The sequence below is a fragment of the Mya arenaria genome, chromosome 6, assembly GCF_026914265.1.
Source record: "Mya arenaria isolate MELC-2E11 chromosome 6, ASM2691426v1".
NCBI classification, from domain to species: Eukaryota; Metazoa; Mollusca; class Bivalvia; order Myida; family Myidae; genus Mya; species Mya arenaria.
In genome coordinates, this window is record NC_069127.1 from 20,865,821 (window position 1) to 21,442,536 (window position 576,716).

General features: G+C 35.2%; 16 protein-coding genes and 1 long non-coding RNA gene across 34 annotated transcripts; 9 read left to right on the forward strand and 8 right to left on the reverse strand.

Annotated features, from left to right (window-relative positions):
* The first annotated feature begins 299 nt into the window (after positions 1-299).
* Positions 300-70,779, forward strand: LOC128236972 (uncharacterized). 2 transcript variants are annotated; one of them, XM_052952131.1, is made up of 34 exons: positions 300-418; positions 5,180-5,345; positions 18,912-19,098; positions 20,098-20,172; positions 24,090-24,171; positions 26,355-26,430; positions 29,325-29,469; positions 29,920-30,017; positions 31,068-31,172; positions 36,081-36,165; positions 36,737-36,825; positions 38,360-38,488; positions 39,179-39,398; positions 39,796-39,980; positions 41,479-47,673; positions 47,758-50,428; positions 53,063-53,102; positions 54,654-55,565; positions 55,916-56,041; positions 56,527-57,198; positions 57,464-57,582; positions 58,164-58,305; positions 58,638-58,888; positions 59,216-59,273; positions 59,864-59,943; positions 60,278-60,347; positions 60,861-61,078; positions 61,371-61,485; positions 61,831-61,968; positions 62,487-62,677; positions 63,292-63,519; positions 65,425-65,491; positions 65,761-65,922; positions 66,281-70,779. In XM_052952131.1, the coding sequence occupies exons 2-34, from the start codon at positions 5,207-5,209 to the stop codon at positions 66,431-66,433; spliced, it is 14,223 nt and encodes a 4,740-aa protein (XP_052808091.1). In that variant the 5' UTR covers positions 300-418; positions 5,180-5,206; the 3' UTR covers positions 66,434-70,779. The 2 variants fall into 2 exon arrangements, with proteins under 2 accessions (XP_052808091.1, XP_052808092.1); XM_052952132.1 differs by having other exon boundaries at positions 55,919-56,041.
* Positions 70,780-75,521: 4,742 nt separating this feature from the next.
* Positions 75,522-84,200, reverse strand: LOC128237629 (uncharacterized). Its single transcript, XM_052953219.1, has 7 exons — positions 84,116-84,200; positions 83,343-83,488; positions 82,293-82,400; positions 81,551-81,706; positions 80,647-80,811; positions 79,882-80,118; positions 75,522-75,650 (listed from the first exon to the last, which is right to left on the reverse strand). Exons 1-7 carry the CDS (start codon positions 84,198-84,200, stop codon positions 75,522-75,524), a joined length of 1,026 nt encoding a protein of 341 aa, XP_052809179.1.
* A 2,847-nt stretch (positions 84,201-87,047) lies between these two features.
* LOC128236722 (uncharacterized) lies at positions 87,048-88,598 on the forward strand. Its single transcript, XR_008261422.1, has 3 exons — positions 87,048-87,122; positions 87,767-87,894; positions 88,201-88,598. It is a non-coding gene; the product is annotated as an uncharacterized LOC128236722 (long non-coding RNA).
* An 11,455-nt stretch (positions 88,599-100,053) lies between these two features.
* Positions 100,054-100,797, reverse strand: LOC128236624 (oligodendrocyte transcription factor 2-like). The gene has a single exon (XM_052951601.1). It carries the CDS (start codon positions 100,795-100,797, stop codon positions 100,054-100,056), a length of 744 nt encoding a protein of 247 aa, XP_052807561.1.
* A 2,998-nt stretch (positions 100,798-103,795) lies between these two features.
* Positions 103,796-106,199, forward strand: LOC128239311 (uncharacterized). The gene is made up of 3 exons (XM_052955908.1): positions 103,796-103,930; positions 104,760-104,878; positions 105,687-106,199. Exons 1-3 carry the CDS (start codon positions 103,866-103,868, stop codon positions 106,184-106,186), a joined length of 684 nt encoding a protein of 227 aa, XP_052811868.1. The 5' UTR covers positions 103,796-103,865; the 3' UTR covers positions 106,187-106,199.
* A 16,106-nt stretch (positions 106,200-122,305) lies between these two features.
* LOC128236892 (complement C1q tumor necrosis factor-related protein 4-like) lies at positions 122,306-127,280 on the forward strand. Its single transcript, XM_052952022.1, has 3 exons — positions 122,306-122,434; positions 124,496-124,661; positions 126,668-127,280. Exons 1-3 carry the CDS (start codon positions 122,347-122,349, stop codon positions 126,942-126,944), a joined length of 531 nt encoding a protein of 176 aa, XP_052807982.1. The 5' UTR covers positions 122,306-122,346; the 3' UTR covers positions 126,945-127,280.
* Positions 127,281-129,834: 2,554 nt separating this feature from the next.
* Positions 129,835-131,483, reverse strand: LOC128238955 (uncharacterized). Its single transcript, XM_052955306.1, has 2 exons — positions 131,370-131,483; positions 129,835-130,363 (listed from the first exon to the last, which is right to left on the reverse strand). Exons 1-2 carry the CDS (start codon positions 131,437-131,439, stop codon positions 129,858-129,860), a joined length of 576 nt encoding a protein of 191 aa, XP_052811266.1. The 5' UTR covers positions 131,440-131,483; the 3' UTR covers positions 129,835-129,857.
* A 750-nt stretch (positions 131,484-132,233) lies between these two features.
* Positions 132,234-134,836, reverse strand: LOC128238956 (complement C1q tumor necrosis factor-related protein 3-like). The gene is made up of 3 exons (XM_052955308.1): positions 134,667-134,836; positions 134,219-134,375; positions 132,234-133,963 (listed from the first exon to the last, which is right to left on the reverse strand). Exons 1-3 carry the CDS (start codon positions 134,821-134,823, stop codon positions 133,681-133,683), a joined length of 597 nt encoding a protein of 198 aa, XP_052811268.1. The 5' UTR covers positions 134,824-134,836; the 3' UTR covers positions 132,234-133,680.
* A 5,085-nt stretch (positions 134,837-139,921) lies between these two features.
* LOC128239048 (novel acetylcholine receptor chaperone-like) lies at positions 139,922-142,934 on the reverse strand. Its single transcript, XM_052955482.1, has 4 exons — positions 142,783-142,934; positions 141,496-141,631; positions 140,724-140,875; positions 139,922-140,447 (listed from the first exon to the last, which is right to left on the reverse strand). The coding sequence occupies exons 1-4, from the start codon at positions 142,891-142,893 to the stop codon at positions 140,313-140,315; spliced, it is 534 nt and encodes a 177-aa protein (XP_052811442.1). The 5' UTR covers positions 142,894-142,934; the 3' UTR covers positions 139,922-140,312.
* Positions 142,935-145,353: 2,419 nt separating this feature from the next.
* LOC128237154 (lanC-like protein 3) lies at positions 145,354-152,736 on the forward strand. The gene is made up of 5 exons (XM_052952430.1): positions 145,354-145,966; positions 147,342-147,462; positions 147,812-148,027; positions 151,247-151,423; positions 152,267-152,736. The coding sequence occupies exons 1-5, from the start codon at positions 145,445-145,447 to the stop codon at positions 152,455-152,457; spliced, it is 1,227 nt and encodes a 408-aa protein (XP_052808390.1). The 5' UTR covers positions 145,354-145,444; the 3' UTR covers positions 152,458-152,736.
* Positions 152,737-155,646: 2,910 nt separating this feature from the next.
* LOC128237152 (uncharacterized) lies at positions 155,647-275,395 on the forward strand. Of its 7 annotated transcripts, none has more exons than XM_052952425.1 (21): positions 155,647-156,533; positions 166,952-167,114; positions 169,402-169,504; positions 170,540-170,630; positions 181,473-181,518; positions 190,767-190,839; positions 191,328-191,430; positions 222,520-222,630; positions 232,924-233,037; positions 242,224-242,312; positions 244,833-244,935; positions 246,393-246,457; positions 248,659-248,850; positions 250,224-250,299; positions 252,059-252,136; positions 256,668-256,737; positions 264,118-264,294; positions 268,999-269,312; positions 269,506-269,615; positions 269,936-270,258; positions 271,089-275,395. In XM_052952425.1, exons 2-21 carry the CDS (start codon positions 167,003-167,005, stop codon positions 274,283-274,285), a joined length of 5,547 nt encoding a protein of 1,848 aa, XP_052808385.1. In that variant the 5' UTR covers positions 155,647-156,533; positions 166,952-167,002; the 3' UTR covers positions 274,286-275,395. The 7 variants fall into 7 exon arrangements, with proteins under 7 accessions (XP_052808385.1, XP_052808384.1, XP_052808386.1 ...); XM_052952424.1 differs by lacking the exon at positions 155,647-156,533 and adding an exon at positions 158,971-159,537; XM_052952426.1 differs by lacking the exons at positions 155,647-156,533; positions 166,952-167,114; positions 169,402-169,504; positions 170,540-170,630 and adding an exon at positions 178,013-178,801.
* Positions 275,396-277,882: 2,487 nt separating this feature from the next.
* On the reverse strand, positions 277,883-290,807 carry LOC128239102 (uncharacterized). Of its 2 annotated transcripts, none has more exons than XM_052955568.1 (9): positions 290,787-290,807; positions 287,658-287,711; positions 287,156-287,223; positions 286,757-286,844; positions 283,669-283,745; positions 283,073-283,198; positions 282,837-282,927; positions 282,043-282,227; positions 277,883-280,944 (listed from the first exon to the last, which is right to left on the reverse strand). In XM_052955568.1, the coding sequence occupies exons 2-9, from the start codon at positions 287,707-287,709 to the stop codon at positions 280,765-280,767; spliced, it is 867 nt and encodes a 288-aa protein (XP_052811528.1). In that variant the 5' UTR covers positions 287,710-287,711; positions 290,787-290,807; the 3' UTR covers positions 277,883-280,764. The 2 variants fall into 2 exon arrangements, with proteins under 2 accessions (XP_052811528.1, XP_052811527.1); XM_052955567.1 differs by having other exon boundaries at positions 290,714-290,806.
* Positions 290,808-290,852: 45 nt separating this feature from the next.
* LOC128236874 (mitochondrial pyruvate carrier 2-like) lies at positions 290,853-300,610 on the forward strand. Its single transcript, XM_052952004.1, has 5 exons — positions 290,853-290,987; positions 293,019-293,059; positions 293,417-293,501; positions 293,835-293,946; positions 299,941-300,610. The coding sequence occupies exons 1-5, from the start codon at positions 290,903-290,905 to the stop codon at positions 299,975-299,977; spliced, it is 360 nt and encodes a 119-aa protein (XP_052807964.1). The 5' UTR covers positions 290,853-290,902; the 3' UTR covers positions 299,978-300,610.
* Positions 300,611-301,902: 1,292 nt separating this feature from the next.
* LOC128238902 (transcription initiation protein SPT3 homolog) lies at positions 301,903-346,347 on the reverse strand. 3 transcript variants are annotated; one of them, XM_052955214.1, is made up of 14 exons: positions 346,295-346,347; positions 339,489-339,987; positions 338,994-339,446; positions 326,459-326,543; positions 326,054-326,140; positions 324,638-324,737; positions 316,623-316,697; positions 316,165-316,226; positions 313,598-313,673; positions 311,058-311,179; positions 306,078-306,230; positions 304,698-304,790; positions 304,019-304,132; positions 301,903-303,691 (listed from the first exon to the last, which is right to left on the reverse strand). In XM_052955214.1, the coding sequence occupies exons 3-14, from the start codon at positions 339,080-339,082 to the stop codon at positions 303,644-303,646; spliced, it is 1,104 nt and encodes a 367-aa protein (XP_052811174.1). In that variant the 5' UTR covers positions 339,083-339,446; positions 339,489-339,987; positions 346,295-346,347; the 3' UTR covers positions 301,903-303,643. The 3 variants fall into 3 exon arrangements, with proteins under 3 accessions (XP_052811174.1, XP_052811172.1, XP_052811175.1); XM_052955212.1 differs by having other exon boundaries at positions 338,994-339,987; XM_052955215.1 differs by lacking the exon at positions 304,698-304,790 and having other exon boundaries at positions 338,994-339,987.
* A 1,515-nt stretch (positions 346,348-347,862) lies between these two features.
* Positions 347,863-379,367, forward strand: LOC128238596 (runt-related transcription factor 3-like). 3 transcript variants are annotated; one of them, XM_052954675.1, is made up of 6 exons: positions 347,863-347,996; positions 361,264-361,617; positions 375,000-375,113; positions 376,123-376,332; positions 376,773-376,892; positions 377,166-379,367. In XM_052954675.1, exons 1-6 carry the CDS (start codon positions 347,903-347,905, stop codon positions 378,002-378,004), a joined length of 1,731 nt encoding a protein of 576 aa, XP_052810635.1. In that variant the 5' UTR covers positions 347,863-347,902; the 3' UTR covers positions 378,005-379,367. The 3 variants fall into 3 exon arrangements, with proteins under 3 accessions (XP_052810635.1, XP_052810636.1, XP_052810637.1); XM_052954676.1 differs by having other exon boundaries at positions 375,000-375,104; XM_052954677.1 differs by lacking the exon at positions 347,863-347,996 and adding an exon at positions 359,436-359,526.
* A 2,171-nt stretch (positions 379,368-381,538) lies between these two features.
* LOC128239221 (ninjurin-1-like) lies at positions 381,539-389,086 on the reverse strand. The gene is made up of 3 exons (XM_052955768.1): positions 388,657-389,086; positions 387,698-387,874; positions 381,539-381,979 (listed from the first exon to the last, which is right to left on the reverse strand). Exons 1-3 carry the CDS (start codon positions 388,762-388,764, stop codon positions 381,707-381,709), a joined length of 558 nt encoding a protein of 185 aa, XP_052811728.1. The 5' UTR covers positions 388,765-389,086; the 3' UTR covers positions 381,539-381,706.
* A 32,970-nt stretch (positions 389,087-422,056) lies between these two features.
* Positions 422,057-502,787, forward strand: LOC128238729 (cubilin-like). Of its 6 annotated transcripts, XM_052954924.1 has the most exons (20): positions 422,057-423,071; positions 466,875-466,953; positions 478,655-478,736; positions 484,078-484,249; positions 484,830-485,047; positions 485,495-485,702; positions 486,194-486,444; positions 488,073-488,114; positions 491,680-491,863; positions 491,982-492,166; positions 493,254-493,285; positions 494,140-494,384; positions 494,687-494,907; positions 495,091-495,261; positions 495,695-495,824; positions 495,997-496,067; positions 496,252-496,362; positions 496,928-497,004; positions 497,667-497,690; positions 499,474-499,586. In XM_052954924.1, the coding sequence occupies exons 2-18, from the start codon at positions 466,951-466,953 to the stop codon at positions 497,002-497,004; spliced, it is 2,403 nt and encodes an 800-aa protein (XP_052810884.1). In that variant the 5' UTR covers positions 422,057-423,071; positions 466,875-466,950; the 3' UTR covers positions 497,667-497,690; positions 499,474-499,586. The 6 variants fall into 6 exon arrangements, with proteins under 6 accessions (XP_052810884.1, XP_052810880.1, XP_052810882.1 ...); XM_052954920.1 differs by lacking the exon at positions 496,928-497,004 and having other exon boundaries at positions 499,474-502,787; XM_052954922.1 differs by lacking the exon at positions 496,928-497,004 and having other exon boundaries at positions 485,510-485,702; positions 499,474-502,787.
* Positions 502,788-576,716: the final 73,929 nt, after the last annotated feature.

Genomic DNA, 576,716 nt, shown 5'->3' on the forward strand with positions numbered 1-576,716 from the left:
AGGATAATAACTTTCATGTTGATAAAATATTTAAATGATGATAAGCTTAATTTTAACGGTGATACTTGCAACCAATTTAAAATTTAGTTTGTACTTTTCTCTCTAATATAATGATGACTTATTTTAAATTTCACAACCATTCTTGCTTGTTCAGTGTTATGAAAATGAATAAATTTAATGTATTTGCCAATAAAATATTGACTTGACTTGACTTGAAAATCGGCTTCTAGTAATCTGTTAATTGGGAATATTAGGAGACCGGCTTTCAAACTAAATTATTTGCGAATTATACAGATAGAAAAATATCGACACCGACAACAAAACTTCCGACAGAGGTCGCTAAAAAATAAGAAGAAAGTGGAGTATCGATTTAACAGTTTACTGTTTGTAGTTGCATAAATTTTCTTATGATTTATAGGTAGGATGACATTTTAGTTTTATTTTGTTTTATTTGAATTGAATTCCTGTCAATTGCATTATCTCAAACGAAAATTTCGTCATTGCAAGTGACACATCTGACAGTTCGAGTTGCGTTTTTTTTTGTTATTTCACTCATGCTCATTGGCAGTGTCACGTTAAAATTGATATAGGGAAACATGTAATTTGTCTTAATTTTGCTCTAAATGTCAGGTTCTTTATTAAATTATGTACATACAATGTTTATTGCAAGACACTTTGACTTTTATCACGAAGAAGAATGAGTCTTTGCTTTCGGACTGAACTTAAAAAGTTTCCGAACGGATCAGATTATCGGAGAAGTTCAGATAAAGTGTAGTAAAACGACATTTGATGTTTTTCATTTTCTCATGTTTTACCTCTTACTGAATTTCACTTTCATCACCTGTAAGATCTGGGTGTTTTTAAATTAAAAATAATATATATTATTTCTGCCACAGTGGCATAGTATTTTTATCTGATGACCTGGCAGGTTCCATAGCAAATTGGTTGTGTAAGTCCTGCCATCAAATTGGGTGTCTCTGGTCTCTGTGTAACTGTTAGTGTAGTGCCCCTGCATGATATGGATTTCTTTGTCTAGCATTGTCGTCCCCACACTTTCCCTTAAACTGTCCATTAATTAAGCATTATTTCAATCTACGTTGAAAGAGGAAAGGAAAGTCTGTTAATTCAGGTTACGAATAAATCTGAAACTCCTTGCACAATTGCTTAATTTTATTAGGGTAAGTTTAAAAGATGTTCTGACAAGTACCATTTGAAAGCTGCATGCCTGATTTGGCAAGGTAAGCAAAACAATTATTTCAAACACTGAATGTTAACAGTCCATTTGATTTTACATTTACAATTAAAACAATAAAACTTACTTCATCGCTTGCACAAATAGAACAGAAAATATTGTTTTTGTGTATAAATGAAACTTTCATCTTTAAGCTCAAATTTGATTTTTTATAAAACACTGAGCTCTTGCATCCCAACGTGACTAATCATTAGTCTAGTGACTTATCTACTCAATATTTCGTATTGTTAATATATGAGGGTATAGCCAGAAGTTCGTGGAATTACTTAATAAAATCAACACATATTTTTAACATTTTTCAACGAACGTCAGTTCGCTATAAAATCTATTTCAGCTGTTAATGAAATATAAAATTTCAAACTGATGCATACAATATAATGAAACTACAGCTTTTTTATTTACATGAGGTCAGTATAGCCTCCGCAGTTCAAACGTCAGAATCTGATGTCAACGTCATAACTTTTCAAAGTAAGAGCCGTTCGCTTCAATACAACGTCGATTTCTCGCTACCCACTGTCGGTAAATGTCACTGAACCACTCTGACTTGTAAGAATACAGGCGTGTCTGAGCTTCACTCTGTAGTTCCTGAAAGTCATTAAAGCGTTTGCCTTTCTGTTCACATTTAAGTTTCGGAAATAGGGCAAAATCGCATGGTGCTAGGTCCGGCGAATAAGCGGTGTGGGGAAGGATTTCCGCTTCAAGCTGGATTGTCGCGGTAGCCTGGGCCTCCTCCGATCTATGCGCTGGTGCATTATCCTGGTGAAGAATCCACCCAACATGTAATGCCTGTGGTCTCTTTAATGCCATCGCCCTGTACAAGTCACGCCTCAAAATCTTAAATGGAGAACATAACTGAGGCTTATAACATAATGCATTTGTCGCGTTTTGCATACTTTATCAAATATCATAATTAAACCTAACACATATTCAAACCCATATTTTTAATCATAAACTTTTTTAAACCTTGTTTATTGCAGATTTAATCAAGAACTAAATATTGATAAAATGAATTTGTTATGTACCACTTTACCTTAGAATAGTAAGCACCCGTCATATATTGGCCCTGCCGAACTGCATGGAGTTGAATAACACCATGCACATCAAATAAGACAATGAACATATGCTTTCCTATAGAGCAGGATGATCGTGCCTTCTTCGGAGGCGGGGAACCGGTAGTCTTCCATTGACTGCTTTGCTGTTTTGTCTCAGGGTCGTAATAAAACAGTCAGGTTTCATCGCAAGTGACTTTTCAAGAAAACGGTTTCCTTCCTTTTTGTACAGAGCAGCGTGATTCCTGTACTCTTTTGCTCATCTCATCTTCTTTCAGCAGCCGTGGAACCCAACGCGCACTCACTCAACTCATTTTCAAACTGTCTTTCATTATCCTCCATACCGACCCATAACTCATGTCCAACATCTTGCATATTTCATGAAGAGTGACTCGACGATCAGCGTCGACGATGTTTTTCACGGCCTCCACGTCACTTTCCGTAGTTTGTGAAACTGGACGCCCATACCTCACGTCGTCACAAATGCTGTCCTGTCCCTCACTGAACCGCTTGTGCCACTTGTACACGAGCATTTGCTTCACTTGAGTTTCACTCGATGCTTCATTCATCGAATTAAGTGTTTGCGATGGAGTTTTTCCTAGGTTCACACAGAACTGTATCACTGCCCGTTTTTTCAATCTGTCTTCTGGCGTCATTTTAATCAAAATTTAAATATACCGTTCAGTCTAAAATGCTTTCTTTGAAATAAACAAACTTACGCACTGACTTATTGACGTCACGTCAAATGTGCAAACTTTTGCCCCTTTTATTGGCTTCAATGTGAGTGGTCAACAAAACAAGATATTGTCATGGGTTATTTTTAGCAACTGCGGAGGAATGCGCGACCACCTGTTTCCATAGTGATCACAACGTTTTCGTAATAACATGCTATACGATGAAAGTCGCATTCCTAATTTCAAATTACCTGATAAGTATTGTATGAAAGTTTTAAAGATATGCTGCATATTGTTTTCAATTTATCAAGCTTTTCCACGAACTTCTGGCTATGCCCTCGTATTTTCTTGAATGAAAAGACATATATAAATACTGATATTACTTCTTGCCCGATCGGACAATTAGAATGAAAATAGGTTGTCAAGGACCAACTTTGCCTTGTTAGGGATGATCTGACACCTGTTTTTGTTGAGCCCTGTTTTTGACAATTTTGTTGAAATCAATTATGTCCTGACTTTTAACATTTTACTTCAGGTAAGGCATGATTTCTTGCACATTATTATTTGCCCAAAGTTATTTCAAAGACTGGGTGTTTACAGTACACTCAACAAGTTAGACCCACTTTCCTCGCTCACTCATGATCACGGACTTCCTCCGAGGGTAAAACTGTTGCCCTCGCCATAATCCCACTGAGTTCCTCCGAGTGGCTGGTTTACCGCCAAGTTTAATATGAACAATAGCGTTGAAAATTGTCCGATTTTATGACCCCACGGTAGAACTCCGTGTCTAATCAGATAAGCAAGAAATCATTCTTGTTCAGAAGTTATTTGTTTGTATGCTTATGCATTGTTAACCGTACAAGATTCTTACCAGCGTTTAATTTGTATTTGTGTCCGTAACCGCCAATTGAATATGGTCTTGGCTTGTTAATAGTAAACATTGAATCATTAATGTATTGCCACTAATTGTATAGCATCATAAAACAGCCGACAATTTACATGATTCTAAACCATGACCTCTGATGTCACATGCGGGATCAATTCAATATAGAATATACTATTTATTATTGGTGGTTAAAAATAGCTATGACATTTTAGGGAATTTTCCACAGAAAACGAGACAAGAAGGCCTTCAATCATGCGCTCTGAACTTTGAACACATGTTTGACCTCCTGATTTGTGTAATAAGTAACCTAGCCTTTTTCGGGTGAAATGTGTTTATCAATGTATTCAGTCATTAGAAAAAAACACGTTTATAAGATGCATGTGCATATAGTGAAATACGACTGCATTCTTGTGGAAGGCTTACTTCATGCAAAACAGCCAGAGGAAAAAGGATAAGGCCTAAAAAAAATAATTGTTTGGTTAGGGTTACATCCTTAAAAATAATGGGTAGGGTAGGTAGGCTTTTTTTTTTATTTTTTTTTTTATTAGGTTTTATAAAAGAAAATAATTTTCATCATTGGAGAATGGTGTTAAAGCTATCTTCTGTATAAGCATTTAAGGTTTAAACTTAATATTAAAAAGCAATTTAAAAAAAAACGAGATTTTTTTTTTTTTTTTTTTTTTTAGTTTTTCATTTTTTTTTTCAAACTGACTATAAAAACGGTAGGGTCGGCGCCTATTCCGTAGGTAGGGTCGGATAACCCGAACCAAATGTATTTTTTTTTAGGCCTAATAGCAATTTATTGTAGCTTATCAAGTGTCCGCAGAGCTTTGCGGAGTTTAGCCCTTCGAGGAAAGCCGTGTTCATAATTCTTTGGTCGGTTGATCACCCTCTGAGGGCCTTAAATTCAAACTCTGAGGAACGCTGACATTCAATAAATCCATTGTGTTGGCCGCGATATAAAAAATATGCAGAGGGAAATAGAACATGGGTCTAACTCATTGAGTGTATTGTAGGTGAGAATTCTGTTGTTTTGAAATAAATTTGGAAGACTTGAATCTATTTTTTGCCGTTCCTAGACTCCCACTTTCTGAAAAAAATGCTTTTTTCTGAAATTGGCCATTTGATTCACACTTTTCAGAATCAAGTCAGTAAGAACTAAGTAAAATATTAACATACATCCAACAAACATTCAGCTTTTATCATAATCAGGCAGGCATCTTTTGGTTGAGTTCTGGGCTACAGTTACCACCGTAAGATAGGATTAAGAGAAATGTTAAAAAACCTAGTTGTCATAACTGCTTTTTGTCTGTTTCAGTATGGAAGCCAGTTGAGAGTGTGCGCCATGTTTTCCGTGCGAATTGTGAGTACGGACCATTACATGGCCACACCGATCCGTGGTCTAGACGTTACATACGCCGACCAGCGGGCCACAGAAGTCAAGAAAGTTCCTGTTGTGCGCATCTTTGGTTCCACTCCATCAGGTACATATCATTATTGTTTCATGGTCATCTATTATTGGGGCCATTATTTGTGAGAAGTATGACGTTGCTGAAATATCCCAAGCAGGAGGTGTTTTTCAGCTTGTCTGTGTTTCAAAGAAATCTTAATGGCCTTAGTGTAATCGGTGTCGTTATACAAATTTTCATAATGACAATACATATACTTTAGATTGATTGTTATTGTACAGTAAGTTGGCTGATTCCAAAGAACCACAGTGGAGGTATTGTAATAGACTTATCATCAGTGTCTGTCGCATTGTGCAAATTACTTAAACTAAATACTGTTACTAAAAAACATTCAAGATATTTAAATGAAACTTGGTACCATTGTTGCCAGAGACAATACAGAAATGTAGACAGCAAAGCTCATATCTCTGGCTGTAATAATTATTGAGTTATGCCCCTTCATGACATGAACAGGTGAGTGGTGGCATTCTCCCACTGGGGGTCTTGTTTTATGCATCAAATACCATTACTTTGTCAAAAATGCTTTGGAGGTCAACTGAGAAATGGGGGCAAGCATTAACAACCCCATCTGGTGCTCACAATATAGCTAGTCTGTTTCTGAAAGAGAAAAGTTTGAGTAAGTGACAAGAAGTAGGTCACATGCAAATAAACTGCCTTGCATTGGTTGCCAAACTAGGGCATTTTAAATATTAAATTACTTGATTACAGCTTTAAAAGTACACAAACTTTGGTTTCCAGACGGTGTGGTTGCTAATGTATTAAAGTCATCCATCTGAATGTATTTATTATATAAAAGATATATCTGCTGACACTTATGATAATAATGCTGATTGTAAGCCATTATATTGAGAAAGAAAGCAGGTTAAAGTCTGTCACATTTTCAATGAGAGACCTGCTCCCATTTTTCTGAAATTGGTGAGAGATTTTTTATAATAAATGAGTAAAGTGACATTTTGTGGGGTTTTCCGAAGACCCTTATTAAATGCCAATTTAAACCAGCGTAAACACAATGAATGAGGTTAAAAACGCTTGAAAACAAATGTACAAGTTATCGATGAAACAAATTGGTAAGCTCAATTCACAGCAAGAGAGACCATATTGGCTATGATGATGCTGTAAATTTGATAAAAAGGAAAAGGCACAAAATACACAAACTGCCAAGGAGAGCAACAATATATTGCATTTTTGTATTTTCAATGCGATTTAGACGATATTTATGTGAGAATTTGTGAAAATCGCACATTTGGTTAGAATTATCCCTGGAAAGTGGTTGCACAAAAAAAAAATAATATTTTTTTACAATTTGCTCAGGTCTATTGTTATGAGGTCAAAACAAAATTGTTTGCGCTAACATCTCGATATAATAAAATATAGTAGGCAGGTAGGCATAACTTTTTTCCTATTTTTTATTTGAGAACTTGGATTCTGTACCAATCTGATCTAAATCAGGGTTTATTACTTTGGTAGAAAATTTTAGATATGTAATGTCATATTTAACATGGTCACTCAAAAAATGCTCTTCAAGAAATTACAAAAAGAAACAACCACATAACGGCAAAAAAGTGTATGGTCAGGAGGAAAGAAATAGGGTCGGTCGCGTATGTTGAAAAGTACAAAAAAATGTTTACATGCAAGTACAATGTATTACAATTTGAGTCAATACCATCACAATTATGAGCTTATGAATCCTTAGAAACATATTTTGAATTTTGAAATCAACTTGATGTGTTGTCCAGATTTAAAAAAAAGTTGATTTGAAGATTTAATAACAAATAGTTATTATAAACATTATTAGGCCAAAAAAAATAAAATGTCTGTTTAGGGTAACCTTCCCAAAATTTCTAGGTAGGGTAGGTAGGGATTTAAAAAAAAAAAAATCAAAATCTGTCGTAAGTTCAGAAAAGACATTACTGACTTTGTTTTATCATATAAACAATAATTCTGATTAAAATCTGCATTTATCCGCCCTTCATAACTCTCTATTCCCTAACGAATATTTTTTTTGCTCAGAAATGGAAAAAAATAGTTAGAGTCGGCGCATTTTTATAGGTAGGGTTGGGTTACCCGAAACAGACATATTTTTTTTTAGGCCTTATGATAGTATAATAACATGTGCATGGTTGAATTAAAAAATGAAACTGTTTGGTTTAATTTCTTAAAAAAATTACAAGACCCATAAACTGTTCCTAGAAGTATAAATGTGTCAGATCTGTCTCCATCAACATTTGTCTAGCAAGTATTTAACATTAAATGCAATTTTACCCTCAGTCTAATAAAAATAAAAAACAATAAGGATTTGTATTTGATGATATTTAAGTCATCAGAGCTCATTGTTACTGGGATAACAAATGTATTTGTTTTTTTAAACTTATGCATAGATATTAAAGTAATTTATTCATAGCTTCGTCATTGTGAACAAAATATTGAACATGTTTGTTATAATATGATATCCATAAATCAGTTCAAGCTTTTCAGAGGTGAAATAAAAACCATATAAAATTATGTGGGGAAAAATGGGACAATGGCCATTAAAGGGACTAGATACCAGATGATACAAATGCAAGAAAAAAAGAAAATTGTCAGAAAGTAACATCAAAATTGATATCATTGTGTACATCACTTGAATCTTTACCTTACTGGTGACGATCACATTGCTTACCACACATGCATCTTTCGCAATTTATGCTCATTTCTCCAATTTGAAATTTACTAGATTGTGTACCAATTAAATCTTAGTTAGTTTAAAAATAGCGTGGGTATATTTATCTGTACTTATAAACAGATATGATTTAAACTGGGAACCATTGTACGCTTTATTAAACAGGGAAACACAGATGAGACAGCAACATGATTGTTACATTTATTATTTTAAAAATGTAAAGTGCCCTCCTACTGGCTTGCATTGACTTATCTAGGCTTGTTTTGAGGAACTACTGTATGTGCCGATTGTTGAACCATCTGGTGTATTGCCCTTTTAATGTTCTTTCATTGTAGTTTCAAGCAGTTTTATACCATTGGGAGTTTCCTTAGGCTATCATGTGATGGAGTCCCAAGCCCATTTTTTTTTGGAGAAAAGAACATTTAAAGAGACACTCTTATTCAAAATCAATATCCTACGACCCTTCTATCCTCTATAATAGATAAATATGTGAATTTTTGGTCTTATATGCCGACGTGACAGAGCAAGCATTGACCCAGATAGTCATTCATTGCTAGAAAGTTTATATAATGAGTTATAAACTGTCCAAAATTCAGTATTAGAAAAAAAAGAATGTAATGTCATTTTAGCCTTAAACAGAACACACCATTCTGACATGTCGGCAGGAAAGTAGGCCATAAAGTTTATTCTGTAACGAAGTCTATTGACGGTTGTACATTTCAATTCAGCTACCAAAACTTACATAAATATTATAACTGTAGGCATTTAATGGTGTCCATTATCCAACTTACAGCATGTAACCCTGTCTGAGTAGTCACTTTGGAATTGTCGTTATCTGCCCTAAGCAGTACAGCTTTACATGAAAAAACCTTGAATATTTCTCTAATATGAAGCCAGCCAGTGGTGATGTTTATATTTGTGGTGAGATTGACTCAGTGAATTGGCAGGCCTGTCTAGAGCTGATAGTGCTCTCGATGTCTTAGTGGTTCTGCCGTTCTCTCAATACCGGTAGCAAGAGGTTAGCTGTGTTTTGTGCCAATGCCAGCTACCTACCAGTTCACCCTGCAACTGTCTGCATAATTTAAGATGTTTTGCTTGTTTTCGAGGAGAAAATCTATTAGATTCATAAAAAAATGAAATTCTAACAGTCATAATCATTCTGTATTGTGAAATGTACTGGTTAAACTCCTATTTTACATTATATGTCTGTCTTGTAATTTTAGTTGGAAATAAACATTTTTTTACATTAAACTACAAACTTTGACTCTTTCAGTTATTAGCTAAATGTGGGTGTGTCATGTCTATTAGTTACTTGAAGTGTGCAAGGTTTGTGGACATGTTATTGTGCAGAAATTTTTGTTTCTGTAGATGTTTTGAAATTTATGATCCTTAACTTTAGGCTACATTAATAATGCAAATCAAATAGCCTTAGAGGCCTTAAATTTCAAAATTTTATTTTATGTGAACTTTTTGTACCATCAAAAAGCTATAATGGATTCTATCTCTACAAGTGCTCTCAAACTGTAAGTTATTGTCGATATATAGTGATGAATTAGACAAATGCTGTTAGTTTAATTGTTTAAAAAATGAAATTTCTAATGGTAAAGGTACCTAAGTCTAATGATATAGCCATGACCTAGTTTCTGATTTCAGTCACATATATTCATGTGTTTAGATGAATAAGGTATGTTTAATACTTCCTCAAAATAGTCTAGACTGTTGTTGTAGAAATCCTGGCTGTTATCATGATATGATGTAAACATGCATTAGTGAATTATTCACTTCATTAATTTCATATAAATAGCATCAATAAAATCACTGTAAAATAAATGATAGTTCATTCTGAGAGGTACCTTAAATACAATGTACATGAGTTTATTAATTATGGAAGACTTAAAAACATATAGATGTGTGGGGTGTGAAATTTTAAATGAGGACAAATATTATAATGTTATGACAGCAAAGATACTGTTAAAGTAGTATTGTAATTAGAGATAATAACATACAGCTATTTGCCCTACATTTAAGTATCCTAACGTGCCTTTTTTAATTTGTTTGTTTTTCGGAGAAAATAGACTTAAATATTGTCACACCCTTGGTTTCGTTGTAAACATTGAAGTCAACATTGTGGTTTATGCAAAAACTTTAATCTAAGCAATAATGTTTAAGCTGAAAATAAACCTGTACAGAGTCAATACACTAGTCATCGAAATAAGAATAAGCCCGAATTCCGACACTCAGGTGCTTGGCATCATGATGAACAAGCAGGCTTGCACTAATTTGGACCACTGATACACACACATGTATAACAAGGCCAGTATATCTAGCTTTAATAATTGTAAAGTTTTGCACCTTTTTACTGCAAAAAAACACTGACAAGCACTTAAATTTGCCACTCTTGTCTTTGAAAAGAAAATTACAGATATTTAGAAGAAAAGTTCGCTTTAAATGCTTAAAATCATTGCTGAATTTTGACATGAATCAATTTTTACATCATAGTCCATGTGAAGTTCTTTTTTCAGACCTGTTAGGGGCTATAATGCTTTTTATTGGTTTGTTCTTGAGTATAAAGAAAGTAAGATACTTTAATCTACAAAATTTAAGAAAAGTTAACCTTTTCCCTTGTGCCATAATTTTAATATCTGTGAAGATCTTTCATGTAACAATGAGAAGAATGTCTCTGTCTCCTGCCTTTTGTTTCCATAGACACAGCGAGAGAATGCTGTCTGCCATGCAAATCAGTTACCAGGGAAATAATTCTTCGCAAATGAAAGCAGGCATTTCCCTGAGGCAGAAAACCTGTGTCCCTGACTAAATCTTCTTGCCAGTGAACCCCCATTTCCATGTGTGCATCACAAATCTTTGTTGGGTATCATCTGTGTACAAGACCCAATAAAATTACTGTAGACCCCCTCATTGTTAAACTTGACCCTTAAAAGACAACCATTGAATTTAGTCTTTTGGATGAACAAGCCCAAATTCATATACTAATGCTTGGCACTACATATTTGAAATAGCCCTGCTGTATAAAACACAGAATTTGAGGATCCCGGAAAGCATTTTACCAGTGCGGGGCTTGCAGGCTTGTGCTAAATTAGATCACTGAAAAGAGTTCCAAAGATGCCCTTTTGAAAAATCCCTATACCCTTATTTAAGTTGGGTCAAGGTCATCATTTATCACACAACTGCTCAGTCTTAACTGTATAATAGATAAAACAATATGTGAAGGGTTTTTACAACATATATGGTAATTGATTCTTTATGGATAGAGTCTTTGGAATAGCGATTAAATGTGACACAGTTTGCTATGTATGCATATTAAAAAAAAAACAATAAAAAAAAACATTCATAACATGACATTGCTGAATTTAAGTGTAATACAACTCTAACTTAGATACTTATATTACATTAGTGTGATATATATTTTGACATTGACGTCATTTCACCATACTAATTTAAGGTTTAACTTTTAAACTGAAAAAGTCAAAACTATCTTCATTTTTTGCAACAAATGTGTTGATATAAAGAATCTTACATGAGTTGCTATTTATAAACATTGTTTATGAAACTCACTGAAAAAATCAGTTGTATGAATAATCAAAACATATGAAAAAAGATAAGCAATAGGTCCTATGATCTAAGCCACAAAAATACATTATTTCTTTCTTACCACAAAAATATTAAATCAACACACTTTGTTTTGACCTATATATGTGTGGATAGTTAGGAATAGACATATAAAGCAAGTTGATTACTTAAACCCTGTTGAAAGCTCCTCATGACTCCTTTACCTGATAGCAAAGACTGTGAACATTAGAATGTTTAAACAGTTCTTAACATAAACAATGAATCTGCCTCAATGTTTACATATTACACAATTTCATGTATTTTTTTATGTGGCATAAAACACTCTAGTTTTATGGGTCTACAGTGGTAAAAGGGATAAAAATATGGGTGGTCAGGTTTCAACGATAAAGGTGGAGTAACTGGGGGCATAACCATTTGACCTGTGTGCCTCCATCAGAACCAAAATTTATTGGTTTAATATGTTGGCAGGTGGTCTGGGGGTACTCCCCCTAGAAAATTTTAACGATTTCCCCCCCAATTTTACTGTTGGCACCTTATTTTCAAGAGTCGAGATCAGATTTTCAAGAGTCATATATAGTCCGTATTTCTAGATTTGTGGTTTTCATCATAAGTCATGTTTATTGTCCGTCATAAGACACGGGAAGCATATCTAAACTGCTTTTAAATCTTTCTGAAACATTTCACATAACAATTCTCAATATTCATGGTTTTATCAAGATCTAGAGTAGGAGTATTATTCATTCCGGAAAAATCTCAAGCCAAACAAAAAATGATCAATAAAACTTTAATGGAGTACCTTGTTGTCTCTCGTCCTCTCATGATGCTTATATATAATTCACTTTAACCTTCAGAATTTTGCCCGAAGTAAATGAACTCATCATATATTCCTAATGCCTTTATATTTACATTGATCATTTTAATAAATGGCGTACGGCTAAGCGAACAAATTTGTTATACCATGGATCTGTACTGAACACTGACAAAGTTTGCTGCAAAATGTTTCGATGTACAGTTATTACTGTATTCTCATGACTCAATCAATCAACAGGAAGTCAACATACACCTGTTCACTGTGTCCCCTAACCCCAGCCATGCACATATTAAACAACTTGCTATGAAAAATGTTTATTGTTTTTTTAAGCATTAAACATAAGAGATTTATTTATTATTAAACTGATACATATATATACAAGGTTACATGATTAATAAAAAAATACAATAGCTGAAGTGACACTCTTATTCAAAATCATTATATACACTTGTATAACAAACATCATTTTTGACTGATAAACCTTTAACCACTTACTTAATAATGCACTTATGGAAAATATTTATTACTGATAACAAGTTTGTAACCCTGTAACCCAGAAAACACAAAAATATTAAAATGATTGGTGAATGCTAAAAGATTCACTGTGATCTACTATTGTCTCATAACTTACGTAGAAATACCGTGTTTTATGCACATTTCTTTCAAATTAAACTTGGTATCCTTCATAAGAACCATTGTTTTCGACATTTATTCATCCTTTTTGGAATATTAAAACAATTGTATTAATTGTGGTTAATCTTATTTGTGAGTAAGAGTGCATCTTTATGCATTTTTGTTTTCAAGGCCATGGCAAAAACTGCTGTAGTTATCTGTTCACCTAGTAATTTGCGGTGAAGTGAATAAAATGCTTATATCATGATTACATTTATTTAAATCTGAAACTGGTAGGAGAGAACATTGGACTGTAAAGCCAAACATGTGTATGACAAAGTGAGCATTTGAACATACCAATATTTATTATAATATTGAGGCACTGCAGACATTGCAAAATGCATAGAAATTAAAACATAGCTTTTCTTTATTTTCAAATGTCATTCATATGTGTCTATGAACATGTCTTTTCTGTTTGTTGATATTTTGATATTTGAGTTTTGTCACTAACACTATTAAAAATACATGTACATGTATTGTAAAAAAATGAGTAACTTGTCTGGATACCTTTTTTTTTTTTTCGCACCACCAGTCCAACATTTGTCTAATAAAATCTGTCAACCAATTTATAATAAAAATGGCCTAAGAGTGCATCTTGATGCATTTTTGTTTTCAAGGCAATGGAAAAAAACTGCTGTAGTTATTCTTTCACATACGTAATTTGCAGTTTCATTGGTGTCATTGGCTTTCCTGTTACTGGTCTCATAAAGATCAATAATCGCTTGTCACTTTAAAGTGTTAATTGCAGTAACATGTGCCGCATACTTTAATTGAATAAACAAACATTCAGCACATGGCTTCCATCACCTATTATGTTGAATTTTAGGCCCTGTTTCAAAAACATATCTTAGTCATTGTAAACCATAGGCTGCTTAAGAGTGCTTAGGTGCAAGCTTAAAGTTAAGGGCAGGATCTGTGCGATAAATGTCCTTAAAGATATTATTATTGAAATGCAGCTAACATCAAAAATGAAGTTTACGCCAATATTATTATTGAAATGCAGCTAACATCAAAAATGAAGTTTACACCAAGAAAGTTACAATCTTTAGCCTTGCGATCTTTGTTGAAATGGGGCCCTGGACTTTCGTCTATTAACACATGTTGACATTCTAGCACTCCTTATACAGAGGATGATACCTGCCAGTTATAAGTCAATCAACGATTCGCTTGAATTCTGGACAATCAACTATTCACAAAAGCCAGTCTCTGATAGGGTCTGACTGATATTGGAAAATTACTTCATTCATACATTGACTTGCACTCAAATTCCCCTGGGTTAAGGTTGACGCTTTACTGAAAAATATGATGCATCAATTTCAGTTATTTTACGATGTCTATTGGTCAGAACATGGAAGCTGGCTTCAGTTGAAAGCCTTGAGTTCGTATTGCAAAATATATTATCAAATTCAATTGGGCCACATCGTTTTAACAGGAATGTAAACCTTATTTGAACATTAAATATTTGTATCATTAAGGTTTAAACACTGGTCTGTAACCAGATTTATTAACCAGTGGTTTTTCAGATTGAGCTCTCATTATACAGACCAACCACACCAGCAATTAAAACAAAGGATGCCTTAAATAGTTTATTGCATAGATGCTCATGCATAATTTTATTCATATTCATACATGTTTTGTACACAAGTACAAATAAGCTACATCTTTAGTTATACACTTTTAAGGGGGAATCAAGGGAGATCACTGTGAAGGATAATTTGCATTTTGGTCATTTAGACAAACTTAGGTTTAAAGATTGAATATATCCAGGTGGTCAATTGGAACAACATGGCCATTTTCTATGGAAAACTGTTGAACTTGGAATGTTTATGATGGAAAATGGTTGAGTAGTGCTGATGGGATAATTACCATTTTTGTCATTCGGATAAACTCAGGTTTTTAGGTTGACCACATCAAGGTGGTGCATAGGAAGGCCAATCACATGGTGGTGGTGCATATAGTATGGTTTTTAGGTCGACCACATGAAGGTGGCGCATAGTTTGGTTTTGAGTTCGACCACATGAAGGTGGTGGAAAGGTAGGTTTTTAGGCCAACCACATGAAGGTGGTGCATAGGTAAAAAATACCAATTTTTTTTAAAGCTACAGCAGTGAATTTTGACCATGCGTACAGTTTTGCAAACGTGTGTCAATGTTGTCCTCAGATGTCCTTGACTTTGACCAGTTGACCAACTTTTTTATTTTTAAAGCTACAGAAATGAAATTTTGACCATAAGTACCGTTTTGAAAGCAAATATTTTTATGCCCCCTTTTGAAAAAAGTGGGGTATATTGTTTTGCACATGTCGGTCGGTCGGTCGGTCGGTCGGTCGGTCTGTCTGTCTGTCTGTCGGTCGGTCGGTCGGAATACCAAATGGTTTCCGATCAATAACTTGAGAACGCTTTGACCGAGGGACCTCATACTTGGTATGTGTATTGGTCATCACCAGCAGATGAACCCTATTGATTTTGAGGTCAGTGGGTCAAAGGTCAAGGTCAGTGTGACCTTTACATGAAAAACGGTTTCCGATCAATAACTTGAGAACGCTTTGACCCAGGAACCTCATACTTGGTAGGTGTATTGGTCATGACCAGCAGATGAACCCTATTGATTTTGAGGTCAGTGGGTCAAAGGTCAAGGTCAGTGTGACCTTAACATGAAAAACGGTTTCCGATCAATAACTTGAGAACGCTTTGACCCAGGGACCTCATACTAGGTAGGCTTATTGGTCATGACCAGCAGATGAACCCTATTGATTTTGAGGTCAGTGGGTCAAAGGTCAAGGTCAGTGTGACTGTAAGCTGAAAAAAGGTTTTCTGATTGTCCATATTTTATTTTCTTATATAGTAGACAGTAGAAATTTATATGTCACTAAATGCATGAGTTGAAGTATCAGTTTTCAGTGAACATCTAGTTTAATTATGCCCCCCTTCGAAGCAGAGGGGTTATATAATTGCTTTGCACATGTCGGTCGGTCTGTTGGAAGACCAAAGCTTGTCCGAGTGATAACTCAACAATTCCCGGACCTATGGTCATCAAACTTGACATGAAGATTAGGTATGACCAGTAGATGACCTGCCTCATATGCATCCAATGACAAATCAGCTGTCATTTCAGTCCATGCATATTTCATTCAATTGTCCAAATATTTCTGGCAACTTGGCGCTCAGGGGGCATAATGTTTGACAAACATCTCTTGTTTACCCTCAGATTACCTTTACTTGGCACATACTAAAATAGTTCATGCAACTTATCTGCTTACAACACTTTCTGTCCTCAGATGTTGAACGTGCAGCGTTTTCAGCTAACCCAAACACAAAAAGTGAACTATATATTTGTTGCCTATTACTCATACGTACATGCTCTGGATTGAAAATGACCACAAGAGCCATGCCAGTAGAGCATAGGCCCTCTTGGGCCTCTTGTTTACAAAACATTTTTATTTAAACTGGAATGGCGAAAACTATATTGTGGTATCATATAGTGAGTCACTATAGTGGTTTATAACTTTTGTATAGATAATATTCAAGTATATAGTTGCAGCACTATTTATGAAATTTAATTCATGTCTTTCTTGATAAAATTGATATGTTTTTCTAATTTCTTCAGGCAGTTTTTGTATTTGATTACATCAATACAGCCGCAAATTGGCCTTTGGAATATATTTAAAACCACAACTAACTGTAGAAGTCAATTTAAGGGTTCATATTACTCAAAATTGGATGATGACGCCAGAAAATAATTCTGTGACAGTTCCATGAGAAGGAAAGTGTTAACACATTGACTCATTTATAGTTTTATAAGGTCGTCATTTTCAGCAATTACTGTGTGAAAATAGCTTTGCAAAGAGAAAAAAAATATTCAAACTCAATCTTTAAAGAATTGTTCTTTAAGATGTAACAAGTGTGCACAAAATTAATTGGTTTTAAAAAATGTTTGTTTATAATATCAAAAGCTGCTGAATTGTAGTGAAAACCATGCCTTCACCATGAAAATAAGTTGGGAGGTTTTAGTGGTTTTTCATTTTTATACGCCCATCTTACGATGGCCGTATTATGGGAACACCCACGGCGGGCGGGCGGGCAGCTCCACAATGTTGTCCGCTCTCTAACTTGAACATTTCTCATCCAATTTCCACCAAACTTCATGAAAGTGTTTGTTGGTGAAATATCTAGGTCAAGTTCGATAACCAGCCAAATCGCTTTAGGCACTCCAGAGTTATGGCCCCCTGAATTTGTCAAAATTGGCCATTTTAGCTTTGTCCGCTCTCTAACTTGATCATTTCTCATCAAATTTCCACCAAACGTCATGAAAGTGTTTGTTGGTGAAATATCTCGGTCAAGTTCAATAACCAGCCAAATCGCTTTAGGCACTCCAGAGTTATGGCCCCCTGAATTTGTCAAAATTGGCCATTTTAGCTTTGTCCGCTCTCTAACTTGAACATTTCTCATCCAATTTCCACCAAACTTCATGAAAGTGTTTGTTGGTGAAATATCTAGGTCAAGTTCGATAACCAGCCTAATCGCTTTAGGCACTCCAGAGTTATGGCCCCCTGAATTTATCAAAATTGGCCATTTTAGCTTTGTCTACTCTCAAACTTGAACAGTTTTTATCCGAATTTCACCAAACTTGCTACTATAAATGTTTGTTGGTATATACTCTTGGCAAAGTTCTATAACCAGCCAGGCTCTTCAGGATTATGGCCCTTGAATTGGTCAAAATTTGCCATTTTTGCTTTGTCCACTGTCTAATTTGAACAGTTATCATCTGATCTTCACCAAACTTGCTGAAAATATTTGTTGGTAAAATAAATCAGTCAAGTATGATAATCAGCCAAATGCCCCGAAGCACTTCAGGATTACTGCCCTTGCCATATAAGCTTTGTCTACTCTCTAACTTGAACAATTCTCATCTGACCTTCACCAAACTTGCTGAAAATGTTTGTAGCTATAAAATCTTTACCAAGAATGTTTGCCGGTATAAATGCTTTGCCAAGTACACACTGATTGTCTCTTGGGTACGATTAAGGATGAATCATCTCTTGGAGACGATTTTTACATGAATGTTGTTTTTCAAATCCCGAACACGTTGATCTGATCGTCTTTGGGCATGATTTGGGATTAATCGTCTATATCTATAGACACGATTTTCAGGAGCCTTTTCTGACTTTGACAGATTAAGGTACTGAATTTCGCGTCACGGAATTTCGGAATTTGGATGCCATAGTTCCCTGAAATACAGAAGTACTTGGTAAATACAATTTTGCATGAAACCCTCAGTAAATATCAAGGGCTTGGTCCCCAAAGGTTCTAAGTGCCTATGAAAATTATAGACATTTTAGCACCTTTTGACTCGAAACCCTCGAATTAAAATAAAAAATTTCTACTGTTAATGCCATATTGTGCCAAATCATTTGCTTCTTGAAAAGCTTGCTTCTCAAAGGGCCAATGTGACAGTAAGTTGTCTTAGAATCCAAGAAATTATTGATGGGCGTATTTTGTGAGTGTCACTCTTGTTTGTATTTTATCTAAGGTAAAGGACACATGGATAATATTATAAACAATTGTAAACAATTTTAAGAACAACCCCATAAAAAAATTAGTTTAAATGTACTTAGTTCAAATTTTCTTTTCTTCTCATAGTATGGAATTGTTTTTAGGCAGTCTTTTTATTTCTGTAAAACAATTTGCCTAAAGACATAGAGACAAAAAAGTGTGATGTCCTTAATATAATGCATCCATACGGTTGCCTTATCTCATAGTTTGCTGATGGTTCCTGGAGGTGTGGCTCAATTGTCCGTTGATCACAATAACTGAACTCTTCACATAAAACATGTTTTTATTTCCTCATTTCCAGGCCAGAAGACATGTATGCATGTTCATGGAGTGTTCCCTTACCTGTACGTTCCATATGACGGCACAGTGCCCTGGGACCGCTTCCTTCGACAATTTGCCACCAGCCTCGATAAGGCCATCAATGTGGCCCTGGGCTATGGTCAGGCACCAACGCAACATGTGTACAAGATTGTCCTCGTAAATGGAAGGTAAGAAATAACAATCCATTTGGGTTGTTTGCTTCTGAACATGAAATTTACTTTACATGTACAATTGAAACTCGAAGGGACAGACTAGAAAAGGTTGAAAGTAAAATTCTCATAACTTTTTAAAACATCTTTTTTTTCAAATAAGCCCTTATCTCCTTTAATGAAATAATTTTATACATTGACACAAACTAAACCTGTCAAAAGCCAAATATTGGCACATTTTATTTTCCTTGCCTATCTCCAGGAAAAAAGAGAATTATTACAACATAGTTCCTGTACCATGCTGTTTTAACCCCGTATATATTGAGTACTGTTATACATGTACCCCTGAGCTGAAAACACAGATATTATACCATAAAACTTTTAAATAATTCTTTAACACATTACAAGTTGAATATTGATTTTCCTATAGATTAATAAGCATTTGACTAATAGAGAAATTCATCCATGTGGAAAAAAGCATATTTGAGCCTTGGTCTCAGCATGGTATGATGTGAGTATGAGGTCTTTACAAAGTCACTGAGATTTATATTGACACCATTTTGACATTTTACTCTTGTGCTGATTCATAACAATTAAACTGGTGAAATGATTGCATAGAGTGCTGAGCCAGGTTATCATTGACCATGCATATGACAACTATCAAGCTCAGCTAAACGATATATACCTAGTACAGTTGTACTAAGGAATGCAAAACAAGGTTTGAAAAGTTGTACCTGGTATAGCAATATTACCTTGATCTAGTGAAAGATATCAAAACTATCGAAGTATAGCTATATGGTACTAATTTTATATAAGTATACATTAAAAAAAAATCGAGTCAGTGGGAAAACCAAGCCAAGAGTAAGGAGCTGAACAAATCATATTTTTTTCTACACATTTTTTTCTGTTAAAAAGGATCGTGCATAGACTGAAGTCTGGTTAAAATACTTGTCTCACTCTATGGTAAAATGATACATTGACTAATGTGGTGTGAACTACATAATTGTTTATTTTCAGAGCGATGTATGGTTACCATGACGAAGAGCAGCAGTTTTTGAAGATCTACTTGTATAACCCTGGCATGGTGAAAAAGTATGCGTCATTACTTTTTACTGGTTTGATAGTCATGTGTTTATTATTTAGTTAAATCTTAGCTATTATAAAAAAGATACTCTTTTAAACAATGTTTTACATAAGTTTCTAGAAATAATATAAAATTTGTTAGACTCAAATGTTTAAAGATGCACTCTTACGCCCAAAATTAATACAATTGTTTAAATATACCAAAAAAGGTTTTTGTGAAGGATACCGAGTTTAATTTGACAGAAGGGTGCAAAAAACACTGTATAACTACCTTATGAGACGAAAGTAGATCGCAGTAAATCTTTTACCACTCACCAATCATTTAATATTTTTGCAGACTCAGCTATTAAATACAATCTCATTATCAATAAATGCATTATTTAGGAGGAAGTTAAAGGTTTATCACTCAAAAGTTGTTTGTTATACATAATGTACATGTTTAAGTATTGATTTTGAATGTCATATTAAATGCTAGTACCTTGACAGAAAATTCAAAGAAGTTAGCCTGTGGACCCAACTTCTTGAAACATATTCATTTTGAACATGCTTAAGAGAAATCATATTTCTTTTTAAATCCATATCATTTGCTTAAGCTTGATTTTATACACAAAATCTGTAAAGCCTAGTTTATCATGATTTAATCTTTAGTTAAAGTCTCAAAACTCTTTAAAAGGAGATAATTACACACTTTTTACCTTCTTTTTAAAGATGAAATTATAGAAAACTTACACTTTTTGCTCATTAACAATATGAACGTGCTCAATCAAGTTATGAACATATGCGAGGCATTGGTCTCAAATCTGAATTCATATGACAATAAAATTGAAAGGTAGAAAGATTGCCCCTGGGGACAAATTCTTAAAGCTTCTTGGTGTAGATTTTCAACTTGGGGAAACTTCATATTTTTTACAATGAATATGTTAAATGCTCTCCATTTTTAATCACAACTTATTTATAATATATGCCTTTATTATCGGGATCTTTTTCTTGCTTATTTTCATATTTTTAGTATACGAACATGGAAAGTTTGCTTTAAATTCATCTCCGAAAACAAACAAACTTTTTTTTCACTAAGTTAAAGTCCCCCCTGTGGTCTTATACAAAGAGCATCTTGGTGGACATTTTCATCTCAAATTTTGTAATTTTTGACAAATATTTTTAGCTCGACTATTCGAAGAATAGGTGGGCTATACTACTCGCCCCAGCGTCGACGTCCGGTTAAAGTTTTAGGGCAAGTTGGGATTTTCACTTATAAGTCCAATACCCTACATTCAATTAACTTAATACTTCACGGAGTTGTTCAGGGCCATCACATGATGAGGTTAGATAACTCCATATCATTCTTTACACAGATTATGGCCCCTGATTGACTATGGAACTCAGGTTAAAGTTTTAGGGCAAGTTGGAATATTTATTAATAACTTCTATATCCTTTGTTTAATTGACTTAATACTTCACACAGTTGTTCAGGACCATCACACAATGAGGTTACATAACTCTATATTATCCTAAATACAAGTTATGGCCCCTGATTGACGTAGGTTAAAGTTTTAGGGCAGGTTAAAGTTTTAGGGCAAGTTGGGATTTTCACTTGAAACTCCAATACCATTCATTCAATTGACTTAATACTTCACACAGATGTTCAGAGCCATCACATAATGAGGTTAGATAACTCCATATTATCTTTTATACAAATTATGGTCCCTGATTGACTATGGAACATAGGCTAAAGTTTAAGGGCAGGTTGGGATATTTTTTAATAACTTCTATACCCTTCATTCAATTGACTTAATACTTCACACAATTGTTCAGGACCATCACCCAATGAGGTTACATAACTCCATATCCTTAATACAAGTTGTGCCCCTGATTGACTTAGGTTAAAGTTTTAGGCAAGTAAAAGTTAAGGGCAAGTTGGGATTTTAATAAAAAAAACTTCTATACCGTTCATTAAATGCACTTAATAAAATTCAAAATTATTTACGACCATCTTACAACAAGAAACATAACTCCATTTTAAGCCTAAATACAAATTATGGCCCTTGAATTTCTTTATTTTTATTTTTATTTTCTTTGAAAGGCATATTGTTTTAAGCCTAAATACAAATTATGGCCCTTGATTTTTTTTTTTAATTTCCTTTGAAAGGCATATTTGTATATTCTTAACCAAATTTTCATAATGGTAAATCAAGTTATTTGAATGACTTGCGTCATTGTTTGGGCGGGCTGGTGGGAGGGCAGCATCAAAGTCACCTTATGTATCAAATAATTTTAGTAAGGTTTGACATAGAGACCAAACTTGGTATTATTACATCGTTATTGTATTCTACGACAAAGCGGCGTAGTCAAGCTGGCTGTATTACGACAGCTATGTTTTTAAATACACTCTACTTTTCATCAAATTTATTTAAATGCGTGTTCTGGTTTATATTTCTGGTGTACAATCATTGTTAGAAATCTTAAAATTCAACTTAGAAAAAAGGCAATTTTCCACTGAGTTGATTTTTTTTACCATGATGCTTTATAAATAAGGCCCCTGGTGTTTCACAGAAACCTGTAGGAAGCATGCTGTACGTGAAAAACTGAACAGGAATAATAAGTGACGCCAGGATTGCTGGGTATTGATCTTAGTTTGAAGTTTTCGCTACAGAAAATATTAACTTAACTAGAACACTTCCTTCTCCCTGAAAATCTGTAATTTTCTTAAGTGTTTATAAAACGTAATATGTGTAAAAAAACAAATGAGACCTATTGTAGTCCGTCTGTCTAGTGTGGTTTAGTGATATCAATTTGATCAGCTGCTAAGGCTACTTGTACTGAAACTGTCAAATAAGGCTGACTTGATTTCTTTTTAAACAAAATACAATTGGACACCAATATAATTAATTTACAAATTGATATTTCTAAGTAGTTTAAATATCTATTTCGAAATTTAAGAGCTTTGTTGGTCAGACTAGGCAAAGTTTATTTATTTTTGCAGGTATTAAAGCTGCACTCCAACAGATTGACAGTTTGACATTTTTGTCTTAGAATCAGCTGATTTTGGCATCAATGCCATGAAATCAGTGATATAAGATAACACACAATAGAACAGATCTCATTTGTTAGTAGAACTAAAAAAACAACACTAATTTCTTAAAGGGTTAGTAACGCTTTTAGCAATAAAACTGAAGTTTGTGAACATAAATATGAAAAATTCTAATTGGATCTTTTGTCAGCATTCTTATATCACTGGTTTCCAGGCATTTACACAAAACTGGCTCATACCAAGGCAAACAAAGTCATCAAAAGGGTCAATCTGTGGGAGTGCAGCTTTAGTATTCTTTTTAAATTCCTGATCTTACAATATTTTGTTTCACACAAAGAAATGGATTAGGGACATGATAACCTTGGACAGTAAAATTCACAAGAACTTGGATGTATTCTTTTGTTTTACAAGGAAGGTAATTATTGAGAGCTGTCTTATTCAATTTAGCGTCATGTCAATTATGATTTCAAAATAAGGGATGTTGTTTGCCATGCCATCTCTCACGTTTTAGGGCTGCTGGGTGCCATGACAATGTACAGATTACAATGTTCACCTATGTGTTAGGGCGGCTGGGAGCCAGGCCAAAGTACAGATTACAGAGTTCAAATATGTGTTTTAGGGCTGCTAGGTGCCATGTCAATGTACAGATTATAATGTATACATTTGTGTTTTAGGGCAGCTGTGTGCCAGGCCAATGTACAGATTACAATGTTCACATATGTGTTTTAGGGCTGCTGGGTGACAGGCCAATGTACAGATTACAGTGTTCAGATGTGTTTTAGGGCTGCTGTGTGCCAGGCCATTGTACAGATTACAGTGTTTACTTAATATTACGTGTTTTAGGGCTGCTGTGTGCCATGCTGATGTACATATTACAATGTTCATGTATGTGTTTTAGGGCTGCTGATCTGCTGCTGGGAGGAGCCGTTCTCAACAAGCCGTTTCAACCCCACGAGGCCCATATACCCTACACACTGCAGGTACATATAACATGGCTTATAACAGTTATTCCTTTTGATAAACAAGACCAGATTATTACAGTACAACTTTGCTAAAGAAATTGCATCAAGTCTGGATATGTTGAATTCAAGTTTTGGCAACCCGAGTGAACATATAATTAACCAATCATCATCTTATTGCAAGAACCCATAACTGCTTCTGTTTCTATATGCAGCTATTGTTATTGCTCTAGGGTGACGCAAAACAGGGATCAAACATATATTATATTTGACTACTGTTAGCAAATAAACCTTCACTGACGGAAATAAGCACAAACTTACAGGCCCTTCACTGGTAAAATGCTTTAGGGACTTGCTCAAAATCTTTTATATAGCACGGCTTTAAAAAAAAATTATGCCAAGCAATAGTGGAATTCAGACTAATGACTTGAGGCTAAGTGTCCTGTTCTTAAATTAAAGGGTTCTCCTCTTCCTGTCAATGAATTTGTTTAGAAGTTCCTCGGTTTCAATTAGAAAGCTTTACAATTTTTTTTTGATGACTGTTTCCTAGTTGAATATGTGTTTATGTTCTTTCTTATTGCATATGGGACCATATACATGTGTTTCTAGACGAAGCACAAACACATCCTAACAATTCTCCTTTGAATGTTATACGGCATTGACACCATAGATAAGAATAAATGCTGTTTCTGGACATTACCAGACCGATACGCAAAAACAGACCCTAGTTCAACATTTTTATTTGAGTCAATAAAATTTAAAAGGCAGGGGAAAAAGAGGGGGCAAGAGGGGATGAAAATCTAGTAATTATGTCTCCCCCATTCATGGGGAGATATATTGTTTTTGCCCTGTCCCGCAATCCGTACGTCACACTTAGTTTCCGCTCAATAACTATAGACCCAGGAACTTCATACTTGGTATGCTGGTTGGTCATGACTAGTAGACGACTCCTAATCATTTTGAGATCAGTAGGTCAAAGGTCAAAGTCGCCGTGACCTTGAGGTGAAGAAACGGTTTCCGCTTGATAACTAAAGATCCTTTGGGTCCAGGAACTTCATACTTGGTATGCAAGTTGGTCATGACTAGTAGATGACCCCTATTGATTTTGTGATCAGTCTGTCAGTCAGTCAGTCAGTCAGTCAGTCTGTCAGTCTGTACATCACACTTTGTTTCCGCTCAATAAATAAAGAATGCTTGCACCCAGGAACTTCATACTTGGTAGGTCAAAGGTCAAGGTCGCAGTAGATGTTCACTATTTAATGCGGGTGAATAAACCAAACTTCACTGTTGGTTCGTCTCCAGTCCAAAATTACAAATTTCATGTCCATCATTTATTTTTTCTCAGCTACAACCACATAATAGGGGAGACAAGCGCTTTTTCCAAAAAACAATCTCTAGTTAATTTATAGTTGCCTTATTGGTCTTATTTTATAAACCAATAAAGCCCTATGTTTTATGGCTTATAACATGAAACAGGGTCGCTGAAATCCTGAAATCAGAATTAAAGCTTTAAACTTAAGTTGTATCGATATTTTTCTCTATATTTGCATCAAAAACAGTCGGAAATACCTTGAATTGAACATAAATGCCTTTAGAAACCATTTTAAAATGTAAGAGACTTTTTACCCTGCTTGGACATGAATCCTTTGTACTCACACAGATCCCTGGTTATTTTTATGGATTGAAAATTATTAGCTGTTAGAACCCAATTTATTGGAGCATCTAGTTCAGAAAGTGGCTTTTTATATTGCGTCACAAAACAAGTATGGTAGAGTCTAATTTAATCTGTCTGGAATATTAGACTTCTTAATTGCGTCTAGGAGACTTGAGGTTTTTTGTCAAGGCATCTCTACCATTCATAAAATGTCAAGGTTATTTTGTTCTTTGCAATTTATAAAATATGCATAGTTTCATGTCTGATAATTGACTTGAAATTGCTACTTAATGTGGCAAGCAGAAACCAAACATGTACCATTATAATAAAGATATGAGCAAAATGAAAAAAACAACAACACTACTTAAAATGAACGCCTAACAAAAATCGGGATCTTGATCATGCGATAGTGTTTTTCAAGTATTCTATTGCATAAAGGTTATAATCTCTGTTTTTGTTGTATCATTTCATTTCTGATTTGCGATGAGTTTGAAGGAATATGTTCAATTGTCAGTGGCGATATTCCTGTACAAGTGTGTGTATTTTTCAGCTCTTCATTGATTACAACCTGTATGGAATGAACCTGATCAATGTGGCTGCTATCAAGTTCCGAAGAAATGCCTCAGGTATTTGAAACGTTGTAGTAACATGTACATTAAGTTTATTATATATCATTTCATTTTTATTTTTTTTAAAGCTACATTCTGAGGTTAATCTCTAGCTCTTTTGTATGTTGAAATCTGTACTCCTAATCCTTAAGCATCATAGTGAAATTTTTCAACTTTGTGAAAAAAGAATTGTTTTCACATGCACTGTTCATTTATTATGCTATATACAATGAATCATCGAAATACGTGTAATGGTTGTAACCAAACCTCAGGTCATTTACAAGTCACAGACAAAAGTCTGTGTGTGTTTTGTATATGCAGTATATTGTGTAAATATAACAAATGTCCAGATGTCATGTCTAATAATTATGATTATTTTCCAATATTGCATTGTTGGCACCATCTGTTCCATTATGAAACAGGATGATAGTAGGATTAGTTTTAATGTAGCACATTGCAGTCTTATTAAACAACATTGACAGTTTGATTATTGCACGTTCCTAGTCATTCATGTTCGGGGCATTTCATTATGTTTTGATGAAAATGATTTCAAAACTGATTAGAACTTGATCAAAAAACAGATTCCAAAATCCAAATCTGTAATTCTACCTGATACAAAAAAAATAATTCAGGTTGTTTTGGCGTATGGCATTTTAAATATATTGTTATATATCAATAGATGATGAGTAGATTGCAAATGATCTACAAACCTTTAACCCAAGGACACAGAAGTTTTGTAGGTGATAGAAATTTGACACATGCCTTAATAATTTGTTCAAAGAATATGATTTAACAAATAGTTATTTTTTCATTGGATGGACATAAATAAATATTTAACTGATAAGGGGATACCAAATCCCAGATTATTGTCATTAAACTATTGCCTATGTATTGCAGATGTGAATCCCATTGTGAGTAGCCACAGGTAAGATACAGGCCTGGATTCCAGCCAAAGAACCTTTGTCTTTAAACTAGGTCAATTGAACTATTGCATTTGTATTGTAGATGTTGAGCGTGTGGTTGTAGCCACAGGTCAGATACAAGCCTGGACTCCACCCCTAGAACCTTTCTGTCTCTAAAGTAGGTCAATTGAACTATAAGGATTGTATTGCAGATGTTGAGCTCATTGTAGGTAGCCAGTGGTCAGATACAGGCATGGACTCCATCCTTGGAACCTTTGTGTCTCTAAACAAGGTCAATTGAACTAATGCGTTTGTATTGCAGGTGTTGAGCTCATTGTAGGTAGTCAGTGGTCAGATACAGGCATGGACTCCATCCTTGGAACCTTTGTGTCTCTAAACAAGGTCAATTGAACTAATGCGTTTGTATTGCAGGTGTTGAGCTCATTGTAGGTAGCCAGTGGTCAGATACAGGCATGGACTCCATCCTTGGAACCTTTGTGTCTCTAAACAAGGTCAATTGAACTAATGCATTTGTATTGCAGATGTTGAGCTCATTGTAGGTAGCCAGGGGCAGATGCTGGCATGGACTCCATCCCTAGAAGCTTGATGTCTCTGAACTAGGTCAATTGAACTATTGCATTTGTATTGCAGATGTTGAGCTCATTGTAGGTAGCCAGGGGTCAGATACAGGCATGGATTCCATCCCTAGAAGCTTGATGTCTCTGAACTAGGTCAATTGAACTATTGCATTTGTATTGCAGATGTTGAGCTCATTGTAGGTAGCCAGTGGTCAGATACAGGCATGGACTCCATCCCTAGAAGCTTGATGTCTCTGAACTAGGTCAATTGAACTATTGCATTTGTATTGCAGATGTTGAGCTCATTGTAGGTAGCCAGTGGTCAGATACAGGCATGGATTCCATCCCTAGAAGCTTGATGTCTCTGAACTAGGTCAATTGAACTATTGCATTTGTATTGCAGGTGTTGAGCTCATTGTAGGTAGCCAGTGGTCAGATACAGGCATGGATTCCATCCCTAGAAGCTTGATGTCTCTGAACTAGGTCAATTGAACTATTGCATTTGTATTGCAGGTGTTGAGCTCATTGTAGGTAGCCAGGGGTCAGATACAGGCATGGACTCCATCCTTGGAACCTTTGTGTCTCTAAACAAGGTCAATTGAACTATTACATTTGTATTGCAGGTGTTGAGCTCATTGTAGGTAGCCAGGGGCAGATGCTGGCATGGACTCCATCCCTAGAAGCTTGATGTCTCTGAACTAGGTCAATTGAACTATTGCATTTGTATTGCAGATGTTGAGCTCATTGTAGGTAGCCAGGGGTCAGATACAGGCATGGACTCCATCCTTGGAACCTTTGTGTCTCTAAACAAGGTCAATTGAACTATTGCATTTGTATTGCAGGTGTTGAGCTCATTGTAGGTAGCCAGGGGCAGATGCTGGCATGGACTCCATCCCTAGAAGCTTGATGTCTCTGAACTAGGTCAATTGAACTATTGCATTTGTATTGCAGGTGTTGAGCTCATTGTAGGTAGCCAGGGGCAGATGCTGGCATGGACTCCATCCCTAGAAGCTTGATGTCTCTGAACTAGGTCAATTGAACTATTGCATTTGTATTGCAGGTGTTGAGCTCATTGTAGGTAGCCAGTGGTCAGATGCTGGCATGGACTCCATCCCTAGAAGCTTGATGTCTCTGAACTAGGTCAATTGAACTATTGCTTTGCATTGCAGGTGTTGAGCTCATTGTAGGTAGCCAGGGGTCAGATACAGGCATGGACTCCATCCTTGGAACCTTTGTGTCTCTAAACAAGGTCAATTGAACTAATGCGTTTGTATTGCAGGTGTTGAGCTCATTGTAGGTAGCCAATGGTCAGATACAGGCATGGACTACACCTCCAGAACCTTTGTGTCGCTGAACTGGTGTGTTTGTATTGCAGATGTTGAGCTTATTGACAGTAAACTAGGTCAAGTAAACAAATGCCTTTGTATTTCAGATGTGCAGCCTGTTATGGGTAGCCAGGGGTCAGATGAGGGAGTGGGTTCCACCCCTAGAACCCCTGTGACTTTTACGGGTCTGCTGAACAGATCAGGGACCATGACCCCCTCACAGCAGGTCTGGGACGCAGAAAATATACCAAGGTAGGTAGAGTTTGTGTTCACTGTTGCCTTTCATATGTCGAGCAAGATTTTATAAATTTTTAGAATTCATGAAGAAATATTGAATACTTGCCATATTGCATATATGTATTCTTTAGTTTTACAATATATGAATTTTTCTGCAAGTTGTACATATACGGGTCATATGATTGGTTATTGAGTTGTAAGTACAAGATCTATGATTGGTTGGTGAGTCATTCATACAAGATCTATGTTTCTTCGATGAGTTTCTACAAGACATATGATTGGTTGTTGAGTTGTTTGTTTTTTTCTTTTCTTTTTGGAATCACTAAGAGGTGATCCTTTTATTCATAAAAACATGTACAAATCATAAACATGACAAATAATAAACAAGAAGATCATGAGTTGTTTGTACATGCTCTATGATTGGTTGATGAGCTGTATATACAGTGCCTATGATTGTAATTTCAGCGAGATGTACCTAGACAGCCAGGTGGAGAGAATGAGCACTTGTAAACTGGAGGTGGACGCTGTGGCTGTCGACATCATTAACAGGCTTGAGATTGGAGGTAATATTAAATTATTACTAATAAATAGCCAGGTTTTAACTATAATTCTCTGTGATTTTCATAAGTCGATAAGTGTGTGTAATACTGATAAGGGTGTGTAGAACCGATAAGAGGGTGTGTAGAACCGATAAGAGGTTGTGTAATACTGATAAGAGGGTGTGTAATACCGATATTGGTGTGTAATACCGATAAGGGTGTGTGATACCAATAAGAGTGTGTAATACCGATATGGGTGAGTAATACCGCTATGGGTGTGTGATACCGATAAGGGTGTGTAATACCGATAAGGGTGTGATAGAGATAAGAGTGTGTAATACCAATACTAGTGTGTAATACCGCTATGGGTGTGTGATACCGATAGGGGTGTGTAATACGGCTATGGGTGTGTGATACCAATAAGAGTGTCTAATACCGATATGTGTGTGTAATACCGATATGGGTATGTGATACCAATACGAGTGTGTAATACCGAAACGAGTGTGTAATTCCGATATGGGTGTGTAATACCGATATAGGTGTGTAATACCGATATGGGTATGAGATACTGATATTGGTGTGTAATACAGATAAGGGTGCGATACTGATAAGGGTGTGTTATACCGCTATGGGTGTGTGATACCGATAAGGGTGTAATACCGATATTGGTGTGTAATACAGATAAGGTTGTGTAATACTGATAAGGGCATGATACTGATAAGGGTCTGTAAAACCGATAAGTGGTGTGTAATACCACTAAGTGTATGAAATACCTACAAGGGTGGGTAATACCGATAAGGGTGGGTAAAACCAATAAGGGTGTGTTATACAATATTCATACATCGCTGCTGTTTAGTAAATGAAATAAAAAATAAAACAATCAATAATTCAATTATCAAAGTTTTATTTTGTTGGTATGGGACTGGCCTGCATTTAACATTCGATAACATACTTAGCTGAGTTATTTGGTCACATGAGGACTCCATGAAATTCATCTGTGATACAAAGCTTGAATGAAACAATGTCCTCATGAATGTGTTGTTTGAGAGTGACCCTGTGTTGCTTTATCTTCAGATAATGTGGGTAATAACCCCGGCCTGGCTGCTCTTTGGGAGGATGAAAGGCAGCGTTGTAGAGACCGGGGAGAGATAACCGATATTGCCCCACCAGAGTCACAAGGTGAGAACATACTGTTTGACAGGTAGAAACTGTATATGTTCCAGTATAGTGTTTGTTGTGTCAAAAATAAATTTTACATGCCTGTTTTATATGTTATGCTTTTAGTTCAGGGCCCCGTTTCAATTAGACATATTAGTTGTAAACCTTACGCTGCTTAGGAGTACTCATGTACAGTTATAGGCAGAATCTATGCAATAAATGTCCTTGACAATATTTTAATTAAAACGCAGTGTGCCAAAAAAATCTTAACCCTTACGATCTTAATCCTGAAACACAGCCTAGTGTTTTAAAGATGCACTCTTACTACCACATAAGATTACCACAATTAATACAATTGTTTTAATATTCCAAAACTGATGAATGAATGTCGGAAACAATGGTTCTTATGAGGTACCAAGTTTAATTTGACAGAAATGTGCACAGTATTTCTACCTTATGAGACAAAAGTCAATCACAGTAATACTTTAAGCATTCACCAATCATTTAATATTTTTGCATTTTCAGCTATTAAATACGCAGTTACAATCTTATTATCAGTAATTAACATATTCCATAAATGCATTATTATTAAGTACATATTTAAAGGTTTATCAGTTAAATTTTATGTTTGTTATATATGTGTATGTATTGATTTTGAATAAGAGTGTCACTTTAGATTAAAATAATTTGTGTTTGATATGATTTTGATCAGTGTTTGTTATGTTGCTGATTGGTGTTTGTTATATTACAATATTTACACCACACTTTTCATTCTTTAAATGAACTGCCTTTCGGCAGTTGTGTTTATCAATCGATGAACGCAACATCTTCGGATAAGTTCGGATTGCAATTCATTGCATAACAATATACATGAAAAATATTAATCTTGTTATTGTTTGTATTGTGTCAGCAGGTAAAATATTAATCAACATTTTAGAAAGTGTTAATTTTTAGCTCACCTGTCACGTAGTGACAAGGTGAGCTTTTGTGATCACTCTTCGTCCGTCCGTCCGTCCGTCCGTCCGTCCGTCCGTTCACAATTGCTTGTGAACACAATAGAGGTCACAATTTTGACCTAATCTTTATGAAACTTGGTCAGACTGATCATCTCTATAAAATCTAGGTCAAGTTCGATATTGGGTCATTTGGGGTCAAAAACTAGGTCACTAGGTCAATTAGTAGAAAAACCTTGTGAACACAATAGAGGTCACAATTTTAGCCTAATCTCAATGCAACTTGGTCAGAATGGTCATCTTTATAAAATCTAGGTCAAGTTCGATATTGGGTCATCCGCGGTCAATAATTAGGTCACTAGGTCAATTAGTACAAAAACCTTGTGAACACAATAGAGGTCACAATTTTAGCCTAATCTCAATGCAACTTGGTCAGAATGATCATCTCTATAAAATGTAGGTCAAGTTCGATATTGGGTCATCCGCGGTCAACAACTAGGTCACTAGGTCAATTAGTACAAAAACCTTGTGAACACAATAGAGGTCACAATTTTAGCCTAATCTCAATGCAACTTGGTCAGAATGATCATCTCTATAAAATGTAGGTCAAGTTCGATATTGGGTCATCCGCGGTCAATAACTAGGTCACTAGGTCAATTAGTAGAAAAACCTTGTGAACACAATAGAGGTCACAATTTTAGCCTAATCTCAATGCAAATTGGTCAGAATGATCATCGCTGTAAAATGTAGGTCAAGTTTGATATTGGGTCATTCACGGTCAATAACTAGGTCACTAGGTCAATTAGTACAAAAACCTTGTGAACACAATAGAGGTCACAATTTTAGCCTAATCTCAATGCAACTTGGTCAGAATGATCATCTCTATAAAATCTAGGTCAAGTTCGATATTGGGTCATCCGCGGTCAATAACTAGGTCACTAGGTCAATTAGTACAAAAACCTTGTGAACACAATAGAGGTCACAATTTTAGGCTAATCTTAATGCAACTTGGTCAGAATGATCATCTCTATAAAATCTGGGTCAAGTTCGATATTGGGTCATACGCAGTCAATAACTAGGTCACTAGGTCAATTATTAGAAAAACCTTGTGAACAAAATAGAGGTCACAATTTTAGCCTAATCTCAATGCAACTTGGTCAGAATGATCATCTCTATAAAATGTAGGTCATGTTTGATATTGGGTCATTCACGGTCAATAACTAGGTCACTAGGTCAATTAGTACAAAAACCTTGTGAACACAATAGAGGTCACAATTTTAGCCTAATCTCAATGCAACTTGGTCAGAATGATCATCTCTATAAAATCTAGGTCAAGTTCGATATTGGGTCATCCGCGGTCAATAACTAGGTCACTAGGTCAATTAGTACAAAAACCTTGTGAACACAATAGAGGTCACAATTTTAGGCTAATCTTAATGCAACTTGGTCAGAATGATCATCTCTATAAAATCTGGGTCAAGTTCGATATTGGGTCATACGCAGTCAATAACTAGGTCACTAGGTCAATTATTAGAAAAACCTTGTGAACAAAATAGAGGTCACAATTTTAGCCTTATCTTAATGAAACTTGGTCAGAATGATCATCTTAACATAAGCTAGGTCAAGTTCCATATTGGGTCAACCCAGGTCAAAAACTAGGTCACTAGGTCAATTAGAAGTAAAACCTTGTGAACACAATAGAGGTCACAATTTTAGCCTAATCTCAATGCAACTTGGTCAGAATGATTATCTCTATAAAATGTAGGTCAAGTTCGATATTGGGTCATCCGCGGTCAACAACTAGGTCACTAGGTCAATTAGTACAAAAACCTTGTGAACACAATAGAGGTCACAATTTTAGCCTAATCTCAATGCAAGTTGGTCAGAATAATCATCTCTATAAAATCTAGGTCAAGTTCGATATTGGGTCATCCGCAGTCAATAACTAGGTCACTAGGTCAATTATTAGAAAAACCTTGTGAACACAACAGAGGTCACAATTTTGACCTAATCTTTATGAAACTTGGTCAGACTGATCATCTCTATGAAATGTAGGTCAAGTTCGATATTGGGTCATCTGGGGTCAAAAACTAGGTCAGTAGGTCAATTAGTAGAAATACCTTGTGAACACATTAGAGGTCACAATTTTAGCTTAATCTCAATGCAACTTGGTCAGAATGATCATCTCTATAAAATTTAGGTCAAGTTCGATATTGGGTCATCCGCGGTCAATAACTAGGTCACTAGGTCAATTAGTAGAAAAACCTTGTGAACACAATAGAGGTCACAATTTTAGCCTAATCTCAATGCAACTTGGTCAGAATGATCATCGCTATAAAATGTAGGTCAAGTTTGATATTGGGTCATTCACGGTCAATAACTAGGTCACTAGGTCAATTAGTACAAAAACCTTGTGAACACAATAGAGGTCACAATTTTAGCCTAATCTCAATGCAACTTGGTCAGAATGATCATCTCTATAAAATCTAGGTCAAGTTCGATATTGGGTCATCTGCGGTCAATAACTAGGTCACTAGGTCAATTAGTACAAAAACCTTGTGAACACAATAGAGGTCAAAAATGACCCCGCCCCGGGTCACGTGGTTTACATAGACTTAGATATGGAAAACTTAACAAATCTTCTCCAAAACTAGAAGTCCTAGGGCTTTGATATTTGGCATGTATAATTACTTTATGGACATCTACCAAGATTGTTCTAATTATGCCTCTGGAGTGATAAGAGGCCCTGCCCGGGGGTCGCAAGTTTTACATAGGCTTATTTAGTGAAAACTTAAAATCTTGTCTAAAACCACAAGGCCTAGGCATTTGATATATGGTATGTAGCTTTACCTTGTGGTTCTCTACCGAGATTATTCAAATTATGCCCCTGAAGTGATAAGAGGCCCCACCTAGGGGGTCACAAGTTTTACATAGGCTTATATAAGGAAAGTGTTTAAAAATCTTCTTGTCTGAAAATGCAAGGCCTACGCATTCAATATTTGGTATGTATCATAACCAAGTGGTCCTCTACCAAGATTGTTCAATTTATGCCCCTGGGGAGAAGAGGCCCTATCCTGGGGGGAGTCACAAGTTTTGCATAGGCTTATATAGAACAAAAAACTTCTTGTCTAAACCAACAAGACATTGGCATTTTATATGTGGCATAACCTAGTGGCCCGCTACCAAGATTGTTCAATTTGTGCACCTGTGGTGAAAAGAGGCCTCACCCTGGGTGTCACAAGTTTTACATAGGCTTATATAGGAAAAAACTTTAAAATTTTCTTGTCTGAAGCCACAAGGACTAGGTCTTAAATATTTGGTTTGAAGCATTGCCTACTGATAGGGTCATGTGGGGTAAAAAACTAGGTCAGTGGGACAAATAAAAGAGTGGCCTCTAGGGGCCATACTTTTCATTGGATCTTTATGATAATAGGTCAGAATGTTCACTTTATTTAGCAAAGCTACAGGTGAGCGATACAGGGCCATCATGGCCCTCTTGTTTAAATTTTAAATGCATTATTGCCATAAGTGTTTACATTTTACGTTTAAACGTGATTTTAAGTGGTTGATCTTTTCCCGCGTTATTGTGACGTCATTTGAAAACAAAAGCTTCCGGTTACAGTCGGGTCGTTCTATTTACAGAATGGGTTAGAAAGGGTTACTGAAAGGTTTTCTTAAATGAAATGAAGTATTTTTTTTAACAATTATTGAATAACATAATGAACTATCGGTGTAAATATAAGGAATGAATTGCGGGGTTGATGTCATTATCGGAGATATGAACGCAATTGGGCTGGTTAAAGTACGAGTGGTTCAACCTCCACACACTTAGACCAGCCCAATTGCGTTCATACCCCGATAATGACATCAACCCCGCAATTCATTCCTTAAGTGGATATAAGACATGTTACAGATCATTGTCTGTTTTGTGACAAATCAGTGTTTATGTTACAGATTGGTATTTGTTATGTTACAGATCGAGGCAGTGTACCACTTTCAGACAGTGAGATAGAACTTAGAGCTCGTCTACAACAAATACTGCTTGAGCTGCAGCCTTACATGTGAGTACTTGGTTGGGTGTAACCTTATATGTAAGAACATGGTGGGGTGTAACCTTTCATGAGAGTACTTGGTGGGTAGTAACCTTACATGTAAGTACATGGTCGGGTGTAACATTACATGTAAGTACTTTGTGGGGTGTAACCTTATATGTAAGGACATGGTGGGGTGTAACCTTACATTTGAGCATTTGGTCGGGTGTAACCTTATATGTAAGCACATGGTTGGGTGTGACCTTACATGTGAGTATTTGGTGGAGTGTAACCTTATATGTAAGTACATGGTGGGGTGTTATCTTATATATATGAGTACATGGTGGGGTGTTGCCCTATATGTGATATCATGGTGGGGTGTAACCATATATGAGAATGCATGGTTGTTGTTACGGTATATGGTGGGTTGTGAATATTAATGGATACATGGTGTAGTAAAGAAGCACAAACAGTTAAGTTTTCAAGAGCAATTAGCAGTAAAGGTGACCATGTTCCTTTTATTTTATACAAGGCTGACACTATTTTGGTATAGATACATGTCCATGAGTTGTTTTTTTAATGACTATGCATTGTTTTGTAGTGACAGTCAGCCAAATGAGGAAAGCAGCAGTTGTGAAAGTGACCTTCCATTGACACAGGCATCAGAAGTTGACCTTCACCTCAGTCAAGGTCAGTATCAGTAGTATTACATACATGGTTCTAGTAATGTGTCAAATGTTACAAAATTAACTAAGACAAATAGTTGAAATGTGAAAAGATGTTGGATAGTAGTCAAAGACTTCCAAAGTTTTCCAAGGGAAATACAGATGCAGGAAAGGTAACTCACAATAAAGGTTGATGCTAGAAAAATATTTTAAAAAGAAAAAAGTGCATATGATTTAGATAGGGATATAAAATATTAGTGATATTTTGGCGCTATTTTTACTAGGGAATTTATAACCGTAGTTTTTTTATTGAAAAAGGAAATTGATAAATGTTAATATTTTTTATCTGTACCTAAATCATATTGGGTTTTTTGGTGTTTATTCGAGTCAAATAAGTAAAACATGATTGCATTAAAATTAAAAAAAAAAAATGCATCAGCATATATTGTGCACCTTTAAAGTGACACTCTTATTCAAAATGAATACATACACATGTATAACAAACATAAATTTTGAGTGATAAACCTTAAACTACTTACTAAATAATGCATTGATGGAAACTATTAATTACTGAAAACAAGTTTATAACCGTGTATTTAATAGCTGAAAACGCAAAATTATTAAATGATTGGTGAATGCTAAAAGATTTACTGTGATCTACTATCGTCTCATAAGGTAGAAATAGGTTTTCTGCACCTTTCTTTCAAATTAAACTCGGTATCCTTCATAAGACCTATTGTTTTCAACATTTATTAATCTTGTTAGTAAATTTAAAAAAAATGTATTAAATATTATTTGGGTATAATAGTGCATCTTTAACATTAAGTTTTGCTTTGCAAAACTAAAAATGTTTGTGAAATAAGGTAAATATATGGTATGTTTATTTATTGAAAACAATAAAGAAAGACTGGCTTCAAGGATTCAGTGGTGTAGTGGTATAGGTTCACTCAAGAGTTCAGGCAAAAACCCACTAGAAATTTGTTTTTGCATTCTAGTCTTTCTTCCTGTACTGGATTCTTACTCAGTAAACAGACTCCTGCATCTTATATTTTAAGCATTATTTTACATTTTGTTAAAGATTACAGAAGATTACAAGAACTTTTTTTCATATGTTTTATTATATAAAAATGAATATCTTATGTATATCAGTGACTGTGTCTCGCCTTTGTAGGTATTATCAACTTACAGTTGTGGTCCATTTTCTGAGTTTCAATTTTGTAAAGCAAGTCAGATTTCTTGTAACATTTCCCTGTGTCCTTAGTTGTCAACTTTAGGAACCTGTCAAGTTTGGTCATAATTGAGGAATGCACATTTTTAAAGGTATTGTACCATTCATCACATGTTGACCCTATCTGCTTCACAGTTTTATCTGGGTCTTTTTGTGTGCAGACCTCAAACTAAAAGCATGCTTTTTTGACTCTCCCCCCACACAAGGAGATCCATTTCCTCAGCCGAGGATAAAGTCACATATGGGTCTTCGAAGTCAAGTTCAATATAAATTATATAAACTATCTTAAAAGTGACACTTTTAATGACAAATAAATGTGTTTGTATTCCAGATGAGATGTCTGGTACCCAGGATATAGAAGATGAGGCCGACTTGGAACCAGTGGTCGATGTTCCGTCTATCCACCGCATTGTCTCAGCCAGTCAGAGCTTCTGTGACATACAGCTAGACACACCTAAAGGTTGGTGACATAGATGTCACATTACTAGACATATATAATAGAAGTAAAAGAAGAAAAATATCAGGTGTCATTTGTAATGACAATAGGCACATAACATAGTAACATAGCTAACATATGTCTTGGGTTATGCCCCTTGACCAACTGACAAAAAAAACCCCAAACAACAGGCATGCTTGATATCCAGCTGTTCTCAGCCAAGATTGGTCTCTTGTTGAGACCCATGGCCTCCCTGGCAGATGGGAACACTACCCCTTCCTCCTAGAATGCAGCTGAGGAGATTGACCAGGACAGATAATGTAAACCCTTATAATAGCACTCCTATACAGTTCCCAGTCACCTATTGAGATCCTGTCCTCTTGAAGATGAGAGTTTTCCATGCTCTATCACAGAATGCAGCAGCTCCTAGAAAACCAAGATGATGTTATCCCGGATGTTGACACTAATAGTATTACTCCCCAGGTCTGTTCACTTGTTGAGATCCCTGCCATATGAGCAGAGTTCTCCCATTTACTCCAAGAATGCTTTGAATCATGTATTTTCACAGATGTTTACCCAGACCCTGGCCTCTTGAGGGTGGCAGTTTTCCTCGTCATCCCAGAATTCAGCAGTTGAGTGGAGACCAGAGTGCCATAGAATACCAAGATGAAGATTTTTAATATGTATTAGCCCTGTCTTATCTCTCCCTTACAGTTCCCAGCCAGGATAGGTCACTGGTGGATATCTTGGCTTCACTGGCAGACGAGAGTTCTCCCCCTTCCTCCCAAAATGCAGCAGTGGTGTTGGGGGCCCTGGAGGATAAAGACAGTGTCTTGTCACAGGTGTCTGAGCCTCTGAGTCAGGAGGAGGCTAGACAGGAGTTGGAGGAGAGCCTGGAGATGACACAGAGAGTCTGGGACGGAATTGATCAGGGGTGAGAAATACATTTCTGTAATTAGAACTAACTTTGTACTTAATATGGTCAGTGTTTGTTGCAGCTTGCAATTAATGATTATTTGATCTGTACTTATTGACATATTGTCACACCATTGTGTGTTTCATAAGCCCAGTGACAAAAGTTAAGGAAGGCATGCGTCCTTGTGGTAATATTTTAGACGATTTATGACCTCAGGTTTTGTATTTGGTTTTGATTTGATATAGATTAAATTTGAAAAACGAAAATACAGAATCAATGAACCCACGAAATGTCCATTTTGGGAAAACCAGAAAATTTCATGCTGACAAATATATATGATTTCCAGTAGTCAATGCTTCAATGGAATTTATCAACTTGAGCTGTAAGTATTTAACAAAGTACACTATGTTTTTAGTGCTGATCTCGATGAATATGACCTTGCGGGTCTGGATGACACATGGGTGGACTCACAAGAGGCGGGGCCCTCCAACACGACACACCCCCAGCCTGAGTCAGCCAATCAGGAGGCTGGAGGGTCAGATAGTGACAGTGATATGAGTGATGTTATTCCGCAGTATGATGGTGCCAATGATGAACCTGGTATGTTAATTTGTGATATGCCTACCGTATATACTTTCATGTTGCATCACCATCAACTATTATCAATCATTTTTTAGCTCGACTATGCGAAGAATAAGGAGAGCTATACTAGTCACCCGAGCGTCAGCGTCAGCGTCGGCATAACCACTTATGTTAAAGTTTTTGTAAAAGTTTGTATACCAGGTTAAATATTGTCATATGGCTTTGAAACTTTGCACACTTGTTCAACATCATGCCCCCACCCTGTAAACAGGAGGAGGTAACTCTATCAAGCATTTTGACAAAATTATGCACCTTTTTTTACTTAGAATTTACGTTAAAGTTTGCGTACCACCTCATATATTTTCAAAGTCCATTGACATCTGGCTTGGAAACTTTTCACACTTGTTCACCATCATGCCTCCAACCTGTACAGAGCAGGAGGTAACTCTATCAAGCATTTTGACAAAATTATGCCCCTTCTACTTAGAATTTATGTTGAAGTTTGCGTACCACCTCAAATATTTTCAAAGTCCATTGACATCTGGCTTGGAAACTTTGCACGCTTGTTCACCATCATGCCCCCAACCTGTACACAGGAGGAGGTAACTCTATCAAGCATTTTGACAAAATTATGCCCCTTTTTCAACTTAGAATTAACGTTAAATTTCGCGTACCTCCTCAAATATTTTCCATTCAATTTATGTAAATATCTCAGCACATCATGTTTTGCATTGAAATCTAATCTAACAGTGATCCATGCATGTTTCGCCAAAACTTTTCAATCCATACACCGAAAAGCGGCGGAAAAGTCGAGCGCGCTGTCTCTGTGACAGCTCTTGTTAATTTTGTAAAAATAAATTCTGGACGTGGTGTCTGTTGTCTCTACATTTGCTTGTAAACGCGCTACCGTTTTAATTGTATTTAATCAAACTCATACAATAGTGAAATATCCATGAGAGTTGGTTCCAAGAAATACATGAGAGCTTGGTTCCTTTCTTTAACCAGCCAGATCCACCCATGCATGACTGGATTATTGCCCTTGAAATGCAAATGAATTTTCTAAGGAAACAACTTTGTGCAGAGAGTTGTGTACTATTGTAATAGTTCTTACCCTTTGCCTGAAATGCTGCCTAGCAAAAATATAATTTTGTTCAGAGAGTTGTGTAATAGTTATTACCAATTGTTAAACATCTGGTTCACTGTTTGCTTCCATTTGTATGTGAGAGGCAGTAGAATATATATAGGACCTTATGGGCCTCTTGTTATTTTAGCTTGTATGTTGTTATGCGTTATTTAACTTTGGGGCATAATCCAAAACAGTTAATGATTCTCACATAAAACCCATTACAGATGTTGCCAGTAACAATACAGCTATGCCCATTACCTAGCCAAGAAAAAATTGACAGGGCATATGTCAAATGATCAAATGCCGTATTACTAGACTATGTAATGTTTTCGGTATAAATTTGGTTTTGACAACTCTTTTTTGGAGTAAAAAACTATTTTGTACTTTCAGGTAAAGCAGGAGGGGTAAAGAGAATGGGAATGCGAGGCCCAGCATCCCGGACAGGTGCCATTGAACAGCAGAATAGTATAGCAGCCGTGAACCCGTTCGGTGACGTCCCTGAAACCAATATGGCCGCTCAGTTCAATGCAGGCAACCAAAATGTCCTTGCCCATGCTGGACACCAGGCAATGTGGAATCAATCCGCTGGAAACCAGCAGTGGCCAGGACCTAGGTATAGAAGCCAGCCGGGTCACCAGATACCCCCCAGGTCAAATTTTGATCCCCGTTCTCAAGAAGGGTACCAACAAATGAAAGCTGCTATGGAAAGACAATACATGGGTCAGTTTGAACATCAGAATAGAATGCCTATGGGGCATCAGTTTCCAACTTCTACGGCAAGTGATAATCCCTACAGTCAACATGGTGTGAGATTTATGAGCCCAGCCATGGGTGGTTACCCACACCAGATGGAAGTTCACAGACAGTTGTCTCCAAGGTCGTTTAATCAAGCCCACCCGGGCCAGTTTTCAGCATCCCAAGGATATGGCCCTACTCAACCAGCTTCTCCTCAGTTCATTGCTACACCTTTACCACAAGTCAGCCCTACTTGTAGTCAGATGGGAGATACAACCAACATGCCCTCCAATGTTACCTCATATCAACACATGCAGGTGAATAGAAAGCTCGAATCTGCTATTAGAAGTAAACAAGCTGGTCAGACAATAAGAGGAAATATACCAGCACACTATTCACCCACCAGTGATGATCAGTTCACAAATGACTTTTCTCAAAATGCCCAACAACATAATAGGAATATGGCATTTCAGGATATTGAATCTTTAAATCAAAGGTCTAGCCAAGTCAAAAACTCTTCTGGTTCTATGTATGAAAACAGTGATTTGAACATTTATCAAAGACGGGACTTAACGAATCAGGCGATACCTTACAATGCTACAGTGCCACGCATTGGTGGGCCTTTAAGGCTTCAGACTGATGCAAACCCTAGTCAACAAAAGGTTAATCAAAGGAGTCCTGGACAAGGATATTGCCTTCAGCGTCCGAGGCTTCTCGATCAACAGATGGTCAGAGGGGGGGTACCTTCACCAGAGGCCCTTTCTCCGGTAAATAGAAATAGTGGTAATTCTGGTGGAAAGTCTAGTCATAGTCAGCAATCTGAAGAAATTTTCTTTATGAGGCATGTTTCAGCCAATGGCGATCCTCCAAGTAGAAGTAGCGTGGTTAATACTGGCAGATCGAGAACCCCTCTTGGACTGCAACAGAGTGCAATATCCCCCCCACTGAACCATCTCAGCCCACCCCAAGTGCACGTTTCCACAGAGCAACCATTGGGTCCAGTGTCTCGTTACTATCAAGCTAGGCTTGCTGCTGAGATTGCTTCAAAAGAGCAAGCGAAAGCAAAGAGAGCTGCTGAAGAAAGCCAAAAACATACTCAATATGAAGCAATCAGTCCACCAGCTACGCCAGTGTCATTACCTGTGACGTCAAATGCCCTCTTGACCTACCACAGATCTTCTGTGCCATCTACCCCAAGTCCTAGCTCAAATACTAACCAGCTCAGTCCTCTTGAAAGGTTACTATTTGATCCAGAAAGTGATAACCCAGCTAAACAGGCATTTAGAAGTGTGAGTCAAAACTCTAATGCCAGTGTATCTTCATTGCCAGGTGACAATGAGACTAATTTTGGAGCTTCATTGCAGAGAAGTTCTAGTGTAGAAAAACTAGGAAATTCTACCAACCAACATATGTCTTATAAATCTCCACAAAGTGCTAATATGTACAGTCCAGGTTCTCAAAGGAAGATAGAAAACACAAAGTTGTACAATTTGCTGTCAAGCAACACATCCCCTGGGTCAAGTGTGAAGGAAAGCTTGCAACAAAGTGCTAATGAAAGTCAGCATGACAGCCAACAGGATTTGTTCGCTGATTTGGAAAACTCAAGAAGTCAGAGGTCATACTCTCAGCAAAATAGTCAAAGTAGCTCCAATATACGAGATGACAGCCTTATATCACTCTTCAGTGGGAATTCATCCATCAAACAATTTACAGAAACCCCTCCCCCTCCACAGGCTAATATGAGAAGTGGCCTCATGTCAAACTATCGGCAGTTTCAAGAAAAGGCATCCTTAGATAGCTTAAAGCATTTGGTTGATGGGGTGACAAGAGGTTCAGAGTTTGGTGTGAACTTTAGTAAGGCCATATCTGACAATACAACTGCCAGATCTACAACTCAATCATCTTCCAGTGGACAGAAAGTTACAGATGATGTAAATGAGGTACCAACCCATAGTCCTGGAATGCCATATGGTATCTCTGGTCACCATGCTTCACAACAACAACAGCAACAGTCATTAGCAGGACATCATCAGCTTCAGAGATCACAGTCAGACCAGCAACAGCAACACCCAGTCCAACTCAGTCCCGTTCATTCAGGTGCATCTGCAGCTGGTGGTCATTTGGGTGTTCGGCACAGTCCAGCCATGGCCAGTCCTTCACAGCCCAGCATTCTACAGAGTGCCTTGAGCCCTGGCAATCCCCGCATGACAAGCCCACAACAGGGGCTTCCTCAGATAAGCCGCATACCAAGTCCAAAATTCACAGACCCTCCTCTTGGTTCTAGAAATGCTATCACCGACTGGGCATTGCAAAATAATGCCAGGCCAGCATCCACTAGAGGGAGAGGAGCAGGCCGGGGAGGGACTGGCAAGCGGGGAAGACCTAGAAACATTGACAGATCAGCGAGCATGCCGGCTGGTACTCCTGCTGGTGACACTTTCCCAAAACGCAAAAGAGGCAGGCCAAAGAAAGTACCAAATTCTCCAGTGAATCCACATTTTAGCGGTGTTATGCGTAATACTATGGCTAATACTGGACAGCAGATGCAACAACCAATACCTCAGATGTCTACAGGTTTCCCTTCAGGTCAAATGAATGCATCTCATCAGCAGTTTCATATGAGCGGTCAAGATTCAAGAATTCAGCCAAATAACCGTGACTGGTCGCATCAGCCGTCGTTTCAAGAATTGTTGGAAGGTGATGCCTCAGATTTGCTTGCAGAATTTAACACAAACTTTCCCACAAGTCAGATGAATCAATCAGTTAATGACCAAGGCATTGAAAACCCTCAATTAAGGCAAGATATGCACAGGCAGAATTCTTTGCAAAGCTTTAACACTGAATATTTCACCAATCCACATGAAAGATATGATCCAAACTCATCAGCCAGAACTAGTGTGGACACATTTCCAGACCCTGTGGTTAATTCTAATCAGCCAAGCGTTGGCCGTCTAGAACAGACGTCAGCTCTTCAGGGTCAGTATCCAGATTTAAGTCAAAGAGCACACGGTGCCTCTCAACAAATTTCTCAGCTATCACAGTTTGGCCAGCATTTGAATCTCCAGATACAACCAGAGAATCAGCACTATTTTCAGAACCAGTCGCAGACTGATCAGTCATTCCAAGGCCTTCTTAATGGTGATCAGGATGGTCAAGGATTTCATCTCTCGCAAGCTATGGACTTAAGTGAGCCTCAAGAGTTTGATGCAGGCTCAGAGTCAACTATGGGTAGGGCTTTGTATGAAACCACTGTGGACACATCACAATTGGTACCAGAACAGACTATGATACATACTTACAATGTCCAGAGACAAAGAACAATGAGTGAGCCAGTGAATGAAGCTTTCATGAATAAACCTTTGCAACCTAGGAAGTATGACAAGCAGCAAATTTCTGACAATTTAAATGAGAAGCCTTTGCATGTAAGTGGCTTTAATGTTGCCAAAGATATAATGGAATTGATTAAATACAGACAAAGGTCACTTATTCCACAACCATCACCATTTTACAAGTACAAATTCCCAGTCCCTTCTCCACAGTTAAAAGGCATCAAGTTCAGAATTGATGAGGAAGAAAGAAGCGGATGTCAGTTAAAGGAAGTCAGAATGCACCCTAAAGATGCCCGTAAGTACAGTCTGCTCAAGATTGGTACAGAGGTGGTCAAACTCCAGAATCTCAGTGATGAACATGTAGAACAGATTCAGGAACAATTAAAACTTTGCCAAGAAGTAGCTGGTGTTCCACCGCCTCTGAGAGAGGTCAAAGTTGCTGATATTCCTGCTGCCAATAAATCTCTAATAGCAGATCTCCTATCTGCTGAAGACAGCCCTCTGAGCAAAAGTCAGGTCTTCCCTCAGGGGGGCCACCATTTTAACTCTCAGTTGCCGATGTCCGAGGTAAATCAGCATTTGAATCCTCATTTACAGAGATCTGAGGTCGACCGGCATTTGAACCCTAAATTGCAAACGTCCGAGGTGGACCAGCATTTGAACCCTCAGTTACAGCAAGAGAATCAACAAGGTCAGTGCTCTGAAAACCAGCAAGGTGAAAACAATGATGTGGCAAATGCTCAGTTAAAAAATGGGGACGATGAGTCAGGGGATAAGTCAAGAAAGCAGAAGCGAACTCCAACAAGCCAAAGAAAACAGAACAGCATGTTTGGTAGGAACATCTCCAGCGTACCCCATCTGAAGAAATATAGACAGGGATTTCAGTACTTTGGGAAAGGTATCGTTGGTAGAGGATCACATACTCCACATTTGAAGGTTAGGCAGAATAACCCAGGCCTTCCCAAGGAGTTTGAAGATAATGGTGATATTGTAATTAAAGATGTGAGTCTAACCGAAGCATCTGATGGTACACTTACACCCATAAAATCTAGGACACCTATAGCTGGAAGAAGTCCTGCTCATTGCGGAGGTGTTCCAAATGCTGAAGCCGAGAGTGAGCTTAGTGACTATGGAATGGATTTAAATCAGTCTGGGAATAGCCAGATATTTAACGAAATAGGTGTGCTTAATGATGATGTAGCTGTTGAAAATAATTCAGAAGCAGAAAATTCAGGTGAGGATGTAGATATTGCTGATGGCTGTGATAAAGACAACTGTGAAGAGAAAGTTGATATCAACAAAGAAGCAAAGAATGAAAGCCAAGATTCAGTAGAAGAACCAATTGATGATATAGTTGATATAAAGACAGAACTTAATTTAGATAGTGACTCCTGTGAGAAGATATCAGTAGGAGATGGTAGATTTGGGGTAAAGGAAGAAAACGATTTGCCAATTAAATGTGGAAATACACTTTCTGATTTCAATATAACTTCTGATAAAGACAATGATGACTTTAATTTGGTTCTAAGTGTAAAAAACTCCCTTGTTGCCAAGGCATTAAACAGTCGAAAAAATGAAAGGAATGCAAGTTATGATGAGAGAGATGGAGTATATCCTGAACATGGAGTATTAAAGAAAGAAAAACTGATATTGGATAAGGTGATATCAAGATCTCGTTCCAGTAGTATGGGCAGTGTGTCAAGTATGTCAAGGTCAAGGAGAAACTCTTTAATAAGTGGAGAAGAAAGTGCTATGGACACTGTTAGTTCAAGGTCATCGAAACGGAGAAAGAGTAGTGACAATAGTGATTCTAACAAAACTGGATCGAAAAGAAGTAAAAGAGTTTTAAGTTCAAATTCTGCAACATCTTCTAGAAGGGGTTCGAGGTGTTCAAGTGTTGAAAAAGGGGCAGGTGATAAAAAAAAGACTAAGTGTAAGAGTAAGAAATCTAACTATAGATATGATTCTGATTCAGATGGAATACCTGGTGTGGATTATATTGTGACTAACAAATTCAAGGGACAGAAGGAATTACGTGTAGTTGTGAACAAACTGGATGTTGGTAATCTTGATGAAAATTCTATGCATGAATCAAAATTGAATGGTTACAATAAATGTAAACAGAATAAAGATCTTGTTGAGAGTGTTAATGAAAATCTTGATGGTGTAAAATCAGAAAGAACTTGTAACAAGGCAGTGACAGGGTTTTCTGCAGAGTTTGAAAAGTTTTTAGCAGCTAAACAGAAATTTACCATTGAAACAGACTCTGATACTGAAGACAATGATACTTCCGAAAAAAACTCTGACAACGATAAAGAGAAAAGTGTCACTGTTAATCAGGATAATCCTTCTACCTTGGACAATTCAACTTCCTCTTCAGCTGTTGTTATACTAGACACAAAGAACAACCAAACACTTGTTATAGAAGAAGTGGAATCATCTGATGAGGGTCACACCAATAGAAGAAGTGTGTGCCAATCCAGAAAGCAAGCTGATCGGCCAGATTTGCACATTAACTCAGGTGAGTGTCTGTCAGTCTGCCCCAGTTCTTGTTCAAGCTGTTGCAAATTCACTAATTCTAACAGTAATGTTTCTTCCTTGACAGGGATCAAAGATATATCTAGTTCAAGTGGAGAGGAGAGTGAACTAGAGTCAGTTAAAGTAGCCTTTGGGTCTAGAAGTCTTGAAAATTTTAACAAAAAGAAAAAGAAAACGCCAAACAAGAAACATGATGGTAGAGCATTTGTAACAAAAAGGCGAAAGCGTACAAAATCATCAAGACCTACCAAGTTAATGTGTACCCTGTCAGTTTTACATGATGCTACAATGGAAAAACTTACATCTCAGAAGTTTAGCGACATTGACACATCATCTTCCAACCAATCACCAATGAAAAGTAGGGACACTGCATCCGATTCTGACAGCTCATTTAGGCCATTTGTAACTTTACCAGATTATGAAACGTACAATGACAGGTCAGATGATCATCAAGCTGTGTTTGAAGACACCATGTACAAGCTAGCTTATCTCTCCCCTCCTCCACCTGACAAGGACTGTGATTCACCACCAAGACCATTAACTCCTGCAGATTTGATACAATTTGGTGCTACTTTAGATCTGAAAAACAGCAGTAGAAACTTGGAACAAAAAGTTGAACAAAATGGCCAAAATTTGGTGGAGGTAAGGGAACAGAAATTGTCTATCACGGATATTCTTAAAAATATGCATGAGGGTGATACAAAAGATGCAAGTCAAGCTGATGACAGGAATGTTACTGCTCCTGGAACGCCAAGTAAAATTGCCATTGCTAAAACTACAAATATCACTTTACAAGATATAAAGTCATTCTGTCAAGCTGAAATAGAAAATGAAATGAACAATGACTTATCTTCTCCTGTGTTAGAGTGTATAAGTAATGAACATTACCAAAAGACTGAACCTGACAATGAAGTTTGTGATATGGATGTAGTAAACAATACACCTCCAGATCTTGGTCCACCAGTTCTAGTTGAAGAAAAACAAGATGAAAGAAAGCTTGATGATAGTAGTCCACCACCTTATCTTACTCCAAACAGGCAAATATCTGCAAGTGATGAAGAAAATGAGAACTCTGAAGAAGAAAGTGATGCAGAGATAAAATCAGGATTAAACTATTCTGGAAAAGGCAGAGCACCTCCATTTTTAATTCCATGTAGATCTCCAAGGGTTTCGGGAATGTCACCCAGAGGATATTCTAGTCCGAGAGTTGCTAAACTCAGTGAATGCGACACTCTTGAATTCAGTCGAACAGGGGAATTTGAATCAAGTAAAATGAGACTGGGAAGATCTCCAGGTGCTTGCAGTTCCGTTGGTTCCATCAATGTAATACACAGTGAAGAATTTAGTGACATTAGCGATGAAAATGACTTAGATGATGAAGGGCATAGCTACAGACATAGGCAGAGAAGTGGTAATCATGTTAGAAGGCATGTTAGTCATGATCCATCTGCAGACTTGTTTGATTTGCCAGATAATAGTGAAGCGGAGAGGCAAAAGCATGATATTCATGAAAAAGAAAGAAAGCTGAGAGAAATCAAAGAATTTGAGCAAAGAATGAGAAAGAAAGGGGATGAAAATAGAAATAACATATTTGATATCATGAATTCAGAGCAATCTCATGAAACAAGTAAGAAAACTCAACATGGGGACTTGAATGGACATATTCAATCTTATAGCAATGATTTTTCCTTCCATAATAATCAAGCAGTTTCTCAGTCAGTCTTAAGTGACAGTTCTGTTATAAAGAGATTAAAAATGTATCGTGCTCAAACAGGAAGAGAATTGGATTTAAAAAGGATATCTTCTAACCTGTTTTCATCAAATGTCACAGCAAAGAGGGGAAATAATGCATCTTATGATGCAATGAATTGCTCAGCAAATCTTCTCAATGGGGGGTTGTTTCATGGAAACCTTGAAAACCAAAAAACACATAGAAATGGTGAATATCATAGATCGTTGTCTCAGAGTGATGCTAAGGATGAACAAATCCAAAGTTTGACACATGTGAATGGATTTGTTGAACAAAAGCAAGATCCAAGAGAGCTTTTTCATCACAGAGGTAATTCTCAGATAGGCTTAGTAAATTCTGTACCATACCATCGTAGCAACTCTTTTGACAATTGTAGAACAGGGAATAACAGCTCAAATCCGAGTATTAAAGATCTCAGTGGACATAGTAGAGACTTGTTTGAGAGTTCTTCTGAAGTTACCTCTGCACACAAGGGTTTTTCAAGCCTTAGGTTTTGTAGATCTCTGTCAGATTCATCAGCTAGATCTGAATACAGCATTGTGCATAGCCATAGAGTAAATGAGTCCATTTTGAAATGTGTCAACAACTTAGCACAAAGAAGCAGTCCTACAAAGACATGTGCTAGTCAGGTAAATGGAGATCATGATGTGCCATTTGTTTCATACGGAAGTGGTGAGGGAAGGAAAAAATCAAATCAGGGTGGAAAAGCTCAACAGTCATCTAGCTCAAATACAGCACAATCAGGAAATCAAAGACTTGGGTCTAGTCAGGAATCATCAGAATTAGGCAGCAATGATCGTGGCCAAGGATATCTTACAAAACCAAGGGTAGAAGAAGAGGGCGGCCATATTTGTCATGTGATCACACCAACAATCCCTCCTCCTTCAAGAGAGAGTATTCAGGAATCGGCCAATCTGCATGGCCTGTCAGCTGTCCGGCACATTAATGCTTTTTATGGAAACCACAGGGACGTGCCTGAGAAACCGAGGTATTGACACACTTAGAAGTGCATCCATCTCTCATCCATATTCTAATCTCGTCACCACTGGCCACTGTATTGTCATACATCATTACTTACACAAACCAGAGCTTTCAGTTTTGTTGTGTTTTGTTTATGGTTCATTTTGAATTTTTATTTCAGTTAATAGATTTATTTCACCTTTGGAAAATAATTGTTAACGGTTGCAGTTGTTTTTAATCTACATGTAGTAAAAAATAGCAGTTATTTTTCGTCTGTTATTATACATAAATATGGACTTGTTGTATCATTACACTTAAAAATTTGGATTGTTTCAATTAAGTTTTGTTCATACTTGCTTTATGGTAAGATCACTGGAAGATTCAAAATACATGATGGCTTAGTCCTCTATGGGAAGTTGCCTAGATAATTGGCTGAGGTAGAAGAGAATCACTGCTATGAAACAGACACAAGTGAGAAAAGGATATTCCAGTGATCTCCAATTGCATACACTCAAGTTTATGTTGCCTTGCATGTGGGTTGTTGACTGTGTTGTGAATGTTGACAATCAGTCTGTGAGCTTGGCATACAGAATCATTGACTGCCGCATAATGTACATGTATAAGTGTGTGTTATTGGATTACTTTGGCTGGTTTGGATGGAGCTAAACTAAGGAACTAGTGAAATGTCCTATTAGATATGCCAGACTCATTTCTTTTTAAAAACATGAATAAGAACCATTTTTCAGCAAACTTTTTTTAGATCCACTAAATTCAATGATCAGGCATGTATATTGACTCATCAATATCAAATACTGACAACGCTTGTGACAATTATTAATCACTTAGACAGTAGGCGGAGGCGGAGTCGAAAGGTAGCAACGGACCAATCAGCATATTCAGCTATAGCATAGCTTTGTTCACTCACTGCATGGTGTGTAAATCATTTGAATGGTCCCTGAAACACTTTGCTTCAATATATCAATACACAACTTTCAACAGGAATAAGAAATCTTATTATCTGTTATCAACATAGGTGGACCGTGTTGATTCATCTTATTTATATGATAGAGTTTCTGTTTATATGGATGTTGTCAGCAGTCTGAGCAGGTGTGCTACATGTAAAACCTAATAGTGCCAATGTTTAGGTTTTCATCTGAGAAAAAATCATCTGTTTTAAGTTAAGAATTAAGGTATTACCTTAATTCTTAACTTAAAACAGATGAATATGTGTAAAGGGCTCTTTTCATTGGTTTACACATATTCATTAGTACATGTATGCACGTCTAATAGGATGTTTATGGTATGTTATAGCTACATGTTAAAAAAGTTTTCGATGAAAAATGAGACTTCAATGCATAAGTGCCATTAAAATAGATTTTGAAGTTTTTACTTGTGTTGATATCACTACCAGTGTTTTATCCTAGATTGGAAAAAGTCTTATCAGTATTAGTTATTACCAACACATCCCAATTCTAGGTCAAGGTAATCCAAACAATCCTAAAATTTCACAGACTCTTGGCTCTCTGTATTTCTTTCCTTCATTACCTATCACCGTTTTACCCTTAAATAACAGAAGATACCTCTCCTTGCTAGGTTCTAACTATAACATTAAGAGCACAGCTAGTCTTCAAAATTAAATAGCGTGTATAGACCATCCTGTTTCAGCAGTCCTTCTCTGTTCTCCAAAGAATGGAATACAGTCCAGGTATTGTTATAGCATTGTCAGTGCTGTCTATGGCAATGTGGTGCAAAACCTTTAACATTGGCCTTTAAACCCTAAGAGTGTTAAAAATATCAAGGGTACTGGAAACTTGAAACACACATAAAGACAGTCTATAGATATAGCAACATCAGTAACTCTTGCTTCAATTAGTGTCGAGCTGGAAAGAACAGAGAGGGTTTGGTGTTTACTCTGCAGCACTCTTATTCTCCTAGTTATCATCTAATTTAGTCTTTAGTTGTTTGTTGGCATGCGCTTGCTGTGTGCACTATTTTGTGATATTCTGGAGCTTAATGAAATTTTTATTAAGAAACAGATTTAAAGCTACCGGTAAATGTTTTGTATAGCAATGATTAATCAGATTTTTATTAATTTATAATAATTATATAAAAAATAACGCATGTATTTAATTAGATCATATCATATTTTGTTGCTTTCAATAGTAATAAAATTGTTTTCAGACTCAGTGGAATTTGAAAGTAGAATGATTTTAGCTTGTCAGATTTTAGAACAGCTTTGATGTTGTGTCTTAAAAGAAAAAAATCCATACCGACCCACTTACTGATATATGACAAGCCATTGCAAACAAACATCTTTTAAGGATAGCCTTATCATAGACGTTGTGATCTAAACCTAAGGGAAAATGTCAAAATACATGGAAATAGCAAATTTAAAGACATTACAAATTTCAAGTAATTATCAACAGCATGTGCTGGAAACTTACTTCCATAATTTGGATAAATTAATCATATCAAATCATCAATGATGATTGTTTTTCAATAATTAAAATAATCACAAGTGTCATAAAAGTACCCACAGAAGAACAATATAATTATGCTATAAATGTTCTACTTTCAAATTCTACTGTAAAATCTTCATGCACAAATGTATACTTGGTGTATAAACAGTGGGTTGACTGGCATGCTGGTTGTTATATTGTAGGGAGGGAGGTGGTCGCGTGATAAAGATCCCATCCTCGCTGGTGAGCTAGCTTCCCCCACCCCCGTACACCGCCACTCCCAATATGCAAGTAGCCACACCATGCATGTTTCATGTAATCTTACAGTTCTTCAAATCATGCTTTATATTTGCTTTGGTTCAGTTTTGTCTGATACCTAAAGAAGTTTATTAACTTGTCTGTTTTTGAAAGAACAAAGTGGAAGTATTGTCATAGCCTTGGTGTTGTTGCTGTTGTTGTTGTTGGCATTTATGTGTATAAACTGTTATTCAGTTATATTCTCATTTGGATTGAGTTTCTGACTTGAGCTTGTTATTGTTTTTAATTGTTTTCTTCCTCTGCACATCACTTCTACAAGTCAATTTCAAATGTATCTTTGAATGGTGACATTAATATGATTTTGACAAAAAGGTGCAAGATACAAAGTGTCGTAATCTGACATAGTTATCAGCTTGATTTATTCTGGCAACGTGCATGTTGTGTGTGGCAATGTATCATTAGCTTAACTTTAGAGCAGAATAAACACATTATTTTCAATAATCAAATAATTACCCATTGTATTAATTGTTTATATTTCTGATGTGCATTCCTATGGATACATATAAGAATTAGTTCAAACACATGTTGAGACGGATAAACTGCTGAACTTATAATTATCATTATAAATTATAGCAACAGCTGGCATAAGACTTAATGTTGTAATTATGTCACAGATGGTCCTAAAATCCACAAATATAGTATTTTCTTATACCAAGACTAGAATTGTCAAAGCAAGCTAGTATGCGGCCGATAATAGGTCACAGCTGTCAGAGATTCCCTGTTTATAAATATTACATAATGGTTTTCCAGTTATAAAAAGCATGGAATGGCTTTTCCGAACACCTTGCAAGTCATGTGAATGTTTCACACACATAACTGTCAATAAGCGTGTAAGCAACTTGCTGCAATTTACATCAGAGTTAACCTTTTTTAATAAAAAAGTTTCAATTTCATCACCAATGTTGACCTGTCAGGCTCTTTGTCTACATTGTTTCGCGGCAGTTCTTCACTTCTTTCTTGCAATGTCTGTTCTTCCGGGAAGCCATGAAGTGTGTATATTTAGCATGTGAAAGTCACATGATGAGTTTTGATAAATTTACAGACAATATTTTTTAAACTTAGTGGTCTTTTACGTGGTAGACAACCCTAGTAAATTTCGAATTCGAAAAAATGCTCCCAAAGTGCACAAGATGCATGTGTCCTAAGGGATGTGATACATCAGTTAGTAGGATTCAATGCATTGTACACATCAATATCAATATGTATGTTTTTGACAATTTTCTCTTTTCTTACAATCGTATCATCTGGTGTCTAGTGCCTTTAACACATGCAATACTGCAGGCAAGGTTAGGGCAACCTTACAATCTTTGCAATGGTTTGCTAGGCTTACTCAGATTTAAAATTTTACATTGTCAGGCTTGTTGAAATTTCTGAAGCCAGATAATTGTGTTGATAACTGTTTATGGTAATACTCTAGGCATTGACTAGTGATTGTATGGAAAATATCTTTTCAAGTAACTTCCTCATCTTTTTCAGGTATCTGAATTAGAAGAGTTTGAGCCAACCTGTCCGTCTGTCCAAGGTTTAAGGCACTGGAGAGAGGCCGCATGTTCTACCAGCCAGCTGTCATTTTCCCAGACTGGTGCACAAGATTTGCTCCAGAAACTGCAACAAGAGCCTGCACTCAAATATGCAATCACAGGTGACCAGTCTGTGATTATTACACCTTGCTTACTACCTCCATCTATGAAGAGCATCAAATTATGGAACAAGGGACGACAACTTTACACTGACATTAAACATAAGAAAAATGAAATTAAAGATTCAAATCATGCAAACGGAAAACAAATTTCTGAAGTTAAAACAAAGAAGCAATTGGAACTTAAAGACACTGAAAAAAGTCAAACACAGGAGAAGAAGAAAGGAAGCTATAGATTAAATATGTTCACCGGAAAACGAGAATGGAATAGTCAATCAGACTCCATAAGTCCTCAATCTAGTCAAGAAGGTGAGAGGAATAAAGATACTAACAAGAGAAACAAGATGGATACCCAAGAATACCAACAGGCCAAGAAAGCTGGCAACCAATATACTCCAGAGTCTAAGAAAGCCAAAACTGACAATTTTACCCCAATTAAACCACCAGCTGTGGAGAAATCTGCTGAAACACCAGAAAGCAGTCAACCAACTGATGAGCACAGCCAAACAGAAGACACAAATATTTTGCACAGTACGCCAATGTTACGACGACAGTCTACAGATCTTTTTGAGTCAGAATATACACCCATTGCTGGTAGTCGTGAGCCTGAACTCTCTCAAGATGATAGTAAAGATGAGCGTGAATGTCAAGGGGAGTTTGTGACACCAAAGAGGATACGCCCACTGAGACGCCTGTCAACAAATACGGAGACAACTCTCAGGAGGGCAATACTGTCAACGCAGATGAAGGTTGGTGAAATACTTTCTGTAAACTTACATACAGATTTAATTTAAGTTACTGGTAGTTTTTTTGAGCTCTGAAGAACATAATTTATATAAATTAAAAAAAGAAAATGGTTGCGTTATTTTTCAATTGTTTGTCTATGTTATAATGGATACATGTATGCGATTGTATTGACTTGTCGAAATTTGAATGAAAGCATGATACTTAAAATGCTTGCAGGGCTTGTTAATAAAAGCCCACACTGCATGGCCAAAGCATAAAGCAAAAATTAAAGTCGAATAATAAATTAAGACCTCAGGCTTGTTCTGCTCAACATTCTGATTTCATTGACCGTACATTGACTGATTGTTTACAGCAGCAGTATGGCACACCTTCCCTACAAAGGAGAGACACATCTCAGATTGAGGGCCCTTCACTGAAGAACTCCTTTGGCTTCAGACACAGCCAGCAAAACCTGCAAGATGCCAAGGCACTTCATGAGGTATGCTTCATATTGTATGTATGTCTTATTATATAGGTATCTTTGTTAAAAGAATTAAGCTGCAGACCATGAAAAATAATGCTTAGTTTTTCCAATAATGGGCCGATTGTTTAGAACTTTGTTTAAGTTAACAATGTGAACAATCGACCCACTATGATTGAGTGTGTTGGTATCTTCTGTTTTTTTTTGGGGGGGGGGGATCTCTGAACATCTAATCATGAGTAAACAGATCTTTGATTTCAAATGCCAGAATTTTAACATACAGTTTTCATGTGCTGGGAATCATATGTTAATGTTTTACTGTACACAAGGATTCCAGACTGAAGTCCAAGCATAGGTTGATTAATGATTTTAATCAGCCCACCCAACCTTATGTTTGCGAATATAATTTTTCGTATATAGTTAATTGTGTTTTAAATTAGTTTATGTGCATAGTTCAATGTGTATTGAAATGATGAAATAAAGATCAGCTATATTTTATCCAGTTCCAATATCTTACCATACTGAGTGTGGAGGTTCATGCTGAGAGCCGCGGGGACCTTATGCCTGACCCTGAACATGACCCCTTGATTGCCATCTTCTACTCAATCTTTAATGATGTCCCTGCAGAAAGGGGAACTAGGCAGGAAACCGGTGTTCTCATTGTTCACCCTGAGTCGGCCAATCAGCAGTCTGGAGACCTAGCATCAACCAATCAGAAAGAAAGTAACCAAATGGGATCTTCCCATAAACCTCAGGCAGGATCATCAACAGATCAGAAACAATCTGCACCATCCAATAAGACATCACCAGGAATAAAAGATTCTGATCCCAAAAAGTATGAAATGACCTTGTTAGAGAAATCGGGCTTTCTTGGTGTGAAAGTGACATATGTCCAGGATGAAATGGAACTGTTGACAACATTTATAGATCTAGTTCTCAACTGGGATGCAGACATCTTGGTTGGCTGGGAGATACAACAGCTATCCTGGGGCTACCTTCTACAAAGGGCATCCACCCTTGGGCGCAACCTCTCCCAGGCCCTGTCCCGCCTGCCCGACGCCCGACAGGCATCCCATCATTCAGCAAAGAAGGATGAGTATGGGGCCGACCACATGTCTGAGATTCACATTGCAGGCCGCATAACACTCAACCTCTGGAGGCTGCTCAGACATGAGGTTTGTTAGTATATAATACAGCTTATTGTTTATAGGGATAAGGTATTGTTATTTTAAAATATTTATCCAGCTTTGTATAAATAACAAACAAAATTCTCCAAATCCATACAACCTTAGTAATTTTATCAAGTGGCTTTGTATAAAAAAACAACAACCAAAAACTTTTCATATTGACCTTTGTAATTTCATTTAGCTAAAAAGCAAATAAAAGTATGAGATTGGCATAACTCTAAATGATGTAATCACTTATTGTTCCCCCTTATAGGTGACATTGAACATCTACAGTTTTGAGAATGTGGCATTCCATGTGTTACACAGACGGATCCCACTCTACCCCTTCCGTAGTCTCACAAGCTGGTTCAAACACAGAACTCATCTCCACAGGTATGCACATAGCCTTGGAGGTGTTCAAGTTTAATTGTTTTTGATATAGTAATTGCATGCAATGCTTCATTAGGCTGTTGATTTGATAGTATACAGTTGAACCTGGTTGCCTCGAACTCACTTGGCTCGATGTCTCGTTGGCTCGAACTGGATTCATGCTTGACTTGAATTTCCTGAAGCTCGAAGTATTTTCGCTTGGAGTTCCATCCAACAGAGTTTGACTGTAGTAACAAATGCTAGTTTGAACGTAAATGAACTTTCTTGTGTTCTTCCATGTAAATCAAAATAATTTTCAAATATTTGTATGTTTTTGGCCTTAAAACAGTGGATCACATTTGTCTGTCCCCTGGGGCTTTTTCGTCAAAAAATATTTTACAGTAGTATTGCACTGTTTAAAAAATCTCTCCTAAATGCAAAATAGCTCTCTGGATCCTTAATGAAACAGCCTTCTGGATGTTGGCAGAGCTATAAGTGCTTGAATGTATCAGTTAGTTTACTTATAGGTTTGACAGGTACACTCTTGCTTGCCTATAGACTCTTACTTGCCCATAAACTATAACCTACACCCTGTTCTTGTCTAGGTGGAAGGTATTGTCACACTATATGACCCGTGCGAAGGCCAACCTGGAGCTGCTGGATCAGCTCGATGTGGTTGGCCGTACCAGTGAGTTTGCCCGAGTGTTCGGCATCGAGTTCTACCATGTACTCTCCAGGGGATCACAGGTAGGGGAGATGAAATCTATCACTTGTTTAAGAAATACTGAGAAGGTGCTCTGTATATAAAGTAACTGAAACCATCAGTTAGGTTCATCATAACTATATATGCCTTCTTTGAATGTTTATATCAAACCGTCTTGACCATGCCCTGTATCAAATATCATTTTAACCCCTTAAAAAAGCAAATCTTAAGGCATCTGTGAGTTTTAAATATTAACTTGTTTGGCGCATTTTCAAAAAAGTCACATGCTTTAACCAGTAATATGCATTTTCTTTATAAGAAATTACAAAGTGTGATTGATCTGGCATAGTAACATCCATGTTCTGTTCCCACACAGTACCGGGTAGAATCCATGATGTTAAGAGTGGCCAAGCCCATGAACTACATCCCTGTGTCGCCCAGTGTGCACCAGCGGGCTCGGATGAAGGCTCCAGAATGTATTGCTCTCACCCTAGAGCCGGAATCTCGGTTCTACACAGACCCAGTCGTTGTGGTGGATTTTCAGTCCCTCTACCCTTCCATCATGATCGCCTACAACTACTGCTTCTCCACATGTCTTGGACGCCTCAACTGCCTCAACAAGGCTCAGTGAGAATGAATTCTCTTTATTCAACTCAAAATACATGAAATAATTGCAATTTGGTTCAAACCAATGCAACGTTACTTTTTTGTGATGTTCAGAAATGGTCCACAGTGATTGTTTCTAGTTTCTATTCAGGAATTGGGCTCAAGCATTATTTAGCTATATCTTTAGGATGGATCTCAAATAAATAAGAATATCCTTTCTGCTACTTACAAAAAATGCAGAGTGCTTAAAAATGTCCACTGTAGGGAGCAGTACTAAGATGTTTAATGAAAATTTAAATTGCCATGATGTTCAAATGTTCATAGTATTTTTCTGTTCTGTACTTTCAGTGAAGGTGCAATAGATTTTGGCTGCACATCTCTAAGTCTAGATCCAGCTGTCATAAAGGTAGGAGAGTCTTTGTATGCATCTATGTTTGAGAAGTAAACAATGTTGAGGTATCCCTGTATCCATATCATTCACATTGATCAATAATATTTCTGTTGTTTAGAAAACATCATTGTAAGCAAGGAAATTGAATTTAAGTGATACTCATATTTAAAATTAATATAACAAAGATAAATTTTGAGTGATAAACTATTAAATACTTACTAAATAATGCATTTGTGAAAACTATCAATTACTGTTATCAAGATTGAAATCATGTATTTAATATCTGAAAATGCACAAATATTAAATGACTGGTGGGTCCTAAAAGATTTAGAGTGATCAATGATCATCTCATACCATGTTTTCTGCACCTTTCTTTCATACTCAACACGGTATCCTTCATAAAAACCATTGTTTTAAATATTTATTCATCCCATAAAAACCATTGTTTTAAATATTTATTCATCCTTCTCGGTAATTGGATTAATTGTGGTACTGCTTATTCAGGAGTAAGAGTACATCTTAAATGGACAAATGACTAATCATTGTCATTTGCTGTTTTGATTATATGCTTTTAATGATATAACAACGTATTTTCACTTGTACAGAAACTGAGTGGGAAGGTGTCTGTGTCGCCCAACGGTGTGGTGTTCTGTACACAGGAGGTGAAGAGAGGGGTCATATCAGTGTATGTATGCTATACATTTCATTATGACTACTGTAACAGTTTTCTCCAGGTTTAGTTTGTATTGTAAAGATGAAGGCTTCAATTTTAACAGTTTAGTATATAAAAAATTATAAATACTATAAATAGTCATCCAAAACTATCAGAAAGATACATGTATTAGGTAAAAAACTAGAAATCAGTCTGAAAGAGTAGGAGTATTCTATTGGTATATGTTTCTGTCACCAAAAATGTCATAAGTTTACGCTCCACGAGGGGATATTTTATTTTATCAGTGAAGCCATTATATATGTATTCTTTGCAAGTGTTTAAATTACGTTTTTGCTCATTTCTACAGGATGGTAGAAGAGATCCTGAAAACCCGACTGATGGTGAAGAAAGCCATGGGCAATTACAAGGGAGACAAGGTATGAACTAGCACATATGGAGAGGGGCGGGGGGGAGGGGGTTACAAGACGTGTTTATTTTTTAGCATATCTAGTGTTCCAGGTAATATTATAGCACGCTAATTAGAATATTAGTCAGTTTAAATATATACATGTATCACAAATAATAATAAACATATCAGTATGAAGGTGCATTACTCTTGGTTAAATTGTTGTGCAGTTATGTCCCTTCCCTTCCAAATCTACTATCATTGGCAAATCTCTTAGTCATCTTGTCTGGATATTAATAAGTGGTTACTGCCATCATTTGAAAATCAGTTCTGAGTCTGGTAAAAAAAAGTATTTTTCGATATTGGCGAACAGTTAGCTGTTTTGTTGACATGATTTCCTTTTAAGCACTGTTGTAAATGTTGACCGTTAATGATTAGCAGTAAAGAACCATGAAATTGTTTTATATCTTGTGTAATTGTGACATGTATTTAGATTATTTATTTCCTCACAGTGAACCTAAAGTCATACTTATCTATCCCACAGACACTGAGTCGAATGTTGAATGCCCGACAGCTTGGTCTGAAGCTTATTGCCAATGTGACATACGGCTATACGGCAGCCAACTACTCCGGACGTATGCCGTGTATCGAGGTCGCCGACAGCATTGTACGCAAGGCTCGGGAGACACTGGAGCGCTCTATAAAGCTTGTGGAGGAGACCCCTCGCTGGAGGGCAAAGGTCGTGTATGGTGACACTGACAGGTAGGTCTAACTGAATCTGACTATCAATATAAAGCTGGCCTGATTTAAAAGTTTTTAAAGACATATAATAAGACAAGGTACCAGCTGTGTCAGTGTAATGAATTTCCTAATCTTATTTGGACAGTTTCTATCTAGATATTTTATGGTCAAATATGAAACCACCCTGGCTATCTTTTCTTTATCTTTCTTAAATGGGATGTATTTAACTAGCGCAAGGTTTCCAGGCGTGGTCAATGATCAATTTCCAGCAAAGAAATGAGTAATGTAACACTGTATGTTGTTTTGATTACAGTATGTTCATTCTGCTGAAGGGGCGTAGCAAGGAGGAGGCATTTAAGATAGGCCAGGAGATTGCACGGACAGTCACAGAGATGTTCCCTAAACCCATCAAACTCAAGTTTGAAAAGGTTTGCTAGCTTGTTATGTTCATAAATGTTTTGATTTGCAGATTATTAAGATTTTATGTTGTAAATGTAATTTTCCTTAATGACTAGTTGTGGCTCTCTTTCCATTTGCCATTTATGGTTTAGGAATGATGTTTTATATTACTTGATGTACCAGTATATTGTTTCTAAATTTGATGTAGGAATGTTGATTTGCATAAATATTGGAAATGTTTGGAATACTTCTTTATGTAAACCCTTTTGATGAAATCATTGTAAACAATATTTAAATATTATAACCATGAATTCTATTGAATTATGGTGTATTATAAATGTCAGCCTCACAATGAGAACCTTATAACATTGTAGGTGTACCTTCCATGCGTTCTGCAGACCAAGAAGCGTTATGTGGGCTTCATGTACGAGACGCCCGACCAAAAGGAGCCCGTATACGACGCTAAGGGCATAGAGACAGTTCGCCGGGATACATGTTCTGCTGTCTCCAAGGTTATTACTGAGGGCATTTATTGTCATAGTTGAAACTATTTAAGTTTTTATTTGTTTAAGAAGGTTCTGTCAGTGTTTATACACTTTACCTTGTCCATTTGTTCAGGAAGAATGAATTAAGTTTTGAACATAAGGAATTACATGAGGGTGGTGTGTAAGCTTGTTTATATGCCCTAGGGCCTTGGAGCATAGTGCACAGACCGAATGTAACCCTGGTTAGAGCTACCCTGGTTCTTTAACATACACCAAAGCACTGTCACACGGGACCCCCATTTAATGGCCCTCCCGGAAGACAATTAGTTTTTTTTTTAGTGGTGTGGCGGGCTATTGAACCTGTGACCCCTGGATTGACAGTCAAGTGTATTACCACTAAACCACAGATTGGCCAATACGTGATGAATGTATTCAACATAAAGAAACAATTGATTTAATTGTTCAGGAAATGATATTATCGTTACAAGTAATTACATAATCCTTTTATGTGTCTTTAATTGAATCTTCATTCATCTGAAACACAGATCCTGGAGAGGTCCATCAAGGTGTTGTTTACACAGCGTGATGTGTCAGAGGTAAAAGCATACGTTCTGCAGCAGTGTCAGCGCGTCATGGAGGGTAACGTCTCCCTCAAGGATTTTATCTTCGCTAAAGAGTACCGCGGAATGTCTGGCTACAAGCCTGGAGCATGTGTGCCTGCTTTGGAGATTGCAAAGTTAGTGTCTTCTTGGTGTATTCAGCTTGTGAATTTTTTTGAAAAAATGGTCTTAATATTATCTTAGTAATGCTATTGTTAGTCAAGTATGCAAAAAATTGATCGTCTGTTAAAAGTCCAATTACAATTTCCATATTAAAAGTTCACATGTAACTCAAAACAATACACATACGATGTATAGCATGACTATATATTAATAAATAGTTTTCAATTTATGCCATGCTGGAAACTAAGAAAAATCAAAAGAAAAAGCAATTACTCGCAATGGTGTTGTTTTACATGGGACTAAACATTAACCAGATTGTGTTAAAATAGCGTAAGTAAGTTGTCTCTCTTGATAGCTATTTCAACATTGATATATGGATTCACTTTGGGTGTACGGGTAGCATCCGCTTAGTTGTCCATGATGTAACTCAAGAATATTTGGTCCCATCCACCAAACTTTGACAATACGTATAGGCAGAAAATCTCAGTCAGGTTCAATAACCAACCTTGTTCTGTAGTCAATTCAGAATTATGGCCTTTGAATTGCTTGAAATTTATAAAACTTAATTTTGAGGGGCGCACTTGTTACAGTTGATCACTCTTGTTAACAATGTGTCTTTATCATTCAGGAAGAAGGTGAGATCCGACCGTCGCTCGGAGCCACGAGTGGGTGAACGTGTGCCGTACCTGATTGTGTACGGGAGCCCGGGCTTGCCCCTCATCCAGCTGGTACGAACCCCAGGGGAGGTCCTTGCTGACCCCGCCCTCCGTCTCAATGCCACATACTACATCACAAAGCAGATTCTCCCTCCTCTAGGCCGATTTTTGTCTCTTCTTGGGGTGGATGTGTTCTCATGGTGAGTGAAATTTGTTTGAAATTACTGTCTGATGCAGCTGTTGAACAGATTTAATTTGTATTCATACCTAGGGCATATGTTTTTGATTGTTTAAAAGTATTATATGATATTCAAGGCAATTTCAATATTTGGAAATTGCCCTCAAAGTATGAGATGATCATAAAGCTCCAGCTATACAAACTAAGCTGTACAATACAAACTTTGATCAGTAAAATAATTACAGTTGATTAGTAGTATTGCAAAAAATATAATATTGTCAAGGACTGCCAATAAAGATGTCATATCCTAGAGATCTTGGGGAAAGAAACAATTGTATAATTGTAAATCAATTAAGCGGTTCTGAGCGGTCCAGTGGCTAAGGTGTCCTCCTATCAGTGCTCCAGCCAGGATTTGAAAAGGGCAGGGTGGAGTTTTGAAAAGGGCAAGCTACATGAGTCGTGTAGAGGCGATTGGGGGGAGGGGTCAATCCCTGTCACAAGGTTGTTTTTGTTGTTGTTTTTTTAAGGGGGGGGGGCGGGTCTGCCCCTAGAATTTGTTTTGTTTACATGCTCAATTTAAATCATTTTTCATGATTTTCAGACTTATACAAAATGGTGTTGTTGTTTTTTCTCTAAAATTAGAAGGGTGTGTTTTAATATCAAAATTAAAATTTGTCTTTTGTCTGTGGTAGTATGGTTGTACTTGTTTGGCATCTTCTTTAGTGCAATGTCACATATTTCTCCAAAAAATCATGTTAAATGAAGAAAAAAACAAACACAGTTAAACATTTGAAGCAATCAAATAAATAAATTTAAAAAAAAAGATATATGTTGGGGACGAATCTTAGTTTGGTACGATCGCGATTGGGTACGAATGTTACATTCAGCCTGGCTGTTATTTAATTGTCTTTGGTAAAATAATGTTTAATATGCAGATGTTTTAGAAGAAAATGAAAATAAAAATCACTTCCCTGGTTTAAAAAATCACTTATAGAACAGAGCATTGATAAAAATAACTCAGAAAAATGTTCTGACAAAATGGCGGTTTCGGCGAATTTTGACAAGATCGTGGACATGGTAAATAAATGCTACATAAAACATCAACATATTTTTGTGGGTAACAAAGAAATTTTCATCATGAATATTTTAGAAATTAACTTTCAAAACTTTTACTGAAAAGATGAGGTATTTGATTGTGTCAGCGCCACCTTTCTTATGTTTACAAATCGGCAGTGACCGTCTGCTTCAAATCAACAATTTTTAATTAAAATGGCGAGTATCATCAGTACAATATAATTATTTTTAAAGATTTGTGCTTGACAACTCTTTTCACCATCCCTTCACATTTTCTATCGCATTTTATGAACTTTCATGATTGAATGAACGAGTTCTCAATGTATATTCTGATTGGCTGACATTAAATAGCCCCGCCTCCTGCCGTTGTTCCCGTATTTGGCTCTTCCTAATTATTGGATTAGAAGATGACCAATTATGAATACACAGGTCGTCTGCTCACTACACAAATACACACTTAGCTGTCATATGACTTGGACAAGGCACATGGGAAGATGAAAGGGCAGTACAGCATATTTTAAGCAGACAATGGCGGCATGGTGACACCTAGCGGGATCACTATTATCATAAGTATTACGTAATTTGTCTAAATTATGACAGCGGATTAAGGGCTGCTGCTCTTTCATAATGATATCAATAGTAAAAAGGGCACTAACGGAATAATTGGCCCTAATAGAGTATTTGTGAAAAGGGCACTACTCATAAAAAGGGCAGGGCGGTAAGAAAAGGGGCACGGGCGCTGCGCCATTGAAAAACGGGCTAGCTGGAGCACTGCCTATAGACTATCACCTTTTTCTCGTAATCAAGCTAATATAAATTATTATTTTAAAACTAAACCAATTTCGTGTTACAGGTACCAGGAAATGCCTCATTCTGCAGGGAAAGTTTCTACTCACACTATTGGTACAGAGCAAAAAAAGGTAAGGCCATTCTATACAAAAAAGCTCTTTTAAAGAGGCTTGACCGATGCTCTGTCTTCAATAATTCAAACTCTTTACAGAAAGTAAATAATTTTTCATGCTGGGCATTTTTTTGTTTGCAAAAGCACAACCCTAGCAGTATTTCATTTAATTGAACTCATTTTGAAATGAGCAAAAGTTTTAATAATGCAACTATCGCACAGCTTAATTTTTGGTTTGAAAAAATTATTTAGTAAGTTTTATTACAAAGCTTTTGTTTTGTATTTCAGGGCACAATATCTCAGTACTTTGCCACAAGCAGCTGTCCAGTGTGTGAGACCCAGACGAAGACGCCAATATGTCGGAACTGTATGTCTGACCCCCAGCTGGTGTGTGTCACGCTGAATGAGCGCATCACACGATGGGAGAGGGTCTACACACATGTCCTCCAGGTAAACTGCAGGCTTTTGATTGGTCAGTCTGTGGATCTCTTTTCCTTGCACACTTTGGCATATTGAACTTGAAAAGGAGACAAATGTACGAAACTTTGTGCAATCTAATTTAAAGAATAGAAGGTATTTCTTAAGTCCAAGATTTAAATTAAACAATACATGGAATTATAATTTGCTTTATGATTCTGGTATAACTGTAAATTGTAATTGTAATCACTTTTAAATGTGATATCGCTGATACCAACGTTCAGTTAAATTTGTTTGCCATCTACATGTGTTTGACCTGTTTGATAACGTACTGTTCATCAATTGAAAACTTTGTGTGCATCAAATGTACATGCTGAATCTTACACTTCAGGTATGTGGCACATGTATTGGCAGCCAGGAGGTGGGAACTATCAACGCTTGTGTGTCCTTAGACTGTCCGATTCTCCACCGACGTTCCCGGGCTGCCAACGATATAAGCAGAGCCCAGAGTTACAGGGATATTCTCAACAAAGTGTTTACGTGAGAGATGTTTTCAAAATGCCTATGTGTCCCTAGACTGTCCGATTCTCTACCAATGTTCCCGGGTTGCCAACGATGTAAGCAGAGCCCAGAACAGGGATATTCTCAACAAAGTGTTCAAGTGAGGGATGATCTCAATGTAACTGTGTGTCCCTAGACTGTCCGATTCTTGCAGGCCACCAACAATTCAAGCAGAGCTGAAGGGCTAAGGAGATTTTCTCAACAAAGTGTTCAAGTGAGAGGTGTTTTCAAAATGCATGTGTATCTCCAAACTGTTTGATTACTTCTACCAACGAACATGGTTTAACGCCTATTTGTCTCTATACTGTTTGATCCCCTACCCACAAATAATGTAACCAGGGCTCAGACCTACAGGAATATACTGAACAAAGTGATTGGATGAGAGCTGTTTTCAAAGTGCTTGTGTGCCCATTAACTCCTCTACAGGCGTTTTGGGGTGGCCAACAATCTACCCAGAACACAAAGCTACGGGGATACGCTATTCAAGGTGTTGTGGGGAAAGCTGGTCAATGCCTGCATATATAGACTGTCTTATCCTCTACCAGCAAACCTGAGCTGCCAACATTGTAACCAGAGCTCAGAACAATGGGATATACTTAATAAGGTGTTTAGATAAAAAATTGATCAACGCCTGTGTGACTCTTAACTATCTCTACTCATGAATCTGGGCAGCCAACATCAGCAAAGCCCAGTATTACAGGATATTCTCAGCTTGATGTTCAGATGAGAGCTTGATGTTTTCTCTGGCATGTGACTGTTTTTCTGACATGCAGATATTTCTTAGGCGGTTGGCTGTTCAGAAAATGTTAAAGACATGGATTAAATTTGATTTCTGAAATCAAAGTTTTCCAATGAAGGATGGAATTAAAGTGGATATTGTTGAACGCCAAATTCAGTTGGCTTGCAAAGATCGAAGATATCATTTCAGCTTTCTAAGTCAAGGGTCTGGGGATTTGTAATGAGGTGTTATGGTCGGGAATACTGATGTAGTTGTTCAATACATACATTGTGCAGTAGATACTAACAAGCTATTTGGCAAAGAGAATGTCAAAATTACTATAACTTTTATAGATGATATAAGATTTACAGAGGGACTTTTTTATGTTTATTGTAAAACGTGTAGTGCCATTTTTATGGCCCTTCTGCTGACTGGTTTGTTGTTTGATGTTAGATCTTAACAAATACATAATCGAAGTAGTGGGTTAGTAATGGTATGAAAAATATTGAAATTCTGTGCCATATTTTGAATGCTTCCTTCATCATGTTCATGTTTAACAATGCAAATACCGGGGGTATATGTTTCAAATGTTTTGTTTTATGTTTAACAACATAGAAATTGGACAACAACAAAATAAAGCGAAGTAAAGGTGTTCCCTAGGTTTTCATTCCTCATTGCTGGTGTCTACCTGAAAAAAAAATGACTAGAAACTATGCGATCAATTTACTAAATTTGTCTGAATTTGAGTTACGATCGCAAATGAATGTGCTTAATTGTATGCAGGAGATCTGTTGATGATGCATATTTATTTCTTATGTCTTGTGCTTGTCTGTGATCAATGAAGTATTTATAGAATATTCTCTTACACCATGCAGTTAACAATCATTGTATTTTATGGTGTAGTTCTGCATACTTCATTTGTTAGCTGGTCTGTTAATGAAATGAAGAAATTCAAGGTAATGGTTTGTGAAAGCCTTGATTCGACATTGTTGCTGGCATTGATAGCAGCAGTGTTGTCGGCTTGAAAAAACTTTACCTTTGGCCATAACAGTTAAACACACAAAAAGTATTCAAGATATGTAAGTGAAACGCTGCGCTCTTATTTCATTAGAATCACTCATTTCATTGTCATTCTAAATGATCTCAAAGAGACTTGCGCATTTATTGTAAACATTTCAATTTTAAAACCATCATGGTATCAATGCCTAATGGTTCATCATTCATCACCCCAATACAAGAACATATAAGTGTGTTTAAAAGTACTGTGTAAAATCACCACTGTTCTTGCATTAAGGTGAGAGTATATTTTGAGAAGTTTTTACTTGTCTAACAATTATTTTTCCGAGCAACAATATATATAAGATGCTTGCCTGTAAGCGGACGGAATATCTGGCTGGGAGCCCAAATCCTTGCTACATGACGCTGCGATTTTCACAGCTGAACATATTTTTGTGCTGCTTTTCATTATTTGGAATACTGGTACACTTAAAAAGTCAATATGGCATCACTATTTTTTTTATTATTTCATAGATATACTCAAACATGCATACATGTATGTTAGAACTTTGCTCAACGATCAGAACATGCTAGAGTTGACAATTGTGTTGATGTCAACCTTTCACGAAAATAAGCACTCCATTAACAGAAGGTATTGATAGGGATGATGAAATGCAGGATTTGTCCTCACATCAGGATTAAGACTTCAATTTCAGACTATCGTACATTTGTTAAGTTTGTTGTTGTTTTTGGCCAGTAAATATTAAAAACAGTAAAAAAACACCTTAAAATGGATATAAATCAAATCATTGGAAACAATTTGAAGAGGAGTCTAAATTAACCGAGATTCAGATCTGAAACCCTTATTCTAAAATAATTTACGGATACTCGGTCCACTTAAACCCCGGTTTCACGGATTTTCAGTCCGCTATCATCTGTGTTGTGATACATTTATAACTTACTCTGTATCTTTTGTATGAGAATTTGATAGACTGCAAGTAAGTGTGTTGTGTTATAAGAAAGGAATAAAGCAGTTGAAATGCCTATTTGAAATCATATAAGTTATCTTATATTCTGTATTTGGTCAATAAGATTGACCATATTTTTATTTTTTTAAGGATGTCCTCATATATCACTTTTAAAAAACCCTTACATTGTTGCTTGTGTTCTTTATTGGTTTACATGTTTAATTCATCCGCTTGCTAAAGATAGTGCTAGTTAGTAAAATCATGTTTATAAATGTACCTGGTTGTTGTGATCTTGTTATCAAAATTGTACATTCTTAGGCATGGCTTTTTTAAATCATTTAGTGAATTTTGTTTTTTAAGCTAAAAAGTCTTACTTTACATTGAATGCTCAATTTTCAGTGAAGTGTTTTTTTGTGAAAAGATTTGTAACCACTTAGATCTTTTTAGCAAGACTGCATGTAAATGCATGTTATATTTTGTACGTAGAACAGTTGAAGGCCTCAATGTTAGAGCGTCATTTGAAGGCCTCAGTGTTAGAGCGTCATTTGAAGGCCTCAGTGCTAGAGCGTCATAACTCCATATAAAAATAGGAGAAGTTATGGGTCTTGCGTCAAGCCATCAGGTCACCATACACATGAATCTGTTGTTGAAGCATGTATATAGGTTTAAAATATATTAGTTAATTTTGTTGGATGAGAGTTAAGAGGTTCTATGTAACATTAAGTAAAACAGTAAATAGAACCTTTCAACTTTCATCCCTTTGTTCTCAGGGAGAATTATTGTACTATTTTATACCCATGTGCATTAAAATTTCAGTGTAATATCTTGTATATATAGCTTTCTCTTATAATTATGTGTACCTGTATGATATGTTCCAAGAACACTGTGTATAGACGTATGTACATGGGTGATGGTTTCTTGTTTTAATACTGAACTTAGTATATATAATATTTCTCATGTATTGTAAAAAATGGCATTTTAGTAATGAAACACCCTATTTTAAACTTTCACCCATGTATGTGCTTAATTCTTTTTAAAAATGAACTATTCAAATAATATTGTGCCAAGCACCAACACCTTAGAGTCTAGTTGTTTCAGATTATATTTATGTTGTTAGTGTCTTTAAATGTTAGCTCAATTTATAGCAGTGTTAGTAGTGATTGGCTTGTTCTCCTTAGTAACGAAATGTTCCCTTAGTTTTGTATCAGGCAGGTTTCTATGAACATTTCTTGGTATGTGTTTTGCAATGGCATGGAATTATTATAATGTAAATGTTAGGACTCGGAATTCATACTTTTTTGTTTGTAAAGAAAATACACATTTGTAAATTTTTTGTTGACTTTGTTTACCACAAGGATATAAAGGGCATTGTGTCCACGCAATATTTCGTGTACAGTATGGAGAATATTCATTTGATGATAGTCATTTATTGATTTATGGCATTTTCCACATTTCACTTGTTTTGATTTTGTTATATTATTTAACGAGTAATTTCTCAACAATTCTGTATATGTTAAATTATTATCTCTTGTTTTTTATTTGTGTTAATATGTTTAATGAAACGTGTTGCATGTCTGTTTTTTAATTGTTTTATACTCAGAGGGTATCGTTGTACTTTGATATGATGAACATGAATAAAAACATAAAACCTAAGCATCCTTCATGGTTTTGTATTTTCCCCTTTTTGGAAGGAAAGCAAAATGTAATGTACATTTTAGGATATTGTTAGCTAACATACAAGGATTTATCCCTGGTGGTTTTGAAATCGTTTACATCATTTGTTGAGTAAAAGTAGTTTTTAGCTTGACTATTCAAAGAATAAGGTGAGCTATACTAGTCACCCGAGCGTCGGCGTAACCACTTATGTTAAGTTTTTTTTACCACCTCAAATATTTCCATTGAAATATGTATTTGAAACATTGCCCACTTGTTCACCATCATGCCCCCAACCTATACACAGGAGGAGGTAACTCTATCAAGCATTTTGACAAAACTATGCCCCTTTTTCTACTTAGAATTTACGTTAAAGTTTGCATACCACCTCAAATATTTTCAAAGTCCATTGACATCTGGCTTTGAAACTTTGCACACTTGTTCACCATCATGCCCCCAGCCTGTACACAGGAGGTGGTAACTCTATCAAGAATTTTAACAGATTTACCGTAAATGACTGGGTATAAGACGATAGGGGGTATTAGACGCAGGGAAAAAATCTGAAAAGTCCAAGAAAAAACTAATAATCTATGTTTTTGGTTAAAAGACGCATAGAAAAGATGCCAAATCGTCTGGCATTTTCGGCTTTTTTATATATGCAAGTTTAATTATTATTCAATTCAATTTATTATTCAAAATAATATTGAATAACTTTAATCGAAACATATTTTTGTTTAAATTATAAACGTTTTACGATATACCGTATCCCGATCTTCAACTGCCGTTTTAACTCATATATACTCGATTGATGTGACCCGAGTAACATCCCTTTCTACATAAATCTAAACAAAATCTAGACTTGAAATCAACCTCAGAAAAAAAGTTAAAAAATTGTTACTGGGTATTATACGCAGGCATTTTTTTTGCATCGAAATCTGAGGGAAAAAAGGGTGTCTAATACCCAGTCATTTACGGTATGCCCCTTTTTCGACTTAGAATTTACGTTAAAGTTTGCGTACCACCTCAAATATTTTCAAAGTCCATTGACATCTGGCTTTGAAACTTTGCACACTTGTTCACAATCCTGCCCCCAACCTGTACACAGGAGGAGGTAACTATCAAGCATTTTAACAGATTTATGCCCCTTTTTTACATAGAATTTACGTTAAAGTTTGCGTACCACCTCAAATATTTTCAAAGTCCATTGACATTTGGCTTTGAAACTTTGCACGCTTGTTCACCATCATACCCCCAACCTGTACACAGGAGGAGGTAACTCTATCAAGCATTTTGACAAAATTATGCCCCTTTTTCGACTTAGAATTTACTTTAAGTTTGCGTACCAGAATCTTTCTGAACTGAACTTGCTGTATTTTGACCATGCATAATAGGATTTTCAAAACACATGCCATGTAGCTTCATGATGATGAGGCAGTTTGTTGCGCACACGACCTAGGTCTGTTCCTCAAACGTCAAGGTTTAAGGTAAAAAGTTGAGCTGATTCTTGTCAGGGCTGTATTTTGACCATGCATTTTAAGATTTTTAAAAATCTTGCCATGAAGGTTCGGCAGATAAAGACGACATGCATTACCAAGGTCTGCACCTCAAAGGTCAAGGTCACACTTAAAGGTTAAAGGTTGACCTCAAAGGTCAAGGTCAAAGGTTGAAATGATCCTTGCATGTATTGTTCAACTCATGTTGTTCTGTATTGCAATTGCATTTTAAGAGCATTATGTCTGGGTCAATGGCTCTTTCAACAGGCTCAACATTTTGCCCAATATACCTGTAAAAACAATGGATGCAAGTTATTGCTTATAAGAATATCAGTTGCCATGGAAGTCATTGGGTAGAAATTGTTAGGAAGGTCCATGGTTGCTAAGGAATCTGATGGTAAATAGGGAAGCAAGCAATTGTCGAGGTAGTCATTCGAGCTAAGAAAAACTCTTGTTGCTTTAAAAAATTGATGATTGCTATGTAGGCCAATGGTTGTTAACATATAGGTCTATAACTTGCAAAAGAAATGTTGCCAAGGAAGTTACTTGTTGCTATGGAGATCAAATGTTGATAAAGTGATGATTGCTATGGAATTAAGATGATTTGATGAAAGTTGGTCAAGGACCTCAAGACATATCTACCAACCATGGGTTTTTTTACCAAGCAACCGGACTTGAAGGGAATTTAGCCAAGGGTCACATGAAGAACATTTCTGTTTATTTGTTTTGAATTTGAGTCAGCTGTTTCTGAAGTTTCAAAAAAAATCCAGAGTGAAACCTAGTCTTGTCCACTGGCAGCCATTTTTTTTAATTAACCAACATGGTTTGAAGGAAATTGATAAGATATTTCTGCAAAATTGTTTCTAAATTAGTTTAAAGGTTTCTGGGCAGAATCTTTTTAAAGTGTTTCCTTTCTGATGCCATGGCAATCAATAGAATCATTTCTGTGACGTTGGGTTGAAATTGACCAAGTGGTTTAGGAGGATTCGTCATTTGAAGGAAAATATGGACAATGACTGATGACAGTGACCCATGACAACAGCTTACCTTTGTGAACTTAACATATTACCTTTGAAACTACGTTACATATACATTGTCCTTGAAGGTGATTATAAGCTGGAACATGCAGGCTGTGGTAAAATTTGCACAATACTATGTTTAAATCTTTTTTTATCAGTTAAGAAGTAATGACACAGACAGACAAACAAATTGCTACCTGACCCTTTGACCTTTCAGTGTGAACTTAAAGGATGGTGGCTGGAGCTCTGCATCTGGGATTTATGAGGTGAACATTTGTGCCAAGATGCTTTGAAATCTTTCAATTATTTAAGCAGTTATAAAGGTTGTTGACATTTTTTCCTTTAAATAAAATATAAAATATGCAAATACATAACCAAAATTAGAAACTATTTATTACCAGAATCAAATGAACACAATATGTGTGTTCATGTATATGAAAATAAGTGTAAAGACAAACAGAAACACAAACATGGAAAAATTGCACTTTTTCAAAAGGAAGCACTAGATTGCAAATGTTGGAAATGAACATAACTGGAATACACAATTAACATGCATATATACAAATATACAACAGGGTGATCTTGTCAATGTACATATCAAAAGATGAAGATTTTCAGTTCAATACCATGTCAAGTGTTACAAATTTAATTGAAATAGACATAAACGTGACCAGAAGAATACAAGGATTACTTTGGAAAAAGATATTCTTTTTGCATAGATACATACCAATTTAAAAAAAAAGAATTGTTACAAATTGAATTGAAATTTTGCTCACAAAATATAAATGAACGTGACCAGACGAATACAACAATTACTTCCGAAAAAGATATTCTTATTGCATGGATATATCTATATACAAATACAACATGTACATAATAACTATAAATTCACAGTCATCAATAATAGACCAATGAAAATGTAGGAAGACAAATTGACAAAGACAAACATGAAAGACGTACAAGTGAGGCAAATAATTTCAAATAAATAAATACATCAAACACGACTGTACAATTTCTATGTACATAAAACGCTCTGTCAAAAAAACAACTATACAAGAGTACAATGAGATATAAAGGGCAATGACAACAAGGCTACGAAAATACTTCCGAAACTAATAAATATTGAAATACTTTGTCCAGGGATTAAACAATTACAACTGTAAATAAGAATGATGTACCAGCATTAGTATATAATACCAAAATATATTCAATTCTCAAAAATAATATAGTATTCGACGGAAGTGGATTGAATTCGCTAGGCAAATGATATCAAAATCCACTTGTCGTTACGTACTAAAATACATCCTACATAGAAATAATGGCTCTATTGCTCTAAGCGGAATATGGACAATATATTTTGCAGTATATTTTGCTTGCAGATATATCAAGCATTTTTAATGAATACAAATATTCACAATTTCAAAAAAAACACCACACAAAATGTAAAAAGTATCACAAGTAACTTCAATTGATTAAATTTCACTTCTCCTTTCACTTCATAATAATAAATAAGTATCACATGAATATAACATATATCATTCCAGGAGAAAATGATTCAAAATGAAAAACAATTGAGACATAAACTCAGAAAACCATAATTCTACATGTATCATAATGAAAACAAAATCACCATTTTGTACAAATGGCAAAACAAATTCAGCATGATTCAATATCCAAGAAAACATCAGCACCATCATTGGTATGAATTAAGCAGACAAATCAGCACCTATGTCTGTACTATTTAACAAAGTTAACATAAATAATAGTACTATTTTGTGTAAAATAACCAAAGGGATGCACTTTGTCAAAAACAACCAAGGGAGGTAACCCTTCTCCCTCAAGATGCTCAAGGGAAATAACTTCTTACACTCAAGATGCTTGTAAAAAATATCATGTTTTCTTTTGATAATCCATTGCAGGTTGTATTAAGGGAGGTTATCTTTTTCACACTGTGTTCCAAAGGAATGGGTTGCATATCCTTCAACACCTTAGCCCAAAATAGTCCGAAGTAAGAGAATTTTTCTCACACAATATTCATAAGGTCTTTGGTTGCCATTCCTTCAATGGCTAAGCCAAAAAGTGACCCAATAATGGTAACTTTTGTCACAGAAGCTTATCAAGAAAATGAAAATGGGTTGGAAGTCCTTAAAACCCAAAAGAGAACCACAAATGTCCAATGAATGCCGTTTTTCTCACTGACAAACTTGTGGGACACAATGTTTATTTACACAAGTGTGCCCTCGCATTCAAACACATCATTCTCCTCCTCTGGCCACAGGTTGATCGCCGTCAGGACGGAGTGGTGCTTACTGATGCCATGGTAACTGTGGTGGGCAAACTTTGTCCTTGCTCCCTGAATTGACCAATTAGATAGCAACTATAGTCAACAATCACTATTATGAATAGAAATGTATGACAATGCAAACTATCATTTTTTAACAAATCATTAAACCCACGATTTATTATGAATATTTTTGGCATACAAAAATGTAACCAAGAGATGAATAAGGCATTTGTTTAGTATTAAGTATCTCCATAACAAGGAACAAGGGAAGATATTAATTCTATACATTTATGTACCAGGCAATAAATAAAGCAGTTCTTAGATTCAAGAATTTCTTAGCTTTAAGAATCTCAAAGGTGTTACAAAGCTCAAAGCACTGTTTAAAAACTGGCGCTTCACTATGGAGGCTATTCGCTGCCAAAAGTCCAGACGTGTATGTGTGTATATTAGGTTTGTAACATTGATAATTTACCAATTTACATTTTACAACCGCCAACTCATCTGTTGTATGTTTACATTTTACACTGCACATTTTCATTTTTCATTGTACCAATTGGAGTTTTATTCTCGTTGCATCTATTCAACAGACGTCATTCTGTGAAAGTCACATGCCGAGTTTTACATTGCGGTGTGTAGAAGACAGATTTCAGTTCATAGTTCTACAAAGTACATTGTATGGTGGTGACTTTTCATTCGCAGTTGAACATGTTTACGAGATGAACATGATTACCCGTCACATAAAAGTCAAGCGTGACTGAGATGACGTAACATATAGATGTAGAGATGAATTTAATTTTATTTATAGATAGCTCCGCCTTAACCATGTCTTAACTCCGCCTTAACCATGTCTTAACTCCTCCTTACGTCTTTCGGAAATTTCCACTATCACTCGGCTCTATTTAAACCAATTATGGATATTTTGGACCATGGACATTGCGAACCTTATTATGGACATTACGAATCATCTATATCATGACATTATGGACTACGATTTGGAAACAGGATGGATTATAAATTATTTCATGTCGAATAAAATAATATATGATATATCAACATGTTTTTGTCTATATAATAGTAATTAATACGCACATATGACATGAAATGAGATGTATGCAAAATGATACTTGACTCAAACACAACAAAATGTAAGTCATTAGCATTAAATTATACTTCAAGAATGAAAAGTCCCATTGTCTTATTTTTCTTTTAAAGCTGCACTCTCACAGATTGACCGTGTTGACAACTATTTTTATTTTTTGTTTTGGAATTAGCCAATTTTTGCGTAAATGTCTGAATACCAGTGGTATAAGACTGCTGACAAAAGATCAGATACAGTTTTTCAGTTTTACGTTCGCAAATTGATGTTTTATGGCTAAAAGTGATACTACAGTAAACGTTTTAAGAAAAATGAAAAATGTCGGCAGTTTTCCAAACAATTTAAATCTGTTTTAGTGTGAGTAATCTTATTATTTGTATAGAAAGCATTGCTGCCAAAATCAGCCGAGTCTGGGACAAAAAAAAGGTTGTCAAAACTGTCAATCTGTGAGAGTGCAGCTTTAAATTACTATAAACACTATTTCAAATTCTACCATTAGAGGACACTTTCTTGCCTTTTTGCAATGTTTAAGATTGCAAGTAATATTAGATAATTTAAAATTTACGAAGATAAAAATCTAAAATTTCATTAAGTTGAAATTATTCACTAAGATGCCCCAGAGGTTTCTTACCTGGTAGCTGGAACTGTATGGATAAAATACACTTAGATTACAACTTCATATAACTCGTACATTATACTGTAACGAATATTATTTTATAGGTAATTAATAAAGTATTTTAATGATGAAGTCAATTTATTGCTAATAAACAATTATTACTTGCTGCTACCTTTTATACCCTACCCACACTCAACAGTCAGGGCTTTTTTTCACAATTAGGTGAAGCGGACCTAGCCCTTTTGGAGGGGAAAAATCGCACATTTGTTTTTCTAATTTAAGACTCACGATATCTATTTTTTCATGTTCTTGAAATCCCCCACTTGATTGTTATGGTTCACAGTGGCAGATCCCGTAATTCATAACTGGGGGACACAAGTGGGTTGGAGGGCTGTTCTTCCATCCACATGGATATTTTGTTTTAATGATGTATTGAAATTACACGTTTACACCATACATGCTTATTAAGATAGTAAATGTATAACATCAGACAAAACTAGGTGGATATCATTATGATGTCCATCAAAAGTTTCGTGGGTTTGCTGGAGTAGGTTTTGAACAGGGACTTGCGTTAGAGGGGTGTTAGTTAGGGGTACAACTTTTTGGACATGATCCCTCGAGTGGGCATGACATCAATATGTTTAAAATGTGGGAAGTGGGGTTTAGGGGTACTCCCCCTAGAATATTTTAAATATTTTTAGTCTGAATTGGTGCATTATGGCGTAATTAAGTATTTTTTTCTGAGAAATATTGACAAAAAATAACCTTTAAGTTTACTTGCGGGCCAACTGGGGGGGGGGGGGGACACAGGCCCTACAGCTCCCCCCCCCCCACTGAACGACCCGCCCATGGTCCACTTGTAAATACAATAAATGGACAATTTTTGCTTGCTTGGGTATATAAGTAAAAAAACAACTGACAGTGGCAGTATAAATCTGGGTCCGTGAGCCCAGCTCAGATACACCCAACTGCAATTGACTAAATAATATGGTGATTTATAACCCATTTAGGAACATTGATCGTCAAAATAAAATAAAAGATGAAGTTAATTTTAGTTTTTATTGTGAAATAAAGAGAGAGTACTCAGACTTACAACCGGGAATTTACAGGCGGAAGGCAAAGATGTTATCTCCCTTGCTTGATTCGAGGGAAATAAACGAAAGAAGATCTGATTCATTAGCTCCGCCCATTCACCTTCGTTTCTTCCGGTGACATTTACCATATAAGCTATAGGCGAAATCGTCTATCCTTGTAATTCTGAACTTGTCAATTGACTTTTGTAAACCTGGACTTGTTGGACTGCAAATGTTCATTTTACGAATGCGAGTGTCAACTGTAGGATTGCAGTTTTACATATGCATGATTCGGCTTTCTAAATTACATCATCATCTTGTTAAAGGCAAGTTATACGATCTATGTTTTAGTGAGTTTATACAGGGTCGATATGACAAATATACATTTTGACGACTATAATGACAAATGACAAATCAATACGGAAAAACTGACGAATAGAAACAACAAATAGCATGTCTACATTGACAAATGTAAGAGATATTTAGTACGATTAAGAAGCACATTGTGTGAAGTACACGTCTGGACTTTTGGCAACGAATAGCCTCCATTACTTCACTGCTAATTGCTGATTCATATAAGGTATCCAGTGTGCAAACAGGTTTTATTGTGCCTCTGGCTGAAAACTCGTTACAGATAAAGTTATAAAAGTTAGTATTTTCCTTCTTGATTTCAACTGAAATCAAAGTTAACGAAGAATGAGCTATTTTGCCAATCTTTCAAGGCAATAAAAGCTCCTTTGTAATATTAGTTTCTGTATATTTTTACATTGCTTTCCATACACATAAAACCCTATCAAACAATATTAAAATCCATGAATCCCAACTTCGCATGATTGTAGAGCAAAGGGACTGTACACCAGATTGGCACCAAAAAAAGTTTTTTTCTGTAATGAATCTCAGGACAATTCTTTAATAGAATGTGTTACGCTTTGATATCATAATTGTAAAAAAAGTACCAAAATGAAAAAATAAATTGTGTCCGAGACCGGGTTCGAACACGTGTCACCTAAACGAGTGGTTTATTTAAGCTATATACCTAACTTGGTAATGTCACATGATAACATCGACTAGCCAATCACGCATAAGGAATGAATTCTACTAGGTAGACATACCCAGTAAACTTTTTTAATGGAAAAATACCAAATAACTGCTAAACTTAAATAAATTGTAAACTATCTGGTACTTCAGTTAGTAAGTTTCAATGCATTGTACACATAAATACCAAGCTTATGTCAGTTTTCGACAATTTTCTTTTTTTCTTGCAAATTGGTCATCTGGTGCACAGTTGCTTTAATGACATCAATGAAGATATAAAGTATTTCAGATAGTATTAATAGATATTATATCAAACGACCAGTAAGATACTTAACTTTGGAAAATGATCTAAGTTAGGAAATGACATAAGATGTTTCATGAATACCACCCCAGATTCCTTAAATACAGAGCATAAATTATTGTTCAAATAGAGGATTACAAATACATTTTGCTCAAGTACACCACTGATAAACTGATTACCTGAAACTTGGATTTGCCAAGCTTGCTGAGGGATTTGCGGATCATGCGCACACACTCATCGAGATCCTTCTCAGTATACTTGGTGTAGTGAACAAAGGATGGGTTCCACAGTTCTGCGCAGGCCAGAAGCCCTCGGGCAACATAGATTGCGCTGGCAGCCAGCATGGAAGGGCAGAAATGGACGTAGCTCAGCTCGGTCAATGTTAGGTCAAGTAGAAATACAGACATGCTCTCAATCTGTGAATCAAAGAAATAAGTATTAATCTAGGAGTAAATGCAATAAGGGTTAAAAGGGTGCAATATATGTTTACACTTAATAGATGCAAAAAAAATCCTTTTATTTTTAATGCATTTTAATGTTCAACTCATTTGACTTAAATGATCAAAACAAAAACAAAAACATATGATTTGTGTACAATTAAAAGATATATGCCATTTTAAATAGGCTGGCAATTAATTTCCAAGTTAAAACAGTTTTGTATTTCAAATTTGTAATTTTAACCAGTTTCTAGTAGTAGTACAATGTTGACAAGAAGTATAAAAGATTAACCAATATTAGAAATACTTTTGAAAAGTAGTAAGAACGTCACTACAGTCTATTGAAATAAATAGTTGTTAAGCAAAATATGACCACAAGTCTATTAAGTGCAATTCAAGATCATTCAGAATAATTCTTTATGAAAGTTGATTGGTGAGTTTGTTTGCTGGAAATTTAGGTGTTATATATTCAATGAACAACATTTCAAACAAAGAATGTCCACTTACCAGATGTTTATTCTCGCAGTCATTGACCATGAGAAACCTCTCCACAAATACGATGGGGCCAGGCATGTTCAGGTCAAAGTCCAGTTTACGCAACATACAGCGCTCCATCTTTAACACCTGGTCTGGAACATATGTGTCATCTGTCAGCCGACACAGGTCCACAATCTGGTGAACAAAGGGCAACAATATTCAACTCAAACATTTAAAGTTTGGTGATATGAAGTTGACATGATGTAGCTGTGTGCCTCTTACTTAAATAGATTGAAGGTTTAATCTCAACCAGAGACACATTGGGCCCAATGATCAGAACTTTATTAAAATGACAATGTCATCATTACGGCATTAACTTTCAAATCTTTTCTGTTATAGCATTTTAATGGATACATTTGTGACCGTACAATGTATAAGCATATCACCAACTATTTCACATTTAAACTAGAAACGCGGCAATGCAACGAAACTAAGTTTTTAATATAGGCAATTTTTAGTAACAGTGACCTTGACCATGACCCCATCCTCCTCAAAAGCAATTATACGATAGCTCTTAACAAAATCTACCTACACACCAATTTTCATTGCTATCCATTAATTCAAATTTTGTGGAAGGAAACCAATGTTTGACACCAGGCCATCTTCCCACCTAGCGACATACCAATTTTAATAACCTGACAGTTGCTGTTTACCTCACTGTTTACATAAACATAGTTCTGAACAATTGGCTCATTGTATTAATCCAAATGAGATGATGCTCCAGAAAAATGATGGCTGTCCTCAGAGTAAGACCTTTATCATTAAGAGAGAAGGAATGCCTATTTAAAAAGATTATTAGAATGCCAAGTAAACACTATCAGTAAAATTTGAGGAAAATTATTATCAAAGATATAAAATTAACAAAAGCACCTACATCCGGGGGGAACCTCTCATAGTATTTAGCAGCAAGAAGCAGGGCGGTGATTCCGACTAGCTGGACAACGTTGAGAAGCACCCTCTGCTTTGCCAAGAACTTGTCAATCAGGTTGGCACACAAGTGCAAGGTGAACTGAGACAACTCCTGGTGATTCTGCATGAAATTGTAACATTATAACACTTAATAACTCAATGATACCTATATCTAAATCAAGTACATTAAACTGTATGATGGGGTACAATAGTCCACACAAGAGTGAGACACTTCATTTTAGAGCTTTCATATTTGAAATCTTTAACAGTATGATCAATAAAACGTTACAGAATTATTTGTTTTAAATAAGCCTATTTATCAATCATTACAATGGCAGTCACTGTGAACACTCAGTAAGACGAGCATGGCCGAAGGGGCAAACAGCCATCTGTTCTTCTCAGTTGGTTTCAAGTTAAAATCTCTCTTAAGCCAATGTTTAAGATTTTGCATGAAGCCATAAGCAAATCCAATGCTATGAAAAACCATATTTCTACAAAAGCAGAACTGGGAGTACTTAAAACCATCCCAGGGGCGGTATTCAATATAATACTTGTCCTTAGAGATATACCTCTGTGATTCAGTACAGTCTATTGGCCAGTTATTTTTACAGCTAAATAAAGTTACAGTTATATCTAAGTTGGCTATTCAATACAGCCCTACCTAACACCAGCTTAAGCTATACATAAAGCAACAGTATTTCACAAACCTGTACTTGGATGAGCCAGTCCATGAGGACAGTCCTTACATGCGGAGTCACTTCTCTATTCTTCTCCAGCAAGAAGTTACTCGGGAATATAGATCGACGTTCCACCGCCTGAAAGTCACACATGTAATATTCAGGCCTTCTAAGAACTTGGAACATCTATCGGTCCGGACCCGACTAATAGTGAAATGTAGACAATGGTGAAGCACAATTTTTACTTGTCCTAGACTTAGCTGCAACACATGCCAATCCTCATGTGTTATATATCTGCATGTTTGTAAAGGGGCATAACTCAATATGGGATTAATAAAGTGGTTGAAATTGGCACTAGCCTAAATCAAAATCCTGATTTCTGTTTTCAGGCTAGTAGAACATTTAGATATTGCTTTTATTTATATAGAGTGGTGCTAATTTCTTTTCTTAAGTAACACTAATATGCCTTTGTATAATTGATGCATATGGCATGTCATGCAAATTATGACATAAATAAAAGTTGTTCATTTATATGAATCTAAGACCTCAAGTTAGAGTGTGACAATTAATGGATATGGTAGAAGTCTGAAAACAGTCAAAGCTACCCATGATGTATACTTAAAATACTCAAAAAAGTCCTAAGCGTATCCATCTGTTCCGCCGAGCTTGCCATTGTTTGCAACAAAACTCTGCTAAGAGTCAATAAGTGACAATCTTAAACTACTGCAGGTCAGGTACCGGTAAATACTCAATGATGTCCTGAGCATATGTCTGTTCAGCCGGCCATTAATTGCAACAAAACTCTGCTAAGAGTCAATAAGTGAAAGGCTTAAACTACTGCAGGTCAGGTACCGGTAAATACTCAATGATGTCCTGAGCATATGTCTGTTCAGCCGGCCATTAATTGCAACAAAACTCTGCTAAGAGTCAATAAGTGAAAGGCTTAAACTACTGCAGGTCAGGTACCGGTAAATACTCAATGATGTCCTGAGCATATGTCTGTTCAGCCGGCCATTAATTGCAACAAAACTCTGCTAAGAGTCAATAAGTGAAAGGCTTAAACTACTGCAGGTCAGGTACCTGTAAATATTCAATGATGTCCTGAGCATATACGGAGCTCTTCAGTGGATCATTCATGGCATCAATGTCCTGAACGTGAATCGGCTTCTTCGTCATCTTGTTACGAATCATCACCAGCGGCGAATCCACATCCATAGGGGACATGTCTGTGAGTAGAGGGGTATAAATTTAAGTCATTGACCAATACGATTGACACAATTCCCTACTGACACATCAACCCAGGGGTCTCACTGAGGTTCAATCCCCAGTTTCACCACTAAAAATACAATTGTCTTCCAGGAGGGACATTTAAAGAGGGTCCCAATTATGACAGTGCTATACACTTGCGCACATTAAAGAACTTAAGAAGCCGAGACTAACCAGGGTAACATTTTGTCAGTGCACTATGACCCACCAAAGGAGCTGAAGCCGATCATGGATAGGTGTCCTAAAATAAACATAAAGAGAGAGGACCCCTCCACACAATTGACTTACCAAATTGATTCATGTTTAATGTCAGGCTCCAAAATCAAAGCCGCAAACTTGCAGATGCTTTATTCAGTCACTAAATTGTATAAATATTTAATTTCTGTGTGTTCAAGGCAATCTTGATTTAAAGCAGCTGCCAACAAATATAATGTCAGACAGACTGACAAGTCACACGATAACCAGGGCCAAAAAGCATTTTGTTAAAGAAAGTAGGTAATTATCGAGGGTGGTCATAATCAGGTTAAAGCGTCATTGTATCAATAGTTATTGACACCAGTGAAGTTAATTCAACAGACATTTCTTACCGTGAGCAACATGATCTGGCACATCAACTGTGAACTTCTTCTCAGCGACAGATTTCTTCCGACCTGTGATTGTATGACATACCATTTCTATTAACCATTCTCAATGAATTTTTGCACTCTGCTTTAATAGAGGCCAAGAGAATTAGATACAAATAAAAAGGACTGTCAGCTTCTATTTTTATTTACAGGTGACAAAGAGATAACCACTGCAATGGCTCTAAATTATAATGATTACAAATTATTATAGCAAAATGTTCAGTAAGGCTCAGGGTATAAGTCCTAACATTTGAAATCCCTGCACTGCTCTTTAGATTTAATACATGTTTTCAATCAGCTAAAGTAGTATGAAGGCATTATTATGTCCCTGGAACCATGAAACCATAAAATGTGCAATTCTAAAAGTATAAAAATTAGAAATACTTGTTCAATTTTAGAAAGGAAATACATATTTTGTATGTCCATTAAAGCAACTCAGGGACTAAAATTTAATAGTTGTAGTACCTGCAGCTGGTTTAAAGAAGACCTTGCTGTGTGTTCGAACCAGAGGGACTTTCTTGGCTTCCTTAGGTTTGCCACTGACTGAATCCATGCGAATCTTGTTAATGTAGCCGCCATTACTCTCCAGACGAAGCCCCTTCCTAGGCTGCTGTAAATAGCAAGCGAGTAACAGAGCCATCAAAAATGAAATTCTTTCAACAAAAACAACAAATGCATGCCACAACAAATGTTTGTGGGGCTCCGCCATTTTCAAAGCCTTAACTATGGGCCAATAAGTTATACAAATGCCTACAGCCAAGGTTAAAAAAAATTGACATGACTAGTTGCTCACAAAACACAGGCTTATGATGACAATACCTAGACATTTATTTCCATAAAAAAAACAGAATGATGAAGCTAAAAAAACCTAACTTAGAGAACCTAACAAATTCAATTATAATATGGCTTAAAAGACTGTCACAGACTCTTGATAGCTGTTTGTTACAATTTCCCCATCATATTAATTAAACTTGACATTTATTTGACAAAATCAAATAACATTTTCCATCAGAAAAGATTTTGTACAGCCACAATGACCTGAATCTGTTTGATATTCTCGTTATATTTAAATGTATTAAATATTGGAAAAAAATAACACTAATGAAATAGAAACAAGTCTTGTGAAACCTCATACTCACAACTGGATTTTGGGGGTCAACAGGATTAGGCTTGTATTTGAAGTTAGCCATTGCCTCCTGAGCCAGAATGTTGTGCTTGCGAATGGCCAGTTTCTCTGTAGGGACATTTTTGTTGTCGTTCTGCCTCATCAGAATCATACGGCCAGCTGCAATGTGCGCCATCCCGTCCCCTGTTTGTGTCCCCTCTTACAGACTGTTACAACACAATAGAGGGAAGATTATTTGGGAGTTTGTTGCATAAATCCATGATTACAAAGGGTGAGAAGAGTGGTCTAGTGGTATAGGTGTTTGCCTCTCACCCAAGAGAATGTTGGTTCGATCCCCATCAGGTGTGCTTTCTCACGGCCTCTCAAAATGGTCTCCAGTATCAGTTTCTACCTAGGAAACAGGCTCGAGTGTGATTCTATTAAGCTTAGTATCAGCTTTCATCACAATCAAGCTAAAAGAAATTAGTATGAAGTAAAATAATACACGTTCCTTCTCTTTGTTATGTTGGTTTATGCAGTTTTTCAAAAAGAATGTTTGAAATATGGAACTCGAGCAGATATCGGTTTATACATTGGTAATTTACCTTTGAAGGATTTAAGATAAACATTGGCAAAGTCTGGAAGTATTTAATATTTCGAAAGTCAAATTAAGAAACTAAAACTGGTCTGATTGCAGCCAGACAAGAAAAATAGCTATCATGAGCTGAACCCTGGCTGTTGAAGCCAGAAGTCATAAAAGGAATACATAAATGCTAATTACCTACAGTTTATTTTCATTTTCAAAATATCACTCGAATGAACAATTTAAATGTCTGTCAAAGTCAATGTTTCGCTCACAAACCTGTATTTTTTCTTTGTTTACGTCTCGACGGCTTACGTGAATCTAATGTGAAATGAAATCTACCGCGCTGTGCACGTGATTGTACTGCGCATCTTGTGATAATTTCCGGTTTATAAGGCTCAAGACCACAGTTATCTGCCCCCCGTTGACCAAGATCCGGATGTGAATACAGAAACAAAGAGTGCTTGTGTTCAAGTATCAATATTTTATTAAAATTGAATGAAAAAGAAGCAAAAAATGTTCTTTTTGCAGAGAACTTGACTGAAGTTGACACTCTATTGCAGAAATTGATAGTTTTCAATGTAAATATTGGAAAAATCATAGCTTGTGGAAGTCTGAAAATTAGTTGTTTGTAGCCGATTGACTCCCTGGCGGAAGGGTTATGTATTTGAACTCAATTTTGACAGTCGGGTCAATGGTTAACATGGTGTTTTCTTGTGATTATATTTTGTGTCTTGAATTGTTCTAGAGATGCCATGTCCTTGTTTTTCAATTGGGGTGTGTATAAAGTCAAAAGCCAGGTTAGTGTCTATATGAAACATATAGTAAAAATAACTGTGGTCTCACGCCTGATATAGAGGAAGCTTTTGGAGGGGTGGCCTATTTTAAATTGTTATAAATTCTTAATTTATACAGCTATCTGGTTGAAATTTGGCCAGTTGACAGTGCTTAGCCATAGAATATTGGTGTTTGAGTATGAAATGTGAAAATCTTATATTACATAATATAAATTAATAATATATAATTTTCTTATATATTTTTGACATTTTTAAAAAAAACTACTTTCACTTTCAATTTAATGTTTGGAAATAGTTCCAAATGATGGTAACTAATGAATGAAAGCCTCACTTTCAATTCCAAAGTATAAATGGAGGGATTTTTTTAACATAGGAAGCAGACCCAGGAGGAACTGTCTGTTGAAGACCCCCCCCCCCCCCCCCCCACCACCAAGCTGCCCACCAGAGGCCAAGCTGTACTTGGTGTTTGCCAACATGCTGTAATTTGTAAGTACTTCAAGATAATATATTAGAAAATGGTATCCAAACTGAAGTACAAAGTGAGACAGTTTGGTCATAAAAGCCCATTGAGACTGTTTGTTCCATTCCTAAATGAATTTCTTTCATGTTGTCAATCATTTCTGGTGTGGCTTTAATAATAATATTATTTTCTAATGAAACTGCTGACTTGTATCAGTCTTTGGTCTGTATTGTGCATCTATTCACACATTTTGTTTGCTCTTTTAAGCAAACATTACAATAATTGCAAATTCTATAAGCAATTAAACAAAACTTACTGCACATAGGATGCAGAATGATGTTTTATTTAGTGTGCATATGATTTTCAGCTTATGGACAAGAAAACATATACTTTAACAATCACAGCAACACAATGAGATCCCAATTTTAAAGAAATAATGCCACCTTTCATTAATTCATTAATTCATTCTATCAATCATTCATATATATTCATTAATTCATTCATTTATTCAATTTATTCATTGAAAAACTTGACATTTCTCAAGGCAAAATAAATAAAAAGTGAGCAGCTTTCATAAAGAATAGAGCCTTTTCCCTTAATGCATTAAAAAACACAACCTTAATACAGTATAAATGTTTTAAAAACCCTAATTTATTGCTTATTTTAATAGCCAGCCTGGTTGCTGTAGCCACAGAGGAATTTTCAAGGACAAGAACCAGTGCTGGTAAAACTGTGGTCTCTGTGGTTTTCCATACCGGCTCTCGGCAAGGATTTTCAAGAAAGGAATACCATCTCCAAGTAAGAAGAAATTCTAAGCATGTCTGGTTTGAATGCTTGCAAAATGCATCTGGGTACTCAATAAGATGAGGTTTACCTTTGAGTTGTTAAAAACTGATTGCAAAATGTCCAAAAGACTATATATTCTATTAAATTTGTCCTGAAAATCTTTGAATTCATGAACTTTTCTGCATATTTATCACATTTATGACTATATTAAAGGTTGTGTATGCCTCAAATGAGTGTTTACAGGCCTTTTTCAAACTTTAACAGTAGTGGCAGATAGTTTTATTTGTGTAAAACATTGCTTTTGTGTCTTGCTTGCAGATCATGATGTGCCAATAAGCTCCAGTTAGCTGCGGCCTTTTCCCCAGGCGGTAGTCCTGCAATCTGAATCCAGGAGATGCAGCTCTGAATCCAATATTTCAGAAGAATGAAGATGTTAGTCAACTCTGTAGTGTTTGTTTGTGTGTAAATGATTCCAATGAGTGAGATTTATAGCAAATCAGGTGTAAATAAGCATCTTATAGACAATAGTGAAGTGCTGTACTCTGAATTTAATGCCAAATCTAGCCTTCAAAACAGATTCTTAAAGTAAATTTTTTTTAAAAATGGGCATAATAATGCTATCTCTGCATTTTCTACATCATGTAGCCACCTCATACATGAAAACACTAGCAGTTGTCATGAATCTTTAAGTTTTGGTGTGTTTTTTGCCATTTCCTTTGTTGCGCCATTTGTCCCGGAAGCCAACAATTTGGCATATAGTGTTGTTTAGACTGTCTATTAACACATTATCACTAAATTTCTTGTGTTAAACTGAACAGTTCTGTTACCTTTGTATATAAGTGGACCAGAAAAGCAAAATTTTGACAAGTTGAGGCATTTCAGTTGGGCTCTATGTCATTTTTTATATAAAACACTAAGCCGATGAAGTGGAAAAACCTTATTTTGCTTAGAAAAAATCTTAAAAGAGTAGGCAGGCCAGTTTTGTGGTGCTGTTCTATAGACACCATTAAAAGCTACAAGGAAAACTTTACTTGGTCAAATTATTCCAATGCATAAGGAAATAATGGCTCTTCAAAGGTTTGCGGCTTAACATTTGAGGGAAATGGCTGTTTCTGCTTTTTATGAAAATACCACAGGTGCTAATACTTGTCTCATTCATTTAGTGTTTGATATATCATTGCCAAACTTTCAGTATGTGTTGCATATAGCCTGAAGCTGAACTATAGGAGTTTTGAAGTCTGTTTCTGAAAAAATGTTGCTTAAATATGATATAGAGGAAGCTTTTGGAGGGGTGGCCTATTTTAAATTGTTATAAATTCTTAATTTATACAGCTATCTGGTTGAAATTTGGCCAGTTGACAGTGCTTAGCCATAGAATATTGGTGTTTGAGTATGAAATGTGAAAATCTTATATTACATAATATAAATTAATAATATATAATTTTCTTATATATTTTTGACATTTTTAAAAAAAACTACTTTCACTTTCAATTTAATGTCGAAGGCCTTTGCAATATCAATAAATGCGACACAAAAAGTTTTCTTCACCTTTAAATGCAACATTTAAAGTTCACAAGGACGATTGAGAATAATAGGAATTATGTACACAACTGTTTATCTTTACTTCCCGGATTTAAAACAAACAGGCCTAAGTGTTAAACGCTAAAAATGACATAATACGTATAATTTATACATTTTATTTAATACATTCAACGAAACATGAAAACACAAACAATGCACAGTATTGCGAAAAATGAGAGAAAGCCTGGACGTCTTCAATTGTGAGGAATTGCAAACTAAAGATCTTGACAACTTTTATTCAATTGGTGCATGCGTTTAGAACGTGACGCATTGAAAGCGGAAAGTACCACAGAAAATGTTGTCCATACCACAAAAATAAGTTATTCGTATCTGCGCTAAGCTGTAATGACAACCATTAATCAGTCCAACCTTAATGATTACTTTTAACTGTACCTCAACCGCAATGGCTTGGTTGTGTCACTAAACGTATTACCTAATTGTAATGGCCACTGTTGGAGACTTAATGGCCGTGAAAATTCCCTCTCCGCCTCTTTCGGGTAGTAATTTGTTTTCACGCAATAACCGTCGGTTTTAGCCGAGTCTTTTGTGTGAATTTCCAGTCTCCTTCTGGCATTAATACGTTGTAAATTCTTAAAGTGTCATAGAAAATTAATTACACCACTCGAACAATACATGGTGCTTTCATGCTCGATCAGATCTTTTGAGCGTTCAACAACTTTATTCCCGATATCATTATTGCCGTGAATATAATTGATGTAAGATGCGGATATGTTCTTAAGTGATCGGAAAAGTGCAAGACCGCGTATTTGGCAGATGCGCGCGCATCTGTACCGCCATTTTGTTCATGTCAAAACATAAAGAAAGGCATCTAAGATAAATGGAAAAGAAACAGCAACGTGAACATGCCTTTTAATGTTAAATTAGAATGAGTTATTCATCCCAAAGAATCTCCAATCTCTACATTCCGAAACAAGCGCAAAACTCATCAATACTGAATTGATGACAGGAAAGGTTTTTATAATGAAAATGTAGTTTTTTGGTATTTAAATTGTATTATTTAAAATTCATGCGACAAACCAATATTGATACTGGTGAAATCAGGTAGAAAATCCTATAAGAGTGTCTGGCAATCTTGACATTCGGTTCAATACTGATTTATTTGATCAATTTATCATTATTGTTTTCAAGTTACTCATCTTCCATTTTGAATCTTCCAAGGCCATTAAAATACTCATATGACAAACGCTGAATTGATATGGAGCAAATGAAGCATACTAGATGTGTCATTTGTCAAATAGAAGGCGCTTAAAACCCCTTTTCTTTCTGCGTGATGTAGAAAACCGTTCACTTGCCGTCTCTTCTAATACATCATCTGATATGGCATTCTGGTTGATTAACACGCCAAGGTTTTTTATATAGTATATATGCACTGTGTTGTTTGTGGAGTTTTGTGCTGTTGTTCCATGTTTCTTGTTTGTGATTTGTTGTTTTTGTGTTCTATGTCTTTGGCGATTACCCTGGTGCCATTAAATGGGGTTCATGTTTAAACTTTTGGCTACTGAGGTTGTTTCTGTAATTTTTCATATAAATATTGAATAATATACCTAATCCGCATCGAAACGTTCATCATATTCTTGAACTTGTTGTTCGAACGGAATCAAAGTTAAACGACTATATAAATAGGATGTATTTTTAAAACTCATTCGATTTACTTTTTATGGCTATCTGATTTCCCATGTATCATTTCTTGAATTTATCATAGACACAAAATCAAATGTTGCAACGGAAGACTGTAGGAACAAGCCAAGCATCCAAACACTCGCTGTGATCGTTAAAGCATCGCAGACCGAAGCCAAAAATACAAAGGGTTTTAGCTAAATAGTAATGGATGGATGGTAGCACCCTTCTGTCTTAATTGAGATCAACATGTTTACCCTTCCGAAAACATATAATTAATTATTTCTTTGTTTTGATTAAAACATATGATATGATAATAAATACATACAAACTTGACATATTTTGCAGTTGAAACAGAATATTATTACAAATAAACACAATTTCTAAACGTTTTTGTCAAATTCATAATGATCCAAATTATATAACAATGAGTCCTTTTTCCCCTAGTACATGATCCTCTTCTGAAACATCCTTCCCTTTTGAGATTACATGGCTAAGTCCCTAAAACAATCAGCAAAAGATAAACAAGACGACACACAAGCATCCCTTATAATAGTACAATAGTAATTGAAGTACAAGATGCTAGCTTTTATCTGCTGCCATATTTCAATAAGATCTTAATGAAGAACGGATTGCATGGTAATTTCCCTCTTCTGCGACATCGTTTCCTTTTTAAATTACCTGGCTAAAACCCTTAAACAATCAACAAAAGCCTAAAGACAACAAACATGCATTCTTTATAATAGTTGATATGATATGAAGTACAAAATGCTAGCTTTTATCTGCGGCCATATTTCAATAAGATCTAACTGAAGAACGGATTGCATGGTAATCGCTTAAAAATTATATAAGCAAACAAATATGTTTCTTATTTGCATTTAATGCTTTGCTTTGACATGGTAAGATGGAAGCTTAGTGATTTAAGCGTCAAGTTGTTGCCAGCAACACAGCTCTGAAACAAACAATTCTAAATAGAATTGCAAAAAATCTTTTTGCCATCGGGAAGAATATTGTAATCGCATCCCCTTGTTAGTTGTGAAAGAGACTGGGTGTAAAATGATATTGGCATTACTTTGTTCTTTTATTTGTTTGTATTTTTATTCTTTGATATAGGAGTAGACTTAAACGCGTTTTTTCAATCAACATACAGACAGAAATTACATGGTGACTGTATTCAGATTTCGTCTCCATTAACATAACAGAAGCTTGTTTCGGGATCGAGTGTATTTTCACATACTTAAACATGCCACAAATCAAATAGGCTGGTGACAACGTACTTTGTTTATATTCAGATTTCAAAGTCGCCCAAGACTGTTTTGTATGTTTATTGATTTAAATAATTCGGTAGAGACCTTAATTGAGAGTAGGAGATGTTAAATCCAAGATGATAGACCGATCGTTTCCTTAAGCATTTGATATCCATTTTACACGGATAACAATAGGCTTTAGCGCGTATAAAGCCGGGAGATTGATGTAGGGGGCTCGGGTGGTATTTTACGCAGCAGGGTGTGCACCAAGGGGATATTATAGCTCCGGATTTATTAGTGAAGTTGAAACGACATGATATGATGGCTTGGTTAGGTGAGGAAACATCTGCGAAAACAATCTAAAACACACATTTCAGTAGCGTGGACAAGCGAGTCAGGTGATTTATACACACAATCGAAATCGCTATTAATCATGTTCCCAAATGTCTATTTTCAATCAACTTGTTTCAAGGTAGTAATAAAGCGTCTTGTATATGGATATTTTATATCGCCACCTTGGCGCTTAGAAAATTGTAGGCTACAAATTGATTATCACCTTTCATTTTATGACACTAGTATTGGAATCATATCGAAATGTCGTTATTTGTTTTAGGTGTTAAATATTTTATAAATAATGAGCCAATGACATATCCAGTTGTGAATAATACATTAAAGAACCGGCTTATATCTAAGATGAAAGTCATCTACGCCCCCTTGTTTCAAGGGTTCCACCGGTTGCCACATGCCTACAATTGTGTTTGATTCAGAAACTTAGATTTAGGCCCGTATGGAGTTCAGTTTCAAAACCTATTCAATGTAGTATGTGGAAATTAATATATCCCCTGCTATGTTTTCTTTCTTTACTTAATAAATCAAAATAGTTGATACAAAAGGTAGTAATTAAAAAGTGAAACTTTGATCTATCCATTATGTGAGCTATATGGGGTCAAACTATTCAACCTTACAACAAACTACAAAACACGAGATCATCAAGAAAAACACGATTATCTTACACTTACACATGTTTAACAAAGATAAACGTATAGATATTTTGCGATACATGTTCACATCATCACAACATCATCTCAGTTTAAAAGCGTTTACATGATCATGGGGAATATTCCCTACAAGTTATATTTCAGCTTGACCCGACATTCAATGGCCAGTCCAACAAATCGAGACGGGCACTGGGACACATTGTTGAAATCATCGAACCGCATGAAAATAACACTTAATTTACGTTACAAATTAACCATTGACGTAACTAAGGGCCGAGTCATCTGTTCCACAGAGACAGACGTGTTGTTGGACAATAGCAAACGACAAGCGAATTATAGCAGACGACATTCAAACCACAGCAGACGAGCGCGCCCTGTCGCCTGCGGTCAGCCAGCTGAGGCTGGCAAATTTGAAATTTAATTGGTCATGATCAAAATTCGCTCGATTGGAAATTGCTGCAATTTAATTTGGCTACGATTGGCACTGAAAATTGCTCTATCTGCGAAAATTGAAGTATCTGATGGTGTCAAATGAAACTCTAACCTGTGGCGATTTCTATTTCAATATCTATAATATTAGAGAGCAGGCGTATGGAAAACTAATTAAACTATGGCTACCAAAAGTTTACATGAGTGATTTGCAACAGACGGTCAAAATATACTACAAAACAATGAACGTCTTTGAAATGGCAGATATCGCATTTGGTATTGTATTTGTGTTATATGGTAAATATTTAACATTTAAAAAATAATCGGTTTTGTAATTGTATGTGCTTGCATGAGAAATTTCCTTCAAGCAATCATAGTCGGACAACAAAATGTTAAACAATAAATAACCCATATGACGTAAATCATTTTCTTTGATCTTTTTCTGGTCCCTATAATTTTACACTTTTGGGTGTAAATGGCTGCTTAATTAGTGCCCTCGACAATACGAGAGCCGAGCTATTAGCTCATTGGCCATCCTGCTTGGAGGACTTCCAGCGAGGGGCCATCTGTTCACAAGAGACTTCAAGCTGTTTGTAAACCCGTCTTCGAGCAGTTCCATGCACACGATGAAGCCTTAGATGGAACACTTAGAATCAATCTCATGTTAGGAAAATCTATAAGTCTATTATAAGGCTCATTTTTGGAAATTTAAATGAAAATGTGTTAACGACACTTCGCTGAAGTAGGCTTTTTGCATTACTAGAAACGCCGTTTGTCGCTTTCATTTCCTTTTAAGTCGACATGAAAAATTGCAATTGCACTCTTAAGATTTTCCTAAGAAATAATTCAATTAAATCGTGTTCAATTACTATTGGATGAAATGCGTCATAAATATAAAGGCAACTAAAAAACAATTCTTTGACACAAAGGCAGAGACATTTATCATTATATTGAATTTTCCCTAAAAAAAAGTTGTTATGTTAAAAAAAATATCCGAATTTAATTTCATTAGATCAGATAGCTCTCAAAATCGGAGAGAGCGTCGTCACAAATTAAAACTTGTTTAAATTTCAAAACTGACATAATGTTCAATGCATTAAAGGTAAGCTTGTCGCTTTGTTTGACTGTCATATTTACTTGTGTCACATTGTCCTAGCATCGTTGTTGCAAAGAGTGAGTCACATCTCATCGCGTTGCATTCTCCTCTAATCTGGCTTTACTGATCGTTTCATGGCGGTTACCCAATTTTTGCTATTATTTAATACTGAGTGCGTTATTGTTTTATCCGAACTTGTTCAGTCGCTGATTTTTAACTCTCCTGAGACTATTTCTGCGCACAAAAAAGGAAGCCGGCCACAAGATGTATATAATAAATTTATGATACATCATATTGGACCAGCTTGCGACAAACTTGCGTTAGACCAAGAATTTTATTAACTATTAAATAAATAGAACACTTTATATCAAATAAACTTAGTTCAAACTGACCAATCAACTATTATTTTACAATTATTTCTGAAATATATCCGTAATATCATGTAAGTCGGTCGACTTGTGGAGTTGTACTCGCGGTCTCGTGCGATATGGGTTCGAACCCAAGCAACAAGGAGTGACACAATCCACAGATCAACCGACTAACGTAGTATTTTTTAAAGTTCATGCTGTATAAAGTATTTTGAAATAAAACAATATTTTTCATTAAAAACGCCTTAAAATTCGACAGACAAACTACGTCCTAGACTAAGTTCTTTTAAGAAATGTTTCTGACTTGCGTATGCGCTAGAAGTTTCTGTATGACACGGAATCAGAGAACCCAATTTGCAATACGGAAATTTTGCCCAGGTGCCCGTTTATTTATTTATTTATTTATTTATTTATATTTTTAAATCTTGCAATATTTTAGACGTATGAAATAGATATTATTACTTATTAGGATTATCGTTTCGAAGGAGCGCTCGGACGATATGTTTGTTGGTGGTTTAATTAGTTTGCCATTAGATTTTTGAACCTTGTGCCACTAAAATGTAATTATCTATTGCGTTATATATGGTACCATTAGGTAAGGTTATACATGTTTAATTTTGTTAAATAATTTTCACAACAAATAAGCGTACTGTACTGGCTTACTTAGATAAGGAAATCGGCTGTATAAGATAAATGTTGCAGCCTAAATCCCAATAAAACCCATATAATATATAGGATTTCCATCTAAACCCAACTGACTATTTTTTCTATAATATGTTATTAATCAAACTCATGATACGTAAATCAATACAACACGCTGTCAAACATGTCGATCGTTTTTGCCAAATAAAATGTTAAAATAAAATTTCAATAAAGAAAGAAAAACAACAACATTTTATTGGAAAACATGCATTTAAATAAAGTCATTCCTTGATTTTGTAGGCATATTGACAGAAACTAATTTGAAGTAACCGAAGTTTCCCAAAGAAGTGAAACCGAGTTACTAATAGTTGAAATGCCACGATTCTTTTTAACCTTATGAACTAGCCAAGACCTGTGTTTGTAAAACCAGTAGGACGTAGGGCAATGAACATTTTTTGAGCTGTTTTGTACCAAGAATATATTTGTTAACAGGGCAGTACGACTCTTGGTACGAAATCGCTCTAATAATATTTGATGAAATGGATCTCCGGGGGTAGTAGGGGCAGTATCAGTCAGTGATAGTGAAAAAACATATATATATAGGGTTTAAGCTAAAGCGTTATGGAAGGAGCCTGCACCCTGTCCTTTTTGGTAGCACCCTTCTGCCTTCATGGAGACCAGCATGGGGACCCTCCTACCTTCATAGAATGAAATGCTCAGGACTGTGATTTGATTAAAACATATGATAACATTATAAATACATACACATTGTACATATTTGGCTGTTGAAACATAATATTAAACCTATATTAAACACAATTTCTAACAGTTTCTGTCAAAATCATAACGTTCCAATTCTTCAGAGCCCCATACAATGTGCCCATTTCCCCCATCATGTCCCTCTACTGAAACAGCCTGCCCTTTTTAAAACCTGTCTGAAATCGTAAATAAGTGTATAGATACGAATATTTTAATCCCCATCACTGACTGATACTGCCACATATGCCACCTATGCTTAGAGGTGTAAACTCAATATGAGCAAAATCGGTAGCGAACAACTAGACATAACTGAAAATCAAAGCAAATACTTAATACCTTAAAAGACAACACAGTTCTTGTTAGCTTCATCTTAACCTGTTAGCCAATTTAAAACACGTAACTCTAGACGGAACCCGCTATAACCTGAGGCATACCACCTATATGCCTGTAGGCCATCATTTCAGAAAACTATGTAGTGAATACTGAACAAAAATGCATAACCGAATGAAGAATTGTGATTTAATAGAACTGATTATAAATCTCCTTTTAAAATATGGAACTAAATTTAATAAAAACTATTTTCTGCTGGATGGGCCGCATGGACGCAATTTGAACCAACCTGGTTCATGTCCACAAGATGAACGCTTGACAATGCTATGTAAACAAGTGCGGGACATATGTTCGACCTAGAGTAATGTTGAGCGCCCACTGCGTCAGACTCAGAGCGAGTTCTTATCAATATTTCACAGCTGACCATACCCTAACATTTACTTAAAAGTTTGATATATGTGTTTGCAGTCTTGTGAAGATTTTTGTCTCTTGATAAGTGTCCGTTGGGCCTGTATGGGCCTGAATGATTGTGCTGTTTAACATGATATTACCAGGTATGTTCTTGTAGTTTCCATTGCCGTATATATAATTATATATTATTACGCACGGAGTACCCTGTCCTAGCAATAAGAATTGTCCATATCATGGAACACGTTTGTTCCAACCAAAGGCCAATATATTAATCATTTCACTCTTGAAATATGTAAGATCTATGACTGACGATGCAATTTTGCGATCAAAACAGCATACAACGTGACATCGTGAGGTTCGATGAGGAAATCTAAAACTATCTATGAATATTATTTTTCCGTATTTGATTGTTGGTTTAGGTAAAGAAACGAATCCCTGGAGAAACGCAAAATTATATGCTTGGGATCTCTTCATTTGTATAGTATAGAAACGTTCCACTCGAGGACCGTTTTTTGTTACGTATCCACATTTAAAAATGGAAACCATATTACATATGTTCGCAAAACGAATCAATACATTATATCTGGTAGTAAAAATGTATTTCACTTTCAAAGGTTTGCAATTGTTTTTTCACATTAACAGTATGCAATTGTTAAATATGCATTATCAAAAAATACATTTTTCATGTATAAAAACTTCCAAATTGAACAAAAGTCAAAACACATTTTACATTTTTACTGACCGTGTGTTTTGCTTAAATGCTATGTTTTTCCGCATCTTTGCTAATAAGTTGTCCGTAAATTAGAGTCTTTACCCGTTTTCTGTATGTTTTTAAAGTCAATATATGTCCGCATTGGGTCCGCATCCGCAAAAATATCACTCACTGTGTGACTCCACATGGAATAGACCAAACATTATTTAACTACATTTACTTATATTGTTTTAGATGCAATTTTAAAAGCAATGAGAAGGAATCTGTTTCCCTACCTATTTGAGTTACGAATGTAAAAAAAAAACATTTTTGCGTTACCTTATTATACACAATATCAAAAGCTTTCGTTCAGTCTATGAAAACTGTATTTTTGACTTAGTACATATGTCAGTTTCTTCTTTCAAAAATCATTCTTTAATAGTAATTCATATATCATCTATTTTTATTTTTTGTACTCATGACAATTTTCAATCTTGTTTGAAAAGTGTGTGTGTTTTTTTTTAAATTATTCGTAATTAATTTAATTTTGAAACATCAATTGACTTTCTGTTGATATGAATACCTCAGTTTTGATAGTAATTTCTTGTTGTTCGGCCTCAGTTATATTTTTTTTGATTTTCCACCTTTTGTGCGCTTTTTACAGTCATCGTCACGTATATAACGATCAAATACTTAGCTAGGTGTGTAATTGCAGTGTCTTTTCAGGAATGTTTTATAAACATTGAATGCTAAAAGGTTTTTAACTATGCTTTTATCATAACCATAGGACATAACTGGATCCGATACTGGATACTTGTGTAATAAGTCGCATGATTCTAAAAACGAATGATCAGGGATACACGAAACATAGTTTTGAAATTTGTTTTCGCGAATAAGATGATGCCTCCATGTTGATCAACGCAAATACTGTATAAGCATATATCTATATCAAATGATATATATAGATAATTATAATATCCTGACCGATATTGCCCTTATTTTATACAATATTTTTCAAATGCTCTTTTGTTAAGTAAAGCAAATGTTTCTCTGAAAATTGCAGGAATTTATAAATTCAAAACTTATCACACGAAACTCTAACTTTTTGTCAATTAAGCCCTTATAAGATAACGGTTTTATTCATGGAAAACATTTAAAAAGTAAGGTCTAATATATTGTCTACCCCTCATGCAGGGAGTTATTTCATCTTTTTCTAAATAGGTAAATTTAAAAAGATATAGAAAAATGTGAAACACATTCAGTCTTCATCTTTACCAAAGTGTCATTGAACATGTGCAATTAGTTTTGACTGAATAATGAAATTAGCTAAGGAAAATAAAATAATTGTATTTATACAGCGCAAAACTTGATATGGTTGCGAGTTTTCGGAAAAGTAAGTTAAATTGCGAATTATATCTGAAATAAAATATAATGAAAATGGCATCCGATAACAGCATTATTTATTCAACATAATTTTAAGGTCCGAAGACAATAATAAATTTACGAATGAATATTTTACATATAATTTAATCAATACGTATTAGTCTAAATTGTGAACAGTTTGCATCTCTTCCCCCACCCCCATACAGCCCCCACACACATGATACAAAGTAGTTGTTGTTTTTCGATTCACATTAATGTGTTGTTTATAAAATAGAAGTATTAGTAGTATTTGTATTATTTAGAAGAAAAAAAACAATGCCAAGAATAAGCATATACACTTTCCTAAACAGTATCATAACACAATGAAATATTTTACTGTACATAGCATGTCTCTAATATATATTATATCATGTGTACATGCATATAAGAAGTTCGAATTTCATACAATTTGAAAGAATAAAAACATTTAAGATTGCAATGTTTTCACACAAATAAAGGCAATGTAGTTTTTTGTAGCCTGAAGCACACATATAACGAATTCTATCTTGTTTATCACATTGTCTATGAGTGTGCGTGCACATGTTCGTCTCTTCCATCACTACGAATGTCCCGAGTCCTTCCTGGGGTACGGGCTATATAAGTGCGGCATGCCCATAGGGTATGTCCGCCTCGAATGCAAATATAAACACTGGGTGCACGTGCACGGCGCGTGCCATCGTGAATGGATCACGTGTTGTTCATGCGCACTGACGGGGCAGATGACGGCCGACGTATTGAGCGGGGAGTCCTTACTTCCTGGCCGCTCGATCGACGCGCTGCTGGAGATGGAGATTCTGCTGGCTGTGGGGATGATAGGAAATGGATGCCCGTGGGCGGTTGGTGGTGGAGGAGGTGGTTGTGTCGATGTGGTAGGAGAGTGAAGCGCCGGGATAGCTGGCGCCGGAGGCGGTTGAGATCCACGCTTGTCCGACCTGTACACATCACTTACAAGTTTCTTCATTTCATCCAGGGAGTTCGTTAACATTAAAATATAGTTCTTAGCCAGAAGCAGGGTAGCGATCTTTGACAGTTTCCTTACTGACGGTCCATGCGCGTATGGCATCACCTCTCGAAGGCCATCTAAGGCAGAATTCAAGTCATGCATCCTCTTCCGCTCCCGAGAGTTAACTTTGAGGCGCAGTTCCTGTACCTCAGTCTCGTCCATGAACTTCTCCGCCAGCGCGTCGCGGCTCCGCCCGCCAGGTCGCCTTTTCCGGTGCCCATTTGAAAGACCGGAAGCGGACCTTGAATTGTCGTCCATGAAATCGTGATTCTCCTGCGACGAATCGCTGTCATACATCATCCCGGGGCTGAGGACACTGGTACCCCCGGGACTGGATGTTGGGAGTGACATATCCCCACTGCTAACCGGCGAGTTATCAGTAACATTTATTTCAGTATCCATAGTCTGTTTTATACGTTTCTGTTAAACACCAACATTGAACGTGGAACATACAAATTGATTTGTCCCAAAATTCTCAAAATCCCTCTCTTAAAACACCCGGGATACGGAAAGGCATGCGCACAAACCCAAATGTCACTCACAGACGGGAGGGGCGGAGCGGAGCCACTTTTAATGTTGGAGGAGAATCATTCCCCTGTACGCTCCACTGACGACAACTGCTACAAGCCTTTTACGATTTTATGGTAAAGCTAAATGGGTAGGCCGAACAATGATGGGCGGTGAAGTAGATTCAAATAACCATTACTTTAACTGTGAAATGATTTTATTTGATGGTCACAAGAATAGATGACAAATCACTCATAGGGTTATTTGTCACATTTTGTTAACATTTGTTGGTCAATAGAGGCAAATAAATGCATTGGAGTATCATTGGGACAATAATTGCCGTGTCAAGATGTAGCTTTGAATGCGTGTAAATACCTAGTTTTCAATTTAACAAAAGTTATGTTTATTGTCGAAATTAAAATATGCTTGCTATGTCGGTGTGGGTACACATTATACAATACAAAGTATGCAATCACACACTTTCTGGAACTAAAAACATGTATGTGTGATTCATGTGAAATGTTCTGTAATGTTTGCTCCGCGCACTTTAAAACATCAACAATTGATTTCATACGAAGAATGGTCATTATGTACAAAAAGTTATATATGAGGGCACATTCCGCCCTCTCTCTTGCGTCCCGAGTACGCCTTCAATTTTAATCGAATACTGCTTAAAAAATATCAATAAAATATTTTGAGGGTAAGCGTACCGAATAATGTCAAATTTTGAGCTTTTGCGTACCGCGTTGGCCACTCCCGAATAAAGCCACTGAATACGGCGTACATAAGACGGTGGTTTCATCCTCATATACGACAATAGATCACATGGACATCCTCCTCTTCTCACACAAAAAGGGCCCGTATTTAAGCTGGCCATGGACACACGATACTCTTAAAATGAGTTGTCAGTCCGTGAGAACTGGACCCTCTTCCGTTCCTTGTACGAGCCCCATGCGGAGCCTAATTAGTAGTAAAACTGTTAAAATCTTCTTCTACGATATTTCACTTCCTTCTGATACTAACAAGAGAGATTAATGCATGTAGGGATAAAAGGAACCCTTTTTTTCGTATTTTAAGCTTCGTTTTGGGACGGACGTTCTACCTTTTTACCACATTATAAGTTACGGGGTTAGTAGGTGACCCGATATGGGATATACGGGGCAAAGGAACCAAGTTTACAAATTTATGTTTATCAATGCAAATAATTGAGCTATGTGTTAACACAAAACAATACAAAGTAACACACGAAATCACAAGTGCATGGTATATACCACAGGTGATCGTCACATAGCACCATCCTATGGCTCTTTTGTTCTTGCATATTGTATAATAAGTAATAATATGACATTTCAATAAAATTATTTTTAATTGATCAAATATCATTATTTTTATATAGAAAATATATATAAGGTAATTATGTCCAGAAATCCCCCAAACCACATTGTCCAAAACAATGTCAAATAATTCTAATCCTAAAATAATTGACAAAATATTATTTCCTTCTCAGAAAAGTGAATGACTCAGCTACAAGAAAATCATAACATGTTTGCTAATTCTTTCTACAATTTTTACATAAGCAAATGAAATGTGCACACTCAACACTAAAATGCAAATAAAAAAAAAACAGTGGAGAGTTTCGAGAACTACGCAAAAATCACCCCTAAAACACGTTAAATATAAACTGAGATGTAATATTTGCGCATGCATTACAAAGTAACATGAAATACCACCCCTAACGTTGTGAATTCGATGATTGAGACGCGTATTTAAATATAAATTTGAGGTACGAAATATATAGAATTACGAAATATATATAAAGTCAAGATCACCTGTTGTAAATATATATATACGAATACATTAAATGAAACAGCTCACTGTAATGCAGAATCGTGAAACAATTTAGAAAGATGCATTATAATAATACTATTCAATCAGAACTAAAGCTGATTATCATCACATACTCTGTTTACCACTCATTGTTCATTGAAAAGAATATGAGTAGTACAAGTCAGTCAATAAAATTTATCATCAATTACTGTAAAAACTCCTCAGCGTTCAAACTTTTTATCCTTGTAATATGGAGTACTTTAAAACCGTCTAGGGTTCCGCTGTTAGGGCTCCTAAGTCCGTCTAGGGTTCCGCTGTTAGGGCTCCTAAGTCCGTCTAGGGTTCCGCTGTTAGGGCTCCTAAGTCCGTCTAAGGTTCCGCTGTTAGGGCTCGTAATTCCGTCTAGGGTTCCGCTGTTAGGGCTCGTAAGTCCGTCTAGGGTTCCGCTGTTAGGGCTCGTAAGTCCGTCTAGGGTTCCGCTGTTAGGGCTCCTAAGTCCGTCTAGGGTTCCGCTGTTAGGGCTCCTAAGTCCGTCTAGGGTTCCGCTGTTAGGGCTCCTAAGTCCGTCTAGGGTTCCGCTGTTAGGGCTCCTAAGTCCGTCTAGGGTTCCGCTGTCCTTTTAAAACTTATTTTTCTATAGAAAATGTTTGATATGATTTTCTGTTGCAGTGTTATATGTTTTCCGGACGAAATGAAAATACTTATGTTCTAAGTGACGGAAAAGGCAACTCTCTATTCTACCAAATTTAATCGAGTTTTAACCTTGTTCCCGATTCACAATATGGTGGATTAAAATGTGAATGCGATATAAATACATTCAATGCGTTTTAACCCGCAAAGACTTTTTAAAAAACCCATTGCGAGTTCAGTGATATGGCAATGCGAATTTACGGACATCTGGGCCTTATCTGAAGCAATAAAGTCTGAGTGAATACCTTTAAATAGGGCACATCCGCGCCACTATCAGCACAGGACAGTCGCCTAGTTTATCTATCATAACAAAACGAAGGCATTGGAATATCGGACGTACAAACATGCTGTTGTTTTTTCTGTTTCCACTTCTTCAAGGAATAGCTGGATTTGTCTTGGATGGTAACGGGTAAGATGCGAAGAATAATGATGTAAATAAGATGATCAAAGATGAGAATAAGTTATATGTATTATCTATAATACTGATAAAAACTCTCATGTCTGGCAACCGTTATATTGAGCTAGTTAAATTTGTCATCTGGCAGCCAACTGTATTGGAACCATGGCAACTACACAGACAAGGCCAGTAGCATAGATGTTAACCAAGATCCTGATTAAAGGTCAGACATACACCAAAAAAAGACACATATAAACGCTAAAATTGTCAAAATATTATGATTTAAATGGACACGGTACAGTGTGTGTATACCACGTGATCAATTACGTCATATATGCTACGTCGGAATGCAACATTTTGCTTAAAAGAAGACTTAAAACAAAGATAACTTTTCTTTTTCTACACGATTCTAAACGAAACAAAGGGCAGTCTATGCTGCTTGAAGAGCCGCGTCTTCCTTACATCGGAGTTTGATTAGGCAATTAGTTTCTTCAAACACTTCGACAAACCTGTTTCCATAAACCTGTTTTAACAGTGCTTCATCAAGTAGCGGTTATGCGAAAAAGTTTGTCAAAGTGTTTGATGAAACCCTCAATCAAACTCTGGTAAACGACCGAATGCGGGGCTCTGTAAGCGACGTAGACTGCGCTATTTTTCATTTAAAATAGTGAAGAAATAGTAAAGTTATCTTTGTTTAAAGTCTTCATTCGAAGCGAAATATTGCGTTCCGACGTAGCATTTATGACGCATTTTATCACGTGGTATACACACACTGTGATAAGTATGAGTACTCTGTCTGGTAAATGCATGCACACGAGACTTTTCCTCTTATTTTCCACAGGCCATCGGCGGCGTTCTTTGAGCCGCTTATGGTAGGGGAGCTGGAGGAGAGTGGATGGCGAATGATATTTCGTGCCACTTCCGGTAACGGTGCGGACGTACACCAGGCGTGGACGAACGGTAAAGGGGCAATACCAGCATTACAGTTTAATAAACAAGATGAAATTTGATGCAATATATTAAGATCAAATCAAGAGAGCCCGATTTTGTAAGAAACATGTCGTTAAAACTTACTACAGGTATGCGCGTGAATATGTAGTGTTTTTTTAAGCAAAGCGCTTTCCCTTAACAGCGGCGTCAGACCAGCGACCAGTCTAAATAAATAGGCAGCGAATAAGTTTGTGTTTTTTGTTATAGCTAACATTTCTTTATAAAGACATAATTTATATCGGTATAACTATGCGCGGACAACACAACTGTTCATTTACAACATAGTTTAAAGAGAGTTAAAAGAAATGTGTTATTGATAAGTATTTATTTTTCTTACAACCTAAAATAAATTCATATACCCTTGTCCATTGGAAATTGCAAACATGTATTAAATACTGGTATGTGTTGCGTATCTTTGCTATCATTTCACTGAGAGCTATATGGTCAGTGCTGGTCAATATTTCTGTTCTCCATATTTTTGAAAGTCGTTTAAAGCATACTGCTGCACTCAACAGTTTTACAAGTTGGTAGTCTTTAAAACTTTGAAAGAAAGACCGGACCGTTAAATATGGAGAGAAAACACTTGAATGATTCATGATTAACACTAAATCATAGAAAGATTTCATAGATACGTTAACAACGGATTTGAGGTAATATTTTACAAATCAAAATACATGTATGTTAAATCTGAAAGGAGTTTTTAGGCCCGCTGTTATGGTGCAAATAAGAAGGAGGCCACAATAAGAGTAACATGTTTGTTTTTCGCTCGTATTTTCAGGTCTTAAAACAACGACCGTAAAACCCGTATCGATGAAGCGCTCGTACGACCAGCATTTCAGGGACCAAGCCGTCAATAACTGGCAGACGTTGAACGTCAGATTGGTCAAGATCGCGCTGTACAAGCAGTCAAAGGAAGTAGCATACATCGTTTTCAACGCCATAGGCTCCGATCTGACGTCATGGTTTGACAGAGTTCGGGTTGAAGATTCCAGCTGGTCTGACGTCACGGCAACAAACACGTACAATTTCTTCTCGATTCAAGGTCACGACAACGGCCTTGACCTTGAGCGGACCTTCTTCATTAACCAAGAGTACGGGGGCTGTGACGCCGACCTTGGGAACTTGGTCGTGGTAGAACATGACGGTGGTTGCAACTGGGACCACCAACCCCGCTACCCGCAGTTCCTCTACTCGGACATGAATAGCGCCGACTTCTGGAACAGGCGTCAGTTTGGGAGGGCCGATTATCTCGCCATCTTTATATACAGCGGTCAATAAATGTTATCGCAAGCGTTTGAATTATTCATTTTCAGATAGCGGCCAACCTTACACCGCTGTTCTTACACGTTCATGTATATTATATAAACAGCGATCTATTCTTTGATTTCATCTATTCGTCGAACCTACTCATATATTTGTCTGACTTCGACCAATAATATAATCGACATCTCACTTTCAGTTGCATTCTTTACGTAGTAGAAGAATTTTCCATAGAATGGCCACTATATCTAGTATAACTATTTCTTACACCATGTAAGATGCAGAGGAGACCATTGTCTTATATTTTGCACAGACATTACATATAGGAGTAGAGGAGCAGGCCAATGGTTAATATTTTTTTTAACTTTTTGCACACACATTACATTTAAGAGTGAGGGAGAAAGCCAATGGCTTATATTTGGTAATTTTATGCACAAACATAACATTTAGGAGTGAGGGAAAAGGCAAATGCCTTATATTTTGGAACTTTTTGCACAAACATTACATTTAGGAGCGAGGGGGAGGCCAATGGCTTATATTTTGGAACGTTTAGCACAAACATTACATTTAGGAGGGAGGAGGAGGCCAATGGCTTATATTTTGGAACTTTCTGAACACACATTAAATTTAGGAGCACAGGAGGAGGCAAATGGCTAATATTTTGGAACTTTTTGCACAAACATTACATTTAAGAGTGAGGGAGAAAGCCAATGGCTTATATTTGATTTTTAAGCAGAAACATAACATTTAGGAATGAGTGAGGAGGCCAATGGCTTATATTTTGGAACTTTTTGCACAAACATTACATTTAGAAGCGAGGGGGGGGGGAAATGGCTTATTTTTTGGAACCTTTTGCACAAACATTACATTTAAGAGGAGAGGGGAGGCCAATGGCTTATATTTTGGAATTTTTTGCACAAACATTACATTTAAGAGTAGAGGGGAGGCCAATGGCTTATATTTTGGAATTTTTTGCACAAACATTACATTTAGGAGAAGAGGAGGAGGCCAATGGCTTATATTATGGAATTTTTTGCACAAACATTACATTTAAGAGTAGAGGGGAGGCCAATGGCTTATATTTTGGAACTTTTTGCACAAACATTACATTTAGGAGAAGAGGAGAGCTTATATTTTGGAACTTTTTGCACACACATTACATTTAGGAGGGGGGAGGCCAATGGCTTATATTTTGGAACGTTTTGCACAAACATAACATTAAGGAGTAGAGGAGGAGGCCAATGGCTTATAATTTGGAACTTTTTGCACAAACATCACATTTAGGAGAAGAGGAGAGCTTATATTTTGGAACTTTTTGCACAAACATTACATTTAGGAGGGGGGAGGCCAATGGCTTATATTTTGGAATTTTTTTGCACAAACATTACATTTAAGAGTAGAGGGGAGGCCAATGGCTTATATTTTGGAACTTTTTGCACAAACATTACATTTAGGAGAAGAGGAGAGCTTATATTTTGGAACTTTTTGCACAAACATTACATTTAGGAGGGGGGAGGCCAATGGCTTATATTTTGGAATTTTTTGCACAAACATTACATTTAAGAGTAGAGGGGAGGCCAATGGCTTATATTTTGGAACTTTTTGCACAAACATTACATTGAGGAGTGAGGGAGAAAGCCAATGGCTTATATTTGAACTTTTTGCACAAACATTACATTTAAGAGTAGAGGGGAGGCCAATGGCTTATATTTTGGAACTTTTTGCACAAACATTACATTTAGGAGTAGAGGGGAGGCCAATGCCTTATATTTTGGAACTTTTTGCACAAACATTACATTTAGGAGGGGGGAGGCCAATGGCTTATATTTTGGAATTTTTTGCACAAACATTACATTTAAGAGTAGAGGGGAGGCCAATGCCTTATATTTTGGAACTTTTTGCACAAACATTACATTGAGGAGTGAGGGAGAAAGCCAATGGCTTATATTTGAACTTTTTGCACAAACATTACATTTAAGAGTAGAGGGGAGGCCAATGGCTTATATTTTGGAACTTTTTGCACAAACATTACATTGAGGAGTGTGGGAGAAAGCCAATGGCTTATATTTGAACTTTTTGCACAAACATTACATTCAAGAATGAGGGAGGAGGCCAATGCCTTATATTTTGGAACTTTTTGCATAAACATTACATTAAGGAGGGAGGGAGGAGACTTTTGTCTAGTACTTTGGAACATTTTGCACACACATTACATTTAGGAGTAGAGGGGAGGCCAATGGCTTATATTTTGGAACATTTTGCACACACATTACATTTAGGAGTAGAGGGAAGGCCAATGCCTTATATTTTGGAACTTTTTGCACAAACATTACATTTAGAAGCGAGGGGGGGGGGGGGGAAATGGCTTATTTTTTGGAACCTTTTGCACAAACATAACATTTAAGAGTAGAGGGGAGGCCAATGGCTTATATTTTGGAACTTTTTGCACAAACATTACATTTAGGAGGGAGGGGGAGGCCAATAGATTATATTTTGGAACCTTTTGCACAAACATTACATTAAGGAGTAGAGGGGAGCTTATATTTTGGAACTTTTTGCACAAACATTACATTTAGGAGGGGGGAGGCCAATGGCTTATATTTTGGAATTTTTTGCACAAACATTACATTTAAGAGTAGAGGGGAGGCCAATGGCTTATATTTTGGAACTTTTTGCACAAACATTACATTGAGGAGTGAGGGAGAAAGCCAATGGCTTATATTTGAACTTTTTGCACAAACATTACATTTAAGAATGAGGGAGGAGGCCAATGCCTTATATTTTGGAACATTTTGCACACACATTACATTAAGGAGTGAGGGAGGAGACTTTTGTCTAGTATTTTGGAACATTTTGCACAAACATTACATTTAGGAGGGAGGGAGGAGGCCAATGCCTTATATTTTGGAACTTTTTGCACAAACATTACATTGAGGAGTGTGGGAGAAAGCCAATGGCTTATATTTGAACTTTTTGCACAAACATTACATTCAAGAATGAGGGAGGAGGCCAATGCCTTATATTTTGGAACTTTTTGCATAAACATTACATTAAGGAGGGAGGGAGGAGACTTTTGTCTAGTACTTTGGAACATTTTGCACACACATTACATTTAGGAGTAGAGGGGAGGCCAATGGCTTATATTTTGGAACATTTTGCACACACATTACATTTAGGAGTAGAGGGAAGGCCAATGCCTTATATTTTGGAACTTTTTGCACAAACATTACATTTAGAAGCGAGGGGGGGGGGGGAAATGGCTTATTTTTTGGAACCTTTTGCACACACATTACATTTAGGAGTAGAGGGGAGGCCAATGGCTTATATTTTGGAACTTTTTGCACAAACATTACATTTAGGAGGGAGGGGGAGGCCAATAGATTATATTTTGGAACCTTTTGCACAAACATTACATTAAGGAGTAGAGGGGAGCTTATATTTTGGAACTTTTTGCACAAACATTACATTTAGGAGGGGGGAGGCCAATGGCTTATATTTTGGAATTTTTTGCACAAACATTACATTTAAGAGTAGAGGGGAGGCCAATGGCTTATATTTTGGAACTTTTTGCACAAACATTACATTGAGGAGTGAGGGAGAAAGCCAATGGCTTATATTTGAACTTTTTGCACAAACATTACATTTAAGAATGAGGGAGGAGGCCAATGCCTTATATTTTGGAACATTTTGCACACACATTACATTAAGGAGTGAGGGAGGAGACTTTTGTCTAGTATTTTGGAACATTTTGCACAAACATTACATTTAGGAGGGAGGAGGAGGCCAATGGCTTATATTTTGGAACTTTTTGCACAAACATTACATTTAGGAGGGAGGAGGAGGCCAATGGCTTATATTTTGGAACTTTTTGCACAAACATTACATTTAGGAGGGAGGAGGAGGCCAATGGCTTATATTTTGGAACTTTTTGCACAAACATTACATTTAGGAGTAGAGGGGAGGCCAGTGGCTTATATTTTGGAACATTTTGCACAAATATTACATTTAGGAGTGAGAGTGAGGCCATTGTCTAATATTTTGGAACTCTTTGCACACACAGGCCTATGGCTTATATTTTGGAACATTTTGCACAAAAAATACATTTAGGAATGAGGGGGGAGGCCAATGGCTTATATTTGGTAACTTTTTGCACAAACATTACATTAAGGAGTAGAGGAGGAGGCCAATGGCTTATATTTTGGAGCCATTGGAACTTTTTGCACAAACATTACATTAAGGAGTAGAGGAGGAGGCCAATGGCTTATATTTTGGAACTTTTTGCACAAACATAACATTTAGGAGTAGAGGGGAGGCCAATGGCTTATATTTTGGAACTTTTTGCACAAACATTACATTGAGGAGTAGAGGAGGAGGCCAATGGCTTATAATTTGGAACTTTTTGCACAAACATTACATTTAGGAGAAGAGGAGGAGGCCAATGGCTTATATTTTGGAACTTTTTGCACAGACATAACATTTAGGAGAAGAGGAGGAGGCCAATGGCTTATATTTTGGAACTTTTTGCACAGACATAACATTTAGGAGAAGAGGAGGAGGCCAATGGCTTATATTTTGGAACTTTTTGCACAGACATAACATTTAAGAGTAGAGGGGAGGCCAATGGCTTATATTTTGGAACTTTTTGCACAGACATAACATTTAGGAGAAGAGGGGAGGCCAATGGCTTATAATTTGGAACTTTTTGCACAAACATTACATTAAGGAGTAGAGGGGAGGCCAATGGCTCATATTTTGGAACTTTTTGCACAAACATTACATTAAGGAGTAGAGGAGGAGGCCAATGGCTTATATTTTGGAACTTTTTGCACAGACATAACATTTAGGAGAAGAGGGGAGGCCAATGGCTTATAATTTGGAACTTTTTGCACAAACATTACATTAAGGAGTAGAGGGGAGGCCAATGGCTCATATTTTGGAACTTTTTGCACAAACATTACATTTAGGAGAAGAGGAGGAGGCCAATGGCTTATATTTTGGAACTTTTTGCACAGACATAACATTTAGGAGAAGAGGGGAGGCCAATGGCTTATATTTTGGAACTTTTTGCACAAACATTACATTAAGGAGTAGAGGGGAGGCCAATGGCTCATATTTTGGAACTTTTTGCACAAACATTACATTAAGGAGTAGAGGAGGAGGCCAATGGCTTATATTTTGGAACTTTTTGCACAAACATTACATTTAGGAGAAGAGGAGGAGGCCAATGGCTTATATTTTGGAACTTTTTGCACAGACATAACATTTAGGAGAAGAGGGGAGGCCAATGGCTTATATTTTGGAACTTTTTGCACAAACATCACATTGCAGAGTGAGGGAGAAAGCCAATGTCTAATATTTGAACTTTTTGCACAAACATTACATTTATGAATGAGGGAAGAGGCCAATGGCTTATATTTCGGAACTTTGCGCACAAACATTACATTAAGGAGTGAGAGAGGAGACTATTGTCTAGTACTTTGGAATATTTTGCACACACATTACATTTAGGAGTAGAGGAGAAGTCAATGGCTTATATTTTGGAACTGTTCTCACTTATATTAAGTTAAGGAGTGGGTTACTAAGGCGGCCGTTAGCATATTTTATCTTTAAACAGTCCTTCCCTTTGTTAATGTTCAAACCAAATCCAATTTTAAGTACACGCAACTCGAACAAATGGCGACATTTAGGTCACTTAAGAGATTTGATAACAGCAAAAACACAATGATGTGACTATTAGGAATTATGTGGAGCTTTGTCTTGAGTCAACGTTCGTCAACGTCAGTATAATTATTCTTACTGTGTACGTTCAGACCCTTAGCCTTACAAAAATACAGTTATTAACAAAACCTAAGTTTGTAACTCTCTGTCCGTTTAGTTAAAACAGAACGCGTGTGAATATTCACGGTTTCTACGCTAGATCAGTTGACTTTCAGGCAATCTTTTGGCCAACTAGCAAATAGGGCTCGATTGACTAGATTCATTGTGTTGCTTACAACGCATTACCGCTGGTCAAACATTGCATACATTATGCACACGTTACGCAAATAACTAGCACGTTTCAGATTTGGCGTGTCGGTTTTAATATTTAGCTAATCATAAAAATATCAATAAAAATATTTAATAAATACCCATCATAAATCCACACGCAATACCTATCGCAAAATACGGTAGTCCGTATTCCACTCCAGTGCAATACGGCCGTATTACACTCTTGTGATGACACGTCATAACAAGTATCGATGCGCGATGTTAAAAAGACGTCATAAAACAAAATAGTGCGTCGTTAAAATGACATTTATTATGAAAACATGTAGCTATAGAGTGATCTGACCAGTAATGAATATAATAAAAGGGTTATTAGTACTGCAATTTCATCCGGGATGTCGTATTCGACTCTCGTGGGTTTTTGCAGATTTTATTTTCACTCGGCTCGCGCCTCGTGAAATCCGAACCTGCAAAAATCCACTCGAGTCGAATGCAACCTCCCGGATCACAACGCAGTATTAATAACCATATTATATCCAAATAACCACAACCAGGATAAAACCTTGAACTTTGGCTTTGCTGTATATGCGAATAATCTGAATATACAAGATTTTGTGACTTTTGACGCCAGACCCTTACACATATTATGTATATTTTGAATATGTAAATGATAAATGAATTTTCTAAGCAACGTGTTAGGGAAGGAAAGTCCAAAATGTTTCAAAATGTACTCTTGTAACGGATAAATATTCGTTTGGAAATAGCGAAATTTAAACGCGTTGTCGGATTTAGTGTGAATTATTTTGGAATTTTTCGCACATAATTGAGGAGATGGCCATTGTCTTATATAACTAAACCCCTCTCAAATAAAGCAAGAAATTAGGGAAAAAAACGTAAAGTAGAAAATTTTATGTATGCATATTCATAATATGTATATACTGTGGAAAACAAAGCACTTTAATAACACAGTTAATAACACTCAACATTAGTAATGAAATCGATACTATAATTTGGAAACCACATGTGTAGTGCTTGCTAAGTGCGGTTGGGGCGTAGTTATGTTCTCAGCTGTGGTTGGGTTACACTGCGAATTGCAGAAGTCACCACGGCAACAGTAGGCCGGACAATCTCCAGGTTGATCAGTGCTGGTTGAACGCTTGCATATCTGCAGATATATTTCAGATTCATGTATAAAGGGTGGACAGGTGGTTAATACTTAACTATTTAAGAGATTATAAATTCAATTCCTTCCAAGCTTTATTCACATAGCTCCTCTCAAAGAGCACCAGGCAGTGCTGTTTTTCTAACCAGGAAAGGGAAGTCATAGTGAGTATGTAAGTTATCTACTTTCGACACAATTTAGCTTGATTGAAATACGTATGAACTTAAATAAAATAAATGAGGTATCTTTTTGTACGTACTTTACGACCAGGCCCGTGTGGATATGATTTGAACAAATCTGGGTTGCTATTCATTATGCACATTATGTCAATCTGATGGTCATACATCATTGACTTCATTTACCGTATAGGTCCGTTATTTTTATTGAGCAGTCCGATTAGCTACATCGTTCTTAGTTCCAATTAAGATCAGTATTAAACATTGCACTTGGTGAAGGACTCATATTTCCAAAAAATAAGTGTATGTAAAAATAAATTAGGCTTACATTCTCGGACTTGCATTGTCCTCTGTATATAGGGTCAGGATGATTTATATACACGTGTGGAATAAACAGCATACACATCTGAAAATTAACAGGTTTTAGAGTTTGTCAATGACTTGGAAAACATGCTCAAATAACTAAAAGAGATTAGAAGTATCTTCCATGGCCGAGATTGTATGAAAGGTTCTTCTCAGCCCGAGCCTAGACTGTTTTTCGGAAACAATGTCTAAAGAGTTTCCGCAGAACACTCTATGTGACGGTTGGGAACACGAGCGACCATGGTAGATGCTTTTTCTCACACCTCAATTAAACAAAATATTGTAAAAAATGTATTTTTTTTTAATCTATATTTTACACACGGATGCTTGCTACTTTTTTATATTTGCCTATGAGCAAGATAAGGATTTCCATCATGGCCAAATATTTGGATCTGCTTATCTGGAGTTGGTAAAATAATGTTCCAAAATCCGGATACTCTGTCGCTATCCATATTGCTTCAATACCAGTTAAGAATTAAGATATATATATATGTTTTTTTATAATTTTATTACAAACTTATATTATTTAATTGTTGCTATGTAACTATTAGGCTACGATATTTGATTATTACTAATAACACTCTGCGGCAAAGTTAAGAATTGTTATACCTCATCTTGAGGGCAAATGGATACAAATTCACAGTGTTCCGGCTGGTTGATTTCGCTGCACGTGAAACAGTAGGGTCCACGTTGGTCATGGGGCACAGCTGATGGAAACAAATAGTGAAGCATTGGTTATTGAATTTTTACTCTAGCACTAATATACATACAGTTGTTTGGACAGTTGTCGCACCTAACCGATTTGGCTCATCGATACAAAAGCATTCGGAACTCCTCGGCCATTTTTATCGAAAACAACCTCGGATGTATGCCGGTACATAAGTTGAAGTAGTTCTTAAGTTTTGAATTATATCATTAACTAAAGGTCGTGTTTAAGAGTTGTATTTATTGATCTAAGTTTAAATTGATTGCCAGTGAAGTGTATTATTGCAAACTTAATTAACATTCCCAAGAATTCAGTCATAAAGTTTAACTGCTAAATAAAATTACTACGCGATCTACTTGCAGCGGACTTAAACGTACCTCTTTTTGAGTATATTAACTGTCCAAATACATCCGAGGTTGTTTTCGATAAAAATGGCCGAGGAGCTCCGAATGATGCCAAAGCACAAAGTTGGCGATATTCGGGGATAGGTACTAGTACGGTAGCGCAACGATATCACATCGTTAAGAACTGAAGTATATCGTCAGAACATCGACGAAACAAATAACAACGGCTGGCCACGGTATGAATTTTCTAACATGCTCATAATATCTGGCGATTCACTTTCGTTGTGAGCAACAAAACTTAAACGGTAGTACCCCGGTATCACTCCGCTATATATAGCTTCGGTCAACCGTGGCGCATCGGTAGACCAACGGCGGCGCCTCGGAATTACACTAACGCTACAGACATGAGGTAATCTGTAGCACATAGGTTCTTGTTATATCGGTTGGACAACGGTATCACTACGCCGGTACTACATCGGTATTGCTACGGTCAATGTGATTTTTTTCTGTAACGAATCTAAGGACAATTATCTACTAGAATGTGTAACGCTTTGATATCATTATTGTAAAAAAAGTACAAAAATGTAAAAAAAAAAAATGTTTCGGAGACCGGGTTCGAACCCATGTCGCCAAAATTGCAGTCCAGCGTCGTATCCACTGAGCTACGGTGTGGCATAATTAAGCTATACACCTACCTCGTTAATATCACGTGATAACACCGACAAGCAAATCACGCATTAGGAATGAATTCTTCTTGGTAGACATACCCAGTAATCTTTTTTTAATGGAAAACTACGAAATTACGGCTAAACTAAAATACATTGTAACTATGTGGTACTTCAGTTAGTAAGTTTCAATGCATTGTACACATCGATGCCAAGTTTATGTCAGTTTTCGACAAAAAAATCCCACTATTTTATCGTACGGAATACAGCCCCTTTAATAGCAGAAAGCGCAAAAATATTAAATGATTTCTGAATGCTAAAGGATTTACTGCGATCTACTATAGTCTCCTAAGTTAAAATTCCGTGTTTTATGCTCATTCTTTCAAATTCTCGGTATCCTTCATATGAACAATTGTTTTCATTTGAACAATTGTTATTCATCTTTTTAGAATATTAAAACAATTTTATTAATTGTGTTATATCTTATTTCGGAGTAAGAGTGCATTTTTAATTTTTCAGAAAATGACGTGGACAATATAAAAAAATCTCCGTCTTTAGTATAAATTATTTAGTATAATTCTTAGATCAAGTTTAGTACGCCATCCATCATTTTACTTGGCATTCACATTGTTCATATGATTCTGTACAGAGTGTATATTGAGTAAGACAAAGCGTTGACCATTCCCATTGGTTTAACAATGCATCTTAGGATCTATTGGTCAGACATTGCAGCTCTGGTATATAAACCTCGTCGCAAGTGTACGATTATCTCATCGACATGATTATATCTGTAAATTTTGTTCATAAGCGTACATAAAAATGTTTGGTTCCATTTATCCTCCCAACCCTATATTTTTTCCTTCCGACCCTTCACTTTCTTGGCCGAATTGTGGACTATTTTTCGTCATTTCATAAAAAATGCGTTTTCGAGTGAACATGTAAAAATTTGACCATATCAAATTAAAAAAAAAAATACAACAGAGAAATACACAGAATCCCGGTTCTCGAAAGTTATGTCTACCTTACAACCGACGCTTCTTCTTGAGATGTTTGTGTAAACAAAAAACATTTTGTAATTGTAAAAACATTAAGTAATTGAAAATCAGACCTACGCCGCCGCATCCTGCGTTGTTGCAAAATGACGTCGTGCAACACTCCAGACAAGTTGTGACGTCAGTGCTCCGTTGTTGGTGGGTAAGTTGCGGAACACGGTCTCCATGAGTAAGCACGTGTTGGCATACCTAAAATAAAACCGGCAAATGATTATGTTTGCGTTCGCAGATTAAGTGATTTCCTCAAGAAATATGAAGTATTCAACTGTTTTTTTTTTGTTCGAAACCTTTAAAGATGCCTTATATGAAAATTAAAATAGAGTCATATTTCAAAATAAATAAATAATGTTTAGCAAAAATAAGCTGAACGTTTTGATAAGGAAAGTATGCAGCGAAAGGCGCCATTTCAAGCGTTCATCGGGTAAATCTATAAATACTAAATGTAATATCTAACGAATGAAACATTTAAATGTTTAATAAACGTGTAAACATGCATAGTTGTGTCCCTTTTTTTGGTGATTACACATGTCCCTTTTTAGGGCATATAAGTGTACATTTTAAAGTGAACATACTAGTAAGTGTTTCATTTTAAGTGAATATAAGTGTCCCTTTTAAAGAACCAACCTCTTTTGACTTACACCCCGTGTTGTAAACAACGGCTCCATTTAGTGTGATCACTTGCTCAACCGAGCAATACTGGAATACAAATATTAAAACAATTAAGTAAATATTTACCACCTTAAAATGCAATCAAATCAAGTAAGTTTTCAAAAAGCTTACGTTTTAACAATATTAACCACATTACTTCGGAAATTGACATAACGTCAAAACATCCAGGCCCCAATTTTTCGAAAGTTATTTAACCCAACAAGCTTAAATAGCTTATTTCATTAAGCCAACTTGCTTAATAAAACATAGTTCATCGTCATATTAAATTCATAAAGATGATTCCCTTTTAAAGTCCAAAACCTGTAATGTAAATATTACTTATATAATACCAATACAAAAATAGTCAGATTAGCCTTCTCCTGATATGAGTGACTTCGAGATATTGGTGCCTGCTATAAAACACCATTGTAAAGATATACAAGTCACGTAAATAGCTCTAGACAAAACAAACGCAAGTGGATTAAAGTGGAACGCGACTATGAACGAATTTTCGAGTTAATGACTGAAAATTGGTATACGAATAGATGAGCTTATGCCCAGTTAGGGACTGTTTTTACTTTTTTAATATTCGGAACAGTTTTGAATCTACGAGTCTTCAAAATATGCCACTGACGTCAATTTTGAGACGTCTGTCATATTTTTTCGTTCCAGCTACAATAACCGATAAAAGTAGCGATTTATCGAAGGCGGTTGCAACATATCAAATGTATAGTTAAAACTTTATTAACTGTACAGCAATTGTGAAGGAAGTTATATTAACCTACTTCATGGAACTCGCGCTGGCATACGATGTTACGCGAGAGGTCATAATACTGTTAAAACACTTGCCCGGTCATCATCCAAACGTACATGCCCCCATTACATTCTGATCAGCATATTTGTTTACGAATTAAGAGACAAATGGTAGGTTAAAAGTGCCTAATGACACAATTACCTGATATCAAAACCTGTAAAATAATCACTTGTTTTAATATTGGAAATTATATAAAATTCAGGGCCAAACCTCATTTGGGCTACACGTTGATACTCTCCCACAGTCTCGGGGAAATGGCAGGTTTTGACATTCGAAACAGCGCAGTTTTTCGGCTGACATGTATGGAAAGAAATCGGTAATTTTTAGAGAATATACTACTGGTTAAGGAACATAAAAACACACCAATAGAAAATGAAAGTTTTTGGTTACAAGTAAAATATACATATTAAACAAAAGTTCTGTTTAATACAAGTCGTATCTTTTTCGACGATAATCAATGTTTTTACGACATAAGTTTACTTATTAACGTGCATTTCAGAAATTAATCTATGATGGAAGACATTGCAACTGGCCAAACTGTTGGGGTCAATCTGTGTGACACCACTTCTTCATATTCTGAGAATTTTTAATGTTGTTTTCAATTCATTATGTTATAAAGTCAACCCTTGTGTTATCTAGTATCTTGAAGTATTTAATTCTATTTCTGAATCATCATTCTCACATACTGTATGACTTCATTTCTAGTGAAAACTAAATAAACGCTAGTCCCTATTCTACCCTATCTTTCTTAAGCAATCCAGATCAAGTAAACACCATCACAGAGAGGAACTTATATAACGTATAAGCGTTTTAAAAGTATGACTCCGATATATTCAGACACATTTTATATAATATCTTTTGTACATAGTGAATTTATGAAATCAATATATCATTAAACTGAATAAATACATGTATGTTCAATATAGACTGTTTGATAGTAATCAATATTTCATTGGTTGATTTTAATATATATACATATATATCACAAATATAAACAATTAAAATGCGAATGAAAGTCACTTACATTTACAAAACTGGTAGCATATGACAAAGATTAACAAACTCTGATACAAACTAAATTCCATGACCGATCATGTAACTCGAATATATGTCTTGTGGTATTCAACACTAGAGAAGTGTTATCTTTTCAGCTTTACACTCAACGACTAGTATGTATGACCTTTGATATTGAGGACACCTAGTTCTATGTTGGACCGCATACATGTTCCATTCCATTCGGAGCTCCTCGGCCATTATTTTCAAAAACAACCTCGGATGTATATGGACGGTTTACATACTTAAAAAGTGGTACGTTTAAGTCCGCTGCAAATAGATCGCGTAGTAATCTTATTTAGTAGTTAAAATGTATGACTTAACTCTTGGGAATCGTAATCATGTTTGCAATAATACACTTCACTGGCAATCAATTTAAACTGAGAGCAATGAATACAACTCTTAAACACTACATTTAATTAATGCTTTTATTCAAAAAAATACGGACTACTTCAACAGATGTACCGGCATACATCCGAGGTTGTTTTTGAAAAAATGGCCGAGGAGTTCCGAATGGTTCCATTCTATAGTGTACATGCCTTCATTAGAATAGCCGAACATTGAAAACTGTTCGTTATCTAAATAGCCAATATTTAAGGTGGGAAATCAGGGATGTGATTGACCTGGCAGCTGAAGGGCTGAAACCATTCGGCCATGGGTTCTTATGGCACTTTTGGGGTCAAAAGCACACTGCCTTAGAAAGAAAAAAACTGGCTTTTTAGAAGCTCTTTTGAGGGTTTTTCTGACTTGAAATTTAATGCACACAGGAATATCAACTCTAACAACCAAAAGCACTCTAGTAACTTTTTTAATCAGATAAAAAAATATTATTATTTTTTTTTGGGGGGGGGGGAGGGGTGTCCCTGGGGCATTAGATCCCCGGAATACCGCGAATCCGCGGACAAATCACATCCCTGGAAATCTACAAGCTGCACAGCTAAAAACTGGATCACAGCCTTCCATCTACTGAACACAGTTCCAATACCTCAAGCAGCAACATCTGTGTGGTGAAGAAACGGATTTGGTAACATGTAGTCTGAAGTCTGTTGTAACATGTACATGCAAGTATGAGCGCAAGGCGTATTGAATTATATGGGTTTCGACTGTATTAGTTTAAAGAAGCATGTTCTTTTAGATAACTTGTGTACCTTTTCTAAAGAGAAAGTTTGTTTGTCTGTTGTTGTTGTTTTGTTTTTGTGTGTGTGTGTTATTTATTTTATTTTTATTTTTATTTTATTTTATTTTTTTTATTTTTTTTATTTTTTTTTTGGGGGGGGGGGCCCTCAAAATCTGTTTTTCACACAACTTTGAGGGTGGATGTACACAAAATTCGATAAGTATGCACAAGATGCTTTTTCAACCCAAAATTATTGTCGTCAAAGTCCAAATTTTATCTACAGTTATTACAGTTATCATTGGCATATGAGCCGCATCGCGCGATTTTTGGCCTTCGGTCATATATTTGATATTATAATGTTTTAAGGTATTTGAACTAAATGATATTTCTGGAAGAAATTCTGAAATGTACATGATGATATCATTTGAATTGCGTAAGTTACGTGTTTACATGAGAGACTATGTATTGCGCATTTTGAAAACTAAATTTGACGTCATGCGCATGACGTCGTTACGAAAACACATAATTCAAATGACGTGCAAAATTAACATATCAATATTACAACTAGGTTATGATTTAAATTATTTTGTTAACGCATAACCTTTAAGAAACATAAGATAAAAATGATGAATCATTTTTTTTATGTTTTAATACATTTGGCCGTTTTAAACACAGACTATTAATGCAGTCAAAATATGTCGGGACCAAATCCATGGTTGCTATGGAAACATGAGTTAACCAGTGGTCATAAATCGTCGAAAAAATGATGCACCAATGATAAACCTTTTAAAGAAAGAAGCTTTGAAGAATTTGATATACTTGGAAAAAATAAGTATTTTTGGCATTTTTTATTAATGATTATTTCATTTGTAATAATTATATCCGAAGGCCCTAAATCGCGCGATGCGCCTCATATCGTATGCTTTTGTTCGTTATAAAAGGAAAAATGCAGTGTTTATATACCTAACATATCCCCAGGATAAGCCCCCCACCCACCCACCCCGGCCAAAGATACAGACGGGGCCAAATTTGCTCAAGGATATGTTGAGGACGCGTTATTTTGGCAAGTGGGAAATATAAATAGAAAACCAATAGTGTGTGCTGAAAACTAAATTACACATACTTATAACAATATCATACCAGACTAATGGCAAATTTATTAATATGTATTAGTATAAACTCATTTGAAAAAATATAGCGTGTTGAAACAAATTTAAGAAATATATAATTTGTGTGATTCAGTAAAAAACGGTCAAAAAACAACTTTAAAACTGGACGTTTTAATAATAGTTTAACTGTGTCAATGCCTGTAAAAAGGGATACAAAGGTGCAAAAATGACATTTGCTCTTTTTGGTAGTTATTCATAGAGTACATCATTAGAAACAATTTGGCGAAAATTTGAGGTCAAAATCTTAAGTACTTTTGTTGTTATGACAATTTAAAGAAGCACAGGAGTCAATCAATTTATTGATGAAAGTGTCAAAAAGTGGCATATTTTTTAGATAAAGAATTGAAACAACACATGTCTTTATATAATTTGTAGTTATATATCTTACACAAAATAACATATTATTGAACTGGTGACAAATTCTTGTAAAATTATGATTGAAGTTTTAAATGGCAATCAAAATGTTACCATGACAACCACAACTTTAAGCATGAACAAAATACTTAATCTTGCTCATATTTATTATGCTGTTTTCAAATCTCCCTTGCGGGAAATATATATTGCAAAAAATGAATGAATGGATATTTAAATGAACGGATAAGTAAATGAATGAACAGTAACGTGAGAATAATACATAGACGTATGGAATGGACTCAGGTAAAACACAATACTATTGAAATAGTTTCGACGACTGTATGAACATATGACATGCAATAGTTAGACGGTAATTCTCGTCATATAAATGCGACAATAGATATAACAAAAATGTCATTCCTATTCTTCTCACCAACATGGCTATGCCAGTAGATCACTCGGCTGGCCTTCTCATATGAGTTGTGGAGCGTTTGTTTTTTTAAGGTGGTGTACCATATTTATTCGATTCTTTCCCTTATTAGTTTGCTCGTAATTGGAAATGGATTTGTTATGGACGTTCAGTCGGATTTGGAAAACCGTCTCGCCACTGTGGAAAGTCAACTGAATGAGATCACGCATTCTTGTGCACATTGCCCAGGTAAGTGTGAAAATGTGTGAAAGTGGTCTTGTGGTATATGTATCAGGCTTTCACCCAAGACGTTGTTGGTTCGACTCCCACGAAGGTGTGAGTGGTCTAGTAGTAGATGTGTCAGCCTTTTACCCAAGATGCTGTGGTTTCGATCCCCACCAGCGTAAGGGTAGTCTTGTGGTACATGTGTCAGTCTTTCACCCAAGACGTTGTCGCTTCGATCCCCACCAGCGTAAGGGTAGTCTTGTGGTACATGTGTCAACCTTTCACCCAAGATTTTCTGGGTTCGATCCCCGCAAAGGTGTGAGTGGTGTAGTTGTCCATGTGTCAGCCTTTTACCCAAGACGTTGTCACTTCGATCCCCACCAGCGTGAGGTAAGTATTATGGTACATGTGTAAGCCTTTCACCCAAGACGTTATGTTGGGTTCGATCCTTAACAGGTTGTATGAGTGATCTAGTGGTACAAGTGTCAGTCTTTTATCCAAAACGTTGTGTGTTCGGTTCTTAACAATGGTGTGAGTGGTGTAGTGGTAAATGTACTGTATTTCACCCAAAACGTTGTTGGTTCGATCCCCATAAAGATGACAATGTTCTTGTGGTATACGTGTCAGCCTTTCACCCAAGACGTTTTAGATTCAATCCCATCTAGCGGTACTTTCTCATAACCTTTAAAAAGGAAACAAGCACTGGTTTCTCCCCAGGAAACAGACTCGGGAGTGATTCATTTTCAACATCTTTACAATCCAGCCTTAAATTAACGAGTAAAAACAAAACTATGTATAGAAGGTGAGGAAAAGGAAGAATAAATCAAATGTATGTGTAAGAAGCTGTATGCCATTTCACTTGAATCCCTTTAGCGACAATCTTTAGTCAGAAGAGAGCGTGTATTTGAATTAAAACTTTATATAATTATACATTCAATGAAACTAGTGGTTTTATTTCGTCTATCTGACTTCTAACTAATACCCCGGGCATATCCACGCTACGAGCTCCATACAAGTAGAATGTCAGTCGAAATTTTGCAAGATCTCACGGAGTTAGTACGGACATCGCTGACTCTTGCAAGCATCGTACGGATTTATTAACTCATACGAGCTTGCCGGTGCTCGGACGAGTATTTCAAGGGAGACGCACGGTCAACATACGATGTCTGTCTGATACTACGGATACCGGATGGGGAACCTGTGATGACCGCATGGGGTACGAAGGACTTGACGTTCGTCGTACGGGCTCCGCACGACATGAACGCTCTGAGGCATAATCTGTGTCGTTCAATTCTACTTCTGAATCAGACCCGGGCATTTTCTCGGGAGCCTTCCCTTACCTTTTCTATGAGTACCACTGCTGACTAGCCAAAAATGAGATTATTTTTTAGATATTACTGAAGTGGTTTATTATTGTCATACATATACAGTGCGGACCCCGTACGTGAAACGTACGAACGCCGTACGAACAAACATACATCTCCTACGATTGCGTCCTACAAAAGATCGTAAAGGACCCGAAGGCACGTGACTTGCACGGAGACCCTACGGATTTTTAAAAAGGTGGACTCGTACTCCTTCTTATAAATGATCAAATGGATATGACACCTAGGCAGATTTCAAGTAACGTTTATTCAGTAGTTTACGGCCAACGGACAATAATACAAAACATGTTTACATCAATGACATACAATAATAGCAATTTTCATTACTATCTTAACAATATGTTGTAGAGATCTATCTACATTTACTCATATCTTACATCTACGGTACTTCTTGTCCATAATTGCATGGGCGAATTCAAATGTTGTTAACAATTTGTAATATCTTTTGCAGGATTGATTTTGCTATAAAATACTTCCACGAAGCAATATTGTCTTAGTAAAACCATCGTTCATTAAAAGATGTGTGTTAAGTAAATGAGTAATGGACGTCTAAGCAGAATGCGGTCATTGATCAATGATATTCAATGTTGTGGCTTGTTTGTTTTTTTAAATGAAGTAGATTTAATAATATATATGTCTTATACAGCCTATTAGTCAATCACTAGATGAAGTACTTACTTATAAAACATAACCAATTCAGGTGGACCACATCCAATGACATCTTCCGGTCCTCGTCCAGCATTTATGGCCGCTTTGTCGAGTGACCCATTCTCTTGTTTTCCTGACTCTCCGCTCATATTTGACAACGTGAAACTAAACGTTGGTTCACCGTACGACGCGAGACATGGAACGTTCAGAGCACCAAGGTGGGTACAGATATATTGTGAGTGTTGTTTGTTTGGAATACTTCTTTAAAGCTGCACTCTCAGAGATTGTCAGTTTTGACACTGTTTTTTGTCTCAGAATCAAATGATTTAGGCATCAATGCCTTCAATTCAGTCATGTTGGATGACTCACAATATAACATATCTTATATGACTGGTTTCCAGACATTTACGCAAAAAAGTGTTCATTGAAATACAAATAACTAAAACGTTGTCAAAACGATAAATCTGTGACAGTGCAGCTTTAATAACTTAACATAATTAATATGGAGCATGTCGGGATAAATCATTCTTTAGAAGTTACATATACCTGTTTACACAAAGGATTCTGTAATACTAACTATTACAAGATATGTTAGGAGCATTTCTATAGACATAATGAAACGTTATATTGACCTATAAAGACAAATTGGGATTTCTAGGACCCAGAAGTCGTTGTGTCAATGCTGTATCACCTTTAAAGCAGCACTTTGAAATTTCACAAAGTTATGACCCATCGGTATATATTATAAGCCCGTGATCTAAAATGGGATAGACATGGCAAAGGTAACCATATCGGGTGAGAGCGAAGCTAATGTCATTAATGTTGGAGGCGTGATATAGTGAAGTACAGGGGCAAGTCGACTCCCTTTAAAAACATTACAGAATAATAGTATTGAAAACTAGAATTCTTTTGGTTTAGTCCAAGAAACAGTTCTCCCATCATTTTCTACAAGTCTTGGGGATATTTGTTTGGAAATTAATTGGGGGGGGGGGGCATACGGGTGTGGCATAACCACGCATTCTGCTCCTGTGATATGCATTTGACTCTGTGCCACTACGTACGAAATTTATAGCAGATATACGCTCGTATATGTGTATAAAGGGCCAGACGCAATCTATTTTGATTTTTAGCTGAAGTGCTCAAGGTGAGCTATTGTGATCGCCCTGTGTCCGTCGTCCATCGTCGTCCGTCGTCAACAATTTGAGTGTTAACACTCTAGAGGTCACAATTTGGGCACAATCTTAATGAAACTTGGTCAGAATGTTACCCTCAATAAAATCTTGGACGAGTTCGATATTGGGATATTTGGGGTTAAAAACTAGGTCACCAGGTCAAATTAAAGGAAAAGCTTGTTAACACTATAGAGGTCACATTTATGAATGTATCTTCAAGAAACTTGGTCAGAATGTTAATATTAATAATCTCTAGGTCAATAGGTCAAGTTCGAATCTGGGTCATGTGTGGTCAAAAACAAGGTCACCAGGTCAAAATAAAGGAAAAGCTTGTTGAAACTATAGAGGTCACATTTATGATTGTATCTTCAAGAAACTTGGTCAGCATGTTAGTATTAATAATCTCTAGGTCAAGTTGGAATCTGGGTCATGTGCGGTCAAAAACTAGGTCACCAGGTCAAATTGAAGGAAAGGCTTGTTAACACTCTAGATGTCACATTTATAACTGTATCTTCATGAAAGTTGGTCAGAATGTTTATATTAATAATCTCTAAGTCAAGTTCAAATCCGGGGTATGTATGGTCAAAAACTAGGTCATAAGGTCAAATTAAAGGAAAGTCTGTTAACACTATAAGGGTCACATTTATAAATGTATCTTCATGAAACTTAGTCAGAATGTTTATATTGATTAGCTCTAAGCCAAGTTCGAATCTGGGTCATGTGCGGTCAAAAACTAGGTCACCATGTGTTCATGGAACTTGATCAGAATGTTATTCTTGATGATCTTTAGGTAGTCCTAAATTTGTTTTAATTAAGTCCCCTTTCGTTGCACTTTCCATCGCCCTGAAAAACACTTATTCCCTCCCCCTGTCACAATTGCCCTCGCCCTGAAAACACTTATTTCACACTTGAATTGGATCAGGTGAGCGATACAGGGCCTTCAGGGCCCTCTTGTTAAATTATTACCCGATTTATCGCAGAAGCAGATGGACAGAAGTACGCGGGATGTAAATCTCAAACTAATAAAACAAATAAAAATCTTATTTTGCCAGAAACGGTACTTATTTCTTTGCCGCAACTCTGACCGCGAGTCCAGATAGCTATTTCCACATGAAATTTGTCATTAACTCGCTTACGAATGAGGTTGGATACTTGTACGCTGATGGCCAACATCCAGACTTTCTCGAGCGCTCTACGTCAATTGTGGTCAGACTGAACGCTGGCGATGACGTCTGGATAGCCTGCATATATGATAGCCACGTATCTGGCGGACACTCGGGCACGGCGCGCGACTATCATTCGCATTTTGAAGGATTTTTAGTGGATTAATTTATGGAGGAATGGAAATGAATGAACATTTATTGTGGTTTTATTTATACCAGAATTGCACTGATACAATATAAGCAGTTATCACATGATATGCATTGCTTCCGTTTTAATATAAGCATCGCGTATTTTTTCTGTATCACATGTGTGATATAACATTCCTAAATTTCTATTGGTCAGAAAATGTATCACTTTAAATGTTGTAAACGAGTAAATTTGAAAAAAAACCCTGCTTAATTGCAAACCATTGGTATTAATGTATAAACTCCAGCAAGACATATCATACGTTAAACTCCCACTACGATTTATTTGACAGTAGTTCATTTTCAATATAGATTATAACAGGAAAACATGATATTTCCACTTGATTTCATAAAATGTATTCCTTTTATCAGGAATTGACGCCATGGACATAATTATTACAAATATGACGTCATTTTACCTTGTGTAATATCAGAATTTGAAAAATACTTTCGTTAGAAGTATTGTGTACATTTTTGATTCTTTCTCACTTCATCACAGTACGTATTCATTCCACTCCTAGATAGGATATATAACAATTGTTATATTTTTTTCTCTCAACAATGTATGTAGCACGTAAAATGGCATTGCTTTGTGAAATAAGCTCATTATCTGCACAGGTGAAACAAAAAAGGTAGGTCTTTGTGTTGTTATATTTTTATCGTAAAATTATGTGAAAAAAAGATCTGACACGCAGTCACCACGTTTTTATTCAACAATTAAAAAAACGGACGCTTTGTTGACGTCGCGTAGAAAAACAGTATTGAATATGTTTAAACGAACCCACGAAAAAAAAAGATTACCAAATGAAGGATATCCAATCTAGAATATAGACACCAGAGGCTCCTTAGTCCATTCTGGACCATTCTCAATTGCAAGATAGATTTCCACTGCAAAGTGAGTTCAAATACTTTATTTAAGTATGTAAAGGAAATAAAAAAAAAATCGGCAAGTTCGTTGATCATATAAATTGTGTAGGTTATTTTCGATGGCGAGGGCAAAAACTTATCCGACCGCGGACGCTAAACATAGAAATGATTTGGTTTGGCCTAATTTCATAACAGTAACTGATAAACATATATGTACTAGGTTTAACATTGCTTTCATCTCGTAATTTCATTGCTATTGTAAAATTGATTAAATGAAACCCGACATTGACTGCGGACATTTTGACTACACATGTATTGGTATTTGTAGTAGGTAAAGTTAGTAGTTTCTGCGATATTATCTATACATTTCTATTCCCCTCGTTTTCTCACCAAGATTTATCTAAAGATGCATTCTTATTCACAAAAAATATTTACCACAATTAATAATATTGTTTTAATATTCCAAAAAGATGAATAAATATCGAAAGCAATGGTTCTTATGAAGGATACCAAGTTGAATTTGAAAGAAATACGCATAAAATACCTTATGAGACTATAGTAGACCACAGTTAATCTTTTAGCATTCACCAATCATTTAATATTTTTGCGCTTTCTGCTATTAAATACACGGTTACAATTTTGTTATCAGTTATTAATATTTTTCATAAATGCATTATTTAGTAAGTAGTTAATGGTTTATTAGTCAAAATTGATGTTTATTATACATGTGTTTGTATTGATTGTCACTAAGATTCTTCGGCTTGCTTTCAAATTATCATTAATGTTGCAATATGATGCACTTAAATTATAAGTACAGTATCTTCCATGGCTGAGAGTGTAAGATAGGTTCATTCCGACCCGAGTGTAGGATGTGTGTGTTGTTATGGATATGCGCGCAGTGATTCAGATTATGTTAATAGTCAAATCGGTCTTTAAATAGTTCTAAGGAGAGTAAAGCATTATTTCTTGAAAGGTGCGTGAAAACTGTTTTATGGTGACATTTGAAGCGAGAAACAATTAATTAGCATTCTAAATACTGCCACAGGACAAAGTTTCCATGATGCTACAGACGACAGTCGTCAACAAGGGAGGTAATTACAATGTGATGACCATTAAAAAGGAGTTCCATACGGGTATTTTATCTTCGCCCATGGGCAAAATAAGAACTTCTAGCATGGTTGAATTATTAGATCTACTTATCTGAGGTGGGAGAATATAAGTATCTTCCATGGCCGAGAGTGTAAGATAGGTTCATTCCGACCCGAGCGTAGGGTGTTTTGCGGAAACGAGGTTTACCGAGTTTCCGCAAAACACCCTGCGCGAGGGCCGGGATGAACCTATCTTATACGAGCGGCTATGGTAGATGCTTTTTCTCCCACCTCAGTTAAACAAAATTAAGTAAAAATGTATTTTTTGCTGGAACTCTTTTTTGCTTAGTGAAAATAATTGCGTATGGATATGCGATAGCACGTGGTTGTCATGGATATACGCGCAGTGATCCAGTTAATGTTAATAGTCAAATCGGTCTTTTTAAATAGTTCTAAGGAGAATGAAGCATTATTTATTGAATGGTGCCTTAAAACTGTTTTATGGTGACAATTGGAGCGAGAAATAATTAATTAGCGTTCTAAAAATTACCATAAGACAAGATTTCCTTGATGCTACTGACGACAGTCTTCAACAAGGGAGGTAATTACAATATGGTAAAAGGAGTTCCATACGGGAATTTTATCTTCGCCCGTGGGCAAGATAAGAATATCTAGCATGGTTAAATTATTGGATCTACTTTTCTGAGGTGGGAGAAAAAGCGGTCTTTTAACTAGTGCTACCATCCATGAATACCATCATACGTTCCATTTTGTAACCCGGGTGCATTAATTCTCTTAAAATGTCATATCAAAAAGGAGATCCGACGATATCTGATTTCTATTTGCGGTACTAAAGTATGCCTTGAGCCTAAAAATCATATTCTGAATGTATATATCTGTTTGACTTTTGCAAGCGAAAGTTTTTATTCCGAAACAATTTATTGTGATCCAGTGTATATAAATATAGCGAGAAAATCGTCCCTCCCGAACTGACGCCTGTTCCAGAAGTCGGCGCTGTTCATGTCCGAGTAGAGGAACTGCGGGTAGCGGGGTTGGTGGTCCCAGTTGCAGTCACCGTCATGTTCTACTACGACCACGTTTCCCTTGTCGGCGTCACAGCCCCCGTATTGTTGGTTAATAAAGAACGTGCGCTCAAGATGAAGGCCGTTATCATGCCCTTGAATCGAGAAGAAATTGTACGCGTTTGTCGCTGTCAGGTCAGACCAGCTGGAATCCTCAACTCGAGTTCTGTCGAACCATGACGTTAGGTCGGAACCAGTGCCGTTAAAGACAATGTATCCTACTTCTTTTGACTGCTTGTACAACGCGAACTTGACCAGTTTCACGCCGAGTGCAGTCCAGTGGGTTGTTAAGAGAGAGTCGCGGTAATGGCTGGTGTAGGACCGCTTCATGTCATACGGCTTGGTGTCAGATGTGGCGACACCTGCAACGGAATATATCATTATATATATCAAGCTATATATATATATATCAAGCTATATATATATATATATATATATATATATATATATATATATATATATATATATATATATATATTAATTTGGTAATCAATGGGTGATATATTCGTATATATACCCCCTCCTACTCCCGGAAGGCCTCATAAGGCAGGTAGCCATTAGTGTTTTGGCTTGTTTGGACATATAGCTTTTAGTATCTAACATTATTGGCCTAGCCTACCTTCACATGAAGTTTGGAAATATTGACCTGTAACATTTTTTAAGAGTTAGGTATGTACATTGAAATGATAAGTCACTGCAATAGGAAGTGGGTGTCAACTCATCTCGGTACTTAAGCGTTCTTCAGTATTGATTGGAAACGGATTTTCAGCTAAAGGTTATCGCAACCTTGACCTTTGACCCACTTACCACGAAATGAATAGGGTTCATCTGCTGGTCATAACCAACCTACCTACCAAGTCTGAAGACCCTGCGTCATTGCGTTCATCAGTTATTGATCGTAAATCGTAGTGACCGATAGACGGACGAATTGACGGTCAGATTACTATATTAAGTATATTTATATATGCCGCCCATCGGGGGCAAAAAGGGATAAACTACATACACTAATTCAAAGTCTTATATTGGTTTATATTTTGTATACACTCAAAAGTCCATAAAAATATTACACAGATAAAACTGTCTATTTATTATTATAATATTCAAAATCATACCATGCTCTAATTTGGTGACATGAGTTGATATGACTTAAGTATTTTGTGGAGCCTGGTTATTTTAAGTTCATATTTAACTTCGAACTTTTTCATTTCATTCTAGGCTTTGTGTCAGATGTAGAGACTTTCAAAAAATATGAGTTATGTCCCAGAAAACAGATTTTACAGCTGCTGATGGTTCGGAACAATAATGTAATTAAAGTATTATATTAATATAGTATTACATTTCAATAAGTATGACATATGTATTGAATACCAGTCGTCCATGCTTTGAGCGTGTCCTGGCCGTTACCGGAAGTTCCCCGAAACACCATCTTCCACCCCATCTCTTCTAGCTGGGAGACCGTCAGCGGGGGGCGGAAGCCGGGCTCTGGACTGTATGGGAAATCCCAGTCAAAGTCAATGGCCGCAGATATTGGACAAGTTTAAAACATGTAGCTTTCACAATTCAATGTGAATGGCCTCAGACATTGCACAAATTTGAATACATGTTGAGCTTACAATGTCAATGGGCACAAACATTGCACATGTTTGAATAAATGCAGAGTTACCAACGTCGATGGCCACAGCCATTGGATAAATTTGAATATACAGTTAACCACATTGATGGCCACAGCCATGTGCAAGTATGAATAAATGTAGAGCTAACGATGCCAATGGCGCCATAAATTTGACAAATATGGATAAGAGGTTTTGTAAATCCAATGGATACAGATATCGGACACCTTCGAATAAATGTAGAGTTAATAATGCCAGTGGCCACATACAATGGCAATGTACATTGGTCAGGTTTGAATGAATGTCGAGTTAGCAATGTCAGCGACCACAAACATTGCACGAGTTCGAATGAACGTCAATGGTAAGATAAGTGGAATAGCTGGAATAATGCGAAGTTCAAGTTTTAAAGGAAATGACTATAATCATAACAATCGTATTGCGATGCTCAAAGCAACCTATATTCCTGAGGTACTTTCCGAATATTATAATCTACTGTTTGAATGCATGACAACAATGGCGAATAAAGGAGGCGATATGTATACGTACACCGTTTGCTGACCCTGTTGAAAATTAAAGAAATTATCTAGTTTGAGTGTTAATGTCCTTAATGTCATACCCTTCATTTCCATTTAGTATGAACGAATGTGTCCTTCCCAAAACTCCAACAAAACACAAGAACAGTTTCAGATGCATTTTATTTATATGTGCCACTAAAATTGTCCACAACGGAGAATTAAGGATTGACTTTATAACATTATATTTCGACGAGGACAGTAGATAAGGAGAGGTAGCAGTATATCTAACTTCAAATTTGTTGAAGACATGAAAGAGTGCGCAATTTCCAAACCCTTAATTAGTAATTTCGTCGCCACATATTATACATTAACATGAACAAAACACAACACGCATGTCTATGAATCCTGTCAAGGACATCGCTGTCTCGTTCCTTGCGCTTTGAAATTGCCAATGTCAAAACCGCAATGTTTTTTGACATTATCGCACTTTTCTGTTCAATATATACATTAAACCTATCAGTATTCTCAAAGAAAGCAGTTGCTTGATTACATTTTCACTTCCAAGCATCTTTAACTGAACTATTGGTGTATTTGTTTTTCATGAAAAAAATGCGAAATTCGATTTTACGTGATAGCATCTTATTATGGATTTTGGGGAGACAATTGCAGGTTCACTGAGTAAAATTATATGAACAAGGGGAACATTCTGACCAAGATTGAACATTTTCTGATCAATTCCTACCAAGATATGGTTCCGGACGGACGGACGAAGGACGGGCGGACGGACAACGCCAAAACAAAATCCCTCTCCCGAAACCTTCGATTTGGCGGGGGATAAATTAGAGGCGACCATGTAAAAAAAACTTCTCGCCTTTTATATTCTTTGGCAATTTTAAGGGGCGAGGGATGAGACCAGGATGTCATTGACATGAGTCCGTATGAAGTATGCAAATTATGCTCATTACTTTAAAAAAGCAAACTTTTTATCGCAACATAAATGTATGAAACTTGGTAATGTTGTAACCGAAATTATATCCAAAGGATCTAGAGTTTAATGTTAAAATTAAGAGTTTTTCATTTGTATTTGCAATATCTATTCTACAAATATATGCGGTTTCATTTTTCATATGCAATTTTCATCACCGACTTTACAGAACATATGCAATGAACTCAGTATGTGTACGGACCTCAAAGTCAAAGTAGAAAAAATGCGATATGTGATCCCCTTAAAATTACCGATTCGACCACACTGAACCTGAAACTAGGAAGACACGAATCTTTTCTGTGGTATGCGACCAAACACATGTATCGTGTGGTATTTATTAAGCAATTAATACATGGGTATTAGAATAAAACCGCGTTGTTTATTGTCCAAAGAATTAATTATCAAGAAATCTACACATGACTTTTTTTGTACTGGGATATATGGCATTCGATTAAATTAACAACAAATTAAGTAATAGATTGAAGATACAAAGCAATCTTAACTTTAACACCTTTACATACAAAATCCCGAGATGAATACATACACATACAATCACATTTCATTTTAAATTAATCAACTAAAAATCCTTCGAAGTGCGAATGGTAGTCGTGCTGCATACCCGAGTATCCACCAATCACGTTACTCGCCCCTCCAGTAACGCAAGCCATCCAGACGTCATCGCCAGTGTTCAGATGAACGACAATTGACGTAGAGCGTTCGAAATGGCCCGAATGTTGAGTGTCAGAAAACAGGTATCCCACCTCGTTTGTAAGAGAGTTGACAACGAATTTCACGTGGAAACCGTTGTTCGGCTTCGCAGTCAGTGTCGCGGCAAAGAAGTACGTACCGTTTCTGGTAGAATAATGTAAATTTTCATTACTTTTATTCCCTACAGCTTCCAAATTTGATAAACTTACCAAGTAATCTGGCACATAGGCTATTACGCGTACCTATCGTGTGTTGTTCTAATTATTAATACAACGAATGACAATATCATATTGAAATAAGTATCATACTATTTTTTGAAATTGATTAAATAGCTTCTTATCATTAGAATTCCATCTCGAATTTAATTACAAAATAAGCATTCCGTCTAGCTGTACCCACCTTGGTGCTCTGAACGTGCCGTGCCTTGCGTCGTACGGCGAACCAACGTTCAGTTTCACGTTTTTAAATACGACTGGAGAGTCATTATTACAATTGTTTAAATCAGTCGACAAAGCTGCCATGAACGCTGGGTGTGACTTCACTGAATGCGAACTATCTAAAATGGACCTAGTATTTATTATTTCAATGAAAGTTTTACTCAAGAAGAATGTCTTTCCTACAATTTAACGTTAAACTTGTGTATATTTACTCCTGCACAATATTAATTAAACTTGCAATGTTTTGCCGACAAAAACAAAACAAAACGGAAATGGCTTAACGTATAACATCTTGCATATAAGCATGGCTCTTTGAAATGAATTGTCTAAGAGTTTGGTAGTTTATTCTCTTATGATTTCTAACGAAGTCTAAATGACATTTGATATTGAGACAAAACAAAAGAAGTTACCTGGACAGTAAACGCATGACTCAGCCATCTCGTTAAAACGACTTTCCAGACTCGCTAAGCGGTTCTCCAAGTCCGACTGACCGTCCACCACAAACCCATTTCCAAATACAACAACACTAAAGAAAAGTGTAAGCATCGAACACATATGCAGCGCCATTTTAAAATTAACAATTTCAGTCTACGTGAGGAAGGTTTTAGAGTGACTTTGTGTACATAGCCATGTAGGCGGAAAATAAAGGCATGTCAAATCAACCATATTTGTGTTGTATAGTATGTTATCTTTTAAACTTTTAATAAGGTGCAAAGAAGATGATCTCATAATTAGAATCTAGTACGAAGCGTTTTTTTATTTTAAGGCTTGAGCTTTAGCTCAAGTCTTTTGTAATGGACCACAAAAATTCAATGTCCGTGTGAAGTTGAAAATTATACTAGGATGTACCAGATTTCAATAAAAATCAATTCGTATAACAGACCCGGAATAATGTTTGATTTACAAAATAAGGTCATGTTCAGTTAAAAGTGGGAGTATGTAGTATTTGTTTCTAAAAATAAGGAACTGCAGGGGAGGGAACTCAGATATACAATACGTAATTAATTCATTGCGAATTTCTCCCTTTTGTACTGCTCTAGCAGTGAAATTAGCTTTATGGTGAGTGAGTGAATGATTTTGGGGGAGCGCGGGCAGGCAAGTATGAAATTGAAGGAATTATCCCTCAAGCCGTTCAGCATTATCAGTGCTTTCATTTTCCTTGACTGTACCGGTTCATCACAACCAGTTGTCCCTAAATAGTGTATATCTTAAATGGTGTCCCTAAATAGTGCAAGTCTTGAGGGGTGTCCCTAAATAGTGTAAATCTTGACTGGTGTCCCTTTTTAATGCATATCTTGAATGGTGTCCTTAAATAGTGTATATCTTGAGTGGTGTCCCTAAATAGTGTATATCTTGAGTGGTGTCCCTTAATAGTGTATATCTTGAGTGGTGTCCTTAAATAGTGTATATCTTGAGTGGTGTCCCTATAGTGTTTATCTTGAGGGCTGTCCCTCAATAGTGTATATCTTGAGTGGTGTCCTTAAATAGTGTATATCTTGAGTGGTGTCCCTATATAGTGTATATCTTGAGTGGTGTCCTTAAATAGTGTTTACCTTGAGTGGTGTCCCTATAGTGTTTATCTTGAGTGGTGTCCCTATATAGTGTATATCTTGAGGGGTGTCCCTAAATAGTGTATATCTTGAGTGGTGTCCTTAAATAGTGTATATCTTGAGTGGTGTCCTTAAATAGTGTATATCTTGAGTGGTGTCCCTATATAGTGTATATCTTGAGTGGTGTCCCTATATAGTGTATATCTTGAGTGGTGTCCTTAAATAGTGTATATCTTGAGTGGTGTCCTTAAATAGTGTATATCTTGAGGGGTGTCCCTATATAGTGTATATCTTGAGTGGTGTCCCTATATAGTGTATATCTTGAGTGGTGTCCGCAAATAGTGTATATCTTGAGGGGTGTCCTTAAATAGTGTATATCTTGAGTGGTGTCCCTTTATAGTGTATATCTTGAGGGGTGTCCCTATATAGTGTATATCTTGAGTGGTGTCCCTATATAGTGTATATCTTGAGTGGTGTCCCCAAAAAGTGTATATCTTGAGTGGTGTCCCTTAATAGTGTATATCTTGAGTGGTGTCCCTATATAGTGTATATCTTGAGTGGTGTCCCCAAAAAGTGTATAACTTGAGTGGTGTCCCTTAATAGTGTATATCTTGAGGGGTGTCCCTAAAATCTCCAGTAGTGTCATTAAATAGCGCATGTTTTGATGGGTGTCCTTAAATAGTGTATATCTTGAGTGGGTTTCTAAAATAGTATACTTTAAGAGGGGTGTCCAAAAATAGTGTTTATCTCCTTTGATGTTTAAAATTAATGTATATTTTGATGTAGTGTTCTAAAATAGTGTTTGTCTTGCGTTTTGTCCTAAAATATCATTTGTCTTAAAACATATAATAATTTAGAACACCCCTCAAAGACATACCATATTTAGAGACACAACTTGAGTGTTGTCTGTCCTAAATCATTGTTTTTTAGTGATGTCTGTCCTTAATTATTATATGTTTCAAGTGAAGTATGTCCTAAATTACTGTAAGTTTTGAGTGATGTCTGTCCTAAATTATTGTATGTTTGAGTGATGTCTGTCGTAAATTATTGTATGTTTTGAGTGATGTCCGTCCTAAATTATTGTATGTTTTGAGTGATGTCTGTCCTAAATTATTGTAAGTTTTGAGTGATGTCCGCCCTAAATTATTGTATGCTTTGAGTGACGTCCGTACTAAATTATTGTATGTTTTGATTGATGTCCATAAATATTATATGTTTGAGTAGTGTCCGTCCTAAATCATTGTATGTTTGAGTGGTGTCTGTCCTTTAGTATTGTATGTTTGAGAAGTGTCCGTCCTAAATCATTGTATGTTTGAGTGATGTCTGTCCTATATTATTGTATGTTTTGAATGATGTCCATCCTAAATTACTGTAAGTTTTGAGTGATGTCTGTCCTAAATTATTGTATGTTTGAGTGGTGTCTGTCCTAAATTATTGAATGTTTTGAGTGAAGTCCATTAAATAATTGTATGTTTGAGTGATGTCTGTCCCAAGTTATTGTATGTTTTGAGTGAAGTCCATCCTAAATTATTGTATGTTTGAGTGATGTCTGTCTTAAATTATTGTATGTTTTGAGTGAAGTCCATCCTAAATTATTGTATGTTTGAGTGATGTCTGTCCTAAGTTATTGTATGTTTTGAGTGAAGTCCGTCCTAAATTATTGTATGTTTGAGTGATGTCTGTCCTAAGTTATTGTATGTTTTGATAGAAGTCCATCCTAAATTATTGTATGTTTGAGTGATGTCTGTCCTAAGTAATTGTATGTCTTGAGTGAAGTCCATCCTAAATTATTGTCGGAAGTTACTGAATGTTTTGAGTAAAGTCTGTCATAAATTATGGTATGTTTTGAGTGATGTCCATAAACATTGTACTGGTAATTCTTTAGTGGTGTCCCAAAATAATGTATGTCTACCAAGTATAATAATTAAGTATTTATTTCCTAAGGTGAAGTTGCTTTTATTTAGACTGAAAACAAAAGAATATATGAAAAAGGTTATTTCACACATTTATTTGCAAAACTACATGTAAGTGACACTGTGCATCTGTAATAAAGTAAAAAATAGATACTTACATAATACTACACAACATGTAAATGTAAAAAGATGTAGAATAATATTGAGATTCTTTTTGATAATACATTGCCAGACAATATTGTTCAATCAAGTGGCTGGATTTCTTTTAAATGTAAGTAAGTACCTAATACATAAAAGCTTTTAGGGAAAAAAGAAACATCTACTTTTAACCTGTGGCTAAGTATGCCATCTATTTTTTTACAAAGTTTGGTGATAACTGGTTGTACATTAGCCTAATTTAGAGTGTTGACACAGTTAATAGAGTTTTTTTTCCATATTCAAGGGTCATAACTCTGGAGTGACTGAGGCAACATGGCTGGTTATCAAACCTGAACAAGATATTCTGCCCATTCACATTCTGACCAAATTTGGTGATGATAGGACAAAGGCTTTTAAATTTTTTATCAGACAAGACCTAATTCTATAATTAAAGGGCAGTAACTCTTGAGTGACTCAATAGATATGGTAAATTATCGAAATTGTCTAAAATAGTATGACCATACTTCTTTATATTAATAGGACAACAAGCTGTTTGTTGCGGGCTCGTACTTTAAAGGTGAAACTATAATATGCCTCGTTCTATAACCAGGTGTATAAATACCAGAATTTACAGTTTCTCAGCTTCTGTAAAACCAACTATCTAGTACAACAAGAGAACACATAGAAACTGCTACTGACATATCATTGAATGCTGCTATGAGTACATGACTGATATAGTAAAAAACATGTATTATCATAAACATAACTTGCTCATAAAACACACAAAAGGTAAGACATTCACTACTGAATCTGTAACAAAATCACCAGAAGCTGATACAAACGTTTGTCTGTTTTTTCTCAGTCAAAAAGAAGCACAACTCAATATTCATTTAACACAAAATTATGAACCTACCTACACATGTGCATATTATCCTTGGTGACATATGTACTAAGTAACATTTAAATATCTTGCACAGTTTTTGAGTCAAAGCAAAGGTTTATAATAATTAATATCTATGCAAGCTGTTGAAGATGCTGCCAGCAACAGAGACAACAAGGCTATCACAATAAAATACCTCTCTTTTAAAAGACAAGCTGAAAACGTGATATGTACTTTAATAAGCCCTTGCTTTGCTTTAACTTCATCAAAGACTATTGTGTGTTAGTATTTTCAATACAGAGCAATAACTGTTTGAATGTTCTTTCTGTGAAAGCGATGTATATGAGAATACTTGAAACAATGGCACATCATAAATTGCAAAAGATATAATACCAAGGTGTGAAAAATAGAAACAACAATGCCATGAGAAAGCTTAGTACAGAGTCCTATCTAAAAGAGCACTATTTAAACAACACAATTACTTCACACAAGATAACTATATCTGACGTTGTCAGTGAAAACAAATTCTGTAAAGGTTAATCTATACATTTTGTTATAAGTATTGTGCCTCATTAGCTGTCTTAAAAAAACATTTGCAAATTGTCTATAATTCAAATCACAACACTGTAATCAGCAGGCATATATATCTCAAATAATTTGTTCTGAAGACTTGTCTGCACATGTAAATGTTTAGATTGGTCACTAATAAAAGTTGAGTCAAGATTGACCAATCAATTAACATTTCCGCTAACTTTGATTAAAAATCAAAGAATTAACTCATTTCATATCACTTGTTTTTTAATTCAACCAGTTCGATAAAATCTTGTTTTTTTTTTCATGATATAGTGCCTGTCTCCACAGATTTTATTTTTGGTGGCAACTTTACATATCCAAATGTTTCTGATTATTTTCAAGCTATTTACATGTATACAAATACAAATAAAAAATTACAAAGATATCAAAGAAAAACAACCTAAATCAAAATATATGAAGAAAAAACACATACAGAAATACAATGTATCTAATTTAATACAGATAATTTATAAACTTAAAATACATGTAATATCAAAATGAAAAGTCATAACAAAAACAAAAGGTTAATCATAATCTAAAAGTTTTATATATATATATATATATATATATATATATATATATATATATATATATATATACTATTGCAAAAACCCATCAGAAAAGAAACGCTGAGAGACACTTCAAGTCCATCAAACAAGAGTACTACAAGTGCTTGCAAACGTTGATCTGTTTTAAATTATCAGTATGGCTATGGTGCATAAATCCAACCATATCTTAGCAAGTGTGATAGAACTGAATAAACATATGCATAAACTGTATATCCATTGCCTTTATAAAGCATGTGAACCAAGTTGCATGTGAATTGTTTAAATAATGATCAACATTAAAAAAAATTGCACTCATTCCCACAATGACTCCGACATCACAGCTATGACCATACCTCATCTTATTTCTTTGGAAAACAAATAACTTATAAGCTATAAAAATCCTGACTCTTTAACATCAAAATATGTATAAAACACACATCAACCTAAGATAACTCTACTTGGTCTTTTTAGATTCCTGAGGCATGGTTTCCTCCCTTTGTTCACTATTGCCCACTGTCTGCTCCTGACTGTTTTCTTGACCAACATTTTCCTGTTTTGATTTTTTTCCTTCCCGCTCTCTGCGTATCTCCTGAAGTATTCAGAATGAAAGATCTGATTATAAGTATTTTATACACACAGTTAGTGCTCAGTATATATAGGTTACTGAATTTTTATGTAAAAATATGCACAAGTTCTGGATATAAGAAGCTGACAGGAGAACTGCAGTATGAAGATGATGGGGAGTGACATACCTGGAAGTAATGTCTACAGGAGAACAGCAGGATGAACATGATATACAGTGACATACCTGGTACTGTATGTCTACAGAACAACAGCAGGATGAACACTATGGGGAGAAACATACCTGGTAGTATATGAGAAGTCTACAGGAGAGCAGAAGAATGAACACGATGGGAAGCGACATTCTTTGGTACCCGTGCTTGATTTGTGCATGGGCAACAACATCGTTCACCATCACCAGAATCATCATTATATTGGCAATAGTCTTCAACGGTCCTGAAAAAGTATTCTTGCAATGAAGGCTTTAATCAGGGACGAGCCCAGCAGCAAATAACTTACACTGTTTAATGACACATGTATCTCAAGCAAAAACAACACAATCAACTATAGCATTCAGTTATTCAACTATAGATACATATCAACTATAGACACACACAATCAACTAAAGAAACATATAATTAACTATAGACAGGCATTCAACAATAAACACATTATCAACTGTAGACATATAATCAACTTAGTCTCACAATCATCAATAGACACACACAATTATCTATAGACACACACACACAATCAACTTTAGACACAAACATTCAACTATAGACACATACTCAACTATAGATAAAAGAAATTCAAAGGACATTACATTTTAATAGTAAATTTATACAACAATTTATTTGACAATTCAGTTCATAAACTAGAATGTATGTATGAGCTACTCTTATGAATTTAGTTGTATTTTTTTGTATTGCTATCAGTAGAAATGATTTGTTTATGGTTTTTGACATGGAAAATCCCCTTTAGATTAAGTGAACACCAATGATTGCTTCGACAAATCCAATGACACATCATCACTAAATATATCTCTGATCCTTGTATTTAAGCTTAGTTCTTACCTGGAATGATTATGAGTACAGCTCCACAGGTAACTTCAATAGAAGCTATTATCTTGCGGTATATATGAGCGTTTGGCTTCCACCCAGTGAAGGCTACTAAAGGAAACACTTTAGCCATCCTGATGTACTGCTTTCTCTGAAAAAAGATAAAAAACATACCAGGGGTTCAAAAAATATGTGGAAAAGCAGTTTTCAAACATAAATAAATCACATTGAATCCTTTACTTGCAAGCCTTTGTTGTATTTTTCATCGTAAGGTAAAAAAAATGTTCCGTATTAAATGGTGACAAATGAGACCTTTTATCAAATGAAACATTACTCACCAAAGACAAGCTTTTATTAACTTTCCGGTCACCAGTTTGACAATAATTAAGTAGAGCAAAATTATGTCAATGTCAATTTAAATATTGCACAAGGGTGTAAACTGTAAACACTATTGGTAGAAAGGGTAGTCCAAATAATTGTACTTTGATAGATTTTTTTTATGATTTTTGATATGGCAAATCCTTCACATACATGTACATATTGTTTTGTGCCAAAAGCACAGGCCTCTGAATCATTGTTTGTCACTAAAATGTTGATTAAAATCATTTTGGGATATATAATGAGATAAACAACACATCTGAAGATATTTAGTCCTTTCTTTTTTGTATATCAAAGGCACTGAACATCTTCAGATCCTGCGGTCCACAGTTTTACAACAATCGGAACACTTCGTGCATGGCAAGTTGTTATGATTGTACTTACGAGGACCGAGGTCTATCTCGAAGCTTGCCGGAGATGGCAGAGTTCTTACACTTGGCATAATTGTTGTCTGTGTCAGTCAAGTTTCATTTTGTTGGAAAGGTAAATCCTGTGTTTTAACGCAATTAATGCTTGTTTTGTGCAAAATATCTTTGCACTTACATGGTAAAATATGGATATAAACCTTTATTATCTATTTCAATCATAAAATACTTCTCTAAATACAATTTCAATATTTTTCAAAAAACCCTGCTTTTGCACAAACCTATTTAGACGTTAGGGATTGGAAGAATCCCATATAACACGTCTATTATTTTAGACTAGTTGAAAGGGCAGATATTCACCAATTGATTTTCAAACTTCACTGCTTTTGTTTGTTACACTCAATAATTAAAACCGATAAACTCCAGCTTACCATCTTATGGATCGTACACACATTGATAAGATGGACCAAAAGGCTATAACAAAACACTACCAAAACCTTTGAAAGACAAAAGATCTAACAATTTATTTTTTTCGAAAGTTTAAAGTTAAACCCCTTACCATTTCTTTGTATAGCTCAGAACTAATTGCCGGGGAAAGTTTGAGAAGTCCTATAAGTATAAAGAACACCCCCAATGTAATTGCTAAAACTTTAAGCACAAAAGATGCCATTTTCTGCAAACAAACCGTTGTCTCTCTGGCCGGAAGTTGACATGTCAAATGTAAAGCAGACAACAATTATAGAGTTACCAGTTATGCAGTCTGGAGTTCCTTCCCATGCTCCCCCCCCCTACACTATCGTTATCGGGTCGTACTGTATAGACTATCATTACGCAGGGAACCACGCAACCAGTTATGTTTCAAAATAAGCATTGACTGCAACGTAATACTAAAATTAAAGGTAACACAGGAACTAGAAAAATGTCTTCAACAGTTTCTATGAAGTACGGAGAATGTTCAAAAAGAGACATATGCATCCGTTTCAATTAGCGCGGCTAGCGCATCCATGTCCATGCTTGATGTAGTGACAAATTTCTATTCGTGACTTGTTTGAAAAGACGGTGTATGAGTCCAGATAACGGAATAAGCCTTTCCAACTTGTCTTATTTCTAGTGTGAATCTACATGAAGTACACAATGTAAGTAATTTTACTGATTACAAATACAAAATAAAGGTTTAGTTTTTAAACCAAAAGCATTTATAGTTTTTTTTATTTAAGAAAATACACACACGTTTTCTTTTCCTGTGTACTACGTTTGATACGACCCAATTGTAACTAAGGTAGTTAAGAATTCTTCATATTGAAGCTCTTTAAAATTGAGAACAAAACTTGTCGGAAAGGACCGGGAAAGATAAAAAAACAGCAATCGAGTGACCCAATGACTGGACACCTCTTTAGGATGAAGACACTCGTTGGAAGACGGCGTACGTGTACATTAACGGCAGTGGACGGGGTTTGCCGACGATGGTTATTCCTCCGGTCTGTATATCATTATGCTATAGTAATTTTCAAAATACAGAACATAACATAATAAACAAACTCTTCTATACAAAGTTAATATACGCACCATATATTTTACAGGAATGTTAACCGCATAATAAACTATATCAAAGCGATACCATGTTAGCAATATGATTTCCTACCTAATAAGTTGTTCATATCATTCTTCCAGGAAGCATTCAGACAGCCTTTTTTATTGTACAGAAGCGAAAACCAGAGATGCCTTGTCCCGATACTTCAAATATGGGCCAGAAAAAGCCGGGCAAGGAGATAAAACTTGGAACAACGACTAAGGCCAGAGGATAATGAGCAGGGTGCAGGAACTATTACTGTTTTTAATATTTAATATGAAATTATTGCCCTTTTTGTTTTTATACAAACTTACTAAAAGTTTGTCCTAAGAATATTTCTTAAACTTATTGAAGGAAATAACACATTACCATATCCATACTTGTTGTTTTACACTCTCCATTGATATGATTTTCTTGTTTAATTTTTCAAATAGGTATATTTTAAACATACGTTAAAACCATTAATTAAGTGATATGTCTATCACACTTTCAGCATTTCGATAACGACTTCTTACAATTATTTTTCTTCAAATTATGTTTGATATTTCTTACCATCCAACTATTGTGTTACCGTGACGTGATCTCGGTAAACATCATCCGGAGTGTTTTGATAATATGGTTCAATGCGACTAATGGTACCACAAATATTGTGTAAATGCGCCGCTTGACGTTTCGCAAATGCCGAGTATACGTGTGATCTTTGTAAATAAATTTAACAGAAATTAGTCAAATAAGGCATAGTTAACTATGAACTGATATATATGTTAGTTATTATTTCCGTAATTATTTATACGATATATATAATCCCCGAGTGATTTCTTCATTCAAAATTATTTCATAATTGCGCCATGTGTGACACGTCTTTTATGTAATTAAGTTTACATTTTTATGTATTGTAACGTGCAACGTCAAACAACACCAGATAGCCGAGCTTTCTGGCGTAATGAAACAAACACCAACATATCCCTTCAGGGAAAAGCATGCTCGACCCTGAAGGGGTCCACTAGTCTTTATCTACACTAACTTCTCTATTCTCACAGATCCCGGGCTTTGCTAATTTGCATATTACCAACCAAGTTTACATCCGGTTTGAACGTACTTCCGTTTTAACGGAACGTTATTATGATCGCACATCCGCCGCCTACCGCGGACCGTTACATTACTTTCCCCTCCGAGAAGACTCGTCCCGAGTCTTGGTCTGGGACTCTTAAGGGTAAGGCAACTCCGTTCTGGCAGTTTTCATCATCCCACCGCTGCCACCATTTGTAACGTGCGCCGCCAACTAAACATTTCTTCACTATTTCCAAATGTCATCATGTTATTTTTGTTAATAATGACACTTAATAAATGAATCCAAAGTTTGTTTGTTTAATTAATGACACTTGAGCTCCCGCAATAGGGCCAATAACACTTTTCCATATATGTCTATACTGGCTGCTCAAATCGCTGCGTTTTCCTTATATGTTTATATTGGCTGCGTAAATCGCTGCGTTTTGTACCGACCCATCGGAAAGTGATACCGGCGGTACCGGGTACCAGGTTTTAGCATCACTACTGACATTGTTAATGATTTCGGATGCTGCATATATTTCAATAATTAATTTAAAATCGCTTGCTTTGCCAATCTCGACTGTGTCATTCGAAAGCTGCAATGAGATTTTTTGAGAATAAGTTCCCTGAGTATAAAGAAGATGTCAAGGTTGTGATTGATGTCTCAAAATGGATGCCTCAAGTCTGTCAAATTGCAGAATCCATTTTGCAAGGGATGCCTGCAACCCTTGAAAACTGTGATGGTGGACTGTACGTTGGTAATGCTGGAATCGCTTACATGTTTTATTATCTTGCACAAAATGAAGCCTTCAAAGACATGCGCTCAATATTTTTGGAGCGTGCCATTATCTATTCTAATATTGCACAAGAACATGTGGCCGCCTCACAACAAGACAAGGCATCTTTCCTCCTTGGGGTGGCTGGTGTGCATGCAGTTTCAGGTCTGATTCATGAAAACATTGGCTCCACAAAAGATGCGTCAATTTTGTTAGATAAATTCTCATCAATAGCTGATGTTTGTACTCCAATGAACTTCCTTCGGTGTGGGTCAGATGAGCTGTTTGTTGGCAGAGCTGGTTACCTTTGTGGCGTCATGAACTTGCACCAGAAACTTGGCAGAAAGGTTTTTATTAATATTCTTACATGTATTTTTTTAAATTTCATTATTGTACACAGAACTGACTCGGACAAAAGGGATATAAATATGGGCCAATTGGAAGCAAGCAGGGGGTTTGTACTAAAAGTAATTTAAAAATGCCATCCAGGCTTCTTTTTATGCCCCCACAAAGTGGCGGCATATAGGGTTGCCCTTGTCCGTACGTACGTCTGTCTGTCTGTACGTACGTACGTCCCGAAGATTGTTTCCGATCTAATTCTTGAAAACCGTTTGTCCAATCCTCACCAAACTTTAAACACATGTTTGTGACCATAATATCTTGATCAAGTTCGATAGTCATGGAAATCGCTTTAGTCATTTAGGAGTTACGGCCCTTTTTTGCCAAAAATACTTCAAAAATATATGTTTCCAATCTAATTCTTGAAAACTGTTTGTCCAATCCTCACCAAACTTTAAACACATGTTTGTGACCATAATATCTTGATCAAGTTCGATAGTCATGGAAATCGCTTTAGTCATTTAGGAGTTACGGCCCTTTTTTGCCAAAAATACTTCAAAAATATATGTTTCCAATCTAATTCTTGAAAAGTATGTGTCCAATGTGGATCCAACAAGTTTTTTCCTGCCTGAATGGCGCCATATAACCTATACAGTCTTGCGATGCCGTAAAACCCAACTCAACTCAACTTATCCTATATGTGCAGATTATCCTGAATAATCATTATGGCTTATTTTCTGTGACAAAAAATCGAAGTGGGGGCATCCGTGTCCTATGGACACATTTCTAGTTTAATGATGTTCAGTCCAGGCTAAATTTCATTAAAAACAGAAGCCTGGACGGCATTTTAGAATTACTAGGGGTTTGGGGTTTGATTATAATTACTTGGAAATAAACTTTTCTATGATTGTGGTATGTTTGTGCCAATATAAGTTAGTGGCTAGTGCCTTAGTGTTCTACTTGTGCATGAAAGGGATTAAGAATTTTGGTGAGTCAAGAGGTCAACAACAGTATACTGTCCAGTCTGAGGATTTTGGGACAAATTACAGCAGAGTGGGGATAAGATGTCACTGAACCCACTTGCCCATATCAAGAGAGTTTGCATGTTGTCTGGGCTCGCTAGCTCAGTTGGAAGAGCACTTGACATGATATGTCTTTAAAATATTCAGAAAAACCAACATTTGAATACATAATAAAATCCAGCTTAATATGGGCCTTTAACATTGAAATTATACCACTTGCACAGACCATACACAGTAAGATGTAAATACATGTTTGACATTATAATTAATTTATGTACTTTAACCTTAAAGGAACACTAAACATTGTTAGAACACAAATGAATGTAATTAATAGTTTTTCAGTGATTTTGCATTTCTACAGGTTGTGAGTGATGCTGCTGTCCAGAAACTCTGTGAGGTCACGCTGGAGTCAGGCAGACAGTATGCCAGCAGAACCCCAAACATTCCTCTCATGTATGCTTACTACAACACCGAGTACTTGGGTAGTTGGATTTCTTGCATTTTGGCTTTGTATATTTTAAAACTGATTTGCCTTACAATATCATAATGATGTATGGTATAAGTTATATACATTTGGTTGCTCATTAATTAATAAGGAATTAAGGTAAGAAGTGTTGACGTGCCAAACATTTGAAAAGAAGTTTATCATAAAATTCTTATCATAGTTGAATATTACTTCCATATATATGTATATATTTGAAACACTCATATAAATTGAATTTTTGGTATTTTAGTCTTTGTTAATGTCAACCTGCAAAATGAATTGCCATTCAATGTATATCAGTAGCTTATCTTCTTCCCCCTTCTATCAACTGCCATATAATCCAACAGGTGCAGCCCATGGTCTGTCCTCTATCCTTCAAATGCTGCTGTGCTTCCCATCCTTTGTGAAGTCAAGCCCTGACACTGAGGCCCTACTAAAGTCTGGCGTGGACTTCCTGCTGTCCCTGGAACAGGAGAATGGCAACTTCCCACCCGCCATGGACGAGGTGAAGTCCCGACGGCCCGACAAGGAGGAGCTGGTTCACTGGTGCCATGGTGCCCCTGGTGAGTTCCCTGGAGTATTATATATAGTATTGTATGATATTGAAAGTATTATGCCTTCCTCAATGTAATGCAGGGGGAGTAATTTTGTTTTTAGCACGGATGTCAATCCATCTGTCTTTCTGTCACATGTACATGTTTGTTCCTTATTACAGTTCAAGGTCAAAAGTTTCAGCGATAGATTTCAGTTCTGCTCAGAAACTCCTCGAGGATTTTCATGAAACTCGTTAAAATGTTCACTACACTAAAATGACTTGCAAAACCAACATAACAGCACACTAGCGCAAGGTCAAGTTAACAGTTAAGGTCAAAGGTTCGAGCCATAGATTTCTTGTCAGCTCCATATCACCTTTAGAAGGATTTTCATGAAATTGAGGTAAAAAGTTCACCTCATTGGCACAACACCACCAATCTGCTCCTGACATAAAATGTCGTGGAATAGAGTGCGACAAGCATGGGTTGAGACAATTGTCTTTTGTCGGGTCCGCTTGAGGCATAGATGTCATTGTATGTGTGTGTGTGCATACATAAGTGTGTCCATCTGGACTGAACCTTGTCCGGGCTGTATCTTGACCATGCATTATAGGATTTTCAAAAAACTTGCCATGAAGGTTCCCCATGATGAGATGGCGCATCACAACAAGACTCAGGTTTGTATCTCAAAGGTCAAGTTTACACTTAGAGGTTAAATGTCAAAATGAGTACAGTTTATAGGACTGGTCTGGACTGAACCATGTCCGGGCTGTATCTTGACCATGCATGATAGGATTTTCAAATAACTTGCCATGAAGGTTCACAATGATGAGGCAGCATGTTGCACACAAGTCCCAGGTCTGTACCTTAAAGGTCAAGGTCACACTTAGAAGTCAAAAGTTAAATTGAGTTTGGTTTATACTAAGGCTTCCGCGTTTACACATGTAAATGGCGACATTGAAACATTTAAAAAATGGCCGACCATTTAAAACGAAACAGTCACATGAGTAAAAAGCATGCGAATATTTCCAGTATTTTCGGTATTGTGTGCAGTGAGCAATGTCAGATTTTTAGGCACACGGTGTGGCAACATTTCACTAAATTTGAAAAAGATGGTCGTGATAAAAATAGAAAATCACGATGTCACAACATGAGTGTGTACTTGGTGTAAATATGAATGAACGATCAGGATATTAAAAAAATATATTGAATTAATTTGTGTAAAGATTCATGATAACAGGTAATCAGAAAGTTAAAACCAGGTTCTGACTATTAATATATTCAGTCTAAAAAACTAGTGGACGTTTATGCATCCGTACCACTTTTACAATGAGTCAATGAAACATGTAGATATCTACTGTATACATACATGTACAGGCATACAGGCAGTTTTTATTTACTATGATGTTTAATTAATGGTGACGTTTCGGTTTCATGTCCCGTGTACATGTTCATGAAAATCTGTAAGTGTCGAAGCCTTAGTTAATACATTGATAAATTCAGTACATTGTAAATTTAGAGGTGCACCTCTATTTTACATATTAAACCTAATAGAACATAACCAAATGCTATGTCACAATAAACATAATAGTCATATGCATATTGTTCAACTCCATTTTCTTCTGTGTTGAAAATGGCCTGGTAGAGCCTTATGTCTGTGTCAAAGGCTCTCAATGCGCTCACCATGTCGCCATCTGGCATCTAGTGTTTCCAAAAACAACATTCTATTTCTTTGTTTTTGTTGAAACATAAGCTCACATGGTAATAATTAGATAACTGTGCTCAGCAGTGACATAATTATTGTTTGCATAAATAACAACCCTAATCACTTATACTACCTGCTTTTTATTGAATGCCCTTGACAAAAGAATACATAACAATTAAATTATCCACTACCCTTGTGATTAAAATTACATATTCGTGCTTGTGTATAATTTCAATTTCTTGGGTTGTGCCAGTGATGTAACTATTACTTGCACCTGTTTTTATGCAATGATACTGGTTTCACCGGAGGGGACTAAAGGTTTACCCTCTGATATGTTCGGGGATTAGCTATTCTTGGAAACAACAGATGACCGTTCATGAGCTTTATTCATGAAAGTATATCTTCCGGAAGTTTTGGTATCATATTACATGCATATACATATAGAGTGGCTACAGAGAACACAACAGCCTCTATCTGTCAAAAAAAACTGTAAGCTGGAAGCTGTAATAACTCCAGAAATAAAGCGGTTAAAAATGATATGTTGATAGAGGGCCATTGGATGATTATGCACATCATTTCTTTTTTTGTCTGATAAAAGTTGTCGTGGCAATGGCAACGAAAGAGTGAAAATACCACATTTTGATTGGATTCGATAAAAGCTACATGTATACATTAAGGCAAGTGAGTACTATATCTGAATAGATGGCAATAAGGGGATTTGTATGTATTTTTTTCGTTTTGTCAGTGGTTGCTTTGGCAACAAAAAATGAAAATGTCACCACTCTTTATGACTAGATCCACGTCATTTTATATTTATTGTAAGACAAAAATGGATCATGAAAAAAAAAATGTTTCTGTGGCAACCAGAAAGAATAGGGGCTTTTTGTATTTTTCAGTGACTTACATGTATATCATTTGTCTTTAATTGTAAAAGTGTTGCATATTTAATAAAAATAGATAAATAGAGATACAACATTTCATTTTTGATACTAAAAATGAAATATTTTTCAGTGATATTTTGAAAGGGACTGTACACCAGATTGGCACCAAAAAAAGTTTTTTTCTGTAACGAATCTCAGAGCAATTATTTAATAAAATATTTTACTCTTTGATATTGTAATTGTAAAAAAAATTACCAAAATGTAAAACAAAAAATTGAGTCGGAGACCGGTTTCAAACGTGGGTCGCCAAAATTGCAGTCTAGTGTCGTATCCACTACGCTACGAAGACTTACTCTTACCGGGTGGAATATTTCAGATATATACCTAACTTGGTAATATCATGTGATAATAAAAATACCTAGTAATCTTTTTTAATGGAAAAATACGAAATAACTGCGAAAAATAAATTATTTGTAAACTATGTGGTACGTTAGTAAGTTTCAATGCATTGTACACATCGATACCAAGTTTATGTCAGATTTCGACAATTTTCTTTTATTTTCGCTATTTCATCATACGGAGTACAGCCCCTTTGAAGCTTATCAAAATTGCAAAACAGTAGTATTTATTGCCATCCCTAGTTTTAACACAAATAATTTTCAGGAGTGGTTTACCTGTTGGCACGAGCGTATCGTGTATGGGGGGACGTGAAGTACTTGGAGGCGTGTCTTCGGTGCGGGGAGCTGACATGGAAACGGGGCCTGCTGAAGAAGGGTCCCGGGATCTGTCATGGGGTAGCGGGAAGTGGATATGTATTCCTACTTCTCTACAGGCTTACTGGTATTCGTCATTTTCGTCTTTTGTTTCAGTTTACGCCTATGCAGTTTAAGTTGATTATAAGGACTGCTGATCAAAATCACACTCATTTCTGTTTTGCTTGTAATTGTGTACTTTGTTGGGGGCCTTTTGAGAAAGCACTCACATAATAGGACTCAACTCACATCGTCTTAGATAGAAGGTGGATAACTTTCCATAAGAACACTTTTCTTCATTCTCATATAACGTCAAAATTTGCATACATGTATTCTTAAATGCATTTTGCATATACATGTTTTGACACATGGTTGTATTTATTCATAATCAAGCATTCATAAACTAATCTTGAAAGGTTTTGTCTTATAATCTTATTTTTAATGATTTGTATTGAAAATTTGTTGTCATTTGTACTTTTTCATAAAAATAAAAATTGTTTAAACCACAACCACTTATACCCCCTGTTTGAGGGTGTATTTTGTCCTGTGTCTGTGCTCTGCTGTGATGTTGCATATCATTTGATATAGGTATTGTCCTTTTTGTAGTTGCTTCCCTTGTATTTGAATAAAATTTGTATTATTCAATATTAATGCTTCCAAAATTCAATAACATTGTTGGAAATGTTGTAATTCAGTGTTGATGCATAATAAATGGTTGTAAATGCTTAATCCTTTATCATAAACTTGATAAACCCATTTTCTTGATAGTTTTAAATTTTAAAATACAATCAACTATCTGTTATACCCATATAAAATGAAGTCTGCCTATTAACTGATGATATGCATGCGCAATTTCTTGATAGTTTTAAAAGATACTTTTGTCAAGATTTTTTTGCAGACAATTTGACATGCTGCTTTCTTTATTTTCCAGGAGATGAGAAGCACCTTTACCGGGCCTTGAAGTTTGCGGAGTTTCTGTTCAGTCATGAATTCCAGGGGGCCAGGATTCCTGATAGCCCCTACAGCCTTTACGAGGGGTGGGCGGGAACTGTCTGCTTCCTGGCTGACCTTCTCCAGCCTCAGAATGCAGAGTTCCCGCTCTTCAATGTTTTCCTTGAGTGATGATGCTTCCTATCATGTAATGTCATTTCTTCAGTGATGTAAGTTGCAGATGTGATGACGCTTCCCTAAATGATGACGTTTTCTTGCTGCTTGATGTCTCTTTAAGTGATGACGCTGCACCTGTAGTAATGTCATTTTGTTTAGTGCTGACGCTGCATCCTTGATGATGCTTCCTATAAAGAGATTACGATTCCTGAAGATATGATGCATCCTGTTAAGAGATTACATTTCCTGGATGCTTCATGTCAAGAGATAATGTTTCCTGGAGAGATGATGACTCCTGTCAAAAGATAACAGTTCCTGGAGAGATGATACTTCATGTCAAGAGATAATGTTTCCTGGAGATATGATGCTTCATGTCAAGAGTTAACATTTCCTGGACAGATTATGCTTCGTGTCAAGAGATAATGTTTCCTTGACAGATGATGCTTCGTGTCAAGAGTTAACATTTCCTGGACAGATGATGCTTCGTGTCAAGAGATAATGTTTCCTGGACAGATGATGCTTCGTGTCAAGAGATAATGTTTCCTGGAGAGATGATGCTTCATGTCAAGAGATAAGGTTTCCTGGAGAGATGATGCTTCATGTCAAGAGATAACGTTTCCTGGAGAGATGATGCTTCATGTCAAGAGATAACGTTTCCTGGAGAGATGATGCTTCATGTCAAGAGATAATGTTTCCTGGAGAGATGGTACTTCATGTCAAGAGATAACGTTTCCTGGAGAGATGATGCTTTATGTCAAGAGATAACGTTTCCTGGAGAGATGATGCTTCATGTCAAGAGATAACGTTTCCTGGAGAGATGGTACTTCATGTCAAGAGATAACGTTTCCTTGAGATATGATGCTTTATGTCAAGAGATAACGTTTCAAGAATGGATAAAATCAATAGACCTATACTTACAGTATTAAATCACAGCTTTGTTGAATGTTACTTTGCTGTTTAGGAAAGAAGCTATTGTTATGTTTACATACATGCCATATGCCTTGTGGAGGGAAGGGAATCCCCTGCCGTTTGGGCCAAGCTTAAAAAATGTAGACTAGATTACTTTATACAATACATTTTCTTACAAAAAATATGTTCAAAACAGTACTTTTCAAGTAACTGTGCTAGTTTAAATACAATCCTTTAAAGTGGAACACACAAGAAAGTGCCAGCACCAGAGCGATAATGATGTTCATGAAAATCCCCTAGTTTATTGAAAAAATCCCCTGATTTTCTGAGCAAAAAAAAAACACCTGTTGAGTCTTCCAGAAACATGGCATGTATATGTGTGGATGTCTGCTTTTGTTGTTAAATATAAGACTTCCCTGTAATGTCATTTTTTGTGGAGCTTTGTTGGTAGATTGTTCAAATATTTTTCCATCAAATTAGAAAAAAACATTCAAGAGTAATTTGATGCAATATAATATATATTACATTCTGAACATTGTCCCTAATTCAACATCTTGTAAAGAAGTATTATTTAAAGAAAAAGGTGATATAGTTTGGCTTAATCTATTGATAGTTTTCATCAGAAACCTATTGTGAACTTATCTAGGATAAATAAAACCAAACACATCGTATGATGCTGTGTTATCATCTAGGCTAGTCAAGCTGTTTGCTATGTTGTACTCAGTGACTGCCATATTTGAATTATAGCCACTAATTAGTATGCATTATCATGTGTGCACGACAATCATGTGTAAATTTAAGTAACGATCATTATATATGCACATTTGAGAGTGACCTCTTCCACCGTGGAGAAAGATAATGTTCAAGTATCCGATACTCTTAAAAAATATGGGAATTTTGGGATGCTTGGTGAACACATAATTTTTTTGACCATCAAGTGCAACAGAGAAACAGAAATCAGCAACAAACTTTAAACAAAACAACAGTTTTAAAAAAGACTTGTCATTTAAGTTATGCAAAGATTTGAAAAGAGTAAATATAATACAGTTTTATGTGTAGTGAAAAATAAATAAAAAATTATATACATACATAGCAATGGTTCCAATTTCTGCTTTTCAAATGGTAATTTTACAACTTCTGGTTTAAGTCTTGAATCTCAAACTCATGTATCAAGTAAATATGGGCATAGAATGATCTAAAACTTAAGCTTAAAGGGACTAGACACCAGATGGTCCCAAAATCTGCAAATACAGTATTTTCTCAAAATAAGCCTAGAATTGTCAGTATGAGCTAGGACGATGATGATAATAAATAATTGACATGATTAAAGGAATATTTTGTCCTTGTCTCAACTGAGTTTACCTGTTTGGAATGAGCGAATTATGGTTTCCCAGTTTAAAGTGTGTATATTTAGCATGTGAAAGTTATGTGATAAGTACTGATACATATAGGGAATTACATGGTAGACAGACCAAGTTAATTTTCGAATTGGAAAAATATGCAAAAACTTCGAAAGAAACATGTGTTGTAAGCAATGTGATACATAAGTTAAATAAAGATTCAATGTATTGTACACAATGATATCATTTTTGTGTTAGTTTTTTTGAAAAAAAAAATTCTTGCAGTTGTATCATCTGGTGTCTAGTCCCTTTAAGGTCTCTTGCTATAAAGTCATATATTCTTGTTAAGTGCTTCCCACAAGCTAGCTAGGTAACAAAGTGTCCAATGAATTGTAAAAAAAATAAGATGTATTGAATTAAACAAAAATTAGTTATTACATAATAGTAAATAAAATCAAACTCTTTTTTACAGCCTATTCTTGGTTTATCTATGTCCACGTGCCTGAGGGTTCATTAGCACTTAAATCATGTGTTAACCATTTGCGATATATAGCTGTGTTATATTTGCCCCTTAAGATATTGAATCACTTAAGATTGGTGTTGGTGATAACTGACAGATATCACTTTAATTTTCAGTTATCTTTTCTATATCAAAACTTAATCAGTATACTGGGTAGAAAAGGTTAGCAACAACTTTAATGGATAAGAAGACAATTTAAGGAAGCTTGGTGAAGTGCCAGTCTCATTTGTGTTGGGAATTTGAAATACCCTGAACTTATATTGTATGAAACCTGATGTGTAAATTGATAAGTTGCTTGCCTTTTTCTAAACCAGCAAGTAGAGTTTTAGCTAAAGATTTTAGAGGGAGCCTGAACCCTTTCCTATTTTGGTAGCACCATTCTGCCCTCATGGAGAGCAGTTAATATTGTGCACCCTTCTGCCTTATTCATAGAAGTTAATTCTTAAGATAATGAAATCTTTCTCTTTTTTTCATTAAAACTTATACTATGATTAAAAATACAAACACAGTTTCAATATTTGGCAGTAGGAACCTCTTTTCACTTTAATTGAACACAATTCCTGGCAAATTCATAATGTTTAAGATATAATATGCCCTTTTCTCATGTAGCACGCTGTACCTTTTCTACAGCATGGTCTACCCTTTATAAAACATGGCTTAAACCCTACAGCAAGGACTGTGTCTCTAAAACACGAAAATAAAGTTACAAGGTCTATCATTTTCAAAAGTATCAGATCATTTTTAAAGTGTGTGATACTGTTTTAATGTTGAACAGTATAGTCAACATCCCTGATCGGTAATGATCGGTATCTGCTGCGTTCTCCTATACGTTATCATTAGTGGGATGAACATTGATGTCTCCGGCTGTGGTCACTTCTACTGCTAATTAGTGTCTGCTTTTACAGCTGTGTCAAAAACACTGCTGACCTTATAAGTACGATGAACTTGGCCAATATATGAGTTTTGGACAGTTTTATTGGGATTTTATTTTCGTTGTGTTGTTGTTGATATTAATTTTATATATAAGTGGACGCTAGAAGTACATGATAATTATTTGAGGGAGTATTATTTTTGGATTTTTTATGAGGACATATTTCAGTATTAATTGGAGCTTGCAACAGTACATTGACGGCTGCTGTACCAAGGAATAGTTGATTCTGTGACAACTTTGTTATTTATTGCGATTTAATTAGTGTGAATATCTGGGATGCAGATATAGTGTCACAACTTCTACTTGTACCCTAAGCTGCAAAAATAAGTGTAATTGGAATTGTACGGTACGTTGGAATTAAAAATAAGGATACCAAAAACATACTTAATTGGTAAGTCAATTGATTGGTTTCAACTCGACTCAACTTTTATTTATTAAGTAAGCAAATACGTGATTGGCCTAAAATACACATTATATACATAAATAGTAATATTTGTAGTTGCATTAAATATGCATGCAATGTAGATAAATTGTTATTTACATAAATTTAACAAAAAAAATTGTTTATCATATTCAACAGATGATATTTATACACTGTTAATTGTAATGTAGACTGAGTACTATTATTGTCTAAGCCTATTTAAAAGTAAATAAAAAATCATTAATACTGTTTTAGGATGCATACCAATTACAAAGATTTTGTCTTCAAACAATATCAGTTAATCCATGAGTTAATTATAATTTAAGTTATTATAAGATATAATTTTGTTGTTTGAATAAAAATAGTTGTAAGTATTTAATGTATGCAAGACTTGGCAGTGTATTGTTATATATGCTATAATTCTTTTGCATCTTGTATTTTTTGCAAAATGAAAGATGCCACAATGTAAACATTGAATTACGATTATATAGATGATAATAGATAAAGTATTAAGTAAATTGTATTATGTTAATCAAACTCTATACTTGTTTACTGTATACATGTATATTGTATTATTAGAAAATGTTAGATAATGCCTTTTATAACTTACGCTGACGTAATTAAATTGAGCGCAAAAAGTTAGACTATTGTCTTATGTATAATAAATAAATAATCAAGCACTCGTTAAAAAGAGATCAGATATATCATATTGCACATTTTAAATGTATGACAATTACACAACTCTTTGATTCACTTTTGTTTTTTACACAGTTCAAGAATTAATGACAATAGCTTTTCACACCAATGTTTCATAATATTTTGTTACATTGTTCAAATTTTCTATTTTGGCAACACTATCTCAATTAAAGTTTACCAAATCTTATCGTGTACAATCATGGTTGTCACTTTATTACTCAGTGAAAAGCTCCGATCGTGAAACGCCATTTTTTCACATTTTGTTCTTTCCATTTGTAATAATCAGATTACGTTTAGCCCGTATCTAATATGAACACGAAGCGTAAGAATTAGAATGAGATAAGGCAAAATCCGTATTCATTCGGTTAGCGTGTAGGAAGGCGAGGCCAGCCTATTGTCTCGTGAATAATAGAAAGTTTTTGATTTCTTTAGTACACCTGAATTGGGGCGAAGTATATCATGATTACTCAAATGGTTTATTCCATTGTTTTATCAGTTGTTGAATTAACTGCTCTGCCCACAAAACTTAAGATTTTAAAGGAACATTTTCACCTCTTTAAAGTGAACAGAACTGAGAGTTTAATAGTTACAAACTACCAGTATTGGGGTGATTGTTCAGAACTTTGTGAAAGTTAACAACTTTGTTAACAACATCTTTGTTAACTTTCAACTCTATTCTGCTCTGGAAATTTACAAGATACATTTGTGATCTGCAGTATTTCTAACATCATTAGAGACATCTATTTTAGCAGTACCTGTTGTATTTTAATACATAAGCACATCATCAACTTATTCATGTTGTAAGTTAACAACAATTTTGTTAATCACATTGTAAACTTTAACAAATTTCTGAAGAATCGGCCCAATGTTGTTAACAACATCATTGTTAACTTTCAAAGGTGAACAATTCATGAGGGGCTGATATATTTAAGTAAAACAAACTTAGCTGAATCAGATGTCTAAATAATTGTGTAAAGTACTGCAGATCACATGTGTGTCCATAAACCTTTTAGAGTATTAAAGATTTGAAAGTTATCTACGATCCAGTTAACAACACACAGATTTTAAATTTAACAATGTTCTGGACAATCAACCAATTTATCATAGTAGTCAAGTGAAGGGTCTTCATTGGTCCGGATGTTCAGAACTCTTTTAAAGTTAACAATTTTGTTACCAGCATTCTTGTTAACTTTTAAAGGTCAACTTTTTAATGGTGTGCCTATATAATTAAATAAAACAAGGACAGCTGAAGCACAGTTCTCTAAATTTGTAGGAAGTACTGCAGATCACATGTATCCATGAAACTACCGGAGAAGTAAAAGACTCGGAAGTTAACAATGATGACGTTAACAATATTGTTAACTTTAAAAAATTCTGAACAATCGGCCCATTGCATTACTTTTTTTTACTTATTTGGAAGTTTTTGGGGTTTTATAACAATCATTCGCAAGAATACAAGTATTGCAATTTTATTTACTTGTGAGGATTTTTATCTTTATCAAGATGAGCAGTCTGTTTTGAACTAATTTTGCTACTCTAATCAAAATTTGTTTATTGAAAAGGTTGCTTGACATTTAACTTTATCTTCCAACCTTAATCAAACCAGATAACTGCTTATTATAAACAGTGTGTTCTTGTCTCTTTAAAAAGACAATAAAAATAGTCATTGTTACCAAAAAGGGCAGAATATTGCATATAGTTTTGTTTGCATATTAAAGAAAATTTTCGGGTCATCAACTTTGTCAGGTGTTGATTGGGTTTTGGTGAATAATAGTAGGAATACATAGTAATTATTTCAGGATTGCTTATAAAGTGTTTGTTTGTGTTATTTAAGTGTGGGACCTGAACACAATTGTCTCTCTAATAGACTTATTTGTTACGATCAAAAGGTGTAATTAGATTTTATATTAGTGTAAAATTTATCATTCAAAGTGTTACCATTCTTATAATTCGTATTACAGGATTTTATTTATTGAAGTAGGAAAACTTGGATTATCTCTTTAAAGTTATCCAATAAGTCGTCAAACGACAGCAAAAATAAACAAGAGATTGAGTGGTTTAAGACTGACATTTAATTATGTCAGAAATCATTAAAAATTATCAGTGTTTATGAAATATTTTGTGCTGACATGGAATTTAAGGTCGTTCTGTGATAAGTGAAGGCGTACAAGGGTTAAGGAGATAGGTGTAAAGTGTTAAGGGGTTTAAGGGTTAGCTTGAGGGTGACCTGTCACTGATGTCATGCTGGGGTTACAAGTGGAATAAAGATCCCCGAAAGGTATGGTGATTTGACATTTCCAGATTTGTACGACCATATTGATTGATAAATAATTTGTTTGACATTACGGTACCCTCTTCTGACTCAAAAAAATGCCCACATCACATAATTGTTATATTAAGTCTCTTTCTTGGTCATATTTTTGCTGTTGTTTTTTTATCACAGAATTATAGGGTATGAAAGTAAAAACTCAACACCGTCCCACTCAAATTTGAAAAGGATGGAAAAGGTTATGCCAAACAAAGTATTAATGGCATTGTTGAAAAGCTTTTTTTTACTATATTTTTACCGTTAATTAAAGTCTCAATTTGGCTCGGTAACTTTATTGAAGATAAAAAGAGTAGGCATATGTATATATCTTTTTATTTGAATTTATTTCCTAAGAATAATAATTTTTTTATTGGAACAAAAGTCAATACAGTGTTTCAAGAAAATGATACAAAAGGGGGTAATAATCTAGCTTCATTGAATGTTTCTGGTGTTTTGAATCCTTGTAACAGGATAAGACTATAAGATGCTTTTAAATTAACTGAACAGTATTAAGTATCAAATAAAATGACAATAAAATGACCTATATTGACATAAAGGTGAATACTTAATCATGGAAATTAACATCAGCTTCATTGAACAACATCATAAATTTGAATTAAATAGGTAAATAGAAAATGTCCTCTTTTATCGCATGTGAGTGTGTTGGATAAGGTCGTGAAACCGTGCAAATGAACAGAATTGACAATTTAGTGCACCAGAATTTGGGTCCGTAACTGTGAATTCGGACTGTTGAAATTAACATGATGCAAATTGGGGCCTCACTCCACCTGGTCACTTGTCGGAGGCTGTTCGTCAGAGGTGGTCAAAGTAATCATTGAATTATAGAACCATTTTATTCATTGATGAAATATAATCCCTTTAATAGTCAATTAAATGGCTGAATTAGAATCTACGTCATGTTAGTTAAGGAAGTTATGTGACAAAATCAACATGGCAGCCAAGATAACCTCTTCGATTAAATTCTAATTCCAAAATTAAAATCACAAATCTTGCAAGCTCAAAATAGAAAAGTGCAATTTCATCTAGGATTGGTTATTCTTCATCTAATTTTCCATTCATTCAGTCATCAAAATTATACTTTTAGATTAAAACAAGCCAAAATACTCAATTGGCTTGTGAATTTTGACTACTGATAACTCTGAACAAAGATTTATCTAACAGCCAATTAACAAAGTTGTCTTTTAAACTGTAGAACCCTGGCCCTTCTTACAAGAACAGGATTCTCAGATATTCAGATCAACTGAGCATCCAGTATATTTCATGTATATATTATATAGCTAAGTCTAATTGTATGAGTTTCATGAAATTTGGACATGATTCTAATTTTACCAATTGAGCACCACCAACCCCCTTCCCCTTCCAAAACCACCCTCACCTCCTTTCTCCTCCATCACCACCCCTCCCCACTTTCCCCTCCATCACCACCACTCCCAATAGTTCATGCTTACACCTGACACTGAGTAACATATGTATCATTCTCCAATTATTGTCAAAACATCAATAATTGTCAAATAATTAGGTAAATAAGCGATGAACATATGAAAGTACAGGTCTGTAACTGTCAAATAAAAACATGATATATCAGATTCAGACGGCAAAAACATTCCAGCCTATTGTTATGCTATATTAGGACAATATGGGGAGATTTTATCAAAATACGTCCCAAACTGCTTGCAGTTTGTCTTAGGCCAAGGTTACGTATTGGCCGAGTTATCTAAACATCTCGTGAGCGAAAGATGCTTGACAGCTTAATTGAAGCATGTAGATATTTATTTACTGTTGTGGTAATAGATATCTTTGTTACATGCAACAATCATTTTTCATTGAGATAATTGAATTATATAAATTACTTTCTGAACAAGGAGTTTTTCTAACATTTGTTATTTAAATAAGCAATCAAAGGAATACAAGTATATCATATATATCGATGAGGCGGTTGAAGAAGATTAATGTTATAAACTTAAGCTTGTCTGTTTTCAAAGAAAATAATTTCAATTCATAGTTTGCCTGTTTTTTCGAAAAATATAATGTTGTATTTTATAATTTAAATTCATAGTTTGCCTATTTTTCGAAAAATACAATGTTGATTTTTAGATTGCTTGTTTGTTTAAGAGGAAAAAAATATCAAAGTATTGTCAGTAGCCTTCATATGTCAACTTTGTCATGTTTTGCAAACACCTTTGCCTTTGCCGTGACTTAAAAATCTAGGATATTAACATCAAACTTGGTACACTTGTAGCCAGAGTTGATAAACTCATGTATAGCACACCGGATAGGCATTTCTGGTGAATTCAGCCGTGCAGTGATACATACTTTAAATTAATCATTTTTAGATTTAAATGCGCTGTTGTAATACAATGTAATAAGAATCTATTGTTTACTCTTTTTCTTCTTTTCACTTAATATATTGATGACATAGATATTTCTTCAGATTTTTTTCCCCCCAATTCAATATTTTAATGTCATACCCTTTATGCTCAGTCAGTTGTTTAATAAAATTTACTTCCTTTTAAAGTAAGATTAAACATGTTTTATTTCAATGAAAGGAAACATAATCATAAAGTTCTGAATATTTGGAAATGAAAATAAAATACCAACGACATTTATCAATGCAACAATGAACCTCAGCTCATTCTTAAGTGCTAATTACGCAACATTTTCAGTGATATTTTCAGATGCATAGCAGGGGCCATTATTTAAAAGGCCTTTATCCTTTTGAAATTTTCTTTTAAATTAATTACTCAGCTTCCCCCAAATTTTGAAATTATGTCAGAAAAGTTTATTTACCTCACAGGTTTTTGTGTTCTACATAGCACTAGCGGATCCAGGGGTGGGAGGGGGATGCACCCAGCATGCAAATACGCACAAAATGCACCTTTTCGGACAAGAAATTGTTAAAATTTTCATGGGGAGTACCCCTCTTTCAACACTTTAAACCAAATACATTTCGGTTCTGAGGGAGGGATGCAAAACAAAAAGCCTTAAGTTACACCCCCCCTAATGTCAAATCCTGGACCCGGCCCTGCAAAGGATTCATTCCCCAATGAGTGAGTGTAAGCCGAAGAAAATTTCCTTGCATCCCCAATAACTTGTCTTTGGTCATTAAAAACTAAAATAGTTACATTAGGTGACTATAAGAGAATTGCAAGATTTTCATCCTTGCCCGCCCCCTTTTTTTACTGCTGCTCCTTAAATTTTATTGACTCAGATAAAATTGTTTGGGACAGTATTTGTGGATTGGTCCAGTACTGTCTGGGAACAGTGTTTATTCATACCTGCAGTATCAATGTATAACATTCAAATGTAAAAAAAGGAGAATTAATACAATCATGGTTTGCCTAAAAGCACATATATAAGGTCCCTTATGCAATAAGATAGAGCATGAACACATATTCAATGGTGAAACAGTCATATAATAAGAATAAAAAATAAGAAAATAAAATGTCCCCCCCCCCCAACCCATTTAAAGAAAGAAATAGATTAAAAACAAGGAATGAATCTATATTGGCCTTATAATGAGCAGTTCTACTGTACACCATATCATAAATATTCTTCATGTCTGTATTATAATACATCAGTAAGCTTTGTTGTTGATTTTTTTAAATAGATAAAAGTCTATATGCTGTAATAAATCATATGCCCAAATTTTCAAAATATCATAAATAATGAATCCTTCAATAACTTGTTTGAAGTTTGATGTTATTGACTCTTCGGAGTGTTTTAACTTTTATTACAAGAAGTCGGCGCATGAAACTTTACGACCAATTGTTCTATTAAATCTGAAACAAAATGTACCTATCATTGTTTATATTATGAAGTGTTTGCCTACCACTGCTGTGGGAATGTTCGATGAATTATTTAGCAGTAAAACTAGATTACCATCGTTACAACGGCTAAATTTGCACAAAACTAACAACCCACCTATAATCTGTTCCGTTATAATAATTTTGTTATGAAATAGTTCGTCCCAATCAGTTCCCAATATAATTTGTTATTGTAGGATGTATATACAATTTCGTTTTTATTGTTGGAAGTAAATATTGTTTCGAGAAAGTCAGGCTCTGAAGTTATTTTGGGAAAATCTAATGAGGGAAAATATGCCGCACATAAACAATAGAGTTTGATGGATAACAAATTGATCAGAAGATTTTTTTTAATCAATTACTTTTTGTTAAGATCATAATTCATTAAATGTTTGTTTAAGAAGGTTGATAATTTTGTCTACGGTACATTAAATTTTTAGCAGAAAATGTCTCAATTAAAATATGGTTTTTGTATATATTTTTCAAATGAAGGATTTTTTTTTGAAAGTTTAAAGTGATACATTGCATCAGGTCAATGTTTGTTGAAAATTAATGTACAAAAAAGTTGTGAATTTATAGAACATTTAGGAGCTGGATGTGGTTTGATAGCAATTTAAATTGAACATTTTAAAATCGAAAAACCAGTGTGTGAAGGGATTGTTAATGTACATTGACCATTGTTAATGAAGTGGACAAATGATGAAAACTTTCTACGAGATTAGTAACGATGATAAGATTATGTTGACGAAAGTGTTGCCTGAAGCTCGCTGGGTCAAAATGTCCATGAAGAATACTATACTTTAATGTGTTTAATGACTGTGGTAAAGTTATGGTGGCTGTGAGCAATTGGAAATCGGACTTACCCGTAACAACAGAATTTAAATCAGAAACTGATGGTCAAAGATAGTGGAGATTGTTGCAAGGTATCAGACCTACCCAAAACAGCGAAAGATTTTTATGAAACTGTGATTGCAGATTATCTGATATTGAAACAGATAAATGGGATTATTTGTTGATTATTAGTGAAAATTTTGATTACAGATAATTAGCTATTGGAATACTTTATGGACTGTATAGCAGGTAAATGATGCAGGATAAAACAAGATAAAAAAAAAAAATAATAAAATTATAACATCATATTATATTAGTTTAAACTTATTTAATTTTACAACAATTGTGAAACAAGCTATTGTAACTTATATTTATCACTCTTGTTGGCACGATGTTGCGCCAGAGTGTGGTCTTGTGTTATGGGGGAAACTGGAGTTCTCGGAGAAAACCCACTTGTCTGGCTTGGTGACCACTAACCAAACTCACATGCGCCCAGGCTGGGAATCAAACCTGGGTCGGCATGGTGAGAAGCGAGTATATTAAACTTGTAAACTGGTATACTTATATATTCATTTATAAACTTGTATTTGTAATAAGTCTGTTTTGATGAATGAATCGAAATAAGAATATATGTTTAGAAAGACATTTAAATTTTGTATGGAAATAGGATTAAACTACAATATTCATTGTTGGATCCTTTATTGACATGTTTGTCTCATAAAATCCTCTTTAAACCCATAGAAAATAGTTTCTGTTATTTCGTAACACAATTTCCACACACTTAATGTGGTGCTTGTAACTGTCAGTAGAATGAACAACAAAAATATCTAATTTTATTTTTTCAGTTATTATTCTGTATCTCAAAATTATAACTATGTCATTTTCATAGGCATTATAAATATGATGATGCAACCTTTGAGATTTTGCAGATAAATATAAAAGAAAGCATGAAAATAATTTCACTCTTAACATTTCATAAATGTAGGAACGAATTTTGATATGTATGGGCAGGTAAACCCATTAGGTAAACCCATTTTTGTGGGTTTTTTTGTGCATTGACATTTAATTGAAGTCACATCACATGCATTTTAATGACAAAGGTATCTTTAGGCAAAATCATTTAATACGGGAAGGAAGCTGATAAAATTTGACAGCAATTTCGTGATGGCAAAAATACCCACTTAAGTGTTTAAACTTGTAATTCAAAAAATTATATATTCAAATGCGTGAAAAAAGTGCATTATGGGAGTAACTGCCTTGGGAGGTCATAATGATTTATAAGCGGTTTTTACCTCCTCTGTTTTCGAAGTTAAATAAGTTGAAGTATTTGTCACACATATGGTGTAATCATCTTAGGCGTCGATGTGCAAAGCGTTAGGTCTTTGTCCATAAGTTATTAATAATTTAACATGAAAATGAAACTTTGCATTTGATTTCTGGTGACTGTATGCGTGAATATGTGACTAGCACATTTACTTACATGTAACTGAGAAAAAACAGACAATCATTTGAAAACCAAAACTGTCGAACTCCATTGGCTCGAACTCCCAGGGACCAGTGAAATCGGTCCTTTACATCTAGTTGGAGACAACAAGGAATTCGAGTCAACAGGGTTCAACTGTATTCTTAATATGTCTTCAGTCCTGTAATAAAAACTTTCATCAGAATAAGATCTTTTGATTTTTTACAGAAATGAAAACTAGCCATAATTTTGTCCCTGCAATTGTAATGTCTCCCTGCAATTGTAATGTCTCCCTGCAATTGTAATGTCTGGAATTTTCTCTGTCAGATTTCATAGACCTGTCAGCATCTGTACTAATCCTAATTGATTCTACTGCCTTTTATACCACCTTTATGGCTGGATTGAAATGGGTCAAGTGCTCCTTCATTCAGGACATTGTCAAGAGTTCTTAGTAACTATATATATGGCTAGTTGAAAAGAATATTCCACTAGAACATAAGTCCGCAAAGGTTGACTTCCACGAAATAAGCAAACAATTTTTACTTTCAAAATCTTGTCAAATGGTAAACATTTCTTTTGTTTGTTGGTAGAGGATTCATGCAAAATAAACCTGTAAGCCTTCTGCCTTAATTCAGAATTTATTCATGGTACTCAGATGGAACTTAATACACAAAATGGTCATGACTTGTTATAAAATGTTGACAAACATACATGTGTGCTAAGTTCCATCACTCGACTCACAATATTTTTTTTTAGTTATATTCCTTGTCTATCACCAATAGAAGCAGGCGAGTGTTGACATTTCCTTATCGCTTCAACCACTGATGAAGCAAGGCCCGTAACTCTTTGTGAATTATGCTACTAAATCAAAGAAATTAGATGACTGGTTGTAGTCACATACATGTAAGATACTATTTCTTATTTTGGTCTGGTACTAAATATAATCCTGGTTGTTTAATACATGCACTCAAAATTGCTTTGATTTGTGTGTTTGTGTTACAGGTAGGCCTTGGTGAGATTGGGTGCATGCTGGTATGGGCTATGATGGAGTTGCGCCTAAATTATAATTCCATATTGCTTGCAGCATTATTTTTTACTTTTATCAAGCAACGTTAGTGTGTATTTTTTACCGGTGGGTTCATCGGGCTGGGATGCACTCGGGTGCACGCTGGACGGGCCATGATGGAGTTGTACATAAATTATGACTCTGTACTGCTTCAGATTTCATTTTGTAATTTTATCTAGCATTTTTGTGTATGTTTTACAGGTGGGCTGGTATGGCCAGGGTGAGATCAGTCGCGCCCTGGTCTGGGCGGTGATGGAGTACCAACACATGAGTAGCTACAGGGCGCTCGTGGCCTCCACCACAGCTATACTGAGCCCAACACAAGAGTGCCCAGATAAACAGTTATCCAACACACAGTTCACAGGTCTGTTGAATTTTCGTCTTTGTTTTTGTTTCAGTTTCTGCTAAATGGCAAAAGATGACTTAAGTTTTAATGCCTTTTCCTGTAAATGCATTGTCAAAGTCGTGGCACTGGTGTAATTGTCTAAAACTGTCAGAGTAGTCTGCCCTTGGTATACGTTAATGCACTGACATTTTTTTCTGTAATGGTCATTTCTAATATTACTTGTCCGCCCAAAAAGCACATTTTTGTGACTTTGACATAGGAAGGGTTATTTACAATCTAAATCTAGTGACAGTTATTGAAATGTCACCACAATCATGTTTACTTTTTGTCCAGAAATAACACAACCCCCTTTTTTATGGGGTTGGAAATTGACAAATGACAGGGAATTTGACTTTTCTGAGGTCCAATTTTAGTTGGAATAACACATTCACTCCTTCTTGTAATGTTCACCTCATAAGCGATACCATTTGTAGCCAATCGCTGTTTACGATCTCCTTCACAGCAACAAAACACTTCACAGTCAAAAGTGTTTTGCCCTCCATGACAGTGACCATCTTTTATAGTTTTAAAGATCTTAATTTATTAATATATATCATTATCTCCATAAATAAAGCTTCATTAATATCAGGAAACACTTGGACATGTTTTGATTGAATTGAAACTTGATTTCTTAATTCAATGACTGATCAAAGTTTTTACTTATGATTAATTTAACACTCCATCAATTTCTACGAAATATTCAAGTTTTGAAGATAAAGTCTTGACCATTCTGTTCCAAAAGAGGTTCTGGGTATAAATTGGCACTTTGTTTGAAGTATCCCAATGAATAATGAATTATTATGTAACAGACTGCACAAATTGCTATGTGCACCTGTCGGGGTTCGAACCCACGACCTCTCGCTCTGCAGGCGGACACTCTACCGCGTCGCTATAAAAGCTAGCTCTATAACGAGACAGTATAAGTGCCGCTATATACATCGTATACCCGGTTACAATTATAACTTATACCACTGCTGGGTCTCTCATATCGTGCACTAGTTTAGGTTATAGTTTTGGTCGGGTATGAATAGAACATCTTCATTCATTACTAACTAGATGCATATTCTTATTATTTTCTCACTGGTCATAATGATATAATACCTAAAATATTTTACTTTTCATTAATTTTTTCTGTACTATACATATAGTTTTAGGTTAAAAACACTTGTCATTTCCTGTAAACTTGACTCTGAAAACTTTCGGAAATCAACTGAAGTTAAGAAATGACTTAAGTTGTTTTTATGAATGTAACCAGCCCAAGTATTACAAATTAAACAAAATTTATTTCAAAGCAGCATCAGTGACGGCTGGAACAAGATTGTTTATTTTGTTATGCCCCCACAAAGTGGCGGCATATAGGGTTGCCCTTGTCCGTACGTACGTCTGTCTGTCTGTACGTACGTACGTCCCGAAGATTGTTTCCGATCTAATTCTTGAAAACCGTTTGTCCAATCCTCACCAAACTTTAAACACATGTTTGTGACCATAATATCTTGATCAAGTTCGATAGTCATGGAAATCGCTTTAGTCATTTAGGAGTTACAGCCCTTTTTTGCCAAAAATACTTCAAAAATATATGTTTCCAATCTAATTCTTGAAAACTGTTTGTCCAATCCTCACCAAACTTTAAACACATGTTTGTGACCATAATATCTTGATCAAGTTCGATAGTCATGGAAATCGCTTTAGTCATTTAGGAGTTACGGCCCTTTTTTGCCAAAAATACTTCAAAAATATATGTTTCCAATCTAATTCTTGAAAAGTATGTGTCCAATGTGGATCCAACAAGTTTTTTCCTGCCTGAATGGCGCCATATAACCTATACAGTCTTGCGATGCCGTAAAACCCAACTCAACTCAACTTATCCTATATGTGCAGATTATCCTGAATAATCATTATGGCTTATTTTCTGTGACAAAAAATCGAAGTGGGGGCATCCGTGTCCTATGGACACATTTCTAGTTAAACATAAAATGACTGGCATATAGTTTATTGCTGAAATTTTGGTAAGTAGATCATTTAGTTTGATGTTAGGGCCTGGTAAGACTCGATCACATAGGCCAATAACCAAAATAGAGTGCACAGAATACTTGGCTCTAACTGGCTTGTTTGAAAGGATGAATATGTATATCCATTATCAGCTGAATGAACACATATCTGTAAATGTTGCATATGTCAATATGTATGTGTTGTTGATATTGGTGTTTTTCACAATTGAACATTGATTAATTGAATAAAACTTATGGGAACTGTTTTGTTGTTTCAGTATGGGACCACCGGCTGTACATTGTGCAGGAATTGTTTGCGACAGAGAGGGTGTACCTGGCCCATCTGCAGGCCGTACTGGAGGATTATGCCGAACCCTTCAGGTTTGTTCTACCTCCAACCGTAGGTTGTAACATCAGTCAGGGATGGTGAAACATAGCTTTGTATATTTCATACATTCTCCTCCACCTCCTCCTCCTCCTCCTCCTCCTCCTCCTCCCACATGGGCTGTATTAATAAAGCTAATTTGAACCCCAAATAGGTAAATTTGCTTCTGTAGGGGGTGGCATAATATAAAAGGGCCTTCCCCTGGGGGATATATATTTAAATGGAATAGCCCTTAGTGAACATTTTCAACTTTTTCTAATTTTTACCAATAAATATTTTAAATTATCTCTATATTTCATCAAATTTTAATCATATGCATTTTCTAATTGGACGATTTTCTAGGTTATTTTCATACTTTTGGTATAAAAGCAATGTTAGTTTTCTTTAAATTTGTCTTAGGAAAACAACAACATTTGGTTGAAAGTATTCAAGATGGTTTATGAATACCGCCCATGGTGTCAATGTCAGCGTGCAAAATCTTAAATGTAGTCTTAACTTGATCGAAAATAATTTTTTAAGATATTAAATGCTTGTTATCAATGTTCACTATGACAATACAGTAGAAACCCATTCCCTTGATATCACAGGGATCAGCCAAAATTCTTCGAGCCTCGCGAATAACAATCCAAGCAGTAATGATTACAAAGAGTTAATAAAAATTAGTCCTTTACATCAAGTTTGAGCCTATGAGGAAATCGAGCCAAGCGATATCGAGCCCTCGGGTTTCGGCTGTACTCTCACATCTGGCAACTTGCATAACTCAGCATAAAAAAGTTGTAGAGTTATGCCCCTTTATTTACTGAGAAAATATATGAGCATTAGGATCCACTAGCAGTGCTGTTTGATATTTAAAAATGCTATATATATGCCTCTTTCATGCCCCATGTCTCATAAATTTCAGAAAGTCCACGTTGATTTCGGTGCATGAACTTAAGTTGCAGTTTGTGAGCCTGGGGCTGCTCAGTTCTCTGATTCATAAACTTACATTCATTTCTTGCCCAGGTAATCCACAATGTGTCATTTTTTTTCAGGAAATTCACATCAATGTCTGCAGACGAACACAAGGTGTTGTTTGTAAGCCTTGAGCCAATCATCTCAATCACAGCCATGGTCATATCTAAGGTAAGAGCTTAAATTGACTTTTCGGACAAAATTGCCATTACGTTTAATTTCTTATTGGTTTGTCTGAGGATAGGGACTTACTTTGATGGTGCATCATTCTAGGCCTCATTTCACTTACTCATTTTCCTTAATTAGTTTTTGTATTAAGGAATCAAATATATGAATTTTGGTAACCTTGGTAAAATCACCCTATATGATTTCAGAAATACTACTGAAAAATGCAAACATACCTTTTTTTTCTAGAAAAATAGGTCATTTTATGTTGATTGTCAGTTATAATAAAAACAACAATACAAACTTCAATTAATTGATCAAAGTGCTAATTTACTTTACATATTAGGTATCAATACACTTTCCAATGATGCCAGAATTATATGAGGCCACTATGAATTTAAATTTAAAATTACTGAAACTTATATGAACATCGAGTACCTTTATTTATAAAGTATGTTGGTCTTTATATAATAGGCTTGCGTTGAGCGAAGTGTTTGAGGATGAAAATCTCCCACTTGTTTTAAATGGGACTCATATTGCATATTGACATTTGAACTTGTCATAGAAGATGCAAAGAAGAAAAAAAGTTGGTTACAAATAGAGATGATTTTGATATTCTATTCTTAATGTATGTGCTGAAATGTGTCAAAGCATAAGCCCATGCATTTTAATCACATGCCAGTCTTACATGCAAGGGGGGTCACCAATGTTGGTAATACATAAACTTCACAAGAGCATGGTTATGTCCCTTTAGTAGCTTAGTAATAATAATCAGGGAAGTAACTGGTCAGTTGACAAAACTCAAAACTCATTTCAATTTGTTGATTTCTATCCCTTTACTTATGCGCCTGTATTAGATAAACATCATACGCATGGCATTATCATTTAAAATTTAGATGTTAATCAGGTGAAAGCTAGAAACATATTGCAAAATGAATAAAGAATTCTGAAATAAAAACTCACAAACACAAAATAAACAAAGTAATAACAGAGATCATAAAAACCAGTTGATGTAACACAATGCGATACATTTGCAGATTACATGTAATAAAATGTTATAAAACTTCTGTTTGTCAAATGAAACGTGACTAATGGTAAATTGCAATAAAACACTTACTTTCAAATCATTGTTAAAGAATAGTGCAATCATTTTAAGGTTTAATGAAGCATGAACTAAACAATGATGTTAGGGCATTTGATTTCGCCGCTCATGACTTTGATGCACATTATATAAATCATAAACATGACATAAGCAGAGTGAACAGGATGTTTCCTGTTTCATTGTCAAACATAGTTGTTTTTTTCAATATATTCAGATTACATATGCTGTCATTTCATGATTAGATAAATATTAAAAAAATATATATTTGAATACCAAGACAAATAATAGGTTTAAAAAAAACTCCGAGACTTTGAGCTATAGCCCAGCTCTCACAGGTGTTTCTGAAATTATAAGGAACAAAATATCCGGTTCTGTGCAGTTGAAATGCTAAACACTATTGTAATGTGAAACTTAAATGAAATACATAAAATAGCTTGTATAAATTTTTGTATGCCATAGGCAATTAACTTACAAAGGTTTTTCAATGAATGATTTTGCAACTTTAAATCATTCTGGATAGAGCTGAGCGCACTATTTTCGTTTTAGTATAATATTTGCAATATCCTCATTCTAAAATGTTTTTTAAGACTTTTAAAGAAAAAATATTGTATGATTTCCTCAATAAACTTTTTTTGATTTTAAAAAATTAATTATAAGTAGGTTGTTTGGTTAAATTAAATATGAAATTAAAACCTTTTAAAATATTTTGAGAAATTGGGGCCCTTAAATGCCTCAATTAATGGAGTGACCTTTTAATGAACTGTACAGAACTGTATAACCACATTTAGTTTTTTATTACCAACATACACTTATCTTTACAGCCTGAAAAAAAACAATTAAAGAAAACACATTTACTTCAGAAAACTAAATCTTAATTATTTGTTTGTAATAAGTAATGTCAACATTTCTAAGATTTAATGAGTTTTGTTTGTTAACAGTTCGGGGGCCATTCAAATGACAATTATATTTTAATATTGGTTTGAGCGATAGATTACTGATTGTAAAATTTCACGATATCTCCGCATAATGATTAATAATGTATTAACCTTTTGACTTCTTGATTTAACGTAAATATTTATTCAGCCAAAGAATTGATTTGACTTTCGTTTTTCATAGAAAGGAGTCAGACTTTACAACACATCGTATTGTTCGCATGCAATGTTTGTGTTGGGATTTTGATAAGTAAAAGTTATTTAACATTTCACAAGGACTTGCAAATGAGTCATTGCGAGTACTCTATAACTTATAGAATTGCTTCGTCGTCATGATCGCGTGGAATTAGAAGGTATACGATTATCGTTTTCTGGCTTTTTCATCAAAATACAATTGTTCATGCAAATACAACAGAAATCTTTAAAATAATTATCAGTCGTAACAACTGTGCACATTTTGTTTTATATATAAAGTGACACTCGTATTTAAAATCCATACATACACATGTATAACATACATAAATTTTGATTGATAAACCTTTAACTTCTTTCTAAATTATACATTTATGGAAAATATCAATGACTGATAACACAGTTGTAACTGTGTATTTAAAAGCTGAAAACACACAAATATTAAATAACTGTTGGGCCCTAAAATATTTACAGTGATCAACTATCGTCGCATAAGGTAGAAATACCATATTTTCGGAATCTTTCTTTTAAATTAAACACAGTTTTTTTCACAAGAACCATTGTTTTCGATATGAATACATCTTAGTAAATTAAAACAATTGTATTTATTTTGGGACTGCTTATTTTGGAGTAAGAGTGCGTCTTTTATCTTACTGATATCATTTATGATATATAATGTCACACAAACACTAATGTTTTTCCAACTTTTAACTCTATACATGTCTGCATTGCATCTTTATCAGTAGATTAAAAAGATCTTACAAAGAAAGGTGTCATCAATGTCTTACAATGTATAAAGATGGTATGTTGTTAATTAGCGACTTAACAAATGATGTTGATAGAAAAAAATATGATATGGTAGACACATACATATGAACATAATATATAGTATCCGAAGGATCATCAGTAATTTATATTTTTTTGTAATATATCTAATCTTACATATATTATATAAATTACAATTTTGCAACTCTGAGATTGCATACTTATAAAGTATGAGTTGAAGTTTGAATTGTAGACTTGAGTCTGATCTAAGTCATAGTAGATTTGAAATTTAGTTTGAAATTATTCTTTCCATGGGTTTTACATAATGAAAGGTTCATGTTATAATGTATTTATTTATAGTCATATGTAGAAGATTTCTTAGTTGTGTAATGCATAATATGCCCCTGGGGGCCAACAATAACTAGGTTATTATTATTTTACAATAATTTCAATTAAAGTTACTACAACATTATATAAATCACTTTTATTGGAACAATGTTATTTGAGAGTGCGGTCTTGTGAAGTGGGGGAATGCCAGAGTGCCGAAAGGAAACCCACTTGTCTTGCCTCGGGACTACAAAACTAACTCACATCATCACATGTGCCCTGGCTGGGAATTGAACCTGGGACGCCTGATGTTGAGATGCGAGTGTGCTAACCATCAACCAACAGTAACTAGTAAGACTGACTCCTAGGCCATCGCTAAGTTGCGGAAAAGATTAATGCCCATGACACTGGGTGATTTTTTAGTCACCAATATACTTATAATATCTTGTTCTTAACCTCCTTTCAATGCAGGGGCATACCTAATGGCAATGGCATACTCCAGTATGCCTGGGTGTACAAATCAGTTTTGGTTCCATGAAAATTTGGTAATGCATATATCTAGAGATAGTAGGCTAAGGACTGTATATACATGTCACTTTTAACTGGTTGAATTTTATCTTAATTCCACAGAATGTTGGCATCTGGATATCTTGAAAAAGGTTCTTTCATGTCTGTATTTTTTAAACAAATCTTAGAGGTCGGGTACAACCCTCCCAAAACCCCTCCTGCTCCTACTCCCTATAAAAATATTGAGACCACACTAATATAATACCTTCAAATATTTATATCTTTTCCATGTGTAGGTGTGTATGTTCAGTCAAAAGGCTACAGTTACGGCCCTGAAATGTCCTTCGAGCAGTTATCACATGTTGGAATCTGGTAATTTAGACAGTGACAGTTTCGATGGTTGAACATGTCATAAAAGTTAAATTTGGCGTCTGATTTACAACTTTTTTGAAAGTATGTATCAACTCAGGTGCCAGTATACAGGATCTTCAAACAAATATGATATATATATGTGTTAGTATTTTCATCAAAATACTGTAGGGTCATAGTTTACAGTGGTGCATTTATTTTGGAAATAAGAACATTATAGGTGTACAATCTTAATGAATTATCAAAGGCAAAGCCAGAAAGGGAGGAAAGTGAACCCTTCTTAGTCATAAAGATTTTACATCATTCAATCTGACTCAGATTTTTCAGCAGGCGGAGAATTAAATTATGATGTCATGTCTGTAAAGATGTAAAAATGCAATTCTTAAGAATTAAGTGTGATACTTATTGAAAGCTAATAGACGATTTCATTGGCTAGAAAATGAAGGCTATAATCTACCAGTAATTATATTTCCAAGACACTGTAGTGCTAAGACTGTCAAGACTATAAGCCTTTAAAGGTTACTAACTACCAATTTATTTCCTTATACATTTCAGTGTAACTAGGCATATGTAAGACTGGAAAAAATGCCATTTCTAGCGTTTCCGTACATGACAACCATGCATTAATATTAATCCTTAAAATTTAGTTTAATCCAATACATTTAAGCAATAAAAAACAGTGTGCGACATGTTTCTCCTAAGAAAATTCACTCACTTTGAAGATAAGCACCATTAATTTTTAATGTAACCCCTTAATATAATAGGCTGGAAATTAGCAAAATTTTAATCAAGCAGAAAATATACTTATCTCTGAGATATTTATGTATTTTTTCTTTCTGATTGCAGGTATTGTACTGAATTCAAAGAATAACAACCATTAATTGACTTAAGCATAATATAAACTCAAGTTGCAAGCATTGTTAATCTTAAATATAGTGAGTTCATCTTGGACAACATCCGGGAACATAATGTACCTAAATGAACAGAGAACTGAGTGCTTGATACCAGCCTCATGTCCTTGGCCACATTTAGTAAGAAAAACCAGTACATAATACCACTACTCAGGTTACAACTTTTTCTTTCAATAGGAAAAAAAACAATCTCATATTACTATTATACTGTTGTGACAGCAGCTGGGTTGTTAAATGAGCTTTATTTTTTTTATATATTTTGAAATATTTCTTGGTCTAGAATCTAGAACCATATTCAATATCCAACTTAAATTTATCTGTAATTGATGAGTAGTTTTTTTTATAATAGTTGATAGGAATTATATTGATTATGGCCACTGGAAAATAGTCTTAATTTTTTTATGCAGTCTGTATGTTTTTTTTTAGAGTATACACATCAAGCTATTAGGACAAATACGGTAATAGTGTAGGTATTATAAATCACTGTATTTTGCAAAAATGATTTCGAATAACATATGATTAATGTAGCATTCCGTCTAGAATTTAAGTTATTTTTCCGACGAGTTACACTTGTCTTAATGGCTTTTAATTGTTTCATGCTCTTTCATTTATCACGCCATAGCTTAAGTCGTGCAGTTAATGACTTGTACATTTTATTGTTCATTTAACGTTCTATTCAATTTTTTGTTCAGTGCTGGAACGAAGGCCGACTTAATAAGTAAAATATTGGGCAAATTAAAGAAATAAATAATTAAAAATCTCAGGACTACATAATATTTTCATTTCGAATCAAATTACTTTAAATATTTAAGAAGATGTTATTTTTAACCAAGTTTTATTTTTACTTGCAACAAAAAAATTAAATTTCACAAAGTAAATATTCTTTCAAAGACTTTGACCCTCTCGTAGTTTCGAGGGTGTCGAGAGGTGTGTGGATTGACACTCGGAAAAGATACTTCTGTTTGAAAAGATCACCATATTTTTTCAGGTTTATGAGGTGAAGCTACTTGTGTGACAATAGCACCTGTTGATTGTGAAAGTATAAATATGATGAAAATATAAAAAGAAGTATGCAGTACATGGAGTGACATTCAAAATCTAAACTTTTTGGGGGGGGTTTAAAAGCAAGCATTTTATTTTTATTGTAGCTGCGTAAGATGGTCAGGTGCGACAATGCACGTGCAATTTGTGGATTGGAAATATTTCAAATTTGCACTTTTTTGACAAATATTTCAGTTGTACTGTGAAACGAGTGAGTACATATATAGTGACTTCAACATTTGATTGATTTACCACTTTAGAAAGCTCAATGCAAAAAGCAGACTTGTTAGTGTTGCGACCTACAGCTTTGTAGGTTTATAAGGTGGAGCTAACTGGTGTGACAATAGCACTTGATGATTATGGAATCATGAATATAAAAAAGACAATAAAAAAAAAACATGGTTCGTGGATTGACACACAAAAAATAAAAAAGAATTGTTTAAAACAATCAATTTTAATTTTTTTGTAGCTGTGTGAGATGGTCAGGTGCGACAACGAACGTGCAATTTGTGCAATGGACATGCGTTTTTTTTTACAAATATTTTAGTTGTACTGTAATACAAGTGTGAACGTAGCGACTTCAACATTTTGTTAACATTCATGGATTATTAAAAATAAAATCTTGAAAGCTTATTTGATAATAATTCGTCAATGTTAGCTTGTAAGTGGTTCTGTCGTGGAGTGGATTTCAGCATTAAATTATAGCCAAGAATTGAGAAAAAGACATCAAACTCATTTTCTTTGGACTTTTAATGATAGAAATGATGCAAATGCATTCAGGTGGGGAAGCAATTGCTAATGCTGCATATTCAATTTTTAAATCTGCTGTATAAAGAATCATATTTTTTAAACTTATCAATTAAGTATTTCTTTCTGTTATTAATAATTACCTTGTTCATAATCAATTAACTACCTTTTTTCTATGATTCATGGATACAACAATCTCATATCTTAGTGTAGTGATATAAGGAAGTGTTGGTAAACCCCATCGGCCATCATGGTAGCAAAACGTCAAAAATAAATTTTAACGCTTTAGGTATGATCAAAGTTTTGAACCATGATTATTTTTCTTGATTTAATTTAAAGCTGAAAACTATAAGGAAAGCTCATTAAAAATGAAACTTTAATTTTTTGAAGTTACTTTTTATTATTCTTAGTTTAAGTATGGACTTAAATTTCACGTAAGCCAGTTTGCTCTTTTTGAAAGATAATTGTGTAAAAACAATGATGGTATGTTTAGCATTTCAATAGGTCGTGCAAGTCGCACCTGTGAAAGGCTAGTCGTTAACTGCTCATCTGCATCGTGAAACCTTAGACAATAAGGATGCGTCTTTTTTCACGGATTACAACTAGACAAGGAATATAATGACAGAGGTTACGATCCTCGCATATTTGGCTAATACTGTTGTGTAACCGAAGATATACGCGTTGTATGGATATTATTATCGGATGAGTGAATGAAATTGATGGATAAAAGTGCATTCGTTACATCTAATCGGGCACTGGTTTGTTATATTCAATTGATCTGAGGCCAGAGGAAATTTGATTCTTTATACTTTAGTAACGATATGGCTGATTTCAATCAAAAATCAGAAGATTGCATTTCACAAGGATTGAACTATTAACCGTACATGTATATAGGAAGCTGGCTAAATGATTCATGATAGTTGATTTATATGATTAATGTAACTGCGGTGAAATGTATACATATAAAGTGGGATAACCTTTTAATGGAATTTGTCCATGTGGCCATTTTGGTGAGGTAGTAATTAATAAATTTCATTTGACCACAAACATATTTTATTGGCTTACCTGGTGAGCCTAGTGTGTAAGCATTTAGGTACATTGTAATTATAGGGATGGCTAAAAGAAGAAAGAAAGGGATTATTGTTAATGAGATAATTATGTAGTGAAAAATATTACGACACAATGCAGAAAAGAATTGTTAGAAAACTGAGTCGGAGTAAAAACAGATCTGTGAAATCAGATGGACCTTCTGATGATCGACCTAAGCTGACCAAAAGTCATAGTGTAAGTTTGACAGTTTTAGTCAGTTATGGAGATGATGAGTGTATTGTACCAACATGGTACAAAATAAGGTCTGAATGAAATAGATCTTCTTGACTTCATCACATTGGTAAGGACAGCCTTAAAACACATCAGTAAGGACAGCCTAAATACACATCAGTTAAAACAGCCTAAATACATATCAGTAAAAACAGCCTAAATACACATCAGTAAAAACAGCCTTTAAACACATAAGTAAAAACAGCCTAAATACACATCATTTAAAACAGCCTAAATAATTCAAATTAAAAAAATGTAAATTATATATAAATGTTACATTGATAATAGTTTATCATTCATTCAAATTTATTTTAATTAATAAAATAATGGTCATCAGTATTCTTTACACCCAAACCTGTGATCACTTACAAACATGCATGTATTAATTAATGACAGAATAACAATTATTTTTGGAGACATTTATGCACTGTTTACAGTGTCATAAGATTTTGAGAATCTTTTAAAATATTAAAATTCAGATTGTAAATGTCAAACTCATTAATTATTTCATTGTCAAAGTAATAACAAAGACTTCTTACAATATTGTAGTTGATACTGATAGTTTAATTTTACCTGCGTTGTTGGGAGAAGAAAACAAATTTGTGATTATTATGATAAGCCATGTGGTTGTCATCTGCAAGATCGCCATCTGCAGCTTTAAATTTTTGTGTAGAATTTGAATTAATTAAATACTTGCAATACTAAACAAAACGTTCAAGATATTGGCATGGAATTTGATATACATGCTACCTGTTCTGGTATGCGATTGTGTGACAAGGCCCATAACTCTGGCTTAAACAATTGTTGAGTTATGCCCCTTTAAGGACTGAAAATAGCAATAGATCGGCGTTGGCATCCGCTTGTGGTGCTCTTGGTTTAAAGATCAGGGGGAGTAATTTGTTAAACATGTTAGTGAAAATGTTCAACTTATTGAAGAAATGTTGTTTTTTCTAAGTTAAATTTAAAGCAAAACTAACAATGTTTTTACAACAAAAATATGTAAAATAAGCACAAAAAAAGGTCCAGATAATAAAGGCATATGAATAATTTTGATGAAAAAAAATAGATAGAGTTTAAATGTTTGGTGTCAAAAATTTGGAAAATTTAAAGAAGTTGCACATTTTCACTTAAAAGATTTATGAATACAGCCCCCGAGAAACAAACATCCAAGACTTGAAGGAGAGAGTCCATTCAAATTAATTTAATATACAAGACGGTGGTATTAAATTCATAGCCATAGATTAGTTATCATTCAAAAACTTACCTAAAATTGCTGTCCAATACAGCATAAAAAACATATAACATATAATTAAGTTTGCACATGAACATGTTTCAAACAGCAATAAGGCCCGTAACTGTGGCTTAAACTCAGAGTTATGCCCCTTGGTGTTTCACACAAATGGCTGAATGTTGGTATCTGTTTGCAGTAATGTACATTTTGCATTTATGTCCCGAAATTTCATAATTATGTCATACTTACATTCTAAAATAAAACCTGATTTTAAGAATTATTGATATTATTCTTATGGATCCATCAATACATTTTACGCGTGGTAACTGTTTATATTTATTAATAAATTCTCAAAATCTGTGACCCTGACTGATATGCTTTGTAAGGAAGATGTAATAAGATCTCAAAACAGGAGAGATGGGAATTTTTCTTGAATTTGGAGATAATTTAACACAATTTATTGCCATTTGAGATAATATATCAAGGTGTCTATATCAAGTTTCCTGTTTTATACCTGTTATAATTACTTGTTTATATCATGTAACAGCAATAAAATTCGGTTAATTATGTACAATCCGAATAACTTAAGAATAACTTAACATTCTATAAAAATGATGAAATACTATATTTAGTTTATTGCATCAAAATTTTATTTACTAGATATTGGGTGCTTCTTTTGACAGTTTTTATGATATAAATTATATGTTATGGAATTCTATTACATAAAGTTTGGCTAAAAAAGAACATCATAATGCCTTAAGTGCAGTAAGATATTTGACAGTGTGCAGATGTTATTACATATATCATATTTCTTGTCTTTCAGATAGTTTGTATTATATTTGCATTGCACGCATTTTGCATTGCAGGCTTTTGTGTTATTAATATATGTTGTATTATTATTTTATGTTTTTAATATTTTGCATATTTTTTATTATTGTAAATTTTGTGTTCTTGGAATATTCATGTAATTATAACCCCACAAATGAAGTTTGAGGGGGTATGTAGGAGTGAGCTTGTCGGTCGGTCTGTCTGTTGGTCGGTCGGTCTCTCGGTTTTCATGGTTTCTTGACGATAACTCATGAAAGGCTAGACAGATTTGAAAAGTTTTTGGTACACAGGTGTAACATCAGAAGATACAGGTCAAGTTCGATATTGGGGCTGATGGGGCTAAGGTTAAGGTCACTGTTACTAAAAATAGAAAAACGGTTTCCGGACGATAACTCATGAAAGGCTTGTTTGTATATGCTATGCTATTTGTATATTATGTGTTATTGATATATGTGTAATTTGAGCAAGTTATTTCAATATTTATTGTACTAGTTTATGTTATATTTTATTTATTTCTCTGTTAATTGAGCTAGATTTTGTACATTTTGATATGTCTTGTTATTTGTATATTTTCAGCTGAATGATGCCATAGGAAGCTGGGATGGTAGTAGTACCAAAGTTGGTAAGTCAGTACATGATTATGTGGGGTGACTGCTAGAAGGGGAGTGTGAGTGATGCAGGGGTATAGTTGTCCTCCTCTCACCCTGAGGTTGTGAGCTTTAGCCCCACCAGAGTGGATTAATGCAGTTGTATAGGTGACCACCTCTCACCAAGAGGTCGTGGGCTCGTGCCTTATCACAGTGGTCTAGCAGTATAGGCGACCACCTCTCACCAAGAGGTCGTGGGCTCGTGCTTTATCACAGTGGTCAAGCAGTATAGGCGACCACCTCTCACCCAGAGGTCGTGGGCTTGTGCCTTATCACAGTGGTCTAGCAGTATAGGTGACCACCTCTCAACAAGAGGTCGTGGGCTTGTGCCTTATCACAGTGGTCAAGCAGTATAGGCGACCACCTCTCACCCAGAGGTCGTGGGCTTGTGCCTTATCACAGTGGTCTAGCAGTATAGGTGACCACCTCTCACCCAGAGGTCGTGGGCTCGTGCCTTATCACAGTGGTCTAGCAGTATAGGCGACCACCTCTCACCCAGAGGTCGTGGGCTCGTGCCTTATCACAGTGGTCTAGCAGTATAGGCGACCACCTCTCACCCAGAGGTCCTGGGCTTGTGCCTTATCACAGTGGTCTAGCAGTATAGGTGACCACCTCTCACCAAGAGGTCATGGGCTTGTGCCTTATCACAGTGGTCTAGCAGTATAGGTGACCACCTCTCAACAAGAGGTCGTGGGCTTGTGCCTTATCACAGTGGTCAAGCAGTATAGGTGACCACCTCTCACCCAGAGGTCATGGGCTTGTGCCTTATCACAGTGGTTTAGCAGTATAGGTGACCACCTCTCACCCAGAGGTCGTGGGCTTGTGCCTTATCACAGTGGTCTAGCAGTATAGGTGACCACCTCTCAACAAGAGGTCGTGGGCTTGTGCCTTATCACAGTGGTCTAGCAGTATAGGTGACCACCTCTCACCAAGATGTCGTGGGCTTGTGCCTTATCACAGTGGTCTAGCAGTATAGGCGACCACCTCTCACCCAGAGGTCGTGGGCTTGTGCCTTATCACAGTGGTCTAGCAGTATAGGTGACCACCTCTCACCCAGAGGTCGTGGGCTCGTGCCTTATCACAGTGGTCTAGCAGTATAGGCGACCACCTCTCACCCAGAGGTCGTGGGCTTGTGCCTTATCACAGTGGTCAAGCAGTATAGGCGACCACCTCTCACCCAGAGGTCGTGGGCTTGTGCCTTATCACAGTGGTCTAGCAGTATAGGCGACCACCTCTCACCCAGAGGTCGTGGGCTTGTGCCTTATCACAGTGGTCTAGCAGTATAGGTGACCTAGCAGTATAGGTGACCACCTCTCACCAAGAGGTCATGGGTTTGAGCCTTATCACAGTGGTCTAGCAGTATAGGTGACCACCTCTCACCAAGAGGTCGTGGGCTTGTGCCTTATCACAGTGGTCTAGCAGTATAGGCGACCACCTCTCACCCAGAGGTCGTGGGCTTCTAAGCACAGTGGTCTAACAGCATAGGTGACCACCTCTCACCAAGAGGTCGTGGGCTTGTGCCTTATCACAGTGGTCTAGCAGTATAGGTGACCACCTCTCACCAAGATGTCGTGGGCTTGTGCCTTATCACAGTGGTCTAGCAGTATAGGCGACCACCTCTCACCCAGAGGTCGTGGGCTTGTGCCTTATCACAGTGGTCTAGCAGTATAGGCGACCACCTCTCACCAAGAGGTCGTGGGCTCGTGCCTTATCACAGTGGTCTAGCAGTATAGGCGACCACCTCTCACCCAGAGGTCGTGGGCTCGTGCCTTATCACAGTGGTCTAGCAGTATAGGTGACCACCTCTCACCAAGAGGTCGTGGGCTCATGCCTTATCACAGTGGTCTAGCAGTATAGGTGACCACCTCTCACCCAGAGGTCGTGGGCTTGTGCCTTATCACAGTGGTCTAGCAGTATAGGTGACCACCTCTCACCAAGATGTCGTGGGCTCGTGCCTTATCACAGTGGTCTAGCAGTATAGGCGACCATCTCTCACCCAGAGGTTGTGGGCTCGTGCCTTATCACAGTGGTCTAGCAGTATAGGCGACCACCTCGATTGTGGCTCGAGCCATACCAGAGTGATCTACTGGTATAGGTGTCCACCTCTCACCCAGAGGTTGTGGGCCCCACCAGAGTGGTCTAGTGGTAAAAGTGTCCACCTCTCAACCAGAGGTCATGGGCTCAAGCCCACCAGAGTGGTCTAGTGGTATAGGTGTCCACCTCTCACCCAGAGGTCAAGGGCTCAAGCCCCACCAGAGTGATTCAGTGGTATAGGTGTCCACCTCTCAACCAGAGGTCATGGGCTCGAGCCCCACCAGAGTGGTCTAGTGGTATAGGTGTCCACCTCTCACCCAGAGGTTGTTGGCCCCACCAGAGTGGTCTAGTGATAAAAGTGTCCACCTCTCAACCAGAGGTCTTGGGCTCAAGCCCACCAGAGTGGTCTAGTGGTATAGGTGTCCACCTCTCACCCAGAGGTTGTTGGCTAGAGCCCCACCAGATTGATACAGTGGTATAGGTGACCACCTCTCACCCAGAGGTCGTGGGCCCCACCAGAGTGGTCTAGTGTTAAAGGTGACCACCTCTCACCCAGAGGTCGTGGGCTCGAGCCCCACCAGAGTGGTCTAGTGTTAAAGGTGACCACCTCTCACCCAGAGGTCGTGGGGTCGAGCCCCACCAGAGTGATACAGTGGTATAGGTTACCACCTCTCACCCAGAGGTCGTGGGCTCAAGCCCCACCAGAGTGATCTAGTGGTATAGGTGACCACCTCTCACCCAGAGGTCGTGGGCTCAAGCCCCACCAGAGTGGTCTAGTGGTATAGTTGTCCACCTCTCACCCAGAGGTCGTGGGGTCGAGCCCCACCAGACAGAGTGATACAGTGGTATAGGTTACCACCTCTCAACCAGAGGTCATGGGCTCGAGCCCCACCAGAGTGGTCTAGTGGTATAGGTGTCCACCTCTCACCCAGAGGTTGTTGGCCCCACCAGAGTGGTCTAGTGGTATAGGTGTCCACCTCTCAACCAGAGGTCATGGGCTCAAGCCCTACCAGAGTGGTGTAGTGGTAAAGGTGATTACCTCTCACCCAGAGCTCTGGCCTCTCAAAAAGGACACAAGTACTGGTTTCTGCCCAGGGAATGGACTCAAGAGAGATTCGTATCAGCTAGCTTTCTTCATCATGAATACCAAAACCACTCCATTTAATATTGAAACATTGTATAGTTACTTATGGCGTTACCACATGATAGATTATTATTGCTCTAATGTAGTTAGATTGTACTGACTTTGCATTATAAGACTAACAGATTTGTAATCTGTACAGACTTCATGGCTAGTAGAAGCCATACTTTTGTATGTTTTCATGTAAAATTAAAGAATTATGTTTTGTAGAGATTGCAACTTCAATTTATGTTAAGATCCTGTATTAAACTATGTAAACTTGTTAGTTTTTTATGTTAATAGCTAATATCTAAACTTATTTAGTACAATCATTAAGTTTTTCATTTTCTTCAAAGACCAACATGTCATAAAATAACAATTATTTTTGGCAAATTAAATCAGAAATTATGCAAAAACAAAATTTGCGTTCTAAATTGCCCAAAACTAGGTAAATCTGAATCCATTCTTAATCAAATTTCACAAACATGTCCAGTTTCTAAACAATCATATTATTATAATAAGCTGAAAGTTTTAATTATTTGATTTGGCAACACAATTTAATATATGTAGTTCCTTAAAATTACCACCCAAATGATTAAATACACTTGAAAAGGTTTGTACCATGAATAGCCGTATTCTTTTGATGATTTAAATGTATTCTCCAAATATTTTCTCTTCAAGGGCCCTTGTTATAACACCTTTTGTGCCTGAAGTGTCTCGGCAGTTCCGTTATTTGGTTACCAGCAAGAGGCCGGCTTCTCCCACAATGCAACAGACTCATTGAACGAGACCGGACTACTGATATTATTGCTTAAGTGTGCTTAGAGTATCAGAGAGTTTATTGGATAATATAAGAAAATAATATGAAGAATTTTAGAGGTGGATTAGACTTTTGAAATGTGTTGCGACCATGATGATATAATGTATATATGAACATACTTGATCAGTGACTATGGCCAACTGTTTAAGGTATCACACTTTGACTCAGACTGTCCCAGACTCTATTCCAACTCAGCGACCTTGCTTATGATTAGTACTGGTTATGAATGGTCAATGATTTTTAATCTAATAGTAGATTTTTTACACTGCACATGTTTGCCCCCAGGGCTTCTTAAAGTTTAAAATCTCATCGGTCCAGTCCCGACGACTCCCCCCCCCATTCCCCCCTCCCGCTCCCCCCCCAAAAAAAATAATATATATATATATATATATAAAATAAGCATTATCAGCGAAGTTAATCAACACAGAAGTTATTGACAGCAAGAATGTCCCCTGGTTTTGGGTGTGTGGTATGGCAAGCACTGTTTGAGAATTACAATTTCTTTTTTTTTTACTGATTCAGCCCAAATTTAAAAAATTTTTTTTAGCCATTTTCTGTTACAGAAATCGGTCCGGCAAAGTCAAAATCGATCCTGACCGGCAAATTGTGGGTTTTGCGTTCGTCACTATCAAATTAAGCTATTAAGAGCTCTTTAGAGCTTAATTCTAATATGGTCACAGTTGCAATGTAATACAAATCTTACCTTTTATACACTGATATGATCTTTATTAGAGGAAACGTCAAAACAACTGATGGTCATATTTGCTCTTCTGTTTTTACAAGTTTGTTGTCGTCGACGTCTGCAATTTTAAATTGTCATGCAAAACCTTGAACCATGGCGATATCCCTATCAAACACTGTTCAAGAAATTAAATGAAGCTTGTTATAGACATTAAAAATAGTCCAGTAAGGTGTTTTTTTCAACTGAAATAAACAGACATGCATCGGTGTAAAAAATAATCTGCAGTACTTTGGTTTGCTATATTGATGGGCTTAAAGATAACTGTAGCAAAACATAGTGCATATATGAGCATTGGATTAAGAATAAGTAAAGTATGGCAATTAAATCGTCAAAATATTGCACGTATATTGTTGGTATTCTAAAGAATATATAAATAAAATGTTTACATTATCTTATTATGGAACACTCGAAACACAACACTCTTTAAATGGATGTTTGGTTTAAAGAAGATCCTAACTTAAACATTGATTTAAGGCAATCAGGACAGTGTTAGTAAAGGCAATTAGTGAGGAAAGGCTGACCGTTACGTAATTGTGTCACCTTTTAAGCTAATTATGATCAAATGAGAGGTCTCAAGTCAAAGTAATGTACATAAACTGTCACTTTAGTCAAGTCAAGGTGGTGGCTATCATTTTAACAATTATGTTATTCAGAGATAGCTATCTGGTCAACTTTTACGGGTCAGTGGTTAACTTTTCAATGACCGAATGCTGGTCAATCTTGGTCAAAAGGCTAAATAAGTAATTGCAACATTGACCTTTAAAGTTGTTTCAAAGTTTTTGATCAGTGAATCGTGAATATTGGATTTCATTTTGATTTCATGATATCGGACAGATGCTGATAACTAATTCAATAGATAGATGGTGAATTTATTCCCTTAACTTTTATTGTTCTGGATTTTAGTGATATTTGACTTCTCTCGGGTGACATTTGGATTTATAAATTGGATATTTTTTAATTTGTGCTGTGATTTTATTTGAGTTTATGGATATTAAGGTAATTTAATATACTTTCCTTCATTTTGCATTGTTAAATTTGGCAGCTTAAACAGTTCATAGTTCATTATTTGAAATTATTTGCTACAAAATTAACTTTTGAATTAACTGCAATTATATTTTTTAGTTATTTATTAAATGAAAAAAATAAAGTAATTTTAAGCTTTAATTTTTGCACTGAATAAATCAAAATAAACAATATTATATTCAAGCAATAACTGTCTTGTTTATAAATTATTGATCATTAATAGTATTATAATAGCTGACATTTCTAATTTGTATGCAGACATAAATTTATATCCTAAGATTAATGTTATGCAAAGCCATGCATAATTTATAAAGTAGCGTGAGAATGAACATGCATAATAACCTTTAATTGTTTCATTGAGACTTCTTAAATTTAATATTCAAATATTCCGGGCTTTTTTGTTTGAAACAATGACATAAACTTTACAGCTATAGAACCCTGTTGTTATTACGAATGAGGACAGTCTCATAGATTAGCTATTTTTCACCCATTACTGATTCCAATACATGTGTTTGAGGCCCTTGTAGCTGATTACGTGAGATATATTTTTTTATCAATCAATGGTCAAAGCTTATTGCCAATGACTTAATTACAAACAATTTAATTCTACCAATAGATTGTACCAGGGCCTCACCTGTGCCACGATTATGATCATGTAACTTGTGCATCTAAGAGTGAAAACTGTATTTGTATACACTATTAAGGAACCTAGTCTCAGGTATAAGATAGCTAGATAGTTGTAATTGTGAAGAAAGATAGTTTCACAGTTGTCATTGTGAAGAAAGATAGCTAGTTAGTGGTCATTGTGAAGAAAAATAGTTTAACAGTTTTCATTGTGAAGAAAGATAGCTTAACAGTTTTCATTGTGAAGAAAGATAGTTTAACAGTTGTCATTGTGAAGGAAGATAGTTTAACAGTTGTCATTGTGAAGAAAGATAGCTAGTTAGTGGTCATTGTGAAGAAAGATAGCTTAACAGTTTTCATTGTGAAGAAAGATAGCTTAACAGTTTTCATTGTGAAGAAAGATAGTTTAACAGTTGTCATTGTGAAGAAAGATAGCTTAACAGTTTTCATTGTGAAGAAAGATAGCTTAACAGTTTTCATTGTGAAGAAAGATAGTTTAACAGTTGTCATTGTGAAGGAAGATAGCTTAACAGTTTTCATTGTGAAGAAAGATAGATTATCAGTTGTCATTGTGAAGAAAGATAGCTAGATAATTGTCATTGTGAAGAAAGATAGCTTAACAGTTTTCATTGTGAAGAAAGATAGTTTAACAGTTGTCATTGCGGAGAAAGATAGCTTAACAGTTTTCATTGTGAAGAAAGATAGATTATCAGTTGTCATTGTGAAGAAAGATAGCTAGATAATTGTCATTGTGAAGAAAGATAGCTTAACAGTTTTCATTGTGAAGATAGCTTAACAGTTTTCATTGCGAAGAAAGATAGCTTAACAGTTTTCATTGCGAAGAAAGATAGCTTAACAGTTTTCATTGTGAAGAATTTAGATTGTTTAACAGTTGTCATTGTGAAGAAAGATAGTTTAACAGTTGTCATTGTGAAGAAAGATAGTTTAACAGTTGTCATTGCAAAGAAAGATAGCTTAACAGTTTTCATCGTGAAGGAAGATAGTTTAACAGTTGTCATTGTGAAAAAAGATAGTTTAACAGTTGTCATTGTGAAGAAAGATAGCTTAACAGTTTTCATTGTGAAGAAAGATAGTTTAGCAGTTTTCATTGTGAATAAAGATAGTTTAACAGTTATCATTGTAAAGACAGATAGCTAGCTAGGTAGTGGTCATTGTGAAGAAAGGTAGTTAGGTAGGTGTCACTGTGAAGAAAGATAGCTAGGTAGTTGTCAATGTGGAGAAAGATAGCTAGGTAATAAGTGATAGCTTAGGCTTTATGATACCTAATTTGAAACATATTTCTTTATAAGCTGTTCAATAACTCTGAGCAATTCATCTACCATGAAGTCAGCATTTTCTTTTATATCGGAATGCATAGTGCTATATTTTTGAGTGTTTGTGATAGGTTTTAGATACTTGTAGGCATTGTAGGAAAAGCCAATATTTTCATGTTAGACTGGTCATGTTGACAATGATATTGCAATTCACTGTTTGTTGTTATAATTGAATAAAGACTGACTTTTGTAAGAACATGCTTGACACCACCTGTGAGGTCCGGCTTGACTTACCCAGCTGTTATGTGAGGTCCAGCTTGACTTACCCAGCTGTTATGTGAGGTCCAGCTTGACTTACCCAGCTGTTATGTGAGGTCCAGCTTGACTTACCCAGCTGTTATGTGAGGTCCAGCTTGACTTACCCAGCTGTTATGTGAGGTCCAGCTTGACTTACCCAGCTGTTATGTGAGGTCCAGCTTGACTTACCCAGCTGTTATGTGAGGTCCAGCTTGACTTACCCAGCTGTTATGTGAGGTCCGGCTTGACTTACCCAGCTGTTATGTGAGGTCCAGCTTGACTTACCCAGCTGTTATGTGAGGTGCAGTGCAGAATTACTAATTTAGGAATAATAATTTCATAAAGCGTGATGGCGGTTGAAGAGATACCTAAAATGATACTTCCATTCTAATATAATATCATACCTTTTTCAGTGGTAATTTTTCTCTGATTGGGTTTTTTAAACATAATTTTTTCGCATTATTTTTTATTGATAATAAAAACTACCAACAAAAACTAGTATGTGCTATAATATAATCACATTACGATTGTAGCTTTTATTTTATTTATGTTATCATTAAATCTGATTTATAATATAGTTTTTTGATAGATTCTATAGCTAGTAAACTGAATTTTTTGAATATCTTCAGGCATAGTTGTCAGAAATACTTAAATTAATGATACAACCAATGTAATATGAGTAAATAGATATTATATTGAAAGGGATATTAAATCTATATATATATATAAAGCTACTGATATAAACTTTTTTAGATCTGAAAAGGTGTATAATTTGTATATTTCACTTGTCATTTTAGTCGGTAAAATGTAATTCTAGAAGTCATTATTGATAAAATCAGCTCTTAAGATTATAATGTTAATCTCCTTAGGATTCTGATATGCGTTTAATGTGGTTTAAAATTACATTTTTAAAGTGTCATCGAAAACTACGGACAATAAGATTGAATGATTAGGTCAAGTTAAACCTTATTAGCATCATAATTGGTAATTCTAACGTCCTGTTTATAGCCAGAATGGTTTGAGATTATGTTTGAAGTACATGTTTTGAATTAATATATGCCTTTACATGAAAAATGGTTGTGTATTTTGTTTCAAGTGACAGTATTAAGAGATGACATCTTTTAACTTTTCAGAAATACTATAAGTCTCGAGTGGTGGATTTACAAATGTGGTCTTACCATGTTCTGTTTTCAAATTACAGTCTTAATGAATTTTGATATCATTTTGAATTTGTTCAGAAGTGTAAAGTTTTCAGTGCTGGATTTTACAGAAACATGTGACTGTTTCAGGGAACCTGTTTTCCAGCAAGTTTTGGAACCATTACAATGATTATGCCGAACAATACAACTCCACCATCAAGAGGTAAACACTTCTATCAGATGATAAATAAATGTTTTTTCCTCATTTATTACTTCAATAATTACATAGTTTATTAAATCAGATTTTTAAAAAAAAAAAATTGGGTAATAAATTGACGAAAAATGGGAGGTCGGGACAGGGTGGACTGAGTTCCTGTGTTGTTAACAATTTTGAGTTTAACTTTTTTCCATGGCATAAATACAATAGTTTTATCTGATCTTCATGAAACTTGGTCAGACTATTTGTCAGCATGATATAAAGGACCTGTGTGAACATTGGTTATCTTTTGTAATAAACTAATTTAGAAACACTATAAACATTGCTACTGAATACATGCATGGGCTTTGTAGCTTCGACATTTGGAAGTGATGCTATCGTTACGTCTTACTGCACAGATACACAACCATGGTCAATGTCAACATATGTACCAAGTTTCATGAACATTTATATTTTCTGATATCACAACAGGGACATATTTTTTCATTTTCTAGGAAATTAGAAGAGAAATTTGCAGAAGACGAGTCATTTGTAGAGTTTCTGGAATTACGTCGGGGGAGTTCCGAGTTTACACTAGATGACCTACTTCAGCTGCCCGTACGTACTGACTATAAATGTTTGGCCAAAATTATATTACGATACCCTTATGTCTTTCCAATGAGGTCTGTTCATCATCATCATCATCATCATCATCATCATCATCATCATCATCATCATCATCATCATCATCATCATCATCATCATTGGCATCATCAACTTCAGCCCCAACACCATGCATCTTGCTAGTCTAAACTGGTATTTTATGCTTCCTGTACATTTATGCATAATGCTCTCTCTCTATACATAAGATTTTCTATACTATTACATATGCTGGTCCAACCTTGTAATTATATGATAGTTATGTCTTTGCTGGGGACTTTCTGCCTCTCTTAACTTACCTGGGATATAATTACAGGGTAAAATTTAGGTTTTATGGGAGATGCGGCATCTATTTATCTGAGGTAACATCCCAGGAATGACTTAGATTGCTGCCACGATTAGGCCAACGTTTCATTATTTTTCAAAACTTTAATTCTCACATCCATGTTAAATTTTGTCAAAGTAATGGCAAAAGCAGTTTTATCGCTTAAGTCACTTGAAAAGGCCGTGAACATCAGTCGAGGTTTGCCATATTTGCTTTTACGAGTATCAACTTTAGATCTGTTACCTTATTGTAATGTTTGTAAACTTACAGAATTATTTCATGCATTCAATTTTATTTCAGTGATGGTGAAACTGTTGTCTGTTTAAACATTGTGTAAAAATGGCACTGTTTGCCAAATGAATTATGAGAAATGTGATTCTTAATGAAATTTAAGCCTTTTTTCAGCGATTCTATTTGTATGCACCAAACTATTTCACAAACTAATAACACATACAAATACTTGTTGATTTATTGCACAAGATAAGTTTTGAATACAGTATTCTCCTTATTTATTCAAGTTTGTACGAAATCTTCTAATATTTAGTGTAACAAAAGCGATGATTATATTACGCTGGGGTTCTATAGCAGCAGTGTTTGTTTAGAGATGGTGTGTGATTCTTGTTAAATGACTGTATGATGATATATTTACTTTTCTGATGTTACCAAAATATGGCAACAGCTTACAGATAGACACTAATTCTGTCTGCAAATTTGGGCAAACGACTTCCATTTATATTGTGCTTTTCTTTCGGTTACTAGCTAAGACTTGAACTATATACAGTAAAGAAATGCTCAGCCTTTGTAAAGGGAGCTAACTCAAGCATATGACAGTTTGATAAATGTAGACGTTACTTCCCATGTTTAACAAACTAGAATCAATTATGTCAACTCTAAAAGGACAGCACATGTGCAGGTGTGGATCCTGGGTTTGATGGTAGAGAAGTTACACTAAATGGGGAGGGTGGGGGCAAGGGCATGCAAAAATGTCAAGGGGGTGGGGGGGTGGAGGGAGGCAGGTCCTCCGGTAACAATAAATTGGCTAGTTTAAGTCTAAAATTGAACATTTTGATGTAATGACATGCATAAATTTATTCTCTACCATATTTTGGAGGGGGCGCACTGACTGCATCCCCCAACCCCTCCCACCCTGAATTCGCTATTGATGTGGATGGCAAGTATTTGTAATTTGTAAGTGTATAAATTATATTTACGAGGCAAATGCGAATGATACATTTACCTAAATAAGTTGAAGGTATAAGATCACTCAAAATATTTTATCACCAGTAATCTAACTCCTAAATGATGACATTGTCACATTTTTTTAGGTGGGAAATGTTATGACCATTATGTATTACACGGTAAGTGTAGCAGTATACACACTTTATTTTGATTCGTGAGTGAGCTTCATTTCCATTTCCGGTGACATTTAAATGTCGAAAATTTGAATTTTTCAGAGTTAAGTTTAAAATGAATTGTTCAAGCTTGCATTGATTGTTACTACAAATAGGTTGGATAATCATAATTCCATAAATATTTTTTTTATATTATGTGTTATTTTATTTGATGGAAATGTTAAAGAAGTGATGAGATTTATACCAAAGAGATTTAAAAAGGTAAAACCTGAATCTATACGACTGGCTGTCACTTTCAAGAAACGGAAGAAAACAAAGGTAGTAATTATTTGTTTATTTTAATATTGCCAAAATAATTCCATCTAAAGATGTGATTTAAATTGCAGTTTAAATAGCCTTATTATACTATACCATTTAATAATGCTTGAATTAATTGGTTAATTAAAAGTTTGTCCTTGACCGCTGACTAGTCAATGCCTTGAAACTGGTTGAATGTTTTTCTAGACACATTAACCTTTTGCTTAAAGTTAATCGTTATATAAATTATCATCTTGACATTGTTATTGTCCATTACAATGCTACAGCTTACATAAATTTGATCTAGACCTGCTTTATGGAGATTTTTCCTTTAGAAAAAAATATATGGCTTTTTGAGTTATGAATTATGTGCGTTCAAGTGTTTACTTATAATTTAAAAGTCCGTCAGTTTCATGTCATAGAAATATAACCTACATTTCCAGCCTATATATGACATATCAGTCGCCAATAAGTACCACCCTAAATGGTAAAGATTCACAGTTTTACAACATTGTTTAAAATGAATATGAAGGTTATACTTTCCTTGAACGCTTCATCCTTCCTTATAATCTATAAGATTTTATACACTATCTTGTAAAGCACCAGTCAATTGTAACCATGGCCCCCCAGGTCTGGGGTTTATACCAGGGATAGCGGGGGAAATGGGCCATGTTTTTACCTATCAGGTGGCCCCGCAGTGTCGAGTGAGTGCGGTGGTTTTGTTTTCACGCCAAAAAGCGGGGAATTGGCCGTACCTAGGATGTCCAAGGGGTGTTGGGGCATGTGGCAGGTATTTTACCAACAGTGTGTCCCCGCAGGGAGGGGATTTTACCGAGGATTGGCTGGACCGAAAGTCAAAAACCCGGCTATTCCCTGACTTGGGTGGGACATGGTTACAATTAACTGGTGCATAACTATGACTTAGTTCATGTTGTTAATTGTTACTGCTTAGGACTAAAGCATTCTTCTTCAAAGATATTAATATGGTGTTTTATACGTTTTCCCGACCAAATTCAATGTTTCTTCTGCTGCTGCTGATATTGCTGTTGATTATGCAGCTGTTGTTGTTGTTGCTGCTACTATTGCTGCAGAAAATGATGATCTTCCTGTCAGTGTCTGAAATGTTCTGATGTTAATGTAATTATTGTGATTCTTGTGGAAATTTGTCTCATGGACTTTTTTGTAAGTTATTTTGGTGCTGAGATGATGAAACATGTTCTGTAATTCAAGTCCAATGTGTTGTTTATTGAGGATTTATTTCTGGTGATGTATTCTTACTTCTGTCCGTGATAATGCTAATGCTTGCCTAATACTGATGGTTCATCAATGCTGATGGAACTAAATGATGTTGCTATCAATACTGCTGGTGCTGCTAACGAAATGATGATGGTAGTGATTCTAACATTGTCATAGAAATGAATATACGATAAAATAGTGCACGCACTCATTTAGGAAACCATAATCTTGATAATTGATTTCAAATTTTGACAAAAATGTTTTATTATAGTTTGCGGTTGTAGTTAAAATATTCCTTGTGGTTGCATTTGTTTACTATCATGTACATCTAGATTATGACACTTAAAAATGAAACAGGAAATTCATTATGTCATCGGGCCTTTCTTTGAAAGTATTTTGGTTCATTGATATCATAATTTGTCACCAGACTTTCAATTTAGTCATTTTCCGATACATATTATTAATTTCAGAGGATCGCCCGATTTAAATGCAGCGTTTAATGTTGCGTATAAAACCACAGTTGTTTAAAATGAATTTCTGTTTGGGCGCGGAGAAACGACCTACCAATTAGTCAACCGATGTTATGTGCCATCAATTAATGGAGTTTACATTCACAAAACAAATGTTGTTGAATATAAAACCCACAAGTTTGTAGTATATGTTAGGCTCGATGTTTTTGCTCAAAATAATGTGTTTGTACAGTTGACAACAATGAAGTTTTAAACTAAAATGTTATCTAAGTCAAAGTATTTTCAGGACACAATAAAAAATGTTTGGTTATTGGTATTTCCCGACCAACTCACAAAAATTCCTGAGCAACCCGATTTTTTTAAAGCTAAGTATTAAGGTGACCCACCCTGAGTTTGTTCATCAATATTAAGTAAGGAATTTGGCATATTGAAATATTAGCTACTTAAGCTTGTTAAACTTAAGAACTTTCGAGACATAAGGGCCTGGGGCTGTATTCATAAAGCGTCTTAAGTCATTTTCTAACTTTTAAGTCAATTTCTTAAAAAAAATCATAGTTAAATTAAAAGAAATGTGTATAGGTGTATTTAACACTAACATACAGTTTTTTTTCAATAAGGTCAATGAAAATAATGTATTTTGGAAATTCTTTTTTTTCATATGACTAAAAGAAATACTTAAATTAGGAAAGTGACTTAAGTAAGGAAATAACTTAAAAAGAGTACCACACCTGATCTGATAAGGATATGATCGTGTTTGTTAAGTATCATTGCTATATTGGTGATTATATCTTGTGACTGAAACTAAATTTAATTTGAATCTATTTTATTTTTCTGCAATGCAGTCATTTTTTTCATTGCAACAATTCTTCCTAATCTGTGACTTCATGCAATTGCTATATTTTTTAACTTGTAACTTAATCTCTGTACTTTCACTCTTTCATTTAAAAGATTGTATATTGTGAATTTTTAACTAGGAAAAAGTGCACTTTTTTGTGACTGAAGAGCATTTATTCTGAATTAAAAGCATATTAATCTTGGACTTAAAGTGCATTAATGCACTAAAGTACATTTTTTCTGAGTTTAAAACAAAAAAAAATTCTGCATAATTAAAGCGCATATTTTCTGCGTTAAAAGTGCTTTTTTTCTGCATTTTTAATAAATGCGCATTTGGGTATGAAAATAATATTGAGAAGAGTATATAGGTAATGGGTTTTTTCCATCACAATAGTTCTTCCTGATCTGAGAGTATATAATTATAAAGTTTTGTACTTTTGCTATATTCTTTACCTAAATGCAACTGAATCTCGATAATTTGACTGTATTTTATTTAAAGGTTGTCTGTAATAGATAGTTCAGATCACAAACTGTGAAACACGAAACTGGTTTTGAATCTTAATATTGTGGTCATTATACATATTCTACAATGTTTTTAACTTTTGATAGAATTTTTGGAAATATCATTAGTTAGAAAATTGGCTGATATTTAATTAAAGGGTATGGTATATCGATCATTACAAGTCATTATAGGTTCCTATTTCATAATTCGATGCCTGTATTATCTCTTTTATAAATTGATGACCTCTTGACACATTTTTTATGCAAACTCGTGAAAGTGAAGGCTAGTTCAACGGCATGAAAAAGAATGATACAATTTCAATTTTAGTTCAAATCTATTTTCGTAGAAGAAATAGGTCAAGGTATTGAAATATATAAGGTGCTGGCAATATTCAGGCATAAGGCAAAAGCTTAAAAGTTGCCTGAGTTGGCTGTATCTTGAAAACCATTGAATACACACTTTAAAGTGAAAAATATGGTACAGTTATGTTCACTTTATAATGAACATATGAGCATGTGTATCATAAGGGCCATAACTCTGGCTATAACATTTGTTACATGTAAGTTATGCCCCTTGAATTATGAAATAAAAAATGGATGCTGAATTCTCATTTTTTCTTCTGCCATGCATTTTAAATCTACATGCATTAAAGAAAAGATTTTTTATCATGAATGAGACTAAAATTCCACTATCTGAGTGTTTTTCTGTGCTCATTCTGAAATACCTTTTGAAGTAATTGGTAACTGAGCTGTTAAAGTAAATATTAGCAAAGATAGGCTGGTTTTGTAGATAATTTGTTGGTAAATATGGGTGGTTATTGCCTGGGAGCAGTTTCGGCCAGGTTGCCCTTCTTACAGGGATACATAAAAATGTGGCCAAGGGTTTCATGAAATTTCATGTCTTTTTTGTATTTTAGTTGTTTTATATTAGACATTAAATTTTCAAATTAAACTAGCTGTACATGTTATTAAATACATTTTATTTATATGTAATATCTTCCGTTAGAGGAAGTTTGGAACTATTATTATAATTATACTTCCTAGAAAATTGCTAAAATTGCTTTCATTTTTATATATTCTGGCCTTAATTTGAAGTACAGAAACTTCTATCATTTTAAATAAAACTTCCGAAAGTGAAAACTACATCTTGAATTAAAATAAAATTGTTCGAGTACACTTTCGATCAGCTGGCATATTATAGTAGCAAATTCTTTCATATCTTATGAGAATAATTGTACAATAATGGTCCCCGCTATTAAGTGTTTGTGAGACTTGAAACTATGAAACTTCGAAACTTTATTAAATTTTTTTTGCAAAGTCAAACTTTTCATGTTTGGAAGAAAGACTTTCAAAACTGCTGGCAAGGAAGTTCAATTATTTTCAATTTCAAATATCCTAATCAAAGCCCTCAGATTGTGAAACAGGCTCTGGGGTGGTATTTAATATGCAACTCAAGTCAATTGTATGATCATACATCATTGCCTTCATTCACACTATTGGTCAGTAGTGAGTTATAAATAACAAGTAATACGATTAGCTACATCGTTCTTAGATCCACTCAAGACCAATACATTTACTCTTCTATTACATTAACAGCTTTTAATGTTTTGGAATGAACAATGTTATGTCCTAGGTCAGTACATTTGGGGATGGTACTGATGTTGGAGGATTGTACAGTGTACTTGTACATAGGGGTGAAACTCTCATACATGAATGTCAAGATGAACTGATGTGAAAAATTGAAAATTGAGTAATTGTTGAAGCTGTAATTATTATTTTCACTGGTTTGAAATTACAGATTTCTATCAGTGGATATTATGATGTTGTTGAAAATGAAGGTGCTGGTTAAAAATTCGGGACTGATTAATAAATAAAAAAAAGAGTTTAATGTCACAAAATGCTGGATAAAATACAATTTGGATGATATATATCGTGTCATTAACCTTTATTGTCAGGAAAGGTAGTTTATTGAGCAGCATTAGGGAAGCTTTACCTATTATGAATTATGAATCTTTATATAACTGCCACTTCCTTGAAGGAAGATACATTGCCTTTTGAATAAGACTTTTGAAAATATTCTGTTTCAGGACATTTCCTCTATTTGTATAAGCGGTTATGATTTTTTTTAAATGATTAGAAAAGGTAAATAATTGGCTGGATCTGGGTGTGACTTTATTTTTTGTTAGTATTGACACTCCCATTTGCTTCAAATTAAGGAGAGCCCTAAAAGGAGCTATTAAATAAAGCCAGCTTTGCCTCTTGGCTGTGCTTCCCACCCTCAAAGACCTACTGCAGCCCCTAAAAGTGACCCCAGAACCCCTCACTAAAATGGATTCAGCCATTCATCTGCCTGTATAAGTCAATCATATCCATGTAACTATTGTTACAATTTACTTGCACAAATTTGAATAAAAGAATATGTTTGCATGTATTTACTCAATGGTTAAATGAAAGGCAGGATTTGACTACCAAAAAATAGTGATTTGAAGATATTATGGTGGTTCTCATTAGCAGTATATAACAGGTCAAAATGTACGTAGGTAATGTAATATCTGATGTATTCAAAGCTTTGATAAGTACATGGCGTAAATTCGTTACTTTCAAAGTCAGAAAAGCGTGAAGTTTCCCATCAATGATAGATATCATTAGAATGATGCGTTAAAATAACAGCGAAAAGTTTTATGTCAGCGAGATGAAAACGTTTGTTTTGCATACCGAAGTCTTTACTTGGACGTAAAAAATAATGACTGAATATTATTCGTAAAGTATCGTAATAGTGAGCATAACTATCAAGTTGCACGAGAAAATAATTAATGTATGGAATGATGACTTTAATTGTCAAAACTGTGTCATGTCAAGTGTTGAAAGTGGATGTTACATGATGTTATGATGATAATTGAAACTTGACTATGCATCAGGTGCCCGACTTCAAAAAAAGGGAACAACAATTAAAGTGCAATTATTTGGACACTGGTTTTTAAAGAGGTCAACGCTGCTGGATAGGCTAGTATTACCGTCGACAAGTCATATTTAAATATATATTTCGACAAATACCGCTGTTTTAACAGCCGGGAAGAATTGTAGGGTGCCCTCTGCTTGGGTCATGTGATATCTGGTTTTAGGTTACCATGGGTAGCGTTGGTGCGGACTTTACTGTGGAATTGCTCCTTGTTGTTTTTGAAAGTGTCTATGGATTTGTTCATTAATTTGGTGTTAATTATTTGTGTATACAGTGGCCCATTTTCGATAACTTGTGGAATTTGGATGTTTTAAAGAAGTGTTTTTATATCATATTACTGAACAAAAAAACAAATAGTATGAAAAGATGAAAACAAACAAGGCTATGACCTTTGATATGAGATTGGAAAGATTTTCGGACTGTTAACTTTTATTATTATATTTCGGTCATAATTTGCCTTTGAAAAGGCCTGTGTATCCAATATAAGATGATTATCATGCTTATGGAAGTTTAATAAAATCGCACGGGATGTGTCGTAACTTTGAATTATAATCTGCTGTTCTATGATTTACTTTCGAAGAGGATTTTTAAAATCTGTTTATCAATGTCGAGTGGGCCATGAAATTTGGTGTTATAATGCTCACGAAATCATATACATTTTTTAGCGAAAATTTTAATACCCTCTTTTCCATATGAAAAGGCACACATAATTGTTGAAGATTATTTATGTAAGGATATCAGTGACTGGATGGTTTTTTGACGTAAATATGTGAAAAATGTCAATGGTGGATGTAAAAAAACGTACATGGTACTTTAAAGGTTACCTTAGTTAATACACTACATAAACTACTTTATTAAATGTATTATGTAAGAAATCACAGCTTTTCCATAATAATGGAATTATAACCAGTGTAGTGTAAGCTAATTAAAAGTTATAAGAAAAGTTATTTAATTTAAGTAACTTATAATTATTATGGATTTTTTTATCGTGTTCATTTTTAGTTTGAAATCAATTTTTATCAATGTAGAACAGGGAAATTATGATAATAGTACACTATTCAAACTAGTGTTGAAACAGATAACAGGTAATAAAATTGCCTTTACTGTTTGTTGAAAGATAATGTTATCACGCGCCTTTTTGTGTTTACCTGGATTAAAATATTTTAATAACCACTTAAGCTCTAATTTATTTAGAAGTAAATAAAGGAATTTTATTAGGGCAACATTGCATCAATTTGTATTCGACATAAGAGTTATTGAAAGTGTGTAAGCAAGCTCTCAAATATAGTCAAATGCATGAGGAAACCCATGCTTTATAGGAGTTTAAATTATGAACATAATGAAGATACGGAGATAATCCCTTGTAAACACAGTGGGTGTTAAAAAAGAACAGTTATCTTAGGTAGTTCATGACAATATGAGTGACTATACAGGTAGTCGGATAGCAGAATACACATCCAATCAAGTGTTGAATAAAGATGATGATAGAAATGGTATGTTTGTGAGAAATTATGATTCTAACATGATGGAGTGTTACCTTGAACATGAGGATGATGACTGTGGATTTAAATCTCTCCCAGAGTATGCGTTGCGACAGTTATTCTCTGAGGGAGGAAACAGTCTGTCCTTGTCACGATCAATGAAGGACACTACATGGAGGAACATTCCGGATATAATCACTACGCCTGACTCCCCGGCTACAGCGAGGAAGAAGCGACGGGCCCCAGACCCACCTTCAGGCCTTGTTTTTGCTCGTTCAAAGTTTCCATCGAGCGATGACATTGTTGATCATAAAACGAAAAACAAGAAAAAGCACCTAATCACGGGCAGCCAGACTCTGCGTCCAAAGAGTTTGAGCCCGGGCAGACTGCAGGCTGACTTATTTGATGAGCTGATAGGAAAGCTTGATTCGAAGTCACCATCCCCTGTCGGCTCACCCAGGGTGACTAGAGCCAAGACTTTACTTAGCAAACTCAGATCACCAAGGATACACCACAAAGGTTCTAGGCGGAAACGAACAACCTCAAAAGAGGAGGAAGAGGCTGGTTTTCGCTCGGGCGGCTCCAGCGTTGCTTCGTCTTTTGATGAGACTGATGGAGTATCAGGGCCATCCTTGCTGTTTGGGGTCCTAGCTTTCATCCCAGAGAGAGATGTTGAATTTGAGGTATTTTCTGTTGTAATTTTCACACTTTCATAAGTATTCATACTATTAATATTTTCATTTGAATCGGGCGATTCTTAGTCTTGCATTTTTTGTTGTCTTAATACACTCTAATCGTTGTTTTGTTTTGGTGATCGTTGTTTGAACAATGAAAAGTTAGAACACATGTATCAATCTCTTTTGCCCTCGCTTGATGTGACTTGAACTCTAAAATTATAATGTCAGCACATTCATATCAATAAGTGTACTTATTTTAACCATGTCCAATTCTGCTCATGTGTGACCAACTGAGTGCCGGTCGGATTTTCCTTGTAGAGTTATGACCCTTGATGGAATCGTTTAGTTACGTGGTGTTTTTAGTTGATGGAAATTCTGCTGGAATGGCAGATTGAAGATTTTCTAATGAACACAAAAATTATTTAGAAAAATATGTTTTCTTCTTTTGGGGGTTGTTACTTTCAAGAGCGTACAAATATGTCGCAAATGTAAGCCTGTTTGTCAGATATTATCAAAGTTATACATTGGACTATACAACCAAGCGCTATCATTTATTGATAAAATATATTTCCTTTAATTACCGGTACTTGTCAATTAGATTGGTTAAATGACAACCAGCATCCTTTAAATTGTGATGAAAAGTCTATACAGTAAGCTGGTACTTTAAACATCTTGGCTTTTCTTACAGTTCTTTAAAATGTAGGCAAATGAAAACCATTAATAAATTTCAAATTCTTAAAAAAAGCAATAAAAATGAGAAAAATTTATTTATAAAGATGTTGATATATAAAGATGTTGATATATTGAAAAGAGTTAGTTATGCTCAGCTATAAGGATTAGATTTCCACCCACCAAACAATACATCTTTTCTGTTTATTAAAAGCTTTTCGCCTCAAGTATGCACTTTGTCAAGTTGGCGTACACTGATTTGTCAGCGACACCTACTTCATTTGCATTTATGTTAACTTTGAAGTTACATCTTACATAAAATATCATTATTTTTTGTAACATTTAAAATGCTTTCAAATGAGAGCTTTTGAAATAAAATTGCTGCTCGCCCAAATAAATGAGAGTATATGTAATAGTTAGATAACATGTAGATACATGAAATAATATTTTAATGATCAAGAAAGGTTCGTTCGCTATGCTCACTGCCCATTCTTAATAATTAAAATATTATTTCAAGTCTTTTAACTGTCTTAGATAACTATGTCATTGACTGACACATTGTCAGCACCAGATCTGACATAGGGAGTGTGTATCAAATGAGCGGCAGTGGGCGGACCTTTAAACACCAGCGAAAGTTGATATTCTTAATGATTAAGCCTATAGCTAGTACTTAATGATTGCCTTTCTGTAATTTCAATAGCTAGAAGTGTAGGTTGTATTCTCATTATTAAATGACATAAGGGCCATCTTTTCAATACATGAGCGTAAGACACAATATTTTACGATCAAGAATTTCAGTTCAATATTTAGTGAGTGTTAAATTAGTCGCATTCAAAGTCATAAACTGATAAATTATGCTCTCTGAATTTCGAAAATATAAATACAATAACTAATCGGAAAAAGTAATGCGAAAAAGTGATCGTAAAAAAGGTGCCTTGAGAAAAGATGGCCACATTGTGTTTAAAAGTACAGTCACTGACACTTTGTCTATATGAAGAAATAATTCTTCATAGATTCGTTGTAGCTTCTTCGACTATAACCTTTTTATTGACAAGAAGTACTTTGAAAACAAAGAAATTGTACCCTATGCAAAACAAAACGTCTGGTTCAACAAAACCTCAAGGTTAAAACTTTTTTAGTATTCTTTGTCAAGAGCCATCTGATGTGCATAATTCTATGCTGTTTGTCATTGTGTGAAATGTTGAGGACATGAATGTTTAAATAGTTACATTTTAAGTGATAAAATATTTGTTTTATGTGTATTGAAATGATAGGATATTGAAATGACTCAGACAATGCGAATGTCCGTCGGACAGTCGGACATGTCCGGTATATTTTCATTTTGACCGACGAAACTTTTGTTTTGGTCGGTCACAATGTCCGGTGAAAAAATACAGTCAGCACCGTTTAATTTTCGGAAAATTTACTTTCAGTTTCTAAATAAATGTTCAGAGGTATTTTTAACTATTATATCATGATTATTCAGCGTGTTAATCCGTGTATCACTATTTTTAAATCCTGTTTCGACATGTTTCCGTAAAAGCCGATAAAACGCGTAAGGTTCCGATTTCAGCTCGTACTCTAATACTCTTATTTTACGGAAATGTGTTTTTTGGGAGGCAAGGGAAGAAAAAAATTATGACATAAGATCCGAATATTGATTTTTTTACATATGTTTAGCTTTTTTTGTAATTTATTATAGTACTGTAGGACAAATCTAACCAAAAAGATCTCAACCTGTTATAATGGGGAATTACAAAACTTATTTTAAAAAGAGGCTTTAAATCAAGGTTTAGACTGATGTAACTGAATACTGTTTGTAACATTGCGACAGGTAAAAATTTGGTGCGACAGGTAAACTTTCAGTGTTTACCTGTCGCAGTGTCCTGTGAAGAAGAAAAAGTTTTCGCGTTGTCTGAAATGTCACTGACATGCTAGCAATGCCGGACCTAGGATATTTCCTTCAGATAGAAAAACATGAATGTGTGTGAGAAACATAATTATAATGAAAACAATGTATTTACCCTGTCAGGACAATGTTTAAAACCCAGTGTACCCTGTCAGGGCCATGTTTGAAACCCAGTGTACCATGTCAGGGCCATGCTTGAAACACAGTTAACCATGTCAGACCATGCTTGAAGCACAGTTAACCATGTCAGACCACGCTTAAAACACAGTATACCATGTCAGGGCCATGCTTGAAACACAGTTAACCATGTCAGACCACGCTTGAAACACAGTTAACCATGTCAGGACAATGTTTGAAACCCAGGGTACCTTGCCAGGGCCATGCTTTAAACACAGTTCACCATGACAGGACAATGTTTGAAACCCAAGGTACCATGTCAGGGCCATGTTTTAAACAAAGTTTACCGTGTCAGGACAATGTTTGAAACCCAAGGTACCATGTCAGGGCCATGTTTTAAACAAAGTTTACCATGTCAGGACAATGTTTGAAACCCAAGGTACCATGTCAGGGCCATGTTTTAAACAAAGTTTACTATGACAGGACAATGTTTGAAACCCAAGGTACCATGTCAGGGCCATGTTTTAAACAAAGTTTACCATGTCAGGACAATGTTTGAAACCCAAGGTACCATGTCAGGGCCATGTTTTAAACAAAGCTTACTATGACAGGACAATGTTTGAAACCCAAGGTACCATGTCAGGGCCATGTTTTAAACAAAGTTTACTATGACAGGACAATGTTTGAAACCCAAGGAACCATGTCCGGGCCATGTTTTAAACAAAGTTTACCATGTCAGGACAATGTTTGAAACCCAAGGTACCATGTCAGGGCCATGTTTTAAACAAAGTTTACTATGACAGGACAATGTTTGAAACCCAAGGTACCATGTCAGGGCCATGTTTTAAACACAGTTTACTATGACAGGACAATGTTTGAAACCCAAGGTACCATGTCAGGGCCATGTTTTAAACACAGTTTACTATGACAGGACAATGTTTGAAACCCAAGGTACCATGTCAGGGCCATGTTTGAAACACAGATTACCATGTTAGGGCCATGTTTTAAACACAGTGTACCATGTCAGAGCCATGTTTTAAACACAGTTTGGGCCATGTTTGAAACACAGATTACCATGTCAGGAACATGTTTTAAACACAGTTTACCATGTCAGGGCCATGTTTGAAACACAGTTTACCATGTCAGGGCCATGTTTGAAATACAGTTTACCATGTCAGGGCATGATTTGAAACAGTTTTCCATGTTTAAACACAGTAGGACCATGTTTGAAACACCTATTACTATGTCAGGGCCATGCTTGAAACACTGATGACCATACCAAGGCCATGTTTAAAACACAGTTTACCATGTCAGGACCATGCTTCAAGCACAGTTAACCACATCAAAGCCATGTTTGAAACACAGTTAGCCATGTCAGGGTCATGTTTGAAACAATAGTATACCATGTTTGAAACAATAGTATACCATGTTTGAAACAAAGATTACCATGTCAGGGCATGCTTGAAGCACAGTGTACCATGTCAGGGCCATATATGGCAAAGTTCACTGTAACATTTAGTTACTAAGTTTTTAATGAGAAGCATTTACTGCAGGAACATGTAAAAATTGAAACTCGGTCAAATTCATTAAAAAGCATGGACAACAATGGAATGTCATCATGGACTAATGGTTAAACTTGTCCATTATGGTTAAAGTTAATAGACTGTAATGTGAAGATGATGATTATGTAATTATGTAAATGTATTTGTAACTAACAGTAGTGACAAATTTAAGGACACTCAGACATACTTCAAAGAAGAGTAATCAAGTTATTATACTGATCACTATCTATCTATGTAGGTAACCGTATTGCTATTATATTCTGTCCATGTAACGAAATCTGTAAAGGGAGTTTAAAAATAAAAGTCAATCCGCACATATTTTTTACATTTGTTTATTGATAAGTAAAAGGAATTTCTAAGTGGCGACACATACGATCCCTTTTTCGTAATGATACATGATGTTTTTTGGTACATTCTTTGCTCGACATTTTTTGGTAAAAAACATTAATATTAATATATGAATAGTTAATAAAAGTGAAACATTATTTTGACAGTTTATGAGGCATGCTCTGATCAAACTATTTTATGTCGATGTAGAACTAAAATAGGCATGATCAGATTTTTGGGGTTTCTTGCTAAAAAAATAAAATTGTCTGCAGGTGGATGGAAAATAAAAATCAGCAATTTTCTAGTTAACTTTTCGATTCGATCAAATGTAAAGTTATGGTTTGTGTTATTTTAACATAAAAAGGAAAATTATCTTTATTAGTTCTGTGATTTGCTTCTGCCAAATTAACCCTTTGCATGCTGGGTAAATTGTCGTCTGCTCAAAAATGTCGTCTGGTTTATTCTAAATTTCTTTAAATTTACTTAAAACTTTGGGGATATATTGACTGAGTGGCAAACAGCTTGGAACCTGACCAGGCGCAGAGTAACTCGGTGTCTGGTCTGGTTCCAAGCTGTTTGCAAAGCCTTTAAAATCGCCATCAGCAGCCTAAGGGTTAATGTCTAGCTCTTTAAAAAGTATAAAAAAAAAGCCCATCTCAATATGTTCCGCTGAGATAAGTTTTCGCCACTCTTAAAATTCCTTGTCTCTCATATACTTCAGTATATGTATATAATATGCCAGCAGTATAAAAAAGCATTGTCCAGCACAAATTAAGGGATGGAGGATTTGTTTTCAAGCTGCATTTTTTGTCTAAAAAAAGCAAACAAAAATTGGGTCAGTGGATCAAAGTAACGAAAAATAAAAAAGGCTTTATTTAAGTTAAATGGTTAAGTTTAATAGAAGGTTAAAGATATGAGAGAGGAATTTAATGTGCCTTCAATGTTTTTGAATATGGATATACGATCCTGCATACATTAACTCATATTTGACGGGACAGTTGAATAGACTATTTCAATCCTATCCATTACATACTCATAATGCGTCATATTACAGGTAAATATTTGAGGATGTATACCTTACATTCCCATGTACATAAGGCGTTGCGGAAAAAGAATTATTGATTTTAGAGCAATTAGTTTCTTGGTACAAAAAAATGCATTCCCATATAAGGAATGCTATTATAATTTAACCACAAAAAGCAGACATATATGGTGCTATAGGAAATATGAAATAAGCAGAAGATGTGATGTCATTTTAAATATCCTGTGACCAAAATTAGAATGTTTAGGCCCATTGCTTGTACCAGTATTTGTTTTATAACATGTTTTAAAGGTCCATGGTAATATAAAAGGTAATTTACGTTTCTATTTGATGAATGTATGCTTATTAACTTGATGTGATGCAAAGAAACTGATACTTAATAGACCCATCTCTGCTCAGTCACGTTTCATATGATCGATACGCTTTTTTCTTTGTTTATCATTAGGCCGACTGTTCAAAACTGTTAAAGTTAACGTTTTTTACTTGATTGTTTTTAACTTTCAAATCGATACTGCTCTGGAAAATGAATGGATACACACTTCACAGTGATCTTTCAAACAAGATTTGAGACAACTGTTTCAACTTGGCTTGTTTATTTTTGAATATGTGAGCACATCATCCAATATTTCATGTTTAAAAGTTAACAACGATGTTGTTAATCACAGTGTTAACTTTAACAAAGTTCTGGACAATCGGTCCAATGTTTGTTAAAGAAAACAATGGTGCTTGTCATGTTCTTTCTGTCAATGTCATGACAGCATGGTCTTACAAAACTTAAACTGTTGGTTATATTAACGTGACGGCATTCAAGGTGATAAAACTTTGTGCAAATGTTACCAGCTGATATATTGCGATACTTAAAATTCAAGGCCCATAACTGCGAGTCTTAGATAAATGTCAAGTAATGAACCCAGACCAACTGCAAGTATAATATTGACCCTGAACAAGTAAGGAAAATCCAGAATCTGACGGTATCTGTCTGCATTCACATCAAGTTGGAAGTGTACATTTCTGAAAGATTAAGATTTAATAAGGAAGGAAGTCTGAACAATTATGCATATTAATTGTCCATAAAATATAATTATTTGACAAGAAAATTGGGCTGTCTGCTCCAATATATAATTGCCTTTCAGTGCTTCAGGAATGTCAGCTTTTTGTCATAATGATAGGAAAACTTACCTGTTCTCCAACTTTCTAAATACAGAATTATTAAAATGGAACAGGTAGTTCTTTTTATGGGGAATTGAAAACACTTCTGCTGGTAAGTGATATTTTGTGTTCTTCCTTGTTTTTCATCTTTATTTTTGTCATTTTCAGTGGGTATTTTTATTATTTGCGTTGTCATCATCATGTGAAATTTGAACTCATGAAATAGTGAAAGTTACTTCTGTTAGTGGGCATATTACCAGTCCAAGTCTCTCATGACCTATATTCCTAGCGGATGACTGAGAAAAACCTTAGTAACGAGTATTGCGGCATTGACGACTGCTTTGCTCGCATTGACGACTGCTTCGCTCTTCCAAGTATTGCATTGATACAATAACAAGGAATGGTCAGTTCATAACATATGGTCAGTTCACTGCTTTGACACTGACCACTGTCACTGACATTATGCATTGTTATTGTAATAGAGGGCCAATATTTTGCTGTATTTTGCTATGTTTGTAAAGTTGTTCAAGATAAGGTTACTAACGGAGGACCAAATATCGTAAGAACAAGAAATTTATGTAAAGGTTGCCTTAAGTTCAGACTTGTTGAATTGTGTCAATAAGCTGTGTCTTACTTGACTAATAACAAATTATTATTTTGAAAAAATAAATTCTTGGATTAACCAAGAGATTGGAAGATATGATCATTCATAAGCTGGTCACATAGTAATCCTCCATTGAAGGCAAACGGGGGCTCATCAGCTAACATACTTGTGAACAGGCCCTTTAAGCAGTTACGTATTAAGGCCATGTCAAATGGATTTATTTAGCATCAGGCCGACTGGTTCTTATTTCAAAACCTACATAATACCGATCTGTCAGGGTAAAAAAGGTGCCTTAGAAAAAACAAACCTTCTCTTCACCAAAAGTATACTTGAAAAGTGTAAAGAAAAAAATCATTCAGAAACGTACATATGATAATGGTTTTTGAAATGACATATCATGATGACTATTTTATTAAGCTCTAAAAATGATATTTCTTGGCTAAATCAGGTTTTGGTTATTTTTTTTATCATTTTGAAGGCTGAAAACCTATCAGCCTGTTGACACTAAACATATAAAGACTTTGGTTTGGCCAAATTGATGTGTTTTCATTCTTGCAAGTGATCCGGGGATTTCATCACATGTCAAATCTTAAATAGTCAACAGCTTTTCAAAAGGTTCCATTCAGAAAGATACATCACTTACATTAGTATATTCCTTGATATATAATTATCATTGGACTTTTGTAACTTAAACCCTTTCACATGGTGAAGAAAGCAGTCAACCAATTACCTCCATGCTGACAGCGAAATAAAGAGTGAAAAATTGACCCTGTTTTTATGCCCAAGATTTACAATATTCTATTCAGTAAAATTAAACATGTGTAACGCATCTAAATGACCATCAGTCCTTGGTTACGGGCGAAAGTTAATACTTTTCGCGTAAATGATGGCCGCCTATTCAAATTCGTCACCATTTCACAATATAAATATCGAATGGTCAATGGGTGTCCGTTGTTACTGATGGTACGGCACTATTTAGATAGCCATCAGCAGAATCTCGGGTAAATTGGATTTTTGTCAGATCCCTGTGACTGATGACCGCCGTCCATATTTAGTTGATTATGAATACCGTCCTAAAGTTGAAATGTTTTTTTTTTGGTGGACACTTTTAATACACATTTTGGGAGTGGGGCCGGGGAAAAAAGTCTATATGATTAAAATTTGGAATTCGAAATTTGCCTAAAATAAACAATTACGACAATGCTTAAAACAGGTTTTTAAAAATAGACAGAAGAGGTAGAAGGATATGCTATCAAATTTATTTCTCTAAGAATACACTAACTCTTCCTTTCAATGACAGTTTTGGGGTCCCAATTTTTTTATTGAAGGATGAAAAATATGTATAAATAAAAAATGATATGTATTATTTTTTCAAAACATACAATTTGAAATTTTATTTTTACATTTGGGGGAAGAAAGCAAATCGAGTTTAATAATTTTGAATGAGGCCAAATTTCGGCTCCAAATCGGTCAGATAAAGACACTGTCAGTATAATAAAACTCGTTCGAAATTCATGCCTAAAGTAATTTTATTGAGGACATTTGCAAACAAATTAGTTTGTTTATGCGCCTATATGTTTGTATTGGGGAGAGTTTTGTTTAACTCACACTCATTATTTTCATCGTTTTAAGAATCATTTCATATTTACTAAAATCAGTGTTTTTTTATTTAAAGTTGCAAAATATCCTTTTTTTTTAATTCACCTAATGATAATCAGTCATTCAATGGCCGCAAAAATATGAACTGACAAATCTGAAAAAGGAATGGTACAAATGCTCTCATAATCATCATCAATATTAAATGCATCATTTCACAATTTCAATGAATGTGCGTAGTTGACAAAAGTTCAAAAAGATAGTTTTCAGTGCACATAGTTGGGCAGGAGTTACGTGTGCCCTATGACGCGGCAGGACATTACACATGCTCTTGCATTCCCGAAACTTAGTTTAACTTGTTTATCCGTCTCCTGGGTGGTATGTTTGACACATAATAAATATTTATGATCATGTTTTATTATTCACCCATAGAATCCTCAATGTAGTATACTCATTGTGTTAATGTAAAAAAGGTATAAATCTACATGACAATATAGACAGTTTTGTTACATGTCTGTGATAGACCGCAACATCTGATTGTATCACCAGTCCATAAACAACGTTAATCTTAATCAACGACCTTAAACGTCCGTGATAGATCAGCAACGACTGATTGTATCATCAGGCAATAAACAACGGTAATCTCAATCAACAGCCTTATACGTCTGTGATAGATCAGGTTTTATTTTCATCTTTAGGCGAAAAAACAATCACTTTAGTTCATGGTCTGTGGGGGGCTTATCTTGTCATTATTCGGACCAGTCACTCTTACCAAGTTTGGACACCATGAAGATCGGTGATAGGTAAATTAAAAGATAACATCCAAACCATAGGATGACACCCAAACTCTGTTGTCCTTGTCTTCGAGCTTAGGTAACTTTGGAACGGACAATAGAGTTGGTCATGTGGAACATTCACTTGTTGATTTGTCCTTCTATTGTTTGCTGTATAAGTTCAAGTAACGATGTTGATAGCAAGAAAATGTTGAAAGTACAGAAAAACAATTTTGATTACTGTAGCATGAACCAGAGTTTTTTCATAGTGAAGCTACATGTAGATGTCTTCCAACTTAAACAAGAGTAAAGCATGGTATTGAACTAAAAGTATATCTTGTCTGGGGTTTTTTAGCTCACCTGAGCACGAGTTTGATATTGGGTCATCTGGGGTTAAAAACCAGGTCAAATTAAAGGAAAAGCTTGTTAACACTATAGAGTTCACATTTATGACTGTATCTTCAGGAAACATGGTCAGAATGTTAGTATAAATAATCTCTGGGTCATCTTCGAATCTGGGTCATGTGCGGTCAAAAACTAGGTCACCAGGTCAAATTGAAGGAAAAGCTTGTTAACACTATAGAGTTCACATTTATGACTGTATCTTCAGGAAACTTGGTCAGAATGTTAGTATAAATAATCTCAGGGTCATCTTCGAATCTGGGTCATGTGCGGTCAAAAACTAGGTCACCAGGTCAAATTGAAGGAAAAGCTTGTCAACACTCTAGAGGTCACATTTATGACTGAATCTTCATTAAAGTTGGTCAGAATGTTTATATTAATAATTAAGTTCAAATCTGGGTCATGTGCGGTCAAAAACTAGGTCACCAGGTCAAATCATAGGAAAAGCTTGTTAGCATTCTAGAGGTCACATGTATGACTGTATGTTCATGAAACTTAGTCAGAATGTTTATATTGATTAGCTGTAGGCCAAGTTCGAATCTGGGTCATGTGCGGTCAAAAACTAGGTCACCAGGTCAGATTTAAAGAAATGCTTGTTAACACTCTTGAGGTCTCATTTTTTACTGTATCTTCATGAAAGTTGGTCAGAATGTTTATATTAATAATCTCTAAGTCAAGTTCGAATCATAGTCATGTGCGGTCAAAAACTGGGTCACCAGGTCAAATCATAGGAAAAGCTTGTTAGCACTCTAGAGGTCACATGTATGACTGTATGTTCATGAGACTTAGTCAGAATGTTTATATTGATTAGCTCTAGGCCAAGTTCGAATCTGGGTCATGTGCGGTCAAAAAATAGGTCACCAGGTCAAATTTAAGATAATGCTTGTTGACACTCTAGAGGTCTCATTTATAACTGTATCTTCATGAAAGTTGGTCAGAATGTTTATATTAATAATCTCTAAGTCAAGTTTGAATCCGGGTCATGTGTGGTCAAAAACTAGGTCATTAGGTCAAATCATAGGAAAAGCTTGTTAGCACTCTAGAGGTCACATTTATGACTGTATGTTCATGAAACTTAGTAAGAATGTTTATATTGATGAGCTCTAGGCCAAGTTCGAATCTGGGTCATGTGCGGTCAAAAACTAGGTCACCAGGTCAAATGATAGGAAAAGCATGTTAACACTCTAGAGGCCACATTTATGACCATATGTTCATAGAACTTTATCAGAATGTTATTCTTAATGATCTTTATTGGATCAGATGAGCGATAAAGGGCCTTCAGGGCCCTCTTGTTGAGAAATAAGTAGAGGTATCGTCATAACCTTGGCATTGTTGTCAGTGCTGTCTGCATGCAAAACCTATACCCTTGACTAATAAATCATTGAAAATAATCAAATGAAACTGCATATATTACCAAAGACTGTATGCAAATGTACAGTAAGGCCCATAACTCTGGTTTTATTCATTGTTTGGGTTTGCCCCTTTTGCTTGCTCTGCAAAATATGTTTTTGATGTAATGTTTATAATACCGATAACTAATTGTTAATGTCTTCAGTGTTTTCTTGTCCTTTTTCTACAGGTACTATAGTCGCTGATTTCTGAATTTTCATGGCCAAGTAACACCAGGGCACAAATGTGCTGCAGAAATCAGTAACCAGTAATGATGTTTTTAATTCAAAAGAAAAATATTATAAACTACATATATTTGATGTTCCAGATTCAGAGTGAACGGTCATTATACAGTATTACTTACTAATGCTTGTCTGGTTTTCAAAAAAAAAGATTCGGGTTTTGACATTACCTTGGAAGTGTTATTGTTGTTGTTGGTGTCATTGAAATATTGGTGCCGCAAATTAAATATTTACTATACTTTGAAAACCAGTAAAGATATTTACATGAAACTTAGTCAACAGTTTTGACCAGAAATGGTTGAAAATATTATAAATTTGTTATGTATCAGCTATATAATATTTATTTTTTCCTATTAATTTACACGATTATAATACTAGAAAACAATATTTAAGAATGAGTGCATGAAAAGCTTTAAAAAGTACCGGTGAAAAGTTTGTGATTATTTAATTAAAATGCAAATGTATTCAATGACACCTAAGCTTTGATTTACTGGTGCATTAGGTTTGTAAATTACCATCATTTTCATTGACTCCATTGGCAGGTAATAATAACTGTTATTTCCCTAATGAAAGTGCTATTTATTGAAGAAATTGTGGAGAAATCGAAATTAGCTTTTTGTATTGGTCATTAAGGACCATGGGGTGATTTTTCACAAGTTGGACAATAACGGTATGTGGCCATTTGAGTGGTAGATTGGCTATTCCGCACCTTTTATGTGTTCTCAAAATCCTTGGCTGGTTCAATGGCTTTTGACAATGTCCACTAGGGGTCTCATCAGTGAAATGCACTTTTGGTAAGGGGGTAATCTCGCAAATATTGGATGGATAAACGAACATATGCATTCACTAGCAAAAGGTGTGGGTTTTTTTTACTTTAAGTCAAGATCTTTTCTCACACAATTGATGAAAAGCTACATGTATTGTCTGAAGGTACATGTATACAGGTGTACAGGATATTTTTGTGTTAAAATAAAGTGTTTTACCTTAATCAGGAGTTGATTCTGGTATGGAATTATCTTGAACATATTGTTGTGAGTTTTTGGACACACTAGATTATCGACCTTATGTAAAAGGGGAAGTTATTCAATCATTATTACAGACTTCAGAACTGAAGGTATGGAACAGTTGTCTTTCTTTCAACACAAGTAAATGACATATAATTTTAAACTTCATTTTTAATGAAATTATGGTACAAATGGCTATGTTTCATTATAAATAGTACATAATTAACATTATCTACATAATATGTGTAATTGATTCATAATGTTTAGTGTGAAATTATATTTCTATTTCAATAAGGTTAAAAATTGAAAACCTATCTATATTCTCACTGTTGACCATAATAAAAAATACCAGTTATTTGAGATCATATAAATGTATTAAAATTTAGTTCCATTTAATTAAAGTCTTCACCTACATCAAACATGAGCTGATTTTTTAAAGGAGATATTTGCAATTATGGAATCATTTCATGTCAAACTAGTGTTCAAAATGGTAGAATTCTGGGTGGTTTCTACGGCCATTATTTTCAAACTATCATTATTTTCATTCCAACTGTTCTGTGCAAGTTTAGGTCATAAGGTGTCATGACTCTCACCTGCGCAGAACTACATGAATGATTACTCAGTTTTTGTATTATGTATTTATGCAACGTGTGAGAGTTTATTGAATGAGGATTTTTCATTTTTATCAATGAAACTTTTGAATAAAGCAAAATTTGTAGTTGTGACGAAATAAAATGTAATTTATTATTTATAAAACAGTTCATGTTCAAATGAGTAGGCGTATAATTTAGCTAAGTAAATACTTCAAAGTGGATTCATTTCCATCTACGTTACACCCCTAGTCTTCTAGTTCATTTCAATATTTACTGAGATATAGTTATCAAGGACAGAACGCAAGAGGGACATAACTCTGTGTAAAAATAGCAGAATTTGCGTCTGTCTTCAGCTGAGCCTGAGTATTGTCCTTATTCTGTATTATTGAAGGTGAACTTAATGAATATTTTACAAGATCAAATTTAATAGTGTCTTTATTATTCCGTATTTGAGGAAGGCAGGCATGTTTAATGAATGGAAATTGTAAAAAATATATGAATGAAGTTTCGTAAAAACTTACAATAAAGCCATCCCAAATTAGACTGTGATTGGTCTGTAATATCATGACCTTAACATTTAGGTAACAATGACTCGATATTTTCCTATTTAATCTGTCATAGAAGTTCATTGAGACGAAATAATGTGGATTGGGAAATATCCTTTTTTGGTATTCTCTGGGTATTGTTAGAGTATCGAGGGCTTGGGCTTCCTGGGGGACAAAATTGAATGGTGCCACCTTTCCCTGCGCCCGCGATATTTGCTCTTCACACATAAATGTCTTTTAACACTCAAATCTTCTGAATGAAAATGGTTTAACATAGTTTTTACTTATTCTCCTATTATGTAGACTTATACTTGTGTATTTGAATCAAAATTATACTTATTTAGCTTAGCTCAGTTGTGTAGTAAAGACTGCTTTATAAGCTGCTCAATAAAATTTGCATCTGATCATTAAAGTTTCCTCACTTTTAGAAAACAGCACTGCTGGGGTACTTTTTGAGAGCCCGGCATAAGAAAGTTCCTATAGTGAAGCCTTGAACCCACAACCTGTTTGGTTGAAGGCGACATAACATCATTCAGAATGTAACCAGATACTTTGGTTCAGGGGCCTGTTTAAGCAGTACCCGGGGCTCTCGATGATGGTATATTAATAACACTGTTAGCATAAACTCAAACTTTAGCATTATTTAGTATGAAGACTCGCTAAATTGTTTTGGGTAGTAAATACGGGATTCTGTAGACAAGGAGGAGGGGGACGCGATGTTTGTGAATATTATTGAATAATAGTCAATGGTTGCCCAACAGCAGTGATTATTATCATCCATATTAAAGTTTCATCGTTTTTATTATTTCACCTTAAAACACAAATACATGTGAATGAATATTATCACTCATTGGCTGACACAACATCATAAAGCAAAATTGGGGCATTGAATGAACAAAAATAAAAATGGATAATAATTTACCCTTTGTCATTCGATATGTTAGATATTTTCAGCAATTTTGAAACATTATATAGAAATAACAACTTATATAAAAATTGTTGACGAATCTTTGAAAGTGTTATTTTTATCCCAAATTTAGTGTGAAATTACTCTTTTGATTATTTGATTGTCAATTATGATTGTCCATTTTACTATTGATCATGAAAGTTTGTATAAGTGTAAATGAACATTTAGGTATTTGTCCTAACCAATTTTGACTAACTATTAAATGAAACCTGGACCTGATAAATCTTTTCTCATGAAGCCCAAGGCTAAGCCTATCGATAAGAAAATGTGCCGAAGAATGCATTTGACCCCCAATGGATTTTAAATAATACCAAGATTGTAAGGGTCATCATTTTTCAATAAAAAAAGGAAAGATCCCGCACTTGAAGATCCGTCATAAGACATTGCACAAAAAGTGCATTAAGTGGAAGAAAAAGGAATTCCTAATGTAGTCCATTGTAGACCAGGGTTTATCAGCATATTAATTTGTTTTCAAATTTAAATTTGATAAAAAATATTTGAAAGATTTTTACAGTTCTTTAGGTACATGAATGATATGTTTTAGATGACGTTGGAACATTAATTTTGTCCATGTCCAAATGTATGATGAATCTATTATAATAGCTTCGTTATTTTTAATCAAATGCCATTTCTGAAGTCAAAAGAAATAAGATGGTACAATTTTAACTCGTATAAAAATTATGAGTATTATTAAAATATTAGTTGTTTTTAAGTCGATAAAACAAGAGATTATGAGAGCAATAATGTAAGAAAATGACTCATTGCTGACTCATAGATCGTATTGATTATGGGGCAAAATATCGGTTAATTTATGAAGCATATGTTACATTATATAATTAAACATATGGTTTTTCTTTTTTCCAATCGGTATTAAAAATATATTGTAGAATACCGATATAGTAGCGGTACTTAACATTTCAATAATGATCCCGAGTAATTATGATTATAAAAGCCCTTTTCTACCCTCATATAGAACTGGTATTAGTGAATTTTGAAAATGGACAAAATTGTTTTACATAAGTGACATTGATAGAATTACATGTTAAAATATTCTTTTACCATAACTTCGAGCTTATTACTTGATGTGATATGATTAAGATAAAATTAATTATGTAATACAGCAGCAAATCGTTGAAATATATCTGATTTCGTTTTTCAAATTATTGTCTGCTGAGCTTTATTAGTCTGCGTTTTATATCGGTGCCATTTTCTGCCTTGCACTTTATGATTGTTCGCTCAAAGTATATCACGATCACTTTATAACTTTTATTCACTTATTTCTAAGGGTTCTCTGCATTTTAATTTGATTTTAATTGAAACTGAGTGCCCCTGGTCAGGGTAAACTTGTTCAAATTTGGCAAAATAGGGCAAGCTTTCACCAAACACCGTTCCTTTGTCACAAGTTTCATTGAAATTTGATAAAAGTTTAATAGTTGTCCACTTTACTTAACTTTGATATGATATTATCTGAATATCTCTGATGTTTTCTGAACTGTTTTTATTAAACTAATAACACTGATTCAATTTTTTTAAATATTTAAATAAATAATCCAGGTTTTAATTTAAAATTTAGGTTTATGTATTTTGCACATTGTAAGACTTTTAGAATTTTGTATTTGAAAATCGGTGTAAGTTAGTTGAACACGGCTCGATTTGATCAGCTGTAAAAATAATGGGCATTTAGAAGTCTTTGTTCAGGGATTTCAAAAACTGGATCTCTCTGAGTATATTAACGACTCAATAAAACAAAAATTTAACCCAAAAACATTCATGGAAGATATGAGTTGTGGCAAGTAATTTTGATATGAGTGAAAACTTATACTTTTTCTAAGCTTAAATGTTACACACATTAACCATCACTTTGAGAGGTGTGAACAACGAAAAACGTGGACTTATGATGTGATATAAGTGCTAGACAATGTGTAATCCATACGATATTGAAAAAGCATATTAGATTGTTGACCGCTTATAAATAGGGGGAACCAGCAGGATACTGGACGTATTTAAGTCTTGGTCCACTGACACAGTTTCAAATGTTGGGCGAGGACAACAAAATTTGTGGAACGAATATCTACAAGTTCAAGGAGGGCTAATTTGACAGTTTTGATTATCAAAATTCGGAATTTTTCAAGAAAAACAGAATTCTGATTCAATTGGATGTTAGTTTTGGTGATTAATACAGACAATAGTACTCTTATCTTTTATTGATTTAAAAACCAATTTTTGATGATGCGGAGGAATTGTACTATGCCGGATATGGTAGGTTTTTATTAATTTACTACTAAATCTTGAAAACAAGTAAACAAAGTGTCATTTACATTATTCATGTATGCTTAAGTGTCATTTATGATGAATATGAGTTGATGAGGTTTTGGTTTAATTCTGAGATAAAGCCCTTGTCTTTGTCACTGTTCAATCAAATGATGAAAGTATTTCTCTGATGCCTTTGTATTTGTAGTTTCCTCACGTTATCACTTTCATTTCTTCGCACTGTAACTAGCATTAATTCAAAGTTACCTCCCCTGATCTCCCTGCATCAGCATTTATCAAAGTTACCTCCCTTGATCTCCCTGCATCAGCATTTATCAAAGTTACCTCCCCTGATATCCCTGCATCAGCATTTATCAAAGTTACCTCCCCTGATTTTCCATCATCAGCATTTATCAAAGTTACATCCCCTGATATCACTGCATCAGCATTTGTCAAATTTATCTCCCCTGATATCCCTGCATCAGCATTTATCAAAGTTACCTCCCCTGATCTCCCTGCATCAGCATTTATCAAAGTAACCTCCCCTGATATCCCTGCATCAGTATTTACCAAAGTTACATCCCCTGATCTCCTTACATCAGCATTTACCAAAGTTACATCCCCTGATTTCCCTGCATCAGTATTAATCAAAGCTACTTCCCCTGGTTGTCCTGCATTTGCATTTACCAAAATCAGCTCCCCTTATCTTCTTGCATCAGCATTTATTTAAGTTACTTCCCCTGAACCAGTATTAGTTACCAAAATTACTTCCCTTGATGTCCCTCTGTCATTATGTATCAAAATTACTTCCCTTGATGTCCCTCTGTCAGTATGTATCAAAGTTACTTGCCTTGATGTCCCTGTGTAAGCATTTATCAAAGTTACTTGCATAGATGTCCCTGTGTCAGCATTTATCAAAGTTACTTGCCTTGATGTCCCTGTGTCAGCATTTATCAAAGTTACTTGCCTTGATGTCCCTGTGTAAGCATTTATCAAAGTTACTTGCCTTGATGTCCCTGTGTAAGCATTTATCAAAGTTACTTGCATAGATGTCCCTGTGTCAGCATTTACCAAAGTAACATCCCTTGATGTCCCTGTGTAAGCATTTACCAAAGTAACATCCCTTGATGTCCCTAGTTCAGCATTAAAAAAGTATATATACACTATTCTGTGTGGGATTGGGGCATGCTAAGAAATTATTTTTCTTCTATTGATCTGGTAGTAAACTTCACCTTGATATACCCGTCAAGTTTTATATAAATACCAATTACTGGCGATCCCCGTCCTTGCTGGGCTTGGGTGGTTGACTTATAGATTGTAGAATTCTGCAGCTGCAATTCAGTAGTTAGGTAACTATGATATAATTGTTAGCCCATCCTCCCACACAAAAACATGGGGGACAGGGCTTCAAGGATCTTGTTCCATTGACTTAAGACGTAAATATTATCATTCCTGCTGACTTTCAGCGTAAATTAACATACCCATGTCCTCATATCTCGGTCATTAGTATGATAAATTGTACTCTATATGATGCTTGGTAGATTATCAACTCTTGTCATAACTTTTCTTCTTAAATCCACAAAATTCCGGTCATAGTAAATATTTGTGGTAATAGTGTCAACCTTTGGACTTGATAAATGAATGATATATACGCAAAAGGCTTGTTTTGTGAAATGACTAGGTATTATTTAGATAGATTGTTCTTTTAAAGACCCTTGTTTTTGTCGGCTATAACTATTTATATTGCTGTTTTCTAGCAATAATTGTTTTGCGTTCTAGTTATTGTTGTTTTATAGATAACTTATACCACAACCATCACAGGTATGTCTGTTTCTTCAGCTTCTAAGAAATCATAAAATCGTACAACCTGCGAAAAAAGTGACGAAAATCTGACGTCCGCCTGTCACATTTGACATTGAGTTACGATATTGGTCGACCCTTTGAATTAATATGCTCGTAAACTATTAATTGTATTGACGCCATATCTCTCATTTATTTATAATGTGTTTTCACCAATATTTCTGATTATGTTTCCCATGAGAGTTTCATGATTAGGTTAATCTTGTATTTATGTTTGGTATGTGTAAGAATCTCATTCATTGACTTAATAATCTTTTAAGTGAGGAAATTCATTCAAAAATCAAGTACTTTGTGTGATATTTTGTAATTGTTACTAGGCAACAAAGTTTTACTACAAATATGGCACATCAGATATAATTGTGATCAGATTATAAATAAATGCATTTGTGTACTTGTAGGTGACAGTTTATATCCCATAAATCTTTGAAAAAAGTTTAGGGAAGGTTCATTTTAAGGTGAAGATCTGCATTATATTATAGAAGAAATCGGTCATGATGTTTATGTAAAAATTTGGGACAAACAGGTTCATTCATTCGGCGTTGCTTTAGACAAATGGCAGTGTTTTTTCTTTGTATTAAAATAAGAAAAAAATATTGATCAAGTTTCTTTCAGTAGTAGCCCAGTGCTTATGAAATCTCTAAATTACATGAATATTAAATATACAGCAACTGAGTGTAATTCACAAGCTTTTCAATAAGGCAACTATAAATGAAATGCTAGATTTTCATCCCCACCCACCCTCTCTTTTTTTCCACTGCCCCTTAAATTTTATTCACTTACAAATATTGAACTTGGCTGACTGTATTCGTGTATCGGTCCGGTACTGTCTGAGAATTGTGTTTATTCATACATACGGTGTTGATATAAACATTCATCTGTAAAAAAGGAGAATTGTTTTGATGGTGTTCGTGGCTCCTCTAGAAACACATGCATATGATCCTATGCAATAAGAAAGAACAAGATCACATATTCAATGGTGAAACAGTCATCTAAGAAAAATTTTCATACCCACTTTGAGTATCATCCTTAAATGACATTATCATCTTTATAATCATTTAACTGATTTTAATCTCAAAGAAAATAATGACATTTTAATCTACTCAAGGTCAATCTAGAATACAGGTTTTGACAGCATGCATATGCATTGTGGGTAATACATACACTGAATATTGTGTGAGAAACACCCTATGATACATGTATAAAATCATTCCCTAACCAGACCCAAATCATTTCTTTTGGAAATTTATAAGACTTGCAGGTATGTTTTTCTGTCATCTCTGTAGTATCTGAAGAATCTGTTAATAATTTTATATATTTAACTTACTAAAATGTTAGTATTTTAGAAATCTAAAGATGCTGATGGTTGTTTTTTTCTCTCATGACTTGATCAGTTTCTGGCCTCTTGTATAGGATTGTTTCTGTTGTTTCTTTTATACCTTTTATCAGTCTTCCAGAGTTTCATCATTGTCATCATCATCATCATCATCATCATCATCATCATCATCATCATCATCATCATCATCATCATCATCATCATCATCATCATCATCATCATCATCTGTATCATCATTGTCATTGTCATTGTTGTCATCATCATTTGTATCATCATCATCATCATCATCATCATCATCATCATCATCATCATCATCATCATCATCATCATCATCATCATCATCATCATCATCATCATCATCATCTGTATCATCATCATCATCATCCGTATCTTCATCATCTGTATCTTCATCTGTATCTTCATCTGTATTATCATCATTATCATCATCATCATCATTATCGTCATCATCATCGTCATTGTCATCGTTATAATCATATAATAATAACTGGACATACATTTCAGATACAGATACATGTATTACTTAAAGATTCATTCGTAACCTGGTCCTTCTGTGTATTACAGGTTCAGCGTATCCCAGAGTATGACAAATACCTTAACGAGCTCCTGCAGGAGACAGATCCAGGTCATCCGGACTACGACCACCTGAAAAGGGCCGCGGACAAAGTTCGACAGGTAACAATGTTTCTATTTAAAGCCTCTATGTTTTATGTTTTTCTGTTTTTCTAAGAAAAACATTTAGGTATTGTGATAGCTTTGGTGTTGTTGGCATTGACGGTGCATTTGTACTGTAAAATCTTAAGCCTTGGCCATGACATGAGTAAAGAGACACCCAAGGTATTCAAATGAAACTTTGTTCACTTGTTTCCAGAGACATACACACAATCAAATTAAGCAAGTCATATAACTCTAGCTTTAACTATTGTCCAGTTATGCCTCATGTTTGACTGAAACAATCAACAGACATGCGATGGCGTTCACTCCTTGGCACTCACTGTTAAACCAGATATTGTCCCAATGTTTGTAACACTAGGTGCATGAACATTATTATCTTTATTATCAGTATTGTTATCATGCATAACTTTTATAGTGGCCAAATCATGGAAAGTATTTACAGAAAACAATGCACATAAGTTTTATAATTGCATTGGGCATATTAAATCACTCTGGCTAAAATATTTGTGTAGTTAGAGCCTTTGTCATTGACAACAGCTTCGGCAACACCCTTGTAGTGCTCCATCACTGCCATGAAGTCATCAGTCATATTTGTACTGGATTATATCAACTCAGATCTAAATGGTCATTTAAACAGTGCCACAAAATGTACTTATTATATTAAGTACATTATTCGCTGTTCTTTAAGAAGCTTGTACAAAAGGTTGAGTGAGAGTCATGAAAATAAACACTTAAAATATTAGAATAACTACTTTTGAGTTGAAAGAACCTTCTCAAATTTCGATGTTAACCGTCGGTACTATTAGGTAAAAAGCTAAAGGGTGGTTTCGCAAACACGTGATTGTTTGCTCTTTTGTTTGAACATGAATACGGCACCTGACGTTGAAACCTTGGTCTTGATTTTTGGGAACTGTACATGGTTTATGAATTCACAAGGTCCTTTTTTTTGCAATTTTTGTATTTTGAACATTTCTTAAGCTTGAAGATTGACTGTTTTGACAACTTTTTTATTTTTTGTCTTTAAACGAGCCAATTTTATGTTAATGTTTTGAAACCAATGATACAAGACTGCTGACAAAAGATCTTATTGCAGTTTTTACTTATTTTCGTTCGAAAATTGATGTAGCAAGGCTAAAAGTGTTTAGAAAAATGAAACTTTCGGAAAGTTTTAAAAACAGTTTAGATCTGTTTAATTATGAGTTATCTTATATGACTGTATTGAAGGCATTGATGCCAAAATCAGCTGATTCTGTGACAAAAAATGTCAAAAGTGTCAATGGTGAGAATGCAGCTTTAAAATAAGGTTACTTGAAGCTCACAGACATGACAGATTTTTCATATGTTAATTCAGCAAATTCAGCTAAAAAAATATGTGATATTATATGTCCTTTCAGTACTCAGGTATATAAGCTTAAATTAAACTCACAAAACCATGGTAATTTAAAGTAATAACTGTAGTGACTTTGGACACTGACCAGGTTTCATATTACTGTCACTTCTTGTTTGTTTTAAGAATATTTTCTTAAGAATTATTTATACATGATGTTGTAGCGAATAATCTTTAAAGTGCCTTTTAATTTGCATGTCATGTAAAACATTCTTGCTCTGACCCCTGTATATGTCTTTATTTCCTTTGTCTCCTGATTATCCTGGTCTTTGATGCTCGGCCGATGCACTTCTTATATTGTCATTTGAACTTAAATTTCGATCATCCGATGAAAGGTTTCATTACAGATTTATTCATGTTTGATATACAGTTCAATAGTAAGGGTAAATATTGGTAAATTTAGGAAGCGTTTTAATCCGCCAATAAATTGCAGAAGAGAGTTCCACTTGAGATTTAATGACAAAATACAGGGTATTTCGATGTTGCTAGTGGGCTTATGACAATATTTGTTGAACTTAATATGATCTTTTCAGTGCATTTACACTAAAAAATGAAAAGTGTCTACCTCTCACTCATGAGGTCATTGGCTCGGGCCGGGACAACGGTCACTTTCTCATGGCCTTACATAATCCACTTTATATTGCCTTATTCGTAGGGACAAAAATTGGGAAATTTGACAATTAAAGTTCTTCACAACAATAAGGTTGATGCCAAATTCTTTTTTTTTTAATTTTGATGTATAATTGTGTTTTACTTATTTGACTTTAAAGCTGCACTCTCACAGATTTGCCGTTTTTTCCATTTTTTTTATTTTTTGTCTTGGAATGAGCAAGTATTTGCATAAATACCTGCAAACCAATGATAAAAATAAAAGACTGCTGACAAAAGATCAGATCGCAGATTTTCATATATCCGTTCCAATTTAAAGGTTTTATGGCTTAAACCATTACTAACGGTTTAGGAAAAATGCATAAAACATCATTTTTTGAACTTCAATATAAAAATCTGCGATCTAATATTTTGTCGGCAGTCTTATATAACTGGTTTACATGCATTTTCGCATAAATTGATTTGTTCCAAGACAAAAAATAAAAGAGTTGTCAAAACGTTCAATCTGTGAGAGTGCAGCTTTAATGATTAAAACGAAGAAAAAAGACTCCAGTGTGGTGTTATATTTTTTAACTTAAGTCTGTCACTTCAATACAAAGCTGAAAGAAATTTGTGAAAACTATTCTTATAAGCATTCATAATTGTCTAATAGACATGCAGGTCTTTTCTTGTGTCTATTTTCCAATTATATGACTTGAATTAAATGCTAATATCTTTAATAACACTAAACTACAAAAAAATGCAATTTGTTTCCATGAAAGGCTGGTGTGTTAAATATAACTTTTACGGTAGGCATGCATACATTATCACTACATTACAAAATTTTATTATATAATAGCAAGATAAAGCGAGCATTTGTTAACATATTTGCTTATTATATGCGTACATTATAAGTATATTCCCTTAGAATTTTTTCACATGTTAATGCTTTTCGACTTTCATGAACAGATTTTGTTATACATTTTAGTTGAACGATATTTCGCACGGGCAATTAATTTGCGAACGAATAGGCATGGATTATGTGGCATGCAATTAAATAGAATGTCATAACATTCTTGTTCGCTCTATCTATGCAGAACATTTACATAACTACTTTTTATGGTTTGAAATTTTAAACTTAGATTCAGGTCAAGCAGAAAAAGATGTTCTTACACGAGTTTCGTTTTTCGCTCGTTCCTGACTAATATGTTCTGATGGGTATAAAATTATGCGACTATCGTGCAGGTGTGAATATATTTTTTGATTTTATGCTGAAATGTCAGTTAAACATGCACAAAAATTCTTTTTACTTATATCAGAGAGGAAAAAAAGTATGTCCCCAAAAATATAGAAACATCGATAAATATGATAATTGACATGCCTTTGTGATATTTGTTATGAAAGATCTCGTTTGCATAAAATAGTAATATGCTTTTACGGGGAAATCTTTTAAATCAGTACCTTTAATGGACATTAAATTTTTACCTCATTTTTCAGGCAAGATTTTGACCTTGTATGTTTACCATGTTGGCTATAAATTAATAATTTCCATGTTTTCAAAAGACGAACAAAAATGTTTAAACAAGTTTAATAATGGTATTTGCTGCACTTTGGTACCAAAAAGGAAAATAAACGATACGTTTGACGCCAATAATGTTTAACTTTTATGGATAGCATTAAATCTAGTCAATGAAATTGATTTTTCGATTACTGAAAAGATCAAACAAATATGAGCAGTAGTTATATGAGAGAAAAAGAATGTCACTTCAAATTTCTTCTAGTCTTTCCCAGAGGTCCGCTAAGGTAATCCCTCCCTGCATGTTGATGGCCTGTTGTAGTGTTTCACTTTTCACTATGACTTTCCTTTATTTACCAACTTATTTTAAAATCAAGCTATTGATTACATCTTATTTATTTACAAATATAACAATTATTTACGAAATGAGTCATAGGGCCTCAAATAAAAGTGAATGCAAAATTGCAGATAATTTATGAGGACATCATCATTGCGTTATAAGTCTTCGAGCATGTCCTTGGACTACTTTGGCCAGGGCCCTCACAGTTTCTGATATAATAAGATATATTAGACATTAAACTTACGCTGCTTAAGCATGCTCAGGTACACCATCAAGTTACAGATATAATCTATGTGATGTCATAATTATACTTTTACTGAATTACTGTTAAGGTAAGCCAAAAAGGCAGATACAGGTTGTGTGTCAAAGCATTGCCAGGATTTTTGTTCCTGGTTTTGAGAAAAGTCTTGGAATCATTCATACTATCCAATCCATTAGACCCCTATCAGACTTTGTGTACTATTCTAGGATGAAATTTGAAAGGCAACAGTAAAATTCAATTTTTATAATATTCCCATAGATCGAAATTTGAGACTCTGGAAAAAGCAAAACAATTTTTTTTATTTTTATTCATTTTGAAAACATATGTTTAAAAATCTTCAATGCTAATGTCACCACCAATGATCTTGTCAATCATGGTTTACAATGAAATTTAGATTTGCCATTTTGAGTCTTGAGTTGCAATCTTAGACAAGATCGAGACATTAGTGAAAACACAGGCTCTGGAAAAATAAGTAGCCGAGTCCACTCAGGTCATCGTAGCCTGTGTCCTCCGGGCCTGCTATTAAGGCCTGCTGTAGGTTGAGTGGTTCAATATTGATGTTCATATTAACAACATCTTGTCAATGTCTGATTGCCTTTTAATTGACCGCTTATGTTGTTACGACCTTGTTGGGTGATGTCCATCGCAGTTGTATTATGTAGAAGTTTATTGTATGAATTTATTGTACAAATAGCTTCCAGGTTAGTTACATGGATTTAAATGTTGTTTCATCTTGCTTGATTTGATTTTGTTCACAGTGTACTTTATTATTATTAAAAGAATTATCTGGTCTTTAAGGATCCTCAAAAAAGATTGATTGTTGAAAGTAGACAAAGGCAAAAAGGGGGACATTTTTAAACCGAACCCTTACAAGAAAACGGACAACGAACGACCCTGGCAGGTAAAACAGAAACTGTTTTATCATACTTGGGATGTATTTTGTGGTTCTGAAGAATTTTTTTCAAATGTATTCGCTCGGCCTTTATGCCACATGGAGTTTTTGTTAAGGTATTTTTACTCATTTTTTTTAACATTTCACATGTTACTCACGATGATTATACATTTGACTATTTTGACTAATGCACGCTACACTGTAAATGAATGGGCAGGTTTTTTGCTGAATTATTAATGAAATATAGTAATTATTAGAGCCAGGACATGCGGCATGATATTCCATCATTGATTCAACACTTCGATTCCACTCATTCTCTCGGCAAGGAGGACTGACTCGAAACATTAGCTCGATTGACAACTGATTACACATCAATAATTTTTTATCCCTCTAGCACTTAGTGGTGCAAGTGGCGGACTGATGGAATTTGTCTCCGTAATATTAGATCAAATATTGATTGGAATTCATAGTAATTGTTTGCTCTTTTTTGGATGTAAATGGAGATGGGGTATTCTGCATGCATAGCATTGTAATATTAGTATGGAAATAAAAGAAGTTATCAATAACTATAGCAACTGAACTGAATGAAGTTTTTGTGTTTTGGTGAAAATTGTGTTACAAAGAAAAGAAGAATAATTATAATGTGGACAGAAAATAAAAGAAGTTATCAATAACTGTTGCAACATACCTGAAAGGTTTTGTGTGTGTGTTTTTTTAAATTTATGACACAGAAAAGTCGTATCCTGATAATATGGAAATGAAAGAAATGAAAAAAATCAATAATTTTAGCAGCATACTTTTTAAATGCTGAACCATTGTTTGAAAATCAGTTTTGTAAATCATAATGTAAGACAATATTCATATAGATGATGAAAAAAGATGAGGATAATGTTTAATTTGTATACATTCAATACAGCAACAGATGTTAGTAAAAAAATGTGTGTGATGGTGAATCAGAGACAATGGCTAATATGGTAATGCTCAGGCTGCAGTCCCCCGACACACAGTGCATGTGACACACAGTGCATGTGCGTGTGAGTGCTCAGTGTCATGGGGTCCTGGTATGTCACAAGATCGACTTAAAAGACTCTAACCATTTTGGTGTGGTGAATGTTATTTACATGATTGACAGTGCTGTGTTCCGTTGACATCCCAAAATGGCTGAAGACATTTTTTTCTATGATATGGAATTTTGCTAAGAAATCTGACTTCCTACAAAGGTTCATTATAGATCACTTAAGTCACGCAACAGAAACTGTGGGTATTCAGGAACACTTATTACACAGACAATGGTGGAATTACATCTCTGAATAGCTTAAAATAGATGTGTCTAATATAGAAATGTGCTTAGAAATGGGACAATGTCATCTCAACCTCCACACACAAGAAGTCTGGAAAAGTGAAAATGAACACCTGGATGCATGGTTAAACGTTGTGAAACTCCCAGAGAACTTGTAGATGATCTTATTGCCAAAACAAGTGAACTGTAGGCCGGGACTGGATCATGACAAACTAATATGTACCAAACAGCTTTTAAGTCTATATGTACATTCATTAATAAGTGTTTTAGTATGTACATAAATGAGTGTTGATTTGTTATTAATGACTGTAAAAAAAGGAATGATTTTCATGTAGATTTGTGAGCGATTCGGTGCTCAATATCTAGAAATAGTGTCAGACACAAGATGGATAGCTTTACACCAGTCCCGTCAAAAATAATTTGAGCAAATTTGAATTTAAATGACTTATTTATAACTTGCTCTTTGATATATTGAAAGAGTGTTTGTTTTCATCAATGTATTCCTAGATGGAGTATATTATATTATAATTCATAATTATTTTATATCTGGAGTAAATCAGTCATGCTTAAGTGGACCGTCCAGTATATTCAGGTGAGGAAACCTAAGCTGTGTTCAGTTGATATTGCTGGGCATTTTGGAGCGAGTTTTTGAAATGACTACCAAAATTTGGTCGAACACATTTTTGTTGTCTTCATCGTCGTCTTTGTTACCTTTTTGTTTTCTTATTGTTTTATTAATGTTGTTCTGATCATAATCATTAAACTTGTCATAAGTATCTGCGTACAGAGAATTATTTCCCTACCAAAAGTTTGGCAAGTTTTGGTAGGATTTACTGACTACCAAAGTTTGTTGTTAGGGCGTAACACGCTTTATGTCATCATGGTCTTGTGAAGTGATATAAGCGTATGTCTCACACTCAAGACATATTGTGTATGAGCCAGGCATATATTAGTGGCACATTCTCTTGACATCTCAGAGAACATCCGGCACTGGTTATGCACCACTCAAATTTGTAGGCATGTCCCCCCGCCCCTCCAGGGAATAGCGGAGACTTTGGTCCAGCCAATCTCAGGGCCAAACTGAAGGTTAAATCCCCGCAGAATGCCCCCCCCCCCACCCCACCCCGGGGACATCCTGTTATTAGAAACTAACTTCTTTTAAATGGATGAGAATCAGGATGAGGTGCTATCTTTTTTAAATATCTCACAAGATCTCGTTAAACTTTGGGAAAAGCTTGGCTAAAACGCTGACAAATACTGTTAACTTTAATGAAGGATATTTCCCGCCCTTCCCTTAGGCGAATTTTGGTGTGAAAACAAAACCATGGCATTCACTTGGCATTGCGGGGCCACCTGAAAGGTAAAACCACAGCCCATTTCCCCCACTGTCCCCAGTATACCCCCGAACATGGGATTGACGTGCTTACAATCGACTGGTGCATTACTTCACATGAATTAGGATCCATTACAAGGGGGATTTAGCTTTTTAAGGCTGCCTATGTGTTCTAAGTCAAACTGGAAAAAAAAAATACAATTTAGAAAAAAAAATTTGCCGACTCACCAAAACGTATATCATTCTTTTTTTCAAAAAGGTTGGAATTTGATCTACCGGTAATGAAGAGATTTTCTGCATTCAATAGTATCGTAGGTCTGTTGAGGTGTGTTTTAGATGTAATTCTTTGCTTTAAAGTTTCTGCACAACTTTCCCGCATATGGTTGATAAATTCAAGGGTTAAATCTATTTCTATCTCTGAATCCCCATGGCCGTCTCAAGAAGTTTCAAAACATCCCCCATGAGATGTGTGGGATGAATAGTTTTACATGTTTCATGGATATTTTACATGTTTGGCGTCATTCTAGTGACCCTTGTCCCAGCATTTCCATTAGGATGGGCCTCATTAAAGTCATTTTCCTTGTAAATTACCATTGAGTGAATAATTTACCCAGAAACTGCTCTACAGCTGGTGTCAATTACCCATAAAAATTTGGTTTTACATATTGTTTCCATTTGAGGCACAAATTGTTTACCAAGATTGATCACTCCAATTTTTTTATTCAATGATTCCAAAAGCTCAACCTAGGCAGCAAATGCTGCAAATTACAAGATGTCAGACTGAGATTCACCAAGTAATGATTTAATATAAGGCTGCCAATCAGCCAGCTGCAATGACCAAATTGGTGTGTTGTTTAGAGCTGGTCACTGTTTTCAAAGAAAAGTCTTTGTGACTAACCTAGCTATAGGTGTTGTTGTTGGCAGTGGCATTATCAAGGTGCAAAAAAACATTCAAGGTACTCATTTAAAACTTAACTACACATGTTGCTAGAGACCATATGTTTATGTCTAGCAAATTTTGCCATAACTCGGGGTTTGATAATCTTAAGTTATTCTGCTTTCTGGCCCAAAACAGCAACATTCTGTTACAGACATATGTATACAAGGTTGTGATTCTGAAGCAATTACTTATTATATTATAATATCAAGAAAGAACACGCAGTCTGTTTAATTGCCTCACAAGCTGATTAACTTGTATTTTTCACAGCTATTTGTCTTTTGCTCTATTACTATCTTGTCCTTATAGCTACATAATAAGAGTGGGAAAATAATTGTGAACTTTTGTGACTTATATTACTACACATAATATAGTATTACACAATGGTTTGAGTAAATATGGAATGAGAGTTAACTTTAACGGAGGCTTTATTTGAGTTAATCTGACTTTTGTTAAGAGTAAGAAGATTTAAGTATAAAAGAATATATAACAGTTTGAATTATCATTTTTGACGATCATTCATTATTGGAATTAAATTTAATCAATCGTAAATAATTCTCAATAATTTTCATATTTGTCTATTGAATTAGCAGACTTGTTGACTTAATAATGTCAAATACCAAGTCACTAGTGTTGTGCTGAGATGGTGAATTTTGATGTGTTTTTTACCAATAAGTTGTGAAAATGTGGAATAATAATTCGTTTCAAAAGAATTCAAAAACGGATAGAAAATCTGTCATGCAGTTTTATGTAATTCAAAATCTTCTATTGCCAGTAAGTGTTTTATTTCATGAAATACAGCAAAGCCATACCCGTGTAATGCACTTTTAAGACTGTGACTGACTATAAGTTACATGGACTTTTTGGTGCTTTAAAAATGCTTGTTATTGCCTTATATGCATGATTTTCTGTAGGGGTATTGAAAAAAACTTGTTGGCTATAGTGCTCATTGGCTTGGCTGCGCCAGGACTGCTCAGCGAAAAGCAAATGATTGACATACATTAAAACAAAATCTGTGAGATACTAACAGGACATTTAACCCTTTGCATGCTGGGTAAATTGTCGTCTGGTTTATTCTAAATTTCTTTCAATTTACTTAAAACTTTGGGCATATATTGACTGAGTGGCAAACAGCTTGGAACCTGACCAGACGCCGAGTAACTCGGCGCCTGGTCAGGTTCCAAGCTGTTTGCAAAGCCTTTAAAATCGCCATCAGCAGCCTAAGGGTTAATGATGCACTTGTTCACATTGAATGGCAATGAATATGCTAAGTTGTTCTTATTGCTTTTAGCTGCTTGCTGTGGTCTTGTAAAATATATTATGGAAGCAATACTTTAGATGCATAGCTAGCGATATGGACAACACATCTGGTAACATGAATGACATTATTGCAAATACTGCAAACTGCCGGAGAATTGCTGGAAAAAGAGGGGCAAAAACCCTTGTTTAGCTAAGCTAATCCTTGACCCTGTCCTAAACCCTGTCGAAGAGGTGGTGGATTTGTTCTCCATGAGGAGTAATATTTCGTGTCTCTCAACTATTATGGACATCATTCTTATTTCTGCACAGAAATTGTGATTTCTCTTTGCTATTAGTTTGCCATAATCTAAAGCTTTAGACAATAATATCAACAGTCAAGATTCTAAGTGCCATTAAACAAAGAAGAAGATCTTTTCGCTTTCACCCCTCAGACTGTAACTATTTAGTTTGTATTATAATCCCCTGTCCTGTGTTTCAGATGGTGAAGGAGAGAGAGGATGAGCTTGAAAACATGGACAACACTCGCAGGATGGAACGTGTGCAAGACAAGTTCCCGTATGATGACCTCCAGCTACGCAACATGGACTTACAGGTACATGGACTTGAGTGTGGTAGCAGGGGGTAGGGATAGGGTTGGGGGGATTGAAACAATCGCAGAATGAATTTCATACAAGAAGTCAATCTGCAGCTATGCCACATGGACTTACAGGTACCTAGGCATTATGTGGTCGAGGTAGGGACAGGCTTGGGAGAATGGACAACATTCGCAGGAAGGAACTTGTACAGGACAATCTTCCCCATGTCAACCTGCAGCTATGCAAAATGAACCTACAAGTATAGAGATTGAGGACAGGGGTTTGGGGGAAAGTGGAAAACATGAATAATACTTGCAGGATCGGAGTTGACCTGCAGATGGATTTACTGGTAGGGGGTTTTACTATGTGTAGAGAGCTGTTAGGAGCACTGGTAGGGAGTTTTACTGTGTGAAGAGAGCTGTTAGGAGCACTGGTAGGGAGTTTTACTGTGTGTAGAGAGCTGTTAGGAGCACTGGTAGGGGTTTTTACTATGTGTAGAGAGCTGTTAGGAGCACTGGTAGGGAGTTTTACTGTGTGAAGAGAGCTGTTAGAAGCAGGGGAGGTGGGCATGGGTAATACTCACAGGATGGAATGGAGACAGGACCAGTGCCACCACAATGACCTCCAGAACGTGTTACCTCACTTACCCTACATACATCAACAGGTACAAGGCTGAGGTGGGGGAGGAGACAGGAGAGGAGCATAATATATAACAACTAGAGGATAGAGCACATGAAGGATTTATGGAGTTTTTATTCATGCATTGTGATTCCCAGCTACTCAACAAGGACTGACAGCTAGGGTGTATGTCTGTGTGAGTGTGGGAGGGGGGCTTAGGGGTCCGAGTGTAAAACAGATTGGAAAGGGACATTGTATGGACAACACTTGCACAGAGATTAAAATTCTTAGCGACCCAATATGAACTAACAGCTAGTGTGGAAGACAGGGTAAAGAGTAGAGGTGGGGACATTGTATGGGGGTGGGGACAATTCTCAGCTATGCACTATGGACTGACAGGTATAACATACATGGAGTTATGATAAACTGAGAGTGCCATGGAGTTACAATGCTTTGTACAGGACATATACATATACATAGCTAATGGTTAAACCCAGGTCAGAACTTAAACACATTAGTCAAGACTGACTGGACACATTGAGGTTAAACAAACTATAAGAAATAAAATCTTGTTAACATGGTCAGTTATTAGAGGAATATTTTATTCCAAAGTCTTATATGTTGAGCATCAATGTTGTTTTTTACCAGTTTTGTCCAGTGTCTAAAATTTCATGACAATAACTATTATGTCTAAAATGGCAAAAAATGACTCCATATTTGAAATGATATTGTTTGTCTCTCTTAATGTTCTTTGCTGTCTTAAAGCTTGTGATACCTTGAAACCAGCAAAGCATATGTTAAATACGTCATTCTCACGCAGCCTTAATTACTTAAGCTAAATAATTATGTACGTTAATTGGTAGTGTGTCGCAGGTTGATACTTAATATGTTCTTACTGGGTGTAAATGCATCTGATTAGTAATTCCTACTAAGTGTCCTTAGATGGTGTTTGCAATTCGCTAAGCTATTTTCCGCTGATTTCGTTTGAATAAGGTGACAAACCTTTGTGTCAATAGACGACCCTTTAACCGTCCTCCTAATTTACCGATGTTAAATCGGTTTATTCCACCTGTTATAGTCTAAAGGTGATCCGTATTAGTATGTATAAACCATTGTTAAAAATTCAGACCATACGTTTTCATTCATGTATGCCTGTGTGTGTTTAATGTAAGACCTTATGCTTAGGACGTTAATAGTCGAGATCGTCATCTTTAATATGTGAAATGCTTCACTTTTAAATTAATGAAACATGGGTCTATTGGAGTGTTTAATGGATAGATATTTTATGTGTTAAGTAAACTTTATAAAGAATATGTCTTGTCAGTGATTCAATAAAGGCTGTCGTTATTAGAGTCACTCACGACGGTGTCTCAGTTAAAAACATGTCAACTGATAGTGATAATATAATGGCTGTTCGCTCGTAATCATGTAGACATCAAGCATCTGTGGCATTGACGCTGGATTTTACGGATATTATGATTTCTTATGTCATTTTTGAAACGCCATAGTATTACCATCCATCGAAAGAGGTAAGACATGTATGTTATGTCCGCTTTGCCAACAATCTTTATTATCATAATGACCCAGAATCCAAATTTGGCTTCAAAGTCATTTGATATATTTTATGAAGTTATTTTTGAGCGATAAACATTTCATGACAAAAAGAAAAACTTCTGATGGCGTTAAAATTAGACATAAAACTCGGATGTCACAAAGTCTGAGGAATGCCTTTATATGTTGAATACATTGTCATTTGAAGAAAAAAAAGTAAGAAACCATCACGACATAATGTGATATTATGGGGCATAAAGTCGTAAAACTGTGATTTTCATACCCCTTGATTCTTATTGTGTTCTAATGTTGTCATAATTAATGTTCCGACACATTATTTTCAAACTTATTGGCTGTTTTTTGCTGTAAATTTGAACAAAATATGAGGTTTGGAGCGGGGAATTTTTACTTATATAAATGTTGACTTTGTTAAACTGATTTATTATAGAATTTCATAATTTCCATATTTTTTAAAATGCAAAAAATTTGCTTTTCTAATATTACAATTATTTAGCATAACTTATATTTGGGACAACATTATACAAAACATTTTGCTCTTATGGAGATTTTTCTTCAAAACCTTCCAAACTCTGACGTAATTCGGTCACATACAATTGTTGGGCCTCTATTACCAGATTTGAATGAATAAAAGCATTAAAAAAAGTATTATTAAGTGCAATAAATATATGATGAAAGCGATACATCTTTTGATAAAGGAATATTATTATGAATCTTGTTTTATGGTTTAAATCGCTGTTATATATGACAGCTGAAGATTTGTTACAATTCATGTTCGTTTGTTATTTTACTTGGGGGGGAAAAAATACAGCGTTCCATCATAAGTGTTTTGTGGTCTGCTCATGTGTGGATTTTTTACAACATTTAGTTTCTGATTGTCAATTCATTTTCAGCAATGAATTTGAAATATCCGTGTAAAAATGTGTCCTTGAATTCCCGAGCTTTGTGGATGTTCGTGTTATTAATGGCAGTGCAGTTCTCAGATGGAATATGATTCATTATATTTAAATCTTCTTATAATTCTTTATGGTGCGCGTCAATAAAAAACATCTTTCAGATTATAAGATTTATTTATTTATGAATAGAAGGTAAACAATAAATATCGATAAAAAGTAAACATGTGATAGTCAGGGCTGTCCAGTGAGCGGATGGAACGATTTTCAGAACAGGATGGGTGATAAAACTTTTTGTCTGACATATCTTAAAATATTTCTGCCATTATATAAAGGTATTTCGCTAGAGAGTTAATTCAAAGAAGGATTGATAATGAAGGTTGGTGACTGAAATTGCTCGTATATTGAGATATTTCTTCCATTATACAGAGGCATTTTGTTAAAGAAGTAATTGAATAGAGAATGGATAATGAAATTTGGTGACTGACTTGATGAAGTTGACGTAGGGCGGAGTTTTAAGAAAATTGGATATTTGTTGTTGTTGTGTTAAAATAATACTTAGACAACAATTATCTTAGTTGCGAGAGCTACATCAACATTTCATATAAAAAACTCAGGATTTAATTTTCGGAAATATTCCATCAATGCTAATATAAGGAAGGAAATTTAAGATAAGTATATGATGTTTCAACGAAAGCGACGTGCATTTCACAAGCGCAGTCAAAGCGAGGAGCTCATCGACGATGTCTCACTTTTGAAAGTTGCCTCACTTGAAGTGGCGACGACTAATTATAAGGTGAGAGCCTTGCAGAAATTCAGAAATGAGACTGAATATATAATAAGGATAAAACACACCTGGGGTGGGGGTTTATTTGCTTATGTTACAGTTAACACTTTCATTGCAAGAATCACATTGGTTTTGGGGAATAGAAAATAATCAGCGACTAGACTTTTAAAAATTTCAACATGATTTATGCTATTTACATGGCAAGATTATATCCTTAACAAATGATTTATTTTAAATACATTGTTTTGAATTACATTGAAATACGTCATAACATTAATATGTTATAAGTATATAGGCTTAAGACACATGAAAATGCCAAGGAATTTAAATCTTAGGCTAGGAAGTGTTCATATTTATTTAATACCCTGTTACGTACACATTTGCAGTGATCCTTCTTATTAAAATAAGTCCACTGAGGCTACAATTAATAAAAGATTTGTTTGGTGTTGCAAAACCATCTCAGTAAAATACTCCGTATAAATGTTTGTTTTCACCGTCAAATCTGCTTTACATGATATGGAGCTACAGTAAATATGGTAATTCCTCGATTATCATTAGCTCACAAATATGTGCAAACACCAATACTGAATTAAAGAGTTGGGAATTTACAAAAAAACAAACTTTATAATAACTATCTACCCACACCTAAAAACGAGGATGGGGAAAATGCCAATGTAATTACTTACTATTTAAGGTTGAATGGGTGAATTTTTTATTTTGTTTATAATTGTCAAATGTTTCGTTGAGTATAATGCTGTCAGAGATGAACATTTTAAGAAGAATTAATTGATGATTGGAATGATTTAATCGTATACCAGATATTTTATCCTGATACCATAATCCTTTTCAACTCATATTGGCATTGAATTGTAACAGTTTGGCAGCATAATGGATCTTGGTGCGTATATCAACGTTTGTAAATGATTCGTAAATGATACTGTCAACGGAATTACTTTGATAATTTGGGTCATGCCAGTTTATTTGCATATTGTTTGGTGACCTTATTCAAGGTTTGTGTATTTAGATTGAGTTTCACAAAGTTTAGTACAATTTGTAAATTTAATAAAGTTGATAGCGAACCTCTGATCTCCCTGATATTGTGCTATTTTAAGGTGCTGAGTTGTAAAAGAATTTCTATTTATTTAATCTTTTATTTATTGAATATGATTCCATATTTAGCTCCTTTCTTGGGAAAATATTTAAGATATTGTGATTATTTTATAGATGATATCATCTTTGATGTTGGCGTAGGCGGCTTCGTACAAAACTTTTGACCTTGGCTAGAAGTGAAAAACCATTTAAGATATTTACATGAAACTTGGTTCACATGTTGTTATGACAAACAAACATGTATAACAATGGACAATATTTACACCTCAACTTCCATTCATTAAATGAATTGCCTTTCGGCAACTGCGATTATCATCGGATTTAGACACACTCTTTGTTACCAGCCCAATTGCGTTCGTACCCGGAAAATGACATCAATCAAACAATTCATTCCTTAAATAACTCTGCCTTCAAAAAATGTTTAGTTATGTCCCTTTTGGAAAAACAGAGAGTGTTGGCTTCTGTTCTTTTGTTGTTGTTATGCCTCCCTCCTGCAGGCATCTTACAAAATGTTTGTATCAGTGGGCCGGTTGTTTGTATCAGTGGGCCGGTTGTTTGTATCAGTGGGCCGGTTGTTTGTATCAGTGGGCCGGTTGTTTGTATCAGTGGGCCGGTTGTTTGTATCAGTGGGCCGGTTGTTTGTATCAGTGGGCCGGTTGTTCGGAAACTTTGTTAAAGTTAACAACATTTATTTGTTATCTTGGAAATTGTAACTGCTCTTGAAAATTAATGGATACACTTGTGATCTGCTGTATTTCTAGCAAGATATGATACAGCTGTACTTGTTTATGTTTAATTTTGTAAGCAGATCATCAAATAAAGTTAACAACAATGTTGTTAATCACGTTGTAAACGTTAACAATTAGTTGTGAACAATTGGCCCAATAATTGTTAAAATGTTTAAAAATCTATATAAAAGTTAAACATTGCATACACAAAAATGTGCTTCACTGAATTTATTTCAAACAATTTTCCAACGATTATTATCAAAGATAGAGCGTTATGCTTTGGTGCAGGTTTTGATGGGAATTCAACTATAAAATTAACAACTAAGGTCTGAAGATGAACTTCAGATAGCAGTGTCTTGATCACTGGGGTTGGATTTTCTAAATATTGAGGATATTTGGGTGTTCACTTTTGACAATAAATCATGCTTACTGAATGCATACACTTTGTTTATTTCTCTTCGACAGGGTACATTTAGGTAAACTTTTTGAATTTTTTAGCAGGGCCCACACTATAAGTATTCATCAACATTATTGTTTGATTTCTTTATTAAAGATTTATTACACAATTGAATGTGACATTTTAATACAGCTTGGGTGATGTATTATGCAAATTTGGTTATATATAGAAAAATATGATCACTTCTAACCCAAAGAAAGATAGCGAGATTCATTTATTATTGTTATTAAAATTCGGCCAGTATGATAGTACTCTGGGCTTATGCCAATAAGAACCAAATTCTAACTTATTTTAATGTCACTTGGTACAATATACCATTAACCCAATATAAAATGTAAGTCCTAGGCTTATTAGTAACAGGTGTGTGGTCCGGTGTAATAAAACCTGACATCTTTGTAACCTCTGATAGGCACACCTCTTTTTTTTCTAAAATATTCTTTAGACCATCTTGTCAGTTTGACAGTTTCAAACATTCAAGTTATTTAATACATGAAGCTTCCCAGCAGGTGTTTTATATACATACATTTTGGTTCATTTTCATTTTAGCTTAATTTTTATATTTACCAAAGTTGAGTTATATCCCCTGGACAGCTGATATAAACAATGGATTCCCGTTGGCATTGTTACAGTATGAGTCTCTTGTAAGCGTTTACGCAACGAGTCTGTGTCTTAAGGACTTAAGTCTGATAATACATAATTTTGAAAACAGCTTTAAGCCATTATATTCATGCTCAATCCCAGTCCGTTTCCTGGGCAAAAGTCAGTACTGATGTCCATCTTTGAGAAGCCTTGAGGGAGTGACCTCTTGTGGTTGTAAAACCCTGCACCAGTTGGGTCTGAGGTGGACACCCACATTAAAAACATTACACCAGATAAGACCAATTCACACTACTTAAAATGGATTATTTAGTTTAGTTGCTTCACAGATGTTTGGCCCTGAACTTCAAAAGCCTTAATAGGAAAAAATGTCACTTCACAGATTTTTGGGCCCTGAAAAGCACTGATTGTCAAAAAAGCAGCTATTGTACACGAAAAAAATAAGTGATTTTTGGCGGAAATTCCTGCGATGTGACACACTCGTTTATGCCGAATATTTCAACATCAACATCTAGTCTCAGTCATGTCATATCATAACAGGGTAGGTGTTTCTTATTGCGGAGGCTGTGATTACAAAATTGTCCCCTTTATAATCATTATGTCATAACGTCTTGCTAGAAACATAATTATTTTAATTGAGTCAAGCAGATAGTGGATGTTCACGTCCTTTGTTTGTGATTCAGCAGTAACGGTTATCTTCATTATACTGCAAACTTTGACAAACATTAGGAAATTTAAAGTAACTAATTGTAATTTTATAACTTTCTGTGTATTTAAGGGATACACACGATGATTATGTTAGAATCATTCAACCTCTAATGACTGTTGATTATTTCCCCTGTTTGCAGCACTCAACAGTGTCCTAAAACTTTGCACTTTCAATTAAATTTCAAAAGATTCTTGAGTCGTTGTGACTTTTGTATGAAGAATGCAATGTTTTTGTGCAAGTTATGCGCTTTGAGATAAAATTGTAAACATTTGCTATCAAGATGGAATATTTTCTTGCATGTTTTGTATTGTCTTCGTAGATCGGATAAAAACTTCCTTTGAATGCAAAAAAGTCAAGTATTTCATTTATGGCTCTCTGATGTTTGTGACTTTTTGTGTGTGAAAATGAATTCAAAAAGATTTAACATTTAACATTTAACATTCCGTCTTTTCCTGTATGGTTATGTGTGAGATATATTGTTGAAAGTCATGTTTTCTTCACAAGTGCGTTTGTACACAAAGAATCATGGGATTGACGCTATGTCTTACATTAACTGAAAGCGTCATTTATCGAAAGGAGGTAGACATTTTTGCATACAATTATAGACTTCTTCTAAAATATCAAGTATTTGACTCTTAATAACCTGTGGTTTCATATTTCAATCTCATTATTTATTCATATCATCGTGGAATTTTACAACTCTTCTTCACTACTTTACCAGATGTCATATTACACAATTGTTATTTGTGGAAAGTTAGGTCTTTCATGGCTACAAAAATTCATATGTAATGTTATCTTTTATATTATTAGTTTTATTGCTGCTGTCCATGATAAAACTTAATTTTTTATCCTAGTTGTACATGTAGTTATATATTCGACTGTTAACTGTAAAATTACTGTTAAAATTCCATTCCATTCAACTACTATTTATAATAGAAATGTATATATTCATAGGATTAAATAAAAATAATGCTGCGCAAAATAGTTGATATATGTGTTTTGAAAACCATTCGGTAAATTAAATTAAATAAAACCTGTTACACATGTTCATAATGGGAGGGGTTAGTGCAAGACTTTAACTCCATATAGCAATAGAAGGAGTTATATCTGGGACTTGTGCTTGTTAGTAACTCCATAAAATTATAGAAGGAGAAACATCAGTCTTGTGCTTGTTAGAGTTATGTCCCTTGATGGGCTTGGATTGATTTTACAAATATTGACAACAGCTTTGGTAATATCTTACTGAAACAATCACTTTGATGTAAATTATGAGGTTATTGTGTTTTCAGTTAAGAACTGTGATTAAAATATGACTTGAATAATGTGATAGTAATTTATTCATTCTAAATGCTAACGGTATGCTTTAATCTTACTGGATCTTAAGAATTGCTTAATTTTCTGTAAAATTTCTGCCCTAGGCTTGTAAAGATACAACTACATTATATTGTATAAATGATACATCTTTATAATTCTCCATGACAGCTCTGTTTGATTAATAGCAGCAGCATAGCTTCATTCCAACAGTACATCCATATTATTATGGTGCTGGTTTATTCCAAACTGTCAGTCAGCGTCAGTCAAAAACATTTAAGATTATATAGCTTTTGTCTGGAAAAGGTTCTGCCCTACACATTGATATTTATGTGATACAAATCAAACGTATAGAAGAAAAATTTCTTTATTCCTTTCAGCGACCCAAATACCTGATAATGACAGGAATTTGCTATATTTTCAGAAACGACAGTTGGCGAGTCGTCGGAAGTCTGCCCCTGGTGCCGTCCTCTTTAAAACCCTTGGCAAGAGTAGAAGTGCTAACAACCTACAGTAAGTAATGCTTCATGGTCATTTTCTCAGCTTAATAATGACATAAACATATATGTGGGTTAATGCGGAACCTTGACCTTTGATGTCAAAGAGCTCAAGGTCTTTGAAAATATTTCTATGGACTTAATATTGTGTCAAAAGCCTTAAATAGTTAAAATAAGTTTTGTAAAACATTTATAAAAGAGAGCATCTTCTTACAGAATTTGGGCCTTGGTCTGATTATGTTTGCTTCATTGTATTTAAAGGGAAGATGTATTAGAATGATCATTTACCTGATCAAAAATTATTTTAAATTTTGGTTAACCATTGACAATGAACAGTAATTGTGGGTGTATCAAAGAAATGAAATTCTTCGGAGGTTATGCGAAATACAAGGAATGGCCCAATATATAATATCATTGTAAAATTGGTATTACATCACTTCATAAACAGGATATTTAAGTGTTTCAACCCAATTGTCAATTATTTGTTGTGGGCATTATTTAAAAAGAAAACATTCCTCAAACACACTACCATTGAAGTATGTTAATCTGAATTGTGAAACTTCGTAATTAGAAAGGAGTAGTCAGGTGTGAAAATGTGACCTATTTGGTCGTTTAAAAACCACAGTAATTACTAGCGTACCAATGGTTATGAATCGCCACATTAATTCTGCTTCATCCTTAAACTTTAAGGACACTAAAACGAATGCACATTCCACTGTGCGATGCTCGAAAGAAAATATCTTTTTGAATACCAAGTACTTATTAAAATGAGATCTCACAAGCTTGGCATAATTTTATGTTAAACTTAATGAATTGCTTAACCACAAAATATTAAACAAACATGGCATGAAATAATTAGATTCCTACGGCCTCTTATTTCACCAAAAAAGAAACTGCAATTTTGACACTGCAATTCATGTGAATGAATGTTTTATTGTTCAATGAAATTTTGTATTTGACCTTCATTATTATATGATGACATTCAAATTTACCTGTCATATTTTATATGGATATTTTCCAAATGCAGAATTCAGGTCCACATTTATTACTTAATAATAAAATCATCTGCTCTAGAAAAAAGTTGACATTGTCATAGCTTTTGTGTGACTGTCAGTTTTATCTGCAGTAGCATTTGCATTCAGTTTATTAATATGACACTTCGTAAAGCCATGTTAATGCGCACATGTGTAGCAATTAAACACAGGAAACTAAGTAACAGGGATATCTGGAATGCTGAATCAAATTATATTTAAAAAAATGATGTGAAAATATGACAATAAGAAATCTTGCGTATTTTTTTCTTGGCCTTGCCAAAATCAAGGCTTTTGAGTGACAGTGAGTTTGTGCTGCAGACGAAACGAACAACCACACCAATGATATAACAGTATCGGAACTTATTTTTTAGGCAGATTATATTATTTGGCTAGAGGCGAGGCCCGATATCTCTAACAGGGTCCATGGGAAGAAACCCTGGGTAGCCTTAAATGTAACCAAGGTTCAGTTTAAAATCTCAAGGATCAATGCTTATCTAACAACAAACAACATACAATAATGTTACACAAATGGCAAAATATTGTAATTGGTAATTGTTGGTTAACTGCTTTGGATTGGTCAGTGAAAGCTAAAATTAGCTAGCATAACCCTGGATTGAAAACTGGAAGAGTAATGTCCCTTGGTTGATGAGCAAAGCGTTTGTTGTATGAACTTTATTTCACCGAATTTCAGTACACTAAATGAATTGCCTACAAGATTTCACTGTAATGTCTTATTAATGAGCAAGTAATGTTGTAGTTGTGTAATATGTCAAATACATTACCAGCCATGTCACCAAGTTTCAGCAGAATCGCAGTAGGCTACTGGGCCAGATTAATGGCTTTTAAATGAGGCGGACTTTATTGCCACATTTAATACATCAGCAGCTGAGAGTTTAGCCTGATTTAAGACGCATTTGATATGGTCATTAAGCATTCAAATTAACCCGAAATTCGGTAATCATACACTGTTGGCATGAAAAACAGTCAACTTATAGATCACTGTGTCCCCATCATAAAATGTGTCACGAGTCAGTACTCAAAAGATACATAGAAAATAGGGCCTTTATTTCTTCAATAAATTATGTTTACTTATTTGGGATGGAAAATATTTTTTATTTTTTATATCATATAAATTTTATTATAATTATGTTATGAATAATTTTATTTGCATGAAAAGTGCATTTATACTTGTATTTATATATTTTGTTATCGAAAATTAGATCTTTGGATAACTTTTAACTAATATGAATTATATTTTATTTTTATGTTATTAAAATTTAGTGTTGGAAGGAAAACGTTGAGATGTTATCATGGTCTTTATATAACTTGGTGGTCAGATAATGCAAATTATTTGAGTGTAGTAAGTCCCATAACTCTAGCTAATATACTTGATAAGTTATGCCCCTTGACTGATTGAGAAAAACTGTGGTGCGTTAGCATTAACGTAAGTTTATTACAACTGAAGTTAACAACATGTTTACTGAGAATGTTATTTATTTCAGACCCCAAAGCAGTATGGGTCGAAAAGAGGCAGAGATCATACGTCGGCAGTATAACAACTTTAACCGCCAGTACCTCATGGAGGGAAATGTCGAGTTCTCACGGGTAGGTAATCTCCCCATCCCCCTCACACTCTAAGACTGCTCTTCATCATACACCATAGCTGTCTACTACCCTTGCACAGTGTGGCAATCTTAACAATGAACATATTGGACGATTATTTTTTTTAATCCTTTATTTTTGGTTGTATTGAAATATATTTGAAAACAAACAAAATGTGTTAAAATGCTTTAAACTAAGTTTATTTATACTTTTATGTTAACAGTATATTTTATCATTAGTATTCAACAGAAAATCTCGGCCTCCCAAGGGGAACCTGTCCCCAGTCCCTCTTTCCCCCACCCAAAATGGTTTCCCATTCGATACTTCTATGTATTGATTTCAGACCACATAGTTGCAATATTGCAAACCCTTATTGTCTCTCACCCTAAAAACAGGAGAGACATCCTCGGAACATTTCATGGGAGTTGCCATAACAGGTGGGATAGAGATCAACTTCATGTCAACTTTTACTTCAAACCTTGCACCTCATAATGGCCGGTTCCTTAAATGGCCTTCAGATAGCACAAATCTCGTGACAGGAATCATTATGTCTTTGACTACCCATGAAAATATGTCAAGATAATGAAAATTTATACCCTAGCAAATTAATGGTCAACCAGGTAGGTCCAATATTCATTTCCAGTTTGATAGGTTTTGTGAAAGACCCAATGATTTTATAGCCATGTGACATATGATTATATTCAATTTGAATTGGCGAGTGGTCAAAATTATGGCGTATTATAAATATTAGCCATTCTTGTGGCCAGTATGTGAGGGTCAGTGAAAGATATTCATGCGACAGGTAACTAATCTAATGGCTGGTCAATTACTTCACATGTATGCCTGGCAAGGTTTAATATACATATTTGTTATACAAAATCCTCTATAAATACATTTGTACTTTTATACTGTCTTAGCTGAAACAACTGGAATGTTTCAAGTTCAGTCAAAGATCAAATAAAGAATTTCAAACTTTGTAATGTCATGCACCTATTTATGATATACCATACAGCATTAAACAATCTGTAAATTTGGTTGTAAATGTCCGACCCAAGGAGCTGGACAATTTTTCAAAATCCCTGTGTGTGAAATGTTCCTGGCATCTAAAATCCTTGCCAAGTGTATTTCCTTGGTGGTGGTCTGGCCATGCCTAGTCCCCATTGTGCATGTGGCCAGAGTCCTGCCAGTTGGGCAAAACATTGATAACCTTGGTGCATAATAATCATGTGGCCCAATACATTGCTAAAATCAGTTCTGGAAAAGTAATTTTAATTAATTTAAATTTTTTAACGTTTACTTTTTATTTTGTCAATGTCAATTTTACCACGAAACAAATATGTTTTTTTCCACCTATTTATAGCATTAATATAATTAGCCCAAACTCAAGTAAAGCTATTTAAGCAAAAATATATGTACCATTTGACTATTTACTTATGTGGTACATGTATTAACTATTTCAGGGTATGCAGACCCAGGACCGATACCTGTTCCTCTTCAGTGACCTTCTCCTTGTGGCCAAACAAAAGTGAGTACCAACCATAGACTACCAGCAATTTCAGGAGTACTTGATTACAAACTTGCAAGGGTACCTGAGTACCTGAGTACCAGTCCCCAAGAGTAATTGAGAACCAGTAGCAGAGAGTACCCAAGTACCAGTAACCGGGAGTAATTGAGAACCAGCAGCAGAGAGTACCCGAGTACCAGTAACCGGGAGTAATTGAGAACCAGCAGCAGAGAGTACCCGAGTACCAGTAACCGGGAGTAATTGAGAACCAGCAGCAGAGAGTACCCGAGTACCAGTAACCGGGAGTAATTGAGAACCAGCAGCAGAGAGTACCCGAGTACCAGTAACCGGGAGTAATTGAGAACCAGTAACAGAGAGTTATAGGGTACCAATCATAAATATGCAGACATGCAAAACCTTGTTGAAAAGTCAAGTCTTGTTAACTCATCATTTATTTGTGGTTCTTTATTAAAAAAGTAGCACTATTCATTGTCGTAGCCTTGTTGTAATTTGATCATCTAAGACGATATTCGCATGAAACTTAGTACATATTTTACCAGTGAAATTACTCATAAAGATATGCGTAGTAAGGCACATCATTCTGTCATTATTGAGCTATGCCTCTTAACCAAAGAAGAAATTTAAACTCTAGCTTAAGTATTTCTTTGGAAACGTATTCCCTGTATGGTTACACAGAGTCATAGGCATATACATAGTTATTGTCTAAACAGTAAGATGATCATAGCATATTCATAATGTGAAATACTACTCCATGCACACCTGCATTCCATGGAAGACGTCCCCACAGCCGAGTCCATAAGCCCTTGAATTTGCCTTAGTTATTTAAATACGGTTTTAACTTCAAAAGGCTGGTGCTCAAAAGTTAAGCAATTACATGTATACCTAAGGAGGTGGATTTATCCCTGTATAATTTCAATACCTAATTTGCATACATATGATATATATTTTACCCTTGACTTTTTAAAGCCCTTTCCGATTTATTCTAAGATATAAATACGTCAACCTCTTAAAACGTCAAGTCTGTTTGTTATCTGTGTGCAAATATTTAGGATAGCCTTAAATTCTTACAGGTAGCAGAAATAATGCATATAGTAAGAAGACAAACGACATTTAAAAATCTAATGTTTTTTTCATACAAAGATAAATATGATTGGGACATGACAAACGTGATCTTTTATCATTAATGTTCGCCTTAGGAGGTCGAAGACTGTTTACTCTGGGATGGGTTTTTTATATTTAAGTATCTTGTGTTTGTTGCAAAAAACATGTTTGGAAAATCATCTTGTCCAAAATGTAACGCAATCATTGGACGAATTTGTTATTGTTGCAATGATTAAAAAAAAAAATGAAAATTCAATGTTTGAGTGCAAGTTAATAAATTGAGGGGATATATTGAAAGAGATGAAGGTTCTTAGTAAAACCAACTTAAGAAGCAAATAGAAGCTTTAAGAAATCACCCCCTCAAATTTTAAACACAAAAAGATAACAACTTACAAAATGCTGACTGTGCAGATTTAAAAATTCAAGTGCATAGTAAAAAAGTAATGCACATTGTCTGAAATGCCACAAAATGCCACAAAAATGTCGTATTTATAATGTGTGTATCCGATTTATATAGAATTTCAATACTATGTCAACCACAGTGCCGTTTGTGGTTGTATGCCTTTTTGCATTTGAACCTCAAATTTCATCTCAGAAGTAAACAAACCCAGATAGATTTTCATTGATTGGTTCAAAATTATTTCATCGACACTGTCGGATGATGGATGATAGTGCGTGTGTCTCTATCATAAAGACTCATTTTGATGAATAGATATATTTACAAATGTTTACTTTTTTTATTTTAGAGTTAAATTTCAAACAGAATGTGTGTGATTAAAAAAACATCAAAGTTTTCCATTGCTACAAAAAAACAACAACAACAAGTCAGGCACAGAAATTTGTCGTGCAAAATATACCTTTGTCTGTCACTAAAATTAAAAATAAACCATATTTTTATTCCCATGAAATTTAGCAGATATGTCTTTTATGCTACTTATGACAACAGCTCTATATACTACAAGACCCATGACTCCAGTTTTAATACTTCTCGAGGAGTTATGCCCTCAGGACGAACCGAGAAACAACAGAGAAGAGTTTGAACCAATTCTTGAGCGCTCATTAAATTTGACAACACACTAAAAAAAACACTTATATTCCAGGTCCAACACAACTTTCAAACTGAAGCACCGGTTGCGCGTTTGTGAGCTGTGGATCGCGGACTGCATTGACGACATCTCTGAACTAACAAGGCCTAAGGAACGTTCCTTTGTGCTCGGCTGGCCGACAACAAACTATGTGGCAACCTTCAAAAGCGTAGAACTCAAGGACACATGGCTTATAAAGCTCAAAGAGTAGGTGGCTTATTTTGGTTATGTTTTTGTTTAACATCTTACAGTTTAAAGATGAGGTATTGTCTGAGCCTTTGTGTCGTCATCTGTATTCCCCTCGCGCCTTAAAGCTGCACACTCACATTGTCCGTCATTGCCAGTTTGACACTTTTTAAATTATTTGTCTCAGAATTGGCTTATTTTGGCATCAATGCCTTTATTTCAGTCATATTAGATCATCATTTTCCTTAAAGCATTAGTGAAGCTTTTAGCCATGAAACATTAATTTCTGTACATAAGTATGATAAACTGCAATCTGAGCCTTTGTGAGCATTATAACACTGGATTCCAGACATTTACGCAAAAATTGGCACATTAAAAGACAAAAAATAAATAAAAAAGTCAAAACGATCTATCTGTGAGAGTGCAGTTTTAAAGGTTCATGCTCCACCAGATGCACTTTTCTTGTACACCAGTACTGGATTCTTCCAATTGTGATGTTATAATAAATTGCTATAAACTAAGTGACCAAAATACATGGCTGCCAACTCAAGAAAGTGGGGGAGAAATATTGTGATGTCGAATTTACTTGACAGTCTGCATACCTTCAAAAATATGCACTTGCCTCAACTGGGCACTTTATATTTTTTGTTGAAAACGCTGCAAAATGCTGTGTATATCTTTCAATGCAACTAACATTCATGTAATGTCAGCATGTTATCATGGCATATGCCAGCAGGAACCATCAACATCTATATTTTAAATACACTTGGTACCTCCTGGTATTTACCCCACACAGTATTGGACCCTATCATGAGAGGGGAAGATGCTCGTTGTAGGTTTATGACATTAAGTTTGACAAATTTTGACAACAGAAGACAGTTTACAAATGTTAGATTGTGTTTTTTGCTTCATTAAATTATGCAGCTGATTTAATATGTCTACTAAATACAGACATGTTCAGTAATCTTCTCATTTTTTTAAAGCAAAATAGCAGGACAATACTGTGTGCACCCTTGTGATTTATGTTGTCCCAAGAAATATATTGTTTGAACTTGTAATTCCTGCATTGTTCTAATATGAATAGCGAAAAGAAGCAGTAGCTTCGTTTGCAGCAAGAAATTTTCTAACATTACAATGAATAATGTGGATTGTCAAAACTTACAAAAATTGTTTAAAAAAATGGGTTAGCAAAGACCAGTAAGGCATAACATCAAAAATGCCCCATGTTAATGTCTATTGTCTGACTGCTGTACTATATTGAATAATATAAAAGGCTTTACAAAACTATATGTTAATATGTAGGTAATCAAACATTAGCTCTATAGAGCTTGCGCTATATGTTAATATGTATGTCATCATAAAATAAAACCCCAATATTTTTCTGTGTGTTATAGGCAGATAGAGGATGAGCGGGGAAAATCAAAGCCGGAGCAACTGCCGCTACAGGTCCACCACAAGGAGAACGAAACTGTACGCAAATACGTAATTCATCTTTTCTAGCTTGTCTATATTCATAAAAGCAATATTTGAGCAATTGTTATAATTTTCATGACATGATCGTTGGTGATAGCGTATTACTAAGACCTCCCTCAGAACCATAAAGAAAAACAACATGTGACATTGTACACAGTACATACAATGATAACAAGAAGTGAGTCTGATCACTTTCACTGATTTATTTATTGAATTATTTCCCTTTATTAACTAAATAAAAAAGATAATGACTTCTTGTGGGTCACTAAAATCTTAGCATTAGTAGTAATGCCTCAGCATCTTTTTAGCATACAATTATACGAAAGACAGAAAAACTGAGTAATAGAAGTATGTTTTGGTTTTAAAATAAAAGGGAGTTTTATTTTTCTGTCATCAATTTATAGAACAGAAGTAGTACTTAACTGTCGTGACCGATATTCATATATGCAAGTAAAGATAAAATGGTACACATGAAACTCGATCCCTGAACACAATATCTGTTTTATATCATACATGTATATACGCCACATGTTTCACATTATGGTTTTGATTTTCAAAGTTTTGCTGCAGCTTTTCTAGTAACGCACATCCATGACTTGTCATCAGATACGAGGGTATTATAGTCAGGCGAAAAAAAAAAAAACATGTTTGTGCTGCCATTTATAGTAACTTTATTGGCCTGAAGGCTATTGACTTAATACCAAATAAATTATATTGTTCAAAGTGTGTAATATATCATTTTGCAACATTGATGCTTTCATACTTAGAAATAATATAAAATATGTATATATACAATAGAATAGCTAATTAGTGTCATATGTATGGTCACTTTTTTGCCATTTTAAAGGTTATTAATTTAATGCCACATATATTGAACAAGTGTATAATTAATATATCATTTTTCAACATTGCTGCTTAGAAATAATATAAAACCTACAATAGTATTACTATGCACATGTCTGCTGTTGTTGTGTGGTCTTTTTAATTTTATTTGCAAATTATTTCTTTACTCAATCATTTTTTTTGGCCAATTTTTGATGGAGGTGAAAAGTCAGCCATGGTGTTATAAACATAACATGATAGTTCACAGACTTGAATGATCATGGACATCATTCATTCATTATTGGGGACAACAGTGTGAAAATAACATAAATCAAGCTGTTTATTCATTGATTGGGGAAAAGACAGGATCAAAAACAATATTTATAAGAACAATCAAGAGTCCTATGAACACTTTTGACAGGTTTAGAGCTATTCTTCATCACAAAAGTGTTATATTAAAGTGTTTATTTTTCTAGGCTTATTCTAATTTGTCATTTTAATGAGAAAAGCAGATGTCCAAGTTTTATATAACTGTAATTTGTCATGCAGAGAGTGCTGTACGGATTATTTTTGTTGACACAAGAAGAATGACAAACTTGAGGAAATAAACAAATTGTCTTAAGGAATTGCTTAGTATGAAGTGTTAAAGAATGATTATAAGTTTATTAAAAAAAAATAAAAACATGGGTGCTAGTTTAAACAGACATCTGGACAATGGAATATTTGAGGAGGTTTGTGAAAAGTCTGAAAATTTTAATGAAATAGTTAGCAAATCTCATTTTGTAAATCTGGCAAGAGTTTTTTATGCTTTTGTTGCTCATATGCGTCGACAGTGCCTAACACTGAGTACCAAAACATACTTTCGATATTTGTATTACTGTTAATTATGACATTAGCATTCAATACATAATATTATCCATGTTTTTCTTTTCAGACATGTCCGGTCGACGTGGAGCGGGATACAGACGCACGCACGATCATCCGACAATGTCTCAACCAGCTTCAGATACCGGTAAGTTTTCCTCACCCTTCCTCCGGGCATATGAACTTATGTAGTGGCATAAGTGTCCACCTCTTGCCCAAGAGGTCAGGGGTTATATCCACTAAGGGATCTTCTCTTTTACTCTTAGAAAGGACGCAGGTACCAGTTTATACTCAGATAATGGACTCAAGGGTGATTCATTTCAGAATCCAGCTAAATCTAATAAGATATACTAAGATGTCAGTGGTCTGAGCCTTCCAAGAGAAATTTTCGTGGCCTTTATATGGTCATTCTTTTCTCTGGATACAGACTCTGATTTTGTAAAATATCATCTTTTGTCTTAATACAGCTTAAAAGAATTAAGTTTAACTAATCTAACCTATCTGGCTAAGCCCTTAAGTCAGGGATCCCTTTGCGCCATAATAAATCTTGAATAGCATTGGCCGTGACTCTGATTTTGATTTATAAGAATTTCTAAGTAATGATTAAACATTGTATATCTGTCTTATTTCAATTTTATTCCATGTCAGAAATGACTTTAATAGCCTCGTTTAATCCCATAACGGTACAAATTGATGAACATAAAAAATAATCATTATTATTATAAGCTATAGACATCATTTGTCATGAAGATCAACAGCCAGATATTTCAATAAATTACGACTTGTTACTAACAATATTGTCTGTTTTGATATTTAATATGACTTGTAATACTAAGAAATCATTTGCATTTGTACATGTTACGTACATTAAAGTGATACAGTTAATTTGATCAAGCGAGAGTAACTTTTCTTAAAATTAAATTTATGTATGGTTAAGTGTGTTTACATTATCTTCATAATTTAATTGCTATTTGACATTAATTAAAACATTGAAATTAAGAGAACTTGAATATTAACATCTGGAAATATGACATTAGTTAAAACAATTAAGACAATTTTATTGGCCTCAAAATAGTTCAAATTGCGCCTTTTTAGTTAAATAAATATTTATGCATAAAAAACAACATCAATAAAACTTTCCTTTCATGAAAACTGAAGACAATAATAAGTATTAATAGCTGTACCTGTAAAATGAGGGATGTTTTGTCAAAGGTTTTATATTTGTTGGTCCATCATTGTCAGAAATTATAAAAACAAAGTTGAAGTGACGATGTTGTTTTACCATTGTCTCCTCCTTGATCAAAGAAGGCAGGCATTTAGGGCGTGTAACCTGCCGTTACCCCTGACAGTTACCTCATGTCTCTACATCAAAATCTGGACACTTGTACTGCAAGATATAATATTGTTTGTATTACCTTTGAGCTGTTGTTGTACAAGCCTGTCATTTCACATTTCTTAGTGGTTGTTTTCAAGTCGTGTTGCGGTATTAACTTATTGTATTCTGCGTAATAACTGAAAATTACGAAATATTCTTTTCTTGTTAAATATTTATTCCTACAACGAAATGAGAACAATTTAACCCTCAATTAATTGCAAATTAGTGTTTTCATTTTTTTTTTTCGTTGTGATCTTGGCTAATGAACATACAAAAACTTGTTTGGTTATGACATGGACAATTTTCTGTTGTCAGAATAAAAAAAAAGAAAAGAAATACGTGATATGACAATATTTATGTTGTAATGACAGACTTGGAAAAAATAAATAAAAACTATTTTAAGACATATTGAAGAGAAGATCAATGGTTAATACATGTAGTTAAACAGTTTAAAAATTGTAAAACACAATACTCTTACAAATCTATAAATGGGGAATTTAGTGCATGCTTAGCATTGCAATGATGAAATATTGTTCGAAGCATGTCTTAATGCACCAGTCAATTGTAACCACAGCCCCCCCCCCCCCCTCCCCCTCAGGACCGGTGAATATAGTAGTGGGGACTTCGACTTTTGGTCCAGCCAATCCCCAGTTAAATCCCCTCCCTGCGGAGACAAACTGCTGGTAACACCCCTGCCAAAAGGCCCCACACCCCAGGGGCATACTAGGTTAAGCCCATTTCCTGCTATTTTCGGCATGAAAAAAACAACACTGCAGTCATTCGGCCCTGCGGGGTCACCTGGAAGGCAAAAACATGGCCCATTTCCCCCGTATCTCCGGTATACCCCCGGACCTGGGGGGGGGGGGGTGCATGACTGGTGCATAATCTAGGACTAGGAAAGTACATTACCAAGTACTATAACATTGACATACTGACCAAATGACATCACCAACCATTATGAGGACTGAAGTCATGTCAAGGTCCAAACTCCAAATGATTACAGGAAATGTGATGAACTCTACCAACTCTTTCTTACCACTGTCGTTGACATTTTCTTTGTATCTGTTCTTGACAACATGTTACTTTGCTGATGTTTTATACTCTAGCTCCGAAAAAGTACCTAAACATTGACATACTGACCAAACGTCCTCACCAGACATCACGACAAAGTCTGAATAATTCCAGGAAATATGATGGACATTTCCCTGTAACCCAGCAAAAGTACAAACTTATTGACATTTCTGTCATATCTGTCTTTGACAACAAATCATTTGGCTGATGTTTTAATACTTCAGTTCAGAGAAAGAGTTTTAAGGATTGGTTTTCTCTTGAACATTGTTCTTATACAAGTTACCATTTACAATTTTAATTGTCTGTTTATCATAGAGAAAAAAGCGTTATAATTTATTGTCAAAGACTCTTCAGCTTTAGAGGCATCATGCGCAAATTTTAATCTTGGCCATATCTCTCTAACCATTCAAGATATAAAAATGAAACTTACGGTTGCAATTAGTCTTCAGTGGTTAGCGCACTCGCTTCTGACCTAAGCGACCGGGTTCGATTACCCGGCCTGGGCACATGTGACTTTGGTGATGGTCACCAATCGGACAAGTCAGTTTCCTGTTTTTTCAACAACACATGACCATACTCACACATAACATGAAACCAACAAGAGTGATTAATATAATGCTTTACTTGTTTCACAATTGTTGTAAAATAAATAAGTTTAAACTCATTTGTCTACAGCGCCCTCACTGATTTCATGTTTTATTCATTAACTGAACGTTGCCTTACTTATAAAATATATTGACAGTTCATTACCCCAGTTTCCAACACTAACAAAGTGACTCTGTCAATGGCAGTTTCTGCTCAGATTGTGCACTATTGAATACAGGTCAAGTTCTCTGGGCTATGCACCCTGTAGGGCAATCCTTTAAATAATTTTTTGCTTGCAGTAGGTCAACAACTTAACTGAAAATACCCCTACTATTGTAGTTAACTTTCAATGACACCAGAAGTTTAAAAGAAATGTTTAAGAACTTTGCTAAATTCAATAGTCAGCCTTTTAAAACAAATCATACCTTCTCATGACCATCAAAAAATAAGTCTAAAAATTGATCGCTGCAAACCACATTGTTTTCAAGAATAGGTAGGTTTTTTTTATTGAAGCTGAGAAGTCATGATATACTCCTTATTTCAATATCTCAATATATATTTAAAGTTCTCATTCTATTCTCCTGTCAGAACAAACCTGTTAGGTAATGGTACTTTTAAGTCAAGACTGTCGTTTCCTTCAGTAGCCATGTCAGTAACAACATATGACGTCATGTCACTTCTCTGTTACCACTATTTAAGAGGCATTGTCAGGAATTTGGAGATCACTGTTCTGAAACATTGTAATGTTGTCTTGTTGGCAAGACTGGTAAGGAAAAATAAAACTTTATATTTTTTATTTGCAATTAAAAGAACTTCTGTAATCAAGAACTGTACATTGTGATTATATTGGAATATATTTTATAGAAACTTACGGGCGGCTTTACAAGATATGTGGACATATTTTCACCTGTGTAAGCACAAATACATATTCATATGACAGCATAGAGAATGATCAATCAATTAATGTCTGTTTGATGGTAAATTGATAATGAAACTGTAGCATATGATGCTAGACTCACTTAAAGTTGTCCACATGGGCATTGCGCTTTGTTTGTTGTGGTCAAATGAATAAACGACTTGGATGTTAGTGTGACTTTTATTTCAAGGTCGTAATAAAAGTTCACCTTTGTGGGAGGAAATATTAAGTAAATAACAGTCTCTCAACATACGTCAATAATGACTCAGCGAAACTCGTATATACAATGTACACAGTTTTAATAGTATTTATTTCTCGGATTAAAATTTGATAATGTATTTCTTTGTACGATATCAAAAATCAATTCGGTGGCCAAATTTAACCGTTTTGTTCCTTAACCAAAGAAAAGAGAAAAAATCCTTAATGTTCCGCCAAATCGTTCAATAGCTTATTGACTAAGAAGTTGGATTAAATAAAATTCAATTTCTGTCCTCGTCTAAGTGAATGGGTCGCCTTGATGAAGAAATGCGTTAGGTAAAGAAATAGTTTTAAAACATATTAATAAATCAAGTTTATATTACTTTTAGCCCTTATGTTTTTCGAAGAAAGTTGTCGGTTATGATGTTATAAAAATGATGCCATCAGCTTTGTTGTGCGAAAGCTTTAAACTTGGGCCGTTATGAGATGTATTATATTCTGCAAGCATAATGATTACCTCCCCTTTAATTTCAGGAGCATGATGAGAATGACTACCAGCTGTGGGTGAGGCTTGGCCCTGATGAGTCCCCCTATCCACTTTGTGGTGAGTAATTACCTCCCTTGTGCTCCATTTTATTATCAGTAAATCTAGCTCCCTTTAAACAAGTTATTACTTCCCCTGATATTCTTAAACAGAGAATTAACCAATTGAAGTATCCCTACTTCTTGAAAAGATTTTTATCTCCCTTTTATTGTACATTATTCCATAGAGAAATTTATTACCTCCCTTCTGAGAATTATCACAATCAGACCTCAGTGACAGCTGTTTGTTGTTGTTTTTTTGTTTCTGTTCAACTTAACAAATTTATATTTTGAAATAAAAAAACATGTTTGCTTTGACATAAATCATAACATGTCATTAAACAGTGTCACAATTTGGAAAAATAGAAGCAAAACACATTTGAAGTAGGTAGATATTTCAAGGTTGAGTGTATATAGGGTAAAAAAGTGATTTGTAATATGATCATTTCATTGAGAAATAAACTTAATGAAACCCACAAAAATGCAGTTATTAAAGGAAATGGGATGGGATTCGGATAGTTTTTGTAAACAAATCTTTTACCAAATGACCCTTTTGGATAGTTCCTCTTGAGCAGTGTTATTTTAAAATTGTTGACAAAACAAGTTATAGGATTAAACACATGAAATACCTGGATAATTGTATTTGTAGATAAATAATTAAATTATCATTTTAAGCCTTTTAATATTGCTAAAATCTATGTTATGTATATTGGAAACAATTCTTTAAATTTTCTCTTTCATTTACCTTTCATCTTATTGATTGATAAATGGGCCAAGTTTGATTGAAATAGAATGAGAATTGGTTGTAGATTTACACTTTTCTTAATCTCTGTCAACAATAATCTCTAAACTGGAAGTTGATAGGGATTTTCTATTTTGGAAACCTTCAAAGTGGAGTTATATCACAATTTGATTATGATAGATGATTAGAATCTGAATTCTGGTCTTAAAAGTTAGATAGTCACCAGGCTGTGTGGACCTTATCACACCTTTGACGTAAATTGCCCCTTTGTATTTTATTTTTGGGTATTTTTCATGAAAGTGTGAAAAAGAAATAAATCACGGGAACTATTTTTGAGGCATTTTTTGGGCTTAGATACTTGTCTAAATTTGAATTCTAAAATCCTGGCCTTAAATTCCAAGTCCAATTTCAAATAGAAATTTTCATATAATCTCTGTATTTTATCAAAAAGGAGGCATTCATTTTCATTGAGCATTATTTGAAGAAGAAAGGGATTGAGGAAAATCTGTTTTCGTCTTGGGACTTTTGTCATGTACTTTGTTCGTTGCATATTGAAATATATTTTAATGGCATATAGGTGTGTCTGTTGGCACTCTATCCTTAAAGCACGTTCAAAATATCACATGATCATGAAAACTACAAAACTTACAAAATACCCATTTAAGTGTTATTAATAGCTGTGTCATATGTAAATAATAAAACAATTTGTTCCAAAATGAATAATATCACTATTTTAAGTACCATTTCGAAAAAAATATCATACTATATGATCATTGTTAAGACTTAGGGTCCGAGTGTTCTTGATCAATGTTGTTAGTGCCCTTGTTTCTAATAATTGGGCATACAAAGGATCATAAACAGTGGTCGAAATTAGCACAAGCCCGCAAGCCCTGCACTGGTAAAATGCTTTCCGTGATTGCTCAAAGTTTGGGTTTTATGTAACAGGGCTTGTTAAAAAATGTAATGCCAAGCAGAACTTTATGAATTGGGGCATGTTCAAAAGAGTAAAAGATTTCAACGATTGCATAAATACCACATAGCGCCATTGATTGCCAAAATACAGGTACATCATCTTTTTTGCAGTTTAATAGTACTGTTACATGTTTGACTCTCACTTTTTACACAAGTGTGCATTGTCCATTGTCAATATTAAGCTATCTCACTTTTTTTTATCTTAATGAAGAGTGATTATGTGTGTGCTGGAAAGATTAATGTTTGGTTTGATGATACCTATTGCTTGTTGATATATACATGAGTTGATAAAGAGACAGACGCATAGATGAACCCTAAATCAGTCACCTTATTGTAATAGTTACTGGATAAAGTTTCATAATCCTTCAAGTGGTGATAACTCAGTCCACTATACAGATAGCGGGCTGATATGACTTTGTACATGAATAGATGTAGCTCGTTAATCAAACGATTGCATTGTTTTCAATTGGTTACAAAGATAAATATAAACAAAACCTTTCAGTTCACTGTACCTTTGATGTATCATCATGGTCATATCATAAAATTATATATCTCTGTGTAACTGTGTGCATTGTACCTAGTACTACGCAGGCTCAAATTTGGCCACGGTTATCAAATATATAAACAAATAATATATATGTGGGCATACATATAGGTTTGTGGGTATATATAGAGGTTTTAACATGTCATCAGAATAAACGAAAAATGAACCTTTGGAAGCAGTACAACTATGTTGGTGATTAATTTATTGTTTGAAATACAAATGCGAAATAAGGCGCACTTATGCCTGTGTGACTTTTGTTTTCTAACAATTAAGTTGACAATCTAAGGGCTGGGCTAGGATTGTTTAAAATGCCAGATGTCTGTGGTCAGTGGGAAAAACAACAATTGTGTCACAGACAGTGAATTACTCTCTAAACAATCTCTGCATGGGGCAGTTTACAGTTTGGGCCCATACATATGTGCCAAGGATAGTCCCTTAAGGGCTCTCAGCATTCCTAAACCTCATAGTTTTTATACGGGCTCTGACCTTATTGACAACAATTCTTATCTGCTTTACCACTTAATGCCATAATTTCTCATGATAATGAAAACCAAACACTTAATACAGTGCTTGAGAGTGGCTTAACCTGTGACTGATATATTAGTAAATGCTGTAAATTAAAACTCATGAATGGGGTGCTGTTCTTATGAATAAGTGTTTTCATTGTTGTCTCCATATTATAAAATTACATTATGATACAGTTATTACAACATTCAAATTACTGCTGAAAAATGGTAGTTAGAAATATTGTGGTTAAAGCAAAAATATTCTATCTGTTTCTTTATATAATGTCATTTACAACTTTTATGCTTTCACTGTTCCAAAAGTAGAGTCAATATTTCATCCTTGACTTGTACCTGCTATTAAGACTGAAAAATCATTGACCTTATGCCAGGTAATTGAGGGCTTGTGGGGGCGAAATGTTTGGCAACATTTTATGCTTTACAAGTTTAAAGAGTCAGTAGTAATTTAAATGACATGTACATCTCCAAGAGTGCCATTCCCATTTCAAATTTTTGGCGAGACATAGTGAATTAAGTGGCGTCAAGGAATTGACGATGTTATAACCAGACCAAGGCATGCGACTGATTTGTGGGCACGCGCCCATCGATATTAAAACTTTTTAATGTCATACCCCCTGTTCGGTATGCCGTATTAAGGGTCTTTTAAGCACTTCTTATGACACAAGAGGATGATATACTCAAAAACTCAAAATGAATGAGTATGTGGTAGGCAGGGACCCTGAGATCATAAATGCTGTCCTGGCCACAGCTCATTTCCAAGGAAGTTGATCTGTCTTATACAGTTTTATGGTTGTAACATGGACTCAGGTCTGGTTGTATGTGAGTTATCAAAGCTATTAAAACTTTGAGCCAAGTTGGTGGAAGAGCTACTGTGCCTTGCAAACTGGACATCCCTCGTTTGATTTCCAGGCTGACCTCATTCTTTCCTGAGCTTGTGACACATTTTAAAATATAAAAAATCTGCTATGTCACATTTTAGAACTTGATAAAGTAAAAAATCTCAGCTTGAAGTTGGAATGCTCTTTGTTGGGTCACCATTCTTGTCAGGTCACCTTTCTTGCCAGGTCACCTTTCTCGTCCCTCATTATTCGTTCAACCATCAATTACCAATTATTATTTTTTGTCGAAACCACAATGCTAAAAGATCAATTCATAGCAGGGATAGACATATTTGGAAGCTGTCTTTGACCATTCATTTCCAAGGCTGCCTTCTTTGACAGGAAGGAAACCTCTCATTTCATGTTTCAAACCTTCAGGTACAACAGGTCAGCGTGAGGTTGCATCTCCTTATTGTCAGGCAATCTTTCTAGATGTCCCCAGTTTTTCAGCCATAACCTCTCATGTCTAATCTTCATTGATAGATTTGTATCATAGTTGTATGTGGTCAATTAGAGGGCCTTGAATAGCAAAAAAGTTTCAAAATGACATTAAAAACAGAAGCAATTAGACATTTCATGCTTTCAGCCCTACAAAAAAATGTTTTCTTACATATTTTCATGTGGTCAAATAATTCAGAAGCTTAGTATTTTTTGAGGATTAGGTCACAGAACTGCTCTATCCTCAAAGTACTTATAAGATTTTGTATTTTTTGTAAATCCATGCCAAAAATGGGAAATAATTTGGTGGAGATTTTGTCCGATTAGTAATTATTTCTTACCACAATTTGAGAGTATATAATCATGTAGGTAGTAAAAGTGGTAATGATTTTAGAGGCTCTTGCCGTTTTTGTCCTTTGATGATAATATATATATTGTCGAGTAAATATTTTTGCTTTTGTTAAAGAATGGTTTTAATCAGTTCAAATAACGCCATTTTGGTGTTCTTAACTGCAGGATAGGCTTAATTCTTTAACATATAACACTGGTCAATATGCGCAAGAAAAATAAGGATTTTAATAATCCTTTAATTGTGTCAATGGCCATGATCCAAAATTCTTTTAAAGTTGTATAAAACTTTTCTTCTCTAGATTTAATCAGTTGTTTGTTTTTATTGCAGGCTTGCATATTTTTGTTAAAGGAAGGTTTGTTTACAAAACTTTATACGGACAGATAAACAGAAATAATTCATGAACAAATTTTCCTTTACCTGACCATCTAGATCAACTTTAACCTTTCATCATGTATATTATATTAATATACATGAAAGTAACTCTTGACCACAAAGATAACTTATATGGCCAGGCAGACACTAGGTCAGTATTCTAAAAGAAAATATGAAAGTGCCATAAATATGCCAACAATATTATGGTTCCCCATAAAAGTTGACCAAATTCTTCCCCCCCCCCCCCCCCCAATTCTGCTGTCTCAGGCACATGTGTGAAGGTGTTTGATGATAATACAGTAATAATAATTTGCATGACATGTTTATGATACTTTAATGCATAATTCTTATGCATAAATTCTTGCTTTCGTCTATTATTTTGATTTATTTAAAGAAAGGCTGAACATAAATTAATTCAAATTGCCTGCGGACATAAACTTAATTGTTAAGTAGAACAAAAAAGAAGCACACAATTGTGAGCTTTCCAATGAAAATTTAGCATTTATTAACAGCTTGAATAATTAGTGAGTTTTGAACTGGAGCAGAATAAATTTATCTATCAAGTTTTGAACTGGAGCAGAATAAATTTTATCTATCAATTATTCAATTGATAACCCTTGTATAAGAGTTCTATATGGAGTTAATGATGAAAAATAGGAACTTTTTAAGTAATAGCAATTCAATTTTTGGCTAAGAATTTTTGTGGCTTTCATTACCTAATTATGCTTTGAAATGTGTCGACCAGTTTATTTACCTGTATCTGGTCCGTTTAATATCAACCTCATACATTGACTTACTTATAATACTTGAAGTTATTTAAATGTTGACATTAAAAAGTTATATTTCATGGCATACACAAGAACAAATTCAGATTTGTCATCATCGCTATTGAATGGCTTCTCTAAAGTATACCAAGTAGCTCAATAATCAGTCCTTAAACAAAATGACAAGACTTATTATATCAAACTTTAGCCCATATTTTAGGAAAAACTTGCTAATGAACAATTTCACATTCATAACTCAAAAGGTCACTTTAAGTCTATTTTGTTTGCTTTGCAAAACTGGGTAAACACATTTAGATTGCCATTTAAAGTAAAAACACTGCAAATATAATGGTCAGCTCTTTAACATTTCGGTTCTGAATAAACTCTTATCACAATTAAAGCTACAATTTATGAAAAATATTAACCTATACAGGCCCATGTTATATTCTTCATGATAGTAGCTGTGAAAAAAATATGACAAGTTGTAATTACAGTTACTATTTATAGTAATACATTCTGATTGGCTGATAGGACTGTCAACCTGTCACATGACCTGATTGAGAAAACCACTAAGACTTTTACTACAGTAGTAGTAGTACTGTTATGCAGGCTTGACAGTTGGATATTAATTTTGTGAATAATGCGGGACTTTTAATTAATTCATTTAGAATAAAAGTGAACAATTATTGATTTCCAAACTTTGGAGAATTGAGTGGAAACTCTTTTTAAAACATGCTGCTTACTGTGAATAGAAATGAAGGTAGGTGTTTAAAATATCTTAAAACATTTACTTACCATGTTGAATTAACTTTTGTAAAAAAAAATGTAATAATGATATACTTTTATTTGATAAAATTATTTAAAAAAACATTGATTTTTTACTTGAGTAAAACAATAAAAAGGTTGTTTCAAATAACACATACAGAGCACATAAATTGCCATTAAAAACATGAATAATTTTCATTTATACAAGAACAATTATTACCAGTACAATGTCTTTTTATACAATTATTTATAAATGCTTTATGATACAATTATTTCACCCTCTGGGTGTCTAATTAAATGATTTCCTTATTTAAAAGATTTTTTTGTTAAAAAAATGCAAAATACAACCAGACATTCTAATTGCATCGTGTAAATACATGCCTTAAAATTGTAAAACGTTGAGTATTCATTGTTCGATCACCCACACATTGAGATAGCATGGTTAACCATGTCTGACTGTGCACTCATTACCTTTACCAAAAAAAACACAGACTTCAACAAATGTAGATAAATGATAAGATAACAAAATCTCATAACAATGCTATGATGTCATCAAGTTTTGCTCAAATTGTCAAAACCTGCCAATTTAAGGCAGAAAGTATAAGTTTGATAACAATATGTTGACTCATAAGTTTAAAACAATTGAATTATGATATTAATAGAAAACGAAAGAAGCACTCAATCACATCAAAAGGGGTTACAATAATTGTTTTCTTTCTGTTGATTTGACATTATTATATACATTGTATCTTCATTACACTGTACTGTTACAAAATTAATGATAATATAAGTAAAACAGTTTAGAAATACAAATATTAAAAAAAATATAACATTCAATATTTTTTTTATTTTACAAAGAAAAAATGGATATCAGCATGTATCTGGTGTATATTTACTTGTGTCATATCTGGAAAAATGGCAACATGTATGGTAATGTTCCTCCACCAGATAACATTATAATAACTTTCCACCATCAAACATTACACATATTGAATGTACTAGTATGCTTAATGTACGATGTTTAAGCAAATTTGCTTTTTTATATTTGCAGGGCATGAGTTGCCGTACGCAATCAAGCTGAGTCATATCCGGGACTTCGGTAACAAACGGGACCAGGACAGCCTTACGGAGCCAGAAATTCGTCGTATCATGGAGGAAATGCAGAACAATAACCGAAAATACGAGTTCTTCCTTAAACACAAGAAGTCGCAGAAACGCCAAAGCATTGGTGAGTTTAGTCAGCATGATGAATGAACATATCACAAGGAATTTTAACGAATTTTGGCAACATTTAGTGGATGAGTAGATTTCACATAATAAGTATATATATTATAAATAGTTATTAAGCATGTGTGTTGAGTTGTGAGTGGTATGCCACATTGACATTTGTGACCAATTCGGCATTTTTGTAGGGAAAAAACTAGCGTGTAACCATGACATTCTTAATCACATTGAACCATATAGAATTTGGTATGTTAAGGATAAGTTTCAATTACAAGCATATTATATTAAGACTTCAAACACTGGCATTTGTGTCTGAGGTTTGCCTTTTCAAAATCATCAAAATAAAATGCATAAACCAGGGCTCTTTTCATCTAAAAATGCTGCAACTTCGGGTCAATTAAGAAAAATACATTAATCTTCAAAACTATTTCCTTGCCATTTTCCATGTATCATATTAATATTATCTACAGTCTTAATTATTAATGAAAACAACAATATCAAATTAGTGATGACAGGAAAATAAAGAAGAGCATATTTGGTGTCCTGGCATGAAATATTTTCTGTTATATCAATTATCCTTGGTGGTGTGGTCATAAAGGACCAATCAAAATAGGTGCTAATGGAAATAGCTGCCCTTTTTATCTATCAATGTACCGAATAGTTTTGTCAGCTTAATAATGGTTTAATAACAGGGTTGTTTTGCTACTGCACCGACCTTGCCCAAGCGGTCATTGAAATTCTGCTTAATGCGCTATTGTCCTTCGCGAAAAGTCTGCAGACTTGTGAAATTTTTGTTGCATCATTTGATGTAATAGAGTATCAACGAACAATGGTTGTTTTCGACTTAAACTGGTGAAAACTGGTGAAAATTTAAGTAGTTTTATTATTGTCCTTTCATAAACAGCCATAAGTAAAACCCAGACATCTGTGTGGGTGGGGGGTCATTGGGTAACCTCGGTGGTCAATATGGATTTTTTTCTTAAAAGAGATTTGTTAGGTATGAATAAATAAATACAATTGCTGATGTTTTTGGTAAAATTATAAAAAAAAAATGTGTTCAGCCGTCAGCAGTCAATTTTAACAAAATCGTGTCTTCTTCAAAATAATAATGATAATAACATACTTAAAAAAACAGCAGTTGACTGTAAGTGTACAGTTACATTAATTCTGAATGTCATATGTCTTCAATTGTGCAATGGTTTATTGTATAAATGTTTAATTCCAGATCTTTAATTTATGCAAAAGGAAAGCATTATGCATGCGAACATAAATTAATGTGCTTGAAATTCCTGAAATTTAATAACTTAATGTGCACGGTATTTGGATGCGCATTTAGTTGCATACGTGGTATTTAAAAAATATCATAGTTGAATGATATGTGGTATTTTGAAATAAAAAATAATTGCATGGGCTGTGGTATTTTAAAATACCACACTTGTACATCCAAAATGAAAACTGTTTTGCATTTAAGTGAAAATAAACCTACTGTTGCATAGTATGATGCTAAGAATTATCTTTTTCTTTTTAATGAATGTAATGTTTATTCATTTATTTTTCCTTGACAAATATAATCTGTCATAATATATTAAAAACCATCCTTCAGATGTTAACTTATTTCAAATGATTGATTAAAAACAACATCAAATCAAGATGTTGTTCCACATCAGTTATTTTATAGTTGTAAATAAGCGTATTTGATGAGAGAGCATGCGTTCAAATATGTTTATAAGATAACATTTTAATACATTGTCGCACAAACATGTAAGTTAGTACATATTTAAGATATGAGTTAGTATCAAAACCTGACAATATACCTGAGGCCCCCCCTCATCCGTCATATTTGTCATCTTACAAATCTTTGACTTCAGTGAACTTAATTACTAATATTCATTTTAAATGTTCATGAACCAAATTTCGTGTAACAAGCATTTTGAAGTATTCAATCTGTAATTTTTGTGACATGATTTGAAACTGAGTGATTCATTAGAAAATGTATTCCTTACGAAACTTGAGATATGTACTAAAAAGAAATAATATCAAATTTCTTTGTAGAAATCATCTCCATGGTTAACTTGACTGAACATATTGACAGTTGATGTCACGTTGACAGCTTCTTGCCTAAAACAAGTGAATAAATACAATACAATGATGATTTTGATGATAATTAAAATGAACACATGTCCTTAATTACAATTAAATTCATGGCCCGAGGCCCTTCTTTTGTCTTCATATCAAATTTCTTGCCCCGAAATTCAGGTGAGGTCGTTTCTGTTGAATGTTTTATGAGACTTCTAAATAACTTTCGCAATATCTGAAATTTCAATCCAAATTCTTTTCAATGTTGTAAATTAGGTATCTTCCTATATAATGTTTCATTAATGTAACATAATTGTTACAAAAACCTGTGTTTCAAATTACTGAAATTTCTTTTTCTATTTGGTAATCAATTTCAGTAAGGTGCAAGTTTAACTTAAGTGTAAAATCTGACCCTACAAGGTGTTAAAAGTGTCTGCTTGTTGCCTAATATTACATCCCATGTAATGATTGCAAAAACATTTTCAACTTAACTGCAGCTAATATCTTGTAATTGTATATTCTGTTGATTGTTCAATTTGATCGTTTGTTGATAATATTGATTCAAATCAACCTAATTATTTTTCTAACTGAATCAATTTGGCTATTTTTCATTTACAATTCATCGCTTGGAAGTAATTGATGATTCGTACATAAACTATTTCGGTGTAGTTAATTAATCATAAAAGATATGCACAGTTAATAATTAATAACCTGAAAGGAAATGACTAAAATTGGCCTGCAAATTTTCTTCAATGAAGAACTCTACAAAAAACTTGCCTTCAGAGATATTTCATTACAAATTGAATGACAACTGAAAATATAGCATTTAATTGACCTGTATTGAAGTAATAAATCATTATTATATTACCGAATTTCAAATCTAATTTTGCATATTATTTCCTTCAACAATATTCAACTACTTCAAATGGAAGTATTATTGATGATTAAAGTCTACATTTCAAAGTTGCCTTGCGCTACTGTGCCATAATTATGATATTGGCATCTACCTTTCATCTAATTTAGTCATATGGAAGTTTGCTGAACTCAAAAAATTAGTTCATAAAAAAGGCCGCCCGTCGCCTGAATAATTATACTGTGGTCATCGTTTCTTTATAAAAATGACTGATAGGTTTTACCTAAGTACCATTTAGGGGTAAGATAAGGGTCAATGAATACCAGTATGAAAACAATTTATATTTGAATAAAGGCATTCAGTGGGTAATTATTCAATTTTCATGTTTACGTGGCCAAAAGTCATGAAAGATGACACTAAAATCGCTTCGTAGCTGGGCACTTCTTTCATTAAATATGGCTGTCCTTGTGAAATGGATATGGAATGGAGAATTATACACCATATGAAGATAATTCAATGAATATCATGTTCCAGTTCATTTTTTGCTTTTTAGTTCATTAACCTTTAGATTGAAGAACATTGTCAATAAAATGACCACGTCAAATGCTTAAAGTCAAGACTCAAGTGAAACAAAAGATAGTGCTCAGCCCTTTGTTATATAAAAAAGGGGAAAATTAGTCACTGGTACGCATATAATAGCCCTTAATAGAGAAAACTGCGTGTCAATGCAAGATTATGTCACATTTTGAAAGGTCTGGCCTAATTTGCCTGTGATAAGGTCAATTAATTAGACCATGCAACTACTGCAGCTGTTGACAACATACTAACGATGCTGGACATGTGTACTAGCCAACCTCGGTCCCTGATTTCCCCCCGCTACCCTTCCATGTGAAGGCTTCATTATTTAGGAGCTTGTATGTATTGAGCTGACCACAGCTTTAGTGCATTCCCATTTCGAAGTGTGAAAGCAAAAAACATGTAAGTCACATCAGATAAAAAACAAGATAGAACCTTTTTTGGTTTCACTTGTCAAATGTTTTACTATATTTAGCGAACCACTTGTCATGAGCCTGGACATGCGATAATGCCTTATGTCAAAACCATGTGTGCATTTTCGCATGGTTGCTTTTTAACCAAATATGACAAGTATTGCAATATAACATGTGTTATTTCCCCTTTAGGTCACAGCACAGCTTGTTTTATTGTTCGCAATGTCAAAGTGTCGAAAAAAATCTGTCATTCATTTTGATACCTATGGCATTTTAATATTTTCTTTTATTTTCATTCCATTCCTTAAATGCAATTTTATTGCATAATGATATCATTTAACTATTTTTTCTTCTTAACAAATAATTTTTTTTATTTTATTTAAGTAATTACCCGACACATGTGTCTGCATAATTAGGCCATAGTTATGATAAAAAAAAAAGAAATGCGCAGGAAAAAGCGAGTTGAGAGATTGCCAAAAAAATAAAATAAAAAATAAACTTAAATCAAGGTTTATGAAACAATTACTTATGTTACTTTGTAACACAAACTTATTTAAATGCAAAGTCTAAATCTAAAGTATTTATACCTTTAAAAAATATCAATTCATAACCATGCTTATACTGGAAATATCGGTCAGGTCAAGTATGTCAGTCATGTTAGCTTGTGCAAGAAGTTAACAAATGTGAATAAATTAATCAATTATGTATGAATTCGTAAACAGACAGATACCTGTTGTATGGTTATAGAGAAATCATGGTGATTACATATTTTTTTCTTTTATATTTTCAGAAGAGAACACAACAAAGCCAAACAAAACAAAGCGGAAGTTCACCATCTTCCGTAGAAATCGTGACGACAAAAAGCCACATGGCAAATTGTTTAGCCGTACGCTTGAGGACGTCACAACACCGGAAGCTCTGATTGCGAAACCTGTCAAGGAGTTGCTCACAATTTTGTTCCGAGAGGGCCCATTTACTGTGGGAATTCTACGGAAGTCGTGTAATGCTAAAATGTTGAAGGAACTTCGCCAGCGACTTGATGATGGGGAAGATTGTCTCTCATCTGACACCTGGCAGCCTCTTGTCATAGGCGCCATCATCAAGGTGCGTGGTCATTCAAATGCTTGAGCAGTGTTTCTTCAAAATCTAATTCAAATTAGACTTAAAAGTGTCAAGAGCAGTTAAAAATAAAGTTCTCCATATATGCATATTTTACAAAAAACATTTTAGTTGAACCTGAATCGGTATCGTGGTATATATGTTTCCATGATATTTCATTTTGCTATTCTTTCTTCAGGACTACCTACGCAGTATCCCAAAGAGTTTGCTCAGCGAGGACCTGTTTGATGATTGGATTGCTGCCAATGGTATATCAGATGCTCAGGAAAAGACAAAAAAGTTACAAGAGTAAGTTTGCAGTGTTATAAATATTAACCATATATTTTGTCACCTTTGTCATTACTAAAAAAGATAGGATACTAAGAAGTCATTATAGAAGATTTTGTTTCCATTTAGGTGATGATTTAAATATTGATGGCATTTCTATGTTAATGTTTTAAGTTAGTGCAGTCTTCAATAAAAGTGAAAAATAAAACTGAAACAGCATAGCAAATAGATAGGTCATGCTGACTTACATTTTGTTTAAAAGCAAAGAACTGTAATTATTGTTTAGAGAATTAGTCACATAAAAGAAGGCATTCATTTAATCCTATGGTTTGTGTTCACAGGACAATAGAGAAGCTTCCTCCAGCAAATCGGGAGCTCCTGCGGCACCTGATGTGCGTTCTGCACCATATCGACCGAAAATCTGAAGAAAACAAGATGACCGCATACAACCTCTCAGTGTGTATTGCCCCAAGCCTGCTTTGGCCCAAGGGTAACCCTGACCCCCTGCTTACACCTCCTGCTGTTCTACAGTTTATGATTGAGAACTGCGGCACGGTGTTTGGAACGGATGCGGTTCAGTTATTCGGGGACTTTGTCGAGCAGAAGATGCGCCAGGACTCTAGTACAGACTCCGACAGCATGCACAGTGTCCTTAGCTCACATAGTAAGTACATATACTGGTCTTTATTTGTAAATAAAAAGTTTTTCATATTTCCTGAATTTCTACAGAAAGGTTGGATTAAAATCAATGTAATAATCCTGGTATTTGTGCAATATGGTACATGCTAAATATACTGGAAAAAACCCAACATACAAGTCAACTTATTTATATGAAAGATACTTATTTATATGAAAGATATGAACACTGGTCTTTTGATCAGACAAAATCTCAGACTTACATTGCATTTAATGTTTTCGTCCATTTCATCATTTTCATGTCAAAACAAACTGATGACAAGCAAAAAGTTTAGTAGTGTTTAATTCATAACATTAAAAGGATTCAGTGTCAGAAGCATGTAACTCCTTCTATTTGTATATGGAGTTACATCAATCCTGCTCCAAGTCCTCCAATTAGTAATTTACGTATACTTCATATATTCTTCCCGCCAAACTTTCTATGTGACATTTGTATGCATTAAATAAGATATAAGGTGCAATCTATTAAGTTAAATTGGGTTAATTTGAAATGTTTGTGGAGGGAAAACAATAAAAATACATCAACATTCTCCCTTCTGTAATTAATGACAGCAACAGGATGCTAATTTTTACATAAATCTTTTTGTCCACATTAAATTTGTGATTTGTGGTGTAGCTGCCATTTAACCTGCCTTTTTTCCTGCATAAACCCATAAAATTATAAATGAACATATCCCAAACAGCATGATAATGATTATCTTTCAATGTTCGAAAAGTACTTAGATCAAGTATGTTTACATAGTAAAAATCATCTTAATGTAAGATCAATTATTTAAAAAATATATCTTAATCTTGCAGGCAACTTCAGGCGTGACGATTCCTCAATCGACAGCCTAGATCGAGAAGGCCTTTATACGGTGGACCTGGATTCCAGTCCCCATGTCAGCAAGTCACATCATTTCTCGCCTTCAAATCTTAGTGGTGACTCGGGGCTTATCAGCGATTCACAGTTTTACGATGAGGATACAAATGGGAATGACATCACTGGTGAACAATGTTACTCAAGAAGTAACTCCCATTTCCTCGATCGTGAAATGTCGCAAGAGGATTTGGAGCCAGCTAGTCGAAGCCACGACAGTCAGTTTTTCTACCATGGGTATGATCCTGTGCCCCCACCGCGCAGGCAGAAAAGAAGAGGGTTGGATAATTCACCAAATATGGAATACGACCGGCGACGTTATGTGTCACAGGCGAACCATAATGTGCCTGCCCTCTATGAGAGGCGTATGAACAATCACGCCTCGGACAAGTTTAAACGCATGTCTACAGAATCTCTTAAAAGTGTTGAAGAAGGTCCTGAGGCAGAAGCTATAAGGCGTGTCCCGAGTTATAAACAGCAGGAACCAACGTTAGTAAAATCTGCTAGTGGTGCTCACTTGTACATTGAGGATATTACCCTCTACCAGTTCAATAATATAAACAATGATAGCAGTAGGAGACGTTTCTGCAAACAGTCGAGTGATGGTGCTCTAATGTCCCCACAATCTAAATACTCATTAAGTAGTTCCCGGGACAGTGTGCTAAGTGACTCCTCAGGTTCATACCTGAACAGACAAAATAGTCCCGATCCGTTGTCTTCCTCTGCGGAAACCCCTGAACAGGAGGATCGAGGAATGTCTGACTGGCTTAATCAACAGTCGAGACATACAGCTTTCTCCGAAAACAGACAGTCACGCATCAGTCATGATGATAGTGAAGTTGGATTAAAATCAGAGAGAAACACACACAATTCGTTGAACTATCTTGTATCCCCTAAAACCTCGCCCAAAATACGCAGACGGTCTCCGATTCCGCTGGAGGCTCGAAGATCATATCCAATTCAATCTCAGATAACCCCTAAAGGGTCAGGGTCAAATACTTCAAAAGAGGCCGAGGATATTATTCAGTCACCAAAACTTTCAGTCACATATTGTTCTCAGGACTCTTTAGACAGGCGGGATCTTGATGATGACTCGTGCAAGGATAAATTTGCGTCACCGCATTTGGACTTGTATAACAATAACAAACGCATGAAACAGTTGAACATTTATGCTTCCGGGCTTCAGGGGACTTCACCCCCACCCCGAGTAGTGTTGCAAGAGCTTGCTTCGCAAGCCCAGGTCAAGAAGCCCCAACAGAACAAGCCTCTTAAGGGTAACCACACACTGTTGATGGAGAGTGACAGCAAAATGAAATATCCCATGGAGGAAAGCTCCGTTTCAAGCGAGGACGAGGATGACGTAAATTCCAAAGTGGAGCCGATTCGCGTACCAGCTATACGTCCCAATGTGCCTTTGAAGTTTCCTACTTCTAAGCCTGTTGTTGAACACAGAAAAAGTGCTAGTGACAGTTCCAGCCATTCCACTCATTCTGATGAAGGTGGAGTAGTTAGGCCCGAGAACCCACCAGCTTATTATGAAGCTGTGCAGAGAAATAGACTCTTAAAACAGGGACTTTCCCCGGGAAGTGGTTCTGATACTGACACTGAAACAATACGCCAACGGGAGGCAAGTTTACACGCTAAACAGCTCTACGAGCAGTCCATGAGACAGTACCAGGAGAAAGAAGAAGTCTCTCTTCCATCCTCTAAACAGTTTATACAAAAACTAGATTCACATACAGAAGAATCATCCCCTGAGGATACAGAATCTGTTTCATCAGAGGAGGAAGAGGAACCCCGGTATAATCCTCACAAAATCTACGAAGAATCTCTTAAACGCTTCCAAGAAGAGCAAAACAAACAGTTTCCTTTGTCAGTTACTGGTACCAGTAACACTATTTTGCTTTCGAAAAACAAAGGAGACTCTCCACAATTGCTCTCTCCCCATGGATCTAGTTTACATCGTAGCAGTAGTGATGTAGGGGACGTAAGTCGAAGTCCCTCTGCAAATAGTAGAACAAGCAGTAATGACTCCACCCCAACCAGGCGGCCTTCCCAGCCCCCGCCCTACAATGACCCGCCTCCCTACAGGGGCCAGCATAGAGAAACCAGTCCGACTGGGGCGCGCAGACACTTGTTTCCGAAGGCCGGGGAGAATGTATACCAATCTGAAATTTCTGGCACACAAACAGCATCGGCTAAAACTGTCCCGGATATAGCAATAGCAAGTGACGCGGATGCACGTTTCACTGGCAAAGCTGAAAACCTTCATGTAATTCAAAGACGTAAAGACAATAGTATATTGGTGTCAAGCAGGTCTAGAAATACTATGAATTCAGTACCTCAAAATAGGGGCTATAGAATACCAACTGTGGATCATACTGTAAAAAGTGCACAAATGAACTATAACATGCAATATAGGTCACCAGTAACAAATATTAGAGCGTGTAACTCTCCTTCGAACACTAAGCAGTCTAGTGTCGGTGTGAGTGTAACTCGGTCATCAACAGATGTGTTCAAACCTCGGTCTTCCTCAGTAGAACCAAATGATCATCAAAACGGGCCCGCCCACCCACCTGTATCTTCACAAGGAGCGATATCGTACAGAAATCCGCAGATGAACAAGTCGTCCACTAATGTCACAAAATCTCAGTCATCTTTGTCCCTGCAGACGGGTCGAGAAAGGCGGGGTTCACTAGATGCTGCAGTAATGCGTCCAACTGCTCAGAAAGACCTTCCTTGGAGTGTGAAACGTCTAAGCAACATTTTTGACACAGTTAAAGTTGACACAAATAGTACGTCATCAAATTCATCATCACGACCATCTCCATCAACGTCTTCATCAGCACGTTCAACTCCCGTGCACAATGCTGACAATTTGGGTTTATCTTACAATGACACTTTTCGATCAAATGCATCAAGCAGTAGTAGTCAAAGTAGTGTAAATACAGGCTACTCAAGTGCAAGTAGGTCACCCATCAAGGGATTTACAAAGTTCGGACCACAGGCGCGCGATTCCTTCAGCTCAACAGACGAATCCGAGTGCTCCTGCAGATACTCCTTAAGCTGTCGTCGTGACAACAGCAGTGTTGAGGAGTTAACCGATCCTAGCCTCACTGACATAACCTACGTTTAATTATGAACGAATGTTACCCAGAGATGAACACTTTCATGTTCATGAGGTTACTGAACAGTTTTAGACAGAGAAATACATTTTCTTTTACAAGTTTTAAGAGTTTTGATACCAAATCCCATTTTATGTGACTCTTAGCAATAATTTTCAGCAATAAATGTGTTCAGCCAGTTTTGTAATTTGTTCATCTAAATGTTTTGTCATGGTGTATAAAGCAAGAAATTATATTTTTCCACATACTTCCTTGTATTCCCAATAAATACTCTTTGACAAAACCATATTACCTCCTGATAAATTATTATTAAGACATCGATGTTGACATGTGTTATAAGTGTTGATTCATAGATTTGTATGAATTGTTAAAATGTGCTACTGTAAATAATTTGATCTATTAGAACTCGTATCTTCCATGAACATCACTTTGTAGAATTCTTATTGATGACTGTATGACTTATGATTGTTCATAAATACTGACAAATGAATTATTAAATTAAAAAAGTGGGACTGTGATATGTGTATATTATAATCTATAATAACAATGTTAAGTTTGTGTGTATGCATAAAAAAATCATACAATGTATAAAGTTACATACAATCATGAATTTGTACATAAGCAATATACATGAAAGTGAGTTGCTCAGCAGACTTTTGAACATACAGACTGTATTTAATACACATAACTACCAACTTAAAACTTTTAATAATAAAGAATATATTTGATACACAATGAACAAAGTTGGAACAAAAACTGTATGATAATTATATGCTTAATACTTAAAACAATCATTGTATGGACTTTAAACTTGAATCTGTTGAAGTATATAAGTCATAAGGTATGAAATAGTAGCTACTACTAAATATTCATGTAACAGCTTTTATAAAATATAACAATTGTACACATAAAGCTCATTGATATATTTTATCATGTATTTGTACATTTTATCTTTTTTACGTATTATATGAAATCAACCATTCTGTGTATCTCAGGATTTGTACATATAAAATGTGGAAGTACACACAACTATATTTATTATGAACAATTATTATCAGTTATGAAATTATACTGTGCTTATTTCATTATGAAAAAATATGTTGAATAAAAATGTTCTATAATATGTTTGTTACGTACTATATTCGGGAGAGAAAATAATGGAAAACTAGAATTGTATCCATGGAACACTGCTATTTGAGTTAAATGTTCGAGAAAGGTATACAACAAAAACCATGATGCGAATGGGAGCCTTGTATGAGGTTGTTTGAAAGAGGTGGTCAAATGAATCCAGTTAATAATAAAACCTTGTGCTAACATTTATGGATGAAATATAATCGCTTTATTGGTCGATTAAATGGCTGAATGAGAATCAGCATCGTGTTAAATTGGTCATAATTCTGGAAGATTGTCATAGCTGAAAATCTTTTAATTTACATCCATGTTTAAAACAAAGATGAACCTATTTAGAATATATAAGAAGCTGGATGTACCGTACAAACTTGTTGGTGGTTTAACCAGTATTAAGCAAAATCAAGGGCAATAACTCTACTGCTTTCAAATGAAATCCGATGAACAACTTCACATTCTGAAAAAGATGCTTGAAAAGTTTATGGAGTTCGGACAACGGGAAAACAGGAGCAGCTAATTTTACTTTGATCCCAATCGGAATGGATGGATACATAAGGGCACTGTGCTTAGCCAAATGAGCTAACTTTTCAACAGCTAATATCAAAAGAATAATGTAAGACACAACCCCACCATGATATTTCAACTTTGTTGAATTACCAGTAATTTAATATCAGCAGTTATCCCTAACTTGCTAACCAACACTCCTTTAGATTCATTCGACTAGGTCAAAAACATTCCAAGGTGAAAAAACATCACAGTTATCCTCGTTGACATAACTGCATGTGGTTTCATTTTTAACACTTGGTAATGTTCAGTTTTTACCAAAATATCAAAATATGGATTGACAGATATTCAGATAGTACAGGGCAATAACTCTTGGTCAAGTGCAAGCCAGCACAATATCTCACCCATGGTCCAACTGGTAACTGAGATGATGCTGAACCACCCATATCTAAATGTTCATGGCTATTGAGCCAATAAAGAGAATTTCAAGTCACATTATAACCCAGGTCAAAAACTGCGCATGGATTTTAATTTATATTTTCTTTTGTTAAACAAAGAAGGTGTTAATTATTGCGGCTGGATGTAATCCCATATAAGCGTCATATCAATTTAACACTCTGAACAATATTCCTGATAGCAGTTAAGGAATAGGTCAGATACTATCAGAAATATATGTGCCAATAACTAATATAGGTCATATACTATGTATGCCCATTCCCCCCTCCCCCCCCCCCCCCCCAGTAAATTGTTAAAACTCATAATACACTTCAGTTTCAGCTCCAATTCATATGGAAGCGTCCAGGTGCCAAAGTGAAGAATATTTTTCATTATTATTATTAAGTCCTAATTAGAAGATACTATCTAATAATTACGACTTACTAAGTCATAATTAGGAGATACTAACTCATAATTATGACAAAAACGATGGTGATGACGATGATGATGATGATGATGATGATGATGATGATGATGATGATGATGATGATGATGGTGTTGGTAATGGTGGTGGTGGTGGTGATAAAGATGATGTCCATGATGACCCTATTATTAGTTTGAAATGACGTTGAAAGTAGGTACGTGAAGTTAGCGGCCTAGCGTCCCACCGGCGTGAAGTTAGTGTCCTCGTGTCCTATCGGCGTGAAGATAGCGGCCTAGCGGCCCAAATTGCTGTTTTTATGCCCAAATTATCACTCTTAAGCAATTATAAACTTCTTTTTTTAAAAGTCGATCGAGCACTTAAGCGGCCTAGCGGCATGATGTTAGCGGCCTGGCGGCCTAGCAGCCTAAAATGGTTTCCTATTTCAAAGTATGTATATATGCGTTTTCTTCCAAAACTGTAATAATCGCGAGTTAGTATCTCGTAATTAGCACTTAGTAAGTCCTAATTATGAGTTAGTATCTCCTAATTAGGAGATAGTAACTCCTAATTATGAGTTACTATCTCCTAATTAGGAGATACTAACTCATAATTATGAGTTAGTATCTCCTAATTAGGAGATAGTATACAGGAAAATATTTTTCACTTTGGCACCTGGACGCTTCCATAAATTCAGGACTTTATTCACAAATGATTGCAAAAAAATAACAATAGACAGAGGATGCATCATTTAAACTTTTGCTATCTTTTTTACATTTCAAATTATTCTTTTTGCAAAATTTTCTGATTCAAAAGTGACATGTTTAGTTTTGATCAAGGGGAAGTTACTACAATAGATTTTTAAAGTAGTTTTCAAAGTTGATTTTTCGCTCCTTATTTTGCAGTAAAAACAGTCAAATTGAGATTAACATTTCACTGATAAAACTCCATATTTCATTACAAAGCATGATTTTTTTTTCATTTCCTTAAATCCAGTTTTAATGTTTACAATTTTGAAATAAAGTCAAAATAACAGTAACATACAATTAACCAGGCACCAGGAGATCCCAGAAATACAACAAAGCATTTAACATCAATTTCTATTTCTGACAAAAACAAGGACCACTCATATAGTTTTATCTTTTTTATTATATTTTGTTGAAATATCCTGAATAACATACACAATATACCTACAACATATTAGAAAATATTCAAGTAGGTAAAAACACTTTACTGAAAACTGCACTCTCACAGATTGACAGTTTTGACATGTTTTGAAATCAGCTGATTTTGGCATTGATGCAAATTCAGTCAAGATAATGCACTAGTCAATTGTAACCACGACCAAACAGGTAGAATAGCGGGGACTTGGACTTTCGGTCCAGCCAAGCCTGGGTAAAATGTCGGTCCGGCAGGGACAACCTGATAGTAAAATCCCCAACTCATGTCCCCGCACCCCAGTGACCCTGGGTAAGGCCCAATCCCTGCTATATTTGGCATGAAGACAAAACCAACGCATTCACCTAGCACTGCAGCCACCTGGAAAGTAAAAACACGGCCCATTTACCCTGCTATCCCCGGTATACCCCCGGACCTGGGGGGACCGTGGTTATTGACTGGTGCATAACTCACAATAGAACAGATATCAATTGTTCTAAAATGACTAAAAATTTCATTTTTCTTTACAGGAAGCTTTAGGATTTACGCTTTTTTAGCCATAAAACATTATTTTTTGACAATGAATATGAATTGCTGCAGTCTAATCTTTGGTCAGAAATCTTATATCACTGGTTTCCTGACATTTACACAAAATTTGAATCATTCTAAGACAATTTTTTTATTTCAAATGGTCAACATGCAGTTACTGTGAGATTGCAGTAACTTGAGGCTTTTCTGCACTGTACAGATTGGAATGAAACTCAATTCTGATAAAAAATTCCGGGTGCCCTAGAGTTATACCCTGTTTGTCTAACCAACCACATTTTTAATGATTTTTTTTCTGAATACCAGTAATTTTAAAACCATTCAATGTATCAACTTCAATGAAAGTGAATGAACATTGAAATATTGTTAAACTGTATTACATGCTTGACTTGTGTACATTTGAAGAACCATAACTATGTGGCCTGCTGTTCCCTGATTCCCTCCCTTAGAATTAACTATTTTTCAAGTGTTGAATTTACTTTTTATCAGAAGTTGACCTTTTTCAGATGAAAGTGAATGGTATCAATAGATGGCTATGTATAAGAATAATAACAACTCGACCAAACTGCACTCCTTTGAATGACAAAAAAACAAAACCATAACTGTCCTTTTGTTCCCAATTGTCTCCCTTGACAAACAAGTGCATTGCAGGAAGAGAGTGAAAATGGGTATTAAGTTGATGCCAATAAATATGTTTTTCGATCTATGATTTAATAAAATTGAAATATCACAGAAAAAAATATTAATGAACAATCATTTAAATGCAATAGCAATTTTTACACTGTGAGTTACTTGTCTTGACTTTCAACATGTCCTTGATTTACTCCCCTTTTCAAATAAGCTTTCATTTTGAGGCCCTTATAACATAATGTAGTGGCTCTAGTTTCCATGGGGCTGTTTCATCCACTTTTCTATTTTTAAGATGCAGTTTCATATCTGGGTTAGATTTTTCAGCAATGCAATACCTCTATTTAAAAAATCATCCTAGGTATAAATTCCATCCTAGTATTATTTATAAGGCAAAAGTTATGGTCATCAAAAGTCAGATGTCAGCTTAGTCAGCTACGCTCTCGCCCATAACTTATACACATTTTTTTCTGCATTAGACTGTTTATCTTGTAACAGGGAAGGTAGTGAACTGGTCTACGATGAAAGTTGTCACCCAGAGCTTTTGATTTTTTTTCTCAAATAATATATATATTTCTACTTATTCAGAAAATCATCAGATCCTTAAGAAACACAAACTACAATGTACAAGTATAATATGTAGGAACTGCAGGTCCTTATCAAGTTATAGCTAAAGGGAGGTAATGCAATTTAGATTTCTATTTTTATTATTTTACTCTCCCTTTGTCCACATTAAAATTACAGTTAAAACCTGGATTAAACTGGTTTCTCTGTGAAGATACTTTGATTTTGATACTGATTTTGAACACCAAATGTGAATACACGTACTTCAATATATAAATGTTGTTAATTACACTGAACCAAATAATCATCCTCTATGTACTTTTAAAAATATGAATATAAAAAAACAAAAGGAAATCATAGTTCAATGACGAAATAGTGAAAATTTGTAGAACAAGTATATTATTTACTAATGTAGCAAAGACGTAAAAAATAAAATGTATAGTTGATAGATGCAATGCAGATAATTATTTCATGTACATTCAAACCTAAATATCCATTATATAACTGAGGGGCATCACAAGGTTATTAGCTCAAAGAAGGAAGCCTCAATTTGAAACTATGTTAACTGAAGCATGAAGAATAAATTGAACTGATCATAATGATTTCATAAAAAAAGAATACTTTGAGCCATTTCGAATGATATAACACATAAAAATAAATGATATAGTTAAATTGTCCCTAAAGTTGGAATTAACCCATACTCTCTTTAAAGCTGCACTCTCACAGATTGACTGATTTCACTTTACTTTTCAATTTCTGTCTCAGAATCAGCTGATTTTGGCATTAATGCTCACAATTCAGTCATTTAAGATAGCTCACAATAGAACAAATCTCAATCGTTTTGAAAACTGCCCAAAATTACATTTTTCTTAAAGCGTTATAAATGCTTTTAGCCATTTAACATCAATTTTCGAAAGTTAATATTTTAAACTGCCATCACCAGTCTTATATAACTGGTTTCCAGAAATTTACACAAAATTTGGCACATTCCAAGACAATTTTTTTAAATGGTTTATCTGTGAGTGTGCAGCTTTAAAGAAATAATATAGTTTGCATACAAAGCATGTGGACCACATTTACTCAGGATATTCTACAGATTTTACGTCATCATAGTTTTTCTACACAATATAATTCAGAGTCCATTTCGAGCAATATTTCCTGATCTTCTGGAAAGTGTTTATCGAGGACCCGTTGAAACCCAGCCAACGCTTCCTCACGCTTGCTCCCTTGGAGACGACTTATCACGCTGATAGTTGAATAATGGTCCATAATGAATTGTTTGTCGCCCTGAAAGTATATGAATAATTTATAATAATTATATAAATATAAAATTTAAATTTATGAAACGATTTACATACAGTCAAAACCGATATGTTAAAGTCTTTTGGACCTCGGAAAATGGTTTAAAGTAACAAAAATTTGATATAACCAAAATACAAAACATGTTCAATAAAACCAAAACATTCAAAAAATGTTAGACATAACCAGAACATCGAGATAAAAGAGTTTGACATAGCGAGGGTTTGAATTATGAATAAAACAGCTAAAAGTTATTCTGCCATTTTTAAACAAGAGGCAAAACTCAACCATTTTTATCGAGAGTTATGGTCCTTTCTATACATGCACACATTGTCAAGGGAATAAGTGTACAAAGATAAAGTGATTGTCTTAAATGATTATCAAGACATGGTCAAGTTATGGTTTTTGAATGACTTTTTAAAGGGCATAACCTGACAATTATTAACGCAGATTTATATAGTGTCACTAGTATCGTATGTATAAAGTTCCAAAGTTTTTTTAGTTATGGTCAAGGTCAAGGTTAAGGTATCAAAGAATAAAGTATTATTAGATCTTATCCTCTACCCCTGGGATACATTTTCTTTGCTTCTCAAAAAGTAGAGGTTTCTACCCCGAGAAAATAGATTCAAGATCAAGCGTGGTCAATGTCTTCACAATAATTGTCTGGTTAGCGCAGTGGGTAGTGCACTCGGTTCTCACCAAGGCATCCCGGGTTCAATTACCAACCTTGACACATGTGAGTTTGGTTTGTGGTCACCCAGTCAGACGAGTGGGTTTCCTGCAGGTACTCCCGTTTCCCCAACAACACTCTCGAGTGACAACACTCATACAGATTGATTATTTTAATGAGGTAATAGCTCACAAATTTAAAAAAGAAGAAGTTAAATCTGAAATTTTATCTTTACAATTAAGCTAAAGGAATTGTTTAAATCAAAGAGCACATAAGATAAGAGTTGGTATGGGTTTGGGAGAATTTTTATTTTTTGACAATCACTCCATATTAAACTGAAACTCTTGATCTAAGGAAACATTGTTGTACACTCATTGACAAGACTGTCAATTGATACAGTACTGTAGCTCACTCACTTTCATATTCGTAATGCCAGGTAGGAACTTGTGCTCTACGAGCCGAAGGGACTGGCATGCCTGTATGACATTGAGCCAGTGTCCGGAGAACTTGCGGGGGGTGTTTCCATAATACAAGGTTAGGACGTCCTCCATCTCACCCAGCCACGGCACCGTCTGGTACAGCTTGTTGTTGTATAGTAGCACTGGAGAATAAAGGTGATATTTGTATATACCTCACATTCACGATTGAAGAAGAAAAAAAGGCTCTGTTTTTCTGTAATACACGAATATGGCCTCCTCCATAACTCATCCATTGCACGGTACGGTACAGCTTCTTGTTATTAAAAAATTACTGGAGAAAAAAACACATAAGTCAAATTATTTTTCATATAACTCTCAACCTTCCGTGCCTTGTTTAAATCCCTCCCTTTAACAGGGGTTCTAACAACCAATCATTGTCAAACCTGAAATATAGCTAGGGTTCTATTTGAGTATAAGGGATCCATAAACAAAGCAGGGTAAAGGGGCTTAGAACTTTTTTGAAATTGTTCTCAAAGTCATTTATATTCATTTCAAGGTACTTCCTACTGTTTTTGATGCAAATGTCCAAGAAAAAACTATTCTTACAACTGTACGATAGTCTGAAGTTAAAGCTCTCGACCCTGATTTCATGATTAATCCTGAACTTTAGAATCCCTGCTTGTTTTTGACAATTATTTGGACTTACTACACCATAGACTTCTTTTCTAAGTGGTTTAACAATAAATGCATTTGACCTGATTTAAACTATGCACAGGGATGGCTATACTCACTCACGCGTCCCTGAGGCACCAGGACCCTCATCATCTCTGTCAGGGCCTCTTCCTTCGCAAACCAGTGGAAACACTGCGCACATATGATGTTCTGCAAGAAAATGTTAATGTGAAAAAGGTACAAATAGTCCTTGACACTGAATATGGTTATAGGGCAAGTTCCATCCTTTTGACTCTTAAAAACCCTTAAATATTAAGTACACACATGGAGTTTCATCTTCTCAAATTGTATTTACCTTTACAGAAGCATCAGGTAGGGGAATGTTGTTGGCCGTGAACACTTGTGTTTGTACCCCCGGGGATTGCTCTCTTAGTGTGGTCAAGAAGCCTTCCGAGAAGTCACTGGCCAGGTACCTCAAACCCTGAAATATACGGTAGGGGGCATAAAGGTCTTACTAATAGATATTTTTGCTGTGTAACAATATCTAATGTTTTTAACAGTTAGGTGCATTGTTTCTATAGACTCAGCCCTAGGGGTTATTCCTGTAGTTAGAACAAAAAAACTCAAATGGGTAACTGACCAAGTACTTCATACAAATGCTCCAATTTCTCGAAAAATCTGGAATCCCTTATTACAGGATCAAGATATGCTCACCATTTTTGTTTTCGTATAATTTATTTCTTTAAAGGAGTAATGAGACAAATTATAAGATGATCATGATAAACTATGTTTTGATTTATAAAATCAAGTATAAAGGAGTAATTTGACTAAATGAAATATGATATATTAAAACCTGGAATATTTAGGATATTTTGAGGGCCTGAACAACAGCGGCCAAGGAGGCCCTTAATTCTGATGTTTTATGAATATTGGCTCAGATATGTTACAAACCTGTGGAATTTTTTCCAGCATCCTCCGAGTACACAGCCCCGTCCCAGCCCCAAGCTCCAAGATATCATACTGAACGCCTGAATAAGGTATATGTTATGACTTACCATAATAAACACAACACTTGTTGCCAGGCAACCATTAAATTGACCAGGCAACAACCATTAAATTGACCAATAAAGGGACTATATCTTGTCAATAGATTATACCACTTGGTTGTTTTTCAATGAATAACTTTGTCAAACAACATCTGACAAGTGAACAGCAGTGCAAAGCTTCCATGTGCATCATGTTAAGTTCACAAACGACATCCATAGAATGAATGTAAGAAGGTCAACATCTGACCTCTGTACATTTTTTTCGCTAATCCCTTTATACAGGGATGATAACAGGGCCAAGTTGCCAATCCTGAAAATGTCTGCGTGCGGTTCGATGGGTCCAGGGCAAAGCCCTGGTGGGGGGGGTGCAAGGGGGGCTAAGCCCCCTGAAGCTTTCAGTATTTCAGAGTTTCTAATACCCTTTTTGTCTTAGAATAGTGTTCAAGGAGTTCACCTTTCGGTTTGGTAGATATAATTATGTCCAACAGGAGACTTCCGCAATCAAAACAATTATCAGGAATCTTAGCAGTGAAGTTAAACACCTTTGTCTTTGAACAAAGTTAAATTTACTTTTTTACCTAAAGTCACAGGCATAAGACATGTACCTGATATTTTTGTTCAGTTGTCCACTTCCCATAAAACTCAACTGGCTATGATCAAATGCCTGTGTATGAATAGTCTATACTGTGGGATGTTTGATTAATAATAATGAATCAAGCTTGCAAATGTTTATTGTAAAGTGTTATTTATTCAAATTTTATATATCAGACATAAGAGTATTTATTCCATTATCTGCACATTTGATGAGAATATAATATTATTAATTATTATATATTATATTAATAATTATTCGGAATTCCAAGTAATATCCAAATGGGACTGTAAATGCTTTGGCAGGGTAACCGTTGTGGACATGGCGGGCTATGTCATCATCAATGTCTATGAGGTGAGGGACAAGTTGACGTATTCTGGTCTCCAAGCCGGATTTTTTCTCCTCATGATGTTACAGGTGTCTAGTAGCACACACCGAGTGTCACTTAACTCCCCAACAAGTGCATCATTGAAATGGCTTGCCTCTCCGGAAGTCATCTTATATGATGCTGTACACCTTTGAAGTTTTAATTCGCTGAGAGCTTTTGTATCTTTGGCAAGTGTCTTAAGTAAGACTCACTACATGTGGTACCAGGGGTATGGAAGGTCATGTTCAGCCATAAATCCAAGAATCATGGCATCTGAATTGAATTGTCGGTCATTGACAGGAACAACCGGATGCACTGGCTGAGGTGTCTGTTCATCCCTGACTTTTGGAACCATCAACAAACCTGGAAATACAAATTACAACTATAGAAATTAAATCTCACTCAAACTGGGTCCTCAAGAAGATTTGTTGAACTGTCTCAAATAGAAAATAAACTGATTGCTCTTACTTAATATATATTACTACTACAAAATATTAATTCATTTTTTCTTTAAATTTTAAACAACCCAATTTTATCTATCTATCTATCTCAGTTTAATGTCAACCCCTCTTCCGAGTGTTACCGACATGAACAGTGTGCATCGGCTTGTTAGTGAAAAAAATAAAACACTGATGAGGCAAATCACATCAGAAAAGTGAGAACTAGGGTATAAAAGAGAACACAATTTAGGTAACATGATAAAAAGTGATTGGTGAACTGGTAAAAGGATAAAAACACTGCTTGCTTATCTAATGCTTAATGGTTGTTACAGCCACCTTGAATGTGTCAGGGGTGGGGATAGTGATTTTTATTTGAACCTTCCATTATGGTCAACAGCCACTTCTTATTGAGAACAATGCTTCAAACATAATGAGAACAATAAAGAAACGGTTTACATCGTAAACTTCAATCGGCCAAATAAAATTTGTAAAATAAAAATCATTTATTATAACAAAATCCGAATCGGGATGTCCGAAATATTGCTACATCAGTACATGCGCAAAAAGCCATTCTCAGTTTTAACACATTCTATCAACTTTAAAAGTAACGTTTCGGCAATTTCTCTTAAAACTAAATAGCAAATATACCTTTTAATCGACGAATCGATGTTTTTAGAAGTTGGTGGTGGTCGTTGTTTTTCCAATACTCGTTTATTAATCTTCGTCGTCTGTCATATCCGGATACGAACCATCCGGATACTGTTTTCTAGTCCGATCGGTAATTTCCGTAATCACCCGACGCTATCTTAACCAATCATATAGCTCGATTGGCAAGACGTAAATATGTTCGTTTATTTCCGGATTTACACTTCCGGAAAACTCACCTTTCGTACCCATATTGTTCGAACATAACTCGAATCGCTCCCTGTACCCCTCCCTCCCTAGAAAAAACTCAACGGATTTACAAATATCTCAAAATCGATCCGTGAGGCCTTAAATCCGGAATTCCGGATTAATCCGGAATTTTATCATCCCTGTTTATAGTCAAAATTGTGACCATTATCAGAACCTATGAGTTATTATTCTGCTTAATCTATACAATGTAATGTCACAGTGGTGAATAGTGATTATCATGGGACACAATTATCATTTAAGATTTTAGTTCAGGCTTAATTTTCATTTTCTGAATGTATTTTAAGTTACTACCATGCAAAGGTTTGCTGTTGTTGAGATAAGTGCTTCAAATATAACAAAATCGTATGCATGCTGTGTCATCAAGGTTATCTTTTAGAAAAATGCCATAATTTTTTCCCTTAAAGAACCTACAGGACATATCTGACCAATAACTTAACAAGTGAAAACTGAACAAAAACTGCCTACTTCTAAGGCAAACAATTGAAATGCCGCTGGTCCTACCCGATATACATATTCATAACTATTTAACCAATAGAGAGATAAACTTACTAGTAACATGATTACTATGGCCAAACAAATGCACATAGATTTTGATTAAATACTTTCTAAAATGTTAATCAAAGAAAAACAAAGATTCGCGGCTTAAAATCCTTTTTCTGAGATAAGATTTCATCATTACCATCCCCTCCCCCTGTGTGGAGCTGACTGACTGCATGTGTGATAAGCTCGTCCGTGTAGGAGGGTCGATGTTGGTCATAGGCTGAACCCTAAAGTTAGGAAAATACAAGAATATTGAGGAATCAATATATTCTTCTTGACCCTACTTCCTTGAATGATGTTAGTTGCATCGAGGTATGGATAGTTTTTAAACAAAACCAAGAAGCATGCCAACACTCGTCTTTTGTTGTTTCTTTTAGTCCAAAATGGGGCAAAACTCAAATTATAAAAGCCAAATTAATCAGCCTTGCTGTACTTGACTGCACTGTTTCTGGTAAAATGCGAAACAAAGGTTTCATGCGTATATCTATATTTCTACGTTATGGCAAAGGTATAAGATTCTGCATTTTATGAAAATTACCTTTTGAAAACCCTCGACCGCCGACTGGTGCACCTTATCCATTGTTGAACACTGTTTAAAGTTTGAAACTGAAAGATAAAAAAAATTGAATTACAAAGACACACTTTCCACAGACCTGCGTAAAGTGCACAAAACTAGTACATGATAGTAACACGGACCTCAAAAATGACCACATGGTAAGATCTCGGAATGAAATCCCCATGCACGCATGAGTTTGAGATGCATTAACTCAGATGAGAGTTGCCAATCCATGGTTTATAGGTCCGTGATAGTAATAATGAGAGATAAGAAAATTGCTCAAGTCAAGCAGTTTACCAAAACTATGTTTTCAGTTTTGAATTAAAGGGATAACGGCGACCTACTTTGGTCTTGGGGCAAATCTGAAACACTTAATGCCCCATCAGTCAGGTTAAATAACATGATGTAAATATGTAAAATATTCAAATGTTCCATAGTTGTCATATAACTCATCCCTTGAATTCTGTTGGAAATTTAATCTTACCTATAAAGCTATGAGCCTGTAACTTGAAGTGTTTAAATATCCTACGGGCCATTTCTGAAACAAATCAAAATTTGGAATTATGTAACTTGTTTTATTCATTTGCATCTTCCAATGATGAATCATGTTTGTGTTTTTATTCAACATCATCATAAAATACTTTCAATAGTTTACGAGAGATGCACTTACTAAAACACTTAAAGGCCCATTAATAAACCAAATTCATGTTTACAGTGGAATATGCAAACATAGCAACGACATTGTCAACAAGTCTATGTTAAAGATGCATTCTCACATATCGACTGTTTTGCCAACTTTTTTTTTTGTCTTGGAATGAGCCAACGATTGTGTGAATGTATAAAAGAAAGCTTACTAAGGATTTCGTCGCAGTTGTTCATATTTATGGTAAAAATTTATGTTTTATGGCTAAAAGCGCTTTGAGAAAATTTAAATTTTCGGCTGTTTTTCAAACAATTGAGATCTGTTCTTTAGTGAGTTATCTTAAATGACTGAATTGAAGGCATTGATGCCCAAATCAGCTGTTTCCGAGACATTTTTTTTAAAAATGTCAAAACTGTCAATCTGAGAGAGTTCATCTTCTAGTATCTATTGGTGATATAAACATACATAAGAACAAAGTCATCATATTTTACTTTGAATTTAGCCCAACCAGAAAGAAAAAAATACATGAATATCTAAGAGATAAATATATTTTGTGCTGAAATGGAATTTGCAAACTTCTGGCCTAAAATGGAAAATATGTTTTTCTATGACACTCGTGAAATAAAATACGATCTTACACTGAAATAAACAAATTTTCTGTTTCTTTTATGCTTATTTTCCGAGTTTTATAGAATTTTAATTTGTTTTCTAAATTACCCCCTTCTTTGAAAAGAGTGTTATCACCTGTTATCGCCTGTGGGGCGCCCCTCATGCAAAAATTATAGCTGTCAATTTTCTATTTCCACTTTGTTGAGAAAGAGTTCACTGATATTCTTTTTTATAGTTTATTATTCGCTCGTTTTTAGTGTAAAGATTTTATGCACAGTTTTCAATGACGTTTTATAAGTGCATCCATGTTCCAAAAAATAACGAAAACACTTTTATTTTAAGCGTGGTATGAATACATAACCAAATTACTACGCCGCCATTGATTGAATGAAAATTTGAAAGGTTGAATGTGATGTCAAAACAATTGCGGATAATCATTGGATATAAAACATTTTTCTTAGTTTAAGAGTGTGTTTCATGATACATGGATATTCAGTCATCTTACTGTCAGAGACCAGTATGTTTCTCTTGAAAACTGGTCATTGTTGATAAATTTGACGCGTGGGTGGAGTAAACAAATCAGTTAATCTGTAAATTGCTGCGTGAATTTTCCGGGAAGTTCATAGTACAAGGACAAACAGTTCAAAGTACATTTAAACAATGATTCTATTATATGATAACATTCTATTTATGTTTGAACAGTTGTTTTCGTCTGTAATTTGTTTGGTATGACAGCAAATGTTCGAACATTCAGCTTCAATATCAAGACTATGTTTGAAAAAAACGGGATAACCATTTTCTAATAAACAGTAAGTTGTTAATTTCCAAATATATTTGTTTTAACCTATGTAAAATTTCTTTAGATTTTAAAAGTTTTTCCCCAACATTTTATGGTTAAGTGTTCTGTTTTGATCATCATTAAAAATTAGAAGACTAAGAACTATTGCCTTAGAAACCTTTAAGATCATAAACAAACAAACACCAGTTTATCTTCACGATTTAGTTAAAATAAAAAATAACTCTTATTCTTTTAGATATAGTAACACCGCAGAGGTACCCCAGATAAGGACCACAAAGTATGGCCTCAACTCTTTCCGTTCAACAGCGACCAAGCTCTGGAATTCACTCCCTCAGCACTTTCGTGACGAAACAAACCTGAGTCAGTTTCGGAGTTTGGTCAACGCATGGAACGGACAGAGTTGCAGGTGTTCTTGCTGCGCTTTTCATAGTTAAACCTTCCCCTCTTTTGTTTCTACCCTGACTGTTTTTGTCATTATGCCACGCTTAGATTTTTGCCAAGCTTTGCTTTTTGCCATGCTTTTTAGTTTAGATATGCTTAGTGCTTATTTTAGCCTGTATTACATCAATCATATCTATTTCTAATCAGTGCTTTTGTCATAGATATCCTTTTGCTTTAAATTATATTTATGTGCTTGCATGTTCACTGCATAAATGTTTGCTGCAACTTCTGAGAGGCTGGTGCTAATCAGGTCATCTTGAATCTGATTCAAGCTGATATGTGTTTTAGTATCCTTTTAAGACACGCACACTTGTGCTATTTTTTCCTCTCAGTTTTTATAATTTTTCATCTTAAGATCTTTTTAGACTACGGTCAAGATTAGCACCAGCATCCCAGTTTTTAAATATGTATACTGTATGTGATATCTGTATTTTTGTCTAAATCATGTGCTAATTTACTTTTAGTTAGGTACAATTTCTTACATATTTTAATATTTTATATCTATATTTTGTCTTAATAATGTGCTAATTCTTAATTAGATTCAATCTTTTTAATACTTAAATATTTTATATAGATATATGCTTGTAATAATATATATATATATGTAGTCGGTCAATAGCTATTCATAGCTAATGTTTTCTCTGTTATGTCATACCGACTGAAAATAAAATTTGATTTGATTTGATTTGATTTGATCAAGGGTAGCTGCAATGGATTTTAAAAATAGTTCTGAAAGTTGATATTTTCACTCCTTATTTTGCAGTGAAAATGTTGTTATTTCACTGATAAAACTCCATATTTCATCGAAAAGCATTAATGAAAACATGCCATGGTGCTTAACATAAAAGGGAGTAGATTCTCTTTAGTCATTCTAAAATGCCGTCCAGGCTTTTTTTTTAATGATGGTTAGCCTGGAACGACGTCCAGGCTAACCATCAGTAAAAAAAAGCCTGGACGGCATTTTAGAATGACTAGATTCTCTTCGGAGATTTATTGTGTCAGGGTTAATTAAAGTATAATAGAAGGGTTCGGCGACATTGATATTTACCAGCAGGTTGATCTTAAGTCGATCACATCTCCTGAAAGCGCCTGAAAAATGACTGAAATGTTTATGTTCTGACCTTGTGTTTGTTGACAGTTGTTCCCGCAAAATTCAACGGAGACTGAAATTGCGTTCTGTTATGCAAATTGCGTTTATCGGTAGACAACTCTGATAAAGTTGCCCTCTAGTTTTAAAATGTCTGCAATTTATCGAGGCATTATCAAAGCTGTAGACAAATTTGTCCCTGCGGGTCTTCAGTCAACATGGAGCCATCCTGCCGGTATGACATTTCCACCACATACATTTTCTCATGTCGAAAGCATCTTTTGTTTCGCATGCATTTCGGACAATTGAAGTTCGGATACCAGGACTTATTTAAGTGCAATTGTTTTGTTGTGTAACAAGGTACTGCTGGTGTCCGACCGCAATGGAATTCCTTTTTTTTGATGTATGTAAAATAACTCATGATCACCAATTTATGATGATTTTGCAAAAAAATATTTCAGCTTTAACACCATTTTCCTACAAATTAAGAACCCGACTTTAAATAAAGATTCTTGTATCTTGTATTCACACTAGAAAACCATATTAATAAAAAAATAATATTAAAATAGTCTCGTTTTTTTTGGCTATTATAATTTCTTTACAGTCTGAGTCACTATCTATATCCTCTATGTGACACAGTCATGGCCCCATCGCTGGGGTCATCTCTGAATCCATCTATGATCTACCTATGAAAAAGGTCAAGCAAAATATCATTCAATACCTTATTAATCCCTATAATGCTTTTTGATTTAGAGGAAAATTTACAATTGAATTAAAAAGATTATTCAGTAACTGGAAAAAAAACAAAGTTTAAATCAACAGGAGCTTCTCACTTTGGCAAGATGTAGTAAGATAAGTTACTATAGGCAGTTTTCTTGGACTTGTACTCTTTCTTATCGTCATTAATGATCTGCCATCAGGTCTGAAATCAAGAACTTAATTTTTCACAGATTACAGTATAATTAATTAAATGCTTTAAAATGGAGACTAAGAGTCAAAACTCCAAGGTGACATTTACCAGTATAGTGCGAAATGCATGGTCAGACAAGTAGTAATTGATGTTGAGCATAAAAAATGTAAAACAATTCACAAAGGCAACCACAAACCAACTGAAGATTACATGAAAAACTGAGAAGGAAATATTATTGAAAATTATAATGGTAAGCAAGAGTGTGGTATTGTATTGTTGTGGATTACCCAGAAGAAACTCACTTGTCAGGCTTGGTGACCTCAAACCAAACTCAAGTGCGCCCAGGCCAGGTGTCAAACCTGGGTCACCTAGTCGAGAAGCGAGTGCACTAGCTGGACAACCTAAGACCACACTTTGGAGTATGCTTTGCTTGTTTATAAGAAGGACCAAAAAGCAATTGAAAATGTTCAAAGAAGAGCATCAAGAATAGTCATAGAAATGGCCGGCCTAAACTACATCGAAAAAAAATAAGCAGTTAGGACTTTAAACACCAGAGCATATATAAGACAAAGGGACTCATTCAAGTTTACAAATTTATTCATAAAGAGATCATGTCTGGGTTGCATTGTTTGATTTTAGGGCTGATGGCACAATTACAAACTCTAATAGCAGCTGGTTAAGAACATCAAGACAAAACATGTTCAGCAATAGGGTGATTGACTCATGGAACAGCCTTCCTGAATCTGTAGTAGAAGCATCAACTCTTAATTACTTTCAAACGTGTCTTAATACATTTTAGGTTGGCCCCTATTAATTTTGAGACCAGGTGCTTTCCTCCAGGATGAATATATTTAAAGAAATTTATAAATACACTAGGTTTTTAGTGTTTTAAAAAGAAAGGCAGTGAAAGGACGCTCAGGATATCAGTGGTGTGTAGATAACATAGGGTGTATTTCAAAGGCCAGGGTGAATAGCCAAATATATATGTGTATATAAATGCCTATGAATAGTAAAAAATAAATACCCGAAGTAAAAAGATAAAGTCCAAGACAATCAAAATACCAAATAACCGAGTACAGGAAAAATCAAGAACAGTTTCAAAGGAAAAAACAGAATGGACCTAAGAAGCAGAAATTGCTTATGCACCGAAGTTATGGTGCACCCTATCTCTACAACTACATGGTTTACATGAACTACATTATGTAGAGCCCATTTGGGCTAGCGCTTAAAAATCTAAATATCTATGACCTGTTTATCAATTTTCTTTAGAAATGCAAACGTGCAGGGGGAAAGATAGCCTCATGAACCTACCGTAAGCATTTTATTTTCTGATTAAAATTAAAATGATCTTTTCAGGTCCGAAGACAATTTTTTTCTGGGCACCAACTATGAAATGGGTATGTTTGAATTGTATTAGCTTCTTTGAAATATAGAAGACTTATATGCTGATTAAAAAAGAGAACTCTGCTATCTACCTTTATTATTAACATATATAAAATATAACTTCTTATCAAAAAGTATTTTAAAACAAGATTTATGATGTTTTAAACTACAATGTTTTAAGAGTTATAAACTTAAATAATGGTTACGGTACACATGTGTAAGTAAAGCAGTATGTCAAATAGCTATCAGGATTCTTCTCACTTGAAACCTGAACACTTAGTATTAACAATATCTATCACAAATATCTGTAGCTTTCGTCCATGGATTTAGTTTGGTAACTGTTATATATTTGTCTATTATTTTTTGTTCAGTGCCTGGTAATAGCTGGTATAGGTGACATTGCACGTCCCGCAGAGAAGCTCTCGCAGTTCCAGTCTTCCGCTCTTGCTGCAACAGGTACAACATGGACAACCAGTCGCAAACAGGATCATAAAAAACATCTTTTCACATTTACATTTGTACCTTCATTCGCCATTTGTGGATTTGACTTTTTGTGCTCATGTGTACACTAGAACAAATATAGTTTTATAATAAAAAGGTTGGAACCATTGACAAACAGTTTTTGCATGTGTTCTGGGATTTGTTAAACATTATAGAGAGCAGATATATTTTTTTTTAAGTGTAATACCATTGACACTGAAGAAAGTGATGTCTACTTTTAGCATAGTTATATATATATAATTGGCTTCTTAACATGTATGTTACATTATGATGACCACTTGATTTCAGGTCTGATCTGGTCCCGGTACTCTCTTGTAATCACTCCAAAGAACTATAACTTGTTTGCTGTCAACGTCTTTGTGGGGGCAACTGGGCTGTACCAGCTCTATAGGATTTACAAGTGAGTGAACAAAATTAATTTTTATAGTGTGCCAAGTTCTATTTAACAGCGCAGTGTTCAACACTAACAGTATCCTGGGATCAGGCGGACACCAAGAACCCAGCGGGAAACCTCGGACTTTCAGGCTTGTGCTAATTTCCCTGGTAGAAACCAGCCCTGATTTTAATTTTAGGTCCTGAGAAAGTTTCCCTAGAGGGGATTGAAACTACAACCACTAGAGTGAGAGGCAGACAAAGTCACCACTAGACAACTCTCAGCTTTGTGATAACATCATTAACTGTATCTGCTTGGCTCAAACTTGTTACAAGCCCTATTGTTTTTGGGCAAGCTTGCTTGCAGGCTCATGCTTATTATGTCATATTGTTCTTGCCCTGTCTGTCAGTCCGTCAGTCCGTACATCACACTTTGTTTCGGCTCAAATACTAAAGAACGCTTGCACCCAGGAACTTCATACTTGGTATGCTAGTTGGTCATGACTAGTACATGAACCCTATTCATTTTGAGATCACTAGGTCAAAGGTCAAGGTCACCGTGACCTTGAGGTGAAGAAACGGTTTCCCCTCAATAACTAAAGATCCTTTGGGTCCAGGAACTTCATACTTGGTATTCTAGTTGTTCATGATTAGAAGATGACCCCTATTGATTTTGAGATCAAAAGGTCAAAAGTCAAGGTTACCTTCAGGTAAAAAACGATATGTTGGCGTTGACCTTAAGCTTAAAAATGGTTTCTGCTATATAACTAAAGAACGATTGTACCCAGGAACTAGTTGCTAGTTGGTCATGACTTGTAGATGAACCCTATTGATTTTGAGATCAGTAGGTCAAAGGTCAAGGGCACCGTGACCTTGAGGTGAAGAAACGATTACTGCTCAGTAACTAAAGAACGCTTGCACCCAGGAACTTCATACTTGGTATGCAAGTTGGTCATGACGTGTAGATGACCCCTATTGATTTTGTGATCAGTCTGTCAGTCTGTATGTCGCACTTAGTTTCCGCTCAATAACTAAAGAACGCTTGCACCCAGGAACTTCATACTTGGTATGCTAATTCAGTGTGTGTATACCACGTGATAAATTACGTCATATATGCTACGACAGAAGGCAAAAAATTGAAGACTTAAATCAAAGATAACTTTTCATTTACAACACCATTTTAAACGAAACAAAGGGCAGTCTTTGCCGCTGAAAGAGCTCCGCATTTGTTTTATTACCAAAATTTGATGAGGTCATTAGTTTCATCATGCACTTCGACAAACCCGTTTCCAAAATAATGTTTTGACAGTGCTCCGTCAGACGGCCGTATTGTGAAAAGGTTTGTCGAAGTGTTTTAAGAAACTAAACTCTCAATCAAATTTTGGTGAAAGACCGAAGGTGGGGCTCCGTAAGCGACCTAGACTGCGCTATGTTTTATTTAAAATGGTGAAGAAATAGTGAAGTTATCTTTGTTTAAAGTCTTTTTTCAAATAAAAATATTGCCTTCCGACTTAGCATTTATGAAGCAATTTATCACGTGGTATACACACACTGTAGTTGGTCATGACGTGTACATGACCCCTATTGATTTTGAAATCAGTAGGTCAAAGGTCAAGGTCGCAGTAGATTCACTATTTAATACAGGTGAATAAATCAAACTTCACTGTTGGTTCTTGTCCAGTCCAAAATTACAAAGTTCATGTCCATCATTTATTTTTTCTCAGATATGACCACACAATAGGGGAGACAAGTGCTATTTCAAAAAAGCAATCTCTAGTTCTAATCAATGAAACCGTTTTTGTGGATAGAAAAAATCTGAAAAAAAATTGTCACAATCCTCGTCAATCAAATTTGGCATGAGAACTTTTATCTGTTAAATGAAACCGTGTATGCTCTTTGCACTCTTGTTAGATTTCAATTTAACAGGAACCTTTTGAGTTCCCTACCGGTTTCACTGCAGGGCTTAAGGTTTAGCCTCCGTCCGTCCGTCCACAAAAATCTTGGTCCTGTGATAACTCAAAAAGTAGTAAAGCTATGTTAATGAAACTTAGTATGTGGAAAGAGGGCAATATGGAGGTTATGCACATTATTTTATTTTTTTCGTCAGACAAAGTAATGCCAAGTGATGGCCCTTGACTTATTAAAAATATAGCCAATTTTGTCCTGTGATAACTCGAAAAGTGTCAAAGCTAAGTTCATGAAACTCAGTATGTGGATAGAGGGTAAAATGGAGATTATGCACATCAGTTGTTTTTTTTGCCAGGCAAAGTTGTGCAGAGTTATGGCCCTTGACTTATTAAAATATAGCTGTTGACTGAAAATATATCTCGGTCCTGGGATAACTCACAAAGTATCAAAGCTAGGTTAATGAAACTTAGTATGTGGAAAGAGGGCAATATGGAGATTATGCATGTTATTTTTTTTTTTTTTTTGTCAGACAAGAGTTATTGCCCTTGATATTAAAATATAGCCAATTTGGTCCTGTGATAACTCAAGAAGTATTAAAGCTAAGTTCATGAAACGGCAATACGTCAAAAGTAGGCATGGGTGATCTGGTAGGTTTTACGGCTAAAACTGACGCATTTTGATGGATAAAGATTACTGTAAATGCCATTAGTTCACTATCACATGGGCTGGGGTGACTTAAACAACTTTGATTTATTGGAAGGATTTGTTAAAAATTTCATGGAGATTCCCATGAGAAACGCCCAACTTTTTCACAAGGCTTTTAACCTATAGGGGACACTTGGTGCCCACTGAGCGGCATTCTTGTATTTCAATAAGATTTTCTTTGAATGGTAAAAAACTTTGTTGTCAGATATTCATTTTGTCAATTGGGTTAAATAATATATGGGGTATTAAAATATTCAGGTATTTTCATGAAAAGTAGCCATAATGGACTTAGGCATTTCAAAGAGCAGACATGATATGTAAAATTGTTATTTTTATGTTTTGCCACTTCAGGAAATGGATATATACAATCTCGTTGCTTTGTGACTGACAGTCTTTGTGTTGCTGTTTTTATTTTTGCAAAAGGAAATACTGAGCCTCAGCTAGATAAGGTTTATAGTCAAAGGGAATTTTACCTAACCCAACTTTTTTTCAAAGACTTAAGAGTATGTTGTAACTTAAATTTATTCAAATGCAATGAGTATTTACGAATTTAAATATTTCAATAGCTAGTTTCCTAAAAAAATATGTAAAGAATATTAAGAACTTTATTATCCTTAGGCAGTAATCTCCCCTTAAAATTGAATGAATTTAGTAGTAGTGGAATGAAACTCTGCCTTGAACTGGCTACGATTCACACAATTTACACAATCAATACCTTACTTGCCAATTCATATGCAGATCGATAAGAAGGACATTTCGACTATATCCAAGGCATTTTCATAAATAAGTTGAAAATAAATAAAGTTTTTAAAAATTAATGCATATTTAAGCAATAACGCACTTAATACGGAGCTCTGAAAATAGGTTAGTTTTTATAAAAGAGCAGCATTGGATTTTTCCTTGAACTTTTCCTAGAGATATTTATATATTATTAAAAACATATACATAAATTTTTATTAACTTACTGGTACTCATATTGGATAAAATGAGGTTTGTGGTTTAATGTTACGGCATATATCTCTATACAATTAGGTTTCTCGTCTTAGTTATCACAACTAATTGTCAAGGAAGGTCTTTTTTTATCTTGATTACAAAAAATGTATCTTCAGGATGGCCGAGTTATTCCGATACAATTTTTTAGCAGAAATTTGACACAATTTCTCTGACCTCGTCATGTTGTTGTGTGTTTGGTCTTCATAATGTATGTGTATTAGTTTATTGTAACACATGTATTTAATCATAGCAGGCTAGCAATTACCTTGCCTATGATGATATTAAAATAGTGTAGCCATGAGTGAAATATTTACTTTTGGTAAGAGAAAATATATTGTGATCATACATTTAAACTGACAGTTAAGTTTAGTTTTATTATCCGTCTCTGTGGCCTAGTGGTTAAGTGTCCGCCTACGGGGCGGGAGGTCGTGGGTTTGATACCTTGCCGCATCATACCAAAAGACGTTAAAAGTTGGTACAAGTAGCTCCCTTGCCTGGCGCTCGGCATTTAAAGGGTAGTGCTTGGAAAAGTGGTGTAATCAGTATTGGTTTAACCCAAGAAAATTGTACCCTGTGTATCAGTGCTTTACACCGCGCAGGTAAAAGAACCAAGGGGTCTCTTCGAAAAAGTGCTAGGGTAACACACCCAAACTTCCTTGTATCCCACCCCTATCTCTTCCACATGCTGTCCCTTCAGCAAAAACAAAAGGACCCCTTTGGAAATAATTGCTTGCACTTTCACAGGTTATCCTTGACCCCAAGGTCGAAAGAAATACATACATACATTTTTTCAAAAAGCTTGCCAAAAGTAAACAAAAATTGCGTCATTTTGGAAAATAGTTCATTAAAAAAAATTCCGAGCCCTATGCTTGCTGACGTTTGATTTGGAATTGAGAGCAGGCTTAAATTACATGACAGTGAAAAAAATCAAACTTTTAATAAACTGTTAGAAACAACCTGGCCCCAATATCACGAAAATACTCGAGACAAATCTCAATCTCAGTCTCTTTTTAGCAGATTACAGCATCATATGATTCAAAATTGTAAATGTTTTACCCTGTTTAAAATCACTCCTCTCATTCATTGTGTTGATGAAAAAAATGGCCAAAAAAAATAAAAAAAATTAAGAGCAAAAATTGTACTTTTATTTTATTCCAATTTATCATTTTTGAGTTTTACTCAAGTACATTTTGTGTTGTAGAATAGTTTATTTTGCAAAATTGAGCAATTATGATATTCAGCATAATGCATTGTGAGAATGGGCTTTTAAAAAAAGTAAAACAATTAGTAAATTTTAATAATGTCATACTGTAATGTGGCAAAATGAATTGAGATTGAGAATTGACTTAAGTATTTTCGTGATATTAGCACCTAGGTGCATGTTAGTTTGGTTTGTGGTCACCAAGCCAGACAAGTGGAATTCCTCCGGGTACTCCTGTTTCCACCACAACACAAGACCAGCCTCTCGCATAAAATTGTGCCGATGAGAGCGATTAATATAATGTTGCAATATCTTCTTAAACATTGGTTGTGAAATAAAGATTAAACTTATATTATTGGCTAAAAAATGTTTAAATTTTCATCACTGACCTTTTGCAGACTTACAATATCTCTATGAAGTCAACAAGTTTTATTCAATCGCCCCCATAGACTAGACAGTTACCTTATTGGATTAATTTGTGAGACAGTATACAAAATATATAAAACATATATGATTTAATGCAGTGTTTACTAAAGGAAAATGTCAGTGCTAAAGGGAGTGGAGGATATGATCAAGGGGGATTATGTCAGCCTATGTTAAAGTAGTTTGAGGATTTTCTTTGTCCCTGTGTTGATGGTAGGCTACTGTAAAATAAATCATCTTGTTTTATGAAAGATTGTGTGGGTTTAAAGTTAAGATGACAATTTTCATCTAAAACAGTCAGAGATGTTTGAGAGTAAATATCCAGTTTGACAAATTAGTTTATGTTTTTTGAACATCTGCAGCAGAATTTATAATGCTTTGATTAAGGTTTTTCTTGAACTCCTGCAGCATAACTTTTAATGATTGATTAAGTATTTTTTAAGGAGTTCTTCATCAGTGCAGTGTCATGTAAATCTTACTTTTAAAATCGTCTGCTTCAGGGGGAAATGTTGGGGTATTTGTTGTAGCCTTATCATCGTTGTGATCATCATTAGCGTGCAAAAAACATCAACCAGGGTCGTAACTAGAAACTGTTCAAGATATTCAAATGCAATTTTATATGTACATGTTAACAAAGACATAACATACACTAAAAGGCCCTTTTAAGAATTGTGGAGTAGTGCCCCCTTTTTAAACTGATCAACAACACACAAGCATTAGTGTTTGCTCAGCAGTAGTCTTGTACTGTTAGAAGTGGCATAATTGGTCATATTTCCCCATCTTATATTGCAGATACCAGCAGTCGTTGAAAGCCCAGGAGACAAAGTAGATCACATCCAGGGGAGCTGTGCCATGTTGTGATATCTTTGAAAATATTGCAGATATATCCCGGAATATTAATTTGTTTAAAAACATATGCAAACATTTATCATCTTAAACAACTTTGATTTTTACCCTTTTTTTAACTGAACTTCTTGTCCTTTCAAGCCAAATAACACAAAATCAAATCTGTTGTGATGAGTGTTATTTATTTTTGTCTGTTTTATAACTATCAGCAATGTTTGGTTCAGGGTATTGATATGCTGGGGTACGCCACACATACACACCAACATATCTGTTTGACAATGATTATAAAATGTAAAATTTGATTTTATGAAATTAATTATTTTCTTGATTTGACAAATTAATAGTTTGCTTTCTTCCAATTATAACATTGACAATTATTGATTTGAATTTACTTATAAATTCTAAGAAATACATTTCGATATTTACAAAGTCATTGGTTTGGAATTTCGTTGAAAATATTTTTTAACTCCAATATAATACAACAACATCGCTTGTTACATGGTTGTATTCAGAATTATTAAAGGGAATATTGTGGTACTCATTTTAGAATTGTTATGTTGTTATTATATTTAGTGTATATAGTTTTAACTGGAAATTAAAAGATATTAACCCGTACATAAAATGTTTGTTGACTGTCTTTTCCCTCAATTATTCAATTGTTAATATTTTTTTACCAATTACTTTATTGATCCACAATACTAGTCAATTGTGTGCACGATCACTTATAGTCAGTCAAAACACAAAGAGGAAATATACTCTTGCCTCCTCTCCTGTTCAAGTTGATCTATCACATGATATGTCTACTTTTCTCCATTCTTTTTGTAGACTAATGAAATATGTTTTCCAGTTTGAAATGAGGATGCAAAACATGGATGCCTGTTACAAATGCTGCGTGAACATGAAATACCAGCTTAGCCCATCAACTACCAGAGTAAAACTAGACAGTTGTTTTTGTAATCAAAATCTGATATTTCCCCTATGCACTTTGTTGCAATATGTTGAATATAGTCATATGACCTTTGACATCTTAGCGTAAGATCATTTCAATATGGTGAACGATTCTGGTGAGTTATTTCAAGATCCTTGAAGCAGTTCAAGAGAAATGGAGTGGACACAAAATAGTCATATGACCTTTGACCTTTTAGTGTGACCTTGCACTGAGCTGCTGTAGCATGCCCTATTCTCATCGTCTCAATATGGTGAACATTTGTGGCAAGTTATTTCAAAAGCCTTCATGCAGTTGAAGAAATATGAAGCAGACAAAAAATGTAGTCATTTGACCTTTAACCTAAGTGTGATCCTGACCTTGAACAGGGCTGATTGTTACATGCGCTATGCGCTCATTTCAAAGTCCTTCAAGAAATTGACCTTTGAGACATTATTCTATACATGGTGTTTATATGGCAAACATTTGTGGATGCTTATTTTAATATCCTTGATTCCTTCAAGAGATAAGGAGCGAAATCGAAATGTCGTCATACAACTTGTAAGTGTGACCTTGAACCGAGCTGTTTGTATCATGCACACCATCTTAACATGGTGAACATTTGTGGGCAGTTATTTTGAAATCCTTCAGGAGATATGATTTGGACTTGATTTGTGACGGACAGGCAGACAACTCGAGCAAAAACAATGTCTCACCATTTATGGGGCGAGACTAAACTCAAACAATGGCACCACATGTATTTTGATCAATTTCTCTAATTTAATCAAGGGGGTTAACTCAACAAATATTAAAGCCATGGACACCACCTGTGTGTGACTTTCTAGGCTGGTATGATAACCACAAAGTACATGACACTGAGTACCAAGTTTCATGGTAATTGGAAAAAAGTTTGAACGTCAACAGCATCACTACAGATATGACAATATCCAGATTTTGTCTTTGAAAATATTAAACGCAAGACAAACATTTGTCTATTTTATTGCAAGAAATATTTAACAAGATATCAATTCAGGTATTTGAAACATACTAAAACAATATTTTTTTAATATTTAAAATAACATGTTTTATTTTTAGTGCACATTGAAACAAAAGCAAGAACAGTTTCAATTTCTTCATCCCCATGTTACACATAGAATATAAGTATTTTCCATGGCTGAGAGTGTAAGATAGGTTCATCCCGACCCGAGCGCAGGGTGTTTTGCAGAAACGAGGTTTACAGAGTTTCCGCAAAATACCCTGCGCGAGGGTTGGGATGAACCTATCTTACACGAGCGGCTATGGTAGATGCTTTTTCTCCCACCTCAGTTAAACAAAATTGTGTAAAAATGTAATTTTTGCTGGAACTCTTTTGAGCGTAGTGAAAATAAATGCGTATGGATATTTGATAATTCGTGGTTGTCATGGATATGCTCACAGTGATTCAGGTTGTTACTAGTCAAATCGGTCTTTAAATAGTTCGGAGGAGAGTGGAGCATTAGTTCTTGAAAAATGCGTGAAAACTTTTTTATGGTGACATTTGAAGCGAGAAATAGTTAATTAGCATTCTAAATATTACCACTAGACAAGGTTTCTATGATGCTACAGAAGACTGTCTTTAACAAGGGAGGTAATTCCAATGTGGCGACAATTAAAAAGGAGTTCCATACGGGCATTTTATCTTCGCCCGTGGGCACGATAAGAATTTCTAGCATGATTACATTATTGGATCTACTTATCTGAGGTGGGAGAAATAGTAATCTAAACACCAGTTAAACACACTGATTAGTATTATGCTTATCATAATTTTCATATTACTTATCATCATCATATGAACATACGGATATATTGCTCTAAAACTTTGGTCCAACTGAATGTCCAATTAGGAATATCTGCCACTAGCATATGCCATCAGCAGAAGTTTTCCAGCCACCGCTTGTCACTAAATCCATCAGCAGAAATATTCTAGCCATCGCTCATACATGATGCTATCACAGGAAATATTCCAGCTATCACTGATACATGATGCCATCACAGAAATATTCCAGCCATCACAAGAAATATTCCAGCAAATGCTTGTCAATGATGCCATCACAAGAATTATTCCAGTCATCGCTTGTCAATGATGCCATCATAAGAAATATTCCAGCAAATGCTTGTCAATGATGCCATCACAAGAAATATTCCAGCCATCGCTGTCAATGATGCCATCACAAGAAATATTCAAACCATCGCTTGACAATGATGCCATCACAAGAAATATTCCAGCAAACACTTGTCAATGATGCCATCACAAGAAATATTCCAGCCATCGCTTGTCAATGATGCCATCACAAAATATATTCCAGCCATCAATTGTCAATGATGCCATCACAAGAAATATTCCAGCCATCAATTGTCAATGTTGCCATCTCAAGAAATATTCCAGCCATCGCTTGTCAATGATGCCATCACAAGAAATATTCCAGCAAACACTTGTCAATGAAGCCATCACAAGAAATATTCCAGCCATCAATTGTCAATGATGCCATCACAAAATATATTCCAGGCATCAATTGTCAATGATGCCATCACAAGAATCAATAACTTGAGCAGTCAGCTGAAGCTTGAACTGTTCTAGCAATCATTGAATGTTTCACTTATGCAAACACAATTGTTTGAGCCATCGCTGATATGCCATCAGCAGATATAGTCTAGCTTGTATAATAATGACCGCGCTATCTGCCTTCATACACACAGATTCAGGAACTTGGGTGACAGGGTTGAATTAAACTTCTGAAATGCAGAGTGTACATGGCAGGGTTACTGTTAAAAGTAATGATACGCATCCTTATAATAGCCTATTATCAATTCAGTAACATAAATCCTGACTGTCATCTTTATAGTGAAATACTTAGCACACTAAATTCAAGAACAAAAATAATTTTATTATCGTTTTTATACGTATCTGAAGCATTTTTGGATTAATATTTGAAGGAGTTTGATTAAAATTTTCAATGCAACTGTAGTTTATGTTATCATTTTCTAAACCTTTAAGTCAATTACTAACTTTAGTATAATAGGGATTTTAAGATTTGTCATGGAAGAAATATGCTGGCCTACCATTTCCGAAGCAAAGGGACCAATGAAGCGACTATATCTTCTCATAGCTTCCTGTATCTCTGCTGGCTGGATGGCTTGTGACATCGGTACCTCCATAACACCCCCGGGACCGGACTAAGAGGAAGGGTATAAAATAATACATTAACAAGGCAACTTCATTTCAAGTGAATGGATTGATAACACGTCTGTATCTCCCCCATGGCCTTGTTTATCTCTTCAGCTGGATTGCCTAAATGAGACCAGAGTGCTGTGGTGCAAACAGCGAACGTCAATGTACAGTCATCGAAATAAGACTTCTTTATAAACAAGCCCAAGCTTGTGTTAATTACGACCACAGAATGTTTGTCTGTTGTTTCTACTCTCATTCAAACAAATTGGGCGTAACTTGACAATATTAGAGCCAGAGCTATGAGCCTTGCTGTATGTGTGCATAATGTAACATGGGTAACATTTTTTATTTGAATACTCCTAACCCTTTTTTCTTTCATTTGCCATAGTTTTTTCACTTCAACAATGCCACATGAAGGCATTTGCTTTGCAAAATTGAAATGCATACAAGTTTTAAATGGAATACTGTATTTACAAGCCCTGGGTAGTATAGTCTGATGGGTGTGTTGTATGATTCCTATTGAACTTCAAAAATGTGTCAAACTAGTCTTTTAATTAATCAAACATTAACCTTCTTTTTCTTCTTTGGTTTGAGTTTTGAGCCCGCCCCTGCGCTACCTGTGAGCGGGTTCAGTGGGGCGGAACCTGGGGTACCGGGAGGGCTCTGAAAAACATGTTGAGTTTACTATCATTTATCAGAACAAATTTTTTTGACAATCCAATTTTATTAAAATTTGTTTTCGTACGAACCTTTAATCTAAGGAACTAACGTTTCTCTCCATATTTCTGTTAGCAAACCTCTGAAGTAAGTTATCAATTAATATCTGTTTTCACAGCTTATTAATTTCTGTGAAATTAAGACATTGAGGTAACCATAAGCTTTTGTGTATGATTGTTGTATTGGACCAGAAATGATGCTTAAGCGCTCAAATTATTCAAGGTTTTGATCCATCTTCAGTGTATTTTATATGAAATAGAAGTAGTAAAGGTCAAAAATAAGCCTTAACATTGAACAAACCGTAATTCTCAAGAAACCAACTGCTTGAGTAATTACAGTTTTACTGTATATCAATATTTCAAGAATTATATAGGTGAGCCTTAAATGATTTTGTTGAGAGTATGTATATCTACCATGAAAACCCGGCATTCTTGTATATTAAGTGTAACAGTAAACAGTATTGGTTTTATCTTAGCATTATTGTTATTTGAATTTTCTGAAATAACAGAGGCAGCACAAGCAGAGATTACAATGCACAACCCTTCGAAAATTCCTCTCAAGAAGAAAACAGAAACTTGTTAAAAGAAGATTTTTATTCATTTCTCTGGTTGTATTTTGTATACCAGGTAGTCATATCCCAAACACTCATTTGATGATGCTACATGAAAATAATTTTGCAATCTAAGTCTGGAAATATATCTTATAAGTATTATTCTTTCACTCTGTTTAAGTTGTAAAACAGTTAAGACATTTTAAGTAAATCGGATTGATGTAATTGCAATTATCAAGAAATTAAATATCATTCAATTTACTTTCAGCTACATTGTATTGATATAAGTACACATCCTAATGAAATAAAATGAACATCATAATTTGAATGAGATTGTTTGTATATGAGATGTTAGAATGTTACTGTTATTTTTCAACAGATCTTTCTGTCCTAAACATGAGCACCACAGAGTGACCACCAACAGCTGTCTGTTCTTGTGTTTTAGTCTGACAAGGGACATAACTCACCAATGATTAAAGCCAGAGTTATGGGCCTTGCTGCATGTGCACACATTTTCTCTTACAACAAACACAGTAACCAAGCTTCACTTGGATATCTTTAAAATAAGATATGACCACGTTTAAAGTTATTACACTTTAGCCGACAACACCAAGGCTATGACAATACCTCATTTGTTTTATCCGAAGAACAGATAATCTTAAAATATTTTCCACAAGACTTACCCCAGTGGGAGAAGTGAGATCTGGTTTGGGTATCAGTGGTGAGGGTGTGGCTGGCTGGTTCCCGGTATATAAGATACTTGGTAGGGTCTGAGACACTGGATCACGGTAACCAGTCTGGCTGTCCTGCTTCACCAGTAAAGCCAGGTCCACAATCTGAAACATGGACATACGGTCAGACTGGTTCCCTGTATACATGAGACTAGGCAGGGTCTGGGACACTGGATCACGGTAACCAGTCTGGCTGTCCTGCTTCACCAGTAAAGCCAGGTCCACAATCTGAAACAATGGACATACAGTCAGACTGGTTCCCTGTATACATGAGACTAGGCAGGGTCTGAGACACTGGATCAAGGTTACCAGTCTGGCTGTCCAGCTTCACCAGTAAAGCCAGGGCCATAATCGAAAACAATGGACATCCAGTCAGACTGGTTCCCTGTATACATGAGACTAGGCAGGGTCTGAGACACTGGATCAAGGTAACCAGCCTGGCTGTCCAGCTTCACCAGTAAAGCCAGGGCCACAACCGAAAACAATGGACATCCAGTCAGACTGGTTCCCTGAATACAAGAGACTGATTTCCAAATTGTTCAAAATGTTCAATCTGTCAGAGTGCAGCTTCAAAGAGTTCTTTTTGCTGGTAATGGGAATTATTTTTATTGAAAGATAATTATGATAGACTGTATTTGGGTTTATAAATTCAGGTTTCAGCAAGGAATTTGAATAAATGAAATATGAACTGTCAAGATAACTCGAGTGATTTTGGCCAGTTTCACTATCTACATCAAAGGCAATTCATCTCAAAGGGGCATAACTCCCCAAATCCCAGCGGGCTACATATAAGGATTCAAATGAAGAAACATGTATGAAATCATTTTAGGTGTGGAAGATTGGCCTTGTCAAACTGAAAGATGTTTTCATATGGTATGCTCCCTTGCCTACCACTAGTTTAGAAAGTTTAATGTGTGTAAATTTTTATAAACAGTTTTTTTTTGCTTAATAAATTGTTTGAAGAGAAAATCTAAGCCTAAGCTAGCATATTTTTCTTAAACTCTTTATTTAAATCTGTGCTTTAAAATAATCTAATTAACACTGTATATAAATCCCATAAATTATTTTGAACCATTCTATCATACTTTTTAAATATAACAAGACTAACGTCTTTGTGTTCGTTACAGATAAAACAAAATACACATGGATATTTTAGGAAATAAACTTTCGGTAATGGCATTACAAAAAGAACTATCAGATTACCGCCAGTCTGTTTATTTAAAGCAAACTCTGCTATGGTCACAGAACAAGATTCAATGCCAGTCGATTGATTTAAAGACAGGTGAAATGTAGTGTTTAAATAGTAATCAGTAGATAAGAGTTATTGATTAGTTCTATTAAATATATCCTTTGCAATTGTGAGCACAACTTTTGGTTCAGAAAGTACGTAGAACTATTACACTATTCACAATGTGTTTTTAATTCTGCTGATAAATTCTACTATTGAGTATAAGACACTTATAATTACTGTATACTAAAGGACAGTAACATAAAGGGTTTATGGATTATGAGGAATTCACTCGTGAAAGGAATGGTTGTACAACGAATGATATTTAACAGTAATTGGTATTTATTTTAAAACCTAATTTTAAATCTATGGGCACTTTTAGAGAATGCCCGTTGAGCACTGAAATGTGGATTTTTTTATTTAAATAATTCATGATTTAAATCATGTATAAACATAAGGCGGAACCTTAGATTAAAAAAAATGTAATCAGTGATAGTGCAGAAAACACAATATAAATACATAGAAAGGATCTCTAATCTGCATGAAGTGAAGTAAAAAACTGGCCATCATAATTCATGTATAAAGAAGTACATTTATGAATCTACAAATTGAATAAAGGAAATCATATGTATAAGCAATCAGTGTATATATATAAATAAAGGGGACAAGACAGTCAAGCAATGGGCTCAGGTGGTGGAAAGCCCATTCAGGTGAGCCCAGCACCCAGTGATGAGTCCACCTCGTTGGCTCCTATCTGTGACCCATGCGTGAACCAGTCACAACCTGCCCGAGGCTGGTGCGGGCAATGTAGGGTATATCTGTGCCAAAAGTGTGTCTCTAAACATAACCGTAGTCATAAGCTCGCTATGGGGAAATATTTGCCTCCCTCGCGACCTGATAACATGGATTTGTTAAACTATGTGGCAGTAAAGACTGTTCTACCAGTTGCGACCTTGGAAGACAACGATTTGAAAAAAGATGATGTGCCGGATGAAGACAGGTATTTACGTGGGTGTGTAAGTATAGAGCGGTACATAGTGGCAATTACCAGAAAAACCTTGACATTGTACAATGATGAGTTTCAGTGTATTGGGGAGATATGCTTCACCTTGTATTCCCCATTGTCGATATGCTCAAGGAGAAATGACATTGTAGTTTCGTTTGAACGCTTCAAGATGCGCAATGATATTAATAAGAATGACCCGGAATTTGTAAAAACAATGAAAAAAATAACAGAATTTAAGGATGTTCAGTTGTACGAGCTGATGTATCCTGGTTGTGCCTCGGAAGCTAAAGTTGTGAAAAGGAAGAACTTCAACACTTCTGGGGAGTGTTTTTCAACAGCTGTTTGCCCACTCTACGCAAAAGAGCTCATTCTGGCAGTTGGAATTCAACTGAAATCGCACCCCGAGAGGGACGATATCGAGTTTATTATCGAAATTGTCAACTCTAAAGGTCGTGTTATGCAAACTTTGGACATAAACCCTATAGCTGAACCTTGTTTTAGTAGCAAATTCTACCTCTGTGCAACAATGAAGTTTGGTGAAATTGTTGTATCTGAGGCCTCACACAGGAGAGTGCGTGGAATTAATATGAAGACTGGGAAAACCATGTTTGAGTTTGAAGGGGGCTCCCCACAGGGTCTTGCAACTGACTCAGATGACAATGTGTATGTCTACAACGACAAACAGCTGTTCTGGATTCCCCCACAACGGGACAGGATCGCATACATGCAGCAGGGATACAAGAAAACCCCAAGGAAAGACACGAGAATGGCAGTCGCGATAACTTTCAATGACTCCACACGTATACTGTATAAAACGTGTATAGACACAACTGTTATACATACATACAAAATAACCTAGATTCTGTTATTGTTCAATATTAAACATTGAAAAATGAAAATTGTTTTTAGTACATTTTAATCAGTAACATGTTTAAGGGAATATTAATTTGGGCTGCAAGTAATTCGCCAGTTTTGTACAGTTAGATTCTAACCCCACCCCAACTTTCGTACCCCATTTCCTGACTAAATCCTGCATATGAAATAATCTTTAAACTGAAAATATGTGCATAGAACATGGATGCCCCCATATGCCAGGTCTATCACAAAAGCAAGGGCCATTATTTTGCTCATTCTCTTTAAAGGTGCATAAAAATTATGATTTCAACAACTTTAATAACATCAAATACCTTCCAGTAACAATTCATGAGTGTATGATTTATAACTTTGAAGTTATGCTTATTTAAGGACCATATCTCTAGATATACTTTCTGCAGTGGGAAACAAAACTCCAGACGCACAGCTTCCTCTAAGCTTTCATGACTGTAGGTAATATAGTTTTGAGTTTTGTGCGACACAAATCCAGAACTGCCATTTTTTGCTTATTCAAGGGCCATAACTTTTCGCAAAACTGCAGTACCCCATTAACATGAGCCATAGGTTTCATGGTTCAAGGCAATATTGTGATGGAGTTTTGATCGACGCAAGTTCTCATAACACTTACAGACAGAAGGACGCATGGACGGACAAGGGCAAATCTATATCCCCCCTCCCCCTTCTTTGTTTGGGCCATCAGTATGGTTACCGAATAATGTCATATTGTGAATTTCCATGAACAACCTTCTTGTGTCCCAAGTATTCATTAACACTCCTTTGAATGCCTAATACCAAAATCAGGGTTAGGACCTCCATTTTTCAGAAAACAAGTTTTCTGATAAATCTCTTCTTAATTGGCATAACTGTAATATATGTATTTTTACTAAGAAACTCTGATACTCAATATCATATTTCATTGCTGTTACTGCAAAAGTTAAAGATAATTGGATTGCAAACTGACAGAATTCAATAAATTACCTCGTCCTAAGTAACAAAAGGTCTACTTGGCATTATTATGTACGATATTTATAGGAAGACAATATCATAATACTATTTAGTACTGATAGTTAACTTGATACAAGTACTGTTAGAAGAGATTGGATTGCTGTTTGCAAGACTGCCGCTACTGTATTAATATATAGAAGGACTAACTTCGGTGTGGCAGGCACCCTTCACATTGTAACTTTAAGCATCACCTTTTCCTTCTATATTTTTAAATATTGGCGTTTAGTAGTTTGACTTATGAACTTTCATAATGATTTAGGTAGTGTCATACTTTATATGTACTATAAGCCCCAGATAAGACAACAAACTCCAGGCTACGACCAGCTAGAACTAAAAATCGTAAGGAATCATACAAGTCCTGGGTTACAGGTGGTAATGAAGAGGTTTTTGATAATGCTGAAAAACCTGCCTGCAACCAAACTGGTTGTAGGTGGTCTTTGACAGGTCCTCAAAAGTTATGCAATTGTCAGACTACAAGTCTTTAGTTATCCTGTTTGATCGCAGGAGTATCCTGTCATCCAGCAGTCATATGACTATACATGTTACTTGTCGTCTGACTGCACTCACAACTGTGTGTGAGTTAGGGTATTCATGAAGCGTACGACAAGTCACGCTAATATTTGTAAAAGTCAACCATCGCTACAACTCCAGAATGTATGATACATGTCCGTATCTATGCAAACGTCTTGTATATTTATGCAATGATTGACATGACATGCCAAGAATTGGCTGGTCTCACATCAACCTTTAACATGAATTGAAATGAAGATGTTTAAAAGGATTTCCTATAAACAAAACATGTGTGAATGTATAATCGTACCTGTGCCACTGTTTCGTACGCCAGGTATGACACAACCTCCACAGCTGTCTGGGTAGGTTTAATGTCAACATCAAGGCCAGTAAACAACCATTCTCTGAACTTCTGGGTCTTGTGTTTTCGACCTGAAATACCAGCATGTTGTAGTGCAGGGCTTTTTTGGTCATTCAGATACAATAAACAACAACATTTTCATATGTAGATATGAGAATTGGCGAAAAAGCCTAAATGAATTTCAGGCATGAAGGTTCTTAAGTAGGAGATATATTAGTCAATTAATTAAGTCCTTCCCAGGTAGAATTCCAAGAAAACTAAAAAGAACACCAGTAAAAAGATTTACTTTTGCCAAACATAAAATGTGGTCTAACTTCTTTTTTCAACAATCTTTCATTATAAAACTTTAAACAGATGTTCCCATTGATTATAGTCAAATTTATTAAATTGCTAGATTTAAAATATGTAAAAGTGTATGTTACATCTATAACATACACTTTAATAATATGACTTAACAGTATTACACCACAGTAAAACCATGGTCAGAGAAACAACTAAATCGGGAAGAAACCCCTTAGCAATTACCTATGTCTAAACCAATATCTTGTTTTCCAATAAATACAGATATAGAAACAACATTTTATTTAAATAATATGTGTTCATCTGTACCAGTATTGTTAAGTTATGATATTAATAAAGTTGTACAGAATTTCCAAGAGCTAAGAATTCCAAGAAACTGCCTGAAAAAAATGATAAATGTCAATGCTTATCTCAACTTCTCCTTTAAGACATCTGCATGATGGTAATAAAAAAAAAGAGCTTCGCTAGTGGCAAGATGCCCACGCTCATTCACTTTTATTAGTCACCTAAGGGGAATAACTCCACTATTTAAGCCTTATTCTGAGACTTGATATACAAATGTATACAGTCATAGTCAAATAATATGTAATATTCAGTTGATGTTTGTCAAAAATATGCCACATACCGAAGATCAATAATGGTGTTTTAACAAAAAATGCATTTGTTATTGACAATTGATCTTCTGACCTCAAAATCAGTAGGGGTCATATACCGGTAAAGGGCAATATATCACTGAAGTTTGATGGTCCTAAGTGAAATTGATCACAAGTAATTGTGCAGACTAAGTTTTCATAATACTGTTGACTGTGACCTTTGACCTACTCACATCAAAATTAGTGAGGGTCATCTGATCACCAATGGCAACATACCACTGAAGTTGTATGATCAAGTAAAACCATTCAGAACGTCTCAGCCAGTATCCAACAAGTATCCAACAGATACGGTATGACCTCAGAAGTAATACAGGGTCTTTAAATCAGGGTTGAGGGGCTTACCGTATTTTCTCGACTATAAGACGGGGAAATTGGGTCCCGATTTTTACCCCCAAAGTAGGGGACCCGTCTTATAAGCGAGTCGATAAAATATTAAAAAAGATTCAAGTCAAAATCAGTAAAATTTTACATAGGGTATTCGTCTATCCAGTATATCGTCTGCTGATACAAGTATGGGGCAATTAAGTAAACAACAACACGAAATCTCTTCACCGCGCGTGCTCTGACGTCACACAGTGTACCGTTATATCTGCATTTTTTCTCATGGCGCGTGTCAGTATAATTAGTTTGACAGATCAAATCAATAAATTGGAATCTTAATATGATGTAGGTACCTAACTGTCAATTTGATTAAGCAAACAAATGACAATGCGAATATGAATCCTTTATGTTCGTCGCCAATCAAGGGACAATATTGCCTAAAGCATTATTGCTAAACAAACACCTATTCATGCCTAGGCTTTTCGCAGTTATGTTATTGAAGCCATTTATTTTGCCGAAGAACTTCATTGGTGTCTTAAAAAAAAACAAAAAAACTAAAACAAACATATGTTGTTATTGATTAATTATTACAATTCCGATAAGTAACGACCTGTCCTGCAAACTTATGTACTCATTTTAACCTACCTCCAAATAGAGAGCTCACAGTTGACCGCCATTTTCTTTGAGTAAAACAAAAACAGTTACCGCGAAAGTCGATAATTGTCTGTTGAGCTTGAACATTTTTACACATTAGGAAGAATTTTAGCATTTTAGATTTGCTTAAAAATTGACCCCGTCTTATAAGCGAGTCGAAACAAAAAGCACCAGATTTCATGGGCAAAGTTAGGGGGCCGTCTTATAAGCGAATCGCCTTATAGTCGAGAAAATACGGTAGAACCAAGTTTAAGTGTGTTTTTTTTCAATTTTAAGCTACTTCTTATCTTTTTTAATTCAAATGTGCAGCAAAAAATAACCACTTCACAATAGTCAGAAACTGAAATGACCCATATATTCCACATCTATTCTGATTTCTGGATTGATCCTGATCTTAATCATCCCATTTATATAAAAGCAGTCCCAATGCTTTATAGCAACGGCAAGCAGAACAGAAATGAAAACTTGGATTATTACAAATATGAAACATACTGAAGTTGCAATGATCTGCAAAAGCAACAACAATTGAAATATCTTAGAAGAAGAATACACAATACATACTGAAGTTGACACTGCGGGCCTCTGCAAACTCCATATACTGCGCAGGATCCATACATCGAGAGGACATGTCCGCACGCTGTAATATACATGGAGAAATACATTAAACATGGTATAATCATGGATCTATTTTTTGGAAATGTAAATCTGTTCTCATACATGTATGCTGGAACCATCGAACATTTAATTTAGGAGCCCTGGTCTGCATCCTGTAATATACACTACAAAATACATGGACAGCTTGCATGCCAGACGAGATCATGGAACTATTTCTTTGGGTATAAAAGTTATCTGTTTTCATATGCTTGATCAATCAAACATCAGAAGACCAGGTGGGCACCCTGTAATATACACTGAGAAATACATGAACAGGCACAGATCATGGATCTATTTCTTTGGAAATGTAAGTTACCTGTTCTCAAGAGCTTGATCCGGACATCAGGAGCCCAGCCCTGCACCCTGTCATAAACAGTGTAAAATACATGGATAGGCCATGATCATAGATCTACACTCATTATGCTGGATCCATATATCAGGTAGCGTGGTCTTCACCATGAAATCACATAGCGCAATAAATTGAAATTCAAACTAGAGCTGTCACAGGAGTGACGAATACCCCCAAATGCCGCCTGGACACAGGAATGGCAAACCATTCCTTTGAAAAGAGGCCATAACTCCAAGGTTACTGCACACTGCATCTTCTTTTATCATGCATGTATTGTTTTATTTAAAACTGTTGAGTAATTTAGAAGTTACACTGCTAACAAGAAAAACTAGCCTTTCACGAGTTATCGTCCGGAAACCGTTTTTCTATTTTTAGTAACAGTGACCTTGACCTTGGCCCCACCAGCCCCAATATCGAACTTGACCTGTATCTTCTGATGTTTCACCTGTGTACCAAAAATTGTTCAAATCTGTCAAGCCTTTCATGAGTTATCGTCCGGAAACCGTTTTTCTATTTTTAGTAACAGTGACCTTGACCTTGGCCCCACCTGCCCCAATATCAACCTTGACCTGTATCTTCTGATGTTACACCTGTGTACCAAAAAAATTTCAAATCTGTCTAGCCTTTCATGAGTTATCGTCCAGAAACCATGAAAACTGACAGACCGACCGACCGACAGACTGACCGACAGACCGACCGACAGACCGACCGACAAGCTCACTCCTATATACCCCCTCAAACTTCATTTGTGGGGGTATAATTATTAGTGATTTGGCAGAACCTGATTTCCAGTATAAGGCACTGCTGTCTCGATTTTATCCAAAAAAAATACTGAAATTATGTTAAATCTGCTCCAAAATTGAATGTTCATTTGAAAGGCTGAAATTCAAAATGACGTCAATGTATTTCAACTGTCAGGCTGAAGTTCGCAATAAACCCTGTCTATTTCTTCAGAAATGTAATTAAAATGTGCATGGGGAAGCTGAAATGACATTGAAATAATTTCATAAAGCAGCAAGATAAAACCACTTTCTATATTGCATGCTTTCTGGTAGTTTGTAGAGACGTATATATGAAATTAAAATGACATTTCACTGTTTGAACAGTGAACATATAAATTCACTTATACACTTATGCATGTTTTTCCAATAAAATTAAATCAAATGCCTTTTATACCACTTTTAGACATATCATGAAGAGAAAAATTGTTCGCTTTAGAATATATTTCACCTCGAAAACAGCAAGTCATTCTTAGCCACTCATGAAACATAACTTTTGGTCCTCACTCAGTGAAATATACTACAATCATACACCGAAACAAACTCTATATTTATATCCTCTATAAATTACTTTATATGCATGAATCAAACACCTGCTAGTGACTATGATACTAATTTACAAATTACCAGTTCACTTAGTTTAAAGCCACACTCGCAGTATTGGTTGGTATATTTGTTTTTATTATATACCCATCATAAATCCACACGCAATACATATCGCAAAATACGGTAGTCCGTATTCCACTCCAGTGCAATATGGCTGTATTCCAACTTTGTGACGTCACGTCATAACACGTATCGCTGCGCAATGTTAAAATGATGTCATAAAAAAAAATGGTGCGTCGTTAAAACAATCTGCAAATATCCACTCGAGTCGAATAAAACCTCCAGGAGAAAACGCAGAACTAATAATCCGATTATATTCACTTTAATAAAGTAAACAAATACAGTTAACATTAGGCCTCTGAAAGGCTTATTAACTTGCATGATTGCAAAAAGTTTCAACAAAAAAATTAACTAAACCATTAACATTTGAATGTTGACAACTTTTACTGCAGTGTGGGCAAGTTCCTACATAAATATCATATATTGTGTTTATAAAATGTTAACACTGCTTACTTCATAAATAATGCCTCAGTATTTTTAGGTTTTTGTATTTCAGTTTTTATGCTTTTTTTATATTTTAAAATTTCTAGAATTTCTTTTATCTTTAATTACCATATATTGAAAAATTCAAAATTTTAGAAGATATCATAATATATTTGATCACATGAACACCATGCAGCTTATGGATCTTTATATGTAAGATAAGCAAGTTTTCATGTAATGTGGAATCTTAAACATACCAGTAGCCGCTCATATTTTACATCATCCTCCTCCTCATCATCAAACAGAGCAACCAGTTCACCTGTAATAGGCAAACAAGAACAATATAAAACCTCACATATACCTCTTATATATTACATCATATACAATACTATACGTATAATACCATACATATAATACTTCACATTAAATACTTCATTATTAAAACTTCATATATATATCCTCATATATAATACCTGATACATAATACCACAAATACAATACCTCATTTATTATACCTCCTATATATATATATATATATATATAGAGAGAGAGAGAGAGAGAGAGAGAGAGAGAGAGAGATATTCCAATAACAATTTTTAAGCTATGTCCAAGATTTAAGTTTCTGAACCCTTCTGTCGATGCAGACACATACAACACAACAACTATGACAATACCTCAACCAATATATGAGCTCAGAAAGTTTCAAACACTGTACCTGTCTGATCAATGGAAGATAGGAAGTCATGGCAGATCTTGACACGCTTGCCACACACTGGCTTCAAGTCTGATGCTGTAAATAGACAAAACATGTTCATGCTATATATACAGTGAAACTGCGTTCCCTCAAACAAGCGGTCGTTCGAGAACCGGCGTTCCCTCGTGGTCGGAGCTTGGTCCCGAACTTTTTTCCTCCTATTTTCATATAAAATATACCCACGCTGCATCGAACCTAATTATGTCGAGCAGTATCCTCGGTCCCAAGTACACAAATCATGCACAAAACCTTATGGTTCCCTCGAGGACATAATTTCACACTTTTTCCCGAACGCGAGTTCCAAAATAAACAAACAATTGCTAGGTGTTAAAATGTTCGCAAGTCGTAAAAATTGCAATGACAGTTGAAAGGCAATTTGATAGGTGTGAAAAAACGTTTTTCACTGTTAACGCATGACCGATATTAGTTGATATGGGCATTTGAGATGATAATCATGAGAAGTTAATGACGAGAAGTTAACGCTTTAGATGTGGTCAGAAGGTTCTTGGAGTTCACTGCCGATGCTGACCGTGCTGTTCGCTGGCACGTCACATTACGATTGAACAGTTTCGCGAAACACAGACAAGATGCACCAATCAACAATCCTTGATTTTGCGAAACTTAAATCTGACTAATGCCACATTATGTACTGTCATTCAAATGTTGCTTGTTACGAAAATGTGTTTTTTTTGTTAAAACAAACATTTCTATTTATTAATTTATTGTTTTTTCTTTTGCGTTTTACATTAACCTTTGAACATCATAGCGATTTCCACAACGCAACACATAATCGGAGTCTTAGTAAACAGTCTGTTTGACGACTTCAAACTTAAAATACACTGAAAGATATTTCATATCAAACTGGAAAATTGAAAATCGGGTCATTCGAAACATCGGTTCCCTCGAGGTTTTGACTGAACAGTTTCGCGAAACAGACAAGATGCGCCAATCAACAATCCTTGATTTTGCGAAACTTAAATCTGACTAATGGCACATTATGTACTGTCATTCAAATGTTGCTTGTTACGAAAATGTGTTTTTTTGTTAAAACAAACATTTCTATTTATTAATTTATTGTTTTTTCTTTTGTGTTTTACATTAACCTTTGAACATAATAGCGATTTCCACAACGCAACACATAATCGGAGTCTTAGTAAACAGTCTCTTTGACGACTTCAAACTTAAAATACACTGAAAGATATTTCATATCAAACTGGAAAATTGAAAATCGGGTCATTCGAAACATCGGTTCCCTCGAGGTTTTGACTCGGTCCCTGGCGACCTCGAACGATCGCAGTTTTACTGTATTGTGTTTATAAAATGTTAACACTGCTTACCTCATAAATAATGCCCATATGCTGCATATGCATATTCAACTTGTTAGCATACATCTTAAAACTCCTCTAAATACAGTATACAAGAGATAACAGGGTGACAGTGGTCTAGTTGTAAAGGTGTCCAACCCCACCAGGGTGAGGGTAGTCTAGTGGTGTCCAACTCTCACTCAAGAGCTGAGTTTGATCCCCAACACACTGAGAGTGGTGAAGAAGCGTCCAACAAATACCATATTTTCTGCGCCTTTCTTTCAAATTAAACAAGGTATCCTTCATAAGAACCATTGTTTTCGACATCTATAAATCTTTTGTGGTTAATTTAAACAATTGTATCAATGTTGTGAATCTTATTTTGGAATAAGAGTGCATCTTTAAGGGTTTAATATGTGTCAAACTCTCACCCAAGACTTTGTGGGTTTGATCCCCACTGGGCAAGAGTGGCCAAGAGGTCTTGGTTTTGGACTGTCACCCAAGACTTTGTGGGTTTGATCCCCACTGGTGGAGAGTGGTCAAGTGGTCTTGGTTTTGGACTGTCTACCAAGACTTTGTGGGTTTGATCCCCACTGAGCAAGAGTGGCCAAGAGGTCTTGATTTTGGACTGTCACCCAAGACTTTGTGGGTTTGATCCCCACTGGTGGAGAGTGGTCAACAAGTGGTCTTGGTTTTGGACTGTCACCTAAGACCTTGTGGGTTTGATCCCCACTGGTGGAGAGTGGCCAAGAGGTCTTGGTTTTGGACTGTCTACCAAGACTTTGTGGGTTTGATCCCCATTGGTGGAGAGTGGCCAAGAGGTCTTGGTTTTGGACTGTCTACCAAGACTTTGTGGGTTTGATCCCCACTGGGCAAGAGTGGCCAAGAGGTCTTGGTTTTGGACTGTCACCCAAGTCTTTGTAGGTTTGATCCCCACTGGTGGAGAGTTGTCAAGTGGTCTTGGTTTTGGACTGTCTACCAAGACTTTGTGGGTTTGATCCCCACTGGGCAAGAGTGGCCAAGAGGTCTTGGTTTTGGACTGTCTACCAAGACTTTGTGGGTTTGATCCCCACTGGTGGAGAGTGGTCAAGTGGTCTTGGTTTTGGACTGTCTACCAAGACTTTGTGGGTTTGATCCCCACTGGTGGAGAGTGGTCAAGTGGTCTTGGTTTTGGACTGTCTACCAAGACTTTGTGGGTTTGATCCCCACTGGTGGAGAGTTGTCAAGTGGTCGTGGTTTTGGACTGTCTACCATGACATTGTGGGTTTGATCCCCACTGGGCAAGAGTGGCCAAGAGGTCTTGGTTTTGGACTGTCTACCAAGACATTGTGGGTTTGATCCCCACTGGTGGAGAGTTGTCAAGTGGTCTTGGTTTTGGACTGTCTACCAAGACATTGTGGGTTTGATCCCCACTGGGCAAGAGTGGCCAAGAGGTCTTGGTTTTGGACTGTCTACCAAGACTTTGTGGGTTTGATCCCCACTGGTGGAGAGTTGTCAAGTGGTCGTGGTTTTGGACTGTCTACCAAGACATTGTGGGTTTGATCCCCACCGGGCAAGAGTGGCCAAGAGGTCTTGGTTTTGGACTGTCTACCAAGACTTTGTGGGTTTGATCCCCACTGGTGGAGAGTTGTCAAGTGGTCTTGGTTTTGGACTGTCACCCAAGACTTTGTGGGTTTGATCCCCACTGGTGGAGAGTTGTCAAGTGGTCGTGGTTTTGGACTGTCTACCAAGACCTTGTGGGTTTGATCCCCACTGGTGGAGAGTGGTCAAGTGGTCTTGGTTTTGGACCGTCACCCAAGACTTTGTGGGTTTGATCCCCACTGGGCAAGAGTGACCAAGAGGTCTTGGTTTTGGACTGTCACCCAAGACTTTGTGGGTTTGATCCCCACTGGTGGAGAGTGGTCAAGTGGTCTTTGTTTTGGACTGTCTACCAAGACTTTGTGGGTTTGATCCCCACTGGGCAAGAGTGGCCAAGAGGTCTTGGTTTTGGACTGTCACCTAAGACTTTGTGGGTTTGATCCCCACTGGTGGAGAGTGGTCAAGAGGTCTTGGTTTTGGACGGTCACCCAAGACTTTGTGGGTTTGATCCCCACTGGTGGAGAGTGGTCAAGAGGTCTTGGTTATGGACTGTCACCCAAGACTTTGTGGGTTTGATCCCCACTGGTGGAGAGTGGTCAACAAGTGGTCTTGGTTTTGGGCTGTCACCCAAGACTTTGTGGGTTTGATCCCCACTGGTGGAGAGTGGTCAAGTGGTCTTGGTTTTGGACTGTCACCTAAGACCTTGTGGGTTTGATCCCAACTGGTGGAGAGTGGTCAAGTGGTCTTGGTTTTGGACTGTCACCTAAGACCTTGTGGGTTTGATCCCCACTGGGCAAGAGTGGTCAAGTGGTCTTGGTTTTGGACTGTCACCTAAGACCTTGTGGGTTTGATCCCAACTGGTGGAGAGTGGTCAAGTGGTCTTGGTTTTGGACTGTCTACCAAGACCTTGTGGGTTTGATCCCCACTGGGCAAGAGTGGCCAAGAGGTCTTGGTTTTGGACTGTCACCCAAGACTTTGTGGGTTTGATCCCCACTGGGCAAGAGTGGCCAAGAGGTCTTGGTTTTGGACTGTCTACCAAGACTTTGTGGGTTTGATCCCCACTGGGCAAGAGTGGCCAAGAGGTCTTGGTTTTGGACTGTCACCCAAGACTTTGTGGGTTTGATCCCCACTGGTGGAGAGTGGTCAAGTGGTCTTGGTTTTGGACTGTCACCCAAGACTTTGTGGGTTTGATCCCCACTGGTGGAGAGTGGTCAAGTGGTCTTGGTTTTGGACTGTCACCTAAGACTTTGTGGGTTTGATCCCCACTGGTGGAGAGTGGTCAAGTGGTCTTGGTTTTGGACTGTCACCTAAGACTTTGTGGGTTTGATCCCCACTGGGCAAGAGTGGTCAAGAGGTCTTGGTTTTGGACTGTCACCCAAGACTTTGTGGGTTTGATCCCCACTGGTGGAGAGTGGTCAAGTGGTCTTGGTTTTGGACCGTCACCCAAGACTTTGTGGGTTTGATCCCCACTGGGCAAGAGTGACCAAGAGGTCTTGGTTTTGGACTGTCTACCAAGACTTTGTGGGTTTGATCCCCACTGGTGGAGAGTTGTCAAGAGGTCTTGGTTTTGGAGTGTCTACCAAGACTTTGTGGGTTTGATCCCAACTGGGCAAGAGTGGCCAAGAGGTCTTGGTTTTGGACTGTCACCCAAGACTTTGTGGGTTTGATCCCCACTGTGGAGAGTGGTCAAGAGGTCTTGGTTTTGGACTGTCACCCAAGACTTTGTGGGTTGATCCCCACTGGGCGGGAGTGGTCAAGTGGTCTTGGTTTTGGACTGTCACCCAAGACCGTAAGGGTTTGATAGGTGTCCGACTCTCACCCCAGAGGGTGTGGGTTCGATCCCCAAGGAGGGAACACTCTTATGGCTTCTCAAGTTGGACATCAGTAATGGTTTCTACCATTGAAACAGATGAGGATGATTCTATTAATTATGGTCACAAAGAAGGTTTAAATAATGATTATAAACTATAAGAAATGAATTTTAGTCTCATAGATTAGATGTACATTTAATACTTATTAGCCTACCTCTGACATTCTTGTTCCTATTTATCATTAATATTTAAGTACTTGCGTGTCTAAGATTCAGAACAGCTAATAAAAGCAAATCTAGGTTATATCTGACCTCAAGGTAAAGTTTCGATGACCTTCTATCCTGAAGAAATATGAACTGATCATTACAGAGTTGGAGAAATATTTCATTTCTAATGAAAGTTCTGAAAGCTTTCTAAATGTCATTCTAAAATAAGACCATGTAGCAGGTGATATGACATTTCACGGAAATGTATAAGACCTAGAATAACAGATACATGAATTGTGGACAGAAAGTTTAATGAAGGACGTGATTCTATGCAAACTGATTTTTGACCTCTCACCTACTGTAGACTAACTTAATTTTGCGAGGGTTTACTTGTTTGTTGTTTTTTCAATTCATGTGGAACATTAAATAGTGTGTGAGTAACTGACTGTTCTTCAGGAAAAAATGGAGATAATTATGGTGTCGTCAATTCCAAGTTTCCTTGCTATATGGAAGTCAGGAAAAATGACACGAAAAGAACCTCACAAATGTTATATTTATCAACTGTTAACAAACAAAATTTACCCCTAGTAAATAATTCTTTAATCTGAGTTTTCTTTAGAAAAACTTATCAATGCGCTTATTGTAAGATTGCATTTCGAATCGTTATTTCTGTGTAGATGTATTATCCATTTTCGAAACTAGGACCTTCATTAGTCAATGAAAGCTGCACTCTCACAGATTGATCGTTTTGAAAACTATTTTATCTTTTCTTTATATTTGTACAGTGATTAAAACAATACAGTAGAATATTTTAATGTATGTATGAATGTTACGTTGCATGTTTTGTGTATGCTGTTGTACCTACTGCTTGAATCGACAAAAATGTCGTTGAAAAAAATATAAAAAAATCTTTGGAAATAAGCCAATTTTTGCGTAAATGTCTGGAAACCAGTGATATATGACTGCTGACAAAAATCAGTTCGCACCTTTTGTTATTTACGTTCAAAAATTTATGTTTTATGCCGATAAACTCTATCTTCTTAAAGCGTTAGTAATGATTTTAGCCATAAAACATGACTTTTAAATCGACCGTATTAGTATGAAAAACTGCGATCCAATTTTAGTCAATCTGTGAGAGTGCAGTTTTAATTGACTAATGAATTTGTGAAATTCGCTAAATAATAATCTGACATTCTTGATCTATGAAACGTACATCATTGTTACGATGGTTAAAGTCTCCTATTCAGATGGACAATCCCTTATGCAAATCAAGGAACATTGTGTACTGTACATTTGACAACAGCCATTATTATAAATACTGTTGAAACAAAATACAAAAGCTCTCCCAAAAGATTACTGAACATAGATTAAGTGATTTTCATAAGGTCAAACCATTGGAGAACAGCTCAACAACACTCCCTATAATATAGTACTAAAAAGTCAAGGCTGCCAAATGATTCTTCAATTCCAAGAATTTTCTGGAGTTTTTAACCTTGTTATTGTATCACTGTTCCCCACGGAGAGATAGGCTTCCATCCTCAGATAATATGGCAGAATTACAATTACAAGATATTCTAGCTGAGTCATAATACAATAACAATATCACATTTCCTGGGGTCTTAATGTTACTCAGCTATATATGGTTATGAATCCGATATATGGTAATGAATCCGATATATTTAACAAACTAAATTTTAATTTCAGTATTCAGTTAAAACACAGAACTTCCATTTCGTATGTAAGAGTTTTATATTAAAGTGACACTCTTATTCAAAATCAATACAAACACATTTATAACAAACATCAATTTTGACAGATAAACCTTTAACTACTTACTAAATAATGCATTTGTGGAAAATATTATTTACATATAACAAAATTGTAACCCTGTATTTAATAGCAGAAAATGCAAAAATATTAAATGATTGGTGAATGCTAAAAGATTTACGGTAGTTTACTTTAGTCTCATAATGTAGAAATACTGTGTTTAATGTTGTTTTTTTAAATTAAACTCGATATCCTTGATGAGAACCATTGTTTTCGACATTCATTCATTCTTTTTGGAATATTAAAACAATATTATTATTTGGGAATAAGAATGCATCTTTATTAATTTAAGTAATCAGAAGTTTGTACATTGCTAATAAAGTCTACGAAAGGGCTTCCCACAATCCAGCATTATCATTTATTGCAACCAAATTAATTATACCAGTTACTTCCCTTTACACTAGATATACCAGAATAATTGTATATTTCCATGACTTTCCTCAAATTTGGAGTATGGAGTCACACAACAAGGACAGAAATAATATTCAAATTTCAAAAAATGTTCAGAGGACTATTTTAATTCTGCAGTAGAAGCTAGTACCAATATTGAAATGAGACAGCAGCTGGACCATGTTTCAGGCATACATTTAAAGCTGCACTCTCACATATTGATTGTTTTGACAACTTTTTTTAATTTTTGTTTTGGAACGAGCCAATTTTTGCAAAAATCCATGGAAACCAGACTGCTGACAAAAAATCAAATCACAGATTTTTATATTTAAGTTCAAAAATTGATGTTTTCTGCATTTTTCCTAAACCGTTAGTAACGGTTGAAGCCATAAAAACATTAATTTTCGAACAGAAGTATGAAAATCTACGATCTGTTTTTTTTTGTCAGCAATCTTATTTCATTGGTTTGCAGATATTTACGCAAAAATTTGCTCTTTCCAAGACAAAAAATAAAAAAGTTGTAAAAATGGTATATCTGTGAGAGTGCAGCTTTAAAGTGAACTCATAACCTGCCCATTGTGCCCTTCCCGATAACACCACTGTAGTCTATCATCCTTGTTATATTCACATCAAATCATTTTGTCTGCCACCTGCGAGTGTTGGATACTAGAGTGTAGGATCCTTCCCCAACACTGAACCTGGTCCATGCCCCCTGGACCCCTCTGCCACACACACCTGCTGCAACCCCAAACATCAGCTCCAATACAACCCCCTGCACACCCTCCTCCCCAACCCTCCAGGTAGACTAACTTGTCTTCAACCCCCCCATCATCCACACCCACCCACCCCGGCACACCCACCTGTCTCCGTCCCATTCTCCTCCTCAACACTGGTGGCACGATTAAAAGTTGCCTTCAGGTCCCGTAAGTTCATGTAGCGCAGCAGGCGACGCAACTTTACCTATAAAAAGCAGCGCCTCCAAATATATAACATAATCTGAATTTATGAGCGATTTTGTATAAAATTACAATCTCCCCAACAAAAGAATGCGATACTTCTCAGAGCAATATGTTTTTCATGTCTGCTGGCAACACACAGCTAGTTGGTTTTGGCCCAATCAAGATCACTTTTTCAAAATAGACGTCAGTTCTGGTTTTTATCAAGGACAAGAACTTGTGTGTGACCTAACTCAGCCTTAAGCTTACATAAATATAATATTACATTTCTGAGAACATGAGAGTTCTTGTTTTAAATGTCAATTTCTCTGATGTAGAAAACACACATTTCTAAATTAATATAGATTTCATTCATAAGTCTTTTATTGTTGCATGTTCAGGTAATTGAGAAACTTAAAACAATTACTACTCTGGCGGTAATAATTTAAAACAAGAGATGTTTGTCAAACTTAATGCCCCCCTGAGCGCCATGTTGTCAGGCATATTTCGACAATTAAATGAAATATGCATGGCCTGAAATAACAGCTGATTTGTCATTGACATTGGATGTCTTTGAGGCAGTTTTAAAATTACGACCATTTAAAATGTGAGAAAAATAGGTACAGTTTTTAATCATGTTCAGATGTTGACTGATATTTGCAGATAAACAGGTATTTTCTAAGCAGCAGAGAATAAGTAAATATGATGTAAATTTGAATGACCTATATGAGTTGTGACCTTAACCTTTGACTCTAACCTAGCCCCAACCCTAATATTAAGTTTGAGGACCATGGATGCAGGCATTGTCAAGTTATCAGACAGACTAGCTTTTTGCCTTTAAGGTCACTGTGACCTTGACCATTGACCCCTTAAATCATTAGGGGTTCTCTACTGGTCAGGCCGAACCTCCAAGTCAAGTTTGAGGGTCATGGGTGCAAGCATTGACAAGTTATGACCCATAAAATCAATAGGGGTCATCTACTGGTCAGGATCAGCCTCCATGTTAAGTAAGATGACCATAGGTCTAGGAATTGTTAAGTTACCACTCCGACTAGCTTTGGTCTACCACGATCCAACCGACCAACTGACTGACCGTCATGTGCAAAGCAATATACCCCCTTTTCTTCCAAGGGGGGGCATAAATATCATCCTACCTAAAAGAAACCAAAAAACAAGAAGGACATTATGACTGGCAGGTGCATAAAATTTAGCAAAAAGCTTCTTCCGGAGTCGCACAACCCCTAACGACAAATCCAGGATCAACCCCTGATTTTTATAATCTCAACAGTCAATAAATGACAATGCTAGACAGAAACAATAAAGTTATAAGTTGTCACAAACCTTATCTTTCCTCATAAGAAACAGGAAGTCCTCAACCCCAAGAAGCTTGGATCCACGCATGGCAGACACATCTGCAGCCTGGTACAGCTGAAACACAGAATCCAGTATGTTATATAGTTGACATGTGTAAAGAATTGTTTCAGGAAAATGCATATTTACCAGAACTTGTATTCACTAAATTTCCAAAAGCATTGGCTTTCTTATCAAATCACACATTCATTGCCAAATATAAGAAGAAAAAGTGCAATCGTAGAATGTATTAATGCACTTATACATATATACATCTATATGTAGGCATTGTTTATACGTACTACTAGTTTGTCTACCATGACTGTATGTCAGAACAATAGGGTACATTAACTACTACTAGCATGTCAGTTTAATCATCAGTAACATAAACCCTACCACTGAGATCATCTGATGCTGTGTGATTTCCTCAACAAGAGCTGCAGACTCCAGCAGGGGTTGGTCGCAGTCTCCCATTCCATGCCTGAAAAACACACACAAAAAATGCAACAATGCCCATATTCCATGCCTGAAAAACACACACAAAAAATGCAACAATACCCATATTCCATTCCTGGAAAACACACACAAAAAATGCCACAATGCCCATATTCCATGCCTGGAAAACACAGATATGGCAACAATTTCCACATTCCATTATTAAAAAGAACACACACACACAAATGGCAAATCCCCAACTTTTTCTGAAAACACAAAAAATGGCAACAATCCATATATACCATGCCTTAGACAAGAGCTGCCACAGTACAAATGTAAGTGACGAATTCCCCTGAAATGCCATCCAGTTCAATGGATTATGCAATTTCTTAAGGGTGAGAGTGGTCTTGAGGTTAAGTTGTCCCCCTTTCATCCAAGGTCTTGGGTTCGATCCCCACCAGGGGTACTATCCTATGGCGTCTCAAAATGGCCACCTGCACTGGTTTCTGCCCAAGAAACGGACTCAAGAGTGATTCTATAAGCTCAGCTTGCATCACAATCGAGTTAAAACATATTCTTGCACGCGACAGGTCATAATTACTTTATGTTGCCAACAAATTTTAAAATCCCTCGATTCATGACAAAGTAACAGCTTGGACACAACAAATTATATACTGTTTATGCATATATGCAGCATTCCATACTGATATTTTAACCTGTAAGTGTGACCTTGACCTTTGTGGTGGAAATTGTGGATCTTGCATGAAAGTGAAGGTCCTTAAGTGATTACTTAAAGGGGCTAGACACCAGATGATACAATTCCAAGAAAAAAAATAAATTGTCAAAAACTTACATAAAATTGACATCATTGTGTACAACGCATTGAATCTTACTTACTGGTGTATCACATCTCTTACGACACATGCATCTTTTGCAGTATTTGCACATTTTTCCAATTTAAAATTCACTTGGGTTGTCTATCACTTAAATCCCATTACGTTTGAAATAAGGGTCCGTATATTAATCTGTACTCATAAACAGGTAAGATATAAACTAGGAAACAATTATGCGTTATTTTCCTCAGGGAAACACAGATGAGACAGGAACATGATTGTTGTGTTCATAATAATAACCATGTAAACTGATGTATTAATGGCCTCCTACAAGGTCGCCTTGACAAACCTTGGCTTGTTTTCAGGAAATACTGCATTTGCCGATTTTTAAACCATCTGGTGTCTAGCCCCTTTAATAAAAAAATGAAGTCTCTACTGCAACTGCACACTTGCATATTGGATACTTTATTTTATTAGCTTTATAGAATTTAAAGCTACCTGTTCTCAGATGAAAAATGACATAAATCGAAAAAGAGTTTTCAAAACAAAACATTTTCGATTTATGTTTGTAGTAGTGCTACTATATAAATGTATCCCATATAACGCCTAGTTTCAGTTTGCGCCACAAGCAGGATCATTATTTAAAGGTATATATATAGAGCGTACTTGTCTTTCTAAAAATGCCTCCCAAAATAAATCAGATGGATTATAATGCGAAAAGGATAACAAAAGAGCAAAAAAAATCAAAATTGGTCACCAATGAGCTTAAAGGACAACAGTGAAAACTATTACTACATGTAGTTCGAAAACCATTAAGCATTTGCACTTACGATTGAAGAGTCGGTACACACATCTGACATTACATTAGAGGAACATGAACACATACAGTTGCGGTTGCACACGAGTCACGCGACTTGGCAATTTTAAGTCGTTATTTTGTTGGAATCCAATTAATCATATTACATAATTATATAAATGCCAGAAAAGGGCATTTTCCAAATGTTCTGATATGTGTTTATGCAGCTTTAAATAGAAAATATATTGATGTTTCCTGGAGATGAAAAGTGCCTCTGAAGATTTTGTATGGAGCAATGACAAGTTAAGTGCATCGCAAAAAGACTCGAACGTCTTCAGGCAACTTATTTCAGACACAGGGAAATATTGGTAAATGATGAACAACTTTTTTTTCATTTTTCCGATAAAACATCAGATGACATTGCACAAACACCTGCTTGCAAATTAAAATTGATCCTTGGTTATATTTTCAAATAATAAATTTAATTTTTAAAGAGATAAAGGAACGGCCTGTGAGTAAACAATTGCGCAGCATCGTACATTTTTTGGCCTTCGGACAGATTTGCTTTTATTGTTTTATTGTGTGTTTCTGTATAATGACATGTCAAGAAGCCATATTGTAAATGTCATGATGATATCTCTACAATTGATTAAGATCCGTTCTTACAAGTCCATGCATTGCGCAGTTTTTAGACTTAACCAGACGTCACACACACATGACTACATTATTGAAATTACACACTGTCACATAATTAACATGTAATAGTTAGATGACATGAAGTAAATTCTTAATGAATAGGAATGGGCGGTGTGAGCGTAGCGGAGTGACAACCCTAGTAGTTAACACACGCATAAATATATTGAATGTTTATTTTAAAATGATTTATTGAGAAATAAATTGAAAACAAACATGAGTGTTTACTTTTTTACAAAAGGGACGCTACTCACAAAAACTTGATGTGAGTCAGCACTTTAACTGGATTGAGTTATATAATATATAGCAACGGAAAATCGGGAAAGGAGGTAAATACCAATTAATCGTTGTTCATGATTTTAATGTTTCGATATTTTACAAAACATTTTGTTGTATGTTACTGTTTTAAAAAATTAATAAAGGAATGTGCATAACGCAAAGTAGCACTATTGTCACTATCAAATCTTTTCAAATGTGCGAAGGTGTGAAAAACACCCGCTGTCTGTGATTAGAAAAACATCAATAGAACAAACTATTGCGATGGTAATACCGTATGGTTGTTTGTTTGCACTTTACCCAACGTGCCTTCCGCTGGCAGAGGCTAATTACCGACACGCATTAATTATGCGGACATGCTTTAATCCGCACAGCGACAAGCCTTATCAAAACAATCATCAATTTTGACAATACACAGTTTTGTTGCGATTGCAACGGTTGACTGTCATTCAGAAGGAATGTCGGGACTATTGCAACAGTTGACTGTCAGTCAGAAGGCGTGTCGGGACTATTACAGCATTTGTATCAGTCTTATAATATGCGTGAATGTTCTCAAAATGTCAAGACATATATCATTGTTGTGTACGCTCAATCACCGAAATACGTCGATAATTATCGAAATACGCAAGACAGTTATCAAAATATGCCTTATATACAATTTTTTGTTTGTTTTTTACTTCAATATATGTTAAAAATACTTTACCAACCTCAATTTTTCAGCTCCGATTTTGACATTTTTCCACTGCGTCCTATCTTATATATTAAGGGTTTTTACCTGTTTTCTCAACTATTTTTTTGCCTGCGTCCTATCTATGCTAGCGTCCTATACATGATATAATACGGTATCTGCAATTTTATTGGCTTAAAATGTAGGTTGTATGTTAAATACATTACTGTATAGACAAAAAATACCCAAGAGGAAAATTCACCCAGGGGCAAATGTTGGTCATTTAAACATGCAATAAGTTTATATAATGTGCTCCTGCATTTCCCTTAACAAGAGTCCCTCAGAATAAATGCCAATGCTCGTCTGTTTATTTTTCCGTCTAACATTATGGGCTTCACTCTATAATTACAATGGACCTTACTTGACATGCACATATTGTCTCTGTAAACAAGTGCACCAAGTTTCATTCGAATAACTTTTAACAAATAAATTTTGAAATTTGTGCACTCCTGGCAAGATGGATATCGCAGTTTGTAGTGTTTTTTTTTTATTTCAACTAAAATCTGAGGTGAAATGACATTTCTTGCATCTTTCAAGGCCATAGAAGCTTATGTAATTGTTTGTAATATTGTTCTAGTAATTATAACAAGAGAATATTACAAATTCTGTTTTGTTCTGTTCTGTTCTATCAAGCAATGCAAACTCTCCTCCACTTTTCTCAGTTATTCAAGGGGCATAACTCTGCATTGAGTTTACAAACGGTTAATTTTTAAATGATTGTAAAACAAGTTATCACAACATTTTATTAATGACTCTTGTTGGATCAATATTATGCAAGAAGTGGTCTTGTATTGTAGAGGAGATCAGAGAATCTCACTTGTCTGGGTATAAAAGCAAAACACAAAACTCATATTATGCCCAAGCCGAGAATCTTACCCTGTACACCTTGGTGTGGAACGAGTGTGTTTACAAGTGACAGCTAATTAAATGTAAATGATAATTAGCAAAATATGAATTGTTACGATGATTTTATCTTTAAATGCCGGAAATGATGTTTACTTTAAATAAGTGTCTATATTTAGGCATGTAAGTGTCTATATTTAGGCATATAAGTGTCTATATTTAGGCATAGTTTTTAAATCCACAATTATATTTTTTTCTAAGTGCAAAAATGAGTTTAGACCACCTGCACTCAGTTTACCTGAGAAAAAAGTTACCTGATGCATTAAAACACAATTAGCGAGAACACCTTTAAGTTCGATAACAAACAGTCTGTGAGAGATTATCAGATTAATCCCTGCCTGGAAATTTACTTAACATTCCTCCCACTTATTTCCTAGTACACTGAATAATCTCTTCAGTCATGAAACATAATATTTTTGAACACAAACAAAAAGTGAATATATATAAAAAAAAATGCTGCATACAAGATTACAGGACAATTCAAGATGAGCAGTGATATTTTACACTGCATTGTATGTATTGAAACAAAGAAACACTGTAAGGGGATGCTCAGCTCAGTTATTATCAAATAATGTAATAATGATGAGGATGGTGGTGATGATGACGATTATGATAATGATGTTGATAACTATGATTCTGCTGCTGCTGGTGCTGCTGCTGGTGAAGCTGCTGCTGATGATGATGATGATGATGCTGCTGATGATAATGATGGTGTTGATTATGATGAAGACAATACCTATGCTGCTGTTGATAATGATGGTGTTGATTATGATGAAGACAATACCTATGCTGCTGTTGATAATGATGAAGCTGATGGAAGATGTTGATTATGGTTATCACCTCCAATGATGACATTTATGATCGTATTTTTAAACCTACCAAATACATTTCATTGCACAAACCTGAAGTTGTCTTAAGAAAAAAAAAAGTTTGTTTCTGGTCACATACCCAAAAAGATTTGGTTTGGTAGGTAGGATCTTTTTTTATTTATGTTAAATTATTGTTAAAGGGCATTTTTTGTTGTCATATTCAACAAAAAACTAATACACCGTTTGGAATACAGCATTTTTTTGTGGGGGGGGTGGGGGCATTAAAAAATATTAAGTCAGTGGAAAAAAGGTAAGGTTGGTTGAGAGACCAGAAACAAACTTTTTTTACAGACCTAAGAATCCTTCCAGCCAATTTTGTTCCTACCAAAATGTCACCCGATTTTGGAAAATCACTACAATAACTTGTTGCTACCAATATTTGCCTTTAATACTTTTTAAGATGTATCTTCAAAAGTTAATTACGCACAGTGTCAACAACAGCAACAAAAACTGGCCCTCTTTCCTGCAAATTGAGTATGTTGCCAGCTCCCACGAACGCCCATCTTTCGGAATGTTAATTTGGTCATGTTTTTACAATTCAAGGGCCATAACTCTGAAGTTAATAGTGGGAGAGCAGTTATGAAAGTGAGATGCAGATGATGATGATGTTTGACAACGATAAACAATTTATGAAGGACAACATTATCCCCATATGTCTGCTATGCTACTCTGGCGACATAAAACAAACAAGTCGAAAATGAAAAATAAATTTCCGAGAAACTAATGCCAGTGTTTTTGTTTGCAGTGCACAGAGCATAAACAATATTGTTTTCTTCAGCCTTATATTTATAACTGAAAGTTGCACATGGTGAACTGTAAAAAAAACAAACTGCTAATGTGTTCAACCGAGAAAAAGAAGTCTGCTACTCAGACAAACAACCACAAACATAGATATAAATCTCAGTTCAGATGAAGTGCATTTTATTCCAGAATTTCATTTTCCTCAGAAGCGTTATTATGGTATTAGAATGAATACCATAAAGCAGCGTTAACAAAATTGTGGTAACGTTTAGATGATCATCTGGGATTAAACAAATTTTCATTGCATGCACCCAATTTATGGCTGATCTGAACTACGGTAGAAAATTCACTTAAACCCTAATTAACACAAACAAATGTAGCAGAAAATCCACGAGACTGTCATCCGTCAATTATCTCAGCAGGAAGGGGCCCACCCTGAACAAGAAGACAAGAGAATAACCAGTGTCCATTCATTGTCCATTCAGCCAGAAATCTTTAACAAGCTTAGCACAGGGGCCTGAAAGCATTCCCATACTAAAATACTGAAAATACCCAAAATCTACACCAAGCCAGCCAGGCACAAAACAACAATCCATGACTAATCATGAGCAGCTATGAGCTGATGAATCACAAAAATCACCTAAACTGAATAAACTCCCGACTTAATAATGATTTATCTACGTAAGTGTGAATGTTGTAGATAGCAGCTTTTCCTCCCCAAAATATCCTCACCTGTAGAAGGACATGTAACCTCTGACACCTAAAAGTCTGAACAACTGGCTATTAATTTGATTTATTGTCAGAAATTCTGTCAAACGAGATTTCATGTAACCACAAGAGATCTGTTTTCCATGGGTAACTAAGGACAGGGGAACCCCCCTTAGCAACGGACTAATAACTGGACCACCCAGACCTGAATACATACCCCTGTGAATCTCATACATTTTTTTTTATTTTCTAGCTTTTTTTTCAGAACCTGTTTAAATCTAATTAGTGTCCATTATCGCTTTGTCAACACAGCCATTGTTGGAATTGTGACTGCATTTAGGTAGTATTAAATTACACAGATATTTTTAGGCAAGAATTGTTTAAACAACTGCAGCTCAAGGCAAGAAAAAATGGCAGGAATTTGAAGAGAGCACCTGAAATTATAGCGCTAAAACAGAGCAGTTATATTAAATATTTGTACAACTGCAAAAGCTCATATTAAATGCAAACACTGGCACTTTCGCTGAAATGTTTTATGTCAATTTATTTGTTAAACAAATCAAGAACTTCAATGGTGAAGTCAACAATGTTTTAGATGGAATTGTCGAATATCGTTCCAAAGAGCAAAATTAATCAAATACTTAAAATATCACGTGATATATTTTGCCTGGAATTGGATTAAATTGTAGAAAATCATTAAGTCCAAAGATAGAGAACGACAGTCTAAATATATTTAACAATATATTTTCGGAAATGATGGTCAAAATTTAATAAAATTATTTTCAAATTTAAAAAAAAAAAAAATTTTGGTCGAAATTGTTATCTATTCACTCACTTAAAATACCATCAAAGAAAAGTAAAAAAATCTCTAATTTATTAACATGATGATTACAAAGACCTTGGTTGGACGACTCATGACAACAAATTATCTGGTCCAGAGATGCAGAGATGAGCATCTTCTTGTGGTCGCTTTTATGAATGAAGTGAAAACTTCAAAAGAATAAATCATGAATGAAATGGTATAATGACTTTTGGATGTAAATCTGATATTGTGTAGGTTTTTTTGACATAATTGTTACCGCAGAAGGCATTGACATTCTTATTGCAACATAATAATTTTGTGCGCTTGCATCACAATATTTTTGTGTGCTTGTAACATAATATTTTTGTGCGCAGCATTCAACACTTCAGTATTTTCAAGCCACCAGTTTTGTCTGTAATAATTAGATGCTGATAATTTAAGAAAGGACTGCATTTTAGCGGGGCAAAAAAATAGTAAAAAAATATTTTAAAAAATTCTATAACTACTGCCAGCTTCAAATAATATTGATGCCTATCAAGGTAAATCATTTGAAAACCATTTATAAGTGATACAGCCACAGACTATTACACATAAATCCCAATGTCAATTGAATTTAGAATTGATTTTGCGGTCCCAAATTAGTATTCAGCAGTATCTGTTAAGTTTGATCTTTATGACTTCTTCAGTGAAATAACTGTTACTTTTAACATCAATGCTGTGATTTGGTAAGAAAAATCTAAGAGAGCGATGATCGTCAGATTTTAATGTTTTCTCGTATATTTAACAAGACAAAATGTTTTTATATTTATTTTAACAAAAAAAATTAAATGTGCTTTAATTTTTTTAACCAAATCATATTTTAAATAAACGAGAGCACTGTTACACAGAGATGCCTAAATTGCTTGTTTATTTTCTTCACTCCAGATTGTCGGCTTCACAAAAGTAATACATGTAACTTAATTGTCATTCACATAAAGGGATCTTCCCATGCAGGCACACGAATAAAATGATATATTGAGGCAATTGAAATTCAAAACAGATCAATGATTCCATTATTGTTTGAGTAACCTGTTTCTATTATCAAAGCGGTCCAAGGTTGTTTATATTCGAGTAATAGCTAGGGAAAAACCAGACTGTTTACAGTTTTCCAACTATTGCAAGCCATTTAATGGGCATGTTACACTTGTCACTGCGAACATATATACCAAGATTCACACAAACATTTCAACATGATCACTGCTATCATGCAGTTAATACCTCGAATTATTTCTTTTCAAAAACCTTGGTCAAGCTATAAATTAATAGCAAAAAAACATCTGTATCATTTACAATTAAAACAAACATAAAAAAAATATTTCCATGAAATTTAACAATAAAAAGTCATTTTATCAATAGCGAACAATTATTGGAAGAATTCAATTAATGAACCATTAATGGCACTCTGGTTTTCGAGTGTGGCCACATGCGTGTGGCATGCTGTGTTTTTTGTCCGGCCACTTTTTTACCATAAATCAACATTGTCAAACCCCGCTGGTAGCCCATCTGCCAATACCGAGCTTCTGTGTCAATACACACACCAACAAACTATCAATACATGGGCTTTTTGTTGTCATTAAATGAGTGAGTACATTTTCAAGAGCCCCTTGAATGCCAGGGCAAAGAGTATGTGTGCTAATCTCATAGGAAGCTTTGAAGTCACAGACTTTAAGCATAATGCAAAAATACAACAATTTTTCTGAAAAAATCAATATTTACAAAATTAAATGCCTAATTTGCAACCATTGTGCTAAATTTTCAAATAAATTTCTTCAAGCTCACATTAATTCTTCCACTTAAAACTGGTTTGAAAATTTTAATATGTTCTGTGATAAAAGCAGAACACTTTGTAACAAGCCAATGTGAAAACTCATCTTTTTTCCTTAAGTTGATTAAGAGAAAATTCAAGAAAAAATAGTTGATTTTGCTTTTCATACCTGCACAAACATTTCAAGTGAAATGAGTTAATGGCTTTGCACTTAACCAAATACAACATCTTGGACAATGATGATGAAAATGCCTCAATTATTTTCATTAATAAAAACACCAGAGAAATGAAAAATAAAACTCTTAAATCCTTGCACAGACCATGCACAAACTATTGCAATAAACCTTGCACAAACTATTGCAATAAACCTTGCACAAACTATTGCAATAAACCTTGCACAAACTATTGCAATAAACCTTGCAGAAACTATTGCAATAAACCTTGCACAAACTATTGCAATAAACCTTGCAGAAAACCTTGCACAAACTACTGCAATAAACCTTGCAGAAAACCTTGCACAAATCCTTGCAAAAACCATTGCCGATAACCCTTGCACAAACTACAGCAATAAACCTTGCAATTAACCTTGCAGAAAACCTTGCACAAATTATTGCAATAAACCTTGCACAAAACCTTGCAAAAATCATTGCACAAAACCTTACAAATATCATTCCATAACTTTTTGTTTATCTATTAAGAAGTTGTTCGTGCATTCAACACATAACGTTTTATCCATGAAAAGAAAAGGAAGATACATATCAATTTGTTATGTAATGAAATAAAAAAAACTACTTTTCACAACAAAGCTTTAACTGCAGTTTCAAGCTATTAAAATGCTTTAAAATGTACAATTGGAAAATGGAAACCTCATTTAGGTCTGCACTATACAATCAACCACAGTCATGTTCAAAGTGCAGTCACTAATTTGTCTCGTTTAATGAACTTTAGCTACAAAAACAGTTATGTAATAGAAAATTTACCTACATCTTGTAATGAAAGGAAAATGCAAGCAGTTGTGAAATACCAAGAACTTTAGTTCCATACTTTACAAATGAAGGATGTTTAATTTAGAAAAATTGTCCTTATACTATAAAGCCTTAAAGATGCACTCTTACTCCTAATTAAGATTTACCATAATTGATACAATTATTTCAATATACCAATAGGGCTGAATAAATGTAGAAAAGAATGATTCTTTTGAAGGATACGGAGTTTAATCTGCAAGAAAGCTGCGAAAATACAGTACTTCTACCTGATGAGACAAAAGGAGATCCCAGTAATCTTTTAGCACTCACCAACTATTTAATATTTTTGCAGTTTCAGCTATAAATACACGGTTACAATCTTGCTATCAGCAAATAATATTTCCCATAAATACATTATTTAGTAAGTAGTTCAAGGTTTATCACTCAAAATTGATGTTTGGTATAATGTGTATGCATTGATTCAGTGATTGAAATTTAAACACAAGCTCACAAGCCCTGCACTGGTAAAATGTCTTCCGGGCTTGCTAAAATTCTGAATTTTATATAGCAGGGCTTGTTAAAAAATTTGATGCTAAGCAATAGTATTAGAATAAGGGCTAGTTCATCCAAAAGTCTAATTTCAATGACTGTTGATTTTGAATAAGAGTGTCACTTTAATCAGTCAAATTAAACGGATTCAAGAAATCTGAATCTTTAGCTTTTGCTGACCATTTATTTTGTGTTGATAACAATCAAAAACATAAAGTATTAATCATTTAAGACATCAATTTACTGTAATGTCACGGTAAGCATTCGCAACTTGCTTTGCTGATATGACCGTTGTATGTTGATGTTCCCTCTATACCTTATGAAAAAAGTGTATACATAGATTTTTTACTGTAAAATGCACATGGTCAATAACCATGGTAACTGCCCCCTTTTGTGAGGCCTTGATCAAAAATATTTTTAGTTTTATTTGTTTGAAAGTCATTGGCAACTAGTTCTAACAATTAGTTAATTAAACGATATCTGGATTAACAGCATTTCGTTTTTACTGAAAATGAGGGCCAAAATTCAGCCCCATGCATATACAATCCCCAAAAGTAAATTTTTTTTCACAAAAAAATAAAATAAATAAAAACGCTACGAGTCAACTACCGGTAGAAAAGTGATGTTAAAATGCATTCCTTATCTCTTAAAATTCTGTATCTTAAAAGTGCCGTTGCTTCGTTACGTTTTTTAAATAAACAGAAATAAACTATCGTGAATTCACAATTGTAGGCATTTTGTCGCCATTTTCACAATTTTAAGGGACCAGGCCTCATTCACAAAAAGGTGGGAAAAACACTGGGATAAATCCAATATATGTATCAGTGATGGGTGAAATACAGCCACTTGACGAGTCTTTGGTCTAATTCTGGGTAACAACAGGGATATTTCCATTTAAGTTCAAATGATTTGGTGGCTATAATGATTTGGAAAGATTAGATCTTTGGGCGTGTTTGGTACATGTAGGTGTGAGGAATTCAAAGTGACGTGTGTAAAACTTATGTTTGGGTGCAGCTGTCATCAAAATTTAACTTTTGAGTAAACAAGCCCGAATTCTAACAAAGTGCTTGGTATAAAAAAAAATCACCGAGCCCTGTTTTATAAAACTCTAGATATAAGCACACCCCAAAAGCATCAACCAGTGCAGGGATTGCGCTACTTTCTTTAACTGGTGCAGGTCTTGAATGTCAGATGTCCATAGCTGCATTATACATTATACAGTCCTGTTTCCTCTTATATGTAAAAAGTGTGATCCCAAGCCTTTTCTGTCTTCAGACCAAGTTACTGCCACACTTGGACCAAGAAACAGGAACACTCCCACATATATACTGGTACACTCCAACCAACACCCAGACCAAGATACTGGTACACACGGATTAAGATACTGGTACACTCGAACCAACACTCAGACCAAGATACTGGTACACTCATACCAACACTCAGACCAAGATACTGGTACACTTGAACCAACAATTAGACCAAGATACTGGTACACTTGGACCAAGATACTGGCACACTTGTACAAAGGCAGTGGTACATTCGAAACAAGATACTGGCACACATGGACCAAGATATTAGTACACTCGGCCCGAGATACTGGTGTACTTGGACCAAGATACTGGCACACTCGGACCAAGACACTGGCAAACTTAATGTTTACATGTCAATTTGGTCACTAATTATATTGATGTTTTCAAGTAATGGCCAACTTATCTCATGACACCATGCCTTGACATCAAGACTCATTCATACATAATTATAACAGTTTTTCACCATCAAGTTATATTATTTATTTACTTATTACAGATCATAGTTCAGAACGTGACTTACATCATGAGCTGTATATCTGAGACGAACCAGTGCTGAGCAGACGACTTTCCTCCAATTTGCGGTGACGACTGAGGCTCCTTGCTGCCCATGTTGACTGTTGCTATGGTGATCAGGAGAACTTGGCTTTGGGATGACAACTGTTGATAGGGAGTACTTAGCAACAGGATGGTCCTTATAAATCTATATAGTGCTTGTTATGCTCAGACCTATCAATGTCCATTGAAGTCAGATGAGGCTTTTTGTGCTGGTTGTTATGGTAACAGGGGCACTTGAAATGGTTGTTATGGTAATGGGGCACTTGACTTGGTTGTTATGGTATCTGGGACACTTGACTTGGTTGGTATGGTAAGGGGTACACTTGGCATGGCTGGTATGGCAGCTTTGGCACTTGGCTTTGTTGCTATGGTAAAGGGGGCACTTGGCTTGGCTGGTATGGTAATGGGGACACTTGGCCTGGTTTTTGGCCTAGTTGGTATGGTAATGGGGGCACTTGACCTATTTGGTATGGTAACAGGGGCACTTGGCCTGGTTGGAATAGTAACAGTGGCACTTGGCTTTGTTCGTATGGTAACTAGGGCACTTGGCTTTGTTTGTATGGTAACTAGGGCACTCGGCTTTGTTCGTATGGTAACTAGGGCACTCGGCTTTGTTCGTATGGTAACTAGGTCACTTGGCTTTGTGGGTATGGTAAACGGGACACTGTGCCTGGTTGGTATAGTCTACAGGCTACTTGGCTTGCAGTGTCTGTCAGACTGACGATTGCTGACCCTAGATAAGTGTGATGACGATGGTGATTAAGGATGTTATGTTCAACAATCTGTGAGGGTTTTTTCTCTTCAAACACTGATACAATAACCTGAAGGACGTCATTTATGTCATAATGAAGATATCTGACTTGGCATCTACAATAACATGTAGTATATAATCTCTAGGCATTTTAATGTTGCAGTAAATGTCGTGAAGATGTGCAAGCTATGACGTCAGTTGTTTTCACCTGCAAATAAAATCAGACCTATATTTGTACTTGCATTACTAAATACAACATTTTATGTACGTCTAGATAAACATGCATTTTACATAATGGTAATTGGATATTTCATTATCGTAAACAAGTTTAACAAATAGTCTATCAGATCCATCATTTCTGACATCAGCGTAACAAGTTTAACAATGTAGATCCATTAACTTTGAAACACTTTTATTATATTATTTAAATTAACGAATACTGCACCTTTTTCATAATCAACAAAAGATTTTTTATGTTATTAACGATACATAATTTATTCTGTTTATTATCAAGCATAATTTATTGTTTTTATTTCTAAAACATGTAATTTTTTGCGATATCCACGAAACAACAGATTTTCACCTGTTTGTGGTCAGATTAATATTCATGATAATTTAAAGCAGAAACCACACCAATGCATTGTTAGATACCTATAGCAAGAGGTTAGCAACAATGGGTTACAAAATCATGATGAATAAAACAACAAAATCGTGAGTTTTTATTATATCAGTGATGTAAATGAATTAATCGTCAGTGGTTAAATCAATTATAAAATATGAAACTTCTGTGGTGCTAACACATACTGAATTGAAAAGTCGCATACATCAAAATTAATGAAGTAATAAATTTATGTGAGGTTTTAGTTTTGCATGAACTGTTATAATAATATATATCTAATGTTAGTGCTCAGGCTTAATTAATGACTTTGTTTGACTAAAAAATAATGACAACAAAAAACATCAAGAAAGGGGATCTTTTCTGAAAAAAAGTACTCACCAGTTTATATTTGCTTCAATAAGAACTATTGACTTTTACTTTAAAGGTGGTGGGACGCCATGAAAACATTGAATGCCATATACGTTATGGTTTTGAGGGAGGGGCACACGTAAGAAGGTTGCGCCTCTAAGTTAGGCCCCCGGGAATATCAATTTATGGATCCATCTTTGCTTTGTAATTCAAAGCGCAAAACCCATTTTTTTCCATGAAATGTCAAGAAATAACAGTTTCTACTGCACAAAGGATTTTTTTTACAAAGATGTCAAAATTAGATCTAGTTAATATGTGTAACATGACAACGAAGATTTTACAAATCATGATGAGGTGAGCAAAACGTCCATGATTTTGTCATGATAACATAATTATCTGTCGTATATTGTAGCCACAGTGTCCTCTACAACCATCCGTTAAACCACAAGTGCGCGCTGGTCAGGATTGATGTTATGATAGCTACTATTTATAATTAATGAATACATAGGTTAACAAGTTGACAGCCATAAATAGTAATAACTTAGATAAAATTATTTTTATATTGATAATAATTATTAATGTCAATTAAATACGCACTAAGTTTATTAGAGAATATAACTACGCAACAAATTAACAAAAATAAACATAATTAAAAAATTGTCAAAAGGGAAAAAAAAGATTACGTGGCACTTACATAAACGTGTAAAAATCAATTAATTTCCTTATATGGTTGAAAACATCATCATGACACTAATAATATTTTGACTAATAAAAACAAAAGAAACAAACTTGTCATAGGGCGTAAATCAAGTAAGCATTATACTACATGCATATTATAAGCCACAATGATATAAACATCTGTAACAAATTAGGCGACAATTAGGCAATTCTATCATATGCCACAATGATACGATCATCTGTAACAAATTAGGTGACAATTGGGTAATTCTCTAATAAGCCACAATGATTAGTGAAAAACATTTAAGATTGAGGTGAACACGTTCACTGTCAGATAAAGTAATGAGGCACGTTTGACACGAATGGTATCGACAACAATACCTTTATAAGATTTCTCAATACCTGGAGGGACATTACATAGATTCCTGTGAAATAAAAGTCGCTAAACATGTCTTTAGTGGAAATTATATTGTTCCCTTCTGCAATGTAATATGACCAACTGACCATTGGCTACACATACCGGGGATAGTTGTGGTCACTCGTCAGTTTTCCCAAGGTCATCCTGACAACTAGCATGCTTTGGTTTGATTTAAAGACCTCCAATATGGACCGCCCATTCATAAGTTGTGAATACATTTGGAGCCATCTACATGTAATATATATAAATTTCTACTTTTTATGATCATATATCTTTAACTTACTGCAATGACATTGTAGCTGTTAACGATGATCTCATTTTATTTTCTTAATTGGGTATTCACTGAGGCTTTTGCATTGGTTTAAAAGTATTATTTTTACACAGTGATTTGGAAGCCACTTGGGCAAAGAGATAAAAAAACTTGCATAGTTTATACAAAAAATATATATCTAATATCATTCTAAACTTAAAGCAACACTCATATTTAATATCAATACATACGCATGTATACCATACATAAATTTTGACTACTTACTAAATAATGCATTTATGGAAAATATTAATTACTGATAACAAGATTGTAACTGTGTATTTAATAGCTGAAAACGCACAAATATTAAATGACCGCTGGGTCCTAAAAGTTTTACAGTGATCAACCATCATTTTTTCTGCACCTTTCTTTTGAATTCAACATGATATCCTTCATAAGAACCATTGTTTTCGATGTTTATTCATCCTTATCGGTAAATTAAAACAATTGTATCGGTATTAATTGTGGTACATCTTATTTGGGATTAAGAGTGCATCTAAAACGTTTCCAACTGGAGAAGTTGTAAGAGTCAAGTTTAAATAAATTTTGATGAAGTGTTTCTGCCTTCATAATAGTATGAGTCAATGTGATTACCGGTGCCTATAGCTTGTCAAGATGTACATGTATTTAAAAAAATCTGCCTTTCTTGGAAGCCATTTTGATAAAAAAAATATCTATTTGTTATCATGTATAATCCGAGTCTATATAATACCATCAAACACTGAGATGATTTATATATTGTTTAAGATTCATGCTGCACTTTGCTTTCCAAAACATAAACAAACTGTATGATAATGATAACAAGAACTTGTTTCAAAAAAACGATGCAGAATGTATGAAAGCGAAAAACGCAATCTCCTTTTTACAATTGCATTAACAAATTGTTTTATATGCTTTTTTATACACATAAAAAAACTTTAATAGCATGTTCTGCCATTTTAACGGCGTAATTACATAAATACGCTGCTAATTTGGAGCTCAGAGTATCAGATAAACAAACATGTGAATTTGGGATGCCTCAGGTGCCCAAATATTATTTGGAAAGGATTTTATCAATGTATGTGCTGACAAAGAAAAATTAAAATAATCAGAAAATATCTCACAAACAACTTTTTTGACGACTGAAAAAAACAGGACTGAAAAAAATAAATGCAAATGGGTCATTTTATGACAGATTTTAGTTGCAATAGAGGGCAACAAGACACCAATTCGGCAACACCACATTACAGCCGAATTTTTTTAGATGATGATGCAATTTTGCAATCCTATGATTTGAGCAAATGGCCATATTTATACTTATCAGAGATATTGTTGATACAAATAACCTGATCAAATTTCATGAAGATCAACAGAAACTATTTCATTTGTGTGAGGAAAAATGAACATTTTATAAATATGATATATAAATATAATTTCCTAAAACATAATTCTCAGATGCCTAGTTTTTGACCCCAGATGACATACCAAAGAAGCAAAATATAAAGATCATGAAAATACAATCATTGACTGTGATGCTGACTGGTCAATGGTGTATGTGCCTATGTGAAAGCATGTGTGTGTATGTGTGTGTATGTATGTTAAAGAATCAAATGTTATGACAATTGGAGAATTTTTTTAAATATACTGCAGAAAAAAGTTCCATGAAAAAAAAAATGAATTTATGACATGGGGAAAGTATTTCCTAAGATTTGACCTAGTGACCTAGGTTTTGACCTGGGGGGGGACCCATATTCACAAATGATCAAGACATCATGTAGACAAATATTCTGACAAAGTTTCATAGCAATAGGATAAAAAAATGACTATGACATGAGGAAAATATTTCCTAAGATTTTACCTAGTGACCTAGTGTTTGACCTGAAGTGACCCATATTCACAAATGCTCAAGACAACATGTAGACAAGTATTCTGACAAAGGTTTCATAACAATTGGATAAAAACTTTTTACTTTTTGACATGGGGAAAATATTTAAACCCATAAATGAACTTTAGAACTGTAATTCTTTCAGGACGCATTATTAATATTTGACATTGTGACCTTGTTTTTGACCTGAGGTGACCCATATTTGCAAATGTTCAGGTCAACATGTAGAAAAGCATTGAATTTATGACATGAAATAAAAACTTTAATGCAGAATAGTTTACGCCAGCCCATTCCAGCCGAAAGCCCAATTATTGCACTGAGGTGATGCTATATTCTATGTGCAAATATCCTGCATTCCATCATCATTTACCACTTGGATCTTGCATGCAACATGTCGTCTTTATGTGTCAAATATTATGTGTATAGTATGTATAATAAATTAATATTTATGTGTAAAAACTTGTGCAATATTATTTTAAAATCCCCAGATTCATTGGACAGTTACAGCCCGGACATGAACACCTTTAATGTAAGTGCAGGGCTTTTTCACCAAAAATTGTGAAGAGGCCTAGCCTTTTCATTTTGGGAAAATTAAACGCGTGAAATTCTGCAAATTGGGAAATTTAATGCGTAAACATCTCAAAATGGGAAATTCCACATATGAGGATTGAAGACACCTTTTAAACACGGGTCAAGGTATCCATATGAAACTTGGAACTCATGTTACAAGAACAGGCTCATATCTTACATGTGAGTCTACTTCTAGCTGATTTTTTTCAATTATGACCTTTTTAATATGAAATGTGTACAAACACTCCACAGGGTCAAGCTTGAAAGGTTAAAAATGTATGGACTTCCAATTGCTACACATGTAGATCTTATTGGGGGAGAAATCATGTCTTTGACTTTGCTTTTTAAACATGACCCAATGACAAGAGAGGGAGAGAGAATAGTTTTAATCTTCATAGAGTTGATTCTAAATCGAGGGAAAGAATTAATAACAATATATGGACTAATTGGTCCTCGAATAATGTTTAAATTATACAGCATTCTTCTTATGTTAACTAAAAAGATAAAAAGAATAATTTGCTCAAACAGAATAAATTTTTATTGTAAATTTTTTAAGTAAGATCTTCCTTTTTGGGAAAAATGTCTGGGAATTGTGAAAAAAATATCTGAAAATTGGTAAAATATGCCATTTTTCCCAATTGTGAAGTAGCCTAATTTCGGCCCCTAGCAAAGAAGGTGAAAAAGCCCTGAAGTGCCTTATATATACGCATCATTCCATAATGATAACCTTCAAATGTGACCTTGACCTTCAAAGTAGTGTAGTGAAATGGGTCTTGCTCGTGACACAACTTATGTGCCAACAGATGTGGCATATTATTAGAAAATCCCCCAGTGCATGCCAAAATTACAACCCGGACCTGACCGCCTATACTCTATGTGCATATATGCAGAATTCTATCATGATTAGCGTCTAAGTTTGACCATGGCCTAGGGGGTTAAGGCTGTCGGTCTCGCAAGCAACATGTTATCTTTATGTGCACAACATCTGTACAAAGTTATATCAAAATCCCCTTGTGCATGACAAAGTTACAGCCCATTACGACTGTCTATTCTATATGTGCATATATGAGCATTCCATAATGATTGACCTGTACTGCACGCTCAATGAGTTAGACCCACCTACCAATAATGCACCAGTCAATTGTAACCATGGCCCCCCCAGGTCCGGGGGTATACTGGGGATAGCCGGGGAAATGGGCCGTGTTTTTACCTTTCAGGTGGCCCCGCAGTGCGGTGGTTTTGTCTTTGAGCAAAATATAGCGGGGATGGGACTAACCTAGGCTCTCTGGGATGCAGGGGCATTTGGCGGGGATTTTACCATCAGTTCGTCCCTGCAGGGCGGGGATCTTACCGGGGTTTTTGTTTTGGCGGGCTGTAGGAGAGGGTAATAGAGGGGGTCGAGTTTCAAAACAACGCACCGGACACCTGTGGTGGAAAATAGCAAATCCTCTCACGCACCAGCCCCTACCTAGCCCCACCAATTTATAGACATTCAATGCAAAGTCCTGGGCTACCATGTGATATTAAATAAAAGGCGCAATAGCTAGTGCCAAACAAGTGTTTGATATGTTCGAACACTAGTGGGGACGAATAACATAAACATTTAACATTTAGTGATTTACCACATAATTAATCGTCATCAGCAAATTGTTAAAAACAAACTTCGTTAATGAAGCAATAATAATTAATATGTCGTATTTAAGCTTACATGTCTAAAAATGAAATGCTGTAATTTTACTTCATGGGCGCCGCCATATTGGAAAATTTTAACGACTTTTTATGTCGCTGTCATCACCGCGGCGTTGACGCTGTTGAAAAGTATGTAACCAATAACAAAACCCAGGTAACCCCGAGTGTTACATTTTACGAAATCGAAAAAATGAAATAATCAGTAACATTGAGCATAAGAGGAATGTTTGCAGTAAGGGAGATCGGCTACCAGGTAAGCAGGGGCAGTTTCAGGAACTGACGTTAGAGGGGGCGTAACTTGCATAGGGGCATAACCTTTTGACATTCGCCCCTCCCTCAGAGCCGAAATTAAATTTCATTAAAATGTTAGCAGGGGGAGTGTTCTATTCGGATGATAAGGTGCATTTTAGCGTATTTTATTTCCAAATACATGGGGCCGTGTGTGTGTGGGGGGGGGGGGGGGGGGGGGCATCACATGGCATGCACGCTATACTGCGACTTTGACCATGAAAAAGACCCAAATTTTGACCGCGGTAACGGCTCGGAGTCTTGGCCCTAAAACTCATTGCACGTGACGTTGACATGAGCAGTTCCCACCTCGCTTGGATGACATATCTGGAGCCGCATACCCTTCAAGATCGCGAGTCTTCCAAATTATGATATTTTCATTGGCACAATTTTTTTATCGAATAGTATAATTTAAAATCCCATCTTCTGAAAGACAAAATGCTGCAAGCGAACAAGAAGGCAGACAGTTTCTATGCTAGGGTCATACGCATTTTACCTGACTCAAGCCCGTTATTTTCGAGGAAGACGGACCCATTTCCTATCCCGGAAAGTTCGTATGGAGTCGACCCTCCCCCACCACAACTTTCACCAACCCAACCCCCCAGTGGACTGACGAAATTGAGTCAATTCCTATCCGACCGGACTGTTGCAATGGAAGCAAAAAACGTACGTACGTCTGCGACCAACAGTTTGTTCTTTATCATCTACATGTAAACATCAAAATAAAAACATTTTAGAAACATATATGTTTTACCCGTTTAAAACATAGTCGCCGGTTAAAGGGGACTCGTTTAATGTGTGACTGTTTACAAATACTTATTGAAAAAAATGGGACAAAATGCTCCTTTTTGGTGACAAGCCTTAGTATCCTGATTGAAAATTGAATTATTTTCTAAATGCTTCTCGAATGAGTAACAGTCAGTTGATGTTTGGTGTTTATTCATAAGAGTAAGTAACAAAACCTACAAAGAATCGTTGCAACATAACTTTTGTAAATGTGCTTCTTTAATTAAGCATGGAAATTAACGTAAATACCATTGCATGAAGTGTGAACCCCAAAACGTCGGAGGCACCCTTATAATTTATAATAACATTGTAATCATCCCGTATATCTTTGCTTAATTGCGTATCTAATCAATTAACGTGGAATCAAAATATTAATCTAAGCAGCAATAATTTCCCTCGTTTAGATCCGGGTTAATGCGTTTTTATTCAATAAAATGTATATAAAATATATTCAAGATAGTTTGTACCACGCGTCACGTGACGTGACCACAAAATTGGTAGTTATCTCGTTCCTAAACTGAGTCAAAAATATGAGGATGAACTCTGTGAAAACATGGTGGCTATGAACAGTGTGCTAATGGATAATAGAATTCCCGAAAATGTGGATTTACCCAAATTTGAGAGCTTGGAACAATTAATCGAACATGGTGGGTAGTGTTTTTTGTTCAAATGTTAAAATCGTTGAAGTGATACTCGGTACGAAAATCCGCGTGCGATTTTTCTTTGTTGGTAGGCGAAAACACTCCCCGAAATTCGGCGCGCGAAATGATTCATATTTTTGTTAACAGTGTGTACTATAGAATATATAGATCTACCAAACGGAACATATCATTTGTAAATCATGATGGATTATCCTTAATTAGATTATCAATAGTTTCAAACAATATTCATTAACTGTAAATAAGTGTTTATAGGCCGCGGGAATAGATTTTGTAAAAACACCAAAATCTGCGGTCACATATGTTCATTAAACACAAGTACATTAATGATGGTCGGAAATTATTAAAATCACTAACTACTGTTCTGTGGTCTATAGTACTTTAATGTCAAGTGTGAGGTGGTCAGTTTTGGTTAATTTATCTCCTAAAAGTTCAATATGGATGAAAGCGAGATCTTTGTTAAACAACACTTACATAGTTTTTCCAAAACAGTGTTGTCATTTTTGTTTTGGTTTTTTGTACTGCCGTTTCCATACGCAAAATATCCATAATTTTCACACAAGAAACAGGATCACAAGGCAATGGACACATAAAAGTTCCCATGGCATATACAATAATTTAGTGTGTCTGTTTTTTTTTAAATAAACATGTACCACACACAAGGGACCTACTACGTTGTGTGTGAATATTTTATGTGTCAAATTATGCATTCCTGTAATATAAACAATTCAATTACTGGGTTTAATGATCATGTATTTTCAGATATTCAAATATTTTCTCAATTTTAAAGGTCCATACGGTGCAAATATTTCACAAAAATAACCGTAAGACGCTGTTTTCTAAGAGTCATTCTTCAAAGCCGCAAGCTGTTTGAGGTGCGCCAAAAACAGAACAAAATGCAGCTTTCCAAAATTCTAAAGGTCTAGTTATTACTAATAGCATGTATGTAAACTATTTATTTCAAATAAAAACGTTTTTGTTGTCAATTTAGACGGTTCTACGGCTTAGATTCATAACTTAAGATTGTCAACCAATTATTCCACGGTTCTGAAATAAACAATATATTTGAAAAATCAAAATTTATTAATTCGTTTATTTATTCATACATTTTTTTTCGATCGTTCATTCAATCGTACTTTCGTCGACGAGTTCGTGTTCCTCTTTGTTATATATTTCATTAATTTATCAATGTTCCGTGTTTTGTTTTTTCTTTATTTATTCCATTATTTTTTTAACTTATTTATGTACTTTTTTGTTTATTTTAAAATTTTGTTCTTAACTGTTTCCTTAAAGAAATGAATTTTCATTAATTGTGAACTTAATTGTTTAGAATATATAACAAGAAATATATGCTTATCTATATTTCCCTTTCCTTTTCAAAGTACTTTATTCATAAAGCGTGAAACTAATTCATCGACGTTTTCTTTTAAATGTAGCGTAATGCTTTTCAAAACTCTGAAATTGTTACCACAAAACGAGCAAAATATAGAATACATTGGCTGTAATTACAATGATTTGACTACAATTAATTATTGAAACATTCAAATTTGTGGAAATAATTGTTATAAAATAGATGATGAAAAGTTTGCAAACAACAGCCGTTAAATATTACCTTTTTCTTATTATAATCATTAAACACATTTGATATTCATGTATACATTATTATGTATTATATGTCTTTCAGGTAATATTATAGTTTAATTAATTTAATGCACTTTTCATGTTTCACTATTTGGTATTCTTCAACGAAAATCTAACAAACTGATTATCAGCAATACTAAAAGCAATCAAAATGTATAATAAACATATATCGATTTGTATAATTGATCTCAGCCAAATCGTCCAAATGCCAACAACAGTGAACGCAATTAAGAGTCTTTATTACCTAAATCCTGACCACAAACCACCGCTATGCTACCGCCTTGACCACAGAGTACATGATCCGGTGCCAACACTATTTTGATTCTCATGTAAGAAGTATCGACCGTCCAAACAATAATAACATTTTCATGTACAATAATATACACATGTATTTATTTTTATTTTTCAAATTTGATATTTACCAGGGCGTGTATAAATTATATGTATAGGTTGTTGTTATTTTTGCTATGCAAAATCCTCTTATAATGTAGAGAACCATTCCATAAGATTTAAGTTAAATTATTATTTAACAGTACTGTATGTATTTGATATTTAATGTTAACAGAATTGATATTCAAAACAAACAAAGAAGTTCATAATAATAATTTTTCAAATGAATAAAAATTAAGTTATAAAGTAAATAATGAATTGAATAAATAAATAAATAAATAAATAAATAAATAAATAAATAAATAAATAAATGAATGAATGAATGAATGAATGAACGAACGAACGAACGAACGAACGAACGAACGAACGAACGAACGAACGAACGAACGAACGAACGAACGAACGAACGAACGAACGAACGAACGAACAAACGAACGAATAAATTGAACGAACGAACGAACAAACTAACGAACGAACGAACAAACAAACAAATAAATAAATAAATAAATTGAATGATTGATTGATTGAATGAACGAAAGAATGATCGAATATATTAAAATAAATAAAACATACATAAATGAAGAAATAAATAAATAAATAAATAAATAAATAAAACTAAATAAATAAATGAATAAATAAATAAATAAATAAATAAATAAATAAATAAATAAATAAATAAATAAATAAATAAATAAATAAATAAAAAAATTGATGGATTGTTTGATTAAACGATCGAACGAACGAACGAACGAATTAAAGAACGAACGAAATAACGAATACATAAAAAAAATGAATAAAAATAAATAAATGATTAAAAATAAATAAATAAATAAATAAATAAATAAATAAATAAATAAATAAATAAATAAATAAATAAATAAATAAATAAATAATAAATATGTGATTACTTTGTAAAATTAACCACACATTTGATGAATTTGCCAAAAGTAAGTATTGAATACTTCAGTAATTGATTTATTTTTAAACAAATCTTGGACGCAATGACCACAAAACGAAACCACGGAGTGAAAACAGTCATGTGTATTGTTAGGGTTTGGGGTTTGGGATGTTGGAAAATATGAATTTCACATTAACGAATAGCAATAAATTGATACAGATATTGATCAAAGAGTGAAAAAGAGACAAGAGTAAATATGATTTAACGTAATCATTTTCATTAGTATTGTTATATACACGTTAAAAGATTCTCAGCGGCAACATTAATCAAGACAAACAAACTATTTTTTATAAACAAATGAAAAAGATAAATAAATAAGTAATTATAAAAAAGGGGAATCATTGAAAAAAAAAATTAAAAAAAATTAAAAAAATAGAGAAAACATACACAACAATAGCATATAAAGCGCTGGCTTTAGTGAGGTAGGGCAAGTATGCAAGGTTATTTTGACTCGCCCATCTCATTGCCTTTACCATAATTATTTGGCTTGCAACCCTTTTATACCTTTGTCTTATGTTGCATTGCGCTATACCATGTTGTCTTACCTAATCTCATTTTTCCGGCGATATTTTTCCTTGCGCACATCATTGTCTCAGCCCCTTTGATGCACTTCCCACGTAAATACCCCGGCATTATTTGGCCTTGCCAATCCCATGGCCCCTACCCAATATTGCCTTACACGTCTCTTTGCTCCGCTCATAGTTTGTCTTGCCCACGTCATAGCCCCAACCCTAATTTGACTTGCCCATATCGTTGCCCCCACCCTACTTTGCCTTTCCCATAGCATTACCCCAACACTATTTGCTTTGCCCACATCATTACCCAAACACTATTTTACCCTTACTTTGCGTTTCCCATAGCATTGCCCTAACCCTACTTTGCCTCGCCCGCCTCATTATCCAAACCCTTCTTCGCCTTGCCCGACCCATTGCCCAAACCCTACTTTACCCCTACTTTGCCATGCCCGTATCATTGCCCCAACCCTACTCTGCCTTTCCCGTATCTTTGCCCCAACCCTACTTTGCCTTGCCCACCCTATTGCCCAAACCCTACTTTGCCTTGCCCACATCATTGCCTCAACCCTACTTTGCCTTGCCCACATCATTGCCCCAACCCTACTCTGCCTTTCCCGTATCTTTGCCCCAACCCTACTTTGCCTTGCCCACATCATTGCCCAAACCCTACTTTGCCTTGCCCACATCATTGCCCAAACCCTACTTTGCCTTGCCCACATCATTGCCAAAACCCTACTTTGCCCCTGCTTTGCCTTGCCCACATCATTGACCAAACCCTACTTTGACTTGCCAATATCATTGACCCGACCCTACTTTGATTAGCCCACATTATTGCCCCAACCCTATTTTGCCTTGCCCGTATTATTGCCCCAAACCTATTTTGCCCCACTTTGCCTTGCCCGTATCATTGCCCCAACCCTACTTTGCCTTGCTCGTATAGTTACGCAAACCATACTTTGCCTTGCCCATATCATTGCCCTACTTCTACTTTGCCTTGCCCATATTTCCCCCACTGCTTTGCCTTGCCCGTATCAATGCCCAAACCATACTTTGCCTTGCCCATATCATTGCCCAGACCCTACTTTGCCTTGCCCACATCATTGCCTCAACCCTACTTTGCCTTGCACACCCCATTGTTCAAAGCCTACTTTGCCTTGCCAACATTGCCCCTATCTTTTTAACTCTCAATCGCGCGGTCAATCTCATTGACCCAACCCTATTTTGCCTTTGCCCACCAACTCGCCCCAACCCCGTCTTTCCTAACCCTCTTTCGCCCGGTCAAACTCATTGACCCAACCCTATTTTGCCTTTGCCTACCAACTCGCCCCAGCCCTTTCCTTCCCAACCCTCTTTCGCCCGGTCAATCTCATTGATCAAACCCTAGTTTGCCTTTGCCAACCAACTCTCCCCAGCCCTTTCCTTCCCAACTCCCTTTCGCCCGGTCAATCTCATTGACTAAACCATATTTTGCCGTTGCCGACCAACTCACCCAAAGCCTGTCTTTCCTAACCCTCTTCCTGGCCAATATCATTGACCAAACCCTATATGTTGTCATTGCCAACCAACGCGCCCCAACCCTATCTTTTCTACCCACTTTCGCCAGGTCAATCTCATTGATCCAACACTAGTTTGCCTTTGCCTACCAACTCTTCCCTACCCTTTCCTTCTCAACCGTTGTTTATTAATAATAGTATTTTGCCTTTGCCCACCAACTCGCCCAAACCATATCCCTCCTAACTCTCAATCGGGCGGTCAATCTCATTGACCCAACCCTATTTTGCCTTTGCCCACCAACTCGCCCCAACCCTATCTTTCATAACCGTCTTCGCGCGGTCAATCTGAGTGATCAAACCCTATGTTGCCATTGCCCACCAACTCGCCCCAACCCTATCTTTCCTGACCCACTTTTCATCCTGTCAATCTCATTGACCCAACCCTATTTTGCCTTTGCCAACCAACTCGCTCCAACCCTGTCTTTCTTAACCCTCTTTTCGCCCGGTCAATCTCATTGACCCAGCCCTATTTTGCCTTTGCCCACCAACTCGCCCCAACCTTGTCTTTCCTAACCCTCTTTCGCCCGGTCAATCTCATTGACCCAGCCCTATTTTGCCTTTGCCCACCAACTCGCCCCAACCTTGTCTTCCCTAACGCTCAATCGCGCGGTCAATCTCATTGACCCAACCCTATTTTTCCCACCAACTCGCCCCAACCCTATCTTTCCTAACCCTCAATCGAGAGGTCAATCTCCTTGACCAAGCCCTATTTTGTCTTTGCCCATCAACTCGCCCCAACCCTATCGTTCATATCCGTCTTTCGCGCGGTCAATCTGAGTGATCAAACCCTATGTTGCCATTGCCCACCAACTCGCCCCAACCCCATCTTTCCTAACCCTCTGTTCATCCTGTCAATCTCATTGACCCAACCCTATTTTGCCTTTGCCCACCAACTCGCTCCAACCCTGTCTTTCCTAACTCTCAATCACGCGGTCAATCTAATTGACCCAATCCTATTTTGCCATTACCCACCAACTCGCCCCAACCTTGTCTTTCCTAACTCTCAATCGCGCGGTCAATCTCATTGACCCAACCCTATTTTGCCCACCAACTCGCCCCAACCTTGTCTTTCCTAACTCTCAATCGCGCGGTCAATCTCATTGACCCAACCCTATTTTGCCATTGCCCACCAACTCGCCCCAACCATTTCCTCCCCAACCCCCTTTCACCCGGTCAATCTCATTGCCAAACCCTTTTTGCCTTTGTCCACCAATTCGCCCCAACCTTGTCTTTCCTACCCCCCTTTCGCCCGGTCAATCTCATTGACCCAGCCCTATTTTGCCGTTGCCCACCAACTCGCCCCAACCTTGTCTTTCCTAACCCTCTTTCGCCCGGTCAATCTCATTGACCCAACCCTATTTTGCTTTCCCAAACATTTTGCATTACCAACCTCATTGTCCAACATTACTGCCTTGCCCAGTCTGATGGATCAACCTTATTTTGCCATGCCAACTTTTGTTATCATGCCGTAAGCCACGGTACTCAATCGCACGGTCCTTAATAGTCCTGTGTAGTACCCTGGCTATGACTTCTTTTCAACTGAGTCCAAGGCACGTTGGTACCAAAATACAACTGAGCCTGTTCCAAATGTAAGGGTAAACATAAAAAATATAACGGGCAATATTAGATCCTTTTTTCAGGGTCTAAGGTTGTTTACGCGAAGCAACGTAAAAATCTCTGAGAGTTTTGACTTTCCAGTCTACATTTTCGAACACTTATATTTTAAATAATAACTATCAAATAATTTTCAATGCAAACTTCAATTATAGTATATGTAGTTATAGTTTGAACTTATATGTGTTTAGGATAACCTACACGTTTAATAAATTAATTCTCCGATAATTACGGTTAAGACAAATCATGCCAGTTTAAGGAAAAGATAAACAAAAGATCAAATTATTATATTACTTTAAGTTTGAACTTATGTGTGTGTAGTGTAATCTACACTTGAAATACACTAATTATCCGGTTAAAACAGTTAAGAAGAGTGTCAGATTTAAGGAAAAGATAAAAAAAAAACTTTTTAAATACTTCGTAAACGACCCAAGGTCTCCAGTAGGCGGAGTATCCGTGTAGGGGTGCGGTTTGGTGCGAGAGGGGTGCGGTTAGGTGCACTGAGGTTGCATACAGATGGGCTGTATGTTTCAACGCGCTATTTTGTTACCGCTGAACTTTAAGAATTATACGCACGATTAGAAATAAACAGTTAAATGAGTTGCGTGTAGAAGTGTAAAATTCAAAAAAGCTCTGATGTTTTTTGCTTCTTTATAAACACGTTATTCACTCTAGGATGAAGGCTAGTCACGCATACATGTATATGTACTTTTGGGAGAAGATATGTTAGGAATGAGACATCTTAGATCAGATTAAAACAACGATGTGGTGCACTTGATAGGAAATGTGTCACTTTAAAAACTCACAAAGACGAATGACTGTCAGATTTGTCATTCTTGATGGACGAATATTGCATTGTTTGGACTAAACTGCGAACCATCGCTGATACACATATTAATTACTTTAAACTTATGCATTTGTAAAACAAGATATTTTAGCATTGTATTAAGTTCTATCTTTGGCACGATGTTACGATATAGTGTGGTTTATTGTGTGGGGAAAACGGGAGTACCCGGAAGAAATCCCCTTGTCCGGCTTGGTGACCACAATCCATACTCACTTGCGCCCATGTCGGTAATCGAACCCAGGAAGCCTTGATGGGAATCCGGTACTTTGTCTCGCGTTGGCGGACGCATTTCCCGCGCCATACTTTTGTTTGAGATCAATAACTTTTTAGTAAAGTGTATATTATTTAAATTGGTATGCACTTTGGTCATGGTCAGTTGACTTCGGGTCAGTAGGTCAAACGAAAGGTAATGATGACCAAACATGATAAGCGCTGCCGACAGGCGATGCGTCATAAGATTCGCGGATTTCAAGTTTCCATTCATGGCGTTTTGCTAAAAAACCTTTTGTTTATATTGCATTTACGGGATTTAAGCACACATAAAACAGTTTCAATAAGAAATATGTGTAGAAGACATTATATATGATTTTTTTTTTAAATCTTCACAGTCTTAAGTGGCAGGGTGTATGAAAACAAGTAAAATCATGAAGATAGAGCGAGTATTGTATTGTTATCTGATGCATGATATTTCATTAACGCAGTGGCGAAACAAGTATCATTATTTTATAAGTGTAAAAACCATGAAAACATGACTGATTTATCGTGCACGATATTTTACGATCAATAATGATTGTATCGTTTTGGCATGTTTCTCGCACCAGGATCGGATTGCCATGTGACGCCTCCCCAACGGCATCCTGGCTGGTATCGCTAGTCTTTATACCACAGGCATCTGTCTTACACGTCAACTAAAAAGATTTGATACTTTTATTATACATGTGTATTTTAATATAACCTGGTGTGGTCTCTCTTATGGTCATACATCATTGACTCTGTCGGTCAATTATTAATAACAAGTAATCCGATTAGCTACATCATTCTTATTTCCAAATAAGACAAATATTGAAAACCAGCCCAGGGTTCATGATATAAAGACGTATATGCAATGAAAAAAATAACGATAAGCATTTGTATTTTCGTATTTCCTAATTTGTAAGCACGGCGTTATTATATCAGTTTATGGCATGAACACATGTACTCCCTGTCCTTCTAAGACATACAGATCGTGGGGCGGTTACAATAAAAAAAAACATTTCCATTTTTAAATAGAATTCTTTATTTCCCGGAAAACGAAATCTCTCAGTTTGCCATTCTCATGTCTGAAGTGTTTTTGCACCTTCTATATATAGTCTGAAGAGCCTCCGAGGCTGCAATTGCGCATTTAACAAACTGCAGAAACCGCCTTCTTATAGAGTTCGCAAAAACCCGCAAAATGTACTTTTAAAGGCTCATTAATTTAGCTATAGCTTATTATTGAAGTGTAAAAACTAACAAATCTGATTTACTTTTAAAACATTATTAAACGTTTTAAGGTGATAAGTTAAAACATGAAATTAATAAATAAATAACATGAGAACATAAAATTAGATAATAAAAAATATAAATATTGCATCACCATCCAAGGTAATATCGGTCAGTAATTAGGGACCACATCCACTGTACCGCAGTCCACATATTCATCATGTGGTTAAATTACATATAAACTCGAATAATTATTGTAGCTGAAAGTGACAACATTTCAGCGAAAGTTGTTGATATTTAAATGTTTCTGTTTGACAAGTCAGTTGAACACACTTTTTGAAGAAAAAAAAAAGGTAAAACAAAACTTGTCGACACTTTTTTCCATATACAGGCAATATATGAAGCATTTGTGAGGTATGCTATAAATAATACAGTATTTACTTATGCATATAAGCCAAATACACTGACCAAAACCGAGATTGAAACTTTGAATGTAACCACAGACAATGTTGTAGTAATGTAGTAAAGTGAAACCTTTGGTATATCATTTTATATGCTCCGATTTCGAGACCCATTGCGGTCAAGGAAACCTGTGGCTTATGTGTGTGTATATATATCACCAACCGAAAATAACAGTTTGAATACTACCCTTAAAAGGTATGTGTTTTGAATGTTTCGTGCTTTCTAAGGAGCGAGAGTGGTAGAGTGGCTTAGCGTTCGATCCCCACCAGGCGTACTTTCTCGTAGCCTCTTAAAATGGAGGGCAGTACTGGTTTATACCCAGAAAACAACATTTTTCCTTAGAAAATGTTAAGGGGTGGGTTAAATTTGTCACCGTGAAAGACTTGGCGCACCCAAATAGGTTCTTCTATGTTATTTGTTCAAATTCGGGCATTTCGGTCGTTTTATACTTTATCCTCTATATTGAAATAAAAAGTATACTTGGACGATTGGGGGGGGGGCACCTGTTCCGCCCCGCCTTAGATCCGCTTGAGACAGTTCTCACTGTTACATGCGCAATATCACATATCGTGAGGCACCAGTGCTTAAGTCATTTCAATACCAAACAATTGATCACATTTATCCATTGATAAATCATAGACATCTATACAATATATATCTAGGGCTTGGACTAAGGAAGTCAGTGAATGGAAAATTGCGCCGTCTTGGTTTTTTGCAACAACGCTGCGGTTTGTCTTGAAATTTTAAACGTGTTTAGATTCTCATCCAAACGTTTGTTAAACTAGTTACAGTGGATTCTCTACGAAAATAGATTTTGCTTGTGGTCAAATTCAATTATGTTATCCAAGAGCAGCTATGGCAGATTCACCATGCCTGTGAGTTAGTGTGCTTAGTTATCACAACCATGTTTCTAGAGCTTTGTAGTGAATCTTTGTAAATCATTTTCTCCTCCGCACATGGTATTTCTTTAAGGAGGAGAGGCAAGATACCACAATACTGTAACCGCATTAGCCTACCAGAAGATTATAATTATATATTATGTACTGATTTAGATTCTCGGAATGGAATTATCTGATATTTTTCACGACCGCATTCATGGTATACCTAAAATTCCTTTTATATTTCTCCCGAAGGTTTTAAAATGATGTAAATATGGGTACCTCCATTGCGGCAATAAATGAAAATGATCATTGTAACTCCACTACCACCACCACCACCTTCACCAGGAACATTACCAGCACCATCCATACCACCACCACCACCACCACCACCACCACCACCACCATCACAATCAAAATTACAAGCACAACCACCAGCACCATTAACTCCACCACCACCACCACCACCACCACCACCACCATCATCATCATCATCATCATCATCATCATCATCATCATCATTATCATCATCATCATCAAAAACAAAAAAACAACAATAGCAATAGCAAAAGTAACAACAACAACAACAAGACTACCTGCATTTGTTTTGCATATTCGTGTTAACTTTTATGAGTATTTGCGATAAAAGTGGGAGCAGGGAATGTGCAACATTAGTACTCGTAAGTGGTTAAATAGTTTGATATTATCAAAGACTCGACGAAATACAACAAAAAAAAATAATGCATACGTAAAGGAACGAAATTAATTCATAACAAACAAAGACAAAGATCTAACTAAGGAATCAGTACTCTTAAAAATGGGCTTAAACGCTGGACGCACAGTTTCCCTGTCCGTTTGCACGTGCTGCACGTTTGCACGTAACTATGGCGCCCAGAGTCCACATATGGCGCTACGCGGACACTACATCCCGATCTTCACTCAGTCCGCATGACCGGACCGCCCAAAGGCCGCCACTGTATGGGGATGCACAGCGGACACTGCGACCCGATCTCCCGCGCTCTGTTCCCCGTGCGCTCCCCACCGCTGAAGAGCAGCGAGCAAATCACAGCGGATATTTTAACAATAGTTTGATTTCTACCTTATAAGACGAGAAATCGCTTGCTTCGTGAGAGTGGCAATGCTGGAATTATAGCGGTCGTGCTGGATTATTGTTCTCTCGGTCCATGGATTTTATAATAGTATGATTTGCTTTTTTGTTGTATTGCATTTTTTCTCTGCGTTGGTGCTTTAAATACAGGAATGTATGCCTGCAAAACTGTGTAAATGCATGTGCTATTGTGTATTTATTGTATATTTTAAATGTCATGCTTCACGTAATTGCAAGTATACACAAGTTAGTTGCACAATTAATGCATTTCTATGAAACAAAACGAATGCTAGAAAATGAAATATGATAAATCGCATATGAAGTGAAATTAAAACAGAACATGTGCAAACAAGACAAAATTGAATTGTTTCATTACAAATATTTAAATGTAAATGTATGAGAAAAAAAAAAGATTTTACTGGAGCAAAATAACTTTACAGGTACTATTGCTTTATAGATAAACTGATAAAGGTTTTTAAGGATTTTCTGCTATACTCCTATAAATTTTTACCTTGAAAAGAGGTTAGTGTCATTATTACCACTGCAACTGCAACTGCATCTACTACAACAACAATAACAACAACAATATACTACAACTAACTGATACGACTACGATTGACTGCTGCTGCTGTTACTGCTTGACCATGTGCAACTAACTTGTGTATACTTGCAATTCCGTGAAGCATGACATTTAAAATATACAGTAAAGTCAAGTCACGTAAATATTTGTATATTATATATAGAATCCGACAATAAAACAATATTGACTTGACTTGACTTGCTTCTACTGCTGTTGCTACTCTTACTACTTCTTCAATAATAGTACTATTAATACTTATTTGACTACTTCTACTACTATTGCTGCTGTTGTTGCTGCTGCTTCTTCTATGCGTTATAAATACGATATATTATTTCTGAAAAAAAATAATAAGAAACAACTGTTTGTGACTACTTTTATGATTTAAGAAAATACTAAAAAGGAATGGTACATGCATATCATCATTCTTGGAATGATAATTTCAGATAATCCATGGACTAATTTGCAAATGAATAAATAAAACACAATTATGACGTTATAAATATATGTAATAAAAACAGATAAAAATATAAATAAAAACTATCATAGACAGACACTTGGACAATGAAACAGATCCATAAACAAACGAATCAGACAAAACAGACTGACATGCAATACGGCACACAAACAGTCCGACAGAAAGGTATGCTTACTGCTCGACAGACATAATGCATACAGGCAGACGGTAAAAAAAATAAGACTGATAGGCCAAAAACATACACACACGAAAAGACAGAATAAATGGATTAAAGTATATATCATTGTCATCAAGATGTAGGCGTTACATGTATATACATGTGCGTATATTTAAAATAATCCGCATTTTATCTAATCCCGTAGCGTATTGCGTCAATTTACGTAAATAACGACAACAATAGCTTTTTCGTACCTCTTTATTGTTTCGTGACGGTATTACGTTGACGGCGACGTACGAACGAGACATAAAAGTAAGTAACGGTACGTTAACATATCGGGAAAACCTGGAATCTAAAAATAGCCAGCGCTTACTGGCGGAGGAATATCGATTCACTTGACTGCTTCACTGACTCAGTCCGCCAATCATAGAAGGAGTGGTAGTACGTTTACATTAAAACCATTCATAAAACCACAATCGGTTGATACCGGTCGCATATAGAGAAACAATTTGGTTACGAAAACCGAGACAGTTGTAAAGTTGTAAACTCGTTAGATATTGTTATTTTTATCGTGATTATTGGTGAAAGTGTTTTAACCACATGCATTTACCGGCAGATTTAAACGGTTTGACGCCGTTCCCGGACAACCCGCACGCCTCCATGAGCCAGCTGGATGCGTACCCCGGGGAGCGGACCCTGGGGGCCGTCCACACCGAACACCAGGATCTCGTGCACACCGGAAGCCCCAACTTCCTTTGCACGAAACTTCCGACACACTGGCGCTCAAACAAGACGCTACCCGTGCCGTTTAAAGTAATGGCCGTTGGTGACATTAAAGATGGAACAAAAGTGACAATTACTTGTGGAAATGATGAAAACTACTTTGGAGAAATTCGAAACACAACGGCTTATATGAAGAACAAAGTGGCTAAATTCAACGATCTAAGATTCGTCGGACGAAGCGGCAGAGGTGAGTGCGTTCAATGTACTTGAGTATACTTGACAGATAGTATTGTTTACATTTCTTCATTCATAACATTTAAAGGCTTAAACCTCGGGACAGAATCATGTCCCCAGATATCGGAAATGAATCAGTAAGGGGGGAATTAAAACCCGTGAAATGAAAACCGAAACGTACTCTATAACCATGAAGAAGTAGAGCTAAATAAAGATCGTAGGCACGATACAGGGAACATATTCGCCACCCCTGTAGAAACTAATATCAGCACTTGCTAAACCGTAAACAAGAGGAGTGTCTCATGTACTTAAGGCATTGATAGGGAAAACTATTATAATGGCACACGTGTGGTTTAAATATAATCGTAGCTAATTGAACAGAAAAAGATATAATTTGAGTACTGCAGCCATTAGGGCATCCAGTTTGTGGTTAATGGTTATGTAGAAGTACATTTTAATTCGCCTGGCAGTCTGTTTGTTTCATTGTCTATGGTATGATACTGTCACTTGTAACTTAAAGTGATACTTGTCAAAAAAAAATGAATTGTTTGATTTCACATGTATTTTCTCACTACTGTAAACATTGTTCTAAGATTTATGACGCGATCCGGATCTGTTCAACTACTTTTTAAGTTCAATAAAAACACTCAAGATTTCACTCGTAGATTAAGATCAGTCCTATGTCTATCGAAGAGGCCCTTAATTGTTATGTACCTAATTTACGTATGTCGTACTTAGAACGTTCGTTACAGGCCAGATACTCTCATGTACTCGTGCACTCTTTCAATGAAGCACGTGGCGTCCTGGGTAGTTGCCAGAGCTCGTGTTATGGGCGGATCAGTGTTGTAGGACTCGTTGATTCACGCTGTTCTTAGTTACCCTTCTCGTCCTCTAGTGTGGAGTTGAACATGCAATTCACAGACAAACAAATTAGTACAGACAATTGGGTGTATCTGCTTTAGATCGATAGCAAGGGTTGAGCTGGTTTTGGGGTGTGGGTTACTAAAGTTTGACTTTAATCAAATAGAGATATCGCCGGTTTTATCACCTATACTAAACAGAGGCAATATCTCTTGTTCTCAATTCCTCATTATGTAATTTGTAGTCTTTAAATTTGTATTTGTTCAGACAAGCTTCAGACTGAGCTGTCGTTTGTCATTTGAATGCGTTTCAAATATTTATTGCATATTTGTTAAAGATATATATGAGCTAATGTAATGTGTATAAGTTAATTAAAACCCCTAGTGCATAACTTTCCTAAACATAATTATATCATGAAGTGTACAGTTGTAAACGTTTGAGGCAAAACAGTATTTCCTTGATCGATGACTGAAACTTTCAAATGTTGGTGATAAAGAAGAGGTGTCCTTTATGTCGACCATTTTTGTATTACTAATGTCAATTGTACAGAAAGAAACAATTGTCCACCTAAGTCATTTGATGACTCGGGCCTAGTATTTGAGATCTCTCTAAAATCAAAATATCATAACTTTTTTTTTAAACTGAAGTTTTTTTGGAAAATGTTAAATTCAGTTCAGGATGTATACCGTATTTTAGTGTGTGATTATTCACATACGTGCAATATCATTGTCGTCAAATTTCATCACTTGTTCAACACTTTTGTGAAGTTTTCACGTAAATGTACGTCAAGGCATGTTTTCACATGATTGGTCGAGAGTATATCACATCAGTTGTACTTTATTATATATTTCGTAAGACTCGGCGCGATTACGAAGAAAAAGGCAGTCTAAATGGCTAATTTACATATACGTCGCCGTAAGCTAAGTGCTAGGCGTGTGTCATACGTCAACGATAGTCGCGTAAACACCTGTCGTCGGTAATTACTATTTAATTGTTTTAATAACCAAGGTTTTGTTTTACTATTTCAATAAAATCAATTAGTACGATATGTTATTGCGAAATCATAATTAAGTGTCTTAAGTGTGAGTGGCTGAATTCATTTATTCATAACCCCCTAGAAAACATCAAGTTTTATCATACTGTACTTTATACAGGTATAAGCAGTTCAGTTGTAAAGTACAAACTTGTTTTTTGTATACTTTATGATTCGAAATAACAGTCACCGATTGTACTAGATAACCTCCTTATTTCGTAGAAGCAGCCAGCATTTCAATGTTAAAGATTTTTAGATAAGTTTTAGTTCAATCCCTAGGTAAAGTTATTGCATCGTGAGAAATTATCCTGCTTTGTGTAGGTAGCTAGCTTTCTGATTGGCTATCGTATGTACTCCACTGTGACGTCATGCAGGTAAACGTAAGGTCAAATTTACTACGCACAATTCATGAATGAATCAGTAGTAAACAAGCCCAAATATGGTAAATGGATGGTTTTGTATTTACCTTAAGGAAGTACTTTATTAAATGCGCGTTTGTTATTGTCTGTTACTTGGACAGATAAACAACGAAATAGCTTAAATATCATAAATATCGTAGACGATACACCCATGGGGTTTAAAACAAGTATTTTCATTATGGAAACGACTCTTTGAATCTGAAAGAAAAGAAAGAAAAAAAAACCAAGACGGTTTTTGGTAGTTGATGTTATTAGCTGATCAATACCCGGCGGTCTTGAAATTAATTTTATGAAAAGATGCAACGATTGTGATAAAATATCTCATTTGAATAATTGCCCAGAAAACTCATAATTCCAAACCATCGTCGAGCGTCAGTGGCGGTCTGTGGAACAAAGACCAATATTTGGTTGTCTAAGACATTATGGGTCTAAGAATGCTGGAATAGAACGCTCGCTTTTCTAATAAAACATAACCGCACACAAAAGCCTAATGACAGAAGTCCCCGGTTGATTTTTTCTGACTTCTAAAAGACGAAAATTCGATACGGCTCCCGCTGGCTCCATGTTAAGGGGTTACCCGGGATTTTAAAGGGGTGTGTGGCCCTAAAACAATATGTTTTGAATTTATGGCAGGGCTTGACACAAGCACGTGGCGGACATGGTGATTATCTTGTAACACAACACGTGACTGGGGTTGTCATGGGATGCACGTGCGTCTTGGACGGCCGCCTCGAGGCTTTCGATTGGAATCGAAATTAATGAAAAGTTTTCAAAAGCAATTATTATTTTTTTCGTCTGTGTCATTAACCGTGGAGGGAAAAGAATACTGATGTAATGAAGGAAACGCACGACAAAGGAGGGCCATTACAATTTGGCGCAGCCTCAGCTGCATATTGATATCCCTTTAAAGGGAGTAATTGTTTTAATAATTGCTGATATCTACGTCGGCGCCATTCAATTTGCTGAGGAAAAATGTATTTCGCTGTGTGCTTCAAGGTTTTTTTTTTTTTTATAAAATAAGCGATCACACCAAACCAACACACACACGTGGCCATGTTTCAATCAAATGCAAATGCTGATTACGTTTTAATTGTTATTGTGCTCATAATCATAAAGATATTGCCAGGAGTATATGGCATAAGGTGGGGCGATGGTAGTGCTGCTAAACGACAGCGGCAGACTTGTGCGATACTTCATCTTCAATCATATTCTTATAATTAACTTCTCTGGCTATCACTGGCATCTGTTTGTCCCAAGTTCCGGATCGTCTGTGTCGAAGGTGAAGGACGTGATTCTGGGAGCAGTGTACTGTTGCACTCTTAAAGATTGACCGTTTTGACATTTTTAAAATATTTTTTTGTCTTGGAATGCGCTATAGTTTTGCGTACATTTCATCAAACCAATGATCCAAGACTGTTGACAAAAGATTGCAGTTTTTCAAATTTAGGTTCGAAAACGTTTGAAAAAATCGAATATTTCGTGAGTTTTCCAAATCATTGAAATCTGTTCAGTTGTGAGTTATCTTATATGACTGTATTGAAGGCATTGATGCCAAAATCAGCTGATTCTGAGACAAAAACTTAAAGAAATGTCAAAACAATCTGTTAGAGTACAGCTTTAAGCATGGACATGATCCATATTCTAGTACATGTTCACTAAGTAGTCTTATACTGTATAAACCCCACCAAGCAGGCACACCACACAATGCACGAACAATCTGTATTAAAAAAGAAATCCAGCACTTACATTCACCGGAAAACAATTCAGTGCCATGCCTTTCAAAGTCATGTTCAGTGGTTTTGTGGGACTGGGTCAGTAGTCATTATGGAGTAGGTCAGGAGTGTTTTAAGAGTAGGTCAGTAGATCTAGGTCATTGCCTATTAGGGCTGGATGGTGGGAGTGCAGACGTGCTCTCAGACTCATATGAGGCCCATGCCTTAAGATCTTCAAGTAACTGCCAGACGGAACTAAACCACTATTTGGAATACTATTACATGGCACATCATAGCATTTTCCCCTAAACAATCACCATAGTTCCGCATATAGGCAGTCAGAGGTTGTAAGTGTTCACGTTTTGCTTCACATATGCTTAATTGCCTAATTAAGTGGAGGGGCCAGTTAGGGTATGAATAGGTCGCACAACTTGATAGGCGTCATTGAAAAACGAACATAGTGCAATTGAAACAATCACCGCGTTCCGGCTCCTGAAGTGTTTAACAAAAAAGTCACGCAACTATGAGGCACAGGTGACGTACGAATACGCATTCCACAAATTCCGCCCTTCTGTGCATACTTTATGAACGTTTAAAAGTATATAATGCATGTTGTGTTGATAATTCCGCACATTCTCCCTTTCTTAGCATAGTTGATCGACTTTTCAATGTATATATCAGATGCGGTTCCAGGATTCGATGTTAGAGGGGGTGTAATTTACTTTAGGGGCTTAACCATTTTTCTTGCGCCCCTCCCTCAGAACCGAAAATTATTTGGTTTTGTCAGTGTTGGCAGGGGGGTTTGGAGGTTCTTCCCCAAGAAAATTGTAACAATTTCTAATCCGAAATGGTGCATTTAGGGCGTATTTGTTCTCATATGTTGAAATAAAAAGTACATTAAGACAATTAACGGGGGGCGGGCGGGTGTACCCCCTCCCCCCCCCCCCCTGGAGCCGCTAGTGTATATGGCATATCGATATGTTTGCATGTTGATAATTCCGCACATTCTCCCCTTCTTTGCATAATTGATCATTATTTCACTGTATAGATTGCATGGTGATATGTTTGTAATCCATCAGTACTGCGCATGGTTTTACAGGAATGGTACTCGTACGTACATCTAAATGCATTGCCTACTTTACAAGATTAAAACGTGACCGAGACCAGACAAAATATTACAGTGATATGTTGTTTATTTTCGCTTGAAGGCTTGCTCAGTTGCGCCTTGTTTGAACTTTTTTGGAAATAAATATACCTTTAATGTGCATAGTTGCGACGTATAACATAGCTTATTGCTATTTTATATATATTTATGGACATTGTGCTTGTATAATGGTTACGTCTGACTTGAGTTATATTTCAAGGTCATTTGACATCATGATATAAGTAAGGAAGGAAATAAGTTTTTTTAAGTAGTCAGGAAATGTCATTCTCAGCGGACATCAACTCTTCAAAAAAAAATACGTTTCAAAATATTGTTTGCTCTGCGTTTTCCTAAGAAAAAGCTAAAATGCGTTTTGTCACCACTCTCTTAATCAGCGACCAAAAGACATTAGGATTTACTGCGCACACATGCCATAAAATTGGCTTTTCGGTTGAACAAAACCTGGCACATGTGGGCTCTTTTGTGGCCAAAAATTAGGGGAACAATAAGCCCTAATATGATCGATAGCGACAACTCTTCTTTGTCTTTTATTGATCTTGCGTCTTTTTGCCCCCCCCCAAAAATAATTCTAGAAGCTTCTGGTAAAGAATTAAAAATGCTGGATACAATGATAATTCATGGCAAACGTCGGACTCGCAATAAGTACGCGGTATATGTTAAACATATTCAGAGACATCTTTATGAAAATATTAACATATTTAAAAACGATCTCTTAGAATTGGAATGGTGAATCATTTGGAGAATGTATGTGCTTTTGAGCAGCAAAACATGGAAATTGTCTTTATTATCTTTCTTAGTTCAAGGTTTTCTTTGTCCCTTTGTTGTCGAATTTAGTCATCTACCCGACATAAAGCGCAATTTCCCTCTTTGTTTGATGTACCCGCGAAGTGCAAAGTCATTCTTATACAACTTTATTGACAACTGTGTTCTTTAGCGTAGATCAGTACGTCTGTTTCTTTGTCTGAATTTCTGCCTTTGTGTATAAACATACTTTGAAACTTTATTACAAAAAAATATGAGTCCTGCATAGGATGCGGTATTTAATAGCAGATGAAATAAACAACACATGAATGATGGTATTAAAACGGCTTCCATTTTAACAACAGTGTCACGAGAAATTACTTACTGCTTAAATAATATTGTGTGAATTTCTTCCATAGTTAAGTTTAAAAAACATATTAGCATTATTGACTGTAACAGTTATATACAGCTATTGAAAATATAGTTGATCTCTTCCCCATGAACTTATTGACATAAACTTTAGACGCGCTAACCTTGTAATATTTAAAAAAGTGTTTATTGCTTCTCAGTATTTCACGATCCAGTACTACTTGTTTCCTTTTGCTTGTTTTTTGATTCCGGGAAATTGTTCATTAGCATTTAACATGAAGAGGCGTACATTTATCACGAATGGTGCAATGAAAAGCATCGTTTTTATAATGTTCTACACAATGTTTATATCCAATATCGTGTTTCTCATTTAAAACAGTAACAGTCACCCACGCTTTGAATGAAACTAGTACTTTAGTACATTAAACCTAAATAACAGCATGTCACGAAAACCTGTTCTTGGAACTGTTGAGCGTGGGTCGGCGCGGGCGGCCGTTGCCTGGAGACGGCGACAGGCGGCATGACTGTCCGTAGGAAGACGGCTCCCACTCGCAGCCTCGGAAAACGTCGTGACATTGTCTCCCCTGGGATTACTTTGTTACACGACTGGAACAATTGCTTCTAATATATCAGCCAGTAATTCTAAGATGATTAGTTTTTATCACCTTACACACGATGCAAAATTGGATGTAAAGTTACTAATTGAAGGTTATGCGCACTCACAGATCATTTTGAAAGAAACGCATTATCTGTTCTGTTTTAAAGGCGCTTAAGTTGGTATCGCTTTTTGTGGGTATCGCTTTAATATAGAAACAAATAACCACATCACTGTATTTACATATTATATATATAAATGTAATCGACCTATTTTTCGGTTTTTATCTCGGTCGAAGAACAAGAAAAATAACCACATCAATGTTTTAGTGTGTGTGAAATCGGCCTAGTTTTTGGGGGTTTAATCGGTTGGTAGACAGTTCTAGAAATGTGTTAATATGTGTACTTGTGGTCAGGCAGGTTTTATTCGCGCGCCTTGCGTCTTTCCCCACCGCGGCCTCGGGTACGCGGGTACCGGGAAACCACATGACATACTTGTGGTGTTCTGTACATGGTGTTGGCCTAGGCCTCCCCGACACACACTCCGTCTCGGGTTGGTTTTCGCGGTTAACCTGTACACTGTTTGTGGAATGGACATTTAATTACCGGTGTCAAGGCCATTTTTGTTTTGGTATTTCAAATTCTTTTTCTTTATGTTGAATACAAGTGTTGTTTTTTAATATTTCAATTAAGTTTGTCTTAGAGTTATATCTCATTTCTTATGTGTATTTATTTTTTTCCTTAAAATTTCATTGCTATTTTAGACTTTGATCATGATGGAGTTATTTTATTTTAATGTCGTGAAATCAATTGATGATGTTTGTGTATTCGAGAATTCTAGCATTGTAACGATGACTTTCAATTTGTCCCGTTCTCTTTGTTTGATTTTGAAGGTGAGGTTTAAAGTTCAACGAGACTTGCAAAAGTGCGCACACTTCTGGCCTAACATCATGTTATAAAAAAAGGCTAGCCTTCGTTTAATTATAGCGTCTATTGGAACACAAAAACTGCTAATAATGAAGTTTTGGGACGGGTAGAAAGGCCGCAAATTGGTCAATCTCTTCACCAATTATTCGCCCACACCCAGGGATTGTCCGGAGCCAAGTTGTTACCCAACAAAGACGTTAGTGGGATTGACCACCGGTCAATACCTGCAGGCGTACTTGCCAAACTCTGACCACCAATGGCCATATTATTGCTGCTGAGTCTGAACATGGAGAAATCATGGGTTCATGTATCTTATCATTCGACTTAAATAAGCGAAAAGGCAAGCACTGATAACCGCCGGTTCTCTTGTTTAAGGCAACCTTGACCACATTAAATTGTCTCTCTGGCTTGATTGTGATTCTGGACAAGGAACAAATATCGCATGGTCGTCGTAACAAGTTGTTCGTTTTAATTTGACACTCTAGCATGACAAATATGAGATGTTTCACAATTAAACAGATTGTAACATTATGAAAGTTCCGCAATGAGCATCGATAACATCTGGACAGGCAGCCGTACCACGTAACGAAAGATAAGGCCAAAGACGAAATTGATTAGATTCTCGTCATGTTTTTTATGGAACTTTTTTCTCTTTTTCCCCCAAATAAGACAGCTTGCGTTCTGCTTAAATTTTGGCACCAATTTCCCCGAGCTTTTACAGTTGATCAACGTTGATGGCTTATTTTCATTGTCAAACACACAACCATTTGCGTAGGGGTTTCGGACAGGAGACAGACCGGGATGAGCATCAAGGTCATATCGGACCAGATGTATATGGAATCCACGATAAAGGCGGTTCCTTTGTTTGGTGGCCAGGGTTGGTCAAGTTTGGTCATTTTGTCCTCTGTTTTTGTTGGTCCATCCGGCTTCCGGTCATCATATAAGGACCGGACATTCAAAACAAACACTTGAATAGTTTTTTTGTACCACAAATATTTGAATATTGTTCCGTTTCTATGGCCAATAAGAGAAAAGATTGTGATAAGGTTTTCAAGAAATTTTATTGCAACACTGTGGTTATTTTAAACGAAGGGACTTTAGTTCACAGCTTTGCTCCATTTAATAGTACAATTTTTTTTAAACAGAATTTTATTTGAGTAAACAACAAACTATCTCACCTATCCCACATGTCCCCCCCCCGTTTAGAAGTAAACGATAAAATGCTCTTTTATCCGTAAATTATTTCCTCGTTAAGGAGAAAAAGTGCTGACTGAAACGTATTATATCTAATTATATTTATTGAAATACATTTTGAGACTTTCTGTGTCAATTTCAACTGACCCTTTGTTCTGTACCACAAAGTCTATATATGATGTATGGTTACATGGTCAGAGGAATGCAGTGACCAATAGGATGACTCACCTTTAAACTAATAACCGGGCCAAGTAGCTCTTTATATGACTTAAATAACCTACCCACCTTAAGCGCTGTCAAATCATTTAGTCGATAGCCTATTTAATTTCAAATTCTTTGTTATGCAAGCGACTATTAATTCAAGAATTTGCTTACATGATTAAAATGTTCGATTGCACGGTGCTTGTGATACACAAAGAAAATTGCCAATATTTCAGGAATGCGAGGTATTTCAAGCATTTCTTCTTCAAACGCATTCTTGATTTTATTAGTAAACGAATACAATATAATGACAATAACTGGTAAATGAAATAAGACGGTGAACAAATTTAGTTCTACTGTTTATTTAATTTGAACGTTTTAAGTGAACATGATATAATGTTTATTTCGGTCAGCTGATATAAACGGAGGCTCCCGGGAGAAATTGAAGAATGCAGTTTCTTATTTTGATGTTGTTGTTGTCAATGGTGTTGTTGATGATGATGATAATAATGATGACAATAACAATGATTATGATGATGATGCTGTTTCTGACAATGATACCCATCATTATCATCATCATCATCATCAGTAGTAGCAGCAGCAATAACAACAACAGCATCACCACCACCGCCAGCACCACCGCTTGCATCCACCACCAGCACCACCACCAGCACCACCACCATCATCATCATTATCATCATTATCATCATCATCATCATCATCATCATCATCATCATCGTGATTATCATCATCATCATCATCATCATCATCATCATCATCATCATCATCATCATCGGCATCATCATCATCATAATTATCATCATCATCATAATTATCATCATCATCATCATCATCATCATCATCATCATCATCGGCATCATTATCATAATTATCATAATTACCATCATTATCTTTATCATCATCTTTATCATCATCATCATCATCGGCATCATCATCATAATTATCATCATCATCATTATCATCAACATCATCATCATCATCATCATCATCATCATCATCATCATCATCTTATTGTGAAATACATGTAATATGATTTCGCTCGAATAACCCTGGTCGCACAGAATATAGACATCTGCACATTTTTAAGCAATGGCTGCAAATCCTCTTTTCCCCATCAGGCGCGATTATCTAATGAGTTTGACCTTCTCAGTGTGGTTATACAACTTCAGCAGCTGCTTATGGACTTTTCTATAGGGGATATTGTTCATTTCAGACGAAGTTTGATTCCGTTATTAGGTTTGTCATCATATTTGTTTTGTGTTGGGTTTTCTTTTTAATGTCGAGTGGTATTAATTTTAAACGGTTGAGAAATATTTCCCGTTCACAACAGAAACGGTATCCGTCACGTTGTCGGAAGAAAATGTATTTCCTTGTTGATATTTGACAGCGGCTTATTTTTGTACATGCACTCCTTCAACCAGGTTTTTGTTTGGTTTCAAGTGATACGTCTGTCGCTTTTACACTGATAAATGACATGAAAACAAAAAGAAATGAAAACCATGCGTTCAAAACCCGGAACTGAGATGTTTTTCACCGAACTCATGATACCAGTAGGATTGTTTTTCATGACAAGAATGCAGTAATATCATGAATAGTTGCCATTTTGAGAGACATCTCTGCGCTAATTACCGTCACATAGATGTCTGTTCGCCTAATTGCTTATTATTTTATTACACTATTCACACGATGACTAAAATATGACGCATCGCAGACTCGCCGTTAAAGCCGCGTTTTACGACAATGGTGTCTGAGAAAAGACGCTTCAAACGTTATTAATTGCATCGCCCTACCTTACACACACCCAAAAAAGTCAATAAATTTGAACAACGTAACGATTTATGAACAAATTGTCTATACTGCAAAGGATGCGCAGTTAAAAACGTTCAAACGTATCGCTGACGTTCACGTAGGTAACGTATCGTAATAGGCATGCGTTAACGTAATCCATCACAGGTCTTACACCGTGATTTGTTTTTACCTAAACAGTTCACGATATAAGCGGAGATCCGGCCTTCACACCCAATCAAATAACAAACACTACCACAGGGGAGTTTTATTTTTCCCGGAAAACTTAAAAATAAACTGGCTAACGTAAACGTTATTTATATACGGATTTGTTACTATACATACCAGGATATAAGAAATGCATACTCTATAACACGTCTGTATTCACCATATATATCCTAGGTTTGAATAATGTTCAAAGCTTGTCTGTCAAATCATAATTTACAATCATTTTGTTAATTTAATACGTGTCTAGTGTAAGGCCTTGAAATGGTATTGTTTTAGTGGCTTTATTGAACGTAGCTTGTGGTTCAATAACTTATTTTTCTTTAATTTCCCCAAGACGCTGACATTATTCCGCTTGAGACAGCCAGGCGATTTTCTGACTTCTTTATGTAAATCTTTAATAGCTTACACGTGCATTAACCGCGCTTTGCGAATCTCTTTAAAATCTTGTTACATCCCCAATCAAGTGGTATGTTTGTTATAATAAACATGTTAAATAGGAAATAAAAGCTCAATAGCAAGTAGCTAGTCATTTGTGATTTACGACCTCGTTTTCCGAATCGGATTATGAGTTAAATTCTGTTAATCTTTAACAAATGGTCGCCTTTAAGATCGGTTCACAGTTTTGGTGTCAAAGAGTCCGTTCACATTCATCATCGAAGCAAACAGCTGTTCTGAAAAACCGCACTGCTCATTTAGTATGCAACTTATCCATCTTTTAATTAACAATCCGAGGGGTGTGGAAAGCTAAAGGTTGAAATTGACATTAACCTAAGCCACAGTTAGAGTATTGTCGCATTCACCCCGTGTGCCTGTGTGTTGACAATTTGAACCTTCAAGTGTGGTCAGTACGATATGTGATGTATGTTTTACGGATATAGGCGATACTTTCAATGAGAATTTAATCACAGGACTCTTAGAACCTGCTGAGATCAAAGAGAACATGGTGTTTGGAAATCAGAGAGCTTTGGGACTTCTGTAAACTTTAAACATTTACATTTCAATGATTCATGATTTCCATAAGACCTTAAATTCGACACGGGACCGGTCGTTATATATTGTTGTACTTTGGGGGCAAGTCTTTAATTATTTCAAAACAAGCATTAATGTAAAAAAGGTTTATTTGGTGGTCTTACAGAATGTACTTTTGCAACACCATTTCCTTTGCTTCAAGGCAAAACGTCATTAATATATATTTTCACATATCCAAATAAATAACGAGTGATTAATGTCATGCTTCGTCTGCATATTGGTTTGAATGGCGATGAAATTGTAGTTGTTAAGTCAAAAAAATAATCTTTTCTCTTCTTATTTGAATATGATTTATGAATGAAATCAGATTATTTACGATACAATTTGATAAAGAGTTAGATTGTACCAGCTTGGCCGTTCTGTTTAAACACTGGAATGTGAGGCATGTGCGATCCTAGCCATGTATATACACATACCTTTGGACATAGGTGCGATTTGTGAATGAAATGTGTACTGGTTTCCCGCCCATTAAACGACAATCTGCTTAATGTACCTTACGAAGCCGAGTTCAAAAAGTTGACACGGTACCCGTTTCGGTATTGTGTGTAAGCCAGTAGGGTATAGTGTGCACCGGGTACCAACTGACCGTGTGAAAAAATACAATGCATGGGTGGACTACTTTTTCTATTTATAGCCATTGTTTACAACTGCTCCATGCGTGGGCGTGTGAGTCACTCACCTTGACTTACAAGTCAACCCAGCACCGGTCCCTCTTTTCTGGGATCAATTAACTGGAACGGCTATACACTGTATATTTCCTAATTTCTTATGACAGGAACAGGGGCGGCTGAATCACACCCAAATGAACTTATCTGCAAATAAAATAAAGGTGCATGCACTCATTCAACAGTTCCCCGACTTGTTATCGTGTTCTTAGCATTCCTCGTTCGTACTTTTGAGATTATAGCAAAAAAAGAAAATATTTCAGTACACTTTCGATGATCGTTTATTATATCTACGTGGCTGCTCTTGAATGTCTACAAATTATCCACTTATTTTGTATATATGTGCACTTTAGTAAGTTATTACATCACCGACATAACGCATGTTGGCGACATATTTTACATTTTTCATTTTATATGTATAAATAAATGAATGATGTCTGTCTGTTTCCAGGGAAGAGTTTCACTCTGTGTATTCTGGTGGCCACCAACCCTCCCCAGATCACCACCTACTCCAAGGCCATCAAGGTCACAGTGGACGGACCCCGGGAAGCACGCAGTAAGACCAGTAAGTTTATTATATTCCACAATGCAATCACTCGTAGGGATCGAACCCCGAACCTCCTTATTGACATCTATCACACCATCCGAACGTCCCCACAAAACTAGCCATAAGGGTATAAGATTAACCAATTCATATTTTTTGGGGCGTCCTGGGGTTGTATACTTTCAGTTTATATGTATAAAAATGTTTTTGCCGTGTCTTTAATATCTCTGATGTGAGCAGTTAGAACTCACTCTTGTAGAAAAGCATTAGGCATACACAAACATATTGCTTGTTTCCAATTTCATGGTCCAAACAAATAAAGGGTAGATAGGTCGGGTTAACCGTCTCGAGTTCCTTTTACAAGCCATTTTTCATTAAAAATTGCTGCTTCCAATGCGTGTAGGTTATTGTTGATGCTTTGAGTTTACAAACCTCTCGTTAATAGCATCGCACTTGCCCATATTAATCTTGTATCACAGCGACAACTTATTGTATTTAATTAAGTCCGTTTTATCGGCATCCTGGGGATACGTTGACATTTGAACAAGAATCATTTATGAGTTGGATTGTATCCGCAGACAATCTATGACCCAGTTTACCTGAAACCGTTTCGTGTTCAGGTGCCATCAGCAAACTGACTTTTTCCCTGATGTGACAACTTGTCTGGGAACAGTAGCAGGATAGCAAAGCGTCTCACAAATTGTCCTCAAATGGTTTAAGGCTAGGAAATGCTTGTAATTCCGTTTACCCATTGTACTCGAATGCTATTAGGCTTGGAAATGTTTCCAACTCTGTTCCAAGAATGGTATTAGGCGAGGATACAAATTAAACTGTCTCATTTTGAGACTCAGTTTTGATGGTCTTAAGCTTTTACACCATTCCCATTATACTATATATCAATATATCCAGTGGATATTTAAGAAAACCATCATCAAACTCAGCGAAGACATTAATTTATCAAGGACTATAACTCTTGTAAAGAAAACGATACTTCCTTATCAAATGCATCATTTTTGTTATTGAATTGCAGAACTGCGAACTGATGACAGACGAATTATCCACCGCGGACCCCTCGATCTTCCGATGGACAGGCCGTTGACAGATCCGATATGCGACAGCCGCCGCCTGCCAAGCCACCTGCTAGAGCTCGACCACCTCCGCCGCTCAACACAGGGCACCGACACTTCCGGCCGCCGCATTCTGCATCCGTCCTCCGACACGAACGGATTCCACACTACAGGTGAGCATTAATTCAAACCTGTTTTGTTTGGATCGAGTTTGAACTCAAGACTTCACTGAAAGCGTCGAGTTATATCATCCCCTCAAACGTTAGACCATTGCATAGTGGATTAACATGTTTACAATGGCAAGCCCATTTAAATATTTCTAAAAAAAACAGATTGAAACGTTGGCATTCTCTTTACCGCCATTGTGTTCAACTTCATTAATAAAGATTGTTTGAAATCACGTGTTGTAAATTAATATTTCAAGAAAACGTGAGACGTTTATTCATTAGCAAGTCATGCATAAACTAGCCACTGTGTAGAGCAGATTTATTGAATATATATTTCGAAGCAAGATGACGGTTGTCACGAGGAACAACCATATTAAAATGATCGACATTTCCTAATATAACCAATATTTTTTATTTTAAACCTATATTTGTTTCGTTCTCTTCAGATAATCGGCGCAGTCCATGGGGCAGTTTCGACTCCCTACCTCCCTACACGAAAGAGGGCATATTTCCATCGAGCGGCAGCCCCGGCGCCTTCTCGCAGCCACAGACTGTCACAAATATAGGTATGTAGGAAGCACTGATACCGAACGAAGACAAATGACCTAAACACTCTAGAAGAACCTATTTTCGAATGCGCTGAATTATAAAAAATACGTATAGACTCAGTTTCTTTTCTCTATAATACATTTACAAGGCTGTCCTTCCAAAATTTTCTTCTTGATTTTTTTTTTTGTAAACTGTAGATGTTTTTTACCTCCCATAACTTGTATATTTAAATGCAATTGATGTAGAATAATTATTTCCATTTTCTGATTCCTCTATTATTTTCATAACAGGTCAAAGAATGTCTCCTCCGGACATGGACGTTCATATGTCGGAGCCGCGCTTCAGCAATTTGTCGGGCATCTCGGAGATGCAAGTGCCTGTGACGTCACACGAGCAGGACCGCCCACTTCCGATACTCCCCGAGGCGCACCGCCTAGAGTTCTCGGCCCTGGAGCCGCGCTACTCGGAACGATCTAGTCTCCCTATGATGCTGCCCACGCGCATTCAGACGTCTGCACCGGACATCCGGTTTAGCGACAGACTGACGGAACATCGTTTTTCGGAGCAGCGTTCTATAAACCCCACGTCGTTGTCGTCAATGACATTTGCGACAACCGGTTCTAATCTCGCAATTCTTGAAGAGAGCCGCGCAGTCTCCACATTAGCGGGACCAGGCGGACACCAAAACACATACCAAATGTTGCCCTCAGACTTGTTCAACTCGATGGCACCCCAGTCCTCATTCTCCTCCTCCTTCACACTCCCATCGACGCCGCAACTTCCGATCGGACTCATGTCCGGATACCCGCACCTTTCGGCGCCTATGCAGAATCTTCAGAGCAGCATTTGCCCGACTGGCGAGGTCCGCACCTATGAGATCTTGGGTCAGGGGGTAAAGGCGGAGATGATGGAACATCGCAATATGAACATTCCACAATCGCTGCGTCAGGACCGTACGCTCATGTCACCCAATCTTCGTCTCCTTGACAACCAGATATTATCGCGAGACAACGAACGAGAAATGCAAACGAACCAATCGCCACAGCATTCGGATTCCTCGGTCGGAGGCCACTCCCCGCCTCGTCTTGGGCGTAACAATGGCGACGGAAATGTGTGGCGGCCATATTGAATTCCAAATATTTATAAACCGACGATGGTTTTTGACTGTTTTGTTTGAAAAATCCAAGGGCGTAGAAAATCAGCATTTGAGTGTTAACTGGGATACGTTCCAGGTGAAATGCACGTGTAAGTTGATCCTGAATACGTTCCAGGTGATTTGCACGTGTAAGTTGATCGTGATAAAACGAACCAAAGAATTGTTAGTTGTTGTAGTTCACCTCTGTGCGTTGTTTTGAGTTTGTCTTATGAATTTTTACATTTTGAGCGATATTGTATTGTAGATTCAGTTTATTTCTATGTTTCAGTAGAGACATGTACATTGAAATTCCATGCCAGAAGTCATAATTCTACGTCTGTCGTATATATTTGAATTTGAAGATAGATATTATCATGTTTTTTTCACTACTCAATCTGCCATTATTTAAGCCATTTGAATGTTCAAAAGAAAGAAGGAGATGATGGACTCCATTTTTGAAACACTTTTTTAGTGTATTTGTTGTATTTATGTGAAATACTACATGTATATTGATAAGATTATTTTATTATCAACGAAATGTCACTGATACATGGTGCTAGTGAGTGGACATTTATTTATATTTTTACAAATGAATATTTTTGTACATAAATTCAACATTGCTCTTTTGAACAATATTATCATGCGAGCATGCTCATTTGCTCATTTGGAAAATTCCTTCACTCTTGGAGTGACATTTGTCATATTTTGGTCATCAAGGGCTGTAACTCTTGACCCTGTAAATTTGGAATATGCTTTGGAATTTGTTGCTACAATTTTTGCTTATTTGGAAAACAGATTAAATATTCATCCCATTTTCACTGAAAATTACATCATATTTATAAAGTGTATAAAACTTACATTACTGTATGTGCATTCTCGTTAAATAAATTACACAAGTTTACATATTTATTTTAGCCGCCGGCAACAAATATATATATATTCATGCTCGTTTCCCCCCATTTTGTACATGTTTTTGTGCGAAAATACACATAGACTTCTCTTTATGTGTGTCAAACTGTGCACCATCAGCGTTTGTAGATTGTGCAATACATTACATATGTTTAAAACATCACACGTTTATATCAAACTACTAAATTTAAATTCACGAAACATTGCTATCACTTTTTTGGTACAGTTCAAATTTATATGTGATCTCCAGCGCTTTTAAAATCATGTGACATGCATTTTAAGCCATTTTCATCATTGAAATTTGAACAAAGTTTATAAATACATTTCATGTGTATGAATGTTAGCTTTTTTCTTGATGTTATGAAACGGTAGCTTTTGTGGAAATGTTTTATCGCAGAGTATGTTTTTGTCAACTGATCTTATAAAAATAAAAACATAGATGTAAAAAGTGTCTTTTTGTTCCAAGTTGCGCATGAATTATCTAAGGGAACTAACACCCAAATTACATGGTAAAATAACCAAATAGATTTAACTCCCTTCAATATGTTTACATGATACGGGCTTTTTGATATTCCCTTAACCTGTAACCGTCCCGTTAAAGCTGTACTCTCATTGATTGATCGTTTTAACAACTTTTATATTTTTTTTTGTCTTGGAACGAGCCTTTTTTTGCGAAATGCCATGGAAATCAGTTTTTTTTAAGACTGCTGAGATAAATAGAGATCGCGGATTTTCATATTTAAGTTAAAAAATGATGTTATATGCCTTTTTCTTAAACCGTCAGTCCATAAAACATTAATTTTCAAACGAAAATATGAAAATCTGACGATCCGATTTTTTTGTCAGCAAACGTATATCATTGGTTTGCAGATATTTATGCAAAAATTTGCTCTTTCAAACACATTTTTTTTAAAAGTTGTAAAATTGGTATATCTGTGAGAGTGCAGCTTTAACACTATAGAAAAACAACACGTTTGAATAAATGCAGCTTTGTATATTGGCATAGCATCTGAGAACAGCCGGCTGTGCCATACATATGTTACAAACATATACTTATCATACGATTAAAGCAAATACTTTGTTGCATTTAATAAACATTGCCAACCTTGAGCCGAAATGAAAAATAGAACAGTTATGACTGGTCTGGTCGATGTCCCAACGCTGAATGAACGCGGACTTCACCGCCCAAATTCTACTATTTGCACGAATTATCTCGACACCTGTTGGAGACTTATTTACAGGGGAAATCATTTTCGCTCTAATTCGCTTACTCAAACTAGAACAATGATATTTCCCCGGAAGGTTAAAAATAAACATATTTTTTTATGACTATCACAGTTTCGAAATAAAAAACCTAAAACGTACTGAAACAGGCACTTGTAAATGTAAAACTGTCACGACTTGGGATTGGAAAGAAAAACAGTTGTTCTTCTCGTGACATTGAAATGATTATCATCTGTTTAAAACAATCATAGCCTCACCACGTGACAAATATTGACATACATCACGTTATGACTTTCATTTTGTCTGAAAAAGTAAAGATCCCGGAGGTTAAAAGGAACTATAACAACACTGTCATGGATAAGCCGTATTTAACTCATCACGGATACAAATAATCAAGGCCGTCGTATTCAATGTTCACCAATTATTTCCGGTAAACGAGGGCGGGCCAGAGGCGCAAAATGGGGCGTGCTCCCCTTTCCCCAGAACCCAACACATATACTGTTAACATGATTAGAGAGGTTTAGGGTAAAATTTGGCTAATTTTAGACTGATACGGTAAATTTTGGTAAAGTTTATGTATATATTTTTTTTTTACTATAATGTGTTCTTTGATAATTTGACTGGTATGGATGGGTGTGTGTGTGTGTGTGGGGGGGGGGGGGGAAGCCAAATGAGTCCCCACCCTTCAGCTGCTAGTGTCAATGTATTTTGAACAAGTTATACTCAGGTACTCAGGATGAGTGCCGATCAAAAACTATGCATACTTTTTTGGAAAACTGTATCTCCAACCTACTACCATCGACTCACTGGATTGTGAATTGTGAAGGCACTCACGCCTGAATCAGTTGCTAGGTAAAAGAGAGCACTCCGCAGTGCTTATACATTGGTGCACGTGGACGACTCAGGAATAGGCTCGAACCAGGGTTACCTGATGTCTACGCACTATGTCCCACCACCTAACAAGATTGGTACTCCGTACTTGGGCCGAAGTTCATAGATAGTTCGGTAGCGCGATAAAATAAACGTGCAACCCCCGAAATTTTTTAATTAAACATTAGAGGACCGGGTGTGTTATAATTGAATTATTGAATACGGCGGTGTACAGAATGATTGTAAGGACATTTTCGAAATTGGTAGGGATTGCCACCCGCTTAGAACTTCGCACGTCAGTAGTCGGGAGATGAACCATCCTCTTGTTAGACCGAAGGCAAACGCCTGTAGGAGATTCAAAATTTCGATTAGCCTTTGGGTGGAAGATTCGTTTAAAAAAGAACATTGCACTATTCAAATTTGATATAGTGGCTGTAAGTTTTGTTTTAAAGATACCAGTTTACGGGGGTATGTTAGCTTGACAACACTTTATGATATAATACAACAGTAATTTATAACAAATAATCGGAATATGAGGAACGTATAATGTTTGATGTATGTCGACAAACAACAAACACACGATACATAAGTATATCATCAGTTTTGTCTAAGCACCATATAACGAACACGATTAGTACTAAGACAAAAACAAATACGACAAAACAGTTGCACGCTGTCCGCTCTACACGTAGTTTACCGCTCGCCAGGTGGCGGCGTCGGTGTGACGGTCTCGAGGCCAAAGTTGTCCTCGCCGTCCTTGAGATGCGGCTCCACACCGAAGCCCGTGACAAAGACGTTTGACACGATCACGAGCAGCACGAGGATGTTGCCGATCTTGTCCAGACGCTCGGAGATGATACGATTCCGGCGGTCGTTCACGTGGGCGGCCGGCGAGGTGTCCTGCGCGTGCTCGTCCAGCTTCTTCTCGATGGACCAGATGATCAGCATGCAGACTGTAAATATCACCTGTGGAAGCAAAATGAAAAGAAAACCATTATTTATGGTTAGGTTACAAACATTTGAATATATTGAGCTTTAAGTAATAGTTTTATGCCATGAAGTAACATTTTAATGATAAAGAATGAGCGGAGTGAGTATAGCGAACGAGCCCTTCTTTATCATTGAAATATTACTTCAGGTCATCTAACTGTCTTAGAATACTACCTCATTGACTAACACATTGGCAACACAAAATCTGACGCAGGGAGTGTATCGGATGAGTGGCAGTAGGCGGACCTTAAACGCCCGCGAAAGTTGAAGTTCTTAATGATTAAGCCTAAGATTTAATTGCTTTCTGCAATTTCATTTGCTGAAAATGTAGGTTGTATTCTCAAGGGCTTTTGAGCAGACGAGGTAGCAGTGGGAGACGGCTATTGCAGTAGCATACACCGTATACCGTGGTAAAGATACTTATGATTTTCCGGTAAGGGCACTCGCTTCTTACTAAAGAGTGACGGGTTCGATTCCCTGCTTGGGCGTATGTGCGATTGATTAATGGTCACTAAGCTGGACAAGTGGGTTTCCTCCGGGTACTCAGCTTTCCTCCACAACACAAGAACACACTCTCACGTAGCATCGTACCACCGTGTTATTTATATAATATAGTAATAACTTGAACAAAATAAGAAAGCAATATAAACTAAATTAAACTAAAGGTAATATTGTCGATAAAGAATTATGCTTAACAATATTGAATTACAGATTAAGCATTCGGTGAGATATAAATTGTTACAATTGGGTTAAAACAGCCGGTCTGTCGATGTGACCAGTATTCTACATATGCACTGATTGAGAAATTTCGAAAAGGGACGTAATTGCTGCGTAGAGCTTGACAATTATTCAACGCATCGGTTATCTCCCTCTTGATACTGTTTGTAGATATTACTGCGCAGTGGGTTGCTTTATACGTGCGACACCAACCCTAAGCCCAATATATGGGGCTATCGTAGAAGAGTAGATGAGGACGAGACGTGGAAGAGTTTGTCTCGGGCTTCATTGACAGTATAAACTTGCTCTTGGATCTGGTAAATCTCAGAGAGATACTTGCAGTTGAGTTACTTGTAGATTAATCTCACACAGCTACATGTACGTTCAAGTTAGGATAGACCCATAGAGCGACATGTACATTTGAGTTAAGATAGACCCATAGAGCGACATGTACATTTGAATTAGGATAAACCCGTGTAGCGACATGTACATTTGAGTTAAGATAAACCCATAGAGCGACATGTATATTTGAATTAGGATAAACCCATAGAGCAACATGTACATTTGGATTAGGATAAACCCGTAGAGCGACATGTACATTTGAATTAGGATAAACCCATAGAGCGACATGTACATTTGAATTAGGACAGACCCGTAGAGCGACATGTACATTTGAGTTAAGATAAACCCATAGAGCGACATGTACATTTGAATTAGGATAAACCCATAGAGCGACATGTACATTTGAATTAGGATAAACCCGTAGAGCGACATGTACATTTGTGCTAGGATAAACCCATAGAGCGACATGTACATTTGAGTTAAGATAGACCCATAGAGCGACATGTACATTTGAGTTAGGAAAGACCCATAGAGAGACATGTACATTTGAGTTAGGATAGACCCATAGAGCGACATGTACATTTGAGTTAGGATAAACCCATAGAGCGACATGTACATTTGAGTCAGGATAGACACATAGAGCGACATGTACATTTGAGTTAGGATAAACCCATAGAGCGACATGTACATTTGAGTTAGGACAGACCCATAGAGAGACATGTACATTTGAGCTAAGAGAGACACATAGAGCGACATGTACATTTGAGTTAGGATAGACCCATAGAGCGACATGTACATTTGAGTTAGGATAGACCCATAGAGCGACATGTACATTTGAGTTAGGATACATGTACATTTGAGTTAGGATAGACCCATAGAGCGACATGTACATTTGAGTTAGGATAAACCCATAGAGCGACATGTACATTTGAGTTAGGATAGACCCATAGAGCGACATGTACATTTGAGTTAGGATAGACCCATAGAGCGACATGTACATTTGAGTTAGGATAGACCCATAGAGAGACATGTACATTTGTGCTAGGAAAGACCCATAGAGAGACATGTACATTTGAGTTAAGATAGACCCATAGAGCGACATGTACATTTGAGTTAGGATAGACACATAGAGCGACTTGTACATTTGAATTAGGATAGACCCATAGAGCGACATGTACATTTGAGTTAGGACAGACCCATAGAGCGACATGTACATTTGAGTTAGGATAGACCCATAGAGAGACATGTACATTTGAGCTAGGAAAGACCCATAGAGAGACATGTACATTTGAGTTAGGACAGACCCATAGAGCGACATGTACATTTGAGTTAGGACAGACCCATAGAGCGACATGTACATTTGAGTAAGGACAGACCCATAGAGCGACATGTACATTTGAGTTAGGATAAACCCATAGAGTGACATGTACATTTGAGTTAGGACAACCCATAGAGCGACATGTACATTTGAGTTAGGACAGACTCATAGAGCGACATGTACATTTGAGTTAGGATAAACACATAGAGCGACATGTACATTTGAATTAGGATAGACCCATAGAGCGACATGTACATTTGAGTTAGGATAGACCCATAGAGCGACATGTACATTTGAGCTAGGAAAGACCCATAGAGCGACATGTACATTTGAGTTAGGATAGACCCATAGAGCGACATGTACATTTGAGTTAGGATAGACACATAGAGCGACTTGTACATTTGAGTTAGGACAGACCCATAGAGAGACATGTACATTTGAATTAGGATAGACCCATAGAGCGACATGTACATTTGAGTTAGGACAGACCCATAGAGCGACATGTACATTTGAGTTAGGACAGACCCATAGAGCGACATGTACATTTGAGTTAAGATAGACCCATAGAGCGACATGTACATTTGAGTTAGGACAGACCCATAGAGCGACATGTACATTTGAGTTAGGACAGACCCATAGAGCGACTTGTACATTTGAGTTAGGATAAACCCATAGAGCGACATGTATATTTGAGTTAAGATAGACCCATAGAGCGACATGTACATTTGAGTTAGGACAGACCCATAGAGCGACATGTACATTTGAGTTAGGACAGACCCATAGAGCGACATGTACATTTGAGTTAGGACAGACCCATAGAGAGACATGTACATTTGAGTTAGGACAGACCCATAGAGCGACATGTACATTTGAGTAAGGACAGACCCATAGAGCGACATGTACATTTGAGTAAGGACAGACCCATAGAGCGACATGTACATTTGAGTTAGGATAGACCCATAGAGAGACATGTACATTTGAGCTAGGAAAGACCCATAGAGAGACATGTACATTTGAGTTAGGACAGACCCATAGAGAGACATGTATATTTGAGTTAGGATAGACCCATAGGGAGACATGTACATTTGAGCTAGGAAAGACCCATAGAGAGACATGTACATTTGAGTTAGGACAGACCCATAGAGCGACATGTACATTTGAGTTAGGACAGACCCATAGAGCGACATGTACATTTGAGTTAGGACAGACCCATAGAGCGACATGTACATTTGAGTTAGGACAGACCCATAGAGCGACATGTACATTTGAGTTAGGATAGACCCATAGAGAGACATGTACATTTGTGCTAGGAAAGACCCATAGAGAGACATGTCATTTGAGTTAAGATAGACCCATAGAGCGACATGTACATTTCAGTTAGGATACATGTACATTTGAGTTAGGATAGACCCATAGAGCGACATGTACATTTGAGTTAGGATAGACCCATAGAGCGACATGTACATTTGAGTTAGGACAGACCTATAGAGCGACATGTACATTTGAGTTAGGACAGACTCATAGAGCGACATGTACATTTCAGTTAGGACAGACCCATAGAGCGACATGTACATTTCAGTTAGGACAGACCCATAGAGCGACATGTACATTTGAGTTAGGACAGACCCATAGAGCGACATGTACATTTGAGTTAGGATAGACCCATAGAGCGACATGTATATTTGAGTTAAGATAGACCCATAGAGAGACATGTACATTTGAGTTAGGACAGACCCATAGAGCGACATGTACATTTGAGTTAGGACAGACCCATAGAGCGACATGTACATTTGAGTTAGGACAGACCCATAGAGCGACATGTACATTTGAGTTAGGATAGACCCATAGAGAGACATGTACATTTGAGTTAGGATAGACCCATAGAGCGACATGTACATTTGAGTTAGGATAAACCCATAGAGCGACATGTACATTTGAGTTAGGATAGACCCATAGAGCGACATGTACATTTGAGTTAGGATAGACCAATAGAGCGACATGTACATTTGAGTTAGGATAAACCCATAGAGCGACATGTACATTTGAGTTTGGACAGACTCATAGAGCGACATGTACATTTCAGTTAGGACAGACCCATAGAGCGACATGTACATTTCAGTTAGGACAGACCCATAGAGCGACATGTACATTTGAGTTAGGATAGACCCATATAGAGACATGTACATTTGAGTTAGGACAGACCCATAGAGAGACATGTACATTTGAGTCCCATAGAGCGACATGTACATTTGAGTTAGGAAAGACCCATAGAGCGACATGTACATTTGAGTTAAGATAGACCCATAGAGCGACATGTACATTTGAGTTAGGATAGACCCATAGAGAGACATGTACATTTGAGTTAAGATAGACCCATAGAGCGACATGTACATTTGAGTTAGGACAGACCCATAGAGCGACATGTACATTTGAGTTAGGACAGACCCATAGAGCGACATGTACATTTGAGTTAGGACAGACCCATAGAGCGACATGTACATTTGAGTTAGGACAGACCCATAGAGCGACATGTACATTTGAGTTAGGACAGACCCATAGAGAGACATGTACATTTGAGCTAGGACAGACCCATAGAGCGACATGTACATTTGAGTTAGGACAGACCCATAGAGAGACATGTACATTTGAATTAGGATAGACCCATAGAGCGACATGTACATTTGAGTTAGGACAGACCCATAGAGCGACATGTACATTTGAGTTAGGACAGACCCATAGAGCGACATGTACATTTGAGTTAAGATAGACCCATAGAGCGACATGTACATTTGAGTTAGGAAAGACCCATAGAGAGACATGTACATTTGAGTTAAGATAGACCCATAGAGCGACATGTACATTTGAGTTAGAATAAACCCATAGAGCGACATGTACATTTGAGTTAAGATAGACCCATAGAGAGACATGTACATTTGACTTAGGACAGACCCATAGAGCGACATGTACATTTGAGTTAGGACAGACCCATAGAGCGACATGAGTCACGGGGAAACATGTACATTCGAATTAGAGTAGAGTCACGGTGAAACATGTACATTCGAATTAGAGTAGAGCCACGGGGAGACATGTACATTCGAACTAGAATAGAGCCACGGGGAAACATGTACATTCGAATTAGAATAGAGTCACGGTGAAACATGTACATTCGAATTAGAGTAGAGCCACGGGGAGACATGTACATTCGAATTAGAATAGAGTCACGGTGAAACATGTACATAGACTCACATAGTGACTTGCAATTGAATTAGGTGAGACTCACGTATAAGATCCCTAGCAAAGAAAAAAGAGCCTCGAACCTGAAGAGTAATGGAGAGAAGTATGAACACAAGAAGCGCGTAGAAGTACTTGTCCTTGTCGTTAATGGACAGGAGGGACTTGAGTTGGGACACGTTCGCCATCACCAGCGCCACGTCCATCAGCTGGTGAATGAAGTTCCGCTTGCCCACGTACATGTTCGGGTGGTCCGAGATGTCCTGTAGTGGGGATAGACAGCATGAGCGTGAGGTTTGATCGGAAACAAATCTACCCGTAGGCATTTTCATTAGAAAAAAGTAAATACATGGTCTCGGGCACCGCTGTTTAACTGGAATGTTACTTCTATTCCGTTAAAAAAGTAAATAATTCATCTCGAACGTATCTGAAATACGTATCTAAAGTGATATCAAATTATTAATTGTTACCGGCTGTTTAAATGTTTTTTTACATACGTTACACAAATTATGCTTTGCGGTACAAATTGGCAGCACTATTGTTAAAAATAATGTGATATTTTTAAGCATTACCTTGAAGCTTGTGTCCGACTCGTCTCTGGTCTAATAGTCGCGCTGTTCTATACCAGAAAAAAAAACAACAAACCTTTGAAACTTAAGATTACATTAAAGCTAATGTCCGACTCGTCCCTGACCTGACGGCTGTTTAACCAAAATATCTTGGTTTCATCTATAGACACGCAATTCGCTATACCAGAAAAAGCCAAATATTTAAATCTGAAGATTACCCTAAAGCTAGTGTCCGACCCGTCCCTGGCCTGATGGTCATTTGACCTAATTATCTTTGTTTGATATCGAGACTTGCGCTGTCCTCATCTAGTGGCTCCAACGATGGTATTGCTCTATGCCAAAACACTGTCAAAACATTGTAATCTAACGATTACCTTAAAGCCCGCGTCAGGCTCGTTCGTGTCTCGGTGTAGATGCGACGGCGTTTTTCAATACTTAAACCATATTATTTCAAAACATTTGAATACAACGATTACCTTAAAGCTAGTATCCGGCTCGTCCTTGTCCGGATGATCGTTTGTTCTTGACCTTGCCTCCATCTCGACACTGGTGCAGTCCTCGTCCAACTGCTGGAACGACGGCATCACGACACGACGGGAAGACCTCTCTAACAGCCGTCCTTGGTCAATATACTTCGTTAGTTCCTGGTCAAACAGCGATGAACACGTTGGTTTCAATTTACATATAAACGGTGGTATCTTGGCTTGTTTTTTCCGAACACTGTCCTCCTTCGACAAAATACTTCGACAACTCCCAACTCTTTTGTATAGCTTTGTTTTTTAACCCTTGGCTTTCTTTTTTAATTCCAAAGCTGTATGTTTATTGGTTGATTTCTTACAATGCTCTTATATCACATCTATTTTGTGTACTTAATACAGTTAGCAATTTTTCCGATTTATGAAATAATGTTACAAATGTTATTGATAATTGAAATAACTTGAAATGATATTTCCCTCATGCTAAATTTAGCGGGTGTGTGTGTTTTTATCTTTATCCAAGTAGAAGCTGTTTATCAATAAAGCTGACATCAGTTATTTTGATAATTTCATTTTTGTTATTTATCGTTATGAAATGATGATATAACATTAGATAAAATAATTTTATGAACAATTGAAATTCAGATAAAATTGTGACCTTTTTTTACATTTTTGTATACATGGAAGTTAAAGGGTACATACTAAAGATACCAGTTTCAACCACTTTTAACAACATCGTAATTCTCATTGTTTTGCGTTGTATCCGTGGAAACCATTTCGACATTCTATTCATTAAGAATATTGTCAATATTGGAGAAAACATATGAAAAAATACACTAAAATGCGCCATTTCGCAGTAACCTGACAGCCAAAATAACTCTAGGGGTAGGACTCACCACCCCCAATTTCCCTTTCAGTCATATAATACTTTTATCTCGGTAAGGGGGCGCACAACCGATGTGGCGACCTCTCACGCCAAATCATGGATCCGTCCTTAACGCTCATATAGTATTTATGCCACAAGTACACACTGGACATTTTGCATCAAACGACAAATATAATGGTAATTTCTCTCTACGTCCGATGAAATTTAAGCAGGGGCTGAAGTTATTCATGTAGGTAAACAACGCCCCCTAAAACGTAAGCTATATCTTTATCAAAATCTTTTAAACGTACTATATATCATATTTCATTTTTCTTCGGAAGTATATTATAATGAATGAATCCCTGCTATACACGCTACCCTTTAATCACCGTTCTGACATTAGAAAACAGGGAGAGATGGTATAATACTTACGAGCGAGCAAAGAACAAATTTCGCCTGGTATCAATATGGCAATGGGAGAAAAACTAATGTATTAATAGTATTTATTGCAGAATTACAATGAATGGTAAGATGCGATTCAATATATACCCGTCAACGACGTTAACTGGTCCAGAATATACAACTGCAATATGGTCAAATTGCGACAAAGGGCCATAACTCAAGAATTTATTAAGCCACCATCCTGCCAAATATTATCTCCATTTGACCATAAAGTTGACTTCTTCATGTTTATAAAACTCGACTTCTTCATGTTTATATTTCAACAACCATTCAGCAGGTGTCAAATATTTCCCGCCGTTTGTGTAAATCTCCTCGAGTTTTATATCACGTGACTTCCAGTTCCATAACTTTTCAGAAGGAGGCAGACGAATGTTTTTCTTTTGAACAATTCAGAGGTTTGTTTGTATGTTTTATTTTAGCAATGCATTTGTTAATTTCATTCTTGCTATTTTTTCAATGTGCAATGCATGTACATTTCAACGAAGCGGCGTAAACTTTGTTGTTAGTCTGCTAATTCCATTAACGAGCTAGTTTCACGTATTATGCTCTGTTTTTTTTTCACGGTACTACTTAAATATTGCAGATTAACCAAAATTGTAATCCATAATTTGGCTAGGTTTGAATGTAAATGTTCTTGTTTTTCAGGTTGGACAGAAGTTTGTTTAGTAATGGAATATGTTTCCATCAGTTCCATCGGTTCAATACAGTGATGTATTGTGTGTTTTATCAATATAATTATCTTCTGTGTTATCCTATACATGTCAAAAAGTCGACCACCAGACACTGTATGAATATTATTAAACTGGATGTACATCTGTAATAAAACAAGTAATATTGTATGTACTTAATACGGTTTTTTGCTTGCTTCAAGAATCGTTTTTGTCTTTCTCTGCACAAACCTTTCATCATATATACTAATATGGGCTTAACTTTTACAAATATTGTGCTGAAAAGGCGATATTCTATATTCAATGATGTGAATTTTATTTTAAATACCAATTATGATAATGTTTGATAATAAATGCCACTCAAATTGTAATAATAACTTTGAATGTACTTTCTCATTTATGCTCCTGTTTAAATTATCTTACCTCTAACCAACTGAAAGAGTATAGATTTCCCTTGTTCATACAAAGCTTGCGTCACACTTAAAGCTGCACTCTCACATATTTACCATTTTTCCAACTGTTTTGTTTTTTTGTCTTGGAATTAGATTTTTTTGCGTAAATATCTGCTAACCAGTGATGAAAGACTACTGACAAAAGATGAGATCGCAGATGTTCATATTTCAATTCCAAATGTAATGTTTTATGACTTAAACCGTATTTTATTCTAACTTCCGCAGTATTACGATGGTAGTTGCTCTTACATTGATTTCTTGATCAACACCTTGATCGAAGCAGGCGCCAAGTTGCGTATGTAATCCTTGGGCCTATGTTTCTGCTGTTATGACTAGTTATACTTAATCATTGTTCTAACTAGTACCGGAGTAGGGTACTGTGATAATTTGCGAATATTGACCAATCAATTGTTGTAATATAAGTTACGGGGCTAGTAGGTGACCCGATATGGGATATTCATGTTAACAGGTTGTTCACGCAGGAAACCATATTCGGCTTCGAGACCGAATATGGTTTCCTGCGTCAACAAGCTGTTTAAGCATTTCATTCATTGATAGAAATGTTCGTCGGAATCGGAATATAGACGCCGTATAGGAACGATATAAATTTAGTGACCCAATATGGAAAAATATTGGGTCACCGCGTGACAAGTCCTGGATCAATGGCGATGCGTCATTTATGATAGAGACATAATACATAATGTTTACCTAATGATTGATCAAGCCGGAATTAAAAAAAAAAATATTGCATGTTTTGTTATGAACTGAAAATAAATTTAGTTAAGTTTTAATCATCGTTCAGTAATAATACCAAAGTTCATTATCATATTTGAATGTATTTACGTTCAACTTGTCTTGATTAGCATATGCCGGCAATTTCACATTGTTTGATGAAACACGGAAGTAAAACTTTTAGTCTAAGGGCCTCTTTTTTCTTGAAGTAAAATAATGATATACCCTAACTTGCATATGCATATTTATAATACAATGTTCACTGCCGGGGTCAAAACTTTTTTAGGCCCTGAAGGCAACATTACTATACCATGTGTGAAGGCATGGTACCTTAACCCATGTTTCACGTTGTTAACATCACCAGGGATCATGCTTATGTGAACGGAGGATGTATCATTAGGATTTCGTGAGGATTCCACTCATTTTGGCGGATATAGTCGCACGGATTCTGATAGAATGAGATCGGCTATTTTGGATTATCATTGCTTCTGATTTGTCATAGGGCATATGTTTGACATTACCTCATCACCACGTTTCTAGGCGTTGGAAAGTCTAGCTACAAAAGCACGTATCAGGCGCCAGCCTTTCTTTAACATGCTAAAATATAACATAAATCTAAAATATATTCCTGATTATTTTACAAGAAAGCAGCAATGTCAATATTATGTTTAATCATTCTAGTTTAGAGTATAAATAACTGTAACATTGTAATCAAACGAGACCGAACTTTGAAGATTATTTACAAGTTTACAACAGACTCTTTGAACAACAATACATTATTTACAGAGAATGAGATTTGCCTATGTCTAGACATTTAACGACTTTTATATTTTATCTGTAGGAGTATCTGATGTCGTAAACGAAATAAACGAAACATTACTAGTGAAGCTTATGATATATACTTTTAACCCACGTCTGTATTAATATCCTGCTTATCCTATCTTCAAAATATGACTGCAAAATAGTATGCATATTGAATTTGAGTTTAGATTTTGGTAATTCCACGAAATAACAGAATTATATCATTGTTTTTTTAAAAATGATTTTAGGACTTATGTATTGATATCATTGCATTATTAATAGAAACATAAAATAAAGATACAATCACATTTTACAAAATTGAGTTGGATAAAATAACTAAAAAATTCAAAAAAAGATGAAGCAAAGTACCACAAAAGCGTTATTGTAGAAAGGACAACATAGGAAACGTTTGTAAATGATACTAACAACGTTGGCAATTCACTTAGAACTGACCAATAGAATACACATATGTTGAAATTAATTGGCGTACTAATTTCATAGGGAGACAGTCTAATTCGACGAGGTACTGTGGAATTGTTATTTGGTTGAGGGAGAATGTTCTCAATAAAACGGGATAAGATTTTAAGATTGTCACAAGACATGATTCATTCGTTTTCAGGTGGTGTCTGTATCTATGCTAGTCGATAAAGTTACTATAACAGTTGATATGATTATTGTTATTGTTAATTAACCAGACAAATGGGACGTTGAATTCCCTAAACAGTTCTATACACTAATACCGTAGCACCCCACCCGGCCCCAGTATCAGTGAACTCTCTCTCAGTTCGTCTGACAGTTCGGGAGTACAGTCCCTTTAACTGTACATAGTGTTGATCAGTGAATTGCTTTGTTGAGATCTTCGTTGGATACATTCGGAAACTTTACAAATTTCTTCAACTATACGCATGTTTAGGTTGCTATTGAAAGATTGGAGGATAATGTGCATGTAGGTTGAATATTTTTGTTGCACCTATTCGTTTGGATAGTTTTCTTGGCATGTTTTTCGCACTTAAAACTGAATGTTGTTTTACATTCAGATATTCAGGCATTTCGAGATTTTCTGTTATTGTTAAACTACAATAATGCATAGTTATTTTATGCTTGATAGTTGGTAAAGGTGACCCCTTTGATAAATTTAAAGAAAAAAATATTGTAGGTTAAATGTCACTGTAAATTTATACAGGTCATATGACACAAAAGCCGGATCGAATTCCCATCTTACTTCTTTGATACCACCTGGCATAACAAGCTTTAGGAAATTCCAAGTTTAAATTTTTATGTTCATATAATGACTGTATCATTGCACAAAAAAGGAGGAAAATCGAAATGTAGATAGAATATTACAAAAAAAAATATATGCAAGTATTGTTCGAGATATCAAAACAAATGATTGGAAAACTTAAAGCACAATTTTTTATCTATCAGGCGGCATCGGGTGGCATCGGTTAAGATACTGAAAACGGTATTGCGGGTAACGCTCTATACCTCACTCGAAATATGGTTGGGAAAATACTATCGAAGCAAAATTTAGCCGCATTCAGAGTAGGAGAAAAGAACACCACTAGGGGAATCAGATGCTCACCTCTGTCGAAAAATGTTTGTCAATTAATGTCGCGAAATTGAGATCAACATAATATTCTTTTCTCTAAGATATTATTTTTCAAAATACAAACAGACATGTCGCTTGCAAAATAATACCGCTATACACACGGTTCAAATAAATATTTAAAGATCATTGAGACGATAAGTAAGTCTATTTGAGGAAGCTTTTTAAGGTAAAGTAGCTTTGTGAGAATATCACCATAAAAATAAGGAAAGGTAATACCATTGACAATCGGAGGTGAATGTCGAGAAGTTGAGATCAACATTATTCTTTTCAAACAGACATGTCGCATGCAAAAAAATACCGCTAAACACACGGTTCAAATAAATATTTAAAGATCATTGAGAAGATTAGTATGTCTATTTGAGGAAGCCTTTTAAGGTAAAGTAGCTTTGTGAGAATATCACCATAAAAATCGGGATGGTAATAGCATTGACAATCGGGGGTGATTTTATTTTAACATTTGCACAATGAAGAACGTTGAAAAGATTGAAGAGACTTTTGTTCTTAGTTCTTGAACGGTTCTGTAAATAAAAAAAATCTTGAGCTGATTGTTAGTTTTTGAAACTTTCTTTATGAGATTATCACTTTTTTTTGCCGGCGGGGAACCAAATTATGACTTCATGTCTGAATTCAAACATGTTTTTTGTTGTTGTTTAGGTTTATATTTCCCCCCATCTTTTGGAATAGGAACTACACATGGCTTTAAACATTCAATGGGTACATGCTCGGGGACTGGAATAAAAAAATGGGAGACTGGCCTTAAATATTTATCCAGTGATATCGTTCATGTTATTCTAAACTTGTGCAATGTATACACACACTTGGATGACGTAGTACACACAAGAAGCCAACACGAACAAGCAGTGTTTCGCAACCTCTCCAATGTTCTAGGCTTCATATTTATATTTAAGATGTGTCATTCTCTGGCAGAACATACTTTTGCAGAACTAAGGAATGTCTTCTGTTTTTAAAATGAGGATGCGTAACACTGATAGGGACTTCGGATGCAATCCACATTGATTGTACAATCATTGCAGGCTTGGACTCTCTAAGACTACCACGACGTCGAACATGTGGGGCGAAGTTTAGAATACTATTACTGTATACTTTATACAGAGGGCTTTATATATAACCATCAGAAAACATAGGCAGCAATACAGAACATCACTTGTCATAAATGATGAAAACACTTCATTTTGCAACACTTACAGTCTAGCTCAGGCAAAACGTGTTTTGTCCCAGTTGTACTGTTCAGTTACAATAACTTCTCGATTGTGAGCGTTAATGTTAATACACAAACGGATTCGTAATGATTATAACAATTTCAAACAAAAGACTGTTCAACAAATCTGCTTTTTTACACAAGTCTAGTCGAAATAAATCAATGAGACGTTTGACTTTATTGAAAGCCACATAATGGTTGTTTTAAGAATGATACTAATACTTCTGCTATCAAGTTTAAACCAAAAGGAAAACATCTGTACTACCAACTTTTCATTTTGACATCTCTCTGTTTATAAACTGTATCGGCGTTACCATCACAAAGGGAAGCAACGAACGACGGAGGTTACAAGCTACTAATAATTTCATTTCAGTTGTTTTCCATTGAATGTTGATAACAGTAATCGTGGTTTGTTTCGTTTTGTTATATTATTAGGTATGACTGTCACTTTGAAACCAAAGTTATTGATATTTTCACCTGCTTCTGCGTTTATCTTTTTCTGCAAGCATGCAGTCTTGCTTATGATGGTATATGAATCACAATAGCGCTTTATGAATCAAGAATAGCACATTGGAGGTGTTATACAATTTTTATGTAAATGTCCGAAAACCAGTGATACTAGACTGCTGACGAAAGATCAGATCGCAGTGTTTTGTATTTACGTTCGAAAATTGATATTAACGGCTAAAAACGTTCTAACGCTTTCAGAAATATTGAAGCATTGAGACAAAAATCAGCTGTGGTGATCCTACTGGTAGTTGAGATTTATTAACCTGCTGTCACATGTAAGCCAATTACGTTTGAAATCTAACAGTTTCAGTGTTTGTGACTTGTTCAATTATTCATGCTGCTTAGAGAACACTTTTCGTTTTATTTAAGATCCTTTTAATGCGACGCATTGCTATTTATATGATTCGGAAAAGCATCAAATATAAGAAAGGCTTAAGTGCTTGCATGCGTTAAGTGCTAAGTGATGTCGATAAATAACTATAGAACAGTCAGCACAATCACATATTTAAGTATTTGTACATTTTAAATTTGCTTGAATTAATTAACAATACTCCTTATTTAGACACAGCAGCGCAAACATAAAATATCATATTTTTAAAAACACGACAGAGCAATCAAACGGCCTTTAATAATGAACAAGGCTCACACACAAGAGACTAAACGCTTCAAGATTACAAATATAACTAATGTCGTGAAATCGTCTACACGAAGGTCATAACGATATGCATTTCTATATCGTGTGCGTATAAAAGGGAAACCATCGATGTGGCAAAACAACGGACCGTTAGACTGAGGCCTTATTCATACAAAGAAGTCATGCACGCTATGCACTGGTCTTTCCGGGTTATGTTCAGCTGAATCGATTGATCCATTGACGCTTGATCGGTTTTAGAGTTGCTGAATGAAAATAGTAAGTTGCCGTCAGTGGTATATTTGATATCATTAAATGCTAGCGTATTATTTGCCAGGGACTGTCGTGTAACAGCTAGTTTCACTACCCTAAACAAACCAAAGGTCAAACTATAAACTGCATTGACGTTCATTTTGATTCATATGGAAGGCAACTTTTCAACACTATAGCCCAATACCTTTGCCGTAAAACGGTGGCATCTGCGACACCCAAGCAGTTTTCATTAAGTTCCAAAAAAGCATTTGTTAAGGCGAGCTGTACTACTGTATTAACGCGCATTTTTAAAGGTGGGCTGTTATAACGCGGATTTGTAGAGGCGAGCTGTATTCACGCCTATACTGTCAAATGACAAGAAAGATAAGAAAACACAATTAAAAGGTCAATAGTTGGGGACATGCGTTTGTCATATCTTAAGCATATTTTTCAGTTTGCCAACCGATCTGAATCGTCTGGATAAACTTGTATGGAATTACCAGAAATGAAAATTGTTATTAATCTTCAAGCATCATACCGTAAATCATTTTCTGAAAATCTGGTGGGATTGCTACTTATTACGAAAATTTTGGCGCCAGTTGTCGAGAACGCCTCCAATGCTCTCGAAAATTCAGCGATATGCAGTTTTGACCGAGTATGAACGGCATCAATGGTATGGCGCATGCATGTTAAAATAAAATGTCTGAGAAAATCCCTGACGCGTTTTGATTTTACAGAATGCTTGTTAAAAATAGAAGTTCGGAAATGTGTTTGTCTTTAAGCTCTGCCCTCCTCAGAAACATGCATAGCAATTCTGCAATGATTATGCTGATAGCAAATAATTGCAAAGTTTTGTGAAGTTTCCAAATTTACAATATAAAGTCTGTGTTAGCGGTCACATAGACAACTGACTGTCGATAAACATCACGTGGTCAACTAACATAATAAAGCAAAATTTACTCGACATCCTTGTTTTTTGATCGATGTGTATACAAGTGGCAGGGTAAATGCCAAACTATTGGATCGATCAAAAGGAGTCTGATAGATAAGACCCTATAGGAGTAGCAGTTTTTTGTTCTGCAGATTTTGACTGTCGATGCCACTAAACGTATCAACACGAACTGTACGAAAGTATATCGTCTAAACACTTACGAATTCATAGTCAATATTGCCAGTTTATTATTATGTTCCTGATATGTGAGAAAATTAGTATAACATCAACAAGGTATGTACAGGTATACAGTAGTGTTGTATAAAGTAATTTCATACGTATGGTTATAACATAATAGCGTTGCAACTTGCAGTATATATAACAGTGGTAACTTATTGAACAGCCTTTAGCATAATTACTATAACCATAGTCATTGAAGCGCTTAATATGGCTCAACGCAGTATGGGGCACAGCACGCTCCCATAAGTAGACCTGAATGTCAATCCCGAAGCAATTTAAAAGGGTATGATTTCCAGAAAGCTTAAGCAAAAAGCAAAAAAGGAGATATGTTTACACTCTGAGCCCTGGGCGTAACGGACATAAAAAGTACGTTACACTTAGTATTTTTTATTTAGTTTTCTGCTATAATTTCTTCCATGTATAGCGTTTATGAAGTAAATATAGTTGTTTCCAATTGATTGTTATTAACAGGAATCGTTGTTGGTTTGGTTTTTTTAATATTATTTGTTTATATGGTTGTCACTTTAAAAATATTTTTATTATTTTCACCTGATTCAGTGTTAATCTGCAGCCAAGCAGTCTTGCTAATGACGGTGTATGTACCACAATTTCACTCTCTGAATCAAGCACAACACATTGGAGGTGTCACCAATAACAACAAGAGTAATGTCTCTTCTGTTAAATTGTGGTCAGTTAGCAATTTTTCGTATTTACGTTCGAAAATTGATATTTACGGCCAAACACGTTATTAACAATTTAAGAGAAATTGAAGCATTGAGAACAAAATCAGCTGATTCTGAGACAAAAACTAAAAACGAAAAAAATAAACTGTCGATCTGTGATAGTGCAGCTTTAAAGGATCTTTGTGGGGCTCTTACTGCTAGTTGAGATTTATTAACTTGCTGTCACGTGTAAGCTCATTACGTTTGAAATCCAACAGTTTCAGTTTCCGTGACTTGTTTGCTTCTTTCCTGCTGCTTCGAGAACACTTTTAGTTCCATTTGAAATCCCTTTAATACGACATATTGCTATGTATAAGTATCGGTAAATCATCAAATATAAGAAAGGCTTAGGCGCTTGCATGCTTTAAGTGCTAAGTGGTGTCAATAAATGACTAAAGAACAATCAGACAATTTCCCTTTTAAGTATTTGTACATTTAAATGTTCGAATTAAATAACCATGCTCCTTTTTAAACACAACAGAGCAAGTACGAAGTATCATGTATTAACACGACATAGACTACAAACGGTCTTTAATAATGACGAAGACCTAACACACAAGAGACACAGCGCTACAAGTCTACACGAATGTCCTAACAATTCATTTTTATATCGTGTGGGAGTTGAAGGGAAACCATTGATGTGACAAAACAACGGACCGCCAGACTAAGGCCTTATTCATACAAAGAAGTCATGCACGCTATGTTTTTGGGTTATGTTCAGCTGAACTGAGTGATCCATTGACGCATGATCGGTTTAAGAGTTGCGGATTGTAGTAAGTAAGTTGCCGTTAGTGGTGTAGTTAGAAATGTCGATATCAATTAATGGTAGCGTATGATTTGCCAGGGACTGTCGTGTAACAGTTAGTTTCACTACCCTTAACAAACCAAAGGCCAAACATTAAACGGACGGCACTGACGTACATTTTGATTAATACGAAAGGCAGCTTTTTAACGCTATGACGAAACTCTTTTGCCGTAAATGGAAGTTTATTTCTTCACCTTTTTCTCATGCGTTAAAGAATTTTAGTTAATACCTTATAATCGGTGGCATCTGCGATTCCTAAGCAGTTTTCATTTGTTTAGGCGAGCGGTTAGGGGCGAGTTGTATTAACGCGCATTTTTAGAGGCGAGCTGTTTTAACGCACATTTTTAGAGGCGAGCTGTATTAATAGAGGTGCTGTAATAAAGCGCAATTGTAGATGTGAGCTGTCTTAATAGGGGTGCTGTATTAAAGTGCTTTTGAAGAGGCGAGCTGTATTAATAGGGGTGCTGTATAAAAGCGCATTTGTAGAGGCGAGCTGTCTTGATAGGGGTGCTGTATTATAGCGCATTTGTAGACGCGAGCTGTCTTAATAGGGGTGCTGTATTAAAGCGCATTTGTAGAGGCGAGCTGTCTTAATAGGGGTGCTGTATTATAGCGCATTTGTAGACGCGAGCTGTCTTAATAGGGGTGCTGTATTAAAGCGCATTTGTAGAGGCGAGCTGTATTAATAGGGGTGCTGTATTAAAGCGCATTTGTAGAGGCGAGCTGTCTTGATAGGGGTGCTGTATTATAGCGCATTTGTAGACGCGAGCTGTCTTAATAGGGGTGCTGTATTATAGCGCATTTGTAGAGGCGAGCTGTCTTAATAGGGGTGCTGTATTATAGCGCATTTGTAGAGGCGAGCTGTCTTAATAGGGGTGCTGTATTATAGCGCATTTGTAGACGCGAGCTGTCTTAATAGGGGTGCTGTATTATAGCGCATTTGTAGAGGCGAGCTGTCTTAATAGGGGTGCTGTATTATAGCGCATTTGTAGAGGCGAGCTGTCATAATAGGGGTGCTGTATTAAAGCGCATTAAAGCGCATTTGTAGAGGCGAGCTGTCTTGATAGGGGTGCTGTATTATAGCGCATTTGTAGACGCGAGCTGTCTTAATAGGGGTGCTGTATTATAGCGCATTTGTAGAGGCGAGCTGTCTTAATAGGGGTGCTGTATTATAGCGCATTTGTAGAGGCGAGCTGTCTTAATAGGGGTGCTGTATTATAGCGCATTTGTAGACGCGAGCTGTCTTGATAGGGGTGCTGTATTATAGCGCATTTGTAGAGGCGAGCTGTCATAATAGGGGTGCTGTATTAAAGCGCATTAAAGCGCATTTGTAGAGGCGAGCTGTCTTAATAGGGGTGCTGTATTATAGCGCATTAAAGCGCATTTGTAGAGGCGAGCTGTCTTAATAGGGGTGCTGTATTATAGCGCATTAAAGCGCATTTGTAGAGGCGAGCTGTCTTAATAGGGGTGCTGTATTATAGCGCATTAAAGCGCATTTGTAGAGGCGAGCTGTCTTAATAGGGGTGCTGTATTATAGCGCATTAAAGCGCATTTGTAGAGGCGAGCTGTCTTAATAGGGGTGCTGTATTATAGCGCATTAAAGCGCATTTGTAGAGGCGAGCTGTCTTAATAGGGGTGCTGTATTATAGCGCATTAAAGCGCATTTGTAGAGGCGAGCTGTCTTAATAGGGGTGCTGTATTATAGCGCATTTGTAGACGCGAGCTGTCTTAATAGGGGTGCTGTATTAAAGCGCATTTGTAGACGCGAGCTGTCTTAATAGGGGTGCTGTATTATAGCGCATTTGTAGAGGCGAGCTGTCTTGATAGGGGTGCTGTATTAAAGCGCATTTGTAGACGCGAGCTGTCTTAAAAGGGGTGCTGTATTATAGCGCATTAAAGCGCATTTGTAGAGGCGAGCTGTCTTAATAGGGGTGCTGTATTATAGCGCATTAAAGCGCATTTGTAGAGGCGAGCTGTCTTAATAGGGGTGCTGTATTAAAGCGCATTTGTAGAGGCGAGCTGTCTTAATAGGGGTGCTGTATTATAGCGCATTTGTAGAGGCGAGCTGTCTTGATAGGGGTGCTGTATTATAGCGCATTAAAGCGCATTTGTAGACGCGAGCTGTCTTAATAGGGGTGCTGTATTATAGCGCATTAAAGCGCATTTGTAGAGGCGAGCTGTCTTAATAGGGGTGCTGTATTATAGCGCATTAAAGCGCATTTGTAGAGGCGAGCTGTCTTAATAGGGGTGCTGTATTATAGCGCATTAAAGCGCATTTGTAGAGGCGAGCTGTCTTAATAGGGGTGCTGTATTATAGCGCATTTGTAGAGGCGAGCTGTCTTAATAGGGGTGCTGTATTAAAGCGCATTTGTAGACGCGAGCTGTCTTAATAGGGGTGCTGTATTATAGCGCATTAAAGCGCATTTGTAGAGGCGAGCTGTCTTAATAGGGTGCTGTATTAAAGCGCATTTGTAGACGCGAGCTGTCTTAAAAGGGGTGCTGTATTATAGCGCATTTGTAGAGGCGAGCTGTCTTAATAGGGGTGCTGTATTAAAGCGCATTTGTAGACGCGAGCTGTCTTAATAGGGGTGCTGTATTATAGCGCATTTGTAGAGGCGAGCTGTCTTAATAGGGGTGCTGTATTAAAGCGCATTTGTAGACGCGAGCTGTCTTAATAGGGGTGCTGTATTATAGCGCATTAAAGCGCATTTGTAGAGGCGAGCTGTCTTAATAGGGTGCTGTATTAAAGCGCATTTGTTGAGGCGAACTGTATTCACGCTTAAACTGTCAAGTAACAAAAAGAAAAAAACAAACAATATTAAATGGTCAATAGTTGGGGACATGCGTTTGTCATATCTTAAGCATATTTTTCAGTTTGCCAACCGATCTGAATCGTCTGGATAAACTTGTATGGAATTACCAGAAATGAAAATTGTTATTAATCTTCAAGCATCATACCGTAAATCATTTTCTGAAAATCTGGTGGGATTGCTACTTATTACGAACATTTCGAAATTTCAGCGATATGCAGTTTTGAGCGAGAATGGTATGGCGCATGCATGTTAAAACATAATGTCTGAGAAAATGCCTGACGCGTTTTGATTTTACAGACTGCTTGTATATAATAGAATTCGGAAATGTGTTTGTCTTTAAGCTCTACACAGAAATATGCATAGCAACTCTGCCATGATTGTTATAAGTTTTGTGAAGTTTCCAAATTTACAATATAAAGTCTGTGTTCGCGGTCATATAGTCAACTGACTGTCGATAACCATCATGTGGCCAACTATCATAATAAAGCAAACTTTACTTGACACCTTGTTATTTGATCGATGTGTATGCAAGTGGCAGAATAAATGCCAAACTATTGGGTCGATAATAAGGAGTCTGTGAGTAAAGTTATGAAAGATAAGATCCTAAAGCAGTTTGTTTTCTCTGCAGAATTTGACTCTCAATGACACTTAAACATATCAAATTAAACCGACTTGTACAAAAGTATATCGTCTGAATCATAGACACTGTAGCTAGTATAGTATGAGGTACCAGGTACCAAACTTAACACTTAGTATAGCATCAAAAAGAAATATACATGTATACAGGTATATTCAAATTATTGTTAAGAAACAATAACGTTGCTTTATAGAAAACAGTAGTAACTTATTAGGATGGACAGTATTAAGCATAATTACTAAGAACATAGTCATTGTAGGTCTTAATTAGCTGAAATATATTAACAAAATTAACTGGTGGTATTTATACGCATGGATATGTACATTACTATATAAACTTGAGCATGCACTTTCGAAATTGGTACTCCTCTTCTATATAAACTTTGGTACAACAAGAACAACAAAGCCATATACGAAGGTCATCGCGCATTTCTTTTTTCTTCATAAAATTTACCCTTGACACTGGACATTACCATACTTTAACAAATCGCTTTGCTAAATTAGCAATGATTGCACGTGAGTGACGACGCATCAAGCAGTTATTTTCCGCGGGTTTATATGACAAAATGAAGGATTTTAGTTTAGCAATGTGTGCCTAGGGATTTACATTAGCAGTTATAAAGAATAAAGTTCCAAACACAGAAATATCAATACTGTGGAGGGGTCAGTACATTTTTCGTCGTTAATGGTCAAGTGATGGCATCTTTGAAATGTCTTGCCATAAGTGCATTATATAGACAGAAGTTTTGAATGCTACAACTTTAATGTAAAAAATGTATAAGATCAAATTTAATTGGATACAAGTATTAATGTTAAAACACAATTATATAAAATTATCTAAAATTCATTAACATGCAGTTTACACACATACATGAGTTGATCAATACGTGGAAAAACTGATTTATATAAGATAAATTAGATTCTAAAATTGTGCCCATAGAACGGGAAAGGCAGCTAGAGAAGAGTTCATTCACAATCAAATTCTGAACAAATCTGCCCTTCTCCTAGTCCAGTTCCAGGATCCGTAGCGACTGCTGACGGAATGACTTTCAACGCTGACATGGCAAACTTGATGCATTCACTCGAAGCAACCACTGATCTAACAACATTAAAAACTGCAAGTATTGTTTTGAATGTACTTACCATTAACTTGTCTTGGTTAACATATGCCGGTAAGTTCACATTGTTTGTTGAAACACGGAAGTAAAACTGTTTGTCTAGGGGCCCCTTTTTCTTGAAGTAAAAAATGATATACCTGTCATATAATGTATATTTATAATACAATGGTTACTAAAGGGGTCAAACCTCTTCAAGGTCCCGGAGGCAACTATACCATGTGTGCAGGCATGGTACCTTAAACCATGTTTCACGTTGTTAACGCCACCGCGGATCACGCTTATGTGTACGGACGGTGTATCATTGAGATTTCATCATGGGTTTACACACTTTTGCGGATATAGTTGCACGGATTTTGATTGAATAAGATCGGCTGTTTTCGATAATTATGGCTTGTGATTGGTATTTAGGCAAATATTTGTCATTACCAAGTTTCTAGGCGTTATAAAGCCTTACTACAAGAGCATGCATCAGACGCCAGCCTTTCTTGAACATCCTAAAATATAACATAAATCTAAAATATATTCCTTAATATTTTACAAGAAAGCAGCAATGTCAATATTATGTTTAATCATCCTAGTGTAGAGCATAAATAACCGTAACATTGTAATCAAAAGAGAGCGAACTTTGAAGATTATTTTACAAGTTTACAACAGACTCTTTGAACAACAATACATTATATATAGAGAATGAGATTTTCCTATGTCTGGACATTTAACGACTTTTATATTTTATCTGTAGGAGCATCTGATGTCGTAAACAAAATAGACGAAAAACTAAACTACTGAAGATGGTATATACCAAAATCTGTATTAATACACAGCTTATATTAACTTAAAAATCAGGTTGCAAAATAGTATGCAAATTGACTGACAAATACAGAAAAAATGAATCAAAGTATCACAAAAGCGTTAATGCAGAAAGGAAAACATAGGAAACGGTTGTGAATGATATTTACAACGTTAGCAATTCACTAAGAACTGACCAATAGAATACACATGTTTCAGGCGTACTGCGTAATTGGACAAGCCGTGGATCTCCCAAAAAACCGTCATCTAATTTGACAATTAGCATAGGAAGACAGTCTAATTCGACGAAGTACTATGGAACTGTTCTTGGGTTTGTGGGAGATTGCAATATTTCACAAGACATGATTATTGTTTTTCAGGCGATGTCTGTAGCTAGACGATAAAGTTGATCTTTCAGTTGATGTAATTTTTTCTTCATTGCGGGTTATGCTTATTCCGATAAGGCTTATATTCCTAATGCTGCTTTCATTGATAATTAATCGGACACCTTTGACGTTGCATTACCTTAAACGGGGTTGGATTCCCATACCCCCCCCCCCCCGCCCATCGCTGTAAAATCTTGTTTGTCTGACAGTTTGGTTGATGTAGCCTAAAAGTTTAAAGATATGTGGTAGGTAGAAGACAACGCGACCATTGACGTCAACATTCCTTGCGAATTGAGACAGATGTTGTTTTTAATAACTCCTTAGATTTTATTGGACCGACAGGAATCAATTTGGCTCACTGAACAACACTACAATCATTTGAAGTGAATGTACTCCCGGTCAGGAATACAGTCCCTTTAATTAGACATAGTGTCGAGCAGTGAACCGGATCGCTTTGTTGAGCTTTTTTAAGAAACATTCGGAAATTTGAACAAATTTCTTCAACTAGCCGCATGTTGAGGTGAGAAATCTGGTTGCAAATGAAATATTGGAGGGCAATGTGAATGTGGGCTGCATGTTGTTGTGCACCTTTTCGGTTTGGTGTTTCTCTTGGCATGTGTTTCGTACTCAAAACATTCGATCATATAAATTGTTTTACTTTCAGATATTTAGGCATTTCAAGATTTTCTGAAATTGTTAAACGGCAATAATTCGCAGTTATCTTTTTCTAGTTGGAAGGAGTGACCCCTTTGATAAATCTGATATTTTAGGTTAAATGTCACTTAATATGTACATGTCGTATGCCACCAAAGCAGAAGTTCGTTCCCATCAAACTACAGTGATACCACCTGACGTGACTCGCCTTATCAAATTCAAGGTTTATTTTTTAACTTCATATAATGAATGCATCCTTGCAAAAGCTTGGAGGAAATCAAAATGAAAATAGAATATTACAACAATAAAAACTATTTTTCGAGATATCAAAACAAATTATTCTAAAACTGAAAGCTCCATTTCTTAAATATGATGCGGCATTGGTAGGCATCGGTTAAGATACTGAAAACGGTATTGTGGATAACGTTATATCCCTCACACAAAACGACTGCTGGAATCAATTCTAATCTCAGTCGAAAATGGTTGGGAAAAATACCATCGAAGTAAAATTTAACTGCATTCAGAGTAGGAGACAAAGAGAACCCCTCGGGGAAATATAATGCTCACCTGTATGTCGAAAAATACCATAGATGTTAGCCAATAAAAGTTGAGATCAACATTTTTCCTTTTTCTAAGAGATTCTTTTTTTCAAAACACAAACAGATATGTCGAATGCAAAATAATACCGACATATAAATTCAAATAAATATTTAAAGATCATTCAGCTGATCAGTAAGTCGGTTTGAGGAGGCTTTTAATGTTAAGTAGCTTTTTGTGAATGTCGCCATAGAATTCAGGATAGGTAATACCATTGTCAATCGGGGGTGATTTTATTTTCACGGTAGTATGTTCTGTAGGTTCTTAAAAAAAATGAGCTCAATGTTAGCTTTTGAAAGTTTCTTGCACGGATTATCACTTTTTACTGCCGGTGGGGAACCAAATTATTACTATTATTTTGACTTCATGTCTGAATACAAACATGATTTGTTGTTGGCTAAGTGATTAAACTTCCCTTACCTCTTGGAACAGGAATACATATGGATCTAAACATGAAATAGGACCGTGTTCGGGGACTGGAATAAAGATGTGCGACTGGCATAAAACACTTACCCCGTGCTATCGTTCATGTCATTCTAAACGTGTGTTATGTGCACACACTTTCATGACGTAAAACACACAGCGAAGCCAATCAAGTACAAGCATTGTTTCGCAGCCCCACCAATGTCCTAGGCTTTATCAAAACTAGAGATTTGTCATTTTCTGTCAGAACATACTTTTGCAGACACATGAAATGTGGTTTCCGTTTTTGAAATGCGGATGCGCAACAAGGATAGGCACACGGCATTGTGCAATGATTGCAGACCTTAGACTCCGTGAGACTACCATGAAGTCGGACATGTGAGCGAAGTTTAGAATAGTGTTTCTCTACGCTTTATTCAGAGGGCTTTAAAAATAACCATCACAAAACATATGCAGCGATACTGAGCATCACTTCTAATGAATGATGAAAATACTTGCGACAGTCTAGTTTAGGCAAAACGCGTTTCGTCCCAGTTGAACTGATCAGTTACAATAGCTTCTCGAGGATGTACGTTTATGTTACGACATCAACGGATTCATATTCCATATTTAAAACAATTGACTGTTCAACAAGATCTGTTTTTTTAAAAAAAGCGTCTAAGGTAAACATTAATCAATGCGACGTTTGATTTCAATGACAAGGCGTATAATTGCTGTTTTAAGGATAATATTCATGTTACTGCTATCAATTTTAAACCAAACGGACTTAAGGAAACCACTATACTTACAATTCATTTTGACATCTCTCTGCTTATAAACTGTATCGGCGTTACCAATTAAAAGGGAAGCAACGAACGACGGGGGCTACAAGCTACTAATACTAATTTCATCACAGTTGTTTCCCGTTGATGGTTATTAACAGAAATCGTGGTTGGCTTGGTTTTATAATAGTATTTGTGATTTCGTTGTCACTTTGAAACCGAAGGTGTAATTATATTCACCTGCTTTAATGTTGATCATGTTCTGCAGCCGGGCAGTCTTGCTGATGACGGTATATGTATCACAATTGCACTTTCTGAATCCAGAACAGCACATTGAAGGTGTCACCAGTAACAACAAGAGTAATGCCTCTTCTGTTAAATTGTGGTCGGTTCTTAAAGCTTATGGCACGCAAATACAATTTAAGCCTCTTTTGGACTACTTAAAGCTTCACTCTCACAGATGGACAGTTTTGACAAATTATCGTCTTGGAATGAGCCAATATTTGTGTAAATATCTAAAAACCAGTGATACAAGACTACTTTCAAAAGATCAGATCGCAGTTTTTCACATTGACGTTCGAAACTTCATATTTTCGGCTAAAAACGTTACAAACGCTTTAAGAACAATTGAAGCATTGAGACCAAAATCAGCTGATTCTTAGACTAAAACTAAAAAAAAAGTCACAACTGTCATGCTGTGAGAGTGAAGCTTTAAAGGATCATTTTGGTAATCGTAATGGTAGTTGAGATTTATTAACTTGCTGTCACATGTAAGCCCATTACGTTTGAAATCTTTACAGTTTCAGTTTCCGTGACTTGTTCGCTTCTTCGAGAACACTTTTAGTTTCATTTAAAATCCTTTTAATGCGACATATTGCTATGTATATTTAAAGTATCGGTAAATCATCAAATATAAGAAAGGCTTAGGCGTTGTATGCTTTAAGTGCTAAGTGATGTCTAGAAATAACTTTAAAAAAATCAGCACAATCACATATTTAAGTATTTGTAAATTTTAAATATATGAATTAGATAACCATGCTTTAACACAGCAGAGCAAATACGAAATATCATGTATTATAAACATGACATATACATCAAACGGTCTTTAATAATGGCGAAGGCCTATCACACAAGAGAAACAACGTTATAAGATTACAAATACACCTAATATCCTGCAATCTACACGAAGGTCCTAACAATATGCATTTCTATATTGTGCGCGGGTTGAAGGGAAACCATCGATGTGACAAAACAACGGACCACCAGACTGAGCCCTTATTCATACAAGGAAGTTATGCACGCTTTGTTCTGGTAATATAGTCGATTCCGGTTATGTTTAGCTGAATTTAGTGATTCATTGACGCTTGAGTTTTAGAGTCTGGATTGTAATGAGAAAGTTGCCGTCAGTGGTATATTTGATATCATTGAATGCTAGCGTATTATTTGTCAGGGACTGTCGTGAAACAGCTAGTTTCACTACCCTAAAGAACCAAAGGTCTAACTATAAACGGCATTGACGTTCATTTTGATTCATATAGAAGGCAACTTTTCAACACTATAGCCCAATACTTTGCCGTAAAACGGTGGCATCTGCGACACCCAAGCAGTTTTCATTGGGTTCCAAAAAACATTTGTTAAGGCGAGCTGTACTAACGCGCAATTGTATAGGCGAGCTGTATTAACGCGCACTTTTAAAGGCGAGCTGTTTTAACGCGGATTTGTAGAGGCGAGCTGTATTAACGCCTAGACTGTCAAATGACAAGAAAGATAAGAAAACACAATTAAAAGGTCAATAGTTGGGGACATGCGTTTGTCATATCGTAAGCATATTTTTCAGTTTGCCAACCGATCTGAATCGTCTGGATCAACTTGTATGGAATCGCCAGACATGGAGATGGTTATTAATTTTCAAGCATTATACCGTAAATCATTTTCTGAAAATCTGGTGGGATTGCTACTTATTACGAACATTTTGGCACCAGTTGTCGAGAACTCCCCCACTGCTCTCGAAATTTCAGCGATATGCAGTTTGAGCGAGTATGAACGGCATCAATGGTATGGCGCATGCATGTTAAAACAAAATGTCTGAGAAAATGCCTGACGCGTTTTGATTTTACAGACTGCTTGTTGATAATAGAAGTTCGGAAATGTGTTTGTCTTTAAGCTCTGCTCTCCTCAGAAACATGCATAGCAACTCTGCCTCGATTATGCTGATAGCAAAAATTGAAAAGTTTTGCAAAGTTTTATTTTTGTTTCGACTATACAGTCTGTTTTCGCGGTGACATAGACAACTGACTGTCGATAAACATCACGTGACCAACTATCATCATAAAGCAAAATTTACTCGACACCTTGTAGTGTGATCGATGTGTATGCAAGTGGCAGTATAAATGCAAAACCATTGGGTCAATCATAAGGAGTCTGTGAGTAGAGTTCTTAAATATAACACCCCGTTGCAGTTGAAAAAATCATTTTTTTTCTTATGCAGATGTTGACTGTCAATGTCACTAAACGAACTGTACGAAATAGAATCTTCTAAACACTTACGAATTCATAGTCAATATTGTCAGTTTATTATTATGTTTCTGATATGTGAGAAAATTAGCACATAGTGAGTATAACATCAACAAGGTATGTACATTTATACATTAGTGTTGTATTAAGTATTTTCATACGTATGTTTTTTAACATAATAGCGTTGCAACTTGCAGTATAGAAAACAGTTGTAACTTATTGAACAGTGTTCAGCATAATTACTGTGAACATAGTCATTGAAGCGCTTGATTAGCTCAAATGTATAAACAAAATTAACATAGTTTAATATTTGGTGGTATTTAAACCCAGTGAGACGTAGATAGCTATATAAACATTGGCATGCACCTTCGAAAATGGTACTCCTCATCTATATAAAAATTGGTACAACAAATCCACATGCGAAGGTCATCGCGCATTTCTTTTTTTCTTGATAAAATTCACCCTTTAAGCTGGACATTACCATACTTGAACAAATTGCTTTGCTAAATTAGCAATGATTGCAAGTGAGTGACCACGCATCCAGCAGTTTTTTCCGCGGGTTTATAGGACGAAATGAGGGATTTCAGTTTAGCAATGTGTGCCTAGGGATTTGCATTAGCATTTGTAAAGAATAATGTTCCAAACACAGACATATCAATACTCTTGAGGGATCAATGCTTTTTTTGTCGTTATTGGTCAAGTGGTGGAGTCTTTGAAATGTCTTGCAATAAGTTCATTAGCTATATAGAAGTTTTGAATGCTACAAATTTAATGTAAAACATGTATTAGATTAAATAGAATTTGAAACAAGTATTAATGTTAAAACACAATTATATAAAACTATCTAATTCATTAACAGGCAGTTTACAAACACATACATAGGTTGATCAATAAGTTGGAAACTATTTTCTGTCAGATGAATTAGATTCTAAAATTGTGCTCATGGAACTGGCAAGGCAGCTATGGAAGAGTTCATTTACATTCGAATTGTAAACAAAACTGTCCTTTTCCCATGGTCCAGTTCCTGGGTCCTTAACAACCGCTGACGGAATCAACACTGACAAGGCAAAATTGATGCATTCGCTCGAAGCAACCACTGATCTTACAACAGCTCACCCATAGGAGGATGTTGAACACAAAGTTGGAGGCAATGCAACGCTTAAAAGCGTAACATATGCGCATGATACATTTGAAGAGCTGACTGAGTCTGTCTTTAATAAGCTTCCAAAACATGGTTTTGTTTACTTTGCAACCGATACCATTAACCCCGATTCAATCAATTCATTTGAACGCAAAAGAAGTAGGTCTACGACAACATTCTTGATATCTTGTCCAATTACAATAACTGCTACGGAATGGTTGGCTTTTATGGGCAACGATAACAAAATGCAACTGCTCCGTCTACTTTTCAACCAGTGGAAAACTGACAAATATGCAGAACAGTGTCGAGATCGCTGTATTTACTATGTCCTTGGTGAAATGTGTGACAGTATCATAAGTCTTGACGGAGTCATTATTGACGTATTTCCCGAGGAGGCGTTGTTTTCATTGTGTTTTTTGTCCAGTTTTATCAGCCATTCAAAGCTTCACAAGGTGTGATACAACACAAGTCGGTTTGTTTAGAAAGAGAGAATGGCGCCCCTTTAAATCCTAGAAAAGAACCAATCCCAATACCATTTTGCAACGCTCTCTAAACTAGGCCACCTTTTTGAAGGAATAGAAAGCTTTGCATGCTGTATGATAAGCCTAACTGTACACAGGTGTACAAATTGAGATTTATTCTGCAAAAAGAACCACTGACAAGGGAACACTTTAGATTCATAAAACAATATCAACATGTCTTTACTGCCGCAATGTAGGGTATCCCTTGAAATGAATGTTTGCCAGGTCAACTATCAAGTGAACGTTTGGCTCCACTACCCTGAACATTACCCACGACTTAGAGATGTTGGTAAAAGGACCAAGTGGTATCGAATACGAGTGGACAAGTGGTGACATTGTTCCCGAAAATATTGACATACTGTGTACTAGTGGAGGTGAATATTTCCAGTGACTCTGAAGAATACGAGAACAAAGTGGAGTTTGATAATATGATTGACATCGGGTTTGAAGAATCTGATACAGACTAGAGAGTGATGTTGCTATTTGCGAGCATATCGGGCTAAAAGTATTACCAAAGTAAAATGAGTTTACTTGAATTCATTGAAGATTGCCGTTTATTTCTTCAAATTTGTACTTTAAGGTAAAATCTCATACAGGTTTATACATATTATTCTCACGTAAATTATGCATGCAAAATGTAAGGTGTATCAGTTTTGCTTTTTTGTCACATAAATAACAATGATGTTGACACATGTCAAACTGTTAATGTAATGTAAGATAACTACATGTCAAGGGAGCTCTGTGTCTACCGCACATTTCTGGTCTGTGTTTTTCACTTTATTTGTACAATAATAATACTGCAGTAGTGTTTCATGGTTAATTATATTCTCGTTAGCAATGGTTACGTAACAGTTCAAAGATGCAATATCATATCCGTTGTATAATGCAATTGATATTTCTAGTCCGTTTATATTAACCGTTCAGGAGCGTTGTGTTATCTAGTGAAAATGTCATTTGAAATTGAAGTAACGTATTTAATATGAAGATGGTTATTTTTATCATATATCTTGAAATTTTAAAGTCGCCTTTTTGTTCCCAATTAAAACTTACAAACTTTTATTAAAACCCTTGAGTTGTGATGAGAAAAGTGTTAAGTCAATGAATCTAGTCCTGCTGACTTAAAAAATGTGTGTAATGTAAGTTTTACTAAGTATCAGCATATGTGATTATTTTCTTAATAATGCTTGCTGTCTGCTATTGTGCCATGAACAAAGATCATGGCATATATAGGATTGCAAGATGACGACGAATGCTCACAATAAACATTCATGTATTCGTTAAATATGTTATGAATAGACAACCTTTCTTTTGATGTGAAGTAATATGTATGTGAAAATTTAACAATGAAACACTACTTGTCAATGACATTTTGTCTTATTCATTAGTTTGTCTGAAGATTGATGGCTTATTAAAATTTTCATTTAAGGTTTGTTGTTCATCATAAATTATTGCAAGTTTTATGTCACGTTTAAAACATGATTTAATAAAACATCTTTTTAACCTAGAAAAATATTGGCGTGTATAATTACGTCAAATGACATAGAATTAAAACGAGTTGCTGTATATTTTCTTTTATTTCGTGGTAGTATTATACAAATGAAAATTATGTTCTAAAATTGAAAAATATTTGATAACGAACGTAATTTCCATACCCCAAACAGCCAAGCCAGAATCATGTCTTAAGATTTTTTATAAGGCGATACCCTTTATAAAATTATGGTCAACAAAATTACCACGGGGGGGGAGCAAGACTTTGTAAATCTAATCTTATATTGATAGTGTAAGAAGCGGTATCTAGATTGAACTTCAGGTAAGGAAGCGTGTCTGTCACTGTATCAAATTGTTTGTAGAAGACACATTTTAATTCACTAGCTTATACGAGGTTGCTATGATTTTTTTACGCACACGCTGGGCCGTCGTGAGTGATAGGGCGCCTGCCATTGTTAGAATTTCATACCAAACCTCTTGGAGAAATGCGCAGATTTTTAAAAAGTAGAGTAGTTTTTTTTCCATTTGTTTTTGACAAAAATTGAGTCGGAGTTCGCCAGTAATATGGGGTCCTTCATGTTGTAAGATTATAACAGCTGGATTAATAATATCTGTCATGTGTTCCCGTTCCGGATAGAAAAATCCGACCCGAGGGTGCCTGCGTTGCCAGGTAACGAGGCTTGCCGAGTTACCGGCTAAGCAGCGTGCCCGAGGGTCGGATTTTTCTATCCGGAACAGACACACATGATAGATATTTTTCTAGCATACCTTAAATTACATTTTTTTGTGAAGAAAATACATAAGAAAGCGCGTTTTTGTACATTTCACCAAAAAGCGCTTGCGATGATATTTACTGACGTCATGACGCGCAGTAATTTGTATTCACTGCATACGTCAATAAGTTCCTTCGCTATCACGTCTTTTAAGGGTTATTTTGTTTTGTTTTAAGGAATATTTTTGTAAAGTTAATGTTAATGGAACTCATCTATTGAAATCTCATAACTATAGTTACATTAAGTGTTTAATAAAAGAAATTGAAAGTATTACGTCACAGCGCGTGACTCATCTGGCATGGGGGGATGCCAGATGGAGTTTTCCAGCACGGCTGAATTTACCGGAAATGCCTATCCGGTGTGCTAGAAATGATAATACAGCAAACACGCGTTTTATAGGCATTTTGGGAAGGAAAATTGCTTTTAAACTGTGACATTTTAATCTCTAAAACTTTAAAATTTGGAATGAAAATTTAAAATAAGTATTTTTTTTCGAATAGCTGACAAATGGTATAATCACAAATGTACGGCAAGCGAAAAAGTGCTTAGTTAACAAATGAAATCTGTGACAGAATAATTATTTTGTTAAGTTGTAACATCGTTTTCGTCAAAATTTGTTTTGGAATGTTTGCATTTAAATAGGCAAAAATAAACCTGGACCAGCTGAAAACCCCCCATATAATTGTATACTCACGATGGCAGACATTACTCAGTTTTCATAATAATGTATTTTTGAGGTTACTTTTTTCTCTCAAATGTTTGGCTTATAGCACATTCATTTTTTATGTTTAAACACTTTATTGAAAAAGAATTTATTGACCTGTCAGGTAATGAAAAGTTTGTTGTTTAATGTTAATGCAACGTTTTGTTAAAATTCAGCAATTGCAACAACAAACATTACTTTGTTTCCTGTTGTGCTGGTCACAAATGGCACATACATCGGGCACAATGGGATTTCAAAAGAATATGGTTTCGTTTGTATAACTTTGTTTCTTGTTTTGGCAAGTACACATATATGCATTGATCTTGATTCCCTTTATACTATTTTGTTATTTCATACACGTCAAAACGGGCTGCAACTTACCACACTATTGCAATTTAATTTTCAAAGCTCAAATTAATGAGTAGAAACTGGTTTCCTTATCTAGTAACAGTGACCGATTGGCCATGAACTTTTGAAATCGAAACTTCGGTTATTAATAGAAAATCGCTTTTCTTTTATAGCACCAGCAGCCTTGATTTGTCTGGGACTAGAGAGTGTGTAAACTTCCTTGCGTACCCCATTTCCAAGTGTGATCGAGTAGACGTTAGCCAGTTGAACCCCCAGTAAAATGTTGTATCCAAGTGAAGTTTCGTTTCCGCTATCCGCCCCATGGTGGTTACCCCAAGTGAAGTATTGTGTCCGCTATCCGCCAATCGAGGATACCCCCAGTGAATGTTTGTTACCGCTGCCCGTCCCATGTTGGTTACCCCAGGTGAAGTTTTGTTTCCGCTATCCGCCCAATTGAGGTTACAGCAAGTGAAATTTTGTTTCCGTTATCCGTTCCATGGAGGTAAACTCCAGTGAAGTTTTGTTTCCGCTATCCGCCCCATTGTGTTTACCCCAAGTGAAGTTTTGTCTCTGCTATCCGTAAAATGGTGGTTACCCCCAGTGAAGTTTTGTTACCGCTGACCGTCCAATGGTGGTTAACCCCAGTGAAATTTTGTTACCGCTGACCGTCCCATGTTGGTTAAGCCCAGTGAAGTTTTGTTTCCGCTAACCGTTCCATGGAGGTTACCTCAGTAAAGTTTATTAAAGCTAACCGATCCATGGTGGTTACCCCCAGTGAAGTTTTGTTTCCGCAATCCACCTGATGGCGGTCACCCTAACATCTATTGATACATTTGTTAACCCGTGTGTGTATGTATTTCATTAATTATCTTCAAACGCAGTGCTGCATTGTATTTCCCTTTTGTTGACAAAAATGTTTATGATAAGTTATGAAAATGAAACTACAAATACGATCTTCACATAATGGGCCGAGTGTTCAGAACTTTGTTAAAGTTAACAACGTGATAAATCAAATCGTTGTTAACCTTTAGATATTCAATTTCTAAAACAGTTAATATTTGAAAGTTTACAACGATGACGTAAATAACATTCCTAACTTAATTTTAATAAACAATCGGCCGAATGTCGAATTGGTCTATCTCATCCTGTTATGGTAAAACCGACAAACACATAAACTAGCTTAGGTTCTCCATAGTATCAGCTGTCGTTGACAAAACTGTAAAATTACATTTACACGCAGCTACTAACAATTCAGCCCTTCTTTGAGGCGATGACCTCTTGTATCTAACGTCATCTCGGTCCCGAGCGGCAATATACCGGCAATATACCGATAGTTATTGCACTGGTCCGATGCCTAGCTCGCATTTTATGATCTTCATTCCTTGGAAATGACACAAGATCCATACGCGCCGAGCGAACAATTACAAGAACTATTATACGCTTTCGAACGTATCGCAATAAAATACCGAGCCGTCCAATAAAACGGCTGATACAAAGAATACTTTATTTCGGTCGAACAAATGACCAATTTAGAGAATAAAGCAACTGATCTGTTTAGTTTTTTTGTCCTCTGCCTTTTGTCATGTAATGAATTGTATTTTCTAGAACCTCCGGAGACAGATTGTGAGTTCCATAAATAGAATAAATTAACATCATACGGGTTCCAATCTGTTTATCAATAGTGAGCCATTGAAGTTGAACAGTTTTATTATTGAAACGAGACATATAAAATTCTCTAATGTTTACATAATTTATTCTGTGTTCATTCAAATACCTTCTGTTTCGTTTCGTTAAGGTATTTAATACATTGATCACTTTGTATATTTGATTATATTTATTATTCTGTTCGTATATAACCATTCGACAATAGTTCACATTCATCCTATCTATATATATTATATATGTATGTTCATTCACCGAATACCTTTGTATGTGTTTCGTCTACTATATATGTATTTTCTTCATTATTGGAGGCAATAAAGTATTGAATTGAATTGAATTGAACCATTATGACCAATAAAAACATTTCCGACACGCGACTGTTGGGTAAAACGTAGCTTATGGAGTTCATATGTCATTGAAACAATAACACACGACTGTTGGGTAAAACGTGGCGTTTGGAGTTTATATGTCATTGAAACAATAACACGTGACTGTTGGGTAAAACGTAGCGTTTGTAGTGTATGTGTCATTGAAACAATAACACGCGACTGTTGGGTAAAACGTGGCGTTTGTAGTTTATATGTCATTGAAACAATAACACGCGACTGTTGGGTAAAATAGTTTATATGTCATTGAAACAATAACACGCGACTGTTGGGTAAAACGTAGCGTTTGTAGTTTATATGTCATTGAAACAATAACACGCGACTGTTGGGTAAAACGTAGCGTGTGTAATGTTCAATGTCATTGAAACAATAACACGCGACTGTTGGGTAAAACGTAGCGTTTGTAGTTTATATGTCATTGAAACAATAACACGCGACTGTTGGGTAAAACGTAGCGTTTGTAGTTTATATGTCATTGAAACAATAACACGCGACTGTTGGGTAAAACGTAGCGTGTGTAATGTTCAATGTCATTGAAACAATAACACGCGACTGTTGGGTAAAACGTAGCGTTTGTAGTTTATATGTCATTGAAACAATAACATGTGACTGTTGGGTAAAACGTAGCTTTAGGAGTTCATTGTTGGGTAAAACGTGGCGTTTGGAGTTCATATGTCATTGAAACAATAACACGTGACCGTTGGGTAAAACGTGGCGTTTGGAGTTCATATGTCATTGAAACAATAACACGCGACCGTTAGGTAAAACGTGGCGTTTGGAGTTCATATGTCATTGAAACAATAACACGCGACCGTTGGGTAAAACGTGGCGTTTGGAGTTTATATGTCATTGAAACAATAACACGCGACCGTTGGGTAAAACGTGGCGTTTGGAGTTCATATGTCATTGAAACAATATCACGCGACTGTTGGGTAAAACGTGGCGTTTGGAGTTCATATTCATTGAAACAATAACACGCGACTGTTGGGTAAAACGTGGCGTTTGGAGTTCATATGTCATTGAAACAATAACACGCGACTGTTGGGTAAAACGTGGCGTTTGGAGTTCATATGTCATTGAAACAATAACACGCGACTGTTGGGTAAAACGTGGCGTTTGGAGTTAATATGTCATTGAAACAATAACACGCGACTGTTGGGTAAAACGTGGCGTTTGGAGTTCATATGTCATTGAAACAATAACACACGACTGTTGGGTAAAACGTGGCGTTTGGAGTTCATATGTCATTGAAACAATAACACACGACTGTTGGGTAAAACGTGGCGTTTGGAGTTCATATGTCATTGAAACAATAACACACGACTGTTGGGTAAAACGTGGCGTTTGGAGTTCATATGTCATTGAAACAATAACACGCGACTGTTGGGTAAAACGTGGCGTTTGGAGTTCATATGTCATTGAAACAATAACACACGACTGTTGGGTAAAACGTGGCGTTTGGAGTTTATATGTCATTGAAACAATAACACGTGACTGTTGGGTAAAACGTAGCTTTTGGAGTTTATATGTCATTGAAGCAATAACACGCGACTGTTGGGTAAAACGTGGCGTTTGGAGTTAATATGTCATTGAAGCAATAACACGTGACTGTTGGGCAAAACGTAGCTTTTGGAGTTTATATATCATTGAAATAATAACACGCGACTGTTGGGTAAAACGTAGCTTTTGGAGTTCATATGTCATTGAAACAATATCACGTGACTGCATGGGTAAAAGCTGCAAAACAACAACACCTGACAATTCGGGCAACAGTTGCATTACATTAGATAATAATAACAACACCAGTACGAACAAATCCGACACGTGACTATACTTAAGCAAAATAATGATGCAGTAGACACATGATATTGCTTCTGCTGGTTCCTGCTGTTATTTATGATGTCTGATTTCAGCTAATTTGTCTTTTAGCCAAGGAATTACGACAATTCGAAAAACGCCAAGTGCTCGTGCGAAATATGACAATACGGAACTGCACCTAATGACGGGCAAACATATGAGGATACGCCACGTGGCGGGGCGAACATAAACCGTGTGGCATGACGTTCGTCCGACACTTGGCGTATTTTCGTATTGTCGTACGTTCGATGCAACATAGCAGACAGTTGTATTTTCGCGCCGCCACTTTGTGTAATTTTGCCTTTTTCGCGGTAACACGTTTGATGTTAAACTAGATTGTTTCGTAGTGTATTTTATTTTATTCCAATAGAAAATAAGATTTTTTTTTTGTTCAAAACTTTTACATTTAACTCAGCACATAGTCAATCCTACGAGGAACTTGATTTCTGGATTTTCAATTTTACTCGTATAGCCTCTGAGAAGAAAACAAGGAAACCATACGCACGATTTACGTCCGTTTTCCACACGGAAGACATGTGGAAGCATTTTAAACGCATAACAAAATGCCGTGGCTCCAATAATTGCTCGCCGTGATTGGAGAAAATACAAAAGTCTGCAAAGTTTGCAAAGAATGACTTTTAAAGAGTGCAATGTCGCGAGTCCGATTGCTTAATCTAGTGCGACAACTGTTGTCTTTCAATTGCACTAAAGGCGTAATAAAATCCAATGAAATAGTTAGATGGCAGAAGCGCTCCTTGTTTCATTACCGCTACGCAGACTTGGCCAAGCCTTAGAAAATCATCGTTTTAAAATGTACGAATTGGTAGGCAGCCATCAGTAACTCGGGGTGTACAAATAGCAAGGTGTTGCTATCAGATTAAAATTTGATCCCGGGGGGCAGTATCAAAATTAGCGTAAGAGGGGGCTCACTTTAAGAACGCATCTTAAAAACCAACCCCCCTCCCCCTAAGCACAATCGATGCACCTCGGCAATTTCCCTTCAAAACAACATCTGATGTATATGGACGGTTTACAATGTCAGAGACCTCGTGGTTATTCAATTACAGAAAACACCTGACACAGCGTTGCTTTGTAATTTATTCAGCAAAAAAGTGCATTTTTGACATTTAATGAAAATTAAAGGCAGACACCAACTTAAACACCAAAAGGATGTTTATGAAACGTTAGTAGATATAATATGGTTTACAAACAACAAGGAAACAAAACAGGACTTTTATATAAAGGCGCACACCATGGTTTGATGCAATTGCTTTTAATATTAATACAGTTTCATGTTTAACTGGTCTCACTCTAATAATAAAAAAATCATTTGTGTGCAGATAAACACAATACAGTAAAACCACGTTGGCTCGAACTCGCTTGGCTCGAATTCCTCGTTGGCTCGAGCTTGATTTAAAGGACCGATTACTCTGAACTGAAGGTTAAAAATCCCGCTTGGCTCGAATAGTTCGAGGCTCGAGGCAATTTCGCCGATCTCTGGGTGTTCGAGCCGACATGGATCGACTGTATAAGCGATATGTTGATGCGTTTTAATTTGGGAATTTGTGGCCACGTGGCTATTAATAAAAAAAGAAATTTGTAAAGGCTAATCTGTTTTAACCTCTACACAAGACATCTGTTTTTTGTTTTGATCATTAAAATAAAATGAGAAAAACATGATAATGCATTAAAAAGAAACATTCATTGCGTCCATTTAATATAATGCTCAAGGTTAGCTTAATTTCAATACTTATATTTAACCCTTGAATAAGACATGCAAATTATCTCTACCATAAATGATTCACCTTAATTATTTTTATTTTGAAATGATGAAAGAAGAACGCGACGTTCCGCAATTATACCTTAGCTGTCAAATCCAATTAATTTGAGCTGGGAAAATTCGATTTTGTTTTAATACAATGATAAATGTATGAAAAATGAAATTTGAACCTTTCATTTTATGTATTGAAAATATTCAATACATTCTTCTTCAACCTACCAACATTGTGATTATTGAAAATTATTCTTGAGTCTTTCTAATTTGTAAGAACACTATGAAAGATTAGGACAATTAATTTAAGAGACCTCCTTCCTTCCTTTCAGATAATTCAAATTGTTTAGGAATGAGTTTGTTTACTCTTGAACAGAAATTCCATCTACCACAAAACCAAGTAGAGCGCCCCGGAGAGTTATTGACATTCATCAATCTATAAACCAAAAATCAAATACAAAGTCGACTTTCAGAAAGCGCTCGAGTATTGCTTAAATGCAAAGGTATTTGTTTGATATATTGACCCTTGAAAGTGAAAATAAGTTATTATGTTTACGAAAGCATATTTGTAGACACAATGAAAAGTTTGTAACACAGTACGTATTGACATAGGTATAGTTTTTCAACAAATAAAATTGCGTGACACTTGATATATATTATCATACATTACAGTGTTTAATGTCGTTGACTTCTTTCAAGTTAAAGAAATCAAAATTTACGACATGTATCCAACTTTCAATGTCATAGTTGAAAGCGACTACCAGTCTGCTTTAAGAGTTTATTCTCACTGAAGTACGTATAAATATGAGTTTTTCACACAGTGTGACAGCTGTATCAGACTTTGATTTTTAATCCGCAACATGTGGCTCATTCATATACAAACTTCAGGCAGACTTCGACTTCATTATCCGTCTTGAGACAGATCCCTTTGAATCAACCCTGTAATCACAGCCGTTAAAACAGTAAACCACCGCCTACAAGATGTGATGCAGTTACAGTAATTATAATTCGTGGAACTTAACTTGTTCAAGACCCCATACTGATGTTCTGTAAGCAAAGTTTTGCCAGAAACTCTCTCCCCGTCTGCTGTGTCGATAATATCGATCCAGCAAGAGACGCGTGCGCCGCAGCCGAACACATTATTCTCCCCGCCGTTGGTTGGATCACAGTTTTACAAAACTAGAGTCATATAATTATTTGTCTTAGCTGGTTTTCGAACGATAATGCACGCTATAAGGAAATGTTATATTTGGAATAGCCGATACCTTCTGTGGAATTAATAACGCTTTAAGCTTTAACTTAAGCAGAGAATTGGAGGTATACTTGCAGTCATCGCATACATGTAGATTGTAATGTTTAAGTGTTTGGTATAGTATTTTGGATACTTTTATGTAACAACGAATAAGGTAATTAAAAAGTGGTAGCAAAAATGTTACATATAGTGTGCTTATGGGGAACTAATTAAATAGTGCGTATCTGTTAAATTTGTAATAACAAGGAAATGTGATAGTGGAGATAGTGGCAGACATGGTTTCTTTCTGAGAGAAGCAGTGGAGATGTAAATTACAGAAGCATGCTTGAGAACTACAAACTCGGCTGAGACACGCATCCCTACCATTACGCTGGATAACATAACATCCCAGTGAAGTTCCTGGAACGACTCTAGCTCCTGAAGAGATTACTACTGTTGACTCCAAGCAAATACATCGGATCTATGTAAAATAATATCTCCGTATTTTTTTAATATTTAATCACATTTATGTGCTTGCAGTGTTATTGGTATTAATAAAATTTTGGCAATGAACGAATAGAAGGTATTTGAAATACATAAATTGATGAATAGATATCTAATCTCGGGAAAGCATGGCTGGATGTAATAATGCTCAAATCACCATTTCTCAAGTTAATGGTCACAGTTAATTCCCTCCAAGATATTTTTTCCTCGTTTCGCTAAGACGAGATAACTCGAACTCCAGAACAATATTGATGGAAATAGAATATATGAGGAGAGCATGTGAATTGTTTTCCTTCCTCTCTGTTATACAGAAACCACAAAACAGTTTCTACTGGAAAAATGTGTAAATAGAACACTCATGGAAAGGTACTTGATGTGAATAAATTCCGAGCTCTTTGGAGATATATTTTTGGCACAGCCGTACTCCGACGGATGGAAATTCGGTAAGTGGTTTAGAAATGTCTAAGAATAGTAAGGCCATTTTTATTATTATTTGTTTTGGTCTAGAAGATGATTTACTATATAAAAGAAAAATAAAACACTGGTTTCTTGCACAATATTGGTATCAGAATTATTGTAAGATAGCGGAAAAGATTTGCTAAATAATAGAAGTATGTACTTAATTAGTCGGAGAAACAACTTGTTGAGTAGTGATGTGACTTTCACAGGGGTTTATAAATGTTTTGAGAAGACATGGATTGAAAATGATAAAACACGGTTTGTAAAAAGAACATTTTTGTTCAATACGAGTTATTTAATTTGGGTAGGAGTTTTGGTTCCAACTAACGGTGGAAATTTGACCTCAGACTTGTGAATTAGACTTTATTGTTGAGCAGGCAAGCGTATAATGCTGGGGAGATTGGCGGTAAATGAACCCTGATGCCTATGACTGTCTGCCCGCTGAAACATATTATCCCTTCCCAGTTCATTGTCCAACATTGAAGAAATATGTGTATGTTAGAAGATTCTTGGCCTTATGATTGAAATCGTGTGGTGTGCACAAAAAGATATGTAGGTGTTTTCATTCTTAGAATTGTGATAGCGTTTTAAATGACAACATAATGTGCGTGGTGCACACTTTTAAACCTAATGTGTTTGGTGCACAACTTCAACAACTTATGTGTGGTGCACACTTTTAAACTAAATGAGTGTGGTGCATGCTTTGATCAACTAATGTGTGTTGCACACTTTTAAAACCTTATGTACGTGGTGCACACTTTTAAGACATAATAATATGATTGGTGAACGCTTTGAAAACATCATGTGTGTGTATGTTTGAAAACCTAATGCATGTGGTGCGCACTTTTAAGAGCTTATTAGTGCGATGCACACTTTTAAAACATTATATGTGGTGCACACTTTTAATACCTCTTTAGTGTGGTGCACACTTTTAACAAACAGTGTGTTTCGTGCACACTTTTAACACATAATATGTTTGGTGCACACTTTGAAAACCTACTGAGTGTGGTGCACACTTTTTAAACCTTATAAGTGTGGTGCGAACTTTGAAAACCTTAAATGTGAGGTGCGTACTTTAAACCTTATATGTGTGGTGCACACTTTGAAAACCTTATATGTGTGGTAAACACTTTGAAAACCTTATATGTTATGTGCACACTTTGAAAACCTTTAGTGTGGTGCACACTTTTAAAACTTTCTATGTGTGGTGCACACTTTTAAAGCCGTATGTGTGGCGCACACTTTTAAAACCTTATATGTATGGTGCACACTTTGAAAACCTAATGTGTGGTGCACACTTTTAAAACCTTATATGTGTGGTGCACACTTTGAAAACCTTATGTGTGGTGCACTCCTTCAACACCTTATAAGTGTGATGCACACTTTTAACACATAATGTGTTTGGGGCACAGTTTCAACACATAATATATTCGGTGCACACTTTCAACGCATAATGTGTTTGTTGCACACTTTGAAAACCTCTTAAGTGTGGTGCGCACTTTTAAAACCTTATTTGTATGTAGCACACTTTTAAAACCTTATGTGTGGTTCACACTTTCAACAACCCATGTGTGTGGTGCACACTTTTAATACATTATATGTTTGGTGCACACTTTCAACATATGATATGTGTGGTGCACACCTCTATCACCTATTGAGTGTGGTGCACACTTTAAATACATAATGTGTGTAGTGCACACCTTTAAGATATAATGTGTGTGGCGCACACGTTTTAAACCTTATATGTGTGGTGCACACTTTTAAAACCTTATGTGTGGTGCACACTTTTTAAACCTAATCTGTGTGATGCACACTTTTAAAACCTAATGTGTGCGATGCGCACTTTATGAAACCTTATGTATGTGGTGCACATTTTTAAATATGGTGTTTGTGATGCACACTTTTTCAAGATAATATATGAGGTGCACGCTATTAGCTTGGCGAAGTGATACAATATCATTATATACATGCATATTGTTACATGTGCTTGAGTCTTGGTTTTCTATAACAAATTGTCTATAGAAGTAAGCAATCATACATTATTGATTTACACAGGTCGTTTGTTCCCAGTCTCTTGTAAATCATGTCGTAATTAAATTTTATTATCTTATGCAAATTAATGAAACACGTTTTATTCAAATAACTCAATGAGTGATTGTCCATATAACCTCGCATCAAAAGAAATAGGAGAAGTTATATTTCAGCTTAAAATAATTACAACCTCGGTAACATAATCACTTTTCAATCTTTGAGACCAGAGCATTGATTCAAACTAAAATGTAAGTAATATTCTAGACATATTACAGTCTGTAGAGAGAACATGAATTATTCACATACAACTAATATATTGCCTGGATTCCCGCGAGTTTCTTATCTTGTCAACTTTAAGCCACGGCTATGAATAAAAGATACTTGCTCGCACCATGCGTTCTATATTGAAAAACAATAAATACTTATTGATTTGCCATTCGTTTTGCAAAACTCTCGATGCATGCTTTGTAATCAAACACCGTCAGTGTTTTTGACTGCTGCCAGAACGCGCGGGTAAGGAACCGAATTATATAGTTTTAATGTGTGTGTGTGGGGTTGGGGGTGGGGGGGGGGTGCGTACTCCCCCCTTCAATTGTCCGACTGAACATTTTATGACAATATTGTTTAAAATCTATGAACATATACACATGAATGCACCATTTCAGGATAAAAATACTAAAATTGTATTATTACTTCAAGATGCACTCTTACTCCCAAATAATATGTACCACAATTAAGACGTCACATCGAATATCGAAAACAATGGCTATTATGAAGTCTACTGTGTTTGATTTCAAAAAGGTCAGAAACACGGTATTTCTACCTTATAAGATGATAGTTTAAATCTTTTAGCACTCACCAACCATTTAATATTTGTGCATTTTCAGCTAATACATACACGGTTACGATTTTGTTATAATCAGTTATTAATATGTTCAATAAATGCATTATTTAGTCAGTACTTAAAAGTTTATCTTTCCAAATTTATGTTTGTTATACATTAGTATGTATTGATTTTAAATACGAATGTCACTTTAACTCCAGGGGCACTGTTCACATCATCATTATTTGTGTTAAAGATAGTTGCACAGTTGTAAGTTTGTTTTTGCGCTGACAATAAACGACAGGAACATGTAAGTTATTCCACCTCTTAAATCTGAAATCAACTCTTGTATATATTGTGTTTGTGTGTGTGTGTGTTTGTACGTGCGTGCGTACATGAACAATAGTTACGATCTTGTTTACCAGTCTTGCTAGTGATTTATGTTGGCGTTAAGACTGGAAAATATCAATACACGGTGGACGTACCAAAACGTCATTTGGAAAAAAACAATCTTCAGACCGGTCTTCATCCTATTCCTTTTTTGTTGAATGTGTTATTACTTCTTTATAAAGGCAATCCATGTAGATAGTATTTACGGTATTAAAAGCTGGACTCGATTGAACATAGAATGTATCTAAGTTACAGCTGCAATAAACCGGAAAAATTGCTTGTATCGTGAATTATGCATTGCTAACAGCGTATGATTAATATTCTATCGGTTTATTATCGAGCGAACAGGCGCTCGTACTATAGTTGGGACGAAATTAGTTTAACAGCAGCCACGGTTGATACAGATCTTGAAGTAGAGAGTAACAGCTGCCATCATAGTTATTTTGCTCATTTGTCCCATTAAGCTTACATTACATCTTCTTTCGTATTTTATTTCGAGTTGGACTTAATTTGCCTGAAGTTAAACACAACTAATTAATTTTCCATAGGGTTCTATAACATAGTATGGCTAAAGAGCAGGCTCCCGGAAACTATTTCTATTAAGAATGACAATTTGGGTTTCTTCGGCTTTATTCCAATAAAAAAGTTTGTGCATGATAATCGTGCTATCTTGAATTGTTTTTTTTTTGACTAAAATCTGACATTTCCATTTCAAAATAGAAGAATATTTTCAAATTTACATTTTCCACCAATCACAACTCAATGTTTTATTTATCCCTAAATGTTGTTTTCAAAATTGTGTAGTTTGAACTTTAGAATGTATGATTGATACGAATCTGAAAATGGGCTTTTATCAGCTGCAATCACTAACCATTTGCTGTGAATTCTTTATTCTGTTAGTTAAGTATACATCAAGTACAGTGTGTCAATTAACGGATTCTTCTCAGGTAGCATTGTTTGCCTTTATCTTGCATAAACTGATATTAGCATATTTACTCTCAGAGAACGGGAATAAATTGCTCTTCTCATTAGCAAAACAGTGTATCCAAAGTCTTTATAATACTAAGATAATATTGAACGTTCCTGTACGGAATATGTCAATAAAATAAACATGTAGAGTCGCATATTACAATCCAGAAAGATACAATCCGACCAAAATGTACAAATAATCAACTCGTCCGCCATAGAATTGTTTCCGTTTGAGTGAATATAAACATTGCTCTTCGCCTACGGTGTTTTACGGTCACATTATACCAGTGTATTATACCGTTTGTTTTATTTCATTTGTTTACTCCATTGCGGTAGAATGCGTATAAAGCAGCCAATTTCAAATGTCGTGCAAACAATGCATCAAAAGAGCAATTACTTCTTTTGCCATAACTGTAAAACTTTTCGCGAAATGGAAAAAAATAATTGAGGAACTGCAATGAAACGACCATTATAACATGAATTGCCAAACTTAAAGGAGCGACCGATAATTTGCCAACTATCTAGGCATTTGCATGCACACTTAGTTAGAGGCTATTTAATGCCAAGCATCTCTGGGATAACATCGTATTGGATTATAATCATTTGAATGTGTGTGGCTTCCCCCATTAAGCCTTTCTTGTTTAACGTTGAAAAGAAAATAGTGATGTGCTGATAATGATGAGTGCATTAAAACAATGAAAATACTTTCACTGAAACATTTTAAAAGTTTACCAACTCTTTTTAACAATGACTTTATATTTGACGTCTGCCTTGCCTGAAGTTTCTTTAATCATTCACATTGCCCTTCCTACACCCATTAATGATCTCGTAAAAACTACATTTGCTTGAAGTCTAAGACATATGGTAATTTCAAGAAATTCTCATGATGTATGTAAGCATTATAATCATGGTTAAATGGATTATTGTAAACATTTCAAATGTTGGATGATAAATATTATTATACACTTAGGCCTGGACGATCTTTATGAGGGAACAGCGGGGTATTGTTCCTCGGTTTTGTTCACACTCAACTATTGAGAGAACATATCGCCTTATCTGATTTTAAATCAATACTTACAGCAACAGAATCTCGCAATATTGTCAAAATTGGCTCATAACTGTTTGCGGAATATGTTATTATGTAATTCCTGGGAAACACCATTTTAAGCAATAATTTTGTTCTTTTTGTTTGAGATGTCAAAAACTGTGCAAAGTCCGCATAAGCAATCATATGTTTCCGTTTCGAAAGCGTCGGCGATGCGAAATGCCGTTTATTGATTCGCCAAAATAAACGTTAAACCTGTTAAACTAACATGATAAGATCAACTTGAAGAACCTATTGTATGTCTTGCTAGCATTTGACTTGTTTAATGTGATAAGCAATATGATAAAACGATTAAGACACAAACAGTTTAGTCCATGAAATAAGTCAAGTTGATAATAAATAGTAAACTGTTGAAAGTACTTGAGGCCTAAGAGCATGCCTTTTTCCAGACGATTGTCTCTTAGCCATACCAACTGGCGGATTATCCCAGACCGTTGATCTTTGTATAAACTATATATGTTTCCGTGATGGTTTTCTTGTTTCAATTTTAATGTCGACTCTTTATACGTGAAACCAAATCGCAATTTTGTATTGTCCATAACTTGTCGTTCTTTGCAGCAGGTTTATCAATGACTGATGAACTGAAATATCATTCGATCACTCGAGCACATGTTTGCATTAACGCATTGTTAGTGGTGCGCACTGTTTAACCTAATGTGTGTGATGCACACTTTTAAACTTTAAGTATGTGATGCACACTTTTAAACGTAATATGTGTGATGCGCACTTATAAAACTAAATGAGTGAGGTGCACGCTTTTAAAACCTTAAGTGTGTGCTGCACACTTTTAATACTGACGTGTGTGCTGCACACTTTTTAAAACTAAGGAGTGTGGTACACACTTTTAAACGTAATGTGTGTGGTGCACACTTTAAAAAAAACTTGTTTGAGAAGCTCACTTTTAAAACTAATGTGTGCACACACATTTTAAAACGTTATGGGTGTGGTGCACACTTTTCAAACCTTATGGCTTTTAAAACATAACGTTTGTTTTGCACACTATTTCAGACTAATATATGAGGTTCACGCTAATAGCTTGATAAAGTGTTACAATATCATTAAATGCACGCATATTGTAACATGTGCCTGAGCCTTGGTTTCCTCAAACAAATTGTCTATAGAAGTAAGCATTCATACAACCAATATTGATTTACACAGGTCGTTTGTTCCCAGTCTCTTGTAAATCATGTCGTAATTAAATTTTATTATCTTATGCAAATTAATGAAACACGTTTTATTCAAATAACCCAATGAGTGCTTGTCCATATAACCTCGCATCAAAAGAAATAGGAGAAGTTATATTTCAGCTTAAAATAATTACAACCTCGGTAACATAATCACTTTTTAGAGCATTGATTCAAACTAAAATGTAAGTAATATTCTAGACACATTGCAGTCCGTAGAGAGAACATGAATTATTCACAAACAACTAATATATTGCCTGGATTCCCGCGAGTTTCTTATCTTGTCAACTTTAAGCCATGGCTATGAATAAAAGATACCTGCTCGCACCTTGCGTACGCTATTTAAAAACAATAAATAATTATTGACTTGCCATTCGTTTTGCAAAACTCTCGGTGCATGCTTTGTAATCCAACACCGTCAGTGTTGTTGAATACTGCCAGAACGCGCGGGTAAGGGGCCATTCGACGAAGTAATACAAACCACGCGGATACAGTAGGAAGAAAAAAACCCTACACACGAACAACTAGCGGATGTGTGTGTTGCGGGGAGGGGTAGGGAAGTAGCCGTGACCAGCGACCCACCACCCCCTTAAATTTCCGACTGCACAATTTATGTTAATATAGTAGAGAATACATGAATACAGACTCAGGAAAGCACCATTTCAGGTTAAAATACTTAAATTGTTAGGACGGCGTTTGTTACTTAATTTCATTGCATTGTTACTTTTGTTCACAAAACATTTGTTTGTGTTTAATAAAGTTGCACATTTTTAAGTTTATTTTCTCGCTGACAACAAAAGGAATTGATATATTCGTTATTTCACCATTTAAATCTGATTTGAACTCTTAGGTATGTTTGTTTGTGTGTGTGTGTATGTGTGTGTGTGTGTGTGTGTGTGTGTGTGTGTGTGTGTGTGTTTGAGAGATCAGTTCTTATGTTATTGATAATCATTCTTGCTTGTGATTTATGTTTGCGTTGAGACAGGAAAATATCAATACATTGGAAAACAATCTTTTCGTAGGGTTCCATAATTTAGTTTGACTCTATAGCCAAGGCTCCATGAAGCTATTTCGGTTTTATTAAAAAAACTATTACAACGGACACTTTGGGTTTGTTCGACTTTTATTCCAACAAAATATACTGCCTCAATATTTATAAATATGCTATGAAACAGTTTTAACAAGACACAAAATCAGTCATTTCTGTTTCAAAATAGAAGAGTACTTTACTAATTTCAATATTCCAACAATCACAACACAACGTTTTATTTATCGCTAAACTTTTTTCAACTTTTTTAACATTTAACATCAACAGTTGATACGAATCTGAAAATGGGCTTGAAACAGCTGTTATCACGAACCATTTGCTGTGAATTTCTCTTTTATTCTGTTAATTAAGAATACATCTAGTACACTGTGCTAATTACTGGATTCTTCTCAGGTAGCATTGTTTGCTTTTCTCCCTCATAATATGATATTAGCATATTTACTCTCAGACAACAAGTAAGAACGGAAGGAAATTGCTCTTCTCATTAGCAATACAGTGTATCCAAAGTCTTTATAATACTAAGATAATATTTAACATTCCTTTACGGAATATGTCAATAAAATAAATATGTAGAGGTACATATTACAATCCAGAAAGATAAAATCCGAACAAAATTTACAAATAATCAACTCGCCCGCCATAGAATTGTTTCCGTTTGAGTGAATATAAACATTGCTCTTCGCCTACGGTGTTTTACGGTCACATTATACTAGTGTATTATACCGTTTGTTTTATTTCATTTGTTTACTCCATTGCGGTAGAATGCGTATAAAGCAGCCAATTTCAAATGTCGTGCAAACAATGCCTCAAAAGAGCAGTTACTTCTTTTGCCAGAACTGTGAAGCTTTTTGGGAAATGGAAACAAATAATGGAGGAACTGCAATGAAACGACCATTATAACATGATTTGCCAAACTTAAAGGAACGACCGATACTTTGCCAACTATCTAGGCATTTGCATGCACACTTTGTTAGAGGCTATTTAATGCCAAGCATCTCTAGGATGACATCGTATTGGATAATAATCATTTGAATGTGTGTGGCTCCCCCCCATAACGCTTTTTTACGGTGAAAAGAAAATAGTGATCTGCTGATAATGAGTGCATTAAAACAATGAAAATACTTTCACTGAAACATTTTAAAAGCTTTCCAACTCTTTTTAACAATGCCTTTATATTTGACATCAGTACTGCCTGAAGTTTCTTTTATCATTCACATTGCCCTTCCTATACCCATTAATGATCTCGTAAAAACTACATTTGCTTGAAGTCAAAGACATATGGTAATTTCAAGAAATTCTCATGGTGTATGTAAGCATTATAATCATGGTTAAATAGATTACTGTTAACATTTCAAATGTTGGATGATAAATATTATTATGAACTTAGGTCTGGACGAGCTTTATGAGGGCACAGCGGGGTATTGTTCCTCGCTTTTGTTTACACTCAACTATTGAGAGAACATATCGCCTTATCTGATTCTAAATCAATAATTACAGCAACAGCATCTCGCAATATTGTCAAAATTGGCTCATGACTGTTTGCGGAATATGTTATTATGTTATTCTTGGGAAACATTTCAGTAAGAGTTTTGTTCAAAACCCGTGCAACGTCTGCATTAGCAAACATCTGTTTCCGATCCGAAAGCATCGGCGAAGCGAAATTGCGTTGATTGATTCGCTTAAATAATTGTTCAAGCTTTTAAACTTACATGATAAGATCAACTTGAAGAATTGATTGTATGTCTTGCTAGCTTTTTGACGTGTGTTAAATGATAAGCAATATGATTAAAACGATAAAGACACAAACTGTTCAGTCCATAAAAATGTCAAGTTGTAGATAATAAGTAATCTGTTGAAAAATATTCGAGGGCTAAGAGCACGCCTTTTTTCCAAACGGTATTGTTTCTTAGCCATACAGCAACTGGTGGAATATCCTAGAACGCCGAACTTTGTATAAACTATATATGTCTCCGTGATGGTTTTTTTGTTTGGATTTAAATGTCGACCTTTTATAAATGAAACCATATCACAATATGGTATTGTCCATTACTTGTCTTTCTTTGCCGCATGATTATCAATGAATGGTGAACTGGAATACCATTCGATCACTCGAGCACATATTTGCATAAATTGCATTGCTTGTGATGCACCTTTTTCAAACGTAATAATAATTATGTGTGATGCACACTTTTAAAACCTAATGAGTGTGGTGCACGCTTTGGAAATCTTATGTGTGTGGTGCACACTTTTTATCCTAATGTATGTGGCGCACATCTTTTAACCTAATGTGTGTGGTGCACCCTTTTTATCCTAATGTGTGTGGCGCACATCTTTTGAACATAATGTGTGTGGTGAAAACTTGTGTGAGAAGCTCACCGTTAAAACCTAATGTGTGGTGTGCACACTTCTAAAAACGTAATAGTTGAGGTGCACACTTTTCAAACCCAATGTGTGAGGTGCACACTGTTATAACCTTATGGCTTTTACTCAACGTTTGTGTTGAACACTATCTGTGGTGCACGTTGTTAGCTTGCCAAAGTGAATCAATATCATTATATACACGCATATTGTAACATGTGCCCGAGTCCTGGATTCCTAAAAAAAAATGTCTATATAAGTAAGGATTCATACAACCAGTATTGATTTACACAGGTCGTTTGTTCCAAGTGAATTGTAAATCATGTCGTAATTAAATTTTATTATCTTATGCAAATTAATGAAACACGTTTTCTTCAAATAACTCAATGAGTGATTGTCCATATCCTCACATCAAAAGAAATAGGAGAAGTTATATTTCAGCTTAAAATAATTAAAACCTCGGTAACATAATCACTTTTCAATCTTTGAGACTAGAGCATTGATTCAAACTAAAATTTAAGTAATATTCTAGACACATTGCAGTCCGTAGAGAGAACATGAATTATTCACAAACAACTAATATATTGCCTGGATTCCCGCGAGTTTCTTATCTTGTCAACTTTGAGCCATGGTTATGAATAAAAGATACTTGCTCGCACCTTGCATACTGTATTGAAAAACCATAAATAAGTATTGACTTGCCATTCGTTTTGCTAAACTCTCGGTACAAGCTTTGTTTCAAACACTGTCAGTGTTGTTTAATGCTGCCAGAACGCCTGGGTAAGGGACCTTTTCGACGAATTGCATACCACGCCGATACAGTAGGAAGGAACAAACCCGCTACACACGAACAACTAGCGGATGTGTCTGGGGGGAGTGGTGGTGGTGGTGGGGGTAGGGATGACCGGCGACCCCCCATTTTGTTTTTTAGCTAGACAATTAATGTTAATATTTTAGAGAATACATGAGCATATACACCTGAATGTTCCACTTCAGGTTGAATTACTAAAATTGTTAGGACGGCGTTTGTTACTTAACTTCATTGCTTTGTTACTTTTGTTCACAACAGAAGTTTTTGTGTTTAAGTAAGTTGCACATTTACGTTCGTTTTTTCGCTGACAACAAACGATAGGAATAATATATTAGTTATTTCACCATTTGAATTTGAAATTAACTCTCGTGTACGCGTTATTATGTGTGTGTTTGTATGTGTGTGAGAGAACAGTACTAACGATATTGTAAATCATTCTTGCTTGTGATTTAAGTTGGCGTTAAGATTAGAAAATATCAATTCATTGGGACTTACCAAAACGTCATTTGGAAAAAAACCCCAATCTTCACACCGGTCTTCAACCTTTTCCTTTTTTGTTGATTGTGTTATTACTTCTTGATTAAGGCAATCCATGTAGATAGCATTAAAAGATGGAATCGTTATTGAACATATAATGTATCTCTTAGTTTCAGCTGCAATAAAGCGGAAAAATTGCTTGTATCGTGAATTATGCATTGCTAACAGCGTATGATTAAAATTCTATCGGTTTATTATCGAGCGAAAAGGCGCGCGTACTATAGTTGGGACGAAATTAGTTTAACAGCAGCCACGGTTGATACAGATCTTGAAGTAGAGAGTAACAGCTGCCATAATATTTTGCTGCCTTGTCCCATTAAGATAACATTACACCTTCTTTCGTACTTTATTTGGAGTTGGACTTAATAAGTCTGAAGTTCAACACGACTGATTAACTTTCCGTAGGGTTCCATATTATAGTTTGACTCTATAGACAAGGCTCCCTGAAGCTATTTTACAAATTTTCATTTTCAAACAATCACAACACAACGTTTTATTTATCGCTAAACTTGTTTTAAAAACTTTTTGGACATTTAACAGCCACGGTCGATACAAATCTAAAAACGGGCTTGAAACAGCTGCTATCACGAACCATTTGCTGTTGATTTCTCTTTTATTTTGTTAATTTAGAATACGTCTTCTACAATTTAACGGATTCTTCTCAGGTAGCATTGTTTGCCTTTCTCTTGCATAAACTGATATTAGCATATTTACTCCCAGTCAACAAGTAAGAACGCGAAGAAATTGCTCTTCTCATTAACAATACAGTGTTTCCGAAGTCTTTATTATACTAAGGAAATAATGAAAATTCCAGTACGGAATAGCTAAAAAAACATGTAAAACTTGATATCATATTCCAGCTAGGTAAAAACCGAACACTATGTGTAAAATAAATTCGCCCGCCGTAGTTTTGTTTCCGTTTGAGTGAAAATAAACATTGCTCTTCGCCTACGGTGTTTTACGGTCACATTATACTAGAGAGTTAAACTGATTGTGTTATTTTATTTGTTTATTCCATTGCTGTAGGAGGCTTATAAATCGGCCAATTTCGAATGTCGTGCAAGGAACGCCTCAAAAGAGCAATTACTTCTTTTGCCAGAACTGTAAAACTTTTTGGGAAATGGAAACAAATAATGGAGGAACTGCAATGAAACGACCATTATAACATGAATTGCCAAACTTAAAGGAGCGACCGATAATTTGCCAACTATCTCGGAATTTGCATGCACACTTTGTTAGAGGCTATTTAATGCCAAGCATCTCTAGGATGACATCGTATTGGATTATAATCATTTGAATATGTGGCTTCCCCCCATAACGCTTTTCTTTTTTTACGGTGAAAAGAAAATAGTGATCTGCTGATAATGAGTGCATTAAAACAATGAACAGACTTTTTCTGGAACATTTTAAAAGTTTTCCAACTCTTTTTAACAATGCCTTTATATTTGACATCTGTATTGCCTGAAGTTTCTTTAATCATTCACATTGCCCTTCCTTTACCCATTAATGATCTCGTAAAAACTACATTTGCTTGAAGTCTAAGATATATGGTAATTTTTGAAGAATGTTTTATGATGTATGTAAGCATTATAATCATGGTTAAATAGATTATTGTAAACATTTCAAATGTTTGATGATAAATATTATTATATACTTAGGTCTGGACGAGCTTAATGAGGGAACAGCGGGGTATTGTTCCTCGCTTTTGTTCATTCACATTCTACTATTGAGAGAACGTATCGCCTTGTCTGATTTAAAATCAATACTTACAGCTACAGAATCTAGCAATATTGTCAAATTGGCTCATAACTGTTTGCGGTATATGTTATTTTGTTATTCCTGAGTCACACCAGTTATAGAAATAGTAATGTTCGTTTTGGTTAATAGGTCAAAGCCTGTGCAAAATCTGCATGAGCAAACATCAGTTTCCGTTTGCAGAGCGTAAGCGGTGTTGTTGTTCTGATGCGAGGTTCCGCTGTGGATTTGCTAAAATGAATGTTTTACCTGTTAAACTTACATGATAAGATCAATCTACAGAATTGATTGTATGTCTGACTAGCATTTGAGGTGTGTAATGTGATAAGCAAATTGATTAAAACGATAAAGATACAAACTGTTAAGACCATAAAAAAGTCAAGTTGTAAATTAATATTAAGCTTTAGAACGTAATATTCGAGGGTTTAGAGAAAGCATATTGTCCAATTTATCAAACATACTGACTTTATATCCCAGGATGTCGATCTTTGTGTGTGTCTACTTGATGTTTTTCTTGTTTCGATTTTAATGATGATTCGTTATAAGTTAAACCAGGTCACAATATGGTATTGGGCGATAGGCGTGTACATTTGACGTGTTTTTTGCTGCAAGTTTATCAATGCCTGACGAACTGGAATATCATATAATCACTCTTGCAAATGTTTGCATTAAAGTATCGCTAACATACTCACTGCGTTTTAACATATGTAGCTTTTCCTTTTATATCTATTGTATCTGAACGAAACCCATGATAGATATATTGTATCGGGTTGTAGAAAAAATATAAAACCAAAGCAGCGAACATGCCGTTGGGATTTCTTTTTAAATTAAGAAGCTTTTACAAGAGCCTATTTTTGTCCTTTTACAAGTTCCAACCCCATTGAAACACGACGCACGTGCTTTGAAAGCGCTAACAGCTCAATTGGCAATTAAAGAAGTTAAGTGGGCACATTTGCGAAATAATTTTCAAGGAAAGATTCAGTAGAGGTTTTACAATTTAAGAGAATCTCCGAACCTCTCGCTTTAAAAACAGACAGATAAATGTGGCTGTCGTTCAAGATGGACTAAAAGACACGGCATTGAGTCACATATGTATTGATTTAACATGAAACATTATTAAATGTCTAGGAATTGACAGAACTAAGGTTAATAAACATTAAGGGACAACATATTTCTATTTGGCATGGACTGTATTAAGGGAGTAGTTATACGACAAATTTGATACTAACAAAAATGCTGAAAATACTTTACGATTGTACTTAGTAAACACCGAGAGCTATAAATTCCCCACATAATATGTTTCCACCATTCCAGAGGTGCATCTGTTTTACAAAATAGCTCAAATGATGGATGGTAGTCGGAAGGCTTAGATCAACATTGTGACATGAACTGGTCGAAACAATTTGCTCTGAAACAATTGTTCGCCTAATGTCCTTTTTCCAGACCGTCTGGCACTGTGAATGAGGAATGACATAGTTATATTTTATTATCAGCTTTAGGCCTCGTTTTCTGGTGTCTTCCAGAACAATTATGAGAATTTGTCTATTTAGTTCGTTTGAAGTTTTAAAGACCGTCTGAATCAATGCCGAGCTGCATTAAAAATACATTTAATGACCTTACAGGGAACGGCCGCGTAAACACCATGAACTTTTAAGCAAATTCAATTTAAACATTTATTCATAAGAATAATATTACTCTTTTGCAAAACAGTTTATATATATATTACCCATATATAACACAACTTCTTTGTACATTTGGTGAACTTGAAATCTAAATGAAATGTACTAGAAGTTTGATATTTATTACACATATATTACAAAACGCCTTTGTGCATTTGATGATACTTCCAATCTTTATGGAATGTGACTTCAAACTTAACCCGATTGGTAACCCCCACCCATGTTTTAAAGCATGAAAACCATATTTATGGCCACAAGCAAAGGTCACACATAAACTTGTCCACCGAAAATGGAATACTCTTTAATATTAGTATTGTATGACATTTGACTGAACCTCACATTAAATACCGGAACCACTAGTATACACGTTGATTGCGAGAATTCTGGAAAAAGAAATAATTCATTTGTACTCTTAATAAGTAAAACAAACTACACTCATGAGAAATTATCATCGAGCCTAGTAACAAAACATATGCAAAACAACACACACAACATCTTACTTGTTGAGTGCAAAAGGGTGACGTGTATTATGCTCACGCACTTAGCCAAGAGTATAAAGCCTGTGGATCATTCGTTTGGTCGTCGTTGATGCAGTAATACATCTATTGAGAACAAAGAAAATAACAAAGCTAATGCCACTTACTCTTGATGGAACCACACTTCCGTAAAACAAGGGCGTATACTATATTGTTTCCTTGCTTTTCTACAGAAGAATATAATATATATTCTTTATTTTAGCTCATTTTTATTTGAAAAATGCTTTGTACAACGGATAATGAGGAACTGATGTGGTCACGATATTGTATAATGAACACCAGACAAATATATCATTTTTACCGCTCCTGCAAAAAAACCTTTGAACATGAAGATTTTACAAGGTCAGCTCGGCAAGGTCATAAAAAGCCATTTCTATAATTGGGACAGTTGTATGGTACAAATCAGTTCAGAATAATTTGTAAAGACCCTTGAATCATTTCCTCGAACAACAACACACCTTGGGATGCATTCTTTAAAACCAGCAGCCAGTAAATGAAGCACATGATGCATAAAGGTTGATTTATATGACAATATCATGCATTCCCTCCCGTCGAGGAAATTTAATTTCCTTTGACAAGACACAGCAATGACAGTTTCGTTTTTTTCTCGATATATATTGTTGGTATAACAACTATGAATCAATGTTCTTATTGTCACATTTCGTGAAGGAGTGGCAATTGTATCTTCTTAATGACGAAATTCATGTCGTTGTCATTGTCAATCGCATGATAATAGCACGTACATTATAGTCATTGGATAACATTGCGAGAACTATTATACAATTATTTACTGATAAGCTTTGGAATGTGCTGTTTTATCTACCAACAAATCACTATTGACCGAGTTGATAGTCGAGTTTAATAATGATTTGGCTTTCGAAATGCACTGCATATTTCACAGCTAATAAGTAAATAACTGTTTTATTACATGATACTGTAAACTATATTATGACGTCATATAATAAAATGTTTCGGGTCGGTCAAGATAGCGTTTTTGAATCGTTTCCCAGCGTTTTCATCACGTCATATGATAAACTGTTTCGATCCATATATAGACAGGGCAATATGGCAAGTCCTATCATAGACAAAGTTTTTATTATAGATCATGAAATAATGTGTTTTATATTATGATAGAAATGGGCCTTCCTTGATATATTTTTTTATTGGTTTAAACTACTGGCGACGGCTGCTAGAAATTTTTCCTTTATAACAAAATACGAAGGAACCTACAGGGACAAGTCCAATATTCAATTAAAAAAGAAATGTGTTTGGCCTTTGATAGCCATTGCAGATATGAGGTTGTAACAGGCTAGGTGCTTTACACATGATGTCTTTAATAATATTATAGAAATGGATACATTTACTTTACTGTGCCAACTACTGGACATTTTATCTAGCAAGTTACATTTGTTTGCCCGTCTATTTCATATTCTACTGTTACTCTAAGTCAACAATTAAGCAACTACTTAATGGTAAACCGTGATATCAAACTCAATAACCTTTCCCGATCGAAGCATATGAATTAAATGTTCAAACATTGAACTCGCTTCACTTGTATTGTTTCCGTTAGAGTGCATATAAATATTGCTCTACAAACACAATATCCTACGGTCACATTAATCTCTAGTATGTTATATTGTTTGTTTCATTTCATTTGTTTACTCAATTCCATTAGAAGCAGTATAAACCAGCCACATTTTACTCTTGTGCAAACCTTCCCGCAAAAGTCCAATTACTTCTTTTGCCATAACTTTGCAGCTTATCAGAAATTGAAAAGAAATATTGCAGAACGAAAAAGGCCATAATAACACAGACTTGTTAAAGAACGGCCTAAAATAATCAAATTGTGTCTCGGAATTTGCATGAACGTTATGTTAGGGGCTTTTTAATGTTCAATTACAGGAATAACATCATATTGGATTAGTTCGACCAATCAGTGCAAGAGTGTTTGTGGTTTCCTCAATTAAGTCCAGTTGGACTTAGAAACAAATTCCGTTGCCAAATAAACAACTTACTATATATTTATTGAAGCATTTCATAAGTTAACCAACTCTTTTCAATAAAGGCTAAACATTTAACATATGTCTTGTCTGAAGTTTCTCTGTTCATTCATGTTGCCCATTCTCTTCGAAATTAATGCTCTCATAAACACTACATTCGTTTGAAGTCTCTAGCATATGGTTATTTCCAGAACTCTTCATGATATATGTGAAAAGTATGTTAATAGCGGAGATGATTATTGTTCATTTCGAATGTAAGGTGTATAAATATTAACCTGCAATTAGATATGGGAGGCTTACTTAGGGTTAACACAGCGGGGGATTGTTTCTAACTTGTACATTTAGAGAAAATGGCACCTTGTCAGATACAAAATAAATGCCTACATTAATATTACTCGTATTATTGTTTCCATGTTTTCACAGCGGAATATGTAAATAAGTTATTCAAGAAAACACAGAAGTTTTGTTTGTGAGGTCAAGACCTGTGCAAAGTCTGCATAAGCATACATCTGTTTTACGTTTCCAGAGCTTATTCTCTGTGATCGTGTAGCTTCTGTCTAAATTCATGTGATTGATTCGGGAAAACTGTGCATTGAGAAAATCAATTCTAAAGAAATATTATTTCTAGAAATGAAGATTCCGTTCTTTGCAATTCAGTAACAGATTTTGAGGAGATTTAGCTGTCCTGTGCGACAATTTCAACTTTATGGTTTTATAACAGACAGATGGATTCGAGGTAATTTGAACAAGTCTATGAAGTTCCCTTTATATGGATTCCATATAAGACTTATATGGCCATAAAGTAAATCACGACAGTAAGGTTTCAATATGCATATGAAAAACAATCTGACTTTGAGGGTATTTGAAATTAAAACCTTTAAAGCTGCACTCTCACAGATATACCGTTTTTACAACCTTTTTATTTTTTGTCTTGGAAAGAGCTAATTTTTGCGTAAATATCTGCAAACCAGTGATAAAAGATTGCTGACAAAAACAGATTGCAGATTTTTATATTTACATTCGAAAATTAATGTTTTATGGCTTAAACCGTTAGTAACGGTTTATGAAAAATGCATAAAACTCTTATTTTTGAACTTAAATATAAAAATCTGTAATCTATTTTTGTCAGCAGTCTTATATACCTGGTTTCCATGCATTTTTGCCAAAATTGGCTCGTTTCAAGACAAAAATTAAAAAAAAAAACTGTCAAAACGTTCAATCTGTGAGAGAGCAGCTTTAAAATGAATTTACATATTATAGTACTTATGGGAATAAGTTATGTTGACTACAAACAAAACACTGTCGAGTTTAACAGTAAACACTATCATTATCTGACTATATATGTTTCCATCATTTTAGGAGTATAAAGTAGCTCTGTTGATGGATGGTTCTTGAAAGGCCATAATCACCATTATGACATGAACTGGTCAAAACATTTCACCCCGGAACATTTATGGAAATATATTAGCCTATATAGTCGCCTGATGTCTGTTTTCCAATTGGTTTTGGACTGGAAAATAAGGACTGACATTGAAAGGGTTTATTACCAGCACTTGGAAAATGTTGACAATTGGGGCTTGTTTATAAGATATGTTTGTTGTAAACTGAAATTATCTAATTATCCTATTTTCTTTTTTCTGTTGCATAAATTTGTGAACAGCTTTAGCAAGTTCTAAAGCTGAATACGCTGTTCAGGAAATACAAACAGTCAACGTGCTGCCATTTTTTGACGTTTATATAGTTATACGATATTTAAAGATACGACTTATATCCTTTGAAGCGAGCCTCTAGTGAGACTATACAGTTTATAAGACTGCCTGAAATAATCAGGCGTTGATCTAAAATATAAATGAAATTAACTACAGAGGATCGGCCCCATTGCGGAGACACCAACTTTAAAGTACCTGCTTGATATTTGGTACAATATTACTTTACCGTTCTGTGACATTAAGAGCATATGGCTCCAAGCAAAGACCACATACATATTTTGTTATACGGAAAATGACAAGTTATGTTAGCCTTGCATGCCAATTGGTGTAAATAAACATTGGATAACGGACCTTCCAATCACACAATGTTCATGAGATTGCCACTGCTCCTCGGAAAACACAAAGTATTTTTTTCTCTTAAAATACAAAACATTCAATAACACAGTTTAGCCATAGACCTAAAAAAGCACTCACGGTTTGAAATTATAATCGAATTAAATATTAAAACATACGATAAAAAGGAGAAAGATCAATAGGATGACGCGTATTGTGCTTTAAGGATGGCTGTGAAACATGTAAATAATTCATTCGGTCGTTTGGGAACAAAATTCATGACAGAAGCTATTGACACTTACCATCAGTGACACTACACTTTAGCATGGCATGAGTCTAAACTATATTGTTCGTTACATTTTCGACAAAGAAATAATGATATGTACTCAATATTTTAGTTATTTTGTAATTGAGATTTGTCTTGAATAAAACAATAATGAGAAACCACTATTATCATAGAATTGTACAATGAGCATATGACAAAAGTAAATTTGATCAATGCATGGAAATGTAGCAGCATAAATTGTACATTTCAATGTTCGAATCACTGCAGGCGACACATAGCATACGCCTCAATGCTTTCTTCACAATTCTGTGTACACTATTTTTGTGCATAATTTACATGTTCTCGTTCAATGAAATATATATTTGGTCTTTGTTAAGTTTGATTATATTCAAATCTGTTGAACAGAACTAATTGTATATGTTAAATCGAAATCATTTTTTAAACCAAAAGTACATTTCTTCAAAGTCAAGGTCGGCAATATTTGTAACTGAAGTTAGGAAGGATTCATAAGAATATTCATACGATATAATTCGTAAAGAGCCTTGAGCTCTTCGGACATGATGTTACCACACAACTCAGTTGCTGGTTTCTTTCGTATTTCTGTCGTATAGAAGATAGCTTCTCTACGGTGCCAACTACTTGAGAGAGTATCTGCTCAGGACGTGTACATGCCAACATGGTGCACAATGGTTGTTTATTATGACAATAACATGCACTACTCCCTGCCGAGAAAATTCGATTTCCGTTGACAAGGCACCGCAATTACAGTCGCCTTTTCTCCATACAATAGTTTGAGTGTGATAGCTATGAATTAGTGTTTCAGTATTGTCACATTTCGTGAATGATTGACACTGTTTTGTTAATTGCCTTGTAATATGAAGGAAATCCCTGTTGGTGTTATTGTTCGTTGCATGATTATTCTCTATACATTTTTGTTATTGCGTAACTATGCGAGAACCTTGTGATTCATATTCTCATGAATAATGAGTTTTAAAAAAGTAACATTGTTTCTGAATCCGCATAGACAAAACCTGTAAACAAAAATGTGTTATTGACTCTGAAAACTGGCAGCGGTGTCATAAAATAACATGAATACTGCATGAAGGAGTCTAGTAGCAAACTGTATCATAAATGTAGCTGACCTTTCACAGCAATACTGAAGAGCCTGATATTTGGTAGTAAAAGCCGACATGTAAACACACGACTCAGTTGCTGGCTTTTCTCTCGCATTCCTGTCGTATAAAAGTATATGAATACTGCACGAATAAGTCTAGTAGCAAACTATAACAGAAACGTAGCTGACCTCTCACAGCATAACTGAAGAGCCTAAAAATTGGTAGTAAGAGATGTAAAACACATGTAAACACACAACTCAGTTGCTGTTTTCCTTCTCGTATTCATGTCTTATAGATCGTCTCCACGGTGCCAAACTACTTGAGAGAGTATAGGTAGAGTTTTTCCATTATCCAACATAAACTAATATTAGCATGCTTACTCACTAATTAAGCACCTATTGGAGAAAAAAATGCTATTCTTATTAGCATTACAGTGTAACAAAATACATTTTAGATACTAAGAAAATAATTCCCCTCTGCCAATAATTATGAGGGTCACATTAAAGCTGCACTATCACAAACTGAACGTTTTAAAAACTTTTTTTATTTTTTTATCTTCGAACAAGCCTATTTATGCGTTAGTGCATTGATACCAGTGATTCAAGACTGCTGAAAAAAACTGATTGCAGATTTTCATATTTAAGTTAAAAAATTGAACATCTCCGATCTGATCTTTTGTCAGCATTCTTAAAATACTGGTTTGCAGATATTAACGCAGAAATTGGCTCATTCCAAGACACAAAAAAACAGTTTTCAAAACGGTAAATCTGTGAGAGTTGCAGCTTTAATAAAATATTGAACTGAAAATCTCCATCATGATCGATAGCATCGATTAAATTTACAAATATTGAACTCGCCCTCATTGGTAGTGTTTCCATTTAAGTGAGTATAAATATTACTCTCCAATCACGATGTTGTACGGTAACATTAATCTCTAGTGTGTTATATTGTTTGTTTTATTCATTCGTTTTTCTCACTTCCGATCGAAGCAGTATAAAGCGGCAACATTCTAATGTCGTGCAAACAATGCCTCAAAAGATCAATTAATTCTTTTGTCAGAACTCTGTCGCTTTGCAGGAAATAGAAACAAATGATGCTCAAACAACAATGGAGCGATTATAACAACAAAGAATTACTAAAAGAGCGGCCGATAATTTGCAAACTGTGTGTCGGAATTTGCATGCACACTTTGTTAGAGGCTAATTAATGCCAAGCATCTCTGGGATATCATCATATTGGATTGTTATAATGGAAATGTCTTTGAGTACCCCACACTTCGCTTTTATGCTTTACGTAGACAAATTCCGCTGATACTCAGTTAATTAAAATAATTGAACTTTTTTCATTGAAATGTTTTAAAAGTATTTAAACTCGTTCCACTAACGCCTTAAATGTATCTTATGGCCTCAATATCACGAACACATTTTACTGAAGTCTCAAAATCAGTCTCAACTCTTTTAAAAATACCACATAGCATCAAACGTTATTTAAAACATATATATTTTTACACCTTTAAAAGCGCAATCTATCAAATAATTTGTTCGGTCAAGAATTCGATAGAAATGTATTGAGTTTAATTTATTTTCATTTTCTAACAATTTCTCAAGTTTTTGTTTTTCCCTTTTGAAATATTGACAAAATCATTTTATCGATTCATTCTATGAGGAAATAGATTTTCAAAAGGAATAAAATCATGCAATAATTTAAATCATACTATGCGTTTATGCGGTAAATTGAGTTGAGATTGAGAATTGACTGTCTTGATTATTTGTCTGATATTTGGGCCTGTCTTGCCCAATATTTCCCTTTGAATTCACATTATCCATCCTTCTACACTATTAATAATCTCGTTACAAACTATTGTTTGTTTGAAGTCTAAGACATATGGTAATTTCAAGAAATCTTCATGGTAAATGCGAGCATTATGATAATAGTGGAAAGGATTATTATAAACATTTTAAATGAACGGTGTATAAATATTAATCTACGATGAAATCTAGGAAGCTTTCTAAGTGCAAACACAGTGGGATATTGTTTCTTGTTTTTGTATAAATTGTACAACTTGTACAATAATGAACATAGCAAAGCGCCTTGTATGATTCGTGATCAATACTTGGAGCATCAAAATCTGCCAGACATTTTACATAACTATTTGCAGAGTGTGTTTATAATTATGCAATTTAAGAGAAAGCAACAAATATTTCATGAAGTGTTCTGTTAAGGAGGTCAAGAACTGTGCAATACCTGCATTACAAACGCCGGAGCTACAACAGCTGTTTTACATTTCCAGAACTTTTATTGTGTTCATACCGCTGCTGTCTAAATTCCTTTGATTGATTTATTTAAGTGAATGTTTTACCTGTTAAGCTTCATGATAAGATAAAATATTGGATGAATAGCATTTGCAGGTTAATTTTGTGGGATTAATGCCAAAGGTACCACAATGTTCTTTATTTTCAAGTCTCTTGGTTCCTCTAGGCGTCCTCCAACGATTTGATAAACGATAAAGTCACCAACTGTTTAATCCACGTCAGGAACGGTTCTAGCATTCGATGTTAGAGGGGGGCATAACCTAGGGAAACAACCATTTTACTTGCACCCCTTCCTCAGAACTGGTGCATTTTGGGCACATTATTGTACTTTTTCTCTCCAATATTGAAATAAAAAGTAAAATTGGCCGATTTAAAGGGGAAGTGGGGGCGCCAGGTGCAGCCCCATTGGATCCGCTAGTGCTGGTAACATTCAAGTTGTGATAGTTTAGTTTTATGAATACAAATAGAAAGTTAAAGGTATCAAAGTGGTTTATTGTTTGCTGTTTTGTTAAGGCCGCTATGTTAACAAACACATCCCAGGGTTAATGTCAGAATGTTCCAAAGCCTCCTATATTTCAATATCGCTCTATCGTGTGAAAGACAACGATAACCTATTAAGAGGCACAAGGTAACCGCCAGTCATGATTTATATCATTTCAAAATATCCTTGAACCCTCTGCTTTTAAATCAAAAACATAAACGAAAGTTCAGTATCAGCATTATCTTTTAAGATGGACAAGTCAATATAGTTCCATTTGTATGAATTCCACAAAAGACATATTTGAATTTGAAGGAGATAAAAGTAAGGTTTCACATTTTTTATTTAATGAGCCTATACAAAATGAAACCTCTAAACTGAACCGACACTGACACATATTTTGATTACATACACAAATGACGATAAAAATAGTATAAGATTTAACATACTTTAGTTAACCTTATAAGCTTTTCATTTTCCCACTTTATATATAATGTTTTCACTATTCCTGTTTGAATGGTTCTCAGAAGGTCAATATTACCGATGTGGCTTAAACTGGTCTTAACAACTTATCCCGGAATATTTGCGGAAATACATTCGCCTCATTTTCCCCCAGACAGTCTGGAACTGGGAATAGGGAATGCCATTGTTGTGTTTTACTACCAGCACTTAGCTTTAGTGGTGTGTTGTAACACAATTATAGCCTTTGGTGTCGACAGTACTTTTCACTAAAACAAAACATCGTTAGCAGCATCGCTAGTCAGAAACAATGCTCCGTCAAACTATTCCCGACATAGACCGAACATACATGGTCAAGCTGGTCGCAATTAATAAACCTTGGGCTGATTTAGTTTCGGTTACGGTCTAGACAAAATTTCCACACTATCTTACTTTTATCTTAGACAATATATCTTGAACGGTATCGGTAATCAAACACACAATTTTACGACTGCTTTACGTGGTCTAGCTATATTTAAATCAAAAGTAACTACTAGGTTAATGCACGTATCATAATATCTTGTAATTTTGCAGCACCGATGGCCATCAAACAAAGTCAATTGACAATGGCATTCTTCATATACTTTATTTTGTTTAAACAATATATATTTGCCAACGATTGTGAAGAAAGCTAAGATAACTTATACTAACTCACTCTCGTTGGCATGATAGTACATGAAAGTGTGGTCTTGTGTTGTGGGTGAAACTGGAGTGCCGGAGACAACCCACTTGTCCGGCTTGGTGACCACTAACCAAACTATTTGATAAACTACCGTTAATTTAACAATGAATGGACTATCGAAACATCATCATACACGATTGACATTTTCGCTAGAATAATTATTAATAAGATAAGATTAAAGGACTCAACGAAGCAAAACAAATGTTAAAAATAACATCATCAAACTATAAAATGATTTAATATACAAAAGGTCCAAGAGAAATTATTTGATCCGTGGTTATGCCGTGCAACATCTTAAGAGTAAATGTTTGAAGGCATCACCTCCCAACAGTCTATTACCATATTACTCAATTCATTTTATGAGTTATCCCCATGTTATATTGCTTAGGTATTATTGACACATAACGGGAGTGGAAACATTCTTCCGTACAACATGAATATAAAATAGATCGTTTCCTACTTTTTTGACAGAAGAAAACAGTACGTTCTCTGAAATAATTGTAAGGAAATATTCGTTCCACTAATAAATGTTACAAGATGCAGCATTGACCAGTTGGGTAGAGAAAAAAACATTTTGTATTACTTGTGTTTAAAGCCGCTTGGCAATTTCATGAGACTTTTCCGTTCAATATAATTGTAAAGACCACAGCGCCGTTTCTTTGAAAGACAAAATACCATCGAATGCAGATATCCAGCAGCCGGTGAATGACAAAATAGTGCACAATGGCTGGCGAACATGACAATAACATGCGCTCCTCCCTGCCGAGGAAATTTGATTTCCGCTGACAAGGCACCGCAATTACCGTCACCTTTTTCCCGAGGATTATGTTTTGTGAGATAGCTATGAATTAATGTTTCAGTATTGTCACAGATCGTGAAGGAATGACAATTTATGTTCTCTATTGTCTGATAATGAGATGAAATGCCTGTCGCTGTCATTATGGAATCACTGGCTCATAGTATTCTTAGATAGTACAGTTATTGCGTAGCAATGTGACTAATTGTGTTAATTTCACATTTTGTTTTTAATTTTCGAACACCTTTATTGTACCTGTATATATTTCATTGTATTATTAAACAATGATTCGTGTTTTTCTTTGCTTTACATTGATTTAGAGAAATTATTTACATTTGGGTCTGACTAAAATTTGGATTTTCAAGCTTAAATGTATTAAACTATGCTAAGGCCAAACACAGAACATTTTAAACCTCTAAAATAGCAAAACAAGTTATATTTCTTTAAATATTCAATAAGAATTCCCTGAATAATTCTAGAAACTGTTTGAGCAAGATTGAATCACAGTATTGATTTTGACGAATGGTTTACAATGGGAAATACAGATAAACACACCCATCAGGGGAATTTTCTAGAACCTATATGCATTCGTTAAAAGTAGTTTAGCATATGGTGATGGATATTGTGTTACGAAATAAATATCAGATATCAATGAATTACACAGTTCTACACACATTTACCTGTTACGAGCTAACATCGTGTGCATCAACATCAAGCAGATACAAACGGGGAATAAATTGTTAAGTATTTAATTGCTTAGAATTCATGCATCCACTAAGAAATGTTAAAGTCAAATATGACTTCAGTTAACCTGCAATACAAGGGTATGCAACAGTGGAATGCATAACTTGTATTTTTTAATGAGAGTAAATTCCTGACCGTGTTTTTTTATTTAAACGTTAAAGAAATCTTGAATGCAGATAAAACTAATTGAGGATTGAGTCACAGATGTGACATGGTTGAAAGGAATGCTTGATTCAGCGATAGTCTATTATAAAAAAAACATATGGCCAACCTGTGATACGATCGAACGTTCTTCATTCTCAAAACAACAGTCTACAGCCTGGAGCAGGTCAATACCGTCGCATATGTGAAAATAAAACACTCAACGTTTGTGAATGAAGAATTGATTAAAACACAATCAACTTTTCGTCCATTTTCTGTATAAATATATTTAAATCTCAAGCCCTACCCAGTTTTCGTAACGGTATATTATTGTTATATATATAGTGAAACTGTCAAAAGAATAATGCAGTACAGTATCTTTAAAACAAATATAGTGAGTCTTTGATAGTTTTACACTTAAGCTGTCGTACAGTGATGTGTAGTAAAAGTCTCCCGGCACGTTGTTCACAGTGTATGTTTGGTATCTGCTCGTTATTCGGTATAATTAAGAGTTATTTATTGGTTACTATTTAGTAATTCTTAACGAAATACCGCTTAAGACTGGGTCATAGGCATTAACATAGTAACAATTACCATTGTTTCCAATGTAATGTTTCAAACTTCCAGAGTGTATATTTTGACATATGATCATGTAAAATAACGACTGATATCTTTGTTGGTAATGGCCGGACTTCAAGTATTGCCTGAGCCTAAATTACAAAGGACAATTGCCGAAATTAAAAAGGCATTGGTATCGGAACCGCTACAAGACATAAACAAAGCCTTTCTAGATGAGAATGTCCAAGTTAATGACATATGTCTGGGCTGTAAAACCACCGAAATGTCTCTCTCAAGTATCGAGCGGGTGCTTGGTATTTGTCTCTCACCACTGCAGCAGAGTATCCTTCACTTTTTCTTCTGATATATAAACAGTCATGTTATACAAATACGATATACATTTACACCAAGGGAATTGGTATATGTTTGAATAAAACTCAATTAACTTTCACATCTACTTTGTATAGTTGATGGCATTTTGTTGTTTAAAATTGATTTGAAAATCTATTCACCATTGATTTCTGTAAAGAATGAATGGAACTCATTGCAATATTTTAGTCTATTTTTGCCTTCAGCTGACGTTTGACGTAAAACAGTCGTGCTTTTATATGACTTCAGGAAGCATATTGATTTTATTCCGTTCCACCAGTACCTAATATAAAGACAATTAGCATGAACAGCAGAAACTGCCAGTAACTGAATTAGCTAGATTAGTTTTAATGACTGCAATTGGAGTTTCGAGAGCGCCTGCAGCAAGTCAATAAGTGCTATGTAACATGATCATGGCTTTAACTTGTGGTCGCGAATATGGTAAGAAAATAAATAAATGCGTATATAAATAGATAAAAGGAAAATAAATTATAATAAATGTGGTTTCAATTCCTCGATTCAAACAATCGGAACAAAAAACAACTATTAAATTATATGTCATTATGATCAAATATTTAAATATTTACTACACATCTTCGAGAGACTCACAATGAGGGACTAGAAAACAGATGGTTCAAAATTGAGCAAAAACATGTACTCAAAACAAGCTTAGAATTGTCAATTCGAGCTAGTAGGAGGCAAATAATATAACATTTTACACGGTTAACAGAATAAGCATTCATGTTGCTGTCCCACCTGAGTTTTTCCGTTTTAAAATAGCGCATTATGGTTTCCTAGTTTAAATAATATCTGTTAAAGAGTACAGATGATTATACCGACGCTTTTTTAAATTTACTAGGATTTACGTGATTGACAACTCCAGTCAATACTTATGTGAAAAACTACAGAAACAAGCTCAGAATCCAAAAGTTTAAACATATACCCCGTTTAATGGCACAGGGAAAACACCAAAAACATAGAACACAAAAATTCACAAACAAGAATTGGAAAAGTGCACTAAACGACGAAAGATGCATGTGTCGTAAGCGATGTGAACCATCCATCAGTAAGTAAGAACGAATACGTTGTACACAACGACGCCAATTTAATGTAAGCTTTTGACAATTTGCCTGTTATCATCTGGTGTACAATCCCTTTAACAAAAATACTACTTTAAAAGTAAATAATACTTCCTTAGATCGCAATATATTGTGCGAATGACGCAACATTTGGAAAGCCATCGAATTCAATTAACAGTTCATTTCATTCAAGGTTTTCGCGAAACAACTATGGAACGGAAACATTAAACATATCAGTTTGAATTGTTTCTTTATACAATCAGCCTGGGTTTTGTTACTCTATCATACTGTCGTGAAAATGCTGCACAATAACGAAGCATTTATGTCAAATGCTCATTTGCTACATTTCCAAGCATTCCATTTGCAGCGATTTATTTAGTTTGTGCGATTTACTAAGTCGGTGTGCCTTTTGGAATATGACATGAATCATTATGGTAAGTACGCGTATTAGAATGTATTTGACATTTGAACAATGTCAACTGCACTCCGCTGTCCGTGCTATCAACTTAAATATAATCTGTCAATAGCAGTTACAAATATTTTGGATTTAGCATGCTATTATATGGAAACTAAATGTAGTTGTTTAGCTTTCACAAAGCTCGCTTATATAACATTGCCGTAATAAGTACTTTAGCCTCACAGTTTAAGGGCGTTCAAGTAAGAACGATACATACATTTTGGCTATCTTATCGAGGCGCGTACGTCAAAATACCGTAAATACTAAGCGAGTTTGAGAACGATACTTAAAACATGAACTTGCTAATGTGAATAAGCCTAGCAAAACTATATGTTTTAAAAAAAAATCTCATTTAAACATTAAAGGATGTGAGAAATCGATCGTAGGATGTGATGATGACTTGATCGCACCCTTGTGTATTTGCATTACGCAATTTTACGAATGCTTCCCAAAATAATAATGCAAACGTATCCGGTAAATAGATGACAGAGTCACGGAATGGAGCCATAAACTCTGGAACGTCTATTTTCTTGTCAAGATGAGTACCAATCACCACAATTTTCGTGTTCGTATTTGCTACTAGAAGGGTAATCACATGGAATCTTATTGTTGCCCACGAATTGGTCACGCGATTCGAGGAGGAAAGTTTAATGTACCGAAAACGACCAATATGATGGCACATGTTCAATCCGATGGAATGGGAAAATCCAGTTGCCAATAATGCAATAGAAGCCCTTTTACGACTCCGTTTTGGTCTAGAGTTATGAAGCACGTTGATAAAATAAAGCATAATGTCCATACTTAACATGTTTCACAGACGATAACGGTGTTGTTGCAAACGTAAAGGGGTTGCTGTTTTCTAACAAAGGTTTTGTTTAGAGTTGCGGGGCGCATACGTACATAAAACATGATGCAGACGATAATGTAGCAAGCGTACCAAATTATGCTGCGTTCTAACTACGACCTTGTTTAGAGTTGCGGGGCACATACCTACATAAAACATGATGCAGACTGTAATGTAGCAAGCATGCGTGATTTGCTTCGTTCTATGTATGACCTTGTGTGGAGTTTAGAGGCACATATATAAATAAATCATGATGCATTGTAGCAAGCTTACTGAATTATGTTGCGTTCTAAGTTTGACCTTGTTTAGAGTTGCGGGGCACATACCTAAGTAAAACATGATGCAGACGGTAATGTAGCAAGCGTGCGTAATTTGCTTCGTTCTATGTATGACCTTGTGTGGAGTTTAGAGGCACATATATAAATAAATCATGATGCATTGTAGCAAGCTTACTAAATTCTGTTGCGTTCTAAGTATGACCTTGTTTAGAGTTGCGGGGCAAATACCTACATAAAACATGCTGCCAACGGTGCTGTAGCAAGCGTACGTGATTTGCTGCGCATGAACATAAACAGGTTGAATTGAAAATTACTGCTTGTATTGCGTTGATTGATTTAACTTCTCAATTGACGTGAGCGTTCAGCAGTTGCACTTCCTACATCAAACATCATTTATAATTTAGAGAATGTATTCATCTGGCTGGGAACTAATGGAATCTATACTTGGAAGTGAATTAATCAAAACAAATTTGCCTGTCAAGTCATAGTTCTAAATTGAATAGCATTTAAATATGAAATCCTGCACTCAATGTGACTATTAAATATCGGAAGTACGTAATTTGGATCGATATGAGGACATGATTGGTAACATCATTGGCTTTTTTATATATTATGGAATTTGATATTTGTGTTTTTTTTAACTCTGATGGAATACGTTGTTATCTGTTCTTGTTTGTCTAGCCATCATGGTTGACCCTTTAAAAATAACTTTGGTTTCTGGGCTTTGCCCTGTTATTTCCATTGTTTTATAATGGAACAACATCAGAATGTTTTCATCGTTTTGCAACATGGCGTTTCAACGAAGACAAACGTCGATGATTTTAAGCAGACAATGTCGGGGAGATTTTCTGTTGACACACGAGGTGTGAGTTATAATAGGTTTAAATAACAGTTAACTGCCCGTCGTTAGTCCACCAGTGTTTCAAGGACATTGGCAAGGATTTCGTCATGATAAATCGGGTTTCATCTGAGTGATTTTCACCTGTCTGCCTGCTTGCTTTGATATAGTTGTCCATTTAAAGCTTGGATTTTCAAATTGCAAATCATGACGCTGTTCAAGATTTAAATGATTTCATTTTTCAAACCATTTCAACATTAAACATTCGTCACATTGGGCTAAGACTTCGTTACGGAATGACTGACAATGTTGTTCAAAACACATGCAAATAGCGATTTCCATATAAATAAGAAGCATTTCAATGCTATACAAATTTCCTACATAACTATCACTGGTGTAGTCCGACTTTGTAATAGTAGCTTCCCGTTCCTGCACATCACAGGAAGCTTGTATGTGTTAGATGTGCTAATAACATACATCTGATATTGACAGGCTTGTGGGCTGCGACTTGCTAAAGTGATTAGTAGGAAAGCTGGTCTATCAAACTTGGCACTAACATGTCATTAGCAAACCCAGTGTGAGAGTCATGATTAATATGAAGGCCGCGCTAAACTAACAAATCGGGGAGTAAATTGTGATGCATGTCTATCTTAAGGCTCATATGCACACAAATTGTAAAGATGCTCGTTTGGGGTTCTCAATGCATACACATGTATTGTAACTATGAGTAATTGGTTTAAGTATTGCTTTTGAATCTAACAACAATTGCGTCTAAAACAAACACTGCTTACAATAAACTAGATTAAAATAACCTATAACACAGAGCCAAACTACACCATACTAATTTATGTGTCTATAGGTATTAAAACCCCCCAAAATACAATATCAGCATGATACCTGTAAATCTTGTGTTTTCAACGTTTTGTCTGTTATAGAAGCAATCTAGAGATTACACTTTACAAACCTGTTGAAAAAACAATGGATACGATCGGGGCTTGCTGCCAATTGCATTGCAAACTGTTTACAATGAAATATGAAATACATTAACCAGAGAATATATCCCCTTGTGTGCCATCCAGGGTTTGAGTTATTGCCTAATTCATATAGAACATCAAAATGCACTCTGTGCAATGATTTTGAATATTATCCCATAGGTATAGGAACTCTGATATAGTTGAAGGCATGTGGATTAATTCTACAGAATTTGTAAATGCACATTATATCGAACAGGAACAGCCTAATATATATATATATATATATATGTGTGTGTGTGTGTGTGTGTATATGTCATTACTCTCCTTGTTATATGAATCCTTAAAGGGACTATACACCAGATTGGCACCAAAAATGTTTTTTTCTTTAACGAATCCCAGGACAATTATTTAATAAAATGTTTTACTCTTTGACATCATAATTGTAAAAAAATACCAAAATGTAAAAAAAAATCGGGTCGGAGACCGGGATCAAACCGGTGTCGCCAAAATTGCAGGCCAGTGTTGTATCCACTGTGCTACGAAGGCTTACCCTAAACGGTCGGAATATTCAAGCTATATACCGTACTTGGCAATATGACGTGATAACATTGACTAGCCAATAACGCATAAGGAATTAATTTTACTAGGTAGACATACCTAGTAATCTGTTTTAATGGAAAAATACGAAAAGAAACTGCGACAAATAAATTAATTGTAAAAGATGTGGTACTTCAGTTAGTAAGTTTCAATGCCTTGTACACATCGATACCAAGTTTATATCAGTTTTCGACAATTTTTTTTTTGCTATTTCATTATACGGAGTGCAGCCCCTTTAATGACTTCATAGTATGAAGACTTAAATCATTAATGAGATGTTCGTCTGAAGTTTGAAAACGCTATACTGTGTTTCTTAAGCATTTTTCTTGAAACTGCTATTTATCTTTAATGTTAATTTGCCAACCAAGACATCTTTAACAACTGTTTGCATTGGAATCTAAGTTTAGCAGTTTTGAAGTGGATTCTGATAGGCATAAAAGTTTGAGTACACTGGCATAAGTGTAAAAGCGAGCTGCAGTATCATTAAAATCTAAAAACATGCACCTGAAAGCATGTTTATGTAGTGTTTGTGGGTGTTGTCAGTGTTAGTTGCACCTACTAAACAAGCTGTATCAATGAAACAAAGACTTCTATATCGTCGGTTATGTATTTTGTGTTATCGAAGGATCATCTTCCAGCTCCAGCATGTGAACTTTATAGAGATGTGGAACGAACTACTGTTTAATAAGATACACAATTTATTTCATACGAACAACGATTTTTTTTATCAGATTGCAAAACAAAAGTCCAGTCCAAATGTTGCCATATATATGCATAATTAATGAACTTGCAATTTGCGTTCAATTGGCGAAAATAATGAGGTGAAAAAAAGATAATAAACGGACTACCATTCTGGCCGCAGATTTTATCATTGTTGTTAGAAGTTCCGACAAATGAATGTAGGCCATACACTATCATATGACAACCCATTTACATTAATATCATAATTTTACAACAGTTGCTTGCCTATCTCAAGCTTAAACTGGAAAATGAGTGGAAATTGAACCTCCTAAGTATTGTAAGATTAGCTGTCTTGGCTGTATGTTTAAGCTTTACGGATTGGTGTTTCGAACTAATATGTGGATGTAAGTGACAGGAGCATGTATCATAAGACATATTAGGTCTGATTGACTTATATTACCATCGATCCTATGTATGAATGAGCATACTAAAGTCTAGAATGGCTTTATAGAAACCACGGCTGTGCCTTTAAGGTTTACTAGCTTAACCTCAACCATGACTTCGATTTTCATTCGCTGTTCTCAAATAAAACACATTTCAGGTTTCCTTGCTTTACTTGTGCTGCTGTTACGGAAATTAGAAGAAATATATTGGAAAACAAATGTTCTCTATTACCTTTCCTTGAACTGGTGAGAATTGTCTGCAATTTGTCTTGTGAATTTTTTTTGAAAATATATTTTGAATTCAATGACTCATGTTTGTATTGAAACTTATTAGATCGTTTGATTTATTAGTTTAATATTAAATGGGACAACAACAACATCGCGCAAAAAATGTTTGAAATTACTGTTAGAAAAAAAATGCAAGTCAATGGTATGCATTTTCCATAACAGTCTTGCTTAATATTTCATATAGCTATTTAAAAAAGATACGGCATTGTTGAAGAGTTCAGCCATTTAACTAATGCGTTTATGATACGTGTGGTGTATAATATTCGTTGAACGTTAATGTTTAACGTAATAAACATAACGCATATCGAATCATATTTCTGTTTTTTCTTCAATGAGTTGAAGAGGAAAGGCTCAATTCTAGTCATATTTAACTAAGACAGACAATGAAAATGTTATTATGAGATCTTCCGTTTCAAATAGCTGGACAATGAATGCTATCTACTTTATGTTTAACATTCATCTTAACTAATTTGTATTCCCTTTCCTAAATGAATGTTTGTGTAGTAATAATCTGTGTTCCACTGAAAATAAATAAAAACATAAATATATAACATTGTCTTAAGGTTACATTGTGCTTGCCGTAACGCTACTTTGTTCTTGTCGTAACCCTGTTTTGTCCTTGCCGTCACGCTAGTCTGTCCTTGCCGTAACGCTGGTTTGTCCTTGTCGTAACGCTGTTTTGTCCTTAATGTAACATTTAGTCCTGTAAGTAACACTTGAGGAGAAACATTTAGGCACGTTTTTCTTAAAACAGTCAAAAAATCTCTGTAGTCTCATTTAAGAAAAAACAACAACATTTTAATATGAAAATAAATTATAACATTGCATATTCATATTGCCGCATATACTATTGATTTATTATAAACAAGCACTTTTTAAAGAATGTTTCAGTAATTTTTCGAGGTTTTTAAAACAGCTACTATTTGAAATTGAAACAGCGAAATTGAAAGGTTATATAGCTGTATTTCACATTTGTAGCGTATCTTAGGTTACAACAGTTTGCTTTGCCTGGCTTTTCCAATTAATGTAATAGGTGAAAACTATTCGTACAAGTAGTGATATATGTATTGGTCTATCAAAGTTCATAAAAATGTTCTATTCAATTAATTAGTTTTATTTATTTGATACATTTATGACGATGGCTCAGGCGTCGGATGTCTCGATAACTTTACCCCTCACGTCGGTCGGTGGCATACTAACAACAGATGGTAGTTTTGATAATATATTCAGAAATACATTTATGCATAATGTTCATGAGTATAAACTTGTGGAAAGATATAAATATATGTAAACAGTCAATAGATCAATCCAATAAATATAATATGCATACAAACAAAATATATCATTGCATGGATTAAAAATCAAATGACTTTCATAAGTAGATATATGTACATTAAAATACTTGTCAACATAGCAAGTATGTGACAGCAAGTGATCAGCATGCATTAACGTTATATATGATTTAGGCATAATAGCGTAATAAAGGTACGTATTTCTTAAACAAATTGCAAATTGAATATACATGGCTAATTTTCTATTCACTTTAACATTTTCGGATTGCATTTATTCCATAAATTGGTCTTCTACAGTAATGTTTATCTTTATGAGATTCTAAAGTCATTATACAAATGACATTCAACAAAAAATGAAATTCATCTTTTAATACATAGCTCAGAGGTATTTTCTATTTACACAAAATGTATAATACTTGCTGTATACCAATAAAACCTCTTTCATTTAATGTTATAATGTTAGGCATCTGATGTACAATTAAGTTGGGTGCTTATTCGTGTCATTGATGGTATTGTTAAATTTTAATGCATGTTGGCCCAATACAATGTTGGTACCAATAGAAACGGTATTGCTCACTGATTATAACCAAAGGACTAAACACCAAAAAAGTATTTTTTCTGTACATCTGATACCTTATTTTTACGTAGTTGGTACCGATTTGACAGTTACAAGCGGTCTTTGGATTTGTAGTAATGCGCTGCTCTTTTCCTGACCCCTGCTTTTCCGTCAAGGTCGATGTGTAAGCTATGCGTTCATGGGTTTATCTGAAATGCAAATGCAATTTAGCACTAATAACAGTGCGGCCCAGTCAAAGCTACTGTTTAGTTTCACAGCATTGCAGTCTTTGATCAGTCAAATAACTGTCAAATTTCATAACAATGCAGACTTTACTCTAGACAACTGTCAAGTTCAATAATTATGCAGGATCCAGTCAAGGCAACTATCAAGTTCCATAACAATGCAGGCTCCAGTCAATGCAACTGTCAAGTTCCATAACAATGCAGGTTCCAGTCTAGGCAACTGTGTAGTTCAGTAACAATGCAGGCTCCAGTCTAGGCAACTGTCAAGTTCCCTAACAATACAGGCTCCAGTCAAGGCAATTGTCAAGTTCAATAATTATGCAGGATTCAGTCAATGCAACTGTCAAGTCCTAAACAATGCAGGCGCAAGTCAAGGCAACTATCAAGTTCCTTAACAGTACAGGCTCCAGTCAAGGCAACTGTCGGGTTCAATAATAATGCAGGCTCCTGTCAATGCAACTGTCAAGTTCCATGACAATGCAGGCTCCAGTCAATGCAACTGTCAAGTTCCATAACAATGCAGGCACTTCTCAAGGCAATTGTATATTTCAATAATTATGCAGACTCCTCTGAGTCGACTGTCAAGCTTCATAATAAAACGTTCCAGTCAAGACTAATGGTGATTTATGAGCTTGCAAAGCCAGATACAAAATAACACTGAGAAAATCAAATGATGGAAACGTATGTCTCTTATGGAAAGCATATACTATATGAGAATTGTATAACTTGCCTTGACTGTTGAGATTTAGCTCTGATAGAAATATACTATATTTTTTCTGTTCCCAAATTTCTCGAAAGTTCTTAAGCGATACAAGCTTAAAAAGCTTATTGCATTAAGCCCAATGTCTTACTTAATCTTGATTTTCGAAATAAAAAAAACAGACATACGTGATTATCATCAATATGATTTCCTTTCATAATGCAAAATCTCCTGAGAATGTAATTATAATGTCAATTATATCAAAGTAAAATAAGTGAGCTAAGCGTAATCCTGTTGGTAGGAACTAAAAATGTTTCGGGAAATTTACACTATGTGTTTTTCTCTGTAACCAACGATCAGCATATTCATGTTTCAACTTAACAAACACTTGTATTACAAGACGGGAGCATATACGTTATACACTATTTCCTGAAAAAAAAACAAGTCATAGTCTCGCTCACACTGGTTGTGATGTTATATTCAAAGGTCTGGATATGAATTCCCTTCTGTTGGTGTTATTAATGAATATAAGATGGCTTTTTACGTAACAAGGCATAGTCTCGCTTACACTGAATGATAAATTCATAGGTCAGGATTTTAATACTCTTCTGGTGATGTTGGGTATAATTATAAGAGGACTTTTATAATCTGTTGTAAATGACGCGCGCTAACACATATATAATTTTGTCACTATATGTCAAGACTAATATTGATTCAAATCTGTAACACCTAGTTTTGATATAAGGGCGGCATGTTTATCATTTGAGGTTCATAGACGAGGAATTCGTGATTAAGCTGATTTATCCCGACATCACCGCAAATGTCTCCAACGGTGTTATTGTTTTGTTTTTTTAAACAATTTGCAAATGCGTGTTATGTCAATGTTTCGTAGGCGTAATGAACTACTGCCAACCTTGTGAAAGTATTTTATCGTATCGGATTTCGAGTTTAAATTGATGTATTTCCCGAAACCAGCTGTGCTCCTGACATTACTGTACATATGTCCTGCGGTGGCATTGTTTTTGTAACAAAAAATGAAAATGCATGTTCTGCTAATGCATCGAGGGCGTGATGAAGTACTCAATCTGGTGGAAGTACTTTATCGTAATAATATGGAGAAAATTACAGGGGTAAGCATATCAGTGAACAGTTCGACCATGACCTTATCTTTGACAAAGGAAGTGTTCAGTTGTACAAAGCACACATACCAACTTTCTCAATTGAAGGTCATGTTATACGGGTTCCAATGTCGACAATATTCCAAGCCATAACGCCATTGTATAATTGAATTTACACTATTTACATCTACACTATGTTATGACGAACGTGTTACCAATATAATTTTAACTTTACGAAGTAAATAGATGACAGAGTCACGAAGTGGAGCCATAAACAATAAAATGTCTATTGCTTGTCAAGATGAGTCGCTACACCACAGTTATTGTGTTTGCTACTAGCAGGGTAATTACATGACATTTAATTGCTGCCTGTGAATTGCTCATGTGACTCGAGGATGAATGTTCAATGTACCGCAAATGGCACAGTGTAGGACCGCCTGAGATAGGAACATGGTCGTCATATCGGGTTTAAATATTATATTGAAGAGATTATTATGCGAGCCTACTAAGCCAATATGACAGTGTTTAGTAGGTCAACTTTTAAAAAGCAAAATGACAGCAAAGCGGAACAAAGCTTTCAGACTGTTTTGAAAGAACGAATAAAGATAACCTAGATCTACGGACTAGCAGAGATGAATTTGAAAAAATAAGATACTGCTAAAATTTGCTTTAAGTGATTAAAATTTACCATTGACATGAGCATTCAGTAGTTGTACCTTTTAAATGTATAGCAATTTGTAATTTAGACTGGATTATTATGAATTAATGAACACAAATTCTTGGACAAAAGATAATTCAACTATTATTTCCATATGAAACCATAGTTCTAAAATCTAAAGCAATTAAACATGACATCCTGTCTTTAGCGGGATCATTAGTGGTCGGAAGTAAGCTATTTGCTGAGGTGGTTGAAGGCGTGTTTAGTTTATTAGCTGATTTAATTGGTTTTGTTCTCTCAAATCTGTATGGAACAGATTGTAACCATTCAAATGATTTGAGTAAAAACTGGATTAATATTGAGAAATCAATTCACCGTTATGCTAAATTTGACTAAACCAAAGAGATAACTAGTTTCATATCTGAAATGCAGAACCCAACTTATTGCTTAAAACTTAATTGAAGGAACGTAAGATTGGGGGTAAAGTACAAGTACCCTTAATTTTTCCCAATCAATGGTTTAGTTATAACTGGTTTATTTTGTAATTTTATTTGAATTTCTTTGATAACATCCTGTGAAATTAATGGAATGTCGTGTCGAATATATGAGACATGATGTTCAAATCTTGCTTGCTTTTCGTGATGATTGATTCAAATCTTTCTTGGTTCCTCTTCGAAATTAAATGTTGACTAAATGTATTGCATATTTTGTGTATATTTCGGATTGATCCGTTGAATTAGGTTGTAAACTCACATATATCTACGCGTGAATTCAACGTATTATTTACTTTTGTTAATAAATACTTGCTTTAACTCAACATGGCTTCTAACTTCATTTCAAAATTTATCTTCATTTTTAACTGACTGTTCTTACGAACTTACCTTTATTGGTTAAACAACGGGCGGTAACGCAAACGTCTATTGATAAAACTATTGGTGTTGTTCTTGACTTGTGTGTAATTGTTGTTTAAAATGTATCTTATTTGTTTGGATTTAATTTAAGGTTTTGATAAGTGTTGTTCATTATAGCTTGGCATCATGGTATGACATAAATATTGGTTATGTAAACGCATTAACTGATTTAAAAAGACAATATTTTAAAATTGGTAAAATCAAGTCATAAAATACTAGGGTATAGTCATCTATGAACACAACCGTTCAAACAAATTATTTAATGTCTTGCTCTGCTGCTCTTGGTCTTCGAATGTTATTCGATATGAAAAAACTGTTCACTGGAAATTACATCTTGTGAATATGTAATGTTGTAGTGATGACAAATATAGATGATTTAAAGCAGGCCCTGTCATGGAAATCCGTCTCTGTTGACACATTAGGTGTAGTGAATTGGTCCCGAACTCAGGTCAGTAATTAATTACCGATGGTATTTTCTGCTCGTTGTAAATATTCAGAGAGGTGGCTCTGCTTCCAGGGGACTGACAACGAGTTCCTGTCTAATAACCTGTAAAATTGGTTTCCATATAAGTAATGAACACTGTCTAATTTGATGAATTTGGCTGTATGAAGTTTACATTTAGTCAAGGGGCCAATAATAATTTCAAAGCAATTCTTTTTCTATCCTTGGATACGACCCTGTGTGGTTCAAAGATGTGTTTGATAAGTGAGTAGAGAGACAACGAAAATGTGTCCGTGCATGCGGGGAATATTTTGAAAAGGCGTAACGTTAAACATGACGTCGTGTTATTTTTGCTGTACAAACTGCTCCGTATTGTTCATGGTTTTGTGTAATAATGTTATGCTATTTTATTGTATGTTATTTGTTTCCTATAAAAATTTGCAACACCACTTCCAAAAACATTTGTCTACCGTACAGTTGTATTATTTTGGTTATAAAGTAAACAGTTTCGATATCATAAGCAGAGTCCGGGAACTTTACGACTGACCCTCGTACAAAATTAATACAACTTTTAAATGTACACGGTCAAAGCAATATAGACACTAAACGAGAGACACGTAAAAACAGACTACACAAACATAAATACAATACATATTTCCTAACAAATAAACGTTTGATAAACCACCTTGGATTGTTCAACCACCCAGGAGTTAACGAGGGAATTAAACCGGTTACCTCAACCTTATTTGTTAGGCAAAAAAAAACCCACCTGTGTTTCCGGTAACATGTCGAAGAAAAATAGGGTCGGTCGGTCGGGATTGTTTTTGTTTTTTTACAGTTTCGATTTCATACAAAATTCTGTTGCATCAAATCAATTACGTATATTATATCTAAGTTACCATTATTAACAAAAAGTCAGAAAAAACAGCATTGTTTAATGTCTGAAATCGTTTCCTTACCTTCGACTACCGTATTTTCCCGCCAATTTTGCCCATGAAATTTGTTGTTTTTTTGTATACAATACTCCTTTATAAGACGCGATCGGTTTTCAGAACAAATCCAGCACTTCAATTTCTACAAATCTATGATGATGTTCTAGCGAAACAGACATTTATCTACTAAATCTGTTAATTTGCTTGAAGAAAATCGCCAAACTGTGAGCTCTCTTATGTGGAGGTAGCGTCACAAATTGTACCGTTTGATCTGCAGCCGACACATTCCTATAAATGTGTTGTTATAACTTCCGGTTTTTGTTTGGATTTCAGTTGATGGGACTTAAATTAGGCGGAATAAATAACCATTGATAACTGCGGATAAATTAATGTAACGATTAATGAAATGTGTTTTGGAACCTCGCAGTTAGCCTGCATGAATTCACAAAGCCTAATCGTAAGAAGCCTGCATGATATACGAAAAGCCAAATGTAAAAAAGTAAGTTCTATTTTGGACATGGATAAATAACTCCGCGAACTATATTCTAAATATTTTCATTATGAAGACAGTAAAATGTGTCTCCTGTGATCAACCACGTGTTTGGACTATAAACATGCGTTTGCCAATTTGAAGATATCGTACAGGGATCGCCGAACTCCGCCATTTTGTTTCCCTGTTGACAAAGCGTCTCGGTAATACGTACTCGGAAATGAAAGTTTATTCTCCGGGAACAGAGACAGACAAACAACGAGAATAACTACGATATATTTAATTTTTGATTTTTTACTTTTATGCCTAAAAAAAATTAGGGTCGGCTAGGAAAAAATAGGGTCGGTCGGGTTACCGGAAACACAGGTATTTTTTTTGGCCTTAGGCAGATAAACATGAGGACAAAATAAAATAATGATAAACTTTTTTAAATTTTTAAAGAAGAAATAATGTCGAGATAAACCGTAAGTTTACAAATTCTAACACGTTTAACAATGTACAGACACATTTAGATTTTGCAAGGTCAAGGTCCAAGTATGGTAACACTAAAGCTATTATTTCAGTTGCACCAGCACTGAAGTTTACAACATCGCTTGGTTCGTCATTATGATTTAGTAAGTAAGATGTTTTATAAGATCATGAGGATTCGACAATATTGCTTCGTTTGCATTCGTTTTATACCCTTTTTTGTCGATGTCGATGTCCTAGCCAAAATGGCAGACATTTAACTGATTCTTGTCCCGCTCAAACAGAAAATCATGTCGGAGTTTAAAGGGAATGGAGCCTCTGAAGTATTTTGTATTAGTTTATCTTTGCTGTAACTTGGAGCTATACTATATGCTGACCCGATGGGATTCATTGATGACAGTAACAGGGGGCATGTCATCTATCATACCAATTATCAAGGAATATTGACTCGAAGTAGGCGTCCCTCTTGAACCACTATTATTTTTCAGATGGGGCATAAGAAACACATTTGATTACACTTAGTAACACTAAACTAAGTTGATGAACTGAACAACAGCCGTAAGGTCAGACGGCCAAAAGCGTTGTTTTCGGTTTTTGACGATGATTTCGATTTCATCCGACTTAATTTTGAAATAAAACAGATTTCCTAATCCTTTGCCTTATATAATATTTTTAATCATATATTGACGAAATGTTCTGGTTAAACATAGTTGCTCTCTTTATCTAAATTTCCTTGAAATGTTCACTATGTTGTCTGGACCACTACCAAAACTTTTGTAAAGTCTGTATTTTTGGGAATTTGTCTTTCGTTTTCATAAAAAGACGATGCAAAAACAACATAAATATATATGGAACAACTGTCAAGTTGCCTAACAATATCTGTTTTCGTGTAGTCCAACGTTGATTTATGATATAACAACAAACTCTTCTAAGAGTTTTGCAATACAGATTCCGGTTTAGTCTAATTGGGATTCATGATCTTGCAAGAAACCCCGTAAAGAAGATTGTCTTTGTTCTGGAAAATGCGTGAACATGTATGCTATATTTTGATGCAATTATCGTCGACGTCATACAAACAAAAACAATACATTACATAACACCAACTATTTTAATTGTTTATTTTTAATAACTTAGTGAATGAAACTATGTAGAAAAATATGACAAAGAAACGACTTTTCATTCTTCCTTGAATTACTGTCAATATAACCATAATGGATAGTTATTTACGAAGATGCTTGGGACGTTGAACTAATTTTCAATTGTAATTTTGTAATAAAACCAGCTGCGCCCAGACATAACCTAAATGTTTTGATCGATGTCATTGAAGACAATTTGACAATGCGTTTTGTCTTAATATTTTATTTGCGCTGAAAATTATTGTGCAGAGCAGAGATCTAAATAGTACAAAAACATCCACAGAATGTTCACATTGATTGTGATTATGGTTGGCGTGTTGCGAATATTTTTACGTTGAGCTGTTTTGAGATCAAATTGAACGAGTAATTGTAATTTGAATTGAACATTTATAACGCATGCTTTCAACGAATAATCATATCCGGCAAATATATAACGGAGTCACGAAATTGAGCATTAATGTTTAGTCCGTATATTTTATTGTCACGATGTGTCCCTATCACTGCATTTTTCGTGTTTGTATTGAATACTAGAAGTGTAATCACACGGAATCTTATGTTTGTCTGTGAATTCGTCAGGTGATTCGAGAATCAAATTTTAATGTTCCGAACACTACCAAGATGACGGCAAATTGTAAGACAGGTAGAGTGGGAACTTCAGTAAGAAAGCTGGTCTATCAAATAAGGCACTATCATGTCATTAGCAAACACAATGTGGGAGTCTTGATGCATTTGAAGGCCTCACTTAACAGACAAATGACAGGTAAAATTGTGATACATGTCCATCTAACGCCTCATATGTACACAATCTGTCTAAAACCCAATGACAAAACATGTCTATTATACAGGATAATACATGGCTGACCATGGCTTTTGGTTGACAAATGCCACCAGTAAAAACAATTACCCTCGGGCATTTTGTCTTCCCACTGGGGCAATTATCAACCAAAAGCCATGCTTAACCATGTATTATTCTATAAGTTACACACACTGATGTTATATAAAATGATTTATTTTTATGTTCATTATGTATGCTGTTTGCAATGCCACAATATGTCTATGCTATATATATCATGTATTTGTGACATAAGTTTTAATAAGTAAACTTGGTTATAGTTGGAGGATCTGAGGAAACCCTCAACGGAGTTGCTTTAAAGTGCCCAGAGCTAGACCGCCAACTGATGACCGTCCTATGGTATATATATAATTTATGAATCCGAACTTTGAAGACGTAAGCCATTTGTTACATGCTCGACTGAGGCTTGGAAAAACTGTTATATGTTCTCTTTACATTTTCTAACAAATTCCATTCATCATCTTTGTAAGTTGGCGACGTTATTATTCTTTAAACAAGCAACAACAACAACGACCTTACGGCTTTGAACAGGTTGTAGAAAGGTATTATTCAAAACTTATTTAAATCTTTCAGTTTATCTCGGATTTCTCTTTGTTGTGTTATCTTGAGTCCCTAACGGATTTATAGAGGCATGCCATTTATCATACTTATTTAGAATTAGATTAACAACCATTAGCTGTCCCGCCTATACAATAACGTTTCTTTTTGAAGTTGGCTTTAGTCGTTAATCATAGTTTGAAAAACAGCAAATTCAATTGGCCCATACTTTTTCCTTAAGCTTATTCATTTATACAGAAACTGCCATAACGACCATCACTATAATTGTATTCGTCCGCATTGTCAAATAAACACGTTTACGTCGTCTCTTCCTTATAATTTAACTGCGTTTACTGACATTTGACAAGATGTCTTGGTAAAATTAATGTTATTCCTTTATTGCATTTTCTTGAAAAGGAGATCAATACGCGACCGTCTGTGATCTAAATACGTTGTTTTAAAATGTTCAATGTATTCAATTACTTCTCAGTCTTAGAAAACGTGTGAGTTATAAGTTTAACATTGAAATGTGAACAACAAAATCTTAATAATATTCAGTCAATCAGTTTTAACCAAATCTCAGAAAAGGATCGGAAACAGTAATACTTATTCATAAAAGTATTTCATGTAATCAGTCATTGCTATTTTAATCATATAATCACGCAAAGAAGAACGAAGCAAATGCAGTATACAAACCAAGACAACAACACAAATGTATATACTATCCTGATATTTGTATAAGCAATACACATGTTTGTCCGATTAACAGTCAGTTGATGTGCCTTAACTAAAACCCTATTGTTATAATTATTTTTTTTTGAGCTTGTCCTTCGAAAGTTATGAATGTTATCTATAAAACAATCCACAGAATGTTATTCGAAGTGAGCAGTTACATACTTGATAAGGTTTGAAAACTCACAGAAATTACAGACAACACATTTGGAACAGGAGACACAAGACTGAAGGACATTACAAACATTAAACGCGACACACAACGCAGCAAGACACAACCTTTAAACAGGGGACACAACGCTGCAAGACAATACAAATTAAATTGAAGAAACAAGGCTTCAAGACAACACACATTAAAGAGTAGACACAGCGTTACATGACAACAAGTTTTACAAAACTATTAAAATACCATCACTAGTAAATGTTGGGGTAATTGCCTTGCCATGGTTTGTGAAACTCACTGTGGCTTCTAACCGGTTTAAACGAGCGCTCAATAGTATTATAAAAATATGTCAGCTTTCATTACGATTCAGGTTTTAGACAAGTCTAAACGATTTTTATGACGTTGTTCCGACTGCAGCCGAAGTCATGAATGTCAAATTACCTTTCTTTGTCAAATTGTTGGAACATTGATATTGGAGGATTTAAATAACTTTACATATACACCGCGCACACTGGTTTAATCTAACATATTTCATAACGTATGCCTCCTTGTATTATATACACAATAAACAAATATGACTGCCTTGTCCTTTTCGTGAAATATCAATAAATATAACAGATACGATAAGAATAGGCGAGGTGAAGTGCAAAATGATAGTTCAGGTTATAAAAAGCTCTCCGCATGCCAAATACGTGGGTTACAAAAATGACAAAAACGAAGCACACAATCTTAATCTAAGGTTGCAAATAAATATTGAAGTACATTTATTTACATGCAAGAACTAGAAACCATGTGACAGATTTGCAAAGCGTTTATAAGCGTTTGTATATTGTCAAAAACAATTAATGATGTCCTACAACGAACATTTAACATATATGACTTGTATACATTACGTTTGATACACATAACTGCCTCAAGCCTTCAGTCGGCTTACTTAGCTCTTGTGCCACGTTGTGAAACTAAACATTGCCAATAAACCCTGTCAGACACTTGGAGCTGTTGAAGAATCGAAACGTCCACATCCCGTATTAAGTGTATGTTCTGTGCCTCTTTGTATAACTTGACACTATCATTGTGATGCCCAAAACTGTGTTTGAGTAAGACGCTGATAACATAGTTTCAAGGAATATGAACTATTATTTAGCAAAAGCATTTCTTTGTAATTTTGTTGTGATTGATCTTGGCCAGTATCGTAGACATTCTGTTACCAACTCTCTGCCATCCTTTGTTATAAGCGAACTAAATTGGTTCACGAGAGGCGATTGTTGTTAATCGGTTGAATATAGATAATAACATTCATTACTAAGAACATTATCTTGGTAAGGTGATATTCAGTCTTAAATAATTCAAATATTCATCCATCCAGGTCGAGTGATTGTTCACCTAGAGCTACCCAGATATCTGCGATTTGATTTTCGCTTCTGTATCTTCCTACTGCTGTATCATAATTCCTTCGGGACAACAATGGTAACCAGATCTGAAAGGACACACTATCCATCACACTTATTATGACGTCCATTGAGAGCGTGTTCTATGGTCATTACAATGGTAGATCATAATAATGGAATAATTAAAGTACAATTTAAAGATGCCAAGACGGTAAAACAGATTATTAAATAATTACACCTGCATAAGTTAGAAAATATCTTGTCTGCTTTTCCGATTGTCCAGTAGAAATCTTACATTCTGAATTCAGGAATGACATCAAATCTAATGATGTTTTACCATGAGCTTCCTACATGCATGCTATTAGATTATATATCATATAAGTCCTGGTTGAATACACCATCCTCCGCGTTTAATATCACCTTCTGTTAGGAGCATTGGTATCTGTTGTTTGAGGGTGTGTGGTTGTAATTTTGGTCAAGCCTGTATTTTGGTAGTACAATATTATTTACACCTCAACTCTAAATTAGATAGCTTCGGCAATTGCGAATATCTTCCGATGAACGTTACATCTTCGAATATGATCGTGAATCATCGCATAACAATGTTTATGTAAAATGCAAATTGTTTATCTTGTTTTGTTTTTTTATCTTGTTATTGTTTGTATTGTGTCAGCAATTTAAAACATAAATCAACATGTTAGATAGTGTGTAGTTATGATATGTTAAATGTAGTTTTCTTAAATAAAATGAAGTATTTTTTAACAATTCTTGAATGAAATAATGAAGTATTTGTGTAAATATAAGTAATAGATTGCTTGCTTCATATTATCATCGGAGATATGAACCCAGTTGGGATAGTTAAAGAACGCACGCAGTCCTTCGGACTCCACACACTTTAACTTACCCTACAGCGTTCGTCCCCGATAATGACATCGATCCCGCAATTCATTTCTTAAACAAAGACTATATCCATCCTGTGGTTTTGTTCTTTCGTGTTGAAAGGATACAAATTTGACTCGTTCTGTGTAAGCGATATTAGAATTATGGCTGGTTACTTATTAAGGAATACAACTATACGAATCATAGTCACTAAACCATATTCAAACTAGTGATTGATTTTATGAAAAAGCGCTAGTCTCCCCTATTTTGTGGTCGTTGCTGAGAAAAAATATATGATGGACATGAAATTTGTAATTTTTGACTGGAGACCTCCATTTGCGTTTTTGTACGATGAAAACGAAGTGTGACGTACAGACTGACAGACTGACTGACTGACTGACGGACTGATTACAAAATCAATAGTCATCTACTAGTCATGCCCAACTTGCGTACCAAGTATGAATTTTCTGGGAGCAAGCGTTCTTTATTTACTGAGCGGTAACCGTGTCTTCACATGAAGGTCATGGCGTCCTTGACCTTTGATCTTCTGATGTCAAAATCAATAGGGTTCATCACTAGTCATGACTAACTAGCATACCAAGTATGAAGTTCCTGGGTGCAAGCAAGTTATTGAGCAGAAACCGTTTATTCATCTCAAGGTCATGATGACCTTGACATTTGCCCTACTGATCTCAACATCAATAGGAGTAATCAACTAGTCATACCAAGTATGAATATCCTGGGTGTAAGCGTTCTTTAATTATTGAGCAGAAACCATATTTAAGCTTAAGGTCAACGCTAACATATCGTTTTTTACCTGAAGGTAACCGCGACCTTGACCTTTGACCTTTTGATTTAAAAATCAATAAGGGTCATCAACTAGTCATTAACAACTAGCATACCAAGTATGAACATCCTGTACCCAAAGGATCTTTAATTTTTGAGCGGAAACCGTTTTTTCACCTCAAGTTTACCGCGACCTTGACCGTTGACCTACCGATCACACACTCAATAGGTGTAATCTACTAGTCATGACCAACCAGCATACGAATGTGGGAGACATACTAACGCACACACAATTACATTTTATTAACATAACGGGCCTCAAGTGGCTATTGCAAACAAACCTCTATCAAATCAAATTCCATTGCTTTGTTGGTTTATAAAAACCATAATAGCAAGTAACATAAGGAATTTAAAATTTGATCGTGAAAAAAATAATAAGATGACCAGCCATTAATAAGACTACTGGCATATTTATTGAATTCAAAGTCATTGCACCTCGCTTAACAGACAATCAAAGTTCAATAAGCAAATATTTTTCAGACTCTCTCTTGTGTTGATGTAAGAAACGAATTAACTGGGCATTGTATTCTGTTTTAGATGGCGGATGCTCACAGTTTGGCTTATGTTTCATTATTTGTTCAAACAAATATTGATAAATATCTGTTACACACAACCTTGATCTAAAGCAGCATGGCTATTGATTGAAGTTCTTGGGAGGGATAATTTGTCTTCCATGAGACAGCTGTGCTCCTGATATCACTTCATTTGTTTCAACGTGACCTTTATTTCTTTTAAATTGTGCAAATTTATTTTGTCTTAATAATTCAAAAGCGTACTTCATTTCTGTGTTGATATTTATCTTGATTTATTATTAATAAATTTGTCAAATACTATTAAAGTACATTTATACAGGTATTTTCACCCATATGGCCGCATAGACCTGCCACGATGTTTTTTATCAGTAAAAAAATAGTTTTGTTATGACACTCTTCCGGTCTATATTATAAAGAAAGCTTTTCCAAACTAAATTCAGAGAACCATTTAGTATATATTTTGCTTGTATTTGGTATCACGTCTCGACATACTGTACGTGACGTTTAGAAACTTATCATTGCCAACTATCCTCTCAAACACTATATATATTTATTTTGAGGATCGATTCTCCCATAATTCTTATAAAGATGATACGCTGTGCCTGTTTGCGCTACATGGCAATATTTTTTGTGATGCCAGAATAAGCGTTTTTGTACGGTGAAAATTACTGATCGATTTATATTAAATATTAGGTTGCATCATTGTATCAGAATACAACCGTACATTTCTTCAAGTAAAGTTCATTCAGGTTCATTTTAAGATTAATACTTTTAGATAATCACTAGCGTATATAACTAGACCAGAGTCTACAGGGACACCAATATCGAGCTGGTCATCCATCTTGTAAATCATGGGACCTCTTGGTAATTCGGGCTGCCTTAATGTTGAAAATTCAAAGCGAAACAAAAACTATGTAGAAAATCCATGCCTGTTATCTGTTGTGTATTTAAACGATTACTTGTCACCTGTCTGTTTGATAAACTTCTAATAGAAGTCTTTTAATAGAAGTATATTGTAGTTTGATATTAGATTTACTCATACATGAAACAAATTTTAACGACTTGCTATAAAATGCATTAACCTAACGGACAGTTATACCAGATACTGCTAAATTCAAAACCATTTTTAACTTATAACATCAACATAAACTAGTGTAGTAGAAAATATATTATTTCATCATGATGTCGTTTTTATTATATCATACATACACATCTCATGGGACGACATGCCGTGGAAGTTTATATAGTGAATAAGGATTTATAGCTGTTGTGCCGGATGGTAATCAACTTTAATACCGCCATGGCTATCATTTTATCTCAATTACATAAGAAGTTTTGAAGAATTTTGTAGCATTACGACCACATGACATCCAGTTTATTGTTCATGATATGTATTTTATTTAGAATTAAAGTCCACCCATCGCTCTAATGGTCAATTGTGTGTTCCCTTTAAATACGTACAGCAGTACATTGTATATAACTGGTTTTGATTGGTCCAAGCAAATATTTCGTGAGTGAACACCATTATGATTTGCAAAGATCCATGTCCTTTTTGTTATATAGTATTAACCTTAAGTTCTTACTAGAATCGGTAAACAAGAGTTTCACCTAATAGTTAATGATACGCGTATATCTAATGGAGGTCGCTTGAAAAAAGCAGACATTTAAATAATTGCTGAAACACCTTGAACTAATCCCTAAACTTCTCCTTTCTCCTTCATTATTATTATTATTATTATTATTATTATTATTATTATTATTATTATTATTATTATTATTATTTGATGCCTGTGTTTCATCTATTGTTACATACTGGTTTGAAATTTGGGGATTTACGAAGTCTACTCAGCTAGAGAAGTTACATTTAAAGTAACAATCGTCTTCAAATGTTGCAGTATACGGTGAATTGGGTAGATACCCATTGTATATAAATATATATGAACGTAATGTAAAATACTGGTTCAAATCTAAGAAAAGTGATAATGTAATTACTCAATCTGTCATAGAAGACGCAATGTTAGATATTGATAACAATCAAGATAATTGGTTCAATAAGGTTAAGAACCTTCTCACCCGATATGGCTTTTATTATTTATTGTGTAATGATACACAGCTGAATGTAAACCAGTTCATTTGTATTTTAAACAGCGTCTGATAGACGAATATTTACAACAATGGCATGGAAGTGTTAATGAAAATGGTGTTTTAACTGTTTATATAATACTTAAAACTGCATTTGAGTTTGAATCCTATTTAAGACAATATTGTTTCAAGAAATCTTAGAAGTGCTATCACAAAAATACGTATATGTTCGCGTAATTCAAGAATTCATACTGGCAGATATGATAGATTAGAGCGCTACCTACGTCTTTGTCAAGTATGTGATTCGAAAGAAATAGAAGAATTTCATTTTATATTTAAGTGTACACCTTATGTCCAATTAAGACAAACTTATATTAAAGGTTATTATAGACTAAGACCAAGTATGTCTTAACTTGTGCAACTGCTTAATACACAGAACACATTAGAACTATTTATGTTAAGGAAATACATATCGGAAGCATTTATGTGCGTTCTACTTTATTAATGAATCTATAATTATAAGCCTTGATACACATATTTATCTCAAGCAATGCTTTGTTAACAATTGTAACTAAATGTTACCGTTTATGTTTATATATACACTTTTAGTCTGTTTCAATGTTAGAAATCGATCAAATGAATATTATTTGTTCCAACACATACTAGTGTATAAAAAGCAAACTATTGGTAATTGTTTTGTATACTCTTATAGTTTGATAGATTTGTAATTTACTATTCCAGTTCATCCTTAAACATAGATTGATTGTAATATTGATTTAATACTTCAAACTACATTGTATAAATGTAATTTTAATATATTTAATATGTATATGAAACAAGAAAAACTACGTAGTTTTACGTTATTTCTCCCGTATATCCCTATTGCCGAACCAGATCTCAACTGCGTCACCAGTGACGATCTTATCTGAAAGTACGAACTATCCATCACATTTATCAGTACGTTCAGCTTTTAGCATAGTCGATGGTCAGCTAGGGATATGTATTCGATCATATATTTGTGTTTTGTTTTAGGTTAAGGCCATGTCGTAGTAATGAAGCAAAGCCGCACAAATACAAAATATAGGCTTTGTGGTTTTTAAAGGTCTTATTTATGTATGGATTTTTTGGCAAGCGAATTTCCAGCTTTGCACAGCTTGTTTATTGCCCCGGCTTTACACAGGATGTCAAGATGCATTGGTATGGAGTATTGGCTTATGGCGAAGTAGGGTTGTGTTTTTGAAAATATCTATACAGGTAATGTGATAAGGGCCTCCGAATGCAGCAGGGGCCAGTAAACTAAATGTGCAATACACAGAATAATTCTTTTCGTAAAGGGTAGTGGGGATATGCTTTATATAAATCAATAGGTGATGTTTGTCTGCTGCAGTATGTCGCCCTGTACTGAGTACAGACTTTATGCATTATTTTTTCGGGTCGTTTTGAATATGATAAACATACAAGGAAATAAGAATACTGCCTAAACCGATGTTAGCTTGCGTTGTTACTGTCTGCTTTCAATTGGGCAGCTTCTTCAAGCAAACCGAAACCACTGGTTCCATACATCGGATGCATTTTTCCTTTCTAAAGATCCCTTTTCTGGAATGTATATTTGTACATAATGTTGAAACTGTGTCTTTGATTATCACATTATTAACAGCATGTTTTCCATTTTTCTGGGTAAGATAGGTTTGTCCGAGTTCGGGCAGTCATTCCAAACGGTACTGAAATACCACATGACTGATATATTTTTCTTGCATACCATTAACTTTCAAATTAGGTAAAAGTCGACGAAATTAACACAATACATTTTATTTCAAAACGTGCGTCACCACGTTTTTATGCCATGAACTTAGATACTGAAATTCACATACTTTTTGTATGCAGAAAAGTAACCATTACTTTTGGTGTCGTGTTGTGTTTCCATAGTAATGACGTGCTTAAAAAACATGTCATACTCTTTTTTCGTAGATGATCGCATTTGGTGATAATGGATATTTTGAGAAAAGGGCAAAAGCTGCTCGTCCTGATTGTTATCCCATTTAATACCCACATGGCATCCATTTGTCCATGATTACTGAATAAAGAATGAACTCATTGTGTAGCATTACCACACTATTATACACAGTTTATTGTCCACTTTATGATTGTGTTTTCAAATGATCTTTTTTTAGGCACAAACTAATAATTTTACTCGTTCATGGATTAAGTTAATATAGCTGGACATAAAACATACGTCATCAGTAACATTTAAGGCTACTGGGGCATTTTTTAATATAATACTTATACGTATTATTAGATTTACCTCAGTGATTCCATGTAGTCCATTTGTCAGCTTTTATAAGAGTCCGATAGGAGCAACCAGATTATACTCCTAAATTTTAGCTATATCTAGTTGTATGTTGAATAGGGTTATAGCCCTAGGGTTTTTTCTTGTAGTTTCCATTGCATAGTTTTTAATAAAGGTCAGGGCTCGTCGCATTAAACATTCATCGAAATCACACACACACACATATATTCCTAAATATAGTTTTTGATGAGATGTATTGTAAGCTGTACGAGGAATTGCAAGTTGTCTTTCAATCTATGTTAAAAAAATATCAGCATAAACTTCTGGAGTTTTTTTCCTCATTTGATTGATGAACGCTATCTCTGAAACAAATATTCTGTTATCTTACTACTGATTAAGCATGCACATTCTTTGAATGACTAGGATTTTAACACGGTACGTCTGTATTAATCATAACATCTGAATATAAGTTATTGTATTATATAACTTTCAAATGTTATAAGCCTTGTCTGAAAAGGTTTAACATCTGTTACTTTTGACTTGATTTGTTATGTTACTATGGCTGATATAAAAAAACCCCATTATTTTCCTGCCTAATACCATCTGTCGTAAATATGTGAACTAGACCTGTGTCAATATAGTGTCTGTTAAACTGGTAGAAGATCCACTTCAGTTACGAAATGAACATACTATGGGCCTATTGCATCTACGTTTAGTTCTCAAAATAACAAGAGTAACGCATTATTTTATAAAATAATCCCGTGTTCGAGTGAAATTAACAAAACAATAGAATGAAAACAATCAATCATTTGTTCAGATAACAGAAACTTCTGTTTTCCGTTTTTTGTCAATAAAAACTTGGCATTTGAATAATGTCCTATGGACACTACAGTCATGTAGCCATACGTGTACGACTGGCCGGTGTGAGTCACAAGGTTCAAGGCCAAACAGTGAAAGAGACACACAAAACGCCACAAAGCAACACATAGCAATTACATAAAAGTATATACATAATCACACACTACAATATCTTAACGGTCTTGGAACCGTCATTGGTCTATCAGTTTTGATGTTCATAATATTCGTTGGTATTATTTTGGTAAATATTGAATGAGAATGGCATATTCATTGTTAATATTAGTGTTTGTCAGTGCTGTACGGACCCCATGGTAATGATATGAGGTTTTAAACAAATTAGTTTCTACTCTTGATGAAATGTTTTAGACATCATTTTTAGATATAGTTATTTAGTTTAAATATTCATAACCGCTTTACTTTGCAGCTCTGATGATATTCTTGATGATGAATTTCAGTCTCCATAATATTTTAGGAAATTTATATGGAAAAAGGGTGTTCCCCCTGACGCTGAATGTCGCAGTTATCTTTTTGTTAAAAACAGTAGAACGTGTTGAGAGAATACGATCCAAATTGTACTAATAATAAGAATTGTGTAACAAACGTTTAAAATTATCACGGGACGCTTCGGCGAAAGTATAGGTTCTCTACGATTGAACACGTAAATAATAACCATTTTTAGGAATTGGACCGGTAAATTAAGCATCTGTATATCTTTAAAAAGACCAACTGTGATCAAGTATTATTAATGAAAATTGTAAATCAAACATTTACAAAATCATAAGTGATTAACAACCATTTTAAAGTGATTTCGACCGGTAAAATAATCATCTTTATGTCTGCACGAAAACCATCTGTTACAAAGTATTAATGTTGAAAATCGTATAACACATACTTGAAATAATCATGGGGTGCTCAGACGCCAGTATGACTACTGTACGATTAAAGAAAAAAATAATAACCATTCTTAGGGGCTTAGGCAGGTAAAATAAGAATCTATATATCTGTGCACAGACCAACTGAAGAGAAGAGCTCAGTTCATGCCAAGTTTAAAGTACCTGTTGATCCTTACCAAGTGCAGCTTAGATAACACTGATCTCATACAATTTATATTATGATTATACGCAACATTACAAATTGATAAAATATGGATTTTGAGTATGTAAGATCGGTAAAAAACCCTGTAAATAACACTTTGGAAGAGAGATTCCGTGATAGATGGAGTCCTGAGGCGCCCGAATACATTCAAACCAACATATTGAAATTTTCCAGGCGGAATGAGATATCACGTTTATTGTAACCCGCACTTTTATGAGAGGCGTATTTGATGGATATTGATGATTTAATCGATGCTGAAATATTTGTATTAATCATTTAAATTAATGGATATTTGGTAATAAACCTATTCGTTTAAAAAAAAATTATAAAAAAAGAATATCTAAAAACTGTGCACAGCAGAATTGTCCATTTCTATTATGAAGAACACTTCACACAGTAAACTTTTAACTGTATCATAAACTATTGTTAGGTCAATTCCTTATCACTTACATGCGTTCAGGACAATAGAAGCACATTTGACACAGTTTTTATTTGTGATTATGAATTTCACAAAGATTGTGAATACAAAACTTGACTTAATACTGAAAATCATGACCATTATGAAATGTGTGGACTACGGGTATAAATATATTTGTTATACAGTATTCGTTATGTTATTTTAGTATTTTTCTATTTGCAGAAGATGCCCCCGGGGTTATGTCGGCTGCTAGCATGGACAGCGACGTTATGGCTCCTCACAGACCACGTGTCCACGAACAGAGGTATCACAACATCTCTTTCTTACAAAAAAACCCCGTAAAATAGTAATACATCAAGAAATGCGAGGACCATCGCAATCCCATTGCCCATCTAATTAGACAAGTCAGCCCCCTTTTCTCAATACCGTACATAATATGGTCTATTTTATGAAGGTATTTGTCAATGAACATCTGCAATACACTTAAAGATGCGACGGTCACCATTCACTACGCGGTTTTGCATGATAAACGTGAAAAAGATGTCTTTGAAGTCTTTCATGTATGCAAAATTGCAAAACAACCTTGGTAGTGGCTTTATTATGGAAAATACCTAGTCAGCTTTTATTTGGATTTTAATGGAGTAACTGGCAGTTCATAATGATTGCAAGACAAAATACGACCTGTAAATGCCATAAATCACCAGTATAGGTGTTATAGGCAAGACCTTCTGAACTCTTTATTGGAATTTCTGGTATAACATTTTCCTTCATAAAATACAAATTACCTTATTTTATTGTTTGGTTTAACAGACTCAACAAGCTCTTGTTGCATTTTAGACTCGAGTTTTGAACTATGAATGATGAATAGAGATACTTCTTAAATGGAATTTAGAGAAGTTGAGATCAGAAAACCTATTTACAATCAATTTACCAAAGCCATGTTCGGCTTTCTGAAGATTGTACATATTTCTAAGTATACCTAAGTAGATCTCTATCATAACACAGGTCGTATTTTTTTATAAAATTAAGAGGCGACATTCTTAAGTCAGATTATGTGGGTACCCAAGAAAACAAAATTATTGTCAATTTATACCTGCCGCCCAGACAGTAAAATGTTTTACTTATTGTTTTGTATATTATGAACATTTAATGGAGAGAAACAAGTTGTTTTCAAAATGCTGGTAATGGGTTAGTAAATCACGTTAAAACTGCGAAAACTACTGAGTACCTCGTTTATTTATGAATTGCTTTTAAAATCTCGTAACAATGTTCAGGTGAACCAACTCTCTCGATTAATCAAATGCTCAAATGTGTGTTTACAAAAAACGGCTGCCGAAGTTTATGAAATTGATTAAAAGATACAATCACCTTAGGAACAAAAGAAAATATATGGCGTCATAGCGTTCAAGAATAGTTGAACGCAATAAAAACGAGTGGGATACGTTTCATGAATATAGACATTGTACAATATGTATAGGAGCTCGTTTAGTCAGTCATATAACATGTTATGAACCACAGACCATTCTATACGAGACTTGTGATTTTAAAATAACTCGGTAGGAGATTGGTATTATATGGAAGGGATTATCCGCCAGTTAATGCATGCTGCATTATGACATTTCTCTTTTTAAATTGCTAGTGCATTCGTTTAAATCGTAAGTGCCTTCATGCAATTGCTTCGTTCGTGTTTGAAATGGACTACTGCTTGTTTCTATGTGTACAGCTTTTAGTTTCCTTCATGTTATTGCTTAGTGTCTACGTCTCAACGATAAATGACAGATGTCAAGTTTTTACTTTTAATTGACTATTGTGTACTCATTAAAATACAAGAGTACAATTAAACTTCTAATAGTATTACTAATAATATTTATATAATGTAATAAGACCATTAAAAGCTTACTTAATTATACATCAATCAAACATAGCAGTATGCATTTACCATTTAGCATATAGACGATAGACGAATGCATTTAGACGAACGCAACTAAACGAATGGAATTAGAAGGGAACCAGGAAATATTGGTATCCTGCGACAGCAATATTAAATGGGAATGGAAACCAAATGCTGGTACCCTTCTTATACACGGGAGAGCACTCTCGCGACTTTTGCGATGGTAGCAGTCAAAAGTTTTCGTGCAGGAGCTGTCAAAATTATATCTAGAAGAGGTAATGTCTGACATTATCTGGACCTAAAAATGTAATACTGCTAGATGCTTTTTTCTGCTGATTATTTTTTCCTGGATGTTTTTATTCGGTACTGAGTTAGACACATATCAAAATTCTAATCTGCATTTCGGCCTGAAATTGAAATGTGTTGTCTGCGAGCCGGGTAAGATTTTGACCAATTTTCGATGAATAACATGCATGTTTTGAAATTTCTGAGGCCATCAAACAAAATCCAAGTATGAGCATAGAGCTATCAATCGCCAGAAAATATGTACGCCTTGCTGACATCTATAGACATCTATTCATGTGTTTCATATATTTACAATTTCAATTTCTTTGCATTCACTGGCTTCAGGACAGCCAAAGCATGTATACTAAGAATCTGTTATCAGCATCACTGGTGAATCCCGGGGGTGGGGGTGGGTGGAGGTGGTTCTGAGGGAGGGGCACATGTCAAAAAAGTTGCTCCCATAAGTAATGCCCTCTCTAAAGTCAGATCCTGGATCCGCCCCCGAGGATATTGCCTAACACATAAGCCCGGTGAAAATTAAAAGTGTGACTTTCTTAATTGCAGTTGGATTGCAGCTCCCCACCTTTGGTTTAAGGTGATGGCAGTGGTGTTTCCAAGTTAATTTTAGCAATTTCTAGTCCGAAATGGTGCATTTTGGGCGTATTTTATTACTTTTTGTCTCCGATATAGAAATAAAAATTAACTTGGCCCATTTATAGGTGGGAGGGGGGGGGGGCAACCTACCACCCCGCCCCCAACCCACCCCCGTCCGGATTATTAATGATGCTGATAACAGATTTCTAGTATACATGCTTTGGCTGTCCTGAAGCCAGTGAAGAAAAAGAAATTGAAAATTTGAGTGAATGAAACACATGCATAGATTTCAATACATGACAGCCAGGCGTACATATTTTCTTGCGAATGATAGCCTCAGAAATTTCAAAACATGTTATCCATCGACAATTGGTCACCGCCTAGTAGACAACACATTTTAAATTCAGACCGAAACGAAGATTAGAATTTGGATATGTGTCTAACTCAGTACCGAATAAAAACATCCAGGAAAAAAATAATCAGCAGAAAATAGCATCAAGCAGTATTATTTTCAGATAATGTTTACACATGACCTCTTCTAGATATATTTTTGACAGCTCCTGCACGAAAACTGTTCACTGCCACCGAAGCAAAAGTCTCGAGAGTGCTCTCCCGTGGATAAGAAGGGTACCAGCATTTGGTTTCCATTCCCATTTAATATTGCTGTCGCAGGATACCAATATTTACTGGTTCCCTTCTAATTCCATTCGTTTAGTTGCGTTCATCTAAATGCATTCGTCTATAGTATATATTCTTATTGACAAATGTATGCTGCTATTGATGAAGATTTATTCAGCTTTTAATGGTCTTATTACAGTATATAAATACTATTAGTTATTTAGTATTTATAGTTAAGTTGTAGTTTTGTACACAATTTAGTTATTTAAATGTAAGAACTTGACACATGTCATTTGTCGTTTAGACGTTAACACTAAGCAATAAAGTGAAGGCATCTTAAAGTTGTATACATAGACAAATGATTTTGTCAATAACAAAAAGGCACGAAGGCACCTGCCATTTAGACGAATGCAATTGCAATTTAAAATGAGAAATGTCATAAAGCAGCATGAATTAACTGGCGGATATCCCCTTCCATAGTCCTAGGCCCAAGGATTTAGAACATATATTGAAATCGGTTAAATTCGTTAAAACTTCATTCTGATACACAGTTAACAAAAAATATCACTTTCGGATGTGGCGAGACATTATAAATGCATTTAGTTTCGTTAGAATTGTATTAATATAGTTGATTTTTTTTAACAATAGAGGTTCAGGCTTTTTAACTTGAGTTTTCTGTCAGTGCACTTTCTTACATCCAGCATGAATTTCAAACATTTAGCATAGAATGTTCGCTTGATATTTGTCAGCGCTACTTGTGGTACCTAACAATATGTTTACCAATGAACAGAACGCTTTGCTTATAGTACTTAGATAGGCTATTGTATGTTGTTGTGTACCCTGTTTTGAGTCGTTAAAAAAGGACATGCACTCAGAGAAATTGTTTTTTTATTGTTGTCCAAAAATGCCATTAAAAAATCAAACTCCTTTTTCTGTCGAAGTTGGTGGCTATTTGACATGATTTGATATTCGAGTAAACGTTAAATGTATGTCGAAGTACAGGTAGTATGCGGCTCTTTTTCATTTTAGGATTAATCTTGTAACTAGCGAAACAAAACCACTACCAATATTTTTTTTTTCAGTACTACTTTCTTTATAACGCGTATATAGCAAATGAGCACCGTATTATCATTTAAAAAAGTAAATTAAGCAGCAATATAGTTTACACCACAAAGAGCTTGGTATTATGAAACAGAGTCAATGTGAGTACAGGACAGGCACTAATATAGGTTTATTATCGTCGAACTAGAATGACGTTAACGACAATTGTCTCGTGTTATCACCATGGAAATTACAAACTAGGGCGAAGAGCAAAGTAAAGAAAGTAAATATTTCCATTTATAAGGCTAATGCTATAAATGCCGATTATGTCCTCGTGAAAGTTATCCATTAGATGTCCTATATTTCAGCGAGGCTATAATTCTGCAGTATTGTATATCTAAGTGTGCAACTTGTAAATCCATGAAATTAAACGTTTTGAAATCGTGAAAAAGGGCTATCACCCTACAATTGTTTTTCGCTTTCTTAATCCCTGCGATATCCATTGGCGAATAGATGACATTTTTAATGGAATGAAAGAGTTGGCCTTTAAAGGGGTCTAAGATGTTTAAAACTTAGCGTCCGGTCTATTTGTACTATTTTATGGCAAAGAGTCGGTTCGTTGTTTATAGAAACTATCTTTATTTTGGCACTTCAATGCCGAACTCGATAATTGAAAGCATCACCATCCAGTTACCATACCATTAATCTCAAATTAAAGAAACATTTGAAACTTTAGTCGATTTTTTCGGTGCAATGGCTCATTTAACAACTTTCTGAGAGTTCTAACAAGACAGTATTGTTTTTGTAATTTTAGATGATAGCAATGATAGCAATTGTTCGTTTTTGATGATCTTGCTTTTCAATCAAATAATAGTTTTGTCGGTTCTCTTACAACTAATAAAGTATTTCTTTGTCAGTAACATGAATCACTAATTTTGCGCTGCGTATCCAATTAATTAAATATTTCTAAGAATGCAATTTCATATAAATGCATTAATCTTATCTTCATTAAAACATTACAACAAATAGTTTTTATATGGCAATCCTCATAACTAACAAATAATGCATTTTTAGTCGCTATCGTTATCAAATTACTAATGATTCTACATTTATTACTTTAAGTATTGCCTTTATACTTCTTTAATTGCCATTGTCATGATTATATTTTAACTATTATGTAATCATATCCATTTCAAATTAAACGCTTTATTTTCAGACTGTGACGTGACATTTAGCAGCACGACAATGAAAATGGGCACATTCTACTCTCCCAACTCCCCTCAGATGTACCCCAACAACCAGCGATGTGTGTACAAATTTGTTGGCCTCTCAAGCGAACGGGTCAAGATCAGATTCCACAAGTTCAATCTTCAAGGCATGTCACCAGAGTAAGTTGGTCCCACACTCATTAACTGTGTGTGTTCCTAAAGACAAGTTCATTTGCAATTCCGATGAATATATGTAAAGCTCCAATGATTTAATCAAAATTTGGCTTGCTTCGTGTACATCATTATTAGGAGACATTGAGTTCTCGGTAAATAATCAAATGACTATGAAAAAGTAATAAGGTAAAATAAAAACACATTATGCAATGAAATCTTGGTCAAACAAAATAACAGCTACAACCACATAACCACATAATACAAATAAATCCAATTATCTCAGACAATGCAAATGTGTTATACTTCAAATGTTAAACAATCTAATTTTGACTTTAAATTCCAAGCAGTTCATGCATCTCGTACATTTAGTGGCAATATATTATGTTGTTAACAATGGTTTTTATACAAATTAATGACTAGCGGAGACTGAGAAAAATATCAAAGATATGTGAGTACGGGGTGACATTTCACGGCACTCACTCTGTTTCGTTTGTTCCATGGACGTTCAACATCTCTATCTAAGACAGTGTTAAGCCGGTGTCATATGAAATAAATATCAAAGTCTAACCGAATATGTCCATTTCAGATGCAAGTTTGACTACATGGACATCTACATGCAGCTGACTAGCGTGAGCGAGCCACTGTTGGAGGCTCCTATGCTTGGCCGCTTCTGTGGTGATGATATGCAAAAGGACCTACCCCAACTCATCATTTCCATGAATAATATCATCATTTTAAACTTCTTTTCTGACGCTGACAAAGGCGATGAAGGCTTTGAAGGGACTTTTGAATTCTTCGATGCTAGTGAGTGGTTAATATTCGATTTTGTGACAATTGGACTTGTCCCTGTACCTTGCAGTGTACAATAAAATGCATTTCAATAACAGTAATATACTAGTTAAAAATATTAACCGAGTCACCTCATAAAAAACTGGTAACTGGGTTTGGATAATGAAAACCAGAATGTTTATTTATTTTTCGAAAATGATAAGAGATCAATGAAGTATTCAGAATTCTAACCAAAACAAAAGCAATGAGCTTTATTCCAGAAAGAAAAATATCTGCTGCAAACGTTTTGAGGAGGAGTAAAGTTTTGATAATATTTACAACAGATGTTTTAAATGTATTGATATGGTTGCACAAATTACAATTCTATTTCATGTAATTGGTATTGCTAATATGTTTAAAGCGTATTCAGATTGTTGAATCTTTATTGCTACGATACCAAAACATGTTCGGTATTATTTGCAGACATTTATAATATAGGGACCCCAGTGGCCCCGGGTGAGTGCAACTTCCGATTGGAGAGCAAGGAGCGCACGAGGGGTTTCCTGCTGTCTCCTACTTACCCCGGAACGTATCCGGACAACCTCGAGTGCTCGTATGAGTTCCGCGGAATGCCCGGTGAAAGGATTAAACTCACATTCAACGACTTTTCCTTATTCCATGGTTCTGATTAGTAAGTCAAAAATGTTGTTATCGCACTGATTAATGTTAATTCCAGTTGTAAACATTGTAATTATGATATTGGTAGTTGATGTTATGGTGTGAAATTAACTGAAATGCATGTGTATCTTCATTATATCAAAGAGACAATGTTGTATATATCAAAGAGACAATGTTGTACATGCATTCTACATTGATTTGCTTATACACATATACACATCAGGGTCCATTTGTGTAAAGCACGCGTCGTCCGACAACGTTTTCAAATTAACATGTTATAGTAGTTACAACTTCTATTTTGAAACAAAAGCTGTGTCGACCAATTCAGCTAAAGTGTACTTGATTTTGCATGTACAATTGTTAATTGATTTATGACATTATCAATATAATGCGATAACATTTGTTTCATATCTAAAAAATCGTTGCTTTAGGAATTAAACCAAACCATTCCAATGTCTATTTCATTATTTAATGTTCAGCATAATGATTTTTTTTTCACTTTAGTTGCCCATTTGATTATCTTCTCATCATGGATGGTCGTGCTGGCAGGAATGCAGAAAGAATAGGAGTGTTTTGTGGAAAATACGAGAATGTGACAGTGTTTTCTTCCAGGGAGAACTTGTACATTAAATTTGTGACTCGTAGTGGACGTGTTAGTTTTGATGAATATTCTCTGGATAATAATGCGGACTACAAATTCGATAGAAGAGGTTTTAACATATCATATGAATTCAGTACAAACGTCATACGTTTTGGTAAGTTAAGGTCTGGTCTCAATTCATCAAAATTTTCATATAGTCACTTATAAAAGGATAAAACTAAGCTCAATAATTTTCTGTTATTTCACTTCTAAACGATTTTTAACTAGGTTTTAAAAGAAAACCAGGCTATTATAAATGAGATGGCAAATCGGGTTCAGACATTGGTTTCCTCCCAATAACTTAAACTAGCATCTGCTGGATAGTATTGAAGTTGTGTAGGTAGCTTATGTTAAGTGCTAGCCTGGGATTGCTTTTGATGGGGATGGGGTCAAGGTCAATGTCAGTGTTTCTAAAATTAGAAAAAATGGTTGGTTTGGATTGATCTGTACGGAGGGGGTGGGGCTAGGTCAAGGTTAAATTCACATTAGATAAAAAAAGAAAAATGATTTCCACCCAATAACATTAGGCTGTTACCTTTTTCTTACTGATGTATGAAATGAATTGGCTATAATTTCTGATTTCCGATTATACAAACCTGGTTTCGTCACATTGCGTCGTTTCTAGTTCGATTTTAAATTATTATGATTTTGATGATAATCACAATAAGCAATTTTTCATTTTTCAAAATCAAATGTCAGTATGTATTCGGGCTATATGATATAAGCTACTTAAGCCGGCTCAGCTTCAGATGTTTTGATAAGTTTGCGCTGACTTTGTTTGTAGAAAAGGAACCCATGAAATATATTCGATAAGAAAAAGAGAAAGTCAGTATCCCCGCCCCTTCCCACACACAAAATAAATAAAACATAAATAAAAAGCATGGGACGTTAAATGAATGACCTTGATGTTAATTGCAAAATACAAAATTATCACGGTAGACAATCAGTTTTCATTGCTGGAAAAGGGAATTTGGGATCATATAAACTAAGGATGTATAAGGTTGTAACAGTAAATGTGGACAAAACAGATATATATTTTCCGAGAAACCTCGCGTTTCTACCTAATAAGATTTTCGTTAAGAACGGGTACGTCTTTATTACTTCACTAGACTTTTTAATTAGACCCCTGTATTGGCGCAACGTCTCGGTGGAACAGTCTGTAGACGCGGATATGATTTTTTTCACTTTTAAGGCTTGATTTTGATTTTGCATTGCCATGTACGAAGAAAAAATATATATAATTGAGTCATAATAGAATATTACGCGTCAGGATTTTTCATCCTGTTAATGCATTCATAAAATTGTATTTCGGTTAACTAATGTGTATTTTTACGTTTGGTTATTACTATATATGATAAACATCAATTACACATCATAAAAAAGTTCTTGCAAAATAATCTTAATTTATTTTACGATACAATAAGTCAATTTAAATTAATGCTTGGTCTGTTAAACGACTTGATTATGAAGGCTTGTATTTCAGCTCTCTAATAGACATAAACTGAGAAATGTCTTGACACAAGGCATACACGAGGATGTTTTTACTTATATAATGAAGCAATAACTCAATTTTTAATTAATTTTACAGTACAGCTACCAATGCAAATGAATATGTTTTCTTCTTTGAAATTTAGTTGATAACCCATTTCGATCTTAAGTTGGTATGAGTGATAATAGATATGCTGGTTGGGTTTTTGTAAGTAAAAGTAAACTTAAACTATAATTATATATTTCGTATTGCAGATTTACGCGGGACGCCCGAAGCAACACACGTGCCTGGATCAGGTGAGTCTACCTCATGTGAGGGTTTTAGTTTTCTTATATATCATATCCATTTTATGGACTTTTTATAAGACACTAATATAATTTGCAATATAACAAGATAATAAATATCTTAAATGAATTTAAAAGATCCTTTGTCAAATTTTACAAACAAAACATTATAATTGAGAAAAAAATACTTAGCACAACACCACAAAGAAGTCGCATCATTTGCAACTTTAAATCAGATGACATTTATTTCTATCATAATGGGGTTAACCAAAGTACAGTATTACTATTCTAACCGTTCGAATGTTTGTTTTCAATCTTATTACCGATTCCATCCACAACATAAATGACTTAATCAAGAATAGTACACGAAAACACCAATGCGTTTCCCCATGATTTAAAAATAAATAAAGTATCAATGTTTACGTTGCCCCGTATTATCCGCCATTTATCATCAAGAGAAACGGATTTGCATCTGCGCTGTTCGTTAATAGCATGCATCAGGTGATTTAACTGCTTTGCTTCCGTGTGCATACAGATGAGATAATATGAAAACAGACGTGCAGTAGGATGAAGCTTCGACTAGCGACATTAGCGCAGCCGGTCCCAGTAGACATCGCCCCATTCTCCTCGCGACTTGATATCCAATACAGGCGGACAATAGAACAGTAGATTATATTTTATAAACATTGTACGTCCCCAATTAATCCTAAAGGATTCCTAAGATGACGTTCGAAAAACGTCCAAATCATTTTTGCTTTACTTAATACATTGTTTATTTCTGCCTAAACGCCAACACGGTAAATTGAATTGGGATTGATTAGAATGTTGTATTTGATTTATCTTTTGCCATTTATAAGGCTCTGTTGGACTGACCAGGGGGCTATGTTGGTTTTGATATGATGGAATCGTCCCCAACCATATCGATAGGATAAGTTCCCGGTTTCGTATGGTATTTACACATGTCTATCCGATGGTCAAGAAAGGAATTGCCTCTCCGTTGTATATAAGATCGTTATTTTATGTTTATGTTATGTTAAGTATGTAACCTTATTTGCTATTTTTCTAAACTCTGGTGTTTTGAATGTATAATGCAAAACACAGGGATAGAAACAACAACCTCAATACTTATGTGAACAACTGAGAAACAAGCTCAGTAGCCAAATGTTTAAACCTAAACCCCGTTTAATGGCACAGGGTAAACGCCAATGACATAGAACACAAAAACAAAAAACTACACTGTGATATTGTTTAATAGTACGGACAACTACTTATCCAAAGTAAAGGATACAATCAACGAAAGAAGCATAAACAACCGACATCGACATTTGATATTGTACGGATACTTAACTGTTTGGGATGCCTTTGTTAATAATAATAATAAATTCTATAAGGTTGGAGACATTATGCGAACACTACTGTTTGGTGTAATTGCGATGGCTGTCATTTCATTTGCACTCATAAGCTTTTAATATCAAGTAAATGTTTTGGCCGTTGGCCTTTTGCAGATAAATGGGAAAGTATCAATGCAAATGTATAATTTGTCATTTGGTCCGATGCCAAATTTTGCCAGGATCCGGAAGGCATTTGCTTTTGCCTTTTTATGTAAGAAATAGTTGTTATGATTACAAGTATGTTTTATTAGTATCTCGAATGAATATTTCCATGACCGACATTGATAAGTAACGACATTTACGCGAAGAAGCATGCATATGTAAAACATTGAAGGTGTGATATGGTTAAAATATCGAAAAAATATGCAAAGAAAATTACATGTCACCAAGTAAAACCATCACTATAATAATAATATTCATTACGTCACTTGCTCTAGCTATCTAAATACACTGTAACATTCCTGTTTTGAATGCTCACGGTGATGTGTTTCGGTCTGCTTAGTTAAACAACCGGTACCCAAATTTGAAATTGTACTGAAACTTCACAGTTTAGGATGCTGCAATGTGCACCTGTTGTTTGTGTACAGGTCATGCAGGTATATTTACTCTGTTCAAGTTTAGCATGACATGCACTGCACGATGATAGTAAGGTATATTAAAGTTTCAGCAAAACCACAAGTACATGTTTAAAATACAATTTCGCAAACGATTTATGCTTTCAACTTAAACTGTGACATATACGTGAAGCTACACGTGAAAATACACATGGACGTCGCATTTTGCAACCTCTTTAGTATAAGATCGAGAAATAAGGTGGTCAGATACCACTGTGTTGTCAAAAATAGCGGTAGCTGTATTTCAATTTGTAGTCATGAGCGTTTACAACCATACATAATGTGGTTCAATCAATGAGCAGACACATGAAAACAAATGTGTAGAAGAACAGGGCTTCCACTTGTGGCATTAGCGCAGCCTTTCCTGATGGACATCGCATTATTCTCCTCACGGATGCATCCCCATTATATGGAACATACCACCATAGTATTTGATTTAAAAGCATTGCACGTTCCCTGGTATTCTCGAGTGATTCCTTAGTTGTTGTAAGAATAACGCACAACTCTTTCACGCTATACTTTATACATTTTTTTTTTTATTTCTGCTCAAAATCCAATACAGTAAATTGTATTGTGATTGGATGGTATGTTGTATTTGATTTAGGTTTTATCAAGCTCTGTGTGTCTGTCATGTGGGTAATTCTGGCGTTTCGATGACCGAATCGTCGCTAACAGTATCTATGGGATGATTCCCCCATCTCATTTGGTATTTACACACGTCTATATGTTTGTAAACGGTCATAACGAAGACGCTGTTTTACCGATATATATGCTTTGACGTTGATCAGGGTCTAGAGACAATTTTTTTACGCGAGTTACTCTATTTTGCTAATATTGCATGCAATTGGAAGGCGTGAACACTTGCATGACCGTTTAATATGTGTTGCGATATTTATGCCGTTGTGATTTATGAATAAGCATGTATGTATTAACGCGTGTACGATTACGTTTAAATAAATAAGCGAACAAGCAAACACAACACCACCAAAATCAATCGGATATAAGACTTTCTGTACTAAACAAAAGCATTTTCCTAAGTAAGAAAATACCAGGTTTTGCTTTAGACTTACTAGGTGCACTACATCCTCACCTTGTCTATGTTATCTCCGTTTAAGCATTTTCAAAACACTTCATGGCGGTAACACGAGTTGATTATGTTCCTTATAATCAGATTTGTGTCGGTCAACTCAGTATGTCACTTCCTTGCTTATTTTTCAAATCAGACCCCCTAGATATGTTACCGTATCAGAGGCTTATGTTGCATATTATATGCTTGGGTTGCAGATAAAACTGTCGTGAGGCCAATACTTTCAGTACACAATGATTCGTGTTAAATAATGACTAACACATATGATGACGACTTATAGCGGGATGTTTTGAGACGTTGAAGGTTATCTTTAAATCTCCGTTCATGCTCTTATTTTGTTACATTGATCAAGTTTAATATTGATTATGTAATAGCCTTTGTTCGTTAAAGCTTTGGTTTTGACGTTTTTGTCGGATGATTCAACAAACAACAACCGTTTTAGTTTCATTATTTGAAACAATATCAAATATCCACTTTGTTTTTAGAGTGTGATGTACGCATCCGGTCTACGGGCGGTTCAAGCGGCACATTCCAATCACCCGGCTACCCGTCTAATTTCCCTAAGGACACCATCTGCCGTTTCTCCCTGGACGGAGAGATGAATGCTGGCCGGCTGGAAAAGGTTAAGGTCAAGTTCAAGGACTTTGCTATTTCCGGTGTTTTAGAAAGGTAGGTCCATTTCAACTTTGTATTTTTATCCGACACAATCAATGAGATGTAGTCAAATATGTAATTTGATGGTATAAGTCAACCTTTTTTATTGAAAAGATAATTTTGCAACTTTCAGCTGTCTAGAAGGGCATCTCGGCGTTACGTTCGAGGGTCATCGGCAGCCAAACAAGATAGACGAACGCTTTTGTGGTGAACTCTGGCCCCCGGAACTGATAAGCAAGGATCCGCGCCTCATACTCCATTTTAACACCACTGGCGCATCAAAGGCCCGATTTCTAGCCGAGTATCAGTTCCTCTCAGGTGTGTTATTGTATGTAGTAGTTGAGTCTGTTTTTGTACTGGTCTTCCGTCGCGCGATAGACGGCGTTGTGATTTATTTTTATTTGTTTTTGTTTTTTCCCCTTGAGTTGAACTTGAGTTGTCACAGGTGGCTTATGTACAGACTTCGAATTTGAACAATGTTTGATCAACATGACTGATTTGTAAAATATGCAATAGCTTGAAGGCATTGGTTGTAATTTAATGTAATGCCTTACTATTATTGACGATATGCTTTTGGCATTGTAGATAAACTGCTGGGACAATACACAAAAGCTTTCTTCGCCTCTTTCTGGTGTTTGCATTTTGATGCATGTGTTGGAAGGAATATTAATCGCCTTCATTTTAACCATCCTATTTATTTATACTTTTACAAAAAAAAGAAATAAGATTTCCCATTATTATTTAAGCACTTGTACATTAACTTGTATATTAACATACATTACACGCTGCATTACAAATGTTTGGAGGACATAGTAATCGACGACAACTTCCATAGAAACATTGCAAGTTTTTACACAAATGATCATATTGCAATCAGATACGGTTTTTCACCTTTCTCAACTTGTTTCATACTTGATGAAGTTCATTTGTGTTTTTTTGGCTTTGCGCATAAGACAAATTGAAAGACAAATCTTGGAGAAACTGGAGAAACTGTTGATAAACAAACCCCCTATCCTCGTTTCATATTGTAATATTTTAAGCATTCAAATTCATTGCTAAATGTGGTACATTTGTTGTGATTGCTTCCTGGAAAAGCTCAAAGAGTATGCACTATAATGTTTAGATGCTTGACATCGTCAGATACCTGTTTCGCAAGTCAACTGTTTTACGTCAAGTTTTGCATCATCGAATACCCACAGTACCTCCATTAAGATTTACACAGCATCATGTGTATGGAGTGTATACCTTAGGTACCAGCGCACGAAGTAATGTAGGGGGAACAGAATAATGCATAAGGAGACTGATAAAACGTCACACCGGGATACGATTAATGCTACGATTCTGCACATCTCGTAGTGTTACAAAGACGGTAGTTGTTTTTAACATCTGACATCTCTCCTTTCAGCCCAACATCCAAATAACAACGATTTTGCTAACACAGGGAAGTTCCGTTTCAAGTTATTATTATCTTTTAGTCTTCTCTGTATGCTATTTGTTTTTGTTTGAGGTTATATTTTGTTTTGCCCTTGTGGTAATCTTCTGCACCATTTCCCCCGTCACGTTTGCTCTTTATTAGGATGCTTATTATTTATCTACATTCTATGTTTTCTCTCTCTTTTTAATAGTATTTCTTTTTTTATCGGTATCATTCAAGCAGATATTGTTAAGAAAAGAGAAAAAATCTTCGTAAAATGCACCAATAAATAATGTATGATTTAAAAATAAAATAAATATATTTTTGTATGGCAACTGCTAGATAGCATCTTTAACTTATCGATACAGACGTTGGCCTTTACAAATTCGATAACAAGAGGTATACACGCCTGTATATGTCTCATTTCTATTAACGAATAAAATACTCTTATATTTCTGAAACTCTTTGACGAATTCTTTTAATGATGCTGCAATTGAATTCGCATCCATATTAACCAATAACATCACAGAAACCAGGCGAAAGCTGTTAAATGTTTTTATACGTCGAAGCATGATATGTTGGCGTATTTTTTAAATCTACTTGTATATGCATATATTAAGTTTAGTGTTGTAATATTAAAGTGTTACTGTTCGTGTAGTATTGATACAGTTTTGTTCAGAATGAATGCAAAATATTAGTAAAACAAGTCGCGACATAAATTGTAATTTTGTCTGAAAATGAACATCTATTTCTACGTGCAGGTCTACAAAAATGAACTTTGGGAGAACAAATATCATATTTCAATGTTTTGATAATACTTTACTAAAATACCATATCACAAATGATATGTTTTACCAGAACGTATATATTTAATTCAACAGACTTCGCCATTGCTGGGCTTCCAATACCGGGCCAGAAGTGCAGTTTTCTGTTCTCGAGCGAGCACCTGCCTAATGGCGTTTTCAATTCCCCTCGTCACCCAGACAACTACCCGCCCAACTTCGAGTGCGTGTACATCTTCCAGCTGGCGCCTGGAGAGAAATTGCTCATCTCATTCGATATGTTCTCCCTCAGTCCACAAAATGCATCATCGAACTCACACAGCGACCCTCATCCCCCAAAGTAAGCATATTGCATTAGTTACAATTTTATGGATAAAAACGTTTAAGAGAAAAAAAGAAATAGAGGCACAAATAAATCGCCCACTTTGACATTTATTAAACTAATAAGGCTCGTCTTTTAGGCCACTAGACATACAATTTGCTAGAACCCATCGGGAGAAAGATATAACATTGACAATAACATGTGTCTTTTTTCTTGACTTACACATTGAACTTACAACGCAAAGGCAAACTAAACTAATTGCCATAGTAATGTGGACTATAAATTATTAATTAATCGTGTGGTCATTTCCAACGTTGCAGGTGCCTGAATACGACCGACTACCTGCAGCTGAATGAAAGGAGCGAGCATGCATTGCTCGATAATAAGTACGTGTACGTGTCCCGTTTCTGTGGCTCGAAGTTTCCAGCACCGCTTCTTTTCGACCGGGAGGTTGAGTTCCGATTCCGGTCCATGCGTGACAGCAGCAACAGAGGCTTCAAAGCACGATTCGAGTTTATCTCGAGGAATGATATACAAAGAAGTAAAAGAATATGACTTAATAAACGTTTTAATGTGAATGTTGGTTAAATGAGACGTTTTAATGAATGACAATTATTTTGCTTTCAGTAATTTGTAGATTTAAAACTTGTATAACAGGACTCATAGAAATACGTAAAACAAATTCTTTGATAACATTGTTTTAAATGACCGTCGAAATTTACAGGTTGTGTGCACACGATCCACAGTGACGGTAAGGGTGGAGTTCTGAAAAGCCCCCGATTTCCTTTGAAGTACGAGAGCCGGACGTACTGCGAATGGAAGATCATCGCTAGCAAGCCACAGAATAAGATCCTCATACAGTTAGAGACCTTTAAAACCGAAGGAGATGTGAACAGTAGGTGATAAACGAAAAGCTCGTTGTGAATTTTATATTCACATACCTTCATATTTGATCATTTCAAGATTTGTTTTATTCCGAAATTCTCATGTGACTTTTCCATGAACGAACTTGAAATCCTGAATGTGTGAATTATGAATTGGGAAATATGAGTCATTGTATGAAGCGTGGTTTTGCTGATCAAAATTGTTGATATTTTGCCTGCAATACATTACACTCAGTGCAGAACAGTGTTTGTAAAAATAGGTTATGTTGTCCCATATAATATATGTGATGTTTAATTATTTAAGAGTTTGAATGTTAAATGAAAATCACTGAAACTTTGCATTAAGGGTCATATGATTTGGTATATAAGCATTACCAAATTATTCTATTCGGTAAGTTTAATTGTTAATATAATTGATAGCTCTATCTTTTTCCCGACGCTTAGAAGATGGCTGTAAAGACGCGGTGTTGCGAGTCCAGAAAGGAGACGAAATGAGGGAGATATGTGGAACAATCGAGGCGGATGACCTACCCAGGGAAGCTGTAGTCTCATCGGACGACATTGAAACCATACAGTAAGTGTGTTTAATCTGCGTTGCAGTTAAATGTCAGAGGCTGCAGATTTGAGTTTGACTTTTTTTCTGATATAATATCGGTTACTCATTAATACACATTATTTTAAATAATGTTTCGTAAAAACACTTAAAGCGTAATAGAAAGGCAAAGGTCTATTACTTTCCATTGCAGGTTTTTGACGTCGAGCAGTGCTCTAGGTTTTAAAGGCTTCCAACTGACGTGGACTGAAATACATATCTCAAGTATGTGCCTGAAAGTTTACTTTTGAGCGTACATAATTATTGTGAACTGTTAATGAAATAAATGAACAATTAAAGCGATGCTACTATTTTTATAATTGTGTCTGAACGATCCTTTTTCTGAATACATGGATGCATATTTTACGTTATGAAATAATCCATCGATACCTATTATGGTGTTATAAAGGTGGACCATGCTATGGTTTTAAATGCAAGCAGACCGGCTACTGTATATCAGCTGAGCTGAAATGTGACCATCTTCCTAATTGTGGGCCAGGGGACAGCTCGGATGAAATCTGTAAGTTATAGACTCTTCGAAAATATCTAAATCCTTCGTTATTTCACATTTAATGTATGATTTTTTAGATTAGTATTCTTCATTTATTCTACAGGAATACACCTGAGATTAATATTTAGTTCCTTTATATATTTCGTATTGTCATTCCAGTACGCACACATACTGCAATTTATGTTGCATGATATTTCGAGCGTCCTTGTTTATGAACGTCATTGTACCCACACACGTTCACATAGCGGCGGAAATAAGAACAAATATAGATGCAAAAGTTCGATGACCGTACATATATCATTACAGTTACAAAAATAGAATTTACTTATCACGTTGAAATTGATCTATAATTCATTTGTCGGAATTTGTCGCTTACGCATTTTTAACGTCAGTTATTTTTATCTGTATAATTGTATACAATAAGTATCTTTTTTTTAAATATAACTAGAACAAAATCGGAGACTAATTAATGTTTAATTTAGAAACAAATTACCTTTATAAATGATTAGGCATGTATCATAAATATCAGGGATTTCAACGCTGAACACATGTTGTTCCTTGTCTTTCCCAATAGGTGGGTGTGAAAGCCTTCACATTGCGACGCCATTGGTCGCACTTGTATTTCTCGTTACTTTACTCAATTACCAGTAGGTAAGCAGTAAGCGCATGGTCGTAATACTATGTTTAATAACAAATATTTTGCATTTCATTTCAATTAACACCTTTTACTCTAATAAATAAAAAGTCGTTTCTTTTACAGGTTTCTAATTCTTTTCTGTTTCACTTAATGGAAAAAGTCTGCGTTTGCATTAAGCCGTTTCGGAGATAATTTCTTCTCACTTTGTGTGTGTTACTTAACGTTTATTGCAGACAATTATACAATTAGTGAACTCAGGTTTTAAGCAGAAAATTTATGTTATAACTGGGTGGGTAAAATCAAGTTTAATGTTTTCAAAGAAAAAGTGGATCACCAATGTCGATTTCGTGGGTCTTATATTTAACATGTTGGACAAGTTATTCCAGATTGAGGAATATCAAAACGATTTTAATTTTTTAAATCAAGTTTGTAAAAACGAGAAAACTGTTTGTGATTGGAAAATTCAGCGAACATAAGTTATTAAAGCTGATTTGAAAACAACAACAACAACAACAACAACAACAACAACAACAACAACAACAAAGATAATGAGCCAGGTTGCAATAAGCCTCTAGATATTTTTTCTATTCGTAAATCGAAAACAAGGCAGCTCTGAAGAGTCGTCTGCCTGTCACACCTTCCCTTGTCATTTACGTGCTGTCCTTTGTACCCGTAGGTCCAAACAAGGCTAGCAGCCAGGGTATGTAACCTCCATGTGTCCATGTCACACCACAATTTCCAATGCTCTTCTCTTGTTCACACTTTTTCAGTTTTATTTCTTTTCTCGGTTATTTGGTACTACCACCGCAGCAGCCGTTTTGTTTAATATCTCGTTGCACAGGAATGTCTGAATGTATATTACGACACATATGTTACTAACACTACTAATGAAGAGAAATTGATAGTGGATGCCTAGGCCAGTATTCATAAAACATCTTCATTCATTTCCTAACTTACAATGTATGTATCTTACAGGTTATATGATGAACTATCTTCATAACATTTTAAGTATTGTGTTGGTATTATGTTAACCTTATTAACATACTTTTACACTAAAGGTCTTTACTTTCCTTGAAATTTTACTATGACAATTTCAGGAAATCGTCGAAAGTTAAGAAATTAGTTAAGAATTTTATGAGTACTGGCCCCGATATAGAAATCATCATGCATGTTTTTTTGTGCTCATTTCGCATAAGAACATTTTTATCCAAAATATAACGTAAAGCAAAGATCACGTACTACTTCGAACTTTGAGACTATTCAAGTAAATGTATATATGCTGTACAGAATATTCGACCCAGAAAGTTTCGGAATTAGACATCGGGTAAATCAAAAACTTATTCGTAAATTTTTGATGAGAAAGAAATGAGCACAAGTACCTTTTAATAAACGTTTTTAAATGCCTTGATTATATCTTTTAAAGTAAGCTTCTTTGAAAAATATTTTCCATATGTGGATATGCCGTAAAAGGTTTTTGGCGTCTTAGTAGGCATTATTTTTTATATGCTTTTCATATTTTTTTGTTTCGTTTTTCTGTATGGTTTGGTATCCTTCTATAGCTTTGATTGTTTGCTTATCTTTACTTCTTTGCAAGTTTTGCGTTTGGCAAGTCTTTTTAAGTCAATTTTAAATTTATGCGTCTATATTAATTTCATAAATGAACCCATTTTGAAATAATTCCAAAGAAAAAAGTGGCATATTAAAATGTTTGTATAATCAATGATATTATCTTTGTTTATTTGACAGTGTTTGTGTAATATTTCGTTATCAAACGGGTAAGTATTGACTTACGCCTTGAGCTTGAGTGTTCCACTTAGTTTGAGACTTAAAAGCAAACCTTGATTTCCCAGTACAATAATTATGATGATGCTTTGCTAAATATATGAATAGTATGTACAGTTCGTCAATTCAGTGATATAAATGACATTTGATCAATTGAAAAAATCATGTTTTTAAGTCTTCGTTACAAACTCAGGCTCAAGAGGTTAGTAAATACAGGCCCTGTTATATCTATTTTTAAAGGCTTAAACATTAAAATATGAGTTAGTAGGTACTTTATAATGCAATGTTTATGTTCAACCGGTGGATTTCAATAAAATGTTGCTCGGTTAAGGAATCCAACCCACTAGTTCTCTGATAGTTTCATTCAGCTTAATTTTAAATTTAGATGCCAGTCGACTCTATAAAGTTATTTAAGTTGGTTTATTTACTTTTTATCTCAAACGAAATTTAATAATAACATATTGTGTCATTAATAAAGACGAAGTCTAAATTGTATTATATATTATTTTCATTATTTTTTTCATTTTATCATTTTGCACACAGACCCCTATCAAATGATATCAAAAAAATATGGCGTTTCAGGCATTCACAAAATGATATTTCTGGGTCAAAGTTCTGATTTGGTATCCTAAAGCCAGGATAACCTGCCTTGTCCAACAAAAGAGATGATTAAGATTAACAAATGCGCTTTACGTATGCAGGTCAGAAGGCGGACAGCGTGCAAGTGGTTCACATCGTAATCGGCACATCCATATCTGTGTTTCTCGCGGTCCTCTTGCTTGTATGTGGCGTCTACCACCGGAAGAGGTTCCGACCACGTGATCGCCAGTCGTCGGAGGCGGAACAAGTAGAGGTCCGCTACGTTGCCGCCACTTCCGGAAGCAACACGACCGATCGGCTTCTCACATTAGATAAATCGGACGCGAGCCGGTCGTCCGCACAAACACCCGAAAAGACTGAAATTGACGCTGACCATGGCGTTAAAGTGACTGTGAATAACACACCAGCCAGTGAGAACTCTTCTGGCCATATAGGGTCACAGGATTATTCGAATCACCAAAATGCTGCGCCCGCAGTTGCTATTTTGCCGACAGCAAAGGAGAATCATCACCATGATGTTCCAGACGCTAGTCAGCCCTCGACCAGCACGCACATGTATCACACACATCCACGGGTTGTTGTGACCCCAAAGGTGCAAAAAATATCCATTGTATGATGCTAGCTTATGTTAGGTTCTTATATGAATTGTTATACTGTATATAGTTTAAGTTTGAATATTGCGTGCGATTGTTCAATACTGAACAATTAGATGATGCTTGCATATGTAATTTATATTGCTTTGAAGGAATCAGTTATTGTATTGTGCTAGCTTATCTAGGTTATTATATGAATACTTATACTGTGCAGAACGTCTTTATTTTAATTGTTGCCACCTTATTGTTGGTTATCATATGATTTTTATAATGTAAAGAATGCACTATTTCAATTGAAACTAGCTGATGTTAGGTTCTTAAATGAATTCATTTTCTGTGCAAAATGTCTCTATTTGAATTGATGGTATCTAAGGTCAGGTCATTTCATGAATTATGATCTTGGGCAAACTCATTCAATTAGTGTCTGATGCTATACCTTGCTTGCTTAGGCTAGTAGAACAGTTATTTAGCTTCATTGCCAAAATGACCTATCGGCATTATCTTAATGCCAATGAGACTTTATCTAAACGGTGAATATATTATATATTTATTTATTTGACATGAAACTGTTGATTTCATTGTTAGTGTCATAGCCTTTGGATTATTGCAGAAGGCCATGTTATAAAGATTGTAATCATTTTATTTGCAAATGTTAAACTGTATTTCAAAAGCTCTTCGTTAGACTATGTTTATTTGAATGAACACGTTGATCCTGATTCTATTTATTACATTCGGGATAAGTATTTAACTGAAATTCCTCATCGTACGCTCGTTGACATGGTGAAAAGAGGAACATAATTATGATATTTTGCTTATATTTGTTTTAAGTGAGTTTTAAATTAGCAGTTTAGCTCAAGACAAAGTCGACAACATATCAACTAAGCTATTGAATGAAATTGTTTAAGAAAACGATATACCATAAGTTGTAATAAAATCTATGTTTAAAAAAAGAAACAGTTTGATTGGTCACTGAAATTATGTCATCAAGTCAGTAAAATGTTGACCTAATAATTTACGGAAATTCTCGATCTTACGATTTTTTAATTGATTTCTCTGAACTATTATATCAAAATCAAAAATATTTTCAATTGTGTAGCAAACATGATCTCCCATATTGAATCATGTTATAGACTCATGATATGTGTGAGCGAAGGCTGAGTTAAGCGGAGTTGTATTACAGGTTAAGCAATAGGCTTTGTACATTATATGTATATGTTGACATCCTTGCAACGTGTTGTTGATTTATCGTAGTTTCATTTATTTGTTTGTATACATATTTACACATGTCTTGCACACGTCTCGCAGATTATAGAGAAAACAAGACTTGTTGATTTGTTTTGTGATTCATGTATACGTTCTCATTCATTCGTAAATCATAACAAAGATGGGTAAAACAGCAGTTTTAGTTCCTATCGTTTTCTTGTAATTGGCCATTCAATTATTGATTATTAATCACTATTGTAACTAGGCTAAATAATTAATTGATTCCATGTAGATAAGAAATTAACCTAATAATGACTGTAAACAGATGGTTTAGTTTTCAACCTAAAATTCTACCGTTAATTGCTGCGCGGCGTTCAACGCTTAACATTTACAATTTCTGTCAATGAACGCTTTCAATCAAAACCAGACTTCACTGGCCGTATTCAAATGTTATCCTTGACCTTATTCACACGTCAGTGATTCCATTCAGCCTGTTGGCCAGTTATATTTACCGTCGAGTTAAATCAATAAGATTCTAATTTTTAAGCAGGTCATTTGTTAATCTGTGGAATCACTCAAGATGTATTGTTTGAACTGGTCAGTGGGAAATGATTCCATACCGAAGCCTCTGTTTTATCCAGGTTCTGTGCCTTTACGTTACCTAACTACATGTATGTACATAGAAAAAAAAATGTGTATGTGACGTTCATACGTACAAGGATGGTTTATTCATTTTATTTCACATTTTACAATCACAAATTAACAAAACAAATCACATGTTGTATTTCTATTTGTTCAATCTAATGAATCATTTGAGTTCCCGTAATGAGATTGTATGTGATTTTTATGAGATTGCGTTTAAGATTTGGACAATATTTATAGATGTGTGGTCAAGCGACCGCAAGAATCTTCTGTATATGTATGATATTTGTTTTGAAGTTTACACACGTATAGATGCCTAAAGCGACTGTTCATTGGCTTACTGAGTCATTACCATTGAGGTATGGATTTTGTTATTGGAAATGACTTATTTTTGAAAGATTATTGCATTTGTCTCTGTAATGAGGAAGTCAGATCGAAATTATTTTATATTAAATGATAATTTCATACGGTTTCTTTTGCGAGATGAAAAAAAGGCATATGTTTTGCAAAAAAAGAGTTCTCAAACAGGCATTTAGAAAACCTTGTTTCTTCAATGTATTTATATCAAAAGCACACTAATTCTTCGTCATACTGTTAGTAAAGATGAGCATCGCGTACCTTGTAAATACCTTATACATACATTTAAATTACAAAATTAACAATACAGAAGTCTTACCTTCTTCACTGTATGCATTTGTTGGAAATCATTGTGTTAACCTAGTTGTATGCAAACAAAATTGAATACATTAGTCAATAAGTGTGATTATTTTCGTCGGGGCCATGCTAGTGTGCCTGTGTAAGTGTTGAAGGATTCGTTCTTACATCATGTTCATTATTTGTATTATAATATAACTGTGTGAGATCATAGGATTATATTAGGAAATACATATTTATAAATTTGATGTACAATGATTGAATTTATAGAGTTGTTGTCATTATTGTAGATTTTTACAAAAATAAATAATTATGAAGACATCTTTGTCCGTTTTTCTATGGCACATTAGGTGTCCCAGCCTGTGTGCATATTTAAAGCCACGAAGCAGCCCGAATACAGATGCAGATTTGGGCGTCTGAAAACAGTTTAAATCTTAATTGCTTAAGTTTAAAAGGAAAATGCTGAGGCTAACTATATATTTATTGTTCTAATAATATTCTTGTCTAATATTATCATATTAAGGACACAACAAAGAAAATGATATTCGGTCTCTACAACATCTTTACAATAAGAAAACAACCTTAATTGTCTTTCAACATTTGTATAACGGCCACGTCCAATTTCTAGCGTATAAGCTGAAGCTGAAGCTCGAAAACGAGCACGCACGTTCAGAAATTTGCTAACACAAAGAAAATTAAAAAGATTTCTATTCCAAGAAAAATACAACACTCTTATCACATATACATATACATTATAACATTACATTTTTTTCTAGTTTCTGAAAAGAGCTTACGGTCGAAGCGAAATATACATGTTATATAACTGCAATTCACGCTTGTAGCTTGATCTTAGGTAACAGAAGTTTTTTCCACGCCTCTAGCTGTATTTGAAGTCACAAGATTGTGCATTTCAAACCTGTAGCTGGATCTTAGGTAACACTGGTTTGTGTCCCACGCCTTTAGCTGTATCTAAGGTAACAAGCGTGTGTATTTCAAACCTGTAGCTGGATCTAAGGTAACACTGGTTTGTGTTCCACGCCTTTCGCTGTGTCTAAGGTAACAAGAGTGTGTATTTCACGTCTGTAGCTGGATCTTAGATAACACTGGTTTGTTTTCTACGTGTTTAGCTGAATCTGAGGTAACAAGCGTGTGTATTTCACACCTGTAGCTGGATCTTAGGTAATACTAGTTTGTTTTCAACGCCTTTAGCTGTATATGCTAGGTTACAAGAGCGTATATAGCACTTATAACAGTGCAGGCTCCAGACAGGACAACTGATTAGTTTTATAACAATACAGGCTTTACTTAAAACAACTGTCAACTACATAATGAAGGCTTCACTCTCGTAAACTGGCAAGTTCCATAATAATGCAGGCCCAACACAAGCATTTGTCAATTTCGTTAACAATGTAGGCTTCAGTCAAGACAATCAATATGCAGAAGCCACTGAAGATGACTGTCAAGCTCCATAATCATACGGGTTCAATTCAATAAGATGGTGATTTATGTGGTTGCAAAGCCACATGCAAAATAACACTCAAAAATAATCCAATTATGGAAATTTATGTCTCTGTTTAAGACTTAATGAGATTTTTATAACTTGACTTGTGTGTCGTGATTAAGTTTTGGTGGAAATAGAATAGATCATTCCGGGCCCAAATTTCTCGAAAATCTTGAGCATAACAAGCTTAAGTAGCTTATTGCATCAAGCAACATGTTTTACTTAATCTAGATTTTCCAAATAAAAAAAACATATATTCGTGGGTTTCATAAATATAATTTCCTTTCATAATTCTAAAACTCTTTGTAATGTAAATATTACATCAATTATATCATAGTAAAAATAAGTGAGCTAAGCGTAGTCCTGTTTGAAGGAACATTAAATGTTACGAGAAATTTACACCTTGGGTTTTTCTTCCTCATCAAGGATCAGAATACTATTTTTCAACTAAACAGACACTTATATTACAGGACGGGGGACAGACGTTAAACAATATTTCAATCAATAGGTAGCAAGGCATAGTCTCGCTCACACTGGTTGTGATGTTATATTCAAAGGAAATATATTAATACCGTTCTGTTGATGTTGGTAACGAATATAAGATGACTTTTGTAAGAAACAAGGCATAGTCTCGCTGATACTGAACGTTATATTTAAAGGTCAGGATATTAATACTCTTCTAGTGATCTTGGTAACAATTAAAAGAGGGGTTTTGTAATCTGTTGTATATGACGCGCGCTCACACATACCATATTTTGTCACTTTTTTCAAGACAAATATTGATACAAATCTGTAACATCTAGTTTTGATTTAAGCTTGCCTGTCTAGAATGTGTTGTGCGTGGGCGCGGAATTCGAGTTTAAGTTGATATATCAGGACATCACCGCAAATATCTCCACCGGTGTCATTCTTTTTTAAACAATTTGCAAATGCGTGTCATGTTAATGTTTTGTGGGCGTAATGAATTAATGCCAACATTGTGAAAGTATTTTATCAGATCGGATTTCGAGCTTAAGTTGATGTATTTCCCGAAACCAGCTGTGCTCCTGACATCACTGCAAACAAGTCCTACGGTGCCATTGTTTTTTTATAACAAAAATGAAAATGCATTTTCTGCCAATGTTACGTGGGCGTGATGAAGTACTCAGTCTGGTGGAAGTATTTTATCGTAACAATACGGAGAAACGTAGAGGGGTAAGCTTATCAGTGAACAATTTGACATTGACCTTATTAAGTGTTCAATTGTTCAAAGAATACATACTAGCTTTTTCCAATTGAAGGTCATGATAGAAGTGTTCTAATGTCGACTATATTCCAAGCCATAACGCCATTGTATAATTAAATTTACATCTGCACCGTGTAATTACGAACGTATAACCAATAGAATTGTAACTTTACCCAGTAAATAGATGACTGAGGCAGGAAGCGGATCCATAAACAATAAAATGTCTATTGCTTGTCAAGATGAGTCGCTACACCACAGTGATTGTGTTTGCTACTAACAGGGTAATTACATGACATTTCATTGGTGCCTGTGAATTGCTCACGTGACTCGAGGAAGAATGTTCAATGTACCACAAATGGCCAATATGATGGCACAGTGTCGGACCGTCGGAGATAGGAACATGGTCGTCATATCGGGTTTAAAAAGTATATTGAAGATATTATTATGCGAGCCTACTAAGCCTATATGAAGGTACTTATTAGGTCAACTTTTAAAAGTCAAATGCCAGCAAAGCGGGCCAAAGCTTTCAGAATGTTCTTAAAGAACGAATAAAGATTACCTTGATTAAAACGTATTCAAAAGAACAGTATGATAGTAAACCAAACTAACATCTACGCACTAGCAGAGATGGATTTGAGAAAAAATAAATACTGCTAAAATTTACTTTAAGTGGTTAAAATTTACCATTGACGTGTGCATACAGTAGTTGCACCTTTTTAATGTATAGCAGTTTGTAATGTAGACAGGATTATTATGAATTAATGAACACTATTCGTGGATAAACGATAAATCAAATATTATTTCCATATCAAGCCATAGTTCTAAAATCTAAAGCAATTAAACATGACATCCTGTCTTTAGCGGTATCATTAGTGGTCGGAAGTAAGCCATTTGATGAGGTGGTTGAAGACTTGTTTAGTTTGCTAGCTGATATAATTTGTTTAATATGTTCTCTCAGATCTGTTTTGCACATATTGTAACCAGAAACCATCTTATAAACTGTTGATAAAATGTACACAAATTATCTTTTGGCTAGTTAGCACATTCAAATGATTTGATTTGTTAAGAGTTTTAGCTAGATTAATATTGAGAAATCCATTTACCGTTATGCTTCGACAAAACCACAGAGATTACCAGTTTTTTTCTGGTTGCCGCTGATCAGATAAATCTGAAATTGTTATTGTTGTTTAATATGTATCTTGTTTGTTTGTTTTTAATTTAAGCTTTTGACTGTTTATAGTTTACATTTAGTTAAGGGGCCAATAATAATATCAAAGTCATTTTTTTCTACTTTAAAGGTTTTAAACTCTTAACACAATCATGACGCGTCGCAATGTGGTAAAAAGTATTTCTGAATGACATTTTGTTTAACACACCTTAAAATAGACTGTCATTTCCCTTGTGAATTCCGACCTTGTTATGGTATGTTCAAGTTTCTATGGACATGCCTAAATCATACAGTTGATATCTAAGGGCAGCTGCGACTTGCAAAAGTGATTAGGGCCGAAATTATTCTTTCGATTAATTAGTTGAAAGAGTTTGAAAGATTTTGAAATAGTTTGAAAAATGTTTGCTACTGAGCTTGTTTCTGTAGTTTTTCACATAAATATTGATCTGATTCAAACCAATACTTATGTAAAAAACTACAGAAACAAGCTCAGTAGCCAAAAGTTTAAACATAAACCCCGTTTAATGATACAGGGTGAACGTCAAAGACATAGAACACAAAAACAAGCAATCACAAATAAGAAACATGGAACAATAACATAAAACTCTACAAACAGCACAGGGCATATATGCTATATAAAACACTAGGTATGTTTATCAAGGATTGTTAGGTACCGCCTTAGACGGTCAGTTAAATGTAATTTCCTGGGGGGTTTCAACCAGTGTACGTGCACAAACCTCACTCTAATCCCAACCATCCTGAATAAAGAAAAAACGTAAAAGGTATATACTATCAAAGTATGCATCAACTTGAGGAAACTTAATAACAAACCAAATAATAATAAACTAATAGGTAAACCACAAGTACTTCAATGGTTAGAGATCCCAACTCTATCTGACAAAGAAATACAAATAGGAGTACCTTATGCAAAACCTTTTAAAATATACGATGCAGTCATTGTTTGAAACTATGAGCATTACACACAGTCTGCCTTAGAAAGGAACATGTTTAAAACTGTGTGATCATAGCATCATTGTACTAAAATTAGGTTAGGAAGAAATAAAGAAAACATAATAAAAATAAAAGCGACATATATTAGCAAATCTTTTCTTCCAAATGATTACCTATTTTTTTTTTGAAGAAAATGACGTCACATGCCAAAACTTTCCGAGCCAACCAAAGATGGTTTTAAAGATAACATGAATCTGCAACGATATCTTGTGTATTATAGCTTATATTTTTTGTTTTTATAAAATATCGTTCAAAGTTAGGCAATAATACTTATGCTTAAAACGGGTCAAGTGATGCAACTCCATTCGACTTATTCCTACCAGACGAGATTTTTTTTAAATTATTCTTTGATATACAAGTTGCCTTTTGAATATATTTAAATAAATGGGAGCGACAAAGAAAACGAATACAACTTTTAAATGTACACGATTAAAGCAATATAGATAATCAACGTGAGACACGTAAAATCAGAATACATAAACATAAATACAATACATTTATCTTAACAAATACACGTTTCATAAAACACTATATGAATCAGGAGTCAACGAGCGAATTAAACCAGTTCGTTATACCTTAACCGTATTTGTTAGCCAGATGATCATGAGGACAAAATCAAAACTTCATAAACTTGATTTTTAAGAAGAAATATTGTCTCTGACCACTGGCAGTAAAACGTTGAAAATAAGCGTTAAAACATAATTCGAGGTAAACCGTAATTTTACAAATCCTAACACGTTTAACAATGTAATGAAACATTTAGATTTTGCAAGGCCAAGGTCCAAGTATGGTAACATTAAAAATATTATTTTAGTTGCACCTGAAACTAAAGTTTACAACACCGCTTGGTACGCCACTATGATATGGTATGTATGATGTTTCATTTAACCGTAAGGATTCGACAATACTGCTGCATTCGTTTTAAACACTTTTCTGTCGATGGTGATGCCCTAGCCAAAATGGCAGACATTTGTCTGATTATTGCTTCGCTTAAACAGAAAATCATGTCGAAGTTAAAAGGGAATGGAGCCTCTGAAGTTTTTTGTATTAGTTAATCTCTGCTGTAACTTGGAGCTATACTGTATGCTGACCTGATGTGAATCATTGACGACAGTTACAGGGGGCTTGTCATCTATCATACCAATTATCAAGGAATATTGACTCGAAGTAGGCGTCCCTCTTGAACCACTATTATTTTTCAGATGGGGCATAATAAACGCACTTGGTTACACTTGGTAACACTAAACTAAGTTAAGGAACTGAACCACAGCCGTAAGGTCAGACGGTCAAAAGCTTTGGTTTTGGTTTTTGGTAATTTACCAAGACAAAAAACATCGACCATGACTTCGATTTCATCCGACTTAATTTTGAAATAAAACAGATGTCCGAATCCTTTGCCGTATAGTATATTTTTAAAACAGATATTGAAGATATGTCCTGGTAAAACATAGTTGCTCTCTTTATCTAACTTTCCTTGAAATGTTCACTATATTGTCTGGACCACTACCAAAGCTTTTGTCAGGTCTGCATTTTTGGGAGGTTGTCTTTCGTTGTCATAAAAAGACGATGCAAAAAACAACATAAATATATATGGAACAACTGTCAAGTTGCCTAACAATATCTGTTTCCGTGTAGTCCAACGTTGATTTATGATATAGCAACAAACTCTTCTAAGATGTTTGCAATATAGATTCCGGTTCAGTTTAATTGGGATTCATGATCTTGCAAGAAACCCCGTAAAGAAAGTTGTCTTTGTTCTGGAAAATGCGAAAAAATGTATGCTATATTTTGTTGCAATTATCGTCGACGTCAAACAAACAAAAACAATACATAACATAACACCAACTATATTAATTGTTTTATTTCAATGACGTAGTGAATGTAACAATGTAAAATAATACGACAAGGAAAGGACTTTTCAGTCTTCCTTGAATTACTGTCAATATACCATAATGGATAGTTATTTACGAAAATGCTGGGACGTTGAACTAATTTTCAATTGTAATTTTGTAATCAAACCAACTGCGCCCCGACATAACCTTAAGTTTTTGATCGATGTCATTGAAGACAATTTGACAATGCGTTTTGTCTTAATATTTTGTTTGCGCTGAAAATTATTGTGCAGAGCGAAGATCTAAATAGTACAAAAACATCCACAGAATGTTCACATTGATTGTGATTATGGTTGGCGTGTTGCAAACTTGATTTTTTTACGTTGAGCTGTTTTGAGATCAAATTGAACGAGTAATTGTAATTTGAATTGAACAATTATAACGCATGCTTTTTCAACGAATAATCATATCCGGCAAATATATAACGGAGTCACGAAATGGAGCATTAATGTTAAGTCCGTATATTTAATTGTCACGGTGTGTCCCTATCACTGCATTGTTCGTGTTTGTATTGCATACTAGAAGGGTAATCACACGGAAACTTATTTTTGTCTGTGAATTCGTCAGGTGATTCGAGAATCAAAGTTTAATGTTTCGAACACTACCAAGATGTTGCAAATTGTAAGACTGGTAGAGTGGGAACTTCAGTAAGAAAGCTGGTCTATCAAATAAGGCACTATCATGTCATTAGCAAACACAATGTGGGAGTCTTGATGCATTTGAAGGCCTCACTTAACAGACAAATGACAGGTAAAATTGTGATGCATGTCCATCTAACGCCTCGTATGTACACAATCTGTCTAAAACCCAATGACAAAACATGTCTAGTATACAGGATAATACATGGTTGACCATGGCTTTTTGTTGATTAATGTCACCAGTAAAAACAATTACCCTCGGGCATTTTGTCTTCCCACTGGGACAATTATCAACCAAAAGCCATGCTTAACCATGTATTATTCTATAAGTTACACACACTGATGATTTATTTTTATGTTCATTATGCATAATGTTTACAATGCCACAACATGTCTATGATATATATCATGTATTTGTGACAGAAGTTTTAATAAGTAAACTTGGTTATAGTTGGAGGGTCTGTGGAAATCCTCAACGGAGTAACTTTAAAGTGTCTCAGAGCTAGACCGCCAACTGATGACCGTCATATGGTATATAGATAATTTATAAGTCCGAACTTTGAAGACGTAAGCCATTTGTTACATGCTCGACTGAGGCTTGGTTATGAAAGCAACAACAACAACGACCTTACGGCTTTGAACTGGTTGTAGAAAGGTATTATTCAAAACTTATTTAAATCTTTCAGTTTATCTCGGATTTTCTCTTTGTTGTGTTATCTTGAGTCCCTAACGGATTTATAGAGGCATGCCATTTATCATACAAACTTAGAATTAGATTCAAAACCATTAGCTGTCCCGCCTATACAATAACGTTTCTTTTTGAAGTTGGCTTTAGTCGTTACTCATAGTTTGAAACTGCCATAACGACCATCACTCTAATTGTATTCGTCCGCATTGTCAAATAAACAAGTTTCCGGGATCTCTTCCTGATAATTTAACTGCTTTTACTGACATTTGACAACATGTCTTGGTAAAATTAATGTTATTCCTTTATTGCATTTTCTTGAAAAGGAGATCAATACGCGGCCGTCTGTGATCTAAAACCGTTGTTTTAAAATGTTCAATGTGTTCAATTACTTCTCAGTCTAAGAAAAACGTGTGAGTTAAAAATTGAACATTGAAATGTGAACAACAAAATCTTAATAATATTCAGTTAATCAGTTTTAACCAAATCTCAGAAAAGGATTGGAACCAGTAATACTTATTCATAAAAGTATTTAATGTAATAAGTCATTGCTTTTTTAATTATATAATCACGCAAAGAAGAACGAAGCAAATGCAGTATACAAACCAAGACAGCAACACAAATGTATATACTATCCTGATAGTTATATAAGCAATACACATGTATGTCCGATTAAGAGTCAGCTGATGTGCCTTAACTATAACCCTATCGTTATAATTATTTTGTTTTGAGCTTGTCCTTCAAAAGTTATGATTGTTATCCATAAAACAATCCACAAAATGTAACTTGAAGTGAGCAGTTACATACTTGATAATGTTTGAAAACTAACAGAAATTACAGACAACACATTTGGATGAGGAGACACAAGGCTGAAGGACATTACAAACATTAAACACGATACATAACGCGACAAGACAAAACCTTTAAACAAGGGACACAACGCTGCAAGACAATACAAATTAAATGGAAGAAACAAGGCTTCAAGACAACACACAGTAAAGAGTAGACACAACGCTAAATGACAACAAGTTTTACATAACTATTAAAATACAATCACTAGTAAATGTTGGGGTAATTGCCTTGCAATGGTTTGTGAAACTCACTGTGGCTTATAACTGGTTTAAACGAGCGCTCAATATTATTATAAAAATATGTCAGCTTTCATTACGATGCAGGGTTTAGACAAGTCTAAACGATTTTTATGACGTTGTGCCGACTGCAGCCGAAGTCAGGAATGTCAAATTACCTTTCTTTGTCAAATTGTTGGAACATTGATATTGCAGGATTTAAATAACTTGACATTTACCCTCACACACTGGTTTAATCTTACATATTTCATAACGTATACCTCCTTGTATTATATGCACAATAAACAAATATGACTGTCTTGTCCTTTCCTTGAAACACCAATAAATATAACACATACGATAAGAATAGGCGAGGTGAAGTGCAAAAATTCAGGTTATAAAAAGCTCTCCGCGTGCCTATAACGTTGGTAACAAAAAAAACAAAAACGAAGCACACAATCTTAATCTAAGGTTGTAAATTAATATTAAAGTACATTGATTTACATGCAAAAACTAGAAACCATGTGATAGATTTGCAAAGTGTTTAAAAGCTTTTGTATATTGTCAAAAGCAATTTATGATTTCCTACAACGAACATTTAACTTGTATACATTACGTTTGATACACATAACTGCCCCAAGCCTTCATTCGGCTTACTTAGCAAAAACTGCTGATAACATAGTGTCAAGGAATACGAACTTTTATTTAGCAAAAACATTTCCTTGTTGTTTTTGTTGTGATTGATCTTGGCCAGTATCGTAGACATTCTGTTACCAACTCTCTGCCATCTTTTTTATAAGCGAGCTAAATTGGTTCACGAGAGCCGATTGTTGTTAATCGGTTGAATATAGATAATAACATTCAATACTACGAACACTATCTTGGTAAGGTGATATTCAGTCTTAAATAATTCAAATATTTATCCATCCAGGTCGGGTGATTGTTCATATATTTAGTTGGAGGATCGATTCGCCAATAATTCTTATAAAGATGATACGCTGTGCCTGTTTGCGCTACATGGCAATATTTATTGTGATGCCAGAGTGTGCGTTTTTGTACGGTGAAAATTACTGATCGATTTATATCAAATATTAGGTTGCATCATTGTATCAGACCAAAACCGTACATTTCTTCAAATAAAAATCATTCAGGTTGGGGGATGGTGGATAAGGAACAGCCAGGATTCATACTATCAGATAATCAATCACGTATATTACCAGACCAGAGTCTACTGGGACACCAGTGTCGAGCTAGTCATCTATCTTGTAAATCATGGGACCTCTTGGTAATACAATTCGGGCTGCCATAATGTTGAAAATTCAAAGCGAAACAAAAACTATGTAGAAAATCCATGCCTGCTATCTGTTATGCATTTAAAGATTACTTGTTACCTGTCCGTTTGATAAACTTCTGTTTAATAGAAGTATATTGTAGTTAGATATTAGATTTACCCATACATGAAACAAATTTTAACGACTTGCTATAAAATGCATTAACCTAACGGACAATTATACCAGATACTGCTAAATTCAAAACCATTTTAAACTTAAAACATCAACATAAACTAGTATGGTAGAACATATATGATTCCATCATAATGTCGTTTTTATTTTATATCATACATACTAATCTCATGGGACGACATACCGTGGAAGTTTATATATTGAATAAGGATTTAAAGCTGTTGTGCGGGATGGTAATCAACTTTAATACCCCCATGGCCAACATTTAATTTCAATTCCATAAGAAGAAATGAAGAATTTTGTAACATTACGACCGCATTACATCCAATTTATTGTTCATAATATGTGTTTAATTTAGAATTAAAGTCCATGCAACACTCTAATGGACAATTGTGTGTTCCCTTCAGATAAGTTACAGTCCAAGTTATACACAGCACAGAAGTACATTGTATATAACTAGTTTTGATTGGTCCAAGCAAATATTTCGGAAGTAAATACCATTTTGATTTGCTAAAATGCTGTTCCATGTCATTTTTGTAATATAGTATTAACCTTTTTTATTAAAGTTCTTATTGGAGTCGGTATACAACAGTTTCATTATATATTCAAGTTAATTATACGCGTATATCTAAGTGACGTCGTTCGAAGAAATGAAGTCATTTAAATAAATGCTGAAACACCTTGAACTAATCCCAAAACTTCTCCTTCGTTATTATTATTATTATTATTATTATTATTATTATTATTATTATTATTATTATTATTATTATTATTATTATTATTATTATTATTATTATTATTTGATGCCGGGTTTGAAATTTGGGGATTTACGAAGTCCACTCAGCTAAAGAAGACACATTAAAAAATTTGCAAAGCCTTATTAGGCGCAAGACAATCGTCTTCACCTGTTGCTGTATATGGTGAATTGGATAGATACCCAATTGTATATAAATAGATATGTACGTAATGTAAAATACTGTTTTAAATCTAAGAAAATGTAATTACTCAATCTGTCATAGAAGACGCTATGTAAGATATCGATAACAATCAAGATAATTGATTGAACCTTCTCACCCGATATGGGTTTTATTATGTATTGTGTAATGATACACAGCTAAACGAAAACCAGTTCATTTGTATTTTTAAACAGCGTCTGAAAGACGAATATTTACAACAATGGAATGGAAATGTTAACTTAAGAGTACTTAAAACTTCATTTGAGTTTGAATCATATTAGGACAATATTTTTTGAAGAAATCTTAGAATTGCTATCACAAAAATACGTTTACGTTCGCATAGTTTAAGAATTCATACTGGCAGATATAATGTTTTAATGTTAGAAATTGATCAATTTAATATCATTTGTTCCAACAAACACTAGTATATAAAAAGCAAACTATTGGTTATTGTATTGTATACTATTATAGTTTGATATATTTGTGATTTACTATTCCTGTTCATTCTTAAACATAGATTGATTGTTATAATATTTAACACTACATTGTATTATTGGAATTGTAATATATTTATTATATATATGAAACACTTAAAACTGTATAGTTTACGTGTAATAAACTATGTTATGTTCTATTCATAATGTAACAAATGGGAAAATTAATGATAAAGGTCATGGTTTATTGATATCAAACTTAAACAGATATGTATACATTTAGAATAAAGCTGTACGAGCTTGACTATTTAATGAAGTTTGAACTTCTATATATACTGTGATTCATTTTGCGCACACATATCGGCGAAGAAGCGAACATTCCTGTTTACATGGTTTCACCGGCACAATGACGTAAATAAGCCAAGTATTAATTAAATCAGGTTGAATGACGATATATTAAGACCATTTCTTTTACGGTGTTTTCCCCGTATATCCCTATTGCCGCACCAAATCTCCCCTGCGGCACTAGTACGAACCATCCATCACATTTATCAGTACGTTCTGCTTTTAGCATAGTCGATGGTCAGCTATGGATATGTGTTCGATCATTATTTTTGTGTTTTGTTTAAGGTTAAGGCCATGTCGTGGTAATAAAGCAAAGTCACACAAGTAAAACAAATAGGTTGGTATGTGATTTTTTAAGTTGTTAAAGGTCTTATTTATGTATGGATTGTTTGGCAAGCGAATTTCTAGCTTTGCACCCCTTGTTTGCCCTGGTTTTACAGCAGGACGTCTAGTTGCATTGCATTCGGATCTCCTCGGCCATTTTATCCAAAACAACCTCGGATGTATTTGGACGGTTTACATACTCAAAAAGTGGTACGTTTAAGTCCGCTGCAAGTAGATCGCGTAGTAATTTTATTTAGCAGTTAAAATTTGTGACTTAACTCTTGGAATTCTTAATTATGTTTGCAATAATTCAATTCAATGGCAATCAATTTAAACTTAGATCAATAAATACAACTCTGAAACACTACATTTAATTAATGATATAATTCAAAATTTTACGAACTACTTCAACTGATGTACCTGCATCCATCCGAGGTTGTTTTTGAAAAAAAATGGCCGAGGAGTTCCGAATGGTTGCATTGGTATGGAGTATTGACCTATGGCGAAGTAGGGCTGTGTTTATTAAAATATCTACACAGGTATTCATCTAATGTGATAAGGGCATCAAACTGCAGCAGGGGCAAGTAAACTAAATGTGCAATACACGAATAATTCTTTTCGTAAAGGATGGTGGGGAAATGCTTTATATAAATCAATAGGTAATGTTTGTCTGCTGCAGTATGTCGCCCCCTACTGAGTACAGACCGTATGCATTTTTTTCGGGTCGTTTTGAATATAACAAACATACAAGCAAATAAGAATGCTGCCTAAACCGTTGTTAGCTTGCGTTGTCAATGTCTGCTTTCAATTGGGCAGCTTCTTCAAGCAAACCGAAACCACTGGTTCCATACATCGGATGCATTTTTCCTTTCTAAAGATCCCTCTTGTGGAATGTATTTTTGTACTTAATGTTGAAACTGTGACCTTGATTATCCCATTATCAAAAGCATGTTTTCCATTTTCCTGGGTTTCCTGTGGATATAAACCTAGGTTTGTCCGAGTCCGGGCAGTCATTCCAATCCGTACTGAAATACCACATGACTGATATATTTTTCTTGCATACCATTAATTTTCAAATTAGGTAAAAGTCGACGAAATAAACACAATACATATTACTTCAAAGAGTGCGTTACCACGTTCTTATGAACCTAGATACTGAAATACACATACTTTTTGGTATGAAGAAGAGTAACCATTACTTTGGTGTCGTGTTGTGTTTCCATAGTAATGACGTGCTTTAAAAACATATCATACTCTCTTTTCGTAGATGATCGCATTTGGTGATAATGGATATTTTGAGTAAAGGGCAAAAGCTGCTCGTTCCGATTGTTATCCCATTTAATATCCCCATGGCATCCATTTGTTCATGATTACAGAATAAAGAATGAACTCATTGTGTAGCATTACCAATGTATTATACCCAGTTTATTGTCCACTTCATGATTGTGTTTCCAAATGATATTTTTTTAGGCGCAAAATAATAATTTTACTCGTTCATGGATGAAGTTAATGTAGCTGGACATGATAAATACGTCATCAGTATGGTAACATTTAAGGCTACTGGGGCATTTTTTAATATAATACTTATACGTATTATTAGATTTACCTCAGTGATTCCATGTATTCCAATTGTCAGCTTTTATATAATGTCCGACTGGAGCAACCAGATTCTACTCCTAAATTTTAGCTATATCTAGTTGAATGTTGAATAGGAATAGAGCCCTAGGGCTTTGCCTTGTAGTTTCCATTGTCTTATTAATGCATAGTTTTCAATAAAGGTCAGGGCTCGTCGCATTAAACTTTCATCGAAATCACAGACACATATATTCCTAAATATAGTTGTTTAATGAGATGTATTGAAAGCTGTACGAGGAATTGCAAGTTGTCTTTCAACTAGTTGTCTGTTCAAAAAACATCAGCATAAACTTCAGGAGTTTTTTTCCTCATTTGATTGATGAACGCTATCTCTGAAACAAATATTCGGTTATCTTACTACTGATTAAGCATGCACATTCGTTGAATGGCTAGGATTTTAACACGGTACGTCTGTATTAATCATAACATCTGAATATAAGTTATTGTATTATATAACTTTAAAATATTATAATTCCATGTTTCTTGTTTGTGATTTTACGTTTACCCAGTGCTTTTATACCGGGTTTATGTTTAAACGTTTTGCTACTGAGTTTGTTTCTGTAGCTTTTCGCATAAATATTGTCTAAAAAGGTTGAACATCTGTTACTTTCACTTGATTTGTTATGTTACTATGACTGATATATAAAACATTATTTTCCTGCATAATACCATCTATTGTAAATATGTGAAGTTGCATATTGTCTGTTAAATTGGTAGAAGAGACACTTCAGTTTCGAAATGAACATACTATAGGCCTATCGCATCTACCTTTAGTTCTCAAAATAACAAGAGTAACGCAATATTTTATAAAATACTCCCGTGTTCGAGTGAAATTAACAAAACAATAGAATGAAAACAATCAATCATTTGTTCATATAACAGAAACTTCCTTCTGTTTTCCGTTTTTTGTCAATAAAAACTTGGCATTTGAATAATGCCCTATGGACACTACAGTCATGTAGCCATACGTGTACGATTGGCCGGTGTGAGTCACAAGGTTCAAGGCCCAACAGTAAAAGAGACACAAAACGCCACAAAGCAACACATAGCAATAACATAAAATTATATACATAATCACACATTACAATATCTTAACGGTCTTGGAACGGTCATTGGTCTATCAGTTTTGATGTTCATAATATTCGTTGGTGTTATTTTGGTAAATATTGAATGAGAATGGCATATTCATTGTTAATATTAGTGTTTGTCAGTGATGCATGGACCCCATAGTCATGATATGAAGTTTTAAACTAATTATTTTCTACTCTTGATGGAAAAATTTAGACATTATCTAAAAATTATCGTTATTGAGTTTAAATATTCATAACTGCGTAACTTTGCAGCTCTGATGATATTCTTGATGATTAATTTCAGTTTCCATATTTTTTTAGATGGAAAAAGGGTGATCCCCCTGACGCTAAATGTCACAGTTATCTTTTTGTTAAAAAACAATAGAACGAGAAAAGAGAATACGATCCAAAAAAGACGAACTGTGATCAAGTATGATAAATGAAAATTGTAAATCAAACATTTACAAAATCATAAGTGATTAACAAACATTTTTAAGTGATTTCGACCGGTAAAATAAGCATCTTTATGTCTGCACGAAAACCAACTGTTACAAAGTATTAATGTTGAAAATCGTATACTTACATACTTAAAATAATCATGGGGTGCTCCGACGCCAGTATGAATACTGTACGACTAAAGAAAAAAATAATAACCATTCTTAGGGGCTTGGGCAGGTAAAATAAGAATCTATATATCCGTGCGCAGACCAACTGAAGAGAAGAGCTCAGTTCATGCCAAGTTTAAAGTACCTGTTGATCCTTACCAAGTGCAGCTAAGATAACACTGATCTCATACTATTTATATTATGATTATACGCAACATTACAAATTGATAAAATATGGATTTTGAGTATGTTAGATCGGTAAAAACCCCTGTAAATAACACTTTGGTAAGAGAAATTCCGTGAAAGATGGAGTCCTGAGGCGCCCGAATATATTGAAATCAACATATTGAAATGTTCCAGACGGAATGAGATATCACGTTTATTGTAACCCGCACTTTTATGAGAGGCGTATTTGATGGATATTGATGATTTAATCGATGCTGAAATATTTGTATTAATCATTTAAATTAATGGATATTTGGTCATAAACCTATTCGTTTAAAAAATATAAAAAAACGATATCTAAAAACTGTGCACAGCAGAATTGTCCATTTCTATTATGAAGAACACTTCACACAGTAAACTTTTAACTGTATCATAAACTATTGTTAGGTCAATTACATCACTTATCAATTACATGCGTTCGGGACAATAGAACCACATTTGACACAGTTTTTATTTGTAATTATGAATTTCACAAAGATTGTGGATACAAACCTTGACTTAATGCTGAAAATCAAAACCATTATGATGTTTGTGGACCACGTGTCTAAATATATTTGTTATACAGTATTCGTTATTTGAGTATTTCTCTTTTTGCAGAAGATTCCCCCGGGGTTATGTCGGCTGCTAGCATGGACAGCGACGTTATGGCTTCTCACAGACCATGTGTCCACGTACAGAGGTATCACAACATCTCTTTCTTACAAATACACCCATAAAATAGTATTACATCAATAAATACTAAACAAGCGCAATCACATTGCCCATCTAATTAGACAAGTCAGTCCCCTTTCTCAATACAATATATAATATGGTCTATTTTATTTGGTTTATGTTATGAAGTTATATGTCAATGAACATCTGCAATACACTTACAGATGCGACGGTCACCACTCATTACGCGGGTTTGCATGATAAACGTGAAAAAGATGTCTCTGAAGTCTTTCATGTATGCAAAATTGCAAAACAACCTTGGTAGTGGCTTAATTATGGAACACACCGAGTCAGATTTTATTTTGATTTTCATGGACTAACTGGCAGTTCATAATGATTACAATACAAAATACGACATGTTAATGCCATAAATCAGCAGTATAAGTGTTATAGGCAAGACCGTCTGAACTCAGAAAACAGATAATTTTCTTCTTTAATGGAATCTCTCGAGAATGGCATACCATTTTCCTTCATAAAATACACATAACCCTATTTTATTGTTTGGTTTTACACACTCAGCAAGCTCTTGTTGCATTTTAGACTCGAGTTTTTAACTATGAAAGATGAATGGAGATACTTCTAACATGGAATTTAGAGAAGTTGAGATCAGAAAACTTATTTACAATTAATTTACCAAAGCCATGTTCCGCTTTCTGAAGTTTATACATATTTCTAAGTATACCTAAGTAGATATCTAATCAACTTGAAATCATAACACAGGTTTTTTTTGTATTAAATTAGGAGGCGACATCTCTAGTCAGATTATGTGGGTTACCAAGGAAACAAAATTATTGTCAAATCAGACCTGCCGCCCCAGACAGGAAAATGTTTTACTTATTGTATTGTATATTATAAACATTTGATGGTGAGAAACAAATTGTTTTCAAAATGCTGGTAATGGGTTACTAAATCACGTAAAAGCTGCGAAAACTACTTACTACCTCTTTATGTATGAAATGTTTTTGAAAGCTCGTAACAATGTCCAGGTGAACCAAACCTCTCGATTTATCAAATGCTCAAATGTGTGATTACAAAAAACGGCTGCCGAGTTTTATCAAATTGATTGAAAGATACAATCACCTTAGAAACAAAGAAAATATATGGCGTCATAGCATCCCAGAATGTTTGAACGCAATAGAAACTATTGGGAGACGTTTCAGGAAAACTGACATGATTGTAGAATATTAATAGGAGCGCGTTAAGTCAGCCATAAAACAGGTTATGACACACATACCATTCTAGACGAGACTCGCGATATTAAAATAACCCGGTTGGAGAATGATCTTAGACCCAAGGATGTAGAAGATATTAAGCAATACTTCATTCTGATAAACATATAACCAACAATACTACTTTCGGACGTGGTGAGACATTAAAGAGACATTTAGTTTCGTTAGAATTGTATAAATAAAGTTGATTTGTTCTTTAGCAATAGTGGTTCAATTTATTTTACTTGATTTTTCTCTCAGTGCACGTTCTCACATCCAGCATGATTTTCAAACATTAAGCATAGAATGTTCGCTTGATATTTGTCAGCGCTTCTTCGTAACAATGTGTTTAACAATAAACCAAACGCTTTGTTTATAGTACTAAGATAATCTGTTGTATGCTATTATGTACACATTATTGAGTCGATTAGAAAGGACATAAACTCAGAGAAAGTTTGTTATTGCTGCTCCTAAATGCCATTTACGATCTAACTCCTTTTCCTGTCGAAGTTGGTGGCTATTTGACATGATTTGATATTCGAGTTAAGCTCAAATGTATGTCAACATACAGGTAGTATACGGCTCTTTTTCATTCTAGGATTAGTCTTGGTGCTGTTCTTCCATGTTTCTTGTTTGTTGATTTTGTGTGCTTTTTGTTCTATGTCTTTGACGTTTACCCAGTGCCATTTAACCGGGTTTATGTTTAAATTGTTTGCCACTGAGCTTGTTTCTGTAGTTTTTCACGTAAGTATTGTAACCAGCGAAACAGGACAACCACTTATACAAGTTTATTATCGTCGATATAGAATGACTTTGACGACAATTGTTTCTTGTTATCAGCATGTTAATTACAAACAAGGGCGAAGAGCAGAGTAAAGAGAGTACAACATTCCCATTTAAGAGGCTAATGCTATAAATGCAAATTATGTCTAGGTAAAGGATATCCATGAGGTGTTCTCGTAGAATAAAACTTTTTTATAGCCATTGGCAGACCGGTACTATATTTTAGCGAGGCTGTAGTGTGTAAATTATGAATCCATGGAAATGAACGTTCCGAAATCGTGACCCTACAATTGGTTGTCGGTTGTTTGTGTCTTTTGGCAAAAATATGGCATAAGAAAAGCCTGACAATAAATGCTACCAAATTGGAATGAAAAAGTTGGCCATTGATGGGGTCTAAGACGTTCGAAATTTCCGGTCTATTTGTACTATTCCGTGGCTATGGGTACTTCCGTTGTTAATCGAAACGATCTTTATATTGAGCACTTCAATGCCGAATTTGATAATTGTAAACAATCCCCCTCCATTTAACATACCATTACTCTCAAATTAAAGAAACATTTAAATTTATCTCAATTTTCCGGTGTAATGGCCCATTAAACGAAATTCTAAGAGTTCTAACAAGACAGTATTTTTTTGTAATGCTAACAAATGATGGCAAATATTTGTTATTAATGATATTGCTTTTTGCTCAAAAAATAGTTTTGTCGGTTCTCTTGCAACTAATTAGGTATTTCTTATTCAATTACACGAAGCACAACTTTTGCGCTGTGTATCCAAGTAATGAAATAACTCTAATATTGCAATTTAATTTAAATGCGTTAATTGTCATTTTATCATTACAGCATATTTTTATATTATAATCCTCTTATCAAACTTACAAATAACACACTTTTAATCGCAATCGTTAATCAAGTAACAAATGATATTACTTTTGTAATGATCATTATACTTTTAAAGAGCCATCGTCATTATTATATTTTAACTGTCATGTTATCAGATTCATTACAAACGAATTTTCCAGACTGTGACATAACATTCAGCAGCACGACAATGAATATGGGCACATTCTACTCACCCAACTCCCCCAAGATGTATCCCAAAAAACCAGCAATGTGTGTACAAATTTGTTGGCCTCTCAAGCGAGCGGGTCAAGATCAGATTACACTCGTTCAATCTACAACTGTTTGTGTTCCTAAAGACAAGTTCATTTGCAATTCCAAAGGATACATGTATAGCTCCAGAGGTTTAATCAGAATTCGGTCTGCTTCTTGTACATCATTATTAGGAGACATTAAGTTCTCGGTAAATAATCGAATGATAATGCAATACGCCAATGGTATTTTGGTCAAATAAATAAAAGCTACTACCACATAAGGCAAACAATTTTTCTTATTTTAGACAATTTAAATGTGTCATACTTGAAATGTGATACAATCTTTGTATAAAGTCGTACATTGAGCGGCAATATATTATAGTGTAAACAATGTTATTCACAGTAATGACTACCGGAGAATGAGAATTATGTCAACATAAATACAATGACGGGGCGACATTTTACGGCATCCTCATGCGCTCACATACAGTTGTAAAGGTTTGAACATTCCTCATTTATTAGTTTTCTAAGTATTTATGACAGTGCTAAGCCGGTGTCATATAAAATATATACCAAAGCCTAACCGAATATGTTAATTTCAGGTGCAAGTTTGACTACATGGTTATCTACATGCAGCTGACCAGCGTTAGCCAGCGACTGTTGGAGGCTCCTATGCATGGCCGCTTCTGTGGTGATGATATGCAAAATGACCTGCCCCAACTTATCATTTCCATGAATAATATCATCATTCTAAACTTCTTCTCTGCCGCTGACAAAGGCGATGAAGGCTTTGAAGGGACTTTTGAATTCTTCGATGCTAGTGAGTGGTTAATAATCGATTTGTGACACTTGGGCTTTTCCCTGTAGCTTTCAGTGTACTATAGAATGCATTTCAATGACAGTTATATATTAATTAAAAATACTTACCGAGTCACCTCATAGAGAGCTGGTAACTGGGTTTTGATAATGAAAACCAGAATGTTTATTTATTTTTCGAAAATGATAAGGGATCAATGAAGTGTTCAAAATTATAACCAAAACAAAGGCAATGAGCTTTATTCCAGAAAGAAAAATATCTGCTGCAAACGTTTTGTGGAGTCAATTTGTAATAATATTTACAACAGATGTTTGTAATGTATTGATATGATTGCACAAATTAAAATTATATTAAAAGTAATTGTTATTGCTGATATTTGTAAAGCGTATTCAGATTTTTAAATCTTTACTGCTACGATACCAAAACATGTTAGGTATTATTTGCAGACATTAATAATATAGGGACGCCAATGGCCCCGTGTGAGTGCAACTTCCGATTGGAGAGCAAGGAGCGCACGAGGGGTTTCCTGCTGTCTCCGACTTACCCCGAAACGTATCCGGACAACCACGAGTGCTCGTATGAGTTCCGCGGGATGCCCGGCAAAAGGATTAAACTCACATTCAACGACTTTTCGTTATTCAATGGTTCTGATTAGTAAGTCAATAATTACCGCACTGATTCCAGTTGTTGCCGTTGCAATTATATGATATTAGCTGTTGGTGTGATGGTGTTGAATTCACTTAAATGCACGTGTATCTTAATTGCATCAAAGAGACAATGTTGTACATGCTTTCTACATTGATTTTCTTATACACATCAGGGTCCATTTGTGTAAAGCACGTGTCGTCTGACAACGTTTCAAAATTTACATTTTATAGTAGTTACAACTTCTATTTTGAAACAAAAGCTGTGTCGACCAATTAAGCTAAAGTGTACTTGATTTTGCAGGTACAATGGTTAATTTATTTATGACATTATCAAGATAATGCGATAACATTTGTTACATATCTAAAAAATCGGTACTTTAGGAATTTAACCCAACCATGCCATTGAGTATTTCATTATTTAATGTTCAGTATAATGAATTTAATTTATTCTTTTTCGCTTTTGTTGCCCATTTGATTATCTTCTCATCATGGATGGTCGTGCTGGCAGGAATGCAGAAAGAATAAGAGTGTATTGTGAAAAATACGAGAATGTGACAGTGTTTTCTTCCAGGGAGAACTTGTACATTAATTTTGTGACTCGTAGTGGACGTGTTAGTTTTGATTAATATTCTCGGGATAATAATGCGGACTACAAATTTGATAGAAGAGGTTTTAACATATCATATGAATTCAGTACAAACTTCATACGTTTTGGAAAGTAAAGGTTTTGCTCTTATATCAGGATCAAACTAAGCTCAATAATTTCTATAATAAGCGTATTTTCACTTCTTAACGATTTTTAACATGTTTTTTGAAAAAAAACCCAGGTTATTAGAATCAGGATGGCAAATCGTGCTCAGACATTGGTTTCCTCCCAATAACTTAAACTAGCATTGCTGGATAGTATTAAAGTTGTGTAGGTAGCTTATGTTAAGTGCTAGCCTGGGATTGCTTTTGATGGTGGATAGGGACAAGGTCAATGCCAGTGTTTCAAATAACTTAAATAGAATGTTATGGATAGTGATGAACGTTGGTGTGAAGGTTGCTTTTTTAACAAGTTGGTTATGATTGCTTTGGAGAGGGGTTCGGTCAAGTTTAAATTCACAGTCAATAAAAAAAAGAAAAATGAGTTCCACCCAATAACTTCAGGCTGTTACCTTTTTTAACTGATATATGAAATTAATTGGCTATAATTTCTGATTGCCCATTATTGAAACCTGGTTTTGTCACATTGTGGCGTTTCTAGTTAGATTCTAATTTATTATGATTTTGATGATAATCACAATAAGGCATTTTTTATTTTTCAAAATCAAATGTTAGTATGTATTCGGGCTATATGATATAAGCTACTTAAGTCGGCTCAGCTTCAGATGTTTCGATAAGTTGGGGCTGACGTTGTTTGTTGAAAAGGAACCATTGAAATATATTCGATTGGAAAGAGGGAAAGTCAGTATTCCCGCCCCTTCCCACAATCAAAATAAATAAACCATAAATGAAAAGCATGGGACGTTAAATGGATGACCTTGCTGTTAATTGCAAAATATATAATTATCACGATAGACAATCAGTTTTCATTACTGGAAAAGGGAATTTTTGGGATCACATTAACCGAAGAGGTACAGGTCACAACATTAAATGTACACAAAACAGATATATATTTTCCGAGAAGCCTCGCGTTTTTACCTTATAAGATTTTCGTGAAGAACGGTTACGTCTTTTATTACTTCACTAGACTTTTCAATTAGACCCCTGTATTGGCGTGGCGTCTCGGTGGAACAGTCTGTAGACGCGTATATGGCTACTTTACTTTTAAGGCATGCTATCGATTTTACATTGCCATGTTTGAAGAAAGAAAAAATGCGTCGTAATGAATATTATGGGTCTATTATTCATCCTATTAATGCAATTATACAATTGTATTTCAATAAACTAATTTGTGTGTTTACGTTTGGTTATTACGATATACATCAATTACACATCATAGAAGTTTCTTGCCAAAAAACTTAATTGATTTTAACATACATAATTAAACATTTGAATTAAGGTTTGTTCTGTTAAACGACCTGATTTGAAGGCTTGAATTGAATTTTAGCTCTCTTATAGACATAACGTGAGACATGTCTATACACAAAGATGTTTTTGCTTATATAATGAAGCTAAAACTCTATTATTGATTTTACAGTGAAACTACCAAAAACAATGAATATATTTACTTAATTCAAAATTAAGTTGATAACACATTTCTATCCTAAGTTGGTATGAGTCATAATAGATATGCTGGTTAGGATTTTGTAATTTAAATGAAACTTAAACTATATTTATTTCGTATTGCAGATTTACGCGGGACGCCCGAAGCAACACACATGTCTGGATCAGGTGAGTCTACCTCACGTGAGGTATTTAGTTTTCTTATATATCATATCCATGTTATGGACTCATTATAAGACACAAATATAATTTGCAATATAACAATATTATAAATATAAGGATCCTCTGTCAAATTTTACAAACAAAACATCATAACAATGTTATTTAGAAAAAAATACTAAACACAACACCACCAAAAAAAGTGACATCATTTGAAACTATAAATCTGATGACATTATTTCTATCATAATGCTGTAAACCAAAGTATTACTATTCTAAACGTTCGAATTTTTGTTTTCAATCTAGTTACCGATTACGTCCACAACAAAAATGAATAAATCAAGAACAGTACACGAAAATACCAATGCGTTTACCCATGATTTAAAAATAAACAAAGTATCTGTGTTTACGTTGCCCCGTATTATCCGCCATTTATCATCAAGAGAAACGGATTTGCATCTGCGCTGTTTATTCGTAAATATCATGCATCAGGTGATTTAATTGCTTTGCTTCCGCGTGCAGACAGATGAGATAATAGAAAACAGACATGCAGAAGGATGAAGCTTCGACTAGCGACATTAGCGCAGCCGGTCCCAGTAGACATCGATCGCCCAATTCTCCTTACGACTTGATATCCACACAAATACAGGCGGAAAATAGTACCGTAGATTTTATAAACATTGTACGTCCCCAAATAATCCCGAAGGATTTCTAAGATGACGTTCGAAAAACGTCCAAATAATTTTCGCTTTACTTAATACATTGTTTATTTCTGCCTAAACTCTAACACGGAAAACTGCATTGGGATTGATTAGAATGTTGTATTTGATTTATCTTTCGCGATTTATCAGGGTCTGTTGGACTGACCAGTGGGCAATGTTGGTTTTGATATGATGGAATCGTCCCCAACCGTATCGATAGGATAAGTTCCCGGTCTCGTATGGTATTTACACATGTCTATCCGTTTGAAAGCTTACAAGTAACGCGGAGATGTTCAAGAAAGGAATTGCCTCTTCGTTGTATATAAGATCTTTAATTTATGTTTGTGTTATCTTAAGAATGTAACCTTATTTGCTTTTTTTCTGAACTCTGGTGTTTTGAATGTATAATGCAAAACACAGGGATAGAAACAACAACCTCAATACTTATGTGAACAACTGAGAAACACGCTCAGTAGCCGAACATTTAAACCTAAATCCCGTTTAATGGTACAGGGTAAACGCCAAAGACATAGAACACTAAAACAAAAACCTACTCTGTGATATTGTTTAATAGTACTGCACCGACATTTAAAATTGTACGAATACGTAACTGCGTGGGATGCTTTTGTTAACAATAATCATACATTCTATAAGGTTGGAGACATTATGCAAACACTACTGTTTGCTGTTATTGCGATAATTGTCATTTCATTTGCACTCATAAGCTTTTAATATTAAGTAAATGTATTGGCCGTTGGCCTTTTGCAGATAGATGGAAAAGTATGAATGCAAATGTGTAGTTTGTCGTTTTGCCGGGATCCGGAAGGCATTTGCTTTTGCCTTTATATGTAAGAAATAGTTGTTATGTTTACATGCATGTTTTATTAGTATCTCGAATGAATACTTCCATGACCGACATTTAATAAGTAGCGAGATTTACACGATGAAGCATGCATATGTAAAACATTCAAGGTGTGATATGGTTAAAATATCGAAAAAATATGCAAAGGAAATTACATGTAACCAAGTAAAAGCATCGCTATAATAATAACATTCACTACGTCACTTGCTCTAGCTATCTAAATACACTGTAACATTTCTGTTTCTGAATGATCACGGTGATGTGTTTTGGTCTGCTTAGTTAAAGTGTGTGTGAGTGCGTGCGCGTGCGCGTGCGCGTGCGCGTGCGCGTGCGTGTGCGTGTGTGTGTGTGTGTGTGAGAGAGAGAGGTATTTAAGTATAGAGATACAATAGCAAATACAAGGATAAGTACAGGATCCAAAACCGAAACTAACATCATGCAAAAGAATTGTAAAATATTGTAGATTATTAAAATGAAAAGAGACAACCGGTACCAAAATTTGAAATTACTGATTCTTTACTGTTTAGGATGCTGCAATGTGCACTTAAACAATAAATATTTAAATGAGTAAGTTTACGTTTTGGGCTGTTGTTTGGCACATGTCATCCAGGTATGTGTACTCTGTTCAAGTTAAGTATGAAATACACTGCACTATGATAGTAAAGTATATTAAAGTTTCAACAAAACCACAAATACAAGTTTAACATACAATTGCGCAAACGATTTATGATATCAACTTAAACTGTAACATGTACGTGAAGCTACACGTGAAAATACACATTGACGTCGCGTTTTACAACATCTTCAGTATAAGATCTAGAAATGAGGTGGTCAGGTTCTATTGTGTTGTCGAAAATAGCGGTAGTTTTATTTCAATTTCTAGTCATGAGCGTTTACCACCATACATAATGTGATTCAATCAATGAGCAGACACATAAAAACAAATGTGTAGAAGAACAGGGCTTCCACTTGTGGCACTAGCGCAGCCTCTCCTGATGGACATCGCATTATTCTCCTCACGGGCGCATCCCAATTATATGGAACACATCACCGTAGATTTTGATTTAAAAGCATTTTACATTCCCTGGTATTCCACAGTTATTCCTTAGTTGTTGTTAGAAAAACGTTCAAATCTTTCGCGCTATTCTTCGTACAATCTTTTGTTTCTGCTCAAAATCCAATACGGTAACTTGTATTGTGAATGGATGGGATGTTGTATTTGATTTAGGTTTTATCAAGCTCTGTTGGTCTGTCATGTGGGTAATTCTCGCGTTTCGATGACCGAATCGTCCCTGACAGGATCTATGGGATGATTTCCCCCATCTCCTTTGGTATTTACACACGTCTTTATGTTTATAAACGGTCATATCGAAGACGCTTTTAAATCGATATTTACTCTATCTTTGACCTTGATCAGGGTCTAGACAATTTTTATTCGAGCTTGTTTACGAGAGTTACTCTGTTTTTCCAATTTTGCATGCAACTGGAATGCGTGAACATTTGCGTGACGGTTTAATATGTGTTGCGATATTGATGCCGTTGAGTTTAATGAATAAGCATGTTTGTATGTATTGATGTTTTTCACGATAAGGTTTAAATGAATATGCGAAAAATCAACCACAACACCACCAAAACAAGCGTAAATAATACTTTTTGTACTAAATAACAGCAATTTCCCAAGTAAGAAAATACTGGTTTCTTTAGACTATCGAAGTGCACTGAATCTTGCCCTTTTCTAGGTAATCTTAGTTTAAGCTTATCAAAGTACTCATCGCGGTAACAAGAGTTGTTCCTTACAATTACAATGATTCGTGTCGGTCACCTCAGTATGTCACTTTCTTGCTTATTTTTCAAATCAGACCCCCCCCCCCCCCTAGATATGTTACCGTATCAGAGGCTTACGTTGTAAAATATACTGGCGTGAGGTCAATACTTTCAGTACACAATTATTCGTGTTAAATAATGACTTACACATATGGTGACGAATCCTAGCGGGGTGATTTTAGATGTTAAAGGTCATCTTTAAGTCTCCGTTCAAGTTCTTATTTACGAAATTCTAAGAGTTCTAACAAGACAGTATTTTTTGTAAAGCTAACAAATGATGGCAATTATTTGTTATTAATGATCTTGCTTTTTGCTCAAAGTTTTTTCGGTTCTCTTGCAACTAATTAGGTATTTCTTAGTCTATTTCACGAAGCAAAACTTTTGTGCTGTGTATCCAAGTAATCAAATAACTCAAATATTGCAATGGTTATGATTAATAAGTCAAAAATTATCGCACTGATTAATGTTGATTTCAGTTGTTTCCGTTTCAATTATATGATATTAGCTGTTGGTGTGATGGTGTTGAATTCACTTAAATGCACGTGTATCTTAATTGCATCAAAGAGACAATGTTGTACATGCTTTCTACATTGATTTTCTTATACACGTCAGGGTCCATTTGTGTAAAGCACGTGTCGTCTGACAACGTTTCCAAATTCACATTTTATAGTAGTTACAACTTCTATTTTGAAACAAAAGCTGTGTCGACCAATTAAGCTAAAGTGTTCTTGATTTTGCAGGTACAATGGTTAATTTATTTATGACATTATCAAGATAATGCGATAACATTTGTTACATATCTAAAAAATCGGTACTTTAGGAATTAAACCCAACTATGCCATTGAGTATTTCATTATTTAATGTTCAGTATAATGAATTTAATTTATTCTTTTTCGCTTTTGTTGCCCATTTGATTATCTTCTCATCATGGATGGTCGTGCTGGCAGGAATGCAGAAAGAATAGGAGTGTATTGTGGAAAATACGAGAATGTGACAGTGTTTTCTTCCAGGGAGAACTTGTACATTAAATTTGTGACTCGTAGTGGACGTGTTAGTTTTGATGAATATTCTCGGGATAATAATGCGGACTACAAATCTGATAGAAGAGGTTTTAACATATCATATGAATTCGGTACAAACTGCATACGTTTTGGAAAGTAAAGGTTTTGCTCTTATATCAGGATCAAACTAAGCTCAATAATTTCTATAATAAGCGTATTTTCACTTCTTAACGATTTTTAACAGGTTTTTTGAAAAACAACAACAGGTTATTAGAATCAGGATGGCAAATCGTGTTCAGACATTGGTTTCCTCGCAATAACTTAAACTAGCATTGCTGGATAGTATTTAAGTTGTGTAGGTAGCTTATGTTAAGTGCTAGCCTGGGATTGCTTTTGATGGTGGATGGGGACAAGGTTAATGCCAGTGTTTCAAAAAACTTAAATAGAATGTTATGGATAGTGATGAACGTTGGTGTGAAGGTTGCTTTTTAACGAGTTGGTTATGATTGCTTTGGAGAGGGGTTCGGTCAAGTTTAAATTCACAGTCAATAAAAAAAGAAAGATGAGTTCCACCCAATTACTTCAGGCTGTTACCTTTTTTTAACTGATATATGAAATTAATTGGCTATAATTTCTGATTGCCCATTATTGAAACCTGGTTTAGTCACATTGTGGCGTTTCTAGTTAGATTCTATATTATTATGATTTTGATGATAATCACAATAAAGCATTTTTTATTTTTCAAAATCAAATGTTAGTATGTATTCGGGCTATATGATATAAGCTACTTAAGTCGGCTCAGCTTCAGATGTTTCGATAAGTTGGGGCTGACGTTGTTTGTAGAAAAGGAACCATTGAAATATATTCGATTGGAAAGAGGGAAAGTCAGTATTCACGCCCCTTCCCACAATCAAAATAAATAAACCATAAATGAAAAGCATGGGAAGTTAAATGGATGACCTTGCAGTTAATTGCAAAATATATAATTACCACGATAGACAATCAGTTTTCATTACTGGAAAAGGGAAGTTGGGATCACATTAACCGAAGAGGTACAGGTCACAACATTAAATGTACACAAAACAGATATATATTTTCCGAGAAACCTCGCGTTTCTACCTTATGAGATTTTTGTGAAGAATGGTTACGTCTTTTATTACTTCACTAGACTTTTCAATTAGACCCCTGTATTGGCGTGGCGTCTCGGTGGAACAGTCTGTAGACGCGTATATGGCTACTTTTCTTTTAAGGCATGCTATCGATTTTACATTGCCATGTTTGAAGAAAGAAAAAATGCATCGTAGTTGAATATTATGGGTCTATTATTCATCCTATTAATGCAATTATAAAATTGTATTTCAATAAACTAATTTGTGTGTTTACGTTTGGTTATTATGATATACATTAATTACACGTCATAGAAAGTTCTTGCAAAAAAGCTTAATTTATTTTAACATACATAATCATTTCGAATTAAGGTTTGTTCTGTTAAACGACTTGATTTCAAGGCTTGAATTTTAGCTCTTTTATAGACATAAAGTGAGACATGTCTGTACACAAGGCATACACAAGGATGTTTTTGCTGATATAATGAAGCTAAAACTCTATTTTTGATTTTACAGTAAAACTACCAAAAACAATGAATATATTTACTGAATTCAAAATTAAGTTGATAACACATTTCTATCCTTAGTTGGTATGAGTAATACTAGATATGCTGGTTAGGATTTTGTAATTAAAATGAAACTTAAACTATATTTATTTCGTATTGCAGATTTACGCGGGACGCCCGAAGGAACACACGTTCCTGGCTCAGGTGAGTCTACCTCACAGGAGTTTTTTTTAAAGTTTTCTTATATATCATATCCATGTTATGGACTCTTTAAAAGACAAAAATATAATTTGCAATATAACAATATTATAAATATCTGAAATAAATTCAATTTTAAGGATCATCTGTCAAATTTTACAAACAAAACATCATAACAATGTTATTTAGAAAAAATACTAAACACAACACCACCAAAAAAGTCACATCATTTTCAACTATAAATCAGATGACATTTGTTTTTATTATAATGGGGTAAACCAAAGTATTACTATTTTAAGCGTTCGAATTTTTGTTTTCAATCTAATTACCGATTTCGTCCACAACATAAATTACCAAACCAAGAACAGAACACGAAAATACCAATGCATTTTCCCATGATTTAAAAATAAATAAAGTGTCAGTGTTTACGTTGCCCCGTATTATTCGCCATTTATCATCAAGAGAAACGGTTTTGCATCTGCGCTGTTGATTCGTAAATATCATGCATCAGGTGATTGAATTGCTTTGCTTCCGCGTGCAGACAGATGAGATAATATGAAAACAGACGTGCAGAAGGATGAAGCTTCGACTAGCGACATTAGCGCAGCCGGTCCCAGTAGACATCGCCCAATTTTCCTCACGACTTGATATCCATTACAGGCGGAAAATAGTACCGTAGATTATATTTTATAAACATTGTACGTCCCCAAATAGTTCCGAAGGATTCCTAAGATGACGTTCGAAAAACGTGCAAATCATTTTCGCTTTACTAAATACATGGTTTATTTATGCCTAAACTCCAACACGGTAAAATGCATTGGGATTGATGACAATGTTGTATTTGATTTATCTATCGTCACTGATGAGGCTCTGTTGAACTGACCAGTGGGCAATGTTGGTTTTGATATGATGGAATCGTCCTCATCCGTATCGATATGATAAGTTCCCGGTCTCGTATGGTATTTACACATGAATATCCGTTTGAAAGCTTAAAAGTAACGCGGAAATGGTCAAAAAAGGAACTGCCTCTACGTTGTATATCAGATCGTTAATTTATGTTTGTGTTATGTTAAGTATGTAACCTTATTTGCTATTTTTCTGAACTGTGGTGTTTTGAATATATAATGCAAAACACAGGGAAAGAAACAACAATCTCAATACTTATGTGAACAACTGAGAAACAAGCTCAGTAGCCAAAAGTTAAAACCTAAACCCCGTTTAATTGCACAGGGTAAACGCCAAAGACATAAACTGAACACAAAATCAAAAACCTACTCTGTGACCTTGTTTAATAGTACGGACAATATCTTATCTAAAATAAAGGATACAATCAACAAAAAAGAAGCATAAACAACCGGCACCGACATTTAAAATTGTACGGATACTTAACTATTTTGGATGATTTTTTTAACAATAATAATAAATTCTATAAGGTTTGAGACATTATGCAAACACTACTGTTTGCTGTAATTGCGATGGTTGTCATTTTATTTGCACTCAAAAGTTTTTAATATCAAGTAAATGTATTAGCCTGTGGCCTTGTGCAGATAGATGGGAAAGTGTGAATACAAATATGTAGTTTGTTGTTTTGCCAAGATCCGGAAGGCATTTGCTTTTACCTTTATATGTAAGAAATAGTTGTTACGTTTACAAGTATGTTTTATTAGTATCTCGAATGAACATTTCCATGATCGACATTTAATAAGTAGCGACATTTACGCGAGGAAGCGTGCATATGTAAAACATTGAAGGTGTGATATGGTTAATATATCGAAATTATATGCAGAGGAAATTACATGTAACCAAGTAAAAGCATCGCTATAATAATAGCATTCATTACATCACTTACTCTAGCTATCTAAATACACTGTAACATTTCTGTTTCTGAATGATCACGGTGATGTGTTTCGGTCTGCTTAGTTAAAGTGTGTGTGTGTGTGTGTGTGTGTGTGTGTGTGTGAGAGAGAGAGGGGTATTTAAGTATAGAGATACAATAGCAAATACAAGAATAAGTACAGGAGCCAAAAACCAACTTTCATCATGCAAAACTATTGTAAAATATTGTAGATTATTCAAATAAAAAGAGATAACCGGTACAAATTTATGAAATTTGGAATTACTGATACTTTACAGTTCAGGATGCTACAGTGTGCACCTAAACAATAAGTATTTAAATGAGTAAGTGTACGTTTTGGGCTGTTGTTTGGCAAGTGTCATCCAGATATATGTACTTTGTTCAGGTTAAGTATGAAATGCACTGCACGATGATAGTAAAGTATATTGAAGTTTCAGCAAAACTACAAATACAAGTTTAACATACAATTGCGCAAACGATTTATGATTTCAACTTAAACTGTAACATGTACGTGAAGCTACACATGGACGACGCGTTTTACAACCTCTTCAGTATAAGATCTAGAAATAAGGTGGTCAGGTACCGTTGTGTTGTCAAAAATAGCGGTAGTTGTATTTCAATTTGTAGTTATGAGCGTTTACCACCATACATAATGTGATTCAATCAATGAGCAGACAAATGAAAACAAATGTGTAGAAGAACAGGGCTTCCACTTGTGGCACTAGCGCAGCCTCTCCTGATGGACAGCGCAATATTTTCCTCACGGATGCATCCCCATTATATGGAACATATCACCGTAGGTTTTGATTTAAAAGCAGTGTACGTTCCCTGGTATTCCCCAGTGATTCCTTATTTGTTGTTAGAAAAACGTTCGCGATATACTTCATACAATGTTTTGTTTCTGCTCAAAATCCAATACTGTAAATTGTATTGTGATTGGATGGGATGTTGTATTTGATTTAGGTTTCATAAAGCTCTGTTGGTCTGTCATGTGGGTAATTCTGGCGTTTCGATGACCGAATCGTCCCTGACAGTATCTATTGGATGATTTCCCCATCTCATTTGGTATTTACACACGTCATTTTGTTTATAAATGGTCACATCGAAGACGCTAATCGATATTTACGCTTTGACGTTGATCAGAGTCTAGAGACAATTTTATTCGAGCTTGTTTATGAGAGTTACTCTGTTTTTCCAATTTTGCATGCAACTGGAAGGCGTGAACATTTGCGTGACGGTTTAATATGTGTGGCGATATCGATGAAGTTGCGTTTTATGAATAAGCATGTTTGTATGTATTGACGCTTAGGTTTATATGAATATGCGAAAAAACAAACACAACACCACCAAAAAAAAAAATCGGAAATAATACTTTATGTACTAAATAACAGCATTTTCCCAATTAAGAAAATACCAGGTTTTGCTTTAGACTGTCGAAGTACACTGCATCTTGCCCTTTTCTAGGAAATCTTAGTTTAAGCATATCAAAGTACTCATCGTCGTAACAAGAGTTGTTCCTAACAATTACAATGATTTTTGTCGGTCAGCTCATTATGTCACTTTCTTGCTGATTTTTCAAATCAGACCCCCCCCCCTTTCAGTACACAATTATTCGTGTTATATAATGACTTGTTTTTAGATGTTAAAGGTCATCTTTAAGTCTCTGTTCAAGTTCGTATTTGTTAAATTGATCAATTTAAAAAGTAATTATGTCATTGCTAATGTTCGTTAAAGCTTTGTTTTTGATGTTTTGTCTGAAGATTCAACATGAAAGTTCAACTTGTCCGATACTAGTGATATTCATGATTGTAAAGACAAGAAAAACAATTTATTTGCTAGAAGGCCACCATTCATGCAAAGATCACACACTACATACATGAAAACTACTTGTGCAAATTAGTGAGCATCGATTAAATAATAGTATCTGTCAAAATATAGTTTGTAAATAAAGTCCATTTTAATACTCTCACATTGATAAATCATATATACAATACGATATACTGACAGTCAAAACCTGTATCAAGTATGTAATGTTTATTCCTGGAAAAGGGTATTTCTCTTTTCAAAAGCTGAGCATAAATACTGTGCAGTTTTTATCACAACATTTTCAATATCACTAGACATCAATCTTTAAACTTAATTATATTTGGGTTCCCATAATATTTTCTATCTACATATTCTTGGCTAATAGTATCATATAAAGGACACAACAAAGAAAAGGATATTCTGTCTCTACAACATTTTGACAATGAGAAAACAACATTAATTGTCTTTCAACATTTGTATAACGGCCAAGTCCAATTTCTAGCGTATGAACTGAAGCTCGAAACCGACCACGCACGTTCAGAAACTTCCCAACAAAAAGAATTTACAAGATTACTATTCCAAGAAAAACACAACATTCTTATTAAATATATAGAGGATATTTGTTTATTTCAGTGTAAGATCGTATTTTATTTCACGAGTGTCATAGAAAAACATATTTTCACGAGTGGCGAAGCCACGAGTGAAAATGTAGTTTTTTTATGATCACGAGTGAAATTAAATACGATCTTACACTGAAATAAACAAATTTTCTGTTTCTTTTATGCTTATTTTCGGAGTTTTATTTGTTTTTTTATTTATTTCTGAATTACCCCCTTTTTTTGAAAAGGGTGGGCTTTACGCCGCTACCCGTAGGGCGCCCCTCATGCATAATTATAGCTGTCAACTTTTTTACTTTCGGTTTGCTGAGAAATAGTTCTCTGCTATTCATTCTTATAGCTTAATATTCGCTCGTTTTTTATTGCAAAGCTTTATGAACAGTAAAAAATGAAGTATTATTAGTGCACAAATGTTCCAAAAAATAATGAAAACACTTTTTATTTTAACCAAATTACTACGCCGCTATTTATAGGATGAAAATTTGGAAGGTCAAATGTGTTAGCAAAACAAATGTGGATACTCATTGGATTTTAACCATTCTTCTTAGTTTTAAGACTGCATATACGCGTGTTTTTATAGTAAGTTAATATACAGTCATCTTACTGTCAGAGACCAGTCTGTATCGCTTTTAAATGTTTGTTTTCCAGAAGAGTAAATGCCACGCTAGTTTGTTGACACATTTTGAGATGTGGGTGGGGTAAAAAATATCGGATCTATCCGATAAATTGTTGTGTGAATTCTCCAGGAAGCCCATTTTACGTACTACAACGGTTAACAGTTCAAAATACATTTGATCGATGCTATAAAATTTTATTTATGTTCGAAAAGTTGTTTTTGTCTCTAATTTGTTTGGAATGAAAGCAAATGTTCGAACATTCAGCTTCAAAGATCAGTAAAATGTTTGATAAACGGGATAACCGGTAATAAACGGTAAGTTGTTAATTTCCAATTATATATTTATTTAAATTTATAAAATATTTCTTTATTTTTTTTAACCTTTTTTGACATAATTTACTGAAGTCCAGTGTTCTGTTTTGACCAAGGCAAGTACATGTAACAACAAAAGATTTTAAAAGTAGTTCTGAAAATTGATATTTTCACTCCTTATTTTGCAGTGAAAATATCAAATTGATATTTTCACTGTTGTTATTTCACTGTTAAAACCCCATATTTCATCGTAAAGCATGAAAGAAACATATATATTATAACATTACATTTTTTCCTAGTTTATAAAAAGAGCTTACTGTCGAAGCAAAATATAAAAGTTATGTAACTGCAACTCACGCCTGTAGCTGGATCTTAGGTAACACTAGTTTGTTTTCTACGCCTTTAGCTGTATTTGAAGTAACAAGAGTGTGCATTTCAAACCTGTAGCCGTATCTTAGGTAACACTAGTTTGTTTTCCACGCCTCTAGCTGTATCTAAGATAAAAAAGAGTGTGTTTTTCACGTCTGTAGCTGGATTTTAGATAACCAATTTGATTTCCACGCCTTTAGCTGTGTATTTTAGGTCACAAGAGCGTGTATAGCACACAATGCAGGCTCAAATCAAGATAACTGATTAGTTTCATAACAATACAGGCTTTACTCAAAACAACTGTCAATTACATAATGATCAAGACTTCACTCTCGTAGACTGGCAAGTTCCATGATAATGGAGGCCCAACGTAAGGCAAATGTCAAATTCCATAACAATAAAGGCTTCAGTCAAGACAACTGTAAAGTCCAATCATTATGCAGACTCCACTGAAGACGACCGTCAAGCTCCATAATCATACGCGTTCCAGTCAATACTAATGGTGATTTATGAGGTTGCAAAGCCACATGCAAAATAACACTCAAAATAGTCATATTATGGAAACTTATTTCTCTGTTTAAGACTTAATGAGATTCATATAACTTCATTTTCTTCAAATATTTTACATTTTCAAATCATTTGAAAAGAAAAACTAGCTAATACATGTCGCTTTTATTTTAAATAATGTTTTCCTTATGTGTTCCCAGTTTTAATACAATGATCCTTTTTATTATGAAACTCTATGATCACACAGTTTTAAACCTTTTATTTTATAAGGCAGACTGTGTGCATAAGGTGCTCTGAATTGTATTCCTCCGTCTGCAGATAGGGTTGGGATCTCTAATCATAGAAGTACTTGGGGTTTACCTATAAGTTTATTATTATTTGTTTTATTGTTAAGGTTCCTCAAGTTAATGTATTCTTTGATAAGATTTACCTTTTGCGTTTTACTTTATAAAGGAATGTTGGGATAAGAGTGAGGTTTGTGCGCATAAACAGGTTTAAACCCCCAGTAAATTTACATTTTACTTACCGTTCCAAGGCGGTACCTAACAATTCTTGATACACATACCTAGTTTTTTATATATCGTATGTATGCACTGTGCAGTTTGTGGAGTTTTGTGCTGTTCTTCCATGTTTCTTGTTTGTGATTTTATGTTCTATGTCTTTGGCATTTACCCAGTGCCATTAAACCGGGTTTATGTTTGATCTTTTTGCTACTGAGCTTGTTTCTGCAGCTTTCCGCATAAGTATTGACTTGTCTGTCGTGATTAAGCTTTGGTAGAATAGAATTGATCACTCCGGGCCCAAATTTCTCGAAAGTTCTTGAGCATAACAAGCTTAAGTAACTCATTACATTAAGCAAAATATTTTACTTAATCTTGATTTTCCAAATAAAAAAACAACATATATTCGTGGTTAAAATAAATATAATTTTCTTTTATAATCCAAAAACTATTTTTAATGTTGATATAACAGCAATTATATCAAAGTAAAAACAAGTGTGCTAAGCGTAGTCCTTTTTGAAGGAACTTTAAATGTTTTAGAAAATTACACCTTGTGTTTTTCTTCTTTCATCAAGGCTCAGAATATTCATGTTTTAACTAAACAGGCACTTACATTACAGGACGGGGGCAAGACGCAATATTTCCATCAATAAGTAGCAATGCATAGTCTCTCTCACACTGGTTGTGATGTTATATTCAAAGTAATATATTAATACCCTTCCGGTGATGTAAATGAAGAATATAAGAGAACATTTGTAAGAAACAAGGCATAGTCTCGCTTACACTGAATGCTATTTTCAAAGGTCGGGATATTAATAATATCATGCTGATGTTGATAACAATTATAACAGGGATTTTGTAATATGTTGTAGATGATGCATGCTCACACATATCTTATTTTGTCACTATTTGTCAAGATCATGTCTATAATTTGAGGTGCGTGGATGAGCAACTTGAGTTTAGATGATTAATTCCGACATCACCGCAAATATCTCCACCGATGTCATTGTTTTTTTAAACAATTATCAAATGCGTGTCATGTCAAGGTTTCGAAGGCGTCATGAATTACTGCCGACCTTGTGAAAGTATTTTATAGAATAGGACTTTGAGCTTAGGTTGGTGTATTTCCCGAAACCAGCTGTGCACCTGACATCACTGCAAATATGTCCATCGTTACATTGTTTTTTATCACAAAAAATGAAAGTGCATGTTCTGCCAATGTTACGTGGGGGTGATGAAGTACTCACTCTGGTGGAATATATTTTATCGTAACAATACGAAGAAAATTACAGGGGTAAGCATATCAGTGAACAATTTGACATCGACCTAATTTAATGACAAAATGAAATGTTCAATTGTACAAAGAATAAATACCAACTTTTTCAATTAAATGTCATGATAGACGTGTTCTAATGTCGACTTTATTCAAAACCATAACGCCATTGTATAATGGAATGTACATCTGTACTATGTAATGACGAACGTTTTACCAATAGAATTGTAACATTACCCAGTAAATATACGACTGAGTAACGAAGTTGATCCATAAACAATAGAATGTCTATTGCTTGTCAAGATGAGTTTCTACACCAAAGTGTTCGTGTTTGCTTCTAGTAGGGTAAACATGAATTTTAATTTCCCAATCAACGGCTAACCACTAACTGATTGAAGTGGTAATTTTAATTAGAATTTCTTTGATAACATAAATAATGAAAAATTTATGGATTGTCGTGCCGAATATATGAACCATGATGTCGAACTCTTGCTTGTTTCGTTCGAACATAAGCATTTTATTGTTTTGGCTTCCCTTTGAAATCATGTTCTGAATTTCGTGTACATACTTTTGTTAATTAAAAACTTATCACGGCTTTTACCTTTCTACGTTCTTACCTTTGTTGGTTTAAAAAAGGGCGGTAACCAAAACGAATATTGATAAACCTTGTTGTTCTTGTTGTTTAATATGTATCGTATTTGTTTATTTTTAGTATAAGCTTTTGATAAGTATTGTTAATTATAGCTTAGCATCATGGTATTACGTAAATACGGGTTATGTAAACACAAACTGTTTTAAAAAGATTTTTGTTTTAAATCGCTAAAATAAAGTAATACAATACGAGGGCATAGTCATCTATGAACACAACTGTTTAAACAAATTCATTAATTTCTTGCTCTGCTGCTCTCGGTCTTCAAATGACATTCAAACTGTTCAATGTAAATTACATTTTGTGAATATGAACAGTTCTAGTGATGACAAATATAGATGACTTAAAGCAGGCCCTATCATGGAAATCCGTCTCTGTTGACACATTATGTGGAGTAAATTCACCCCCAACTCAGGTCTTTAATTAACACAATCATAACACGTCACAATGGGTAAAAAGTATTACTGAAATACTTTTTGTTTAAAAAAACCTTCAAATATCTTGTTTCATATGCATATATAGACGTTCATTTTCCGTGTGAATTTAGACCTGGTAATGGCATATTCCGGTTTCTCTGGACATGCCTAAATCATACAACTGATATCTAGAGGCGGCTGCGACTTGCACAAGTGATTAGAGCCGAACCTGTTCTTTCAATTGGGCACAAACATGTCATTAACAGACACAATGCGAGAGTCGTAATCACTATGAAGGTCCCACTAAACACATTACGTTGTAATATTTGATGGATGTCTGTCTAAGGTCTCAAAACTGAATAGCAAGTGTCACGTATCAATTTAATATACCCTCTAAACTAAGCAAAATTAGTTATGTCAATTCGATTCTATATAATTCATTTATGCTGCCAAAACGTGTGTTCTCTTATTAGTTTAGCAAAAGTTAGTTTATGTAGAAAAGCTAACTTAAAAATCTTGAGCACACCATTGGTTTTCATACATTTCTTTTTGCACGGAAATTTAAGCATTTCGGTATTAAAATGACGTGCATGATTTGAAAATTATTTGATAGTATAAGTAGAGTTACACGAAGGTTTCACCGAGTTTAAAGTATCCTTAAAATGCCAAGTATTTATCACATCTACAAGAGAGTACTGTGTTAGTGTAGAACGTCTAGCAGAATGAGTTGACAGAGTTTGTTCTGATACAAACCAATATGTTTTGAGTGTTATAGCTTATTTTTATGTTTTTATAATAGCATTCACAGTTGTCTGACCACTGTAGGTAGAACGTTGAAAAAAAAGCGTTAAAACATAAGTCGAGAAAAACCGTAATTTTACAAAATATTCTAACACGTTTAATAATGTAAAGATACATATAGCTTTTGACGAAACGTCGTGGTTAAACATATTTGGTCTTTTTATCTAAACTTTCTTGAAATGTTGACTATATTGTCTGGACCACTATCAAAGCTTTCGTTATCTCTGCATTTTTGGGAAGTTGTCTTTCGGTGCCATAAAAAAGATGCAAAAACAACATATATGGACCAACTGTCAAGTTGCTTAACAATATTTCTAGTTTTATGGCAACATAGATTCCGGTTCAGTCTATTTTAGATTTATGATCTTGCAAGAAACCCCATACAGAAGGTTGTGTTTGTTCTGGAAAATATGTAAACCTGTATGTTTTTTTGATGCAATTGTCGTCGTCGTCATGCAAACAAGAACCATACAATACACCACACCAACTATATTAATTTTATTTCAATAACGTAGAGAATAAAACTATGTAGAAAAAAACATAACAAGGAAACTACTTTTCAGTCTTCCTTGAAATGCTGTCAATATACAACAATGGATAATCATTTACGAAGATGCTTGGGACTTTGAATTTAGTTTCAATTGTATTTTTGGTATCGAACCAGCTGCACCCCGACATAACCTCAATTTTTTTATCGATGATCTTGAGGACAATTTGGCAATGAGGATTGTCTGAATATTTTGTTTGTGTTGAAAATTATTGTGTGCAACTAAAATTGAAACTTCATGGACACCAGAGGCAGTATTGAACATAAAGATTATAGCAGAGCGACGATCTAAATAGTACAAAAATGTCCACAGAACGTCCACATTGATTAAGATAGTGTTTGGCGTGTCGACGTGGGGGTGTTTTGAGATTTGAATTGAAAACTTATAAGGCATGCTTCTTTAAAGAATAATGCCAACATATCCGGTAAATATATGACAGAGTCACAGAATGGAGTATAACAATTAAGAACGTGTATTTAATTGTCACGATAAGTCCCAATGATTTTATTTTGAATTGAACAATAAGAACGCATGATTCTTCAAAATATAATGCAAACATATCAGGTAAATATATAAAGGAGTCACGTAATGGAGCATTAAAAGTTAGTCCGTCTACTTTATTGTCAAGGTGAGTCCCTATTACCAAATTGTTTGTGTTTGTTATGAATACTAGAAGGATAATCATGTTTTCAAGTATAACTTGATATTCCAATATCACCGCAAATATCTCCACCGGTGTCATTGCATTTTTAAACAATTTGCAAATGCGTGTTATGTCAATGTTTCGTAGGCGTTATGAATTACTGCCGACCTTGAAAGTATTTTATCGTATCGGACTTCGACCGTAAGTTAATGTATTTCCCGAAACCAGCTGTGCTCCTGACATCACTGCTAATGTGTATTTCGGTGGCATTGTTTTGTTATAAAAAATGTTGAAAATCCATGTTCTGCCAATGTTTCGTGGGCGTAATGAAGTAGTCAATCTGGTGAAAGATTTTATCGTAATAATACGAAGGAAATTACAGGGGTATGCAATGCAAAGAACAACTTAACCTTGACCTTATTAAATGACAAAATAGAGTGTTGAATAGTACATTGAATACATGCAAACTGTTTCAGTTAAATATCATAAAAGACGTGTTCTAAAGTCGACTATATTCAAAGCCATAACGCCGTTCTATAATTCAATGAACATCTGCATTATGTACACAATGGGCGTTTTACCAACAAAATTGTAACTTTATCAGGTAAATAGAGTCACGGACGGGAGCCATAAACAATAAAATGTCAATTTCTTGTCGAGATGAGTCTTTACACTATACTGTTTGTGTTTGATTCTAGCAGGGTAATTTCATGACATTTTATTGGTGCCTGTGAATCGCTCATGTGACTCGAGGATGAATGTACAATGTATTGCAAATGACAAATATGATGGAAAAGTGTGGGATCAGCAGAGATAGGAATTTGGTCGTCATGTCGGGTTGAAATATTACAGTGAAGAGATTACTCGACGAGCCTACTAAGCAAATATGATAGTGTTTTGTAGCTCAACCTTTAAAGACAAAGTGACTGCAAAGCTGAATAAAGCTCCCAGAATTTTTTTAAAGAACGAATGAAGATTGCCTAGAATAAAACGTATTCAAAAGGGAACAGTATGATATTTAACCAAACTTACATCTACGTACAAGCAGGGATGGATTTTAAAAAATACTACTTAACTTTAATTTTATTGGTTAGAATTAACATTTGACGTGTGCAGACAGTAGTTGGCATTTTAAGTATATAGCAATTAGTAATTTAGACTGGATTGTCATTGTGAATATCGCTTTGAATTAATGAACACTATTCTTAGACAAAATATAAATAAAATATTATTTCCATTCTAAGCCATATTACTAACATCTATAGCATTTTAAACATGACATTCTGTCTTTAGCGGGACCATTAGTGGTCGGAAGTAAGCTATTTGCTGAGGTGGTTAAAGGCTTGTCTAGATGATAAGCTGATATAATTGGTTATATAAGTTATCTAAAATCTTTATGGAACAGATTGTAACCAGGAGCCATTGTATAAACTGCTGTCTAATTAGCATTTATAAATAATTGGACTGGTAAATAATAATAACTGGATTAATATTGAGAAATCAAACTTCGACTGAATCAAAGAGGTAACCAGTTTTTTACTGGTTGCCGCTGATCAGATATATTTAAAATGCAGAACCCAACTCATCACTTATATTGATAATAATGAAGAGTATGTGTCAACTTGTGTTTGTAACTTATAACTGGTTTTATTGGTAAATTCATTTAAATTTCTTTGATAACATTAATCCTGTAAAATGTATTGGTTGTTATGCCGAATATATCGAATATGTGAGACATAATGTGCTAATCTTATTTACTTCTTGTGAATGATTTATTAACCAAGGTACCGTAAATATAGGCATTTTAAGTTTTTGGTTCCTCATCGAAATTTAGTACAGATTTATATGTATTGCTTAATGCTTTATATTTTAGATTTATACGATGGCTAGGGTTGCATACATATAGATATATATATATTTCCGCGTAAATTAAACTTATTCTTTACTTTTAAAAATATATACTTGCTTTTACTCAACACTGCTTCTACTTTCATTTAAAAAATATCTTAACATTAAACTTACTCATGCTTCGAACTTATCTCTGTAGGTTTAACCATTGGTGGTAACCCAAACATCTATTGAGAAAAGTATTGGTGTTGTTCTTGACTTAGCGTGTTATTGTTGTTTAATATGTATCTTCTCTGTTTGTTTGTAATTTAAGCTTCTGATAGGTGTTGTTCATTAAAGTTTATCATCGTGGTATTCCATAAATATCTGTTATGTTAACGCAAACTTTCTTAAATAGCAATATTTAATAATCTGTAAAATATAATTATAAAATACGAGTGTATAGGCATCTATGACCAAAACCGTTCAAACCAAACAAGTTCTTGAATGTCTTCCTCCTATGCTCTTGCATTATAAAAAACCTATTTCAAAAATTACATTTTGTGAATATGTACAGTACAGTTCTAGTGATGACAAATATAGATGATTTAAAACAGGCCCTGTCATGGAAACCCGTCTCTGTTGACACGTAAGGTGTAGTTAATTGGTCCCCACTCAGGTCTGTAATTAATTACCGATGGTCTTTTTCTCCTCGTTGTTAATATTCAAGAGGTGATTGAACTCCAGGGGGCTGGAAATGGGTTTATATCTGATGAACTGTTTAGTAAACTTCGTGTGCAAAGGAGTTATGTGCACTGCTTAATTCATCACTTTGGCTGTTTAAATTATTTATTTAGTTAAAAAAATATTCGTATCAAATTCCTTTTTTTTAAATTTATTTTAAAGGTTTTAAATTCTTTACATAATCATACAGCGTCGCAATGAGGTAAAAACTGTATTACTAAATGACTTTCTGTTTAAAACACCTTCAAATAACTTGTTCCATATGAATACAAGTATCCTTAAAAAGTCAAGAATTTATCACAGGTTTAATCTACAAAGGAGTTATGTGTTAGTCTAGAACCTCTCGAAAAATGAGTAGAGTTTGATCTTATTCAAACCAAGACCTTTGTGTATTATAGCTTATTTGAAATGTTTTTTTATTATGTTACAAAGCTTTTCTAAGTGCAATAAAATATTTTAAAACCGGGCCAAAGCCATACAACTACATTCGTCGTATTCCTACCAAAGACGACAAATCTTTTTTTAATTATTGTACGATATACATGTTGCCGTTTGCATTTTCTTAATTAAATGGGAGCGACAACGAAAAAGAACACAATCTTTAAATATACAGGGTTATGGTATTATAGACACTGAACGACAGACACATAAAACATTTTACACAAACATAAATACATTTTTCTAAACATATAAACATTGGATAACCCACCTTGGATTGTTCAACGAAACAGGAGCTCATGAGGGAATTTAACCAGTTCGTGATACCTCAACCTTATTTGTAAATAAGGAAAATTGATTTTTAAAGAAGAAATATCGTCTCTGACCACTGTCGGTAGAACGTTAAAATAAGCGTTGAAACCACAAGTCGAGATAAACTGGTATTTTACAAATTCTTACACGATTGACACTGTACAGACACATTTATATTGTGAAAGGTCAAGGTCAAAGTATGCTAACATTAAATATATTTTTTTTTAAGTTGCACCTGAAACTAAAGTTTAAACCATCGCTTGGAACACCATTATGATTTGGTATGTCTGATGTTGCATTTAACAATAAGGATTCGATAACATTGCTATAGTCGTTTTAAACACATGTATGTCTATGTTCTAGCCAAAACGGCAGGCGTTTTTCGCTAAAACAGCAAATCATGTGTGAGTTAAAAGGGAATTGAGCCTCTGCAGTATTTTGTATTAGTTTTTCTCTGCTGTAAATTGGAGCTTTATGGTGTGCTGATCTGAAGGGATTCATTGATGACAGTTACTGGGGCATGTCATATATAAATCCAATTATCAAGATATATTGACTGGAATTAGGCGTTCCTGGTGAACCACTATCATATTGAAGATGAGGCATAAGATACTCACTTATTGTTTTGAATTGGATTCAGCTAAACAGTAAACTAATTTGAGGAACTGAACCCTAGCGGTAAGGCCAGACGGCCAAAAGATTAAGTTTAATAATGTAACAAGACAAAAAAAACTATCGATTTCATCCGACTCAGTTTTGAAATAAAAGCAGATTTCTGATGCCTTTGCTGTATTTAGACTGTTTTCAATAGCTTTTGACGAAATGTCTTGGTTAAACACATTTGCTGTATTCATATAAAATTCCTTGAAAAGATGACTATATTGTCTGGACCACAACCCCTGCATTTTTTGGAGGTTGTCTTTCATTGTCAAAACATAAGATGACAAAAACAACAAATATAGAAAAACTGTCAAGTTGCATAACAATATAACAATTGTCAAGTTGCATAGCAATATAAGTTCCCGTCTAGTCCTACGTTGATTTATGATATAACAACAAACGCTGGCAAGTTAAATAGCAATACAGATTCTGGTCCAGTCTAATTGGGTTTTATGATCTTGCAAGAAACCCAGTAAGAGAAGGACGTCTTTGTTCTTGAAAACATATGTGAAAATGTACTCTATATTTTGATGCTATTGCCGTCGACGTCATGCAATCAAGAACCATATTTTACATCACACCAATTATAGTAGGTTTTTTTAATAACGTAGAAATTTAAACGTTTTGGAAATTTGGAAACGTGACAAGGAAACGATAGATTTTCAACAATTGTTACGATGCTTCTTAAAAGAATAATGAAAGCATTTCCGGTATATAGTTGACAAAGTCACGGAATGGAGCATTAAAAATATATTTTACTGCCAAGGTGAGTCCCAATCAACGCAATTTTCGTGTTCGTATTGAATACTAGAATGGTAATCACATATAATCTTACTGTTGACTGTGAGTTGGTCAGGCGATTCGAGGATTAAGTTTTATGTACCGAACACGACCAATATGACTGCAAATTGTATGACCGGCAGAGCGAGGAAGTCCGTGGCTGAGGGATATCATAATGTAAAAGAAAACAATGACATTTTGTTAGGTTTAATCCATGACATTCATAGGAGTGAAGCTGTGCCTACAAACTAATTTAAACACCCAGTAAATTTACATTCTACTGACCGTCCCAAGGCGGTAACTAACAATCCTTGATAAACATACCTAGTTTTTATATATAATATATATGCACTGTGCTGTCTGTGGAGTTTTATGCTTTTGTTCCATGTTACTTGTTTGTGATTTTTTGTTTTTGTGTTCTATGTCTCTGGCGTTTACCCTGTGCCATTAAACGGGGTTGATGTTGACACATTAGTATTCCGGGAAAATACCATCTTATATAATACATATATGCTACGCAGCTTTTTTGCGCTTGCAGAATTTTTAGAAGTGAGGATTTATGGATGTCTATATGGACGGAAATAACAAGGAAACGAACACCAATGACATATATTTCAGTATATTTAAATCAGTTTATGGCGAATACTAACCATGTACGTTGTGGCATTTCAGAAATCTCTAAAGAGATCAGTTGAACATTGGCAGGGTGGCTGTGCAGACTTTTAATAATATAAATTATACATAACATAATATTATACCGTTAACTAAACAAATAAATGTACTCAAATAATATTCTGCACAATGTCCTTTCCAAACAGAGACGATTTGTGAACCTTATTGTATTATTGTATTAGAATATTTCTTAAGTTTAGACTCCTGATACCGGCGGGGCAACAGTTAGAACTTTCAACAAGTTTCGCCTCTCAGGCATTTTAGGACATCGTTAGAGTGAATTGCTATAAAATTACACCAACCTCCATAAAACTCCTTTCTGAATATTTCTGAGGTATAGTCTGAAGCTTTCTTTTCTTGCTAAGTTTGTAAGTACAATCACTGTAATGAAAATGTAATGAAAAACTAAAGATAAACATAAACACATACGAATTTATTACTGCCGCTATGAACGCATTTGATTCTATGAATATGCATATAGGAATATTATTATTTTTATGTTATTGATATTTATTTTTACATGTATTCATATGTTATAAAAAAGCTAAGAATTTCTTTATTATTTATTTTAGTCATAATGAATTAATGTAACTTTCGTTGATTGAATAAAGATCTATATAATGATATTGTCAATTATATTTTCCATAACTGCCTATACCTGATTAACATGAACACTGATCTTTTCGCAAATGCCTTGAATATTATAAACATCACTTCCTTATAAAAAGGAAATAATGAATGTCAATCTCTCTGTAATGTTACAAGTCATTAAATATAAAACGAGGTTTACACTCGACATGATATTTCGTGAAAACATACAGTTTTAGCTGACAAATGTCGATAATTTACCCTGTCATGGAAATCCGTCTCTGCTGACAAATTAGGTGGGATTAAGTGCCTCCGCTCAGATCTTAACTTTATTACTTATTGTCGTTTTCTCCCTGTCGTTAGCCTAACAGGGGTGATTTGCTCTGCTTCCACGAACCGAGCGATGTATGTTTGCCAAAGACGTTTTCTATGCATTTCATCGAGGCAATATACATACATCTTATTGCTTTTTAGAATGTTGACAGCGTGTTGATTTGAAGTGTAATGTTGAGTACAGACTGCTTCATGGCTTAAATGAAGTTGAACATTTTTTATTAGTGTTCAAGGGTTGTTTTCGATAAGTAAAATCAATATTGACTATTAAAACGAAAGTAAATAAGTCACTACCTAAAATCAATTTATTCCAGGATTATCTCCTTTCTGTATACATGCTATTAAATATTACCAATCAGGGCTCAGTGAAGAAAAGGCACTGGAAGTTGTTCATCTAAACCAACCACCCTACCCTCTTTCTTTATTCTTATCCTCTTTACTCTCTTATTCTGCTCTCAATCATTATTAACGACTTTTGTATTTGAAAAGTGAAAATAAACTAAGCTTATTATAGCTTTGTTAATCACACAAAATGTTTAACTTCTAACTACTATCTTGTCTGTGTACATCATATGTAAAAAATCTTTAAATATTTAATAAAATTAAATGAAGCCAAATCACATGAAACACTACCATCTGATGTAATCCAACAATATCAATATCATTGTGTCATCTACATTGTAAGCTGTACAAATGTCCGTCATTAAATATGTACTTCTGCTAAAGTTTGGAGAAGAACTTTTTAAGATATATTTATCTTCCGTTCTAATCCTTTTCTAGATTGTACATGTGTTTTCTGTTTGTCTTTATAATATGTGTGTATACGTTGATGAATAAAATATGTTTAAACTAAATAAGAGTTTCTGTACAAACATAATAGTTTTTCAATACCATATAATAGTTGTACACAAGTATCCCAGTCGGAGTCCGAAATTGTTTTAGAAGTTGTAACTCTTTCTAGGCCAGAGGATGTCTATAAGTAAAGAAGTACGTTTTATAAACATACATCTGACATTGAGTGTCTAGGGCATGTGACTTGCTAAAATAATTAGTAATAAAGCTAGTCTATCAAATAAGGCACTATCATGTCATTAGCAGACGCAATGTGAGAGTCATGATTAATATGAAGGCCTAACTAAACAGACAAATGACAGGGTGAATTGAAATGCATGTCCATCTAAGGCCTCATATGCTAACATTTCGTCTAGAACTCATGGCTTGTATTATGTCTTATCACTTGACTAAACACATTTCTGCTTATTTGAAAATTTATCCGTAATAACATGCACCTTTGATAAGCATAATTAGAGTCATATATAATCAATTTTAAACGTTTTACCGTTAAAAATACCTATATAGTGTCTTCTATTTTATCATGTTTGCCTATTATATCAATGCAATGAATACTACATGTAAAAGCTGGCAGATATTGTCATGAATACGTTTTTACACAGCATTTACCAGAATGTTATTTCATACAAAATATGCTCATGTACGTTGTGATGTTATACAAAATGTTTTTTATGATTATTATATACATTATTTGCAATGCTTCAATACGTCCATGCTATTTCTGTCATGTATTTGTGACATACGTTGTAATTGATAAAATTGATAACAGTTGGAAGTCTCCACGGAGTATCATTAAGGTGATGACCTTCCATTGGTATATAATTATTCATGAGGCCGAACTTTGAAGTCGTAAACAATTTATGACACGATCGCCTGAGGCTTGGAAACGCCGTTCTATTTTCTCTTTTTATTTTCTTACAAATGTCATACATCGGCTTTGTTAGTTGGCCAAGTCATTTAACTTCGAACACGCAATTCCGTCTCAGACGAAAAACAAACAACCTTACTTACGGCGTTGTTTTTGTTGTTGTTGTTGAAAGGTGTTATTTAAAAATTATTTGAAACTATGGGTAGACTTAGATGGTTTCAGTACTATAAAAAGTATCTTTAATAAATCCCATCTTTCTATCGCGTATCTTTGGTGTGTTGGTTAGCGTTTACAATTACTATTTCCAATTGACTTTTGGACGTCTCCTTGTAGTTTGAATTATTTAAAATCTCAACGTATATATTGGAGGTGAATTGCAGCCGAGGAATGCTTGATCTATTTTCAATACACCGTAAATATTAGATTTACTTTGCCAAATACAAATGCGAAAAATAAACGAATAGTAAAATAGAAAAAAGCACGATTTTCATTTGCCTACACATGCAAACACCAATGATGGATATCTGTTTATAACAGAAATGTGATAGAAAATACAGTTTGATGGAATATGATTTGTATTCCAGTTAAAGCCAAGCATTTCTATCATCAGGCAAAGTCAAAGTTATAAATCCCGTTTTCGATGAATGGTAGAAAGCTGCCTACAAAACAGTAAAGTGCATTTACTAGTTGGCCAAAGAATGATGACAAACACTTGAGACTTAATAAACATTAAAGTCATTTCCCGGTCTATAAATTGTGGCCGCTAATTTAATCAGTGTTGGAGGTTAATTTTATCTCTGAACAATCGACACATAACACAACGTGAAAAATAATGAAATAAAACGTTCCTCTACCACGCAGTAACTTGATTTTACGATAATTTAACGTTATACACTAATTGTTGGACAAGACCCTCAGAGCGTTCTATGATTGTATATTCGTATTATTACACGGTGCGTATCCATATCGGTACCTTCTTCTACTCAAACGGTAACCTTTTTTGCACAGCACCGGTCAATCTCTGCTGAAAACAAATCGGCGATGGACAAGAATCCAGTCAATGTTCATTCTACTGATGAAAGGAGGTATGTCATGTGCAAAAGAAGTATACCACGGAGCTATGTCTTTCTTTGTAATGTGCCCATTTTTCAATTACTGCAACTCAAGAATAATCTACACAATATCGCCCAACACCGCTGCATATTCTGCGGACTTAAATGAACCACTAGTTTGATTATGTACACCCCATACATATTACATGAATTTATTGATATATCATATGCATATCGGCGGAACGTGAAACTCAGGCTTTCTCAGGTGGCGGTGACACAGCTCTCTTTCATACAGCCGACTGTGCCTTGGTCTCTGGCTCTCTCAGATATAGCCAGGTCTCATCAGTCGTGATGACATAGTTCAGAAAGTCATTGCTCTTTCTGGTGCGCCGTAAAAATCCCCCGACTCCTTCACGCGCCTGTCTCTCTCGATGTCGGTCAGGATGCGTGGCACCCAACGCGCGTGCACCTGCAAATGCATGTACATCGGCTATCAAAATAGTAAAGAATGATTTTGTATTTTTTTAAATGATAAAAATATTGCGGTTTCCTTACTTGGAACAATTTATAACATTTTAGTGTTCATCACAATAATTTGCAACTATTTGAATATTCCCCATTAACATTAAGGCATTATTATACTACTGTAAATTAAAAATCATTATACAAGAGAATTAAATACCTTCCGCATGTTAAATTCGGTGGTCAGAAAACTGTGCGCGTCTCCATAGCTGACATTGGCAGCCTCTGACAGCTCCCGTACAGTCATTCTGCAGTCCGCTTTCAGTTTCTTTTCAATTGACGTCACAGCTGACGGTCCGATTGTTGACTTCCATCTACGACCTGCATCATTTTCAAGGGACTGTCGGTCATCAGAAAAGTTTCGATGCCACTTGCAAACCAGTGCACGGCAAACGCAGTTCTCTCCCCTTGTCAGCTTTAGTAGCTTATACGTTGCGGATGGTGTTTTCCCTATTAATTTTCAAAATTTAATGTTTGCGCGAATTTCCAAACGTTCTTGTGACGACATATTGATATTCACAGCATGCGTGACTGTCATAGAGCAGACGTTAATTATTTAAAAATGCAACTGCCTATTGACGTCATGTTTTTAGATGACGTCGCACAAACGGGGTCAAATAGAATCGCGGATTTTTTTAAGTATTTCTGCAGCTGATATTTATTTAATTAAGTTTTTAATTCAGCATACGTACGACAAAACATCACCTGGGCCGGTAGCGCGTTGCTATGGTTGCACTATATCATGATGTTTCGCACTATGCTAGGTCATGCTATTCTTATTAAGGCAGTAAATAGAAAAAGGTTTACTCTTTCAAATGGTACCAATTTTAATATGTTGCAAGTAGTATGAAAAAAAAAAAAATGGGATACGTCTACGTTATTATTGTTCATCCCTCGTAACTGGATTGTTGCCCATCGCCGATTTGTTTTCAGCAGAGAATGACCGGTGGATGTGCAAAAAGGGTACCGTTTCAGTAGATTTCGCAAAGAGGGTACCGATACGGATACGCATCGTGTATTATATTAAGATCAGTGTTGTCACGTTATTGTATCTCGGATTTAACTCAAAGTTTTGTAGTCGTGTGTCCTGAATTGATTTGAGGGAGGCATGTCATTTATCATATTAATTATGAATTAGATTTACGAACATTAGGTGTCCGGTCGGTACAATAACGTTTCTCTTCAAAGATGGCTTTAGTCGTTAAGCATATTTTGGAAATGAGAGAACTCAATTGGAATACAACTGATTATTGGCAGTGCGTCTTTTCAACCCAAACTATCCCCTTAAGCATACTCATTTATCAAGAAACTGCCATATCGACCATCGTGTAATACCAATCATCGTCATTGTCAAATAAACACATTTCCGGTTTCCCTTCCTCGTAATTTAACTGCTTTTATGGACATTTGTCAAAATGTCTTGTTAAAATAAATGTTCTATTTTTTATAACATTTCCATTGAAAGGGAGATCAATACGCAGCAATTCATTTCAAAAATGATTTAAAATGTTCAATGAATTCAATTGCTCCTCAATCCTTTGACAAAACGCTTGATTTATTAGTTTAACATTGTAATGTGAACAACAAAATCGAAATCATATTCTGTTCATCATTGCCAACGAAATCTCTAAATATAATTGAAAGCAGTCAAGAATAAAACAAACTGAACTCAAGAAAATGGACATACATTGATGACGCTGTATAAACTGATAAAAATTGACTGAACACCTTTTTTACAATTCGTAGCTGTAGGCGGGCAATAGTGTTTTATCTAACAGTACTCATTTATCTTAAGATCAATAATTATTCATAAAAGTATTTTATTTAATCAATCATTGCTATATAAATAATATAGGACCCGCAAATAGAAAGTAGCAAATCCATTATACAAACCAAGACAACAACACAATTGTTTATTATGTCTAGATATTTGTATTTGTATTGTATGTCCTACAAACTGACAACTGATGTACATTAGAATTAACCGTACCGTTAAACTTATCATGTTTTAAGCTTTTCCTTAAAACATTATGATTGCCATCTCTTAAACAATTCTCCAAATGTCATTTTTAATGAGAAGTTACACAACGCTTGATGACAACATACATTACACAGGAGACACAACATTGTATGACAACACAATTAAAGAGGACACACAACACTGTTTGACAACACATATTAAACAGGAGATACTGCAATACCAGACAAGAACCATTAAACAGGAAACACAACGCTGGATGGCAACAAACATTACACAGGTGACACAACGCTGGATGGCAACACTAATCAAACAGGAGACACAACGTTGCATGGCAACAAACATTAAACAGGAAACAGAACGCCGCAAGACAACAAACATTAAACAGGAAACACAACGCTGAATGGCAACACACATTAAACTGGAGACACAACGCTGAATGACAACATACATTAAACAGCAAACACAGCGATACAAGACAACAAACATTAAACATGATCCACAATGCTGCAAAACAACAAACATTAAACAGGAGATACAGCACTGCAGGACAACACACATTAAACAGGAGACACAGAGCTTCAAGACAACACAAATTAAACAGTAGACACAAAGCTTCAAGACAACAAACATTAAACAGGAGACACAACGCTGCAATACAACACACATTAAACAGGGGACAAAACGCTGGATGACCACACACATTAAACAGGGGATTCAACGTTGCATGACAACAAACATTAAACAGGAGACACAACGCTGGATAACAACACACATAACAAAACTATCAAAATACTGTCACTGACAAATGTTTGGATAACTGCCCAACCATGGGGTGAGAAACGCGCTGTAGGTTTTAACTGGTTTAAAACGAGCACTCACCCTTCCATTCTGCGTAGACTGTAGTCTTGCTCCTGAACTTGTGCCTGTATATTAAATTAACTGCAATCATATTTTATTTGTTCAATATTTTAAATTAGACGTCAACTAATAGTTCAGGTTGTAAAAATATCTCCGCATGTCAACAAAGTTAATAACAATTTAGCATTAGCGATGTGATCTGTTTTAGATAACGTGTATTCATAGTTTTCGCAATATTGTTGAATTATTAGTTCAGACAATTATTTATAAATATATGTTACACAAGATCATAATCTAAGGTAGTAAACTAATTTTGAATGACATTGTTTTACATGTAGGTACTAGAAACCACATGACAGATTGCGTTCGCATGGATATTGACACAGTTTTAAAGCTTGTGATCATATAGTTCATTATCAAAGAACCTGAATGATATCCTATATCGAACATTTAACATATATGACTTGAATACGTTAAGTTTACAACAGCCAACTGTCTTAATCCTAAGGTAGGCTTACTTAGCTCGTGTAATACGTGGTCAAACTTAATATTGTCGATAACTTCCTCAGACACATTGAGACCTTATTAAGCTGATACTCTGTGCCTCTTTCCATAACTTGACAGTATTCTTATGATGCCAAAAAATTGCACTCGACTGCTGTTTACGATTTGTTAAGGAACACGAAATCCTATTTAGTAAATTTATTCTTTTCTGAAGAAGATGATTAACCTGGGCCAGTATCATTTACATTCTATTCTAATCTCTCTCCAATTTTTTGTTAAGATGCGAACTAAAATTATTTACGATAGCCGACTGTAGTAAACCGGTTGAACATAGCTGTTTCCGTTCAATTACTACAAACACTGTATTGACAAGGTGATATTCAGTCTTGGTTGACCTTCACAATCGTCATGCTCTATCAATATATTAAGGCAAAGTCTGACGCCATTATGAATTCAGGAAATTTACATAGACTGTATAATAGAAGAACAAAGTTAACACTTGGTTGATATTTCTGGTATACCATATCAATACCTCCGTCATTCCAAGCCTAATGTACAAAGGTTATTATTGCACAAAGTTTAAGTATTAGATGCACGGCACGTTAGATTGAAGAATATGTTCTCTTGGCATTAGAGTGCAATTAAAATTCTTGTCTGAAGAAAATATTGATAAATGTTGGCATAAGAGCTAGGTTTTGTACACGAAAACTAATTTTAATCGCTAATGGCTTCCTGTGTCACTGACCGTTCAAAAACGGTGATCATATTCTATTAACAATCAATGATAACTCTAATTGATTTATGAATGGTGTGTTTTTGTTGTGTATAAGGTTTTAACCTTATGCAATGGAATTTTTACTGTGGTTTCCATTGTATTTTTATGTAGAAAGCTGCATGTTTGATGATACCTAATTTAATTGAAAAGAGCAGATGTTATATAAGGTTGACTGTTCGTGATAACGTGTTAATATTAGGAATTGCTCATTATCGGTAAACCTTGAAAACGGGTTCTGATGACCACTTTACAGGTTATAAGCAGCGGCGAGCATATCTTTGATAAGCTTGCTATATATGTTGTCATTGTGCCAACAGAACAGGATTTCAAATTATTAAACTATACATCCTTTCAGATCGTGTGATTGTTCACTTTAAGTTACCAAGATATATGCGATTTGATTATCGCTCCCGTTTCCTCCTATTGCTAAACCAGAGCTCCTTCGGGACACCAATGGTTACTAGGTCTAAAAGGACACACTTTTCATCACACTTGTTATTACGTCTGTTAAGATCGTGTTCTATAGTCATTACAATGGTGGATCATACTAATGAAATATTAAAAGTTCAGTTCAATGATGCCAAGACTGAAAAAAAATTGTTATATAGATACACATGCAAAAGTGAAAAGGCATCTTGTATGCTATTTTGGAATCAATTCTGATAATGGTATACCATGAGCTACCTACATGCATGTTATTAGATTATCTATCATACAGGTCCTGACAGGATATACACTCCATCGCATTTTCTGTTTTGAGCATGTCATCTGGTGTGTATGGTTGACATTTTGTCAAGTATGGTACTAAGCTGCTTCATCTGCGTGCTCAGCTCCTGTAACTGCTGAAGCATCTTATGTTCAACAACACTCATATGTTGACCTACAGTCTCAGTAGGCTGCTTGTTCCCAACCGGCTTAACAGAAACAACTGAACCCAATTCCTGTTCAATGACCCGCAACTCTTTCCGTAGAGTATTGAAATCAGAAACACTTTCAAATTTGTAACGTGACACATTACGTAATTCTGGACTACGAAGACCAGATCACAGACGATTATAAAGCATGTCATTCTTGCTATGAGGATCAAGCTGTAAATTGGAAGTACTGAGAAGCTACTCCAAACGAAGACTATAATCAGCAACACTCTCATTTACCTCCTGCTTGGCACTGTAAAACTGCTCCTTCAACTTCTCCGTAGAGTGCACATTATCATAAATGCCTTCCAACTCACTCAAAATATCACCAACTGTAGCTAACTCACCCAAATGCAACAGCACCAATCTAGCCTTGCCCTTCAAACTCCGTCTAATTGACTCAAGTATAGTGTGGGCAGGGTAAACCTGACTTCTAAGTAGACACTTCAGGTCATACTTCCACACATCAAACTCAACACCACCTACAACTGCCTCACCTAAAACCTCTGGAAGTTTAGGCACCTTAACTGAAGAAACTGGGACAGAAGTAGCAGCTGAACTGTTCATTCCTGAAAGAGAAGCATGTGGCAAGACTGAATATCTCGATGTAACAGGTGGTTTCACTCTAACAACCTCAGGTTTGAAACCAACAGCGCCAGTAGAAGAACCTCTAAATGCAGAAGACCCAGTAGCACCACTTAACTGTTTAATATCATAACCAGGAGACTTCAAATGAACTGGGGAACCACCATGAATGGGACTACCAAACTGTGATGTGAAAGAACGTGCTCGGGGAACAGGTTTAGGTTTGTCATGCAAAATCCTGTATTCCCTAAGGGGTGTCGGTGTGGACAATGTGAGGTTTTCAACCTTTGATACAGCTGGCGTGCTAGTAATAGCTAAAGCCAAAACAGTGTATTTGCCTAACTTCCTAAGTTGCTTTGCATAGTATGCTAACTCTATCTGCTGCAATCCAGACAGCTCAGGTGTTTCATCAGTGTAATTTGCCATTGTGAGTAAAAACTAAATGTCAAACTAGCAAAAACTAAAAGATGAAAAAATGTATAAAATATAATGAAAACCACAACAACAATTCAGGAACACTGGAAAGGATCATAAAAAATGATCTGACAAACAGGTCCCTGAAAAAACAAATGCAATAGAAAAGAAACACAAATACAAGAACAATTGTTTTTCACTTTACTTCAAATTTTGCAATGCTAAATACACCACACTTACCTATCCAACATCTAACATGTGCATCATTACAGCAAAAATGTAGATAGAACACCAGGAATAAAGCTGAAACTAACAATTCAATGTCATGCACTTCAAACAAAATAATTTGAAGACCATTTACATTGATAAGACTCACTATTTTTCATTTAATAAATTGAAAGAAAAATAAACTGCAGACTAATATCAACTGAAGTGCCAGAATTAAATTAACATGAAGCAATTCACCACAAGTATGTCACCAGTCACACTTTATATGAAAGTAAAATACACAAACTACTTTTTAATAATTACAGAATTAAATTAACATGAAGCAATTCACCACAAGTATGTCACTAGTCACACTTCATATGAAAGTAAAATACACAAACTACTTTTTAATAATTAAATTCTAATCACTAATCAATTTCTAGAACTATCATGGTAAGAACTAATTTAATAATGAGAAACTAAATAAATATTGACCAGAGGGATTTGTTTTTTTCAACAGAAAACACGACACGGGATTATATGATGTGAATATAATGTATCGATATTGTTAAATAAGAAATGATCACCAATACCAGATGTTAGTCAATGAAAATAAAGTGCTCACCAGTATTTGTTAAATGCAAAAGCCTGTTACTATTAGGATGCTGTTATGAAGACTGTGAAACCATGATCGTGAAACGCAAGGAACCGCACGACAGTCTGCAAAAGTTTAAATAACATGTTCAACAAGAATGCACAAATAAATCACATAACAATGTAACATTAAATCAGTGAATGAAAAATCAAAACACTATATTAGTATATATTCAATAAAAAACTACAAAGAGTCACAATAATTTACGAAAGTATCATGTAATGTTTATAGATTCACTGGATGAATGTAGAAACTAAATGTTAAATGATCACTGTAGATTCCTTCATTAAAATGAAGTCCAAGTTGTTATAATAAATGACAGATAGAGAGCTGTCAAAAGGTGAAGGTCACTATCGCTGACGAAAGATGAAGTCAAAATATGGTCGAAATTCCAATGCAAATATGTAAATGCGAGTTAAATCAATCACTCACGATAAATAGATCACAATACCAGCAATGGTAGTCAATGGCAATGTTTTAATTCACTAATAACTGTGAAAATTTTAAAGCCATGCCGGCTTTCAATGTTTACAAATACCACTTCCGGTAGAATACGTTACAGAGCGATGTCACATGGCAGACCACGTGATGATGGATCCCGCCACAGCGATTGGCTGGTGAAGATTCGCCCTCACGACGTTCGACATAGACCGCGAAGCCCAAAACTGCAGATGTATACGTTGCGAAGCCTAACAGCAATACAAGCTCGAGACCACACTGGCCACCAAATGTCGCGATTCTCGGAGTACGAGGGTTCAAAACCCAGGCGTGCCGAAGAAATAGCCACGCAAAGTATAATTATAAGAAATAAACAAAACACGTCTGTGATTTCCAAAATCTAATATACGAGTGCTAAAATACAAATACAGCATGTAAGACATAAAATGAATACAGAATGAAATATAAATGGAATTTACCTGAAGAAATAGCCACACACAGTAGAATTATAAGAAATAAACAAAACACGTCTGTGATGTCCAAAATCTAATATACGAGTGCGCGGATTCCTCGTGCACGAGTGAAAGGTTAAGGTTAACGGATATAGAAAAATAAAGTGAAAATTAAAGTGAAAGAATAATGAAGACCAGACTGAAAGTGAAAGTGAGTGACAGGGGTTAAGTTCTACTATTACTATGATGAATAATATTAGACACATATAGACAAACAAACAATGACAAACACATAGACAAATGACCCTGCGACATCAGATACGGTCTATATATTGCAGTAATATTCATTAAAGTTGCATTGCAACTGAGCACAGTATTGTCATTTATAAAAGTAAATTAAGCAGTAGACTTTATACCACAGAGGATTTGGCTTTAGAAAACAGAGTCAACGTAAGTACAGTACAATCACTAATAAAAGCCCTTTATCGTCAACATAGAATGACGATAATGACAATATTCTTGTGAAATCGCCAAGGCAATTGCAACCTTGATCGAAGAGCAGAGTAACAAAACTATATAATTATTTCCAACATATCTCTTTTATGAACTTATGTTCCAGTTGCTGATTTAGCCTACTAGGTTGAGGATATTCATTAGACGTTAGCCTACAATGAAACTTGTATAAGCCATCGGCAGACTAGTGCTTTATGTCATCTAGGCTTAATTTCTGCGGTATTGTATAAATAAGAATGCAACTTTTGTAACCATGAAAATAAACGTTCTAAAATCATGACCAAAAAAGGCCTACAATTGTTTGTCGCTTTCTTAACGCGAGCGATGCCTTTTGGCGAAAAAATGACCTAAGAAAAGCCCGACAATAAATGCTACCAAATTGGAAAATAGCTTTTTAATGGAGGGGTAGAGTTTTACTTTGATAGGCTCTGAGGCGTTTAATACGCGTTTGTTCTATTTGTACTATTATGTGGCTATTTGTACGTTCGTTGTTAATACAAGCGTTCTTTATTTTGAGCACTTCTATGCCGAATCTAATGATTGAAAGAATTTCTCCCCTTCATTTACCATATCATTGCTCTCAATTAAAAGACTGATTTAACACTGAACTCGATTTTTCTGGTGGCTTTGGCTCATTAAGCAACATTCTAATAAGAATGTATTGTACTTGTAATATTTACAAATGATGGCATATTTTGTTATTGATGACACAAAAATCATAGTTGTGTTGGTTCTCTAGCAACTACTCAGTATTTCTTTGTTCATTTCGCAAATTACTTATCTAATCAAATAAGGGACATATTGTATTTTGATTAAAGTAATTAATCTAATCGTCATTAGTATGTAGCCTTCTTCGCTATTTAACTTAACTCTGACATTTTGGAAATACAATGAAAACACATAGGGATTAAAACAACAACCCTTTACCTACACTGTGCACATGTTTGGTAGTACGGACAATATTACACACGTCTATATGTTTGTTAACGTTCACATCGAAGACCCGTTTCTTATCGATTTTTACGCTATTTTTTACTTTAATCAGGATCTGGAGACAACTATCCTTCGAGCTTGTTTATGAGAGTTACTCTATGTTTCCAAAATCAGATTCAACTGGTAGGCGTGAACATTTTGCATGACCTTTTAATATGTGTGGCGATTTTGATGCCGTTGAGATTTATTAATGAGCATGAATGTAGGTATTAACCCCTGTACGATTATTTAAAAGATATGCGAAAAGGCAACCACAACAAGAATAAAACAAAGAAATAATACTTTCTTTACTGAGTATAGCAATACAAAATAGAAAATACCAGCTTTTACTTCAGACGGTCTAAGTGCAATACATATTGCCCTTGTCTAACTAATCTCCGTTTAAGCATTTTCAGAACACTCACGGCGGTCAAAAAGAGTTGCTAATATTCCTAGCAATCATGATTTGTGCCGGTCTGCTCAGTATGTCACTTTCATGGTAATTTTTTAAATCAGAAAAAAACAACATTTCCGTAGGAGAGTCTTACGTTGCATATTATATGTTAGGGTTGCAGAAAATGCTGGCGTGCGGCGAATACTTTTAGTACACAATTCGTTCTGAATAATGACTGACTGATATGATGACGACTCGATATTTTATGACGTTGAAGTTCATTTTAATATCTTCGTTTACCCGAATCAAGCTCTTATTTGGTCAAATTGACCAAGCTAACTATTCATTATGTAATTACCCAAAAGTTTGTTGGTTAAAGCTTTGTTAGTTGATGTTTTTGTCTGATCATTCATCAAACAACAAAAGTTTTAGTTTCATTAATTGAAACATTATTGAATTTCCACTTCCTTTTAATAGTGTAATGTACGCATCCGGTCAACGGCCGGTTCTCGCCGCACATTTTAATCTCCCGGCTACCTGTCCCATTTCCCAAAGGACATCATCTGCTTGGACGGAGAGATAAATGCTGCCCGACTGGACAAGGTTATGGTTAAGTTCAAGGACTACTTCTGTACAGAATATTCGACCGAAAAAGTGTCGGAATACGACAAAGGCTAAATTAAAATGTATTTGCATTTATTTATTAAAAAGAGAAATGAGCACAAGTTCTTTTTAATAAATCAATCAGGCGTCGGATTTCTCGATAACAGTATCCCTTATGTCGGTGGCCTACTAACGTCAGATGTACATTACTTGCCGTGTATTATTATAGAATCATCCATATAATGCAATAATTGAAGATTTCCGATGTACAATTGGGGTTTTAGTTCTCTCGTGTCCTTGGCAATACTATCACATTATAATGCATTTTGGCCCTATACCAAGTTGGTTACATTTGAAAGAAAGAGTATTGTTTAATGATTATTATGATTAATACATGACTGAACATGCGTTATAGAGTTATTGCCGTAAGTAGTTCTTTTCTTTATTCGAACTGAAACCGGGCGTGACCCAACCTATTTTGCAATCTTCAAATGACAACATAACTGGTTTTAAGTATTGTTTTTCTACTCACAAAACTGTTTGATATTATTCCAAATTAGTATGTATTACCGATACCTGATGTGTATGTTGTTGGTACCGATTTTACAGTAATAGCGGTCTTTGTATTCATAATAATGTTCTGCTCTTTTTTGATCACTGCCTTTCCGTCAAAGTCAATGTGTGAACTATGCGCTCATGGATTTATCTGAAATGCACATGAAATTTCAGCACTGATACAAATTCAGGCTGCAATCATGACAACTGTTTAGTTCCATAACAATACAGGCTTCACTCAAAACAACCGCCAATAACATTAAAATGCTGGCTTTACTTTCGACAACTGTCAAGTTTAAAAATTAATGTAGGCCCAAATAAAGGCAATTGTCAAGTTCAATAAAAATGCAGGCTTCAGTAAAAACAATTGTCAAGTTTCATAACAATAAAGCCTCCACGCAAAACAACCGTGAAGATCAGTTAAGTTGCAGACTCTATTGAAGTCGATTGTGAAGCTTCATAATAATTCGGGTTCCAACTAATGATGATATATGAGCTTGCAAAGCCAGATGCAAAATAACTCCCATAATAATTAAATTCTGGAAACTTACGTCGGGAGACTTTAGGAGATTTATATAACTTGACATGTCTGTCGGGATGTAGCCCTAATAGAAATAGACTAGATCTTTCCGGGCCCAAATTTCCCGAAAGTTCTTAAGAATTTAAGAAGCTTATTGCATAATATTTATGCGAAAAACTACAGAAACAAGCTCAGTAGCAAAATGTTTAACCATGAACCCGGTTAAATGGAACTGGGTAAACGCCAAAGACAAAGAACATAAAAACAAAAAATCACAAACAAGAAACATGGAAAAACAGCACAAAACTCCACAAACAGCACTTGCATACATACTATATATACAAAAAAGCATAGCCAAATGTCTTACTTAACCTTGATTTTCCAAATAACCCCCCAGATATTCGTGAATATAACACATATAATTTCTTTTCATCATCCAAAAACTCTTTTAAATGTTAATATTTCGTCAATTATATGAAAGAAAAAACAAGGGAGCGAAATTCTGTTAGTATAAACTTTAAATATTTCGAGAATTTTTCTTCCTCATCAAAGTTAAGAATATTCACGTTTATTCTTAACATACGCTTATATTACAAGACGGAACACAGGCGTCATACAATACTGCTATTAATAGGCAACAAGGCTTGGTCTCACTCACACTGGTTATGATGTAATATTCAAAGGTCTGGACATTGATACCCTTCTGGTGATGTTTGTAACCAATATAAAAGGGCTTTTGTAATTTGTTGTAGATGAAGCACGTTCACACATTGTTTATTCAGACAAATATTAAACACATAATTTTGAGCGAAGGCAGCATGTTTATCATTGAAGTGCTGGGACGAGGAATTCGAGTATAAGTTGATTTTTCCCGACATCGCCCGTAACATTTTCAACGGTGTCATTGTGGTTTTAAACAACTTGCAAATATGTGTTATGTCAATGTTTTGTTGGCGTTATAAATTAGTGCCAACCGTGCGAAAGTATTTCACCGTATCGGGCTTTTAGCTTAAGTTAATGTATTTCCCGAAACAAGCTGTGCTCCTGACATCGCTGCAAATTAGCCATACGGTGGCATTGTGTTTTTATAAAAAAAGAAAATGAATGTTCTGTCAATGCTTCGTGGGCGTGACGAAGTACTTAATCTGGTTAAAGTATTTTATCCTCATATTACGGAGTAAACTACAGAGATAAACCTAGCACCCAACAATTTGACCGAGACTTAAATGACAATATGTATTGTTTAATAGTACAATGAATACATGCCAACTGTTTCAAATGAAGGTAATGATTGACGTGTCCTATGTCGACTATTTTCCGAGCCTTAACGCCGTTGTGAAATTATATTTCTATCTGCATTATGTAGACTAAATGACAAACGTTTTACCAATAAATAACCTTTATCCAGTAAATAGATGACAGTGTCTCGGAGTGGAGCCATAAACAATAGAATGTATATTTCTTGTCAAGATGAGTCCGTACACCATGTTCGTGTTTGCTTCTAGAATGACATTAAATGTGTGCTTGTGAAATGCTCACGTAACTCGGGGATGAATGTTCAATGTACCGCAAATTTGATGGCGTAGTGTAGGAACGTGGTCGTCTTATCGGGTTGAAAAATTATAGTGAAGGGATTATTCGACTAGCCGACTAAGCCAATATGATGGTGTTTAGTAGTTCAACGATTGTAAAGTGGACAAATGTTCCAGAATGTTCTGAAGAACAAATGAATATTACATTGACTATTCAAAAGAACAGTATGTTATTAAACTAAAATTACAGCTACGCACTTACAGAAATGGACTGCTTATATGTACTTTGATATGTTAAAATGTACCGCTGATGTGTGTATACGTGTGTATACAGTAGCTGCACCTTCTCAGAGTAATTTAGATTTGATTGTAGTAATGACTCTCGATATGAATAAAAGCAAACTATTCTTAGACAAGTAAAATCACTATTGTTTGCATATCAAGCATAGTTATAAAATCTAAAGCATTTAAACATGACATCCTGTCTTTAGAGAGACCATTAGTGGTCGGAAGTAATCTATTTGCTGAGGTGGTTGAAGGCTTGTTTAGATGACTAGCTGATATAATTGGTTATATATGTTCTCTTAAATCCGTATGTAATAGATTGTGACCAATTGCTATTGTATTAACCTTGATAAGTTGTACACAGGTTATCTTTTGGCTAGTCTTTTAAAAAAATAATCCAGTGTTTGAATATAAAAAAATATATATCTCCTTTAAAAGAACGTAAGATTGGTGTTTAAGTACAAGAAACCTTATTAATGATTTACTTCTAACTGAGTTAATTGATGATTTGTTTTTGATAGCATACATCATGAAAGATTAATGTATTGTAGGGCCGAATATATCAGACATATTGTCCAAATCTTACTTACAACCATTTTTACAGAATGCAATTTTATTTTACACACCAATGTACTGTAAAAATGGCCACTTCAAATGTTTTGGTTTCTGTTTGAGATTTAGATCTGGCTAACGTGTATTACATTTTTTGTTTATATTTCGGAATCATCCGGTTTGCTTAGGTTGCATGCACACAGATATTACCGCGTAAATTCAACTGATTTTTTTACTCGCAACGGCTACTATACCTTCATTTTAAAATTTATCTTTATTTTTAACTCACTCTTGCTTCAAATCTACCTTTGTTGGTTTAAATGTGGGCGGTAACTCAAACGTATATAGATACAAGCATTGGTGTTATTCTTGACTTAGTATGTTCATGTTAAAAATGTATGTTATCTGTTTATTTGTAAATAAAGCTTAAAATATGAAAATTGCTGTTCATTAAATCTAGCATTATGGTAACACACACACACACACACACACGCACACACGCACGCACGCACGCACGCACACACACACACACACACACACACACACACACACACACACACACACACATATATATATATATATATATATATATATCGGTTATGTAAACGCAAGCTTTCTTAAATGGACAAGATTTAAAATTCTGTAAAATATAATTAAAAATAGGAGGCGCTTTAGACATCTATCATGAACAAAATCGTTGATACAAATTCTTGAAAAGCTCTGATGTAATTGGTCGTCGAATGCCATTAAATATTAAACAAACTCTTCACTAGAAATTACATTTTGTGAATACGTATAATACTAGTGATGACAAATGTAGATGATTTAAAGCAGGCCCTGCCATGGAAATCTGTCTCTGTTGACACATTAGGCGGAGTTAATTGGTCCCTAACGCAGGTTTGTGCCAAATTACCGGTGGTCTTTTTCTCCTCGTTAACATACAAGAGGTGATTAGCTCTGCTTCCAGGGGCCTGACAATAAGCTCATGTCTGATGACCTATCTAGTGAAATAAGTTAACATATGAGTAATGTACACTGCCTAATTTTATCATTGAGGGCTGTAAAAGTTTTGCATTTTGTTAAGGGACTAATAATAAGATAACAGTCAGTTTTTTTATTATAAAAGTTTCAAACTCTTAACATAATCATACCGCGACGCAATTTTGATTGACTTAGTGTTTAAAACACATTCAAATAGCTTGTTGCATATAAATATATAGATTTTTATTTTTATTGTAAATTGTATTCATATTGTAAGGTTCCTTTAAACCTGAGAAAGCGTTTTGTAATTAGCAAACACAAACACAAAGCGAGAGTCGTAAATGTTTGTTTTCTACACTTTTTTATTTTCTTTGTAAATTGGCGAATATACATATCTTGAACACGCCATTTTTCTGATACATTTCTGCACGGACAATTAAGCTTTTTGGTGTTAAAATGTTTGCTGACCTGCATGATTTGAAAGTTGTTCGATATAATGAATAGAGCTACACGTTGGTTTTAGCGAGTTTAAAATCCTAAAAAAATGCTTATTAATTATTACACGTACCAAAGAGTACTGTGTTAGAATAGGAGGCGTTGACAGAGTTTGATCCGAATCAAACCAATGCTTTTGGTGTATTTTTGCTCATGTATATGTTTATGATATGTTTCATAGTCATTTCAAAAGGAATACAACGTGTATATAACGCCTTAAAACCAGGCAACTACATTTGTTTTCCAAAGACAAAGTCGCCATTTTTTAAAATGATCGTTTGATGTACATGTTGCCTATTGCATTTATTTAATACAATGGGAGCCTCAACAAAAGCGAATCCATCTGATGGACTGAACCACAGCCGTAAGGCCAGACAGTCTGATGCTAAAGTTAAAACACATATTTGATGTTTACTGTTGTTTTACTCTTGTTAAACTCTTCCCACGGTCTTATGACAAAATGCCGTGGTAGCTTATTTTGCTATCTTTATTTAAATATCTTTGAAATGTTGAATATATTGTCTGGACATGTATGCATTTGTGATTTCTGCATTTTTGAAAGGTTGTCTTTCATTGCCGTAACAGTAGATGAAAAAACAACAGATATGGACTAGTGTAAAGACAACTGTAAAGTTGCATAACAATCAAGGTTCCGGTCTTGTCCTAAATTGATTTATGATATAACAACAAACACTTTCAAGTTTTAAAGCAATACAGATTCCGGTGCAGTCTAATTGGGATTCATGATTTATGGTGTTACCAGATCCCCGTACAAAAAGGATATCTTTGTTCTAGAACATATTTAAAATTATATGCTATATTTAGATGTTATTGTCGCCGGCGTTATGCAAACAAGACCTACACATAACATCACAACATGTACATTAGTTTTGTTATTTTAAAAATGTAGAAAATGATTTTTTTTAGAACTAAACGTGGCAAGAAAACGACAGTTTTGTTGAATTGCTGTTCAAAACACCATGAAGACAGCCACTTTCAAAACTGTATAAATATTTTCGAAGGTGCTCGGACGTTGAATTTTGTTTTAATTGTTATTTTGTTACCACAGCAGCTGCGCCCCGACATAACCTCAATTATTTCCTCGGTGTCCTTGAAGATTTTTTTTTTCGTTTCAATATTTCGTTGGCATGGTAAAGAAGTGTTTACCTTAGGATATTACATTGACAAGCCGGACGCAGAACATGAGAGTTATACATTATTTAAACAAATTATGATCATGAGCGAAGATTTGATAGTACAAATTAATTGTGATTGTGATTGGCGTGTTCCAAATTTAAATATCGACTTTGATCCGTGTTGAGATCAAGTTGAACGAGTAATTTTAATTTGCATTCAACAAATATAACGAATGCTTCCTCAAAAAATAATGCAAACATTTCAGATAAATTTATTACAAAGTCACTGATAGTGAATTTCAATTTAGACCGTTTGTTTTTTGTCATAGTGAGTCCCAATTACCACAATTTTCGTGATCGTATTGGATACTAGAAGGGTAATCACATGGGAAATTATTGTTGTCTGTGAATTGGTCAGGCGATTCGAGGATTGAAGTTTAATCAACACGACCAAAATTACTACAAATTGTAAGATCGGCAGAGAAGGGAAGACGGTGGCTGAGGGATATCATAATACAAAAGAAGACAATAACATTTTGTTAGGTCTTACCCTTGACATTCATAGGATTCAGAGAAAATACCATCTTACATAAATGCTACGCGGTTTTCATGCGCTTGCAGAGTTTTCTAGTAAATAATATTCAAGGATGTCTACAAAATATCGTTTGTATATATGGAGAGAAATTACCAGGACGCGTGTTTTTAAAGTGTATTTAAATTAGCTCATTGCGAATACTAACCATATACGTTGTGGCATTTCAGTATTCAGTAATCCCTAATAGATAAGTTAAACATAGGCAGAGGGGCTATGCAGATTGTAAGTAATATAAATGACTACATAACACAATATAAAACCGAAACTAAAGAAATATCTGTACTCAAATAATATTTGCCCACAAAGTTTACTCCAAAAAAATATGATTTGTTTACCTCATTGTATCATTGCATTAGTGACAGAATATGTCTTGAATTCAGAAACTGGCGGAACAATTGTTAAATCTTTCAACCGGATTTCCCTGCTATTTGAATACTGTTGAGGTAAAGTCGTTAGTTTTCTTTTTCGATCTTAGTTTTATTCAAATATGGATTTTAGTACACTCTTAGAATAAATAATGACAATAAATTAAATGACAAAGTACAGGTATACAAACAAACATATATGTTACGCGTAATGAATTAAATACTGTCGCCATGAACTCATTTGATTCGATGAATATGCATACATTTATACTATCATTTATTCGTGTAATGATTTAATTATGCACAGCACGTTGATTGATTATAGATTTATAAAATCATGTTGTCAATTATATGATTGCTTGTATTTGATTAACATGAAAACTTATTTTCGCATATTTCTTGAATACTATATACATGTTTTAAGAGGGATTTAAATATTTTCCCTCACTCTGTAATGTATCAAGGCAATCAATGTGAAACGAAGTATTCCCTATTCATCACATTTTGTGAATTAGTCGATGATTTTAAGCGGCCATGTCATGGAAATCCGTCTCTGGTGACAAATAAGGTGGGATTAAGCATGCCTACGCTCAGATCCTAACTTACTCGTTGGCGTTTCTCCCTGTCTTAGACGGAGTCGACAGTGTAACTGTAGTTTCTATTTTATGTCATAGGATGTCTATAAGAATAAAGTATGTTTTTTAAACACACATCTGTTATTAAGTGACAAGGGCCTGAGACTTGCTAAAGTGATTAGCAAGAAAGCTTGTCTATCAAATTAGGCACTATCATGCCATTTTCAAACACAATGTGAGAGTCTTGATTAATATTACAGCCTCACTTAACAGACAAATGACAGGGTAAATTATGATGCATGTCTATCTAAGGCCTCATTTGTACACATTTCGTCTATATCTCAATGAATTGTTTTATTTCTTATCACTTGACTAAACACACTGCTTATTTGTTGAAAATGTATACGCACTAACATGCACCTTTTGATTGTTAGAACTAGAGACATATTATCATTTATATATATATATATATATATCTTGCCTATGACAATACCTTTAAAGAATACCTTTATGTCATGTTTGCCTGCTATATCGATTCAATGATCACTACATGGAAAAGCCGACATGAGAATTTCTTTAACAGAAAATTAATACTATTCACGTTTCAAAGAATCAATTACAGTGAGTATTTATTTTGTCAACTGGACCTACCAACATAATGGCTAACATTTTCATCATGCTATCGATTGAGAATAACAAGAATAACTTGAATTAAAATCGGAAACAATTGAAAGTATGAATATTAATGAGAATGTATATCAAGACTGCGGTTATGAGCAAGGAAATCACAAACCATTGAAATATATATTCTTGCCGATCGTAGTTTAGACTTTTTCAAACAATTTATTTGTGTCATATTATAACTGTCGTCCGTTTTGTGTGTGTTTTTTTAGGTTTCTAAACACTGTTATCGATATCATGTGAGGTGCTTGGTAAGTCCAGGGCTTGTCATTTTCGTTACATTGTAGGCTCTGTAATTACTAAAGCTTATATCGACCAGTTAAAGTTGGAAACTGGTATAATATACAGATAAAAGAAAGAAATAGAAATATGTAACACAAACTGTATTGATGATGAATTTCATTATGTCTTAAAATGCAACTGTTTGCGAAATTTACAATAAATCTGATGGAAACAATATACAATTTATAAGTCATGTACATTTCATTTTTCAGTAAAGTGGCCTCATGTAATCCTGCATTAGAAAGTATGTGTTTGATTGTATATGTTAAGTTATAGTAAGGTTTTGTATGATATTATCTAAACGTAACACATTCTGGTGCTATAAAAATGTGTTTTGTATGTTTATTATGTACATTGTTTGCAATACCTTTAGATGTCAATGATATATGTTCCCATGCTGTTTCTGACATGTATTTGTGACAGGAGTTTTCATGAATAAACTTGGTTATATGTAGATGTCTGCGAAAGCCCCTCACGGAGTTACTTTAAAATGATAACCCTCCTATGGTATTCGTATAATTCATGAGGCCGAACTTTGAAGTCGTAAACCATTTATGACATGCTCGCCTGAGGCTTGGAAATTTCGTTCTATTTTGTCCTTCCATGTTTCTTACAAATGTCATTTATCGGCTTTGTAAATTGGCCAAGTCATTACCATTTGAACACGCAATTCTGTCTCAGACGAAAAAACAAAACAAAACCTTATGACCTTGTAGTTGTTGTTGCAAGGTTTCATTTAAAAGAGATTTGAAACTATAAGTATTCTTATATGTTATGCTTTCAGTACTTTAATATATCCCTACTGTTTCTATCGCGTGTGATGTGTTAGTTGGCGTTTACAATTACTATTTCTGTTTGACTATTGGACTTCTCCCTGTAGTTTGTATTATAGTTTGTATTATTCAAAAGCTCAACGAATATGTAAAAGTTAAATTGCGGCCGAGGTACACTTGGTCTATTTTCTGTCGATCGTAAATATGTGACATATTCAGTATTTGGCAGTGCATTCAAATACAAATGCGAATGATAAATGAACAGAAACTTTGAAAAATCCTCGATTATCACTGGCCCTATAATGCAAACACAAATGATATATATATTTGAGTATGACAGAAATGTGATGGAAAATAATGTCTAATGGATATTTATCACGCTAATTCTTAAATAGATTTTAGAACATGAGGTGTTTCGTCTGTACAATAACTTTTCTCTTGAAAGTTGGCTTTAGTCGTTAATCGTAGTTTGAAAATGAGCAAACTCATTTGGAATACAGCTGATTATTGACAGTGCGTCCTTACATCCCAAAATATCCCCTTAAGCATTCTCATTTATTCAGAAACTGCCATATCGACCATCGCTGTAATACCATTTGTCCTCAGTGTCAAATAAACACATTTCCTGTGTCCCTTCCTCGTAATTTAACTGCAATTACAGACATTTGTCAAACTGCTTGATTAAATAAATGTTCGTTTATATAACATTTCCTTGAAAAGGAGATCAATACGCGGCCATGTGTTTCCAAAATGTTTTTAAATGTTCAATGAATTAATTTTTTTCCTCAGTGCATAGACAAACGTTTGATCTTAACATTGTAATTGGAACAACAAAATCAAAATCATATTCTGTTTATCATTTCTAACCAAATATCAGAATAGAAATAAAAGCACAGATAGAGAAGAATAAAACAAACTGAATTAATCTAGAAAACGGATATAAATTGATGACGCTGTATAAACTGTTGATAATGATTGATTGAATATCTTTTCTTTTTATATTTAATAATTTGTTTTATACTATTCGTAGCTGTGCGCGGGCAACAGTGTTTTACTTTCCAGTACTTATACATCTTACGATCAATAATTATTCATCAAAGTATTTATTTTTATCAGTCATTGCTATATTAATTATATACTTGAAACACACAAAGAATGAATGAAACAATCGTATATACCAACTTGATATTTGTATGATATGTTCTACAAACAGTCAGCTATTGTGCCTTAACGTTAACCCTAACCGTTATAAAAATAATATTTTTGCTTGTCCTTTAAACACTAAGATTACAATCTCTTAAACAATTCACAACTTGTCATTCCCAGTCAGCCGTAACATACTTGATGTGGTTTAAAGACTAACTGAAATAACAGACAAACATTAACAGGAGACAAAACGTGTAAGACAACAAACATTAATTAGGGGAATTAGTCCTGCAAGACAAAACATTAAAAGGAGAAACAACGCTGCATGACAACACACATTAAACAGGAAACATAACGCTGCATGACAATACACATAAAACAGGAGAAACAACGCTGCATGACAACACACATTAAACAGGAAACATAACGCTGCATGACAATACACATAAAACAGGAGAAACAACGCTGCATGACAACATACATTTAACAGGAGACACAACGCTGCATGACAACAAACACCAACCAGGGGAATCAGTCCTGCAAGACAAAATATTAAACAGAAGAAACAACGCTGCGCGACAACACACATTAAACAGGAAACATAACGCTGCATGATAGTACACATAAAACAGGAGAAACAACGCTGCGCGACAACACACATTAAACGGGGGAAACAACGCTGTAAGACAACAACCATTAAACAGGAGACACAACGCTGCATGACAACAACCATTAAACAGGTGACACAATGCTGCATGACAACAACCATTAAACAGGTGACACAACGCTGCATGACAACAACCATTAAACAGGAGACACAACGCTGCATGACAACAAACATTTAACAGGAGACACAACGCTGCATGACAACAAACACCAACAAGGGGAATCAGTCCTGCAAGACAAAATATTAAACAGAAGAAACAACGCTGCGCGACAACACACATTAAACAGGAAACATAACGCTGCATGACAATACACATAAAACAGGAGAAACAACGCTGCGCGACAACACACATTAAACGGGGGAAACAACGCTGTAAGACAACAACCATTAAACAGGAGACACAACGCTGCATGACAACAACCATTAAACAGGTGACACAACGCTGCATGACAACAACCATTAAACAGGTGACACAACGCTGCATGACAACAACCATTAAACAGGAGACACAACGCTGCATGACAACAACCATTAAACAGGTTACACAACGCTGCATGACAACAACCATTAAACAGGTGACACAACGCTGCATGACAACACACATTAAACAGGAGAGATGACGCTGCAAAAAACACGCATTGAACACGAGACACAACGCTGAAGGACAACACACATAAAACAAGAAACACAACGCTTTAAAACACCAACCATTAAACAGGAGACGAAATGCTGCAAGACAACAAATATTTTTTACAGGAGATGCAGTGCTGCACGACAACAAGCAATAAAGAGGAGACACCATGCTGTTAAGGAACACACATTTAACTGGTGACACAACGCTGCAAACCACATTTAACAGGAAACACCACAACATTAAACTGAAGACATAAAGCTACAAGATAAAAAACAACAATAAATAGGAGACACAGCGCTGCAAGACAACAAACATCAAATAGATGACACAGCGCTGCAAGACAGTATACAATACACAGTGGACACAACGCTGCATGACTACATTCATTAAACAGGAGACACAAGGCCGCATGACAAAATATAATAAACAGTAGCCAAAACGCATTAAACAGGTGAAACAAGGTTGCAAGACAACAAACAATAAACCGGAGACACAACGCTGCAAGACAGCAAGCATTACACAGGAGACACAACACTGCAAGACACTAAACATTAGACAGGAGACACAACGCTGCAAGACAACATACATTAAACAGGAGACACAACGATGCAAAACTTCACACATTAAACAGGAGACACTACGCTTCAAGACAACAGTCATAAAACTGGAGGCACAACGCTGCAAGACAACAAACATTTATAAAACCCTGTCAAAATACCGTCTCTGATGAAACTCTCTGTGGATTTTAACCGTTACAAAACGAGCGCCCGCCCTTCCTTTCTTCGCTGGCTGAAGACTTGCTACTGAGCTTGCGCCTGTAGTTGAATTTCAAAAATTAAGCGTACTGGTTGTAAAAGGGCGTTTGATGGGAAGAGAGTTTTGTTTTAATACCATACATTTTGTCGTAAAATTGTAGTTAAGGTAATAAAACAAAACTGCAATTATATTTTATTCTTCCAGTATTTTAGATACGTAATGATTGTGGCTCGATAAAGTTATTTGATCTTATTCGCGTGTAATCATGTTAGAGGTCAATCTTCTGTTGATATAAAAATATTCTCTATCTTGCTCTTTCAATAATTTGCTTTTCTTCCTTGCAAATATACAGTTGTCAGTTTAAGTGAATATGCAATTTGTTTCCAATAAATGTAAGTAGGAAGAATGTATTTCAATATTGAGCGGGTTGCAATCCTTAGAAAAATCTTAAATTTACTTTAGCTTTCATAACGATGCAGGTTTTAGACAGTTTTATGACTTTGTGCCCGCTGCCACCAAAGTCAAGGAATGTTAAATTATATTCATTTTTGCCAAAGAGTTCAGACATTGATATTGGAGGTATAAAATAACTTGACATTATTACACAATAACTTGCCCATCATTTAAACAAACAACAATGATAAACGACAGTACATACGCATTTTGCACCAATGGTTTTTCATAAGATCGACTCACAAAAATCAAAAACGACAGCACTGTCTTTTCAACAAAAACGATGGATATAACACGTTTGCTGCAAACAGGCGAGCTGAAGTGGAAGATGTTCAGGTTATAAAAGGCCCTCCGCATATCAATAAAGTTGGTAACA

Bases quoted from the DNA above. Each gene is read 5' to 3' on its own strand.
- LOC128239311 (XM_052955908.1), top strand. From the start codon at position 103,866: ATGCTGTTGTTTTTTCTGTTTCCACTTCTTCAAGGAATAGCTGGATTT. The intron at 103,931-104,759 runs GTAAGATGCGAA...TATTTTCCACAG, and splicing joins TTTGTCTTGGATGGTAACGG to GCCATCGGCGGCGTTCTTTG. The intron at 104,879-105,686 runs GTAAAGGGGCAA...TCGTATTTTCAG, and splicing joins ACACCAGGCGTGGACGAACG to GTCTTAAAACAACGACCGTA.
- LOC128238596 (XM_052954675.1), top strand. From the start codon at position 347,903: ATGGTGGCTATGAACAGTGTGCTAATGGATAATAGAATTCCCGAAAAT. The intron at 375,114-376,122 runs GTAAGTTTATTA...ATTGAATTGCAG, and splicing joins GGAAGCACGCAGTAAGACCA to AACTGCGAACTGATGACAGA. The intron at 376,333-376,772 runs GTGAGCATTAAT...CGTTCTCTTCAG, and splicing joins GAACGGATTCCACACTACAG to ATAATCGGCGCAGTCCATGG.
- LOC128236972 (XM_052952131.1), top strand. From the start codon at position 5,207: ATGTTTTCCGTGCGAATTGTGAGTACGGACCATTACATGGCCACACCG. The intron at 29,470-29,919 runs GTAGGTAGAGTT...TTGTAATTTCAG, and splicing joins GACGCAGAAAATATACCAAG to CGAGATGTACCTAGACAGCC. The intron at 63,520-65,424 runs GTGAGTGAAATT...TTCGTGTTACAG, and splicing joins GGGGTGGATGTGTTCTCATG to GTACCAGGAAATGCCTCATT.
- LOC128236892 (XM_052952022.1), top strand. From the start codon at position 122,347: ATGGACGTTCAGTCGGATTTGGAAAACCGTCTCGCCACTGTGGAAAGT. The intron at 122,435-124,495 runs GTAAGTGTGAAA...TAACCAATTCAG, and splicing joins TTCTTGTGCACATTGCCCAG to GTGGACCACATCCAATGACA. The intron at 124,662-126,667 runs GTGGGTACAGAT...TTATTTTGCCAG, and splicing joins GGAACGTTCAGAGCACCAAG to AAACGGTACTTATTTCTTTG.
- LOC128237154 (XM_052952430.1), top strand. From the start codon at position 145,445: ATGAGATTTTTTGAGAATAAGTTCCCTGAGTATAAAGAAGATGTCAAG. The intron at 147,463-147,811 runs GTAGTTGGATTT...ATAATCCAACAG, and splicing joins CTACAACACCGAGTACTTGG to GTGCAGCCCATGGTCTGTCC. The intron at 151,424-152,266 runs GTATTCGTCATT...TTTATTTTCCAG, and splicing joins ACTTCTCTACAGGCTTACTG to GAGATGAGAAGCACCTTTAC.
- LOC128238902 (XM_052955214.1), bottom strand. From the start codon at position 339,082: ATGGGCAGCAAGGAGCCTCAGTCGTCACCGCAAATTGGAGGAAAGTCG. The intron at 326,141-326,458 runs GTAGGGTTTATG...TCTGTGTTTCAG, and splicing joins AGCATCAGATGATCTCAGTG to CTGTACCAGGCTGCAGATGT. The intron at 303,692-304,018 runs GTAGGCCAGCAT...TCTGCATTTCAG, and splicing joins GTCCCTTTGCTTCGGAAATG to AAGTTTAATTCAACCCTGTC.
- LOC128237629 (XM_052953219.1), bottom strand. From the start codon at position 84,200: ATGGTATGTCATACAATCACAGGTCGGAAGAAATCTGTCGCTGAGAAG. The intron at 83,489-84,115 runs GTAAGAAATGTC...CTCTACTCACAG, and splicing joins GCCAGATCATGTTGCTCACG to ACATGTCCCCTATGGATGTG. The intron at 80,812-81,550 runs GTAGGTGCTTTT...TTTGTTCACCAG, and splicing joins ATGAGAGGTTCCCCCCGGAT to ATTGTGGACCTGTGTCGGCT.
- LOC128238955 (XM_052955306.1), bottom strand. From the start codon at position 131,439: ATGGGGTGGAAGATGGTGTTTCGGGGAACTTCCGGTAACGGCCAGGAC. The intron at 130,364-131,369 runs GTATTCAATACA...ATTCCGTTGCAG, and splicing joins GCTCAAAGCATGGACGACTG to GTGTCGCCACATCTGACACC.
- LOC128239102 (XM_052955568.1), bottom strand. From the start codon at position 287,709: ATGGCCCGTAGGATATTTAAACACTTCAAGTTACAGGCTCATAGCTTT. The intron at 282,228-282,836 runs GTGAGTATAGCC...TTTATTCTCCAG, and splicing joins GGTGCCTCAGGGACGCGTGA to TGCTACTATACAACAACAAG. The intron at 280,945-282,042 runs GTGAGTGAGCTA...ATATACTTTCAG, and splicing joins CTGGCATTACGAATATGAAA to GGCGACAAACAATTCATTAT.
- LOC128239048 (XM_052955482.1), bottom strand. From the start codon at position 142,893: ATGGCATCTTTTGTGCTTAAAGTTTTAGCAATTACATTGGGGGTGTTC. The intron at 140,876-141,495 runs GTAAGAACTAAG...ATACTTTTTCAG, and splicing joins TGTACTCATAATCATTCCAG to GACCGTTGAAGACTATTGCC. The intron at 140,448-140,723 runs GTATGTTTCTCC...TGAATACTTCAG, and splicing joins GACTTCTCATATACTACCAG to GAGATACGCAGAGAGCGGGA.
- LOC128238729 (XM_052954920.1), top strand. The intron at 484,250-484,829 runs GTAAGTTGGTCC...TGTCCATTTCAG, and splicing joins CTTCAAGGCATGTCACCAGA to ATGCAAGTTTGACTACATGG. The intron at 496,068-496,251 runs GTATGTGCCTGA...GGTGTTATAAAG, and splicing joins GACTGAAATACATATCTCAA to GTGGACCATGCTATGGTTTT.
- LOC128238956 (XM_052955308.1), bottom strand. From the start codon at position 134,823: ATGGCGCTGCATATGTGTTCGATGCTTACACTTTTCTTTAGTGTTGTT. The intron at 134,376-134,666 runs GTAACTTCTTTT...GGTCCATTTTAG, and splicing joins GTCATGCGTTTACTGTCCAG to ATAGTTCGCATTCAGTGAAG. The intron at 133,964-134,218 runs GTGGGTACAGCT...TTATTCTACCAG, and splicing joins GGCACGTTCAGAGCACCAAG to AAACGGTACGTACTTCTTTG.
- LOC128237152 (XM_052952423.1), top strand. From the start codon at position 200,864: ATGAGTGACTATACAGGTAGTCGGATAGCAGAATACACATCCAATCAA. The intron at 256,738-264,117 runs GTGAGTAATTAC...TTATATTTGCAG, and splicing joins GTCCCCCTATCCACTTTGTG to GGCATGAGTTGCCGTACGCA. The intron at 264,295-268,998 runs GTGAGTTTAGTC...TTATATTTTCAG, and splicing joins GCAGAAACGCCAAAGCATTG to AAGAGAACACAACAAAGCCA.
- LOC128236624 (XM_052951601.1), bottom strand. From the start codon at position 100,797: ATGATGTATGACAGCGATTCGTCGCAGGAGAATCACGATTTCATGGAC.
- LOC128239221 (XM_052955768.1), bottom strand. From the start codon at position 388,764: ATGCCGTCGTTCCAGCAGTTGGACGAGGACTGCACCAGTGTCGAGATG. The intron at 387,875-388,656 runs GTAATCGTTGTA...TCCCCACTACAG, and splicing joins AGCCGGATACTAGCTTTAAG to GACATCTCGGACCACCCGAA. The intron at 381,980-387,697 runs GTTCGAGGCTCT...TTGCTTCCACAG, and splicing joins TTCTCTCCATTACTCTTCAG to GTGATATTTACAGTCTGCAT.
- LOC128236874 (XM_052952004.1), top strand. From the start codon at position 290,903: ATGTCTGCAATTTATCGAGGCATTATCAAAGCTGTAGACAAATTTGTC. The intron at 293,502-293,834 runs GTACAACATGGA...ACTTGATTTCAG, and splicing joins TTCCGCTCTTGCTGCAACAG to GTCTGATCTGGTCCCGGTAC. The intron at 293,947-299,940 runs GTGAGTGAACAA...CTTATATTGCAG, and splicing joins CAGCTCTATAGGATTTACAA to ATACCAGCAGTCGTTGAAAG.